This window comes from Macaca mulatta, chromosome 2 (genome assembly GCF_049350105.2).
Source record: "Macaca mulatta isolate MMU2019108-1 chromosome 2, T2T-MMU8v2.0, whole genome shotgun sequence".
Lineage (NCBI taxonomy): Eukaryota > Metazoa > Chordata > Mammalia > Primates > Cercopithecidae > Macaca > Macaca mulatta.
Window position 1 is genome coordinate 110,103,999 of NC_133407.1, and position 468,147 is coordinate 110,572,145.

Below are 468,147 nucleotides of genomic sequence, written 5' to 3' on the forward strand. Positions count from 1 at the left end.
CACTTTGTGGAAGGAGGGCAGAGGAAATAACTGACAGAACGCAAGGGGGCTGCTGGGTGCTGGTTTAGCCTACTTTTTTTTTTTTTTTTTTTTTGAAACAGGGTCTCACTCTATCACCCAGGCTGCAGTGCAGTGTCACTGCTCACTGCAGCCTTGACCTCCCAGGCTCAAGCGATCCTCTCACCTCAGCCTCCCGAGTCACTGGGACTACAGGCGGTTGCCACCACACCTGGCTAATTTTTTAATAATTTTTTATAGAGACAGTCTTGCTATGTTGCCAGGGCTGGTCTCAAACTCCTGGGCTCAAGCAATCCTCACACTTCAGCCTCTCTACATACTTATTCTACTTTTTAACCTGGGTGGTGATGACACAGGTGTGCTCACTGTGTGACAATTCCTTCAGCTGGACCTTCATAATTTGTGCTTTTTGGAATGCATATAATACTTCAATAAAACAATTTCGTTTTAAAAACGATAATGTTTTTCTATCCCAGCACAACCAACTAGAAAATATACTGAAGTAAGATACATTTTCAGCAGCAAAAAATGCTAAAGTTCATAGAATTAACTTACCTAACACTATACAAGACTCCTGCGGTAATAAATTTAAAACTCTAATAAAGGACACAGAAAATGATCAGCATAAATGGCAAGACAGTCCCTGCTCTTAAAAGAACAGTTAAGGCCTGGCGCGGTGGCTTACGCCTGTAATCCCAACACTTTGGGAAGCGGAGGCAAGCAGATCACGAGGTCAAGAGTTCGAGACCAGCCTGGCCAACATAGTGAAACCCCATCTCTACTAAAAATACAAAAAATTAGCTGGGCGTGGTGGCGGGCGCCTATAATCCCAACTACTCGGGAGGCTGAGGCAGGAGAATTGCTTGAACCCGGGGGCCAGAGGTTGCAGTGAGCTGAGATCATACCACTGCACTCCAGCCTGGGCAATAGTGCAAGATTCTGTCTCAAAAAAAAAAAAAAGAAAGAAAAAAAGACAGCTAAATATTTTAGATGTAATTTTTCCAAAATTAATCTATAAATTCATTTTGTAAGTTAGAATTTTTAAGAAACTTGATAAACTTATTCTGAAACTGAAACAGAAAAACAAAGTTCTATGAATAGCTCAGTCTTTGAAAAAGCACAGCAAAGAAGGGCCATTTGTCCTAGCAGATATTAAGACACATGTGAAAGCCATAATAATAAAAACAATGTGGTACTGTCACAAGGACAGACAATGGAAAGTGACAATGGAAAAGAATAGAGAACTTGAGATTGTCCCGTGTGCTGCACAAACTTGATGTAAATAAAGGAGCCACCACAATCAGTGGGTAAAAGAAGGACTGTTAAGTACATGGTGTTGGGAAAACTGGCTCACTATAAGAGAAATAAGGAAACCAAAACTGGATTCCTTGCTAAAAGCACTTGAAGATCTAAAGGTGAAAGGTAAAACTGTAAAATTAATAAATCATGTGACATGAGGTAGGAAAGGACTCCTTAAAACCTCAAACACAAACCATAAAGCATAAACTGATAAACCTGATTATGTCAAAATCGAGGGGTTTTAGCCCAGGAACAAAGTTAACAGACAGAGGACAGATAGGGAGGAAATATTTGCAATATCTAAAATGAACACAAGACTTTTATTAGAAATATGCAAGAAACTTTAGGAAACCAACAAGAAAAAAAACAAAAGGTAATAGGCAAAAGATAGAGACAAGCAATTTATTAGAAGAGGAAACTCAAGAAGCCAACAACATATTGAGACATGATCAAACTCATCAGTAATGAGAAAAATGAAAATTAAATCAATAAGTGATTTTTTAATCTATTAGATTGGCAAAAAACGTAAAAGCAGGATCACACTAAGGGTTGGTAGGTCTGTGACAACCTATACACCTTCATGCACTGCTGAAGCAGGAGTTTGAAGAACTGACCACATTAGAATATGGATGGTAGATAAAAGTATGGTATCAATGTACACTTTTGAAGTTAAGTGTACTGTGGTTATGGAAGAGAATATTCTTAGAAAATACATACCAAAGTATTTAGCAATAAAGAGCCATGCTGTATGTTACCCTCCACTGATTCTGAAAAAAATTATATATGTGTGTGTGTTCCTTGTACTACTTGTATTTTTGCAGTGTTTTGTAAGTTTAAAATTATTTCCAAATTTTAAAAATGTCTTAATGAGGCTGAATTAAAAGAGGGGAGAGCAAAAAGAGATACAGAGAACATACCATTTATGTAAATTAAAAATACATGCACCCAAGACAGCAATATGTATTTTTACAATAGCACACACAAACAGAATGATCCCCCAGAAAGATTAAGCGGGTGGAGAAGGGGGAATGGGAGTGGAGCCTGGACAGAAACAAGGATAACTAACTTAATCCATCAGTCATCCAATCTATAATGAATCAGGGTAGAGTTCTGGCAGGACCAATGAGAATGGAGGCCCATAAACTGAAGAACAGAAGTAACCCAACCCTCCATGCCTAAGGTGTAAGGAAAAGGACAGGAAACCCAGAAGAGCTGGGCTCTGCTGACACTGCCACAAGGTCCGGGAAGCTCTATCTGCAACTGCACGGCTTAGAGCTCGAAAGGTTCTGTGTGCAAAAGGGTCTGAGATGAGGCCTAGGCAGAATTCCAAGAGGCTCAGCATTCCTCTGGCAGGCCAAGATCTTCTTTCCTCTAGACTGCCAGGTCTGTGTGTTCTGGTAGCTGCAGGCTATTCTTTAGAAAACAGACCCCTTAGACCAAATGCCTGTTTCCTACAGACACAGAACCACCGTCTATGTGACTCCCTTCAGACATACCCTCCCAAGAGCTTCAGCTTTTCCTGCAGCAGGATCTCACCCTACCTACCTGGATTGGTTGTGTCCTGTTTGTAACCTGGAGGAGAAAAGAGGGACAGAGATGAAGCAAGCATTCATGACAGGATGACAGCAAAGACGTGCATTTTAAAATTAGTTCATTCATTCATTCACCAAATAGGTCCTAATCTCTCCTCTGTTCCCAGCCTGGAGCCAGAGGCCAGGGAGACAGAGGCGTGTCAAATAGAGCCTACTCTCAAGGAATACAGTGTCCAGCAGCGTGGACAGAGGTAAACACACAACCACCTGCATGAGATCAGTGCAGGGACAGGGCGGCAGGCTTCAGGGGAGCCCAGAAGAACTGGTGGACAGAAAAGACCACTTCAGTGGTAGGAGGGCTTACTGTGCCAGGTGTTAAAGATGAGAAGGTGAAACAGAAATGAAAAGTGATCATCACATTCCTTGCAGGAGGAACTTCGTCCTGTATGCCAGAGACTCCAGAGGAAGAGAGGCAAGGCCTGTGATGGCAAGAGATGAGCCAGGGGAGGAGAGTCAGGCATCAGTCATGAAGGCCTCGAAAGCTGAGCCAAGAAGCCAGGGTGAGACCCTCTGGGAAAAGGGAGATCAACAGAGGTATGACTGAGCCAGGCTTGTATTGTGAAAGCAGTATAGATATTAGACAGGAAGATGACAAGACTGAGGCACTGAGATCCCACCAGAGGCTCTGCAGAACCAAGGCAAGAAATGAGGAGGTCTGAATGAGGAAGTGGCTGTGAGAACAGACACAGTGTTCTCACAGGTGTTCTAAGGTGTGGGGGACTTAAGCACATGGGTGGGTCTAGGATCACACCCAGTTTCTGGTTTTGGAGAAAAGTGGCTGCCATCCACTTAGTTAGGAAACAATGAGAGAAGCCAGTTGGCAGGAAGAAGAAGACCTCAGCACTGACCCCAAGGGGTTGAGATGTTTCTAGGTCTTTCAGGTAGAGATGTCTAGGAGGCAGCTGCACATCCAGATATGTTTTATGAGGCACCATCACATACATGGCAACTCAAGTGAGTTCACCCAGTGAGCAGTTAAGAGGGGAGGAGCGGGAAAAAGAGAGCAGCTTAGGGGGCACGAACACGTCAGGGAGGAACATGTCTGCGGCATGGGACAGACACAGAGGAGAGGGGGAGTTACCCTTGAGGTAGAGGAGAATCAGGAGACTGCAGAAAATGAAAGAGGAGGGAGTGGTACAAAGGTCAGGGATGATCAGGGTGGAGACAGCCCAGGAAGGAGCTAAGGGTTAAGTGGGGAGCGAGGAGGCACTGGTGGGAAGCATGGAGTGAAGACAATTGGGAGGTCTGGCAGTGAAGAGGCAAGAGATGGGGGAGGAAAATCAGCAAAGCGAAAACAAGAGGGTACCTATGAGAGAGGATGGTGGAGGGAGTGTCATACAGGGAGAGCCCACACAGCAGGGCACAGGTGAGCCGCTGGCCCTGCACCAGAAGCAGGTCTCTGACTCCTAAAGAAGTCGGTGAGGGTGGTGCTGAGCAGTCCAGCTTGGAGGAGCCCCTGTGGGTTTGGGGATTGGGTTCAGGAAGACAGCACCTGAATCCCGTGTTTCCTGAGGGAATGATGGGCTACTAGGGAGGTAAGCTGGGTTGGAATAGAGGATCTGGGAAGAAGGTGAATTTTAGAACACTCCTGTAGTGATGGGGACCAAGAATTTTCCTGGGCCAAAGAGCATGTCCAAGTGGGGTCTCCAGTGGGGCTCAGCTCCGTGCGAAGATCACAGCCGGGGGGTGGAGGGGGAGCCTATGAGAGGCCTGAGGGCGGCTCGGTTGGTAGGGACATTAGCCACGATGTCCAGACTGGGAGAGAAGGAAAAGACTGCCAGTGGAGAAGAGGAGGCAGGGGTTCCCCACAACGCTGGTCCAGGGGACTGTAGGACAGGTGTGGCCTGACGGAGGAGGCCAGAGGGGGCAGGAGTTTAAGATCCTGGAATTGCCCTAGCGAGGTCCTGGGAGCGAGTAGTAGAGGAAAGCTGATCGAGGGGTGCGTGGGCCGCAAAAATCCCCGACCCAGGAGTAGGCAGCCACACCCAAGGGGCAGTCCCCCGCCTCCAAGGCCAGGCACGGAGCCGGAGGCGGAGCAGGGCTGGGGGCCGGGGAGAAGGAAGGTAGAGCTGCGGAGGAGAGCCCACCTCACCCCAGCTCAGCGGCAGCAGAAGCAGCAGCGGCAGCAGGACGTGGCGGCTCAGGACCGAGGGCCTGGAAGTTCCGGGCCCCACGCCGAGGCTCGACAGCGAGACGGCCATGAGGCTGGGGAGGTGCCACCTGGCGGCTGCGGAGACGGTTCCCGAGAGCCCGGCACGTGCCTGGCGTCGGCACACGTGACCGCACTGTAGCACGTCATGGCGCCGGGAACTCCTGACAGCTCCCCACAAAACTGATGCATTTCCCTCACCTCCACCTCCTGCCTGTTCTTGAGGAGCCCTGTGTCTGTGATTGCTCCCAGCGTGGCGGGCCTCATGAAAGTACCCCCAAGGGTTTTAAGTTGGTGACAATGCCCCGAGAACCTGGCCGGTGAAGGTGCGCCACATCCCTGGACTACTAATGGCATCTTGTTGCCCAGCCTCTGACTCCACCCTTGATTCCCTGCACCCAGTGCACTGGAGAGTTTCACAATTACTCTTGCTTTGAGAATCTGGAAAGATGGAGAAAGCACAAATAAGGAAAAGAATGGTAAGGCTATGGAATCAGAGAAGATGTATTTGAAAAAGTGGTATTTGAGCTGGATCTAAGACCACTATAAAATAAGGACTCTTGGGGGAGACCAGAGAAAGGAAAGGCATGTGTCCTCTTCCACAGATAACCAGTAAGATCGTGGCAGCTAAAAGGAATGGGGTGGCTTGTGCCAGGCCTTGGGCTTCCACAGGGATTTTTTGCAGAAGATGCTGTCTTTGGATCTGCTAGGCATGGCAGAGATTGGGAGGTGATCAGCTAGACTTGGAGCCACATTCCCTCCCCAGCCTGGCACTTAAGTGGGTCCGCATGAATAGAGGTGATGTGTGCCACTTCCATGCCAAGGCAGTCAACAGGAAGTTGCCTTTTCTATTCTTGTTAATGCAGAGCATTGCTTCTCAAAGTGAGGTCTCCAGACCAGCAGTATTAGCATCAGCCAGAAACTTAGAAATGGACATTCTTTAGGTCTTTCGGGTAAATTTACATTCTTTTAAGGTCTTTCTACCTGAAAGACAGAGAATGTAGGCCCCATCCCAGACCTACAGGATTGAAAACTCCAGGGGTGGAACCAGGAACCAGGAATCTGTAATTTTGTTTTAAGAGATGAGGTTTCCTCCTGTTCCCCAGGCTGGAGGGCAGTGGTGTGATTATACATCTCTGCAGCCTCAAACTCCTGGGCTCAAGACATCTTCTTGCTCAGCCTCCAGAGTAGCTGGGACTACAGGCACAGGCCACCATGCCCAGTTAATTTTTTTTAAGAGACATGCTACATGCTCAGGCTGGTCTCAAGCTCCTGGCCTCAAGGGATCCTCCTGCCTTAGTCTCCCAGGTAACTGGGATTATAGGGATGAGCCACTGTACGGCCAGTAATCTGTATTTCACAAGCCTTAGGGGATTCTGATGCAGGTAAAGCGTTAACTACAGGATGGAGAGCAAGCCACGAGATGGAGAAAGCTATCTGCTGACCAAGAACGCTGTAATGGGATGTTCTAGGGAAAAAAAAGTTAAATTTGTTTTATTAATCTATGAATAAATCAGTGGTTTCTTAAAGCAGGTGGTGCTATATTCATTAAGAGACTGGGTTTGATGTAAGCTCTCAGTCTCTCGGCCTCAGCCTTCTTCAGGCAACAGAAGGGACTGATACAGACTGTCCACTGAAGCCCACCCATACCTGGGGGTTAAGCATTCAACCCTAGAAGGGCAAAGGGCAAGAGGTTGGGAGGGGGTTGATCAGCAGCTAGACAGAGAGACTCCAGGACACCAGACTTTGTAACGAGAAGAGAGAACCTGTGTATACTACCGTGAATCTCTCTTGCCCTTCTCCCGATGGGATCGCATCTTTGGTAGCCAAGTGGGAGGGAGCAGCAAGGAGAAGCAGAAGATGAGGAGGAATATTTCTCACACCCGAACTTCACTCCTGGGCCCAGTTCCAGTGTCTCTTGATCCCCTATCCCTAACTGTAGAGACTGTTAAACTCAACTACAGAGCTCCCTGCAGAGATGCTGATGGCTATAACAGGCATACAGGGAACAAGACCCATTGGCTAAAACCATCCCTAGAGTTCATGTCTGAGGAGGCAGAGCCTCACCTGTCCTTCTACGTTTTAATAAGAACCATAAATAGCTTCCTTAGTTAAATGGGAAGCCAGTTCTCTATGGAGTATGTTATATTCAACCAAACTCCCCAGTGAGCAGAGCTTCAGAAACCGGAGACTCTCCAAACATTTATTCAGTTGATTTCTGAAAACTCCACACTCCATAACTGCCTCAACACAACTTGTGGTGTCCCTGAAAGTGGCCACTAGGGCACTGAGGAAGGGGATGCCAAGAATGGGTTGCTCCAAAAGAACTAGTGTGGAAGAGGCTGTCCACTCGCAGATGGATCCACACTGGGCTGCAGGGGATCTTCTCCCAGCCCCAGGCAGTGGAGCCAGAGTGGAAGTCCCAGGCCTCACACCTCTGCAGGGACCTGGTAACGCCTCCTTCACTCTCTCTGAGCAATCACCCAGCTGGCTGGTTTCACAAACTCTCAGGTGGGAGCCCTGACACCAGAACCACGTTGAACGCTTGCTTCACCGTTGATGATGTCTCTTCTTTGATAGATGTTCCCCCAGATATTGATGAGTCACCGTGGCCCACCTGGCAGGGCGGGTGGCCCTCTAGCTGCAATCGCTTCACTCCCTCCTTCCCACCAGCCAGAGCACAGCCCTGGTGCAGGCATAGCTGAGGAAAGTGACCAGAGCACCAGGCAGGGGCATGTTCCAGGCCCCAGTCTCCCTGCCATGCTCTATTGTATGGATCTCCAGAGGGACCGTGGATTCCAACTGGGATTTGCAGAAAGGGCATTGGGAAGGAGTGGGAGGTTGGTCAGAGAAGACACCTAAGTGTGAGACTCCGAAACAGCAGAAGAGTGGAATGGGGTCTGATCACGGGGCCACCAGGATGCCCAGGGGCATCATCAGACACAGGACTAGGATGAGGGAGTCTGCTGAATTCAGATAGGAAGCTTGTCTCAAGCGATCAATAATCCATTTCTTGTAGAAACTAACTTCTGTGTAAACTCCAGGGTATCCTTTGCGACCGCAGCCAACACCCCAGCTCACAATCCCCACCTGGAACCATGTGCCATTTAATTCACAGACCAGGGGCCCCCCAGAATCTCCCTGGAAAAAGAAAGATAGTCACTGTAGGAAAGAAATAGCATCCACATCAGAGCAGGCTAATTGCACTGCAATGGGCTGCAGAGCTAGGCACTCAGGGGGCTTCCCCAGGAACCCCTAAGACCCTCCCTAGCCTTGGGTATCTGTCAATATGAGATCTGAGAATTGACAATTTCCAATAAACCAAAATCATGTACCTACTAAAAAGGTGTGTTCCAAAAAACAGAATATACATAATGGAATCGTGCCTACTCTGAGACAATGATGAGTCAGGTGCTTACCTGAGTACACTGCCTGCCACACAGAAGGGGCTCAAGACATGGAGCATGTATCGTTGGTGGGACCTGCCTGATTCACCCCTCCTCCCACTCCAGGCTGTGTCAGCTGCTCTCTCCTGAAGGATCACGTAGGCTGCCCAGGAGAGCCTTGGTGGCTTGTCCTCATGTCCCATTACCATGAATAAGGGTAACGGAGAGGCTAGGAGATAACCCAGGCCCTACTGGCTGGGGATGAGGAAGCTTTAAGGAGACAACTACAGTGCTGAGGTAGCAAGAGGCCCATGAACTGACCTGACAGGAATCCTTCCCTTGGTCATTATAGCCACAGACGGTCCCCCTCGTGACCATTTTACTCTTGGCTGCACTCCTCTTCTTGATTGTCTCACGACATTGCTCATGACGCAGAATGTTTAGCTTAGCCTCCCGAAGAACAAATGGCCCTGATCCTGAAACTGCAAAGAGACAACTTACAAGAGAGTGGATCTTCACAAAGGGATATAACAGGAGCCCCTAGTGCCCACTCTGAGTCCTGATCAGTGTGTTTAACACAACTGCCCAAATTAAAGGAAGTCAGGGCAGTGGATATTGGCCCCACTTGACATAGAAGGAAACTTGAGCCTGATGTTGACATGGAGAAAGGAAAGGACAAGAAGCAAAATCAAGACAGTAAAAGGAAAAACAGATCAGGAGAGAGGCAAGACCTTGTCAGCATGAAAAATGACAACCAAGTATCTGTCACTCTGAGTATCAGCAGAAATGACAGGCTGTCCTGTGCATCAGTAAAGCATCTTTACTTTCTAGAACAGGATCACAGACTCTTGGACAGGTAGTGCCTCTCCCTAAGGATAGAAGCCCCCACAGCCTCACTGGCAGGGTTGCTCTGGCTTGGCCTACACTGCTAGGGTGAAGAAGTTCGACCCATCAAGGCAGGAACTTCTAGTGGGGGTTGGCTCCTATTGGCAGACAGCTCATCACCCTGAACTGAAATTCACCCTGAAGAGAACCCACTACACCTGGCCCCCAAGCCCCCAGGTCCCAATGTGACAACAGAAATTCATAGCATAGTTGTTAAATTACTTCCTGGCAGCATCTTCTCCACCCTCCTCCCTCACCCACATGCTAGAAAATGGCTTCCCTGCCTCTCCCAATAGCTTGCAGATCAAGCCCAGCCCACCAGGCTGTCCCACCTCAGCATCCTGTCTGTCTCACCACTCTCTGACACTCGGCCCCATCCAGTCACCCAGCACTCTGTCCCAGTTTCCACTTCAAAAAGTTCTTTGGGGAGGCACACAGGCTGGATGTGTGAGGAATAATTCACAGGGTAGGCAAGCAGAGCAAGGGCAATGTCGTTTGTCAAACTGGCAAAATCAAAATTGCTAGGAAAAATGATGTCTTTAACAGGGATCACCAGTGTGTTTTCGGAACCGGCATTCAAGTTAGTGTCTCCCAGCTTCACCTTGTATTCCAAATCACTGTTAAGAGAAAAGATGGCCTTCACAGAGATGCTGGGGAGCGGGGGTGGGGGGCATCTATGCTCCCCTTCCACACCTTCCAGGTGCTTCCCAGCCTGGTCCCATCTTCCTATGCCAGCCAGCAGCCACTTCCCTTCCTGCAAACCACATCCCCCCAGGACCGCTGACCACTTTAGCCGGTGGTCCCCAGATCAGCGGTGGCGGTGGCAACACCTGCAAACTTGTTAGAAATGCAAATCCTCAGATCTCACCCAGACTGGATAAAAACTATGGGGCTGTCACCCCCTTTTACAGATGAGGAAGAGGAGGTTCAGGGAGGGGGACAGACTGGCTCCAGGTCCCGCAGCCTGATCAGGGCCCAAGCTCTGAGCCCCAAACACTCACCTAAAGACACAGTGGGCGGCAGTGAGCACCCAGCGCCTGTCGATGAGGGAGGCTCCGCAGAGGTGTTTGTCCTCGGTCTGGAGGCTCACCTGCCAGGGCCACTTCCTGTTTAGGGCTGGCAATCCTCCAATTATCCTTGAAACACGGTGGCCACAGGCTGGTGGGCTCAGTAAAGAGAGGGGACTGGAAGTGAAGCCACTACCTTCCCCCCACCCCCACCAGGCTGCCCAGGGCGGAGGCGGGTTATCCTCTCTCTCAAATCCTGTAGGTCAGGGTCTTACCCTCAACCTCCCTGAGCCAGGCTGCGTCCCCTTTGACCTCCCAGGCAGGCCAGGACAGATCTAGCACCAGAAACAATACCCTGAGAAAATTGCCTTCCAAGGTCAGAGATCCCGTCGGATTCCAAGGCTTCTCCCACTGTAGATGCTGAAGTAACCCAGGATCCTGGAGGCCCTGCAGGCGCTGAAATCCCTGGAGCTACAGAGGTTTCTGGAATTTTGGGGAATTTCGGGTGCACAGGAGGCGTCCGGGCTTCTGGGCTTGCCAGGTTCACTCTGGAATCCTCCTCGGGTCGGTATGGCTCACCTGGTGAAGACGGGGACCCGTGGCAAACAGGAGCTGGCCTGGCGGCGCCTACTCCGCGTCTGCCTGTTCCCACAGCACCCCCACTGCCACCCCACACCCAGCGTGGGCGCAGCCCCGCCCCGCCCTGCCCTGTCCACTCCCGGCCTCACTGAGCAGGGGCTGAAGAAGCTGAAGCCAGATCAGGAAATGGAGGCTCAGGCGTGTGCCTCCACGGCCCCTTTGTAGGCCATCCTGGGACGCCATGGGCACAGTCAGCACGCCTGGCGGCGGCTGCGCCCTGGTCCTGGTGTTGGCCGGAACCCGGTGTGCCAGCAGAGACCTGAGGCGGCTCTCGCGATCCCCAGTCACTCAGCAAAAACGAATCCGGGTAGTGCTGTGAAGGAAGCGGCTTTCAATATGTTATTCGTCTTGTGAACCTTAAGACAGAGATTTTGCTGGATTATCCGCTTGAGTGTAATTTTTTTTTTTCAATGGAGTCTCGCTCTTTCGCCCAGGCTAGAGTGTAGTGGCATGATCTCAGACCATTGCAGCCTCCACTTCCCAGGTTCAAGCGATTCTCCTGCCTCAGCCTCCCAAGTAGCTAGGATCACAGGCGCGGGCCACGACGCCTGGCTAATTTTTGTATTTTTAGTAGAGACGGGGTTTCACCATGTTGCCCAGGCTGTTCTCAAACTCCTGACCTCACCTGATCCTCCTGCCTCGGCATCCCAAAGTGCTGGGACTATAGGGGTAAGCCACTGCGCCCGGCCCAAGTTGAGTGTAATCTGATCACTGGATACCCTTCAAAGCAGCAGAAAATACAGTGTACCCAGTGGAAGATTTCAAGTGAAACAGAAAGAGCCTGCTGGCCTGCTGCCTGGGGTTCCAGCTACTCCGAAGGCTGCTGCAGCGGAAGGGTCTCTGCAGCCCCGGGGTTTGCCTACAGCCTGGACAATATATTGAAATGCCATCTCTTTAAAACAAAACAAAACAGAACAAAGTATGATAAATAGAAAACACAAAACAAGATGGCTATAATCAATACAATAGCAATTGTGTTACATGTAAATGTGTTGGAAAAAAACAAACAAAACAAAGACTTTATAATTAGAGAAAAAAGATATCATCCAGAAATATACTATATGAAGAGACAAATTTAAAACAAAAAGATACAGATAAATTGGAAAGGGGGGATAGAAAAAGAAATACGAAGCAAATCTGAAACACAAAGTAAGTGGTATAGCAATTTTCTTCCTAGATCATAGTATTTAAGGCAAGATCATGATAAAGGGACAAAGAGGAATCTTATTATATAAAGTAAAAATAAGAAATGATCAAGAAGATGCAGAGAAAAGCCTATAATACACAAAGAAACAGGTGACCAATTAATGGGAGACTGGAGTTTTTGATATGTTCCCCTTAAGAAACTGCTGGATTACACAGACAAAATTAAGCAAAGATAAAGAAGATTTGACTATTACAATTAATAATCTTCACCTTAGCTGTATAATAAAATTTACAACTACCGACAGAGAACCCTTGCTCAATGACCACAAAGGGCACATTCAGAAATGATGCCACAGAGAACAATAAACTCCAGGGAATCATTGGCATATAGATTCTGTTCTTGAGTAACAAGTCAATAATATTAAAATCAGTTTTTAACATATCAAAAAATCCCATCTTTCTGAAACAAAAACAAAACCCTTCTAAGTGATTCTCCTATAAAAAGAAAATCATGAGGGAAATAATGAACATTTAGAGGTGACTGCCAATGAAAACACTACATATCAAAGCATATGTGATGCAGATAGACCAGTCCCAGAAAGTAATTTACAGCTTTGACAAGATCAGAAAAGAAAGACTGATAGCAAATGACCTAAACATCCAACTCAGAAAGTTAAAAGGATCAATGGAGTAAACTCAAAGAAAGAATTTGAGACAAAGGAGAAAATAATGGAAAAAGGAGACAGAAATCAATAAAGTAGCCAGCACAGTGTCTCAGGCCTGTAACGCCAACACTTTGGGAGGCTGAGGTGGGAGAATTGCTTGAGCCCAGGAGTTCAAGACCAGCCTGGCAACATAGTGAGACCCTGTCTCTACTAAAAATAAAAAAAAAACCCATCAGGTATGGTGGCGTGCACCTATAGTCCCAGCTACTTGGGAGGATGAGACAGGAGAATCATTTGCACCCATGAGTTCAAGGGTACAGTGAGCTATGATCAGGCTGCTGCACTTCAGCCTGGGTGATAGAGTGACACCCTCTCTCTTAAAAAAAAAAAAAAAAAAAAAAGGAAATCAATAAATAGAGAAAAAATTATGGAGAGAATTAGCACAATCAGAATTTTGTTATTTGAAAAGCCTAATAAAATAGACAACATTCTAGTAAGATTAAGATAAAAGAAAAAAAAGCAAAATACAAAATGAAAAAGGGAAAGCAACTTAAAGAGATATTTTTAAATTACCTATGATAGATATTTTTAACTATAAAGGAATATTGGCTGGAAACTGTGGCTCATGCTTATAATCCCAACACTTTGGGCAGCTGAGGCAGGAGGATTGCTTGAGCCCAGGAGTTTGAGACCAGCCTAGGCAACATAGTGAGACCCTGTCTCTGAATCAAATAAAATAAAATAAATTAGCTGAGCATAGTAGTGTATGCCTGTAGTCCTAGCTACTCAGGAGGCTGAGGCAAGAGGATCACTTGAGCCTAGGAGGTTGAAGTTATAGTAAGCTATGATTGTACCACTGCACTCCAGTCTGGGTAACAGAGCAAGACCCGAAAAAAAAAAAGAAAAAGAGAGAGAGGAGAGAGAGAGAGAGAAGAAAGAAAGAAGTTATTGAATGCTGACTTCTCCTTCTGGCGGTGGAATATAAAAAGACTGACCTTCCCACCTGAAACCACCAAAAATGGACAAAAATCTGAAACAATAGTTTTTAAGACAGTGGACACCAACCAAAAAAAAATAGAATCCCTAATAGATGGGGAACAAATGGAGTAAGCCCTATGATTGTCTCAGGTTTATGACTGAGAGAATTTCCAGGCCACAGTACAGAGAGGGAGAACACAGGCAGAATCCAGCAGGCTCCTGGATGTGAGCAGGTATTGCTGAGAGGCCAGGGACACGGAGGCAACTATGTTGACAAAATACTGCAGAGGAGAGAGTCGCACAAAGAAAGAACACAAAGATTTGCAGAGGTTCCCTGCTGTAGTTTGGAGGTTTGTCCCCTCCACATCTCATGTTGAAATTTGATCCCCAGTGCTGGAAGTGGGGCCTAATGGTATGTGTCAGGGTCACAGGGGTAGGTCTCTCATGAATAGATTAATACCCTTCTTGGAAGAGGAGGAGTGAGTGAGTTCTCACTATAGTAGCTGCCAAGAGAGCTGGTTGTTAAAAAGAGCCTGGCACATCCACGTCCCCTCTCTTGCTTCCTCTCTTGCCATGTGATCTCTACATACTAGCTCCCCTTTGCCTTCTGCCATGAGAGGAGGAAGCCTGAGGCTCTCATCAGAAGCAGATGCTGGCACCATGCTTCTTTACAGCCTAGAGAACCATGAGCCAAATAAACCTCTTTTTCTTATAAATTACCCAGCTTCAGGTATTCCTTTATAGCAACAGAAATACTCCCCCTTAAGTATTAAACTGAGTATTGGTCAGTGCATGTCTGTGAGGAAACAACCTGAAGCTAGAGAAATAACCACGGAAAAGAATTAGAAGTAACAATGCCTGGTGCTCACACAGGGCCAAGAATAGAGCCTGCTTCCATTAGTTGGACAAAATAACTCAAGATTCACAGAGCACTGGGTGGAGTATCCAGGAAGGTCTTGCCTCAGCAATGGGGAATCATTAGGCCTAGACTGAGAATTGTCCTGCTTAAAAAAATCTTAAAAGCAAGATCTGAAAAGATCAAACAGTTTCCAAGTAATTTAAATGCATCCCAAAACAAAGCTCAGGAATATTTATGAGAATATGAAAATATCAAACAGCCAACAAGGTAAAAGTCACAATATTCAATATCCAATCAAAGAATACCCAACATGCAAGAAGCATGAAAATATAACTGATAATGATGGGAATCATCAATTAATTTTATCTTCTCCAAACTGACACAGATGTTAAATGCTCAGGCAGGAGCATTAAAACAGTCATTATAACTTTAAGTTATACATATACATATATATTCAAAAAGTTCAGGAGAGATATCTAAGATGAAAAATGACCCAAATCAAACTTCTAAAAACGAAAACTACTATGTATGTTAGAAATACACTCATGGGATTAGTACCATATTAAACTTTGTGGAAGAAAAGATTAGTAAACTTGAAAACCTAACAATTAAAAAAATTTGACCAGGCTCAGTGGCCCATGCCTGTAACCCCAGCACTTTGGGAGGCCGAGGAGGATGGATCACCTGAGGTTGGAAGTTCGAGACCAGCCTGACCAACACAAAAATTAGCCGGGCATGGTGGTGCATGCCTGTAACTCCAGCTACTTGGGAGGCTGAGTCACGAGAATTGCTTGAACCCAGGAGGCGGAGGTTGCGGTGAGCCGAGATTGCTCCATTGCACTCCAGCCTGGGCAACAAGAAGGAAACTGCATCTCAAAAAAAAAGAAAAAAATTCAAAATGAAACAGGAAAAAAAAGAGAGAGAGAGAGAACATCAGTGAGCTGTGTCCTAATGTGTGAGTATTTGGACAAAAATATTTAAAGAAATAATGTTCAAACGTTTTTAATTTGATAAAAACTATAACCCCACAAATCTAGTAAGCTCAATGAACACCAAAGAAGGAAACATGAAGAAAACTAAACCAGGCCGGGAGTGGTGGCTCGTGCCTGTAATCCCAGCACATTGGGAGGCCGACGTAGGCAGATCACCTGAGGTCAGGCGTTTGAGAACAGCCTGGCCAACATGGTGAAAGCCTGTCTCTATTAAAAACATGAAAACTAGCTGGATGTGGTGGCACGCACCTGTAGTTCCAGCTACTCGGGAGGCTGAAGCAGGAGAATTGCTTAAACCCGAGAGGCGGAGGTTGCAGTGAACCAAGATCGCACCACTGCACTCCAGCTTGAACGACAGAGAGAGATTCCATCAAAAAAAAAAAAGTATCTATGTGTGTGTGTGTATATATATGTAAAAAAAAAGTATATATATGTGTGTGTGTGTGTGTGTGTAAAACTAAACCAAAGCACAACTTAATTAACTTGCTTAAAACCAGTGATAAAGTAAGTGCAGAAGAACAAAGATAAGGATGACAGTAGATTTCTCATCAGAAGCTATACAAGCAGGAAGACAGTTGAGCACCATTTTTTAAGTGCTGGAAGAAAAGAACTTGTAGAATTTTATTTCAAAAATGAAGATAAAATATAGATTTTTTTCAGACATGCATAAGATGAAAGACTATCACCAGCAGACCTGCACTATAAAAAAGTTAAAATCATTCAGACAGAAGGAACACTAATCCAGATGAAAATCTGGATTTACGTAAAGAAATGAAGAGTGCTGGGAAAGATAACTACACAGGAAATATGTAAGATACTTTTCTTTTATGTAAATACCTTTAAAAGATAATTGAATTGACTATTTAAACAAAACTAACAATGTACAGTGAGGTTTGTAACATGTATGCAAGAAGATGTATGACAGTAGCACAAAGATCAGGAGAGAGAGAAATATAAATATGTTGTTTGTGTGTGTGTGTGGTTTTTTTTTTTTTTTTTGAGACGGAGTTTCACTCTTGTTGCCCAGGCTGGAGTGCAATGGCACAATCTTGGCTCACTGCAACCTCCGCCTCCCAGGTTCAAGCAATTCTCCTGCCTCAACCTCCCGAGTAGCTGGGATTACAGGTGCCCGTATTTTAGTAGAGACAGGGTTTCACCATGTTGGCCAGGCTGGTCTCAAACTCCTAACCTCAGGTGATCCACCACTTCAGCCTTCCAAAGTGCTGGGATTACAGGCGTGAGCCACCGTGCCTGGCAAATATATTGTTTTCAATCTGAGAAAACTAATTGAAAAAACAAAAAAAAGAAAGAAAAAAGAAATATGTCATAAGTTTTGTATCCTAAATGTGAAGTGGTATAGTATCACATGCAGCTGCAAGAACTACAAAGTTCTCCAGGATAACAGCACAAAGAGAACACCAAAAGCCAAGTGGAAGAGGCAAAAGCAAGGTATCACTGACAGAATTTTAAATCTCTGGTGCCCATAGCCACAAAAAAATTCAACTCTGGTAGCTACAACAACAAATTAAAGCACAGCCCATTCCTTATTAGAGTATCACAAATCTCCGTAATAACCACCAAGCAGAAGGAAGCCTGTGTTTTTCTCCAAGCATAGAAAATATTTATATTAGTTATCTCCTGATACAGTAACAGAAATGGAGAATGTCTAACTTTCAACAAAAATTACAAGGCAAATCAGAAGGCAAAAAAAAACCACAGTCTAAGAAAAAGCAATAATCAGTACTAGACTCAGATATGAAGTAGATGTTGGAACTGTATATATATTTAGGAAAGACCTGAGAAGACCCTAATCTCTCACCTCCAGCTAGCTTTGAGTGTCTATGCATGTCAGAAATGAAAGCTAAGAATGCTAGGGCAAACTGAAGTGTTGTAGACATGCCCCAACAAACAGAGCTCCTTAGCACAGGCTGGAAAATTTGTTGATTCAAGGCATTTAAGAAAATCTCTATCTAATTATTAGCTGAGCACTAAAGCTAACAAGCAGAGATTTCATGGCCATATATGACAAAGAAGAGCCTTACAGAGTTAGTTTAGAAAAGTCACTAATGAAACAAACAGCAGCAGCAACAACAAATAGTAACAAAAACAAAACCTGAGGAAGGTGAGAATGTGATTTCCATAGTTACAACATATAGTATTTAAACTGTTCTGTTAAAAAAATTATGTGACATGCAAAGAAACAAAAAAGTACGGCCTGTACCAAGGGTGGGAGAATAGGGAAAGAAGTCAAACGAAACTGCCACTAGGAAGCCCAGAAGCTGAACTTACTAGACAAACAATTTAAGTAAGCTATTTTAAATGTGTTCAAAGAACTAAAGTATGCTGTCTACAGAATTAAGGAAAGTATGAAAATGCCATCTCACAAAATAAAAATACTACCAAAGAGAAATGATTTTTTTTAAATAGAAAATCTAGAGTTGGAAATTACAAATACTGAAATGCAAATTCACAGGAGGAGCTCAAAAGTAAACATGAGCTGGCAGAAGAATCAGTGAACTTAAAGATAGGTCACTTAAGATTATCTACTCTGGAAAGCAGACAAGTGAAATAATGACGAAAAATAAACAGGACCTCAGAAACCTGTGGGACACCATTAAGTATGTCAACATAATATAATGGAAGTTCTATACAAAGAGGAGAGAAAGGGGGAAGAAAAGATAGCTAAAGAAATAATTGCCTAAAATGTCTCAGATTTGATGAAAAACATGAATCTACACATCAATGAATTCCAAATAAACTTGAAGATATGCACATTTCAGAATTTTATAAGCAAAGAGTTGCATAACAATGACAAAGAGAGACTCTTCAAAGCAGCAACAGGGAAGCAATTCATCACATACATGGAATCCCCAATAAGATTATGAGCTGACTTCTCATCGGAAGGTATGGAGTCTGAAGGCAGTTGGGTGACACATTTAAAGTTCTGAAAGAAAAAGGCTGTCAACCAAGAATTCTATATGCAACTCAAGTATCCTTTAAAAATAAAAAATATGGGGAGTTATGTCAGGGAAGATGGCAGAGTAGGAAATTCCAGGAATATAACTCCTTACCTAGATGACAATTGTATTGGCAGGAACTGTTTGAAGTAACTAGAGTCTGGAGTCTATTTGAACCCTTACAGCTTCAAGGAGAAAACTTGGCTGGTAGATTAGTTAGTTTCTACCAATTTAAGCTTTAAACATGATAGCAGCTAAACACCCCTTACTCCTAGTCTCACAGCAGGCAACTATGCCCATGTTCCTGGTGCAGCTTACTGGAGCCAGAATGGGCAATAACAACCTTCTCCTCCAAGTAACAGGAGTCAGTGTTCTGTAGCTTATTGCTGCTTTTGATCACTGAGGTGTAGGCACACAGACTAGCCACCATTGATTCAACTGCCACTGGCTGACACAGCTTTCAGGAGATTTAAAGGAACAGCACCTGCGTATTTGTTTGTATTTCTTTTTCTCCCTTTTTTTCCCACTGGAGAGCCAGACGTTTAAGGATCCAGACATTTCAAAGCAACTGTGAGCTGGGCATGGTGGCTCACACCTATAATCCCAGCACTTTGGGAGGCCAAGGCAGGAGGATCACTTGAGCCCAGGAGTTTGAGAGCAGCCTAGGCAACATGATGAAACCCTATCTCTACAAAAAATACAAAAATTAGCCAGGCGTCGTGGGATGCTCCTGTAGTCCCAGCTACTTGGGAGGTTGAGGTGGCAGGATGATTTAAGCCAAAGAGGTAGAGGTTGCTGTGAGCTGAGATTGTGCCACTGGGGGGATGGAGCCAGACCCTGTCTCAAAAAAAAAAAAAAAAAAAAAAAAAAAATTATTGAGTCTGAGGAAGAGAAAGGAAAAAATAAAAATGAAAGGAATAAAATATAGACCAGGCCAAGCGTGGTGGCTCAGGTCTATAATCCCAGCACTTTGGGAGGCCAGGGCTGGAGGATCACCTGAGGTCAGGAGTTTGAAACCAGCCTGACCAATATGGTGAAACCCCACCTCTACTAAAAATGCAAAAATTTGCTGGGCATGGTGGCACGTGTCTGTAATCCCAGCTACTCAGGAGGCTGAGGCAGGAGAATCACTTGAACCCGGGAAGTGGAGTAAGCCAAGATCATGCCATTGCCCTCCAGCCTGGGTGACAAGAGTGAAACTCCATCTCAAAAAATAAAAATAAAAATATATAGACCAGTATTTCTTAAGAATGAATTTAGATGTAGTAATTCTCAATAAAATAATAGCAAACTGAATGCAACAATAAATATAAAAGGTTATACACTATCAACACCATGACCAGTGGACTTTATCCTAGGAATACAACTTTAGTATAACATCCGAGAATCAATCAGTATAATATACCACATTAATAGGATTTAAAAAGACTGTGAAAATATCTAATGCCCTTTCATGATAAAACATTCAACACAATAGGAATAGAAAGAAATTTCCTAAACTTTATAAAAAGGCATCTATGGAATCCCCACAGGTAAAATCATACTTAATAGTGAAAGAATGGATACTTTCACCCTAAGATCAGGAAAAAGTCAAGGATGTCTCCTTTCAGCACTTCCATTCAACATTGTACTGGCAGGTCTAGCAAGGTCAACAGACAAGAAAAATAAATGAAAAGCATCCAGATTGAAAAGGAAGAAATAAAACTATCTCTATACAAAGATGAATCTTGTATGTAGAAAATTCTACAGAATTTCACAGAAATTTTTACAGAATTCTACAGAAAATTCTGCATGGATAACAAAGTGTCAGGCTAACATGACTAACACAAGCAAAGGAAACTAATAAAGCTCCAGTAGCTGACCCCACAAAAATGGAGATCTACGAATTGCCTGACGAATAATTTAAAATAACCATCTTAAAGATGCTCAGTGAGATGCAAGAGAGCACAGAGAGACAACTCAACAAAATCATGCATGAACAGAATTAGACATTTAATAAAGAAATTAAAATGATAAAAAGTCCTGGAGCTGAAGAACACAATGACAGAGCTGAAAAGTCAATACAAAATTTTAACAGCAGAAGAGATCATGTAGAAGAAAAAAATCAGTGAACTCAGCGATATGTCATTTGAAATTAGCCACTAGAGAAATAAAAATACAAGAGAAGTAAAAAGAATAAAGGGGCTGAGTGCAATGACTCACATCTGTAATTCCAGCACTTTGGGAGGCCGAGGCAGGTGGATTACTTGAGGTCAGGAGTTCGAGACCAGCCTGACCAACATAGTGAAACCCTGACTCTACCAAAAATATAAGTATTAGCCAGGCATGGTGGCGCACACTTGTAGTCTCAGCTACTCGGGAGGCTGAGGTAGGAGAATCACTGGAACCCAGGAGGTGGAGGTTGCAGTGAGCCAAGACTGCACCACTGCACTGTAGCCTGGGTGACAGACTGAGACTTCATCTTAAAAAAATTAAAAAATAAAAAATAAGAGATCTATGGGGTACCATCAAGGTATGTATTTATGAATTATGGGAGTTCCAAAAGAAGAATAAAAAGAGAAAGGGGCAGAAGGTTTAATTAAATGTAGTTTAATTAATGATTCCTGATGCCTAAAGGATCCCAAGCAAGATCAACCGAAAGAAGAATATCCTGAGATACATTACAGTGGTCTTTCTGTCTCCATGGAAGATTGGTTCCAGACCATCCACAGATACTAGAATCCATGGATGCTCAAGTCCCTTAAATAAAATGCATAGTATTCCCATGTAACCTATGCACAACTTTCTATATACTTTAAATTATCTCAGGATTACTTATGATACCTAATACAATGTATATGCTATGTAAATAGTTGTTATATTTGTATTAGCTTTTATTGTTGCATTATTATTTTATTTATTTTTTAATATTTTCAATCTGTGGTTGGTTGAATCCATGGATGCAGAAATCACAAACTTGAAGGCTTGATTGTGTAGTCAAATTATCAAATGCCTAAGACAAAAAACCATGAAAGCATAAGAGAGAAGAGATTAATCACAAAGTGTCTCAGCCCATTTGTGTTGCTATAACAGAATACCACAGATTGGGTAATTTATAAAGAAAAGAAATTTATTTCCCACAGTTCTAGAGGCTGGGAAGTTCAACATCAAGGTGCTTCGGCAGCTGGGAAGGTCGTTCTGCTACATCCTAACATGGCAGAAGGCATCACATAGCAAGAGAGCAACAGAGATCAAACTAGAAGCCTCAAACCCTTTCATAATCAGCATTAATCCATTCGTGAAAGTGGAGTCTTCATAGCCTAATGACCTCTCAAAGGTCATGCTTCTTAACACTGTTGCACTGGGGATTAAGTTACTAACACATGCTTTTGTGGGGACACATTCAAACCATAGCATGACAGAACCCTCATAAGGATATCAGTATACTTTTCAGTAAAAACCTGTAGGCTAAGGGGTGGTGGGTGAAAGATTTAAAGTGCTAAAAGAAAAAAAAGAGCTGCCAACCAAGAATTCGATTGCCAGCAGGGCTGTAATTCAGAAATGAAGGAGAAATAAAGACATTCACAGACAAACAAAAGCTGAGGGAGTTCATTACCACAAACCTGCCTTACAAGAAAAGCTAAAGGTTGGGCCCAGTGGCTCACACCTGTAATCACAACACTTTGAGAGGCTCAGGCGGGTGGATTACCTGAGGTCAGAAGTTCAAGACTAGCCTGGCTAATGTGGTGAAATCCTGTCTCTACTAAAAATACAAAAATTAGCTGGGCTTAGTGACACAACCCTGTAATCCCAGCTACTCGGGAGGCTGAAGCAGGAGAATTGCTTGAGCCTGGGAAGCAGAGGTTGCAGTGAGCTGATATAGTGCCACTGCACGCCAGCCTGACCAACAGAGCGAGACTCTGTCTCAAAAAAAAAAAAAGAAAGAAAGAAAAAAGAAAAAGGAAAAGAAGTTCTTCAAGTTGAAACAGAAGAATGTTAAGTAGCAATATGAAAACATGAAAATATAAAACTCACTGGTAAAGGTAAGTATAACATCAAATCTAAATATTGTAATGATGGTGTATAAATCACTTGGAAATCTAAAATATAAAGTAAAAGACAAAAAGATTAAAAATAACTATAGTTACAATAATTTGTTAATGGGTACATAACATTAAAAGATGTGAAGTGTGACGTAGCATAAAATGTGGAGATGGGGGAGAAGCAAAAGTGTACAGTTTTGCATAAAATTGAAATTAAATTGTTATTAGGTTAAGATAGAATGTTATAACTTTAAAATATTTTATATAAACCTCATAGTAACCACAAAGAAAAACCTCTACTAGACCTGCAAAAAATAAATAGAAAGGAAACGAAAGCATACCATTACAAAAAAATCAACAAATCACAAAGGAAGACAGCAAGAGAGGAAAAAAAAACTAAACAATAGAAAACAATTAACAAAATGGCAATAGTAAGTCCTTACCTATCAACAATTACCTTAAATGTGAATGAATTAAATTCTCCAATCAACAAACAGAATGGCTGAACAAATTTAAAAACAAGATCCAACAATATGCTACCTACAAATTACTCACTTCAGCCTTAGGGACACTCATAAGCTGAAAAGTGAAGAAATGGAAAAAGATATTCCACGCATATATAACCAAAAGAGAGTACAAGTAGCTATACTTACATCAGACAAAATAGAATTTCATTCGAAAACTGCCTCAAGAGACAAAGGTCACTATATAATGTTAAAGGGACCAATTCATTAAGAGGGTATAACAATTGGAAAATATATTTCTACCTGTGTATGTATGTGCCCCAATATTTAGAGCACTTAATTGTATAAAGCAATATTAACAAAATAGAGGGGTAAATAGTAACACAATAATAGTAGGGAACTTCAGTACCCCACTGCCAATAGTAGATAGATTCTACACACAGAAAAACAATAAAGCAATGGTGGTCTTGAATAATACTACAAACCTAATAGACCAAATAGATCCAACAGACAAATACAGAATATTCCATTCAACAGCAGCATAATACACATTATTCTCAAGCACACACAGAACATTACCTAAGATAGATTATATATTGGATCACAAAACAATTCTTAACAAATTTCAGAAGAAGATTTAAATTATATCAAATGTATTTTCTGACCACAAAGATATAAAACTAAATATCAAGGCTGGGAGCAGTGGCTCATGCCTGTAATCCCAACACTTTGGGAGGCTGAGGTGGGTGGATCACTTGAGGTCAGGAGTTCGATACCAGCCTGGCCAACAGGGCGAAACCCTGTCTCTACTAAAAATATAAAAATTAGCCAGGCATGGCAGCACATGCCTCTAATCCCAGCTACTGGGGAGGCTGAGACAGGAGAATTGCTTGAACCTGGGGGACAGAAGTTGCAGTGAGGCAAGATCAAGCCACTGCACTTCAGCCTGGGTGACAGAGTGAGACGCCATCTCTAAATAAATAAATAAATAAATAAATATCATTAACAAGAGAAATTTTAGAAATTTCAGAAATATGTGGATTCTACATAGCCAATAGGTCAAAGAATAAATGAAAACGGAAATCAAAAAGTGAGACAAATGAAAATTGAAACACAACATACAAATGTGTAGAATGCAGCAAAAGCAGTTCTAAGAGGGAAGTTTGTAGCAATAAATGTCTACATTAGGGGGAAAAAAACTCAAATAAACAACCTAACTTTATACTTTAAAAAACTATAAAAAGAACAAACTATGCCCCAAATCAGCACAAAGCAGGAAATAATAAGATTAGAGAGTAGAAATAAATGAAACAGAGACTAGAAAGATAATAGAAAAGATCAACAAAACTAAGAGTTGATTTTTTGTAAAGATAAACAAAATTGGCAAACCTTTAGCTATTAATAGAATGACCAAGAAAAAACTGAGAGAACTCAAATACATAAAATTATAAATAAAAGAAGAGACATGACAACTGATACCACAGAAATACTAAGGACTATAAGAGACTATGAACAATTATATGCCAATGAATTGGATAACCTAGAAAAAATGGATAAATTCCTAGAAACGTACAACCAAACAAGACTGAATCAGGAAGAAATAGAACATCTGAACAGACTGAGTACAGAGATTGAATCCATCAGCAAAAGTCCCAATAAAGAAACAGCCTAGGGCCAGACAGCTTCACATGTGAATTCTGCCAAGCATTTAAAGAATTAATGCCAATTTTTCTCAAACTCTCCCAAAAAAATTGAAGAGGAGGGAATACTCCCAAAACTCATTTTATGAGGCAGAATTGCCTCATACTAAAACCAGATAAAGACACTATAGGAAAAAAAAAGTGCAGGTCAATATCTTTGCTGAACATAGCCACAAAAACCCTGAGCAAAATACCAGCAAGCCAAATTCAAGAGCACATTAAAAAGAATCATATACCATGATCAAGTAAGATTTAGTCCTGGGATGCAAGGATTGTCCAACATAAGCAAGTTAATAAATGTGATACACCATATTAACAGAATTAAGGATAAAAATTATATGATCATTTCAATAGATGCAGAAAAAGCATTTGACAAAATTGAACATCTTTTCATGATTTTAAAAAAACACTCTCCCAACAAATTAGGGGAGCCAGGCATGATGGTGCATGCCTATACTCCCAGTGGTTTAGGAGGCCAAGGCAGTATGACTGTTTGAGGCCAGGAGTTTGAGACCAGCCTGGGCAACACAGCAAGACCCCATCTCTAAAAAAACTTTTTTTTTAACTAGCCGGGCATGGTGGCACGTGCCTGTAGTCCTAGCTACTCAAGAGGCTGAAGCAAGAGGATCTCCTGAGTCCAAGAGTTTGAGGTTACAGTGAGCTATAATCACACCACTGTACTCCACCCTTGGTGACAGAGGAAGACTCTGTCTCAAAAAGCAAAACAAAACAAAAAAGCAAATTAGGCATAGAAAGAATGTACTGCATGCAACATAATAGAGTCCATATATGACAAGTTAACATCACAGTCAACAGTGAAAAGCTGTCTTTTTCCTCTGGGATCAGGAATAAGACAAGATTGCCCACTCTTGCCACTTCTATTTAACATAGTACTGGAAGTCTTAGCTGGAGCAATTAGGCAAGAAAAAGAAATAGAAGACATCCAAATTGGAAAGGGGGTAGTTAATTTTCTCTGTTGGAAAAGAAATAATCTTACATATAGAAAACCCTAAAAATGCCACAAGAAAACGATTAGAACCAATAAAGGAAATCAGTAAAGTTGAAGGATACAAAATCAACATGCAAAAATCAGTTATTTTTCTACACTCTAACAACAAGCTATCCAAAAAAGAAATTAAGAAAACAATCCCACTTACAATAGCACCAAAAATAATAAAACACTTGGGAACAAATTAACAAAGTAAAAGATCTATATATGGAAAATTATAGATAAAAGAAAACATTGATAAAAGAAATTGAAAAAGACATAAATAAATGGAAAGCTATTCTTTGTTCATGGATTGGAAAAATTAGTATTGTTGAAATGTCCATACTATCCAAAGTGATCTACAGATTCAGTGCAATCCCTATCAAAATTTCAGTGTCATTTTTTTCAAAGCAATAGAAAAAGCAATCTGAAAAGTCATATGAACCACAAAAGACATTGAATAACCAAAACAATCATGAGAAAGAGAGAACAAAGCTGGAGGCATCACACATCCTTATTTCAGACTACATTACAAAGCTATAGTAATCAAAACAGTCTGGTACTGGCATAAAAACAAACACATAGACCAATGGAAAAGAACAGAGAGCCAAGAAATAAACCCACTCATAAAGAGTCAACTAATCTTTGACCAGGATGCCAAGAATACTCAATGGGAAAAAGATAATGTCTTTGATAAACTGTGTTGGGAAAACTGGGTGTTGATATGCAAAAGAATAAAATTAGACCTTTATCTTAAATCATATACAAAAATCAACTAGAAATTGATTAAAGACTTAAATGTAAGACCTGAAACCATAAAACTCCTAGAAAAAAAATTAGCAAAAAAGCTCCTTGACACTGGTCTTGGCAATGATTTTTTGCATATGACAACAAAAGCACAGGCAACAAAAGCAAAAATAAACAAGTAGGACTGCATCAAACTAAAAAGCTTTTGCACAGCAAAGGAAATAATCACTATATGAAAAGGCAACCTGCAGAATGGGAGAAAATACGTGCAAACCATAAATCTGATAAGGGGTTAATATCCAAAATATATAAGGAACTCAGAAAACTCCACAGTTTAAAAAATAACCCAATTTTAAAACTCGGCAAAACCAGGTGCAGTGGCTCATGCCTGTAATCCCAGTACTTTGGGAGGCTGAGGCAGGGGGATCGCTTGAGGATAGGAGTTGGGAGACAAGCCCGGGCAACATAGGAAGATCCCATCTCTATTTTAATAATAATAATAATAATAATAATACAATTAAAAATAGTCAAACTCATAGAGGCAGAAAGTACAATGGCAATTCCCAGGGGTCAAGGGTGGGGGAAGTATTAGTTAAAAGACCTGAGCAGATATGTTTCCACATGACCAATAAGGAAATGAAAAGGTGTTAAGCATCACTACTCATCAGGAAGATGCAAGTCAAAACCACAATGAGCTATTACTCCATACCTGTTAGGCTGGCTATTATCAAAAGAACAAGAGATAACAGGTGTTGGCAAAGGAGCTGAGGAAAAGGCACCCTAGGACACTGTTGGTGGGAATGTAAATTGATACAGTCATATGAAAAAGAGTATGGAAGTTCCTCAAAATATTAAAGCTAGAACTACCATATGATTTAACAATCCTAATTCTAAATATGCGTCAGAAAGAAATGAAATCAGTACCTTAAAGAGATATTTACAGTCCCATGTTCACCCCAGCACTATTTACAACAGTCAAAATATAAAAACAACCTAAGTGTACATCAATGGATAAATGGATAAAGAAAATGTATTATTCACACACTCACATAAACATACACACGTATACACATTTTCATATTACATATATTTATACATTATGTATGTATATTTTATAGGCCCATATATACATTGAAATACACACAGACTCATATGCAATGGAATATTATTCAGTAAAAAAAAAGATGGAAATCCATGGCCGAGCATGGTAGCTAACACTGTAATTCCAGCACTTTGGGAAGATTGCTTGAGCCCAGAAGTTCGAACCCAGCCTGGGCAACATGATGAAACCCCATCTCTACAAAAAATTTCAAAATTAGCTGGGGGTGGTGGTGCATGCCTGTGATCCCAGCTACTTGGGAGACTGAGGTGGGAGGATCGTTTGAGCCCAGGAGGATGAGGCTGCCATGAGCTTGTGATCACATCACTGCACTCCGGCCTGGGTGACAGAGTACTATCTTATCCAAAAAAAAAAAAAGGAAATACTGTCCTTTGTGACAACATGGATAAACCTGGAAGACATTATACTGTGAAATAAGCCAGGCACAGAAAGACAAATATTGCATAATCTCACTTACATGTGGAATCTAAAAAAGTCAAACTCAAAGAGGCAGAAAGTACAATGAATTGCCATGGGTGGAGGGTGCCCCAGATAAATGAGAAGATGTTGGTTAAAATTTCAGTTCTAAGATTTATAAGCTCTGTAGATCTAATGTACAGCATGGGGACTCCCTATAGTTAATAATACTCTATTGTTCACTTAAAATTTACTAAGAGAGTTGTCACTACACACATACCCAAAATGGTAATTATGTGTATAGATATGTTAATTAATTTGATTGTGGCATTCATTTTACAATTTATATGTATATCAAATCATTAGGTTGTACACCTTGGATATATACAATTATTTTTGTCAGTTATCTCTCAATAAAGCTGAGAGCAAAAAGAAAAAAAAGAAAAGAAAAGAAACACAAGGGACTCAGAACAACCAAAACGATTTTGAAAAAGAATAACAAAATTGGAGGCCTCACTGTTTTTGAGACTTCATATCCAGAATACATAATACCTAATAACTATTAGAAGTCAAAAATAAGTCCTTTGCTGCTTAGAAATGTCTTCTCTGAGATTGCTGTTTCATCACTCTTACATTCAGCCTTCCACAAAGCTAAAGGCCATGGACACAATGCAGCCAAGTTCTTGGCTACTGTATAACCAGGGTGGCCTTTACTCAAGTTTCCAGTAAACTATTCTACATTTCTATCAAAGAACTCATCAGAATGGCTTTTACTGGTCATATGTCTATCAGCATTCTGGTCATGACACTTAACCAATATCTAGAAAGTTCCCAACTTTCCTTAGTCTCATTTCCCATTTACTGGACCCTCACCAAAATCACCCTTAATACTCCATTCATGGGAATACAGGCTTTTTCTAGCCTGTTCCTCTGAATTCTTCCAGCTACAACCCATTACCCAGTTTCAAAGCTGCTTTCACATTTTCAGGTATCTGTATAGTAACACTCTAGTCTCAGTACTAATTTCCTGTCTTAATCCATTTGCTGTTGCTATGACAAAATATCTGAGACTGGGTAATGTATAAAGGAAAGAGGTTTATTTAGCTTACAATTCTGGAGGCTAGAAGGTCCAAGATTGGGCAGCCCCATCTGGACAGCCTCTGTGAGGGCCTCATGTGAATCATAATATGGTGGAGAAGCAGGAGTGTGCAAAGAAGGCAAAACATGAGAGGCAACCGCGCTTTATAACAACCTACTCTCATGGGAGCTAATCCATTCCCAAGAGAACTAACACAGTGTTAGGCGAAACACATCAATCCATCTTAATGACCTAATCACCTCTTAAAGGAACCACCTCCCAACACTGCCATATTGGGCAGCCTCAACCAAGCCTCAACATGAGTTTCGGTGAGAACAAATCGTATTTTAGCCATAGCTCTGTTAAATAAATTTAATAAAAAAGTAATAAACTTCCAAAATAGCATCAGGCCCAGATGGGTTAATAAGATAATTTTACCAAATACTTAAGGAAGAAAGTATACCAACTGTAATTGGTATAATCTCTCCTAGAAAATAGAAACAGAGGGAATACTCCCTAACTCATTCTGTGAGGCCAGCATTACCCTAATATCCAAACCAAAGACATTATAAGAAAGGAAAACTACAGACCAATATCTCTCATGAACATAGATGCAAAAATAATCAACAGATATTAGCAAACATAATATAATAATGTGGACAAAGATTATACACCATGACTAAGTGAGATTTATCCCAGATATGAAAAATCAGAAAATCAGTTAATGTAATCCATCACATTGACAGGCTAAAGAAGAAAAATCTCATAGTTATGTTACTAGATGTAGGAAACTCATTTGACAAAATCCAATATTCATTTATGATTTTAAAAGTCTCTCAGAAAGCGGGGAATAGAAGAGATCTTATTCAACTTGATAAGGAACATCTATTTTTTAAAAGACCTACAGCAAACATCATATTCAATGGTGACAAACTAGATGCTTTCCCACTAAGATCAAGAATAAGTCAAAGAGGTCCGCTCTCAGCATTCCTATTAAACATCCCTCTGGGAGTCCCGGTAAATGCAATAAGAAAAGAAATGACATGAAAAATACACAAATTGGGAAGGAAGAAATAAAACTGTCTTTGTTCACAGATGCCATGAATATCTGTAATGAAAATCCCAAAATATCAACAAAAAAGCTCCTGGAAGTAGTAAGTGACTATAACAAGGTTGCAGGCTACAAGGCTAATAAACAAAAGTCATACTTGTGTCTCTTTGGGCCTGAAAAAAGACCCAAAAAATTTTTAAAAAGAATTTTTTTAAAAGTCAATTTCTTTCTCTTATACCAGCCATAAACAATTGGAATTGGAATTTTTTTTTTTTTTTTTTTTTTTTTTTGAGATGGAGTCTGACTCTTGTTGCCCAGGCTGGAGTGCAATGGCGCAATCTTGGCTCACTGCAACCTCTGCCTCCTGGGTTCAAGTGATTCTCCTGCCTCAGGAGACGGGGTTTCACCATGTTGGCCCAGCTGGTCTCAAACTCCTGACCTCGGGCAATCTGCCCACCTCGGCCTCCCAAAGTGCTGGGATTACAGGTGTGAGCCACTGTGCCCGGCCAAAATTTGAAATTGAAAATGTAATGCCTTTTACATTAGCACCCTTCAAAAATCAAATACTTAAGTATACATCTAACACAATATCTACAAGATGCATATAAGGAAAACTACAAAACTTTGATGAAAGAAATACATGTTAAAAACAAAGTTCTAAAAACAGAGAGAGATGCTCCATGTACATGTATGAATTGTACATTGTCAAGAAGTCAGTTCTTCCCAACATGACCTACAGATTTGATGCAATTCCGACCAAAATCCTAGCAAGTTATTTTGTAGTGGCAAACTGATTCTAAAATTTATATGGAGAGTCACAAGACCCAGAATGTCCAACACGATATTGAAGGAGATCAAAGTCAGGATCAATACCACTCAACTTCAAAACTTACTACAAAGCTACATTAATCAAGACAGTGTGATGCTGGTGAATGGATAGAAAATAGATCAATAGAGCAGAATAGTAAGCCCAGAAATAGACCCATACAAATAATATAATCAACAGATTTTTAACAAAGGAACAAAGGCAATTCAAGTAAGAAAGGATAGTCTTTTCAATAAATAGTGCTGGAACAACTGCATATCCACGTGCCAACACAAGGAGAATATGGGGGAGGACAGAATTCAGTCACAGACCTTGCATCTTTCACAAAAATTAACTCAAAATGTATCATAGATACAAAATTATAAAACTCCTAGAAGATAACATAGGAAAAAATCTAGGGACCTTTAGTTTGACAGTGCTTTTTAGATACACCAAAAGCAAGACCCCATGAAAGAAAAAAAATATGGTAAGTTGGATCTCATTAAAATGAAAAATGTTTGCTCTGCAGAAGACCTTGTTGAGAGAATGAAAAGACAAGAAGCCATAGACTTGAAAAAAATATTTGCAAAGCACATATCTGATAAAGGACTGGCATCCAAAATATACAAAGAACTCTTAAAACTCAACAATAAGAAAACAATTAGATTTACAATTTTCAAATAGATTTCAAAACAGGCAAAAGATCTGAACACACACCTCACCAAGGAAAATGCATAAATAGAAAATAAATATATGAAAAGATACTCCATATCATATATCATCAGAGAAATGCAAATTAAAACAATAATGAGATACCACTATACACCTATTAGAATGGCTAAAATCCAAAATACAACACCAAATACTGTCAAAGATGTAGAACAGCAGGAAGCTTCATTTATTAATGGTGTGAACACAAACTGGTATAACCACTTTGGAAGACAGTTTGGCAGTTTCTTATAAAACTAAACATATTTTGCCATATGATCTGGCAATTGCACTCAGTCTTTTTAATCAGGTGAGTTGGAAGCTTATGTCCAAACAAAAACCTACAAATGTTTATAGCATTTTTATTAATAATTGACAAAACTTAGAAGCAACCAAGATATACTTCAATAGGTAAATAAGTAAGCAAACTGTAGGATAGCCATACAATGAAATATTATTCAGCAATTTTAAAAAGAGCTACCAAGCCATGGAAAGACATGGAGGAACTTTAAATGCACATTGCTAAGTTAAAGATACCAATCTGAAAAGGCTACATACTGCATGATTCCTACCATATGACATTCTGGAAAGGGCGAAACTATGAAGACAATAAAAAAGATCAGTTGTTGTCAGGATTCGGGGAGTGGGGAAGAGGGAAGGTGAGATGGTTAGGGAAGAGAGGGTATTTTTAAGGCAGTGAAACTACACAACATGATACTCTAATTGTGGATACATTTTATTATACATATATCTGAAGTTATAGAATATACCACACAAAGAGCAAACTCTAATTTAAGAGCTTAGTCAACAATATGTCAATATTCACTCATCAATCGTAACAAATGTACCACACTAATGCAAGATGTTAATAAAAGGGGAAAGTGGATGGGGAGATTAAAAGAATATATGTGAACCGTGTACTTTCACTCATTTTTTTCTGAAAAACTAAAACTGCCCAAATATAGAGGCTACTAATTTTTAAAAGATAGAAATGAAAAACAGGTCAGTAGTTTCCAGGGGTTGGTGGCTATGTGTGGTTGACTATGAAAAAGGATGGCATAGGGAAATTTTTAGAGTGATAACACTATGCTACATGGTGCAGAGTGTTTGATACACAGGCTCTACATGTAGAACTGTACATCCACAAGGAGCAAATTTGAAAGTGGGAACATTTTAAAATTCAACCAAGAAGTCAGGAGGTTCTGGTCTGAAATACAGACTGTGATGAAATAATCTAACTATATTAAAAATGTTAACATAATCTTATGGAAGAGGATGTGGGAAAAGGTAACTGACTTAAGGAACTTAGGAAAAATGGTATGTGACTAGAATCTCTACAGAGTTAACACTAGTTTGTAAAGTTTTTCTCACAGAGGTGCTGGTTACAATTCTGAAACTGCTTTACATGTACAGTGGAGTAGAAAAAATGAATACTGTCATATACCGCAGAGCAACCATTTGGTCAAGGATGGACCATATATGTGACAGTGATCCCATAAAATTATAATAGAGCTGAAAAATTCCTATTGCCTAGTGATGTCACAGCCATCATAATATCATAGCACAATGCATAACTCACCCGTTCATGTTAATGCTGGTGCAAGCAAAACTACTGCGCTGCCAGCTTCAGCAGACGTAAACGTTCCTGCCTGCCAGCTCTGAGAGCAGCAGATCTCCCAGCACAGCTCTTGAGCTCTGTTAATGGACAGACTGCCTCCTCAAGTGGGTCCCTGACCCCCATGCCTCCTGACTGGGAGTCACTTCCCAGCAGGGGTCAACAGACACCTCATACAGGAGAGCTCTGGCTGGCCTGTGGTGGCTGACCCTCTGGGATGAAGCTTCCAGAGGAAAAAGCAGACAACAATCTTTGCTGTTCTGCAGTCTCCGCTGGTGATACCTGGCAAACAGGGTCTAGAGTGGACTTCCAGCAAACTCCAGCAGACCAGCAGAAGAGAGGCCTGACTGTTAGAAGGAAAACTAACAAACAGAAAGCAATAGCATCAACATCAACAAAAAGGATGCCCACTCAAAAACCCTATCCGAAGGTCACCAACATCAAAGACCAACGGTAGATAAATCCACGAAGATGAGGAAAAACCAACACAAAAAGGCTGAAAGTTCCAAAAACCACAATGCCTCTTCTCCTCCACAGGATCACAACTCCTCGCCAGCAAGGGAACAAAACTGGATGGAGAATGAGTTTGACAAATTGACAGAAGTAGGCTTCAGAAGGTGGGTAATAACAAACTCCTCCAAGCTAAAGGAGCATGTTCCAACCCAATGCAAGGAAGCTAAGAACCTTGAAAAAAGGTTACAGGAACTGCTAACTAGAATAACCAGTTCAGAGAAGAACATAAATCACCTGATGGAGCTGAAAAACACTGCATGAGAACTTCGTGAAGCATACACAAGTTTCAATAGCTGAATCGATCAAGCAGAAGAAAGGATATCAGAGATTGAAGATCAGCTTAATGAAATAAAGTGTGAAGACAAGATTAGAGAGAAAAGAATGAAAAGGAACGAACAAAGCCTCCAAGAAAAACGAGACTATGTAAAAAGACCAAACCAACATTTGATTGGTGTACTTGAAAGTGACGGGGAGAATGGAACCACTTGGAAAACACACTTTAGGATATTATCAAGGAGAATTTCCCCAACCTAGCAAGACAGGCCAACATTCAAATTCAGGAAATACAGACAACACCACAAAGACACTCCTTGAGAAGAAGAACCCCAAGACACATGATCTTCAGATTCACCAAGGTTGAAATGAAGGAAAAAACCTTAAGGGCAGCCAGAGAGAAAGGTCAGGTTACCCACAAAGGGAAGTCCATCAAACTAACAGTGGATCTCTCGGCAGAAACCCTACAAGCCAGAAGAGAGTCGGGGCCAATGTTCAACATTCTTAAAGAAAATAATTTTCAACCCGGAATTTCATATCCAGACAAACTAAGCTTCATAAGCTAAGGAGAAATAAAATCCTTCACAGACAAGCAAATGCTGAGGGATTTTGTCACCACCAGGCCTGCCTTACAAGAGCTCCTGAAGGAAGCACTAAATATGCAAAGGAAAAACCGGTACCAGCCACTGCAAAAACATGCCAAAATGTAAAGACTATGAACACTATGAAGAAACTGCATCAACTAATGGGCAAAATAACCAGCTGGCATCATAATGACAGGATCAAATTCATACATAACCAATATTAATCTTAAATGTAAATGGGCTAAATGCCCCAATTAAAAGACACAGACTGGCAAATTGGATAAAGAATCAAGACCCATTGGTGTGCTGTATTCAGGAGACCCATCTCATGTGCAAAGACATACATAGGCTCAAAATAAAGGGATGGAAGAATATTTACCAAGAAAATAGAAAGCAAAATAAAGCAAGGGTCGCAATCCTAGTCCCTGATAAAACAGACTTTAAACCAACAAAGATCAAAAAAGACAAAGAAGGGCATTACATAATGGTAAAGGGATCAATGCAACAAGAAGAGCTAACTATCCTAAATATATATGCACCCAATACAGGAGCACCCAGATTCATAAAGCAAGTTCTTAGAGACCTACAAAGAGATTTAGACTCCCACACAATAATAGTGGGAGACTTTAACACCCCACTGTCAATATTAGACAGATTAATGAGACAGAAAATTAACAAGGATATTGAGGACTTGAACTCAGCTCTGGACCAAGCAGACATAATAGACATCAACAGAACTCTCCACCCCAAATCAACAAAATATACATTCTTCTCAGCACCAGATAGCACTTATTCTAAAATTGACCATATAATTGGAAGTAAGACACTCCTCAGCAAATGCAAAAGAATGGAAATAATAACAGTCTCTCAGACCACAGTGCAATCAAATTAGAACTTAGGATTAAGAAACTCACTCAAAACTACACAACCACATGGAAACTGAACCACCTGCTCCTGAATGACTACTAGGTACATAACGAAATTAAGGCAGAAATAAATAAGTTCTTTAAAACCAATGAGAACAAAGACACAATGTACCAGAATGTCTGGGACACAGCTAAAGCAGTGTTTAGAGGGAAATTCAAAGCACTAAAATGCCCACATGAGAAAGCGGGGAAAGATCTAAAATCAACACCCTAACATCACAATTAAAAGAACTAGAGAAGCAAGAGCAAACAAATTCAAAAGCTAGCAGAAGACAAGAAACAACTAAGATCAGAGCAGAACTGAAGGAGATAGAGACATGAAAAATTCTTCAAAAACTCAATGAATCCAGGAGCTGGTTTTTTGAAAAGATTAACAGAATAGATAGACCACTAGCCAGACTAATAAAGAAGAAAATAGAGAAGAATCAAATACACACAATAAAAAATAATAAATGGATTGTCACCACTGATTCCACATAAACACCTCTATGCAAATAAACTAGAAAATCTAGAAGAAATGGATAAATTCCTGGACACACACACCTTCCCAAGACTAAACCAGGAAGAGGTCAAATCCCTGAATAAACCAATAACAAGTTCTGAAATTGAGGCAGTAATTAATACAAGAAAAGCCCAGGACCAGATGGATTCACAGTTGAATTCTACCACATGTACAAAGAGGAGCTGGTACCATTCTTTCTGAAACTATTCCAAACAATAGAAAAAGAAGGACTCCACCCTAACTCATTTTATGAGGCCAGCATCATCCTGATACCAAAACCTGGCAACGACACAACAAAAAAGAAAATTTCAGGCCAATATCACTGATGAACGTCGATGTGAAAATCCTAAATAAAATACTGGCAAACCAAATCCAGCAGCACAATAAAATATTATCCACCACAATCAAGTTGGCTTCATCCCTGGGATGCAAGGCTGGTTCAACATATGCAAATCAATAAACGTAATCCATCACATAAACAGAATCAATGACAAAAACCACATAATTATCTCAATAGATGCAGAAAAGGCCTTCGATAAAATTCAACATCCCTTCATGCTAAAAACATTCAATAAACTAGGTATTATGGAACATATCTCAAAATAATAAAAGCTATTTATGACAAACCAACAGTCAATATCATACTGAATGGGCAAAAGCTAGAAGCATTCCCTTTGAAAACTGGCATAAGACAAGGATGCCTTCTCTCACCACTCCTATTCAACGTGGTATTGGAAGTTTTTGCCAGGGCAATCAGGCAAGAGAAAGAAATAAAGTGTATTCAAGTAGGAAGAGAGGAAGTCAAATTGTCTCTGTTTGCAGGTGACATGATTGTATATTTAGAAAACCCCATCATCTCAGCCCCAAAACTCCTTAACCTGATAAGCAACTTCAGCAAAATCTCTGGATACAAAATTAATGTGCAAAAATCACAAGCATTCCTATACACCAATAATAGACAAACAGAAAGCCAAATCATGAGTGAACTCCCATTCACAACTGCTACAGAGAAAATAAAATACCTGGGAATGCAACTTACAAGGGATGTGAAGGACTTCTGCAAAGAGGACTGCAAACCGCTGCTCAGGGAAATCAGAGAGGACACAAACAAATGGAAAAACATTCCATGCTCATGGATAGGAAGAATCAATATAACAAAAATGGCCATACTGCCCAAAGTAATTTATAGATTCGATGCTATTCCCATCAAGCTACCATGAATTTCTTCACAGAGTTAGAAAAAACTACTTTAAATTTCATATGGAGCCGAAAAAGAGCCCATATAGCCAAGACAATCCTAAGCAAAAAGAACAAAGCTGGAGGCATCACACCACCTGACTTCAAACAATACTACAAGGCTACAGTAACCAAAACAGCATGGTACTGGTACCAAAACAGATATATAGACCAATGGAACAGAACAGAGGCCTCAGAAATAATGCCACACATCTACAACCATCTGATCTTTGACAAACCTGACACAAACAAGCAATGGAGAAAGGATTCCCTATTTAACAAATGGTGTTGGGAAAACTGGCTAGCCATATGCAAAAAACTGAAACTGCACCGCTTGCTTATACTTTATACAAAAATTAACTCAAGATGGATTAAAAACTTAAATGTAAGACCTAAAACCATAAAAACTCCAGGAGAAAACCTAGGCAATACCATTCAAGACATAGGCATGGGCAAAGATTTCATGATTAAAACATCAAAAGCAATTGTAACAAAAGCCAAAATTGACAAATGGGATCTAATTAAACTAAAGAGCTTCTGCACAGCAAAAGAAACTATCATCAGAGTGAACAGGCAACCTACAGAATGAGAGAAAATGTTTGCAATCTACCCAGCTGACAAAGGGCTAATATCCAGAATCTACAAGGAACTTAAACAAATTTACAAGAAAAAAACAAACAATCCCATCAAAAAGTGGGCAAAGGATAGAACAGACACTTTTCAAAAGAAGACATTTATGCAGCCAACAAACATATTTAAAAAGCTCATCATCACTGGTCATTAGAGAAATAGAAATCAAAACCACAATGGGATACCATCTCACATCAGTTAGAATGGTGATCATTAAAAAGTCAGGAAACAACAGATGCTAGAGAGGATGTGGTGAATTAGGAACACTTTTACACTGTTGGTGGGAGTGTAAATTAGTTCAACTATTGTGGAAGACATTGAGGCAATTCCTCAAGGATCTAGAACCAGAAATACCGTTTGACCCAGCAATCCCATTACTGGGTATATACCCCAAGGATTGTAAATCATTCTACTGTAAAGACACATGCACACATATGTTTATTGCAGCACTGTTCACAATAGCAAAGACTTGGAACCAACCCAAATGCCCATCAATGATATAGTGGATAAAGAAAATGTGGCACATATACACCATGGAATACCATGCAGCCATAAAAAATGATGAGTTCATGTCCTTTGCAGGGACATAGATGAAACTGGAAACCATCATTCTCAGGAAACTAACGCAGCAACAGAAAACCAAACACTGCATGTTCTCACTCATAAGTGAGAGTTGAACAATGAGGACATATGGGCACAGGGAGGGGAACATCACACACCAGGGCCTGTCGGGGGGTTGGGAGCAAGGGGAGGGATAACATTGGGACAAGTACCTAATCTAGATGACTAGTTGATGGGTGCAGCAAAACACCGTGGCACATGTATACCTATAGAAACCTGCATGTTCTGCACATGTATCCCAGAACTTAAAGTATAATAAAAAATTAAAAATTAAAAAAACACTACTGCACTGCCAGTCATTATAAATATAGTTCATACAGGCCAGGTGCAGTGGCTCACGCCTGTAATCCCAGCACTTTGGGAGGCCGAGGCAGGCAGATCACGAGGTCAGGAGATCGAGACCATCCTAGCTAACATGGTGAAACCCGGTCTCTACTAAAAATACAAAATCTCAGCTGGGCGGGCGCCTGTAGTCCCAGCTACTTGGGAGGCTGAGGCAGGAGAATGGCGTGAACCTGGGAGGTGGAGCTTGTAGTGAGCCAAGATCGCGCCACTGCACTCCAGCCTGGGCAACAGAGCAAGACTCCGTCTCTCTCTCTCTCTCGATAGATAGATAGATAGATAGATAGATAGATAGATAGATAGATAGATATTATATATATTATATATATATTATATATAAATATATATATTTCATACAATTGTGTATCGTACTTAATACTTGATATTGATAATAAACAATGATGTTACTGGTCTATGTATTTACAATACTATACTTTTAATCATTATTTTAGAGCATACTCCTACTTATTTTTTTAAGGTAACTGTAAAACAGTTTCAGTTAGGTCCTTCAGGAGGTGTCTAGAAGAAGGCGTTGTCATCGTAGGTGATGGTTCCATGCCTGTTATTGCCCCAGTGGAACAAAATGTGGAGGGAGAAGACAGTGATATTGATGATCTTGACCCTGCGTAGACCTAGGCTAATGTGTGTGTTTGTGTCTTAGTTTTTAACAACAACAACAACAAAGCTTAAAAACTAATAAAGAAGTTAGCCAGGTGTGGTGGCTCACGCCTGTAGTCCAACACTTTGGGAGGCTGAGGCGGGTGGTTCACATAAGCCCATGAGTTTGAGACCAGCCTGGGCAACATGGCTAAACCCCGTCTCTACAAAAAAATACAAAAAAGTTAGCTAGGCACAGTGGCGGCACCTGTGTGGTTCCAGTAATTGAGAGGCTGAGGTGGGAAGATCGCTTGAGCCTGGGAGGTGGAGGCTGCAGTGAGCCAAGATGGCACCATGGCACTCCAGCCTGAGTGACAGAGTAAGACCCTGTCCAAAAAAGATAAAAAAGAAAAATAAATTTAAAGTAAATGAATAATTTTTAAAATAGAAAAAAGTTTATAGAATAATGATGTAAAGAAAGAAAATATTTTTGTATAGCTGTACAATGGGTTTGTTTTAAGCCAAGTGTTATTACAAAAGAATCAAGTTTTTAAAAATTTAAAAGTGTACAAAGTTAAAAAGTTACAGTAAGCTTGCCAGGCACAGTGGCTCATGCCTGTAATCCCAACACTTTGGGAGGCCGAGATGAGTGGATCACCTAAGGTCAGAAGTTCGAGACCAGCCTGGCCAACATGGTGAAACTGCGTCTCTACTAAAATTAGAAAAATTAGCCAGCCATGATGGCAGGTGCCTGTAATCCCAGCTACTTAAGGGCTGAGGTAGGGGAATCGCTTGAACTCAGGAAGCAGTAGTTGCAGTGAGCCGAGATCGCGCCACTGCACTCCAGCCTAGACGACAGAGCAAGACCCTGTCTCAAAAAAAAAAGGTACAGTAAGCTACGGTTAATTTATTACTGAAGAAAATATTTTTATATATTTAGTATAGCCTAAATGTACAGTGTTTACAAAGTCTACAAGAGTGTACAGTAATGTCCTCAGCCTTCACATTCACCCACCACTGACTCACCCATAGCAACTTCCAGTCCTGCAAGCTCCATTCATGGTAAGTGCCCTATACAGGTTTTCCATTTTTTATCTTTTATATCATATTTTACTGTACCTTTTCTATACTTAGATAAGTTTAAATATACAAATACTTACCATTGTGTTATAATTGCCTACAGTATTCAGTACAGTAATATGCTGCACAGATTTGCAGCCTAGGAGCCATAGGTTACACCAGATAGCCTAGGTATGTAGTAGGTTTGTGAAAGTACACTATGATGCTTATACAATGACTAAATTGCCTAACGATGCATTCTTCAGAATGTACCCGCATCATTAAGCAGCACATGACTGTATATAGATAAATACAGAAATGATAATATGTATGTGTGTATACTTGGGTTAGTATATATATCCTAGCTCTGTCTGCTGAAAGGTCTAATTTCCCCACTCCGGTGTTGGCAAGACTTAGTAACTTGCTTCCAAACAATTGGATATTGAAAGAGTTTTTATATATATAAATGTAACTTTAAAGTACAGAAACCTAGCAAATATAATCTTAATCAAAGATGAAAGTTGAGATCACCAGTGATGCCATGTTGATAGCATGTAACCTCCTGATATGATGTGACAAGGAGGGTACTTCATCTCTGTGGTATTTTCCCCCAAAACCCATAACTCCAGGCTAATCATAACAAAAACATTAGGACAGTGGACATCCAAGACTCCTAGATGGTGTCAGTTCTACCAGTTTAGGAAAAGAACTGTACTCATGGATGTCAAAATAGAGGGATGACACGCTGGATACTGATGTGAGATTTCATCCCTAAAGGCACCGTTGGGGCATTTCAACACAGCCACTACTGGTATTACAAGTATGTCAAAGTGAAGAAAGGGAGCACTCTCAGGGTTTCTACGCTGTTGGCAGCTTACATGTTTTTCAACTACTGCCTTTCTTACAAGGAGCTCAAACTTGAAAGGTTACACAACTGATTCAAAGTTTGTGAAAGCACACAAGTGGAAGTACCAAGCCCCTTTTAAACAGCAAAATAACCAACAACAAGCACAAAAAATGTTTTATTAAAAGTGACAGTTAAGAGATGACAAAAAAGACGCTTGTTTACAGTAAGAGAGATGAAAGCAGACAAAATAGCACATTGTACAGCCTCAGCTAGGAACATAGGCATCAGAAAACTCAAATTTTTCCACTGCCCTGTGCATGTCCACAAATCACTCCGAGTACTGATTTGGGGGTTAAAATAAATTTCAGCAAGTAGGTGAATTTGCAAGTCTGAATGCTTGAATAATGAGAATTGACCGTAATACAATGTGTTGTTTTAGGCCACTGAGTAGGGGGTGATTGTTACACAGCAATAGAATCCCAAAACACACCAAAGACATCTTTTGCCAGGCAGGGTGGCTTAGATTGGGTTCCCAGAACAGACTCTGAGAGAGAATTCTGTCCAGTGGTTTGTTGAGGAGTGCTCATAGGAGAACTGCTCACAGAAGGCCGTTGCAACTAACATCTCAGCTATCCTGCAAGAGGACTTTCCAAGTTGTCCCAAATAGAGGGAAGAAGGCTGGGCCTTTATATCTCTGCATAGCAATTATTTGCTATGGAATACCCCTGTGAAGAGACTTAATCCTGAGGGAATCAGTTCCCTGTGACTGACTGCCCATTTTGTGAGGGGTGCAGCTGTGAATCAGTATCTTCAGAAGCTGAGGGATGGCTGTGATTTCTCTGCAATGGGATCTAGCAGGTACGCCACATGTCAGAACACAGGGTGCCTCTTCTGATTGGTTCTGCGTCCTGTTGACACGATAGTTTCCTTGCTATCTAGTATGACAAGAAATTTCAGGCTTATTTTATACTTTTCCTGTTTCATACCTGTAAATTTTTCAAGCCATTTCTCCAAGAAGCCCTGGTTTCTTTTGGTGGCAAATGGTATTTCCTTTTTTGTTGTTGTTGTTGTTGTTCTTTTTTTGGTGGGGGGTGGGGGATGGAGTTTTGTTCTTGTGGCCCAGGCTGGAGTGCAATGGAGCAGTCTCAACTCACTGCAACCTCCGCCTCCCAGGTTCAAGAGATTCTCATGCCTCAGCCTCCCAAGTAGCTGGAATCACAGGTACCCGCCACCACGCCTGGCTAATTTTTTTATATTTTTAGTAGAGACGGGGTTTCACAATGTTGGCCAGGCTGGTCTCGAACTCCTGACCTCAGGTGATCCACCAACCTCGGCCTCCCAAAGTGCTGGGATTACAGGCGTGAACCACCATGGCCAGTCGGCAAATGGTATTTCAAGACCACTAAAAATGTTTATTGCGCTCTATGTCACTTGCCCCTTATGACTAGAAACCCATAGAGATTTTTGTTGTTTGTTTTTACTTCCTTTTTGTTCAAGTCTCGCATTTTTAGTAAAACTGAGTGCCTGTCAGTCAACAACTCCTCTCCCTGTGTCATCTATCTCTTTCAGGTTCTACCCAGCCACCAAGCTCCTTACCTAGGAGTCCTTGTAATGACCACCTCTGTCCCCCACCTGCCATCTACATCTTATCTGTGGATGAAGTCCAGTGCCTGATTCATAAAAGATAATGCATAAGTATTTGTTGGAAAGAGTAAAATCAACTAATGTTTACTTGGCACTTGATGTTTTGTTCCCTGGGGGGCCATGCCCATCTTTTCTGGTAGCCTGAGGCTATTCCTCAGTAGCCAAGATGCTTGAATGGAATTTCTATTCTCCTGTAACAAGAAACATGCCCTAATATTGGCAGACCAAAGGGCACCCCATCCGGAACCATAAACTTCCTGGAGCCTGGGACTTTCTCCACTGCAGGGGCTGTAACCCTGGCCTACCCAGTTGTGTTTTTTCCCCATGATGAAGGCAACCTGGAAAGCAAAAAGGGGACAAAGCAATGAAGTGAAAGGGCAGTGAGAGAAAAGAGTAAGGCAATAGAGAATATATGAGCACCTAATTATCTATTCATTCACTCACTCACTCACCAAATAGTTCCTAAACTCCTGCTCTGTTCCAAGCCTGGAGCTGGAGGATGGAAGATAAGGAAAGATTAGACAGAGTCCCACAGCCATGAAGAACAACATGTCAACCAGTGGAAACAGAGAAATTAACAGGCACAGAGACTGCAGAGTCCAGGGCGCCCAGAAGAAGGCACATTACATTACACAGCCCAGCAGAGTCCACAGGAGTGGTTTGTGGAAAGGGGTAATGCATATATTGGGGCTGAACTGATGAGGAAGAAGAAAGAAGGAAATGAGAAGCCATACTGGCATTCCCAGCAGATGGAACATGGAAAAGGGTCAGTCTGTTCTGAAAGAAAGATGCAAGTAACAGAAATAGGTGGCAAGTCCTGGGCATCCAACTCTTCTTCACGGGCATTTCTGTAGGTCATGACCTAGAACTTGCTGGGTTTAGCTGTAACCAGGTAGAGTTTGAAAAGCAGAGTGTTTTCACCCACTGAGCCCCAGCTCCCTCAGGCAGCAGGTTCTCTCTCTCTCTCTCTCTCTCTCTCTCTCTCTCTCTTTCTCTCTCCCCCTCTCTCTCTCCCTCCCTCCCACACTTGTTATAGGGCAGCAAGGAGAAGCAGGAAGATGTCTGAGTGTGCCACACCTCAGTCTCTGTCCCTCTTGATGCTCCTGATGCAGGGTTTGTTAAACTCAAGTGCCACATTCCCAGCTACAGAGATGCCGATGGCAAAAAAAAAAAAACCCAGCAGCAGAACCCACTGGGTAAAGCCACCTGTCAGACTTAATGAGCGCAGAAAACTCCTCATCCCTGGCTCTGCCAGAGTTTAATAAAAACCATGAATATCTTCCTAATAAATGGGAAGCCAATTCTTTATAGAGTATGTTACATACAACCTCACACCCCAGTGAGCAGAGCTTCAGAAACAGAGGAGACTCTCCAAACATTTATTTAGTTGATTTCTGAAAACTCCACACTCCGTAACAGACCCAACACAACTTGTAGTGTCCCTGAAAGTGGCCACTAGGGCACTGAGGAAAGAGGTGCAAGAATGGGTTGCCCCAAGAGAGCTGGTGTGGCAGAGGCTGTCCACTCGCAGATGGATCCACACTGGGCTGCAGGGGATCTTCTTCCAGCCCCAGACAGTGGAGCCACAGTGGAAGTCCCAGGCCTCACACCTCTGCAGGGACCTGGTAACGCCTCCTTCACTCTCTGAGCAATCACCCAGCTGGTTAGTTTCTCAAAGTCTCAGGTGGGAGCCCTGACACCAGAACCACGTTGAACGCTTGCTTCACCATTGATGATGTTTCTTCTTTGATAGATGTTCCCCCAGATATTGATGAGTCACCGTGGCCCACCTGGCAGGGCGGGTGGCCCTCTAGCTGCAATCAGTTCACTCCCTCCTTCCCACCAGCCAGAGCACAGCCCTGGTGCAGGCATGGCTGAGGCAGGTGACCAGAGCACAAGGCAGGGGTACTTTCCAAGGCCCAGTCTCCCTGCCATGCTCTATTGTATGGATCTCCAGAGGGCCCGTGGATTCCAACTGGGATTTGTGGAAAAGGCATTCAGAAGGAGTGGGAGGTTGGTCAGAGGAGATACCTAAGTGTGAGACTCAGAAACAGGGAAAGTAGAATGGGATCCAATCACCGGGTCACCAGGATGCCCAGGGGCATCATCAGACACAGGACTAGGATGAGGGAGTCTGCTGAATTCAGACAGGAAGCTTGTCTCAAGTGATCAATAATCCATTTCTTGTAGAAACTAACTTCTGTGTAAACTCCAGGATATCCTTTGTTACTGCAGCCAATGCCCCAGCTCACAATTCCCACCTGGAACCATGTGCCATTTAATTCACAGACCAGGGGCCCCCCAGAATCTCCCTGGAAAAAGAAAGATAGTCACTGTAGGAAAGAAATAGCATCCACATCAGAGCAGGCTAATTGCACTGCAATGGGCTGCAGAGCTAGGCACTCAGGGGGCTTCCCCAGGAACCCCTAAGACCCTCCCTAGCCTTGGGTATCTGTCAATATGAGATCTGAGAATTGACAATTTCCAATAAACCAAAATCATGTACCTAATAAAAAGGTGTGTTCCAAAAAACAGAATATACATAATGGAATCGTGCCTACTCTGAGACAATGATGAGTCAGGTGCTTACCTGAGTACACTGCCTGCCACACAGAAGGGGCTCAAGACATGGAGCATGTATCGTTGGTGGGACCTGCCTGATTCACCCCTCCGCCCACTCCAGGCTGTGTCAGCTGCTCTCTCCTGAAGGATCACGTAGGCTGCCCAGGAGAGCCTTGGTGGCTTGTCCTCATGTCCCATTACCATGAATAAGGGTAACGGAGAGGCTAGGAGATAACCCAGGCCCTACTGGCTGGGGATGAGGAAGCTTTAAGGAGACAACTACAGTGCTGAGGTAGCAAGAGGCCCATGAACTGACCTGACAGGAATCCTTCCCTTGGTCATTATAGCCACAGACGGTCCCCTTCTTGACCATTTCATTCCTAATTCTCATCTTTTCCTTGAATACCTTATTACATTTCTCATGAAGCATAATGCTTAGTTCAGCCTCCTGAAGCTCAGTTACTATCTTTTTTGATGAATCTGCAGAGAGACAATTTACAACTGAGTGGGTCTGCATAAGTGGGACAGGACAGGAGAACCCCTTACCCACTCTGGGTCTCAATACCGTGTGTTCACACACAGACACCCTCTTAGGCATTGGATATTGTCCCATTTGACAAAGGAAGATATGAGGCCCAATGTTGACATGGGGAGACAAGGACATAAGATCCAAACAAAAACAGGGGAAATAAGAACACACAGGAAAGGGAAGGCAAGGCATTACCACCCTGAGAAACCAAAACCAAGCATCTGTCACTCTGAATAGTAGTACTAATAGTGACACAGTATCCTGTACATCAGTAAAGCATCTATACTTTCTAGAGCAGGATCACAGACTGTCAGACAGGTAATGGCCCGAAGGTACCAAATCCAGCCTCTCCCCAAGGGTAGGAGGCCCTACACCTCACTGACAGGTCTCTGGCCTCTTCTCATACACAGGAAGCTCCTTATCTACCAAGGTAGGTACTTCCTGGGAGGGACACCTTAAAAGGGCAGACAGCTAGCTCATCACCCCCAGAGTTAAAATCCACCCGAGAGAGAACCCACCATGCCTGGCACCCAAATCCCCAGGTCCTGACAAACCAAAAGAATTTCATAGACCCGTTGTTAAAATTATTCCCTGGCAGCATCTACTGCACCCTCCTCCCTGACTTACTAAAAAAAATCTGCCTCCCTGTCCCTCCCTTTAGCTTGTAGATCAACCCCAGGGCACCAAGCAACATTTTCCCTGGTCTGGGGCTGCTGTAGTCTTGCTTCATAGTCTCACCTGTTTCATTCACTTTGCCCCATCCTGTCACCCAGCACTTCGTATCAGCTTGTACCATGAAAGCCTGTTCAGGGAGGCACACAGGCTGGATGTGCGTGGAGTAATTCACAGGGAAGTGAAGCAGAGCAAGGGCAATGTCATTTTCAATTATTCCAGAAGACATAAAATATCGGTGGATAACGATGTCACGAACTGGGACTACAAGTGCTGTTTTGGAGCGATGATGCACATTTGTGTCTCCCAGCTTCACTCTGTATTCCAGATGACTGCAGAAAGATCCTCCAGGGTCTACACTCTGCTTCCACACCTTCCAGGTGCTTCCCACCTGGTACCATCTTCCTATGCCAGCCAGCAGCTACCTCCCTCTCTCCAAACCACATCCCTCCAGGACCCCTGATCACTTTAGCCGGTGGTCTCCAGATCAGCTGCGGCAGCAGCAGCACCTAGAAACTTGTTAGAAATGCTAATCATCAGGTCTCACCCAGACTGGATAAAAACTATGGGGCTGTCACCCCCTTTTACAGATGAGGAAGAGGAGGTTGAGGAAGGAGGACAGACTGGCTCCAGTTCCCGCAGCCTGATCAGGGCCCAAGCTCTGAGCCCCAAACACTCACCTAGAGATGCAGTGGGCGGCAGTAAGCACCCAGCGCCTGGCAATAAGGGAGCCTCCGCAGATGTGTCTGTTGCTGGTCTGCAGGCTCACCTGCCAGGGCCACTTCCTATCTGGGCTCCGCAATCCTCCAATTATCCTTGCAAACCGCTTGCCGCAGGCTGGGGCAGGTCAATGAAAGGAAGGGACTAAAAGTAACGCTGCTGTAGCACCTTCACCATGAGCCTCAGAACCCTCAAAGCAAGGCCTGCATCCCCTGAGGCTCTTCGGAAAATGGCTGTATCCTCCCAGGTCTCAGGGAGCCGCTCCGCCCCTGGACAGATCGTGTCCCCTGAGCCCCTCCTCCTCTAGGGCAGGTCCCCTCCCCCTCAAACCAGGCCAGTTCTCTGCGGCTGGGCATGGCCCAGAAGCGTCACCTGACGTTTAATGCTACTGTCCCGTTGGTCCATGTTGATGATGGTGTGTGGAATTGCCAGAGCCTGGTAAGAAATCAGACTCACCTGAGGGAAATAACACCGGAGCGGGGGTCACTGTCTTCCGTCTGGACTGACCGGCCGCTTGGGATCCTGGAGCCCCTACAGGTGGCGGCTCCCATCTGCTCGCTCCGGGGTCCTGGCCACCTGGCCCTGAGGGGAGAGCGGAGGGGAAGAACAGTGCTATGCCTCCCTGCGCACCCGCCCTGCCCGCCCGGGCCTCGTCGAGCCATGGCTGAAGAAGCAAGAGCCAGGCCAGGAGCCCGAGGGAGCTGCCGCCCTGGGACGCCATGGATACTGCCGGCAACCTCAGCCTCCGTGGTGGCGCCGCCTCGCAGCGGTTTCCACGCCTGCCATGCGTTCTGGCTGGAGCCTGGAGCGCCCGCGAGGGACGAGGGGGAGGGGCCGGGACACCGGACCGTCCGAGGGGCGGGGCCTAGGCGGGGTCGCGCCGTGCAGTCCTGACTCAGATGAGTCCTCTCTTCGCAGCTCTCCGTGGACTCAGGTCCCTCCACCTCATCTGGCACCTCCCTGGCATTCAGTGTCTCCTGGCCTAGGTCCCTGGCCTCAGAGTGGCAGCGGTCCAGCCCTTTGTTCCTACAAAGACGCGTCCACTACTCTACGGCAGAGCTTCCTCCAGGCCAGGACTTTACCAGAGTCTCCCTCCCTTATTTGTCTGCAATAAAATTTAAAACTCTTTAACATGCATGTTGCACTTAACATTACTAACCACTGCGTTAGAGACGATACTGCTACCTTTTTGAAAATCAACACCCACATGAAAAGATGTTCAACATTGAGGCAGGATAGATAGACCATGTCCTCGGGACGCAGCAGCCGTGATGACCTTTCCACAATCAACGCCATAAACCTCAGCATTCGCATTGTAATTGAGCTCATTCAAGCAAAGCTATCTTCAGCAAGAAATTTCCCCTGTAGAGTGCATGCACACTTCGATTTTACCTTTCTCAAACTGACCCTTCTTTCATTATCACAGTAAAAAGCACACCCCGGGTGTAGATTTCAGATGCTGATGAGACGTGCGATGTATGAACAAGTATGCACAGCTACTGTGCATGTACACCCATAGGACCACCCAGAACATGCTTACTAATAACACCTCTTTCCACTCCTTATAAATAACCATGTAATACTCCCATAAAGAGAGTCTTCCTAGTGCCAGTCTTCACTGTCTCATCCTTATAAGCAGACCACTCTGAATTATCTCTCTCTCAGGGTGTACTGTCTATTCTGCACTTAACTTTCAAAATATTCTTTTCCCTTTACAATAAATTACTCTATGCTCCATCTCCTTTGCTATGCATCTCTTATTTAAATTTTTTTAAACTAAGAAGACAAGAACCAAAGTATCACAACAACTGTCAACAACATCATGAGTCAATAACAAAATGGAAATTAAAACCACAATGAGATATCACTACACACCTATCAGACTGGCTAAAATAAATAATAGTGACAACATCAAATGCTGGCATGGATGCAGAGATATTGGATCACTCATACATTGTGGTGGGAATATAAACTATTACAGCCACTCTGGAAAACGGATTGGCAGTTTCTTATACAACAAAATAAGCAATTACTATACAACCCAGTAATTATACTTCTGGGTATTTATCCCAGAGAAATAAAGATGTTCACACACACAAACCTGTATAAAAGTTTGTAGTATCTGTACTCACATAGCCAACATCTGGAAACAATCCTGTAATGAACAGAATAATGGCCTCCCAAAAATGAGCACACTCTAATCCATGGAACCTGTGAATATTTTACCATACATGGCTAAAAAATGTGATTAAATCAAGCATATTGAGACAGGGGATTATTCTGGATTATCCTGGTGGGCTCAATGTAATACCAAGTATCCTAGAGGGAGGAAAGAGAGTCAAAGTCAGAAAAAAAGATGTGATGTCAGAAGCAGAGGTCAGAGAGAGAGTTTTGAAGATGCTATACTGCTGACTGCAAAGGTTAAAGGGGCCACAAGCCTAGGAATGCAGCAGCCTTTAGAAACTGGAAATGGCAAAGAAACAGATTTTCCCCTAGAGCCTGCAGAAGGAAGACAGCTGGCCAACACCTTGATTTTAGGACTTCTAACCTCTAAACTACAAGATAACACATTTGAGTTGTTTCAAGCCACTACATTTATGGTAAATTATTACAGCTATAATAGGAGATGAATACAAACCCTAATGTCCTTCAGTGGGTGAACAGTTAAACAAATAGTGGTACATTCATACCACAGAATACTACTCAGCAAAAGATAGAATAAAATATCAATAGAGGCAACAACTTGAATGAATTTCCGGGGAATAATGCTGAATCAAAAAAGCCAATCCCAAAAGGTTGCATGCTGTATAGTTCCATTTATATAACACTTTTGAAAAGATAAAATTTGAGAAATGAAAAGTAGATTAATGATTGTCCAGAGTTAGGGAGGTAGGCATGGTTTTGTAAAGGCAATACAAGGAATACTCTGGTAATGAAATTGTTTTGTGTCTTGACTATGGTGGTAGAGACTCACACATATGATTAAATTGGATAGAATTATACATACATCTTGACTTGCACACCCTCACAAATTAGCACAAGTAAAATTGGAGAAATCTGAGTAAGATAGATGGATTGTATCAATGTCAATATCCTGGTTGTGATGTGGTACTATCATTTCTCAGGATGTTACCACTGCAGGAACTGGGTAAATGGTATAGAGGATCTCTATTATTATTTCTTACAATTGCATGTGGATCTATTCAATTTCATAAGTTATCTCAAAAAAATTTTTAAACTTAATTTATAAAACAACACACTCAATCATAAAGCTTTAATAGTATAAAAATCTGGCCAGGCTCAGTGGCTCACACCTGTAATCCCAACACTTTGGGAGGCTGATATGGGTGGATGACTGGAGCCAGGAGTTCAAGACCAACATGGGCAACATAGCGAGACCCATTCTTTACAAAAAAAATAAAAACTAGCCAGGCATGGTGCTACACACCTGTAGTGCCAGCTTCTCAGGAGGGTGAGGTGGAGGGGATCACCTGAGCCTGGGATGTCGAGGTTGCAGTGAGCCATGATTTCACCACTGTACTCTAGCCTGGGCAACAAAGTGAGACCCTGTCTCAAAATAAAACAAAAGAAATAAAGATAAAAGTTTGTATACAGTATTGTTATTGTCTAATATTGACCCCAGAATATACACTTCTAAAACCAATTAGCCTATCTGATATAAACATTAGCAATATATTATTATTATTAAGGCAAGTTATTTTCATTGTAGAAAAATAAGAAAAAAACAAGCAAACCGAAGAGGGAAATCTCATTATCTTCACAATTGGGCACATATTTTGGAGCCCATTTTTTCATATAACAATATATTCTGTTAAAAATCTAAAAAAGCTAAAAAAATCACCATCAGAGTACAATTTGCCATCTTTTCTAGTCATCTTTAGGTTTACTGATCCAACCTTTGTTTATCTCAAAACGTATTAGAATACTTCTTTGGAAGTCATTGTATATTATTTCCTTGAAGGAGAAACATTCTTTGCTGCAGTCCGATCTCAACATCCAAGTTCTAGATCTTAAGCCATGTCCAGGCAACATTTTTCACAATCTCTGCTGTTTTTCTCCTGTGCAGTTGATGAATTCAACCCAATTACAACCATGTTAAAGAACAGACTTGCTTTGTTTTTTTCAGCATCCAGAACCATATGGGAAGCTATGATTATCTCTTCATAGGTGGATGAACAGATTAACCAATAATTGTAATACAGTATGATAAGTATCTTGAATGAAAGACATGTTCGATATCTTTTGAAAGCCAATTTTTCAGTGACTATCAACATTTAAAATAACATCCTACCTAGTAATTTCTCTGCTGGTTTATTCTATACAGATATTCTTTCAGAAAACATGCCAAGTATGCCAAAATATATATAACAAGGCCCTGCAGCAACTGTTTGTAATAGTAAAGCACCATTTAAAAAAATGTAAATTCTCATCAATAAGACGCCGGTTATAAGGAAATATCTTCATGACCATGGAGTAAAGAATTATTTCTTATACAAGATACAAAAAACACTGACCATGAAGAAAGATTAATAAATGTGACACCTTTAAATTAAGAACCACTGTTCATCAAAAGGCACCATAAAAATTTGTGGAAAAAATTAAAAGCCACATGGTGGGGGGAGATATTTGCAACACACATAACCAATTAAAAACCAGTATTCAGAATATCAAAAGAACTGAAAATCACTCACAATATGGCAGATACCTTGAAGGCGCTGCACAAAAGAAGAAATACAAATGGCCAATAGGAGTGACAAAGGAAGATTCAGAAATAAATGCATTTAAAAAATAAATAAGTTTCTTTGTAGGGTGCGAGAAAGTCAGACCTCAGAAGAATTGATTCGTCAAACCTACACAGTGAGCATTTAAAGGAAAAAATGCCATAAAATTACCAAGATCACCAGGCTTAAATGAGTCTGTTCAAACTGAGAACACAGCAACTTTCTCACATGACCATCATGTTCACAAAGGTTATAACATATATTGAGACATCAGCAGAGTAAAATTAAGAGACAAAATCATTTTTGTTTTGTTTTGAAGTCTAGGTTTGCAGGAATATTGACAGTTTTATTAGTTTGGTATCACAATTAGATAGGATGCCCCTGTTACATTTTGGTTTATTTCTGGAATCAATCCCCTGACTATGCCATGGGGAAATACTTGGGCATTAGAAGTAAGGTAGAGTGTTGGTTTTTGCTTTTACAGACCCCCCTTGTGGTAAAGTTCCTTCCATTAGGGCAAATTTCACCAAATGGGTTGCTTAGCAATTTTCTGATTCCATACCATTAATTCAAGAGTTTTGTATTACTCAACCAGTTTATTTACAAAGGAATAACAAAAGGTGTTGTTTAATACATAAAGACCTCTGTGACAGACTGCAAAAATGACCGCAATACTTTGCAGTTCCTCCTGTCAAGAGACGGAGTCAGGCTGCGGTATAAGCAGCCTTGTCACCTGGGGTATATGACCTGGCAAATACCATGGTGCTAGAGTTTGCCATGGTTAATTAAAATGCTGTAAAGAGTCTCTGATATGTCATACCTAGAGAGTCACAGTGTAGATCTCTCAGTTCTGGAGCAAGATCATACCATCTGCAGCAAAGAAACTACATTATTTGAAAAGCAACCCCTGACACACTACTAAACCCTAAAGGAAACTAAGTGCCAGACCACAAAACATCAAGTGACCAAGAAACTGGAGCTTCCTATCATAAGGTAGATATTTAGTCAGACTCACCAAGTCATAGACTCAATTGGACTAAACAGCAATCCATCATTCAATGGAAGTGATACTTTGGAACTGGATTATGACAAGTCTTGAAGACACAAGTAAGTTACACAAAGAGATGAACTAGACCCCCATGTCACCTATTTGTGATGCATTGAAATGTCTCCCTCAGTTTACACTCATAGCCTTATGGGGAGCATCCTAGCTAAATTAGGAGGAAAAACCTGTGCTTGGTTCAAAAATGAACTCAAAATTCTGTGCCAGCTGAAAATAGGCTGCTATTGCATTCTATCCCTGTATTAGTCAGGGTTCTCTAGAGGGACAGAACTAATAGGATTTTATATATATATATTTATTTATGTGTGTGTGTATATATATATCTATCTATATATATATATATGTATAGATATATAGATATGGGAGCTTATTAAGGAATATTAACTCACACAATCACAAGGTCCCACAGTAGTCCGTCTACAAGCCAAGGAGCAAGGAAAGCCAATCCAAGTCCTAAAACTGAAGAACATGGAGTCCAATGTTTGAGGGCAGCAAGCATCCAACACAAGACAAAGATGTGGGCTGGGAGGCTAGGCCAGTCTAGTCTTTTCACGTTTTTCTGCCTACTTTATATTGTAGCCATGCTGGCAGCTGATTAGATGATGCCCACCCAGATTAAGGGTGGGTCTCCCTTTCCCAGCCCACTGACTCAAATGTTAATCTCCTTTGGCAACACCCTCACAGACACACCCAGGACCAATACTTTGCATCCGTCAATACAATCAAGTTGACACTCAGTATTAACCATCACAAGTCCACCCCTTGTTGACTTGAACCCATATGCATCTCCTGAGATCATACATAATTTTCAGATAAAGATAATAATAAGGTTATAATTACACCTAGCACAATACAGCTATCCTTTGTACAACTGGAAACACACCAATCCCCAACCCAAATACTGTTAAATAAAGTTAGCAATACTTAAATGTTGATATGAAGTGAATAAATCTTATGTCACGTTGATAAAGGAAAAAGGAAATAAAATTATATTTTCTTAGTGCAAGTGTGTACAAACATGTTTTTAACAAAAGGAGGAAATACTCATGACAGTTACAGTCCTTATTTCTGCAGCTGGTCACGTGATCATAACTGGTATTGATGACTACCTTCTTCTACTACCTATTCTGTATTCCCTTTGCCTTGCCTTCAGCAAGCACCACAGCAGGTCGTGGCTTTTTTCCTGGTGGAGTGACCCAAACCTTCATTCCTGAAGGGTCTGGGCCATTTGCAATCTTCCCTGGATTGGGTTGTTGTAGTTTCCCATTGACTTTACTCACAGGGTGGTAATACTAAGAGACACCCTAATGGATCTCCTGTATTCCATACATACTCTTTCTTATCTGCATTGTGGAGTAGTAGACTGATTTCATCTTGATAGTTCGAGTCAATCACCTCAGCCAACACTGTAACTCCCTTCTTAGCCTGTTGACTTAAAGATAGGAGGAGCCCAAAGTGTCCAGGTGGCAATCTTAACTTCCGGTTTAATGGAATCATTGTTGTGTCTGCTGGTGGCAGCATTCCTCCCTCTGGAACTAAGACCTCTAGGCCAGCAGAATGTAACACTGCAGGAACTGGAAGCAAAAATTTTGCTAGTGGATCATTAGGGGTGATGGTGAGTGGTGCCACTTCTACTTCCACCCCTTGATTCCTGGACTGGTGAAACCTGGCTATGGGAGAAACAGTATCATGTATTAGATTCTGACTCAGAGCATACATGGCCTTCTGGAGAACTTTGCCCCAGCCCTGCAAAGTATTGTCACCTAGTTGGCATTGCAATTGTGACTTCAAAAGGCCATTCTACCATTCTATCAACCTAGCTGCTTTAGGATGATGGAGAACATGGTAAGACCAGTGAATTTCATGAGCATGAGCTCACTGCCACACTCCTTTAGCTGTTAAGTGAGTGCCTTGGTCAGAGGCAATGCTGTGTGGAATACCATGACACAGATAAGTGGATAAGGCATTCCATGAGTCCATGGATGGTAGTCTTGGCAGAAGCATTGCATGCAATGCTTTCTCCATTGCATGCAATGGCAAACCCATTTCTGGAGTAAATATCTATTCCAGTGAGGATAAACCTCTGCCCTTTCCATAAGGGAAGACGTCCAATATAATCAACCTGCCACCAGGTAGCTGGCTGATCACCCTGAGGAATAGTGCCATATCGAGGGCTCAGTATTGGTCTCTGCTGCTGGCAAATTGGGCACTCAGCAGTGGCCATAGCCAGGTCAGCCGTGGTGAGTGGAAGTCCATGTTGCTGAGCCCATACATAACCCAAATCCCTGCCACCATGGCCACTTTGTTCATGAGCCCACTGGATGATGACAGGGGTGGCTGGAGAAAGAGGCTGGTGTCCACAGAACAGGTCATCCTATCCACTTGATTATTAAAATTCTCCTTTGCTGAGATCACCTGTTGGTGAGCACTCACATGGGATACAAATATCTTGACAGTTTTTGACCACTAGGGAGGTCTACCCATATACCTCTTCCCCAAATTTCTTTGTCATCAATTTTCCAATCATGCTTCTTCCAAGTCCCTGACCATCCAGCCAAATCATTGGCTACAGCCCATGAATCAGTATATAATCGCACATCTGGCCATTTCTCCGTCCACGGAAAGTGCACAACCAGGGGCACTGGTTGAAGTTCTGCCCACTGGGAAGATTTCCCTTCACCACTGTCCTTCAGGGATGTCCTAGAAAGGGGCTGTAGTGCTGTAGATGTCCACTTTCTGGTGGTGTCTGCATATTGTGCAGAACCGTCTGTGAAGCAGGCCCTAATCTTCTCTTCCTCTGTCAACTGACCATAGGAAACTCCTCATGAGGCCATCAGTGCAGGCTGGGGGAGAGAAGGCAGGGTGGCAGGAGTGGAAACCATGGGCATTTGAACGACTTCCTTGTGTAACTTACTGTGCCTTCAGGACCTTCTCGAGCCTAATCACGTATATACCACTTCAATTTGATGATGGAATGCTGCTGTGCACAACCCACTTTATGGCTAGATGGGTCCGAAAGCTCTCAGTTCGTGATTGGCAGTTCAGGTCACATGGTGACTTGATGACCCATAGTCAAACATCCAGTTTCCACATGTTTACTAGGCTCTTGGCCTAGTAACAGGCCAAGAGCCGACTCTCAAAAGGACAGTAGTTATCTGCAGAAGATGGCGGGGCCTTGCTCCAAAATCCTAGAGGCCTCTGTTGTGATTCACCTATGGGGGCCTGCCAGAGGCTCCAAACAGCATCCCTATCTGCCACTGACACCTCAAGCACCATTGGATCTGCTGGGTCATATGGCCCAGGTGGCAGAGCAGTTTGCACAGCAGTCTGGACCTGTTGCAGAGCCTTCTCTTGTTCTGGACCCCACTCAAAACTGGCAGCCTTTCAGGTCACTCGATAAATGGGTCAGAGTGACACACCCAAATGAGGAATATGTTGCCTCCAAAATCCAAATAGACCCACTAGGCAGTGTGCCTCTTCCTTGGCTGTAAGAGGGGCCAAATGCAGCTACGTATCCTTCACCTTAGAAGGAATATCTCGATAGGCCCCACACCACTGAACCCCTAAAAATTTTACCAAGGTAGAAGGTCCCTGAATTTTAGTTGGATTTATTTCCCATCCTCTGGCATGTAAATGTCTCACCAATAAGTCCAGAGTGTTTGCTACTTCTTGCTCACTGGATCCAATCAGCATGTCATCAACGTCATGTACCAGTGTGGTATCTTGCAGAAACAGAAAGCAATCAAGGGCTCTCCAAATAAGATTACGACACAAAGCCAGAGAGTTGATACAGCCCTGAGGGAGGACAGTAAAGGTATATTGCTGGCCTTGCCAGCTGAAGGCAACTTGCTTCTGGTGGGCCTTATGGACAGGAATGGAGAAAAAAGGCATTTGCCAAGTCAATGGCTGCATACTTGGTATCAGGAGATGTGCTAATTTGCTTAAACAATGAAAGCACATCTGGTACAGCAGCTGCAACTGGAGTCACCACTTGGTTAAGCTTATGATAATCCACTATCATTCTCCAAGATCCCTCTGTCTTCTGCACAGGCCAAATGGGAGAGTTGAACAGGGATGTGGTGGGAATCACCACCCCTGCATCTTCAAGTCCTTGATGGTGGCACTGATCTCCGTAGTTGATCTCCGTAGATCTCCCGGGATGCAATGTTGTTTTTGATTTACTATTTTTCTAGGTAGAGGCAGCTCTAATGGCTTCCATTTGGCCTTTCCCACAATAATAGCCCTCGCCCTACCAGTCAGGGAGCCAATGTGGGAGTTCTGTCAGCTGCTAAGTATGTCTATGCCAATTATGCTTCTGGCACTGGGGTAATGACCACAGGATGAGTCCAGGGACCCACTGGACCAAGGTCAGACTTGAGCTAAAACTCCATTAATTACCTGACCTCCATAAGTCCCTACTTTAACTGGAGGACCACAATGACATTTTGGATACCCTGGAATCAGTGTCAGCTCAGAACCAGTGTCCAGTAGTCCCTGAAATATCTGATCATTTCCCTTTCCCCAATGCACAGTTACCGTGGTAAAAGGCCATAGGTCTCCTTGGGGAAGGATGGGAGAAATATTAACAGCATAAGTTGTCGGTAGTGTAATGGGGTCTTTCCTCAGGGGGACCCAGCCTCCCCTTCATTCAAGGGGTTCTGGGTCTGTAAACTGGCTCAAGTCTGGAAATTGATTGAGGGGCCATGATTCTCTGTGTTTATAATTCAAATTAGTCTGTTATCCATCCGACCTAGAATTTTCTGCTTATATAAATTAAGTAGGAATACAGTAGGCTTCCTATCAATTTCACTTCTAGAAACACCTTGATTAATTACCCAATGCCAGAACTCTACACGAGTCAGACCATTCTGATTGCTGCTTTGCCTCTGCTGTTCATTACGGTAGCTATGCCCACCTTGCCTTTGATGGTTGAGTGCCACCACTTGGCCCCTACCACCTTGAGATCCAATTATTCCCACTGTATTTAAATTTTGTAGTTTAGTGACTGCAGTTCCCACTGTTAGATCTGACATACAGAGAAGAGCACTTACAGGGCCCTTCAAAGACGCAGGTACTAACCTCACAAATCTATTTCACAAGGCATTGATCAAGGGTATATCCTCTGGACCCTCCCAGCTGGGATGAGTAGGTCTAAAGTGACTAATCCACTCCACCATCTCAATCTCCCTAAGCCTTTGGATGCCTTCCTCTATATTAAACCAAGGGAGATCAGGCATTTCCAGCTCCCTCACAGTGGGCCATCTTTTAATGCATATTTCAGCTAACCAAGCAAACAAACTATTAGAACCTTATTTTAACTCACCAAGCTGCAACTTTAAATGCAGAGTCCCTACTTAGTGTGCCCAAATCAATAAATTCATCCTGATCCAACTCTATGTTCCTTCCACCATTATCCCATACCCTTAATATCCATTCCCATGCCTGTTCTCCGGATTTCTGCTTATATAAATTAGAAAACTCAAGTAGTTATTTTCAAGTGTAGTGCACCTTCTCATGGGTCACACTCTCAACCTCACCTCTAAGGGCCCACCAAGACTAGTTATAGGTCTAGTTATAGGTCTAGAAGCAAATGGGGGTATTGGGGGTGGCTCCTGAGGAGAATCAACATTACCTTGTCTGGCAACTGTCTCAGAAGAGGCCATCGCTGTTGCCTCAGGCAGCACAGGGTTTATCTCCTTAGACAAAGGTAGAAAGGCTGATGGCAGCACGGGTCAGGGAGGGGATGTTGCCACTACTGGGGATGAGAAAGCTTTTCTTCTGGCCAAAAAAGTTCAGCAGAGTTTACAAATTCAGTGTCCCCAGCTTCATCAGGGTCCTCTTACAAGTCCCCATTCCAAGTTGCAGGGTCCCATTGTTTTCCAATCAATGCCCTCACTTCAACAGTAGACACCTGGCGAGACTGTGCATGCACATTTCATTGCAGGTCAGCCACTCACATGTAAGAGCTTATGTCTGCTTTTCCACAATTTCAGCTCTTTCTCTACAGGAGATAAGACTCTCACACAGGGCAATCTTAGCAGATTTGAGGCTCAGTATCTGCTTCTGAAACTGGGAGTTAGAATCCCTGAGTTCACCATTCTCTTTCATCACTTTGTCCACTGAACTTAAAGCAAACAACCAGCTTCATTTTGTTCCTTGGCTCTCCACATATGGTCAAAGGTATTGTGTATAGAGTCACTAAAGTCCTTGCCTCTCATGAGCTGTGAATCAGGAATGTCAAATGTATTTATTTTGCATAACTCTCTAAACAGTTCATGCCAAGGACTATCAGTGTTCTCCATACTATTAAAAGTAGAGTCCTGCCGGGTGTGGTAGCTGATGCCTATAATCCCAGCACTTTGGGAGGCCAAGGCAGGCAGATCACAAGGTCAGAAGTTCAAAACCAGCCTGACCAACATGGTGAAACCCTGTCTCTACTAAAAATATTTTAAAAATTAGCCGGGCTTGGTGGCCAGTGCCTGTAATCCCAGCTACTCGGGAGGCTGGGGCAGGAGAATCGCTTGAATCTGGGAGGCAGAGGTTGTAGTGAGCCAAGATCGTGCCACCACACTCCAGCCTGGGCAACAGGGTGAGATGCCATCTCAAAAAAGAAAAAAAAAAGTTTAGAAGTAGAGTCCTTCGCATTGTTGCGTCTAATCATGTTAAGCAGCCAATTCCAGAAACCCCAAAACCAATGAAATAACTCCATCCTTAATATTCTGTTCCTTTAGAACCACTCCTGGTACCAAAATCTGTATTAGTCAGGGTTCTAGACAGGAGACATATATATATATATGAGAGTTTGTTAACTCACACAATCACAAGGTCCCACAATAAGCCATCTGCAAGCTGAGGAGCAAGAAAAGCCAGTCCAAGTCCTAAAACTGAAGAACTTGGAGTCTGATGTTCAAGGACAGGAAGCATCCAGCACAAGAGAAAGATGTGGGCTGGGAAGCTAGACCAGTCTAGTCTTTTCATGTTTTTTCTGCCTGCTTTATATTCTAGCTGTCCTGGCAGCTGATTAAATGGTGCCCACCCAGATTAAGGGTGAGTCTGCCTTTCCCAACCCACTGACTGAAATGTTAATCTCCTTTGGCAACACCCTCACAGACACACCCAGGATCAATACTTTGCATCCTTCAGTCCAATGAAGTTGACACTCAGTGTCAACCATCACAATCCCCCATTCATGAGTGTCCCTAAAAGACAGTGGTGAGGGGAAACCCTATACATAGAGTTTCACACAGTACACCTGGTCATCAACTTGCTGTAAAGGGAGAAGTGGCCTGAGTAAGAATATATATGGACCCTCAGGCAGTGAAGAATGACTTGTCTGGTTGGTTGGGCCTTAGAGCAAAATTCAAACATTTGGGGAAGAAGCACATGGCTAGACCTATAGGAGTGGGTATAATAGGTGTGGCTTTTTAAAATCTCATACCAATGCCCACCAATGGGTATCTGCTGAAGAAGAAGCACTCAACGTTGAACCAGGTGGATAGGATGACTCCTCCAGTAGAGCTCAGCTAGCGCCTGTCCTTGTCAACCTCTGCACTACACGCTGTGCTCAGGAAAAGAATATAATTGTGTTGGCAGGATTGGAGGCTATTCATTCACCCAATAAAACAGCACGAGTTTCCTCTGAACAAAGGTGATCTAGCTACTACTGCTCTGAATGTCTAATCTGTCAGCATCAGAGAGCAATGCCAAGCCTTTGATGTGCTACATTCCTGAAGGAAACCAACTAGCTATTTGGTAGGAAGATGATTATATCAACCTCCTTCTACCCTGGAGGGCCAACATCTCATCCTTACTGGGGTTCATACATATTATAAATATATACATATATCTTATAAATAATCTTTGTAAAAATTATTAATTTATTAATATTGATCTTTTAATGTACATGCATTTAATTATTTTGTGTGATGAAATGGCAAGTATGCATAAAGCACTGCTGCTGTACACAGAAGTATGATGCTGACTCAAGAAAACACATGTGCAGTTGTTTGAGTTGTGAACTGAACTAGCTGGTTTTATCATGGGACATCATTTTTACTTTCAAAGAATGAATCATAATAGAACTATTGTTATTTTGACCTAAGTATTTGGCAGGCATTTTCTCAAAAATAAAGTAAGTTAGAATCTGTGACTTTAAGAAAAATGACTGACAGGCCGGGCGCGGTGGCTCACGCCTGTAATCCCAGCACTTTGGGAGGCCGAGGCGGGCGGATCACAAGGTCAGGAGATCGAGACCACGGTGAAACCCTGTCTCTACTAAAAATACAAAAAATTAGCCGGGCGCGATGGCGGGCGCCTGTAGTCCCAGCTACTCAGGAGGCTGAGGCAGGAGAATGGCGTAAACCCAGAAGGCGGAGCTTGCAGTGAGCCGAGATCGCGCCACTGCACTCCAGCCTGGGCGACAGAGCGAGACTCCGTCTCAAAAAAAAAAAAAAAGAAAAAAAAAGAAAAAAGACTGACAGTATTTGTTGCCAATGTTAAAATTTGAGCTTTCAAGTGAAAATTTGAATTTTGGAAAATTTGTATGTGCTACCATGAACACAACAGCTTTCCAATCATTAAAGACTTTTCTGATGACAGTGGTGGTAATCTGAGTGAAGGCAATTCTTTTCTGATATTGTACAGTACTCTATAATGAAATGTGTCAACTTTTGGAAAATCTGCATAACTAAGTAAACCAATATTTTCTAATGATTTTACAAAGTTATGCATGGGTAAAAGGCCCATTCAAAATGAAGGGTCAACAGATTTTAATGTAATGAGTACAAAAGTTCAGTTTTATATTCTACATTATGGGTTTTTCTTTTCTGCCACATGGTCAGGCTGCAAATTTTCCAAACTTTTATGTTCTGTTTCCCTTTTAAACATAAGCACTAATTTCAGATTATCTCTCTATGAATGCACATGGCTGACTCTACACTTTTAGAAAAAAACAGGTCACCTCTTGAACGCTTTGCTGCTTAGAAATTTCTTCCACCAGATACCCTAAATCATCTCTCTCAAGTTCACAGCTCCAGAGATCTCTAGGACAGGGACAAAATGCCACCAGTCTCTTTGCTAAAGCATAGCAAGAGTGACCGTACTCCAGTTCCCAATAAGTTCCTCATCTCCATCTGAGACCACTTCAGCCTGGACTTCACTGTCCATATCACTATCAACATTTTGGTCAAAAGCATTCAACAAGTTTCTAGGAAGTTCCAAACTTTCCCACATCTTCCTGTCTTCTTCTGAGCCCTCCAAACTTTTCCAACCTCTGTGTGTTACCCAGTTCCAAAGTTGCTTCCACATTTTCAGGTTATCTTTATAGCATTACCTCACTATTCCAGTACCAATTTTCTGTATTAGTCCAATTTCACACAGCTAAAAAGAACTACCTGAAATTGGGTAATTTACAAATAAAAGAGGTTTAATTGACTCACAATTTCACATGACTGGGGAGGCCTCAAGAAACTTACAATTATGGTGGGAGGCAAAGGAGAAGCAAGGCACAGCTTACGTGGTGGCAGGAGAGAAAGCAAGCAAATGGGGAACTGCCAAACACTTTTAAACCATCAGATCTCATGAGAATTCATTCACTATCGTGAGAACAGCATGGGGGAAACCACTACCATGATCCACTCACCTCCTACCAGGTTCCACCATAGACACACAGGGATTACAATTCAAGATGAGATTTGGGTGGGGACACAGAGCCAAACCATATCAGCTACCTTATCCTTGATATTAAGGTGTGAATCTTGTAGGATCTCTACTGATCACCCAAGTATTCAGTGAGATCCCTCCTCTCTGGTTGGGTGAAACTTGAATGTCTCCCAGTACTGCGTGAGTTCTGAGAATTGCTCAACTTATGGCTCCCTGGCATTTGTCCTTTGCCTAGTCACCTGGAAATTTACCCTATTCATGTGCAAATTAACATTCAGCCAAAGCCTAAAAGGGAGTGCTCTGCAGATTTCTGGAACTTTCTCTGATTATCTTCACCCTATATAGTGTTTGGGAAACACTTCTATATATAGCTAAATAGTAAATATTTGAGACTTTGTAGGCCACACATAGTCTCTGCTATATTCTTTTTTTAAAAACAAGTCTTTCAAAAGTGTATAAATCATTCTTATCTTAGACCTGTACAAAAAAAGACTATGTCTTGAATTGGTCCACAACCATAGTCTGCCAACCTCTGCTCTACAGTATTCTGATCTGCAAACTCCAGATACGTAGCCTTCCTGAACTCAAATCTCTGTCTCCTTCACTTAGTGATATCAGTGTTCTGTTTGGGTTTCCCTCTCTGTGCCATCTGAAAATTGCCTCCACCAAGGAGGCCAATATAATTATATAACTCACTTCACTTGTTTTCCTTCTCTCTAGGATCACAGTCATATACTGGCTATTGTCCTAATAGCTGAAGTTATTAAAATAAATAACTCTGAATAAAATAACTCTAAATAAAATAAAATAAATAACTCAGAATAAAATAATTCTGTCCAGTTTTTTCTAATTGTTTATAATGGGAAAGCAAGTTCTTTAGTGAATATTCCTTAATGGCCCTACAATATCATTTTGTGTCTTTTAAAAAACAGATAATAGAATTGCCAAGTCCAGCTCAGTTGGGAAGACCCTAACCCAGCAGCGCTAGAGGAATTAAAGACACACATACAGAAGTATAGAGATGTGAAATGGGAAATCAGGGGTCTCACAGCCTTCAGAGCTGAGAGCCCCAAACAGAGATTTACCCACATATTTATTAACAGCAAACCAGTCATTAGCATTGTTTCTATAGATATTATATTAACTAAAAGTATCCCTTATGGGAAACGAAGGGACAGGCCGAATTAAAGGAATAGTTTGGGCTAGTTAACTGCAGCAGGAACATGTCCTTAAGGCATAAATCACTCATGCTATTGTTTGTGGCTTAAGAATGCCTTTAAGCAGTTTTCTGCCCCGGGCGGGCCAGGTGTTCCTTGCCCTCATTCCCGTAAACCCACAACCTTCCAGTGCAGGCGTTAGGGCCATTGTGAACATGTTACAGTGCTGCAGAGATTTTGTTTATGGCCAGTTTTAGGGCCAGTTTATGACCAGATTTTGGGAGGCTTGCTTCCAACATGTCCCCCTTCTCTGATTTGCAAAGAGATCAAAGCAAGGGCAGCTTTGTCACAGTGAGCTACTTCTCACAGGAGTCGGGATCCGCATCTGCACACTACGCAAAGACAAACACAGATTAAAAGCACAGTCATCACTGATATCACAGAGCTTCCAAGTGTTTCTATCCATTTTAATGGGCTACTAGCTGCTAATTTGTCTGCAGCTCCTTTAAGCACTCCAGTTTCTGGTATTAAGGTCAGGTGTGCCTGGGATGCTTTAAATATTTGTTCTTTTAATTTTAAATCCTTATGTTAAGCGCCTAGAGCTGGCCATTATGAACATGTTACAGTGCTACAGAGATTTTGTTTACGGCCAGTTTTGGAGCCAGTTTATGGCCAGATTTTGGGGGACTTGCTCCCAACATAGAATAATGCTTGGACTGATTTCTAGGTCTCTTGATCTGAAATTTCCACATCACTCTTTTTGTTTTTAAAAAAATGCCTAACCAAAGACTAGAGTTAGCCCAGATTTTGATAAATTCCTAATCAATCTGGTGATGAAGTTATCTCGGAATCTCTTTAGCTACTCCCTTCTCCTCCCATACCCCTTGCTGTGAGACATCTGACTTTCTTAGATAAGGCAATCACATAGAAATGTAGGAAAGAAAAGAAGTTGGGTAACTTCAGAATCTTCATTCTTTCCTTTTCATTACTCCTCCAGCTATTCAAGACCCAAGTGTTTAGTAGTCTGAAATTTGTTTTGCAACTGGTGACCTGCAAGAAAGTAACATGTGTGAAAGGTAAAGCTAGCTTTGTGTGTGTGTGTAAAAGGTAAAGCTAGCTTTTTTTTTTTTTTTTTTTTTTTTGGAGACAGAGTTTTGATCTTTCACCCAGGCTGGAGTGTAGTGGCGCAATCTTGGCTCACTGCAACCTCCGCCTCCCAGGTTCAAGCGATTCTCCTGCTTCAGCCTCCCGAGTAGCTGGGACTACAGACGCAAGACACCACACCTGGCCAATTTTTGTGTTTTTAGTAGAGACGGGGTTTCACCATGTTAGCCAGGATGATCTCAATCTCCTGACTTCGTGATCCACCTGCCTCGGCCTCCCAAAGTTCTGAGATTACAGGCCACCGCTCCCGGCCAGTAAAGCTAGCTTTTAAAGCTCATACTGCTGACCTATAGGAGGAACCTTAAAGGTCATTAAGTGAAGACATAGCACTTGCACCAAAGAAGTCATAAAGGACAAACGTGTGGTGAGGGACGGTCTCTAACCAGCAATAGGAAAGTCCTCAATTGTTCTGCTAACTTGGAAGACTACTTGCAATCTAAATTGAGGGAGTGTAATTTCTTTCACTCAATGTAATGTTTTTTAAATTTCATCCATGTCATTTTGTGTATTCATAGTTCATTTTTATTCTTTTTCTTTTTAAATGTTACTTTTTCATTTATTTTTAAATGAACAAAAGTGTATTATTTTTATTGCTGACTAGTATTTCATCACTCAACTGTTGACATTAGGATTGTTTCCAGATCCTGGCTGTTATGAATACAGATGTGATAAACATTCATATATAAGTCTTTGAATGGTGACAAAAGTTATTTGCCTGACCAAACTTTAGTCAGGCATCTAAATCTTCTCCTAGATCTGTCTGTGCACTTCTTTGTAAAATCTGCTTTTACCAAAAGAACTCTGCTAAATCCATTTAGCCAGAACTCCCATTCTTGCTATCTGATTATCCTCATTATCTGATCAGTTTCCTCATCCTCTCCCATCCCCCAGGTGATGTCTGATCACTCTGGCCTATCTTAAGCAAGAATCCTGTTAGGTCAGATGAGCCAGGATCCCCCTTACACCCTACTATGGTTTCACTGTGTCCCCCAAAGTTCATGTGTTGGAAACTTTATCCCCAAAGCAAAAGTGTCTGAAGATGGGCCTAATGGGAAGTGTTTAGGTCATGAGGGCTCCACCAATCAATACATTATAACAAATTTTATATCAGAATTAAAGCTAATTATGAAACGGCTTCAGGTTATAAGTTCTCTCTCTCTCTCTCTCTCTCTCTCTCTCTCTCTCTCTCTCCCCCTCCCTCCCTCTCACCCTTCTGCCTTCTGCCACAGGATAACACAGCAAGAAGGCCCTCACAAGATGCCAGCACCTTAAGATTGGACTTTCCAGCCTCAAGAACAGTAAAAAATAAATCTTCTTTTATAAATTACCCAGACTGTGGTATTCTGTTAAAGCAACACAAATGAACTAAGACACCCCTGATATTTCTTCTTAATAATGTTCCATCCACTGATCCCCACACTTCTCTTTGGTTATAAATTCCCACATGTCTACACTGTATTCAAAGTTGAGCCCAGTCTCTCTTCCTCACCCTGGAAGGTAGACCCTATTGTAGTGATCCTTAAACCTGTTTTGTTGGTCCTCAATAAAGTCTTCCTTGTTGTGCTTTAATAAACATTACTGAATAATTTTTTCTTTAACAGTGAACATTGTTGCTATTTTCTTCAAGTCTGTGGCTTTTATTTTCATTTTCTTAATACTGTCTTTCTAAGAGCAGAAGATTTTAACTTTGTTGAGATCCAATATATCATTCTTTTCTTATGTGGTACATACTTTTTGAATCATATTTAAAGAATCTGTGCCTAACAAAGATCAGAAAGATTTTTCTTCAAGTTTTCTTAGAGAAGTTTTATAAATTCAGGTTTTACATTTAGTTCTATAATATGTTAATTTTTCTACATAATGCAAGGTAAGGATCAAGGCTCACTTTTTTTTTTTTTTTTTTTTTTTTGCATAGGAATATGCCATCATTCCAGCACCATTTATTAGACTTACCCTTTCCCCCAAATAATTACCTCAGCACTTTCGTTGAAATAAATTGGCCATATGGGTGGGGGCCTATTTCTGGACTCTCTATCCTGTTTCATTGATATATATATGTATGGCAAATGCACCTGAAAGCAATAATTTAACTTAAGCATATCTGGAGAATGACCCTACCATCTAAGAAGAATGTGTATTCAAGGTGCTGAGCTAAGGAATCCAGGAGTGGCCAACCTACAGATTCCCTCCTTATCTATGAAAGACATCTGAATGCCCAGCCCATCCCTTGGAACACAGGCCATATAGGGGGATCAAGGCCCTTTGTTTTGGATTAGATGGAGGTTGCTAGGTGGAGGGTGTTAGGTGAAAATGTATGTTTCTTATAAACAGTAGCAGTTCTCCTGTCCAGCCTGCTGCCACTGGACCACCCCTGTATGTAAGTCCCTCCAACAAACCCTATGTCTCATTCACTGCCTCCAGCTCTTTTCTTCAGCCTCCTAGATACGGTGCCATCCCTATTAGAATCAACAGGGCTCCAGCACAATACCTTATGCCAATACAACACTGTCTTAATTACCATACCTTTATAGTAGGTCTTGAAATCCAATAGTTATCTGCATCGGTTAATTCTAGGTCCAATATGGATGAATCTCAAAAACCACGTATGGAAAAAATACATGGAGGGTAAGAAGCCAGACACAAAAGAGCATTTGCTGTATGGCTCCATTTATACGAGGTTCAATAACATGCAAATCTGATCTGATAGTAATCAGAGCAGTAGTTATCCACCAATCTCTACCTTTTTTTTTTTTTTTTTTTGAAACAAAGTCTCACTCTGTTGCCCGGACTGGAGTGCAGCAGCGTGATCTGAGCTCACTACAACCTCGACCTCCCAGGTTCAAGCAATCCTCCCACCTCAGCCTCCCAAGTAGCTTGGACTACAGGCATGCACCAACATGCCCAGCTGATTTTTGTATTGTTAGTGGAGACGGGATTTAGCAATGTTGTCTGGGCTGGTCTTAAACTCCTGGGCTCAAGCAATCTGCCTTCCTCAGCCTCCCAAAGTGCTGGGATTACAGGTGTGAGCCACTGTTCAGCCTCTACCAATCTTTATTCATGTAAATATTCACATGCACCTTCTTTCCATAGGCAAAACACACCAATCCTCTCCTAAAAGGAGGCAACTTCAATGTTTCATAAACAAAGGAGGAAACTGGAAGCAATAATGTGGTCTGCATCATATCAAAGAACTACCCTGGGACCCATAGGGTAATGAGGGAAATGGTCAGAATCGGTAAGCACCCCAACCCATCATCTCCCTAACCTTCAGCCCTGTGTTTTCCATAGAGCCTGATTAAAGTGATCTGGTGCTCAAGGTTTGGAGAAGGAGAGGCAGAAATAGGCAGTAAATGGAGGATGTAGTTTGGGATGTAGTGCCCTGATCCCTCTCTTGCTTCCAGTTTCTCTCACTTCCTCCTTCCCAGATGCAATGACTAGCAAATTCAGCTACAAAACTCCATGTGGAAATGCTGATGGCCATGGAGAGCATAGGCAGCAAAATCCAACTGTCTAAAACCACCCATCCAACTCACAACTGGGTAGGCAGAGACTACCCCTCTCACTCTTTAGTTTAAAAAGAATCATCAACATCTTCCTAAGTTTAATGTGAGGTAAGTTCTCTTCAGTGTCCCCAATAACCAGGCCAGTAGACATGCAGAACACGGGAGACTCTCCGAATATTTATTTAGTTGATTTCTGAAAACTCCATACTCCATAACAGACTCAATACAACTTGCAGTGTCCCTGAAAGTGGCCACTAGGGCACTGAGGAAGGGGATGCCAAGAATGGGTTGCTCCAAAAGAACTAGTGTGGCAGAGGCTGTCCACTCGCAGATGGATCCACACTGGGCTGCAGGGGATCTTCTCCCAGCCCCAGACAGTGGAGCCAGAGTGGAAGTCCCAGACCTCACACCTCTGCAGGGACCTGGTAACGCCTCCTTCACTCTCTCTGAGCAATCACCCAGCTGGCTGGTTTCACAAAGTCTCAGGTGGGAGCCCTGACACCAGAAACACGTTGAATGCTTGCTTCGCCGTTGATGATGTCTCTTCTTTGATAGATGTTCCCCCAGATATTGATGAGTCACCATGGCCCACCTGGCAGGGCAGCTGGCCCTCTAGCTGCAGTCGGTTCACTCCCTCCTTCCCACCAGCCAGCGCACAGCCCTGGTGCAGGCGTGGCTCAGGCAGGTGACCAGAGCACCAGGCAGGGGCACTTTCCAGGCCCCAGTCTCCCTACCATGCTCTATTGTATGGATCTCCAGAGGGTCCGTGGATTCCAACTGGGATTTGCAGAAAGGGCATTGGGAAGGAGTGGGAGGTTGGAAGAGAGGCCTAGTATAAGACTCAGAAACAAAAGGGGAGTGGACTGGGGTGATCACGGGGCCACCAGGATGCCCAGGGGCCACAGCAGATGCAGGAGTAAAATGAGGAACACTGCTGGATACGAACAGGTAGCCTGAGCCACCACTGCCATCAGCCACTTACTGTAGACACCAATTTCTGTATAAATTCCAGGCAATCCGCGGCGACCACAGCCAATGCCCCAGCTCACAATCCCTACCTGGACCCATGTGTCACCATATTCACAGGCCAAGGGACCCCCAGAATCTCCCTGGAGAAAGAGAAAGAAACGAACTTCAGAAATTGAATAGGATCTATATCAGAGCAGACTGACTGTACTACAAGGTGTTGAGGAGACATGCACACATAGGGCTTCCTCCAGCACCTCAAAGGCCCCACTGCCCAGATTTCTGTGAATATGACAACTGAATATGTGAGCATAGGAACTAAAATGTTAAGGGGAAAACTTTAATATGCTCTGAGAAAATGATGACTTCTCATTTTCCAAACCATAGTGGCTCTTAAACGTCTTGAACATCACCTCAGCATGGCAGCCCCCTAAACCCTTGTATTTAGCCTGAAGTTTCTCTACAACTCCTAACCTACATAGCCAGTTCCACACCCTCCAACTCAAGCAGAATTCTGCATGTCCTTTCCCAAACCTCCTCTGCTGACCAACCATCTCAGTCAGAAAAATAGGGTCCTCTTGAACCTCTCCCTCACCCCCACTCCTACATGCAGTCAGTCAACAAGAATGGATAGGTCAACCTCAAAAACACCTTCACTTGCCTCCCTGCTCCAGGCACTGCTCAGGACTCAATTTATCATGGCCTAGGTGATGAAAACAAACATTTAGACTTCTGTCTATGCACCACACAGCTCAGGGAGTCATTTATCGAAAAGGCAAATCTAATTATGCTCACCAAAGCCCCCTCCCAAGTCCTGCCAGAGCAAAATCTAGAAAATTGGCACTGCACTCCAAGCCATACACATTCTGACTCCAACCCACTTCTCAGCCACATCTGCTGCCTCATTGCTCCAAATGTGTAAAGTGTCCCTTAACATGAGAAGTACCCTCAGACCTCTGAGCCACTGCACATGCGATTCCCTCTCCTTACAATGCTGTTTTCCTCTTTCCAAGAAATCCAAAAACTCATTCTCTAAGACCCAGCTCAAATGGCCTCTCCTCAGGAAGGCAGCTTGGTGCCGAGGGAAGAGCATGGGTCTGGGAGTTGGTACTCACAGGAGGATCCTGAGTAACGTCCTTGGATCTCGCCTTCCACATTCATACAAGGGGTGTGATGTTTATGTTGCAGGGTTGTGGTGTGGGTTAACTGAGATAATGAGGGTTAATGTCCACACTGGCATGGTGAGCATCACATAGGAGGACCTCAATTAGTACGGCATATGTTATTAGCATTTCCCACCCCAACTTTCCCACACACCAGCAGTGCCCCCAGGCAGTGCTCCTCCCTTTTGAAAGAACAGACCAGGCCAAGTTAGGGCAGCCATGGCAGGTTTCCCTTTATGAATCTCTTTAACTCAACTAGGCGTGAATAGAGGAAGCAGCAAATAACCCAGACTCTGCCATCTGGGAATGGGGAAAGGATCCATGAACTTACCTGGCAAGAATCTTTTCCTTGTTCTTTATAGCCACAGACCATCCCTTTTTTTATTATATCCGTAGTAGATGACAAAGCCTTTTTTATTATCTTATTACATTCCTCATAGCGCATGATGTATTGGTCCACCTCCTGGAGAATTTCTGATGTAAGTTTCTCTCCTATCAAAGAAGATCATCAGATCTGCACAAGTGGACAATAGGCCCCTAAGCACCCAGCATCCCTCTGGAAAAAGACAAGGCAGTGAGTATTCTTCTCATTTGACACAGAAGGCCCAAAGTTGATATGAGGAGAGGAGGATGTAAGAAACAAAACCAAAACAAAAACAGGAAGAATATTTCAGGAGAGGGAGAGGCAAGGCCTTGCCAACCTGAGAAATGACAACCAAGTATCGTCACTCTAAGTATCAGTAGTAATAGTGAGAGTGTGTCCTGTGCATCAGTAAAGCATCTTTACTGTCTAGAGCAGGATCACAGACTCTCAGGCAGAAAATGCCCCAGAAGTACCAAATCCAGCTTCTCCCCAGGGATAGGAGGGCCTACATCCCACCAACAGGAGTCTTCTGGTTCTCTCTACATCTCCAGGAACAGAAAATACCCTATCCACCAAGGCAGGTGCTTCCAATGAGGAGCAGCTCTGACTGGCAGACAACTCATTGCCCTCTGAGGTGTTCCTGGGGAGAACTTTATAGCATCTGGCTCTGTCCAGGGAACCTAAAAATCCCCCCAAACCAGTCAAGCACCGTGCCCCCACAAATCCACAGAAAGAGATGTTGCCCATGTGTTTCTTCTTCTCCTGGCTCAGCAACTCCAGTTCCCAGGACAAAAGTCTTCCTAAATGGCTGCCATCAAATATTGGTGTTGCAACAAAAGAACTCAACCCAGTTTCTGGTGTCACCCAAGACAACCAGGAACCATGACCCTGACAGCTGCTAAACTGCTAAACTGCATGTCCCTCACAACCTGCCACCCACCAGGCAGTCTGCCTCCCTGCTCCTCTCTGTAGCCTTCCTGTCTACTCCAGGAGTAAGGGTGCCTCCTCTCTGCCCTAAGTTTGCTTCCTGCCTTGAAGTCTCACCACCTTCTTGTGTTTTGCCCCATCCGGTCACCCAGCACCTGGTCCTAGCTTCCACCTGGAAATTCTCCTGAGGGATGCAGATAGGCTGGATGTTTGAGGTAAAATTCACAGGATGATGGAGCCGGAGAAGGGCAAGGTCATTTTGAACGGCTATAACTGTTGAGAACTTAGGGTGGACAAAAGCTCTTCGGACAGGGACCACCACACTTGTGTTTTCCTTATAGACACTCCGATCTCCCATCTTGACACTGTAATGGAGGCGGCTGTGGGAGAGAGGACATGCCTCTAAGAAAAGGCCTAGGAAACATTCTTTGTGCCTTTTCCATACATTTCCAATGTTTCTCAAACTGGCCTCAATCTCCCGGGCCACTACCCCTACCACCCCATCTCCATCACCAAAAACCCTTCCTTGATCACTCTCAAACTTGGTTTGCCTGCCCAACTTAGACATGCCTATAGCAAGACGACCAATGCAGAGACCCCCTCCGGCTTCACTGTGAGTTTTGTTTCGTTGTTGCCAAATTGCCAGGGCAATGGAACTCAGTGGGTGCTTGAGGGGGCTGGCCTGGCCCCAGAAGGCCCCCCAGCCCCGCGTGTCGCTCCTCACCTGGAAATGCAGTGGCCTGCCGTCAGCACCCACGTGGTGGTGACCAGGGTGCCGCCGCAGATGTGCCTGCCTTTGGCCCTCACGCTCACCTGCCAGGGCCACTTCCCTTCCTCCGCGTCCACTCCTCCCATGATTCTCAGAGGGGTTCGGCCACACACTGGGGTGAGGATAGTGTAGGATGAAGAACTCACTCAAAGACACAGGACTTGACTCCCCGGGGTGCCCCGACGACAGCCAAGAAGGACCCGTGTCCCCCAGGGCTCCGAGCCACGCTTCAGATTCCCCGGGCTACCAGGTAGCACCTGCCCCAGCCTGGCGCCCAACCTCCGCCTGCGGGCCTCCCACGCAGTGAGTCACCTGGGAAGGACGTAAACAGATTGGGTGGGGGGCCCGCCGCAGGTCTTGAGGCCGGGCTCGCTTTGGGGTTCTCGCGGCCCTCCTCTGAGAGGAGAGCGGAGGGAAGGAGTGGCGCCGCCCTGCCCGCCCAGTTCTGCCAGGGCCAGGGTTGAAGGAGCAGGAGCCAGGCCAGGAGGCCCAGGGAGCCGCTGCCAGAGGACATGTCATGGATACCGGCTGCCCCTCTCCCGACAGCTCGCGCCCCTGCCGGGGGTTGGCTGGAACCAGGGCGCCTGCGAGGCACGAGGGGGCGAGGCCGGGGCCTCGAGGGGTGGAAATGGCGGAGCCGACTTGCCAGACCCTGGTCTTGCCAGATTCCTTGTCTGAGTGGGAAATGTCGCCCTCGCGGTGCGGTTTCACTCAGATCCTCACTCCAGACTATGTCCAGCCAGAACCCTGCCCAGGACCAAGGGGTTAGGGTAATTCTGAGTAAACTCCCTTGATGGAGACCTCCTGCTTTAGGGTCTGCACTTAGGAGGCAGGTGCGATGCTGCTCCTGCCCTTGCAGGCATGGTACCTGGCCTGGAGCTGGTCGGGATAGGTCTTCTGGGAATTCATCGAGGAGCTCTCATTCTCCATAGCGTCCTCAAATCAGGGCTTCATTCACCAGACCTAGATATTAGGGTAGGAGGACTTTACAGATGAAGCAGGCTAGACAGAGGAGTGGGCTGCTCTTCTGTTTCAGTCGCAGGGACATCTTTTAAACAGCCCGCAGGTCAATCCACTCTTATTAGCTCTGTGTCCCTAATGTCTATTCTGTCTGTTCTGGTAACTCATCCTTTTGTCTGCTGCCCAAGACCTACTACCAAGCCTCTGCCTCTCCTGGCTTCATCTTTGTTGAAGTTGGAGGAAAAACAACAACAATAACAGCTTTTGAATTGCCGTATGTTCCACTTTTTCCTGTCCAAAAGTGGACAACCATGACAATGTTTTCCAAGGATGCCAGTGCTCTCCTCACCAATTTATTGTTCTAAGTCTTGGTGAAGGGAGTATTCTCTAAGGCCCTCTTGGAGCTCAGGGGAGTGGGCGAGCAGGTCATACATCATGAATTCATCCCAATATTCCCCTCTCTCTAACTCTCTCTCTACATTGAACAAGTGTAGGGACCAGCCCTACAGGGCCTGTGGGTTTTTCTCCTCATGTGTGGAGACGAGAGATCGTAGATATAACGACATAAGACAGAGACAGAAAGAAAAACAGCTAGACCCCAGGGGACCACTACCACCAAGACCTGTAGTGGCCTGGACTCGCTGCTATTTATTGTATTCTAGGCAAGGGGGCAGGGTAAGGAGTATGAGTCGTCTCAAAAGATTGATAAGGTCACGCAAGTCACGTGTCCACCGGACAGGGGGCCTTTCCCTTTGTGGTAGCCAAGGCAGAGAGGAAAGGCAGCATACATCAGCATTTCTTCTATGCACTTATCAGAAAGATCAAAGACTTTAATACTTTCACTAATTTTGCTACTGCTATCTTCTAAGAACTTAAAAGGAGGAGCCAGGTGTACAGGTGGAACATGAAAGTGGACACGGAGCATGACCATAGAGGCACAGCACCATAAGGAGATGTTTATGCCTCCAGATGACTGTGGGCAGGCCTGGCCAATGCCAGGCCTCCCACAAGAGCTGGTAGAGCAGAGTGTTCTCTAACTCCTCCAGAAAAAGGGAGACTCCCTTTCCTGGTCTGCTAAGTAACGGGTGCCTTCCCAGGCACTGGCACTACCGCTAGACCAAGGAGCTCTCAAGCGGCCCTTATCCGGGCATGACAGAGAGCTCACACTCTTGTCTTCTAGTCATCTCTCACAGTGTCCCTTTAGCTCCTAATTCTGTATGGCCTGGTTTTTTCTAGGTTATAATTATAAAACAGAGATTATTATAATAATAGAACAAAAAGTAATACTACAAACTAATGATTAATAATAATTATATCTATATCCTATTTCCAGTATAACTTTTCTTAATTTAATTATTTCCTTTATTATACTGGAATAGCTTGTGCCTTCAGTCTCTTGCCTCGGCACCTGGGTGGCTTGCCGCCCACAAACAAGGAATTTCTGACATATCACACTTGGTAGCCAAGTGTGGGCCACCACTGAGTTCAGGTTTAAAACAACCAAGTAGCAGCCAGGCACGGTGGCTCACACCTGTAATCCCAGCACTTTGAGAGGCCAACACAGGAGGACTGCCTGAGCCCATGAGTCACGAACCCATATCCAGCCTGGGCAACATGGAGAAACCCTGTCCCTACAAAATATAAAAAGATTAGTTGGACATGGTAGCCTGTGCCTGTTGTCCTAGCTACTCAGGAGGCTAAGGTGGGAGGATCCCTTCAGTCCAGGGGTTCCGGGCTGCAGTGAGCCATGATCGCACCACTACACTACAGCCTGGATGACAGAGCAGGACTCTGTCTCAAAAATAAAAATAAGCAAGTAAACATGTAAAGCAAGGGTGTCCAATCTTCTGACTTTCCTGGGCCACACTGGAAGAAGAATTGTCTTGGACCACACACAAAATATGTTAACATTTATGATAGCTGATGAGCTTTAAAAAAATCACAAAAAAAATAATGTTTTAAGAAAGTTTGTAAGTTTTTCTTGGGCCACATTTAAAGCTGTCCTGGGCTGTATGTGGCCCATGGGCTGCAGGTTGGACTAGCTTGATGTAGAGTCACTTTCACCTGCCTGTTTGGTATCTACAAACAGACACCAGCAAACTGAATTCAGAATTTCTGGTAAATGTACTCCTGGTAAATTTGGGCCCAAGCCTCTCTAATCAAGAGTCTGCAGAATCCAATCCTATACATATCTCCCAAGTTCTTTCCCATGAAAGTTAGCAAAATCTTGCAGTTCTTTTTGTAAGGAAGCCTTCTCCCCCTGGGTTGTACTTTGTATCTGTCCTTCCAGAGCATGCTGGGATCTGACTGTACTTATTAGGTCTAGAGGCAGTAAAGATCTGCTGAAGTGGTATGGGTCTAGAGGCGGTAGATCTTTAGACCTACTAGAGGTAGGTATGGAACTGGCATGCCCTTACCCTATAACTTCCTCAGTTGAAGTCAATACAGTAGCTCTAGGGTAGAGAGGACCACCCTTGTCAAAACAGAGGATGCACTGCTTCTGTTAGCAAGGGAGGTTCAATGTGGCTGGGAGTCAGATGTCCTAAATCTATCCAAATGTGCCTCATTTAAATTTTCATGGTCTCACTCTTTCCCAATCAATGCCCTGACTTTTATGTAAGAATTATAATGAAGCTGTTAATTCCATTTATGTTGAAATCCAGCAACCCAAAAGATGAGATACTACATTTTATTTTCAACTACATCAATCCTGTAGTGACAAGGAATATGAAGTTATTTCAGGAAATCATAGAAGCTTTTAATCCAAGAAACTAAAATTCAAGATTGCCATTTGCCTTCTTTAAAATTTTCGTGTAGTAATAAGTAACCAGTCTTCCCCACAGTCCTTATATCTTTCATTTCCACAGTAACATCTATTGTGGCAGCCTGTTATCTTTTAATGAACTGTGAAAAGCAGAGTGTGGCCTAGAGTGAGACTTTAGAATCTGTGAGAGCTGCAAACACAAAGCAAATTTGCATCTACTCATAGGCACTTCTCCACAAACTTCCACCAGGTCTTCAAGAGAAAGATTAGAGGCAGGGCAAGAGACCAAAGAAAGCCTTGCCCACGGTGCAGTCTTTGGGGAGGTGAGCAGAAGCCACTGTGGGAAAGGCATGACATCTGGCCTGGATCCTCTACTCTGTTTCCCAGCAACTCTACCACCACCACTAACACTACCACTACCACAAACACACACACACGCACACACAAATACACCAACCCTTTGCCACCAGGGGTTCAGAGGGGGCATAAAAATGTCACTTCCAGGGCATAGATAAAAGCCTATTATAGCTGCGTGAACATAACATTAAATATCCTCTATTTCTCCGGGAGAAGTAGGAAACTGTGCTGCTCCAAACCTTTAAAGATTATCTATTCTGGGAGAGGGGCAAGGTCACTTAGAAGGCCCCATGACTAAGAGCCAAGAACATAGCACTTGCCTAAGAGTGAGGCTGAGCCAGAACAATAAAGAAAGCCCCCATTACCAGGATAGCAAGTGTCCAGGAACAAGTAATAGCTGACTGCTGCTGGAAGAGTGAGGGTAAAAGCACAGAAAGATATCCTCTCTTAGACATAGGCACAAAGAGAAGACCAATGACCGTGATTTGAACAGACACTGAGAAAAACTCTCTAACAAACCAGCTACCACTCTAAGCAAAAAAATAATACTGGAAGAATTTGAATTATGTACTTTTTGAGAGTAACCATACTAACAACAAAACCTGACACATTGTCTCAATGCCTCCTCCTTAAAGAAAAGGCATGTCCATTTCTGGACATAAATAGTGTTTACCCAAGTCTCCACTAGCCTTCACAGGAAGGCTTTAGCTTTCAACCAAAAATTACAAGACACATAATGAAACAAAAAATAACACATTATCAAGAGACAAACCAATCAACAAAACCAGACTCAGCTGTGACATAGATTTTGGAACTATTACACCAGGGGTTAAAAACACTATGATGGATGTATCTGTAGACTCTAGTGCACAGGTCAACAAAAGTTTTCTGCAAAGGACCAGATAGCAAACATTTTAGGATTTGCAGACCATAAGGCAAAACTGAGGATATTATGTAGGTTTTTATATAGCAACAAGATAATTTTCCCACAAAATTATAGTCATAATACTAATTGCATATAATATTTGCTAATTCAGATCTACTAATGAGAGGTATAACATTGTTTTAAGGGGAGTATAACATTTTACTTATTGGGGTTCAAGTTAATGTTCTTGTCAAAATCAATTGCACATTTTCTGTTAATGGTGAGCCATAATGATATTTTACACACTTCATCTTTTCTTTTTTTTATTTTTTATTTTTATTGTTTTGAGACAGGGTCTCTGTCTCTTGCCCAGGCTGGAGTGCAGTGGTGCAATCTTAGCTCACTGCAACCTCTGCCTCTCTGGCTGAACATGTGGAGAAATAGTAAATTCTCTAAACTGTGAAGCAGTCTCCCAGTCACACACACACATCCAGTGGTAAATACTGGAAGTAAAACTGACTAAAGGAGCTTACCTACAACCACCAACAAATGAGTGATGCATGAAAATTGGAATGCAAGACTTAATATTATTACGGTGACAATATTATCCAAAGTAGCTCAATGCAATCCCTATCAAAACCCCAATGATTTTTTTTGGCAGATATAGAAAAACCATTCTAAAATTCATCCGGCATCCCAAGCACCCCGAATAGCTAAAACAATCTTGAAAAAGAGAATAAAATTGGAAGACTCACACTTTCTGATTTGAAAATTTACTACAAAGCTATACTAATTAAAACAGCATAGTATTGGCATAATGACAGACATACAGACCAATGGAATAGAGAACCCAGAAATAAACCCTCTCATATATGGTCAAGTGATTTTCAACAAGGATGCCAAGAGCATTCAATGGAGAGAGGACAGTCTTTCCAAAAAATAGTGCTGGGAAAAATGGATATCCATAAGCAAAAGAATAAAGGTAGACCTTTACCTTACATCATATATAAAAATTAACCCAAAATGTATCAAAAACCCCATGTATGAGTTAAACTATAAAACTCTTAGAAGAAAACATAGGAGAATGTCTTCATGATGTTGGATTTGGCAATGATTTCTTGGATATGACACCAAAAGCACCGGCACAAAAGAAAAAAATAGACAAACTTTTTAAATAAAAATTGGTAGCCTTGTGCTATGAAGGACACTATCAAGAGAGTAAAAAGATACCCCACAGAATGGGAGAAATATTTTCAAATCATATACCTGATAAGGGATTAATATCCAGAATATATAAACAACTCCTATTACTCGAAAACAAAATGACAATTCTATTTTAAATGGACAAATAAATTTGTAAATAAACTTCTTCTCCAAAGAATATAAATAATGGCCAGTGAGCACATGAAAAGATGCTCAACATTGAGATACTCAATCATTAGGGTAATGCAAATCAAAACCAAAGTGAGATAACACTTCATACCCACCAAGATGGTTAATTAAAAAGAAATGAACAGAACAGAAAATAACATGTATTGGAGAGGACATGAAGAAATTTGAATGCCATGCCTTGCTGGTAGGAATGTCAAATGGTGCAGTGACTGTGGAAAACAGTATGACAATTCCTCAAAAAGTTAAACATAGAATTACCATATCACCCAGTAATTTTCAATTCTAGGTGTATACCCAAAAGAAGTAAAAGTAGGGATTTTGAATCTGTTTGACAGATACATGTTCGTGTACCCAAAATCTGTGAATATGTTACTTTACATTGTAAAAGGAAATTTATAGATGTGATTCAGGTTCAGGACCTTGAAATGGGGATATTACCCTGGATTATCTGGAAGAGCCCAGTCTAATCACATGAGTCCCCAAAAGTGGAGAATTTTCACAGGGAGATAGGACACCAAACAGTCAGAGAGATGTAACACTGCTGGCTTTGAAGATGGAAGAAGGGGACCAGAAGCTAAGGAATGCTGGTGACCTCTAAAATCTATAAAAATCAAGGAAACAAATCCTCCTCTTGGCATCCAGGAGGAACTGGCCCTACCTGGCTAATTTTACTTATTTATTTATTTATTTTTGTAGAGGTGGGGTTTTGCTATGTTGCCCAGGCTGATCTCAAACTCCTAGGCTCAAGCAATCTTCCTGCCTCAGCCTCCCAAAGTGTTGAGATTACAGGCATAAGCCACCAGACCCAGCCACAAATGTTCTGTAACAACCATTCTCAGCTCATAGGCTAAGAAGAGGGGACCAGATGTGGTCTATACTCAAATGTTACCTCCTCAATGAGGCCTTCCTAGGACACCCTCAAAAACTGTGTCCCCTATCCTCCCAAATCCTCCTTATCCTCCTTTAATTTTTCCCGTAGTACTTCCCACAATCTAACATACTATGTATTTTGCTCACATATATTAGGTTTTCCGGGGCAAAGATTTTTACCACTACTTTCAATGGTGAAACCGCAATTACTTTTGCACCAACCTAATACATTGGGTATCTTCCTCTTTCATAAATTCTTCCTCTTGTAAACTTTATGTGGGCAGATTTTTTTGTCTGTCTTGCTTATTGCTGTATTCCCAGCACCTGAAACATGTCTGGCATTCAATAAATATCTGTTAAATGAATGAACGAATCAGTGAGTGAATTAATAAATAGATCCCATATAGCCTAGCAGTTAGGAAAAATATAGAAATAAATAAATAGAAATGAAATGGAGATAGAACACATTGATACCTGTAAGTGCTTAGAGCACTGCCTAGCACACACTAAGTGCTCAATAAGTATTAGTCACCCTTATTCCTTATTGTAGTTATAGTTGCTACCTTCACCAGGAGCCTCAAGCATCTGAAAGGTGCAGGCACCACAGCAAGCAAAATCTCCCAGTCACTATCTGTGTCCAGCCGCCTGCCTCCCTGTCTACTGCATCTCCTCTCCTGGTTTCCCTGCTCCTTCTGGGGCTCCTGGTCTCCATCTCTGCCACTGGAGCCTGTGTCCCCCTCTGGTTCCCTCAATCTTTGTCCCTCAATTACAGATGGACTCTCCACAGTGCCTCAGGCAGAGCCCCCCTAAGATATCTTGAACCCGACTGCCTGCTTCCACTCTCCTCCATTCTGTTCCCCCATTCCACCCCTTCACTTGTTCCAGCGTTCAGGCTGTTGCCTTAGGATTCTGTTCCCATCCTGAGCCCCCGCTCCCAACACTGCCACATTCCACCTAAGTGTTCATCCTCTAGAAAGCCTTTGCTGATGCCCTCCCCAACCTCTTGGTGCCCACAGCACCCACCCCCCCCCTCGTGCCACCCCTGCTGATCCCTTACTAAGCACTCTCATTCTGCTGGAACCTCTGTGCTGTCCCTATCTCCCCCAAGGCTGACAATTTCCCAAGCCCCCCCCCTCCTCCCACAATGCCCCACCCAGGAAGCCCAGGGCCTGATCTTTGGTGCCTCAGCTCCTGAGACCCCCCTCCTCCTGCCATCTAGAAATGTTCCTGGAACCCATCGACCCTCCCCACAGTGTTCCCTCTCTAATCCCCACAACAGTCTCAACCCTACAGTGGAGGAAATGAGTGGTGAGAGGTTAAGCAATTTGCCAAGATCACACGAGGCAGGAGTAAAGCCGGGCTTGAACCCAGGGCCCTGGGCAGGGCTGGGGTGCAGGGGCTGGCAGGGTATCGACCCAGGGTATACAACACAGCAGTCAAATAGATGGACAGAGTTTTGGATGAGCCAATGGCTGAGCTGGGACGAGAAACCAGCGCCTCCTCCCTGCGCGTCTGTATGCAGGCCAGGGGCTCACACGGGAGCCGGCTCCTGCCCCCTGGCCCAGGGCCAGCCGTCATCCCCATGAGGTCAGCCACGGCCGGCGATTTCGGGGAAATACCAGCTCCTTATTAAAAACAGGCGGTGGTCAGGCCCCCGCTGCTTTCCCAGTAGAAACTGGAGTGTTTGTTCCAAAAGGAACAAGAGTGGGCAGGGCCTGGCCAGGGCCCTGAGGCGGGAGGCTTGAGCTGCAGTACCTGGTCAGGGTGTCCCGGGAGCTGCAGGGAGGGGAAGTGGGGGGACAGCCCCACTCCGGCAGTCGCGGGTGGGGGCTAGCAAAGGCTGCCTGTGTGAGGGGCGGGCACCGGCCCGGGAGGGGAGGGTCCCACAGCACCTCGAGGCTGCGCCTACCAGGGAGGGGTCGTGGACTGTGACCTCCACAGTCCCCTCGCCCACATCCCCCCGCCCGGGGACAGATCTCAGGCAGTGGGTAAGGCCTGAGAAAAGGCGGGCGGATGGCAATAAGGCCCTCCTCTTCCGGGGTGGGCAGCCCCCACCCGCGCCCCTGAGCCCAGAGCCTGCAGCCCCCGCCTCCAGGGGACCTGCGGAGGCCGCCCCTGCAGGGGGCGCGAGCGGGCCGTGCCTCCCCCGGCCCCGGCCCCGGCCCACCCCGCCACTCTCCGCGCCAGCACAGGCCGCCCTGCATCTGGAGCGAGTTAGGGTTGGCGGCCTGGCGGGCGGCGGCGTGAGCTCATCCCGGCCCGCCCCGCTGCGGTTTCCACGCGGCTGTGAAGGGAACAGAACACAGAAACGCCGCGCCGAGAGCCGGGCCGGAGGAGTGCAGTGGAGCGGCCGCTCCTCCCGGGATGTGGGTGGGAGTGGGAGAGGCTGGAGAGTGTGTATCACTGGCGTGTCGCCGAAGGAGGCTGAGCCCGGGGAGCCGGCCGCCAGCATGCGTCGCTGGTGTCACCGTGTGTGGTGGCTTGCGAGGGTGTGTGTGTCCCGAAGGGAAAACACTGTACGTGTAATAAGTCGCACACTTCCAACACACACTCCTCGTTTTACAAAAATCAGCAGCCGAGGGCAGAAGACAAGGAGGGCTGGCCAGTGCACAAGCTGGGGCTTGGCTCCCGCCCGGGACCTGTGTCCCTGAGTGGATGCAGCAGCTCTGGACAAACCACCCCAGGTGTCTGGTAGGGCCCAGGGCCCACCTCCCCAGACACACACATACTCTTCCTGGTCACTCTCCTCCCAGGCATCTCCGCCCAGGCATCTCCTCCTTCAGGAGGGAGGAAGGAACGAACACCTCACACCAGGGTATTGGCTACCAGACACACTCACAGCCCACATGGAAACAGGAACACACACCTGGACACAGGCTCACACCTGGAGGCACACCCAAAGGAGGCACTCCTGCTCAGAATCCTAGTTGGGAGAGCCCACCAGCAGGCTGTGAGGCAGTGGCAAGACTTGGAAAGGCTTCTCGGTGAGATGCCCCTTCCCTCTGCCAGGGGCTGGGAACAGGAAGGCTGGAAGTCACTGAACCTTGCACCTTAGGGGCCCCAGCGCCTTGTGATGGGCCCTGAGGGTACCGCCGGGTGTGAAGGGCCTCAGAGCCCCAGCGCTCCCAAGGCCCGGAGCCAAGGTGGGGATATGGGCACTGTAGTGATATTGGTCACCAGACACTGGGTGGGGAGCCGGGCTGGAGTGGGTGCCTCTGAGCATCCAAGGTTCCCTCCACCCATCAGGCCAGTCCTCACCTTGGGCACTCGCCTCAGGGACCTACTATCCCAGCTTCAGGTAGATGTCACCCAGCTGCACTGGAGACTATGGGAGGCAGCCCAGGCCGTGCAGCACCTGCCAGCCTTCCCGCCTGGACTCACAAGGGTGTCAGGCTCATCCTCCTCCCTTCACCCTATAGCTGGGCCATGGCTCTGAGACAGTGACCTTGCCTGCAGTATGGGGCACATGAGTCTTTCACCCCTCCTTACCAGCTATTTCCCCTGGACCCAAAGCAGAGGATTGCAGAGAGCTGGTGGGACTGAACTTGCTAAGAGCTCGGGTCCTCCATGTCCCCACCTATGAGATAGAGAGGACACCCAATCCTGACCAGTCCACCACAGGGTGCCTAAGCTGTAAAGGGAAGTGCATCTGCAGTAGCCACGGGGGTCTTCAGCTCCCAAAACACTGGGGTAAGCTGAGTGAGGGATGTTATTTAACTGGAATGGCTATGGTTTGCAGAACCAGAGCTTCCAAATTACTTAACAAAACATGTTTGCTTTTTAATTAACATGTGCTTGAAAAACAATGGTTTTCATTAAAGTGGGTGGGGGAGAGAAGGGACTGTAGGGGAGAATATTTCAAGGAGCTCCAAGTTTCAGGCCAGACTTCTTAAAAATAAAGTGGGAGTCTTGCCCCAAGCTGGCAGAGGCCGGGAGGCAAGAATCCCTGCTGGAGAGCCCAAGGAACAGCCCTACTACCTGCCTCCACCACTCTCTGGCTTCCTGGCTGAGAATATGCCCTTTTGCTGATGGCTCAATTACTTACCTATTCCCTGGGCCACTCTGGGAAGGGGAGGTTTTTTTGTTTTGGTTTTTTGGGTTTTTTTTTTTTTTTTGAGACAGAGTCTCACTCACCCTGTCACCCAGGCTGGAGTGCAGTGTCTCGATCTCAGCTCACTGCAACATCTGCCTCTGGGGTTCAAGCAATTCTCCCACCTCAACCTCCCAAGTAGTTGGGATTACAGACACGCACCACTACGCCCAACTAATTTTTGTATTTTTAGCAGAGATAGCATTTCGCATTGTTGGCCAGGTTGGTCTTGAACTCCTGACCTTAAGTGATCTCCCTGCCTCGGCCTCCCAAAGTGCTGAGATTACAGGCATAAGCCACTGTGCCTGGCCAGTGTAGTCTTTTATAAAGCAGTCTTGGCGGTCAATGAATGAGGTCCACCAGGCAGATAAGCAAAAGGAAACAGCATGAGTAACAACCTGAAAGCGTGGGCCTGGAAGCCACTGATGTCCAAGCCCCAGGGAGATTGGGGCAGGGAGGCTGAGTGGGTGCCAAGGACATAAGGGTGGAAGGGAGGATGACCTCACATGGAGCAGAGGGGATATGTGAAGAACTGGCCAGAGGAAGCAGAGGGCTGGGAGACTGGGAGCAGGATGCATTCCAAAACCTCAGGGCTTGCTCCCCAGAGGATGATGGGCAGGACTGCAGGTTCAGTCAGTTCAACAGCGGGCAGCGTTGACTCCGTCATCCAGCATAGAGAAGGCACCCCATCGGTGTTTAATAAATGCATGTAGAAGGGCGAGAATGAAGAGATGATCCCTCCGAGTCAACCACACCTTCTCCAATTTCTGGCCTTTTGGGGTCAGGGTTAGGGCCAGCGTGCAGCCTAGGGTCAGATGTCAACATAGGGTTGGGACGCATTTCACCCATTCACCCATGCAGACCAAGGGAAGATGGAGGGGAAGCTTCTGGGGAGTGAGGGCATCCCCAGGGTTCACGTCAGATGATCCAGAACCCCCAGGTCCTGGCAGCCCGCCCAGGACCCTGTTTCTCATTTGGGGCCTTCTTGCTTCCCCCAGCCCACACCCCCACATGAAACGTGCCTGCCTATACTTAATTCATTATGCTCAGCTGGGTGGGAGGCCTGGCGAGCCGGGTTTTTTTTCCCCTGAGCTCAGACATTCCTTGCTTTATTATTCTCCACATTTCAAAGCAGCTGTCACCTCCCCCAACCGCCCCCAGCCCGAAGCTCAAAGTCCAGAAGGGGCCTCTCCAGGGCTCAGAACGCCAGAGTCTCCAACACCTCCAGCCCAGCACAGAAGGGAAATTAAGGCCAGAGATGGATGGGATAGCATCCCAGGGAGACCTGCAGGGCTCTCCCCCAACAGTCTGCACCTGAACTTGTCCTCCCCTAGGTGTCCCAGTTACCCTCCCATAACACTGTCTTTTTGCCTCTCTGCACCCACTCTGTTCCACCCTCCACACAGGCGGCCACAGTGGTCCCTTCATAACACAAAGAGAACCCCTGTCTCCCCCGCTGGAGCAGGTGCTAGAAGAATTATCAAAGTCCCTGCCCTGCTCAGGTCCTGGCAAACTGAGCCCTCACTGAGTCAGTGGCCTTACAGAGGGCAAGCTCCATCCCTAGAAAATAGCAGGGCCACGGCAAGCCTAGTGAACCACCAAGGGGCCAGCCAGGGGTGAAACAGTTCTGGAGACTCAATTTCAGAGAAACGGGGAGGCCCTAGACAGATTTCTCCTCTACATCTGAGAGCTGCCCATGCAGAGCTTCCTCGGCAGGGTCTAAGATCCTGTTGCATTTAAGCAGGCAGCAGCTTGGTCAGACTTGCCCTGGAAAAGAGGTTGGAGGAGGGACTTTGGCCCCAGGAGGAAATGGGGCAGGGGCCCAAGTGGGGCAGGCAACCCGGGGGCCTGGAAACTGAGTCCAGCTGTCCCTGTCAGCGCTCAGGCTGCCTTGCGCACACTCACCCCATCACTGGGTACGCCCACTCAGGCCTGGGGCTTGACGGCAGCATTCTCGAGTGCCCAGGAGGGTAGAGGTGACTCTGTAATGGGGTCCTGGAGGGTTCTTGGAGTCCACTGCAAGCCTGGGAGCCGAGAGCCCTCCCATATGTCCAGTTCTACTCTGAAACACCCCAAGAACTCCATCACTATGAGAAAGGCCCCTTTTGGAGAGGGACTGCACAGAGCCTGAGTCAGCCCTCAGAGCAGGCCCCTTTCCAGGAATACAGCTGTCCCAGCCTAGAGCTTGGGGTCTGGCCATGTCACCCTCTTGAGGGCGCCCAACCCAGGACCCCTCACTGAGCCTGGGCCATATAGAGGGAAACCTCACTTCCCTCTCATCACTCAGCCTCAAGATCCATCCACCTTTCCTGGGGCTAGAAGCCATTAAACATCTGCCTTCCTGCCACAGCAGCCACCATCCCACACCTTGTGCTGCAGCTAGGGATGTGAGGTCACTGCCATGAGCTTCCCCACCTCCAGTTGCGGGCCCCAGAGGTGGAAACAGGTATGGACATCCAGAGGTTTGGGGAAACTCAGAATCTCAGGATCCCAGATACTCCAACAAAGAGTTGATGTATCTTCTCCCTTGTGCCCCACCACCCCCAGCCCTGACCTCACAGCACCTGCCTGTTCCAGAGGCTCATTAGCACCTCCCTGCCAAGTTCCCATTCCCCACTCCATCCCAGTGGCAAAGCTGGGCCTCTGTTACTCATCACAGGTGCGGCACAGTTAACACCTGAAAATTACATGGTGGAGGGAGGGAGGGAGGGAGGGAGAATGGACGGATGAATGGATGAATAAGTTGATTCAAATGAACCTTGGACCTGGCAAAGATCTGCTCCATTCAAGGGTCTCTATCCAGGGGTTTGGGAAATGCTGACTGCAACAAACTGTGAAATTTCCTCAAAACTTAAAAACTGACTTGTAAGGTAAGGTCTTATTTGCCAAGTAGAGATATGGAAAACAACAGCTACCATCATCATTGTTTTTGTAAACAAAAGGATATTCTCAAGGCAAAAGAAAGTAGGCAGGGTGAAATCTTGGAAGAAAGACAAGCATTGAAGATGCATAAATTGGGATCCTGGAAAATATACAATATAGGACATTTTTTCAAAACTTTCTTGGATATTGGGATAAGTTGGGCCTCAGGGCTTGGAAATGCCCAAGTGCTTCCAATTTCCACCAGGGTAAGAGCCCCTTCTGCAGCCTTTCTGGCTAGGATTGGTTCACCTCTGCTTGCATATTCCTCAGGACAGAGGGCTCACCACCTCTCCCAGTTAGCTCAGGGGCTGACAATGACATTGTAGAACACCTTTAAATGGCTTCCAAGCCTACCACGGGAGAGAGGTAAGGAGACCAGGAGCAGGGTATGATGGCAGAGGGGTTGAGGGGAGGGAAGACCAAGGCTTCCAGCCCCAGGGCATAGCTGTGGTGAGGAAAAGGGCATACTCATGTCCAGCTGGACCAAAGTAGAAAAATCAGGAAGCTGCCAAGATCTGAACTTTCCCAAGGGGCACCTGGAAGTGCGGAGTCTGGAGTCTGAGTCTTCCGGCTGCCCCATTCCACCCCAAACGGCCCTTCAGAAAGGTTCTGATGTGCACCATGGCCACGGCCTCGGTAGATATGTGAGGTACCCAAGCCCATAGACCAGAGGTGGGGGTGGAGAGTGAAAGAAAATGGTGGAAGCTCAGGAGTCCTCAGGTGGGCTGGAGATGAGGGTGCAGGCAGGAACCCAGCCCAGACCTGACCTTCGAGGGCCTTCTCTGTCCAAGAGGCCCTGGGCCCTGGCTGCTGAGACTGGAGGGGCCTGCTGGGTGATCAGGCCTGGGGGAGTGTCATGTGCACACACACACACGCACACGCCACATTCCAGTTGTGCTCTGTCAGCGTTTGGGCAAACCAGGATTGTGTGGCTTTGGGAGGACAGGGAACAAATAACCCCCAAAAGTGGGCCAGGGAGGGACTGGGGCTGGTTGAAAGGAACTTGGGAGAACCCCAGGGAACCACTTCGGTGCTGGGTCACCAGGTTCAAGATCCGGGTTTTCCTGCTGTGCTCTGAGGTGACTGGATCAGCATTTCCCCTGTTCCCAGGCAGGCCCGCCCTCTCCCTGACCCCACAACTCTCACGACTACCCATGGCCTCGGGACCAACCACTGAGGACACCCCAAACCCCACCGTATGCAACACAAGGAGCTCCTGTCACACTGCTACCTGACTTTTTTTGGCCCCTCCTCCCCTGTTCCATACATTCCGTCACCCCCTGACCAACTTAAGGCCTCCATCAGCTTTCCATAAGACTGTCTGCCACTGAGTGCTGTGAGCCCTACAGTCCACTTTCTCACGGCTGCACTGATTTCCTTTCTTCTTGTGGCCTGGCAAAATTTTCATCCAATGCCTGACTTCTTCAAGATCCCACCTGACTTCTTTCTATCTCAGCCTGAATTTCTGGCCTTCCTGGCACTGCTACTCCATGCCATCTCATTCATGTCCCAGTGGTAACCCCAGGATCCCTGGGGATGATGTCTGGAAGAGAGGATGGAGGGTGCAGCAGGCTAACAAGAGCCACGGGCATCCACGCAGGAACATCCGAGCAGTGGAGGAATGGTTTGTTCTGGGCCCATCGCAGGCCCAGCTCTGATAATCCTCTGCCCTTGTGCTCAAGTTCCAGATCCCCAAACCCTGCCCTAAAGCAGTGAATTCCAAGGGTCCATCAGAACCTTGCTCCTGCAGTGTCACTAGACCTTCTGAGTTAGGTTTTGCAGTTTCAGGGGGACTGCCTGGCCCTGCCTGGGGTGCTGAAGCTGAACTCTACCCCTGGAGTACCCCACCGACCCTCTGACTCAGCCTGGACTGAGAATGTAGAGGTGGCTCCTCCTGCCACCTTGAGGAGACCTCAGAGATCAGGCCCCAGGCCAGAGAAGGAAAGTGAGGCACAGAGACACCCCAGAACAGACCCCAGCCTTATGGGGCACGTGACAGGGCACTTGAGGCATGGGGGGTATCAAGGTGGCCCAAGGGCAAACCCACTGCCCTCCCACCCCTCTCCACCGGCCATAGGCTGGACCACCCTGCTTGAGGGGGGAGCTGGGACCAGTGTTTATGCCACTGTGGGGAGGCCACAGCCTGCCTGGCAGTGCCGCCTGCCCAGCGCCAGTGCTGATTCAGCAGAGTCCCCCCCAGCACATATGCACTCGGACACAGGCACGCACACTCATGCACACACAGTGGCAAATACACATGTACATATGCACAGACAAATGGGCACCGACACACTCACAGACGTGGACACACATACACAACACACATGCAAACGCAAGCCCACATTCACTCACAGACACAGATCCACAGGCATACACGGACAACTGTGGACCTAAGCACACATACACACGCACGCTTCACCCAGCCAGGACGACAGGATGCTGAGTAAGGAGAAGGCTCACCTCTGCAGCTGAGTCCCACCTTTAGGTGCCTCCACCCCATCCACTCTGATGCCTGCACCCACAGCCAGTGACCCAAACCCAGGAACACGTGGTCAGCAGAGCCACATATGAGAGGTAAATGGCCCCAGTGTAGCAACATGGCCATGGCTGGGCCAGAGGCACATTCTAAGTGGAGTTGAACTGCAACGAGTGGAACCAAACTGCCCCTGCCAGGGCTCATCAAAAAACAGCCCCAGCCCTGCCCTCACCAGCAGACCAAGGGGCCCCCAACCCATCCCCTCCCAGCCACGCAAGAAGACTGGGGGCTGGGGAATGTCACGAGGGAATTACAAGATGCTCCCTTCTACCACCAAACCAAACCGGGTGGGACAGTAGCCCCCAGGGACTAGGGAAGCCTGCAGGAAGGAGGGTATGTTTGGGAAAAGCCTGGGAGTACTGCGGGCCACCCTGGAAACGAGAAGAGCAGGCATTCTTGAAAGAGTGGGACATGTATGCCTGAGGCCTGAGACTCATGTGAACTTGGATGCAGGGCACTCCTTGCTGGAGATGACTGACAGTGGGTGCAATCTCTGCTCAGGACTCCACCCAGGGCAGGCATACGCAGAAAGAAAATGCTGAGACCACTCAGTTCCATGCAGACTTCTGAAGGGGAGCTCAACACTTCTGGGCTTGGTTTTCAGGAGCAAGGTGCGCCGGACAGGCGGGAGCTGGGGACTTCCCAGTAAAGTGTCAGCCACCTCAGGGGGTGACCTGCCCAGGAGGAAGCTGGAGGTAGAGCCTGATTGGGACCTGCTCCCCTCTATGTGGGTCTTCAGCCACTCATGGGCCAGGAAGGCTGGCCAGAGCCCGCCAAGATCACACAGGCACAATAAGACGCCCTCATTGGCCGAGTGCACTGCAACGGGGCACAGAGCGCCTTCATCTGCCCCACCAGCCAACAGACTATGCACCTCTCAGTGCCGTGGCGGTAAACTGTGAAAGAGCAGATCACGACTCCTTCCCCTAAATCAGATCTGAGGCTGGAGTGGACTGAACCAGAAAGCCTTGAAATCTGTCCATGATGTTGCTGAGGATGTTTCCAAAACAGTCCTGGAATCCGACCACTTACGATCATCACCCCTGCCAGTACCCTGGGCCAAGTATACGTCTCCTCTCTCCTGGACCCTCCTCACTGGCCTCCCTGCTGCTCCTGTGGCCCCCACAGTCTCTTCTCCACACAGCGGCCAGGATGGCACTGAGAAAGCATCTCTCCAGGGCACATGCTACAGCGACCTCTCCGACTCAGGACCTGCCCCTCTCCATGGCACTTTCTGCTCCCATCACCAGGCCTCTGTGCCCTCTGCCAGGACGTCTTCCCTCAGATGCCCACACAGCCTCCTGAAGCAGATGCTGAGTTGCCGCACAGGAATGTTCCAGCCCACCTAGGGGCCCTGCCCAGCCAGTGGCAGATGGGAGTCTGTAGATAGTCTGCCTTCCTCATCCCTCAGTGAGACAATACCACCATCTCCTGGAGGTTCCCAGCAGGGCTGAGACCCCTTTGCCCATAGTGTCATCTGCTCTGCGTGCACCCCTTTGAGGGGATCTTCTTCCTTCCCAGGCCCCCCACCCCCCTCAACGCTCCCTGGAATCACCTTCCAGGCAGACTACTTGCAGGTAGTCCTTGATCTGGCCCTTGTCTCAGGGATCACTTGTAGGGGAGCCCAGCCTAAGACACTCCATCTCTCCCTTTTTTTCCCTTTAGCAATAACTCCCCATCTCCCCTCCCCCAGCCCCTACCATTTACTTTCTGTCTGTATGAATTTGACTACTCTAGGACCCTTAGATAAGTGGACTCGTACAGTATTTTGTGTGTATGTGACTGATTTATTTCACTTAGCGTAATGTCCTCAAGGTTCACCCACACTGCTGCATGTGTCCGCATGGCCTTGCTTTGTCAGGCTGAGTGACACTCCCTTGTGGATAGACCGCATTTGCTTACCCATTCGCCCTCCACGACACCTGGGTTGCTTCCACCTTTTAGCTACTGCAAATAGTGCTGCTGTGAACGTGGGTGTGCAAATATCTGTTCAAACCCTGCTTTCAAGTAGTTTAGGTACTTGCCCAGAAGTAGAATTGCTGGTCATCTGGTCATTCTATTTTGTGGGAAACTGCTATAGTGTTTTCCACAGTGGCTGCACCATTTTACTTTCAAATTTCAACAGTGCACAAGGGTTCTAATTTCTCCACATCTTCAACAACACTTGTTATTTTCTGTTGTTTTGTAACAGCCATCCTAATGGGTGTGAGGCAGTATCTCACTGCGGTTTTAATTTGCATTTATCTAATGATTAGTGATGTTCAGCATCTTTTCATGTGCTTATTGGCTATATCTGTATATCCTTTGGTTTTTTGTTCTGTTTTGTTTTGTTTTTTTGAGATGGAGTCTTGCTCTGTTGCCCAGGCTGGAGTGCAGTGGTGCAATCTCAGGTCACTGCAACCTCCGCCTCCCAGGCTCAAATGATTCTTTGGCCTCAGCCTCCCAAGTGGCTGGGATTACAGGCATCTGCCAGCATGCTGGGCTAATTCTTGTATTTTTGTAGAGGCAGGGTTTCACCATGTTGGTCAGGCTGGTCTTGAACTCCTGACCTCATGTGATTTCTCCCAGCCTCCCAAAGTGCTGGGATTACAGGCGTGAGCCACCACACCAGGCCTGTATATCCTCTTTAGAGAAATGTATACATACAAGTAATTTGCCTATTTTTTAACTGGGTTGTTTGGGGAGTGATTGTTGAGTTACAAAAGTTCTTTATGTATTCTAAATATTATCTTCTCTCCATTAAATCTTTGCTCAACCATTTCCTGCTCAGATAATCCTTGACCTCATTATTTAACATGTCACCCACCTCCCAGCTTACACACACACACATGCATGCACACACCACAGCGCTCCCTGCTTTCAGTCCTTCTCTGCCTTTAGCACCATTCGACACTCCACTGCCAGAATTTGTCTGGTTTGTGTGAGTTCTACAAGGACAGAGGTTTCCACTGCCTTCTGCAGTGTTCCCAGCACCTAGAACACAGCCTGGCACACAGTCGGCGCTCAGTAAATGCTTGAGAGCATGAAAGGAGGACGCAACAGACTCCTGCGACACACTCACCCCTCACATGCACTCTCTCCCACATTGCCGGCAACCCCCATCCACACACACTCTCACACACACTCAGGACTCCCCACACCACACAGCCCCTTGGGCAGTCTGATCTACACCGGCCCTCCAAGTCACTCTCACCCCACCACATCCCCCCTGCCACGCAGACATGCGCATCCACATGAGGTCATGAAAAGGCTCCCTCTGGAGCTGCCCTGACTCCTGGGTCCTCCTGGCCTGCAAGATGTTTCTCATCCAGTGTGGCCCACTCCCCACTCAAAGCCTTTGATCTCCCCTACATTTCTATATCTGGGGCCCCCAGCCTCTCTGCAGGGCTTTGCTCTCCCTTCACATCAAGCCTGCACTAATCATCTCCTCCAGGAAGCCTCTGCTCTCTATCTCATCAGCATCCAGGACCCAAGGGAGGGACCCTGGCCCCAGAGCAGGGAGTGGAATGGGGCAGGGCTCTGCAGGTGTGTGCACCTCTCTCCACCACGCAGGGATTGCATGCTGTCTTCTGCTGAGGAGCCCAGGGCTATCCCCACAAAGCCTCCACCTCTGACCTAGAGCCACACTGCTGGCAGAGTGGCTCAGTTTCCCCATCGGAGTCAGGGCAAGGGGTAAGGCCCCTTCAGTTCTGACAGCCTGGGGACAAAGTTAGCTCCTGCCCTGTCACCCATTCCCAATGTCACTCAGGCAAGGCCATTCCCTGTGCTGGACCTCAGCTTTCCCACCCATGATAGAGTGGCTCTGGGCCAATGCCCCATGGTCACCCAGTTGGTGGACATGCAGTGAGACGGCTCAGACAGTGCTCTCAGGCTCCCAGCAGCCCGCATCCCTGTTAGTGGCCCCAGCATGGCTGCCTCCTACAGAAGGCTGGGTGGGGGGCAAGCACAACAGAGAAGCACTCGGCCTCCTCCAGCTCAGTGTCCATAGGCCACAGAATTCACAGAGGCAAGCCAAGGGCCACAGAGAGGAAAGAAGGAGAGAGGGAAAGAAGGAGGAAAGGGAAGAGGGGAAGGAGAAATATGGGACAAAGAGGGAAAGGAAGGAAGGAAGGAGGGGAAGGAGGGAGGAAAGAAGGGAGGAAGGAAAAAAGGGGGGAAGGAAGAAGGAACAGAGGAAAGGGAGAAAGGAAGGAAGAAGGGGAGGAAGAGGAGGAAAATGGGAGGGAATGTAGGAAAGAAGGAAGGAAGAAAGGGAGGGAGGTGGGTAGGAAGGGAGGGAAGGAGAAAGACAGAAGAAAAAGGAGGAGAGGGAGGGAAGGAGAGAGGGGAAAAAAAAAGAGGGAGGAAGGGAAGGAAGTCAGAAAGGAAGGCCGGCAAGAAGGCATTTATTCATGAGGCCCATGGGGTGGGGACGGAGCTGCCTGCCGTCACAGGTAAGCACAGCCTGAGAGGGGCCAGAGATGGCAGCCACGCAGAGGTCCGAGGGTTTGTGCAGGGTCTTGATACGCTCCCCTCCTTCCCCCGACTCCAGGCCGCTGGTGTCAGCATCACACATGGGAGATGAGACGTCCCTGCACAGCCTTCCCTGGGCTTCCTGAGAGCAAAGGCAGTGCAGATTACAGAGGAGGAGGGAGATGGAGGCAGCAGGATGTCAAGTGAGCACTGCAGCTGGTGGAGTGTGGGGAGGTGGCAGCAGCGGGTTCAGGAGGGAGTGGGTGCCTACCTGGGCAGGAGGTTTAGCTGGCCATGATGTGCTTCACGAATGCTGGAAAGAAGAGGAGAGTGAGTGGCAGGGATGCAACACGGGGCAGCCATGGCTGGAAGCCTGGGTCCCAGCACTCCCCTCCCGGAAGATCCCTGCCCCTGCTGAGCCCACCTTCGTAGTTGATGCAGCCGTTGGAGTCCTCTTGCCCAGCCATCAACTTCTCCACTTCGTCTTCTGTCAGCCTCTCACCTGCAGGAGTGGGAGGCTGAGTCAGCACTGTGCGTGCAGAGGCATGATGGGGTGGGGGCACCCACTGAATCCCTCTAGACAGTGGTTCAACCTCTCCAGTATTCCCACAGCCAGCACTGTTCACAAGACCTTGGCCATCACCCCATTTCTGAGGCCAGGAGAATCAATGACAAGTTAAAAAGGGGCCTGGGGTGCAGCATGTGCTGTCCTCTGTCCCACTAGGCTGAGAGGGGGACCCTCCACCAGGAGGAAGCCAGGCCTCCCTAGAAGCAGTCCCTTGGGGCAGCCCCTTGAAGCTAGAGGAACGGCCCATGCGGTGGAGTTGGGGACCTTGGGAGAGGATGGTGGAGGGGGCCAAGAGACCACCCGCTGCTCCCCAAGTCTGGCATTCTCCTGCCTCCGTACTTCTGTGTGCTGTGCTGGTCCCCCTTCAAAGTGCCAGCCGCAGCTCCCCCTAATTACCCCCACCTCTAGACACACACACACACACAGAGAGAGAGAGAGAGAGAGGAGAGAGAGACCAGCACAGAGCTGAAACAGTAGGCACTCAAATGTTTGCTGCAGGAAAAAATCACTTTGAAGAGGGACCCCCTACTGCAGGCAGCTGATGGTGGGGGTACAAGTGGGAGGTACACAAGTCTCCACAGAGGTCAGAATCCCCAGGGGGCAGGCACTCGACCTGCTTGACCACTTAGGGCTGTGGCCCTGGAATTTGACCTTGGAGTAATGACCACCAGGACGATGGCCTGGAGTCGTGGGAAGGAAGGGAGCATATCAAGACAGCTCCTTCCTGCCCTGCTCTGTCCCCAGAGCTGATGTCATCCCCCTTCTGTGAGCTGCACCAGCATGCTTGCTTTATTCCCCTCCTAAGTAACAGTTCTGTTGTCTGCTGTTGAGGCTCCCTAACTATGTAACTCTCTCCATTTCACCAGTGGGTCACAGGCCTGGGGGGCAACAGAGTGGTTTCTCCCAGGATGCCCCTGGAAGGAGGGGGGTAGGGGAGGAGGCTGCCCTCACCCAGCGTGGCCAACACGTGGCGAAGCTCAGCACCCATGACAGTGCCATTGCCCTCCTTGTCGAAGACCCGTAGCCCCTCCACGAAGTCCTCATAGGTGCCCGTGTCCTTATTTTTGGAAATGTGCTGGAGCATGGGCAGGAAAGTTTCAAAGTCCATCATCTTGGTATTGAGTTCTGCAGAAAAATGGTCCCAGGTTCCAGGGTCTAAGGCTGGGGTGGGCACACCCCTCCCCCGTGCCTGGTAATGAGGAGCTATCCCCACCGCCCCCACAGTTCTACAACAGTCTACACCAGTTCTCACAGCAGTCTACTCCAGTGTGCCATTTAAAAGCAAGCTACCACAACGAGGCACTTTATAGTCTACTGAGCAATGCACTGTTTCCATAACCCTTTGCCATTCACAAAGGGAGTCTGCTGCCCTGAGCCACCACGGAGGGCTCTGTCCAGAACCCCTTGCCAACTTTTGGGAAACAGTCCTCCCTTCATGGCATTTTCTTATAGACCTCACCCTCCACCACCTGTGATTGGGTGAGGAGCAGCTAGGCCAATCAGAGACCTTCCCTGGGACTTTTAAACCCTTGGTGGGGGCTTGGGCCTCACTCCCTTTTTTTTTTTTTAGCTTTAAACTTTTATTCATTTGTGTATTTATTCATTTATTTATTTATTTATTTTTAGACACAAGGTCTTCTTGTTCTGTCATCCAGACTGGAGTACAGTGGTGTGAGTATAGCTCACTGCAACCTCAAATTCCTCGGCTCATGGGATCCTCCTGGCTCAGCTTCCTAAGTAGCTGGGACCACAGGTGCATGCCACCATGCCAAGCTAAATTTTTAATTTTTGTAGAGATGGAATTTCACTATGTTACCCAGGCTGGTCTCAAACTCCTGGCCTCAAGTGATCCTTCCAAAGGACTGGGATAACAGCATCCCACTGCCCACTGCTGTCACTGCCTGACCTTCTCACTCCTCCGTAGGTGTCAGCACCTACCACCAGGAGGCCTGGCAAATCAGCATGGAGCCAGATGCTCTAGCAAACCATTACCGCATGTCTCCTGGTCAGCATGGCCCTGTGACTGGCCTCGGTGTCCTCACTGGGACAACGGGAGGATGTCGGGAAAGATTCTCATGCTATCCCGTAGGATGGATGGCAGCCCACCCAGGCAGTCTCTCTGGGACTGACACTCTGGGGGCTCTTGGGCAGGTGCACTACCTTCCTGTTTTGGCTTCCCCAGGACACGGAGCACCTCCGCCTGTGTGGGGTTCTGGCCCAGCGCCCGCAGGACATCCCCACACTGCCCGTAGGTGATCTTCATCTCACACTTGGGTGTGCGGTCGAACAGCATGAAGGCTTCCTTGAACTCTGCCAGGAGAGGGCAGTGAGCCACAGACACTCCCAGGCTCAGCCTACCCCACTCCCCACACCCCTGGCAGGACCCTCAGACCAGGGAACCCCAGCCCAATCCTGCAACCCCTGGACTCAAGACCCCTGCTCACCTTCAATCTGCTCAGGTGTGAACTCGATCTGAAAAGAGACCCCAAAGACTCAGATGCCCGGCTTAAAAGGTAGGACCACGCCTCCTCCTGGGCACTCCGTGGTCAGCCCAGAATGTCAACTGTCTCAGCCTGTCCCATTCCAGCATCCCAGCCTGCACCCCCAGGACCTCCTGCAGTCCACCTTGACGCTCTCCTGCCTCCTTGACCCCTCCACCTGTCCAGCCAGAAGGCCTTGAGTCTGTGTGCACCCAGCCCCTGATTCTCGGTGGAATCAGGGGTAGCAGTGAGGAGGGAGGCCGCATGCCCAAGGTCTCAGGCCAGTGGGGGCCTTACCTGATGCTCCTGGTTCTGGACAGATGTGCCTTAAGACGCAAGCCCCAGTCAGGCTGGCTTTGCTTGGGGCCTGGTGGGCAGGACTGTCAGCAAAAGTGATATGGGAAGGCCCAGGGTGGCAGGAGGAATAAGGGCAGTGGTATAGGCTGAGGGCTCGTGGCAGCATCAGGGGTGAGCACAAGTGTGAATGTGTGTGTGTGAGCATGTGTCTATATACGTCTGCCTTCACAGAGACCCCTGAGCCCTCAAGACCGGGCAATCACTCACCAGCCCCACCTATACCTATTTCTCACACACCCTGTCTGTAGGCCCCTGGGAAGCTCCTGCACCCCAGGACAGCACAGGGCCGGGGCAGTGCTGCTGAGTGTTTGCTGAAGTCACATTGGGGCCACCTTGATTGACGTCAATCAAGAGGCCTCCAGGGATCCAGTGTCCCCCTCCTCACCGGATACCAGGTCTATTTTTATCACTGCAGTCACTCGCCCCAAGGTCAAGGTCACACGAGGGAAAGGAGCTTGGGGGAGGGGCATGACTGACGTCTCTCTCATGGCTGCTGCCTCGGGGACCCACCAACGTCCACAGTGCATGCCGGCACAGAGGGACACCCTGTTCAGGGCCACCCTACCATGTCTGTCCCTCCTGGCTTCCGGCTCGACCAGAAGAACAGGTTGGGAAGAAGAGGTTGTCATTCCTGGCTCCCTGAGGGCTCTCTCTACCAGGAAGCCTGCTGAGATTAGGATATCTGGGCTCCTGGGAAAGGTTCCCTGCCCTTTACCTGCCACCTGGGGAAGGGGGAAGAGGGCCCATGAGGGGTCTCATCGTCCCTACCTCTCAGAAGGGTGTCTGTGCCAACCTCAGACCAGGCGAGAAAGGACAATGCCACCAGGGGCCATGGCTGTGGTCAGAGCCTCACCACGAGGCCTGCAGAATGCAAGCCTGAGACCTGGGGTGACCAACTCCAGATGCATATACTCTGAATGGTTCCCAGCAGCCCTGCAAGAGGGGACTTGCAGTTCTGTTTCACAGCTGAGGAAACCACACCTCAGAGCACTGAAGAACTTGGCAACTAAAATGGAGCAGAGTTGGAATTTGAACCCTTGCCTCGAAGGACATGGTAGGTGTCTCTGGGAAGGGCTCATGAACAGGAGGCAAGACTTCACCGATGGAATATAGGTCTTGCTGGGCGTGTGGGGATGGGGAGGGTTCCACAGGGCTCCTGAGGAGGCAGCCAGGGCAGCAGTGGTCCCAGCCAAGAACAGGGAGCAGGCAGGACACAGGGTACGTGCTGCTATGCAGATGCCACAGGTGGGAGTCATGGCTCCCTCCAAGTTTAGACTCTGAGAAAGACTTCCCAGCTGGGGAAGGGCTCCTGGGGCCACTGGTCATACCACCATGACCAGCTTCCTGCACAGCTTTCAGAATGTCCCCAGTCAGCTGATGCTTCAAGTTCCCTACCTAAAAGCTGAGGCCCGGAAGTGCTGTACCAGCTTTGGGCTCGGTGACTTGAGCGAGACCCAGCCTGGACAGGGGCCCTGCTTCTTACTCCCCATCTCATCCACCCTGTATGGACTTGGGACCCTCAGCTGAAGAAGGAAAATCCTGCCTGGCTCCCACTGGCTCCGGGATTCCCCAAATGAGAAGTCCAGGGAGAAGGACAAGGGAGAACCCATTTCCAAAACCACTGAAAAGACAGTCCAGACTCAAACCCCAGTCGAGACCCCACCCTTAGTTCTCAGCAGCACCAGGGGAGTCCTGCAGAACGTCTGACCATCATCCCTCCTGCTGCTGCCTTTCTGATGCCTGAAGCAGGCAGGGCTTGTCTGACCTCTGCACAGAAGCTTCCAGCGTCAGCTCAGTGCTCACTTCCAGAGCCTGACCTGCCTCTTGCTAGGTCCACTCTGGGATCCACTCACTTGCCTTGCTCCTACTGCCACCAACCAGCTCCCATACCCACCTTGATCTTGGAAGCATCAAACTCGACCTCCTTAGGGCGCTCAGGTTCAGGGGGAGGTGCGGGAGCTGGAGCTGGAGCTGCCTTGGCGGCCGCCTTGTCATCCTTCTTGGGCTCTGGCTTTTTGGGGGCCATTGGGGCTGTAAGTATAGAGAGGGATGTGGAAAGAAGAATGCAGAAAGCAGGGTAGGTGAGCCGCCTCGCTCAGGCCTTTATCCTGCCCAGATACTTCATGACCCCAGCCCCACCCCTGCAGTGCACAATAGGGACAGGGCCATAAAAGGATATGGCTAGGCTCAGGGGCTATTTTGGGGCCTGGGGAGGGCATTGTTCGGGCTCAGGAATGGGTAGGGGAGGAGGGATCTCCATTCCTCCCAATCACCTGTTGGGAAGGGGGAGGGAGAAAGGGGGACAAAGGCCACTGCTTAACACACACATACACACATACACACACACTCTTCTGCAAACCCGCACATACCCACACAGGGCCCTGCTGCCCCTCCGCAGGTCCGTAAGATGAAGAGGTGAAGAAGGGTGGACCAAGTACACGCTACGTGTTGTTTTGGGACCAGAAGGACTGGGATGACCTAAGGGCACCTCTGAACTTTAGCTCTCATCTGTGCATCAAAGTCCCCTGTACCTGTGTCTGTGTCTATGACCATGTCCACGTGGGGGAAGGCGGAGGTCAGCATGTGTCTGTGTGTGTTGTCTCTGTGTCTGTGTCTGGTGTCTGTGTGTCTGTGGGTCTCTGTGTGTCTGTGTTTGTTGGTGAGGGGTCTGTGTACACCTGTGTGTGTTGTCTGGGTGCCTCCATGGTGGGGGACTCTGTGTGTGCCTATGTGTGCTCCATATCTGTGTCTATGTAAGGGATGGCCCAGGTGTCTGCATTTGTCTCTGTGGGTCTGGGTCTTTATGTGTGTGTGTGTCTATATGTCTATGTGAGTGTGTCTGCGGGTGTTGCTTCTGTGTGTTTATGTCTGGGTGTTTACATGTGTCTGTATGTGAGTATCTGGTCATGGCAGGCAGCTGTAGCCCTGGCTATGGGTCCAAGGGTCTCCAGGAACCCCCCACAAAGGGCAAGAGAAAGGATGCTGCTCCTTGTAGGGCAGTCGCCCCAGGCCAGTTCAGCAGCCTCCCTCTTCAGCCCCTGCTGGCCTAGAGACCAGTGTCTCAGCTTTCACCCCTGGATTCCTCCTTTCCCTCTCTACAGCCCCCAGGGACGCACATTTCCCTACACACCCCAGGCCTGGCTCCCCACTGCACCCTCTGCCCAGAGTGCCCTCGCCCCGTCTGCCTGACACATTCAAGGCTCGGCTCTACTGGCCCTCTTCCAGAAAGCTCTCTCCAGTGCTGTTCCACTGCCCCATGTTGCCCTCTGCCGACCCTTTTGGCAAGGGCCCTGAGAGGGTCTGCCTCTCTGAGGAACCGCAAGCTGCCGAGCAGGGTCTGTCCCGGTTCGAGGACGCTCATCCCCATTCCTACCACTCAGTGCCCACCTCCAGTGCCCATCCTGCAGTGCCGGGCCCTCAGGGTCCATCCCAAGGCCCAGCCTTCAGCAGATGACAGTGACAGAGTGCAGCCTGACGGGACTGCCACTTGGGGAGGTGGGAAGGCTGAAGTGGCACAAGGCTCTTCCCGCACGGGGACGCCAACAGTGGGGACATCTTGCAAACACATTGGGCTCTGTTCCTTGCCCAGCATCTGCGCCTGGGGGATGGGAAGGAGGCGCTTCTGGTTATTTTTAAGTGCCTGGAGCCTTTGATAGAAACTTCAGAGGCAGTGCCCCCACCCCCAGGGATTTCCCTGGTGTGGCGAGGGGCTAAGCCTGAAGCTGAGAGGGTGCCGTGGGGCCCAGGGCCTCTACCTGGTGCGCCCTGCTGTCTTCCTACTGGGCCCAGTCCCTCTCATCCTGTCACTCCGCCTCACAGGGAGGGACAGCAGTCCAGGACTGGGGCCGGCCCGCTCCTGACTGGAACACATTCTGCCTCTCATCTGGAGGGCAGAACACCCACATCTGGAAATCTGACAACATCCGGGGCTGGCGGGGGGAGTGCGGGGGGGCAAGTTTTTCACTTTTCTTCCAGATGTTTGGCAACAGTATTGAGAAAGAAACGGGTGGGGGGAGGGTCAGTAGAGACGAGCCAGAAATACCACAAGGGGAGAAGACAGCCAGAGGGACATGCAGAGGGGCCCCGGGGAGGTCCCACCACCCAGGCCTGCCGACCCTCAGGACAACGGGCTCTGGAAGTCACACAGGAACCCCAGCCACCCACAGACACCACCACCAAGACCCATTTTCTTGCGTTCATCATGAGGGAAGCAGAGGGTCAGAGCAGAGGACATACACAGGGCTCCCTCTCCCATCTCATTTCTTTCATCCTCACACAATTGCCATCCCTTGGAAACCACCCAGCATCGGCCCAAAAGGGGGTAAGCCAGTGACAAGAGCATCCTGAGCCTCAGCGTCCAGTTCTGTGATCCAGGATGGGCAGGCTCATGCAGCCAGCCAGAGCCACATAGTGCCACCTTTCTCCACCTGTGCATGGCAGGGTCAAGGCAGTGGCTTGGGACCCTTCTGTCACACACAGTGCAAACGTGGTCCTGCAGCAGGGACAGGGTGCACAGAGCCATCCTCACTCCCTCATCAGGACCCAGATGAAAGCTAGGGCCAGGATGGTGACCACCTGAGCTCTGATTCTGGGCATGCCCCTGCTGGCTTGGGAGCAACAGTGCCCCAGGGCTCACCCACAGGCCCACCCTCAGACCTATAACAACTGCCCAGTCCCCAGTAGGGACTCTTCAGGACCAGCCAGAGCCCTCCCAGGCACACCGAGGCCGGGAGCAAGGCAGGGGGTGAACAGGAGGCAGGAAGGTGGGCAGAGAGTTGAGGGTGGAGGGAGGAAGGATGGGCAGCAGTGGGCAGCAAGAACAGGCCACACCATGCCTGGCACTCCCCTCTCTCTCCCACATCCCAACCTGAGCTTTGTGCCCTTCAGGAGTCAGCCTAGCAGGCAGGATCTGGGCAGGGCCTCGGGGGCCTGGAGAGCCAGGGCCGGGGATCTGGGTCCTACCGCTTCAGCTCCCAAAACTCTGATGTCTAAGCTGCAGCCCAGTGTGCTGCAGGCTGGCACACACCATGTCCCAGAGCCCTCTCAGGCAGCCACCTTACCTCTCCCTTCCCCTAGCCAAGAGGAATGTGGGAAAGATGTGGGCCCTGACTTCTGAGGAGTCTGTGGACTAAGACACAAAAGCCCGACCACGCCAGCCTTCTTCCAAGCTCTTGTTACCTGGCGTCTTCCGTGCATCTGCCTTCCTATGAATGTCAGCCATCACAGGAGGGAGGAATGTTCTGTTCTTCCACAGCTACATTTTCGCAGGATCTGGTACACCATAGGCATTCAATAAATGCTGGATGAACAAATGTTCCAAATATCTCAGTTTACCCACCTCTCCCAGAGGTACTGGAACCCCTTGCTAAACCCTGTCCTGGAGTGGGCCCGGAGAGATGGGGAGATTTGCCAACTGACTGACAGGAGCTCTGGCAGTGCAGAGGGCACTCTGGGACACTAGTGCGGCCAGTAGCTGCCTCCAAGCCCACCCACCACTTTCCCATGCCCACCGCAATTCAGGCGGGCTCTTCACAGCCTAAAGAGGTGAGGTGGACCCCTGTGGTACAGGCAATGACTGGACCACAACCAGCCAGCAGGGGGCGCAGAAGGGATGGGAACCGACCTTTGGTTCCTGAACTCAAACCCCAGAACCCAGGATCTCAACCCAGACCCCAGATCAGGAACCCAGAAACCCAAGCTCAGGCCCCAGACTCAGGTCTCACAATTTGAGTGCCAAACTTAGAACCCAGAATCCAGATTCCAGGACTAGACCCGACTGTGGAGACCTAGACCAAGATCCTGGTACCCAAACCCTGATCGAAGACTCCAAGACCCAGGATGGCAAACCCGGACCTTCAACCCAGACTCCAGACCCCGGACCCCAGACACAGGACCCATGACTCTAAACCCAGACCCCAGATCCGGGACTCAAGCCCCAGGACTCTAAACCCAGACTTCCAGGACTGCAAACCCAAACCCCAGACCCAGGACCCAGGACAGGGGCTGACGGGTTTCCAGATCCGCGTGGCCCTGTGTGGACAAGGCCAGTGGGAAGGGGCACCAGAGGGTCACACTCTTGGCAACAGCAGGGGTAACTGCTTGGCAGATCTCCCTGGTAGCGTTCAGAAGGGCATGAAGAATGTCCATCATCCTGTCAGAGCCAATTTGGGGAGCTCAGACTACGGTTGCCACGTGGAGGGTGGGCAGAAGGAGGTAAGGGCCAGCTGTCCCCTGGGCCCAAGAGCCAGAGGCAGGGAAACAGGGTCGGGCTCCCCACGTGCCCTTGTCCCCTGGGCCGCAGGCTCCGCAGGCAGCCCTGGCCCGCCCTGGCCTGCCGGTCCCGCCCCTCCTGGCCCACAGCCTCTGGGCTGGGACGCAGGCCCACACTTCCCGGAGGAGTCGAGAACACGGCCTGGGCCAGACCCAGAGCCTTAGAAGTAGGTCAAATGTTGCCGCGCAGCAGGTCCTGGGGACCCTGTCCTGGTGTGGGCAGGCCCGTGGGCTATAGCTCACTTACCAGGGCCCACTTGTGTGTCCACAGAGATGTGAACCCACCGCTACACGCTGGACACCCACGGACACAGACCCCACGCGGGGCCCCTAGGTCCCTGTCCAGCTGCACAGATGGGGAGACCGTGGCCCCAAGGAGGCAAGGGCTACCCAGCAACTCTGACTAGAGGTGGCACGAGGCAGGCACAAGGACCAGGAGAAGGAGATACATTTCTACACCATCCCATGGCCCTGGAGCCTCAGATGAAAGTCCGACTCCTGGCAGGATTTCCCAGCAAGGCCGCTCTGCCACTAACAGGATGGAGCCCACTTCCCAGAGGCACAGCCCCCGGCCTTGAGGGATGGAAAAGAGTACCCAAGGGGTAGGCAGTAGACTCCCTATGCTCCTGTGACCCGGGCTGGTCCCTGCTCCTCTTGGCCTCAGTTTCCCCACCTATACCATGGCCATGGGTGTGGCAATGTGATTCCAGGTTCAGAGGACAGTCTCTGCCCCTGAGTCCCAGCCCATCCTCACTACCCCCACACCACACACAGACAACTCTGTCCTCGAGCAGGCCAAACACAACCCTCAGGCCCCTCCCTCTGCCCACTGTGCTGACGGGGACCAGATGCTCCAACCTTGTGGTTCTAGGGGTGGGGGTGGCAGGGCTCAGCGGGCTGGCAGGCAAACCCTGGTTTTGGCCCAGGGACCTATAATCAGCTCCTGCCCCTCTGATCCCGGCCCAGGACTGACGCTTAGGGCTGTGGTGTCCTGGCCGGCTGTGGCCACGGCCGCTATATTTGGGAGCCCAATTCAGCATGAGGGAGGGGTGGGCAGGCAGAAGCCTCTAGGGACCCAAGCCTCATGAGGGACAGGATGGGGACAGCATTGGCCAGGCTTGGTCCACTCTGGAAGAAAGGCATGGCTCTGACTTTTCAGGGGCCTGCACTGGGGGACCTCAGCCCCACTCTCAGCAGCTAGTCTCAGGAGGGAGATTGAAAATGTGTCTGGAGATACTGCACCCCTGTTTAGTCCAAAGAGTGAGCATCAGTTGGGTCTGTGCATTCTGGATGCATGAGATGGAGTCTTGGGATGCCAAGGGGTCGTGGGAGCTCTGGAGGGGTGAGATTTGGGGTACGGGGGTCTGGGATAGGAGGAGGGGTTGCCAATGTGCTAATCAAAGGAGCTGAGAAAACAAAGGCCTGGGGCTTGGGTCGGGAGGAATGGAGCAAGGTGCAGCCCTGAGCCCCAGCTCCCCAGCTCTGCCTGCTGGTCCAGCTTCTGGACAGGGGCCTGGCCCCTCCCCACAGCATGGCCTGTGGCCTCCCTGAACTGCCTTGGACATTCCCTGCCACTGGGCCAAACCCTGTACTCTCCCACCAGCAGCTTCCCAAAGAGCAAATATTTATTGTCCTTGGAAGAAAAAAAAAGACTCCCCTTTTAGGATCGGGGTCTGGGAGCTGCTACTGAGGTTTGCAGGGGCTCAGCAGCGGCCTGAAATGACCAGAAACCCCACCTAGACGGACTGAGGAAGAAAGGAGGGTGCGCCATGAGCCGGCCTTGGAGGAGACCGCCAAGGCTGCCCTGGGTGCTGGGCTGGGCCTCTGCCCAGCGCTGCACCCTGGGCCACACTCCTCCCTCCCCTTGCCTCCATTTCCCCAAGGCTTCCCCAGAATAGGTCTGAGGACCTGCAGACACTGCCACACGAGGTGTGAACATGTGTGGCTGGACAGGTGTGGATAGTCTATGTGCGTGTAACCATGGACAAGAGGATGAGGCCACATGTGTGATTCTGTGGGAGTGTGTCATCTTGCATGCTTCCATGTGTCACCATGGGCACGAGGCTGTGACTCTGCGTGGGCATGAGCGTGTCTGCATGCTCCTGGCTCTGTGTGCGTGTCTGTCTGTGAGCCTGTTCATCTGTTGGCATGGGTGGGGAAGGGGCATGTGGACACAACCTCTGTTGAATGGCCAATTCAGTCAAAAATGCAAGTAAATTTAGCAGGGGAAAAAAAACCCGTCAGTCAGACGAGGAGTCTGAATTGAGTGGTTGTTTGAGTGGATGGACCGACTGTCTCAGGCAAACAGTTCACGCTGGCTGGGAAGAGGAAGCAGCTCCCCTGGGCCATCACAGAGAAACTGGAGACAGGGACCCTTGGCTATGGCAGAGGTGAGACACAGAGACTGAGACAGAGATGGGAGGATGGAGAGAGACAGAGAAAGAGAGAGATGAGGCAGTCAGAAACAGCGGGGAGAGAGGGTTGGTGGGAGGGTCAGGGACAAATGTTGCCCCAGGGAAGGATGTAGCTTCCTGGAGCCTGCAGACACGCACGAATGCACACCATCCTGTCACCCCTCACCTCGGCTCCCAGCCAGTGTAACCCAAATTCATTCCCACCTCTCACCCATCCTCAAGCAGCTCCAAGTGGACAAGGAGTGGGCACCAGACCAGGATGCAAGGAGAGAGGGTGGGCATGGGCACCTGGACAGAGGGACAGGATGACAGATGAAGAAGGCAGTGCCTGGGACAGGGATGACAGTGATGGAGGTGAAGACAGGAGGGTGACAAGGAGGCCACAGTGGTGGTGACAGTGAAGAGGGAGTGCTGGCTGGGAGGGCCTCCCTGCCCCCTTGCAGACCCCACCTAGCCATGGTGGCCCCCTACACCCAGGGCTCTCCCCACTCTGGCCCCTCCCGGAACCAGCTGTGGCCTTGCCTCCAGTGGCCATACAGAAATTCTCTGTGGCCCAGGGTATGGATGCTGCATTAAAAACGGCCCAAGCTCCCAGCCAGGAATAGTTAGGGTCAACTCTGGTACCTGCCTGTGTGAGTATTTATACATCCACCCTCCCAGTGTGGTTATGTCTGAAACACACACACTATCCCCAGGCAGGCTAACCCACCCCTGATGTGTGTCTGTCTGGAGATACCCACGGGACCCTAGACACTCCCTACTCTACCTACTCCACCTTTGCCTAGTCCCTTTCCACCAGTACTGGGACAGCAGGAATCACACTGAAATGTGTGTGTGCACACGTAGCGTCCTGGAGCCTGCAGATACGCACTCAGGAACCCTAGCCCAAGGGAGCTTGGGCCAAGAGCAGGCACGCTGTACCACACACCTTTACCACATATCCTCATGCTTCATAGAAACCTTTGCATGCATGTTCACAAGCCTGTGCACACATGTCCACACTTCTTCGTACACAGGCTTTCGCACACATGTATACACACATTCACATGCCTTTGCATACACATCCATGCACTATCCCACATACACCTAATGCACCACATATTTTAGCTCACAGGTATAGAAAGAACATGCAAGTATAATTTCCAGGCAGAAATGAGCACTGGGAAGGAGGAGCAGGGCTGGAGGCAGCCAAAATCAGGGAATCCTACCAGGCCTGCCTGGCACGGTAGTGTCCACATCTGTGTGTGTGTGAATGTGTGCATCCCGACATTTGGGACCTTTCCACTGCCTCCTCCCACCCCATCCCACCCTGTTCACAGAAGGGGAAACAGAGGCCCAAGCAGACTAGCTGAGCGGGGAGGTCAGCGTCCTGGTTTGGGGCTTTGGAGCTTCAGCATCTGTGTTGTTCTTGGCACATCCGGGCCAGATAAGGACGGGGTCAGAGCTTGGCTCTCGTGGGAAAGGACTCTCTGGAAGGCTCCCGACCCATTCCTTTCCCAGATCTTGGACCTCAGTGTAAGCAGAGGGAAGACAAAAGGGAAGGACAGATGGTTGGGAGACAGGCAAGCTCCCATCAGGTCAGCCTTGAGGGCTGTGGGGAGACCACAGCAGGTTCAAAGACTCACAGGTACCCAGGAATGTGTAGTAACCCCCTCAGACCAGCACAGGAACCCCCAAATGCAGAGCCTAGAGCAGACGGTAAGGGTGAGGCCAGGAGCCCAGCTCTCTGCAGCATCTGGCCTTGGAGCCCTCTGCTCCAGGGAGCCTCATGCGGTTTTAGAGCCAGGGCTGAGGTAAATGCCTCTGTGCCCCAGAGGTCTGGAGCTGGGTTGGATGAGAAACTGTTCTGGGGAGATAGTGGAATGTTAGGAGACACTGGACCATCATCCTCCCATCCAAAGCAGATGAGGGTACAGGTCCTGGGATTGGGTTTGTGTTGGCTGGGAACTCAGTTCTGGTGCTGGCCCCATCACTGACTCCTGTGGAACCTCTTTCCCTGTGGAGACCTCAGTGTTCACACCTGCACAGTGGGGCAGGAGTTTCCTAAAGGTGGGCTCAGCAGGTGCACGGTCCTCCCAGGGCAGTCAGGGTGCAGCATCCCTGGACCTGAGTCTCCTCCTTCCCCACTGCCTCAGCCTGTGCCCCTGGCCAGGTCTCAGTGAGGGGCAGAGGGCTGGAGCTTGAAGCCAAGACAACAGGGGAACAATTGGCTGGAATTCTGCATAAACACAGGGGCTCATCCAAGGCTGCAGATGAGCTGGGAGGGGCTGGGGAGTTCCTGTGCCCCCAGAGATCCCTGCCTGACAGTGAGCCCATCCATCCAAAGGGGGGCCCTGCCTTCAGGAGTCCTGGTCTGAGAGCATAAGCAGCAGGACAGCTTCTGTGGGGGATTTAGCAGGGGATGCTGTAGGGCCCCGAGACCCCTCCCTCAGCCCACCCCCAACCAGCATGCTCACGGCCCCGGCCCCACCTAGAATCATTGGAGATACAGCTCCCAGGGGCAGGAAAACAAGAAGAAACCATCATTGACTGCGGCTACCAGGAGCCGCCACCACCTCTCAGGCCCCTCCTCGCCTGACCTTGGGGTCCAGAGAGAGGACATGCCAGTCTCCCCACTCCCACGGTCTCACAGCAGCAGCTGCAGGGACAGCCAGGCTAGTCTGGGATGGGGGCCGAGGGTGGGTCCTCTCTGCCAATGCCAGGTTCAGCTCCTGTCTCAGGGTTAGGCTCCAGCTCAACCCCTGGGGCTGCTCCCTGGCTTTCTGAGAAGCTGCCGTCAGGTGGATTCCATCTCATAAGGTTCCTTGGAGGAAAATGTTCCAACAATGAAGAGATCTGTCTCTGATCCTGGGACCTGCTCATGAGGAAACTGAGCCACCCCATGGCAACTGAGAGACGAACAGGTGAGGGAGCAGGGTGTTTGGAGTCCACAGCTCTGGCCAATAGGTGTGCCCTCCCCGAGAGATGGAGGCTTCTCAGCAGAGCCACAGAGACAACCCAGCCCCGTCCTCAAGGGCTCGCCATCTGTTGGGACAGAAGCAGCAGCCTATCATGCTGTGCTAAATTTTCTAGTCAAACCAGGAGATCTGAGGTCTCACTCTGCTGGGAGTTGAAGGGTGCAGATCCAGGAAGGGTTCAGAGAGGAGGGGGCCTTTGGAGGGCAAACAAGAGCCACCCAGGCAGAGAAGGGAAGGACAAGTCAGACAGCAAGAAGTGTAGGGGCAGAGGCCAAGAGCTCATGGAGGGTTCAGGGAATGGGAACACAGGGCAGTGGGGCTAGGCAGGGAGTTGGGTCCCCCAAACTCTCAAGTCTCTGCATCTCCCAGCTGAGCCCGACACACAGTAAGGTGCATGCAGGGGCCATGGAAGGCAGGGCTGAGCTTGCAGAACACGTCATTGTTCCTCCTCCTCCTCCTCCTCCTCCTCCTCATCCTCCTCTGTTTGCAAGGTCATCACTTCCTTGCCCCACTCCACCTCCAAGGAGCCCTGTGTGGTTATGCTTGCTTGGGAAAATGGATGTGGAGCCGCTGAGGTGGAGGGCAGGGGTGGTCACTCTTCCATCTTGAACCCAACTCTGCTCATGGGGCCAGGAGTGGCTTCCGTAGCCAGCTGTGCTGAGACAGGGTGCTGCTGTGAGGACAGGATGTACTGGATGGCCCTGAGTTCAGTGCTCCAGTCCCTTGCCTCCACAGCCCCTACACCAGCTCAGGGAAGGAATGCAGCAGGACTGCAGGAAGCCTAGACCACTGGCCTCCCCAAAAAGGTCATGACTAGTCTGGGAGGCAGAGAGGCCCCAGAGATAGAGCAGAGGTCAGGGCAGGCAGGAGCTGGCGTATGACTTTGTGCAGAGGCCTGACCTCGCTGGGCCAGACTGGCTGCCAGTGTCCCCTCCAGCTTGAGGGAGGCATCTGAGTTATGCCTAGCCACCTCCCGTTACGCCCAGCACCTCCTCCACACTGGTGACCCACCTGTGCCCAGTGAGAGCCCTTCAGCCTCTTCCAAAGAGGCTCACCTCAGAGGGCACGGGTGTCTGAAGGCCTGGAGACTTGCTCTGGATAAGGGGGGTGACCTTTGGCACGCCATTGCCCCTCTCTGGATGTCGCTTTCCCATACACGGTTTTATAAACTTCCCCAAGTGCTTCCCCTCTCCAGCCAGTTCAGCCAATGTCCACGGTGCCTCTGGGCCAGGCAGACTCGGTGCAGCCTCCAGGATGGCTGGGGGGAGACACACCCCTGATTCCAGCCCTAGAGACGTTCCCAGTGTCCGCCAGCTCATTGCCTTGCCCCAGACAGTGTCCCCTGAGGCATTTAGAGTGAGAGGAAACTGAGGCCCAGAGATTTGGCCCTGCACGACCAAGGACCACCCACATAGAGGGTTCCTCCAGGCCTAACAGGGCAGGAGTGTCAGGACTAGGGGTTCTCCAACCGAAGTCTCCCGGCCACAGCCCCCGGCAAGGACCCAGTGTCTGAGCTAACCCCCTCCCCACCACCTCCTCCTTCCTGGCCCCCACCTCCCTTCAAACCGCAGGGCCCAGCCGGCCTCTGGAACGCGTGCCCAGGACCTCGGTGATATTTTGAGTTTAAGAAAACTTTGCAGTCGGCAGGAGCTCTTAAAGGTTATAAATAGCAGCAGCGGGAGCCCATGCCGGGAGAGGCGGAAACACGTGTCAAACACGCCTGGGAGGGGGTATTCCGAGGCACAGACCCCCCCACACATACACACTAGGGACGCACTAGGCTTCTGGGGATTTTACAACCACTGGAGCGGGAAGTCACACTCCACCCAGAAGGCGTCTGGGAAACAGGACCCCCTTTGGCCCTCCAACCAGTGTCCCCAGTGGCTGGCCAGGTTGCCTGGGCATGTGGGAGCACTGTTGAAAGGGGATCTGGTGGGGAGGCCTTTCTCCTACCCCACTCCCTGCCACCATGCCATCAGGAATCTCCCTCAGAGCTGCCCTTGGGAACAGCAGGGCTAGGGGTGGATTTGGAGAGAGTCCACTCTAACCCCCGTCTGTGGCAGGGAGAACTGATGACCTGGGTGGGGACAGAATGGTTTCCAGGTCATGGGAAAGCTAGAGAAGGTTTGGACCCCCAAGCCACAGTTCTTCCCATCGAACACTGCTGCTGCCTCTCTTCCATTTCCAGGGACCTCGGGACGATGCTCTAACTCCCCCAAAAAAAGCACAGAGATGGGCACAAAGATGACAACACACAACACTGAGGGACGCGGACCCGAGGCCTCATCCCCCAGCATCCAATCCCAGTGCTTCCCCTTCCAGTGAAGACCTCCTGCTGAACAGATGAGGAACAGACCAGAGACTTGCCCTACTCCAGTGAGATGCACGCCCACGCCCACGCCCACGCCCGCCCTGCCAGGCAGTGGACTGTCAACAACCCAAGGCCAGGTATACGGTCTCAGCAGGGACATCAGCTCTGGTTTGGGCACAGCAGTCTCAGCCTTGCCTTGAGGGTCATGTGATTTGACGACATGCCCTCGGGAGCCTAGTCTGAGGAGACACCCTTCTGGGGCCTGATCTAAGAGAAATCAGTTTTGACGGCCCCATGGCCATGGAAGGAACCCTTCAACCTCCACCGTCTCCCTGGATTTCCCAACTGCTCCACAATGTGCATGGGGCAAGAACTGTTACTCCACTGCAAATACCTGGAAACTCAGGCGTGTCTCAGGCTCCCACCCACCACCCCACTCACGCCTCACTCATGCCCCACCTGCTGCCCATGGCCCCCAGCAGGTCTAGGGGGCGGCAGCCAGCCTTGGCATCCAGGCGTTCTGAACCTCAGGGAGCCCCAAAGGGTTTATGGGGCTCCCAATGAATGGGAGCCTGTTGAGCTCGGAGGGGGCCGGGCCCGAGTAAACATGGCTGGGTCTGAGCTGCCATTCTCCCCCTGCCTCTTCCCCAGGACCCAAGACCAAAATATAACTTCCTGTCCCCGGAGCTGAGGGCCAGACTTGCCCCCCAGAGCCCTGGGCTGGGGCCCACAGGAGGAACACAAACTGGCAGGCCCAAGGCTCGAGGGGAGAAAGGCCTTCAGGTTTTCAGATTCCCAGGTCTACTTGCATCCAAGACTCAAGTGCTTGGGCACTTTACAGATCCCCTTTGAGCCTGAAACTGCCCAACTGTTAACAACAGATCAGGAAACTGAGGCCATGAGGAGGAAGGGGTCTGGCTCAGGGCTCCACACGTCAGAGCAGAACAGGCCTCAGCCTCCTGCTTCCCTGGCCAGGGAGGACGGGGCCTGTGGGCAGAGCAGGGCAGTGCATGTGGACTCAGGGGAAGGAGAGGCTCTGGCGGTCGAGAGCCAGGGCAACAGGGAGGCTTGACAGAGCACAGGGGAGCTCTCCCTCCTTTGGGCACAACTGCCCACTGACTCCCGCTGGTGTGGTCACAGAATGGCCTACGTGTCCCGAGATACCCCTTGGAGCAGTGCACTTCAGAGCAGCTGGGGCAGGAGCACCGTAAGTGCTGTTTGTCATAGTTTCACTATGTCCTCTGGCCAGTCCATTCTGCTTTTTGGTCCCGTTTCCCCCACCTGGAGGCCAGGTATCACCGAGCTCCCTGCCTCCCCGTCTAACTTGCGAAACAAAAAGTACTTTGGAAACTCTAATGAGTGGTACCCTCCCCAGGACCCTGGAAGACCCAGGGAGGGGGGCCCTAGGAACGTGCCCAATGGCTGAGGGTGGTTGGGGCCAGCTGCCTCACATGCAGGGCGCTGGGGGCTACAGCTGGAATGTGCTGAGTGGCAGCTGCCACGTGAATCATTATACCTCATCAGGCTGAGCCTAGGACTTCCAGACACAAACCAGCTCAGACTGGGCTCAGGCAGAAGGGCAGCCTCCAGCCGGGTCACAGGGCTGGGGATGAGGCTTCTGGGATCTTGCAGGGTCTCTGTCTCCCTGTCTGCCCACATCTTCATCCTGAGCAACCAGCCCTGGTTCTGAACACAGCTCGTTCTACAGACCCACAGAGAGGTCATCCTGTCCACAGCCCCCTGCCTTTGGGACCTGTGACGGCTTAAGCAGACCCTGGGCCTGGAAGGGCCTGGGAGGCAGATAGAGAGGGCTTCCTGGCTGACTCCTCACCAGGAGCCCACATTCCAGTGGGCAAGGAGTCAGATATGGGGTGACTGTGGGGCTGTAGGGGTCAGGACACGGGCAGGAGTGGAATGACGCCCCCACCCCAATCTCTTCCGTCTAGGAGCCACTGGGTACCCAGTGCTGGCAGATCAGGCTTTCTTGGGCCTCAGTTGTCCTGCCCGTGACACAGGCAAGAACCACCTCCAGCCCCCCTCTGATTTCTCTGGGTGCCTTAAACTTGAGTGAAGTCACTAGTAGGGGCTGTGTTCATACCTCATGGCGGCCTGATATTCCTGAGATGTGGAAAGGACCAGAGGGTCAGACAGGGACACAGAGACTAAGAGAGAGGCGTGGCAGGGCAAGGGGAGGACTACTGAGGCACACACACATGTCTGGCAGCCTGAGTGGGCCCGGTTACCTGGCAGGCAGACCCATGGGTGCTGAGATGAGGGCCCAACCCAGGGCATCTGAACACTGGCATGCTTGGATCTGTCTCTGTTGCCTCCTACTCCTGACTAGGGGTCTGGGACAAAGTCCTGGGCCAGTGTAGGGCTTGGTAAAAAATAATTAATTTTTCTTTTCAAGTGGAAGCTCTGACTCAGGCCTTTTCCTGTCCTCAGCAGCGCTATCCTTGCTTAGGCCTGAGCCACAGAAGCTGCTCAGGGACTATCCATGGCCTCCCCGTGGCCAACTTGAGTCTGCTCTGCAGTTGTAGGCCCGACTTGGAAGGCCCGTGGGCTCCAGGTGAGTGGGGGCCAGGGGAGCCTGGGGGCCTGAGCACAGCTGGGAGGTCCAAGTCTGTGGTTTCCCCGGGGGTGAGTATGTAAGTACCTGGGCCGGCCGTGCTGTGGGGTAGACAAGACATGCCTGCATGGAGACACATCTGTGGACCTGGTGTTATGACAGCAGGGGGCTTGTAACCATGAGGCCAGCAGGGACAGAAAGCCCATACCTCTAGCTCTTTGGGAGTGCTCCCTGGCTGGGACAGAGCCTGCTGGCCCCACGTGCCCCCATCGTCCCTCCCTTCATCTTCCTGAGAAGCAAGAAAGCCGGGCAGCCGTGCTTCTGCTGCAAGGGGAGGGGGCTGCCCAGCCAGCTGCCATGGGAGCCTCCAGCGACTCCGCCGGGTGTCAGGGGGTGTTTATGAGCAGCCGAAATGGCTGTAAAAGTGGCACCTCGCTTCACTTATGGCCTGGCCATCCCCTCCCCTACTGGCCTCTTGCCTCAAAAAGCTTCCAGAGGGGCCTGGAAGCTGAGAGAGGTCTGGGTGGAGGCACAGCTTGGGGTCAGAGTTCAGCCAGGGGCTAGAAATCAGATTGGGATAAGAACTCAGCCTGAGGCTGGGGCTCATCATGGAGATAGAGCTTAGTCTGGGATCAGGGCTAAGCTTGGATGCAGGCTGACTTTGGGGCTAGTGTTGGGATGAAGCAGTGGGGGAATATAAGGACTCAGAAATAGATAGATGTGAGCCATTAGTCCCAGAGAATCCCTGGTCCGGGCAAGGGCAAGGGGTTTTCTGAGGGAGGGAACCAGGCTGCATTGTTCAGAGAGCTGAGCCTCTGCCTTGCTTGTTGGTGTCTGATGCCCACCCTGGCCCCAGGGTCTGTGTACCTTGGCCAGAGCCCTAGTCACAGTGGGATGGCTGCAGCAGAGGCCTGTCAGCCTGGGGCTGCCACACCAGCAGGGGTGGGGCCAGAGTCCGGCCCCTACTGCAGTTCTGAGATCCAGTGACCACCCTGGCTCCTCCTCCTAGGCCCCAGCCTGGGGATTAGAGACAGGGACTCACTCCTACTCCCCACCTCCAGCCAGGCCTTGTCAAACGCCAGTGAAACTAACACTGACCTGACACTAACCAGAAACTGACTAACCAGGCCCCTGGGGCCTGCTTGTCAAAAAGGGCAAGCTGACTCTGCCAGGTGCTTGGGTGCTACCAGTTAATGTGTGACACCCCCACCCTCATGGTGGCACTTTAACCAGAGGCCTGAGGGTGAGAGAGAGGATCTGTGGCCCCACCCACAGCTGTGGAATGTCCAGCAGGGGACTATGGGGTGAGGCACATGAGTTATGGCAAGGGGAATGCCCTTAAGGGGCCCAGCACCCATCAAAGATTCCTCTCTGCAGCCCTCTCCACAGCCCACTCTGGTCCTCCCAAGTACAAACAGTAAGTTTCCAAATCTCAAGTTTTCCCTGGTGTCAGATCTGAAAAGATCTCCTCCCTCAGCCTCTAGTTTTATCTCTCAGTCCTTCCAATCCCTCCATTAATGTTCTTTTCTCATCACCAAGGGGGAAAGCAGGGTGGGAGATCAGTGGTCACAGAACCATAAAACTGAGAGACACAGAAACAGGCATAGGCCAGGTGTGGTGGTTCATGCCTGTAATCCCAGCACTTTGGGAGGCCGAGGCAGGAGGATTGCTTGAGACCAAGAGTTGGAGACCAGCCTAGGCAACAAAGTGAGACCTCGTCTCTACAAAAAAAAAAAAAAAAATTTAATTACCCAGGTGTGGTGGCTCATGCCTGTGGTCCCAGCTACATGAGAGGCTGAGGTGGGAGGATTGCTTGAGCCCAGGAGGTCCAGGCTGCTATGAGCCGTGACCGTGCCACTGTATTCCAGCCTAGGTGACAGGGCAAGATCCTGTCTGGAAAAAAAAAAAATGCTGGGTGTGGTGGCTCACGCCTGTAATCTCAACACTTTGGGAGGCCGAGGCAGGTAGATCACTTGAGGCCAGGAGTTTGAAACCAGCCTGGCCAACATGTAGAAACCCCATCTCCAGTAAAAATGCAAAAATTAGCCAGGCGTGGCGGTGCACAACTGTAATGCCAGCTACTCGGGAGGCTGAGGCCAAATAATTGCTTGAACCTGGGAGGTGGAGGTTGCAGTCAGCCAAGATCACACCACTGCACTCCAGCCTGGGCAACAGCTCTGTCTCAAAAAAGAAAAGAAACAGAGGCATAATAAAGCTGAGACCATTAAAATATAACACCGAAGAACCACAAGTGTTCTTTAGGTGCCCATTCTGGCACCTGGGCCTCTGTCCCAAGGAGCCTACATACCATAGGAGGCAGCCCTGAAATCACAACCTCCCTCCCCAGTAATGGAGGATGTGGGCACACAAGGAGGGAGGGAAGTGTCCTTTACACCAGGCAGAGGAGTATGATCCTGGCAGAGGAAGCAGCAAGGACAAAAGCAGGAGAGTGGATATGTGAAGAAGGCCAGGAGTCTAGCAGACAGTTCCTGTCAGGGAGAGTCATTTTTGGAGGAAACTGTCTCAAATAGCACTGCCCTTGAACACCAGAACAAGAAATGAGGGCAGTGGGCACAGAGAAGGGAGGCAGCCATAGAAATGCATGGGGAGGGCCAGGGCTGGTGGCTCACACCTGTAATCCCAGCACTTTGGGAGGCTGAGGCAGGTGGATCACTTGAGGTCAGGGGTTCGTGACCAGCCTGGCCAACATGGTGAAATCCCGTCTCTACCAAGAAATGCAAAAATTAGCCAGGCTGGTGGTGCACACCTGTAGTCCCAGCTACTTGGGAGAATCACTTGAACCTGGGAAGCGGAGGTTGCAGTGAGCAGAGATCATGCCACTGGACTCTAGTCTGGATGACAAAGTGAGACTTTGTTGAAGAAAGAAAGAAGAAAGAAGAAGGAAGAAGGAAGAAGAAGAAGGAGGAGGAGGAGGAGGAAAGAAGAAGAAAGAAAAAGAAAGAAAGAAAGAAAGAAAAGAGGAAGAAAGAGGAAGAAAGAAGAGGAAGAGAGGAAGAAGAAGAGGGAGGAGGAGGAGAAGGAATAAGAAGAAAGAAGAGGAAGAGGAAGAAGAAGGAGGAGGAGGAAGAAGAAAGAAGAAGAAAGAAGAATACATGAGGAATGCACCTGGGAGTGCAGTCTGGAAGCTGGATGGGCTTGAGTCAGCAGAAGGGTGGCTGCAGCTGGATCCTAGGCCTTAGGGCTTGGGCTTGGCAGATTCGCACTGAGGGTTAGAGGACAGGTTTGCCGGCTCTGAAGAGCTCAATATCCACAGACTGAGTCTGGAGAGCCCCTGGAGCCCATGGGCCAGGACGCCCACCCTCGTGGAAACTAAACAGTAAAGTTAACATTGCACTTGAATCAGCTGGTCAACCTCTCCATTTTGCAGATGAGGAAACAGGTCCAAACAGCCGAAGAGTGGTAGTGTCCAGGACACACAACTGGTAAGCGGGCAAGCACAGGCTGCTGCTTAGCCCAGACTCATTTCCTAGGGCCTCATACATTCGCTTCCTCCGCCATCCTTAAAGCCCTCCGCTCCAGGCATCCCCAGCCCCTCCCTCCGCCTCAGTTTCCCCACCTGGTACCGGGAGGTGGTAGGTTTGGGGTCGAAGGTCCCCTCCTCTTAGAGCTCCAGCGTGCCCTCCCCAGCCAAGCACAGAAATCCCTCCCCGTTCAGCCCCAACCCCCGCGGACTCCTCCTTGCCTTCCCCTAGGTCGAGGGTCCCAGGCGGATATGAGCCCGCCGTTAGCTTTTGGTAGTGGGGGTGGAGACGGGGGAGGGAGGTGAAGCCTGAGAGTGGATGTCTGGATTGAGCCCCAGGTCTGGCACCCTCAAGTCGCCGGGGTTGGGGCCGGGCGAGCTGGAGAGGCCCGGCCAGCAGCTGAATGGGTCGAGACTCGGAGACCCGGACCCGAAGAGACGCTGGGCAGGGAGGGAGCGGGATGTGTGGCTGCAGACCTGGGCAGGGGTCGGGGCTGGCCTAGGGCCGAGCGGAATGACAGGCCTCGGTTGGGACTGAGGGTAGGGGACGAGGCGAGGGTGGGGCTGGAAGTGGGGGAGGGCGGCAGCAGCCAAGCCGGGCTCGGGGCTGGCAGCCGAGCGGCGTCCCCAGGGACCCCGACCCAGCCCGAACTGGAGCCCAGTGGACTGACAGCGTCGCGGCCGGGGGCGCGCGGGGGTACCAGGCAGCCTCCCAGGGGATTCGCCCATGAAGAAAGAGGGCTTGCTTCTCCGCTGAGGGTCTCTATTCGCCAGCGGGGACCGGATGATGGGGGGGGGGGGGCGGGGGGAAAGCCCGTGCTTTCCAAAAGAGAATGAAGCGGCGGCGGCGTCCCGGGTTCCCTGCTCGGGTCTCGATGTCACAGCTGCCCCCGCCCCGTCTCCCCGGCACTCACATCCCGCCGCTGTAAGACCCCGGGCCTCGGCCTCTAGCGCAATGTCCCGGGGCGGGGGGCAGCGGGCTCCTCTCGGCCTCTCCACACTCCCGCGTCGGCGGCGGCGGAGGGGGTGGGGGCGGAGAGGCCCGGGAGGGCGCGGGGGAGGGAAGAGGCGCCCGACCTGGGGGGAGGGGAGCGGCAGACGCCGAGGCGAGGGACGCGCACGGCGGGCGGTGGCTCCGAGCGGCGGCCGGGCGGGGGGCGCTGGAGGCTAGGCCGGCCAGTGGCGGGGTATCCCGAGAGCTCCATGAAGTCCCCCCGGGGCCGCGGACGGGGCGCTGGCTTGGGGAGGCTGTCGGGGGGGCCCCGACATCCATGGCAAGGCGGGGGCCGCGGCGGCGCGCTCGGAGTAAGTCGGGGCTGGGGACCTGCGCCGAGGGGAAGTGGCCGGAGTCCGGGAGGAGCGACTCCGGGCCTGGCCGGAGCAGCCAGGCTGCTCTGTCTCGGTGTCAGTCGGCGGCGCCTCCTCGGAACCCGGGGGAGTCGCCAGCCCCGCGCCGCTCGGCTCGGTGGCTTTTTTGGAAACTTGCAAATGTTTTCGTAGAGAGAAAAAGGGGAGGGAGGGAGCGAGGGAGTGACCGAAACGGAGCTTGGGGCCGCTGGAAGAACTGAGGCCAAGGCCGGGGGAGCTAGAGACGGACTGACAGACAGGCAGACCGACAGAGCGTCGGGGCCGCTGGCGCGCCCGAGCCGCACAGGCGCAAGCGGGGCTCGGGCCGAGGATGGGGAAGCGGTGCGGGAGGCGGCTGCCACTGCTGAGGGGCTGGGGTCTCAGGAGGCCGAGCGGCCGGGGGCTGGCGGCCGGAACACCGAAGGGCTCAGTGTGACTGCAAAGTTGGGATCGCGTCCCCTAGCTGCACGCCCCGCGCGACTCAGAACGCGCCCCCTGCCCGGCCCTGACTCCCTACGGGCGAAAGCCGCGGAGCTAAAAATAACAGTCCTGCGCGCCCCCCGCAGACCGCGACCCCGACCCCTCCCCCGCCCCCTCCCCCCACTGGGCGTGGGGCGAAGCCACAGCTCCCATTTCCCCAAAAGAAAAAAAAAAGAAAGAAAAGGCGGCGCGGGAGGGGGGCGGGGGGCGGGCCGGGGGCGGGGGGCCCGGCCATATGGATGTGATTTCTCCGCTCCGAGGCAGACGGGCCGCTCCGCAGCGCTCGGCGCCCGCCCGCCGCCCGCCCGGCCTCCGGCTCTCCCTCCCTCCCTCCTGTCCCTCCCTCCCTCCCTCCTTTGCGCTGCTCGCTCGCTCGCTCGCCCTCAGCGCATGGGCCCCGCGCCGGGCCCCGGGGCCTCGGGCCGCCGGGACGCCGGGGTCCCCTAGGCCGGGGCGTGGGCGGGGCGGCCGGCCTGACGCAGCTCTGCACCCCCTACCACCACCAGGGCCGGCGGCGGCGGCTGCCCCGAGGGACGCGGCCCTAGGCGGTGGCGATGGGGACCGCCCGGATCGCACCCGGCCTGGCGCTCCTGCTCTGCTGCCCCGTGCTCAGCTCCGCGTACGCGCTGGTGAGTCCCCCGCCGCCAACACTCCGGGACAGGCTGCGGGCTTACCCTGGGGTCCGCGGGATAGGTCTAAGGCACGCAGTCTTGAGTTCCCCCAGTAGTTCGAACTTTAAGTGAGAGTCCCCTCTGATCCAGGATCCTGGGTGCCTGCTGTCTCTGGGATGTCTGGACTGTGGGTTCCAGCTGCCTGAAGCCTCCCTATTTCTGAAGCCTCGTTTGGGGTCCCAAATCTGGAAATTTGTGGTTGAGGTTTCCCCATCCTCTGCTTCTGTGAGCACCATGGCTGTTTCTCCCTGGAAGATGACAGTGTGACCCAGCAGAAGGCTGGGCTTTGGCCCTGCTACATACTCCCACAGACTTTGCTTTGGGGACCTCTGTTTTCTGCAAGTTTTGTTGCAGTCCCGGACATGGGGAATGTAGGTCTGAGGTCAGAATCATCCAGGCAGGGGGTAGGATTTAGGGGCCCCCTCCAGCCCTCACACACACACATGCACACGTCTGGCTTCACCCAGGGTAGAAGCTGTTTCTCCAAGGAGGTGGGTGTGGTGTGGCATGGAGGAGCGATGGAGGTCCCTAAAGGAGAGACTGACCTCACAGTGCACCCCTGTAGGAGAAGCACAGCATACCCTGTGGGGAAGTGAGGAGACCCCTGGGAAGACTGTCACTCCCTGAGAGTGGAGACCTAAAAGCAGAATGGTTGGGAAGGCTAGAGGGAGAGGAGAGACAGAGACAAAGCCGGGTGGGGAGGAGAGATTCCCCCCAGCTAGAGGGGTGGACAGACCAAGAACAGCAAAGAAAAATAGGGAGAGACAGGCAAAGGCAGAGAGCTGGAGACGCAGAGTGGGCAGCACCTCCTCCTTCCGGGTCAGGGTCTGGGGGCCACTTTCTCGGAAGGGGGCTGTCCCAGCCCCTCAATCCTATTCCACAGCAACCCCATCCCCTGGGACCAGCCAGTTCCTGAGGAGGCTGTCTGCCTGTGCGCCTAACTTCGAAGCCCCTTCTCCCTGCTCCCCAGTGGGGGTATCTGCCTGCTAGAGAGTGCTGCAGTCAGGTAGCCTCCTCCTCCTAACCAGCAGCAGCTCCTTACACAGGGCAGAGTTCCAGGCGGTTCCCAGGAGCCTGGAATTCCTCCACCTTTGCATGATGCCTGTGTAAGCCTGGACTGTCTTTCTCCATGCCTCAGTTGCCCCATCTCTAAAAAGAGGGCCTGGAAGAAACATCTGCCTGCGAATCCCATCATCAGAGGCTCTCCCTTTCTCTGTGGTCCTCAGCACTTCCCACTTACCTGTGCCTACGCCCTCACAATTCTGGCCCCAGCAAAGGCTCCCCACCAAAGACAGCCCCATACAAGGTCTTGTGGATGGGGAAACTGAGGTTCAGAAGAGCTCAACACCCTCTGCAGAGACACTCCAAGTACTGACGAATGCCAGGGGATAGAGCCACCACCACCCCCGCCACAGTTTGGTGTGACGGTCTGAGGGGTAGACAGGGTGATGGGTGTGGGTGTCCTGAGAGTAAGTCTATGTGTCAGAGCAGGGCTCTGTGGGACTCTGGGCATAGTGTTCATCTGGGTCTGTGTGATTGTGAGTGTCTGAGTCCCTGTGTGAGTTCACGGTGAGCTTCGGTGTCTGAAGCTGTGGGTGCATGACTTGGAGGCGCAGTTGTGTGTGTTTGTGTGTGCCTTTGTGAGCGCCTGTGCACCCGGGCCTATTGTTTTCATATGTGTATTTCATAAATGCTTCTGTAGGGCTTTCTACTTGCCATTGTTCTAAGCAATTCACATACATTAGCTAGTCTAATCCTTCCAGTCACTCTTGGAGGAAGGTTATTGTCCCCATTTTTAACTGGTCCGAATCACACAACCACAATGACCGTTATTTATCTCATGCCAACCCAGTGCCAAGCCTTGTACCTCTATGTGTGTATGGAGTATGGGTACCCAGAGCCCCACTGCTCTCCAGGGAAGCTGGGATATATGCGGAGAATCTTCCAGGCTTCACCCTGGCCCATGTCTGAGGGTAGAAGGAGAGATGCCGGTGCTCAGTCTGCCCAGGACCTTGTTGGGGCATGTGAGTTCACTGGACACTCCCTGGCTTCGGGGCCAGAAGATTGGGACTGAAGGGCGGGGGCAGACTACTCACCCATCCAATATGCTATGGGCCCCCTGGACTCATCTGGGGCCAGCAAGAAGCTGGCAGCCTCCCAGCTCCCTCTCCTGAGCCCAAAGGGCTACTGCATCCCTTTAGATCTGCACCTATGCCCCTCAAGCCCACCAGCCTTACCTCATGGCCAGTCACCAAACCTGTATGCTACCTGCCCAGCTGGTCCCAAGACCAGGCTCGCATCTCCAGTGACCTCACATTTGGGGGCCAAAGAGCATTCCATCGGGAGGACACTGGTTGTGGCCAGACTCAGCTGGTCCATCTTCTGCTGTACAGGAAATAGTTACCTGGGAGCCTGAGGGTCTGGGAGGGTGGAGTTTGGAGGAAGGGATGGACCCACAGATTGTGAGTAGGAGGCAAAGTGTCACTCTTGTCCTTGAGGATGCGTCCTCCTAAGGACGCATGTACACATGTGGAGGAGAAACTGCAACAAGAGAAGCTGGAGCTCAGCATGGGGCAGGCCTTGAATGTGAAGATGTGACCACCGGGTAGGACTCACAAGAGACTGTGGTGTGGACTGACAGGCTGGGAGTGTGTGGGTCCTTTTCCAGCTTGCTCCAGGGGCAGCTTGGCCATGTTGCTTGCTTTTTTTGTTGTTGTTGAGACAGAGTCTCGCTCTGTGGCCCAGGCTGGAGTGCAGTGGTGCAATCTCGGCTCACTGTAAGCTCCGCCTCCCGGGTTCATGCCATTCTCCTGCCTCAGTCTCCTAAGTAGCTGGGATTACAGGCACCTACCACCACACCCAGCTGTTTTTGTATTTTTAGTAGAGACGGGGTTTCACCGTGTTAGCAGGATAGTCTTGATCTCCTGACCTCACGATCCGCCCGCCTCAGCCTCCCAAAGTGCTGGGATTACAGGCGTGAGCCACCACGCCCTGCTGGTTGCTTGCTTTTAAAGACAGGAAGAAACCAACATGTACAGAACAGTGGCTGTCCCCAGATTCTGAGCTAGAAACTGTCACAGATTGTTTTCTCATTTCATCCATTCACCTAGTGATTTCTACGGGAAAGGGCCCTGAGAGTCACACAGTGAGTATGTGGCACAGCAGAATTTGAATCTTTAGACCTTTGCACTGAATTCCTTCCTCCAAAGCAGCACAAGATTTGCTGCTGGCAGGAGATCCTCATGTCTCACTCTGGGTTTTCTCTTTTTCTTTCTTTTTTAAAAATTAAATAATGACCAGGTGCAGTGGCTCACGTGTGTAATCCTAACACTTTGGGAGGCCGAGGCAGGTGGATCACCTGAGGTCAGGAGTTCCAGACCAGCCTGGCCAACATGGTGAAACCCCGTCTCTACTAAGAATACAAAAATTAGCCAGGCGTGGTGGTACATGCCTGTAATCCCAGCTTCTTGGGAGGCTGAGGCAGGAGAATTGCTTGAACCCAGGAGGCAGAGATTGCAATGAGCTGAGATCACACCGCTGCACTCCAGCCTGGGCAACAGAGTGAGACTCTGTTAAAAAAAAAAAAAATCCTTTTGTTATTTTGTTATTTTTAGCTTCACAACTGATATATGAATATGTTCTTATAAAAGAGTCAAACAAGTCTGTAATCCCAGCTGCTTGAGAAGCTGAGGAGGGAGAATTGCTTGAGCCCAGAAGTTCAAGGCTGTAATGAGCTGTGATCACGCCACTTCACTCCAGCCTGGGTGACAGAGTGAGCCCCTGTCTCTGAAAAGAAAAAAACAGAGTCAATCAATAAAAATTAAACAGAAGCCCTCCTTGATCACTCCCAAGCCCCAGTTCCCTTCTAGGGAAAACCATTTTTAGCGGTTTGGGTAGAGGGGCGTTCTCCTTCCTCTTTCGGTGTGTTTCCAAATAGTACCTCTTTGCGTACATATCAAGTAGATAGTTTCGTCATTGTCTATTTGTCTGGTTGGTTGTTTTTAAATAAATGGTATCGGTTTCTAGATAGGGCTCTGCCACATACATATTTTGACGTAAAGGTGTGTCTTAGAGATCTTCATTTCAGTAAACATGAATTTTTTTTAATGCTACATAGTACTCCAAAACCTGGGACTCATTAAGTAGTCCATAGGAATGTACATTTAGATCATTTCTGCATAATTTGTGTGTATTCTATGTATGCGTGATTCCAGATGGTGGCAGGGAAGCTCCTTGAAATGCCCTCTGGTGTCCCCATGTGACTGTTTCCTAGTAGGATATTTCTAGATTTTGTCATTGCTGGGTCTGAGAATACACACATTTTTTATTTTAATAGCATGGCCAAATTGCCCTCTGAAAGGCTTGTGCTGCTTTATACTTATACAACACCAAGACCAACCAGGAGGGCCTCTCTCCCCATGCCCACTGTCTCATAGGATGTTAGGAGGATTCTTTGTGTTTCACCTTTGCTTTGATAGGTGAAAAATGGTGTCTCTTGTCATTTTAATTTGTTGATTACCAGTGACTTCTGGGCTTTACAGTGAGAGCTTGCTTGGGGCCATTAACCATCGTGCTATGGGTTATTTGTCTTTTTCGTATTGATTTGTTGAAGCTTTTTATATCACCTGCCCTTAAACACATTCACCTCAGCTCTTGAAACAGCTTATGGACAGAGCAGTAGGAGGGGGGCCACGCCCTCCCAGGAACTTGGGTTTTCTTCGGAATGTTTTAATGAGGCGTCAAGTAGCCTCCCCCAGATTCCTGTTGTGGGCCTTCTGGGGACACTCCCTGGTCCAGCCACCACATCAGGAAGGCAGCTATTTCAGAAGGAGAGTCCTCAGGAAAAAGAAAAGGTGGGGCGGGGGTTTTGCAGACCTCTGAAATTGTCTGCAAAATATAGTGTGACTGGGAGAAGGGCGCAAAGTTTTGCTCAGGTTTGCAGAAACATCAGAGACCTTCAAACCCTTAAAAGCCCCAACTCTGGGGCCAGTCTTATGCCCGAGGTGAGACCTAGTGGGATCCCATTCTGCTGAGCAGGCGATGGCTTAGATTAGGCCATACTGTTCTTCTGGGCCTTGATTCCTCAGCCCAGGTAGGGGCTGTTTGTGAAGATCCACCAGGTCCTAGCAGCCAACTCCGCTATCCCAGGCTCCATCCCACTGCCTGCCCCGAAGAAGGCGGCCACGCTGGCTGGCTGGGATGAGAGGCGTCATAGTGCTTCTTCCCCCCCAGCCCCTCCCAGCCCCAAACACAGGCAGCCTGTTCAGGAAGGCCTGGCGAAGGGGAGGAAAAGTCAGCACTTGTCAGCGGTGGTGGGGCAGGACGAGGAGCCTGCTCAGGCCAGCCGGACAGAGAGAGGGCAGCAGGGGTGGGGGAGCAGTCCCAGCCAGCTGGCACAGGAGACATCCAGGGGTGCCAGCATGGGTCCCAGTAGTAGAACCTGAAGGAGGGCTGTAGGAAGGCCAGGAGGTCACGAAGGGGTCTCCTGTTAGCCAGGGTTTTCTCCTTCTGGCTCTGCTGGAGGCATCAACGGCCTCATTCCCAACATCAGAGCCCAATTGTCCTCTACCCAGTTACAGCTGGGGACAAGCTGCCATCACCGGCATCACCGTCACCTTTATGTCTACCCACCTCCGCTCCTGAATCGGCTTTGGGGAAGCTGCCTTAGGAGGTCTGCAAAGGGAGACTTGCTTAATGCAGCAGCTAAAATCCAGGATTGTGGAAAGATGATACCATGGCTGGTGCCAGGGTACCCGTGTGGCTGGGCATTTCCTCCTCTCTTTCCCTTCTTCCAGGGCTGCTGCTTCAGTGTCAAGCAGATCTTAGCTCCATCCCTGGCCCTCCTCTTTCTGTGACTCTTGGCCTGTGTCCCTGTCTGTAAGATGGGGATGTGGTAGAAGGTGCAGGAGGCATGCGTTTTAAAGCTCCTTGCTGACCATGGGGAGGATGTGCTATAGTGGTGGGTGTTGGAGCCAAGCACCGCGATGGCTGGGTTGGGGGAGTAAAGTCAGCCCTCATCAGGACCATAGGAAGGGTGTTGGGGGGATATGGGACACCTGGTGCAGGGCTGAGTGGCCCATAAGTGGTGGTATGAACTAAGTAACCCCTGGCCACAGCCCAGCCCCAGACCCTCAGTCCTTACCCCTGAGACCCAAGATGTGCAGATCCGCTGGATCTAAGGGGATGCAAGCCTAAGTCGTCTGCACCCTGGCGCTGGGCCAAGAAGACAGGAACTCTTCAAGGGGGAGAGGGTGGGAGGGGCCGGGAGAAGGGAGTAGCAGACAAGGGGGCATGCCAGGCTGAGACGAGTTACAGCTGTCAGCATTTCTCCTTCATCCCCAGGAGATAAGGCCTCCTCAGCCAGGGCAGAGGCAGAAGAGGGGGTCCTTTTTCCTCCTAAGCTCAAGTGTGGGGGCTCTGGCAGTAACCTGGAATCCTAATGTAAGTCCAGAGTGGTTTCAGAAATGCAAGGAGCCATTGGGATATCCGTCCATCCCAAAAGCTTGCCAGGAACACTTATCTGGCAGGTCCTCCTGTGGTCCCTGCCCCTAGTCCTCCCTGGGGCTCCATCTCCCATCTGCCCCTCACCATGGGGATGAGATCATCTCCCCCAGTCCCTGGCCTGGCTGGGAGCACCCATGTCACCAGGCAGCAGGGGTGCACATGTCGGGGGTGTGACTTGCTGCTGCTGCTGCTCACAGTATCAACAATAGCGACCAGCTTTTCCTGAGCTTCACCCCTGCACAGGCTTGTTGTGAGGTGCTTCATTTAATCTTCACAACAGCCTTTTTTTTTTTTTTTTTTGAAACGGAATTTCACTCTTGTTGCCCAGGCTGGAGTGCAATGGCACAATCTCGGCTCACCAGAACCTCCACCTCCCGGGTTTGAGCAATTCTGCTGCCTCAACCTCCCGAGAAGGTGGGATTACAGGCATGCACCACCACGCCCGGCTAATTTTGTATTTTTCAGTAGAGACGAGGTTTCTCCATGTTGGTCAGGCTCGTCTCAAACTCCTGACCTCAGGTGATCCGCCTGGTTTGGCCTCCCAAAGTGCTGGGATTACAGGTGTGAGCCATCACACCCGGCCAACAACAGCCCTATTATTACCCTGATTTTACAGGAAAACTGAGGCACACCGGTTAAGCAACTTTCTCAGACACGAAGCCAGTCAAGGGTGGAGGTGGGATTCACACTCTGGGGCTGGTGGCAGAATCTCCTTGAAGAGGAGGGCACAGCTGGAGAGAGGAGTGAACAGGAGTGGGGGCATTCCAGGCATGGAGCTGTGAGCTAAGGTTTGGAGGGGTAGTGCACTTGGTGTGGGGTTGTCCTCCTCTTCTTGGGAAAGTGCTTCCTTAACTTTAACATGAGTTATTCTTGTTGCAATGGCTGTGCTAACAGAGAAATAGGTCCTAAAGTTCAGGGAGGCCAGAGGTGGGGCCACCACTCCTATGGATGAATGAAGGAGTGTGGGAGCCATGCCTGCTGGAAGCACATATCTTTCCCTCTCCTGAACATCCCAACTCCAGACAAAGGGGTGTGCCTCCTCCTGGCCATGGAGAAGGTAAAGCCAACAGCAGGAGGTAGAGGCTAAGCCAATTCATTGAGCCAGTGAGGGGTGTGTTGGTCAGGTTTCATCGGTCAGTCTGCCAAATGGCCACGCAGTTTTCAAGCCATGACTACCTGCCTGTAGTCTAGGCCATCAGGGGTGACCCCCAGTCATATCAGTAGGCTGCTTTGTCTGTTGGGAGGCCCGGTGAGTCAGCGAGTGTCTAGGGATGGGTGGGAGCCTCCATCAGTCACTCCAGAGCTCTCCATCAGCTAGAGAAAATACAGCATAATGGGTTTGTCTTGAGAGGGGTGGAGGTGTCAGAAGGAGGAGGATAGTGGGGAGGGGGTAAGACAACAAGATGGCAGAGGCAGTGTAGATGGTAGTTATTGGGCAGGTGGTAGTATTGGTGATGGTGCTAATGTGTTGCCTTGGTGATGCTGGAGGTGGTGGCAGTGGTGCTGGTGATGTACCAGTGGTGATGGTGTGGATAGTGGTGATGGTGGTTATATTGATGGTTACAGTAGTGCTCATGGTGGTAACGGTGATGCCAGTGGTGGTGGTAGTAGTATACTGGGAGGGACTGGTGATGCTGGTGTTGGTGTTAGTGACAGTAATGATGGTTATTGATGGAGGTACTAGTAGCAACGATGGAAATGGTAGTGAATGGGTGCTGTAAATGGAGTGGGGTGGGCAGGGATCAGCCCCCTCAGCAGCATGGATCCCCCATGTAAGAGGTACAGGGAGAGCTTCAGGTTAGTCTTGGAGGCCCCTGGATCCTGGCAAGTCCAAGTTGTTCTCCCTTAAGCCATCCAGTCATTCTGTGTCTACCTCTACCCCAGCCGGCTCAGCCATAGCTGTGGAAGCAAAGGGACTAGGATAGAGGAGCCTAGGCCAGCCAGCCGACACGTGGGGATCTGCTCCAGCCTTTCCTGGGGTCCACAGCAGTGGTCCAGCCGAGATCTCAGGGTCCACTTCAGCCCCCCAGAGACACCAGAAGCACGGGCCACCCACAGACTCAAAGGCTAAGGAGCTGCCGCCTCACTCACAGACACGCACACGCCGCCCTATGCCCAGAAATACATGTGCACGTGCAAGCTCACAAACACGTCCGGCTTGCGCCCCACACTGACGTGCTGGACAGTCTCCACGTGAGAACGCACACGGACGGGAACACACAAATGCACGCGCCGGCCACTCGGGGATGCGCCGCCACTTGCGCGCGCACGCAGAGGGACGCGCACGCGGCTCCGCTAAGTGGAACCAGCAGAACCCGAGGCCGGCCGAGCCAATTGGAGACTCCTTGGCCCTGGAAGCCATCGCTGCTGCCGCCAAGAGACGCGGTCAATTAACTTCTCCCTGCAGCCAGGCTCCCTGACCTGGCCCGCCCCATCCCCGACCCGCCTCCTTCCTCCCCTGCCTCCTCTGGGTCCTCCCGCCCTGCACAGCCACGCTCGAACTGCAGGGCCCCGGCCCCGCCACGGCGCATCTGAAGGATGAGGCTCTGCCCCGGAGCTGAGGAGACGCAGCCTTTTGGGAGAGGGGTGGAGGGGGTCATCTCAGGGGACATACCCCTGCCCAGGGGTCGGAGGAAACACGGCCCTGAATTAAGAGGAATGGGGCTGAGGGCTTGACAGCTCCGCCCTGGGGAGGTATCAGAGGCTGCCTTAACCTCTGCGGGTCACACTCACGGGATGGCTGGGCTGGGCACACGAAGCTGTTCCCGGGGCGGGATGCTGCCTTTACCCCGACTCCTTTTCTCCTAAGTCAGAGGATAGAGGCTCAGACCCCTCAGCAGCCACCTGCTCAGGGGTGAGCCTCCTCCCGCATATTTCATTTCCTTTCTTATAATGAGGCCAGTGAGTCCCTGTGGGTGACAGCCAGGGCCCAGGGTGTGCAGGCTGGAGGGAAGGGAAAGGACATTCCAGGCAGAGAATAGCAGGAGTGAGGGCCTGAGTGTCATCAGAACTCCGGAGTCGGCTTGGATGGAGGGAACTCCCAGATAAGCAGTGGAATGAGAGGGACTCCCACCCACAGCCAGCACCAGAGTGCCCAGCCGAACCCAGGCCGCGTGCCAGCGGTTCCTCTATCCTTTCTCTCTTTCTCTCTCTCTCTCTCTCTGTCTCTGGATTGTAAGGAGGGGAGGCATTGAGGCACTCACCATTCACTGGGGACAGCATTGACTGGGGATCTGGACCAAGATGGAAACTGGTGACTCCCAAGGCCCCCCAGGGTGCCAGTACTTGAAGGACTCCAGGCTGGGTTTGTCTCCCCAGAGTTCACCACTCCTTATCCACCCCTCGCCCCCGACTCACGTCCCCAGCAGGCAGCCGGGATCCTATGTGGATCCATCCTGGGACATTCCATTCCAGTCCCATGTACCCCTGGGGAAAGCACTGGACAGAGAGTATCAGTGACTGCAGCCTACAGGGTTACTGATGGGCAGGCAGGAGACAGCCCTCCACCCTTTTTCCGTTCAATCAGGCAGGCCCTACCCATCAGAGCCACAGCTTCCCATCTGTAAGGTGCAAGCTCCATAGAGCAGATTCTCCACTCTCAGGGGAAATCCCACCTTCCCTCTAGAGTCAGGGCCTTTTGAAAGGGGGTAATCCCTCTGGGAAATTGGGATGTCTCTGGGACCTGCTGCTGCGCCAGAAAGTCCTGCCTGTGGTCTGACCTTCGGCTTGGCAGGTGGATGCAGATGACGTCATGACTAAAGAAGAACAGATCTTCCTGCTGCACCGTGCTCAGGCCCAGTGTGAAAAACGGCTCAAGGAGGTCCTGCAGAGGCCAGGTGGGGGTCAAAGGAAGAGGGTCTGGGGATGAGGCCAGGTGAGGGAGGGGCCAGTCGAGGGGGGGAACCCAGGATACAGAGCCAAGTGAAGGCTGTCTGTGGGGGTGGACTCAGGTAAAGGGCGCCAGGCCAAAGTGAGGACTGAAGTGGGGTGTGTGGTGCAAGAGTGGAGTCAGCAGGCTCGGACATCCTTGGCTTGTCCTAAGTCTTGAGCTCAGGTCCCTGTGTTGCCCACCACCAGCGCTCAAACTGATGACTGTCGGGTTAATCTCATCAACTGAAGAGGCCCAGACCCCAACTGACTGGAGGAGAGGAGCAGCTTCCTCGCCTGACAAGTTCTTAGGGTTCTGCAGGGGTTGAGGCTGGTGCACGCCCAGAACACAAGCACACAATGACACACACACTCTGTGGCACACAGATTTTGCTCACATTCACAGAGACTCACATGGTCTCTGCAGTCACAGCCCCACCGATGCCAGCCCCAACAGTGGCTCCCAGTCACATCGAGATCTAGGGGGTCAGGTGGGCCTCCTCACTCTGGGTCCTGAACCCAGCCCCTCTTCTTAGTTGTGAAAGCCTGGAGGGAGCCTCTCTTTGCCCCTCACCATTCACCATGGAGCCTCTCTCTTCCTGCTCTACCAGATCCTGCTACCCACATCCCCACACTGAGGCCTGAGGGTGGAGGCAGGAAAATGAACACAGTCATTCTCATCCCAGTCCAGGCTGCCTGGACTCAGCTTCCCATCATTGCCATAGACCCGACATGTGAGGGCCAGTGGGGCCTAGCTTGGGTGGTGGCTGAAGGAATACAAGTCAGAAAATGAGGAAGACTTTGTGGCTAGGAAGAAAGACCTCTCCAGCCTGGGCAACATAGTGAGATCCCATCTCTACAAAAAAAAATTAAAAATTAGCCAGGTGTGATGGTGCACACCTGTAGTCCCAGCTATAGGGGAGGCTGAGATGGGAGGATCACTTGAGCACAGGAGTTTGAGGCTGCAGTAATTCGTGATCATGTCACTGTACTCCAGGCTGGGTGACAGAGGGAGACCTTGTCAAAAAAAAAAAAAAAATGACCTCCAGCATCTCTCCAATGAGAAGACAGGCCAGGCTCCATCTCAGATGAGGCATCTTCAGGGCCACTGTGGAAGCTGTGAACCACATACTTGAGGGTCCAGGGCAGGGGATAGTGTGGCCTTCTCTGTACACTCTTGACTGTACCACCTTGCTCTTGTCTTCTCACCACCAGCTTCTTTACCTGCACAGCACTCAGGCCAGACTTCATTTTCGCCATGTAACCTGTCCATTGACATCTCCACCCACTCTGTCTGCTTTCAGCGTGCGCCCCCTGGTGGGGCCTTCACTGCTGCGTGGCCTTGGCCCCCACTCCTGACTCCTGGGTGGGAGGATACTGCCTCTGTTCTGTCTTGCCCATGTTTAGTGCTCACCCCACTAGCTGATCCTGCACTCCCATTCCAACCCTGGGGGACAATCTCCACCTCCTCTTATTACTTCACCTGGCAAGCACTTTACACTTTGTTAAACACCTCCTCACCCATCGTCTCAGATCTCCCAACAGCCTGGGTGTCAGCAGGGCAGGAGACAACCCCCCCATTGTACAAAGGGGGAGTCTAAGGCTGAAGAGTACCCCGGGTCTCCTGTTGTAGCACAGCTGACAGCCATCATTACCACCCTGGTTTCTCCAGCCAGCATAATGGAATCAGACAAGGGATGGACATCTACATCTACATCAGGGAAGCCCAGGAAAGATAAGCCATCTGGGAAGCTCTACCCTGAGTCTGAGGAGGACAAGGAGGCACCCACTGGCAGCAGGTACCGAGGTATGTCTCTGCTTCCATGCATCCAGCTGGCATGGGCTTGGATCTGCCCACCCCCACTGCACTGTCCCTGTCATGTGAGCACATGCTTCTTGGCTCTTATAGAAAGTAAAAGGCAAGGGGCTGGGAGAAGACAGAGTCTAGTGGGAAGGAAGGGGAGCTGAATGGCTCAGGCCTCAGAGAGAGATGAACAGAGAACTTGCCAGCACCACGCCAAGAGTGGACCCAGGGTTACGGCCCCACCCATGGAGAGAGAGATGACAGAGAACCCTGGGGGACAGAGGGGCAGGGAGAGATACACAAAGACAGAGAATGGCACATAGAGAAAGACAGGGAGAGGCATGGAGACAGAGATCAACGGAAAGGCAGGGAGAGACAGTCATAGAGACAGAGGGGACCACGAGGCACACACTGAAGTCTAGGGCTTAGTGTGTCAGAGGAGGTACACGGGGACACATAGTGGGGAAGGCCACAGAAATAGAACAGGAGAGGAGGGCAGTGGCAGAGGGTGGGGCCAGAGGCAGTGGGACAAGTTGGGGAGAAGAGAAGGGAGGGAAGCAGATGAGGAGAGGCAGACACAGAGCCCAGGCTTTGGCCACAGGGCCAGTTTGAACCGGCCGGGTGGCCAGCGGATTCCAGATGGGCCACATCTGGGAGGCTGTGGTCACCCTGTGGCTCCCTGGGGACCAGAGGGAATTGTGGGCCTGGCTGGGTGGGGCTGGGAATATGGCGCCCAGGACAGAGAGCCTTTCACCAAGCCAGGGCGGGTCCAGCCATTGAGGCAGCCTTCCAGGGTGGCTGGAGAGTCCTGTGGTTGGAGCCCTACAGAGAGAGAGAAGGGGGCTGTAAGCTGGGAGTGGAATGTGGAAGATCCAGAGGCTGGGGAACCTCCAAGATCACTTAGCCTCCCCGCAGTGAGGCTGGGTCTCCAAAGTGGGATGCCACCCTACTTTGAATCCCACCATTAGCACTGAGATTTGGGGAATCGTATCTCCCCCAGCAGTGGCCGTGGGAGTCTCACAGCAGGTACTCAGGGCAGGCATTGGGTGGTGGTAGAAGCGTGGACCGATGTGGTTAATCCCAACTTCCCAATGAGGAAATGGAAATAGAAAGACCGGGGACACCTGCGTGAGGTCAGCAGCAACTTGGAGTCCAGCTGGCACTAAAAACCAGACCTCCTGCCTCCTGTCTGTGGTCCCAGGGGAAGGGGCACACAGGGAGCCTCCCAGCTGAGGGAGAGTTAATCTGGGTACTTGCTCTTCTTCAAGGACACCTGGAAGGTGGTTCCAAGAGCAGAGAGAAAGGCGAGAGGCCTGGCCTGGGGTTGAGTACTTGAAGAGGACAGGGCCCTGTGTTGTATGACCTTGGCAACTTGCCTACCTCTCTTGGCCTCTGTCAGCCCATCTGGAAAATGGGGCCAGTGCCAGTACCTGTATCTCAGAGGCCATAGTAAATTCTATGAGGCCAGTTGGGTGCAGGGCACAGAAATATATTTTCTCCAGAATGCTCCAAAGCCTGAATTTTTCTGCCTGGGGCACACCTGTCCCTGCAGGAACCAACAACCACTCATGGGCCAGGCGTGGCGGCTCACATCTGTAATCCCAGCACTTTGGGAGGCCCAGGTGGGTGGATCACCTGAGGTCAGGAGTTTGAGACTAGCCTGACCAAGATGGAGAAACCCCATTTCTACTAAAAATACAAAATTAGCCAGGTGGCGCATGCCTGTAATCCCAGCTACTCGGGAGGCTGAGGCAGGAGAATTGCTTGAATCCAAGAGGCGGAGGTTGCGATGAGCCGAGATCATGCCATTGTTCTCCAGCCTGAGCAACAAGAGCGAAACTCTGTCTAAAAAAAAAAAAAAATACACACGACCGGGCGCGGTGGCTCAAGCCTGTAATCCCAGCACTTTGGGAGGCCGAGGCGGGCGGATCACGAGGTCAGGAGATCGAGACCATCCTGGCTAACACGGTGAAACCCCGTCTCTACTAAAAAATACAAAAAACTAGCCGGGCGAGGTGGCGGGCGCCTGTAGTCCCAGCTACTGGGGAGGCTGAGGCAGGAGAATGGCGTGAACCCGGGAGGCGGAGCTTGCAGTGAGCTGAGATCCGGCCACTGCACTCCAGCCTGGGCGGCAGAGCGAGACTCCGTCTCAAAAAAAAAAAAAAAATACACACACACAGACGTATTCATCCTTCTGGGTCACTAACCATGGCCTTGACTCTCCCTTGGTATCCCCTACCCTGTCTGTCTCCGGGCACAGGGCGCCCCTGCCTGCCTGAATGGGACCACATTCTGTGCTGGCCGCTGGGGGCACCAGGTGAGGTGGTGGCTGTGCCCTGTCCGGACTACATTTATGACTTCAATCACAAAGGTGAGGCCTGCTGGAAGGGGTGGGGATCAGCGGGAGGCTGAGACTTGGAGCTACGGGTTCAGTGCCTCCAGACCTCCCTGCCTGCCCTGACCTCCCATGGACCTGCAGGCCATGCCTACCGACGCTGTGACCGCAATGGCAGCTGGGAGCTGGTGCCTGGGCACAACAGGACATGGGCCAACTACAGCGAGTGTGTCAAATTTCTCACCAATGAGACTCGTGAACGGGTGCGAGCCTTTCTCCTCCCCAACGTGACCGGGATAAATTCACTCCCACCCCACGGGTGACCCCTGACCCAGCCCTGACTCCTAACCTTGACTCCTCCAGCAACCTTACCCTGGCCTCTTGCTCTTACCCTGATGCTAACCCTGGGTCCCAGGGATCTGACTGTGTCTCCCCCCGCACAGGAGGTGTTTGACCGCCTGGGCATGATCTACACCGTGGGCTACTCCGTGTCCCTGGCGTCCCTCACAGTAGCTGTGCTCATCCTGGCCTACTTTAGGTGGGCGGGGCGAGAGGCCTTGGGACATCGTGGAGGAGGGGGTGGTGGCCGAGGTCTGATGCAACTCCTTCCCTGCACCCATCACCCCCGGCGGGTGTCCCTACCTACCGCACACAGCCCAGCTTCCTGCCCATGCCCACCTGCCGCGCGTCCCCGTGCCCCCACCCACGGTGATGTCGCGCGCCCCGCAGGCGGCTGCACTGCACGCGCAACTACATCCACATGCACCTGTTCCTGTCCTTCATGCTGCGCGCCCTGAGCATCTTCGTCAAGGACGCGGTGCTCTACTCTGGCGCCACGCTCGATGAGGCTGAGCGCCTCACCGAGGAGGAGCTGCGCGCCATCGCCCAGGCGCCCCTGCCGCCTGCCACCGCCGCTGCCGGCTACGTGAGTGCCCCTCCGCCCGCCGGCTCCCAGTGCCGCCACTGGCCTCTGGCCTCTTGGGGTCCCGCCCCGCCCCCCCTCCAGCCCAGCCCTCGCCCTGCCTGCCTCCTGCCAGCCCCACTAGCTTCAGCCACTGAAACCTGTCTCACAGGGTCCCTTGCAACCCTCAGCTCTGCCACCAACCCTGCTGCCAAGGGCTCAGGGTCCCACATGCCCCGTGCTGCCATCAAGGCTCCTGCCTCAACCCAGTACCCCCCAGCCACTCTACCTCTTCACTTTGCCTCCTGCCCCTGACACCACACCCCACTGAGAGAGCCCCCAAGCGGAGCCTGCCCCTTCCTGGCCTGTTTGGCCTGCACCACTTGTCCCCTCCCGCCACCCCAGCCCCCCAGCCCAGCCCTGACTTCCGGGAGGCAGGCCCTGCCCTCTAACACCAGCTGGTCTCTTAGGCGGGCTGCAGGGTGGCCGTGACCTTCTTCCTTTACTTCCTGGCCACCAACTACTACTGGATTCTGGTGGAGGGGCTGTACCTGCACAGCCTCATCTTCATGGCCTTCTTCTCAGAGAAGAAGTACCTGTGGGGCTTCACAGTCTTCGGCTGGGGTACGCGGGCACAGCGGGTAGTGAGGTGCCGGCAGGGGTGGGATCATGGGCGACGGAGAGGGCAGCCCCACACAGCACATCCCGCCCCAAGTGGAACAGCAGGAGAGAGGCCTGCCGCCCTGTGATCCTGACCCCATTCCAGGCTTGGAACAGCAGGGCTGGGCCCGGGATCAGGTTCACCTGGGGTTAGATTCACCTGAATTGAGGCTCGGCCTAAGGACAGGGGAAGGAGGGACCATCAGGCCAAGATTCAACTCAGGATCAGAGTAGGATACTGGGTCAGAGGTCAGCCTGGGGCTGGAACTGGGATCTGCCCACACCATTGCCAGCCTCAGCAGGCCTGCGGGGTCCATGGCCCAGAGCCGTGGGCCCAGCACCTCAGCATCACCTGGGCTTCACAGCCTCTCTGCAGAATGGGTTGCTGGAGCCGTGCACTCCTCCCAACCCCCTACAGGCTCTGGGATCCAGTTACCGATAATTGTCCATTATTGTTGGCAGCTGCAGAGCTTGGCTGGGCTCCGGGACAACTGGCCAGACTGCAGAGGGGTGGGCCGGGTGGCTGGAGCCCTCTCCGCAGTCAGCACCCAGAGGCCTGCAGGTCAACAGCCACCACCTCCCTGACCCTCGACATACATCCTGACCCTGACCTCACCATGACAAGCCCCAGAGTTGGGGAGACCTGAGCTGGTCCCAGGAACTGATGCAGGCTCTGGGGCTAGGAAGTGTCCTAGTGGGCTGGCAACATGCAGATTGGGAGTGCATAGGATCCTGGGGCACAGGAATGTCACAGCTCTTTTCTTACCCTAAATCCAGGTCATACCCTGTCCCTCCAAGGGTGGACCAGGCCTAGAGTCAACTTGGTGGTGTGCAGTTGGGGAGGACCTGGGGCTCCCTTCCCAGAGGCACAGCTCACCCAAAGATGCCATGTGCCCCTTGAGCTGGCACAGGCCAGGACATACCAACACACCGAGGCTTCCCTGTGGCCTCTGCTTGGGACAAAAACCTCTTACCCCATCCAGTCTCATCCATGAGGGCTGGGACCTTTCAAACCAGGTTGTGGGAGTGCTGTGCTGGGGCAAAAAAAAAAAAAAAAAAAAAAAAAAAAAAATGCGGAAAATAGGCTCCCACCCCATGGGAGCTGTAAGTCCAAAGCAGTGCCCTCTGCAGAGGAAATGGACAGGGCATGGATCAGTTAGTGATACCTTATTATTATATTATACCTTGTACCCAATATATGTGCATATGACATGGAGCCAAGATGGGGGCAGAGGCTGAGCTGGGTTTTGAGGGCTGGAGCCCTAAGGGGAGGCTGTTAGGGCACTACATGGCAGAGTGTGGCTCTGTCACCAAGTGGCCCAAGTGCCCAGGGTCAGGGGCTCAGGGCAATGGTGGGGTAAGCTGGGGGTCATCAAGGATGAGGGGGGATGACCTTGTGGACAGTAGCCACAGCCCCGCACACTGTCCCCCTCTGTGCCCGCAGGTCTGCCCGCTGTCTTCGTGGCTGTGTGGGTCAGTGTCAGAGCTACCCTGGCCAACACCGGGTAGGTCCAGGTGGAGAAGGGGCCCAGGCAAGAAGCACCCCTGGGTCCCTTTTCTTCCAGGAAGCATGTGAGAGGGCGTCCTGTACCCTGGCCTCCAATGGCCCAGCCTCAGGAGTTCTCAGTCTAGCCTCCAGCCAGGAGCACCCTCAGGGTCACAGGAGGCTAGTTACAAAGATGCCTGTGAGGGTGGCCTGAGGCCTGGCCACACCCAACCCCCCTGCCCTGTGTCCTCAACAGCTAATGTCACCAGACCAAATCTGGGCCTCTGTGGGCAGTCTTAGGATGGGAACAGGAGGGGTGGGAGCTAATGCCTCAACCTCCCCCAGGTGCTGGGACTTGAGCTCCGGGAACAAAAAGTGGATCATCCAGGTGCCCATCCTGGCTTCCATTGTGGTGAGCATGGGTAGGCTGCTGGCCACAGGGGAGGGTGGGATGTGTGCCTGGGCCCCCCGGAACCAGCCCCTGACAGGGACCTAGGAGGCTTCCCTGGACCCCAGTGTCAGAGCCACAGAGGCCGGAGGACCAGCTGATCCACACTCCAGCCCAGAAAGGAAAACCAAGGGCCCAAGGAGCCACCCAGAGACGCAGTGACAGAGCAGAACCTATGGCCGTGGCTGCCAGGCCTTGCCCCGCCCCACTAGGGTGCAGCCTCCAGACGCAGCCCCCTCACTCCCACAGCTCAACTTCATCCTCTTCATCAATATCGTCCGGGTGCTCGCCACCAAGCTGCGGGAGACCAACGCTGGCCGGTGTGACACGCGGCAGCAGTACCGGTGAGCCCACCATGTCTGCCATGCGCTGGCTCCTCAGGGGTCCCTGAGTCCCGGCACCATGTACCCCAGGAAAGACAGTGGCCCCACAAACGAGCCTGGGGCAAGGGAAAGGACCCAGCGTCTGACTCCCTGGCTGTCCTCACCCACCTGGCCTGCCCAGCAGTGATGGGAGGCCCTAGGGGCACCCCAAAGCCAGCCTGCCCACTTGTATGAGGCCCTGCACTAGAGCTGGAGTCTGTGAGCATGGGACAGACTTGAACCTCTCCTCAAAGAGTTGGTTGCAGGGAGTCTGAGGAACAGGTAGGCGGTAGGTGGCCCCAGGAAGGCTGCAGCTCAACTGAAACCTGAGGAGTGGACTGTGGGATAGTGAGGTTCAACCTTGGAGGGGAGTGCTTGCCAGCTGAGGGCTCCACAGGTGCGAAGGGCCCAGGGACAGGGGGACTGTCATTTGAAGTCCGCTCCGAGACACCGCTGAGAACCAAGGGGCCCTATTAGCACTTGGCCCGGACGGCAGCCATGCAGGTGAACTGGGTTGTCCTCCTGTGGTGACTTGAGCCCTGGGTCCCTTTGAGCTTCCGGAGCCTGGGGCTGGCAGGGTGGGGGGTGGCACGATGCTTGCTGAAGGGGAAGTAGCTTGGCCCTGACCTACTTGCCCCGCTGGCCCAGGAAGCTGCTCAAATCCACGCTGGTGCTCATGCCCCTCTTTGGCGTCCACTACATCGTCTTCATGGCCACACCATACACCGAGGTCTCAGGGACGCTCTGGCAAGTCCAGATGCACTATGAGATGCTCTTCAACTCCTTCCAGGTGCGCAATGCTGGCCCTGGCCTGGCTGAGGGTGGGAAGGGTTCCGGGGACAGGCCCTGATTCCAGACACCCCTCTTCACAGGGATTTTTTGTCGCCATCATATACTGTTTCTGCAATGGCGAGGTAAGCAGGAGACAGTGTTGGCGCAGGGCACGGTGGGGCAGATACCCCAGAGGCTTCCTCAGGCTCATTTCTCCATTCTTCCACCCCGTTACTTCTTTGTTCCTCCAACAACACCCCTGAGGACATGCTGAAAGCAGAGAAGTCTTTCCAGATGATGCAGGCTCAGGATGTGCTAGGATCTGGGGACTCTTCGGTCACCAGATACTTGGCATAGCCAAGTGCCTTCCCAGCGCCATCGTTGAATTCTCTGACCCAGATTGGAGGACTCAGCCACCTTTGGGGCAATTTGAACCTTGTAGATTCTGGGTGTGTCAGTTGCCTGCAACCAAGCACCCCGTTGTGAGGATGGGATTTCACTTGGCCTTGGAGTTTCCCAGGAGCCCCCTATTCCCGTTTTCATTCTGTGCTGGGTGTCCAGGGGCAGGGATGGGGCATCGCTGGGGTTGGGAGATACACCTGACTGCCTCACCCCTACTGCCCCAAGGTACAAGCTGAGATCAAGAAATCTTGGAGCCGCTGGACACTGGCACTGGACTTCAAGCGCAAGGCACGCAGCGGGAGCAGCAGCTATAGCTATGGCCCCATGGTGTCCCACACAAGTGTGACCAACGTCGGCCCGCGTGTGGGACTCGGCCTGCCCCTCAGCCCCCGCCTACTGCCCACTGCCACCACCAATGGCCACCCTCAGCTGCCTGGCCATGCCAAGCCAGGGGCCCCAGCCCTGGAGACCCTCGAGACCACACCACCTGCCGTGGCTGCTCCCAAGGACGATGGGTTCCTCAACGGCTCCTGCTCGGGCCTGGACGAGGAGGCCTCTGGGCCTGAGCGGCCACCCGCCCTGCTACAGGAAGAGTGGGAGACAGTCATGTGACCAGGCGCTGGGGGCTGGACCTGCTGACATGGTAGATGGACAGATGGACCAAAGATGGGTGGTTGAATGGTTGCCCACTCAGAGCTGGGGCCAAGAGGAAAAACAGGGAAAAAAAGAAAAAAAAAAAAAAAAAAAAAGGAAAAGGAAGCGGTGTGTGGCTTCCTGTAGCCCAGACTGGGGACTCGCTCCAAGAGGGCGGGGCTGGGAGCCAAAGAAAGCTGTGGGGGGAGGGCCATGAGTCATGGAGGAATCCTCAGGTCTCACTTTAGAACCAGGAGGGATCAGGCCTATGGTATCATCCAGCAGAAAGGGCCCAGAGAGGCTCAAGTCTGCAGGGGTCACACAGCAGCCAAGTGGACCCACGTGGGAATCCAGCCTCAGCCTCCGTTGCCCCCAGCTGTGGAGCTGCTCTCCACACTTGTACCGAGGCCCCGTGGGGAACCAGGCTCCTCTAGGCCAACTCTTCTGACTGCTGGCCCCCATCACTGCCACCCAGGGCTGCTGGCAGGTAACTCAGGTCCCTGGCCACACCCCCAAGCCTACGGCCCTGCCACAGAGTGGACCTTTCCTGGCTGTCCGGTGGCCACTCAGGGAGCCCTCCACTCAGGAGCCTTAGCATCCACCCGCAACCTGACATACCTCCGTGACTGAGATTGCAGGAGGAGCACCAGGCCAGCAGGTGAAGGGTGGGCTGGGTCCCTGCTCTGGCTCAGGACTTGTGGGGAGCCAGGAATCTGAGCCCAGAGGGCTGGCTGGGCAGGGACCTGCAAGGTTGGACACATCCATCCACGACGCATCTGGGACAGTCACTAAGTGTCCCCACCTGATACCCACCTACCACCTTACCCTCTGGACCCTGCCCTCTCCCACCTTGGGCCATTCATGGGCTCCAGAGTGGCACAGAGCCCCTTGGCCCGACACCCTGAGGACTGACCCTACAGCGTGCCCAGCCTAGGCTCTGGCCTGAATGAGCTTCTTGCTCTTGCTGCAGCCTGAAGACGGCCCCACATGAGCCCCGCCCTGCCTTCCCATCTCCTGCTCAGTCCGCCTTGTTCTCCATGGACTCAGCATCCAGGAGTGCACCCCATCTCCAGCAGCCCACACACACCCCGTAGGGCATAGGGGAGGGGTCAGGAGGCCCAAGACAAAAAACTCAGGTGGGCATTAGGAGGTGTGGGTGCCTGCTGAGCAGCCTCAGGCCCAGCCCTGCCTGCCCCTCCAGATGACGGACAGGACCAAAGGCTGTCCAAGGGCCTGGTGCACCCGTAGAGCTCCATGCAATGGTTGAGGGGGGCATAGGCCAGTCTTGAAGGGCCGCAGAGCCAGGCTGGGAGCCACTGGAAGTTCAAGAGAGAGAGCAACAAGGTCTGAATGTTTAAAAAGTCCCCATATTGGCCTGGCGTGGTGGCTCAAGCCTGTAATCCCAGCACTTTGGGAGGCCGAGACGGGCGGATCATGAGGTCAGGAGATCGAGACCATCCTGGCTAACACAGTGAAACCCCGTCTCTACTAAAAAATACAAAAAACTAGCCGGGCGAGGTGGCAGGCGCCTGTAGTCCCAGCTACTCGGGAGGCTGAGGCAGAAGAATGGTGTAAACCTGGCAGGCGGAGCTTGCAGTGAGCTGAGATCCGGCCACTGCACTCCAGCCTGGGCAACAGAGCGAGACTCTGTCTCAAAAAAACAAACAAAAAAGTCCCCACATCAATGTGGAGACGAGAGGAGGCTGCACAGGGGTTGGAGAAGAGGTGGCCTGGCAGGAAGCAGGTGGCCAGGCAAGGAGATGGTGACAGGGAGGGCAACAAGAGTTGGCTGGGGGAAGAAGACCTCAGCAGGGCAGATCCTCATCCTCCTCCCCAGGGATGTCCAGTGCCGCTCTCCAGGGTCTGAACGGGAGGTTTCTGAATAAAGCCCATGAGGCCCACTCTCCCAGAAGCATTCAGACTGGGCACCCCCCAACAGGGCTGTGGCTTCCCCCTCAGACTGGGTGCCCCCCCAGGTGGAGGTGGGCCTCTTCTCTCAGACTGGATTCCCTCTAGAACAGGGTTTGGTCTCTTCCTACAACCAGGGACCCCCCAATCCCCACCCACATCCCACGACAGGGCTGTGTCTCCCCACTCAGTCTGAGTACCCAAAGTCAGGGCTGAGCCTCTGTCTCAGGCAGGGTGCCCCCCAGAGCAGAGGTGCGCCTCTCCTCTGCCCTACTGGGTCACCCCAAGACAGGGCTGTCACCCCCATTAGACTTGTCACCACCTTCCCTTTATATGGAACTCCCCTCCAGATAGGGCTGTCCTTCCCCTTTGAACTAATGCCCCCAGGACATACTGGGTACCCCCATCTCAGGTTTGGTGTCCCCAGGCCAGGGCCAGGCCTCCCCCACCAGCTGGATGCCTCTAAGAGGAGGACCGCCCTCCCCTGGGGATATCTGCAGGGCAGTGCCAGGCCTCCCCCTTTAGGCACCATTTTTACCCTCGGTCTGGATGTCCAGGACAGGACTGGACCTCTCACCTCAGTCCAAGTCCCCTAGGCTAGGACCACTTCTCTTCCCTTAGACTAGAAGCCCCCAGGCCAGGGCTGGCCTCCATTCAGAGAAGCCTCAGAGCCCCACCTGGGCCATCCAGGTATTGGCAGCGGAAGTGGAGCCCTCAGCAGGCCTGGCAGGCAGGCAGGACCCTGTTTGCCTTAAGCAGGGGCTGGATCCAGGTGGTCACTTCTCCCTTCAAGGCCCCACAGCAAGGCCAAGCCACAGGGAACACGTAAACATTAGCAGAGCTGGGCGGGGTGGTCAGCAGGGAGGAGGGCACCTGGAGACCCCAACTCCTCAGCCTCCTTGGCTATGGGATCCGGCGCCTTACAGGCTGCCCCAGACTCCAAGGCAGGCCAGTACAGTGGCCAGGTCCTGCTCCCACCTGTCTTGAACACATGGACGGCCCCATCCCTCACTGGCCTGTCTCCCTCAGCCCAGGCTGCGAGAAAGATTGCCTAAGGCCCTTGGAAGGAATGGACCTCCTGGGGGTGCTTGTCCAGCCCTGGAACACAGGCCTAGCCTCAAGGGGAAGCTGAGTGGATGCAAAGCTCTCAACTCAGAATAGGGTCGAGCTCTGCCACCCCGTCGAGAGCAAGGACTGAGCTGGGCCCCAAGTGCCTGGAGTGGACGGGCTGTGAGGGGCCACAATTTTCAGCCCTCAACCTGGGAGGTGGCCAGAGGGGGTATGGACAAACAGGAAAGGGGGCTGAGTTCTCTGGAGGTTCAAGAGGGACATGACCCTGCCCCTCCCTCCCTGGGGTCTGGGAGGACACAGCCCTGCTCTGGGGGTCTGAGGGGATATGGACCTGTCCTGGGGATCTGAGAGTGCACTGCCTCTGCACGGATTGCTGGAAGAGCCGTCTGGTTGCAGGGACCCGTTGTGGGGGGCTAGGGTGAGGGGGTGCAACTCCCTGTCCCTGGTGCCTCCTCAGCCAACTCCAGGAGAATGATCCCAGCCCGAGGCTGCCATGGCCAACTGAAACAAACCTTGCCTGGGAGACTGGTCCCACTGGCTGGGAGGGACAGAGGAGGAAGGGACTCCAGAGCTAGGCAGGAACCTGAGCCCTGGCTGGCTCCAGATGTGGGCTGTGTGGCTCTGGGCAAGCCACCTCCCCTCTCTTGAGCCTCAACTTCTCCTCACAGCTCAGGCCCCTGCTCAGGCGTCATGACCTCAGTGGGCTCAGGATCCTACCTTGCTCCTCAATAGGCTACCAGGCCCGGACAAGGATAGGGACAGGACCCCTATCCTTCCCTCGGGCAGGTGAGAGAACCTCAGGACCGCCCCCTGGGACCGGCTCTCTCCCTCTTCAGTGCCACGGGCATGCAGGCAGTGGAGGCCAGGTGAGGGTGCATTCTTCTTACTCCAGCATTTTCAACAGGCAGGAGCAGCCTTGGCATGGACCGCACCCTGGCCTTTACCCAGAGGCCACAGTTAGACAACCTGCCCACAACAAACTCATGTCCATACATCAGCAAGAGAGAGGAACGCGTTGGGTGTCATTCTCCATGTGCAAGCATTTGTATGCATGCGCTGCTTGTGTATTTCTTTGTATTCGTGTACATGAGTGTCTGTGTACCTGTGTCTGTGCTTGTTTGTGTACCTGTGTATGTGTGGCCATGTGTGTTTCTATGTGTATGTGTGTCTGGATATACCTGTATGGCCATTTGTATGTGTCTGTGTCTTCTGGTGTGTCTATGCGTGTGTGGTTGTATGTGTGTGTACCAGTGTGTCTATGTATTTTTGTGTGTCTGTGTGCATTTGTATGTCTATTTGTGTATTTCTGTATGCGTGTCTACTTGTGTGTGTATATCTGTGTCTTTGTATATGTGTCTGTTATGTCTGTGTATGTGTGTGTGTCTACGTGTCTATGCTGGTGTATGTATGTATGTGTATGTGTATTTGTGTATTTATGTCTGCGTGTCTGTATATGTCTATTTGTGTATTTATGTGTCTGTATGTTTATTTCCGTATTTGTTGTCTGTGTATTTGTGTGTCTATTTGTATTTGTGTCTATTTGTGTGTCTGTGTATTTGTGTATATGTGTGTGTGTCTATTTGTATGTGTCTGTGTGTTTGTGTATGTCTCTCTGTGTGTCTATTTGTGTGTGTGTGGACTCGTGGTCTAAGAACGCCGCCTGTGGGTGGAATTTGGCTCATAGACTTGTTTGGTTTGGCACCCACAGTATTTTCAACATCTTGAGCCAACATTCAAAATCAGGATATTTCACATAAAAATTCAGCTTTCCAACTTCTCTTAAAAATTCAGAAGCCCTGGCAGCCCTGGGCCTGCATTCCCATGAGGCCACGCTCCTCCCGAGCTGCACAGGGCTGGCCTCCTCCGTGCACCCTCCACAGCCTCGCCCACTTGTCTCGCCCACCAGTGTCTTGAGGATGGCTGAAGTTTGTGAACCCAGTATGTGGTCACAACTGAGTGTGAACCTGGCTGTCAGGGAATGTGTGCATGAGCGGGGTGTGTGTGCATGTGTGTGAAATGTGTGCATGCATGTGCAAAGCAACTCTGCGTATGAGGCAAACCTGTGTGCGGTGCGTGTGAATGCCTGCATGTGCGCGTGTGTGTGTGGAGTCTGCATGGGGGAACACGTGTGTAAAGGCATGGATGTGCACGTGTGTGTGCAGGGGAGTGGCCATATTTGTGGCTGTGTGGAGTGTGTGGGCCACAGAGGGCTGGCATGCTCTGCAGAGGGGCCCCTTCCGGTCTTTGGGGGGGAATTGGATTCCCGGCTTCTGGCTGGGCCGCCTTGCGGGATTTATTTCTGTCTCAGTGCCCACTGGAGGCCTGAGTAATGGGAACATTTAAAGAAAACCAGTAAATACATACAGAAGGGGCAGGCTGGCTGGGAAACTCAGCCCAGACACCCCTGCCCAGCCCACAGCTACCAGAGCCCCTGGGGCAGGCCTAAGCCCAGGGAGAAAGGAGCCCCCGCATGCAACAGCACCCCCTCGCTCTGTGGGATGCCCACAGCTACCCATGCAGGCCCCCACCACCTGGATGGATGGTCCCTGGTCAACACTGGGCATCTTGAGAGCTTGCTTGGCTCCGAGCAGTAGATGTTCAGGAGATTCAGGGGATGCCAGCTCAGGCCTGGCCCAGGGGCCAAGAGGACCTGACCCTCCGAGGTGCGCTTTCCCAGCCAGGCTACAGGCATTCTGCCCACACACACCCTCTGCATATGCAGACACACCCACAGTTCAAGGAGAGGGGAGGCTGTGCTGACCTGGCCGGGCTGGGCGGGAACTCGATACCCCACCCGGACCTCACACACCTGGCAGTGCCTTGGAACCTCCTCTCCCAGGACACGGCCCCTGCTGTTCTGGGTCTCAGGCTGACCAGACCCCACTCTCCGGATCGTCTCTGATGGGCAGTCACTTACAAATGACAGACCCCACAGGAAAGGACAGGCGTGCGTCAGGCGGTGGAGTGACCTGCTTTACAGAAGACCCGCTGCTGGCAGGAGCCGTCTGGACCAACGCCCCGTCAGGGACCCCATCGAGCATCTCCTGCTGCCCCCCAGTGGCCATGGGAGGACACCGGGGAAATCACAGCTGCATGGAGCTGCTCATCAGCCTGTCTGAGTGGACTCTCAGGGCCCCACGTGGTTCCCAGACAGACAGTTATGGGGAAGCCAGGCCTTTCAACTGGTCTGAGGGAAGGGCCTTGGATCCCAGCACAGATCTGGAGACCACCCGGAAGGTCAGCTCCTCAACGGCAGAGCCGTCGTCAGTCACAGCTGCATCCCCAGTGCCCAGCACGACGTGGGTCCTCGGGAAGCATGCTGCACTAATGGCCCACTCCCTGGGCTCCTGGGGGAGGGCAGCGCTGTAGCAAACCCTGGGCCCGGCTCACAGCCCCATGGAGAGGCTGCCTGAAGGTCAGCGGGCATCTCACACGTGGAAGCCTCCAAGACAGTGAGGGGCTTGGGCCTGAGGCTGGACAGTTTTCACTTGTGACTTCAGGGATTGTGCCTCTCTCTGATCCCAAGCCCATAGTTCCTCACTGTGGTTACAAGGCCCTGTGCTGGCTGGCGGCCTGCCTGGTCCCTGGCTCTGCAAGCCCAGGTGGGACTTCCTCCCAGCCCTCTCGCTGCCTCCCCAGCGAGAGTCAGAACCAGAGGCCCCGCACCTGGGTCTCTGGTCAGCAGGCATTGTTCTCCTGTCCTCTTCTGGGGAAGGGGCATCTGTGCTGCCGTGGAACATCCCAGGCCTGACACCTCTCCCAAGATGAAGAGGCCGGGTGTCCTAGAGAACCATAAGATGGAGGGACCTTAACACTGCGAGGTTGGTTAGGGCTGTCCTGGAGAAGTGCCTGGGCAGTGATGGACCAGGCAGTGGCAGGCACACCAGGGTTCCATCCACAGTGCTGGGCACTGGCCCCTGGCCCATCTTAAGCCCGAAGGGCTTACGACAAAGGGGCTGCCAGGGTCTCAAGCCACCCTCCTCACCTAGCCCGCCAACCAAGGCCAGGGCTGAGACTTTTTTTTCTTTACCAAATTCTCAGGGGATTATGAATCACTGAGACTAACTCTGAACTATCCTCACCTGATCTTCCCCAAGACTATGGTCCAGATCCCAGAATGTTTGTTTTAAATGGAGAACGCACACTTGAAAGAAACACACATTTCAGTAACATGTTTTACCAGTTTCTTTGCTCACCACCTGTATTTTTAAAATCTTTTTATTTTGAAGTATGGATTCATACAAAGTTTGGTTTTCGTTTTTTTTAACAGAGTCTTACTCTGTCACCCAGGTTGGAGTGCAGTGACATGATCTCGGCTCACTCAACCTCCGCCACCAGGATTAAAGTGATTCTCAGGTCTCAGCCTCCCAAGTAGCTGGGACTACAGATGTGCGCCACCATGCCCAGCTAATTTTCGTTTTTTTAGTAGAGATGGGGGTTTCACCATGTGGGCCAGGCTGGTCTTGAACTTCCGACCTCAGGTGATCCGCCCACCTCAGCCTCCCAAAGTGCTGGGATTATAGGCGTGAGCCACCATGCCCAGCCAACAGGAAGTTTAAAAGTACAGAGAGGTCCTGTGTAACATTCACCCAGCTTCTGCCTGGTTCCATCTCCCACAGCTGCAGTACAACATCGAAACTAGGAATCAGACATCGGTGCAGTGTGTACAGCTCTACTCCATTTCATCAGGTGCACAGACACAGGTAACCACCACCACAGCCAAGACACACAGAGCTATTCCATCACCACCATTCCAGAGATCTCCTAGGAGCCACCCCTTTTAGAGTCACCTGTCCCCATCATCACTAACCCCTGGCAACCACTGTTCCCTGTCTCTATAATTCTGTCACTGTAAGAATGTTACAGAAGTGGAACCATACAGGAGCCATACAGTATGTGACCATTTTGTACCTGCTGTTTTCACTCATCATAATGCCCTTGAGATCCACCCAAGCTGTGGCAGGTATCAGTCCTTGGTCCTGTTTTATTGCTGAGCTGTATTCCACGGTACAGATGAACCCCAGCTTAACCTGTCCCCTGCTGAAAAGACCTTTTCCCTAGCTTTTGGCAACCTACAAATAAAGCTGCTATGAACATCTGTATATGCATTTTTGTGTAAACATTCGTTTTTATTTCTCTGGGAAATAAAAATAAAAAGTACGTAAAGTTTTTAAATAAATGGCCAAACTATTTTCCAGAGTGGGTATTCCATTATACATTCCCACCTACAATGTATGAGATTCAATTTTTCCACTTTCTTGTCAGCATTTATCACTATTTTTATTTGCTCAAATAAGTGTGTAAAGATATTGTGATCTTTACTGGTATTTCCTTAATGGCTCGTGATGTTGAACATCTTTCATGTACTTACTTACCATTTGTATATCCTCTTCAGTGAAATATTTCTTTATGTCTTTTGCTCACTTTCTAATTGTTTTTTGTTTTGTTTTTCTTACCGTTAAGTTTGGGAGTCCTTGATTTGATTTGCAAATATTTTGTTTGTAGCTTTTCATTCTCTTAATGAAGGGTTTTTGTTGGAACAAAAACTTTTAAGTCAAATTGATCGATTTTTTTTCTTTATGGATTGTGCTTTTGATCTCAAGTCTAAGAACTCTTGACCGAGCTGTAGGTCCTGAAGGTTTTCTTGCTTACTTCTAAAATTTCATAGTTTTGCATTTTACATTTAAGTCCACAGTACAGTCTGAGTTAATTCTGCATAAGATCTGAGGTTTCGGCTTGGGTTTGTTTGGTTTTTGCCTATGAATTTCCCATTGCTCCAGGACCATTCGTTGAAGACCGTCCTTCCTCCAATCAATTTGTTTTGCACCTTTGCCAAAAATCAGTTGGTCAGCCTGGGCAACAAAGCAAAACCCCATCTCTACCAAAAATACAAAAGTTAGACAGGTGTGATGGCAAGCACCTGTAGTCCCAGCTACTCAGGAGGCTAAGGTGGGAGGATCGCTTGAGTCTAGGAGGTTTTGAGGCTGCAGAGAGCTGAGATCTCCCCACTGCACTCCAACCTGGGTAGAGTAGAGCGAGACCCTGTGTCTCAAAAAAAAAACAAAAACAAAAACCAACCAACCAACAAAAAAAAGTTGGCTGTGCTTGTGCATTGTCTTGTTGATCTGCCTCTTTTTCCACTAACACCACAATCCTGACTGCTATTACTGTAAAATAAGTCCATAATAGGTAGTAAAATGTTTAGTATTCCTTATGCTTTTTTCTTCTAGTTAAAAATTGTTTAGCTATTCCAGTTCCTTTGCCTTTCCATACACATTTTAGAATAATCTTGTCTATATCGAGAAAAAAATCTCACTGGGCTTTTGTTAATAGTTACATTAAATCTATCAATTCTCCAATGAAACACCTGGGCTTGGAGGTTTTTCAAGGCTTTAAAATAATAAATTCAATTTCCTTAACAGTTATAGAGCCATTTAAATTATCTATTTCATCTTGGCCGAGGTGTGGTATTTGTGCTTTTCAAAAAACTGGCCCCTCTGAAGAACCTGTGGAGTTGATGTGGGTACGATCATTGATGGTGCCCTTTTCCCGTCTTTCTGATGTCTGTGGAGTATGATGCCCTTATTTCATTGCTGACATTCGTAATTTGACTTCTCTTTTGTGTCAGTCTTCCTAAAGGCTCATCAATGGTATTCATCTTTCCAGCGTTTGCCAGTCTCTTTCCACACCACTCTTTCCTGCACCCTGTAGCTCACTACTGGCTGCCTTCCCAGGAGCTTCTACCTTCCTCAGACAGTCTCAATTCATTGGCAAAGTGCCCAGGTTAAAACACCCATATCCCCCCGATGCCTTCGCGGCTGCTGACACAGTCATGGCCAATGCGAAGTGAAGACAGGTCTGTGGACAGAGTTCAGAGACAGGGTTTCCTCAGCTGGCGTGCCCTTTGCCCTCCTCCCCCTCCCGGTACCTCGAATCTGTGATGGGGCAGAAGCCCCCATGGGGAGGCGAGGATGGCAACTGGGGAGACAGAAGGGACTCACATCCCTGGTGGCCTCAGGGAGCCATGGTACCAGCTTGGACTTAACACAAGAATAAAACCCCTCCTTCCTTAAGCCCAGTCGTGGGTGACTGTCAAACAGTCCTGATTCCCATATCCACTCCTCGCTCCCTGGTTTTTGCTCAGCATCCCATCCTTTAGTTCTTTTAGCAAAGATCAGTGCATGGTAAACACTTAGTGTCATAAGCTTGGAAATGTCTGTCATGCCCCTACTTATGGTAACTGAGCAGACTTGACATTTGTTTCCTGAGCACTTAGGAAAACTGTCTTCTGGTATCTATTGTTGATGAAAAGTGAAACTAATTCCTTTGTAGGTAATCTTTTAAAATTTTTACATGTAGCTTGTGTGACTTTTCCCCTTTAGCTTCGATGTTCTCATCTAGACCACTGGAATCAAACTGCAGATGTAGTAAAACTACTCTTAAAAAAAAAAAGAAAAAATAGGCTGGGCACGGTGGTTCATGCCTATAATCTCAGCACTTTGGGAGGGGAGGCGGAAGGATAGCTTGAGGTCAGTTTGAGACCAGCCTGGCCAAAATGGTAAAACCCCGTCTCTACTAAAAATATTTTTAAATGGCACGGGCTCACGCCTGTAATCCCAGCACTTTGGGAGGCCGAGGCGGACAGATCACAAAGTCAAGAGAGAAACCATCCCAGCCAAAATGATGAAACCCTGTCTCTACTAAAAATACAAAAATTAGCCTGGCATGGTGGCACGTGCCTGTAGTCCCAGCTACTCAAGAGGCTGAGGCAGGAGAATCGCTTGAACCCAGGAGGTGGAGGTTGCAGTGAGCCAAGATCGCACCACTGCACTCCAGCCTGGCAACAGAGCAAGACTTCGTCTCAAAAAAAAAATAGGCATGGTGGCACACAGCCATAGTCCCAGCTACTCGAGAGGCTAAGGTTGGAGAATTGCTTGAGCCCAGGAGGCGGAGGTTGCAGTGACCTGAGATTGTGCCACTGCACTCTAGCCTGGGTGACAGAGACTCCACCCATCCATCCATCCATCCATCCATCCATCCATCCATCCATCCATGCATCCATCCATCCATCCATCCATAAATAAATAAATAAGCAAGCAAGCCTGTGTGTTGAAATGCAGCATATATACCAACGCGTATAAAAATAAATACATCTAGAGAATAAAATCCCATCACTCGAGCCAGGAAAAACACTTTATCATGATCTCACAGGGCCCCTTTGAGCTAACTACAAGCCTGAAATTGACGATCACCACCTTGCTCTTCCACCGTGACCTTACCACCTGAGTGTGTCCTTACATTGTCTCATTCTGCCTGTTTGGAACATCACACAAATGGCTCATACTCTTTCTTCCATGACTTGCTTCTTTCAACATCTATCCATTTGTTGCACCTGACTGTAGCTCTTCTCACAGCTATGGAACACTGCACTGTCAGAATGACAACTTATTATCACCACATTCTGGCTTTCAGTGTGTCTGTGTGCACACATGTGCCTGTGCTGTTACAAACAATGCTTCTGCAAGCATTTCTGTCCCTGTCTCCTGGTGTACATGCACAACAGTTCTCTGGTGCACTGAGGGCAGAATTCATGGGTCCCAGGGTGCACAAGTTCAACTTTCCCAACACGGTTACACATTTCCCACTCCTACGGCTGTCGGGGGAGGCCCCAGTGCTCCACAGCACAGCGGTGTAGCTAATGACACTTCTGAAAGTCTCCCTTGCCTGCCTCCTCCTGCCACCTCCACTTTCTTTTGTTTATCTTGTGCTTGATACAGCTTTTCTAGTCCCATTAATCTTTCTTTCTATTAATTTATGAGGCAGGGTCTCACTCTGTCGTTCAGACTGGAGTGCAGTGGCGTGATCAAGGCTCACTGCAGCCTTGACCTCCCAGGCTCAGGTGATCTCCCACCTCAGCCTCCCAAGTAGCTGGGACTACAGGCACGCACCACCACGCCTGGCTAAGTTTTTTATATTTTTGTAGAAGATAGGTTCTTCTACAAAAGAAGAACCACGTTGCCCAGGCTGGTCTTGAACTCCTGGACTCAAGCAATCTGCCTGAGACTCAAGCAAATTCAGCCTCCCTAAGTGCTGGGATTACAGGCATGAGTCACTGCACCTGGTTGGCTTCAGGTTTTTTAAAACTCAGCAAACTGAGTTTAAAGGGAGAAAAGAAAAGAGAAAAGAGAAGAGAAGAGAAAAGAGAAAAGAAAGAAAAGCAGTCTAATACTTTGCCATTACTGACACATTTGGATTCAACTACTCAATCCACTTTTCTCTCTGCTTTCTTTTGGATACTTTTTTCTCATTGTTTTTTTTTCTCTCTCTCTCATCTCCTCTGAAAGTAGTACACTCTATTTCTACTCATTTCAGGTTACCCTAGAAATGTCAACAGGCCTGTTTCCTAGTTTCATCCCTCTTCCCGAGTGAGCGTTTTCAAGGACTGTAACCCCAACCACCTCCTACCTCTGAACTTACATACCATTGTTGTTATGTATTCTAAATGGCCCTTGCTTTACCCCACAACACATTTTTCTTTTATAAGGTCAGTGCTTATTTACATTTATACTTTGTTTCTCTGATCTTTCCATCTGGGATTGTGCCCCTCAGTCTGAAAATATCCTTTATGATTTTTTAAAAAGGAGAATGCTTATTTCATTTTTAAAAAACTTTATACATATACAGTTCACCCATTAAAGTGTACAATTCAATGGCTCTTGGCATATTCAGCATATTCACAGATTTGTGCAACCACAATCACTTTTAGAACATTTTCATTACCCCAAAATAAATTTTCGCTTAGTGAGAGTCTGCGGGTGACAGAATCCCTGACTTTGTTGGTCTAAAAACAGGCCAGGTGCGGTGGCTCATGCCTGTAATCCCAGCACTTTGAGAGGCCAAGGTAGGCAGATCACCTGAGCTCAGGAATTCAAGATCAGCCTGGGCAACATGGTGAGACCCCATCTCTATAAAAAAATACGTCTCATATTTTCCCTGAGTATGCAATTCTAGGATGACAACTTTCTTTCATTCCTGTTTACACTGGTTATAGCTGAGATATCTGCTGCTACATTGCTCCTTGAAAGGTAGTATGTCCTTTCTCTCTGATTTTAAGGTATTTTCATGGTCTTTGTGCTCTTTAATCACGTTATTACAACGTGATTGGGTATGCAGTAGTTTTTAAATAAGTCCACAAATTCTTACAGTCCTCCCTTTAGGAAGTGGAACCTAATTCTTCTAAGTGTGTGCTGGGTGTAGTGACTTGCTTCTAACAAACAGAATGTAGCAGAATATCACTTCCAAGGCCAGATCATAAGCAAGCCCCATAATGCTCCCTCCTGCCTTCTCTCTTGGATTGCCACTCTGGGAAAGCCACCTGCCATCTCCTGAGAACACTCAGGCCGACGGCGATGTCCATGTGGCGAGGCACAGGGGCCACCAATCAACAACCCCATGAGTGATCTTGGAAACAGATCCTCCAGCCCCAGTCCAGCCTTCAAATGAGTGCAGCTTCCCAACTGACCCCAAGCTAGACTCACCCAGCTAAGCCACTCCTGATTCCTGGCCCACAGAAACCGAGGTAATAAGTGTTTGTTATTTTAAGCCCCCAGTTTTGGGCAATTTGTGTGTAGCAACTGATGATCAATGAAAAGTATGGAATTTTTTTTAAGTAAATTTGCTTACTTAGAATAAACATTTAAAAAGTGCATAAAACATGTATACAGTTCAATGAATATTCATAAAGTACAAATACCTACTTAATCATCACCCAGATGAAGAAACAGAACATTTGGATGTATATTTCTTCCTATCAACCTCCTTGAGACTTGGTGGTCTTCTTGAATCTGTGAACTGGTGATTTTCAAAAGTTCTGGAAAGTTCTCAGCCACTGTTTTTAAATATTGCTTCTGACTCATTTTCACTGTTTTGTTTTGTTTTTTTCCACCTGGGACTCCATCGTTTTACATTGGATCTCTTCATTCTATTCTCCATGTCTCTCAGTCTCTTGCTTTACATTATCACTGTTTATCTTGCTGGGCTGCATTTTGGAAAACTTCAGATCTAGCCTCCCATTCACTAATTATCTCTTCACCTTTGTCTAATCCACAGATACAAGGTTTTTAATTGCCATAATACACTACAGTAGTATATAGTCATTCCTTATCCATGTGGGGGGATGTTCCAAGACCCCCAACCCCAGTGGATGCCCGAAATGGCGGCGAGTACTGAACCCTATATATACTGTGCTTTCTCTTACACATACATACATATGATAAAGTTTAATTTATAAATTAGGCACAGTAACAAATTAACAATAACTAATGAGAAAATTATAAAAATATACACTAATAAAAATTATGTGAACGTGGTCTCTCTCAAAGTATCTTATTGCATGTGATAGTTTTGGACATGGTTGACAACAGGTAGGTAGCTAAAACCACAGAAAGGGAAACTGGAGACGCCAGGGGTGGGGGGCAGATTACTGTATCTTTTATTTCCAGAATATTGGTTTGGTTCTTTTGCAAATCTGCTATTTTCACATCTTTTAGTTCTTAAATAATTTTTAAACATATCTAAATTCCATGGCTGATAATTCTGATGTCTGAAGTCTTTACAAGTCTGGTTCTACCATGTTATTTTTGATGTTGGTTATCTTGCACCTGAGGCTCTGTTACCTTGCTTGTCTGATGAGCCTTTCTGCAATCTGTTCATTTCTCTTTCCTATTTTAAAAATAACTTAAAGCTCTTGGCTCAAAATTTATTGCTCCCTTCCTTTGATGCTCATTTCCCAGCAAGCCATCGTCCCATATGGGGCCAGACTCCTAGTCGCACTGTGGGGAGGGACAGGTGCTGTGCCCATCATACTCAGCAGCAGTGAGGCGGTACATTGTGAAGTGGCCCAGGTCATGTTTGGGGATGATCCTTGAGGGTCACTGTCCATCAAGGGTCACTGAGTAGGCCCTAAGATTCTCATATGTCTTGGAACTTTATAAGTGAGAATTCTTTGAGAACCGATATGAATAAAGCTTTGTCCAGGTAGGATCTACATTTTCTTCTATCAAGTGTTTGAGACTTCCAACATTCTGGGACCAGTGGGACCACTTAAATTCTTGGATTCTCATGTGCAAAAACCCACATGAAGGCTGGCTCAGTTCTCAAGGAAGACCTTTTTTTCAGTCGAGTAAGTGGCAAGGTTTAATTTTTGTATGGGAAGCCAGGAGGGCAGATTTGCTATTAGTTCACAGAGGGTGTCACCCTTTGGGGACCCAGCTTTATAGAGAGTTCTATTAGGGCCCTCATTTTGCAAAGGTTTTGGTTTGTCTTCAGCCCAGGCATCAGGAACCCCAAAAAACAATGTTCAGTTTCACCTGGTTTGTCAAATGCTCTCAAGGCAAAGGTCAGACTATGGCATTCTGCTATCTCTTTTACATTCTGCCAAAGTATTCCTTATTTTCTTGCCAGCTCATTGCTGTATTTTTAAAATATTTGTTGTTATTCTTTATTTACCTAGAATTTTTAGCTGTTTGCAAAGAGAGGATCAGTTCAGGTAACTATTCCACCATGAAACTAGAAAGAGAAGTGGTTGGCCGGCTGGGTGCAGTGGCTCATGCCTGTAATCCCTCCCATGACTTTGGGAGGCCGAGGCAGATGGATCACCAGAAGTCAGGAGTCGAGACCAGCCTGGCCAACATGGTGAAACCCCATCTCTAGTAAAATACAAAAATTAGCTGGACGTGGTGGCACGCATCTATAATCCCAGCTACTTGGGTGGCTGAGGCAGGAGAATAACTTGAACCTGGGAGACAGAGGTTGCAGTGAGCCTAGATGGTGCCACTGCACTCCAGCCTGGAAGACAGAGTGAGACTTTGTCTCGGGAAAAAAAAGAAGTTGTTGGCCATTCTTTCTTCAAGTACCTTCTTTCTCTAGTTTCCTTTTCTTGGAACTCCTGTCATCTATAGGACATGTATCAGTATGACAAGGTTCTCAAGCTACCCTCCATCTCACCCTCTTTCTCTCTCACTGCCACCTTCTGTATGACTGTCTCAGCTTTAACTTCCAATTTACTAATCCTTTCTTGGACTATAGGTTAATACTTGGCTCTCTAGTGAGTTTCTTATTTTAAGGGCTGTATTCTTTCTTTCCAAAATTTATCATCAGTTCTTTCTTATGTCTAATCTCTGTTCTTAAGGGTACCACACCCTCTTTTATCTCTCTGATGTAAAAACAAATGCTCATTTTTAAAACCTTGTAGGCTGTTACTATTTAAGTTTGGGTATAAATCCTCCCACTTGTGTTACTGGTCATTCTTTAAGGCATTGGATTTTCTCATGTATTTTGTAATTTTTGTTTGCGTACTCATGATGCATGGTACTTTGTTTTTCCTTCTAGGACAACACCCAGGGTCATAAAACCAGAAGCATACCTTTCAATAGCTCTCGGGACTGTCGTACTGGCGGATAACCCTACTCTAGTCCCAGAGCTGATGCTGAGTGGCAGCTTAGTTGCCAGTCACCAGGTATCCATGTCCTTCCACTGCTACAGACATGCATCCTGTTTCCAGCTGCAATCCCAGGAGATGCAGGGAGTCTTTTCACCCTTTTTTTCCGTAGGAAAAACAGCCCAGCTCCAGTTTTACCAACTGGACAGAGGGAGCCTGGCTCCAGTCCTGCATGTACCACTGGACCTAGGAAATACTGGAAGGGTTTCTGTCCCATGTGGGAGTCAGGGTCTTGGTCTGGTCTTACTACTCAATGCAGAAGCTGGCCAGCTACCACTTCAGCCCTCACCTACGGCTAGAAGTTTCTGCTTCTTTTCCACACAGGAATTACCTTCCAAGAATAGTTGCATAATTTTAACTTAAAGGGTTTTTTCATTGGTTGTGTGAGTGCACTGGTCTCTGTGTGCACAAACCCACTCTGCCTCTATGACTGGAGTGCTTGGCACTGTCTGCCAGAGATGGGTCATTGTGTTTCTGGAACACTGCGGAGAGGAAGAACACACTAGACGGCTTAGGGCAGAGGCAGGAGGCTCAAGGGGACATCCTGAAGGAAACTCAAGGGTGTAACCATCCTGGAGGAGATGCAAGTCCAGTTGGCCACAGGTACTGCAGTCAGAGATGACGCAGCCAGCCTGCTACCCTGGAGAGTCAGCTCCACAGAGGAGGCTCATATCCTAAAGCCAGAACCTTGGGGATCTAGGGTCCACGACCACACCTGAAACCCAGCCTACAATGTCCCCGTCTCTAGCAGAATGGGCCACCCCTCCCATGCAGGCTTTCTGTCCTAGGGGAGCCACAGTCTAGCTCTGACTGGTGGAACAGGGAGAGGGGCTGCCTGGGGCTGGGGAGAGTGGGGAAAGCAGTGACAGCAGCATCAAATCTGGAGTGGCCCTGAGTTGGGGCTTGCCAAGGCCCAGTCTCTCTCATACTGTGAAAGGATCCCCAGAGGACCAGGGTGGGAGCCTCTCCAGCTACTCCACAGACTATTGCAAGGCCTAGGCCTGGGGGAGGTGTTAAAAAGGATTTTCTCAGACCCTGTCTCTATCACCCAAGGATCTTGAGATGACCAGCAGTGACCATGGACTGGGCCAGGACATGGCTGCAGAAGGCAGCCCTAAGTATTCCCCACCCCTCCAGCCTTAACATGCCCAGTCCAACACAGGGATTATTCATACATATTAAGTACCGCTTCTGCAGTCACTCCATCTCCACCCTGTAGAGCCCAAATCCAGAGTAGGAAATATTTGACAGATTTCTGCCACAGACAGGGATTTACTTGTCTCTATTTCCAGATTTTTTTTTTTAAAGTTCAAAATATATACATATATACAGACATATTTACATTCACATGGGCAGACACAGGCATGCCCAGAGTTGTTGCTGGTTCTGCCTCCATTCAGAATGGCAGGGGCCACCCAGGAGACACGGAGCTGACCTCACCGATAGGGGTTTCAGACGTGACGGGCAGGGAGTCTCTGCTCAGAAGCCAGACTGGAGGTGACGGCAAGCCGAGCCCCCATCCCTGCCCAAGACCATCCCCTGCAGGACAGGCCTGATGGGCGAGTGGTGGGGCAGAGCACGCCTCAGTCAGAGTCACAGGCCTTTTGTTCGGTGGCAGCATCCACTGCAGAGGCTAGGCTGTCGTCCTGGCCTTTCAGCCTTTCACCTGGGGTGGATGGCAGACAGAAGGAGTGGGAAGGGTTCCTGTGCTTGGGCCACCATCCAGTGGGTAGGACCCCACCTTCCCAGGTACTGCACTTACGGATCAGCTCGGCAATGGCCCTCTGAGTCCGCTTTTTTAGTTTCTCCAGCTTCTTGGCCACATCTCTCTTGAGGTCCCTGGAGCAGGGAGGCAGGGAAAAGCAGGAAGGTGAAGGTTGGCCTGATGTGGCCTTGGACCCCCTCCCCTCTTGCAGCCCTCTGGCACAGGAGTCATGCTCAGTTGCTTGAGGGGGCTGCCCTGTGGAAGAGGCCAGGACATTCCCCTTCTGCACCCTCTCAAACCCAGCACGAACCATTATTTCCTGTCCCACTGAGGCAGGGGGACTAGTACCACAAACCCACCCAACATAAGGGACTGAGCTAAGACATGCAAAAGTGGATGGTTTCTCAGGGACCCTCTCTTGCTCTGTTCCTCCGGTCACCATCAGGGAGTGACTTGCTCCCATCCACTGTGGGCCCTGCTCCTCCTCCAGCCACAGGCCCAGCCCCTCCACTGTGGGCATCTGGAAGTGCACAAGCACTCAGTCCATTCTCTCTGGCTCTGGGATTCCCAGGACATATGCCCCATGCTTTTGTTTCATCAAATTAAAATACCCTCAGCTGGTGTTAAGTGGACCCAGAATCAGACGACAGGGATACAGCCCTACCTCCAGCTCAAGATGAAGACAGACACAAGCCTCCCGGCCCACAGCACCCTCTCTCCCACTCTCTCTCTGCCTAGCAAGAAGGATGATGACCTTCATTTCAGAGAGGAGGAAACCAGGGCCAGAGGGAACAAACTATGGTGGTAGAACAGGAACAGAAAACTGTGTCTGCCCTTCCGTCCACCCCTGGCCCCCAAGGACAGCGGTTGGGCTCACTCAAATGGGAGCTCTGGAGCAGATGGGCTCTCAACCTCTCAGGAGGGCCTTCATGAGGGGCCTGCTGCTCCCCGCACCTGAGCCCCTCTCCATCACTCCCCTCTTATCCCGCCACTTACGTCCTCCTCAGCACTGGTTTCCAACAGTAGCTATCTCGTGCAACTCTATGTCTGTACTGCCAGTCTCTGCACTGTAAGGGCAGGAAGGGCCAAGCCCCTGGCCCATGCTGGCACCAAGAGCCCCTGAGTCAGCCTGCACCAGCCCCACATGGGTAACACTCACCAGTCAGGCTTCCGAGGAGCAAGGTTGGCCAGGTCCTGGGAAGGGAGGAGACACATATCAGGGTGGAGGGGCCGCCCCAGGGAAGGGGGAGGGCAGGCTCGGGAAGGAGGGAAATGGGAGAAAGAGAAGGAGGAAGGAGAGGGACGAGGGCAAAGAGGCAGGTGGGAAGGGAATAGAAGTGACGAGAAGGAATGAGGGGCAGAGGGAGAGCAGGTGGCAAAGAGAAACAGGACACACAGAAGCAGTGAGGATGCCAGGGCAGCCCAGGCACTTACCACCTCCTCGATGACGGGCTCAGGCTTGGCGGCCTCCAGCTGCTCCTTCACCTTCTCCTCCACTAGAGGGTGCAATAAAACAGAGAAGACCTGTGGGAAAGGCGCTGCTGCTCTGCAGGGACACTGCCTACTGTGGCCCGCAGTGAGACAGGACCCCAGGCTTCCTTGCACCCACTTCTCTGTGGTCCCCAATCAGCCAGAGGTGAAGACCCTGCAAAGGCAGCTCTGGAGGGGGGGCCTGGGTTTTCCAGGATGAAGCAGTCCCCACAGGCCAAGAATGGGACAGCAGGAGGCAGCCAGCCACAGTCAGTCAGGAAGCATGGATGCTGACAGTAACTACGAGACCAGAGAGCTGCCTGGGTACATACAAAGTGAGGACTGGCTTCTCACATAATCCTAGGGCTACTGGGCTCTGAGGATGTCCTCTGGGTCCCAGCCTAGCCAGAGCCACAGGTGGCTTTTCCTCCATCCCACCTCAGCTGTATGCTCCCAAGACCAGGACAGAGGCACCTTCCAGCTCCTCCAAGCTGCTGCCAGAATAGCGAGCCTCTGAGCAATCTGACTAGAAGGTTCCTGCCCCTCGGGGACAAATGGCGGAAGCACTAACAACTCTGAGCTCTGTGGGCTTCCTCCAACCCCTGGCACTCAGTGGGCCCATGAGTGCCCTCCTGCTCTGCCTCACCTCCCTCCGGAAACAGATGAGAGTTGAGGGCTGCCCCTGACCTGGGCAGTTCCTCACCTCTCCTCTGTCCTGCCTACTGACCCCCACTGCACCATTACCCTACCAGGTGGGGCCCAGACTACAGAGCAAATCATGGGGGAATGTGTGGATTTCAGGGATGAAGGAGGTGGGGAAGCAGACTGGGATGTGGCCAAGCAGAAACACTTTACTTTTTCCCAAGATAAATGTATTTATTCACTTGTTACTTATGCAATTCAAAGAAAGATGATAACAAGGCCAGGAGTGGAGGCTCACACCTGGAATCCCAAAACTCTGGGACGCCGAGGCAGGTGGATCACCTGAGGTCAGAAGTTCGAGACCAGCCTGGCCAACATGGTGAAATCCTGTCTCTACTAAAAACACAAAAATTGGCCAGGCACAGTGGCACACAGCTGTAATCCCAGCTACTCAGGAGGCTGAGATTACAGTGAGCCGCGATTATGCCACTGCACTCCAGCCTAGGTGATAGAGCGAGACTCCGTCTCAAAAAAACAAGCAACAAACATAAAGAATTAAAATAGGGACTCTCCAGGGCAAGGGCCCAGGGATCCGGAGGACTAAGAAACTTCCTGGCATGAGTGGTGTGGACGGCCAGAAGCTCCTAGTGGCTGTGCTGCTCCCACACCATGGCAAGAGACTAGGCAAGCCCTGGGCCAGGCCCTCTCCCCTGCCTCGGTGCTCCACATTGCCGGTCCACTGCTGTGCATGGCTGAATGACTGGCCCCTGTCTCTGACCCACCCAGGCCCCACAGGACCCATCACCTGCCCTGCTGCCCAAGGGCCCCATGACCACGTCCACTTCTCAGCCCACGAGTCCTCTGAGAGGATGTGGCCTTTTTCAAACCCCACTCAGATCCCGGGGAGGCCTCAGTCTCAGGCGGGTGTGAGCAGGACTGAGAAGGCACAAGAGGCCTCTGCAGCGCCCCGACAGCCTCTGCTGCCACCGACGGCCGACTGTGCGCATCTGCCATGAGATGGTAACAAGGGGTCCTGCCTGAAAGCCCAACTCCTGTCCTGGTACTGCTGGTTATTCTCAGAGAGCAAAGCCTGCTGAGGTGCAAGGTGGCTGACAGTGCCAGGAAGCAGAGGTGGAGAGGGGCAGCCTGCTTACCTGCAACCGGTTTGGCCTGGGGCACCCTCCTCTTCTTCAGGTCCTCATCCTCCGGGACATAGTTCCGCAGCCTAAGTTCCCTGCAAGGACAGAGAGAACAAGCAGAGACGAAGTCAGTGTGTGACATGGTCTCATTCATTCATTCATACAACTTGCATAGCCCATGACTTCCCAACTTTCCTCTGCGCTCTCTGGAGATGGCCTGGTGAGGAGGAAAAGCACAGAATGAAGCGTCATCAGTCAGGCCACTTGGCACTGTCCCCTGCCACTTAGCGGGACTGGCTGCCCTCCAGAGGCCCTGTCTACTCTGCTGGAGTATGGTTCTCTTCCAGAGTTGGGCCAAGGACGCCTAGGGAGCATTCACAGGGTGTCTCTCCTGGATCATCCCCATTTAACAGCTAAGGGGATTGGAGGTCAGAGAGACCATACCCTTTTCACAGGATCACACAGCAATGGGTGCACATCTGAGCTCAAGGCAAGGTATGCCTCCCAGCCAGGGCTAAAGCTCCTGGACTGAGTGATTCCTAAAAGACAAGGCCAGTGGTCACCCACAAGTTCCCCAAGTCTGGTCCCTCTTCAGAGCCTTCCTGCCCTGGGGCTCATGCCACGGAGTACGCCTCAACTACTTAGAGAAAAATCTGGGTGTGCTGGGCCAGGGGCAAGTGGCAGTGAGTGAGGAGTGACGTGTGGACAGACAAGCAGGTGCTGGTGGGCTCCAGAGGGGCGCAGCTGCCTACAAGCCGTGGGAACATGGAGGGGAGGCACTCCAGGAGGTGGCAGCGCCTAGGCCTGCAGATGACGTGGACAGGGTCAAGGCACAAAGCACACGAGAGGCTGACTCGGCTCCAAGACTGCTGAGAGTGGCCCGTGAGGGCTGGGAAAACAGGCATGACCGTGTGCAAAGCTGGGAAGGCCACAGTCCACCAGGACAGCAGTGAGAAATGCACAGCCCCCAAGGCCTCCATGAAGACAGAGGAGCCACAGGGGACCAGAATCGCCCGGGGGGAGCTGTGGCTAGTTACTATGTTTTTATTTTCTTCTTGCCTCAGTCTTTTCAGGCAGGGGTGGCTGAACCAAGAACTCACTGGGGTCCTCTCTGGCTCAGGGGCTCATCAAATCTTGGACCCCCCCACACAGAAGCAGGCTCCCAGGAAGAGGTGTCCCTGGTAACTCCACAGGGCAGCAGGACGAGAGGTCCTGGGGGGCTGCTGGGTCTAAGAAAGGCAAGGCAGAGGCAGTGGGACAGACCCCTAGCCCCAGGGGATGCAAGAGTGGCCCCTCAGATGCCGGCCAGGGGAGACTAGGCCGCGGGTCCTCCTCCCTCCCCAGTACCTCTTTCAGTTCTTGACCGTTGGTCCCTCAGAAAAGTTCTGGGCCTCTAAGGCAGGAAACAATTTCCCAACAAGCCTCCCATAGTCTGCCATCTTCAAAGCCCTCTGTCTGGACCAGGTAAAAGTGCTGCTGACTTTCTCAGGACCTGCGAAAGCAAGCTTTCCCAGAGGCAGGGGTGTCTGTGGCCACACAGCTAGCAAGCGGCAGTGCTTTGGACTCAGGGGCTTTCAGATGCCACTCACTCTCCTATTCAAGGGCTCCACCTGCTTCCTGCCCCCAGCTTACTTACCATCTCCTTCCCTCCTGCCAGGGCCCCTGGGCCTGGAGCCTTGGGGCTGGGCTGAACCACTGGATGATGGGGGAGATGGGGCAGTGCCAACATTGCCTGTGTGGAGGAAGCCCACCTGCACTCCAAGAGCCTGCTTCCTCTAAGGTGCGGAGATACCCCACCCCGTCCCCCATCCTTGAACGCCTGCCTCGGGCCTGGGGGTACATGTCAGGTCACAGAGGTACAGGGAGACAAAGTGGGGCATGACTGGGTGCAAAGGCTTTTGTTCACAACAGGGTGGGGAGAAATGAGGAAGAGAAACTGGGTGTGGGAAGAAAACTGCAGGGATTAGCAAGAAGAAAAACTGTCACTTTCAGAAACTGTCTCCAGGGTTCTGTGAGAAATTGACAGGAGAGAGGAGAGGCCAAAGGGAACTTGACCCAGAACTCAGAGCAGCAACCCGCACCCTGCCTCCAGCCCGCCCACTGCCCAGGCTTCAGAAGGCCAACTGGAGGAGTGAACCACAAGCAAGAGGTGGAAGCAGAGCCTTGTGCCCACTGTGCCCTGCCACCCCCAGAGTGGAGCACTGGCCAAGCAGCCAAGAATACCCAGATCTCAACCACTAGGGGAAGGTCTCATTCTGGGCCTCAGTTTCCACATGTAAAAACATTAAGGTTGCGCTGGGTGCATCCAGCTCTATTGAGCTGAGTCCACACCCTCCCCAGACTCACTCTTGCAGAGCTAATCTGACGTGCAGCCACTGTTGTGCGATCGCGTGAAAATGGTGCAGTCTCTCTGACCTCCAGTCCCCTTAGCTTGGAGAGCTAAGAGACTTCCCCTCCCTAATGACCACTTAACTGCCCATCCCTGGAATTCCACCACTACCAAAGGGCAGGAGTCTCTGGGAGAGTCAAGGAGCATGGGGGGTTCAGCTTGGGGACCTGGTCTTTCCAACACAGGTTAATAAACCTGACAGCAAACACATTTTTAAAAATCTATTTCAGCCAGGCGCGGTGGTTCACGCCTGTAATCCGAGAGCTTTGGGAGGCTGAGGCAGGTAGATCACTTTAGGTCAGGAGTTTGAGCCCAGCCTGGCCAACATGGCAAAACCCAGTCTCTACTAAAAATACAAAAATTAGCTGGATGTGGTGCCACATGCCTGTAATCTCAGATATTCAGGAGGCTGAGGCAGGAGGATCGTTTGAACCCAGGAAGTGGAGGTTGCAGTGAGCTGAGATCACACCATTGCACTCCAGCCTAGGCTGCAGACTATCTCAAAAAAAAATAAAAATAAAAAATACATATATATATTTAATTGGCTTCAGAGAAGTACCAAGACAACAAAGATTTCAGGGGCTGCAATCACGGAGATAAGGCAAGTAAAACAAAGTGAGCCTGACATCACGTCCCTCTTTCCCTTTAAAGCATGTCTATTTACATGCAGCAGCTGAAAAGCTTAGAGACTGAGCAGAGCTTCCCATTAGGTTGGTGCAAACATAACTGTGGTTTTTGCCATTGAACATAGTGGCAGAAACCACAATTACTTTTGCACCAACCTCATATAATCTCATGGGCCTGGAGAGATTAAAAAAAAAACAAAGACGTGTGTTTAGGCAGAAACTAAAACAGACTGCTGACTTCTCAACTGAAACTATGGAAACCGTAAGACAACGAAATGGTATCTCAGAAATGTGGACAAAATAAATGTCACACAAAATTCTAAATCTAGTTAAGAAGCCTTCAAGAGAAAGACTTTTTCAGACATAGAAAGGTTAGGAGAATTAGTTATCAGCGAATCTGTTATTCAAGAAATACTAAAAGCAATACTTTAGGCTAGAGGAAAATGATCTCAGACGGAAACATGGAATTGCAGGGAAAAAATAAAATGCCTCAGAAAGGGTAAATACAATGGCTTGTGCCTGTAATCCCAGCTACTTGAGAGGCTAAGGCAAGAGGATTGCTTGAGCCAGGCGTTCAAGGCTGCACAGAGCTATGATTACACTACTGCACTCCAGCCTGGGTGACAAAGCAAGACCCTATCTCAAAAAAAAAAAAGCAGGGGGAAAACGGGTAAATACGTAGGTAGATTTAAATGAATATTCACTGTATAAAAGAGTAATAGTGACTTACAGTATTTAAAATGTAGCAACAATAGTATAAAAGAAAGAGTGGCAAATAGCCTTGAAGTGTTCTAAGGTCCTAAGCACTGTAGAGGAAATGGTAAACATGCTACTATTTTCTATTAGACTTTGGTAAGTCAAGGATTTTTGTTGTTATGCCTGTGGAAATTACTAAAAGAAAGGGAACACAGTATACAATTAACAAGTTAACAGAAGAAGAAAGTGGAATGATTAAAAACAAAAAGAGACAAGAACGGAGATAAAAAAGGAAAGTCAGGCCGGGCGCGGTGGCTCAAGCCTGTAATCCCAGCACTTTGGGAGGCCGAGGCGGGCGGATCACAAGGTCAGGAGATCGAGACCACAGTGAAACCCCGTCTCTACTAAAAATACAAAAAATTAGCCGGGCGCGGTGGCGGGCGCCTGTAGTCCTAGCTACTCAGGAGGCTGAGGCAGGAGAATGGCGTGAACCCAGGAGGCGGAGCTTGCAGTGAGCCGAGATCGCGCCACTGCACTCCAGCCTGGGCAACAGCGTGAGACTTCGTCTCAAAAAAAAAAAAAAAAAAAAAAAGGAAAGTCAAGAAACAAATAGTAGGACAACAGATTCACACACAAAGCAGGCCCAGGCTGCCATCCTAGGGGCTCCCATAGCCTTACAGTGTCCAGGGCCGCCACAGCTCTTGGAGACTGGGCAGGGTGTGACGAGATGGTGCCAGCCAGACCAGTAAGGCAGGCCAACACCTAACACCTTGTCGGCCGGCCAGGAAACGCTGAAGCAGCCTGCACTCACCGGCAGTCACTGGCATCTGGAAGCCGCCTTTCTGAGGACCACTGGAGTCAAACAATGCTTCTGTCACCCCCACTTGAGAATGAGGAGGTTGCTAAGGGGAGAAGGTACTAGCTCTAGCTACAAGAAAAGAAATAAAACCAACAAGAATGTCAACAGTGGTTACCTCTAGGAGTGACTTTTTTTTAAGAGATGGGGGTTTTGCTGGGTGCAGTGGCTCACACCTGTAATCCCAATACTTTGGGAGGCAAAGGCAGGTGGATCACCTGAGGTCAGGGGGAGACCAGCCGGGCCAACCAACATGGTGAAACCCCATCTCTACTAAAAATACAAAAATTAGCCAGATGTGGTGGCGGGTGCCTGTAATCCCAGCTACTTGGGAGGCTGAGGCAGGCGAATCACTTGAACCCGGGAGGCAGAGGCAGCGAGCCAAGATGGTGCCATTACACTCCAGCTTGGGTGAGAAGAGCAAGACTCCATCTCAAACAAAAAAACAAAAAAACAAAAAGAGAGAGAGAGAGAGAGAGAGAGAGAGAGAGATGTGGGTCTCACTATGCTGCTCAGGTTGGACTTGATCTCCTGGGCTTAAGCAATCCTCCTGTGTCAGCCTCCCAAATGGCTGGGACCACAGGCGTGAGCCATCAGCTCATCAGGGAAGTGATTTTTACTTGATTTTTTGATTTTCTGTAGATTCCAGAATTTCTAATCAGTAATTCTTTCTACATAGAAACAATCAACCAAGTACTCAAAAACATAAAGAAGAAACAGGCAGAGGAGCCGAAAGGCAGCAGAGGACTGTGGCAGGGTTCTGAGTCAGGCAGCACCAGCACCTCAGCTCTGCTGGTGTCCAGTCTCTGTGGCTTAGGCCCAGGCTGTCCCCTAGCCAAAGGGAAGCAGAGACCAGGCCACGTTTTTGGGGCTTTCAGCCCCAGAGTCTATGGGAAGGGCAGCCGAGAAAACCCGATGGCTTCTAAGACACTATCCTTTGCACCAAATGCCCTAGGCCACCCACAGTCCACCCTATACCAGCAGCCAGTGTCTCGGTGGAGCTTTGCTATGTCTCCACAGGAGCAGACACAGCAGCCACCTCAGTGCCTCCACTGGTACTCCCTCTGACTCAGGGACCCCAGTGTCCCCAAAACGAGTCTAAGCTTCTTCACATGATCCTGGCCCCACAGCCTGCTCATCCCCTTGGCTACACACTTCCCTGTCCATCACGCTTCAAGAGCCAGCTCAAGGAGGTGGCCCTGTGGGCCCCTCCCAGTGTCCCTATTCACCCTGAGGCACAGTGACCGCCCTTCTCCAGGGCCCTCTTTGTCCCACTTGCCTCTCTACCCTCTCCACAGCAGCCCCCACTCCAGGCATGTGGCCCTGTGTTGGCTGCATATCTGTCTTTCACAGCCTGCCCTAAAGGCACCAGGCAACTCCAGGAGGGGCTCAGCATACATTGCCTCAAGCTGGATAAAGGAATTCAGAAGGCACTCAAGAAAGAGTTTTATGGGTAGCCTGGGGCTCTCTGAGTCTTTCAATGACTTGAGAAGACATTTGGAAGCAAAGAAGTTGTGCCCAGCAGATAGAGAGGGCAGGAATGTGGCTGGGCCGGGGCAGCCAACTCCTAAGCAGCTTCTTTGTGGCAAAGCAACTGGCAATGCCAAGCTCGCATTCTATAGAGTTTCCTTCTAAAACGGGTAGCTGACGTTTTCTATTTACTTTACTCCGCTTCAGGCCAGCTGCAGGAGCCCCTGACACGGGCTGGCCAGGGAGGTTCAGGGGAAAGCACCCCTGGGGTGCTTTTTCACACCTTCCATATGTGCCACTGAGAGGAAGCAGGTGGAGAAAGTTGATGTTCTGTCAAGTACAGAGCCAGAGTAGAGTTCTAGAATGGCGAAATGAAAGGAAGCTTTGAGATAGATTATGCATCTGATCCAACCCCATCACTGGCAAACTGGCCTCAAAGTCTACACTGCTCATGGGGGTTTCATGGCCCCTGGTCCACTTCACTCGCTCATGCTACCAGGCTTATCCTTTGGGGCGCTAGCCTCTCTTCTCATCCCTTGTATCTTGAGGCTACTCCACATTCTGCCCCTGCCCTGGGCCCGGGGAGGGAGGGAGAGAGAGGGTAAGGACAAGGCAGTCCCACATGGCCTGTTCCCTGAGAACAAGGTTCTCCACCTGGTCACCCTGGTCCCTCTCCTGCCCACACAGGCCCCCTCAGGGGCCAGAGAGAAAGCTGCTGTGAGGCACTCCTCCTCATAACAGACCACAGGGAAGGCCACGCCCAGGATGGGCCTGCAGGCCTTGCGGAGGCCACCACTGGCCAGAGAGACTAGCAACTGTGATCAAAGAACACTTTCATTTTTAATATTCAGAGTACAGAGACACTGGAGCTCTGCCAGGAAAACACACTCATGACACTCAAACACGCCCCTAATAACCCTCTGTTTGCTTTAGGCTTCAGGACCTACCCCCTTGTCCCCAACATAAATAACAAGGCTTCAGTTGCTGCTGCCAGAGGCCAGACCCGAGAGAAGCATGAAAATGAGGGGAGAGGCAACTACCCCAGATGAGGTACACAGCTGCTCTAGAGGCTGCTCTGGTCTTTCTTTCAAGTGCCACTAAAATGTTCAAACCCCCTGACCCAGTAACCCTGCTCTGGGAAAATTATTCCATAGAAATAGTAACAAAACAGGAGCAAGCAAAACAAAGCGTTCTACATACACACAATCCTGGCAGCATAATTCATAATAGCTATGACACCTCTGGGATCTCTTCTGGCAGAGTGCCCTAGAGAGGCCTAAAGTACCACCAGGCTATGAGGGCAAAGGACAATTTAGTAGATGGATGTTTTTGTTTGGTGATTGGTATTTTTCTTTAGAACACTCAATGGCTGGCTCTGCAGCAAATGAGACTTTAAAAGAGACCAGTGGCTTCCCCACTTGTGGGCAGAGGAGACTGTGCTCCAGCTGTCATCCAGTAAGGCAACTGTGGACGCACACTGAAGAACAGGTATAGCGTAAGGCAATAAAACCTCCCTTTCCTTCTCTTATCCAGCCCACCCCAAGCCTCCTGTCCTTCTGGCCAAAGAGGACAAGGTCTATTGGAACACATGACACATGAAGTGACCACGGACAGGACAGGGCCACATCACAGCCCCAGGGGGTGGACAGGCCTCTAAGCAAGCCCTGGCAAATGTGTCCTCAGCAGGCTTCAGGAAAAGGAGTGGGAGCTCCTTTGTGCTACCACCTGAAACCACAGGCCAGAAAGCATGAGATAATGCGCCCTTCCCAGTAGGGGCAGCCTCCACACACGGCCTCTCAGAGGCCACCTCTCGAGACCACCCTTCCACACAGGGAGAGATTGTCACTGACATTTTCTCAATGTGGAAAACAGTCCAGAAAGATTACCGAGGTGCCAGAGCTGAAGGAAGAGCCGGAGGCAGAATCCACACCCTGCTCTCTGGCCTAGGGGTGGACCCCATACCAGCTTCCTCCATCTGGCTCCTCCGGGACCAGCAATCACGGGAGAGAAGCTACCTGACGCAGTGACTGGGGTCTGGCCAGGGCTGCAGGTGGCTCTGCCAGGGCTCTGGGCACTCAAGTGTTCCTCAAAGGAAAAACTCCTGCAGCCTGCCCCACAGTGGAGTTCAGCCTACAGTATCATCCTGGAAACTCCCTCCCTCAACAGGAGCCCAGCCTCTCAGCTCTCCCCATGGCCAGAAGAAGCCTTCCTCGGCCCTAAAAATTACAATTTTAGGTCACAGGTCTCAGAGGCAGGAGCTTCAGAAGTAGTATAGTCAAGCCCTTGCCTTAAAAACGAGGAGGCCAGAGACGCCAGAGCTGGCTGGGGATGAGATCTGTATGGGAGCCCCCACCAAGACCGATCAACAGCTATGGCCACGTGTTCGCACCAAGGCCTACCCAAAGGCCCCCGAAGGACGGCTTATAAACAGCCAAAGGCTGTTCCAGGCAATGACCGGGGCTGAGTGTTAGTTAAATGAGGCCCCTGCCCTGCCGGAGCTGCCATCACATCTGCATCACGTGGTCTGCACCCACTCTCATCCTGGACTCTGCAGAACCTAACCAAGGTGCTCTACATTGACAAGCTGAACTTTGCACCCATCCCACCTGAAAGCCCATAGCTAGTGGGTACTTAAGGCATCAGAAAAAACTGGTATGCCAAAAACAAAACAAAAAAACCTAGGACTAAAAAGTAAATCATGGTACTCTCAAAGAAATATTAAGCTGCCATAGATAATTTCATGAAAGTATATTTACCAAAAGACAGTCATGACACGGCACATGAAAAAAGGTTACAAAACAGCATGATATGCACAGATACATGTTGATCTGTAGTTTCTAAGTTTTCTACAATCAGAAAATCTATAATTTATGTAAATATCAATTTAATTTTTTTTCTTTTTTGAGACGGAGTCTCGCTCTGTCGCTCAGGCTGGAGTGCAGTGGCACAATCTCAGCTCACTGCAAGCTCCACCTCCTGTGTTCACGCCACTCTCCTGCCTCAGCCTCCCGAGTAGCTGGGACTACAGGTGCCCGCTACCACGCCGGGCTAACTTTTTTTTGTATTTTTAGTAGAGACGGGGTTTCACCGTGTTAGCCAGGATGGTCTCAATCTCCTGACCTCGTGATCTACCGGCCTCAGCCTCCCAAAGTGCTAGGATTACAGGCGTGAGCCATACCTGGCCATAAATATCAATTTAAATTTTAAAACAGGAGAGGAGTAAAGGTTTATGGCAGATGAGCTAAGCCCCAAAGGGCCCATAAGGTGAGAAGTGGATTGGCCACACTGGCCATGCGGGGCCCAGATGTTGGGGGACAGGGACCTGCATAGCCCACTGCCCCTCACCCTCCCTGGCCCAATCGAGCCCACAGACCACTCTGGGACAGTGGATGGTGCTCAACCCCAACAGGCTGCCCTGAGCGGCAAACCACCAGCAGCCACTGTACTCTGCCAAAAAAAAGCCTCTTTTCCCCACACACGGAGGGGTCTCAGTGGCAGCTCCACTCCCTTTCAAAAGTTGGAGGATTTTAGCCAAGGAAATGTTAGCCAAGTTGCTTCACCTGCCTGGACTGTGGCTTCTTCACCTATAAATGCAGATCACATTGAGTACCAGAACAGAGATGAAGATTTCCTAAGAGGAGCTTTGGAAGCGAGATCAGGACACACAAGATATGACTTAATGCACAAAGAAAGGATTCAGCTGTGCTCCTACCCCACCCTACCCAGAAGGGAGGTGCCCAGTGCCAACACACGGTGAGTCGGCTTCACCATATTCTTTAAACCAGTTCTCTCTTGATTCATTCTCCCACATTCCCAGGCCTATTCCCGAGAAACAGGGTCAGGAAAAATGAGGCGGTGGTGGGTCTCTATGCTGCTGTTTCAGCAGGAGATCTCCACTGCCTGTGACTGGGACATCACCAGATGTAGACATCCTCTACAGTGGAACTGAAAGAACTCGGGAGGCGTGATGGGAGCCGCCCTGGTTGGTACCACTAGAGTGGAGCAATGTATGCAAAATCAAGCTGATGTCATGGATCAAACAACCATGATCTGTGACACATCCTGGTGTGTGGAAACCATCACCGGGGCCCAGCACGCAGAGGCCTGGCATTGGCTGGACTCAAGGGTTTGGGCACTGGGCCAGGGCTGGGCCTTAGCTGGGGTGGGAAGTCTCTCCATGAGAGGGTCATGCACACATTGAGCTGGGGAACAGATTTTCCATCTCTGAAGAAGGAAGGCTAGTGACCTCATTTCTTTTGTAATATGTGACACCCAGCCCCGGTCAAACAACTATCTCTGATGGTAACCGACTGCTCCAGCAGTGTGCAGACCTCCATACAAAGCCACGGGGAGGTGGCGGCTGTGGAGGTTGGGAGTTCGGGACTTGCTTGTTCAGGCACTTTCTGGCATAGGAGGAGGCGAGTGCTCCTGGTTAAGTGCCTCCTCCCTTCTCCCACCTGTCAGCCCCAACCCAACAGTCCATCCATCCCACAAGGCAGGGTGGTAATGGCTGTCAGCCACAAACCCTGCCCTAGACATGCCTCCATGGCACACATCAGCCAACCTCCCATCACCAAGAAGCGATGGGACAGCTCAAAAAAAAAACAAAGCAGCTGACACTGACATGAACACCCCTGAATACCCTCTTCCATGGGCCAGCCTTCCAGGGCACATCTTATCTGGGCAGTACACAGGGGGCTGGGGGAAGGGAGCTGCCTTAGAGATGAGTCATCCATGCCTCTACAGAGTTAGCTACAACAAGGCTGGCAGAGACAGGGAAGAGTCAGCCCAGAGAAGAAGGGCCCATCTAGGGGTAGGAATGCATCCTTTCTTCCCACAGAGCCTGGGCTGGTCGAGCTGCTGGAGCTCACTCCCACCCAATGGGGATTTGGTTGTATGGGGATGGGACAGGATTTATCCTAGGACAGTAATACAAATTTTTTAAAAAGGAATCTGCACTGATTTCTATCAAAATCCCAGCAAGCTTTTTTTAAAATAGATATTAACAAGCTGACTATAAAATACGTAAGGAAAGGCAAAGGAACTGTTACAACAGCTACAATAATTCTGAAAAGGTCTCCTCAGGCAGTGGGGCAGGAACACACGCAGGCAGGCGGGTGACTCTTCAGGATGGCTGGTGAGGGGCAAAGTCCTGGGGTGGCTCCCTCCAATCCTGTTGGATTTTCATTTACTTAGCCACAAACCCTGGCCCTACAGGGTATCTGGTTAGACAAATGAATCTGCAAAATGAGGCCACTCAGCTTATTTCCAAGGACTATCTAATGCAGCAAATAAGCGAGGCTGTACAAAGTGGTTCCTAATCACAAACTTCTAGGTCACGTTTGCTTATTTCTACTCCCATCCATTGCCTCACATTTCCCCCAACTGTTGCCTTATTTGCAAAGCTGGCACACGCTTTATGTAAAAGTTACTTCTGCCTTTTCCAGGTGTGTCCAGAGTCCTTTCACTCTCAGGGTGCCTTCCTTCTGTCCAGAGCCCCAGCACTAGCTGAGCAAACAGGTATGGCATTTGCTCTGTTCATCAGGTGAAGCAAGTTTTATTTCATTATTTTCCACCTTTGGTTGAAGATTCTGAGGCTCACTGAGGCAATGTGACTCGCCCAGGGTTAGAGAATTAATAACTGGCAGGGCTTGGCCTCAAACCTGGGAACCGCTTCCAAAGCTAGACCTTGCTCCATCTGTCTAGGTCCTTTCATCTCAGGGACTGCTGCTGAACCAAGAATCTAAAGCACGATGAACTAGCTACATCAATACATGGAACTGACCACCAGGCAAGGGACACTGAGTGACCTGGAGGGTAACTGAGGCAGATGGACCCTGCTCTCTGTCAGCTAATGGGACACAGGGAGCCGAGACACTCACAGGCAGCAGGCCCTGGGGTCATCCAGTCATTAGAGTTCAGAGCTGAGTGGCAGTGTGGGATGGAATGACTCAGGGAGAAATCCTGGTCAGGATGTAAGAGGAGAAACTAGGGAAGAAGGAGAAGAGGAGGGTGCCACCTCCATTTCCCTGTAGGGCCTGGGTCAGGCAGCATCAGAGACAACTCAGCCTTTCCCATCCAGGTTGGGCCCTGGGTCTTAGATGCAGATCTGTTTAACTCCCTTGGTGTCACTCCTGAGATGGTGAGCGGGTCAGACTGGAAGGGGCCCCCAGGGACACTGACACTGTGTAAAGGAGAGTTGGCGTGATGTCTGTTCATGCCTCCCCAACAACAGGCTATACCAGCCACCCTTCCACACTGCAGATTCATGCCTCTGGACCTTTGCCACCCAAACCTTACCATCTGGATTCCAGACTTAAAAGGCACGTTCTCCATAAGGCCTTGTCCCACTGAAGGCAGGACAGTGTTAGCTGAAAGCACCTCAGAGTGGGCACCACACTCCTCTCAGCACACTCCAGAATGGCTGGTGTCAGCAGGGCTTCCCACCTGGCACCTGGGCTCAACCCAGAGTGACCCTGACTGAAGTAGGCTGTTCTCGCCTCCCAGCAGGCGAGGAAGGATGCTCACTGGTGAATGGCCTCAGGGGTCATCCCTGCAATGGAATGGAAGGTCACTTCTTTCTCCCCAGTGGCAAAGGAGGCTGCAGCAGGGGCTATGGCCTAGGAGGTTCTCTGGAATCAGCTCCCAATCCATAAGCTTCCTACGTGAGAGCCCCTTTCCAGACTTGGGGTACAAATAAAAAGCAAGATCCTCCTCCCTGGGATGGACACGGCCTCTGCTACATCCTGTTCTTCCTGGAAAGTCCATCATCCTCAAGCCCTGGACCCTGCAGTTTAAAGTTAAGTCCATATGGGGTCTGGCTCTCTGTTAGGGCAACCAATGTTCTAGTCTGCCTTCCTAAATAACCCAAGCAAGCCCTCTGCTCTGGGGATCTGTTAAAGTCAGAAGAGTCTGTTTTTCTCTGGGGTCTACAAATACAGGCACAACTCCTTGCTAAGGCTAGGCTTCCTGGCAACCAAAGGAGTGACCAAGCGGCAGGCCCTGCCAGGTACAGGATGCTAGAAGTCCACCAGCCCAAAGTCTCTAGAAGGACAGCCCTGAAAGCCAAGCTCCCAACGACTGGGAGGCAAACCTGTTCCACCACACTCCACTGCCTCAAAAGAGGCCAGATGAGAGCAAATCAGAAGAATGTGATGAGCTGAAGCAGAACCCAATTCAATGTCCAGCATGGTTGGTCCCTAGGCTGCAGTGAGAAAACAAAACAGGGCCTTGCACCTGCCCAGCTCAGTGGGCTCAGGACAGGGCCTCAGAGCAGGTCCTGTGCTCCACTACAAATGACCTGTAAGACCTAACATGGAGCAGGTCCTCACGTGGCAGGGCCCCTTTTATCTAGAACTCACTGACAGGAGCCTGGAACTACACATGCCCTTTGGTTTTTTCCCACTGTTTTCATTATGGTATATCTCAGGCACACAAAAAAGTTCGCACAATAACCTAACACATGTACTCACCTCCTGCAGAGTCAATAAAAGCAACATTTTGCCATATTCAAGACAGGTTTGTTCCCCTTTTTTTTGTTACAACAAAACCACACATCATTGGCCTGGCCCAGTGGCTCACACCTGTAATTCCAACACTTCGGGAGGCTGAAGTGGGTGTTGCCTGAGCTCAGGAGTTCGAGACCAGCCTGTGCAACCTGGTGAAACCATGTTGTTTTTGTACCAAAAAATTAGCTAGCAATGGAGGTGCACACCTGTTGTCCCAGCTTCTTGTGAGGCTGAGGTGGGAAGATCGCTTGAGCCTGGGAGCCACTTGGAGGTTGCAGTGAGCTGAGATCACACCACTGCACTCTAGCCTGGGTGACAGAGTAAGACCCCCATCTCAAAAAAAAGAAAAAAAAAAAAATCACACATCACAGAGCCTTTCCCTAATCCTGTTTCCTCCTTGCTTCCCCAGGCGTCAATCGGAGGCATCACTCCTCATGCATGTGTTTACACTTCTGCTTTTGCTTTCTTGGGAGCACCTGACACCTTATCACACACCTGCTTCTTTGCTAACAGCCTGTCTCCCTCCAGAAAATGTCAGTTCCGTGAGGGTAGGGGCTGTACTCTGTCCACTGTTGCCTTCCAGGGGCCCACAATGGTGCCCTGCACAGAGCAGACAACCAATAAAGTCAGTACTTGTCAACTGAGAAACACACATATATCATTTTGTGTTCCTAAATTTGATATAAATGTTCCTGGCCTGTATGCCTCAATTCTGAAACCTGCTTTTTCCTTCACTCGACACCACGTTTGAGATTCACAACCACATGGTTCAGCATTCAAGCCTCTTACTGTATGACACACCCACCCACATGCTAAACCAGTAACCCTTCTTTCTCATCGAGGAGCGGGAGGGGTGGGAATAAGAGAAAAAACCACCAGCAAATCAGAGCCCAGAAACTGGAACTCAGGCTCCAGCCAGAGTTCCAGTTTTTGAGAACTTAAGAACAAACCAGAACACCAAAGGGCCTCTAATACGTAGTTACCACAGAATGGGGAAATCTATGCCAGCACCCACCCATAAAGCCACATATGTTGGGGTTACCTGACAAACGAGCAACTAACTGGCCTTTGTCTTCCCATCTCAAGAGGTGGGGGCTAAGGCCCAACAAAATGCCCCAGGCCCAGTGGCAGCAGACCCACTCAGCGTTTAGCATCACCAGCCTCTCAGCATGGAGCTGGTAGCATGTCTGAACCCGAGTAGGGGGCATGGACTCTGAAGGGCTCTCAGGATGGTGTGATAACACTTTGTAAATGGTGTCTGTGATTGCTCCTGATTACAAAGGCAGAGATGAGGCCCGCATGTGGGGAGGTTCTACTCATACTGGTGAAGGTGAAAAAAGGCTGTGGCATCAGGAAAGCCTGCTCTGGTGTGACCGCCCAGCTTTCTCTGAAGGGCATTCCCTCCCCTCCTGCTGCCCCTATGCAAAGCAGAGCCTAAGCGCATCAAGAGATACACCCCTGTGCCTGAAGGAAGCTGCTCAGAGCAAAGGAAATCAAGGCAACATGTCCAGAAAGACACATAGTTTGACCCCAGGAAGAGAGCGCCAGCTCAGGGCTAGGCATGGGAAGGAGGACATGAGACCTCTGGAACTGCTGACACAGGAGTGGTAGTCAGACACTCTGTTCACAAAGATCAGAGGCACAGCTCTGCCTCGCCCCACCCCACACACTGGTTCCAGCAACAGTTTCCAGGCTCCAGATTTTTGGGAGGCAAAGTAGCATCTGAGGCTCTGTGGAGGTGGCAGCCCTCAAGACTGCGGGGGAAGACCTTGTACCTGCAATCACGAGGGAAGGGTACCCAAGACCCTCATATGTGCTGTGTTTAGGCAACTTAAGTGGACCCAACCAGATGACAGTATTCGACAAAATAAGATAAATACTACAGAGAGAAATGACGCCAAAGGGGCACAGAAAAATGAGACAGGCGCCCTTTGAGCCGAACGCTATGTGAAGACCCAGACATCAAAGGTATAGGAGAGATGAGAAGGACCTCCAGGACGGACAAAATACTGGTCAGGAAATGCTGAGTGGCTAGGGGTGGCAAGGGCCGACCACAAAGGGCTCCGGCTGGAGGGAAACAGAGGAGGTTGGACGAGGCCAGATGACCCAGGCAGAGCTTCACATGTCAGGTACAGAAGGGGCACTTACTCAGCAGGCAATGGAGAACCATGCCACGAAAGGTGTATGAGAAGGGTAAAACGGCATAATGTAAGGGCTAGAAAGAAAATGCTGGGGGTTGAATAACAGCCAAATGGAAAATGAGGGAAAGGAGGCAGAGAAGGCCTCAACAAGGGCCTTCTGAGATGTTGAGATTTTAAGGTCTGAACAAGACAGCCATGGCAGAAAGAAGAGGGGAGGGAACAGGGTAGACACTGAACAGAGATGGGAGGACCCAGAGACTGGGAGACCGATGAGTGCTGGAGGAGACAGCAGAGCCTGGAGCTGCAACACGGGCATTACCTGTGCTTCTCGCCTTCTTCCTCCTCTTCTCTGAGATGCTTGGTCCTTGGCTCCCCATCTTCCTTGTCCTGCAGAGAAAGGGAAAAAACCACCAGCTCAGTTGAAAGCTCCTACTTCCAGTCCACACGGCCCAGGGAGCTAAAGAACAGGACATCTCAGAAGGGGGACACCTGGCAGGGCCCAGCTTGGTGTCCCAGACTCCAAGCAGGGTACATGCCTGCTGCATCTCATAGGCGCAACTGGAGCCTCACTGCCTGTGCAGAATTTAAAAATCCGTAACTCTTGGCCAGATGCGGTGGCTCAGGCCTGTACTCCCAGCACTTTGGGAGGCTGAGGTGGGCAGATCTCGAGGTCAGGAGATCGCAACCATCCTGACAAACACACGGTGAAACCCCATCTCTACCAAAAATACAAAAAAAATTAGCCGGGCATGGTAGCCGGGCGTGGTAGCTGGTAACCTGTAGTACCAGCTACTCAGGAGGCTGAGGCAGGAGAATGGCGTGAACCTGGGAGGTGGAGCTTGCAATGAGCCGAGATTGAGCCACTGCACTCCAGCCTGGGTGACAGAGTGAGATTCATCTCAAAAACAACAACAACAAAAAATCTGTAACTACAGCCCAGTCCCAGGTACCTGGTAGCCCTTAGAGAACACTCGCAGAAAGAGCTGGATGGCTTTAGATGGTGAGAAATGCAGCCACTTGGTGCCATGGAGGGGCCATGCTGGCAGGCCACCAGTCACCTTCATGGGTCTAGATGGAAACACCTGCTAAGCTAGGGAAGACTAGGGGAAGAAGTCACCAGCAACCAGGGCAGGATGAGAGCTTGGGCCTCCTGAGACACCTTTCAGGCCAGAGTCCTCTCCGGAAATACCTATTTGGTTCGCTTTAGAAGTAACATGAACAAGGACCAGGCTTATAACAAGACTCACTGCCTAGGCCTGTGCTACATTCAGGGAGACAGAGGCAAGGGGAATTAGTTTGAAGTTTCCATGAAAATTTTCTTAATCTGGTTCTTCTGACTTCCCACCAACTGCACCTCTTTTTTAAGTCTAGAGAGTCATGTTCATCTTAACTTTGACATGTTATGCTTGTTCTCAGGTGCACTGGGGGTTACAACAGAAAGAAACTGCCATACTGCTTCCACCTGCAGCAGAAAATGTCTTCCTGGACTTTCTCCCTTATTATGTGATTACCACCGTTAGGTCAGCCTGCCTGTGGACAAACTGACACAGGGCGTGTGTGCGCATGTGCAAATTCGTGTGACCACATCTCGGGCCCAGGGCATGGACTGAGAGGTTCCAAGACAGAGCTGTCGTGGGTCTCCCTGCATGCCAGGTTGGCACTCCAGAAGGTGACAATGCGTACTTCACTATGGCAGTGTCCTGCCTTCCACTCTCGCAGAGCAGTGTTCTGAGAGAGATCTGTGAGCTCCTTCAGTAGGGAGCCTGCTCTGATGGACACAGAATGAGCTGGAGCCTGCATATAAATTGTAAGTAAAACAGTTGCTTGAACTACCTTTCCTAGAACATTTATTTATGCCATTGATAACTGCCTTCCTAAGAATGGCATCTGCTTTATGTGAAGACTGCAGGCATCGACCAGACCCTGCCACGCCTTGGCCACACAACCTCCGGGGAGCAGACTACCAAAACTAGGTTGGAGGCCTGGCCCAGAGAAAGGCTTCTGTCATGTGAACAGATCAAGATGCCCCCTACCCCAACTCAGGGCAGCTCATCTCATGGCAATGAGGCAGCGGGAACAAAATAACTGACCAAGTGACAGCAGCTACATGAGAGAGGTCAACGTGGAACATGGTTCTTGCGGGAGGGGTGAGGGGTTTCCTATTAAGAGGTGGGCTGGGCAGAATTGGGTGATACAGGATGGGGGACAGGAGTGGGAAGGGCATTCCCGGTGGGAAGTAGAACTTGAACAAAGGCAGGGTGTGGTCTAAGAGCATGCAGGTGACTGGGGCTGGGGAAGGGGGTGACGATGATTGCCAGGTAAGACAAGTCAGGCAAGGGCCAAACACAGAGGGCTCTGGCCAGTGTTCTTAAGCAATGGAGAAACCGAGGAGAGACTGGGGAGAGTCTACCGACCCCTGCTGGGCAAGGCAGGCTCTGGGGTGGACAGGCAGATGCTTGGTAATGGCCAAAGAGGGAAGGGAGAACAGAGTACAAATGCTTCACTGAGAAACAAATCAGGATCCTCCAAATGGCTCCCAGGGCTGCAGGGACCCGGACGGGGCTTCCACAGGAGCCCTGCTGGCGCATGCAGCCCTCCCTGACTAAAGACGAGCCGATGAAGCAAGCCAGAGCCTGCATATTCTAGCAAAAAATTCCTTCCCGACTCCCAACCAGCGGACACCCTGAAGGCTACTCCCAGAAGTGCCTATCGCAGGGGAAGTAGTGGCAGACACCTGCCCTGGGTAAGGGCAGAGAAGGAAAAGCAGAAAGGGCTCTTCTTTCCCCACAGTGGGCTGGTGGGGCAAGACCCCCAGTCACAAAGGAAGACTCCTTTCCAAACGGGTTCTGTTAACCTGAACCACCTGGCAGAAGTAGGCGGGGACTACAGGAAAGTGTCCAGCCTTTGGGAGGAGTGCTTTGCAAATACCATGCCCTTTCTCAGCTCTCAAGCAAGGTCAAACAGCTGCCACCACCCTCCTGGAGCCCCAGAGACATTCAAGTGCCTCAGCAAAGGCCAAGTTATTCATTAATAAATGAGAAAACACCCAACTATCTAAATGACTTTTTAAAAATGCCTAGCAATCTGGCGGGTGGGGTGCAGCACTAGCTCTGCAGACGGCATGAGGTTAAAAATGACCCCAGCTTGGGATGCTGTGCTAAGAGCAGGGGCTCAAAAAAGATAAAGATCCACATCTGTGGCAGAAGCAGGTGAACAAATGAACAGGCCACATAAGTGGGAGAGACAAGGTGTACCTCAGCCTTCCTGACAAAGAGTGATTCATAAACAGGATAATGGGCATTCATGGGAATGAAAATCGCTTTTGGTGACGCTGGCCTGAATCACAAGATATGGCCCCTTGCTGCCTAGGACAGTGGAGGGAACAGCAGACCACTTGAAGCTCACCCCTACCTGAGAGACTCAAAGAGCCTCAGACCTGGAGGGCTCGCAGGATCACCCATTCTAGATCCTCAATTTAACCCATGGGAAAACCTGGGAAATGGCGGTCAGGGAAAAGGAAAAGATTTGTCCAAAGTCACAGAACCCATCAGCGGTAGCTGCAAGTCTGCCTCCAGGTCGTCCTGATGCCTGGCCCTCGTTCTTGCCAAGGAGACGAGAGAGAGGCTATCAAGAGTGGAAGAGTGGTGCCGAGTTTCTAAAGAGCTCTGATTCTACTCGCCTCTCCTGCGCTCCCCACAGTTCAGACCTGGCCCCAGTGCTCAGATACGGCCACAGCCAGCCCAAGTCCAAGCCTAGGCCCTGCTGGACACTCAGTAAGAAGGCAGGCAGGGCCCAAGGTGCACAGCCTCCCCAGGAATCTAGAGACACTTCGTTCACCCTGGGACCTTTAAATCAGACTCAATGCCTCACCACCCCCACCCCCCACCTCACACCCTTCCCAAATCTTGCCATCTTCTCCCTCCTTCCCAATCCCTAGTCTCCTCAACCACCTCCTTAGCTCCCCACCACAACCAAGCCCCCAGCCATTCCCCTCCACCTTTGCCTGCCAGCCAGCCTTCCCCTCTACTCTGGAGAATACAGCTGCCTCCTGCATTTTTCCCTCTTTCTCCAACCTATCTCCCCTAAGTCGCTCTCCATCTTATCAATCCACATTCCTGGCCTCCTCTTCAAAGATACTGGTCAGACCACACTGCACCTCTGCTCAAAGCTCCCACTGGGTCTCCATACCCCCAGGACAATAGCCATTCATCTCAACCTCACATCTGCTCTGTCCAGAACACTCTTACACCCCACATTTTGTCTCAAATCATGAAATACCTACTCTGATAACCCCCAAGAAAACAGCATCTGGCCAGTCCTAGAGGCCAGGTCAAAGGCCACCTCCTCAAAGCAGCCTTCTAAGATTCCCAGGCAAAGGAATCCTCTGGGCCTACCCAGTGCATATCAGGGTCTGACCGTAGGCCCAGGGCACAGGCCTGTGGCTATTCCTATTCACAGTTGGCTTTACTACCCCTTCCCTTCAAGAACCTCTCAGCACGGGGCATCTCCTAGAGCACCTCAAGGCCTAGCCCAGAGCCTGGGCTAAACAACCTTCAGAAACTCTACCAATTGAACTGCTACCCTCTTCACCAACTCCAGAAGAGTAAACCTCAGGAACGCTGCTGGCTGGAGGGCAGAAGAGTCATGACCTGGGCTGGGGCCCTCTCCATAGCCTACTTGCCTATTAATGGACGTACTCCCACATTTCTCACCCCTGCCCACATCTCCACGCCTAGACCTTGCACCCATGCCCTCACCTCGTCCCAGAGCCTTCAGGAGGAAGAAGCCTTTGAGGAAGGACTTCAGGGGGTCTCAAATACAGCCCTGCTCAGGACAGAGTCTGACTGACCTGTTTCCTAATGTTTGAAATCCTTTTTATCAGGGACAAAACTGTTACAAATAAAATTAGAGCTGTGCAGGGTTGGTATCATTTCTTTCTTAAATGTTCAACAAGACTTCAGTGAAGCAATCTTGGCCTGAAGTTTTCTTTGGGAAAAGATTTTAGTTATAGGACTGTACAGATTTTCTATTTCTTCTCCAGTCAGTGTTATTAATTCATGTCTTTCAAGATGTCTGTTTCACCTAAGTTACTGAATTTACTGGCACAAAGTGACTTATATTGTTCTCTTAATAGCCTTTCAATGTCTGTAAGATCTGTAGTGATGTTCACTGATATTGCTAATTTGTGTCATTTTTCTTTATCAGACCAGCTGAAGGTTTATCAATTTTGGCACATGCCTCTATCTCATCTCCTCAGACTTGGTATTTCAACAATGGGTTTGCTCTTCAGTCTCCTCTCTCTGGAAGGATCCCTCACTGGATGAGTACACCTGCCTCTGGATGGCACATGAAGCGTGGGGGCAGCATCAATCCACACTGCTGTCTGAATGTAGTACCACTGCTAGAAGCAGGTCAATCAACAACCAGGCCTACAGGAGGAGGGAGGAAGACGAGAGGCTGCTCTATGCCCTCCTGTTGTCCCTTCCCACCCACAGTAAGATGAAGATCTCTCTTTCCTTGCTCCCCCCAGTCTCCTTTGTGGGCTAGGTCTACCTTGGGTACAAAGGTAAAGAAAATAAGAACCCTGTCCTCAAGAATCTCAAGTCTACTCAAAGGAGCAGACTTAGAAAATGTAACTGTGCCATGAGTAGCGAGGAAAGCTTTACTAAATATCTCGTACACTTAGGGAATTAGCAAGGGATAGGCGTTGTTGGGGAAGGAAGTAATCCTTAAACTCAATTCTAAATGCCCGCTGGGGGATTACGAAGCAGCTAAAGAAGACAGAGCATTCCTGGGAGTGGTAACTCCCTACAAAGACATGAGAGCGAAGCAACAGCACTGTCACAGCTTGCAGAGCAGACCCACATAGCTGGCCCAGCCTCACCTGATGGTGTCAGGGGCAGGGCTCACAAGGCATTCCTCCAGCGCCGTGGGCATGAGGGCTGACACCCTGAACGGGCACTGTGGTAGCCTACAAAATGTGTCATGGGAGGAAAGGGGAAGACCAGAAGTCAGGTGAGATCCTCCACTCCCAGCCTGGACCTGCCCCAGCTTGCTGCTGTTTGTGTGTCTGTTTGGGAGGGGGGTTAAGGTTAATATGAGGGCTGGGAACTGTCACTGGGGGCAAGTGTGCCAAAGCAGGAGGACTTGAGCTCAGGGGATAAGGAATAAGCCTCTCCCTCTTCCTAAGACTTCCCAGGGACTCAAACTTTTAGGAGCTGCCGCCTAGAGCTCTCCCTTCCAGAAGGAAATAAGGGAAGCAGGAAAGGATTAAGAGAGAGACATTCAACTTCTCATCTAGGGTCTTCCCACCCTTCTTTAGCTTCCTGAAGAAGCTAGAGACTCAACTCACGGGTACAGAAACACTTTCCAACCCCCAGGTGACATGCCTCATTAGCTCTGAGTACGCCTGCTATGATGTCCATGGGAAACTGCCCTCTGTTCAACAGTTAAGAGAATAAGGCCTCAAAATCCCAGCCCCCTAAGAAGAGGCCAAACTGGCCCCACTTTGAGCCTTTCCAGTTCTGATTTGGGTCTGGGATGGGGAAAAAAATCAAAAGAGATGGGCACATAGTGCCTGAAGGTGACAGGAAGAGACAGACAATGCTGGGGCAAACTTGGCAGGCTCCCCAGTGTCACTTTGTGCCCATCCTCAGGGCCAGTGCAGCCCCATGCTGGGGTGGAGGGACTTCCTGTTGGGTGTGGCCACGGTGGGAGCTGTGTTCCAAGGGCATTTAGCAGGTAGGGCAGTCACCCGGAATCTGACTCACCCTGAAGAGGGAGTGATAAGAAGTCGGCTGAACACCACCATGCCTGGGACCAGAAACTGCACAGATCTCTACTGCCCAGAGACTGGGAGGGAGCAAGGGGGATAGACTCTGCTTCTCCTGGGCAGGCTGAGATCTCGTCAGGCTGCAGAGCTCCTCACTCTGGGTCCCCTGCACTCAATGTGCTGCTAGGATGACTTGATCCAAGCATCCACTCTATCTGCAGACCAGACCAAGAGTTCCTAAAGGGCAGACGTTTGTTGTTACCAGTTTGTACCCACAGGCCTGACACCAATTACAGCAGGCACAGCACAGTGGTGCACAGGAGCGGGGAAATCCCGGCTCCATTTCTTCTTGGCTGTGTGACCATGGGCAAGTTATACGACCTGTCTGGCCTCAGTTTCCTCATCTACAAAAATGAGGTTAATCATACCGACATCATATCACTATTACAAGAAGGAAATGATGGAGAAAAGCCTGCAGCTTAGGGAGACGAAGCAGTCGAGCCTGAAGAGCAGGGAGAATCAGGCCAGGGCAGGAAGGAAAGGGCTACAGAAAAGCCAGTGGGGCACAGGCCCAGAACGGTGTGCCTCTGCAGAGGTCATGGTAAGCTTCCACGCCCATCATCCTTATCAGATGTTCTCAGCAATCCTGTGAGCAGACAGGGCAGTGTTGTAATACCTGCTTCACCAAGACATTAGAAGATGATGTCAGATGATCTGTGCAGTGAAGACAGATCTGATTCCCCATTCAGTGCTTCACCAAGAGTCAGCGGGAGCAGGTGGGGACTACCATCCAAGAGGCTGGGATTAGCTAAGAGTCACTGCTCTCCTGTGGGTTCATGTGTTCCCTAAAGGCTTCTGAGCAGAGCAAGAACAAAGCGCTGAGCAGGAGGCTGGGAGAACAGCAAGGAGGCTAGAGATAAGGATTGGAGATAAGGACGGGAACTAGGTCAGTAGCCGTGGACTAGAACAAGGAGGTGCTTCAACACTGTGGGGAGACAGGGAGGAGCAGAAACAACTGAGGTTCTGCTGCTGACTCACTGGGGGAAGGAAGGCGCCTTTGACAAAAAGGTGGTGGTGCTTAGGGGACAAAGAGAAAGGGTGCGGCAGCCTTCAGGCATTCTAACGGTGAGGCTTGATACCCAGGGCCTGACGAAGGCTGGCGCCAAGGGATAGCACCTGTCAATGTGCCCTCAGCGGTGGAAAGGAGGGCCTGCTCCACTCAGAGGACAGGCACGCCGGGCCCCACCATCCATATGGCACCTCAACGCCTAGGCCACAGCATGCAGAGCCAGTACAGCTCCTCACCAGGCCCGTCGCGCAGCCCTGCCCAGATATCCTCTGTGTGTGTGTATCAGGAGTGTGCGGAGCCAGCCCAAGTCAACTCTGATCCTATTCTTGCTGCACGTGCTCAAGGGGGGCACTAGAGAGCTCCTCCAGCAGACTTGATTAGTTGACAAATACTGACTGGCTCCCCCATGCCAGATACTCCACGCTGGGTACTGAGGAGAAAGAGTAACGAGTAGGCACCTAGTGCCCACAGAGCAGGGCAGGGATTCTTATCCTCGGTGAACAGATTCCAGAGGTCAATGACCAGACAGAAACACAGGCGGGTGTGAGAAGGTGAATCTTAGTGGATGAGAAATCTGGAGCGCTTCAGATTCTCAAAGGGATGGCGACCCACACGAGAAAAGAGAAGGTGTCAAAAGCCAGGGAAGGCAGTGGGTTTTTTGTTTTTTGGTGGCATAAGAAGTGTCTGTGGAGGCTTTCCAAAGGAAGTGTCACCTTAAAGGATGAGTGGGAGTGGGGACAGAGGGACGGAGGGGGAAAGAGAGCAGAGGGAACAACCAGAACCATTAGTGTGCAAAGGGCCCCTCCCACTGCCCTGAGACTTCACCCACGCTGGCCCCAGCAGGAAATAACCTCTTGGAAGGTCACACAGAGGGCAAGGCAAAGAACAGTCCCTTCCCCTTCCTTCATATGCAGCCAGACTGGACAAGTTCCTCTGGGAAGTCTGGCCTGGCTCCAACCTCCCTCCAGGGTCCTTCCTGTAGGAGGCGCTGTGGTATGCAGGAAGCCCAGCCTGCAGCCCTGGACTGGGCAAGCGGTGGGAACATCAGGACACACTGCTTACCAGTGGTGGGACCTCCCTGAGGCTCTGTCTCCTCCCCTGTCAAAGTGGGGCTGGTGCTACTTTAGCAGGGGCATGTGAGGATTACACAAGACAACTTGGGTCCACCATGTGGTACAGGGCCCCACACGACCCTGCACCATGAAAAACTGCCTGCTGGCTGGGCGCGGTGGCTCACGCCTGTAATCCCAGCACTTTGGGAGGCCAAGGCAGGTGGATCACAAGGTCAGGAGTTCGAGACCAGCCTGGCCAATACGGTGAAAACCTGTCTCTACTAAAATTAAAAAATTAGCCGGGCATGGTGGCGGGCACCTGTAGTCCCAGCTACTCGGGAGACTGAGCAGGAGAATCACTTGAACCCGGAGGTGGAGGTTGCAGTGAGCTGAGATTGCACCACTGCACTCCACCCTGGGCGACACAGTGAGACTCCATCTCAAAAAAAAAAAAAGAAAAGAAAAACTGCCTGCTGACATCTTGCAGTGTTCCAAGTCCTGCTGTCCACCAGTGATGGGCCTAATTCGAACCCTGGTTCTTGCTGCATCCCTCTTAGGGAACCAGATGTTCCCTCTGTTCTCACTCACCCCTTGCCCTGACACGAAAACCAAGAAAGCACTTAACAAGAACTCAGGACCCAGGACCCAGGGCCCAGATCCACACTGGGAAACAGAAGGCCTATTACTATTAGACCAACCAGAAGAGAAACTGACCTACATTTGCATTTCTTTGAGACAGGGTCTTGCTCTGTTGTCCAGCTGTCCAGGCTGGAATGCAGTGGTACAATCATAGCTTCCCGCAGCCTGAAATTCCTGGGCTCAAGTAACCGTTCTACCTCAGCCTCCTGCATAGGAGTAGCTAGGAATACAGGGGCGTGCCACCATGCACTGCTCTTTTTTTTTTTTTTTTTTTTTTTTTTTGGCGGGGGCGGTAGAGACAGGGTCTAACTATATTGCCAAGGTTGGTTTTGAGCTCCTGGGCTCAAGTAATCCTCCTGCCTTGGCCTCCCAAAGTGCTGGATTATAGGCATGACCCACATGCCCAGCCCATTTTTTAAATGTAACAACATTCATGTGAATGGAGCACATTATCCTTTTCTGAAAGCGCTACTTTTTTTGGCCAAGTCTCTGTAGATACTAAACTTTTAATTTTTAAAAGTGAAGCTCAAATGGAAATAACCTGTGTCCATAAATGGATGAATGAGTAAAGAAAATTCAGTATATACACACAATGAACCTTACTATTCAGGCTTTTTTTAAAAAAAAGAGGAAATCCCGTCATTTGCAACAACATGGATGAATCTGGGGAACATTATGCTAAGTGAAATAAGCCAGGCTCAGAAAGACAAATACTGCATGATCTCACTTATATGTAGAATCTAAAACACTAGAACTGGCCAGCCACAGTGGCTCACACCTGTAATCCCAGCACTTTGGAAGGCTGAGGTGGGTGGACTGCTTGTGCCCGGGAGTTCCAGACCAGCCTGGGCAACATGGCAAAATTCCGTCTCTACAAAAACTATAAAAAATTAGCTGGGTGTGATGGCACACACCTGTAGTCTCAGCTACCCAGGAAGCTGAGGTGGGAGGACCAACCAGCCCAGGAGGTCAAGGCTGCAGTGAGCTGTAATTGAACCGCTGCACTCCAGCCTTGGAAACAGAGTGAGACCCCTATCTCAAAAAAATTAAAAATTAAAATAAGAAAATAAAAAGTACTGCCGGGCACGGTGGCTCAAGCCTGTAATCCCAGCACTTTGGGAGGCCGAGATGGGCGGATCACGAGGTCAGGAGATTGAGACCATCCTGGCTAACACGGTGAAACCCCGTCTCTACTAAAAATACAAAAAATTAGCTAGGTGTGGTGGTGGGTGCCTGTGGTCCCAGCTACTTGGGAAGCAGAGGAAGGAGAATGACGTGAACCTGGGAAGCGGAGCTTGCAGTAAGCCAAGATCGCGCCACTGCACTCCAGCCTGGGCGACAGAGCCAGACTCTGTCTCAAAAAAAAAAAAAAAAAGTATTTTTAACAAGGATCAAATTAAGAATGACTATCTGCTATCTGCTATCTGATTCCCTTAGGGGTATCAAGAGGCCCCCAGCTACAAGAACAAGCACCACCCATCTGTGAAGTATCCCCACAGAATCCTTAATTCGGACCCCACCACAAAACTCGGTGTGGGCCAAAGGTCACGACCACTTTTAGCAGAAAGGTGTTCTTCCCATGCCTTCTAATGATAACCATCCCAGATATATGATTTTACCTTTATTCCCCTGCATGAGATTTTGTTTGACATCTGTCTTCCTTCCTAGGCTAGAAGCTCTCAGAGGCCTGTCCATCACTGCTCGCAGCACCTGGCACTAACAGCAGCTGGACCAATACTAAAGGAACCACCCAGGGAGGCAGGAGGCACATGCTAACTTCCCATGTTACAGGAACTTCTGTTGTCTGAGCCTTCCAACAGCACCCACATATTAGGTTATCACTGGCCTTGTTGCACAGATGCAAGAACTGAGGCTGGTCCAGGTCTGTGCATGTCATACCTAATACTCTTTCCATTGGGTAGAGCTCAAGTTTTGGGAAATAAAACAGAAGCCCAGCTCCCTGCTGCCACATCCTCAGTTCTTTCTACCACATATGCTGCTTGTTTATCCCTTGGTTGTCTGTTCTATCCTCCTTTCCAACAACTATCTGCACCTCTGCTTCTCTCCTGCAAAATGAGGACAAAAATCCCAACCCTGCTCACTTCTTGAAAGTGTGGTTTTAACTAGATTCCATAAAATTGGAAGATTTTCCATTAGAAGGTGAGCTCTGGGCAGTGCCAAACCCAAATGTCGCTCTTCTCTGTTCTGTATGTCTTACAACAACACTGTCATTTCTTTGGTAATAACAGTGTGCCAGGCAACTGATTATTCCATTAATTAAACAGTAGTATTGATATTATTGAAAATAATCAATAGTTCATCACTATAAAAATCTAATAAGGTCAGTACTCCTTTCTCCTTCCACAGATGAGAAAAATGGAAGCCCAGGGCAATTAAGTAATCCATCCAGAGTCACACAGCTAGAGGCTGCCAGGACCCAGAACAGCAGGACAGGCTTCAGGCATAGGCTAATTCCCTCTAGAACCCCTGCCCTTTGTTCTTGTCCCACTCCTGTCCTAACCTTTCACATGCAAATGGTTTCAAGGGTGTCTAGGGCTCCTCCACATCACATGACAGAGTTGACAGTTCTTCCTGGTGTCATTTCAGAGAGATACAGTCAAACCCATCGAGAGCCCCAGATACGGTCATTTCTTGGCCAAGAACTCCAGTCCCAAAAGGCATCACGAGGAAAAAAAAGAGCAATGCATGTAGAGGTGTTTAGAGCTGTGTTTCTCACAAGAGGGAGAAGTGGAACTATGCAGTGAGCCCAACACCTGTAGGGCAGCATTCATGTGATGGGCCGGGGAGGCATTAAAATAGCGAGGGTAGCACTATGCAACAGACACGCACAGGAACGCCAGGGGGAAGAGTCCTATACTACACACTCATGATCGCAACCATGGCAATACCATACATACAAATGGCCAAAGACTTCCTGGACCTGCACTCAACTGTGGGTAGTATTTTTTCCATCTTCCTTAATTCTGCTGTCAAAATGACTTAATAATAAAAGTAACCAGAGGAACCTAGCTGGCTGTGGCTCACTATCTTGACTCATACCCTAAACAGATTCTCTTGACCCTCACCTGGCTAAATGGGAAAGCAGGAAACCATGGCTGGCACTCAGGCCTGACACAGCCTTGTCAATGCGTAATGACTTTTCTCAAGCTTGGAAAAAAAAAAAGTCCAGCTTTGCCGGTGCAGAAGAGGGCAGATTGAGCCCGCACACACCAGCGTCCCTCTGCAGCCTGGGACTCTAACCACAGTAACAAATGCAGCAGCCAACTGCAGACTAAGCCCCCTTAAGTCAGGACAAACATCTCCATTATGTCTGGGGAGCGGAGGGGACTAAAATGTCAGTTAAGAAACTAACTGATGGTGAGCAATGAAGTCACCTCCCCATTCTCTCACCCTACCCCACCATTTCCCTTCTCTTGAAGGGGAAAAAAGTCTCCTCCACCACAAAGCAGAATTTACAACCACTAGGACTTCCTCACCATTCTAAGCTCACAAGGGGAGCAGCAGTGAGCAAATCACAAAGGCAAATGATAAGGTCAATGCAGATTGGAAGACCTCTCCCCCGGTGGGAGACAGCTTTGCGTGGCACCCAGAAACCCCTTCCCCATTGCCTCATAGTAGACAGCCAGAGGAGTCAGGCACAGGGGGTCCACCTGGTCAGTTCCAGGGACTGGAACAACCACCCAGACAGACTCTCTGGTCCTGTGGACATGTGGCTGCTACCTGACCATCTCCAGATCCGTCATGCCTGCAGAACAAAAGGTGACCTTTCTCCACAAACTCTGGCTGGTAGATAGGATCCTTGGGCTGCGCTCAGGAGAGAAGAAGAGCAAGCCCAACAACTATGTGTGCACTTTCGCTGGATCCAACAGACAGCAAGCAAAGGCCTGAAAACCTCAGTGGGTGGCCCCTGTAAATGATACCCTTTCACCTCCCACACACACCTTAGTCCCATGGGCCTGTTCACGTCAATTCTGGGTCCCCTAAAACAGTTTCCCTGATAGCTGCCAAAGGCCTTCACTCAAACCTGGCACCAGATGCACCAACCTCAATAGCATCTATGTGACCTCTCACGTGGGTAGATTTGTTCTTAAAATGGGGTGGGTCAAGGGAATACGAGCTACCATTTATTAAAAGAATACGTATTTCCACTGGGTGCGGTGACTCACGCCTGTAATCCCAGCACTTTGGGAGGCTGAGGAGGGCGGATCACAAGGTTAGGAGATAAAGACCAGCCTAGCCAACATGGTGAATCCCTGTCTCTACTAAAAATACAAAAACTAGCTGGGTGTGGTGGCAGGCACCTGCAGTCCCAGCTACTTGGGAGGCTGAGGCAGGACAATTGCTTGAAACCGGAAGGCGGAGGTTGCAGTGAGCCGAGATTGCGCCACTGCACTCCAGCCTGGGCAAAAGAGGGAAACTCCATCTCAAAAAAAAAAAAAAAAAAAAAGGTTATTTCCCAACCAACCGATAGCCAACACCACAGCTGGGACATCAGGGTTCCTGGTATCCATGTCACACCACTGGCTTATTTAAAGCCTGTGACCAACTAAAATGCCCAGTTCTTTGCCAATGTTGGCGGCTGTCAAAGCACCCCTAGTCCATGCCTAAACTACAGATCGAAGAAACCTAACTGACTTCACAATCACCCAGTGTCTTCTTGCTGTTATCATCGCCACAGCCTGCACATTTTTTAAATAAACTCCTGGACTTGTCCTCACGGGCAAGTCTGTTTTCCCCTGAGGAAAATCTCAGCCCATCCAACTCCCAAATCCATGTGCCTACCTAGTTGCCTCTTCATTTGAATGTTTACAGAGTCTCTGAGTCTTGTCATGGGGCAGACAAAAAGGTGACTAAAGCGAGATGGCTGCCCTCAGGGAGATCAAGGGCAGGGAAGGGGGAAGCAGACAGGGAACAGATAACCACCCTACAGTGCATGCAAAGCCTGAGTGCCGCTGGGAATGAGAGAAGGTGGGACCTGAGAACACCTGGAGGGCCAGGTGGACAGGCTGTCCAGGGAGAGAAGAGGGAAGATGCAGATTGAGCGGGCAGAGAGGGGAATGTTAGGGTCAGTAGAAGGAGCAGGTGTGTCCAGGCAGAGAGTGGTGATATCCAAGGGGACTGGGGAAGTGAGATGGGCCTGCCCCATGGGCTAGACTTTATCTCACAAGCACTGAGAAGCTGGACGACAGGTAGAGAGGTGGCAACAATATGATTAGAGTATTATTTATAAAGAGCATTTAGCAAAGGCCAGAAAGCAAAGGGGCCCCCCAAAAAACAAGCTGGATGTGAGTTAGGAGAGCCACCTTCTCACCCCAAGGACAGCAGAAGAGCAGCTGCCTCTGAGTCTGCCAGGAGGGACAGTCCCTTCCAACCACACGCTGCCATGTGGTGCTTGCTCATCTACTCACACTTCACTCTTGTGCACACCAGGGCCTCTGGCCTTCACAACCACCCCAGAATCAGGCATTATCACTGCATACAAATGACCAGGTTCAGAACGACTAAGAAACTTACCCAATGGTTCACAGCTAATAAAAGATAGGCCCACAATTAAACAGGGGGCTTTCTGATTGCATCAGGCTTTCAAAATTCTCTCAAATAAACAGCCCCGAGGCTTAGGTGTGCTTTCTGCCTAACAGCCAGAGAAATGTGATCTCATCTATTCTTATACCAAATGAGAAAAATAAGAAAACCACCAAACTGGTAGGGCTGCAGAGGCCTCAGATATGAGCTGATAGAGGATAAACTAGCAGCAGCCCAGGAAATGGTTATAAATACACCTACCAAATCAGAATCTTCCATGGTAAGACCTGGGAATCTGAATGTTCAAAGAGCCCACCCACTCCTGGGTCGTATCTCTAATACATGGCCCAATTGAGGAACCTCTGAGTGAGACCACATGCTGCCTCCTCTTCAAGAGGCTGACCTAGAAGAGAAAGCGGCCTGCATGAGGCCACACTCAGCTGCCTGAGGGCTACCGTGGTCACCAAGGTGGGCTCTGGACATAGGGCAGGCAGGATGGGAAGAAACGCAGAGAAATCATTCATAAAGGGCTAGGCTCAGTGTCTCACGCCTGTAATCCCAACACTTTGGGAGGTTGAGGCAGGAAGATTCCTTGAGCCCAGGAGTTCAAGACTAGCCTGGGAAACATGGTGAAACCCTGTCTCTACCACAAAAAAAGACAAAGCCGGGAGTGGCAGTGCGCACCTGTAGTCCCAGCTACTTGGGGGGCTGAGGTAGGGGAATCATCTGAGCCCAGGAGGTCAAGGCTGCAGTGAGCCAAGATTGCACCACTGTACTCCAGCCTGGGTGACAGAATGAGTCCCTGTCACCACCGCACCCACCCCCCCCAAAATAAAAATCATTCATACAACGTAAATATCCAGAGGGCCACAGGAGATCCAGGTGAAGTGTGCAGCAAGAGAAAGGCAGAAGCCAGGGCCAGACCTCGGGTCTGGACCTCAGGTAGACTGGTGTATCCAATGCACCATGTTCCCAGTTATTGTATGGGCTGCCCAGAGCCCGAGCTCCTCCCTTCACTTATGAAAGCTCCACCTTGAGTCTTGGGGGAGGGAGAGCCTGCCCCTCACTACAGAAGCCAAAAGTGCCCCACTCACTTTCCCAGCCTGCCTTGCAGCAGGAAGTTAACTCTGGCCCTGTTGATCCAAAATGCCCATAAGAGACTCCAAATGAGTTGTGACCTGCAGAGAGGTAGGGGTGGGGTGGCACAGACTTCTCTCTAGGGGAGCTGCAATAAGATTTGATTCAAGATTGATTCCAGGGCACGGGGCAACAGGGCTAAATGTAGTATCCTGTACTCGAAGGCAGTAGTAGTTTCCTCATCGAGCCATTTTCCGTTTCTCTTGTGAAATGTTGGGCTTCTTTCAGGCTATGTACCTCTAAGGCTGGCTTTCTTTCTTTTTTTTTTTTTTTTTTTTTTGAGAAGGAGTCTCGTTCTATTGCCCAGGCTGGAGTGCAGTGGCGTGATCCTGGCTCACTGCAAGCTCCGCCTCCCGGGTTCACGCCATTCTCCTGCCTCCGGAGTAGCTGGGACTACAGGTCTGTCTTTCTTTTTAATTTTTTTTTTTCTTTTACTCCTGGTAAGCTGTGAGTAGCTCGATTTTTAAAATAACAAGCATTTTGTTTTCTTCTAAAACCAGCCAGAATGAATTTCTGTTGTTTGCAAATAAGTGCCTTGGCTACAAATGGCCATTTATAGCAGTAACCTAAAAACGAAGTGTGTGGCAGGCCAGGTCCCACTAACGCAGGCCTCCATTACGTTTTAGTACTGACTGAGTAGCTAGGTTAAATATTAAAAGCTCGCCGGGGCGGTGGTTCACGCCTGTAATCCCCGCACTTTGGGAGGCCCAGGCGGGTGGATCACCTGAAGTCAGGAGTTTGAGACCAGCCTGGCCAACATGGTGAAACCCTGTCTCTACTAAAAATACAAAAAATTAGCCGAGCGTGGTGGTGGGCACCTGTAATCCCAGCTTCTCAGGAGGCTGAGGCAGGAGAATCACTTGAACACGGGAGGCAGAGGTTGCAGTGAGCTGAGATCATGCCACTGCACTCCAGCCTGGCCAACAGAGCGAGACTCCATCTCAAAAAAAAAATATATATATATATATATACACACACACACACACACACACACACATATATATATGTATATGTAAAGCTGATAGAACCAGTGCCCTTACAAAAAGGCTAGAATGTAACAAAAGCCCACCAAGAGTTTGGCCTAGGCCTTTCCTGGGCCTTGAAGCATGACAAGATAATGAAGGAATTCTTAACAGGACCTGTTATAGGATTAAATAAGTTATATTGGAGGTCTGAAGAAACTCCCCAGGCCTCCACAAACAAGTTTATTGGGAGACTGAAAGGAACTCCCCAAACCTCCATGATTTAGCAGAAGACAAGATAAGGGTAATCACCCCAGCACCTGGACCCATTTATATTAAGAAAACTTACTGAGGGTCCAGAGGAAGGTCTTCAGCACTTTACAGGGCTCAAAGTTGTGTTACATTCCACTGTTCATCCAATCCCCAAGGCGAACCTGAGGTAACGGCAGGGCAAAAGTTGTGATGCCCACTCTGCAAATGGAGGAGCTGAGAGTCGGGATGTTAAGAGTTCTGTGAGCTTGGTCCCAGCATCCTCCCCAACTCTCCTGACCACCGCAAAGGCCAGTCACTGATGTAAGCCAAGGCCCTTACCTGAGCTAGGGGCCATCTCTGCATTTCCTCCAAGCCAACACACAGCTGAGCATGAAACATACCAGACCCCAGCATCAGGCACCCCAGTATGAAATGCAAAATTCCTTACAAGTCAATTTCCAGGCAAGTCAGAGGTTTACACAGCAACAAAATGTGCTGAAGCTCCTAGGAGACTGGAAGCTATTTTAACCTCTGATCAGCTGCTTCTCGGAGTGTCACAATCTGAGAAGTAAAGGGAAGACAGCTGTCCCCTCTGTGGTGTGATCTACGAGGGATAAAAATCCTAATTAAAACCAAATTTAAACAAGTCAGAACTGGCACCTTTTTCTGTGGGGGGAAATACTGCTTCACAAGGTCTTAACCTCACTCACACACACTTCCTTTGGCTGCAAAGCGTTTTTAAAAATCCACATGCTCAGCATATGGAAAGGTTGAGAAAGCAGAACCACATGAGGAGTTGATACCCAGCTCTGAGAACTGTGTACTGTGGTACCCTGGGCCAGTTTAGCTTCTCAGAGCTGCAGTTTCTTCAACTGCTAAATAGCATTAAGTGAGGGTACGCAAGTGACGTGACAGCCCTACACAGTGGCTGGCACACAGTACATCCTCAGTCAGTAGGCACCGACCACAGTGATGATGACAGTGGAGCTTGAGACTCTCACCTGCGTCTTCAGGGTGAGACCCTCTCATCCACTGACAAAGGAGTCACATAACAGATCCCCACATTCATGCCTTGTTCCTTCCCTCAGTTCACCCAGAGCGGCCATCAGTTTCACCCAGAGGAAGACCCAGCCCTTGCCCTTGAGCTACCACAGTTGAGAAGAGCAGACCCTACATGTGTGCAGAGAATATGAGTCCAAGTCAGAAAAACCTAGCCAGTGTGGGGGGACAGGGAGGAGGCAAGGAAGAAGGGCCTTCCACAGATCGTCTTCTCCAATTCAGACCACTTCCATGCCTGCCTGCTCTGCTCCTGCCCCTCCTCTGCCTAAAATCCCTCCAACTCTTTCACACCTGGAAACAGCTATCACTCTCCATGCCATCCACTCAATCCCTCAAGTGTTTTCTCAGCACCTCTACCAGCTCAGGCTCTGTCTTGTGAGTTATGCAGCCTGGGACGAAGCCCAAATGGGGACACGACTCATAAGCCAACCAATAAGATAAAGCAGGGTATGTATATCGACGCTGGGCTCAACTCTCTCCTCCATGCCACATGCAGTGCTGTCCCCCATTCCCTGTCCAAGTCCTCCCTCCAAGACACCGACAGCGCTCCCCTGCCCCTCCTCCGTGGATGGCAGTGTAGAGTATTATAACTAGGGGTACACAGGTCAACCTCCCCACGGGGCCCCAGCCTGACCACGTCTGAAGCAAAGGCCAGCCTCACTGACCTCATTTCCCACCCAGGCTCTGTGCAGACAGCGGCCTCAACAATAACAGTTATAACAGTCAGGTGTGGAAACTGACTCCTCACCCAAGACACAGCCCAGCATTCACTCTCACTTCCTACATAGCTGCCTGAGTCATGGACTCCTGGGCCCAGGACAGAAAAGCCCTGCTTTAACCAGATGATGACAAACACAGGTGCTTTTTCTTCAGGATTCAAATTACCCTGCAAGAAATCTAGTGGTGCCCTGCCCTGAAAACAATGGAAGGGGGGATGTCCTTGAAAGGACAAATGTTTTCTGCTCCAGCCACTCACATTTTCTCTAGACAGAGCAGCTCTTTAGAGCCCTGAATCAAAACAGTCCAGGAGTGTGGATGTTACCGCCACAGGGCACTGTTGCCGAAGCAACTGTTTTTCCTCTTGGAATTCTTTCAAGGGTACAAGCTGTTGCTTCCCTCCAAAACAAAACCAGGGAGAAGCCAGGGTCCCAGAACTTAAAGGAAAGTTCCAAAGGAAGGAGGAGGGCCAGGCATGACTGAGCCTTATCAAGCTCGCCATGGGGTGCCCCAGATCTCTGAACACCTGGCTTAGAAACAGCAAGTCCCTCTCAGCTACTGAAGGTGTATGTGTAGGGAAGGCAAAGTGGGGGTATGGAGGTATGAAGGTAGCGCTGCTTATGTGTGTTTTGAGGTGTGTGTGAGATATGTATTGGTGTAAAGGGGTTGGGGTTTGTAGGTGTAGGTTGGGCGCATGTGGAGGGGTGTTGTGGGGGGTTGAAGGTGTGCAGGGAACGGGAGGGTGTGGGGAGAAGGGAGGTACTATTGTCGGGGGAGGTGTGTGGGGCAGGGCCTGGGGTGTGTGGTAGTGTTGTGAGGTTAAGGGAGTATAAGGAGGTGGGATGCACTGTAGGCAGGTGGCTGGGTGTGGAGAGTACACGCTGTATGTGCATGTATATTTGCACTGGAGGTAGGTTGGAGGTATGTGAGATGGGTTACGGAAAATATTCCAAGATGATACCTGAGACATCTTCTCCAGAAACAAGAACATGAATTGCATTTCATTTCTATATTACAATTCTTAGTACTACAGAATCACATGCTGGTCCCAATGTCTGCAGGGTCCATGGAAGAGCCAAAAACCATTTATTTATTTATTTTATTTTTTTTTTTTTTTGAGACGGAGTCTCGCTCTGTCGCCCAGGCTGGAGTGCAGTGGCGCAATCTCGGCTCACTGCAAGCTCCGCCTCCCGGGTTCACGCCATTCTCCTGCCTCAGCCTCCCGAGTAGCTGGGACTACAGGCGCCCGCCCCTGCGCCCGGCTAATTTTTTCTATTTTTAGTAGAGACGGGGTTTCACCATGGTCTCGATCTCCTGACCTTGTGATCCGCCCACCTCGGCCTCCCAAAGTGCTGGGATTACAGGCGTGAGCCACCACGCCCGGCCCCAAAAACCATTTAAAACATACAGCCCAAGTTTGAAACAACTGCCCTGAAGCAACTATCTGAGGTAATACATACTTCTAGTCAGAACATCCCAGGGCCAGCAGGTCCAGACTATGGACAGAGTCTGGTTGGCAGGTCAGGAGGCCAGCACTGGAGAGCCTGGCTCGGCAGGTCCTTGTCTTCCCTGGGAGTCCATGTTGAGTCTTTTCTCTAGTGCACAAAGGCTACGGGGCTCAGAGTCACAGGACGCAGCATACCCACTACAGTGCCATGGGGCACCTAGGAAATGTTTTGTTAAAATAAGTTTAAGAGTTGTCTCTGCCTACAAGGAGCTGCCCGTCTACTGAAGGGGTGGCATGAACTGGGACTTAGAAGCATGAAAAAATAAATATATTTTAGCAGCTACTACTACTACTACTACTACGTCTATAATGACAATTATCAAGATGTTACAGAAGGTTAACAGCATTATCATGAACAGTGCATGCCAATTAAGTCACAGAAAACTCTTCTTTCTAAAACACAAATGTCAAATATCAAATAGTGCCAAGTCACTGATATCCATATGGGGAGAAAGAATCTTGATCCCTACGCACACCATACAAAAGCAAATTCCAGATGGTCAGAGGTCTAAAGGTTAAAGTAAAACAAGCAAACTTCTAGATTATAACAAAAGAATATCATCTAGACCTATACATAGGCAACTATTCCCTTAAACAGGCCACAAAAGGTATTAGGGGGAAAAAAGTGATAAACTACATTAAAATTAAGAACTTCTGTTCACCAAATAATTCAATTTTGGGCCAGGTGAGGTGGCTCACGTCTGTAATCTCAGCACTTTGGGAGGCCGAGGCTGGTGGATCACCTGAGGTCAGGAGTTCAAGACCAGCCTGGCCAACATGGTAAAACCCCGTCTCTACTAAAAATACAAAAATTAGCCAGGCATGGTGGTGTGCACTTGTAATCCCAGCTATTCGGGAGGCTGAGGCACAAGAATTGCTTGAACCCAGGAGGTGGAGGTTGCAGTGAGCCAAGATTGTGCCACTGCACTCCAGCCTGGGCAACAAGAGTGAAGCACCATCTCAACATAAAAAATAAAAATAAAAATAAAAATTCAATTTTTAAAAGCCTGAAAAGTCGAAGCCAAGGCAGGCAGAAGACACAGTCACATCACACACACAGAACAAAGGGCACATAAGGAACTCCTAGAAATCAATAGGGAAAACAGGCAACTGAATAAAAGGAAGAAGAGGCACGAACAGGCACTTTGCATAAACATATGAAAAGATAATGCAACTTCATTAGGTAGGAAATACAAATTTAAACCACAAAAGGATACCACTATACCTCCACCAGCATGGCTAACATGAAACAAAACTAACCACACGAAGTATTAGAGAGGAACCGCCATACAATGCTGGTCAGAGTGCAAAATGGTAGAGCCATTTTGCAAAGGTGTTTGACAGTATCTGTCCTATATTCACCCTATGGCCTAGCAATTCCACTCCTAGGCACAGATCCTACAGATGTGTACATATGTTCACCAAGACATGTACAAGACTGGGAAGAGCAGCACAATCCATAATAGTTCCAGCCTGAAAATCCACAGGAGAATGGATAAAATCTGATCTATTCAAAACAACGGAATACTATACAGAAATAAGAATGCACTAATTCCACACCCAACAACTGACAAACATGATGAATGAAAGAGGCCAGATGCAGAAAACTACATACTGTTTAATTCCATTTACATAAGATTCAAAAGGAAGGAAGGCAACTTCTTGAGTCAGTAAGTCCAGAGTGGTTCCCCTGGGAGAGTGAACATCTGGGAGGTGATTCTGGGATGTTATCACGTTTCTTGATCTGAGTGACTGACATGGGCATGTTCACCTTAGGAAAATTACTGGGCTGATTTGTGTACTTTTCTCTCTGTAAAGTTTGTATGCTTACTTAAAAGGATTTTTTATGCCGCTATGAAGTCATTAAAAGAAAAACTTAAGCCCACTTAGAAACCAAAAATAAAATCATTGAAATCTAGAGAGAACTCAGTCGAGAGGACCATAAGGAAAAAGTCCTCCAAAGAGAAGACTAAGGACTCTGAAGCACACCCAGAAGACAGCTACTTGGACACTGAAAGGGAAGCACACGCCTTTCACGCCCTCCTGGCTCCAGGAGACAGAAGAAAAAAACTGAGGGATTCACCATCAAGGCCATGCAAATTCTTTTGTTGCAAAAGCTAACAGAAAAATTAAAAACCAGCTTGAATTTCAAGATTCTTTGCTTTCCAACTCCCTGCCCCCATCAGTGAGACCTGGGGAACATGACTTACACCTTGTAACACCGCAGAAGTCAATCAAACGGGAGACTGTGGTGGAACAACTGTGTCACTGGCACAGCAAGAAAGAGGAACCTTGTTTTGTGGCTGTCTAGTGCCTCTTCTGCTACGTAGAGGGTGCTTCGGCCACCACAGGTAAGCTAAACCGTGAAGGATCCCGAATAGCCACCTGCCTGCCTTGAAGAAAACCGTGCCCTCCGAGGGAAATCCAGAGAGAGGCTCACCCTTCGCCCAGGCCAGGTGTTTCTCCCCAGCATATCAGACCAAGCTGAATGGAGGTCCCATTCTCTTCCCTGTAGCTCAATGCAGAGCCCCTCCTTGCACAGCTCCAAGGGGTGAGGGCAGAACCAATTCCATCCCAGAGGAAGAGCACCCCCAAATTTGGCCAGGAGGCGGTGGGCTCCAGAGGACAAGGGATCGGCCCTGTGTGACTGCGTATGGTCCCTTGCCTCTCCACATCTGTGCTGTCTCAGGTGCAAGTTAAAGGGGCCCTCAACCAGGGGTAAAATAAGAGTATAGGAGAAAGAATAAATCCACACATCACACTTCCCACCTCTCAACTCCCTTCTGCACACACCATCTCACTTAACTTATCCTGGGAGGGAGGAGTTACTGTGGCCATCTTCCAGCTGAAGAAGGATGTGAAGAGACCTACCTATCTACACATCTCAAGGTGAGCAGGGTGGCAGAGCCAGGTGGACAAAGCAACCTGTCCAGAGAGCAGGGAATCATGAGAGAAACGGCCAGCCTGATTCAGAAGCAGGGGTCATACTGCAGGAGCTGTAGTGCAGCCCTCAGGGCCTATGTGCAGGGACAGAAAGGAAAGGGGAGGGGGGAGTGTACATTTAGGGCAACTTGAATTTATGCTCCCAGGTTGAAAAAAAAAAAAGAAAGGGGGCCGGGCACAGTGGCTCACACCTGTAATCCCAACACTTTGGGAGGCCAAAGCTGGGAGACAACTTGAGGCCAGGAGTTTGAGACCAGCCTGGACAACATGGCGAAACCCCATCTCTACTAAAAATACAAAAATTAGCCAGGCACGGTGGCACATATCTATAATCCCAGCTACTCAGAAGGCTGAGGCAGGAGAATGGCTTGAGCACGGGGCAGGGCAGAGGCTGCAGTGAGCTGAGATTGTGCCACTGCACCCCAGCATGGGCAACAGAGTGAGACTCTTATAAAAAAAAGGAAAAAGGAAAGGAAAAAGGAAAGGGAAAAGGGAAAAGGGAAAGGAAAGGAGAGGAGAGAAGAGGAGAGGAGAGGAAAGGAAAGGGGCTAGAGTGGCAATACAAACACCTGAGCACTAGCAAGAAGGCTGCCAGCATCCAAATGCCAGGTGAATTCAGATAGCAAGGCTATAAGGGCACTGCCTCAGCCTGGCGCTACCCTCCTGAGAGGAGGGATGGGTGTCCCGGCTGGGGTCCAGTGAGGACTTCAAGCAGTGGAAAGGAGGCTTAATTTAATTTACAGGAAGGCTGTGGCCAGCATGCTGCACCTCAACCCAGCTGGCCTGGACTCCACTGGCACCACACACTTCCCTGAAACAGCTGGACCAAGTTCGCCTATCACCTTGTCTTGCCAAAATCCATCCCCAGTCTTCACCTGGCTTCTCTCAGCCCCACTGTCCTCATCCCACCCCACCCCAGCAAGTTTCCTTGGATTCTTCCAACTCCTGCTAAATACCTGCAGGGCGAGCCTCAGGGCACAGACTGATCTCCCAGTCCTCTGTCTCTGCCATCTAAACTCTGTCACCAGAGGGCCTCGTCTAGCCCCAGGGCTTGATATCCTGTATCTGTTTCTAGTCCTGATGACTGCTTATGTCTCTCTTCACTTACCTGTCTAACAGTCATCTCTGGCTTAATGTGGCCAAAGCTAGACTCTTGTTTTCCCCTTCAAAGCCCCTCTGCCCTGTACTTCACCATCTCAGGAACCCTGTGTATGTGCACTGCCTCATACCTGGGCTCCTGTAGCTGCCTCCTACCTCCACACACAGTCAGCCAAGGGCAGGGCACAGCATGTCAGCTTTGCTCAGGTCTCCAATGGTTCCCCATCACCCTTAGACTGAGGTCCAGCCTTGGTGGTCTGCAAGGCCCCCCTCTAACTAGCCCGGTCTCCCAGGCCCTCTCCACCCTCATCCCTCTTCCATACCTCCCACTGTTCACTCTGCTCCTACTCCTCAAACATGCCAAGCTAGTCTTGCTCAGCTTGGAATGCTCTTCCCTAGATCTTGGCATCTCACCCCCCACCCATCTCAGAACTCCCAGGTGGTACTCTTCCCAGCCTGGGCAGCTGCACAGCCTCTCCCCCAACACACACACCACATTCCCAAGTTCCTGGGACACATAAACAGGGACATCAGGTTCCTTGTTTCTAAGTATCCCCACTCCTTCCACAGAAGCCCCTTAGGCAAGGAGGAAGTCTTGTTCATAGCTGTATCCCCAGGGCCTGCCATACAGCTGGTACTCAATAAATACTTATTAGTGGCTAGCTGCAGAGTTCCTGCAATGAGCATGGGCAGCTAAGGTTCCGGGGGGAAAAAAAGTATTGTTCCAATGAGAGAATGTCAGGGACTGATCAGATGTCCAGAAAAATGCATCAGAATCACCTGGGGAACTTTAAGAATGCATGAATTTATAGGCTATATACCAAGACCACAATAGGTCTGAGGTAGGGCCAGAAAAAAGGACTGCAAATTGTCTCTCAAGACAACCGGACGAACAGGTAGGTCTGAGAAACTCTGATAAATCCAACACCATCACATGAACATATTGAGGGCCTCAGAAGGAAATGCTGGCTCACCACAGATGTGTGTTGGGAATTCCAAATCTTCCACCCAGAAGAGTCTCGCTCTCACTGCCTCTACAACCTTGGAGTCTGAGAGCTTGGGCAGAAAAGGTGGGTCCTTAGGAAGAACGGGCACTCGCACTCCACCTCGGCTGTGGCTCTGCAAATCCATTTTCTTCTTAATCTAACACTTTGCAAAAAATTAGGGCTAGGATGAGTAAAGCCAGGGTGCAGGAGAAGGACCTCTTTGCTTCCACTGGAACGGGGGCCTGTTCCACCCACTGCCACCCAGTGGAGAAGGCTAGAAGACCACCTGGATGTCCCCACTTACAAGAAGGTAAGGAAGAAAGGACAGGCATCCACGTTTATAAAAGGCCTGTGTGCAAGATCTTGAGCTAGACACTTCATAGACCATCTTTCTCTGTTCTCCTAGCTACTGATGAGTTCAGAAGCTGTATCTCGATTTTATAGACAAGAGAGAGGTTCAGATTTTTCAAGGCTTGCTCTGAGTCCCATAGATGTGATTAATGGAGCAGAGGTTTAAATCAGATCTGTCTCCAAAGTCCATTATCTCCACTCCATCACTCAGCCTCCACCTGACAGCCTGGTTACAGTTTATATGTGATGGGTGGAGGCTCCTTCCCGGGGGGTACTTATTCCCAAGCACCTGGGGGTGAGAAGCGTAGAGTGATAGAAGGCCAGAGCCTAAGGGACAATCTAGGGTCAGCAACAACTCAAAGCATGACTGTGGGACATTCCTTCAGCCCAGGGTTTCCTGGTCTATCAGACAGGGATGAACCAACACATCCTGCTTCAAAGTTCTGCTTCAGGGATGGAACACAATTCTGCCACAATTGCCACGCAAATGTTATGACTGCCAACCTGCCAAAGGCTGTCAAACAGGAGGCAGTGATCGCCTTGGCTGACTTTGCAACCCGACTGCTGGGCCTGGGGATGTGGCCACGTGGGATGGAGATAGAGGCAACTTCTTGAGACATGATCAGGACATGGACAAGTCTGACTCCTCACCCAGCACACTAGGCTCTCACCCACTGCCTCTGTTCCTCCAGCAAGACTTGCTAGCCCCTCCCTCTGGTTCCCTCTTTTATCCCCTCCAACCTGGCCAGGGACCCTCCCTAGTACCCCCAAGTCAGAGAGTACCAGTGCATGCCCTCTACCTTGGCATTGCTCCCACTCTGCACTGTGCATTTTGTTCTGTTTGCTTTTTTTTTTTTTTGAGTCGGAATCTCACTCTGTCGCCCAGGCTGGAGTGCAATGGCACAATCTCTGGCTCAATACAACCTCCGCTTCCCGGGTTCAAGCAATTCTTCTGCGTCGGCCTCCCGAGTAGCTGGGATTACAGGTATCTGCCACCACGCCCGGCTAATTTTTTTTGTGTGTTTTTAGTAGAGACACGGTTTCATCATATTGGCCAGGCTGGTCTCAAACTCCTGACCTCGTGATCCGCCCACCTCGGCCTCCCAAAGTGCTGGGATTACAGGCCTGAGCCACCGCGCCCGGCTCCTTTCTGTTTGTTTTTTAGTCCTCCCACCTCAGCCTCCCAAATAGCTGGGACTGCAGGTGCAGGCCACCATGCCCGGGTAATTTTATTTTTATTTGTAGAGATGGGGTCTTGTTATGTTGCCCATGCTGGTCTTGAACTCCTGAGCTCAAGTGATCTGCCCACCTTGGCCTCCCAAAGTGCTGGGATTACAGGCGTGAGTCACCACACCCGGCCCGCACTCCCATTTCTTGAGTGTGTAAATCACAACTATACCACTCTGAATCACCAGCACTTAACTCCACAGGGTACATACACAGATGGCCCCAAATCAGCATCTGATGGAGATACCAGCCATGAAGATGGCCAACTTCCAAGCCCTCTGCCCAGCTTTGGGCTCCCAAGGCTGATCTGATGGTCATCTGGGTTTCCACCTGCCCCTTCACTCTCAACAACTGGAGCTCAGGTACAGACACAGCTTCTTGTAAGTCAGGCTGAAGGGAGCAAGTCCTCCAGAGATGCACCATCCAATAAGGCAATCACGAGTCAAGTGTGGCTGTTTAAATGTGAACTAAGATTAAATGTCACAGTAGCCACATTTCTTTTTTTTTTTTTTTTTGAGACAGGATCTCACAGTGTTGCCCAGGCTGGAGTGCAGTGACACGATCTCAGCTCATTGCAACCTCTGCCCCTGCCAGGCTGAAGTGATTCTCCTCCCTCAATCTCCCAAGCAGCTGGAACTACAGGTGCACGACACCATTCCAGGTTAATTTTTTGTATTTTCTGTGGAGATGGGGATTTGTCATATTGCCCAGGCTGGTCTCAAACTCCTGGGTCATATTGCCCAGGCTGGTGTCGAACTCCTGGACTCAAGTGATCCTCCTGCCTCCACCTCCCAAAATGCTGGGATTATAGCAAGCTTGTACAACCCACAGCCCAAGTCCCAGGACTGCTTCGAATGCAGCCCAACACAAATTTGTAAACTTTCTTAAAACATCAGGAGATATTTTTTGTTTTTTTTTTTTAAGTTCATCAGTTGTTGTTAGTGTTAGTGTATTTTATGTGTGGCCCAAGACCATTCTTCTTCTTCCAGGGTGGCCCAGGGAAGATAAAAGATTGGACACCCCTGGATAATAGGCATGAGCTACTATGCCTGGCCAGTAGCCACATTTCAAGGGCTTGAAAGTCACAGGTGGCCCATGGCTACAGTACTAGACAGTGCACATTAGAACACTATCACTGCACAAAGTTCTACTGAGCAACACTGCTGCTCTAATCTCTAGAGCCAGGTGACAACCAGGAATTGCTGGTTGCCTGGAACCTGCAACCTGACAGCCAGATCTCAGTCCCAAGGGCTGGTCAGCCAGACAGCCAGTCTCCCTGTCTCAGGGCAGCAAGAGACAGCCCAATTCAGGGCAAATGCTCAGGAAAGCTGACAGCCAAGGGGCAAATGTTTATGCCAAGTTAATCACCCTTAGAGAGCCTCCATTTGGCTGCTGAGGAAGAGGTCAAAGGAGGACAGAGTGGCCTCACACTGCCCTACCCGACAGCACTGTAAAGAGATGCCAGAGTTTCATCCACACAGCCTTGAACTGTTCACCTACTCACCTAGCCTGGAACTTCTGGATGAGCATCAGGAAATGAGGTTCAAATACAATACAGAAAAGTGTGCCCAGGCTGGCTACCATCCCTGCTGGAAACCCTGGCTCTTGTAAAACTTGGCTACTAGAGTACCCCAGTCCAGCACTTTCAGACTGTAACCCTGCCCCAATCACTGCCAAGTGCTTGCTGTCAAACTCCCTGGAGCATCTCCATTCTTACCTCTATGCACCTGCATGTTCCCACCTCTAAAATGCTCCCTGGGAACACTCTTCTTTCCAGCTACCTCAATGACCTTCTCCCCACCTTCCACCCTCCATGGCTCAGCTCAAGTTCCACGCTGCCTTCCCATGAAGCTTCCCTAGGCTCTGCCTGGCCTTCCCCGAAAATGAACCCAGCAGTACTGTCTTTCCACCTGTCAACGGGAACGGGCTGACCTACAAGATGCTGCTTCAGGCAGTGCTGTGTCCTCTACAGAATCCCCTTCCCACAGCGGGTCTTGCATGGGCTGGAATCCAAGAGACATCACTTCCCCTCATCGGCTTTGGACATCCCAGCTTTTCTCAGCCTCTTGCCTTGCTCCCCTCACTAATAAGTGGCATCAAGTGGGCTGACCAGGAAGACTTTGTAAAACTACAGCTGCTTGACTACAACAAGCTTTGCATAGAATAACATACGGAAACATTGCAACCCCTAATCTTGTCTCTCTCCATCTGCCACAATCTCAGGACCCTGATTTGTCATAATATCAGTAAATTATGAGTTTATAGTCTGGTGAGAGTTAGGAAGAAAGATAAAACTGTGAGGAAAACCAACTGCATGCCTGAAATTCCTAAGGCCTCCAGCAAAACCATGCACACAGTAAAAACTCAACGAAGGACCTGCCACTGAGTGCTAGGAAACCAGCAAGATGCCATCCTCATGGGGCAGACAGGTGCTTGCCAAGTGCAGGCAGAGGAGATGCTCAATCCTGGAGTCTGTTGTCACATCAGAAACCTGAACTAAAAATGTGAAGCCACTTCCTCTCTGAGGGAGGGGACTCGAGGGGTTCTATGTGGCCACAGCAGGCAGTCATACTTCCTCCCCTGACTCCCCACTTAAAAGGTCCCGCAGAAAGGGCCATAGGCTGGAAAATCAACTAAAAGTTTAGACCCTTACCTGTTCTGTCCCCAGGCATTCACCTTAATAAAAAAAATCACTCAAAAAACTGTAGGGATTAAATATGACACTAAAAATACATGCAACAAAATAAAAAACAGATAAATTCAACTTCATCAAATTTTAAAGTCTTTGTGCAGCAAATGAGACTATCCACCAGGTGTGGTGGTTCACACCTGTAATCTCAACACTTTGGGAGGCCAAAGCAGGAGGACCGCTTGAGGCCAGGAGTTTGAGACCAGCTTGGGAAACACAGTGAGACCCCCATCTCTACAAAAAATTAATTTAAAAAAAAATGACACTACCAAGAGAATGAACAGAAAATCCAGAGAATGGGAAAAAAATATCACTAATCTCATCTCTAATAACGATTTAATATCCAGAATATATGAACAATTCAATGACAACTCAATAACAAGAAAAAGAGCCCAATTAAAAATATGGGCGGCTGGGCACGGTGGCTCACGCCTGTAATCTCAGCACTTTGGGAGGCCGAGGCAGGCAGATCACAAGGTCAAGAGATCGAGACCATCCTGGCTAACACAGTGAAACCCCGTCTCTATTAAAAATACAGGCCGGGCGCGGTGGCTCAAGCCTGTAATCCCAGCACTTTGGGAGGCCGAGACGGGCGGATCACGAGGTCAGGAGATCGAGACCATCCTGGCTAACACAATGAAACCCCGTCTCCACTAAAAATACAAAAAAATTAGCCGGGCGTGGTGGCGGCGCCTGTAGTCCCAGCTACTCGGGAGGCTGAGGCAGGAGAATGGCGGGAACCCGGGAGGCGGAGCTTGCAGTGAGCCGAGATCGCGCCACTGCACTCCAGCCTGGGCGACAGAGCGAGACTCCGCCTCAAAAAAAAAAAAAAAAAAAAAAAATACAAAAAATTAGCTGGGCACGGTGGTGGGCGCCTGTAGTCCCAGCTACTCGGGAGGCTGAGGCAGGAGAATGGTTTGAATCCGGGAGGCAGGGCTGGCAGTGAGCCGAGACCGCGCCACTGCACTCCAGCCTGGGCGACAGAGTGAGATTCCATCTCAAAAAAAAAAAAAAAAATGGGCAAAGGGAACCTGGATACTTCTTCAAAGAAAATATATATACAAATGGCAAACAAGCATATGAAAGAATGTTCAACATCACTCACCATTGGGGAAATGCAAATCAAAACCACAATGGGATATCATCATCTCACACCCATTAGGATGGCTATAATTAAAAAAGCAAAAAAAGAAGATGGCTGGGCTTGGTGGCTCACACTTGTAATCCTAGCATTTTTGGAGGCCAAGGCAGGAGGATCATTTGAACCCAGGAGTTCAAGACCGGCCTGGGGCAACACAGTGAGACTCCTGACTCCTTAAAAAAAAAAGAAAAGAAAATTAAAGAGAAGGAAATAATAACTGTTGGGGAGGATGTGGAGAAACTGGAAGCCTTGCACACTGCTGCTGGAATGTAAATGGTGCAGCCACCACTGAAAACACTATGGTGTTTCCTCAAAAAGCTAAACAGAGAATTATGATATGATCCGGCTGTTTTCCCTACACATAGTTACATTCCTCTCCCTGCTATATAAACCCTCAATTTTAGTTCGTCGAAAAGACAGATTTGAGACTGATCTCTCTTCTCACCTGACATCACCCGAATTAAAAAAAAAAAAAGGCCGGGTGTGGTGGCTCACACCTGTAATCCCAGCACTTTGGAAGGCTGAGGTGGGTGGATCACCTGAGATCAGGAGTTCAAGACCAGCCTGACCAACATGGTGAAACCCCGTCTCTACTAAAATACAAAAATTAGCAGGGCATGGCAGCATAATGCCAGCTACTGGGGAGGCTGAGGCAGGAGAATCACTTGAACCTGGGAGGTGGAAGTTGCAGTGAGCCAAGATCCTGGCATTGCACTCCAGCCTGGGCAACAAGAGCGAAACTCTGTCTCAAAAAAATATATATATATTAATCCCAGCTACTTGAGAGGCTGAGACAGCAGAATTGCTTGAACCCAGGAGGTGGAGATTGCAGTGAGCTGAGATTGCACCACTGCATTCCAGCCCGGGGAACAAGAGTGAAACTCCATTTCAAAAAAAAAAAAAATATTTACCATGTGATCCAGTAATTCCACTTCTGGCTACATACCCAAAAGAATTCAAAGCAGTAGATACTCAAACAGGTATCTGTAATCCCATGTTTTTTCTTTTTTTTTAGATGGAGTCTCGCTCTGTCGCCCAGGCTGGCATGAGTGGTGGGATCTTGGCTCACTGCAAGCTCCGCCTCCCGGGTTCATGCCATTCTCCTGCCTCAGCCTCCCAAGCAGCTGGGACTACAGGCACCCACCACCACGCCCGGCTAATTTTTTGTATTTTTAATAGTGACGGTGTCACTGTGTTAGCCAGGATGGTCTCAATCTCCTGACTTCGTGATCCGCCCACCTCAGCTTCCCAAAGTGCTGGGATTACAGGAGTGAGCCACCGCACCTGGCCTCGTACTCCCATGTTTATAGCAGCGTTATTCACAACAGGCAAAACATAGAAGCAACCCAACTAAACAAAATATGGTATACACAACGGAATATTATTCAGCCTTTAAAAAGGACTGAGATTGGCCGGGCGTGGTGGCTCAAGCCTGTAATCCCAGCACTTTGGGAGGCCGAGACGGGTGGATCACGAGGTCAGGAGATCGAGACCATCCTGGCTAACACGGTGAAACCCCATCTCTACTAAAAAATACAAAAAAACTAGCCGGGCGAGGTGGCGGGCGCCTGTAGTCCCAGCTACTCGGGAGGCTGAGGCAGGAGAATGGCGTGAACCCGGGAGGCGGAGCTTGCAGTGAGCCAAGATCCGGCCACTGCCCTCCAGCCTGGGCGACAGAGCGAGACTCCATCTCAAAAAAAAAAAAAAAAAGGACTGAGATTCTGACACATGGTACATGGATGAAGTATGAAGACATGCTAAGTAAAATAAGCCAGTCACAGTAGGATAAATACTGTATGATTTGATTATATGAGGTACCTAGAGTAGTCAAATTCAGAGATAGGAAGTAGAACAGTGATTGCCAGGGGCTGGGGAAAGGGGAAATGGAGAGTTATTGTTTAACAGGTACAGAGTTTGGGATGATGAAAATGTTCTGGACATTGAATTATACATTAAAAATGGTTAAAATGGTATATTGTATGTGTATTTTCCCACAATTTTAAAACACAGAAAAAATAACAATCAGGCCATATTTCCAGCCCTCTGAGAGAATCCCTCTTTAAAGGCCAGTTCTCCTGATGATCTAGCACGTCCTTCCCTGGCAATGGGCCTTGTGGATGCTATTTTGTCCTTTGCATTCCGACTTCAAACCTGGCCCCAATAACCTGAGCCCTAAATTCAAGCAAACAGCTCAGGTGGACTAGCCATTGTTTGAAAGGCTGAGGCTTGAGCTTCTCTGGGACAGGCAATTTAGGGGATGTCTGTTATGTTCGACAGGCAGCCAACAAAAGCAGAAGCCACTCTAGCCAGCTTTCACTCTCTATTACTTCCCTTTTCAGTTTCACACAGGACCCCAGACTGCCATGCAGTAAGGAAAACAGGGGTCACATTGTCCAACCTGTTTTTTCAGTTGGAAAGTGGGAAGTGCCCTCCCATCTCTGACAGGTCTAGCTGTTTAACATTCTTTGTACTTCATACACTGAAAGACACCGCTTTCACCCATCTGACAACAGAACCAACAACTATGGCCCTCACTGGTCTGTCTCTACAGCCCTTTCACACAGATTATCCCATCAGATCTCACAATAACCCAATGAGAACGAACGTGTAGGGACTGTCATTCCCCACTGGAGACATGAAGAAACCCGGACTCAGAGAGATGAAGCAACGTGTCCCAAGTCCAAGTAAAAAGCAAACTAGGGTTTGCACACAGGTAGTGAACTTCAGAATAATTCTTCCTCTCCATTACGTTGGAAAGATGAACAAAATAGAAATGGAACTTTTCATTTGGTGTTAAACGACAGCAAGGAAAACTGCTTTCGAATATGGCAACTAATAGGCTAGTAAGCCCATCCCTAAAGGAAGAACTAACGCCCTCTTCTTTTTTCCCTTTTTTTTTTTTTTCTTTTTTTGAGACCAGTCTCATTCTGTAACCTGGGCTGGAGTGCAGCGGCGCGATCTCGGCTCGCTGCAACCTCTGCCTCCCAGTTCAAGCGATCCTCCTGCCTCAGCCTCCCAAGTAACTGGGATTACAGGTGCCTGCCACCACACCTGGCTAATTTTTGTATTTTCAGTAGAACCGGGGTTTCACCATGTAGATCAGGCTGATCTCAAACTCCTGAACTCAGGTGATCCGCCCGCCTGGGCCTCCCAAAGTGCGGGACTACAGGCACGAGCCATTGTGCCCGGCCCTCGTTCCCAATTTCTAAAGCCCACCCTAAGTTACTAAGTTAGAAATAGATCTTTTCTTTCTTTTTTTTTTTTTTGAGACAAAGTCTCGCTCTGTCGCCCAGGCTGGAGTGCAGTGGCAGGATCTCGGCTCACTGCAAGCTCCGCCTCCTGGGTTCACGCCATTCTCCTGCCTCAGCCTCCCGAGTAGCTGGGACTACAGGCGCCAGCCACCACGCCCTGCTAATTTTTGTATTTTTAGTAGGGGCGGGGTTTCGCCGTGTTACCCAGGCTGGTCTCCAACTACTAACCTCAAATGATCCGCCTGCCTCGGCCTCCTAAAGTACTGGGATTACAGGCGTGAGCCACCGCGCCCGGCCTCTTTTTGATTTTTGCACGCAACGACTCCGGCTGTGTACCCATTGCTGTCACTTGCTGCCCTGTCCAAGGAGTGCTGCCGGACTGGGGAGTCTGTCTGACTCAGAATCGAAGGCAGGGGTTAAAGACCAGCTAGGCCATCGATAAACGGAACAAATCACGCCTAACCCAACAAGTATCCGAACCTACAGGCAACCTAGACACCTACACGAGCAACACTCGGGAAGCAGGAGTCAGATAGACTACGGATGGCTGACCACTGCCTTACCCACCCCCGCGCATGCGCGACGACCGCACCAGCGCCAGAGGATTCCCACGCCAAGCAGCCCCAGACATCGTGGGAGGGCGCCGTCTTCTTGCGCATGCGTTACCGCCCGCGCATGCGCGTCCTCGACAGCCGTCTTTCCTTATTAGCCCTCCGCTCTCCTCAAGCCCGACCCGGACCCCGAATCGCCTCAACGACGACCCTCACTCCACATTTCTCACCTTGCGGCCGGTTTTCTCCCGTAGGGCCTTCAGCCGTTCCTTTCGCCGCAACGCCTCTTCCTCTAGCCGGCCCACACCGGCCGTAGTCGCCTCCATCTTGCCCGCCGACGCCCCTCCCTTTCTCTCGTCTTGCATCGCGCAGGCCTAAGGACAGCGGATAAATGTCTCGCGGCCAATCCAAGGACGAGAATGAGAGACTGGAAGGTCCTGAAAGCCAATCAATGCGGGGGTATTATGGAAGAGCCCGCCCCGCCTCGCCCTGCCCCGCCCCACCCCGCCCTTATTCTTCCGGGCAACTTGCCTAGTGGGTGGGGAGCCAGCAAAAAAAAAAAAAAAAAAAAAAAAAAAAGCTAAGGCTCGATTTATCCAATGCTGATCAGTCAAAGAGCAGCAAGTGGAATTCAGACCCGAGAGAAGGTGAAAGGAGTGCGTCGATCGCTCCGGTTTTGCCTAAGCACTAATCACACTAATCACTCCATGCTGGCGTCTTGGAATGCCCTGACCCATCCTTGTCCACTTGACCTGACAAGGCTCGAATGCCTTCAGGAAACCTTCCCTGGGCCGGGCGCAGTGGCTTACGCCCGTAATCCCTGCACTTTGGGAGGCCGAGGCGGGCGGACCACGAGATCAGGAGATGGAGACCATCCTGGCCAACATGGTGAAACCCCGTCTCTACTAAAAATACAAAAATTAACTGGTCATGGTGGCGCGTGCCTGTAATCCCAGCTACTCAGGAGGCTGAGGCAGGAGAATCGCTTGAACCAGGGAGGCGGAGGTTGCAGTGAGCCAAGATCGTGCCACTGCACTCCAGCCTGGCGGCAGAGCAAGACTCCGTCTCAAAAAAAAAAAAAAAAAAAAGCCTTTCCTGACCCTCCACTTCAATCCCACCCTAATATAAGATATGCCTCACACCTCTACCGCTGTCAGTGGCTCCCCAGACTCACCTGACAAGTGCCCCTAAGCCCCTCTGTGACCACTCTCAGCTCAGACAAAAGCCTGTACAGTGAGGGACCTGACTGTATGGCTGTTTCCCTCTGGACTCAAAGATGATCCCCTCTCACTCCCATCCCCTCCTGCAGCAGCAACGTCCTCAGGGTCAAGTTACCTTTCCCGGGGAAGAGCAAACCCCAACCTGGGTCCAGTGGGCCTCAAGGACTGCCCCCAATCCCCAGCTTAGAAAGTCTTGGTTTGGCCTTGACTGCAAGTCACCACAAGATTCATGGCTCCCCAGCAGAAGCTGCCAGAGTCTTCTTTCCTGCATGAACTAGAGTGTCCTGATAACCGAGAGACCACTTCAGCTGAAGTCGAGATATTCTTTCAGTATGTGGGGGTCCCCAAAGCCACACACCCCCCCACTTGGGAATAGGAGACCATGCCTCCCCCTGCCTCCACTGCCAGGGGACAACTAGCCTCTTAGGCTGTTCCCTCCCTGAGGCCTCCCTTCCCAAGCTAGCTGCAGGTGGACATCCACTCTTCCCCTTCCAACTCCCTTCAGAGGCCCTTGGGCCACAGACCACAGGTCTAGCCCTCCCTTCACTAACCGTCTTGTCCTCACTAAGCCTTCTTTCCTGTAGTGGATGGGTTGCTCTGCCAAGGCCTGGCATGCAGGTTGGAGGTGCTCAGGAAACCCCAGCTCAGAGCTATGATGGATGGAGCAGGACAAAAGTCCAGACTGGAGGCATGGACCAAGAAGCTAGGAGAACAAAACAGGACAGGGTCTCTGTTCTCTTGGCCACCCAAGGCCTAGGAGTCTCCAGACTGGTCAACTCCTGGAACCAATAGCACCTCTCTGGGCCCAGCAAACTTCTCCCCAGCCCCAACAAAGGGCCTGATCCCTGGGGACCTGACCCACCAGGGGTTGGGTCCCTCCTACCATCATCCTGTGCCCCTTTCCCCATGCCCTCACCTCACAGTCTGGGCATGCCCAGGTGGTCCTCATTTGGCCAACCTGGGCCTCAGTTTCTCCATCTGTAAAACAGAGCTGGCCGGGTGCGGTGGCTCACACCTGTAATCCCAGCACTTTGGGAGGCCAAGGCGGGTGGATCATGAGGTCAGGAGATCCAAACCATCCTGGCTAACACGGTGGAACCCCGTCTCTACTAAAAATACAAAAAATTAGCTGGACCTGGTGGCACGCGCCTATAGTCCCAGTGACTCAGGAGGCTGAGGCAGAATGGTATGAACCCGGGAGGCGAACGTTGCAGTGAGCCGAGATCACGTCACTGCACTCCAGCCTGGGCGACAGTGTCTCAAAAACAAACAAACAAACAAAAAACAGAGCCATGAGGCACCCACCTCTTGAGGTTAAAGAAACAACATATGTGAAGCAAGTTCTGGGCCCTGGAGTTGGGGAGTGGGGGGAACCCCTCCACTGGAGCGTTTGGGAAGGCTTCCTGGAGAAGGGAGGGGGACCCGTGGGAACGGTCTAGGTCTAAGCCTCTCTGGGATCTGGGAGGGCACCGCGGCCCCGAAGGTATTTCAGGCTAGTCCTGCTGCTAACTTCCCACCATCACACTCCACAAACAGTTAGAGCTCAAAAGTTGCGTTTTGGTCTTCCCATAAAGCGACAGAGTAGCACCTGGCATTTGATAAGCGCTACAAGGGGTCGTCATGGTGGTAGTGGTGATTATTGGGGGGTGTGTGTGTGTGTGTGTGTGTGTGGCTTTTTTTTGTTTTTTTGTTTTGTTTTGTTTTGTTTTGAGACGGAGGCTCGCTCTGTCACCCAGGCTGGAGTGCAGTGGCCGGATCTCAGCTCACTGCAAGCTCCGCCTCCCGGGTTCACGCCATTCTCCTGCCTCAGCCTCCCGAGTAGCTGGGACTATAGGCGCGTGCCACCAGGTCCAGCTAATTTTTTGTATTTTTAGTAGAGACGGGGTTTCACTGTGTTAGCCAGGATGGTCTCGATCTCCTGACCTCGTGATCCGCCCGTCTCGGCCTCCCAAAGTGCTGGGATTACAGGCTTGAGCCACCGTTGTTTTTTTTTTTTTGAGACGGAGTCTCGCTCTGTGGCCCAGGCTGGTGTGCAGTGGTGCAATCTCGGCTCACTGCAAGCTCCGCCTTCCGGGTTCACACCATTCTCCTGCCTCAGCCTCCCAAGTAGCTGGGACTACAGGTGCCCGCCACTACGCCCGGCTAATATTTTGTATTTTTAGTAGAGACGGGGTTTCACCGCGTTAGCCAGGATGGTCTCGATCTCCTGACCTCGTGATCCGCCCGCCTTGGCCGCCCAAAGTGCTGGGATTACAGGCGTGAGCCACCGCGCCCGGCCAATGGTGGTCATTATTGTTGAAGGACCCTCGCCACCCCCACGCGGCCCGCCGCCCCTTCCCTGAATGGCGGCAACTGCAGTCAGGCCAGCAGCGTCCTGGGCGGATTCAGACCCTGGAGAAGTCTGAAATTCCTCACCCCGACCCTCGTCCGGGAGGCTCAGGCTAGCCCTTCCAATGGCACTGGTGGGGCGGGGCGGGGCGGCGGGGCACCCGCCCGGGCCGCCAGGCCCATAGACCCCTCCTCCTGCGAGGCTCTCAGCCCTTTACACGGTCCCGGGAGAGGCGGGGCGGCGGTGACTGCAGCGAAGTGCAGGAAGCCGGGCGGCGGCCGGCAGTAAGAAGGAGGAGGAGCGAGCAGACTTGGGTGGCTCAGCGCCGCGGAGGCCACAGCCGCAGACTTCCCCAGTAGTACCACGCCGCTCCGCCCCGGAGTGACGCCCTCCGCCCATGGGCCTGGCCGAGGGCAACCGGCGGGCGGCGCGGAGGAGGCGGCGACAGGTGGCGCGCAACAGGGCTGGAGCCGGGCCGGGCCATGGCCGCCTCGGAGCGGCTCTACGAGTTGTGGCTGCTCTACTACGCGCAGGTGAGCCCGCCCCGCATCCGCATCCGCATCCGCACCCGCGGTGCCCCCAGCTTCCCGCGTCCCGCGCCTGCTGCACCTGCGCCCAGCGCCGCTGGGGCCGCGTAGCCGCGCGCGCGCGCGAAGGGCATGCAACGGCTCCGCACACACGTGTGTGCCCCCAGCCCGTCGGGTGCCTCTGGCACTTATGCCTCGCGGTCGTGCACTTCACAGCAACCCACCCCCCAAGCAGGACCGTGCAGCCTGAGTCTTTCTTGCTAGAGGAGAGTGGCCTGGGCCGAGGCGGCCGGACGCTTCTTCGCCTTTTTACAAATGGGGAAACTGAGGCCTGGAGAGACCTGGAGACTGACCAGGAGGCTAGGGGGAGGGGGACTCAATTTGTATATGGGCTGCCTCTCCCTTGGGCGCAGCCCGATTGGGTGGTCGTGGCCAACGGGTCTGGGGGTGTGGGCCAACGTAGGGGGGGTGTGTGGGCTGACGTAGGGAGGTGTGTGGAAGGGGAATGCTCCCACTTCAGGTCCTTCTTGAGTTGCATCCCCCCACACCCCCAGCAGACAGGCTGCGATAAGCTCCTCCCTGACTTGAAACGACCCACCCTGCCCCCATTCTGAGGGGTGGACCCAGGACCTTTCTAGGAGCAGAAGAAAAGGTTTTGCTCTGGATGCCCAGGGTGAGGGTGGGGCGTTGATTCCCTGAAGGATGTCTGAAAAGGTTGGAGGGAGGCCCTTTCCTCCTGAGCTCCCCACCCGACTCAGAGAAAACTTCAGGTGGTCTCAGAAGGTGAGGGGAGTGACTCTGACCTGGGTGTCCCATCAGCTGAGAACCTGGTGTCACTCACACCGTCTCACACACATAGTCCCCCATTTTCCTTCTGCACCCACAGCAGGGAGGGATCCCAGGGTAACGCTCCCTTCCCCTTCACCCAGCACCTCCCTCCTTGCACCTGCCTGGCATCATGCTCCTGGCTCAGGTGTGCCCTGGGCACAATAGACCATTGTGTGCCCTGAACAGTTTGTCAGTGGGGGGAATTCATGCTCAGACGCGCTGGCCCTCCATGAGGAGGCTGGCCCACTGTGTTCCACCAACCTGGAGTCCAGGCCAGAAGGACCACAGCCTCTTCAGTCCACTCAGGTTGTGAGAGGTCCATGCCCCCGGCAGGAGGCCAGGCATGGAGTAGAGTCCCTCTTAGGTATAACTCAGATCAAACTCGACTTCTGAGCCTCTGCTTCCTGCCTGTAAGATTGACACAGCCCTGGCCGGGCAGCCCTGGCCGGGCGTGCTGGCTCACACCTGTAATCCCAGCACTTTGGGAGGCCGAGGTGGGCAGATCACAAGGTCAGGAGATCGAGACCATGCTGGCCAACATGGTGAAACCCCCGTCTCTACTAAAATACAAAAATTAGCTGGACATGGTGGCGCATGCCTATAGAATTGCTTGAACCAGGGAGGCGGAGGTTGCAGTGAGCCGAGATTGCACCACTGCACTCCAGCCTGGTGACAGACTCTGTCTCAAAAAAAAAAAAAAAAAAATTACACAGCCCTGACCTCAGGGGCTTCCTAGACTCTGTGGAGAGGTAGCCATTATAGCTGGTCCAGACCAGAGAAGGCTCCTGTTTCCCTGGCCCCATTAGGTCCCCTCGCCCCAGCTTCTCTGCCTCCATCCCCAGTGGTTGTGAAGGAGCAGAGGATTTGAAGAGAAGCCTACCCCTAGTCCTCCCTCTGACTGCCCCATAGCTATGGGCAGGTTCTAGGTGCATGGGCAGGTAAAGGGGACTTAAACCAGGTGATGAGTGTGAGAGATGTTAATGACAGGTCTTCAGGTCGGGTGGCAGGCTGCTGGGAGTGTCTTGGTATCTCCCAGGACAGTAACTCCAGCATGGTTGCCTCCTGATGCCCCATCTAGCTGAGCTCTGTACATGGCCAGCCCCCATCCCCTCAGGAGGTGGTTATGGCTCATATCTGTGCTGAGCCTCCCGCTCCAGGAGCTCCTCACCTCACAGGGCAGATATGGAACACAGGCTGGCAGGTTGTAGCTTTGGAAGCCTGAGCAGGCAGAGGGCAGTCTGGGGCCAGGCAAACAAATCCAGGATGTGACAGCAAACTCAGGAGCCAGGCGGGGCCAGGCTGCCTGGGAAGAGGAAGCTAGAGCCAACCTCCCAGCTCGCCTTCCTGCCCGTCTGCTCCTGCTCCTGGAACCCCCAATCCAGGGAGGACTAGTGCTATGCAACTTTGAGTCCTGTTAGGGACCTATTGTGTGTGTGCTTGGGGAGGGGGAGTGCAAGGTAAGGGGCGGAGCTGAAAGTGGGTGTTTAGAGACCCTTTAGTTGGCCAGCCACCCAGCCAGCAACACCTGCACCCCTCCCTTCAGCTGTGAGAGCTGACATCAGCTGGCAAACCTGTTTCCCCAGTTGTGGGTCTGGGTGGGGATGGAGAGGGGGGAGTAACTCCTTCCTGCCCTTCCTCTTCCTTAAAGACCCCAGGTTTAGACCCACCACCCCCTCTCCCTGTGGGCCCGGCTCAACTGGGGGCCTCATAGTGAGGGAGGGGGCTGTGGGTGGCCGCTGAGGGAAGAGGGAAGAGTCAGAGCACCCCAGGACCTCACTCAGTTGGAGCTCCTTAGGGCCCTGGTGGGGAAACAAACGCAGGGTCCTACCACGATTGTCAGACCTCACATGTAGTAGGTGCTTCTTGGGTATTAGCTGAAGGGTGGGTCCCATAGCAGTGACCAGTCAGGAAGTTACCCCAGAGGAGGCTGAGTTTGGGCTTTGAGGGCCGAGAGGAAGGAACAGCAGGAGCAGTGAGACAAGAAGCAAATTGTCAGGAGTTGGGGTAGGGCAGAGCTAGTCAAGCAGGCCTGGTGGACAGTGGGGGCTCATCCAGAGGACTCCAAGCCCACCAGAGCTCCCCCAGGGAAGGCATAGGAAGGACAGGGGAGTCTTGGGGGACTGGGGACAGCAACTGACAGGCTGGCGGTTGGGCAGCCCATAAAAGTTAATGCCACATAGCATGCAGATGAGTGGTCCCTGTTCAGGCAGGAGCAGCAGTGATGTTCAGCAACCCCCCCAGTGAATGGGGTCACAGAGTGAGGGGGCACTGAATATGGAAGGGCACTCAGGGTCACAAAGGTCAGGGCAGAACAAACCCTCAGGTGACAGGAGGGAGCAGAAGCTGACCTGTCCAGCTATGCCACTGAGGCCTCAGAGGGGTCCAGGAAGGTTAGGTCAGGCTGGAGGCAACCCCGTCCTGCCCACACTTCCCCCAGTTCCCTCTCCCTAACTGATGTCTACTGCCTTTTAGAAGCCTGGTCAGGCCCTCCACTCCCCCGGTACTTTATCTGGTCATATTCCTTTTTGGGCCTCAGTTTACCTTCCTGAAATGGGTAAATGGAAGATGGAATCACTTCCTTGATGCTTGGTCCTCTGCCTCTATTACCAAGGCGCCTGAAGGAGGAGGGTCTGTAGTGACAGAGAGATGAGCACACAGCCCAGGCTTGGGTGGCCACTGGTCATTCCTGGGGTTGTTATGACAACTGGGGAGCTGATGGGGAAGTGTGGGGTCCCCGGAGAAACAGGGTCAGTTACTATGGGTCTATGGGGACCCTGGAAGGAGATTGCCATTTTCCATAGTGATAGTAAAAGGGGGTGGTCGGCTCTTGAGCTGCTTGCTTGAGCCTGTTTCCATTCTGTGGAATGTGATTTCATTTCAATAAATCTATGCTTTCCTTGCTTTAAAAAAAAAAAAAAAAAATATATATATATATATATATATATATATAGTACAAGGGGATGGTCAGGCCCTGGGGCAGGGTGGGTGTCATGGAGATCAGAAGGTCCACCCTTTCAGCACCCCCTCTCCAGGTAAGGGGGAGAGACTGGCCCAGCCACCCAGGCACTCAAACCACTATCCTCAGTTGTCCCTGCCCCAGCAAAGTCCCATCTTCCTGCTTCATCCCATGGCCTAACATCCTCCAAGCCTGACCTCCAGTCCTGGTGATGTAGCCAGAAGTCACATTTAGCTTGACATTGCCCTCCCCATCCGGATACTGAATTGGGGGACCCCCTAGGCCTGAGATAGGCTATTCCACACAGACCCCACCCTGTCCCACTTCTGCTTGTCTGTCCCTGAAGATGGAGTGCTCACTACCACCCAGGCAGCTCTGACTGAGAGGAGTCACCTACTCTTGAGCTGTGTTCTTCTCTCCCTTCCTGCTCCTAGCTCTTCCCTGGGGTCTATTAATGCCTCTTACTGTCACTCACAGTGGGGGCTGAGGGTTGTTGCCTGGAATTCAGGGAGCTCGGGCAGTCTAGAGCCCCTGGATCTGGAGCTCCACTCACCTTACCCTGACCTCGAGTTGGGTAGGTATGGCTGGAGAACTTTTACCCATGAAGCAAAGGGATGGTTTTAAAGAGGTGAATGTTAGGTAACAAGCCACCGAGAGTTAGAATGGGGACTGGACTCCGGAACCCACGTGCTCACCACTGATTTGGTTCGTGAGAGGCACCAGACAGGAATAGGTCTTACAAAGGGTGCTGATGCCCCTGATGGGGGCATTCCAGCAGAGCAAACAAGAGCAAAGCACAGGCAGACCTGTGGGGGTATAGACAGCGAGTCACGCCCTTGGGCCCGGGCATCTTGCAGGTTTGGGATGTGGAGGCTGGAGGTGAGGTGGGCACCACCCACACAGGGCCTCAGATGTGAGCTTGTGATAGGGCATGTGACTGGCTGATCAGGCTGTGATGGTGACGGATGTCTACTCGAGGCCCACTGTGCGCTGGACTTGGGGTACGTCAGGCAGGGTCTGGGAGCAGCATGGTGTCAGGCAGCTCAGTGATCCCTGTCACCTTGGCAAACGAGGTGTACTCCCTGTACTCCCCACCAGTGTCACAACCACCAGCCCTCAGCCCTCCAGGTTACTTCAGAATTCCAGAGGAGTCTCAGTTCCATGCGCAGCCAGGGACTGTTTGAGCCTAAGCAGCCCTCAGGAGCTCCTCACCCCCAGCACTCTCAAGTGCCCTCACAGCTAGTTGGGCATAAGTTGGGGTCTCTGTGGAGGCGACCATGAGACCCCCTCTTCCCAGGGACACCAGCCTTCCCCATTCCCACAACCTTCTCCCCTGCTGCAGGACCTGGGCATCACTTACCTATGGGCCCTGGAGAGGGCTTGGCAGGTGTAGCTGCTCCCAGCCTGCCCTCAGTGGGGGACAGGGTTGGGGCTCTGACCCAGTTAGGTGGGAGCGAGGGGCTGGACTGTCCCTGACCCATGTTCCTGCTCAGAGCTGGCACAACTGACCAAGGCAGAGGCTCTGAGAGGGGCATGGGAAGCCTGAGCATCACGGCCACCCCTCCCAGGCCCTGGGCCTTCACATGCAGCACTGCTACTATGCTTTCATCCCCTGCCATTCTCTGCCTTCTGACCCTGGCTCCCTGAGGGACTCCCATACCCCGACACATCGCAGTCTCAAGCCATGGGGCCTAGGCCAGAGTTGGCCTGAGGCCTTCCAGGGAGAAAAGGTAAGACCCAGGGAGGCAGGACAGGCAGCCACCCCACCCCTGCCTAATACTGTGCCTTGGAGACCTCCTCATCCCCTTTCAGAGCCCCTGAAGGCTGTCTTGATTGCCCCAGCCCTGAACCCAGCTCAGCCCAATCTGCTGAAAGTTTACAGGACTGGACAGGCCAAGGCTGTGGTTCTAGGGACAGAAAGCAGGAGTATGTAGAGATTGAGGGACCCACCCCTATCCTGGGAAGGCTGATCAAGGTGATGGCCACCAGGAGGGTGGGAGGTTCCTGCTCAAGTACTACAAGCCCAAGTTACACAAAGCAGTAGGGCATAGGGTGGGCAGAGGCCTGGACAAGAGGATGTGAACCACAGATGGGGAGAGGTGGAAGCCGGAGAAGCAGGTCCTGGTTGGACCAGCAGCCTGGAATGCCAGGCTCAGCAGTCGAGCCTTTATGGGGAGGGGTTAGACATAGTCAAATGTGGGGCTTTCTGGTGCTCAGTAGAGCTGCAGCTGGCAGGAAGACTCCCATTTTGAGTGACTGGCTTGACTGAGGGGCAGAAGAGGGGAAGACAGCATTGGGACATTTTTGAAGGCAGCCAGCGGTCTCTGTGGGGCCACTGAGGCAAGGATCGGGTCACATGGTCTGCATGGGCTGGCTTGCTAGCAATCATGAGTGGTCCTGGCCTAGAACTAAGGTCTGGCTTTCAGCATCCTCAAAGGTACACTGAAGGCAAAGTAGTAGATAAGGCATCCCCTATGGGGCCTCCTGTTTCCCCATCTGTAATGGGAGAGGTTCAGAAGAAGTGGTCCAGGACCCCTGGCCGCCTCTGCTGTCTCGGGATCTGGGTATTTTGGGCTCCTTGCTGATTGTTCGGGAGGAGGCTGCCAGCAGGAGAGGGTGGAGAGGTCAATAAATGTCACTGACAGGCAAAATGTCATGGTTGTGTGGGTCTGCTCCATGGTGGCCCTGGCACCTCTCTGAGTTGTCTTCAGATCTGCACTAAAATATACCAGGGAGTTCCCCAGTCACAGGGTGGATGGCTGCTCTGCCTAGGTTTTTTTGGGATCTGGCTCAGGTCTGCTGTGGTCAGGCCTCTTGCCCTGGGACCATTCAGGCCTTGCCCTATGGTCTGGGTCCATAGACTGCAAAAATTAGCCATCCATCCAAAGATAGTTCTGGAGGTCCTTGGGTATGAGGTCCATGGCCCCTGGGGAGCAGCCTCAGGCCTGCTGAGTACTGACCATGATGTGTCCCTTGCCTCTTCATCCTTTTCCACTCTAGCTCCCCCTGTCCACCTCTAACTCTAGGACTCAGCTGGTTGGGAGCTCCAGATGGCACCAGCCTGGAGGAATTCCTGTATAAGCCACCACCCACCCCTATCCCCTGGGAGGGGCTTAGAGGTTAGAGGAGATACGGGCTAGGATAGGATTTATCAGCTGTGTTCCTGAGCAAAGAGAACTGCAGGGTCCAGATGAGGTGGCCAGGACATGGCCGTGCTGGGGGGACAAAGGTATGGCTGAGTCTTCTACATCGACCTCTATGGCCTAAGGCCTTGAGCACAGGTCAGGGAGCTGTGGGTGCCTTGAGTGAAGGGTACTGAAGCAGCAGGATCAGAACCCTCACCTGGATAAGAGCTCTTCCAGGCGCCAACCTCATGCTTGTAAAACTAGTCTCTGGCCCACAAGCCCCACCCAGGATAGGTGACTCCACCCCTCTGTAACAGGTCCCACCCTCAGCGCAGGCCAGGTCGCTTGCAGCCTCTCTCACTGGGGCCCAGGGTGCCCCGGCCCCCCCACATCCCTGCGGTCTGCCGGGAGGAAGCGGTCCCCCTCCCCCACCGTGACTTTGCGTTTCCTGCCCCAGCCCCGGGGCGGGAGGAGACATTTCCCGTTCACACCAAAGTTTTCCTGGCAGCGCCTAGACCTGGGCTTAGCCACTGCCCCTCTTGCCCATGGAACCAGCTCTGGGGCCTGGGGTCCAGGTAACCAGCGAGGGTGGGTGGAGGTTCCCGGGGCAAGGTAGTGCTGCACATGAGGATGTGCACATGTCTGGGTCTGCCTGTCTAATGGTACACATGTGTCCCGGGATACACAGTTAAAGAAGGTTACTGAAGGTAACCCCTTCTGCTGGGCTGGGTGACGATGGCAGATGAGGATCCAGCCCAAGGCTCTTGGTAGGGGGTGGCTGCTGTGTGGGACACCTTCTCCAGCCCTAGCACCAGTGTGGGCCACAGCCACACCCCACTTAACGCCCCTCCCCTGGCTGTGTCAGACCTGCCTAGGACTGCAGGCGTTAGGGAGGTGGGAGCAGAAACTAGGAGGCTGAGAGAAGCAGTGGGGTGCCTGGAAGAGTGGTCAGTATGTACCTAACTCTCTGATGCTGACCTTCCAATGTCCTGCCCTCCCTCCCCCATCCCTTACTCCCCTCCTCCACACCCACCACTCTGCCTTTAATCCCTTGTCCATGCCCTGTGTCCATCACCATTCATTCTTCACCTCTGTCTACATCCCCTTGTCCCTGCCCTGTTTATTGCACCCCTTCTGCCCCCCACCACTGATCCCCTGCTCTGCCTACAGAAGGACCTGGGTTACCTGCAGCAGTGGCTGAAGGCCTTCGTAGGTGCCTTCAAGAAGAGCATCTCACTGTCCTCTCTGGAGCCACGAAGGTGAGGCCGGATCTACACAGACGGCAGGGACAGAGCAGGGAGATTGAGGGGTCCTCAGCACCCATGTCTCCCCTTTCCTTGCAGGCCAGAGGAGGCAGGTGCAGAGGTCCCGCTGCTACCACTGGATGCGCTGCATGTGCTGGCCGAGCAGCTGCACCAGGCCGACCTGGAGCAAGCCCTCCTGCTGCTCAAGCTCTTCATCATTCTGTGCAGGTGTCCCTGTTATCCACTCTACGAGCAGGGGCCTAGAACTGTGGGCCAGAGGGAGCGGGGGCAGGGAGGGGCATGGTATATTATTGTGACCTCTCTCCTCATTGACTCCCCCAGAAACCTGGAGAACATAGAGGCAGGCCGGGGCCAGGTGCTAGTGCCCCGAGTGCTGGCGCTGTTGACCAAGTTGGTGGCGGAGGTGAAGTGGCCTCTACCTTGGGGGGCAGAGGGTACATGCAGGGAGGCAGGCGGTAGCCATGGCAGGGTTAAACCTCTCTCCCCACACCTACAGCTGAAAGGATGCCCACCACCCCAGGACCAAGGGGCACAGTTGGAGAATGTGGCCCTACATGCTCTGCTTCTCTGCGAGGGCCTCTTTGACCCTTACCAGACCTGGCGGCGCCAGCGCAGTGGGTGAGACCCAGCCCAAAGGCAGGGAACCCAGAGGAGGGTGGGGAGAGGATGGCCGTGCTGGGCCCAAGGAGGGGTGAGAGCGGGGAGTGATGAGAGCCGGGCTGATGTACTTGGCCTCACTGCCCCCAGGGAAGTCATCAGCTCCAAGGAGAAGAGCAAATACAAGTTCCCTCCTGCTGCTTTGCCCCAGGAATTCAGTGCCTTCTTCCAAGGTCAGGCCCCGCCCCTACCCCCACTTGGCCCCACCCCCAAACCTAGGCCCCTTCCTGTAGTTCCTTGATCCTGCCATACACAGGAACCACTTGGTGGTGTCTGCATGCAGGTCTGGGAGAACCAAAGACTAGGCAGGAGTTTAGGGACAGAGAGAAGAGAAAGGACATCTTGGGCTGGAGTGAGGGCATCCCATCAGGTGGAGGGGTGGGGTCAACCTGCCTACCCAGATTTCTCATCCTCTTTCCCTCCCATCTCCTGAATCCTTCTAGCCACTTGTACCCTACTCTGATCTTAAAACTCTCTGGTCCAATCCCTTTGTCCCCATAGCCTCCACCCACTCTCCACCCATCCTGGAGACACAGTAGGTATCTCCACCTCCTGCTCCCTGGCTGCTGGAGGATCCGATGCCCAGGACAGCTGCGGCCGCCTGTTCGCAGGTGGTCCTGTGAACCTGTTCTCCCTAGTGACCCTTCTCCCCTGGGTCCCCTCTCTTCTCTCATTGGAGGGAGACTGGCCAGGACTTTAGATAGGCTCAGGGTGGGATATGGCCTGGACAGAGGTGGGCAGGGTTGTGAGAAGGTGGTGACCTATTGGGATATTAAGTGTCTCAGTGATGCCCCCATGGAGCTGTGGGCCTGGATCTAGAGTTGGGGCAGCAGCTCCAGGAGGGGAGGCACCCCTAGGGAGCTCCCCGCCTTTATTTTCCCATAGCCTGGGTGCTCTTTTTAAAACAAACTGGATTTTATTCCTCCTCCCATCGTATCCCTTGATGTCAACCTGGCACCCTCAAGATGAAATCCTACTCCTCCCACAGCCTTTCTCTCCACTTGTCCTGCTGCCCAGCCTCGCTTCTCTCCTCTCATTCCCAGACTGCTACCACTGACCCCACCTCAGGGTCTTAGCCCATGCTGTGCCCTCTCCCCTCCAACTGCATTCTCAGGTCTCCCCTCAAAAGCCCCATCCCCAAGGAGGCCTCCCACCCATCCAACCGGAATCAAGCCCCAGCCCTACTCTTCTTCCTCCCTCAGGCATGTGACCCAGGGCTGGTCCCTTCTGCCCTCTGAGTTTCAGTCCCTGGCCTGGCATCCTGTCCAGCTTTGCTGGCGCAGGGCCAGGTGGGCCTCCTACGTATTAGGCTGTGAAAGCCCCTAGAAGTCCCAGGCAAAGGCATGGGCGTGGGGGAGGTGGCATCAGTACAGGAGATACAGCAGAGTCCCCAGAGCACAGCATGGGAAGCACCAACCGTCACAGGGGCAGAGGGAGCAAGAGATTTGCATCTGAGAAACTAAGCCCTGGTCATCACGGGGAAGAGGAAGGATGTGCTCATGCTGGGGCCCTCACTTTGGCGCTTGAGGATCTAGGAAGCTGGCTAGACTCTCAGGGCTGGGCTGTGTTCCCCTTAAGTCCCCCAGAGAAGGGTTGTGTCCCTTTCAGACCCTCTACTATACAGCCATAACTCCTTAGATGCCCCCAGGGCAAAGCCCAGTCTTATCACTCAGACTGGGTCTTTTACTTGGCCCAGTTCCTTCTCCCCTCCACCCCAGGGCACCCACCTCTTGTGCAGCCCCCTGGGTCCATAGCCCTGCAACCTTGGTGACATTACCCTGCCCACAACCCCCTACCCAGAGAGCCTACAGAATGCAGACCACTTGCCTCCCATACTGCTGTTGCGTCTCATCCACCTCTTCTGCGCCGTCCTCGCTGGAGGAAAGGTAGGCTGGGAGGTGAGCCTGTGGACTAGAGAGCGGCTCTTTCAGCATCTATCTGCTGGGTGAGCCCCTTGCCCACTGCCCATCTCTGTCCACACCTGCAGGAGAACGGGCAGATGGCTGTAAGTGACGGCTCTGTGAAAGGCCTGCTGAGTGTGGTGCGGGGCTGGAGCCATGGGCCAGCCCCAGACCCCCACCTAGTACCACTGGCTCTAGAGGCACTGGTGGGTGCAGTCCATGTCTTGCATGCCAGCCGCACACCTCCTCGTGGCCCAGAGCTTCGTGCCCTGCTTGAGAGCTACTTCCATGTCCTTAATGCCGACTGGCCAGCTGGTCTGAGCTCAGGCCCCGAAGAGGCCCTTGTCACCCTCCGGGTCAGCATGCTCGGTGGGTATGGGCTCCCAGGCTCTTGGGGAAGGGGCATCATGAGGGAAAAGCCTAAGTGATGATGGAAGGGCTGGATGGGGCAGCATACGAAGGAAGGCTTAAGGCTGCCTAGAGGGGTCTGAGCAGGGCTTGACCCTTGACACTTCTACAGATGCCATCCCCATGATGCTGGCATGTGAAGACCGGCCAGTGCTGCAAGCCACCTTCCTCAGCAACAATTGCTTTGAACACCTCACTCGGCTCATTCAGAACAGCAAGGTGGGTAGGCTCCAGCCTGGGGGTGAGGATCTGGAAGCCAGAGGTTAGGGGAGACATGCATAGGTGCCAGGCTGCTGCTGAGCAAACATGGGCTGGACAGAGTCAGTTGTTTGCAGCTGGTGGGATGGCCTGCAGTTCAGTGGGAGGGTCTGGGGCATGGACAAGGGCCCGTCCCTTGGGGCCTCTATAGGACTGGGCTTGAGGCTCAGGACAGCTCTGTGCCCCACGGAAGCGGGGCTTGTTATGGAAGGAAGGGAGCTGCTCTGGCGCCTTGTTTCCCTTTCCCTGGCCCCAAGTACAGGGGCTAGAGGAGCATACCACTGCTTTCAGATGCAGTGTCTGCTCCCACCCACTCATCCCCCCGATTGCCCATCTGAGCAGGGCACAGGGGGCTCAGCACCCTACTGTTCCCTAGTGCCAGGCAGGGCACCTGGCAGCTGCTCCTGGTCCTGCTCTAACCCCACCCTCTCCCATCTTCCTCCTCTCTCTTCTTTGCCTCCTCCACCCTGTGCCTCCCCCTTGCCCACAGCTGTACCTGCAGGCCCGGGCGCCCCCTGAGGGGGACAGTGACCTGGCTACCCGGTTACTGACTGAGCCCAATGTCCAAAAGGTACCATCCTGGGGCTGACCAGCTCAGACACCCCCGGGACTTCCTCTTTAAGCTTTCTCCACTATAGCTGGGGGAATGAGCGGATGTGTGTAAGGCCTGGTGTGGTCTAGCAATGGGTGTGGGTCCTCCATGCTGTCTTGCCTGCCTTCCAAGTCCCCATCCTAGGGAACAGGACAGAAGGTGGTCTATCCCCTGCCTGGTGTTTGATTGGGTGTTGGGGTCTGCCTGTGCCAAGCGGGATGGAACCTTCGAAACTCAACTACCTACCTCATTTCTCAGAAGGGGAGACAGAAGCCCAGACACTCAAGGGTTTGGCTGTAGTCACAGAGAAGGGGGTCTCCCTCATGGTGCCATTTCTTTCTGTAGATTCTTGCACCCACCCTCAGCAGGTCACTGGGTGCCCCCAGCCAGCCCCTGATGATGCGCTCCCTGACTCACCTTGCATGTGGGCTGTAGGCAGCTGCAGAGTGTCAGCTGGCGGCTTCACAGCGGGCACCCTTTCTGGGGGCTCAACCTGTGGACCCCAACCTCCATAGCCCCTACCCTGGCTCTGTCTTCATGAGGTAACCCTATGTGTTCACTGCACATGGTCATTTTCTGAGAGCTGGCACGTCTATTCATCTGCAAAGCAGGCAGGGCAAAGTGACTTCCCTCTGTTTTTACAGATGAGGACACTGAGGCCTGGAGGGGGAAGACTGATGCCTGAGGTCACTTGGGGAGTCAGGCAAAGTTGGGACCAAAGGCCCCATGGAGCCAAATGTGACCTGGTCCCTGCTGAGAAGCTCTCCAAGCCCTCCCAAACCCTGACCCCCTCAGGGTGGGGCAGGAGAGGCAGCAGCATGCCTCTGGCTGTCAGGTTCAGCCAGGCTGAGCCTCAGTGTCCCCACCTGGATCTAGGGGGAAGGGGCAAGGTGGGACTTAAAGGTCTCGAAGGTTCTTTTGGTTCTAACACCCTGTGATTGATTGTCCCTGAATCTCTGACCCCTGTCAATCACTGCGGGTGATGGGGCACTTGCTGGCCTGTCTGTACTCGTGTGTCTAGCTTTAGGGAGACAGGTTGCGGGTGGGGCCCTAACTCCACCACAGAAAGGGGGACTGGACGGTGCAGTGAGAGTGTCCACCATTAATCTGTCCCAGTGAGGCCCTTCCCAGCCTTTGTTAGACTGGGTCTTGCTGAGCTGCTCAGAGAGGGCCCTAGGTCATGATAGGGTCACAGCAGTTGGGGCAAGGAGTAGGTCTGGTGCTCCAACAGAGTTGCTGATCTAGCACATGCCACATGCCTTGGGGTGCTTGGCTCTGCACCTTTTTTACTGCAGGGGGCTGCCAGCTGTGACACCCTGGCCCCTGCCTCTCCTGACGGCCCCTCCCAACCCCAAGGTCCTGGACCAAGACACAGACGCCATTGCAGTCCATGTAGTCAGAGTGCTGACCTGCATCATGAGTGACTCCCCCTCAGCCAAGGTGAGGCTGCTGCACTGCAGCTTTAGTCGGGGTGCGGGGTGGAGTTCAACTGACCATATCCCCAGAACAGGCCTGGCCGGTGGCTATAAGAATCCTGTTCCCTGGAGCAAAGCGAGCTGGGAGGTGACTGCCCTGCCCTAAAGCACACTGGGCAGGTGTGGTCGCCAGTCTGTCCTGGAGCTGCATCTCCTCTATCAGGGCTGGATGGGGAATGGACACTTGTAGACCCACCTCCATCTACAGCCTTCTGAGATGGACTCATGTCCCCCCCATCCCTCTGCAGCCCACTGCCCACCAGTACTGTCACCCAGAGGCAGAGCCACGCAAGGGAACCGCAAAATGTGATGCCCCTCCAGGGTTTCCAGGGGGCCTGAGTTTGCCCTGGGGCACATGTATATGTTCACTTCTTCCCCATACTACCTTACACAGGAGGTGTTTAAGGAGCGCATCGGCTACCCTCACCTGCAGGAGGTTCTGCAGAGCCATGGTCCCCCCACCCATCGGCTGTTGCAAGAGCTGCTCAACATGGTGAGGGAAGGGGCTTGGGACCAGGGTCCCAAAGGCAACCAGAACTGAGTCAGGGTTACCACAGATGGTGAGCTTTCCACCCTGGGGGGCCATGTTGACTGCGGCCAGTACATAGTGTGACCTGTAGCCTGGTCATGTCTATCAGTGTCACTGGAATGAGGATTCTGGCCCTGTAGGGATCCTGGAAGCAACTGCATGTTAGCAAGCCCCAGGATTATCTTAGGAACATGCAGTTAGGGGTTAGGCCAACCCAGGCTGAAAACTAAGGTTGAGGGATTAACAGCACTGAAGGATTCTTAGTAGTAGTGATCGTCATCTGTGTCCCTCTGACTTTCCTGAGCCTCACACACAACCTGTGGGCAGGATGGGGTAGATCATGTTGCTGACTGCTGCTGTAGGCAAGTAAATGGAGCCAGAAAGTCCTACTGTTGACAGGGTGCCACAACTGACCAGGGACTGTTATTCTGTCCACCCACAGGCTGTGGAGGGTGACCACAGCTTGTGCCCACCTCCACCAATCCGCAATGAGCAGCCGATACTGGTGCTGGTGCAGTGGCTGCCGTCATTGCCCACCGCTGAGCTGCGGCTCTTCCTAGCACAACGCCTCAGGTGGCTCTGTGACAGCTGCCCTGCCAGCCGTGCCACCTGTGTGCAGGCAGGCCTGGTGGGCTGCCTGTTGGAGACACTCAGCACAGGGCTAGCCCTGGAGGCCCGCTGCCAAGAGCAACTGCTGGCACTGCTACAAGCACTGGGCCGTGTATCAATAAGGCCCATGGAGCTGCGTCACCTGCTGCGCCCTCCGCCAGGATTGGACTCGGGACCAGGTGGAGCTGAGGCTGGAAAGGCCCGACATGCAGGTGCTGTCATCCGTTCATTATCAGGCATGGCCAGGCACCAGGGCCCTGCACGCGCTCTACGCTACTTTGACCTCACGCCCAGCATGGCGGGCATCATGGTACCCCCTGTGCAGCGATGGCCAGGGCCTGGCTTCACCTTTCATGCCTGGCTCTGTCTGCACCCCATGGATATAGCACCTACCCCTGCCCCCACCCGACCACTCCAGCGAAAGCAGCTGTACAGGTGGGTGACTGCCAGGGGCCAGGGACCTCCTGCCAGGGTGAGCAGGAACAAGCAGACATAACTGGCTCGCCTGCCCCCAGCTTCTTCACCAGCAGCGGCTCAGGGTTTGAGGCCTTCTTCACGGCGGCCGGGACCCTGGTGGTGGCTGTGTGCACACGGAAGGAGTACTTGACCATGAGTTTGCCCGAAGTGTCCTTTGCCGACTCTGCCTGGGTGAGACCCCATCCTTCTCATGTGGCCCAGTAGAGAGAGGGGTGCTGAGTCCCAAGTATGGCCTAACATGAGGCTTCTGTTCTAGCACTGCGTGGCTATCGTCCATGTGCCTGGGCGCCGGCCCTTCAGCCAGAACCTGGTCCATGTCTACAAAGACGGCCATCTGGTCAAGACAGCACCTCTTCGCTGCCCCTCCCTCAGTGAGGTGTGCCAAGCAAGGTTTGGGGAGGCCTTGGATAGATGGGGGGACTTGGAAAACAGTGGGCAGGGTGTGGCCTGGAGCCCTTGTGTCCCGTGCTGCCCCATAGGCCTTGGACTTTAGCCACTGGGGTCCATGCAGCCATGGGGGTCACTGTGAGGAACTGCATGTAGGCGGAGCCCCAGGTTCTGCTGTGACCTGACTGCTCCCCCAACCCCGGTCCCACAGCCTTTCTCCTCCTGCTGTATCGGCTCCGCTGGGCACCGCACAACGACCACCACCACGGGGCTGCCCATGCCACCAGTCCCCGCCACCCTGGCCTACACTCACCCCGCCCTCACCCGCTCCCAGTCAGTCCCAGCCTCCACGGGGCTTGGCTGGGGGTCCGGGCTGGTGGCCCCCCTGCAGGAGGGCAGCATCGACTCTACCCTCGCAGGCACCCAGGACACTCGGTGGGGCAGTCCCACATCCCTGGAGGGTGAGCTGGGGACTGTGGCCATCTTTCACGAAGCCCTGCAGGCGACGGCTCTGTGGACCCTGTGCACCCTGGGTATGCAGCATCCTTCATCTCTGCCCCAGCCCCAGGCCAGAAGCTAGGGGTCCAGGGGTGAGAAGGCATCTCTGGGGGTCTCTCCTCTGGTCAGGCAGGCTCTGGATGGGGTTTGGCCAGAGGCCTAGCAAGGTCTGAAGCCCCCTGCCCACCTCCCAGGGCCCAATGAGACGGCACCCTTCAAGCCTGAGGGGGAGCTGCATGAGCTCAGCACCAGGCTGCTCCTCCATTACTCACCTCAGGTATTTGGGGGCCCCAAGGGAGTGGTTGGCTTGATTGTGCTACTTTCTGGCTCCCACACTGTGCCTGCCACCCCCTCCTCCCTCTGACCCTGGCTGCCTGCCCATTCCCCTGTCCCTAGGCTTGTAAGAACAACATTTGCCTGGACCTGTCCCCCAGTCATGGGCTCGATGGGCGCCTGACGGGCCACAGAGTGGAGACCTGGGATGTGAAGGTCTGTGAGCACGTGTGGGTGGTGTGTGCAGGAGGCATGAACATGGGGCACATGTGTGTTTGGAGTCAGGTGGGGAGCAGTGCTGTGCCTGGGGAGGATTTGGACAGTCCAGCTCGAGAGAGCAAAACTTCCCTTGTGGGTGGTCTGCTGGGGTGGAGCAGGGCAGGAAACTGACTGGAAGGCCCCCCTCACTGCCATCCTCCTTCCCCCAGGATGTGGTGAACTGCGTTGGGGGTATGGGTGCCCTGCTGCCCCTGCTGGAGCGAGTAGCTGCACAGCCCAAAGAGGCTGAGGCAAGTCCAGCTGAAACGCATGACCTCGTGGGTCCTGAACTGACCTCTGGCCACAAAACCCAGGGCCTGGTTCTCCCATTGGGTAAATCTTCAGGTAAGTGTTCCTGGTGCCTATGTTATGGGGCGGGAATCTTGGCATGGTAGGGGGGTGGAATGCCCAAGGTCTCCTGGCCACTGGCAGGCCCTTGATGCACCTCTGTCCCCTTCCTGGTGGCTGGCAGAGGAACGGATGGAGAGGAATGCAGTGGCTGCTTTTCTGCTGATGCTGCGGAACTTCCTTCAGGGTCACGTGGTGAACCAAGAGAGCCTGGTGCAGTGCCAGGGGCCTGCCATCATCGGGGCCCTCCTGCGAAAGGTAGGGCCTGGTAGGGCACACATGGGGGATTAGGGATATGGTCAGCCTGTCTGACCGAGGGGACTGAGTGGGGAACCTGCTGCCCTGTCAGTCATGGAGAACCTCCTGGGAGAGTTGATACTTGAGTGGGCCCTGAAAGGCCGAGCAGGGTTGGATCTGGAAGATTTGGGGAAAGGCCCAGCACAGGTTGGGGTGGGGACCCGCACAGCAGGCAGGAGGCTTGCATGTCAGAGGCGGCAGGGAGCCCCCAAAGGGTTCTGAGCAGGTGGGTGGCCATGTCTGTGGCCGTCATGGCTGTGCAGGGAAGGGTGGCAGCTGAGAAGTTCAGACAGCAGGTGGGCAGAGCCTGAGCCCTCACTCCAGCTCCTGTCTCACCCCAGGTCCCCAGCTGGGCCATGGACATGAACGTGCTCATGTCTGCCCAGCTGCTGATGGAGCAAGTGGCGGCTGAGGGCAGCGGGCCCCTCCTGTACCTACTCTACCAGCATTTGCTCTTCAACTTTCACCTCTGGACCCTCAGTGACTTCGCCGTGCGCCTCGGTAGGTGTGAGGACCTGAGCAAGGGGCTGGCCATAGGGTGGCTGAGCACTGAGAAGTTAGAACCCTGCTCTGGGGGATCTGAGGGACTCACCTGATAGGAATCCAGAATGCCATGGGGTGGCTGAGGGGACTATGACCCTGCCCTGGAAGTCTGACAGGCACATGGCTCTGGCCTGGAGGATCTGAAGGGCCCAGCTCAGCCTAGTGGCCTGAGCCTCCTGCTCATTCCTGCTCAGGCCACATCCAGTACATGTCCAGCATAGTTCGGGAGCACAGACAGAAGCTGCGGAAGAAGTACGGCGTCCAGTTTATCCTGGATGCTCTGCGCACCCACTACAGGTGAGGCCAGTGGGGCCAGATGGGCCATGGGGGGCTGACGCTGACACAGTGGCCTCTGGCCTTGGGGACTGGGCTATGCGCTTACCTGACTCACCTGCCCACCCTCCCTCCCCCTCTCTCCCCCTCCCTCCCCCTGTCTCCCCACCTTTCTCCGGACCTGGCTGGGTGTGCCTGCTGACCTGCCAGCCCGCAGCGGGAGCGCCCCCTGGCTGCTGACGACCTACGCACCGTGCAGACCTCCCTCCTGGGCCTGGCAAGGGAGTTCCTGGTGCGGAGCCTCTCAGCAGATGACGTGCAGGTCACGCAGATCATGCTGAACTTTTTGGCAGCCACAGGCGATGATGGCCAGGTAGGCTGGAGGTTGGGGAAGGGGAGGCTTGGGTGAGGGGGGCATGGGGGCCTGGCACAGTGTGAGACTCTGCATCCCCAGGTGGTGGGTGCGCTGGACCTGCTGCTAGCCCTGCTGCACGGTTCCCTGGCGCAGGAGTCCTTGGCTATCTTTCTGTTGGAGCCAGGGAACCTCGAAGTGCTGCTGGCCCTGCTAGTGCGGCCAGGGTCACTGCCCCTGCTGCCCGATCGAGTCTGCAAGGTACACCCAGCCCATCCCCTCCCCTGGCATCCCATTCACTGGGGCCCCTGCCTGGGGTTCAGGGAGGTACAGCAGGCCTTGGGCCAGCAGATGAAGCTGCCTTCAAGGGCCTCTTGAGCCACACACCTGCACGGTGACTTCCCCTCCTACAGTAACTCCTTCCACATGATGACAGTCCTCCGATGACCCCCACACAGATCCTGCGCAGACTGCAGCAGAACGAGCGGCTACCTGAGCGGAGCCGCCAGCGCCTCCGGCTGCGGGAGTGTGGTCTCCAGGGTCTGATTGCCTGCTTGCCTGAGGGGACTGTTTCCCCCCAGCTCTGCCAGGGCCTCTACAAGCTGTTCCTGGGGGCAGGTACAACCTGGTTACAGCCAAGTGGAGGGGGTGACATGTCAGAAAAACTGGGCAGGCAGGCAGGAAGAAGGAAGGTAGTAGCATAGGGGCCAGGGCTGGGCCCCACCCTTCCTAGTCGGGTCAGTCCCTCAGGTCCCTCCAACCCATCCCCCCAGATTGCCTGAACCTCTCAGATCTGCTGGCTGTGGTACAGCTGTCCCTCCAGGCTGACCTCAGCGTTCGCCTAGACATCTGTCGCCAGGTGAGCATGAGATGTAAAAGCTTTGGGGGAGGGGGAGGGTGGCTTCTACCCTCTGGCCTTCACCTTGCCTGTCTCATGAGGGGGTCTCTGGAGCCCTCCTCTGCAAAGGCCCCGGATGAGGGTCTGGGGCAGGCAGTTGGATGCGTCCTCACGTGCTGTGCTCTTGCCTGCAGCTCTTCCACCTCATCTATGGACAGCCAGATATAGTGCGCCTTCTGGCCCGACAGGCTGGCTGGCAGGATGTGCTGACCCGGCTATATGTCCTGGAGGCTGCCACAGCTGGCAGTCCCCCTCCTTCTTCCCCAGAGTCACCCACCTCCCCCAAGCCAGCCCCACCCAAGCCACCCACTGAGTCACCTGCTGAGCCTTCAGATGTCTTCCTGCCCTCAGAGGCCCCCTGCCCTGACCCTGATGGCTTTTACCATGCTCTCTCCCCATTCTGCATGCCCTTTGACCTGGGCCTGGAACGGTCTAGTGTAGGATCAGGCAACACTGCTGGTGGTGGTGGCGGCAGCAGTGGTACTCTTACTCCAGCCAGCCAGCCTGGCACTCCTTCCCCACTGGATGGGCCGAGGCCCTTTTCTGCTGCCCCTGGCCGCCACAGCTCCAGTCTCTCCAATGTGCTGGAGGACGGCAGCCTCCCAGAGCCCACCATTAGCGGGGATGATACCTCGAACACCAGCAACCCACAGGTGAGATGGGCCCACCCTCTGCCACTGCATGGTACCCAAGGGAGGACACTTCTGTTACACAGGGCTGGCAGTGTAGCCTCTCCAAAGGTGTGGCCCTGTCTGACCAGGGTTGCACTGCCAGTCAGGCCTGTGCTGTCCCATCATAGCTTTCATCTGTAGTTGTGTTCCCAGAGGGCTCCTGGAACAGGGCGAGTCATGACGAGCCAGAGTGGGTGACACCAGCCAGGCTTCAGAAGGGCCCTCAAGAGAGCCTGTAGGGCAGAGACCTCAGAGGGTCCAAGGGCAGCAAACGCCAATGGCCCTGCCCTGGGCTTCTGGGTTTGGGGATGGGCCTCTGCTCGTTCTATGTGAACTGCCTCATCTCTTCTTGGGAGTCTGGCGAGACCCCAGGATTCTGCCTGGAACTCAGGTAGTAGCTGAGACCCCTAAACTGTTCTTCCAGGCCCTTAGTGCCAGGCTCACTGTTAGCCAAATGCTCTGCCTCCTGGGTGGCTACCCCAGGAGGGATGCTGACTGGGGATGGATGGGCATCAGCCTGATTCCCTCTGCGGCCCACAACCCATGCCCACATCACCCACCTGTGCCCACAGCAAACCTCTGAGGAAGAGTTGTGCAATCTGCTCACCAACGTGCTGTTCTCGGTGACGTGGCGTGGTGTGGAAGGCAGCGATGAGGCTGCCTGGCGGGAGCGTGGCCAGGTTTTCTCGGTGCTCACCCAGCTGGGGGCCTCAGCCACACTTGTGCGCCCGCCAGACTGCATCAAGCGCAGGTGAGAGGGCAAGTCTGGAGCGGGAGGGGCTTCAGGGAGCCTCGGGGGAAGGAAAGAAGACAGTCAGGTAGACCCTTGAGTTCCCCACTCACCCGCCAGCCTCCTGGAGATGATGCTGGAGTCAGCCCTGACCGACATCAAGGAAGCCCCCGTGGGGGTCCTGGCCAGCCTCACCCAGCAGGTGCTTTGGCTGCTGCGTCTGCTGCAGGACTTCCTGTGTGCTGAAGGCCATGGTAACCAGGAACTGTGGAGTGAGAAGGTGCGGCCCCTCAGAGAGGCGTGAGCCACATGAACACTCAGGTTCACGCAAGGCTGCAGGGATCTGGTCTGGGAGGTGGATGGGTACACGTGCGCAGTTGTGGGTACATCAGCATGAGTGCCTGTGAGCGTGGACTTGCCTGTGTGCACAAACCCTACCTGGCCCCCAGCGCAAACTTTACTTTGCTCTCTTTCCATGGACTCCTGGCCTCCCCTGGTGATGTCTGTTGGGAACCCGTTGTCTGTGGCAGCTCTTTGAAGGTGTATGCAGCCTACTTGATCGCCTGGGAGCCTGGCCCCACCTGGCCAACGGCACAGCTGATCTCCGTGAGATGGCACAGATTGGCCTGCGGCTTGTGCTTGGCTACATCCTGCTGGAAGACCCACAGGTGAGCACAGGGTGAGCATGGGGGCAGGGGGCATGGGAGGTGTGAGGAGCTCCAAGAGTGGCTGGGTGCCACTCATCTCTCTTGCACCCACAGCTGCATGCCCAGGCCTATGTGAGATTGCACATGCTGCTACAGACTGCAGTGCCAGCCCGCCGCGAGGAAGCCTGCTATGTGCTCTCCAAGCTGGAGGCTGCACTGGGGCGGGCGCTGAACACCTCTTCCTCCGAGTCAGCCACTGATAAGGCAGGGCCCCCACCTGCAGCCACAGCAGCCGCAGAGCGCTGCTCCTGGCTGGTGCCGCTGGTGCGCACGCTGCTAGACCGTGCCTATGAGCCGCTGGGGCTGCAGTGGGGACTACCCTCCCTGCCACCCACCAATGGCAGCCCCACCTTCTTTGAAGACTTCCAGGCTTTTTGTGCCACACCCGAATGGCGCCACTTCATCGACAAACAGGTGCCTGGAGGTGGGGCCCAGGAAGAGGAGTGGGGACTGGGGCCCACATCGAGCACTGTTCTCCTCTGACCAATCCTCCAGGTGCAGCCAACCATGTCCCAGTTCGAAATGGACACGTATGCTAAGAGCCACGACCTTATGTCAGGTTTCTGGAATGCCTGCTATGACATGCTCATGAGCAGTGGGCAGCGGCGCCAGCGGGAGCGTGCCCAGAGTCGTCGGGCCTTCCAGGTGTGCCACAGGGGTGGGGATGGGAAACTGATCCACACATGCGCCCAGGAGATGTCTCACAAGGTGGAGAAATAGGGGTAGGACAGGCAGCAGCCAGGGGACTGACCTATCTCCCCCACCCCAGGAGCTGGTGCTGGAACCTGCGCAGAGGCGGGCGCGCCTGGAGGGGCTGCGCTACGCGGCAGCGCTGAAGCAGCAGGCAGCCCAGCACTCCACAGCCCTGCTGCACTGGGGCACGCTGTGGCGCCAGCTCGCCAGCCCATGTGGGGCATGGGCGCTGAGGTGGGCCGGGCTTGAGGCAGCGTCACTGTGGAGGGGTGGGGCTTGGGAGGGAGGGGTCACCTGGAACCCCAGACTGCCTTTGGGGTGAGGGATGGGGGTGTCTACAGCCTCCATGACGTGGGGGACATTCTGCAGGGACCCTCCCACCCTCCGCTGGAAACTGTCCAGCGCTGAGACATACTCACGCATGCGTCTGAAGCTGGTGCCCAACCATCACTTCGACCCTCACCTGGAAGCCAGTGCCCTCCGTGACAATCTGGGTGAGGGAGTATGCTGAGCTGGGTCCACCCAACTCAATTGTCCCATGTCCCATCCTGCCTTGCTTCATCTGAGTACCCTTGGCCCCTTGCAGGTGAGGTTCCCCTGACACCCACCGAGGAGGCCTCACTGCCTCTGGCAGTGACCAAAGAGGCCAAAGTGAGCACCCCACCCGAGGAGCTGCAGGAGGACCAGCTCGGCGAAGATGAGCTGGCTGAGCTGGAGACCCCGTGAGTGAGGCCCTGGAGAGATCGGACTGGGGTGGTGGGCAAGGGGTCTGCTCCAGTGTGTGCATGCCTCTGTGGGATCAACTCCCTCTTCTGCTGCCTGACTACATCCCCCTGAAGGGACTGTCCAAAGCCAGATGGGGGGTGGGAAAGTCTCCTAACAGGGCTGAGTTGCTCTTTTAACAGCCAGGCACCCAAGGACAGCACTGAGAAACAAACCAGAGCGGGAAGGGGGCCCAGGGAGTGGGCAGGGGCTGGGTGAGGGGAGCAGGGGACAAGGGTTGGCATCCTGGCAAAATATTCAGAAGCCTAGTGGGTGGCAGGCTGGGGACAGGGGCTGGGACCAGTAGGTTCTGGACCCTAGACAGCCCCTCCCCATCTCTGGGAGTCATGAGAGTATATACCCCATGACTCAATGGCACTTGGATGCCCTTTGGGCTTGTGAAGAAGGGGGTCTCAGAGCCTAGAGCCTGAGGTGGGTTGCTGGTCTTTAGGATGGAGGCAGCAGAACTGGATGAGCAGCGTGAGAAGCTGGTGCTGTCGGCTGAGTGCCAGCTGGTGACGGTAGTGGCTGTGGTCCCAGGGCTGCTGGAGGTCACCACACAGAATGTGTACTTCTACGATGGCAGCACTGAGCGTGTCGAAACTGAGGAGGGTGCGTCCTGGTGGTGTGGGTTGGGAAGATGGCAAGGAATGGCTGAGGTCTGGGTGGGCCTGGGGTGAGTGATTCCTGTACCTGCTGTTCCTCCCCATAGGCATTGGCTATGATTTCCGGCGCCCACTGGCCCAGCTGCGTGAGGTCCACCTGCGGCGTTTCAACCTGCGCCGTTCAGCACTTGAGCTCTTCTTTATCGATCAGGCCAACTACTTCCTCAACTTCCCATGCAAGGTGGGCACGACCCCAGCCTCATCTCCTAGCCAGACTCCCAGGCCCCAGCCTGGCCCCATCCCACCCCACACCCAGGTACGGAACCAGGTGTACTCGTGGCTCTTGCGCCTACGGCCTCCCTCTCAAGGCTACCTAAGCAGCCGCTCCCCCCAGGAGATGCTGCGTGCCTCAGGCCTTACACAGGTGAGAGCCCGGAGTGTGAGGGATGTGAAGTTGGGACCCTGAATCAGGGGGCAGTGCTGGACAGCCCACCTGGCTCACATCTTGATTGCCCCTGTCCCCAGAAATGGGTACAGCGTGAGATATCCAACTTCGAGTACTTGATGCAACTCAACACCATTGCGGGGCGGACCTACAATGACCTGTCTCAGTACCCTGTGGTGAGGGCCTCACTCTGTACCCCTCCACCCCTGCCCCTCTGACCTATCAGCCCTTGGTTCCCCCAAGTGTAGGTACCTGCCAGTGGGCCAAGCCCTGAGCTTGGTCCTGGGTAGGTGTGCCAATGAAGAGCTGGCCTCTGTTCCCTGCCAACCCCCAGAGGTCCCCAGCCTCACTACCTTCCCCTCCCCACCTAGCCTCTATTCCTCAAAAGGAATCCTGTTCCAGGACAGTCCTTCTTGCTCCCCTGGGACCCCTCTAAGTGGTGCTCCCCCAACCTGTGGGCAGGTTCTGTACCCGCCTTCTTGAGGGTGAGGGTGAGGGCAGGGCAGGGTGGGCTGGTAGGCCATCAGGGCCCTCATGCAGCCCCTGCTTGGGTGGGCGGCCAGTTCCCCTGGGTCCTGCAGGACTACGTGTCCCCAACCCTGGACCTCAGCAACCCAGCCGTCTTCCGGGACCTGTCTAAGCCCATCGGTGTGGTGAACCCCAAGCATGCCCAGCTCGTGAGGGAGAAGTGAGCATGCGGGCAGGGCTGGGCTTAGCGGGTAGGGAAAGGTGAGGGGAGGGCTTCTGCTGACATGTCCAACTGTGGCCCCAGGTATGAAAGCTTTGAGGACCCAGCGGGGACCATTGACAAGTTCCACTATGGCACCCACTACTCCAATGCAGCAGGCGTGATGCACTACCTTATCCGCGTGGAGCCCTTCACCTCCCTGCACGTCCAGCTGCAGAGTGGCCGGTACAGCCCAGGGGCTGGTGGGCAGACTAGGGGGCAGACAAGGGGAGGAGGCTGGTCCTCCCCACATCCTGGGCCCACCCTTGGCTCCCTTCTTCCCTCCAGCCACAGCATCTCCCTCCCTGTTCCCATTCTCCACACCTCACCTTGGCCCCATGCCCCTCCCCCAGCTTTGACTGCTCCGACCGGCAGTTCCACTCAGTGGCAGCAGCCTGGCAGGCACGCCTGGAGAGCCCCGCCGATGTGAAGGAGCTCATCCCAGAATTCTTCTACTTTCCTGACTTCCTGGAGAACCAGAACGGTAGGCGTGAGGTGCTGGCACTGGAGCAGGCAGGTGTGGGGATGGAGAGCAGATGGTGGAGTGGCCAGGGGGCAGTTGGGATGGACAGGGAGACAGCTGACGCAGTCCTTTGTGCCAGGTTTTGACCTGGGCTGTCTCCAGCTGACCAACGAGAAGGTGGGCGATGTAGTGCTGCCCCCGTGGGCCAGCTCTCCTGAGGACTTCATCCAGCAGCACCGCCAGGCTCTGGTGAGGAAGCAACCACAGGCAAATGGCAGGCAGCCGGGGTTCTGAAGGTCATGGGGGGTCAGCCGTCCCTGCACTGATTGCTGCCTCCCTACTCCCAGGAGTCGGAGTATGTGTCTGCCCACCTGCACGAGTGGATCGACCTCATCTTTGGCTACAAGCAGCGGGGGCCAGCTGCCGAGGAGGCCCTCAATGTCTTCTATTACTGCACCTATGAGGGTGGGCAGTGTGCTGGACTCTAGTCGGGGCCAGGACAAAATCAGGAGGGGTGGATGCAGAGGGCACGTGGGGAGCCCTGACTGCTCTGCCTACCTTCCCAGGGGCTGTAGACCTGGACCATGTGACAGATGAGCGGGAACGGAAGGCTCTGGAGGGTATTATCAGCAACTTTGGGCAGACTCCCTGTCAGCTGCTGAAGGTAAAGCCAGCTTAGAGGATAGTGGCCAGGGATGCCCACGCCATGGTGCTGACCAGCCACTTGCCCACAGGAGCCACATCCAACTCGGCTCTCAGCTGAGGAAGCAGCCCATCGCCTTGCACGCCTGGACACTAACTCACCTAGCATCTTCCAGCACCTGGACCAACTCAAGGCATTCTTTGCAGAGGTGAGAGGAAGACAGGACCTCAACTTTATATTATGTGAAATGGGTTTAACCCCACTGCCCTTACCAACCACTTGGGGCAGATGGGAACCCTAATCAAGGTCACTGATTTCAAAGCACCTTAGAAAATGAGCTAAACATGGGAAGAGTATGGGGGCAGGAGGGGTGCTCTTCTCATCAGGGCCAGGATAAAGTGTTGACTCACCTAACAAGCTCTGAAAGCCTTAGGGAGATCAGGAGGGAGGAGATCTGTCCTTGGACCCCTTCCATCGCCTTCCTAGGCAGGAACATTCCTGAATGTTGCCCCCAGGCCTGACTTTTTTTTAGGTTTCCCTCTCTTCCTGCCTTTGGGCTAGGGGGACAAGGAATAACAGGGTGGGAGGACCAAGGTTGAAACTAAGCGTGATACTCTGGAAGCACCTTCCATGTCTGTCCCAGCTTCTCACCCACTTTCTGAGATGCCCTCCTAAAGTCTCTGCCTGTTGCTTGGAGGGACCTCTGCATCTGTGATACCTACTCCGTGACCCCTGGGGACTGAGGGTAAAGGAAGGGATGATGCTTCAGGGAGAAGATAGTGTAATCTGATAGTACTCAGGCATAGCTAGGCCTGCCCTTGTCCCTGCAGGTCGTCAGTGATGGTGTACCCCTGGTGCTAGCTCTGGTCCCCCACCGGCAGCCCCACTCCTTCATCACCCAGGGTTCCCCAGACCTGTTGGTAAGTGCATTGTGCAGAGCCCTAGCTCAGCTCCACTCCCCCTCTGCCTCTGCCACAAACCCATCTCTGCCCCCTCCTGCCTTCAGGTGACCGTGAGTGCCAGTGGGCTGCTGGGTACCCATAGCTGGTTGCCCTATGACCGCAACATAAGCAACTACTTCAGCTTCAGCAAAGACCCCACCATGGGCAGCCACAAGTAGGACAGAGGGCTGTGGGTGGGGTGGGCTACAAATGCTCTGCACCCTGAATTATTCCTCTCCCTAATCAGAATGTAGGCCAGCTGCAGGGGAAAGGTCTGACCAGGCTCCCTGAGGGCCTGGGTCTCTTCCATGTGGCCTGGCCTCACTTGTCATCCCCCTCACTGGGTCAGGACGCAGCGACTGCTGAGTGGCCCATGGGTGCCAGACAGTGGTGTGAGCGGACAAGCACTGGCAGTGGCCCCTGACGGAAAGCTGCTATTCAGCGGTGGCCACTGGGATGGCAGCCTGCGAGTGACTGCACTATCCCGTGGCAAGCTGTTGAGCCAGCTCAGCCGCCACCTTGGTATGAACAGCCTTGGAGGCACGCAGGTATGGGGCCGGGTTCTGAGGCTGGCCGGGGTGGATGTGATTCCTCCATTTTGCCTGTACCCTCCCCTTCCCGTGCAGATGTAGTAACCTGCCTTGCACTGGACACCTGTGGCATCTACCTCATCTCAGGCTCCCGGGACACCACATGCATGGTGTGGCGGCTCCTGCATCAGGTGTGCCTGATGGGCAGCTCTGTGGGGTCCCCATAGCCCAGACCTACAGCCCATCCATCCCTCGGTGGCCTTCCGGTCCTGCCCTCCTGTCTTTCCCTTCCCTTTGCTACCATGAGCAAGTCTGGGGTTCCATGACCCTCCAGCTCTCTAGTCTTGGACAAGGCCTTCGTTTCCTGAGCCTCAGGGGCCAGTCCTAAGCCAACCCTGGTCATCCACAGGGTGGTCTGTCAGTAGGCCTGGCACCAAAGCCTGTGCAGGTCCTGTATGGGCATGGGGCTGCAGTGAGCTGTGTGGCCATCAACACTGAACTTGACATGGCTGTGTCTGGATCTGAGGTGTGTGTATGCATGTGCCCTGGGGAGGGTGAGTTTGCTGGGCAATCCCCCTGGAGCCCAGATTCCTGCCCAGGACCCTAAGTTGCCTTCCTGCAGGATGGAGCTGTGATCATACACACTGTACGCCGTGGCCAGTTTGTGGCAGCACTACAGCCTCCGAGTGCCTCAGTGCCTGGACCTATTTTCCACCTGGCATTGGGGTCCGAAGGCCAGATTGTGGTACAGAGCTCAGCGTGGGAACGTCCTGGGGCCCAGGTATGGGGAAGGGGTACCCAGCAAAGATGGAGGGGCAGTTGGGATCCTGTCCTTGCTGACACTCCCTGCTTCCTCCAGGTCACCTACTCCTTGCACCTGTATTCGGTCAATGGGAAGTTGCGGGCTTCACTGCCCCTGGCAGAGCAGCCTACAGCCCTGACGGTGACAGAGGACTTTGTGTTGCTGGGCACCGCCCAGTGCGCCCTGCACATCCTCCAACTAAACACGTAAGCCACCCCCCCCATTTATGGGTTCATGGCCCCTGAAGGTTGTGGTCATTGGTGTAGAATAAAGCGGGGGGGATTCCCCCTAGGAATCCACACACCATACATGTTTGTGGGCACATATTTCAAGGTTTGTTACCTGTCCCCTCATCTTCCCATAGGGAGGTCTTGCCCTGGGCCTCGGCTTAGCCACAGTTGTGAGAGATTTCTTTGTGTATAAAAGGTTCAATTTAGCCATCCTTAAAATGAGGACAGAGAGGGTATATGGGATAAGGGATATCTGCTGGTCGCAAAGCCCCCTTGCAGTCGCAAGCTGGTGTATATCCCCTCTCCCTTCCAGACTGCTCCCGGCCGCGCCTCCCCTGCCCATGAAGGTGGCCATCCGCAGCGTGGCCGTGACCAAGGAGCGCAGCCACGTGCTGGTGGGCCTGGAGGACGGCAAGCTCATCGTGGTGGGCGCCGGGCAGCCTTCTGAGGTGAGGATGGGGCGAGGGTGGGGAGGCCCCTCGAACGGGGCGGGGCGCAGCGCGGCGGTCCCAGCTGACCCTACTCAACCCTTACGCCCACCAGGTGCGCAGCAGCCAGTTCGCGCGGAAGCTGTGGCGGTCCGCGCGGCGGATCTCCCAGGTGTCCTCGGGAGAGACGGAATACAACCCTGCTGAGGCGCGCTGAACCTGGCCAGTCCGGCTGCTCGGGCCCCGCCCCCGACGGGCTTGGCCCGGAAGGCCCCGCCCAGAAGTCGACGGGAACACCCCGGGGTGGGCCGCCCAGGGGGTGGGCGGGGCCCCACCCTGCCCAGCTCAGGGATTGGCGGGCGATGTTACTCCCTCAGGGATTGGCGGGCGGAAGTCCTGCCCCTCGCCGGCTGAGGGGCGGCCCTGAGAGTCAGCGCTGGCGTCTGCGGCCGTAGCAGCACTTTTTGCACAGTCTGGGTCGGGGTTCCCCGGCTTCCAAGTCCCGGTTTCGTCAGAGCACGAGGGCCGCCTGTGGCCTTAATTCCTAACGGCGGCCCCGGTTCTCCCTTATCGGCAATAAACCTGGCCTAGTTTTGTAGCTGCTCTGTCTCCGACTGTGCGTGCGCGCGCGGTGTCTCGGGTCGCGGTCTCAGTCTGGCCTGGCTCGCGTTCCCTTGGCCCGTGACCCCCTCTGGGCTCACTCGCCCCCCTCCGCGTGGCCGTCGCTGAACTGGGGCCTCAGTTTCCCCGGCCGTGCAGCCCCTGCCCCACATCTCGCCCCGGCTCGTGGTTTCCCCAAGATTTCATCTCTTCATCCGGTCGCCCTCGCACGCCATTCGTCCAAGACCGCAACCCGGCCAGGCGTCCCGCAAGCGCGTTTGCATTCCTTCGCCGGGCGGGGGCGACAACACCTGAGGCCGCGCCCCTCCAGCTTGGCCCTGCCCCCTCATTGTCTTGCCTACTTCTTGGGCCGCCCTGTAGCGCTGCTGTGGTCGCGAGGTTGGGGTTGGGGGCCAGAACCACCCCAGAGACTCCACGTTGTCTTCTCGGAGGGCTCGGTCGTGCCCTGCTGAGTGGATCCATCCTGGCGGCCACCGGTCAGGAGGAGTTAGGGGCAGAGCCCTTGCTGAGTGGAGGGAGCCGGGGGCTGCCTCTCTGTCCCCCATCTCCAGACTCGTGATCCTGCAGGTGTTGTGTGTGCTGGTGTCGGCGTGTGCATGAGAAGTCAGGGTGGTGTGGGTGTGCAGGGTGGTTGCATTGTGTGTGCGTATTCGTGGGCCTGGAGACGGATGGGAGGTGGGACGGGTTCCGTCCCCGCTGCTCAGAGTGGGCTGGGCGGAAGCCAGGCCTGTCTGCTGCTGCGTCCTGGTCACAAGCCCATCGACCATCCAGGATCTTGCAGGGTCCCTTAATGTAAGTGACACAAATGTACACACCCCACATGTGGCAAGGGCCACCAGGTCGCACACACTTGGCCACAGCACTGTGTTGCTGACTTAGCCATACACATGGGGACATGGTGTGGGATAGACTGGTACCCAGTATGTGGTGGTGGATACTGGGGAGTTGGAGGGCCTTCCCGGGTGTCTCCTCCATTCCTTGTCTCCAGGCAAGCTCTCCTTAGTCTAGACGAGGAGCTTCTCTTCCTCAAACCTTAGGAAGTGGGTCCCATCAGATTCAGCCCTATAGGATCCAGGTAGGACTGAGTAGTCCTATCCTTTGAGTCTTAGGCCCTCTCTGAATTTCTGGATGAAGCAGGATCAACTAGGGGATCTCTGGGCCCGTATCCTCCATTCCCTTGCTGAACCCACCAAGTTAGCATTCCACCCAGTTCCTGATCAGGAGAGGGCTGGACACTGACCCTTGAGGAAGGACTGCGAGCATGGTCACTGCAGAAAGTCCTCCTGCCTTGGGGCTTCAGGATGTTGGGTTCCTGAGCTATAGCTGAAAAGCCTGGCAGTGAGCCTCCCACTGGCCAGTACGTCTCTCCAGCCTGGTTCTGGCTAAGATGGAGCTAGAAGGCATGTCTCCCCTATCCTCCCTACCATCCCTGGACTCAGACCAAGTGTTTCGCAACATCTTTGAGACAGGGTGGTTTCCAACCTGTTTTCCATCCTGAATTGTACCTGACACTTCTAACTTTGGCCAGCTGGGACCACCTCTGTCACCTCCACCCCATCTGACACAGGAGGAAACTGGTCCAGCGCTAGAGTGAATCAGGTTGAAGTGAGAAAAGGGGGACAGACTACCCCAAGGGACTGCCAACGTCAGGCCTGGAGATTTCCCCCATATTCCTCCTGCACACAGCCCTTTTTGGACTGAGAGAAGCAGCTCCCAGCTCCCCTGCCTGGGGGCTGCCTAAAACTCTCTAACCTCTTCTCCAAGAAACAGCCCCAGGGAGCATTACCCACTAACAGCCATGCTTCACAACTCTAGCCACAGCAAAGGCCTGGCCTATGTGGGTAAGCATCCCTTGATTCAGATCATGGGCACCAGGCAGGATGAGAGGTACCCCAAGTGGGTAGGTCACACCCAAGTCCAGCCATAGGTTCTGGAGTCTCTCAGATCCTGTGTACCCTGACTGCACTAGATCGGGAGGACAAGTCGCTTCCAGGCAGAAGAAAGCAACAACACTTCCTTTCCAGTTCAGCTTTATTTTGCAAAAATTTACAAGGCCTCCTTTGCACAGAGATGCTTGTGGGGACCACATGAATCAATGTGCCCTCACAGTCCAGACTTAGTGGCAGAGACAGGACACAAGTGCCGTGGTAGACAGTGCCATGGTCTTTCTTCCTGTGCCCTGGATAATTGGATTAAAAAAAATTGGATTTAGTGCTGTGGTAGACAGGAGTGCAAATGGACCCCCAAAAGGAAGAGATCGAGGAAGTCTTCCCAGAGTAGAAGATTTTTGCCAGTATGCCAGATGGAGAACGGAGATTGGCAAGAGCAGAAGTCTGGAAGGTTATGAGAACAGGGTAGGAAGGACAAGGTGTCCAGAGTGGTAAGCAAAGGGGAAGTAGATGAAAATGGAAAAATAGGCCAGACAGCTCCTGATGCTGTGGTATAAGCTTTTGACTCTACATAGTAGGGACCACTGGCTTCAAACCTTTTCGGCAACAAAGTTTAGGTGAGGCTACCTAGGGACCCTAGCCTTGGTTCCTTGCTCCTGACCTGATCTGTCTTTTCTTCCACAGGTAAGATCCTGAGGAGGCAGGAGAGGGACAGGGAAGGAGTATGGGTAGGGGCAGGGGGAGCCCTGTACCCCAATACTTCCCCTTTCCTCCTGGAGCCTCCAGTGTCTCAGGCGCATCATCCCAGTCTACTGTACCCTCCTGGCCACTGTGGTCCTCGGTCTGCTTGCCTATGTGGCCTTCAAGTGGTAGGTGGTCTGGGCACTGCCTTGTGGCACCCCCTTCCCTGTCTGGACTCCCAACCAATTCCCTGTCTTGAAGGTGGGGGCAGGTCGGTAGGTCTCCCTTTCTCCCCACAGCTGGCGCTCACATAGACAAAGACAGCAGCTGGCCAAAGCTCGAACTGCAGAGCTGGGAGGTCTCAACAAGGACCAGATGCATGGGGATAGCAGTGTCTTCCTGGACTCTCCTAGCAGTCTGGAACCCTGTGCCTCCAACCAGGGTGAGCCCCTTTCCCAGAACTGCCTCACCACCCAGCCCTTGTGTGGTCCTCATATCTCCTGCCTCAGGACCACATCCTGAGTTTGGGTGCCAACTTTACCTTGATCTCCCTCGGCAGCACCAGGAGAAAGTGGAGCAGCTGCTAGAGGTGTCAGTTGAAACTGACAAGGGCTGGCGGGGACTGGCAGACCATCTGGGCTACCAGGCTGAGGCTGTAGAAATCATGGCCCAAGGCCAGGTGCGAGCCTACACACTGCTGAGGGACTGGGCTATCCAAGAAGGCAGTGGCGCCACCCACAAGGTGCTAGAGAATGCCCTGGTTGCCATGGGCCAGGAAGATGTGGTCCAGGTCCTGGGACCCCAAGCTGAGGGCTGCTCTGTGGCATTAGTGCTGCCTCCATAGCCTGGCTCCTCGGAGCCTGCTCTGGTGCTCCCGTACCCCCATCTCATGTATCCCTTCATGGGCTTCCTGGGGTTGCTGGGCTCAGCCTGCTCTGTTCTGGAGAAGAAAACCGAAGATCCAGCCACCATTCACTTCCCCTCACCCACCCATCCCCTCCAGAAGAGGCCCCAGGATATGGCAGGGAAGTGGGCAGTGAGGAGTGGTCCTGCCCTTTGGATCCCTACTCCACCTCCTCTTAAGCCTCAGCTGGTTTTGCTACTTATGTAACCCGTATTAAAGGTGGTTCGGACTTTTCCGCTGGCTCTATCTGGCTCCTTGGGCCTGTGAGACAGCTGGGTGGGTGGCTATGAGGGAGAGGCCCAGAAAAGGGCTGGGGGTCCCTAGGCTGTGGGAGGGCCCTCTCTAAGCAGCACCTGGGATGGCAGGGACTGTGATCCTATAGAAGATGCATGGGCTCTGGAGGCACAGATCAGAGTTCATATCCTGCGCCTACCATTTGCTGGCTTTATCCTGTTTGGAAGCTTTTTTACCTTGCTGATTATTTTACCTTGGTATTTTATCAACTTCCTTAGCTGGAGAACAGTAAGTTTAGGTGACACTTTCAGTAGTTTCCCCCACACCTAAGACTCCCAGGTTGGTGCTGAGGGACCCCGGGTTTGAGATCATTTTCCTGACTTGTTCTGTGAGCAGCACCAAGGGGAGGCTGGAGGCCTGTTCCTCTAGACAGGAGGCAAGAAGCAGGTTGGTCCTGAGCAGTTAATTACCAAGGGCCTCAGGTCACCTCTAGATAAGAAAAAAGAAAACACTCTTTACAAGACCTGAACTCAGGACAAGGCATTCCAAATGTACTTCCACATCTGCTCATGTGGTTGCTGCACACACCAAGAACAGGTGGGTCTCCTGGGCAGCTCAGGACAAGGCAGGTGCAGCCAAGTCCATGCATATGCACTCCATGCATATGCCCACCCCAAAGGGTAGAGGCAGGTAGGTTGGCACAGTAAGTGCCTTTTGAAGAAGGTGCTATAAAAGACAAGCCCTGCCTAGGAAGAAACAATGCCTACTATCCTGGCATCTACCAGCATAAGTAGGCTTCAGAGGCACAGCCGTCCAAACTCAGAAGACATGGGTTCCAGTCATGGTCTAGTGGGGCCCAAGGTAGATCCTGTCCCTCTGCTGACACGAGATGCAACTGAGATTGACTACTCTGTGAGTACCAAGCTCATCAGACTGCTGCTACTGCTACCCTCAGAAATAGTTGACCAGGGCTGCTTAACACTCCGTAAATCTTACCCTTAAACTAAGGAAGAACCGGAAGTTTATAGCCACCTTCCTCCACAGATGACCTTAGGGCAATAACCCTGAAGAACCAGGAGAGGAAGCAGGGAAGATACGCACCAGCTGTTGGAGACATCATAAGCTGGAGCTTTGGGTCAAAACCATGCATTTGATTTGGTTGCAAGCAGCAGTGCATGTGGTTGTACCCCTGCACTGCAAACCCACTGAAAAGAGAAATGCCCCCTTTCAATGTGCTTAAGCACATTAACTAAAATATTCTCTGTAACAGACATAATTCCAAGACGTTAGGAGGGTTGAGCAAATTACAATCTGTGCATGTGATATAACAATATGCTTTAGCCCGGGCACGGTGACTCGTGCCTGTAATCCCAGCACTTTGGAAGGCCAAGGGGAGTGGATCACCTGAGGTCAGGAGTTCGAGACTAGCCTGACCAACATGGAGAAACCCCGTCTCTACTAAAAATACAAAATTAGCTGGGTATGGTAGTGCATGCCTGTAATCCCAGCTACTAGGGAGGCTGAGGCAGGAGAATCGCTTGAACCTGGGAGGCAGAGGTCACAGTGAGCCGAGATCATGCCACTGCACTCCAGCCTGGAGAACAAGAGCGAAACTCCGTCTCAAAAAAAAAAAAAAAAAAAAAAAAAAAAGCCGGGCGCGGTGGCTCAAGCCTGTAATCCCAGCACTTTGGGAGGCCGAGACGGGCGGATCACGAGGTCAGGAGATCGAGACCATCCTGGCTAACCTGGTGAAACCCTGTCTCTACTAAAAAATACAAAAAACTAGCCGGGCGAGGTGGCGGGCACCTGTAGTCCCAGCTACTTGGGAGGCTGAGGCAGGAGAATGGCGTGAACCCGGGAGGCGGAGCTTGCAGTGAGCTGAGATCCGGTCACTGCACTCCAGCCTGGGCGGCAGAGCGAGACTCTGTCTCAAAAAAAAAAAAAAAAAAAAAAAGGGGGGGGGCTTAAAACAGTTTTGAAGGCTGCAGTATCATGAGAAAACAATAGCATGTCTAAGTTTAAAATAAGGATTTTCCCCTCTTTTAACACTTCCTTTAATACAAGGATATTAAAAGAGTTACTAAACCTCTCTGACCCTTAGTTTTCCTCATCATAGTGCCAATTCCTGTGCCTCAGGACTGTGACCACAACCTGAGCTCTAAGTGCTCAGCACAGTGCCTAGCAGGCAGTGACTGCTCTAATTGCTACTCACCCTGCCAAAGATTTGGCAGGCCACAACCTGACCTGACCTCAAGAACACTGCTGCAGCTGGGCGCGGTGGCTCACGCCTGTAATCCCAGCACTTTGGGAGGCCGAGGCGGGCGGATCACGAGGTCAGGAGATCGAGACCATCCTGGCTAACACGGTGAAACCCCGTCTCTACTAAAAATGCAAAAAATTAGCCGGGCGAGGTGGCGGGCGCCTGTAGTCCCAGCTACTTGGGAGGCTGAGGCAGGAGAATGGCGTGAACCCGGGAGGCGGAGCTTGCAGTGAGCCGAGATTGCGCCACTGCACTCCAGCCTGGGCGACTAAGCGAGACTCTGTCTCAAAAAAAAAAAAAAAAAAAAAAAAAAAACAACACTGCTGCAGTGGGCAGAATAACCCTGGTGAGAAACAGGCGGGACCAACCTTTTTGCAAAGATGGGCCCCAGTCTGTCCTGAAGCCCCGTCTTTCTCACTGCCTAGATAACTGATCCAGCAAGTAGGAGAGAGGTCTCTCACGAAGCCCTGCATCTTCCTGGAAATGTTCACTATCATCATAACCTGTGTACTATACCTCTTTTATAGGGGTCCTATTCTGTCCTCTAGTGTCCAACCCCAGTGTTAGGGAGCACAGTTGGAAGCTAGGGAACCCAAACATCAAATGAGCATTTCAAACCATGTGTCGCAACACTTTGGGATTCAAAAGCAGGAGCATTACTTGAGGCCAGGAAGTCAGACCAGCTTGGGTAACACAGCAAGACCCTGCGTCTCTACAAAAAAATTTTTTTAAATATTAGCTAGTAGTCCTAGCTACTCCAGAGGCTGAGGCAAGAAGATTGCTTGGGCCCAAGAGTTCAGGGATGCAATGAGCTATGATCACACCACTACACTCCAGCCTGGGCAACAGAGCGAGACCCTGTCTCTGCCCCAAAAAAAAGCATTCCAGTGGGCTTAGAAAAATCAAGTCCATGGGGGGAAAAGATTTCAATGCTTCTCTCCACCCAGGAGAAAGTATCAAGGGAGACAATAAATTTGCCTTTCTCTTGACTGATGATTAACCAAAATAAAGAAGCCTAGTGCCAAAGATGCCCTAGATGCTGCTTCTTTTGCTCTGGAATGCATGTGCAAATTGACCCAATGCCTGAGCACAGTCATAAGATCCCAAGCCTATAAGTGTCAGTCACCTGGCAAACGTCTGCCTAAGTCAGAGTAGGACCTGTGGAGAATGAACAAGTCCTGTAATAAAATACAATCACAGGGATTAACCTTGGACTTCACACATCTAAGGCCACTATCTCTCCTTTTTCCAGTGATATCATTACACACAAATATGCTCAATTAACTTTTAGGGAACACACATGCCAATTTCTTTAATTGATTTTATTTTTTTACATAAAAAGTTCAGTAAAAATTGGATAAAGTAAAGTGATTTTAAGCAGTAAATCATTCTTATCAACATAGCACAAGGCTGGCCAAAACCACAAGGCAGCCTGCTTTGGAATATTTACATGATAACAAATTAAACCTTGCAGGAGAACTTAAACTGTCCTTACAAAGTCTTCCTGTGATCCTAGCATGTAGAGGCTAAAAGCAAAACGAAAACCAAACAAAAACCAGGAAAAAACAAATTATTTTCAATATATTCACATATACATTAAAATATAATACAGATCATCAGGGTAAAGGGTTGTGGGTGGGGATGCGCATGGGTCTGTGCGCTGACAGCACCGCCAAGGAGGAGACCCAGGTTTAAGAGTGGAGTCAGGTCTGGCCAGGGTCTTTTCTAAGCCCTTGCACCTCTGATGGCTTCTAACCACATGCCAACAGCTCACAACTAGGTAATCACTTGTAGATGGAGTTCATTTTTGTGGCCTTCGGTTGACATCTTCAGGGTTGAATTCCCCAGGGTGATGTGTCATCAGTAGCACAGTGCTGACAGGGGTGGGACAGAAAGGCCCACAGGATTTCCTCTCCCTAGAGTCTGTCTTACCTGACCACCCATCCTCCCACCCTGGCCCAACAGTCACTCTAACTCAGTGTCCTCTTTGGGTTTGTAAACAGCCCCAAACTTCTGCATGTACTTCTTAATGTACTCCTTGGTTTTGTGTTTCACATTCTCATTGCACTCCAGGTCCTCAGGATTCTTACAGTACTTCAGCTCCTTATTCATAACACCGTGAGTCAGCTGTCCAGGGCACAGGAAGAGAGACCACAGCCACCAATCAGAGCAGAAACGATTTGAGGGGGAGGACAGGGGTGGTAATCCAGCCTGCTGCTTCAGGGCCCTTCTCACCAAGACAGGAAGTTAATAAGGGGGTAGATGTTGGGGCAGACTGGTGCTAGGATCACCAGAAAGGATAAGCTGAGCTCTGAAAATTTCTTAGAGAACTACTGCTCTCATGTAAGGGTGTGCATCCCTCCCCAAATCTCCCCTCCCCGTTCCTGGGTCCCCAGCCCTGACATCTGACAAGAAGAAAAAAAAAAAACTTTCTATGATGAAAAGGGCTTCTTAGAAAGTACACAGTTTGCCCAGAACGTTGCCTGGTGGGCTACCAAAAGCAAGGGGAGTACCTTGCGAGCCAGATGTTTAAAGTCTTCAGTTGTGGTAATTCTTCCCACTTTACAGTCAGGTTTCCGGTAAGGGTTCAGGCACTGGACGATGAACTGGGACATCTGCAGGCAAAGAAAAAAGAACACATTGCTCAACAGTCCAGAGAGGGCGAGGAGTTGTACTGAGGAAATAACTAGAAAAGGTAGTGAGTAAAGCCAGCCAATCCTTTCTCCCTCAGGTTGGCTGGTTTGGACAGTGGAATACTAGTAAGCCAGTAAGATCTGAAAAAAGGATACGGGCTCAGCCTGAGAGGGAAAGAGCTCCCCTGGATGGACTAAGCAAGGCTTAAAGGAGGCTGGAGGGACTCAACAGCATGACTTCAATGTCGACTCCTTCAGCAGCCCCAGGTTTCAGCCAATGAATTTTGTGTCCTCAGCATAAAGACAGTAGCTAGGTTCTCTGGGCCCTAGAGGCAAGGCAGGGCACAGCAGGTGTTCCAGAGCTTCTGTGAGGCTTAGCAACCCCAGGAACCACAGGAATTTTGTCATTGAAGGGTACTCAGATTCTTTAAGTGGTCATACCACAGCATGTGAAGCAGATCAAGCATGATATGACAGCCAGCAAAGGAAAACCTGGGCAGAATCATTTTCATTCCATCACTTACTATGTCCTCCCTGGGCTGTCTAAGTATGGTCTGTCCTACCCAGGTGCTCCCAAACACTCTAGGAATAGGACCTTCAGAGGTATTTGTGGTGCTAAGATCACAGAGGACAAAGAGAATAAAGAGGCCAGTCACAGCTATTTCATCAGAGAGCACTCTGAACAAGGTCTACCCATGACTAAAATTCAGTGAGCCTTCAGGTGTTCAAAGAACAAGGCTATATATCACAAGGGTAGGCACTAAAGAAACAGCTGCTGGTTGAATGAGCTGAAATACCAATATGTTCACAAAGGGATCATAAGAAACTGAACTTTATCCCTGGATAAGCCTTTTAACTCAAGGTTTTTCTGGGGTTTCCTGGCCTCCAAACTCTCTTCCTTCAGTCTATCCCCTCAAACACAGACAGGGATTTCATTACCCCCTGCTTAAAATCCTGCAATGGTTCCCGATAACCCACAGACACATAGTTCCTATAGGAAGAAGCACAATACCATTCCACCTCATTTTCAACAGCCCTCCCATACCTTGTGCTATAGCCCATCGGGCCACTTACAACTCCCTGGAAGGGAAGATGCTCTCTTGCCTCTCTACATTCTATTGACATAAGTTAGGTCCCCTGCTGATCCATCTGGCCAATTCCTACCCCTGATTCAAGCGCCCTTCCTGACAGCCTGGATTGTGACTCCCAGCCCTAATATGGCAAAATTTTCACACAGCTGCCGTTACTTATTTACAGGTCTGTTTCTTCCAAAACACTACAAGCCCCTTCAATGAATGAAGATTGGAGTTGAGAATCTAGATGCTATGAGGCAGACAAGTTTAGCGTCTTGAGGCTGGTAAGACACACTTCTGGTAGCATAAAGAGGAGTAGCATTCTCCCAAGCCCTGGAAAATTAGGCAGCTACCAAATGAGATATTACAGAAACAGAAGTGGACTTTGAGACAGAAGGCCTGAGTTCAAATCTTTTGTCTAGAACTTGCCTTCTCTGAACCTTGAGTTCTTTCACCTGAATAAGAGGAAAGGCAATCTGTCTTGCCTACCTCAAGGGCTGTTGTGGGGACAAAATGAGTCAATGGGTAACCAGTTGAAATGAGTCAATGCTTAACCAGTTGAAAAAGGCCACACCTCTTTCACATAACAACTAAGTCAAATCATAGAGGCAAGAGGAATACCCAAAGACAAGGCAGCCTACCACTACATACAGCTTTCTTTTGCCATAGATGCTACAGAAGGCCAACAGTCAAACAAGCAAATGTGGTCTGAGACTTGGCTCCTGTCAAGCCAAGAAAAGATGGCTGAGGAGTTTTCAGTGGGAAAAGCAGCACTTCAGCAAGGCACACACACACAAGGAACACCTTGTGTTCCTGCCTATCTTGGGGCAAGAGAGATATTCGACATACTTAGGACAAGAAAGGAAAGGGTTCAGATTTAAGCCTGAGGTGCTTAGTGCTTACATCCACCAAACCTTACCTCTTTTCTGAATACTTCTTTGCTTTTCTTTGCTAGTTCACTGGAGGTGTCTGCTTCTGCTGTCTTGGGCTTTTTCGAAGTCTAAAAATGGAGGAGAAAACACAGCAGTGCTGGTATGAGAAGTCAGTTTAGTGACGCCCTACTGTCCCAGAACCCTCCTTTCTTTCCCCTAGCAGGGATACCTGATTCTTGGTATTAGAATCCATTTAGAGGCCCTGACTCAGGTACAAGGCCTGGAGTCAACCTGGCTATTATGTTTCAAATCCTGTTATATGGTTTGGTTCTCCTTCTTATAAGTTAAGTTCCAATTCTCTACCCTAAGTCAAAGCTACAACTTTGATATAGCCACATATTTCAGAGTCACTCATGACCCTGTTCTGGGTTCAGCTCCCTGAACTATCAAGCGAGGCCTGCACAAAACAAGCTCCATCTCTCCCACCTCTGACATTCTAGGATTCCAGGATAGAGGCAAAACACTCTGTTCTGAAGACTCTTAAATACTCATCACCTTTCCTCCAAAGGTGAAGTTGGCTAGACTGTAGAAGACAGTCTGAGGATGCAAGAGAGGCTCCTTGCAGGTTGGTACCTTCAGTTTAGGAACAGAAAGATTAAGGAATTATCACAATATTAGGGGGCAGGTGATGAGGGTCATCAAAGCCAGTGAACAGATAAGTAGACAATGACACAGAAGATACTCTGTGTCCCCAAGCTGGCAAGATAATGACAAACCCAGGAACATTCCTTCCAGCACTGCTAGAGGGAGGCTTCCAACTTCCCTCTAACTAGGTACTGCACCAGGAGGTGATGAGTTGGAAGCTCTGCTATTCAGAGTACCTGTCATGCAGGCCATCTCCCCAAACCTTTGCCCACCACTAGCCATCAGGCCCCTTCCCAGTAAATGTGCTTTTCCATTGAAAATAATAATTATGAGTATTCCCCTCCAAATATAAGTTACTTCATAATGGATCTAGAAGCTAGAGTTGATATTATAGGTACTTCACGCTTTTTTGTTAGGGGCACAGGGCAGAATAATTTTCCTGCTCCCCACCCATCTCCTGGTTCTGTTTCTTCCATTTCCATAAACAATATGAAGGCTCTGGTTCTAAAGCAGCTGGACTAGCTCCAGAGAAAGGTGGCACTCCCTTGGCTTTAGGTTGTTACAAATCAGCTTTCTCTGCTGTGTCATAAAAGCTTTACGTATTTTCCATTTTTCCAATTTCTTCATGTAGCTGTATGGGGAGATTAGGGGGTAGAGTAAAACGAACATAAAGATCCAATTTGTCTTTTTAAGAAAACAAAATTAAGCAAAAATAATACTATTAATATAAGTTAAGTCTATTTTCAAGTGTTTTGCTTTGGGATTTTATTTTTTTCCCAGTTGTACAGGGTATGAGTATGCTCCACAGTAAGACCTTAGGTAGTAAGGGATCAAGAATTATTTGAAACTTCAACACATCCCCAGCTGTTCTCTTGTAGCTCTCAGAGGTGAGCAGCAACAGAAATGAGTACAGAAAGCCCCTGCAGGTCTGACAGCTATCTCAAAGATCTGGGTCTTATGGAAGAAGCCAGGCTCTAAGTGAGGGTACTATGTAAATAGAAATGTCCTGTTTCACTCTGGATAGGGTATGCATTCACAAAGCTAAATGAACCCAAAGCATTGTTAATAGATTTATAATTTAACCCCTGACTTGGTGAGGTTGGCAGTGGGGTGGCCTTTAAAAACAGTTATAGAATACAATCCACTGAGCTCTGTCTAGGAGCTTTCTTGGTCCTCCTGAGTGCCGAGCAATTGGGATCAAGAAAGGAAATAAAATGAGGGGTCTCCAGACTTACATCATGGAAATCATGAACCAAAATGAAATACTCTTGAGAGTACTGAAATTCACGAAACCCTCTCTTCATGGTCTGTGGTTTGCAAATGGCATGGGAAATAATTTCAGAAACTGACTAACATTTACTCAAATCCAAGGCCAAGCAAAGTAACCAGAGTCAGAGTTGAGGATAGCACTTGTTATTGACATAAACAACCTTAGGACCCCCCACTCCAAAAAAGTCCCATTTAAAAATTTAGCAGGTAAGGCTGGGCGCGGTGGCTCACGCCTGTAATCCTAGCACTTTGGGAGGCCGAGGCAGGTGTATCACGAGGTCAAGAGATCAAGACCATCCTGGCCAAAATGGAGACAGAGCGTTTCTGTCTCCAAAAAAAGAAAAAAAAAATTAGCAGGTGGGGCGCAGTGACTCATGCCTGTAATCCCAGTACTTTGGGAGGCCAAGATGGGGAGATCGCTTGAGCCCAGGAATTCAAGACCAGCGTCTCCATAAAAAAATTTAAAAATTAGCTGGGCATGGTGGCTGTGCCCGTGGTCCCAGTTACTTGGGAGGTTGAGGTTGGAGAATTGTGTCAGCCTAGGAGGTTGAGGCTGCAGTGAGCTGTGATCATGCTACTGCACTCCAGCCTGGGCAACAAAGCAAAACGCTGTCTCCAAAAAGAAAAAAAGCACTTTTAAGGAAACCACCAGAGAACAGGGTGGGGGCTTTGATACATAAAAAAGCGAAGTGCTTCCAGATCCTCAGCAATAAACAATAATCAGTTTGCTTTTTCTCTATTTTGGCTTATACAGAGTATCAGGCAAAGTTTCTGGTGGAAATCTATGTGAGGCAGTGGACAGTTACGAGTACACAATGAAATGAGCAGGCAAAGGGCCTGGTAGAAAGCCAGAGCTTACTGCCTTTAGAAGATGACCCTGCTGTCAGCCTTCATCTGTGGCACATCTGGATTCCTAGGAAATCTGTTCTGATTATGACAAGGCAGGCCTGAGTACCTTTATATTACCCAAGGTGAAGCTTGAGCCCTTCTGGATTAGTTGGCAATGGCCTTAAGCTTATTGGGCAGTTCTGGTAACCAACCATACACAGGCTGTGTAACACAATAGAATCATTCTTTATTATAAATATTGACATGACTATGTCACAAAGCCCATGTGACTTGGAACCAAGAGGGTATGGCTTGAGTTGCAGAAATGAGTCCTGACAAAGGCAGAGCAGGACATACTCAGCTAATGCTTCTCTCTCTCTGTATTTAATTACTGTTTAGAGGGCCGGGCGCAGTGGCTCATGCCTGTAATCCTAGCATTTTGGGAGGCTGAGGCGGGTGGATCATGAGGTCAGGAGTTCAAGACCAGCCTGGCCAAGATGATGAAACCCCATCTCTACTAAAAAATACAAAAGTTAGGCCGGGCGCAGTGGCTCAAGCCTGTAATCCCAGCACTTTGGGAGGCCGAGATGGGCGGATCACAAGGTCAGGAGATCGAGACCATCCTGGCTAACACGGCAAAACCCCGTCTCTACTAAAAACACAAAAAATTAGCCAGGCGAGGTGGCGGCGCCTGTGGTCCCAGCTACTCGGGAGGCTGAGGCAGGAGAATGGCGGGAACCCGGGAGGCGGAGCTTGCAGTGAGCTGAGATCTGGCCACTGCACTCCAGCCTGGGCGACAGAGCGAGACTCCGTCTCAAAAAAAAGAAAAAAAAAAAAATACAAAAGTTAGCCAGGTGCGGTGGTGGGCACCTGTAATCCCAGCTACTCAGGAGGCTGCGGCAGGAGAATCGCTTTAACCTGGGAGGCGGAGTCTGTAGTGAGCCGAGATCAGGCCACTGCACTCCAGCCTGGGTGACAAAGCGATACTCCGTCTCAAAAAAAAAAAAAAAAATCTGTTTAGAACATAAAACGTAAATCATCCACTAAGGAACTACATCTTTTGTGGCAGCATGAATCCAGAAGCAGGAGAAGAAGCTGAGTCATCATAAACACTATACACACAATTCAACCTAAGCTCTGCAGCACATGAACCTGTGCATGTTACTTTTTAAAAGGTTAAGATCTTTGAAAATAGTAAAAACTTAGTACAAATGATGTTCTGCATCCATAGGGCAGCCATGGATAGAAAATATTTTAAAAATACAATAAAAATAATACAAACAAGAACTGATTATAAAAAACCCCAATACAGTATAACCATTATTTACATAGCATTTACATTGTATTGGGTATTATACGCAACACAGAGGTAATTTACAGCATATGGGAGGACGTGTGTAGGTGACATACAAACACTATGCCCTTTTATAAGGGACTTGAGCATCCTTAGACTTTGGCATCCATGATGGGATGTCTTGAAATCAATCCCCTATGGATACAGTGTGACAACTGTAATGTGTCTCAAGGTATTCTTCTTTTGATTTTACTTGGGATCCTTTAGGCTTCAGGAATCTGGATGCCTATGTCCCTCTCTCAAGATGGGAAATTTTCAACATTATTTATTTCTTAAACAAATTTTATATAGGCTGGATGTGGTGGCTCAGGCCTATAATCCCAGCACTTTGGGAGGCCAAGGCGAGCAGATCACGTGAGATCAGGAGTTCGACATCAGCCTGGCCAAAAAAGCAAAACCCCATCTCTACTAAAAATACAAAAGGGCCAGGCGTGATGACTCACGCCTATAATCCCAGCACTTTGGGAGGCTGAGGTGCACGGATCACGAGGTCAGAAGACCAAGACCAGCCTGGCTAACACGGTGAAACTCTGTCTCTAATAAAAATACGAAAAATTAGCCAGGTATGGTGGCGGGTGCCTGTAATCCCAGCTACTCGGGAGGCTGAGGCAGCAGAATTGCTTGAACCTGGGAGGCAGAGGTTGCAGTGAGCCGAGATTGCGCCATGGCACTCCAGCCTGGGTGACAGAGTGAAACTCCTTCTCAAAACAAACAAACAAACAAATTAGCTGGGCCTGGTGGTGCACGCCTGTAATCCCAGCTAACTGGGAGGCTGAGGCATGCGAAATGCTTGAACCCAGGAGGCAAAGGCTGCATTGAGACGAGATCACACCACTGCACTCCAGCCTGGGCGACAGAGCAAGACCCTGTTTGAAAAATACATTGGCTCTTGATGCCACTTCTCTGCAACTCCCTCAATGCAACAAATACTCTAAAACTACTATTTTAACATAACATAGTTAGAGGAGATCTACTATACCTTATGACTGTTAATTAAAAGCCAGTTTATTTACTGCTGCCTCAATTGTGCAAGTAGTAATAATTCAGGTCAGAGGTGCTCAAAGGGAAGATTTGATTTTACACTTTACACTTACCACCACTTTACACTTATCTTGATGGTGAGTACAAGACAATGAAGGGAACAACAATGGACAGAAAAGAGAAAAGGAACAGTCTCACAATGTTTAGTCTCATTTTGAGATAGAGCGAGACTCCATCTCAAAAAAAAAAAAAAAAAAAAAAAGGATTAGTGCCTGGGCTAGGAAGTAACTGCAAATGGGTATGAGAGGTCTTACTGGGAAGAGGAAAATGTTCTAAAACCAGATTATGGTAATGGCTGCATAATTTGGTAAATTTACTAAAAGCTATTAAATTGTAAATCTAAAGCAACTAGATTTTATACTAGGTTTATTGTGTCAATATTGCTGCTGCTGCTGCTGGTGTGTGTGTTTTTTTTTTTTTTTTTTTTTTTGAGACAGTCTCGCTCTTGTTGCCCAGGCTGGAGTGCAATGGCGTGATCTTGGCTCACTGCAACCTCTGCCTCCCTGGTTCACCTCATTCTCCTGCCTCAGCCTTCCAAGTACCTGGAACTACAGGTGGCCATCGCCACGCCCAGATAATTTTTTTTTTTTTTTTTTTTTTTGAGATGGAGTCTCACTCTGTCGCCCAGGCTAGAGTGCAGTGGCCGGTTCTCAGCTCACTGAAAGCTCCGCCTCCCGGGTTCATGCCATTCTCCTGCCTCAGCCTCCCAAGTAGCTGGGACTACAGGTGCCCGCCACCACGCCCAGCTAGTTTTTTGTATTTTTTTTTAGTAGAGACAGGGTTTCACCGTGTTAGCCAGGATGGTCTCAATCTCCTGACCTCGTGATCCACCCGTCTCGGCCTCCCAAAGTGCTGGGATTACAGGCTTGAGCCACTGCGCCCGGCCTGTATTTTTTTTTTTTTGGTAGAGTCAGGGTTTCACCATGTTAGCCAGGATGCTTTAAAAAAAAAAAAAAAAAAAAAAAAAAGCTTGTCCAGACTTGTGCTTCTGGTCATGACAGATTAACTGTTAAATGAATTAGCCCTCTCAGAGTTAAAAATTGGAAAACTAGACAAAATACATGAAAAAGGCAGTTTGCACACACTGGACATTAAGCAGCACTAAACTATGATCCTAAGACAAGGGACAAAATGAGGTAAGCTAACAATTCGCAGAGCTCACAGAAGGCTGGGAAACATGTGAGCTTCCACCAGCTAAAGTGAAGAGATCTCCATTAGATAACCTGTGGCATTCAATGGAGATCTCAGACAGGCGATGACTTAGGAGATACCCTACAGAAAAAATTACTCTTCACTCAACCCAACAAAGATTAAGAACAGCCTCTAGGCCGGGCGCGGTGGCTCAAGCCTGTAATCCCAGCACTTTGGGAGGCCGAGATGGGTGGATCACGAGGTCAGGAGATCGAGACCATCCTGGCTAACACGGTGAAACCCCGTCTCTACTAAGAAATACAAAAAACTAGCCGGGCGAGGTGGCGGGCGCCTGTAGTCCCAGCTACTCAGGAGGCTGAGGCCGGAGAATGGCGTGAACCCGGGAGGCAGAGCTTGCAGTGAGCTGAGATCCGGCCACTGCACTCCAGCCTGGGCTACAGAGCGAGACTCCGTCTCAAAAAAAAAAAAAAAAAAAAAAAAAAAAGAACAGCCTCTAAAAAATCAAGGTGATCCACAAGTAACTTGACTATCAGAACAAACTCAACATTCTTTAATGGAAAGTAACAAAATTTTGAAACTCAACAATGTAACAGTCACAATGTCCAGTGTTCAACTGAAAATAGCAGGCGATTATTTAAAAGTTATTATAAATCTTCACAGTTATGAAAGAAAACATGAACACAGTGAAGAAATTAAAACTACTGGGCCAAAGGGACAGACAAGCACAGGTGGCACCATGTTCCTGACTGCCCTCCCCAACCACAGTACCATTCCTGGTGGCAGTAGATTGGTCATCTGGAGAACCACTACTGGCTGAGCATGCCCTACCTGACCACGGGGCAGGAGTATGGCCACACTGCAGTGCACAGGGCAGAGGACTTTGGGGCCATGAAGACAGCCAACACTTCCAGTTTCCCCTCACATAGATTTGTTGTAGACCAGCTCGACCACCTCAGTGTCACCAAGAAATGGTTCTAACCCTGAGCTATCAAACTCCCCCAAACTTTTATTTGTATTTTTCTTTTGGAGACAATGTCTCACTCTGTCACCAGGCTGGAGTGCAGTGGCATGATCTTGGCTCACTGTAGCCTCGACCTCTGGGGCTTGGGTGATTCTCCCACCTCAGCCCCCCAAACAGCTGGGACTACGCATGTGCACCAAAATGCCTGGCTAATTTTTAAAAAAACTTTTATAATAGTTTTGCTTTGGCATCCCAAGGTGTTAGGATTATGGAGGTGTGAGCCACTGCGTCCAGCTACCCTTCAATCTTGTAGATCACAGGGCTGCCCTGTCTTTATCTGGTCGTGGAACTAAAACTGTAGCTTCTATAAAAATGTAAGCCTTTGGACCAGAAACTTATTAAAACATACAAATATAAAACAAAACAAAATAAAAAATAAAACACAAATATGAGTATAGTGGTCTGCATATAGAATACCTGGGACTCTAACCACTCTAATACTTAAAAATATAATCACTGTCCTATTGTGTTTCTTGTCTCTTTAACCTGACAGGAAGATACCAGGGATTTCCTGGGGGAACACATGGTATAAAATGTATTTTGAAAAAAGCTACAATAAAGCTACAAACTATGATTTGGAGGTACCTGCTTAAGTATGAGATACTTGATAGGGGCTTTATCATGCAAAGTTAGTTTGCTTAAATGCCTACACTTAAATGCAGTTTTTCAGTTAAACATATTCCTAAAAATAACATTTTATTCTGGGACTTGACTACAAAAAGCAGACATTTAAATTAAGTAAAAATGGCCGGGTGCAATGGCACACGCCTGTAATCCCAGCACTTTGGGAAGCCCAGATGGGCAGATCAATTGAGGTCAGGAGATTGAGACTAGCCTGGCCAACAGGGCAAAACCCCATAAAAATACAAAAATTAGCTGGGCTTGGTAGCAGGCGCCTGTAATCCCAGCTACTCGGGAGGCTGAGGCAGGAGAATCGCTTAAACCTGGGAAGCGGAGGTTGCAGTGAGCTGATATCGCACCACCGAACTCCAGCCTGGACAACACAGTGAGACCCTGTCTCGAAAAAAGAATAAAATAAAATGAAAAATGAAAAATACAATGAAGTGAGAGCACTGTTTAAAATAAAAAAGTAATTAAAACTATTAAAAATAAGCAAATTAAAATTTGAGAGCAGAAAAATATAACTGAAATTTAAAAATGAATCAATGGATGAGCTTAGCTAATTCAATACAGAAGGTAAATCAGTGAACTTTAAAAAGAGGGCAACAGAAACCATGCAAACTGAAGCATAGGGAGAAAAGAGCTGAAAAAAGTTTGACAGAGATGTGGTGCTCTGTGAGACAGTATCAAGCGGTTTAACAACATGTATATAATTGGAGTCCCAGGAAAAGGGACAATGGTATAAAAAGATATATTTGAAAAAATTTCCATATTTGATGAAAACTACCAATCATGAATCTAAAATGTACAAGAATCAAAGCAGATTAAACACAAAGAAAACAAAACCAAAGTATATAATAAACCACTAAAAACTGTTTATAAAAGACAAAATCAAGATATATGGGGGAAAAAGATAATTATATTTTTATTATAAACTATTATTAAAAAATGGAAACATCTTTTAAGTGTTGAAAGGAAAAAAATATAAATTTAGAATTCCATATCCACTGAAAGTATCTGTCATAATAAACCTGCACATGGATGTTTTTAATAGCTTTATTTATAATTGCCAAAAGTTGGAAGCAACCAAGATGTCCTTCAGTAAGTGAATGATAAATAAACTGCGGTACACTCAGACATTCAGTGCTAAAAGGAAATGAGCTATCAGGCCATGAAAAGACATGGTAGAAGCCTCAATGCATATTGCTAAGTGAATGAAGCCAATCTGAAAAGGCTACCTACTGTAGCTAACTACTGGAAAAAGCAAAACTAAGAAGACCGTAAAGAGATCAGTGGTTGCCAGGAACCGGGAAAGAGAGATGAGGAAAGAAGGCATGATGAATAAGAAGCAGTTCAAAAGGTTTTTAGGGCAGTGAAACTATTCTGTATGTTACTATGATGCTATATAGATGACACAATACCTTTGTTAAAACCCACAAATGTACAATACCAAGAATGAATCCTAATGTAAATTATGGACTTTGGGTGGTAATAATGTGTCATAGTAGATTCATCAATTGTAACAAATGTACCACTCTGGTGCTTTGATGTTGACAGAAAGGGAAGCTTGTGCATGTGCAGGGGGTATATGGAAACTCTCCGTACTTCCTGTTCAATTTTGCTATGCCAAAATAGAACTAAAATTGCTTTAAAAATAAAGACTATGGCCGGGCACGGTGGCTCACGCCTGTAATCCCAGCACTGGGAGGCCAAGGCGGGCAGATCACAAGGTCAGGAGATCGAGACCATCCTGGCTAACACAGTGAAACCCCGTCTCTACTAAAAAATACAAAAAATTAGCCGGGTATAGTGGTGGGCGCCAGTAGTCCCAGCTACTTGGGAGGCTGAGGCAGGAGAATGGCGTGAACCCGGGAGGCGGAGCTTGCAGTGAGCCGAGATCATGCCACTGCAGTCCAGCCTGGGCAACAGAGCAAGACTCCATCTCAAAAAAAAAAAAAAAAAAAACAAAAAAAAACCACTACTTTTTAAAAAGTGGTAAGATAAATACCTTTCTTCAGACAAAAGCTGACAAAATGCATCAACAGTAGATCTGAAATACTAGAAATGTTAAAGGAAATTCTTTAGGTTAAAGGAAAACGATTCCAGACGGAAATTCAAATCTACACGAGAGAATGAAGTGCTGGAAATGGTAAATATGTGGGTAAATACAGGACTTAATGGTAGATTGTGATAAGATAAATATGCATACTGTAAACCTTACAATACTGTTTTTCAAATGTGTAGGTCTCAAGATCCCTTTATACTTTTAAAACACTGAGGACTGCAAAGAGCTTTTATTCATATGGGTTATAGCTATCAAAATTTTTCATATTAGAAATTAAGTTAAACTGAGAAAAAAATCAAGCATTATTTTAAAATAACATTAGCAAATCTATTATATAACAATAATATAATTTTTTGTGAAAAATAACTGTTTTCCAAAACTAAAGCACTTCAGTTAAGAGTGGCAGCTTTACATTTTGGAAATCACTTTTAACAACTCACTTAGAATATAGCTGAAGTCTCACTGCCTTCTGCATTAAAATATGTCATGTGCTCCCTGGAAAATTCCATGGCATATTTGTGAATGTACCAAATGTGACAGAGGAATGTAATGTTTTCATATTATTATTAAAACAGCTTTGGCCGGGCGCGGTGGCTCAAGCCTGTAATCCCAGCACTTTGGGAGGCCGAGGCAGGTGGATCACGAGGTCAGGAGATCGAGACTATCCTGGCTAACATGGTGAAACCCCGTCTCTACTAAAAATACAAAAAACTAGCCGGGCGTGGTGGCGGGCGCCTGTAGTCTCAGCTACTTGGGAGGCTGAGGCCGGAGAATGGCGTGAACCCGGGAGGCGGAGCTTGCAGTGAGCCGAGATCACGCCACTGCACTCCAGCCTGGGAGACACAGCGAGACTCCGTCTCAAAAACAAAAAACAAAAAACAAAAAAAAAACAGCTTTGACCTTGTGGCTCCCTTGAAAGGGTCTTAGGAACCCGAGGGGTCCCCATACCAAACATTTTGAGAATCACTGTCTTAAAACAACCACCAAGAAGTAAAGCAGGCCAGGTGTGAGCTTGGTAGCTCACACCTGTAATCCCAGCACTTTGGGAGGCCACAACAGGAAAATTGCTTGACACCAGAAGTTTGAGACCAGCCTGGTCACCAACACCACGAGACCCTGTCTCTACAAAAATGTACAAAAATTAGCTACTTGGGTGGCTAAGACGGGAGGATCATGTGGGCCTGGGAGGTGGAGACTACAGTGAGCCCTGATGGTGCCACCGCACTCCAGCCTGGGAAACAGAGTGAGACCATGGCTCAAAAAAATAAAAAATAAAATAAAGAGGTATGGCTAAGTCAGTAGGAAAAAAACAAAACAAAAAAACACAGAATACTGAAATAAATTCTAAATCAATCCAAAAGAAAGCAAAGACAAATAAAAATTTAAAAACAAATAATAAGGCTGGGCACGGTGGCTCACACCTATAATCCCGGCACTTTGGGAGGCTGAGGCAGGTGGATCGCCTGAGGTCAGGAGTTTGAGACCAGCCTGGGTAACATGAAACCCAGTCTCTACTAAAAATACAAAAATTAGCCGGGCGTGGTGGCGGGTGCCTGTAATCCCAGCTACTCAGGAGGCTGAGGCAGGAAAATTGCTTGAACCCAGGAGGCAGAGATTGCAGTGAGCCAAGATCATGCCACTGCACTCCAGCCCGGGTGACAGAGCAAGAATCTGTCTCCAAAAATAAATAAATAAATAAAAACAAATAACAAGAGGGTAGATCTTAAGTCCAAACCTACTGATATGTTTAACACACCAATTAAAAGGCAGAGGACTGTCAGAGTCATGAGTAGCAAAAAGGTGCTATAAAATAACCATCCTGGCCAGGCAGGGTGGCTCACACCTGTAATCCCAGCACTTTGGGAGGCCAAGACGAGTGGATCACCTGAAGTCAGGAGTTCAAGACCAGCCTGGCCAACATGGTGAAACCCCATCTCTACTTCAAAAACAAAAATCAGCCAGGTGTGGGGGCAGGTGCCTGTAATCCCAGTTACTCAGTAGGCTGAGGCATGAGAATTGTTTGAACCCGGGAGGCAGAGGTTTCAATGAGCCGAGATCGCACCACTGCACTCCAGCCTGGGTGACAGAATGAGACTGTCTCAGAGAGGGGGAGAAAAAAAAAAAGCCATCCTTAAAGACTGAATTGCTTTGCACAAGTACTTGTCAATTCCTTTATTTACAGAATCATTTCTGAATTTTAGGGCCTACAGACATAAGCCTCGAGATAAATTTTACTAAAAAAAATTCAAAGGTTTCCTCCCACCATACAAAGGTTCGTATTCTTTTACATTTTCTTTTACATTTTCAAATTCCCAAGGTCTATCCCCAACAATGCCCTTCCAACCTCATGCTGGATTACAAGTTTTATGATGCCTATGTTCCTCCTACAAGTAAACAGAGCTATTCCCCAAACATATCCCAAACATTCCCCTCCTTCCCTGCCTTTGCTCCAGCTTTCCTTTTAGCCTATCTTTGCTTACTGAAAAATTCCTCATCCTTTAAAGCTCAAATGCTTTAAAGGACTTTCTCACAAAGTCCTCATAACTTCCTCCGGTTGAGTTACTTCTATGTTCCCAGGATGAAAAAGCAAGACAGAGCTATAAGCAACCACTTGTACCATGCTGAGGAGGCAGGTGGTGCAGGACTGCCAGTGTAGGCAGGGACAGACTTGAAGGAGAAGTAATCTAGAAAGAGGCTGGTCTGAAGTCTAGGGGAATGTGCGTATCTCCTAAGAACTCAGCTCTTGGGTATAGAGAAATTAATCTGATTGATTCTATATGTGAATTTCTGACTGAAAACCAAGACCAAATCTTAACACTTGCACTCAAGTAACTAAAGTTATAAGCCCTGTCGTGGTTTGATCATATTCTCTCTTTTTATTTTTTTTGAGACAGAGTGTTGCTCATGTTGCCCAGGTTGGAGTGCAGTGGTGCAATCTCGGCTCACTGCAACCCCTGTCTCCGGGGTTCAAGCAATTCTCTTGCCTCAGCCTTTCGAGCAGCTGGGATTACTATGTGCTCAGGCATGTGCCACCATGCCCAGCTAATTTTTCTATTTTTAGTAGAGACAGGGTTTCACCATGTGGGCCAGGCTGGTCTCAAACTCCTGACCTCAGGTGATCCACCCGCCTGGGCCTCCCAAAGTGCTGGGAATACAGGCGTGAGCCACAAGGTTTCACCATGTTGGCTAGGCTAGTCTTGAACTCCTGGGCTCAAGTGATCGGGCCACCTTGGCCTCCCAAAGTGAGCTGCCGTGCCTAGCCTGTGATGATTCTTTTTGGGAGAGAAGATCTCTACCTTTATTTGTTCACAACAGGAAATACATTTGGCAGCTTAATTCTTTGTGCACTCTCATTATTATTATTTGAATCCCAGGAGGGATTTATTTATATATACATACAGTGGCAGAAAAGAATAAAAGGGCCTCTCCAATCTTCTCTAACAACTGTGTGAAGCTGACACCTTTGAATCTCCATTAGAAGTACTACTCTATAACCCCCCGAGGCAGTTAAGAGCTAGTATTAGGAGGAATGTTTTCTCTTTATAATCTCCCGTTCCCTTTCATTTTTATACATATACCTCCCCCAACAAACATGAACACATCAATATATCAGAATTAATTGTGAATTAAGTGTTAGATTTAGTTTAGTGCTCTTTTCCTTCCTAGGATAGACTATATTTTCTTTTGCAGGCATCTAAAGTCCTTGTTTGTTGTCTACAAAAATTTTTAAAAATTAGCCAGGCATGGTGGCACGCATCTATAGTCCTGGCTACTCAGGAGGCTGAGACGAAAGGATTACTTGAGCCGGGGAGTTCGAGGTTACGGTAAGCTATACTTGCACCACTGTACTCCAGCCTGGGCTACAGAGTGAGGGAGACCCTGCCTCTAAAAACAAATCAAAGCAAACCAAACGACAAAATAAATAAATCCCTCAGTTTACCACTTAACCACATAATACTGTACATTTTCAAACCTTACCTTCCTATGACCCCTGGGAGCAATAACCTTGCCTTATACTCCTTTTGTATTCCCAGGTCTAGGCATGGCATTTGTGTGGAATAGGAACTCAAATGTCTGATAAATAACCAAAATGTAAAAGAGTGAGATTAAGTTCAGATCTGTGTGATTTAAAATGTGTATTTAGAGATCCAAAGTTCCAAGCTAGTGGATTGTAATTCAGGCATTGCCTTTTGGATATAATACTTCCAACAGCCTACTCTCCAGGCACACATGCACCTATGGTAACAGAGGAGTAAAGATCAAACATAACCTGACAAATACACTCACTCTGGGTGGTTGGATATAGTAAAGTTTTATGATCATACTTCTCTTACAGTCAATCACAAACAATACTGCCAATTATTTAGACTTGAATGTGTAATTACCTTGGGACCTTGTATCACTTCAGATTCTGATCTAGCAGGTCTGGGAAAGGGAGTGAGAGTCTGCGTTTTTAACAGGTGGTGCCTGGTGCCGTTGGGTGCTGAGTAGACCTAACTATTACAATAAGCTCATTGCAAAGGTGCCAGCTCTATAGTCAACCCCTCCAGTCCATCTCCAGCAGACAGCCTTGTAAAAGGCAAATGTCACTGCTCAAATCACTTTAAAGGTTTCCCTTTCTCACCAGCTAGCCAGAGAATGAAGGTCTAATTATGTAGCATGGCACATAAGCTGCCCTTTTACTTGGCTCCTACTTCTCAGCTCCTACTTTATGCTTGGCTAGTTTGACGACCTGGATTTCCTAATACAGGTCTTCATATAAGAAAGGCAATTCCTTGAGCATTAAATAAGCAGCAGTGAACTTCATGCCCATTCCTCATTTGTTTTGAAAGGCCTAATTTAATATGCATATACTAGACCAAAAGACTGCATCAAGATTAATAGTTACGGTGTCTATGAACTTGGGCTTACAAGAAGGGTAAGGCCTCCAACATGCTTTATAAACTTGGCCCCAGAACTCAGCTATATTGCTGCACCAGATCTTTTCTTAATCCCTTTGTTTATTTTTCAAAAGATGTAACTAACACAGTACAGAAGTCTGGAAATGGGAGTTGTGATTTTTGTTTGTATTTAAGCTTACATATAATTTAAATGGCAAGTGCTTAGCAGGCTTGGGCATATTCCTAAATGATTCAGGAAAACAAGACAGCACAACAGCTAGAGTGAAGTGGCTACGTGATTTATGTGATTCATTTGAAATTTAGCAGACTCCACATGGATTGAACTTAAGTGTGTATCTTTTGCAAATGCCAAACACATGTGAAAAGAGAAAAACATTTCCTCCAGAAGTGAATAAAATATAAACAGAAGAATGAATTCATTTCTACTTTAATCCCTTCTCACTCCAGCTCTTTGTCTTCCCTCTTCCTTCTTCCACCTATTCCCAATAATTTAACCAGTCAAGTACTTAATTATTTTCAAAATTAAAAAAATATTATTCAGGTTTTAGAACATAAAAATATGATATCTGATTTCATTCAAGACACTTCATATAGTCAACTGTGGTGGCTCATGCCTATAATCCCAACACTTTGGGAGGCTGAAACAGCCAGATTGCTTGAGGTCAGGAGTACAAGGCCAGCCTGGGCAACATGACGAAATCTCATCTCTACTAAAAATACAAACGTTAGCCGGGCATGGAGTGCACATCCATAGTCCCAGCTACTCGGGAGGTTAAGGCAGGAGAATTGCTTGAACCCAGGAGGCAGAGGTTACAGTGAGCTGAGAGTGTGCCACTGCACTCCAGCCTGGGCAACAGAGTGAGACTCCGTCTCATTTAAAAAAAAGAAAAAAAAAAGGCAGAGAGAGAGAACAAGAGAGGCCCTGAAGCAATCATAGTAAGGGGTGTTCAAAACACCCCTTGGCCATATTTGGCCATATATCTCCCTCAAAAGAGTAAGTAGTTAGCATGCATTTGAGTCTCTGAATGTCTAAAAAAGACCATTCTTTCCCCCTGACTTCATCTCTACACCTTGATACATGCATGGTCACTCACTTATTTTTCAGAATAAGGAAAAAAGAATCCCAAGACCATGTGACTACTGGCCTTATAGAATGACAGAACAAAGACTCCCAAATGATCAGGAAATACATGTGTAAGCCACACTCACCTTCATGGGGTTTTCATCATATGTTGGAGTTCCCAGGTCCATCTCAGCTTCATGCTCAAGGCTGGCATCATCTCCTGGACTTTCCCAAGTAGGAGGATCCCACTGAGTCTGCCTAGAAAGAGAAAAAATAGCCATGCTGTCAGGGCTAGGAAACAGAATCCTGACATAAACATCACTGTTCATACATACATAAAACACAACATACAATAAGACATAGAATAAGTCAGCTCCATGAGTTAGAGACAAACTTTTTCTATCTTCCTAACAGCAATGACTTCAGCACAGAGACGTGCCCCTCCTCATTGTCCCTATTTCTGTGGGCAATGATGTGGCAACACTGACTGGATGTCAAAAAGAGCCGTAAATCCGAACATCCTGTCTCTCACCTGACTCTTAATGTCATGCAAATAAGACTCGGCAAAGCCTAAAATGTACAAGAAATAGGTCCCTGCCTATGTCACCCCTCTGTAGATGAAGAGGTAAACAGTGACTACCTAGCATATAATTGGAGCAAAATAAATCATGTAATACCTCTCGCAATCCTTGACCATGTGAGAAAATTATCCCTTGCTTCAGGAGTTTTCTTTTTAATAGTTCTGTCCCTTTGGTTTAATGACTGACAAGAAAAATACGTAGAGGTTAAAAACTTGTACCCTTGGCCAGGCATGGTGGCTCATGCCTGTACTCCCAGCACTTTGGGAGGCTGAGGCAGGTGGATTACCTGAGGTCAGGAGTTCGAGACCAGCCTGGCCAACACGGTGAAACCCCATCTCTACTAAAAATACAAAAAATTAGCCAGTCGTGGTGGCAGGCGCCTGTAATCCCAGCTACTCAGGAGGCTGAGCCAGTAGAATATCTTCAACCTGGGAGGCAGAGGTTGCAGTGAGCCGAGATCGTGCCATTGCACTCCAGCCTGGGCAACAAGAGTGAAACTCCATCTTAAAAAACAAACAAAAACACAAAAACCTGTACTCTCTGCTAAAAATATTCTCGACCAACTGCAAAAAGAAGGTTTCAGCCATGTTAACTCATTAAATGTTTAGTCATTTTGAAAATAAGCAGGCAAAGATTTTTCTTTTTAAAAAAAGATCTGTAGTATAAAAAGTGGAAGTAAGGATATTCACGTTCAGGAGTCTGAAGCCAGCTGTAACAGAGAATGTTATGAGGACAGTGACTTAAAATGTCAAAAGTCTCAAAGGATCTAACAAATCTGGCAGGTCAATCTTGTCACTATAGTCTTCTGCTTTACCACCACATCAATCTTTAGTCAACAACATAACAACATTAAAGACACTTAAGATAAATCTGTGTGTGTGTGTGTGTGTGTGTGTGTGTGTGTGTGTGTGTGTATGTATATAGTTGTAAAAATAGGCTTACCTCTGACCTATGGAACTCATTTATTTTAAAAGGCTCAACATTTCTATCACAATAAAAGAACCACAAACAGCTAAGGGTGTTATCATAGAAATTGAACAAATATATATATATATGTCTGTTCTTAGCTACCAGATAAAACCTAGAAAAGACAGGAAAGGTACACATATAAATAAGAAATACAAACTTTTTTTTTTTTTTGATTCTGAGATAGAGTCTCACTCTGTCGCCCAGGCTGGAGTGCAATGGCATGATCTCAGCTCACTGCAACCTCTGCCTCCTGGGTTCAAGCGATTCTCCTGCGTCAGCCTCCTGAGCAGCTAGGATTACAGGCGCATGCCACCACGCCTGGCTAGTTTTTGTATTTTTAGTAGAGGCAGGGTTTCACCATGTTGGTCAGGCTGATTTCGAACTCCTGACCTCATGATCTGCACGCCTCAGCCTCCCAAAGTGCTGGGATTACAGGCGTGAGCCACCATGTCCGGCCCAAACGATTTTTATTTTTGGAAGATTGATAGAATATTAAGAAGCTTGTTTTGGTGTTAAAAAACAAAGTTCTGGCCAGGCGTGGTGGCTCACACCTGTAATCCCAGCACTTTGGGAGGCTGAGGCGTGCAGATCATGAGGTCAGGAGTTCGAAACCAGCCTGATGAGGCGGGTGGATCACCTGAGGTCAGGAGTTTGAGACCAGCCTGGCCAACATGGTTAAACGCTGTCTCTACTGAAAATAACAAAAAAAAAAAAAAAAAAAAAAAAAAAATTAGTTGGGCATGGTGGCAGGCACCTATAATCCCTGCTACTCAGGAAGCTGAGAGGCAGGAGAATTACTTGAACCCTGGAGGCAGAGGTTGCAGCGAGCCTAGATCGTGCCACTGCACTCCAGTGTGGGCAACAAGAGTGAAAACTCTTTCTCAAAAAAAAAAAAAAAGTTCTGGTTAAACCACACATAGTTTTTAAAATCATTACACATTCAATTAGCAACATAATGAGGGCTCATTTTATAAAAGCCTTTTTGTTTTTTGAGACAGAGTTTCACTCTGTCACCCAGGTTGGAGTACAGTGGTGCAATCTTGGCTCACTGCAACCTCTGCCTCTAGGGTTCAAGTAATTCTCCTGCCTCTCAGCTTCCCAAGTAGCAGGGATTTACAGGCACCTGCCACCACACCCAACTAATTTTTATATCTGGAGTAGAGACGGGGTTTCACCATGTTGGCCAGGTTGGTCTTGAACTCCTGAAATCAGGTGATCTGCACATCCTGGCCTCCCAGAGTGCTGGGATTATAGGCGTGAGCCACTGCACCCAGCCTATAGAAGCATTTTAATGCAAATAAGGAAGGCCCTTCTAAGCAGAAAGCATATAGGGAAAATATATGAAAATTTTAAACTTCTTTATGTCACAAGACATCAGAAACAAAAACATCTGCAATACTCTTGATAAAGAAATCTAACACTGGACAGAAAATGGGTAGATGTCCCAAACAAATTAACTCACAAAAGATACAAATGACCAACAATCCAACGAAGACATCCCATCTCAATAGTAAAATAACTGAAAATAAAAATATTTCCCACCTGTAGGCTTGCAAGGTTAAAAGAGAGGACATGATGGAAAAGGATTTTTTTTTTTTTTTTTTTTTTGGAGACAAGGTCTTGCTCTGTCACCCAGCCCAGAATGCAGTGGCACAATCATGGCTCACTACAGATCTGACCTCCTGCCTCAAGTGATCCTCTTGCCTCAGTCTCCCAACTAGTTGTGACTACAGGTGCACACCACCATGCCCAGCTAATTTTGTATTTTTTGTAGAGATGGGGTTTCACTATGGTGCCCAAGCTGGTCTCAAACTCTTGGGCTCAAGCGATCCTCCTGCCCCAGCCTCCCAAAGCATCAGGATTACAGGCATGAGCTGCTGTACGTGACTAAAAGGAACTTATACACTTTTTTTTTGTGAGAGTCCAAATTGATACAAACTATTGTTTAATGGTAAGCTGACAATATTTCTCAATTTAAAACGTGTACCTGTTTTGCCCAACAATTCCACTTCTAGGTACCCTCTTGAAGAAGTAGTAAGATTAGTGTCCCTAAGGATGTCCAGGGTTATAGTTACATATAAAATAGTGAAGACCTATCAATCAGAGTGAGTTAAATACAATTTGATATAGCTATACAATAGAGCAGGGGTTGGCAAACTTTCTCTGTAAATGATTGGATGATAAATATTTTGACCTGTGAGCCATATGGTTTCTATCACAACTACTCTGTCATTGTAGTGTGAAAGCAACCGTAGACAATTTGTAAGCAAATGTGCATGGTTGTGTTCCAATAAAACTTTATTTGCCAAAACAAGTGGCCTGTGGGCATAGTTTGCCAGCCCTGCAACAAAGTATAAACAATTACTAAAACTAACAGTTGTAGCTGGGTGTGGTGCCTCACGCCTGTCATCCCAGCATTTTGGGAGGCTTAGGTGGGAGGATCGCTTGAAGCCACGAGTTCGTGAAGATCAGTCTGGGCAACAAAGCAAGACTCTGTCTCTACAAAAAAAAGAAAAAAAAAAAATTTTAAAGAAAAAATTCCATAGTTCTATGTTAACTGATAAAGCTCTATAAAACAGATTAGTAAATAAAGCAGACTACAAAAACATGTATCTTAACAATTTACGTAAGAGTATAGAGATGAGTGTATATATACACACACACACACACACACACACACAAAGTACATATACCTACATAAAGCTATCTAAAAGGTATTTTAAAAACATTAGTTATCTCTGAGTAGTGGCAGCTCCAGTAATTATACTTCCTTTTTAGTACTTTTCTACTATATTTGCTTTCTATAACAAGCGTAAATAATATGTGTCAAGGATAAACAATCTAGCTATTTAACCTGGAAATAGAAGAGTGCTGTCAGTAAAAAAAATTCAACAGCAGAGTTGAGTAGCTATGATACAGACTGCTTGGCTGGCAAAACCTAAAATATTTATTTTCTGGCCTTTTACAGAAAAGATGTCTGTGACCCCTGATACTTTACAATATCAGATGAAGAAACATTTAAAAAATCTCCTTAGCTTTCTCCAAGAGTCTTGTGGATTAAAAATACACCAAAACTGGCGGATGCGGTGGCTCAATCCCAACACTTTAGGAGGCCAAGGCAGGTGGATCACCTGAGGTCAGGAGTTCGAGACCAGCCTGACCAACAAGGTGAAATCCCATCTCCGCTAAGAACACAAAAATTAGCCAGGCATGGTGGTATATGCCTGAAATCCCAGCTACTGGGGGAGGCTGAGGTATGAGAATCACTTGACCACGGGAGACAGAGGTTGCAGTGAGTCGAGATCACACCACTGTACTCCAGCCTGCGTGACAAAATAAATAAAATAAAAATACACTAAAACAAATAAAAAAAGAACCAAAGTCTAAGGTCTAAAATACATTTAAGATGTAATTCTGGAAATCCAGCGCCTTCAAGTGCAGTGAACAGCTAATGACAAGAAGTTTACAACTGTAAAACTCCCCTTATAGTGGCAACTTCTTTGATCAAGTAAAAGCAGACATGGGAATGCCCATACAGCTCTTCTTACCTTGTGATCACATGGTAGTAATAAATCTTCCCTTCTGGATCTCGGGCTGTCTTCCAATTGGGAGGTAAGACAATGGTTTTTGGTTTGGGTGGAGAGGGGGGCGGCAGATCCAAGAGATTATTTGTCACAACCATTTCAGACTACAAAGAAAACACACACATTTTTGATCAGTGATATCTCTCTTAATCTGGCTGAATAGGACAAAATAGTCCACTTAAATATGCAAAAATGTACATCTACCTCCTCTTAAAAAAAGGATAAAGGAAAGGTACAATCTAGGAAATAAGGGACAGTATATATAAAGAGTTTTACAGAGTTATCAGAAAATTGACAGTTGGCTCTAAGTTTACCATCCAAAATACCATATTAAAAAACAGCCAGCAGTTTATCATATAGAGCAGCATTTTTCAGCTTTAAAACACCAATTCTAAGGCACATCAACTGCTGGATGCCAATTAACTAAATGGGCTCCAGAAATATCTTTATCTGAAAAAAAAAAAAAAAAAAAAGAAAAACCAAAAAAACCCCTGAGAAGCAAATATGACAGAATGTTAACATTTATCCATTATATTTTTTCTGTACTTGAAACCTCAAAACTATAAAATATTAGTGCCACATTCTGAAAAACATAAAAACCTCAAAATCACTTATGGACTGATTTTTGTTTCCCCAAAACATGTATGTTGAAGCCCTAATCCTGCTGTGACTGTTATTGGGACACAGGGCCTGTAAAGAGCTAATTAAGATTAATGAAGTCATAAGATTGAGGACTTTATCTAATAGGATGGTGTCCTTATTAGAAGAGAAGTCGGCCGGGCGCGGTGGCTCACGCCTGTAATCCCAGCACTTTGGGAGGCCGAGGTGGGCGGATCACGAGGTCAGGAGATAGAGACCATCCTGGCTAACACGGTGAAACCCCGTCTCTACTAAAAATACAAAAAAAAATTAGCCGGGCGTGGTGGTGGGCGCCTGTAGTCCCAGCTACTCAGGAGGCTGAGGCAGGAGAATGGGGTGAACCCAGGAGGCGGAGCTTGCAGTGAGCAGAGATCGTGCCACTGCACTCCAGCCTGGGTGACAGAGCGAGACTCCGTCTTAAAAAAAAAAAAAAAAAAAAAAAAGAAGAGAAGTGACACCAGAGGACACTCGCAGAGAAAAGCCATATACAGCAAGAAGGTAGCCATTTACAAGCCAAGGAGATAGGCCTCAGGAGAAACCAACACTGCTGACACCTTGATCTTGGACTTCCAGCCTCAAGAACTGTGAGAAAATTTCTGTTATTTAATCCACTCACTCTGTGGTATTTTGCTACAGCAGCCCTAGCAGACTAGCAATCACAAGAATATATACTCGTTCCTTCTTTCAAGCCTATTAATGAAGAATACTTTTTTCAGCTTCACCTTTACTTGCATAGTTAAAGAGGAACCTGAAGACCCCAGGCTCAGATAAAATGTGTTCACTTTTTTTTTTTTTTTTTTTTTTGAGACGGAGTCTCAGTCTGTCGCCCAGGCTGGAGTGCAGTGAACGGATCTCAGCTCACTGCAAGCTCCGCCTCCCGGGTTCACGCCATTCTCCTGCCTCAGCCTCCCGAGTAGCTGGGACTACAGGCGCCCGCCGCCTCGCCCGGCTGGTTTTTTGTATTTTTTAGTAGAGACAGGGTTTCACTGGGTTAGCCAGGATGGTCTCGATCTCCTGACCTCGTGATCCGCCGGTCTCGGCCTCCCAAAGTGCTGGGATTACAGGCTTGAGCCACCGCGCCCTGCCAAAATGTGTTCACTTTTTAAGCAAATATGGGTCTTTGAGCATTCTTGCTTTGTGTATACTCTTCTTTACTCTTATTTCACCTAGCTGGGGTTTTTTGGCCCAGCTTAAGTTTCAATTCCTCCATTACCCCATCCTTTAGCTTATAAAGTGACCTCTTTTCCCCAAGCTTCTGTGTCACTTAATATTCTAAACCATTTATATCTTAATAGTTTAAGGCAAAAAAGAAAAAAATATATATTCCAAACCATTTAGTACTTATTCCCAACACAAAACTCTATTTTTAGTGTAGTCATCATTTTCTCTTGTGACCATCATCTCTCTCTTATTTGAAAGATCAGCTTTAAGAATACAAATGGAAACTTATTTATGTTTGTATTAAAAATGCCTAGTCAGCCGAGCACAGTGGCTCATGCAGTCAGGAGTTTGAGACCATCCTGGCCAACATGGTGAAACCCTGTCTCTACTAAAAATACAAAAATATTAGCCGGGTGTGGTGGTGTGCACTTGTAATTCCAGCTATTCAGGAGGCTGAGGCAGGAGAATTGCCTGAACCTGGGAGGCGGAGGTTGCAGTGAGCTGAGATCAAACCACTGCACTTCCTCCTGGGCAACAAAGCAAGACTCCATCTCAAAAAAAAAAAAAAAGCCTAGAAGGGCTCAACTCATAACAACTACTCAAACATCTGCTCTAAGTACGCATTATCTTATTGTCTTGTTGTTTCACATACAGTATTTTTAGTCCATCTTCACTAATCCTGTCTAAAGCCACCATCAATTGCTAGATTGCTATGAGAGCTTTCTCCAGAACTGTCAGTGTTCTAAAGTGCTGATTTGACCATGCTATTCTGTTTAGTTTTTCAATTGTTTCCCATGCCAACCTCTTATTTTCCACTTTATCCGAAAACAACACCACTTTGAGATTTCACCATATCCTCCTACATATGTTGCAGAATACCAAAAGCTTATCTTAATATTAAACATTGTATAAAATTTTTTTTAAAAACATTGTACAACATGTATAGTGAAGTATATCACACAATTCTACATGCCTAGTCCATGGTGACTAGTACAGTATCATATTCTAGTACAGGTTAAGCAGCCCTAATACAAAAATACAAAACATCTTGAGTGCTGACATGACACTCAAAGGCCATGTTCAAAGGAAATGCTTATTGGAACATTTCAAGTTACAGATTTTCAAATTAGGGATGCTCAAGCGATAATTATAATGCAGATATTCCAGAATCCATAAAATTCTGAAATGTGAAATACTTCTGGTACCCTGAAGCTCAGATAAGGGATACTCAACCTGTAAGTGGTAAATACTAATAGATAGCTGGTCTAGAAAATTATTACTTCGGCCAGGTGCGATGGCTCACGCCTGTGATCCCAACACCTTTTGGGAGGCCTATGCGGGAGGATCATGAGGTCAGGAGTTTGAGACCAGCCCGGCCAACATGGTAAAACCCCGTATCTAAAAATACAAATATTAAGGTCGGGCGCAGTGACTCACGCCTGTAATCCCAGAACTTTGGGAGGCCAAGGTGGGCAGATCATGAGGTCAGGAGATTGAGACCATCCTGGCTAACACAGTGAAACCCCGTCTCTACTAAAAATACAAAAATTAGCCGGGCGTGGTGACAGGCACCTGTAGTCCCAGCTACTCGGGAGGCTGAGGCCGGAGAATGGTGTGAACCCAGGAGGCAGCGCTTGCAGTGAGCCGAGATCGTGCCACTGCACTCCAGCCTGGGCGACAGAGCAAGACTCCGTCTATTAAAAAATAAAAATAAAAAATTAGCTGGGCGCAGTGATGCACACCTGTAGTTCCAGCTACTCAGGAGGCTGAGGCAGGAGACTCACTCAAACCCAGGAAGCGGAGGTTGCAGTGAGCCAAGATCGTGTCACTGCACTCCAGCCTAGGCGACAGAGTAAACAACAACAACAAAAAAAGAAAATTATTACTTCAAAAATTCATAGCAAAATATAAAAATACAAGGTCAGGGTAAACAACAAATAAAAAGGATCCTAGGAGCTTTTTTTTTTTTTTTTTTTGAGACACAGTCTCTCTCTGTCGCCCAGGCTGGAGTACAGTGGTGCGATCTCAGCTCACTGCAAGCTCCACCTCCCACGTTCACGCCATTCTCCTGTCTCAGCCTCCTGAGTAGCTGGGACTACAGGTGCGGAGCAAAATATATATTAACAGAACTATATATTCCACAGAATTAAAAATTTTTTTTTTTTTTACAAAATGGTTGAGTTCATGCCCTCAGGGTGCTCAGGTGAATTTGGTGGCTATCCAAATTTAAAAACGGGCCAGGTGTGGTGGCTCATGCCTATAATCCCAGCACTTTGGGAAGCCGAGGCGGGTGGATCACCTGAGATCAGGAGTTCAAGACCAGCCTGGTCAACACTGGAAACTCTGTCTCTACCAAAAATACAAAATTAGCCGAGCGTGGTGGCGCGCACCTGTAATCCCAGCTACTCAAGTGGCTGAGGCAGGAGAAACGCTTTAACCCAGGAGGTGGAGGCTGCAGTGAGCCAAGATTGTGCCATTGAACTCCAGCCTGGGTGACAGAGCGAGACTCTGTCTCAAAATAAGTAAATAAACAAACAAAATAAAAAAAAATTTTATTTATAAATAAACAAACAAAGAACATGTGAAAAAGAACCCAAAAATAAAACCCGAAACCAAACCAAACCAAAAAGAAAACCTTCTAAAGACAAAGTAGACAGTCAATGAGTTTTAACAACTGGAAATATTTCTTACTGGCTGCAAGGGCTGAGGCTGTCCTGGTGCAACTATTGTAGTCACTGCTGCGGCTGGCTGTACCACTACTCCTTGTGGATGAGCTGTGAAAATCTGTTGCCCCTGGATATACTGAAGACTTGGCTGGGCATAACTCTAAAAGATAAAATGAAGAAATCAATAATTTAAACTTTTGTCACTTTAATAAACAGACTGACTTCCAAGATGGCACAATCTTAAAGATATACCCATAACATTTTTAAATTTTTTAAATATATATTTGGACATAAATGTGTAAAACAATTTTTTTGTTTCAAACACCAAGGTTTCTGTTTTGACTAATTCCCTATTCATTTACTTAGATTTTACTTTATCATAAGAAAATAAAAAACTTTTTTTTTCTTTTTATTGTTCATAGAAAGTCTCCAATTGTTTAGCTTTCAATGACATTGGAATGACATTGAAAATTAAACAGACATAGGCCGGGCGCGGTGGCTCACGCCTGTAATCCCAGCACTTTGGGAGGCTGAGGCGGGCGGATCACAAGGTCAGGAGATCGAGACCACGGTGAAACCCCGTCTCTACTAAAAATACAAAAAATTAGCCGGGCGCGGTTGTGGGCGCCTGTAGTCCCAGCTACTCGGGAGGCTGAGGCAGGAGAATGGCGTGAACGTGGGAGGTGGAGCTTGCAGTGAGCCGAGATCGCGCCACTGCACTCCAGCCTGGGCGACAGAGCGAGACTCCGTCTCAAAAAAAAAAAAAAAAAAAAAAAAAAAGAAAATTAAACAGACAGTTTCTATAAGCAAAAAACAATTAAGTGTTGCTCCTGGGACATACAAGAAACAATGCCACACTGCTCTGAAGGAAGTCTTTTGCTACCAACTTGTAATAACAGGTTGTTTGGACCAGAAAAGGTCAAAGGGTGTGAATCATTGTAAATAAGATGATCAAATTTTAAGCTACCTTTTGTGTTAGCTTTTTGTAGTCTTCTATAATAAAACTCCTTGGCAGAAAGACAGCAGAATCAATGCATCTGAAATTCTCACCACACACTAACTTATACAGTGTTCTATAATACAAGAAGCCCCTTAACATACATCATCTCATTTAGTGCTGACCACCATCAAAACCAAGTACTGCCTATACCTGGAGTTTCATAAGAAATAAGTACTATACTAGGGCTTATACCTACTCTGTAATTATTTCTCAAGCATAGAAAATCTGCTTAAAGAAGAAGAGGTGGCTAACCCGGTGAAACCTCATCTCTACTAAAAATACAAAAAAAACTAGCCGGGTGAGGTGGCGGGCGCCTGTAGTCCCAGCTACTCGGGAGGCTGAGGCCGGAGAATGGCGTAAACCAGGAAGGCGGAGCTTGCAGTGAGCTGAGATCCGGCCACTGCACTCCAGCCTGGGACACAGAGCGAGACTCCGTCTCAAAAAAAAAAGAAGAGGTGACAAGAAGACTGAAAAATAGCCTTGCTGTCCTAAGAGGTGGTGACTGCTAAGGAATTGAATAGACATGTATCCTGTACTTAAGGAGAGATTTTGCTCCTATGGACTGAGATTCTAGCAGGTAAAATGATTCTGAAACATTAAATGGTAAGTACTCAAAATATAAAATATAACTCCAAATGATACCAGTAAAAACTCAAGTAGTCTGAACAGGCAATGCAGCTACCTAGCAGGTTTCTGGATGAGTAATTACTGACAGGACACAGGAAAAAGGAAAAGAATACCTAATCTGGTATTCTGGACCAGCTTAATCTACTCAGATAATAAACCAGACTGAAAAACGTTAATTGTTAAGGCAGAATTATCATCAGAATAGTATCACAAAGCCTGAGAGGAAAATGTACAGTCATGTACTGCTTAACAAGGGGGTACTTTCTGAGAAATGCATTGTTAGGAGATTTCATTGTTGTGGTAACATCATAAAATGTACTTTCACAAACCTACTAAGTGTATGAGGTACTTACATATCATACAGTGTACTTCACAAATCTATTAGATACCTGGGCTTATATGGTATAGCCTGTTGTTCCTAGGCTACAAACCTGTACAGCATGTTTCTGTAATAAAGACTTGTAAGCAATTATAACGTAACAGTATCTATGTGTCTAAACACATTTAAACATGGAAAAGGTACAGTAAAAATACAGTATAAAAATTTTTTAGGCCGGGCACAGGGGCTTACGCCTGTAATCCCAGCACTTTGGGAGGCCAAGGTGGGCAGATCACGAGGTCAGGAGATCGAGACCAGCCTGGCTAACACGGTGAAATCCTATCTCTACCAAAAATACAAAAAATTAGCCAGGCATGGTGGCAGGTGCCTGTAGTCCCAGCTCCTCAGGAGGCTGAGGCAGAAGAATCACTTGAACCCGGGGGGCGGAGGTTGCAGTGAACCAAGATGGCGCCATTGCACTCCAGCCTGGATGACAAAGCGAGACTCCATCTCAAAAAAAAAAAAAAAATTTAAATGGTACACCTGTATAGGACACTAACCATAAACAAAGCTTGCAGGACTGGAAGTTGCTTTGAGTAAGTGAGTGGTGAGTGAGGGAATACGAAGGCCTAGGACATTACCGTACACTACTGTAGACTATAAACACTGGGCTATATAAAGTTAGGTTACACTAAGTTTATTTATAAAATGTTTTTCTTTCTTAATAAATTAACTGTAACTTATTATAACTATTTTACTTTATAAACTTAAATTTTTTCAACTTTTTAACTCTTTTGTAACACTTATCTTAAAATACAAACACATTCTACAGCTATATAAACAACCCTCTTCCCTGGTTCATGCAATTCTAGAAGGAATCTTGCTCTGTCGCCAGGCTGGAATGCAGTGGTGCAATCTTGGCTCACTGCAACCTCCACCTCCTGGGTTCAAGCGATTCTCCTGCCTCAGCTTCCCGAGTACCTGGGACTACAGGTGCATGCCACCACGCTCAACTAATTTTTTGTATTTTAATAGAGACGGGGTTTCACCATGTTGGCCAGGATGGTCTGGATCTCCTGACCTTGTGATCCGCCCACCTTGGCCTCCCAAAGTGCTGGGATTACAGGTGTGAGCCGCCACGCCCGGCCTATATATTTTTTTAAATAGAGTCTCGTTCTGTCACCCAGGCTGGAACGCAGTAGTGTGATCATAGCTTACTGTAGCCTTGAACTCCTGGACTGAAGCAATCCTCCCATCTCAGCCTCCCAAGTATGTGCTACCATGCCCAGCTAATTAAAAACAAATTTGTAGAAACAGGGTTTCGTTATGTTGTCTAGGCTGGTCTTGAACTCTTGTGTTCGAGTGATTCTCCTGCCTTGGCCTCCCAGACTGTTGGGATTACAGATGTGAGACAACACACTGGGCCAAATATTTTCTTTACTTTTTTTTTTTTTTGAGACAGAGTCTTGCTTTGTCACCCAGGCTGGAGTGCAATGGCGTGATCTCGGCTCACTGCAATGCAAGCTCCACCATTCTCCTGCCTCAGTCTCCGAGTAGCTGGGACTACAGGCACGCACCACTACGCCCGGCTAATTTTTTGTATTTTTAGTAGAGACAGGGTTTCACCGTGTTAGCCAGGATGGTCTCAATCTCCTGACCTCGTCATCCGCCCGCCTTGGCCTCCTAAAGTGCTGGGATTATAGGCGTGAGCCACCACGCCCGGCCCAAATATTTTCTTTGTATCCTTATTTTTATTCTATAAGTTTTTTCTAAATATATATATATATATATATATATACACACACACTTACATATATAAACTTATAAGTTTATATATTTTTACATCTATTTATAAGCTTTTCTTATATATATAAACTTACTCTATAAGTTTTTCCCATATATATATATGGGAAAAACATACAGTTTGATAGAGGAAACAGGACCAAGTATTTGATAGATCAATAAGGTATCAATACTTTACAATAATCTTTTTTTTTTTTTTTGAGACAGTTTCGCTCTTTTTGCCCAGGCTGGAGTGCAATGGCGCAATCTCGGCTCACCACAACCTCCGCCTCCCGGGTTCAAGCGATTCTCCTGCCTCAGCCTCCTGAGTAGCTGGGATTACAGGCATGTGCCACCACCCCGGCTAATTTTGTATTTTTAGTAGAGACGGGGTTTCTCCATGTTGGTCAGGCTGGTCTTGAACTCCCGACCTCAGGTGATCCACCTGCCTCGGCCTCCCAAAGTGCTGGGATTACAAGCGTGAGCCACCGCGCCCGGCATATACTTTACAATAATCTTATTGTATATTTCAAAACAGCTAGAAGAGAATAATTGAATGTTTCTAGCATAAAGACAAATATTTATGGTGATGGATATCTCAACACACTGATTTTTACTAATTATATGATTATCACATGTACCCTGAAAATATGCACACCTATTTGTATCAACATAAAAAAACAAAAACTAAGACATAAACACACACATTACCCTACGCTTACACAAAGTCAGGATCATCAAGATGTCACAAGGCCAGAAGAATTTTTCACCTCCATAATAATTTTACGAGGATCACTGTCATAAATGCCATCTGTTGTTGTCCAAAATGCCATTGCCTGGTACATGATTGTATTTATGTACAGGTTGAGCATAGACATTTCTGATTTCCCTAATCAGAAATCCTAAATGCTATAAAATATGAAACTTTTTGAGTGTTCACATGGTGCTCAAAGGAAATACTCACTGGAATACTTTGGATTTTGGCTTAGGGATGCTCAATCACTAAGTATATATAATGTAAGTATTCCCAAATCTGAAAAAATCCAAAATACAAAACACTTCAGGTCCGAAGCATTACAGATAAGGGATACTCAACCTGTACACATTTTCTCTCTCTCTCTTTTTTTTTTTTTGAGACAGAGTCTCGCTCTGTCACCCAGGCTGAAGTGCAGTGGTGTGATCTCAACTCATTGTAACCTCTGCTGCCTGGGTTCAAGCAATTCTCCTGCCTCAGCCTCCTGAGTAGCTGGGATTACAGGCGTGCACCACCAAGCCCACCTAATTTTTTTGTATTTTTAGTAGAGACAAGGTTTCACCATGTTGGCCAGGCTGGTCTTGAACTCCTGACTTCAAGTGATCCCCACACCTCGGCTTCCCAAACTGCTGGGATTATAGATGTGAGCCACTGTACCTGGCCTATTTTCTTTTTTTTTTTTTTTTTTTTTTTTTTTTTGAGACGGAGTCTCGCTCTGTCGCCCAGGCTGGAGTGCAGTGGCCGGATCTCAGCTCACTGCAAGCTCTGCCTCCCGGGTTTACGCCATTCTCCTGCCTCAGCCTCCTGAGTAGCTGGGACTACAGGCGCCCGCCACCTCGCCCGGCTAGTTTTTTGTATTTTAGTAGAGACGGGGTTTCACCGTGTTAGCCAGGATGGTCTCGATCTCCTGACCTCGTGATCCGCCCGTCTCGGCCTCCCAAAGTGCTGGGATTACAGGCTTGAGCCACCGCGCCCGGCCACCTGGCCTATTTTCTTATCCCTCTACTCATACCATGTGCAAGTGACCATATTCTCTTGCCATGACCATTATTTGTCTCCCTACTTTTTTTTTTTTTTCTGTGACAAGGTCTCACTCTGTTACCGAGGCTGGAATGCAGTGTTGCCATCGAGGCTCACAACAGCCTTGACCTCGTGGGCTCAGATGATCCTCCTGCCTCAGCCTCCTGAGTAGCTGGGACTACAGGAGCATGCTACCACATCCAACTAATTTTTCTATTTTTTGTAAAGATGAGGTTTTGCCATGTTACCCAGGCTGATCTCAAACTACTAGGCTCAAGTAATCCTCCCACCTCGGCCTCCCAAAGTGCTTAGATTACAGGCATGAGCCACCATGCCTGGCCAGTCTCCTACTTTTGCCCTTGACTCCTGCAATCTCTTTTACCCAGAGCAGCCAGTAATCCTCTCAAAACATCTCAGATCATGCTTTATTCACTTCTAACTACTTCAGTGGATTTCCACATTACTCAGTCTAACAGCCAAAAATCCTCTTAAAGCTCCTCCTAAGACCCTATTGTAACTTCTTTGACTTCATTTCCTACTACTGGTACCTTCACTTACTTGGAATAGAATAGATTTCATAATTACCTCACATATTCCGAGTGTGAACATTTAATATTCTGATATTCTGATTTTATAAAACAAGAAAAAAGCTAGTTCAAACTCTAATTTTGGGGGAAAAAAAAAATTCACCACGATAAAACATGTTATTTCTAGAGTCACCAGGAAGTCAATCATCCAAATGTACAATAGAAAACTGCTAATATTTTGGAGGACAAAATTTCTTTGGCCATCATTGACAATATATTCATGAATAATTTTTCTGACAAGATCGGATGTTTAAGTAAGGCTCATTATGCAGACACTAGTATTTGATTCATATGGAATAAAGCTGTGGTTTAGAAGACCACTTCCAAATGCTGGCTGGGAGATAACAACAGCAGTATCTACTTATTTTTTAAAAAAAGACTTCTAGGCTTTTAACAGTATGAATTTGGTTTCTATAAACCAAGAAGGGAAGGCGATTTGCAGTATGACTGGAATAATGCAGAAGATATACACGTTTGTGAGACATGTACATATTATCATGTGACTTATCTATTTGCTAAGGAAAAACCTACATGAGATTTTTGTTTTATTTTTTCTGAATCACAGAAAAACATGAATGTTTGTTTTTCTGTACCCAGGCTGGAGTGCAATGGCACAATCTTGGCTTACTGCAGCCTCAACCTCCTGTATTTAAGCAATCTTTCCACCTCAGCCCTCCCAAATAGCTGGGACCACAGGCATGTGCCACCACACTCGGCTAATTTTGTTTACTTTTTGTAGAGACAGGGTCTCACTATGTTACCCAAGCTGGTTTCAAACTCCTGGGTTCAAGTGATCTTCCTGCTGCAGCCTCTCAAAGTGCTGGGATTACAGATGTGAGCCACCACGCCCGGCTGAAAAACCTGTATGAGATTTGAAGAGCGCGCTCATTCAAATGACTTAAAATTACACAAATGAGGCCAGGCATGGTGGTTCAAGCCTGTAATCCCAGCACTTCGGGAGGCCGAGGCAGGAGGATCACCTGAGGTCTGGAATTCGAGATCAGCCTGACCAACATGGCAAAACCCTGTCTCTACTAAAAATACAAAAAATTAGCTGGGAGTGGTAGTGCACACCTGTAATCCCAGCTACCAGTGAGGCTCAGGCAGGAGAATCTCTTGAACCTGGGAGGCAGAGGTTGCAGTGAGCCGAGATTGCGCCACTGCACTCTAGCCTGGGTGACAGAGTCAGACACTATCTCCAAAAAAAAAAAAAAAAAAAAAAAGAAGAAGAAGAAGAAAAAATTTTACAAAAATGCTAGTTTCTCAAATATATATCCGCTAGAAGTATCTTTCAACTGTGACTTTTTTTGGGGACGGAGTCTCGCTCTGTCTCCCAGGCTAGAGTTCAATGGTACAATCTTGGTTCACTGCAACCTCTGCCTCCCAGGTTTCAAATGATTCTCCTGCCTCAGCCTCCCCAGTGGCCGGGATTACAGACACCCACCATCATGCCCAGCTAATTTTTGCAGAGATGGGGTTTCACCACATTGGCCAGGCTGGTCTTGAACTCCTGACCTCAGATGATCCGCCCACCTTGGCCTTCAAAAGTGCTGGGATTACAGAAGTGAGCCACCATGCCGGGCCTAAAATGTGCTTTTTTTTTTTTTTTTTTTTTTTTTTTTGAGACAGAGTCTTGCTCTGTCGCCCAGCCTGGAGTGCAGTGGCGCGATCTCAGCACACACAAGCTCCGCTTCCCGGGTTCTTGCCATTCTCCTGCCTCAGCCTCCTGAGTAGGTGGGACTATAGGGGCCCGCCATCACGCCCGGCTAATTTTTTTTGTATTTCTAGTAGAGACGGGGTTTCACCATGTTAGCCAGGATGGTCTCGATCTCCTGACCTCGTGATCCACCCGCTTTGGCCTCCCAAAGTGCTGGGATTACAGGCATGAGCCACTGCGCCCAGCTAAAATGTGATTTCTAATGGGAATTACAGAATAAATCTAAGAAGGTCCAATAGGTTTTAGAGGGAAAAATACAATTTTTCTGTCACCACTTCTAGAAGAATAAAAAATCATTAAATTACTTTATATCTGAATCACTTCACTTTATATTAGGTCAGTACAAAAGTAGTTTTCACCATTTTTCACAGTAAAAGCCATGACTATTTTTGAACCAACCTAAAATGAAAAATTACAGTCTAAGCACTCAAACTCTTGAGATGTAATTTAGAATAACTCTGTGAGAATAAGTCACTTATTAGTGTCACAAGACCACTACAAATTACATGACCTCTGTTAAAATTGAGCTTTTCTGTTTAGTATGCAGTTGTGTAAAAAAAATCAGTCACCTCTGATAACAAAATTGTTCCAAATATTAAAGATACCGAATATGTAGATACACAGACATAAATGTATATTATATCATGTTACATATTACTTCACCACCAAGGTTATCACAGCTTGTGAACTCTGAGTAGCCATGCTGTATGGTTAACACTGGGCTTCAACAACACAGACTTCAAGGCTCCTAGAGGTCAGATTTTTAGGGCCAGACACCAGAAGGATGAACATGACCATATGTTATTTCTTTTTTTTTTTTTTTTTTGAGACGGAGTCTCGCTCTGTAGCCCAGGCTGGAGTGCAGTGGCCGGATCTCAGCTCACTGCAAGCTCCGCCTCCCGGGTTCACGCCATTCTCCGGTCTCAGCCTCCCGAGTAGCTGGGACTACAGGCGCTGCCACCTCGCCCGGCTATTTTTTGTATTTCTTAGTAGAGACGGGGTTTCACCGTGTTAGCCAGGATGGTCTCGATCTCCTGACCTCGTGATCCGCCCATCTCGGCCTCCCAAAGTGCTGGGATTACAGGCTTGAGCCACCGCGCCCAGCCGACCATATGTTATTTCATAGCCCATTACTGTCAATAATTTCCCCTCAATACTATTAAGGTAACTATGTGTATAACTGTAAGTAACCATCAAGGTATACGGTGCTTTGAATCTATCATTATTAATATCCCTTATCTTATGCAAATCAAAACCATCCTGAGGCATTCTGTTCATTTTATAGATGAGAAAACAAGGACTCAAGAATATTAATGCCTGTTTCTAGGATGCACAGTAAACGATAAACCAGGACTCGAAACACACACTAACAATATATTCTATGTTTCTCAATACCCCAAAGCCCAATATCATCTGATCAACTAATCTCACACAGTGAGGAATGGAAAGATAGTTGAACCATCACAGCCCATTTACCTACTACTTAAATACACACAAAGTAGATTAGGGAATCAGTAAGTACTTCTTGATAGGGACAGACTGAAAGACTAGAAGCGAGTAAATTGTGATGCTTGGCTCTTATGACTAACAAATAAACCCAAAATAATTTTTTTTTCTCATTGGGAAGGAATAAATGGATTTAATTTTATAATAAAAACCATATGACCAGTGAGCTCTTTACTGTCTTTAATGGATACCTTTCATTGCTGTTGCTTAGACTCTAGTGCTAAGATAGGACATATTTCAGGAATAGGAATAAGGAGAGACGTAAACCATTTTTACGGTATCCCTGACACATATTTTTAGGGAAAAACTCAAAACTAATGGCTTGGCCAAGAAAGAATATGGCTCATATCCAAGTCAAATTGACAGTAAAACAAAACCAAAACCCAAAACATTCTGTAGGAGGCAGAATTAAACATACCCTCTCCCTACACACACACACCCACAAAATTCATACCTGATGACCAATAATGCCCATATTTTCACTAGCCTTCTATAACAATGTAACAGTCATTTTAAACCAAACAACAAACAAAAAGCAGAAAAAAACTATAAGCATGTTTAATGGAATGCTATTTATAATTATGAAAAATAATTTTCCATTTAAATGACTACCCCCAGTGAAGTGGATGACTATATAATAGGGTATTATACCCATTAAAACATTTATGTATGTGTATATATATGTACACACACATATAGTACAATAGTAAATAATTTGAAAAAGTGGTTACGAATCATTTTAAGGAATTGAGTCAAATCTCTTTCCCCTACTCCAAGATCCCACCACAGTGGTCCCCATACTTATCCCCTCTGGCTCCTCTTAAATAAAGTCTGACTTACTATCTTAAAAAAAAAATCATTTTAAGTAGGAAAACGTGATATAAAAAACCTCAAGTCAAGACAAATATATAAAATATATAAAACGTGCTTTAAAGGATCATAAAAAATGAAAGTAGTTAATACAGTTAGGGTTTTAGTAATTAAAGCAGGATACCTTGTCATGGCCATTTTAACAAATGTTTTAAATACAGCTTCATTATGAAAACATGAACAGAAGTAAAAATTACTGTTTAATACTACGTATTATGTGCCGGAAACATTGTTGGGAGTCTTTAACATCCACAATACTTCATTTTTTAGGGGTAACAAGGAGTGCTGGGAGAGAGACAGAAATGCGGTGATGATAATGCTTTGAACATTTTTGTGTCTACAGCTTTAAATGTACTGCTGGCCAGGCGCAGTGGCTCATGCCCGTAATCTCAACACTTTGGGAGGGCCAAGGTAGGAGAACTGCTCTAGGCCAGAAGTTCAAGACCAGCCTGGGCAACACAGTGAGACCCCATCTCTTTAAAAAAAATTAGCAGGGTACAGTGATGCACACGTGTAGTCCCAGCTATTCGGGAGGTGGGAAGATCACTTGAGCCCAGGAGTTTAAGGCTGTAGTCAGCTATGATCACATCACTGTACTCCAGCCTGGGTGGCAGAGCAAGACCTAATCTCTTAAAAAAAAATAAAAAATAAAAAAAAAAGTTCTGCCGGCCAGGCGCAGTGCCTCACGCCTGTAATCCCAACACTTTTGGGAGGCCGAGGTGGGTGGATCACGAGGTCAGGAGATGGAGACCATCCTGGCTAACACGGTGAAACCCCATCTCTACTAAAAATACAAAAAAATTAGCCAGGCATGGTGGCGGGCACCTGTAGTCCCAGCTACTCGGGAGGCTGAGGCAGGAGAATAACATGAACCCAGGAGGTGGAGCTTGCAGTGAGCGGAGATCACGCCACTGCACTCCAGCCTGGGCGACAGAGGAGACTCCATCTCAAAAAAAAAAAAAAAAAAAGTTTTGCCTTGTATAATTAAAAAAAAAAACAAAACTTGATTTTATTTATTTTTTGAGATGGCATCTCGCCCTGTTGTCTAGACTGGAGTACAGTGACACTATCTTGGTTCACTGCAACCTCTGCCTCCCGGGTTCAAGTGATTCTCCTGCCTCAGCCTACCAAGTAGCTGGGATTACAGGCATGAGCCACCATTGCCAGCTAATTTTTTGTATTTTTTAGTAGAGACGGGGTTTCACCATGTTGGCCTGGCTGATCTCAAACTCCTGACTTCAGGTGATCTGTCCACCTCGGCCTCCCAAAGTGCTGAGATTGCAGGTGTAAGCTACCACGGCCTGGCCTGACCATGATTTTAGAAAACACAAAAATATTACCATGATGAAGGGTTCTCCCTTGGCAGAAATAGAGGCCTGCTAACAACGGTGTGAGTAAGTTGGAAAGTGAATCCTCTATATCTAGTTCAGCCTTCAGATGATTGCAGCCATGGCTAACGGCTTGACTGTAATTTCACGGAAAACCCTGAGCCAGATCCACCCTGCTAAGCTGCTTCTGAGTTACTGACCCATGGTAACTGTGAGAAAATACTTACCTATTGTCTTAGCTGCCAAGTTTTGGCAATATTTCACACAATAGATAACCAATACATATAAAGTTCATCAACATATGCAAGTAGTCCATGGTAGGACTTCCTCCCCTGTACCAGATTTAACTAACATCCCATGAACAGACCATAAAGCAGAAAAGCGAAGTTTCAGAATTAGTTACCTGTACAATTGGTGGAGTTGTCTGTGAATAAGGTGATGTCACACCATAGACTGCTGGACATGTCTGTCCTTGATAATATATGGTTGCTTGAGACTGTGCAGGAGAGTACTGCTGCTGTACACTGACAGACTGCTGGTTTGAATCCCAGACACTGTAATTCTGTCCCTGAACTGGGCCGGGGGCCGGCACTGGCAAGACAGCAACGCTGGAGTCTTGGTGTACTACACCTTCACTCTGGGCCACATACTGGGAACTGGAAACTTCCACAGAAGCTGCCACATGTGGCACCACTGGTACTGGTGGTGGGGCAGAAAGGGGTTCTGTAGAATGTCCCACCATGGGCTGAGCATGATCATAAGGAGCTGGAGAACACACTGGGTCCATGCTGGGTGTGGGCAGGAGCACCTTTCCAGCATTAGGGTTGCTGGGATCCACATAGGCCTGCATGGGATAACCTGGTGGGTAACCAGCAAAGGGATGATGTGGGGCATTATAACCAAGAGAGTCATAGGGCAGTGGTGATGTCATTCCCAGGTTCTGCATCTGTTGCTGTTGTTTCTGAGCCTCCCGTTGAGCCACCTCTTGCTCAAACAACTTCCGGCGTTCCTCTGTAGAAAGTTTATTGCGGTCTTTAATTCGTACTTTCTTTTTAGAAGTTGGTGTATCATATCTAGAAAGAAAATAAGGACCACAAAAAGTTTCTCCCTAAATCACAGACATAATCAGAGCACTAGTAAGTATTATGTCACTCATAACTAAACCACTAACCACACCAAACCCTATTTGGCAGTAGTTTAAAACTATACTCAAAATTACTCAGCTTGTCTTGCAGACAGAACAGAATCTCAAGGAACTGATAATGAGATGAAAATAATTTCATCTTTTTCCTTAGGTTTCTAGAATTTTAAGATTATAGATAGATATAGCAACCTATTCTTTATAGCTGGGGACACTGCTATACTCACAAATTCTAAAATTAAAAAGCAGAATAAGTGTCATAAATCAAGAAATAATCCAATACTCAATCCAATTTATTGTCCCTAAATTCCACAGTATGGTCAAGCAGGAGATCAGATTTGAAGAGAAATACTTGAAAAGTAACCTTCAAATTCAAAAGTCTAATGAATTCCAACTAGGAAAAGAAAAAGAAATCCTCATAAAAACATACAGTAGAAAGCCATATACAAAGAGAACATCTTAAAAGTAGACCAAGAGAAAAGCCAGATTAGAGAAGGATGAAAATTAGACCAAGTCTCACAAAACCAGTTAAGGGAAGCCAGAAAACTGAAGAATAGAGTCAGAATGTTGAGAGAAACTATTTCCCCCAAAAAACTTTCTTTCAAATATGAGCGAGAGGCCAGGCATGATGAGGCGGGCAGATCAACTGAGGTCAGGAGTTCAAGACCAGCCTGGCCAACATGGTGAAACCCTGTCTCTACTAAAAATACAAAAATTAGCTGGGCGTGGTGGCATGTGCCTGTAATCCCAGCTATGCAGGAGGCTGAGGCAGGAGAATCGCTTGAACCCGGGAGGCAGAGGTGGGAGTGATCTGAGATCGCGCCACTGCACTCCAGCCTGGGCAACAGGGCAAGACTCCATCTCAAAAAGAAAAACGGAGAATATTCACATAAGACTTGTACATAGCAACAATATTCACAACAGTCAAATGTCTCTGAAATGATGAATTTAAAACTATGGTACATGAATACAATGGACTACTCAGCAATAAAAAAAAAAAACCATTGAGACACATAATAACATAGATGAATGAATCTAAAATGCAATATGACAAGTGAAAGAAGGCAGATTCAAATGCTATATACTATATACCACTTTTTTGACATTATGGAGAAGACAAAACGAGAGGGTCAGAAAGCAGATCAGTGGTTGCCAGCAGTTAGGGATGTGGAAGGGACTGACTACAAAGGGGCACAAGGGAATTTTTTTTTTTTTTTTTTTTTTTTTTTGAGACAGACTTGCTCTGTTGCCCAGGCTGGAGTGCAGTAACATGATTTCTGCTCACTGCAAGCTCCACCCCCAGGTTCACGCCATTCTCCTGCCTCAGCCTCCTGAGTAGCTGGGACTACAGGCGCCCACCACCACGCCCAGCAAAAATTTTTGTGTGTGTGTGTATTTTTAGTAGAGACAGGGTTTCACAGTGTTAGCCAGGTTGGTCTCAACCTCCTGACCTCGTGATCTGCCCGCTTTGGCCTCCCAAAATTCTGGGATTACAGGCGTAAGCCACTGCGCCTGGCCTTTTTTTTTTTTTTTTTTTTTTTTGAGAAGGAGTCTCGTTCTTGTCACCCAGACTGGTGCACAATGGTGTGATATCGGCTCACTGCAACCTCCACCTCCCAGGTTCAAGTGCTTCACCTGCCTTAATCTCCCCAGTAACTGGGATTACAGGGGCGCATCACCATGCCTGGCTAATTTTTGCATTCTCAGTAGAGACAGGTTTCACCATGGTGGTCAGGCTGGTCTCGAACTCCTGACCTCAAGTTATCCACCTGCCTCAGTCTCTCAAAGTGCTGGGATTGCAGGCGTAAGTCACTGCGGTTGGCCAGGAATTTTTTTTTTTTTTTTTTTTTTTTTTTTTGAGATGGAGTCTTGCTCTGTCACCCAGGCTGGAGTGCAGCGGCGTAATCTCAGCTCACTGCAGCCTCCGCCTCTCGGGTTCAAATGATTCTCCTGCCTCAGACTCCTGAGTAGCTGGGACTACAGGCACGCGCCACCACACCTGGGTAAGTTTTGTATTTTTGGTAGAGATGGGGTTTCACCATATTGGCCAGGTTGGTCTCAAACTCCTGACCTCATGAGTCACCCACCTTGGCCTCCCAAAGTACTGGGATTAAGGCATGAGCCACCATGCCTGGCCGGGAATTTTTTAAGGTGATGGAAGTGCTCTGTATCATGCTTGTGGTGGTGGTTACAAAACTGTATGCATTTTATTTATTTTTTCAGACAGTCTTGCTCTGTCACCCAGGCTGGAGTGCATGGTGTGTTCTCAGCTCACTGCAACCTCCGCCTCCTGGGTTCAAGCGACTCTCATGCCTCAGCTTCTCAAGTAGCTGGGATTACAGGCGTGAGACACCACGCCCGGCTAATTTTTTGTATTTTTAATAGAGACAGGGTTTCACCATGTTGGCCAGACTGGTCTTGAACTCCTGACCTTAGGTGATCCAACACCTGACCTTAGGTGATCTGACAGCCTCGAGACCCAGGAATTCAAGACCAGCCTGGGCAAAATGGCAAAATTCCGTCTCTACAAAAAAACAAACAAAAAAATCGGGGGTCATGGCGCTTCCTTGTAGTCCCACCTACTGGATGGGGGCTGAAGTGGGAGGATTGCCTGAGCTGGTGCAGGTAAAGCAAGGCTGCAGTGAGCCATGATCATGCCACTGCACTCAAGCCTGGACAACAGAGTAAGACCCTGTCTCAAAAGAGACCTAATTAGACAGAGATAAGCATACCCAAAATTGTATCAATGTTAAGTCGCTACAGAATCATCTCTTTGGTGGGTAGGGTTCTAAGGAAGCAGATTCTAAAGAAGAATAAAAGTCTGAGAAAAGACAAGATTTCCCAGAGGAAAACCAAGAAAGGGGTAGTGTTTTGCTATGAAAACCTAATGGAAGCTACAGTCATCATGAGCCCCAGAAAAAGGTCTTCCCATATATGAAAATTTGTGGGAGAGAGGCAGCACTGCAGACAAGTGAAAAGGATGGGTTTTCAAGTAAATGGTGCTGGGACAACTGGGTATTAGAGAAAAATAAAACTGAATCCCTCCCTTATAATATATACAAAAATTAATTCCATATGGATTAAGGATTTAATTCTCTTAAAATACAAAAAAAATCTCCTCCTCAAGGGTAGGGAAGGATTTCTTAAGACACAATAAGCAAAAACCATAAAGAAAATATACCATATATGATACATTCAGCTAAATCATAAAATTCTATTTATCAAAAGGTACAAAAAGAGTCAAAATACAAGCAGAAAACTGGGAGAAGATATTTGCAACAATTATCACCAAGACAAAACTATATTTAGAATATAAAGGACGTATACAACTAAAAAAGACAAATAATTAAATGAATGAACAACACATATAAGATAGTTCACAGAACAGCCGAGTGCGGTGACTCATGCCTGTAATCCCAGCACTTTGGGAGGATAAGGCGGGCGGATCACAAGGTCAGGAGATTGAGACCATCCTGGTTAAAACAGTGAAACCCCGTCTCTACTAAAAATACAACAAATTAGCCGGGCATGGTGGCGGGCGCCTGTAGTCCCAGCTACTCGGGAGGCTGAGGTAGGAGAATGGCGTGAACCCAGGAGGCAGAGCTTGCAGTGAGCCAAGATCGCGCCACTGCACTTCAGCCTGGGCAACAGAGCAAGTCTCCGTCTCATTAAAAAAAAAAAAAAAAAAAAAAAACTTCACAGAACAGGAAACAGAAATGGCCAATACAAAGCTATAGTAACCAAAACAACATGGTACTGGCATAAAAACAGACACATAGATCAACAGAACAGAACAGAGAATGCAGATATAAATCCATCCATGCCGGGCGCGGTGGCTCAAGCCTGTAATCCCAGCACTTTGGGAGGCCGAGGCAGGCGGATCACGAGGTCAGGAGATCGAGACCATCCTGGCTAACACGGTGAAACCCCGTCTCTACTAAGAAATACAAAAAACTAGCCGGGCGAGGTGGCGGGCGCCTGTAGTCCCAGCTACTCGGGAGGCTGAGGCAGGAGAATGGCGTGAACCCGGGAGGCGGAGCTTGCAGTGAGCTGAGATCTGGCCACTGCACTCCAGCCTGGGTGACAGAGTGAGACTCCGTCTCAAAAAAAAATAAAAAGAAAAAGAAAAATAAATCCATCCATTTACAAACCAACTGATCTTCAACAAAGGCACCAAGAACTTATAGTGGGGAAAGGACAGACTTTTCAATAAATGGTGCTGAGAAAACTGGTTAACTACATGCAAAAGAAAGAAATGGACAATAAATATATGACAAGATGTTCAATCTATTTAGTAATCAGGGGAATGCAAATAAAAATCACATTACATACCCAGATAGTTTAAAACTAAAAAATTCTGCCAACTGCAGTGTATAAATGCTTTATCTCAATTTTTTAAAAAGCAAATTTAATTTAAAAGGAACTTCTCTGGGATAAATGTTTTCTAGCCTCCAGTAAATGATTACATAGTTTGTTTTTCTACCAGCATAACAAGAGAGCTTCTGACTAGATTTATTAAAAATCAGCATTTTAATTAGTATGGCACAAAACTCACAAGAAAACAAAGTTCTGGCCTTTAAAGAATCACCATTATCTCTGAATACTTATCTCCTACCAACCCCCATTGCACTTGAAAGAACAAATCTTTGGCTCCCAAAATGACATTTAAATATTATCAAATAGGAACCATTCAAGAACCAAAACCTATTAATCTTCACAGCTACTACTACTGTCAACAGAGAATCTATCTTAAGATTTACCAGTAAAGTTGTATACTCACTCATCAAAATGTAAATACTAATTCCAAAAGTCCTTGGTGTTCAAAATCAGCAGTATATGACTTGGGTACTTTTTAACTTGCTCAAAACAAAAACAAAAACAAAAAAACTCACACAGGCCATTTACCTGTCATCTGGCCTTTTTGTTCCCCGCTCATAGGCAGAAGGTGGTGGTGAGAGGGAGCCTCTTCGTTTCCTTTTCTCTTTATTTTGAGTTTGCTTCTCTGGGTCTCTCTCTCTTGACCTATTAGGAGTCTTTGGGGCAGGTGTTTGATCTCTGAAGCCAACAGCATCCCTTCCTCGTTCAGCTGCTAAGAGAAAAGGTTGTTTTTGTTGTTGTTTTTAAGTTTATTTGGTGGACTTTTCTCCATCATGACAATATATCAACTGTATAATAAAACTTCTATCCAACAAATTATCTATGGACTCCTCCCTCATATACCCAGTCCTGAATTTGAATGAGATACAAGGTCTTATGTCTGTGTTTACTCTATTCACTAAAAGTCTCTTTCAGAAATGCCCTTTTTGTCTCTTTCCCACCAAAGACTCAGTCTAAGCTGTTAACATTTCTAAAAGTTCTGTGGGCACATGCATGCAAGATATTCCCATTACATTTAGCAAGGCAGTTTACTTGTCAGTTAAAAAATGTAAAAGCCTTCAACTACCCTATAACTCTTCATATTTATAATCTACAGAAAAGCAGCTCGATGTCCTAAGCATAAGAACCTCAATGAGAAAAGTCTAATTTTTTTTTTTTTTTTTTAAAGGTACGCATGGTGGCTGTAGTCCCAGCTACTTAGGAGACTGAGGTGGGAGGATCGCTTAAGCCCAGGAATTCAAGGCAGCAGTGAGCTATGATTGCACCACTGCAGTCAAGCCTGGGCAAACAAAGCAAGACCCCATTTCTTAAAATTAAAAAAGTGGATTACCAAGCAACATTTTAATGAACTACAGTTATCTCTCGGTATAAATTGGAGACTGGTTCCAGGAACCCCCTTCCCTCCACACCAGAATCTGTGTATACTCATGTCCCACAACCCACCTCACAGAACTCACATATACAAAAAGCTGCCCCTCCTTATAGGCTGGTTTCATATCTTATGAATACTATATTTTCTATGCAGATTTGGTTGACAAAAAAATCCACTGTATATGTGGACTTGTGTTGTTCAAGAGTCAAAGGTATAACTATAAAAGAAAAATATCTCAAACTCAGGTGATAACTTTGGAAGTCATCTAAAGCCAGAGAGCCACATCTTAAAAAAACATAATACCAGGCTGGGCATGGTGGCACACACCTGTAGTCCCAGCTACTTGCAAGAGGCTGAGGCAGGAAGACTGCTTCAGCCCAGGCATTCTAGGATGTAATGAACTCTGTTTACACCACTGCACTTCAGCCTGGGCAACAGAGCAAGATCCTGTCTCTTAGAAAAACAAACCAACAAACCAAAAAATCAGATGCCAGCTTCCTATTCAAAGATGGTATTAATAACCTTCTTAATTTACAGTGTCTCTCTTTACCTAGAATGGTTCTTAATCTCACTGTTTTCACTTACCCAATTCCGTTCCGGTGCTCTCCAAAGCTGTCCTAAGTACTACTTTTCACTGATCACACCTCCTAGTTTCTCATCTCCTTAAGAAGTCTAAATCTCGGCCGGGCGCTGTGGCTCACACTTGTAATCCCAGCACTTTGGAAGGCCAAGGCGGGCAGATCATGAGATTAGGAGTTCGAGACCAGCCTGGCCAACACAGTAAAACCCCACCTCTACTAAAAATACAAAAATTAGCTGGGCATGGTGGCAGGTGCCTGTAATCCTAGCTATTTAGGAGGCTGAGCAGGAGAATGGCTTGAACCCAAGAGGCAGAGGTTGCAGTGAGCCAAGATGGTGCCACTGCACTCCAGCCTGGGTAACACAGCTAGACTCCATCTCAGGAGGAAAAAAAACCAACTAAATCTCACCACTAAACATTTCAGTATCAGCTGACTGGCATAATATGCTGTTGCTTTGTGTATGTTAGTATTGCTCTTTTATTGAGAATTTCTCTCATAGGACAAGGAAGAGTCTCAATAAACATTTACTGCTTTTTCTTTTTCTCATCTCATAAAAATGTGCTATGGGTTGTTTTACTCCCTCAGCAACTGAGTTAGGTTTCATAAGCCTTTCTCACAATTCTCCTTTGAGGTGGCCCAAAACCCCAAGTATTTGCAACATGGTTACTAATCTATAGCCAGGTATGAACATCTGTCAATGAGAAGCTAACATAACTCATTTGTACCACATGCTGGTAGAAAATGCATTATAATTAAATTAACTGCTCCAGCTCACAAGGTATTAGCACTACATCCTTTTATGAGGTGCCATTATACAGTTGCATCTGGATCTACCCATGTCTATCTTGTTTTCTCCTGCAAACCCAGGATTCTTACCTAGTATAAATTTCCTTAAAATGTGACTCTTTCTTCACTATACCCTGATAAAACAAAAAAGGAATCATACCAACAGTTCATATTCTGACTCTGCATCTTAGAATATGTGACGCAGACAAGTCATTCCATTTATTCAGGCTGATTTCCTAATATTATAAAAATGAGGGTAAAGTTAGACTACATATTTCCTGAAGTGTTTCACAATCCTTCTGAATTTTTTTTCTTTTTTTTTTTTTTTTGAGACAGAGTCTCACTCTGTCGCCCAGGCTGGAGTGCAGTGGCGCAATTTCAGCTCACTGCAAGCTCCGCCTTCCCAGGTTCACGCCATTCTCCTGCCTCAGCCTCCCGAGTAGCTGGGACTACAGGCGCCCGCCACCACGCCTAGCTAATTTTTTCTTTTTTTGTATTTTTAGTAGAGACAGCGTTTCACTGTGTTAGCTAGGATGGTCTCGATCTCTTGACCTTGTGATCAATCCGCCTGCCTCGGCCTCCCAAAGTGCTGGGATTACAGGCGTGAGCCACCACGCCTGGCAATCCTTCTGAATTTTAAAGGTTCTAAGCTTTAATTGTTTGACATTAAGAAGTGGAAACCAGGCATGCATATATATATATATATAATATATTATATATAAAATTATATTATATATTTTATATATATAATTATAAACCTTATATATTATAAGCATTTTCTTATCTAGAAACCTGAGACTAAGATGGAGGGTTCCACATGTGAAAGAGAGACTAAGGTCGGCAGAAAAGAGGCTACTCTCTGAAAAGATATAATTGTTCATTACAGATCATCCTCTGCATCTCATGGATGCAAAATATTGTGGAGAAATGCCCATAGGTATTTAAGCTTTGCTTGTGCTGCTACTAATAGTTTTAACTCAGTGATCCCAGAAAGCTAGCTTCTGATAATCAATCCTATAGTGGTGCCACTGGTTTTGCCAACCACTATTGCCCAGTCCTGCCTTCTTTTTTATAGGAAGAGTTCTTTGCAGCCTTAAGTAGAATGTGCAGCTATGAAGAGACTAAACCAGAGAGTGGAACTAAAAATACTCGAAAGATAAACAGTGGTGCAAAGGATATCTCACAGGTCTTTAACCAAAAAGACTAAGATTATATAAAAAGTTATGCACACCAAAAATAAAAAGACAAAAAAAAAATTGTCACACTGGCTTCTTCATTCTATTTATAGTGGGTCAGTGGTGGAGGTACTCATGAAATCAATAACCACAATAAGTGATCCCATTCCTTGAATCTCTAAGTAAGTTTGCTGGAGGAAAGGAAAGAAATTCTTAAGGCTGGGCATAGTGGCTTACATCTGTGATCCCAGCACTTTGGGAGGCTAAAACAGGAGGAGCACTTAAGGACAGGAGTTCAAGCCTAGCCTGGGTAACATAGCAAGACTCTGTCTCTACACCAGGCATGGTGGCACACACCTATAGTCTCAGCTACTCAAGAGGCAAGAGGATTGCCTGAGCCCAGGCGTTCGAGGCTGCAGTGAGAACTACGATGGTGTCACCGTGCTTCAGCCTGCATGACAGAGTAAGACACTGTCTCTAAAAAACAAATCAATAAATACGTTTGTTGGAAATGTAACTAAGTGGTAAAGTCCAGAAACCAGACTCCCATGGCCTCCCTGCTATCCATTCTGAAACAATGATTCTAACCTTTTCAGGGGTGACTGAGAATCTGATCAAAGTTTTGAACTTGCCTCAGGAAAGTAAATACACTCAATCCTTGAACAACATGAGTTTGAACTGCATGAAAGTCCACTTATATGTGGATTTTTTTCTGCCTGTGCCACCCAAGACAGCAAGACTAATCCCTCGTCTTCCTCCTCAGTCTGCTCAAGGTGAAGATAAGGATGAAGACCTTTATGATGATCTATTTCCACTTAATGAAGAGTAAATATATTTCCTCTTATGATTTTCTTAATAACATTTTTATCTAGCTTACTTTAAGAATATAGTACACAATACACACAACATATAAAATATGGGGAGTTAAAAGTTATGTGGAATTTTGACTGCACAGGGTATCTGTATCCCGTGTTGTTCAAGGGTCAACTGTGTACATACAGAATTTTACACGTAAACATCTTTTTTCCTTTTGGAGACAGGGCCTCACTTTGTTGCTCAGGCTGGAGTACAGTGGCACGATCATGGCTCACTGCAGCCTCAATTTCCTAGGCTCAGGTGATCCTCTTACCTCAACCTCCTGGTAATTAGGATTACAGGAACATGCCACTATACCTGGCTAATATTTTTGTATTTTTTGTAGAGACAGGGTATCACCATGTTGCCCAGGCTGGTCTCGAACTCTTGGGCTCAAGCAATCCACCTGCTTCAACTTCCCAAAGTGCTAGGATTACAGGTGTGAGCCACCCTGCCCAGCTGCATATAAACATCTTGAGGTAAAGACCCTCCCAAAGACATCTAGAAGTATAGATTTAAGAATGTCTGCTCTATCTGGTGTGAAGGAAAAAAAAAAATCAAAATCACAATAATAAAAGAAAAAAAGACTAAATAAAAAAATAAAGAATGTCTGCTCTAGAGGACAAACGAATAGAAAAAAAAACTAGTAAATACTGAGTTCAAGGAAGTGACAACAAAACAGTGTAAGAGACAGTTCCTTCGGCAAAACGTCATTAAGAATAAAAGCACAAGTTTCCAAACTTTTACACCAAATATTTCATTTGCCCAGTTATATATTCTCTAGTTTCAAAAACAAAAACACTCAAGTTCTTATCAGTTACCTCTGCACATAACAAAAGAATATTTGTAAAGCCATCAACACAGAGTATCTCTGAATACCTACTTGTGTTCTCCTTTTCAGTTTGACTTTTCTTTGGAATTCGATATACCTCCTGCAAAAAATAAACCAGAGGGAGGGTTATTAGTGAGGGTGGAAATGGTGATTGCTTTGAAACTGATTGTTTTCACATGACAATAAAGAAATGGAAAGGAACAAGCTGGCACTTATTCTCTAAAATTTAACTTATATCTGGGCTTTAAGTAAGAATATATCCTGGCCCCTTAAAAACAAGTAAAAAATATATAGCACAAATATATATTTTTACATCTATCCGGCTTGTACGATCTCACTAGCAAAGTAGTGTACTAAGTGACTGGGCAAGAATACGCTTCCTGGCAATCTTTTTTTTTTTTGAGATAGGGTCTCGCTCTGTCACCCAGGCCGAAGGACGCTGCCATGATCTCGGCTCACTGCAACCTCTGCCTCCCAGGCACAAGCAATCCTTCCACCTCAGCCTGCCAAGTAGCTGGGACCACAGGTGGATGCCACCATGCCCAGCTAATTTTTTCTAATTTTGTAGAGATGGGGTTTCATCATATTGCCCAGGCTGGTCTCAAACTCCTGGGCTCAAGCAATCTGCTCAGCCTTCCAAAGTGGTGGGATTACAGGCGTAAGCCACCATCCATGCCTGGCCAAGTATTCATAATTCTAATGTGCACTTGCCATCTCAACTTACAGAAAGAAAAGGTTAGTAACTACCCAGTTATATATATATATACACTATCAGAAAAATTGTGTGTGTAAAGACAACTCCTACTATTCAGTGTATTTTTCTAAAAATGCAAAACCAACATGACTAATGGCCAATGTAACATCTACTTTTACATAGTGATTGTTATAAAAAATATACAGGTTAAGCATTAGTTCACTGCTCCTCTTGATCACTGTACTAAAATTGATCCTGAGAAATGTGAACTGTTTTAAAGGCTTTTAAGTACCTTTTCTTGTTGTGTTATCTAAGGCCTAGAACCTATTTTGTTTTTTAACAGCTCTTCACTATTCCATAGTCCATCGAGTAACTATTGGGCACAATACTTTCTTATCCAGTCATCTTAAGTGGGCCAGTAACAAGCCCACACACTCTCAATGGTACATAAGGTGATATCTTCCCTTCAGAGGAATCTCATAATATTAACCACACCTGTGTGGCCTCCTCTCCACAATTGTTGCTTCTAACAATATTTGTGAAAAATAATAAGCCACGTCACACAACTGAGGAAAGGTCATGATGTAATATTCAGTTGCCATTAAAAATTATCAATGTGGACTGCACAGATCCAGGGAAATCTATATAAATGAAAAAAAATTTTAAGCCTCCAATACTATATGCATGCTGACAAATTAATAAAGATGATGATTATAATTAATTATGCACTTATACTGTGTGCCAGGTATCATGCTGAACATTTCAAATAGATTTTTTTTTTTTTTTTGAGATGGAGTCTTGCTCTGTCATCCAGGCTGGGGTAAAGTGGCACAATCTCAGCTCACTGCAACCTCTGCCTCCTGGGTTCAAGCAATTCTCCTGCCTCAGCCTCCTGAGTAGCAGGGATTACAGGCACACACCACCATGCCCAGCTAATTTTTGTATTTTAGTAGAGACACGGTTTCACCATGTTAGCCAGGCTGGTCTCAAACTCCTGACCTCATGATCTGGCCTCTCAAAGTTCTGGGATTACAGGTGTAAGCCACCGTGCCCAGACTATCTTTTTGTTTTGTTTTTTTGAACGGCAGTCTCTGTTGCCCAGGCTGGAGTGCAGTGGTGTGATCTCAGCTCATTGCAACCTCTGCCTCCCAGGTTCAAGTGATTCTTCTTAGCCTCCCCAGTAACCGGGATTACAGGCACGTGCCACCATGTCTGGCTAATTTTTGTATTTTTAGTAGAGATGGGGTTTCATCATGTTGGCCAGACTGGTCTCAAACTCCTGACCTCATGATCTGCCCACCTTGGCCTCCCAAAGTTCTGGGATTACAAATGTGAGCCACTGCACCCGGCCCTTCAAATATATTATCTTATTTGAGCTTCAAAACAACCCTATGAGGTAAGTACTATTACCTCAATTTTCCAAAAAGAAAACTTATTTAAAAAGCTTAGCAACCTGCCCAAGGTTATGATGCTACCAGACAGTCTAACTCCAGAGTACTTTTATCTTCTGTGCTAGATGACACAGGACGTGCCTAACAACATTATTTTGAGAAGGAGTACCATTTTGAGATTTATGTACAAATGTAGGTGACATCCTCCATCCCCTTAACCTCTCCTATGTAGAAGGACTTTCATTAGAGCTGTGATTCTCTACCCTGGTTGTACAATTAAACCACCCAAGAAGCTTTCATGGAAATACCACCCAAGACAAAGTGAATCTAAATCTCTTTGATTTAGTGGGTGCCAGATATGCTCTTTTTTTTTTTTTTTTTTTTTTTTTGAGGCAGAGTCTTACTCTGTCGCCCAGGCTAGAGTGCAGTGGCGTAATCTCGGCTCACTGCAAGCTCTGCATCCTGGGTTCACGCCATTCTCCTGCCTCAGCCTCCCGAGTAGCTGGGACTACAGGCGCCCGCCACCACGCCAGGCTAATTTTTTGTATTTTTAGTAGAGACAGGGTTTCACCGTGTTAGCCAGGATGGTCTCGATCTCCTGACCTCATGATCCGCCTGCCTCGGCCTCCCAAAGTGCTGGGATTACAGGCGTGAGCCACCGCGCCCGGCAGATATGCATATTTTTTAAAAGCTCCTCAGATGATTCTGATACACAGAGAAGGTTGAGAACTACTGAACTACTGGCTATTCTTAACATCCTCACTCACCCCTTCCCACAAGAGAGAATCTGGGAGAAAAAACTAGGTAGGTCTGCCCTCAGCTAACAGACATCTGGGCTCTCTTTTCTCTTGATCTGCTTTTGCCTCTAGAGAGGGGATACATTCCCATCTGCTACTATGAGGGACATCTGAAGTTACTGAGTTGTCAATTTTAGCTGCGGGTAATACTGAAACAGGAATAAAGAGAGAAAGGAGCAAGCTGGCACTCTTAGTTCTGTGTGTCTTACTCCTCTATCTGCCTCTTAGAGGGGTTACCAGACAGGAAAAAGTAAGAATGCCACCTATTACCATCTACCCACACTATAAGGGAAAAAAGGTATTCTGCTAATCTTAAGAAGCTTGGAAACAATATTTGCATTAGGTAATCTGTAAACCTAGGCACTCCAAAAGACAGCAGGTTCATTCACAAAAGGTACTTAGAACTGATGTATTGAGGGTCCAACTAAGAATAACACAATTTTGACCTAGTTTATTTTGCATAGTATCTTGGCATCATAAGCATTCATTACAAACATTTAAAGTAATTTATTACATAGACCTCAAGCTGGGGACTCACTCTGTAGTGGCAGTTAATGTACCACCAGAAACGCTTCTCAAAGATAAATTCTTAGTTACATTCAAAAGTTTAGATCCACTACTAAGTTGAAAATGTATTCTGATGTTCACAAAATGATTACTACTGACTAATGACCAGGAGCTACTATTTACTGTGTGCCTAATCATATGAGAAACAATTTCTATCAATACGTACCCAAGCACTTGGAGTCCCTAACTTGATCCTCCCTCTTTATAGTCAAGGCTACATACAAAATTTAAGCTGGCAACTCAGATTACTCAACTAACACACACTCTCTCCTCCTTATTTTATATATTAAGAGTGGGATCCTGGCCGGGCGCGGTGGCTCACGCCTGTAATCCCAGCACTTTGGGAGGCCGAGACGGGCGGATCACGAGGTCAGGAGATTGAGACCACCCTGGCTAACACGGTGAAACCCCGCTCTACTAAAAATACAAAAATTAGCCAGGCGCGGTAGCAGGCGCCTGCAGTCCCGGCTACTCGGGAGGCTGAGGCAGGAGAATGGCGTGAACCCGGGAGGCGGAGCTTGCAGTGAGTGGAGATCGCGCCACTGCACTCCAGGCTGGGCGACAGAGTGAGACTCTGTCTCAAAAAAAAAAAAAAAAAAAAGAGTGGGATCCTGAAAATACAACTGAAGTTTTCCGAAGTCCCACAATATTGAAAGCTGAGAAGGAAGCAGCCACTTGAGGATAACTTTGACATTTCTTAAGATCATTCTGTCTTGTGAATAAATAGTATTAGTCTCAGTGATACTTGAGTCTGTCTGGAATAATGTCACTTCCACAGGCCACAGAGTCTGTTACAGAAACTGTTTGTCTAAATTGGCTTCATTCATGTTAACCCTTAATGTAAAATCACCTTTTTTTTTTTTTTTTTTTTTTTTTGAGACGGAGTCTCGCTCTGTAGCCCAGGCTGGAGTGCAGTGGCCGGATCTCAGCTCACTGCAAGCTCCGCCTCCCGGGTTCACGCCATTCTCCAGCCTCAGCCTCCCGAGTAGCTGGGACTACAGGCGCTGCCACCTCGCCCGGCTATTTTTTGTATTTCTTAGTAGAGACGGGGTTTCACTGTGTTAGCCAGGATGGTCTCGATCTCCTGACCTCGTGATCCGCCCATCTCGGCCTCCCAAAGTGCTGGGATTACAGGCTTGAGCCACCGCGCCCGGCCAAAATCACCTTACTTTGTTAATATTCCACTCAAGAGACTCACATACTATAAGAGAACATTTCAAATGATAATTATATTATCTGCCAAACAAAGGAGAATAGGATAAGGACATTTTTCAGATCTATAAGGTCTCAAAATTTCATTTACCGTTAAAGAATACTGAAGACAATGACTGTGGATGTTCTAAGATTTAATATTGTGTGTGTATGTGTGTGTATAGAGATGGGGTCTTGCTGTGTTGCCCAGGCTGGTCTCAAACTCCTGGCCTCAAGTGATCCTCTTGTCTTAGCATCCCAAAGTGCTGGAAGCCATCATGTCCAGTACAGTGGTGTGATCATAGCCCACTGCACCCTCAAACTCCCATGCTCAAGGGATGCTTCGATCTCAGCTTCCCAAGTAGCTGGCCTACAGGTACGTGCCACTATGCCTGGTATGTTTGATATTCTGTAAGTTAGGAAACTATGGTTCTAGGACTGATCTTGCCCTCAGATAGTCCTAAAAGAATCTGCTTCCACACTCCATCTGATATTCCTTACATATTATCCTCTTATTTCTTTAGTGTCTAGGTGCAAATCTCAACACACACAATTCACACACACTCAAGCTATAATTATTATGGGCCCTTACTGTCTTATTCTTTGCTATATCTCTAGCACCAAGAACAGTGTCTGGAACATAATCAGCACTCAATTCCTTTCTGAATGGACCAACAAGTGAAATTCTACTTCTAATTTATAGAAATCGTCTACACAGTGCTACATAAACTCAAAGTACTGCATATACCCTATGCTTTTTATCACTATACCATCAATCACTTTTATCCCTGGAAAGAACTACTGTTCAAAGGCCTCACCTACAGCCCAAAACATTTTGTATTTCCAGCGTCAGAGTGATAAATATACATCTGAAATTCAGGAAACAGGCTAAAGCAAAAGATCACAATTTGGGGAAATTTAAGAAACAATTAAGAAACAATAACATATAGTGATACTGCTGGAGATTGCCAAGACAGAAAACATACATAAAAAAATAAGCAAATAAAAGTAAAAGGTAGAGTCTTTAACTTGAAATAGTCATGTTCCATATAGTATGTTTTCTATTAATAAACACTTGAACAAGTTACCTACTACTACCAGGTCACATGGCTTATTTTACAATGTTTTCTTACAAAAGGCTCAAAAAGTACTCATTGGAAGCAATGCAGCACTTCATTAATACATCCCAAATAAACTCTAAAAATATACTATAGAAACAGGATTAAAATTATTAAATAATTTATAAGAAATCTTTTTCTGACAAGAAAAAAAAAGTTACCACTGGTTTAGACTGTTCCTGAGCTAAACAACACTTACAAGAACAAAATAATTCGCCAGGCACGGTGGCTCACGCCTGTAATCCCAGTACTTTGGGAGGCCAAGGCAGGCGGATCACGATGTCAGGAGATCAAGACCATCCTGGCTAACATGGTGAAACCTCCTCTCTACTAAAAATACAAAAAATTAGCCAGGCATGGTGGCAGGTGCCTGTAGTCCCAGCTACTTGGAAGGCTGAGTCAGGAGAATGGTGTGAATCTGGGAGGCGGAGCTTGCAATGAGCTGAGATCACGCCACTGCACTTCAGCCAGGGCGACAGAGCGAGACTCCGTCTTAAAAAAAAAAAAAAAAAAAAAAAAAAAACCAAAATAATTTACAAGAGTAAGATTTCCACCTTTTGTCATATAGATCAGATTATCTGTTCTGTAATAACAGATTTATTTTTGAAAACTAAGACTAGATTTACTTATTCCTTGTTAACAAGTACAGATCAAATCTCGTATAGGCCAACCAAACCTTTTTTCCTAAACATTTTCCCAAATGACAGCAATACTGAGAAAGAGAAAAAAAGACTATGAACAAGGCTGGGTGCAGAGGCTCACACCTGTAATCCCAACACTTTGGGAGGCCAAGGCAGGCAGATCGCTTGAGCCCAGGAGCCTGTGCAATATAGCAAGACCTCGTCTACAGAAAAATGAAAACATTAGGGCCGGGCACGGTGGCTCACGCCTGTAATCCCAGCACTTCGGGAGGCTGAGGCGGGCGTATCACGAGGTCAGGAGATAGAGACCATCCTGGCTAACACGGTGAAACCCTGTCTCTACTAAAAAATACAAGAAATCAGCAGGGCATGGTAGCGGGTGTCTAAGCAGTCCCAGCTACTTGGGAGGCTGAGGCAGCAGAATGGCGTGAACCCGGAAGGCGGAGCTTGCAGTGAGCCGAGATCTTGCCACTGCACTCCAGCCTGGGCAACAGAGCAAGACTCTGTCTCAAAAAAAAAAAAAAAGAAAAATGAAAAAATTAACTGGGCATGGCAGCCCATGCCTATAGTCCCAGCCACTCAGGAGGCTGACGCAGGAGGAGCTCTTGAGCCCAGGAGTTTGAGGTTCCAGTAAGCTAAGATAGCACCACTGCACTCTAACCTGGGTAACAAACTGACATTCCATCTCAAAAACAAAACAAAACAAAAACAAAAACAAAAAAACCACAAATACTGTGAGTAAACTGCCACTTTCACAGCTAAAAGAACAGACAAAACGCAGCAGGAATGGATAAAAAGAAAATAGAAAAGCAAAGCTATGGAGCCCAGAAGTTCAGGTGCCAACTTCAGGTAAAAGGCATTCTAGGAAAGAAGAAAATATTTTACAAAATTAAGCAGATAAATTTTCCAGAATTAAAGAAATATGAAATACTACTGAGAGATAAGGCTAAGAGGGCCAAAGGGAAAACAGAAGGATTATGACCTAGCAAGTATGCACCTGAGTAGAGGGGGAGCTCAAGTAGGTCAAAGAGATTTGATTGGAAAAACCGGAAAGAAAATTTAGAAGATACTAGACATGTCTGGAGGGTTTCATAAAATCACATACATGAGTGGGAAAGAGGAAGAAAGAGTGAGAGGGAAAGAAGAAAAGGGGAATGAAATAATTTTGTTTATTCTTTTAAACCCCTGAAGAAACACTCTAACGTTTAATAGCAGGGCTCCCAAGAAATGAAAGGTAACAAGATCTGTTCAGTTTTCAGCCACTAAGAAAAATGAGTGAAGAATATGAACAAAGTTCTTAAAGTAGGAAATACAAACAGAAAGATGTTCAATATCTAATACGTTAACAGAAAAATTAAATCAAAACTGCAATATTCCATTTTTGCCTATCAGTCTGACCAAGATAAAACTTGACAGTACTTGTGCTGCCCAGGGGTAGTGAAATTCTCATTCTTACGCATATACACTGCCAATGAGAGTTGAATGGATATAATAACTATGAAAAGCAATTTGGCCATACTTATCAAAATTACAAGTAACACAGACTATAGCTCAACAATACTAATTTTTAGTAACATAGCCAACATGCATATTCCTACGTGTCAATGTGTGAAATGACTTCGGTAAAAATTACTTGCTGCTAAGGCAAAGCAAGCAATCAACCTAAATGGCTATAATAGGAGAATGATTTAAAAAATTATGGTGTATCTATACAATAAAATAATATGTAGTTCTGAAAAATAAATTCTTTATAAACTGATATCAAGTAATCTTCACATTAAAAAGGAGCTGAATAATGCTGCCAATTTTATTTTAAAAAGTAAAATATATGCATAATATGCATAACTTATCTCTGGAAAGCTACACAAGAAACTGATTGCCTCCAGGAAATCAGATGGAAGCCAAGGGTAGGGAGGAAACATTTCATCGTATGTCTTTCATACTTTGCCTCATGTGCAGAAATGGCCTGTTTTTAAAACTAAAAAAGAAGAAAAAAAGATAAAATGCCTCTGAAAAAGTCCTAAGCATAGTACCAAAGACTCTTGTGCATTATGGGTGTATTCTTGGTGAAGACCATAGCTATTCACGAGGCAACTTCTAAATGTTGTTCTTCAGTAAGTGCCATACCTAAAATGTCCCCCCAGTTCACTGCCTCTTTTTAAATTTGGTCCCCCAACCACCCTCTTTTCTAGCCTTACCCATCCTTCACTACCAAGCTAAGAGTAGGAGCCCTCCTGATATTCAAATCATCTAGAAAACACTTTTTGAACCACAGTTCATTCCTTTCTCAACCCACATATATATATATGCCTGTTAGAGAAACTGCTCATATTTATGGACCCTTACCCCAGAAATGCTATAGTCTCACATGTAATTTTAGAGGTTCTAAAAATCTCCTGAAGTTCAATTATGTATCACAGATTAAAAATCTCTGCAGTAGGCTGGGCGCGGTGGCTCACGCCTGTAATCCCAGCACTTTGGGAGGCTGAGGCGGGCGGATCACGAGGTAAGGAGATCGAGACCATCCTGGCTAACACAGTGAAATCCCGTCTCTACTAAAAATACAAAAATTAGCTGGGCATGGTGGTGGGTGCCTGTAGTCCCAGCTATTCAGGAGGCTGAGGCAGGAGAATGGTGTGAACCCAGGAGGCGGACCTTGCAATGAGCCAAGATTGCGCCACTGCACTCCAGCCTGGGCGACAGAGCGAGACTCCATCTCTTTTAACAAAAAAAAAAAAAAATTCTCTGCAGTATTAAAGGAAAAAAGATACTTGAACAAAACACTAAAATGGTTTTTATGATATTAGAATGAATTCAGTATTATAGTTTCTAAATCAGAAGCAGATTAAGAATAAAAAGTATTTGCCAAAGATATACAATTGCATGAACTGCCTAGAAAAGACAGAGAAATAGTTATTTTTTGGACCAGAAAAGGGAGTGGAAGAAGAATGCAGCATTTAAATCAGAAGACATGAGTCAATTGTCAGCTGTCATTTAAAAGCTAAGTTACAACCTCATGGGCCTGATTCCATTTTACAGCTGATAAAAACCCCATCACTTAACTTCACAGGGTTGAAAAGATTACAATGTGCTCATGAAAATATTTTCTGACCATCTATCAAATAAAAAATATGTTCCAAGGATTCGAGAAGCAGTATGAAAGAAAGCGTGAAGGTACCACAGAGAAAGATTGACTTTCTTCATATTTTCATTCACATATTTATGAAATGTCAAACTACATTACCAAGCTCTTCACAGGACACTGGGAAGACCCAAGTGACCAAGACATAAGCAGTCTCTTCCTTCATTCAATGTACCACTATAAAATATTATCTGCCTTTGACTGGAAAAGATGTTGTGAGAGCCTATACAAAGGGCAAAACAAACACTCTATCTTGGAGAAACAGGAAAGACTTTCCGGGGGGGAAAAGGAAGAAATTTAAATGAGAAGAGATATCCAAAACAAAAGAGTTTTCAGGAATGAGTGTATGTGTGTGAATATTAGCAGCAGAGGTCTACTGCCTGACTAGAATGGCTTGAGAGGAGACCGCAGAAATAAATGCAGACCACACCATGCCAGGCATGCGAGCCAAGTTAAGAAAAATGAACTTAATTTTAACAGTGTAATGGTAAACTATTTGCAAATTTTAATAGGAAACTGAGATGAAGGGATTTGTATTTCCAAAAGATCGCTCTAGCTACTGAATGTAGCACAGATGATAGGGGGCACACAGTAGTCACTCACTATTAGTAAGAAGTAATTTATAATAACCATTATTCCCAAGATGCCATAACAAAAGTAACTCTTACTACAAAGATTAAAAAATTGCGCATGCCTTTGAAGAAAGCAATTCCATGGTCTAGTGAGAGGAAACAAGCATCTACACAGGACATTTCAGTAATCAGTTAAGATTATTACAGTTGTATAGAAGTACAGAAAAGGACAAAGCATGAACTGCAACTCATTCAGAAAAACAAAACAAAACAAAACAAAACGGTATTCCAAGCAAGGAGAACAGTATGTTCAAGGACATGAAGAGGTGAATATGTATGAGAAGACTGATGTGCCTCATGCACTGAGTATGTAAAGAGAAACTGCCTGCTAGGCAAGAAGTTGAGACAGACATGGAATTACTTTCTCTATCATACACTAAAGGCTTTGTTCTTGGAGTAATGGAGTCTCTGAGATGTTACTAGAGGTTCCTGTTAATCACATCTGTGTTTTTAAAATACTGTAGCATAATGAAGGATAACATGAAAGGCGAAAAGAATGACAGCAAGAAGGATAAATGTTGTAAAAGTGTAAGAAATAGCAGGAGACTGAATTAAAAGTAGCAAAGAAGAGATGTTGTGCCTTATTTATTTTTTAGAGACAGAATCTCACTGTGTCACCCAGGCTGGAGTGCAATGGTGCGATCTCAGCTCACTGCAACCCCTACCTCCGGGGTTCAAGCAATTTCCCCTCCTCAGCCTCCCCAATAGCTGGGATTACAGGCACTGCCATCATGACCAGCTAATTTTTGTATTTTTGTAGAGACAGGGTTTTACCATGTTGGCCAGGCTGGTCTTGAACTGTTGACCTCAGGTGATCCACCTGCCTCGGCCTCCCAAAGTGCTGGGATTACAAGTGTGAGCCACCACGCCCGGCCTGCTGTGCCCTATTTAACATGGAGAACAAAATAAATCTCAGGTGCCCCAAGAAATACAACTTTTTAAGGGATAGGCAAAAGAAAAATGAACAATGAGAATTACAGAATGAATCTCAAAAGATTCAAAGGAGGGTATGGTGTCAGATTAACAGATGGAAACAAATGATAGATTAGAGTGGTGAAGTACATTGTGTGTACATACATGTTAATTGATACACACACACAGAGGCATATTTTATACAATCTGCTGACGGGTCCTAGAAACAATGTCCCAGTATCAACAACTTCATCTAGAATCCAGATATTGGTTTTAAAAACATTTCCCAACACGAGGAACAGGAGCTTCTTGATAAAATGACCAATTCTAGGGCTAGAGAAGGGATAGTACAAGATGAGCCTGGAACAGCATATTGTAGCCAAAAGGTAAGAGAAAATAATGGAGATATGTCAGAATGACACAAAAGCCAACATGAAAGGGCTTCTACTGGCCAAATATGGGACAATGAAGGCATCAAGTAAATAATGAAGTTAATAGATCATAATCAATTGGGTAAAATAAGAATCTATGAGTAAAACAGTATATATCAATGAATGAACAAATAGGAGAATAAGTAAACTTGCTTACAAAAGAATGTCCAATAAACAAAGTAAAAAGAATAACGAATTAGAAAATCACCATTTGGCAACCACCATAGTAGTAAGTAATTCAAGCAAATCACTGGATGCTAAATCTAATGGATACATTTTATGAAAAACAGGATATTTACATATTTCCAAAGTTGCTCATATGTGATGCTTTTTAATTATAAAGGGAAAGATCGTAACTTTGCCCTGGAGAAGTCTGGCAGGCTACGGCTTAATCGGCTTAATCGAGTGATCAAAGTTGACAATGCTAGTAATGGGAAAATTCAGTACCATGTGAAGAACACTACTGTAATATTCCTGACAAAAAAAAATGTATACCTGAATCCAAAGGAAAGTTTCAGACAAACCCAACTGAGGGATATTCTACAAAAATTCAAAAATACTTTAAAATGTGAACTTTATAAAAAATAAAGGCAGACTGAAGAACTATTTCAGAGTAAAGGGTACTAAGGAGACATACAACTCAATGTAATGCTTGCTCCCATATTAGATTCTCAGCCTTTTATTTATTTATTTATTTATTTATTTATTTTGCTGTAAAGGCCATTATGTGATATGTGAACAACTGGCAAAATCTGAAAGAGGTCTGATGATTAGATCATAGTATTTTATCACTGTAATTTGCTGACTTTGATAAGTACACTAAAGTTACACAGAAGAATACCCTTGGTTTTAGGAAATACACAATATCCAGGGGCATCATATCTATAACTTAGTTGTTGTTGTTTTGTTGTTTTCTTTTACTTTTTTTTCCGACAAAGTCTCACTCTGTCATCCAGGCCGGACTGCAGTGGCACCATCATGGATTACTGCAGCCTCAACCTCCTGGGCTCAAGCAGTCCTCCCACCTCAGCCTCCCAAGTGGCTGGGACTACAGGCACGTGCCACCACGCCTGGTTAATTTTTTAGTTTTTGTAGAGATGGGGTTTTGCTATGTTGCCCAGGCTGGTCTTGAATTCCTGGGCTCAAACAATCTGACCGCCTCTGCTGTAACTTACTTTTTTAAAGTTCAGAAACAGAAAACAATAAAAAAAAAATTATGGTAAAATGTTAACACTGGGGAATCTCAGTGAAAAGTTTAGAGGAATTTTTCAATGAATTTTCTCTAGACTTGTCACTAGAATATGTACAGAATATTATTCTTGCAGTTTTTCATTAAGCCTGAAATTATATCATAATTAAAAGTTTAAAATATCAAGAAGGAAAATGTATGTTTTCATTATGGTTACTATAAGACTTATACTACCTACATCTACACTAAATCAGTCTCAAGTTTCTGACTGACTTGGTCACAGTCCTAAGGGAATAACAATATTCCTTAATGATCACTTCTAGCTTGGAAATTCTATAACATATACACCCTCCCACCTCTCAAGATAGTTGTACATCCAAATCACTTCCTAAACAGCATCAAGACTTCTTTTAAAAAACTAATTTCATGGGCAGCAATAGAAACATGATCATTATGTCTTTAGGGAAACAGAATTAAGAGCTCACCCAAAAGAGTAAAGTGAAAATGACTTCATTCAAAACCAGAATGTTTAGAGCAGCCAGATTCTGCACTTTATCTTTTAGATCAGGTGTTGGCAAACTTTTTCTGTAAAGGACAAGATAGTAAATATTTTAGGGTTTGTGGGCCATCCAGTCTCTGTCACAACTACTCAACTCTACCACTGTAGTACAAAAGCAGCCATAGATGATAATACATAAACGAATGAACATGGCTGTGTTTCAAAGAAAATTTTATTTACAAAAACAAACAGTGGGGCAGATTTGGCCAACCCTTGATTTAGATGAAAGTATTTGTTTAAAAAATGGACCACTAATAAATTTTTGCCTTTTACCAAACAAGACATTTATTTAAAAATTTTAATGTAGATGTAGCTAAAACAGTATTCTTTAGGGGCAATTGTAATTTTGTTAAAGGATAAGTAATATTAATCTTTATGGATACAGAATAACCTTACTTTAGTAAGAATTCAAAAGTTATCACAGAAATCCAGGACACATAATTTCATGTTCAAATGTTGCACAGCAGATTTCACATAAAATATTAGTGATGGAGTGAAAATCCAAGCAGTGACTCAAAACTTCTCAGTTTAGGCAACTCTATGTTTTATTTTAACTTTTCATAGAGAGTTTTAATAAGTAGCTTTCTAGGGAAATACTTGATTTGCTAAATTAAAGATAATGTCTTGAGATAAAGATGAAATAAGAGAAGAATAAGAGTAGTCATTAGAAAGAGTTCAACTTATCACATGTAGGTAATTTTGTCCCTAAATCATCTAAATCCAGATGCAAATGGAAATACCCAGACTTCATTTTAAGGAGAGATGCACATCCTATCATCTAAGTGTTTATAAGAGAGGCTCTGGAATCACTAACCATCACAATCTCTTGGTGTTTAATGGCAACTGAAATTGCCAAGTTCACAGGAACCTTACCTCCTCTTCTTATGATCCAAATGAATGAAGACATTCCAGTCAAGTTACACTTAGTCACCACTGGTAACCAGCTGTTTTGCCCTATGAAGTCTAGGGTATATTTTCAGCATGAGGGGTGATATGCAACAATTTCTTTTGCAAACAGAAATATATGCACATATCCCTGCTGAAAATGTAGCCTAGTAAATTTTCACATGAAAACAAATACATGCTCTCAAGTGGCAATGTGCTAGGTGATGTTTCTGGTTGAGGTCTACTTTAGGAGTCAAAATGTGTAAGCCTTGTGGAGTCAAGGCAGTGGTCCTGTGTATATAGGTATAGAAAAAGTAGCTCACTTAATCCTTTCTCGCCAGTAGGGATTTTCCCGGAACGACATCCATTGTCGGCAATGGACGCACCAAAATAACGCCGGCGCCAGTGAGTTAACCACCTCTGTCCTCTTTTCACCTATTATATTTTTCATGCATCATCCAACTTCCCAACCATCTTCCTGTTTCTTCACAGAATGCACGCTAGGTTCTCGTTTTTCTTCAGCACGAAGTTGGAAATGGAGTTGAGAAAAGGAGACACATGGTCAGCTGGTGATGTTAACAAGCTCCTTGCTGCCCTGAGAAGCTAGATGGAAATGGTTCAAGTTACAAGGGGGATCATCATCAGATCTGGGAGGACAAAGAGTAATTCACGAAGCTTCATTCCCTTCCCTCCCACCCTCTTTCATTTACTGATGATTCCTATAGTCTGCCATCACAGCAAAACCAAGATTAAGGAATCTGAAGCAATCCCTTTCTGTTCTTCACTCCATCCAGTGTGTAGAAAAGCCAAGCGAAACACATGTCCGCCAATGTTATGGTGGCTCCCAGTTGGTCGGGGAGACTTGAAATGGCCATAACCACATAACCACAATCTTACACCAATGCTTTTTAGTATGATCTTGGAATTAAAGATCAGCAACTAACACAGTGTTTGACAATAGGTGCCTTTATTAATAAAGGTAGGTTGAATAAGACATTTTCTTTTCAGTTAATGTCTACTCGAACACATAGGTGGAAGTCAGACAGAAGTAGTTAACTCTTTCAATGCCGGGATCGTATAGATATATAGTAATCACATCAAGTCAATGTGTTTCTCTAAAACATGTTCAAATTATGGATTCCTGATTTCAGACTTCTGGTTAAATGCTATCTATGTTTGTCTGGTTTTTCTAAGAACCACCATAATCAGAGTTTTGAAATCAGAGCCATAGTAAATGTTAATTAGAATGATGGATGAATTAAGAACCCCAGCACCAATGTGTAACAAAACATCACAGTTCACAGTCAAGTAAAAACATTTCTCAGTAATACAATTCTAGATGGGTAATGATTCCAGAGCAAACTAAAGTTTGAAGAAGAGAGAAGAATTTTACTTAATGGCTCCCTTGACACTAAGAATCAGGAAAAATCCAAAGTATGAAGGATAAGAAGTATATATTTTAAGTACAAATAAAGTTTTAAACCTCAAATCAAGAGGATCATCAAGCTACATAGTATTATAAAATTGCTTTGATGTTTCAGATAGCAGTGGGGAAGATAAGAAAAAGGGGAAGAAATAATTTTGTAGGACTCAAATGTGTGTCCAGAGTGTGAGTTTAAATTACCACGGTTACATCTAATTGGGTTAAGTATATCCTAGAGAGTAATTCATACCATTACAATTACAGAAACCAACTATCATACAGAGAAACAAGAATATTTACTTTTTCCAGATTTTAAGACAGCTTTACAATGATTACATCTTAGCAGTTTTAAAAAATAACGTCAACCAGAGACTTCTCCAGCAAAAGTAAACTACTGGTCTATAACCCTACTTATTCTCCTTCCATAAAACTACAGCTGTAAAGGCCTTTTTTGTGTCCATCTGTGTACTTGTCTTCATCTCTACCTTCTTAATTGAGCTTCTTTACAGGCTCCAACTAGCAGCCTCCAAACACAAGAGGGACTCCTTTTAGGGACTCCTGTGCTGTCACAAAGCAGGCCTTAAATAAAATCCATCAAGTGACTATCCCAACACTTCTTTCAATTAACTGCAATTCTGATTCCTGCAGTTCACATACTGACTTCATAAGTAGATTTACTATGAACCCTTCCTTTTATATTTAGAAAAAGGCCTGTAAGGCTGAGTTTATACTGAATTGTAAGTGATGAAAGTAACATGAGTAAGAGCTCAAATGGGTAAACAAGAGCTGAAACCACAACATACTTAAAGAAGGGTCTCAACACAGCAAATGAGGAAGCACAGTACACAACCACCAACTACTCATTTTGCTCAGTGTTTAAGGCCAGTTTCATTGGGTCAAAATACAGGATTTAATGGAGGGAGCTTTGTCATCATAATTAGGGGCAGGGAGGATTCAGGTGTTCATCTTGCTGCAAATAAGTCAAGATTGTTGGTTTATTTGGTTGCTTCATCTCTGGCAGAAGAAAGGAGGAACAGAAAAATAGAAGCTAGTAAGTAACCTGTTCCCACAGGGTCCTCAAGACATGGATCCCAAGTCCAGATCACTTACAAATGAAATGTACCATACCTCTCCTACGTTTATCCTGTTATTCATTCTAGTGTTTATCCAAGACTCAGTCTGGGTTTTCTGCAAAGCAAACCCTGCACACATCTTGCTACACTCTTCAACAAGAGATTATGTGTATAATAGGCATAAGAATTCCAGATCTATTTTTCCTCTTTTGTCCAAAGAAATAGGCATTTAAAAGCAGGCCCATTTCAGAAACAATATTAGAAGTGAATACCAACTAGTTCCATAAAGTTGTTTTTCTTTTTTTTTTTTTTTTTTTTTTTTTTGAGACGGAGTCTCGCTCTGCCGCCCAGGTTGGAGTACAGTGGCCGGATCTCAGCTCACTGCAAGCTCCGCCTCCCAGGTTTACGCCATTCTCCTGCCTCAGTCTCCCGAGTAGCTGGGACTACAGGCGCCCGCCACCTCGCCCGGCTAGTTTTTTTTTTTTGTATTTTTAGTAGAGACGGGGTTTCACCGTGTTAGCCAGGATGGTCTCGATCTCCTGACCTCGTGATCCGCCCGTCTCGGCCTCCCAAAGTGCTGGGATTACAGGCTTGAGCCACCGCACCCGGCCCATAAAGTTGTTTTTCTAAAATACAAATTTACATTCAATCATTTTTAATAAACTGCTAAGTTACCTTAGTTTTCCAATTTATTTTTAATTTTCCATTAATACAACTGATTTCCAATAAATTTAAACACTAATTTTTTCTCATTACAAATAGAATCCTAAGTTTGCTACTCAAATGATTTTTGTTTTTAATGTGAAGAGCACTTAAATGACTGAACTCACTATTATGATATACTTTTCTAAGTGAGAGAAAAGAAGACATTTGTATATTAGTTTGGCTAATACGACTCTTGCCACGGTTTAGAGGATGTTTGAGACACACAGTAAGAGAGACATTATTCCATTTTTCAGAAATATGCATGGCTAAAAAAGTAGTTAATTTTGCTTAGTTTTGTAGAACTCTAAACCTGAGTAATTCAAGTTGAAATGAACAAAAGATGCTTCCTTACCTTTAGATCTTTCCAACTGTCCAGGAGTTTGGTGGCCAAATCACTTATATCCACTGTTTTATCTGGCTGTTCTTGGCTCCTTTCACTCTCCACATCAGACACACCCTCTTCTTCATCTTGGGATGGTGTTTCTTCATTAATAGGTTCTTCTAGTTTTGTGCCATTGCTCTCTTTGGGCTCTATTTCAGTGTCAGCTTCTGGTTCAGACGTAGGTAGCTTACTAGCTTCTATGTTGGTTTCACTCTCAACTTTGCATTCAGGCAGCTGTTGTGGTAGTAGCTGTTGTGACTGCAACTCTTCCTCTTCCTCTACAGGAACATTTTCTAATTGATCAAGATCCTCTTTGCCATCCTTGCCTTCTAGCTCACTGGTTGCATCAGAGATTGCACTGTCCATGCTATTTTCACTTATAATTTTCAGTCTGCGAAACATTAGTTTCTTGGGAGTGTCTGTGTCAGCTTCTGTGCTCAGCTTGGTGGAAGGATCAGGTGTGTTGAGTGGTGTGTGAGCACGCGATGTATTCTCACTAGAATACCCATCTCCTTCACTCAACGGAGGGACAGCAGTCTTAGTCTGAGACCAGCGTTGAATAATTGGAAGTACTTTGCTTTCCTCCAACATATTTTTAGTAGGAATGGGCAAGTGTTCCAAAGTCTTTATAATCTGATTAAACATAAAAAAAAAAAATTACATCACTTTGTACAGTTGACTTTTTTTTTTTTTGCAGACAGAGTCTCACTCTGTCGCCTAGGCTGGAATGCAATGGCATGATCTTGGCTCACTGCAACCTCCGCCTCCTGGGTTCAAGCAATTCTCCTGTCTCAGCCTACCAAGTAGCTGGGAGTACAGGTGCTCGCCGCTACACCTGGCTAATCTTTTGTATTTTTAGTAGAGACAGGGTTTCACCATGTTGGCCAGGCTGGTCTCAAACTCCTGACCTCAAGTGATCCACCCACCTTGGCCTACCAAAATGCTGGGATTACCAGCATGAGCCACTGCACCTGGCTACAGCTGACTTTGCTTTTGTTTTTGTTTTTTTTTGAGACAGAGTTTCGCTCTTGTTGCCCAAGCTGGGGTGCAATGATGTGATCTTGACTCACTGCAATCTCTGGCTCCCTGGTTCAAGTGATTCTCCTGTCTCAGCCTCCCAAGGAGCTGGGATTACAGGGATGCACCAACATGCACAGCTAATTTTTTTTGCTTTTTTTTTTTTTTTTTTTAGTAGAGACGGTGTTTCTCCATGTTGGTCAGGCTGGTCTTGAATTCCTGACCTTAGATGATCTGCCCGCCTCAGCTTCCCAAAGTGCTGGGATTACAGGCGTGAGCCACAGCGCCCGGCCTACAGTTGACTTTTTCAATCTCTAGATGGGACTCAGATTATTTCTGCAAGGGTAGTGCAGTTTTGCTACTGCTTTACTAAGACCTACATCTCTGTAAACACAAGCATACTTAAAAATCATAATATTGCTTTCTTTAAGAAAGAAAAACTTTTAATAAGACTGATCAGCAAGAATAAAATGTGGAGCAACATCACAACATCAAATAGGACTGATCAATATCCTCTACCAGTAGTTCTTAAACCTGGGTAGCTTTTTAAACATATACACTACTGGACCAATCCTGGGTATTTTTCTTAAAAAGTTCACCAAGTGCCTGCGATATAGACTTGGGCGCTATGTAATAACATATTTAAATGATGTCTGTCATACACACAAAAATGCAGACATCTCTTTAGCTTTTGATAAATAGCTATCTAGCAAAGAGAGACCCTCTCCTCATTCTTAGACAACCTCACCCCTTCTGAAATCCAAGAATTTTTTCTGAAGTATTCTTCAATGTAGTTCCACAGAAACCCCAAGGCTTCCTCAATTTCCTCAAGTCAAATCTCCTGGGAGAAGGATGGAGGCAAGAACAAGTACTTATCTGCCCATTCCTTTTTGTTTGTTTTTAAAAGTCTTTTATTAAATAAAAGACTTTGGGATTATATTACAAATTAGAAAGTTAGAAAATATTATTAATTTCATAGAAAGGTAAAGATATCATTACTCCACTAACAATGCTGTCAATGAACCTTTACTTAGATCTTTTAAAACACTTATTTAAAAGATTCCTCAAAATGTTCATACTCTTGTTATGCAGAATTCAGATCTTTACCAATTCTTTAGGCCCCACAGTTCAAATTTTATATAACTTCCCATCTTTTTAAAACTCTGGTTTTAACAACAAACTGGATCTTTCACTTAACTATGTTGTTGTTGTGATTATATCTTGCTCTTGTAGTTCCCTGTTATGTAGTACCAACCTTAAAAAGATACTACAGGAAAACCATGGGACAAACTACTAACAAGGTGAATGTACGGTTAGATAGTTAAAGGAATGATACTGAGATGAAAAAATTATTTGATTATTTAATACCACTGATACAGTGCTAAATTCATAATTACTGATATTATCACATACCCACAACCTAGGCAATCAATATAGTGGTTTTAAGAAACAAGCAAGCTAAATGTGAACTGACCTCTTCCTGAAGCTTCTGGTTACTTTCCCGGCCGTCACCTAGCTCTGCCATCCAGATCCACAACAAAGACAGCCCATGACGTTCCAGAAAGGACTTCAGGCAGGACTGTGAGTGTGTGTTCTTTCATGGGGGAAGGGAGACAGGATGTAGAGTATTGGGAGGCAATACCAGAATATTACAAAGAGCCCGAGGAGAGTTCATGTATATATTACACACTATAGAGTTCACTTACATTCACAAAAACAACCTAGAAACTCTGTTTTCATTAGCCTAAATGGAACTCTACAACAAATGCTTTAAACAGATTATAATCTTCTCTGATACACAAAATATAGCCAGTCAACTGGGATTTTACTAACGTAGAAAATTACATAAATATTAATAAGTCATTTATAATGAAAATTCTGAACTAAGAAAAAATTGCATGTACCTTTTTAAATAAAACAAAACCATAAAAATTAATCATTAAATAATTCTTTCTTCTCTCCCTTTCAGATGATTGTTGAAAAGACCTCTTTTTCCTGTTTTGTTTTTTAATCATCATGGTTTTTTTAAACCGTGGCTTATGACTATAATCCCAGCAATTTGGAAGGTGGAAGAGGGAGGGACTGGTTGAGGCCAGGAGTTCAAGACCAGCCTGGGCAAAATAGCAAGACCCTTATCTCTACAAAAATATAAAAATAAAAATTAGCTAGATGTGGTGGTGTGTGCCTGTAGTCCTAGCTACCAGGCAACTGAGGCAGGAGGATCACTTGAGCCCAGGAGTTCCAAGGCTGCAGTGAGCTATGATTGCGCAACTGTGTTCCAGCCTGGGCAACAAAGCAAGACCCTAAAAAAAAAAATCATTTTGTGTTATCTAACATCTTGTGGCATACTTAATAAATTGGTGTAAAAAAGAGTACTGTTAAAATTTCATGCTTTGAGATCATGTAGTACAAATGGCTTTGGCATGCTAATAATTGGAGGGTAAAAGGCTATGACAAGTGTGATGAATTGTTACATTTAAAAAAAAAACAAAAAACGCCACCACATTCTTTGAATATAGACAGAAAGCAAACCAGGTCTACTAATGCCATGCTCCCCAACCTTTTTGGAACCAGGAACCAGTTTCATGGAAGATAATTTTTCAACGAACTGGGTGGGGGATGGATTCAGGATGAAACTGTTCCACCTCAAATCATCAGGCATTAGATTCTCATAAGGAGTGTACAACCTAGATCTCTCGCATGTGCAGTTGACAACAGGGTTCATGCTCCTATGAGAATCGAATGCCGCTGCTAATCTGACAACAGGTGGAGTTCAGGCAGTAATGCTCACTCAACTCCTACTGTGTGGCCCCGTTCCTAACCAGCCCATGGCCTGGGGATTAGGAATCCTTGTACTAATAGATAAAATGATACTGAACCCTTTAGTCATTTTAAATAATATGGTACAAGCTTTGAAAGTCATATACAACTCACACATCCATTTAAAAAATAAGATTGGCCGGCCAAGGTGGCTCACGCCTGTAATCCCAGCATTTTGGGAGGACGAGACAGGTGGATCATCTGAGGTCAGGATTTCAACACCAGCCTGGCCAACACAGTGAAATCCCATCTCTAATAAGAAAATACAAAAATTAGCTGGACGTGGTGGCTGGTGCCTGTAATCCCATCTACTTAGGACGCTGGGGCAGGAGAATTGCTTGCACCCAGGAGACACAGGTTGCAGTGAACTGAAACTGCACCACTGTACTCCAGCCTGGATGACATAACAAGACTCCATCTAAACAAACAAACAAACAAATAAATAAGACTAACTCTTATCAGAATTATTCCTTCTTCATTCATCTTCATTCATTCATTCCCACTCCAAAACCAGAAATAAAAAATAAACATTAAAGTGTTCACCTGTATGAGTTCCAGACAGGTAAGTTTCTGCTCCAAAGTTTCAATTCTAACCATTAGCCGGCATAAGCTGAGCACCTGGTTTTTATCAGAGAGACCCTCACCATTTTCCATCAGAGCTTCTAGCTCTCCATCCACCTACCACAGCAAATAAAAATACCTTTTTATAAAACAACAACAACAAAAAACTAAAAAACCCAAAAAGTTGCTCAACCTTATCAATTATCAGGAAAACACAAATTAAGACCAAACTGGGAAACCATGGTATTAGACTGAGGGAAAAAATTAAGAAGGCTGATAATATTAAGTCTACTGTTGATGAAAGTATAAAGTGGTATAATATATTTGAAATGCATTTCATTCACTCATCAAATACGTATCAAGAACTTATTATGAGTCAAGTATAATTCTAGGTGGAGATGTGCAATGAGCCAAAACAGAAAAACCTGCCCTTATGGGAGACCATAAACAAATTATATTAAACTAAAAGGACTTCAGAGATCCTTTATGGTTCATAAATATGATGGTTGGGTTTTCACACTGCTGTGTGAGATATATCTCCCTCAAACTTAAATAAGTTATACATTTTAATATATAATGACCCTTTTATGATGTCAGCATATGAATGACCCAGCTGATGGGGCAGAGTGCTTCAGAAAAAAATAAAGCATTAGCCTGAAAAATAGTTGTATCCCCATGCACAGAAATTCTACCTATCAGAACAAACTGTAGAGAAATTCTGCACATGTGTACCTGAAGATTCCTAAGAATGTTCATTGAAGCAACACTTATACTAGCAAAAAATTGCCAACAACCCAAATATCTGTACAAGTTTGATAACCGGCCATGTTCATGCCATGAAATATAATACCACAGTGAAAGGAATCAAGTACAGCCAAATGCAACAACATCCATCAATCTTAAAAATATGTCATTAAGAAAAAGCAAGTTCCAAAGAATTACATGCTATATGAATCCATTTTTATGTACCTCAAAGCTGAACTTTTTAGGGATACATATGTGAAAAACTGCTTTTAAACAGGCAAGGATGACCAGGCATGATGGCTCACACTTGTAATCCCAGCACTTTGAAAGGCTGAGGCAGGAGGATCACTTGAGCTCAGGAGTTTAAGACCAGCCTGGGCAACACAGCCAGACTTCATCTCTACTAAAAATCAAAAAAAATTAGCCAGGTATGGTAGCATGTGCATATACTCTTAGCTATTCAGGAGGCTGGGGCAGAAGGATCACATGAACCTGGGAGACTGAGGTTACAGTGAGTTATAATTTTGCCACTGCACTCCAGCCTGGGTGACACAGTGAAATCCTGTCTCAAAAAAAAAGGCAAGGAAGTAAGACCCACAATGTACAACAGTGGTAACCTCCAGGTAGGGAGAAGGAAGTAGAGAAGCACTAACAAGGATTTTATAATTATGCTTTGTAACATATATATTCTTTGAGTGTTTTAAATATTAAATGTAAATAATGGGGGGTTGAGAATCAACCTACCAAAGGTTATTTCCAGTCCTGCATTATGGCAGTTACAGGATATAAAGATGCCTTCAAAGAATTTATTATGGGGGAGATTAAATTAATTCATATGAAACCAAACAAGGAAGCATTAACTGTAAATGTTACGTAGGTCTACGTAAGGGAGTAATTAGAATGAGTCACTAAAATAAGATTAGAAATAGATAAGATAAAGACAAGAGGAAAAGGTAAGCAAAGTAGTGAGGAAAGTGTGAACAAAGGAAAATAAGAAATCATAACAGTGCATAGGTCAACAAAGCTCAAACAGGTAAGGCATGGTGAGGGACTGAGAAAAACCATACCAAATAAAAGATTGGGCCAGATGCAGTAGCTCATGTCTGCAATCCTAGAACTTTGAAAGGCTGAGGCGGGTGGATCACCTGAGGTCAGGAGTTCAAGACCAGCCTGGCCAACATAGTGAAACCCCGTTCCTAATAAAAATACAAAAATTAGCTGGGCGGCATGGTGGGAGCCTGTAGTACCAGCTACCCGGGAGGCTGAGGCAGGAGAATAGCTTGAGGTTGCAGTGAACCGAGATTGTGCCACTGTACTCTAGCCTGGGTGACAGAGTGAGGCTCCTTCTCAAAAACAAACAAACAAACAAAAAAAGACCGGTGTTAGATTAGAAGATCTCAATGTAACATAAAATAACTTGAATTTGATAAAACCTGAACAGAATCCTGAACAAGGGAATAATATGATCAAAGTGGATTTTTTTTTTTTTTTTTTAAGATGGAGTTTCGCTCTGTCACCCAGACTGGAGTGCAGTGGCGCAATCTCAGCTCACTGCAACCTCCACCTCCCAGATTCAAGTGATTCTCCTGCCTCAGCCTCCTGAGAAGCTGGGACTACAGGCACGTGCCACCACACCCGGCTAATTTTTTGTATTTTTAGTAGAGACAGGGTTTCACCGTGTTAGCCAGGATGGTCTCGATCTCCTGACCTTGTGATCTGCACGCCTCAGCTTCCCAAAGTGCTAGGATTATAGGCGTGAGCCACCGTGCCCAGCCCAAAGTGGAATTTGAGAATAATTTGTGCGGCAATAACAGAATCAAATTTAGACAAGCTAGAGACTAAGGAGAAGACATACAGATAGCATTAAAACTTAGCAGGAAATGATAAAAGTCTACAATGAAATGATTCAGAGAAAAGCAAAACTAAAAGGAAAGAATCTTAAGAAAATTTTCTATTACTTTTTCTTTTACTTAACTAGCTATTTATACCTTACTGTAATTTCAGGCAAGGCACGGAACATTTTTATTTCATACTGTACTCGAAAATTCTGGTAAAGAATAAGAATGAGAAAATATAAAGTGCTACCTGAGAGAGGCTGTGGAAACTCAAAACCATTTTTCTTTCTAAAATGTACATTTAAGGCTCATTCTTTTTCATTTCCAATACCATTTAAGTTTCTGAGTAAATACATGAACAGAAAAACCAATTTAAAGTTGTCCTAATCCAAGAAAGACAATTTCATTAAAGATATCTTTTCCTTGCATATCCTAAAAGTAAGCTTTCCTGGGTCCCAAATTCTATGGTATTAGAAGAGTTCAAGGGATTTAAAATTCTACTTTCCCCCTCAACTGTAACAGCCACAACACTGCTTTTGACAGAGTTTTGAGATGTAAATAAAACAGGACTAAAAAACGAGGTATTTTTAGCCAGGCACAGTGGCTCACACCTCTAATCCCAGCATTTGGGAGGTCAGGGCAGGCAGATCATCTGAGGCCAGGAGTTTGGGACCAGCAGGGCAAACATGGTAAAACCCCATCTCTACTAAAAATGCAAAAATTAGGCCAGGCACGGTGGCTCATGCCTGTAATCCCAGCACTTTGGGAGGCCGAGGTGGGTGGATCACCTGAGGTCAGGAGTTCAAGACCAGCCTGGCCAACATGGTGAAACCCAGTCTCTACTAAAAATACAAAAATTAGCCGGGCATGATGGCAGGTGCCTATAATCACAGCTACTTGGGAGGCTGTGGCAGGAGAATCACTTGAACGCAGAAGGTAGAGGTTGCAGTAAGCCAAGATCATGCCACCACACTCTAGCCTGGGCAACAGAGCAAGACTTGTCATCATAAATAAATAAAATAAAATAAAATAAAAATTAGCCAGGTGTGGTGATGCACACCTGTAATCCCAGCTGTTCAGATGGCTGAGACAAGAGAATCACTTGAACTTGGGAGGCAGATGTTGCAATGAGCTAAGATCATGCCACAGCACCCCAGCCTGGGCAACAGAACAAAATACTCTGTCTTTAGGAAAAAAAAAAAAAAAAAAAAGATGTATTTTCTTTTTAAAATTAGGTATGTTATGACTGTTTAAAACTCTGAGATAAAGCTAAATTATGTTACTTACATTCATTCAATAACATTTATTGAATAGATATTGTAATAAGGCATTTCCAGGATATAAAGAAAATAACGTTCTAACTAAAGAAAAAGAAACAGTAAAAATGCAGAAACTGCAGTATAAATTAATTTTTGCAAACAAAATAAAGACGAATAACCCTTGAACAGCCATCAGTGGTTGTACTATACCACACATACATATAAATGCATGCCAATTCCAGTGGTGATAATACAGCTCCCCTAATTTTGGGTGCTCAAGCATAGCAATCAATTGTGCAGTAACTTTTAGGGTACCTGGGAGAGACAGGTGGGAAGACTGAGTTTGTCTCCCTTCCTTTCAATTAAATTACATTTACTAAAAGTACTAGATTTTATGTACGGGTCAACATCATCCAAGAATATGAGGTAAGTAACTAAAAGTAAACATAAATGTAAGAATGATTAGGGTATATTTTTAAAATATTGATAATTGGAAAATTATATCTTAAATATATTTATATGTTTAAATATAATTAATTTATATAGAGTAAATATGTATTTACTCTATATAGTGCATATATATGCACAATTCTACAGTACTTGAAAATTTATTGAGTACCTAATCATTGCAAAATATTATTTTTTACTACTTGAATATTTTTGGCACTAAGAGGTCTAAGTAGCATTTTAAATACTTCTTGATGGAATACAACATACAGTATGCAGTATACATATATATACAGAAAAATATATAAACAATTAGTAAACAGGTTTAATAAACAGGTGAGCAACACCCATATAGCCACCATCCAGGTAAATTTAAAAACAGAATACTGCCAACATTCCTGCAGTGCCCCATGTACCTACCCCTTCCTAGTTATAACAGCAACTCTTCCTGTGCTTTAGAGATAACTTATCCTAATATTTTAAGAAACGGGCCTTCAATTTTCTTGATAGGTTTACTATCCACATGCAAATTCCTAAATATTAAAATTTCTTTTTTTTTTTTTTTTAGTGATGGAAGCTAACTTTATTTGAAATGAAAGGTTCACTCTTGTCCTTGCTCCCTTATTACTTTAATTTTACTTTAAGTTCTGGGATACATGTGCAAGAACACACAGGTTTGTTACATAGGTATATAAAATTGTATCTATTTTTCATCTTTATAGAAATGAAATCATACTGGACAAAATATTTTGTCATGCTTCTTTCACTCAAACTTACATTTTAAGAGTTATCCATGTTATTGTATGCAGCCAGTTTATTTTCATGACTATTTCTTTTATAATTTATCCTTTTTTTTTTTTTTGAGACTGAGCCTCACTCTGTTGCCCAGGCTGGGGTGCAGTGGCATCATGTCGGCTCACTGCAACCTCCGTCTCCTGGGTTCAAGCAATTCTCCTGCCTCAGCCTCCCGAGTAGCTGGAATTACAGGCACCCACCACCACACATGGTTAATTTTTATATTTGTAGTAGAGACGGGGTTTCATCATGTTGGCCAGGCTGGTCTCAAACTCCTGACCTCAGATGACCCGCCTGCCTTGGCCTCCCAAAGTGCTGGGATTACAGGCATGAGCCATCGCCCCTGGCTCATTCTTATGTTAATAGATATCTGAGTAATTTCTACTTTTTGATATTATAAGCAATGCTGTTGTGACTTCTAATATACATTATAGCTAGGCTCTCTGCTTATACACCCAGGAACTGCTGGCTCATATGGCATATGTTCTTTCAACTTCAGTAAATAATGTTAAAGCATTTTCAAAAGTGGTTGTCCCCCATTTACACTCCCCACTGACAGTGTATGAGATCTGTTGTTCTTATGTATCATGGAACTTAATTTTTATCAATCTGGTGAGAGTAATTTTAATTTGCACTCCCAGATTACTAATAAGGTTGAACAGCTTTCCATGTTTATTGGCTATTTGAATTAGTAAAGTGTCTCTGGAAGTTGTCTATTTTTCTTTTGTGCTGGCTGTTCTTTTCTTATTAATAGGATACTGGTTACACTCATTATGCATATTCTGGATAGTAGTATTCATTTGTTATGAGTTGAAAGTAAGTATTTCCTCTCACTCAGGTGGCTTTTCACCCTCTTTATTACATAAATCATTATTAATTTATTTCAAAAACTCAAACAATAGAGACTAAGGGAAGTTTCAGACTATTTTCTGTTCGTACCATAAACTACAAATAACATCAGGTCATAGTAGGGACTCATTATACTTCCATCAAGTAAGTAAGTACCAAGTGTGTGACATAGCCAAAGAAGATAATCACCTGTCCTGGAAAAGCTTATAGTTTCGTTAAGGAAATAAGCTATATTCAGATGCAATCATAAGAACAAGGATAAAAAATGTTTAGCAATCAAGGGGTAGCATGAGGGATGTGGATTACAGTGCAATCATTATTAACATCTTCTTGTCAACAGTTTATACATGCAAAACTGCATTCTGAACTGCTAGCTACCTTGTCCTTTCCATGGCATCCTTTACCCAAAGAAATTCCCAAGGCTCAATCTTGTGAGTTCAAACAGTTGAATTCTGTGATTCTGCTTCTGTGATTCTGCTCAACTGTAACTGACCAAAACTCAGAATCTAGGCATGCAAAAAAGGAATTTCCGCAGGAGATAACCCAAGTGAAATTAAAAGTAGAGTTAACCTCTGCATTAGAGTCAAGGGCAAATGATCTTTCACATCATTCTAGGAACCTAGGTTCATTCTGGGTCATTCTGGGTTTATCTGGGCAAAGTTTCATGTAAAACATCATTGTTCCAGAATAACTTCAAATTTGTATCTGGAGCAACCAATGACTGTAGCCTATGGAATGACTTGATACAAGTTACCTCTAATTCAGTCCATAGGCACCAAGACCTATCCTGAAATTGACACACTATTACCTGAATACAAACAATCAACCAATGACAGAAATATCTAGTCCTTAGCTCCTCGGAGTTATCCTTAAATCTTCTCAGAAAGGTAAAAAGTCACCTAACGGAAGTATGATACAGATATAATACCACCTCTTAATCTATAATAAGGTCACTTCTCATCAATAAATTAATTTTAAAATGTGTTTATTCTATAAGTTTTGAAAATAGGAAATAGCCATTGGAAAGTTTTTTTTTTTTTTAGATGGAGTTTTGCTCTGTAGCCTAGGCTGGAGTGCAGTGGTGTGATCTTGGCTCACTGCAACCTCTGCCTCCTAGGTTCAAGCAATTCTCCTGCCTCAGCCTCCAGAGTAGCTGGGACTACAGGTACCCACCACCACGCCCAGCAAATTTTTTATTTTTAGTAGAGACAGGGTTTCACCATGTTGGCCAGGCTGGTCTTGAACTCTTGACCTTGTGATCCTCCTGGCTCAGCCTCCCAAATCCCACGCCTGTTGGGATTACACGCGTGAGCCACCACGCCTGGCCTGGAAAGTTTTTATGGAGATACTAGTTTAGGTCAACATGTTTAATAACTATTTTGTGGTTGCTCTGGTAAACCACCAATTATATGAAACAAGAGTTAACAACAAAAGCAATTTAATGGAGTTTAAAGAAAAATGTCCTGTAGTCAAGTAAAGAAAGCTAACAGACTAGGTATGACCCAGTGACTACACTTCCATAGATAAATCTTAAAGAAACATGTGCAAAAGAGACATGTGCAAAGATATTAACTTTGAAATTAAGAGCAAAGGCCGGGTGGCTCACACCTGTAATCCCAGCACTTTGGGAGGCCGGGCTGATCATGAGGTCAGGAGATCGAGACCATCCTGGCTAACATGGTGAAACCCTGTCTCTACTAAAAAACACAAAAAAATTAGCCGGGCATGGTGGCAGTTGCCTGTAGTCCCAGCTACTCGAGAGGCTGGGGCAGGAGGATGGCGTGAACCCGGGAGGTGGAGCTTGCAGTGAGCCAAGATCATGCCACTGCACTCTAGCCTGGGCTACAGAGCGAGACTCCGTCTCAAAAAAAAAAAAAAAAAAAAAAGATATTAAGAGCAAAAATTGGAAACATATAAGTATTCATATTCATCAGTAGGAAAATATGTCAATAAACTGCTATATGATGAAAAAATTTCAAATGACCATCATGCAGAAGTTGAGGAAAAAAAAGAAAAACATTACAGCAGTTAGAAACAAATGTTCATCTACATATATGAATTCAGATCAAATTAAAAAATAAGAGTAAAAAAATGCACACAAATACATATATACTATATCGTTTCTTCTTCTTTCTTTTTTTCTTAATAGAGATGAGGTCTTGCTATATTGCCTAGGCTGGTCTCGCACTCCTGGGCTCAAGGTATCCTGCTGCCTCGGCCTCCCAAAGTGCTGGGATTATAAGCAAGAGCCACCACGCCCAGACATATTTTACCATTTATAAAAACTTTTAAAACGTTACACGAAACAATTCAATATGTTCCAAAACACAGAAGCATTTATTGTTATGGCCATAGTTGCCTCAGAGGTAGGAGGGGACTGCACTCTACAGTTTGACAGTAGTTTAACACAATGGTTAAGAGTAGAGACAAGATGCTGGATTGGAGTTCATTTCCATCACCTAGTTGGGTGACACTATAATCTCTCTGTGCCTTAGTGTGTTCTTATCTGTAACAAAGGAAAAATCATTACCTAATTTATAAGCTTATTGTGAGAATACATCTCACTTAAGCTTATATGTGATGTGAGCTAATACATCAAGTGCTTAGAAAAGTGCTTGGCATAAAGTTACACTATATATGCTAAATAAAAAGAGGGCTGAAGGCTGGGTGTGGTAGCTCATGTCTGTAATCCCAGCACTTTGGGAGGCCAAGGCGAGAGGATCACTTGAGCCCAGGAGTTTGAAGCTGCAGTGAGCTATGAATGCATCACTGAATTCCAGCCTAAGCAACAGAGTGAGACTTTGCCTCAAAAAAAAGAAAGGAAAAAAAAGGGCTGGCACTGTGGCTCATGCCTGTAATCCCAGCACTTTGGGAGACCAAGGTGGGAGGATCACTTGAGCCAGGAGTTCGAGGCTGCAGTAAGCTGTGATCACTCTACTGTACTCTGGCCTGTGGAACAGTGCGAGACCTTGTCTCAAAAAAACCAAAGCCAAACCATTTGAAAATGTATACAGTTTTTAAAAGAGAGAGAAAGAGAGAAAGAAAGAGCTAAAGAACACATGACATTCTAATGCATTTGTTCATGATGGGTGGTGCAAATATAGGTGTTTGTTATATAAACTGTCCTTTTCTGCTTTTTCTAAATGGACCTTTCCAATGCTTTTTATTATCTGTATCTTCTTACAGTTTCAGATTCTTAATACTTAATTCCCTCAAATTAATTTGTGCTTAACTGATGTTACCTTTTAACCATTATACTCTTATCACCTCCCTCATGTCTTCTTCTATCTCCCCATCTAAACAGAAAAATTGCTGTCATCTATAGTTCTCATGAGTACTAAGTTCCTGAAAAGTCCAGGAATAAGCTAACTGCAAAAGAATCACAAGGGGATTTTCTCAGCCCTTCCACTAAGATTCACAGGTCTAGGGTCTGGCCCAAAAATGTGCATTTTTACTATGGATCCAGCCAAGTGGTTCTAAAGAAAGTGATCCGAGGATCACACTTTTGAAAAACAGTGCTCTAGCAAAGGGATCCTCAAAAAAGGGAGGAGAATATTTTTTTAAACACAAAGTCCTTTTCGCAGTTGATAGTCCCCTTAGTAACAGGATACTCCCCACCAAGAACCCCATCCCCATCCCAGAAGTAACTCAGGCAAGACGGGGTACAAAATAAAGCTATCAACTGCTGTTTCATTAAATAAAAAGAGCATCTGTGACTACTCCTGTTTCAGCCTTAGGTTACCTATTTCCTCTCAAAACTTTTCTCACACTCAAAAGAGGGTTTTCAGAGATTTGAAGAACACTCAAAGTTTAGAGTACCAAACAAAGACAAACCAATAACAAGGGATTAGAAATGTACAGCAGACATAGTGAGCTATCAGGGAGAAAAGATATGTTTTACTTGTACTTAGGAGTTTTAAAGAATCTGAAAAACTATTAGTCCAGGTGTTTTCAATAATACTTTAATAGTTCTCAGTACCCAATTCCAATCTCTATGAATCTGAAATAAAAATAGCAACTGCATCTCTTCTGGTAACAACTCATCTGATCTTGGATTTCTCTGGTGGCTGGTGGCAGTGGTATGACTTTATAACCTTCAATCAGAAAAGCCACCTCGCTTTTTAAATTTTTTAATGTGAAAATTGAAAGAAGAATGCAAACTTACTGAATCCTTCTTACGGGATCGTTCCTTCTTCATTTTCCCTCCTGCTGCTCTGATGCTGACTCTGTTTTCTCCTCCCAGGTAACCCCGGCAATTGGCTGATCCACAGAAACATTTCTGGGCTTCTTTTCTGTTCAAAGAGCATAGGGAAGAAGTCAGCTATGTGGAAGTAAACCATACAAAACTATTGGCAATAAAACAATTACACACAAAAGTCATACCAGTCTAAAGGAAATCAAAACAAAACAAAAACCATAACTTGAAGAGATTCCAACAAGTCTGCTATTACTAATAGAAATGTCTGAAAACTCCTTTTTAAAAATATTCATTATTTTTCCAATCATCTTTCTTTGGGAGGACAAAACTAGCCAAGAAATAAACAATCTTTCCATTTTATGAGAATACCTACTAATATGAAAATAAGAGATCATATACATACATGGATTAAGAACAAAATTGCTTCAGTAGTTCAGAGAACTATTACTTATATGTAAATGTTTAATTGGCACATAGAACAAACATGCATTAGTATAAGCAGATATAAAATGATTAATATAGGATACTTAAAAGGAAACATTTGATTATTAAAAGATGGCTAGGCACAGTGGCTCACAACTGTAATCCCAGTACTTTGGGAGGCAGGAGTTTGAGACCAGCCTCGTCAACATGGTGAAATCTCATCTCTACTAGAAATTAAAAAATTAGCCAGGCATTGTGGCACATGGCTGTAATCCCAGCAACTCAGGAGGCTGAGGCAAGAAAATCGCTTGAACCTGGGAGGCAAAGGTTGCAGCAAGCCCAAATCATGCCACCACACTCCAGCCTGGGCAACACGGCAAGACCCTGTCTCAAAAAAAAAAAAAAAAGTAATCATCACGTAAGGATGAGGCACTATAATAACAAATACAGAAAAAAATAAATGTAGCCATGGAGGTAAGGAAGAATGGTGGGAAAGAATACAGGCCTAAGTTTACAGGGGCCTGGAAGAAACCACGTCTGGCATTTATCAGTGATCAGAGCTACCTGAGGAAAACATTGAGTATTCTAGGCCGAGCACAGTGGCTCATGTCTGTAATCCCAGCACTTTAGGAGGCCAAGGCGGGTAGATCACTTGAGGCCAGGAGTTTGAGACCAGCCTGGCCAACATGGTGAAACCCCATTTCTATTAAAAACACAAAAATTAGTTGGGCGTGGTGGCGCACACCTGTAATCCCAGCTACTCAAGAGGCTGAGGCACGAGAATTGTTTGAATCCAGGAGGCAGAGGTTGCAGTGAGCGGAGATTGCACCACCATACTCCAGCCTGGGCGACAGAGTGAGACGCTGTCTCAAAAAAAAAAAAAAAAAAAAATTGAGTATTCTAATAGTAAACTGATAGATTTAGGATGTGATAGTAGCAATTAGAGGGATAAAAATGAATTGTTCAATAAGTAGAGCAGGAATTCCCAAACAGCACTTGATTTCCACTTTTCTTTCCCTCAGAGAGAACAATACAAGCACAGAGGCAAAAACATGGAGCCCAACACAGAACCTGGTCTGCATTCATGCCCTGAATATCTGACAAGAGAAGCAGACAGAATCGGAAACAACCATCTGGCATTTGTCCTAGATTATAATCAGATCATCAGTTTCAGAGTTCACTATGTTTAAGACATGAAGCATGTATGAAACAATGTGAAGGAGTATGTAAAAGACCTTCATTGCCAGAAGTCTGGTAACTGTCACCAGACTGAACAGTGTACAGCAATTAAAACCTCATTATATGGTAGCATTAAAAGAATTAAAATATTCAGGGAACTCTGCAGCTGTGTGCTTTTCTAGCATAAACACCAAAAGCTACTAATTGATATAGGTATAATCTGAAAAAAATAAAATAAAAACTTTTAGGGTTTTGTGCCTTACTTACATTTTCCAATATTTTAACTGTACTGGTTTCTTAATAATCAGAAAGTATCTTGTATAGGTCACTGGTCCTCAAGACCCAAAGAAGATAGATTGTTTCAAAGGTAATGTTGTGTTCTTTCATTATGAGGCACACATTAGTTGTCTTTTTCTGATATTAGTGGCCACTAATGACCACTGTTTAAGACCCATACCTTACTAAGTGTTGCAAAATGGTGATATTTTTACTACTTAATTTAGTTTTATGTTTTTGTTTTTTGAGACAGGGTCTTGAGCTATGGCCCAGGCTGGAGTGTAGTAGCAAGGTCATGCCTCCCTGCAGCCTCCATGTCCTAGGCTCAAGTGATCCTCCCACCTCACCCTCCTGAGTAGCTGGGACTATAAGTGTGCACCACCACAGCTCACCCTACTACTACATTTATTAACTGGAATACCTGTACAAAGAAGAACTTCCTCTCATCAACTATTTGGTTTAACCTAAAGCGGAAGTCACTTGAGACAAGCAGAATACATGTTTAAATGCTTAATTTTTTTTCCTTTTCTAAACTAGTCTTCAAAGTCATGAATTGGTTGACTAATATAGCTTTTTTTGTTTTTTGTTTTGTTTTTGTTTTTTGGTTTTTTTTTGAGACGGAGTCTCGCTCTGTCGCCCAGCCTGGAGTGCAGTGGCCGGATCTCGGCTCACTGCAAGCTCCGCCTCCCGGGTTTACGCCATTCTCCTGCCTCAGCCTCCCGAGTAGCTGGGACTACAGACGCCGGCTATTTTTTTGTATTTTTTTTACTAGAGACGGGGTTTCACCGGGTTAGCCAGGATGGTCTCGATCTCCTGACCTCGTGATCCGCCCGTCTCGGCCTCCCAAAGTGCTGCGATTACAGGCTTGAGCCACCGCGCCCGGCCCTGTTTTGTTTTTTTCAAAACAGAGTCTTGCTCTGTTGCCCAGGCTGGAGTGCAGTGGCACGATCTCAAGCAATTCTCTTGCCTCAGCCTCCGGAGTAGCTAGGATTACAGGCATGTGCCACCACACCCAGCTACTTTTTATATTCTTAGTAGAGACGGGTTTCACCATGTGGCTAGGCTGGTCTCGAACTCCCGACCTCATGATCTGCTCGCCTCGGCCTCTCAAAGTGCTGGGATTACAGGCGTGAGCCACTACACCCGGCCCTAATGTAATTTTTGGGGTTTTGTTTGTTTGTTTGTTTTTCTTTTTTTAAGACGGAATCACTCTGTCACCCAGGCTGGAGTGCAACAGTGCGATTTCGGCTCATTGCAACCTCCACCTCCCAGGTTCAAACTATCCCAGAGTAGCTGGGATTATAAGTGTGCGCCCAGCTAAATTTTGTATTTTCAGTACAGATGGAATTTCACCACGTTGGCCAGGCTCAAACTCCTGACCTCGTGATCTGCCCGCCTCAGCCTACCAAAGTGCTGAGATTACAGGCATAACCCACCGCAACCAGCCTGTAGTTTTATTTTTAAATAGTCATTGGAACACATGGATTTTACATAATATACTTCAAACCTCCTCAGTATCTTTATTAATGCTTCAGTGTTAATAAGAACTCCCACACTTTTTGTTTAGGCAGTCTTTGCTATTGCATCAGTTACTGTTTTTAGGAAACAGAACTAGGTAACCAATTATATTTAAGAGTACAAAATGGTACAGATGAAATAGACTGGTTATGAGTTGATAACTTTTAATGCTGACTAATGGATACAGAGTAATTTATAATACTGTACTATTCTCTTCAGACACACAGAGTTGGCATGTCTATAATAAAGTTTTTCAGAATTACATAAGAAATATAATTATACAAGTAGATAGTATGAGGCTGAGGAGAAAATTATATAGTTCCTGTACAACATCCCTTAAGGGTCAGAAGTGTCATACATTAGAAAAACACACAAAACCAAAACAATATCTTATAGATAAGAGTTGAGAGTAAATATAACTTTTAAGTAATTCATATTAAAGTTTTATATCCTTATATCTGAACAGCCTATTTCCCCAACAGAAGCAGCAAAACTAGTAGAAACAATACTTACCCATATCTCTGGAACTGATAGTCAAATGTTAACTCTGAGCCTGAAGGAACCAGTTTGGTGGTAAAAAACCCAACCCTCAGTTGTCCGTTCACAGTCCACTGAGATGATGTTTGAAAACAAAAGAAATTAGTAACTTATTAGTGTGTGTGTGTGCATGTATATAAAGATCATCATCATCTGCCTTAATTATGCAAATGGGTCTTTAGGCAATGAAGGTTTTCCCAAATAGCACGCGGAGAATTTTTTCTTTAAAAGAACTAAAATATTTAAGTGTAACTCTCATTTAATGGACTACCAGATTGGATATATCTCTAACGTGTCTCTAATAAAAAAGAAAAAACGTAATTGCTATTTTATCTTAACATTTCCATACAGTAAAGATTCACTTGTACTAAAAACTGGCAAATAGAGGATGCTTGTGTCACTGAGTATCAAAGCCAAGTCTATATTAACATATGGTAAAGTAACCATGTTGTAAGATAAGATGAGATATAGAAACTAGGAAACACTGATCCCAAACGTTGAAGCGGTGGTCATCTGGCTGAGTATAGTGAAAGGGACATCAGAACAGATGTCCCATAAGACTCAAGAATTAAAATGGGGGCAGATACACAGGAGGCAGATCTTTTACTTCCAAAACATGTAAGCAAGTCAAGGACTGTGGAGTGCTGATCCAGACAATTTGCACATGTTATTAATGAAAACTCCAGACTTGCAGAGATTAAGGGACACTGTACAGTGGGATTCTCACAGCTAGACATGAGCTCTGGCAGAACTATAACCAAAACCTAGGTTGAATGATTCCACAGTAGGTTCCCCTTTTTGTTATACAACTTGGCTCTTAGAAGAGCCATGCATAAAATCTATTAGTGTATACATCAAAGGGCAAAAAATACCCAAGACTCAAAAGCACTATTTCAACATGAGAGGAAATCAATGACATACATTTGCAGAGCGGGTTCATAGCTTTAACCTAAAAAAGTTACAATCCCAGCTGGGCGCGGAGGCTCATGCCTGTAATCTCAGCACTTTGGGAGGCCGACAGGGGTGGATCGCTTGAGGCCAGGAGTTCGAGACCAGCCTGGCCAACATGGCAAAACCCCATCTCTACTAAAAAATACTAAAAAAATTAGCCGGACGTGATGGCACGCACGTGTAAATCCCAGCTACTTGGGAGGCTGAGACAGAAGAATCACGTGAATCCAGGAGGCGGAGGTTGCAGTGAGCCGAGATCATGTCACTGCGCTCCAGCCTGGGCGAAAAAAAAAAAACAAAGATACAATCCCTCTCAATGTCAGTTGTTCAGTCCCTCATGAGTGTTACTAAAAGTCAAATATTGCACCTAGATAAGACCTGATAAAGAATCCAAATACACACTGAACTTTCAAAATTAAAATTTAGTTTTGTATTTTGGCACCATTAAAATAATATCTAAAATAATTACGGGCAAGGAGAGGTTACAACTAAATGCAATGCGAGTTCTTGGATTGGATCTTGGACCAGAAAAACAACAGCTGTCAAAATTTGAATAAGGTCTTTATGTTACTTAATAGTATTCCCTGGATCTGATCCTTTTATTATGGTTACATATGATGTTAACATTGGGAAAGCTAGGTGAAGACTGATATGGGTGTAGTCAATACTATTTTTCCAACATTCCTAGAAATCTAAACTTATTTCAAAATAAAATCTTAAATAATAAAACAGAATAGGAAAAAGGTACTAAAAAATTCATGAGTACCTTAGATATGAGATCTAAAATTAATGGTCAGAACAATAATCGTGAACAAATACCTCAAACTCTAAATCCACCTCAACTTACTTTTTGGGTTTCACAGTTTGGTTCACAGCTGTGATTCATGAAACGAGAGCAATTTCCTTTTTGAGTGGCATCTATTATCTGGGAGAAGAGGATCATTTAAGAATTAAAAAAATTACCTTAAATATTCATGCAATTACCCCCAAAACTACATACATGTCTTATGCATCAATTAAAAAAAAAGATTGGGCTGCAAAACCTAACCAGTTAAGGCAGGGCAGTGAGGCCTCCTGACTACTAGCTTCATAGTCTTTCCATGTAAACAGCTCAGTTTCCATTATTTCTAACTGAAGACAGATGACACTGTAAATTAAATTAACCCATTGAATCAAAAAAAATTTACACATTTTACAAAGGAAAAGCATTAAGACAAATGTAAGATGCATGCAATGCACACGCACACACACATACACACTCCCTTACCCCCACTTTGCCCTTGCTTCAGAGAATTGTCACACTACTTCACATTTCAAAGCGACAAATACCTAACTAATGCTTTTGGAAGATCTGCTAATTATAAACTTTGGCCCATAGGCAAAATTATCTTTATCAATGTCTCTCCCATTTATCCTTAGCCATTTCTCATATTCTATTACATCCCAATCTCACTGCATGGTATAATACTTCACTTTAAAGTGTGGGCTTGTCACAATGCCCTAGGTCTCAACCTTGAGTGTGTATCCAAATCCCATGGAGAGTTTGTTAAAACTTGCTGAACCCACCCCTAGGGTTAAACTAAATAGCTCTAGGGTTAGATCCCTAGAATTTACATTTCCACACTGAATATAGAGGCAGATATATGAGAATCAAACTGAATTCTATTAAGCCAGACATTAAAAAGATTTATAAAAATGTAAAGCGATGCAACTCTTTTCACTAAAAAAAAAAAAAAAAAAAAAAAAAAAAATTTAAATAATTATTTTCCAAGGCCAGGCACAGTGGTTTATGCCTGTAATCCCAGCGCTTTGGGAAGTTGAGGCAGGAGGACTGCTTCAGGTCAGAAGTTTGAGACCAGCCTGGGCAACACAGCAAGACCCTGTCTCTAAAAAAATTTAAAAATAAGCCAGGCATAGTGGCATGCGCCTGTAGTTCCAGCACCTCAGAAGACTGAGTTGGGGGGACTGCTTGAGCCCAGCAGTTCAAGGCTGCAGTGAGCTATCATCATGCCACCAATCCCCAGGCTGGGCTGTAACAGAGCAAGACCCTGACTTTTAAAAAAAAAAAAAAAAGGCCGGGCATGGTGGCTCAAGCCTGTAATCCCAGCACTTTGGGAGGCCGAGACGGGCGGATCACGAGGTCAGGAGATCGAGACCATCCCAACATGGGCTAACATGGTGAAACCCCGTCTCCACTAAAAAATACAAAAAACTAGCCAGGAGAGGTGGCGGGCGCCTGTAGTCCCAGCTACTCGGGAGGCTGAGGCAGGAGAATGGCGTGAACCCGGGAGGTGGAGCTTGCAGTGAGCTGAGATCCAGCCACTGCACTCCAGCCTGGGCGACAGAGCGAGACTCCGTCTCAAAAAAAAAAAAAAAAAAAAAAAAAGTTATTTTTTTATAATACCATGTTATTTGTATCGATAAGTAATGGGCTTACTATTATTACAGTTAAGTTCCCACTTAAAGTCATCAACAGGTTCTTTGAAACTGCAACTTACAAAAGCAAAACAACATACAAGAAAACCAATTTTACCATAGGCTAATTGATATTAAACAATAGTTAAGTTCCTATGGCATATTTCTGGCCACAAAACATCAACAAACTTCTCAATAAAGACCAAAATGGGCTGGGTTTAGTGGCTCACGCCTGTAATCTCAACGCTCTGGGAGGCCAATCTGGGCCAACACTCAAGTGATCCTCTGTTTCAGCCTTCGGTCTGAACCTTTGGAGCAGCTGGAACTAGATGCATGCAAAACCATGCCTGGTTAATTTTTTTTTAGTTTTTGTAGAGATGAGGTCTCACTATGTTGCCCAGGTTGGCCTCTTTTGGCCTCAAATGATTCTCTCACTTGGCCCTAATGTAGTTTTAAATAGACATTCTAAATTTCTCAGTTGTAATTTGTAATATGATTAAATATAAGTAATTATAACCCACATAACCTATATAAGCAAAAGCACTTTGGGGCCAGGCATGGTGGCTCACACCTATAATACCAGTACTTTGGGAGGCTGAGGCACGTGGATTGCTTGAGTCCAGGAGTTCAAGACCAGCCTGGCCAACATGGCAAAACCCCATCTCTACTAAAAATACAAAAATTAGCTGGGCATGATGGTGTATGCCTGTAGTCCCAGCTACTTAGAAGACTGAGGCACAAGAATCTCTTGAACCCACGAGGTAGAGGTTGCAATGAGCCAAGATGGCACCACCACACTCCAGCCCGGGTAATTCAGCAAGACACGGTCTCCCAAACAAAAAAGAAAGAAAAAGCACTCTGGGGGTCATCAATAATTTCTAAGAGTTGTAATCCAAAACACACTACGTTTATCTTTACATATATATGTAAATTCCTCTCTCTTCCATGTTTTTATTTTCTACCTTGTGATGCAACAGTAACTTCCATGCTTTTTGTAAACAAATAGAAGCTAACTATTTATACTGCTCTGCCCCTCATTTTTGTCACTTAATATATTTTAGAAATCAGTCAGCAGGACACGGTGGCTCACAACTGTAATCTCAACACTTTGGTGAGGTCAGGAGTTCAAGACCAGCCTGGCCAACGTGGTGAAACCCCGGCTCTACTAAAAATACAAAAATTAGCAAGGCGTGGTGGCGGGCGCCTGTAATCCCAGCTACTCAGGAAGCTGAGGCAGGAGAATCGCTTGAACCCAGGAGGCATGAGTTGCAGTGAGCCGAGACCTCGCCACTGCACTCCAGCCTGGGTGACAAAGCGAGACTCCGTCTCAAAAAAAAAAAAAAAAAAAAAAATCAAATCAGTCAGTATCAATGGCTCCTTCAAACCTAACAGATCTGTTTCAAGGCAAACATATCCATGCTGCTTACCTCATCATTCTTCAGGGCCATGAAATAGTAATGGATGTTTTTGTTTCGTGCATACTCCTTTACTCGAGCTTTAAACTCTTTATGATCGAGTACCTCTCCACAATATTCTAGGACAAAGGTGTTCCTGCAAACCAAAAGGAAAAAAATAGCACTTCCTGCCTAGGAGCAGTATGGAAAACATATATGCTCAGGCAAAAATAAGGAATTTAAATAAATATTGCAATGTGGATAATTTAGTTATTACATAAAATAAATTAGAAACATATGTAAAGTATCTAGCTTCTAACCAAGGTTACTTTTCTCCTTCATAGTACTTTTCAAAGAATGTTCATTCTAAGATGCTTTTATAATTTATACCTACTACCAAAATATATATCCTTTAACTAGATACTAAAACATTCAAGTCTGGCTTACGATATCAAAAAACCAGTTATTAACAGCTGGAAAACAGGTCTGAAGAAATCAAGAGACACTGAAAAGTTAGAGGATTTTTGTTCTTTAAAAAAAAAAAAAAAAAAAAAGGGGGCAGTCGGGCACGGGGGTTCATGCCTGTAATCCCAGCACTTTGGGAGGTAGAGGCGGGTAGATCACCTGAGGTCAGAAGTTGGAGACCAGCCTGACCAATATGGTGAAACCCCAACTCTACCAAAAATACAAAAATTAGCCAGGTGTGGTGGCATGCACCTGTAGTCCCAGCTACTCGGGAGGCTGAGACAGGAGAATTGCTTGAACCTGGGAGGCAGAGGTTGCAGTGAGCCAAGATCGTGCCACTGCACTCCAGCCTGGGCAACAGAGTGAGACTCCATCTCAAAAAAAAAAAAAAAAAGCAACTTAAATATAGCAGGTCTTCTGCTGTCTTTACTCTCAAAGGTCTCTAAAAACGTTAAAGATCAAATCTAACCCCCTTTATGTAATGACATTCTCTGTGAGTTCTCTTCAGAATGTTATCAGTAATTATGATTTATCTTCTTCTTTGGCATCTTTCAGTTACCCTATATCCTTGAATGTTCTTTTCTTGATTATTTACCTATTTATTCTGTATTGAAGATATTAAATTCTCAGTCTTTTCCCCTTCGCTTTATTCTCTAAAAGCTCATTCTAACCAATGACTTCAACTATTAGTTCTATGTAGACAAATGTCATACTATATTTTGCTCCTAAGTTCTGACATGAAATGGCCTGCCTGAAGGTCTTTTCTTATCCCCTCAAAATAAACATGCCCTAACTCTAACCAAAGAGATTTTTTTAATGTAAATCTTTTGTATTTGTTTACAACATACTGGCATAATCAATGTACTTATTAAAGGAGTTAACTTTGCCAACTGAAAAAAATTAAATCCTTTTACTTTAAAAAATAAAGCAATTAAAAACAAATGAGAAAAGAATACATATATTAAAAAGCAGAGCTCAAAAACAGGATTGGAGAAGTTTATAGTAGATGTATATATATATTTATATAGTAGTCCATCACAAACACATTTAGGTCTCAATAATAAAAATCTGATTATTCATGAGTAAACCTAGAAAATCAAATTATTACCTTTATAACCAATATTTGAAATGTCCTTTCTAACCCCAGAAGCTTATCATCTTGTAAATAATTTAAAATGATGACAATATTTGAGGTCCTACAATGTTGGACTCTCCACTTCTAGGATTAGTGCCCTCCCTCAAGAAAAAGAAAAGTCACTCTGGGTGGCCGAGGTGGGAAGACTGCTTTGGCTCAGGAGTTCAAGACCAGCCTGGGAAACACAGGAAGACCTCATCTTGACAAACAATAAAAAATTTAAAAATTAGCCGGCCATGGTATTACGTGCCTATAGTCCCAGTCAGTTGAAAGGCTGGCGCAGGAGAATTACTTGAGCCCTGAGTTTGAATCTACAGTGAGCTATGATCACATTACTGCACTCCAGGCTAGGTGACAGAGCAAGACCCCGTTGCATTAAAAGAAGAAAAAAAGGCTGGGCACAGTGGCTCAAGTCGGTAATCCCAGCACTTTGGGAGGCCAAGGTGGTTAGATCGCTTAAGCCTGGGAGTTTGAGACCAGCTGGGCAACGTGGCGAAACCCCGTCTCTATCAAAATTAATATTTTAAAAATGTTTAAAAACATTTTTTAAAAACTTAAAAAAGAGAGAAAAAGAAAAATGACATCATAGACTGCCTTGTGAATTAAATGTGGTGACTACAAAACATAGAAAACATATATTATCCAGGATCTGGAACTGCATACATAAAAAATATTTCCAATCCCTCTCCTGCCAAAAATCTATCTTCCCTGAACTTACTCATTTAAGGCTTGATTACCTGTTTTTGAAAGGTAGTATGAAAAATAAAAATAAAGCAAACTGATGTCATCTGGCATCAATATTATGCCCATTTGACAAATAAGACAGAGTTTGGATAACGTAGGTGATCTATCCAACTTCACAAAGCTCAATCACAGCCTGGGATTCAAACTCCACCTGAATAACTATTTACCTCATTATATCATAAAGATGCTTTCTTGAATTATACTAAAATATTCAATTCTAATGATATTACTCTCAAATCACCTTATTTAGAAAAAGTTCTTAAATATCAGAGCCTGACCGGCCACTAAGAGTAGAGACCCCACATCAGGAAATCTGATATACCAACACACATGGACCTGACAGTTTGAGCTTGAGGAAGCAGCTGAGAGAAGCATCTCAAAGTCCTCAGGAATTTGGGGAATGTAGGAAGAGTGGCTAGACCCTTCAGCTGCCTAACCTCCAAAAAACTAAATGAGGCTGATGTAAAAATCTATCATGCAGTCCTTAAAACTTTAAGATTTAGGTTTCTTAGAGAAGCTACATGTCTCAATTAAAAACCAAAATAAAAACAAAAACAAAGCAGAAAAACATCAAATTGCCTGGCATGCAGTGACTAGATCCCATGAAGGCAAAGGCAATGAGAAGTGTGATTCTTATGATTCTTATTAATCTTTTTCTAAGTCTGAAATTTGCTCTGGCTGAATAAAGTCACTTCATTGAACTCCTTCTCCTTAAAGCCTTTTCAGGGCAACAGGGCTCTACTATGGCAGGTGGATGAGGACAGAAACTGTCACTGTCACTGCAAAGCTATGGAAGGTTTAGGGGTTAAGGGTAATGTCTGCAACTCTCTTTAAGCTTCATCAAAAAAAAAGACTATAGATAAAAAGAGACGGGCAGACAGAGAATGTAAAATAAAGAAAACAGAACAAAATGTTAATAACTATAAAATCTAAGTGGTGCTTATATGGATGATAACTGTTCCACTCTTTCAACTTTTCTGTAAGTTTGAAACTTTTTATTAATAAAACGGCTCAGGTGTGGTGGCTCACGCCTGTAATACCAGTACTTTGGAAAGTCAAGGTGAGAGGATCACTGGAGCTCAGGAGTTCGAGACTAACCTGGGCAACACAGCAAAACCCTGTCTCTACTAAAAATACAAAAAAAATTAGCTGAGTATGGTAGTGTATACCTGTAGTCCCAGCTACTGAGGAGGTTGAGGTGAGAGGATCACCTGAGCCCAGGAGGTTGAGGTGGCAGTAAGCTGTGATCACACCACTGCATTTGAGCCTGGGCAGCAGAGTGAGACCCTGTGTCGAAAAACAACAACAAAAAAAAGTGGAAGGGAAAGATGGCTTCTAAAAAAACATCATTTCGGCCAGGCACGGTGGCTCACCCCTGTAATTCCAGCACTTGGGAAGCCAAGCCAGGCAGATCACCTGTAGTCAGGAGTTCCAGACCAGTTGGGCCAACACAGTAAAACTTCATCTCTACTAAAAATATAAAAATTAGCTGGGCATGATGGCACACACCTGTAATCCCAGCTACTCAGGAGGCTGAGGCAGAAGAATCCCTTGAACCCAGGAAGCAGAGGTTGCAGTGAGCCATGATCGTGCCACTGCACTCCAGCCTGGGTGACAGAGCAAGACTCCATCTAAAAAAAAGCCTCATTTGCCCAAATGTCCATCAACTAACAAAAGGATATACAAATATCGTATATCCATATAAGAGACTATTATTCAGCCATAAATAGGAATTAAGTGCTGACACATGCTCCAATACAGATGAAACCTCAAAAACATAATGCTAAGCGAAAGAAGCCACACACAAAAGGCCACATACTGTATAATTTCATTTATATGAAATACCGAGAATAGATCCAACCCTCAGACACAGAAAGCAAATTAGTGGCTGCCAGGCCTGGGAGGAGGCGGGTATGAGAAGATTCTGCTTAACAGGTACAGAATTCCCTTTTCAGATGATGAAAATGTTCTGGACATAGACAAAGGTGATGGTTGCACAAGATTATGAATGCACTAAATGGTACTGAATTGTAAACTTTAAAATGGTCAATATTATATTATGTGAATTTTACCTCAAAACCCTATCTGGTATCCAATTACATTAAGTCAACCTGGACAGCCCTGCCTTCTCTTCCTACAACTGGGATATTTCCTAAAACTACAGGGGTTTTGATAGTAATCTGCTTTTTTGGTGAGGTCTGCCATGGCACTTTAACACTAACTAGCAACTTGGCTCCAAATAATTTCTCATCCTGTGTAGATCTGACAATTTGTGCTTATTAAATGGTAATATTCTAACAGTAAACAACTCAAGAGTTGTGACTACTTTATGAAATTCGTAACTACTGGTATTACCAACATCATGTGGAAATTATAGGAGTAGGAAGGTATGGGAAACACGGAGACATTAAGTCCTAGTATCTTTTACCAAAGCAGGGTTCTCTGTGAATAGCTGAAGAAAATGAAAGAGCTTTAGGAAGTTTTAACCCGGCATATAAACTGGAGCCACACATCCTTTCCTCCCTTCCCCAATCTCCTTTCCCCTTAATATAAGAAGAGCACTGAGCTATCAAAGAGTGTCTGTTGCAAGTAACAGAATTTAGATCAGGTTTGAAGCTGTGTGTTTTACTGCAGATACCACAAAGGACCAGTGTCCAGACAGCTCATCCACTATTGTCCCTGTTAAGAGAGGCTTGTGTCCAAACTGTGGTTACTTTAAAAAAAAAAAAAAAAAAAAAAAAAAAAAAAAAAACTCTCAAGAAGGCCTGGCTGGCTAGGGCAGAATGAAAGAAGGCATCTTTGAAAATGTGCGTCTGGACTAGAACTAGTGATTTTGGAAATTCAATGGGCTGCTTTGAGAGGTATTGATTTCTGTATCATTAACAGTGTTCAAAGGAAGTATAATCAATTATTTGTTTAAAATACTATAAAGAATCCAATAAATTGGATATGGGGCATATGACAATTCTGTGGGATATTTGTTTCAAATAAACAATTAAAAACCAGTTATGAGGAGCCTAGGCAACATAGTGAGGACCCCATCTCTACAAAAAATAGAAAAAAAAAGTAGCTGGGCATAGTGGCTCACACCTATAGTCTCAGCTACTCAGAAGGCTAAGGTAGGAGGATAAATTGAGCTTGGGAGGTCGAGACTGCAGTGAGCTATGACTGCGCCAGGACACTCCAGTGAGGGTGACAGGGCAAGACACTGTCTCAAAAAAATAAAAAATAATAAAAATCAGTTATGAGCCAGGATGTGTTTTTACAACACTTTAAGGAGAAGGGAAATCTATGAGGTTCCTACCAGCCCCCTTTTTGTGTAACAAAACGTGTTTTTTTTTATTGGTTCTCAAAAGGATAGATTAATATAAACATCATTTCTTATCTTCAAAAGAAAAAAAATAAAGAACAATTTGCTTATTAAAAGATATATGAGGATTCCTGTCATAAAACTAAATTATTGCCAAGGGGAAAACAGTGAGAAAAAAAAATTACTGTCTTTATTACCTGTGTTTTGAATTCCCACAATAAACAGACTAAACCCCACCAAGTCCTGCCCCAACTCCAACTCCCATCCAAGTGTGGCCATATGCTCAGAGCGTTCTTAAAGAATAGTTATGTCTAAGCTACTAGAATCCAGCAAATGTTTTATTTCCATTTTTTAAATATATTTTTTAAATATTTCAACCATAAACACATGTAATTTGTTTATATTTTATATTTAACTTCAAAGAGGCACTTAACTTTCATTAAGAATACTTTTTTTCTTTTTTGGAGACAGTTTTGCTCTGTCGCCCAGGCTGGAATGCAGCGGCGTGATCTCGATTCACTGCAACCTCCTCCTAGTGGGTTGAAGCAAATTCTTCTGCCTCAGCCTCCCGAGTAGCTGGGATTACAGGTGTGCGCCATCATGCCTGGCTAATTTTTGGTTTGTTTTGTTTTTTGAGACAGAGTTTCATTCTTGTCGCCCAGGCTGGAGTACAATGGCGAAAACTTGGCTCACTGCAATCTTCCCTTCCCCGATTCAAGAGATTCTCCTGCCTCAGCCCCCCAAGTAGCCAGAATTATTGGCACCTGCCACCACATCCAGCTAATCTTTGTATTTTTAGTAGAGACAGAGTTTCACCACATTGGCCAGGCTGGTCTTGAACTCCTGACCTCAGGTAATCTGCTCATGACGGCCTCCCAAACTGCTGGGATTACAGGCGTGAACCACTACGCCCAGCCTAATTTTGGTTTTTTTGTTTGTTTGTTTCTGAGATGGAGTCTTGCTCTGTCTCCCAGGCTAGAGTGCAGTGGCATGATATCGCCTCACTGCAACCTCCACCTCCCGAGTTCAAGCTATTCTCCTACCTCAGCCTCCTGGGTAGCTGGCATTATAGGTGTGCGCCACCACACGCATCTAATTTTTGTATTTTTAGTAGAGACGGGGTTTTGCCATGTTGGCCAAGTTGGTCTCAAACTCCCGACTTCAGGTGATCCACTCACCTTGGCTTCCCAAAGTGCTAGGATTACAAGCATGAGTCACCATGCCCAGCCAAGAATACTTTAAATATGCTCTATATAAGAAACTTAAACATTTCCAGGAAATACTGAATATGGTAGAAAATAAAGTGAACCTTTTGCTGTATTAAATTAAAAAGTTACATGAGTTAGATGGAAGGCAACATTTATTCATTCATTCATACTTGATAATCATTAATCTATCAAGTATGTTTTAATTCTTAACCTTGATATGCTCAGGTACTCTCTTCTACTCTTTTTTTTTTTTTTCTTTAAGAGACAAGAGATCATTGCCATCCCGACTGGAATGCAGTGGCATGATCACAGCTCACTGTACCCTTGAACTCCTGGGCCCAAGCAGTTCTCCCACTCAGCTTCCCATAGCACTAAGATTAAAGGCATGAGCCACTGCACCTGGCCTTGTCTTCTACTCTTACTCCAACTCAATTTTATGTATACTAATGGATTCTGTCCCAACTCCTTTTTATATAGCTTCATAGAGATTCTGGGGGTCCACAGTATACACTTGGTAGTTGCTTGGAATTAAAGAAAACATAATTACTAAAAAAGAAAAAAAAATTTTTTTAACAACAAACCAGCTACCAAGTGGTCATTCTACATAATGATCATCATTAAACCTCAGTGTAATACAGAAATTGTTTTCCTACAAAAACATCTAAGTTCAACAAGACAAAAATGAAGCGAAGGCCGGGCGCGACGGCTCACGCCTGTAATCTCAGCGCTTTGGGAGGCCAAGGTGGGCGGATAACTTGCGGTCAGAGTTCGAAACCAGCCTGGCCAATATGGTGAAACAATGTCTCTACCAAAAAAATACAAAAAAAATGAGCCGGGCATGGTGGCACGCACCTGTAGTCCCAGCTACTTGAGAGGCTGAGGCAGGAGAATCGCTTGAATCCGGGAGGTAGAGGTTCCAGTGAGCCAAGATTGTGCCACTGCACTCCAGCCTTGGTGACAGAGTGAGACCTCGTCTCAAAAAAAAAAAAAAAAAAAAAAAGTGAAGTGAAACAAAATTAAAACAGAACTTACGAAGGAAGGTCTTTGGCAGCTCTCAAGCCCCAGCCTTTCTTTTCTGTGAGTATGACTTCCACATCTGCATGCTGTTTTCTCTGAAACCGTCTATTGGAACAATAATCCCCATTTGGACACCGAGAAGAACTGAAATGAGAAAAGGAGGAAACTTAATTCTTTAAAGCAGCAAAAGAACCAAAGTAACTTTGAAAAAATGTGTTAGTATAACTACACGTATACATACTTTTATGGTATAATTAGCATATGTATGACTAACCCCCAACTAAGCCTTCCTTTCCTTCCATCACAAAGGGATTCCTTAGAACTGAGTATCTACATTGTTATTTAAACAGATCATACCCACAATACAGCCTTGACATCTGGTCATCACAGGAAATGTCTACCACTCTCTAGGTGTCTATAATACATTTTCAGGCTGCATGTAAGCTTTCCGTACATTGACAACTCTGCAGAACTTATTTTCTGTAAGTGCACCTTCCCTTCCTTCTACTCTAATCACTTTTCATTTTTTGAACACAGCTAACTACTTGATCTACAATTGAGAAAATCTAAAGTCATTATTAAACATATCCTTGTTCAGAGTAAACAGAATGACATGGCAAGGCTCTTCTCCCATGGATCCTAGAGTAAAAATGATAAAATCAAACAATGATTTACTTCTTAATATGTGATAGATATAAAGGTTTTTAACAATGATTAAAACTACACTAGAGGGGGCCAAGTTCGGTGGCTCGTGCCTGTAATCCCAGCACTTTGGGAGGCTGAGGCAGGTGGATCACTTGAGGGAATTCAAGACCACCCTTGCCAACATAGTGAAACGCTGTCTCTCCTAAAGTTACAAAAATTAGCCAATCATGATAGTGCATGCCTGCAATCCCAGCTACTTGGGAGGCTGAGGCAGGAGAATTGCTTGAACTCAGGAGGCAGAGGTTGTAGTGAGTCAAGATCGCGCCACTACACTCTAGCCTGGGCGACAGGGGAGACTGTCTCAAAAAGAAAAAAAAAAAAGACTACTAGAAATTAACCATTTTTAATACATTATTATTTATTGCCAACCCAGCAGCAAATAACATTTTTAGCAACGGTCAAAGGATGAAGGATTTGCTCCAGAGTGAGGCAGTATAAAGGAAAGCTTTCAGGAGGGAAGAGAATTTAAGGCAGAATCTCTAATAATACATAGGATATGCATAAAGAAAGCTGGAGATACAACTGTCCCTGCCTGTGTGCAGAAATAAGAAAACAATCCCTGTTTGGACAAAGGGAAATGAAACAACTAAAGATAACTGATAAGAAAGGTGAGTTGCTGGAGGATGAAAAGACAGGCTGATGATATGCTACGAAGGGCTCTGGATACAAGGCGAAGTTTGAACCTAATCATGAGAACAACAGAGAACTACTACAGTGTGTGAATAATATGAAGAAATTTTTTTCTTCATGTATGCTTCACAAGGTTGGCAGGAAAACCCAGAAGAATGACTAGGGCAACAATATGAAGTTAGAATAATGCTAACCCTATGTCTTCTCTTCTTACATCTGTACTGTCATCTCTCTCTCTAGTTTGGATAAAGAATACCAAAAATGCTTTCTCTTTATTTTTTCAAGGTATATATATTTTATTTTCACAACACTATAACATGAGCAAAACCAAAAACTGGTCTTTGAGAAGAAAACACTTCATTAATATTAAAAATAAGGTATACTTTTTCCATGTTAAAGACAAGAATATATTTTTCATCAATCAGATTGGTCAAAACAATTTTTTTGAGACAAGGTCTTGCTCTGACACCCTGGCTAGAGTACAGCGGAGTGATAGCTCACTGCAACCTCCACCTCCTGGGTTCAAGTGCTTCTCCTGCCTCAGCCTCCCGAGTAGCTGGGATTACAGGTGTGTGTCATCATGCCTGGCTAATTTTTGTATTTTTTAGTAGAGATGGGGTTTCACCGTGTTGGCCAGGCTGATCTTGAACTCCTGACCTCAAGTGATCTGCCCGCCTTGGCCTCCCAAATAGCTGGGATTACAGGCATGAGCCACTACACCTGGCCAAGATTAAATTTTTTAATGTAAAGATATTTACTATTTATAAGAACAATATAGAAGCAAATATATGTCAACAGAATAATTACCAGCTATGAATACATAATGCAGTCAAGAGAAAGATTTAGTCGGGTCTGTACACAGAGCTCTGGTTAGGTCTGATTAGCAAATCCAGGCAAGTATATAGAATGAGATTTTATCTGTATACATAAAAAGAGGAAAACATCTACCTATGCTAAAAAGGCATTAAAAGTTTTCTGGAAAAACGACAAAACAATGGAATCGATGTTTGGGAGAAGAAGACATTCACTTTATGCATTTCTGAAATGTTAACGGTTTTATTTCACTTTATAGTGAAAGCTTAAAAATACCAATATTTACCTCCTAGGACATTAACATTATAAGATTTAAAAAGTACTCAATAGAAATTAATACTATAGGACTACTTTACACAGCACTTAAAACATGGTGGGTACTGTAATCTAATGCACAATGCAAGGGAAATTTGTTTCCCTATTAATATCTGTTTTCTACTACACATCAAAGTGTCTACTATACTTCTTTGCTTATAGTCATCCATAGGTAGGAGAAAGGTTAAATTTTTTTCTTCATTGATAATTCAATATTTAGAGACATTTAATAGAAGTGTTGAGCAAAAGCAGAGTATTCTAATTTACTTACCATTCAATCATGAGAAGACGATTAAGACAATCTTCTCCACATGCTATTTCACCTTGAGCTCTTTCATCTTTAGAAAGAGGTGTACACTCACACTGCATTCGCTTAATATCTCGATGAGATTTATTCTTCTTTCTATTGGGTAAAATGTCATAAAAACTGATTAAATAAATTTCCTGGTAAAGATATAACATATGTAATCAAATATGTGCTAAATCTCATTAGATTCTTTCGAGTTTTTTTAAACAGGGTCTTGTTCCATCATCCAGGCCAGGGTGCAGTGATGTGATCATGGCTCACTGCAGCCTCAACCTCCTGGATTCAAATGACCCTCCCACTTCCACCTCCTGAATAGCTGGGACCACAGCTCATGCCACCACACTTGGCTAATTTCTGTTTTTGTTTTAATATTCTGTAGAGACAGGGTCTCTTTATGTTACTCAGGCTGGTCGTGAACTCCCAGGCTCAAGAAATCCCCCTGCGTCCACTTCCCAAAGTGCTGCAATCGCAGGCAGGACCCACTACGCCTGGCTAGATTCACATTTAATGATTCCTGTAAGTCAAGCATTCAAAATAAAACATCTAATCATTAGTACTTGTGAGACTGAAAATCCTAAGACCTACGTTACCAAAAACAAAACAAAAACAAAAACAAAACAAAACAAAAAAACATGAGAAGGGCAAACTTAACCTTGGCAAATGGGGGAAGATGAGATGAGTTCAAAACCAATCATTCTGGAACTCAGTCCTTATTTCCTAGTCCAGGTCAGCTAAGCCTTGGATTCTGAACAGTTTCAAGTGTTAAAGTCATACTAGGTTCTGGGAAAAATACGAAAACGCATGCATTTCAAATAGTGACATAGCTGGTTAAAGTTAAGTTTAAGAATCAGACCTCACGGATGAGCAAATAATAGTTGAGATATAAGATTAAGGGAGAAAAGTGGTTTCTAAAAAAATGAGTGAGTTCTAAATCCAATATTTTAGAGTATCTTTCGGTAACATCACATTTGCATAAATTTTGTTTAAAAGCAGATTGAATTTTTTAAATGAAGTGTAATTACAGAACAATCAGGTAAAAGTTTAAGAGGGCTAAACTTTCTCCATGCAGACAGATTTATTTTGGAGGAGAACATAAACTGCTAAAATTTGATTGGGTTCATAATAACCCACACCAGAGTTGCAAAGCAAAAGTGAAAATGTGATTATTTACTGGCATTTTTGCTGATGAACTAGTCTGTTACCCTGGTCTAAACAAAAACAAAAACAAAAAAATAAAGATGGTCAAAAAAGATCTGTTAAGATGTTTTTAAGATTAGGGAACTACAAGAACTATAAATCACTCTTTGACTATCAAACAGGAAACAGCATAGCTGCTCTAAATGGCTATCTCTAATCTGCTTTAATCTTCAACATATGTTCTATTCTAGTGCCAATTTTATAAAGTGCCTAAAGAGTGTTATGATAGTTTTAACTAAGTTTAGGTGAAAAGAATGATTCCTCTTGATTAAAGACATAATTCGTTAATGAGTATATGAATATGCTTAGCCTGAAGATGACTAAACAAAATTATCTATTTAGAAGTACTTAGCTACAATTTTGGAGAATCAGCAGCAGCTTTATTTTGTATTGCTCTAGAAGGCTGGAATAGGACTAATGGGCATAGATTTTGGCAGGTAAGCCCTGCTCCATTAAACATAAGAAAAATTTTTTCATTATATTCATATTATTTCTTATAAGAGTTTGCCTTCTTAGTGGCTCCTAAATGACTAGCATATAACAGGCACTTCAAAATTCTGAATATATAGGCCGGGCGTAGTAGCTCACACCTGTAATCCCAGTACTTTGGGAGGCCAAGATGGGCGGATCACTTGAGGTCAGGAGTTCGAGACCAGCCTGGCCAACATGGTGAAACCCATTTCTACTAAAAATACAAAAATTAGCTGGGCATGGTGGCGCCCAGCAGAGGTTGCAGTGAGCCAAGATTACGCCACTGCGCTCCACCCTGGCCAACAAAGTGAGACTCTGTCTCAAAAAAAAAAAAAAAATTGAATATATATAAATCCTTCCCACTGCAAAGTGGTGGAAGCCCTCTTATGCCTCTCCTAACCAAATCTATGTGCACAGTTTTATATATATGAGATTCTCAATGCTAAAGAAAAGTCAGAATTGGACTGATTAGTTTTATTTATATTCTTTTACAAAGATCTTGTAAGTTCCATTAGTCAACTCACACAATTCCTAAGGGGTACTTACTTAAAATATTGAATATTTTAAATGTAAACCTAATTTATAACTAGATATAAATGAAAGTAACTGGCCGGGCGCGGTGGCTCAAGCCTGTAATCCCAGCACTTTGGGAGGCCGAGACGGGCGGATCACGAGGTCAGGAGATCGAGACCATCCTGGCTAACATGGTGAAACCCCGTCTCTACTAAAAAATACAAAAAACTAGCCGGGCGAGGTGGCGGGCGCCTGTAGTCCCAGCTACTCGGGAGGCTGAGGCAGGAGAATGGCGTAAACCTGGGAGGTGGAGCTTGCAGTGAGCCGAGATTGCGCCACTGCACTCCAGCCTGGGTGACAGAGCCAGACTCCGTCTCAAAAAAAAAAAAAAAAAAAAAAAAGAAAGTAACTATAAAAGGCTCTCTGTTAAAAGGTTAGTTTTTAATAGAAAAAAAAATTTCTGGTAGGACCTACCTTTAAAATTAAGTTTTTACCTTATACACAGTGGAAAACTTGATTTAATAACATTTTGATGCTTAAAGGTACAATGGTTAGGTTGATTCCCAACTAGCAGGAAAACTTCCAAAAAAGGAGAGTAAGTGGGTAGAATACTTTTTGTTTTGTTTTTTTAAGCACAAGAGGCATACATTTACATCAGGAAAAAGGAAATTATCAAGGACAGGTTAAAGTTAAAACAGACTGAGAAGCCCTGCTCTAGAGGACTATGTTTTCATTACTCGTATTCTCATTATAATTTGTTTCATGTTAGGGATTTTTCGATAAACCACTTTATCATTTCTAAAATATTTATTACACTATTGCCAGATTTAATCTAGTAACAATAATCTAAAAAAAATGAGAGAAGAAAATTATGTTCTAGTCTAGTTCTAACTTTATAAGTATCTGATACGATTTGGCTATTTCCCCACCCAAACTCAACTTGAATTGTATCTCCCAGAATTCCCACGTGTTGTGGGAGGGTCCCAGGAGGAGGTAATTGAATCATGGGGGCCGGCCTATCCTGTGTTATTCTTGTGATGGTGAATATGTCACACAAGATCTGATGGGTTTATCAGGGGTTTTCACTTTTGCTTCTTCCTCCTTTTCTCTTGCCACCACCATGTAAGAAGTCCCTTTTGCCCAAGTCCCTTTTGCCTCCTGCCACAATTCTGAGGCCTCCCCAGCCATGTGGAACTGCAAGTCCAATTAAACCTCTTTTTCTTCCCAGTCTCGGGTATGTCTTTATCAGCAGCATGAAAACGGACTAACACAGTACCCAAAGATACTTCATTCTGCACACTTTTGAAAATAAAATCCAATGTAACCACTTTTTTCTTCTCTAAGTACAGATTATTTTGCTGGGGTTTTATTCTATTTTTTTGGTCAACCTTTCACATGTAAAAGGAATTACAGAAAAACTGGGCTAGCCTAAATTATACCTTGAAAACCAAGTAAGTAATAAAAGAAAAAAAAATAGACATCTTTCCTGGGGAGGGGGAAAATGGGGAAAGGAATCTATACTATCAAATCTAAATAGGTAAAAACACTTTTTTAGGCTTTTAAATTTACTTTATCCCACAACTCTTTCATGTGTTTAATCTCATACACACTGAATTGTTTAAAAGCTTTTTCTTTTTTTTAACAACAAAAAAGTAAGAAAATAAATGCCAATGTAACCACTTTTCTTCTCTAAGAACAGATTATTTTGCTGGGGGTTTTATTCTTTTTTTGGTCACACTTTCACATGTAAAAGGAATTACAGAAAAACTGGGCTAGCCTAAATTATACCTTGAAAATCAAATAAGTAATAAGAGAAAAAAACTAGACACCTCCTTTCCCTTTCCTGGAGTGGAAAAATGGGGAAAGCAATCTATACTATCAAATCTAAATAGGTAAAAACACTTTTTTAGGCTTTTAAATTTATTTTATCCCACAACTCTTTCATGTGTTTTATCTCATACAGTCTGAATTGTTTAAAGGCTTTTTCTTACAACAACAACAAAAAAGAGTTAAAATTTGTCAAGCAAGCATTAATTAGACTTACCTTTCTGTTAAATAAACATTTTCTTCAATAAGATCAAAGTAACAAGGCATTTTCCCTTGCTTGGCACATTCCTTCCATCGCTGTGGGTCCCTGAAGTCATCCATGACACAGGAGGGCCCAACCAGTGCTGAGCCTGGGGGCACTGATGTCTCTCCCTGCTCTACCTCCACTCTAACTTTCTTTCTGTCCTGAAGCTCACCATCACTTTCAGAATCACTCTCTATTTCCTGCCTCCTTTTTTTAAGAGGCCCTCTATCTTTGATATCATTTTTTTCCAAGTTTTTTGAAAACTCTTTCTTTTCATTCACAGCTAAAGTGTCCTTAATGGAATTGCTGCTTATTTCAGGTGCTTGCACTGACCCCTTGTCTTTCTGAAGGGATAGAAGATACTTATTGGACTGGTCTGAAAAATGGGATCCATCCTGTTGATCCCAATTCTCCTCTTCTTCACGATCATCTGTTAGGGAATCTGGTACTTGTCCTTGAGTTCGATCATACACAACCCCAGTTCCAGGAGGTCTACCTGATCTCGGATCCCAGTAACCATTGCCTTGCCAGTAATCACGTGTCCCACCATACTGTTCTGCATTTTGCTGATACTTGTGTCCACCACAAGTTCCATAGCTACTGTCAGGTTGCTGATATGTGGTAGAAGGCTTTTCTTGAGAGAAGTCCCAACCTAAGTTTCTGAGCTCTTCTGATGAGTGCAAGCCATCTACACGTGATATCTCACAAGAGGAAGAAAAACTCAATTCTGTTTTTCCCAGTCTACTATCTGGCCTGTTTTGGAAAGTGGACTGTTGCCAAGACTTATTTGGGACATCTTCAAAATCAGAAGAATAAATTGGCAGCTCCTCTTGCTGCCTAGAAGATATTTTGGCTTTCACAGTTTCCTCTGAATTTGGGTGACCCAGAGAGTCAGATTTCACATCTGTATGACTTGTACTATCAACCCCATCACTCTGAGGATGAGAAAGTTCAGGCAGGTGGTTATCTATTTGTTTTCTATTGGACTGTGTAAAAGAAATTTCTGGATTCTTCTCTGTTCCTTTATGAAGGAAAAACTTATCAGTTTGAGGACAGGCTTTATTTGCTATACTTTCAAATTTTTCCTCATATGAATGTCTCCTTGACTCCAATCTTTCATCTTCCCAATGGTCAGAATAGTGTCTATAACTTTGACTGCTCCGAGAAGAACAAGGACTTGTTTCTTCCACGGGCAAAGTAGAATTCTTTGGCACAACCACAACAGACTGGAGACGGTTTCTTGGAATACTGCTATCATCTGAATCTGTATCTTCTGAATCACTTTCATCACTTGAACTTTCAGAAGAGTCAGAATAATCTTCATGGACAGTAGACACAATTTCTGGGGCATGACCACTACTGTCACACTTTAATGCGTAAGTTACACCATCACTGTCTTCCATGGTTAAATTCAAATCACAAGAAGAAAATACAACTTCTGAGTCATCAGAAGTATGCACACGTCCTCCTTCTCCTCTTTCATGTAAAGAGATTTCTGGTCTTCCTCTTCTATCAGGCAATATGGAATTCCCTTCTTCTTGAGCCTCTTGCAAACATTTCCCAGATAACCCATTATTACGCCTGTTCTCCCTGGAAGCAAATCCCTTTCCTGAATCAGGAAGGTCACTACCTACTTCTACTACTGTTTCTTTCCCTGCATGCTTTAAAAACTCCGAACTTTTTCTACTCTTTAGCACTGCATCCAGAACTGGAGATGTGTTCTCCCCACATTTCAAGAGAGTTAGACTGTCCACCTTTATTCCTGGTGGAAGACTCTGAAGAGATGAAGCAATATCTGAACTCCCAATAGGCTGATATAAATCATCAAAATGATTAACAGAAGCTGAACTAGTGCTACCGATGCTCTGCTTATATTCTTCACATGCAAATTTTGAGTGATCTGTCAAATTTCTACTATCACATATAACTGGTTTTGATTCCAAATGCACATTCATAAAGCTATTTGAAGAAATCTTCATAACTGAAGGCTCTATATTTTCAGCTTCGGAGTTACACAAAGAAGGGTTGTTGCTATCATTTGAAGTACAGTATATGTCTGAATCTTTGGTTTTGCAGCAAGAAACCCTCGTATCAACTGGTTCTTTAACTACAGTTTTGGAATAATCTATAGTCATAACTGGCAAAGACATGAGTTTATCTTGGTGTGGTGACACCAGAGGTTCTGTTTCTCTAAATGGGCTTTCTGACTTCTTATGCAGCATGCGTGTATCATCCAAGTCTTTTCCTTTGCATCTACTAATATTCTGAAATCCATTTGATGAAAGCATGCATGCTTTGACCAAAGGGGATACTTCCGATCCAGTCACACTATCATCAGAAGTCATTAAAACAGCATCAGTTTTAGAAGTGCAAAATGTTGCTAAATCAGATTCTGCCCCAGGAGATCCATTTATATTTAATTCTATGGGACAAAAACTTCTTAATTGATCATTCCTCACTTTAGATAAAGAGTCTAATTCCTTAATCCTATCATGGCTATCATGTGTTATAAATTCAGACTTAAAAATAGGAAATTCATCTAGCTTTTTTAAAGTAGGTGAATCATTTAATCGATTTGATGGAGCTGGAGACCCAGCCTTTTCTCTTTCAGGGTTTTTATTAATCATTCTTAATTCACTACCTTTTGAACAAGGTGTCTGTAAACTAAAAGAATGAGACTGTTTGATTTCTTCATTTAATTCTGTACAACAGAAAGAATTTTTAAATTTATCAGACTTGGGTATAGGTTTTGAAAGGGTAGATTTATAACGGGAAGCACTACTGTCGTGCTTAGAATATGATGACCCTCGTCGGAATCCCAGTTCATTAGGGGGAGAACAACATCTTTTAACTGCTTCATTTTCTGAAGTCCTTTTAGATTCTCTTTCTAGTTTTGAAGAATACTTGCCTCTTCTTTCCATCTCTAAGTAAGAGGTCTCAGTTTTACAGTCCCGATCAGATTTAGAATAGGATGATGTCCTTAGGTCTCTGTAAGAAGAGGAATGAGATGAGGTACGCCTTGAGTATGTCTTCTTATACTCTTCTTCTGAGTCAGAACTCTCTCGTGCTCTGTTATCTGTGTATGGCCGAGAATAGCGTGTCCTCTCTCGATAAGGGGAGCTCCTATGGTAGCGACGATCAGAGTCATAATAATGAGATCGTTCTGACCTGGAATAGGATAAATTAGTTCTAGGGCCTCTCTCAGACCTAGAATGAGATCTGCTCCGCCGTCGCTCTCTTTCTGATCTACATCGGGAAGATACATACCGAGTATCTCTTTCAAGTTTTGAATAGCTAAAATATTTATCATCTCTCTCTGTTTTAGATCGTGAAGATTTCCCTAGATCCTCACTTTTTAAAGGTGCTGAGCTCTTTTTAAAATCTCTTTCCCTTTCAATGCTTGCTGAAAATTTTAAATCATGTGATCTTTGACTTGAAGAAGTCCGTACAGAATCTTCATCAGATTCTGAACCAAGAAAGGTGCCTTCAGATTGTGAGGATTTCTTCTTAGAACCTGTTTTTTTACAGCTCAGACTAATCTTAGAACTATCTGGAATTTCTTCATCCTTCCCAATATGGGAATCTTCTTTTTTTGAGGAAATATCTGCTTGCTCATTCAATATTTGAGTTATGTGTTCTTCTGAACTATTAGATACAGTGTCCTGCTTAGTATCTGCTTCTAAAGATTCTGGTACAATTATAATTGGTGGTTCTTTCAGAGATCTAACTGCTACATCTACTGGTAAGGGTACTGGTGCTGCCATTAGAACTGTTACTGGTGTATGTGGCAAGGCCACTGGCTCTGTTATTGGTGCTGGTGATGAGGGTGTTGTGGCTTGGGCAGGTGGAGGCGGTGGAGGTGGAGATGAGGGTGGTGAGTCTACAGTTGTTGATTCTGCTATCACTGCTGGTAGTGGTGCTGCATGAGTAGGTGGAGATGCTACTGCTGTGGTAGTAGCCAGCAATGGCCTGGATGTTACATGAAGCAGGTGTTTCTTAAAATGAATTTTGCCCAATTCCACCCTTGACTTTGGTGGGGAAGATTCTTCTGCAGTAGATAAGGTATCACCAATTTCCATTTTCATTTTAGGAGTCGAGTCTACCTGAAGAGGTACAGCTGGGGGGTTTGGAGTATCACTTTGCTTTTCATTGCCAAGTGCAGTGAGAAACCTATTCTGCAAAGTTTTCTTTGTAAGGCTGAAGCTGAATGACACCTTCTGTCGTCCCTGTTCTTCCAAATTAACTTTTGTCTTGGTGCCTTTGGGCAAAAATCGACTAGAAGCAACACCTTTGAACATTGGTCCTTTGATGAAACCTGTTTTCTGCACATTTTCAATCTTTGCCTACAAATGAACAAAATAAGCAATTACTACTACAATAAATAGTTACTTTCAAATGGACTGCACAGTTTAAAATGTGTACAGGAGAAATGAAAAGCCCTTTTTAATAACAAATAGTATGAATTTCACTAAGCTATATATATCTTTATTACGAAAATTTTCAAACACAGTCAAAGGTATAGAAAATGGTACAATAAATCCCTAAGTATCCACTCCTAGCTTCAACAATTACCTAATTTTCCCATTCTTTCTCTTACATAAATTTTTTTCAGTTTTATAACTATTTTCCAGGTAGCATTTTTTAAAAAGAATTTTTTAAAAACCTGACACATGTTCAAAGGACATTTGTATAAAGGGCAATATCTAACATCTCAGTACTCAATATGGTTTGTTCTTGTGTTCTATCAGAGATGAAAAGTCGGAGGTCATCAAGACCAGTGGTCTCCTGGCATCACATTGAGTGCACAGTAAAAATACTCATCTGAGTCGAGCACGGTGGCTCACCCCTATAATCCCGGCACCTTGGGAGGCCGAGGCAGGAGGATCACTTGAGGTCAGGAGTTAGAGACCAGCCTGGCCAACATAATGAAACTCCATTTCAACTAAAAATACAAAAATTAGCAGGGTGTGGCAGCATGCGCCTGTAACCCCAACTACTTGGGAGGCTGAGGTGGGAGAATCACTGAAACCCGGGAGGCAGAGGTTGCAGTGAGCCAAGATGGCACCACAGAACTCCAACCTGGGCAATAGAGCAAGACTCTGTCTCAAAAAAATAAAAAACTTTAAAAGTAAAAAAATAATATTCATCTGTGACCCACACTCTAGGAAATATCAAATATCAACTGGAGCTATTGAGCTCTAAGATGAGGCAAGGGTTTGTTTTTTGGCGTGTTCTGAAGTTTTTGTTTTTTTTTTTTTAAAAAAACAAGCAGTACAGGCAATTCTTATCAATGTCCCAGGTTTGGGAAACCACTGATATAGAGGAATTTCCCAACTTACTTGTTTTACAGATGAGGCAACCAAATGAGGACCAGGCCTTCTGCCTTCCTGGAGAGTTCTCTGCCTTGGCACACATCACTGTCTCTGCCTGGGTTTCCCCACCCTCAGGTAATAATACTGCTCTATGAGCAACAATTACAAGGTACAAACCTAAGAAGACTACTTCCTCCATGTTTTTTTTGCCAAATCACCAAAGGAAATGGTGAGCTTTGGAAGTTCAAGACATAACATAGGTTGTAGAAAGAGCATCAGAAAAATCTACAGCAACAAACTCAATGCTAAATTAAAGATGGTGGTATACTTTCCATATGCAAAATTCTTCTAATTCATGTTCTTCAATCCACTTCGGCTATTTAAGAGAATAATTTCCCTTTCAACACAGTAAAATCTGAAATCAGTTTTCAAAATTACATAGTAGTCATTCAAGTTGGAAAGTAAATACTGTCACATGTATTATCATGGAGCAGTGAATTCCAAATACTTTATTTTTTTGAGACAAGAGTCTTGCTCTGTTGCCCAGGCTGAAGCGCAGGGGCACCATCTTGGCTCACTGCAACCTCTTCCTCCCCAGTTCAAGCAATTCTCCTGCCTCAGCCTCCTGAGTAGCTGGGACTAAGCCACCACGTCTGGCTAATTTTCTTATTTTTAGTAGAGATGGGGTTTCACCATGTTGGCCAGGCTGGTCTCAAACTCCTGACCTCAAGTGATCCACCTGCCTCAGCTTCCCAGTGTTGGGATTACAGGCATGAGCCAAATACTTTTAAGAAACAGAATCCACTTTTCAAGTTAAATCTTAAATGGAAGCTCAATACATAAAAAACAAGTAAAAGATATTTTTAGAACTTCCAACTTTCTCTACCTTTCCTAAATCTCTTGAAGCTCTAAAGTTTAAAAACCATTTTTTTGAGATACACAACATCCCTCACTGGGATAAGTTACCATGGCTCTAAAAACAAAATTAAAAACTATTACTTCATTTGACATTCAAAATGATAGCTACATTTTGAGTATTTTCAGCTTTTACCCAATTTCTAAAATGTGTTTAGTGGTCAGTGTCATAATCATTGAATGACTAGTTAAATTATACTTACCTCATTTTCTTCTTCTCTATTTCCATTCAGCCAAGAAAACATGCAAAAGAATAAAAAGAAATCATAAATACTTAAAAACAATTGAAATAATAGTTATTTGTATTAAAACTTAGGATACTTACTACCTACAGGTATATTCTATATGGATTGTCCATTCCTTCAGACTCAGTTACATTTAGTTTAACACATATTTACTCAAGATAGTGCCACATACTATGCTAAGTCCTAGAGACCAAATTTGAATAAAGCAGCATCCCTGCCCTCAAAAAGTTCAGCTTCCTGTAAGTTACAAAAAAGAAACTTGTAACAAAAGTAATTCCAACATAATGGAGTAAATATAAGAATAGAAATATGTATAGTGAGGCAGCAAAGAGGATGATATGCAACTCAGTTTAGTGGGAAAATAGGAATGCAAAGAATTTTTCCTGCCCAGGTGTGGTGGCTCACATCTGTAATCCCAGCACTTCAGGAGGCTGAGGCCAGCTGATGGCTTGAGCCCAGGCAATTGAGACCAGACTGGGCAATATGGTGAAACCCTGTCTCTATAAAAAATACAAAAAAATAGCCAGGCATGGTGGCGTGCACTTGTAGTCCTAGCTACCTGGGAGGCTGAGGTGGGAGGATCACCTGACCCCAGGAAGTCGAGGCTGCAGGTAGCCATGATCACACCACTGCACTCCAGCTGTGGTGATGGCTGTCTTTAAAAAAAAAAAAAAAAATTCCTGAAGAGAGGATTCGTTTTTGAAGAATACATTTGTGGGAAGATCCCAGGCAGAGTCAGAGATTAACACATAAAATAAGGCTGGGCATAGTGGCCCACGCTTGTAATCCCAACACTTTAAGAGGCTAAGTTGCGAGGATCACTTGAGTTCAGGAGTTCGAGACCATCCTGGGTAACATAGCAAAACCTCATCTCTCTTAAAAATAATTTTTAGGCCAGGTGCGGTGGCTCATGCCTATAATCCCAGCACTTTGGGAGGCCGAGGCCAGCGGATCACCTGAGGTCAGGAGCTCAAGACCAGCCTAGCCAACATGGTGAAACCCCATCTCTACTAAAAATACAAAACTAGCCAAGCATGGTGGTGCGTGCCTGTAATCCTAGCTACTTGGGAGGCTGAGATAGGAGAATCACTTGAACCCGGGAAGTGGAGGTTGCAGTGAGCCAAGGTCATGCCATTGTATTCCAGTCTGGGCAACAAGACCAAAACTCTTTCTCAAAAAAAATAAAAATAAAAAATAATTTTTAAAAGGAAGGCTAAGTTGGGAGGATTGCTTGAACCTGGGAGACAGAAATTGCATTGAGCCAAGATCATGCCACTGCACTCCAGTCTGAGCAACTGAGTGAAAACCCGTCACACAAACACACAAAATAACACAGAATAATATGTGTAAAGAATCTATAAACAGTTCAGTATTACCTGAATATAAGGTGTAAGGCAGAAAGAAGCCAACAATAAGATGGAGTAGGAGGCAGTGGTCAGGTTTCTCATGAGAAGAATCATATTTCATCTTATGGATCAATGCTTCTCAATCTCTTTTGGTATCTGTTCAACAGTCCCAAAGGCAAGACTATTCCACAGTACAATGCATCTGCTCCATAACACAGTGTGCAGCTCTCTGGGTTATGTTCTAACAAAGGTAACCACACTGACTAAGAGAAATCAAAAGCCACAAGTCTGATGTACACTAGCACATCAAGGCATACTAAGGGACTGTCTACTTGGAGAAAAGGAAGCTACAAAAGGACATGACAGCGAGATTTGTATTTTCAGCTAGTCACTCATTGGGCTATGTGGCAAGACTGGAATACAACAATCTGTTTTCAATGTTCCTGAAAGGAAACATGCAAAGCCCTTTTCCCCAAATGTAGGCCTAACTTCATCATAATTCATTCCATTCACCAGTGTCTGTGGTAGCCATACAAAACCAAGTAATGATCGGGGGGTGGGGGCAGTAAGCTGATAATACATGAATGAGATCTGAAGCAGTGCCAAAATTAACCATTTTTTTCTACTCCAAAACCACTAAAAACCTCATAAATGTGATGTTAGCACTACTGTACTTCATCAATTCTATGATATACATTTTGCCCACAGGATGCATGCTATCAATGGTATCACAGTTTTAACTGAAAAATTTTTTCACTTCTCAACGTTCATAAAATAATCATTTTCTTACAATCGATGGCATATTAGAACCTATGGTATCTTAGATTTAAATTAGTACCATTTGAAATTTTTTCAAGAAGACAGAAGGTACCAGGAGATGTCCAACCACAGGCTTTATCTGCATAGTAGGCACACATATGAAATGCTGGAAATACAAAGGTGACCAGAACACTTTCTTAAACTTCAGCAGTTCTATTTTGGACAGGCAGATGAAAAGAATAATCCTGACAAAATATGACAAAAATAGGCTCAGGTTATATTGTAAATTTTTGTGGAGTTGGGAGGGAAGGGAGAATAATGAAGGTCCATTTTAGAAATCAAAGAATTGTTTGACAGAAATGACAAGACGGGAGGGGGAGGTGTTTAAAAAAAAAGAAATGAAACGACATTTCCCAGAACTTGATAAAATAAAATGTTTATAATAAAAGAATATAAGCACAATCAGAAATTTGGAGGGAAATTTTCTCATCATTAAAAGCATTTAATGTTAATAGATAAAAATCAAATTACAAACACGCAAAAGGAAAAGTCCACAATCCAACTTTCCAGAGACAACTACTCTTAACACTTCGATCTAGAGAGCTTTCTGCACTCATTTGTGCATGCACTTGGGTGTGGTTTTTAAACAGAGATCATTGTTTTTCTTTTTAAAAACATATAAGCCATTCTGTATCTTGCTACCCTCCCTCATCATAGAGTTGGTGAGCAGACAAGTTGTTTAGATGACAGAAAAATTATGGAATCACTAAATTAGATTGAGGAAGTGATCTCAAGAGAAGGAGACACAGGCTGGGTGCAGTGGCTCAAGCCTGTAATGCCAGCACTTTGGGAGGCTGAGGCGGGCGGATCACCTGAGGTTAGGAGTTCAAGACCAGCCTGTCCAACATGGTAAAACCCCATCTCTACAAAAATACAAAAATTAGCCAGGCATGATGGCAGGTGCCTGTAATCCCAGTTACTTGGGAGGCTGAGGCAGAAGAATCGCTTGAACCTGGGAGGTTGCAGTGAGATCACGCCACTGCACTCCAGCCTGGGCGACAGAGTGAGACTCCGCCTCAATAAAAAAAAAAAAAAAAGGCCGGGCACGGTGGCTCAGGCCTGTAATCCCAGCACTTTGGGAGGCCGAGGCAGGCGGATCACAAGGTCAGGAGATCGAGACCATGGTGAAACCCCGTCTCTACTAAAAATGCAAAAAATTAGCCGGGCACGGTGGTGGGCGCCTGTAGTCCCAGCTACTCAGGAGGCTGAGGCAGGAGAATGGCATGAACCCGGGAGGCAAAGCTTGCAGTGAGCGGAGATTGCGCCACTGCACTCCAGCCTGGGGCACACAGCGAGACTCCGTCTCAAAAAAAAAAAAAAAAAAAAAAAAAGAAAGAAAGAAAAGAAAAGAAAAATAGAGAAGGAGCTATAGAGAAGTGAAGATATATTAGTTTCAAAATAAAGCAAGCATACTCTTGGTCTCTACTTTTCTGACATAATTAGTTCCCCCAGAACTAGTTTCTTTCCCCCGAAAGCTAGGAGAAGAGACAGGGTAAAAGACAAAGAAAATTCAAGTGTAGGTAACAGAAACGGAAGTAGACTGTAATCCTCAATGTTGCTGCCCAAAGTTGGACATTACTAATTTATAATTGAGCTTATTAGCATACTTATTCTATTTTTGTTGAAGGGATTAAGCCATCAGAGGCAACAACTAGTGAATTAATCCAGCAAGATGGGCGGGACAAGAGGGGTAGAAGGCAAGAAGTTGAGAGAACTGATTTCTCAAAAATATTAAAATGACTAACCTAAAGATCCCTAAATAATAGACAGGGAGTAAAAGCTGATAAACTCAACAGGGTAGGGACAAGATACTGAGGGCTTCAAAGAGTGGATTTGGTAGAAACTAGGAAGAGAGGCAGAAGGGTCAATAAGGTGGAAGAACTGGAAATTATGGTCAGAGTATTATTTTAGAGTTGAAGTACACCATTTCCAGGAGAGTCTTCCTAGGTAGGAGACCTAGCCATGGCCAGGAAGAGTAGACTGCTGCAGCAATAAGAGGGCAGGACCTTTTTGAAGAAATTAATACAACTGTGAGACCACAATTAACAGCAAGAACTGGCTACAAATGTTTTTAACATAAGAACACTTGTTTTTGTGCTCGCTTCGGCAGCACATATACTCAAATCTGCACGTTATACACATGTACCCTACAACTTAAAGTATAATAATAATAAATAAATTAAAATAAAATAAAATAAAAAAAGAAAAGAAAAAGAAAAAAGAAAAAGAAATTAAGATGAGGTTATTAGGGTAGACACTAATTTAACATAACTTATGTTCTCATAAAAAGGAAAAATTTTGACACAGAGATAAGGACAGAGGAAAGACGATGTGAAGACGGGTGGAACTCAGCCATCTACAAGCCAAAGGGAGAGACGTGGAACAGATTTACCCTCACAGCCTTCAGATGGAACCAACCCCGCTGACACTTTGCTCTTGGACTTCTAGCCTCCAGAACTGAGAGATAATGTATTTCTGTTGCTTAAGTCATCCAATCTGTGATACTGTGTTTATGGTAGCCCTAGCAAACTAATACAGTCCCACAAAGATTTGGTTGTTGCTTTGCAAGAGAATATATACTTCCTGGTTATTCCTAGAAATAAGGACATTGACTTTATAAAGCTACAAGTATACCCCAGTAAAAAAAAAAAAAAAAAAAAAAAAAAAGAACACTTGTTTTGGTAAATAATATCAAGAGCAAAGAAGAGAGTTTTTGAAGAAAGGTTGATGAAACAAAGGTATGGAAACAAGAAGTTAAGAGTATTAAACCTCCTGTACTCCCTACCATAAAAAATAAGGAAGCATATGAAAACGAGTATTTAACTCCACAGGATGAGATCATGCTAGAATAGCCTATTTCTTCTTCTGAAAAACTACTACAGAGGAAAAAAAAAAAAGGATGTTAGCCAGTTATCTGTCACAAACATAGTAAAGTGGGCAAATCTGCAGCTTGCTGATGGAATTATATTTAAAGAATTCATATCAACATGAAGATAAATCTCTATTAGGTCACATGGTATATATGGAAAAAGACTTAGTTAAGAGTTTTAGTCATGGCAAGCTCAAGGAACCAAAGAATGACATGACTTAAAAAAAAAAAAAACAACCAACCAATCTCTAGGCTAGGACATTAGAAGTAAGACTTACAAAGGGAAGCCCGATAAATAAGAGCAGTTTGGCCCTATCAAGCGTATTAATAAATACAAACAAGTTGGATAGTAAAGAAATCTATTCTGGATATCATGTCACACAAGAAATGGTTAAAGCTAAATAGAAGTATTTTTATCTACCTTAGAAGAAAAAAGATTTACAGGACCATAGTGGTTTATTTCAAACTATCAGAAAGCTTAGAAGATAAAATAATCTTATTTTGTGCAATTCTGAAAGTCAGAACTGGGATCAACAAATAGAAGTTACAGAATGACAGCTTTTAACTCATTTTTAGTACATTTTATTTATTTATTTATTTATTTATTTATTTATTTATTTTTTGAGACATGGTCTCATTCTATCTTCCAGGCTGGAGTCCAGCGGCGCAATCTTGGCTCACTGATGCATCCACCTTCCAAACTCAAGTGATCTTTCTGCCTCAGCCTCCTGAGTAGCTGGGACTACAGGTGTGAGCCAGCACAATGGGCTAATTTTTTTTCCGAGACAAAGTCTACTACAAAACTACAAAAACTAGCCAGGTGTGGTGGTATATGCCTATAGTCTCAGCTACTTGGGAGGCTGAAGCAGGAGGATCCCCTGAGCCCAGGATGTGGAAGTTACACAGTGAGCAGAGATTGTGCCACGGCACTCCAGCCTAGAAGATAGAGGGAGACTCTGTCTCAAACAAAAACAAAACTACATGTGTCAATGTACAGGATACTTAAGTTTCCTTGTCATCAAAAATATTTAAGAATCTGGATAAGAACTTAACTAAGACAAGACAGAGAGTATTCCTGTCCTCAAGGTGGACAGCCAAAAGTGAGATCCTAGGTCTTACTCCAGACCTTCCACTGAATTTCCTAACTACAAATCAGAAATAGCTTTTTACTTTATCTTGATTTTAATAAGCAAAGACTTCAAAAACTCACTCCTACCTAAAGATTTCTTACGAAAACTAAAATACAGTGTTTCTTACACTTGAGTGAAGTATAGGCCTCATTTAAAGAAAAACACTGTCAGATATAAGAATAGATCACAGTTCAAGAATTCTGACAGAAAACAAAAATTAGCCTATTAAAATTTATTTCATTTGAAAACTGTCATTGCAGAGAATTTTAAACTTAAAACTGGTCAAAATAATTTTTAAGGTCTGTAGGTTAGAAAATAATATTGTATCAATGTTAATTTCCTGAATTTGATCACTGTAATGTTTTTAGGAAATATACATTTGAGATATAGGAGTAAAGAGGCATCGTGTCTGCAAATTTCCAGCATTCCAGGAAAAAAGTAATGATGTGTATATATATGTATACAAAGAGAGAATGACAAAACAAATGCGGTAAATGTTCTTATCTAGGGAATCTGGGTGAAGGGTATACAGGAAATCTCTGTGTTTTAAAAAATATATTTTAATATATATTTTTTGTAGACACAGGGGTCTATGTGGTCCAGGTTGGTCTCAAACTCCTGAGCTCAAGTGATCCTCCTGCCTTAGCCTCCAAAAGTGCTGGGATTACAGGCATGAGCAACTGAACCCAGTGGAAATCTCTATTTTTTAAACCATTCTGTAATTATTTTTTAAACTTAAAGATAATCAAATATGAAAAGCTGTTAAAAATTCTCACAGAGGCTGGGCGCGGTGGCTCAAGCCTGTAATCCCAGCACCTTGGGAGGCCGAGATGGGGGGATCACGAGGTCAGGAGATCAAGACCATCCTGGCTGACATGGTGAAACCCCGTCTCTACTAAAAATACAAAAAAACTAGCCAGGTGCGGCAGAGTCGCCTGTAGTCCCAGCTACTCAGGAGGCTGAGGCAGGAGAATGGCATGAGCCCGGGAGGCGGAGGTTGCAGTGAGCCTAGATCCGGCCACTGCACTCCAGCCTGGGCGACAAAGCAAGGCTCCATCTCAAAAAAAAAAAAAAAAAAAAAAAAATTCTCACAGAATCCCCAACCCTTAAGAATATGGGGGCCAGGCGTTGTGGTTCACGCCTATAATCCTAGCGCTTTGGGAGGTCGAGGCAGGCAGATCACATGAGTCCAGGAGTTGGAGACCAGCCTGGCCACCATGGTGAAACCCCATCTCTACTAAAAATACAAAAATTAGCCAGGCGTGGTGGCACATGCCTATAATCCCAGCTACTCAGGAGGCTGAGGCATGAGAATCGCTTGAACCCGGGAGGCAGAGGTTGCAGTGAGCCAACATTACACCACTGCACTCCAGTCTGGGCAACAGAGAGAGACCCTGTCTCAAAAAAAAGAATATGTGGACCCTTGGAAATCCTAGAGCCTCAGATGGAAAAACATTTCTTCAAATCTTCCTAAATTTATATTCTGGTAAGCACTGACAAAAATAAGCTACATAAAAACTAGACTCTGGAGTATGAGATTACAGGGGTAACGATATTGTGAAGAAAAAACTTAAAAGACAGGAAAACTGGTAACAAAAGAAAGGAAGCCACCAATTACACACCAAAGAGTATTTCCTAACATTGCTTTTAACATATCCTAGCCCAGAGGCAGGAGAGTAGTACCCTTAACTCCCTAGAAGGAAGGTGCTTGTTGTCCCCCACCCAAAGCAAGATAGAAATATTGGCAGGGAACTCTTCTCAATTACTAAGTGATTATCTTCACCATTAGGAAACAAGAGGAATTTCACTGCTCCTGCTGCCCCATCCTACACTGTACCTCAAGTCTTGTTTTAATTTTAGGTTTCTAAATCCTTGATCTGCTTCCCAGCAAGTACAGGTGGAAGCATCTGTTGTGGGGGAAAAAAAAGTTTGGAATGAATGAGTTAAAGTCATGCATGCTTTGACATTTACACATTTAAGCACCTATGGTGTTATATATTCAAGAGTTAAACTTCCTCCAATCTTCAGTGATCTAGAAATATGCATCAGGCAGAAATCTACAAAATTAAAACTTTTTTTTTTTAATTATACTTTAGGGAGTCTTCCTCTGTCGCCCAGGCTGGAGTGCAGTGATACGATCTCGGCTGACTGCAAGCTCTGCCTCGTGGGTTCACGCCGTTCTCCTGCCTCAGCTTCCAGAGTAGCTGGGACTACAGGCGCCAGCCACAACGCCCGGCTAATTTTCTGTATTTTTAGTAGAGACGGGGTTTCACCATGTTTGCCAGGATGGTCTTGATCTCCTGACCTTGTGATCCACCTGCCTCGGCCTCCCAAAGTGCTGGGATTACAGGCGTGAGACACCGCGCCCGGCCAGAAAATTAACTTTTATCACAAAAGGTCACATCTACCTAGCTTTCTGCTCAGACTATGGTCACACACATTTGCAAACCTCTTCTAAACACACTGAGCCACATCCTGAGCCACACTATGCCAGAGTTTTGGTAGGGAATGGACGTCCTAGCTAACTACCAACAGTGAGCAGGGCTTATGGCAAATGTGAAAACTGCATCAAAACATATCTCAGTAGCACACAACCATGCTGATGGACTGCTCAATGACTTTTTTTTTTTTTTTTTTTTTTTGAGACAGAGTCTCACTCTGGTACCCGGACTGGAGTTCAGTGGTGCGATCTTGGCTCACTACAATCTCCGCCTGCGGAGTTCAAGCGATTCTCCTCGCTTAGCCACTGGAGTAACTGGGATTACAGGCATGTGCCACCATGCATAGCTGATTTTTGTATTTTTAGTAGAGACAGGGTTTCACCATGTTGATAAGGCTGGTCTCAAATTCCTGACCTCTAGTGATCAACCCACCTTGATCTCCCAAAGTGCTAGGATTATAGGTGTGAGCCACCGCACCCTGCCTGAATGACATTTTAGAAAGGCAACACTTAACTATAAATATCACTTCTCATATCAATCAGAGGCTATTTGTTCAATAATCATTTAAGGATCCACCTTGTAAAAGCAGTGCTAGGTCTGTAAAGGCAAAATGTTAGTTCACGGTCTCTACCCCACCAGGAATTTTATACTTACTTGAAGTAACATACCACAGAGGTACATCAAATAACTATAATACAAGGTAACAAATAATAATTGCCATGAGTAGAAAAGCTAGTAAGGTGCTTTCTTTTAAGCTTCACTTTTGGGCTCACCTGGTCGCAATTTTTCTGATTCTCTATGAAAACACACCTTTAGTATTTACTACTTTGCTTGTTAGGGTGGCTTTCTAAATTTGAGACAGGACCTGCCTGTCACCCAGGCTGGAGGCAATGGCACAATCTTGCCTCACTGCAACCTCTGCCTCCCGGGCTCAAGCTATCCTCCCACCTCAGCCTCCTGAGTAGCTGGGACTAGAGGCACATGCCACTTACGTCCAGCTAATTTTTATATTTTTTGTAGACACAGGGTTTCACCATGTTGCCCAGGCTGGTCTCAGAACTCCTAAGCTCAAACAATCTGTCCGCCTTGGCCTCCCAAGTGTTGAGATTACAGGCATGAGCCACCACGCCTGGCCTAGGGTGGCAATTTAATACAGAAAAAAAATCAAACTTTGATACCTAGGTCAGAATCCTGTCCCTGCCATTTACTAACTCTATGGCTTGTGCCACTCTGTTCCCTTACTCTCCCAGATGCCTATTTCACACATTCCCCTACCCCAAATCTCTATCACCATAATCTCCATGACCACTCTCAATTGATGATCCCACCACTTTGCTCAGTGTCCTATCCTCTTGCCTCAAGGACTTCCATTTTCTATTTATTTCCTCTCCTCTATCATCAGTCTCTCTCTCTCCTCTATTCATTCTCATTAGCCAAACAGCTTTAAATAAGTTACTAGACCGGCATCTTAAAGCTAGTGATCAATTTCTTTTTTTTTTTTTTTTTGAGACGGAGTCTCGCTCTGCCGCCCAGGCTGGAGTGCAGTGGCCGGATCTCAGCTCACTGCAAGCTCCGCCTCCCGGGTTCACGCCATTCTCCTGCCTCAGCCTCCCCAGTAGCTGGGACTACAGGCGCCCGCCACCTCGCCCGGCTAGTTTTTTGTATTTTTTTAGTAGAGACGGGGTTTCACCATGTTAGCCAGGATGGTCTCGATCTCCCGACCTCGTGATCCGCCCGTCTCGGCCTCCCAAAGTGCTGGGATTACAGGCTTGAGCCACCGCGCCCGGCCTCAATTTCTTTCCTAGGCTTTCACAGACCACATTCTTCAGTTTTTCCTCCTCCCCTCACTGCTACTCCTCCTTAATTTCATTTGTTGGCTCTTCCCACCCATCCAGCTAATAGGGACTTCCTTTTTGGGTACTACTTGGATACCTCCTATTTATCTCAAATATAGCATTGTCAAAATTGAACTGATGACGATTATCCCATATACCTAATTCAGTCCTTCCCCAAGTCATTCCTATGACAGTAACACTACCATCTACCCAACTGCTCAGATCAAAACCTCATTTGTCCTTAATTTTTCCCTCTCCGCTCACAGCCCACTCCACATATCTGCTTACCCTCTTTCTGACCTTACCTCTTTCCATAGTCCCTCCTCCTCATTCTCTAGGTTTCAGTCACATTAGCCTTCTCTCTGTCCCTCAAACATTCCTAGATAATTTCTGGCTCACAGCCTTTTCACCTGCTGTTCCTTCTTGGAATACCATTCCCTCCAGATCTTCACCAGACTGCTGCTTCTCGATAATAAAATGACACCTCACACAGCCATAAAAATGAATAAAATCACGTCCTTTGCAGCAACATGCATGGAGCTGGAGGCCAGTGTCCTTAGTGAACTAACTCAGAAACAGAAGACCAAATACTACATGTTCTCACTTGTAAGTGGGAGCTAAACCATGGGTACACATGGACATAAAGATGGAAATAATTAACACTTGGGGCTCCAAAAGATGGGGCAGTGGGTTGAAAAATTACCTAATGGCCGGGTGCCATGGCTCATGCTTATAATGCCAGCACTTTGGGAGGCCAAGATAGGTGGATCACCTGAGGTCAGGAGTTCGAGACCAGCCTGGCCAACATGCCAAAACCCCGTCTCTACCAAAAATACAAAAATTAGCTAGGCACGATGGCGGATGCCTGTAATCCCACCTATTGGGAGGCTGAGGCAGAAGAATCATTTGAACCCAGGAGGCAGAGGTTGCAGTGAGCCAAAATGACACCACTGCACTCCAGCCTGGGCAACAGAGTGAGAATCCATCTAAAAAAAAAAAAAAGATTACCTAATGAGTACAATGTTCACTACTATTTGGGTAATGGGCACACTAGAAGCCCAATCCCTACCAACATGCAACATACCCATGTAACAAACATGCACATGTACCCCATGAATCTAAAATAACTTTTTTAAAAAGATGACACCTCAAATATTATTTCCTTTGAGATTCTCCCATCATTCTATATTGTAGTACCTTATTTTATTCCTAGCCTTTATTATTATTTTTTGAGATGGAGTCTCGCTCCGTCACCAGGCTGGAGTGCAGTGGTGTGATCTCGGTTCACTGCAAACTCTGCTTCCCGGGTTCAAGCAATTCTCCTGCCTCAGCCTCACAGGTAGCTGGGACTGCAGGCACCCGCCACCACACCCAGCTAATTTTTGCATTTTTTAGTAGAGACAGGGTTTCACCATGTTGGCCAGGATGGTCTCGATCTCTTGACCTTGTGATCCACCCGCCTGAGCCACCCACAGTGCTGGAATTACAGGTGTGAGCCACTGTGCCCAGTCTTCATAGTGGAAGACTAAGATCCCTAATATGAGGGTTGACTGTTTATTTTTTATTTATAAATATTTTATGCAATGTCCATTTCCTCCCATTAGAATACAGCTTCTTTAGGACAGAGATTTGGTTTTATCTTGTTTACAGCTGCATTTAACTGCCAAAAACACTACTTAGAAGATAGGAAGCACTCAATAAACATTTGACATTATTATCACTTTTTTTTTTTTTCTGAGACAAGAGTCTTGCTGTCGCCCAGGCTGGAGTGCAATAGTGCGATCTTGGCTCACTGCAACCTCTGCCTTCCAGGTTCAAGCAATTCTCCTGCCTCAGCCTCCCAAGTAGTTGAGATTACAGGCACCCGCCACCACACCCGGCTAATTTTTTTTATTTTATTTTTTAGTAGAGATGGGGTTTTGCCATGTTGGCCAGGCTGGTCTCAAACTCCTGACCTCAGGTGATCCACCTGCCTCGGTCTCCCAAAGTACTGGGATTACAGTATCATCACTTTCTTTTTTTGAAACTAAGTCTCACTCTGTCGCCCAGGCTGGAGTACAATGGCACGATCTCAGCTCACTGCAACCTCCACCTCCTGGGTTCAAGCGAATCTCCTGCCTCAGCCTCCCATGTAGCTGGGATTACAGGTGTTAGCCACCATGCCTGGCTAATTATTATTATTATTATTATTATTATTATTTTGAGACAAAGTTTTGCTCTTGTTGCCCAGGCTGGAGTGCAATGGCGCGATCTCGGCTCACCACAACCTCTACCTCCCGGGTTCAAGTGATTCTCCTGCCTCAGCCTCCTGAGTAGCTGGGATTACAGGCATGTACCATCAAGCCTGGATAATTTTGTATTTTTAGGAGAGATGGGGTTTCTCCATGCTGTTCAGGCTGGTCTTGAACTCCCAAACTCGGGTGATTCGCCCGCCTTGGCCTCCCAAAGTGCTGGGATTACAGGCGTGAGCCACCGCGCCCGGGCAAGCCTGGCTAATTTTTGTATTTTTAGTAGAGACAGGGTTTCACCATGTTGGCCAAGCTGTTCTCAAGTGATCTGCCCACCTCGGCCTCCCAAAGTGCTGGGATTATCATTTTCCTACCTAGTTAAGCTACTTTTACAGTACTCCCCAGAAGGAATCTCAATAGCGATGGTGGTCTCTTTTAAGTTCAAATCTAGATAGTCTTGTTCAAAATCTTTTTCTTTCTTTCTTTTCTTTTTTTGACAGGGTCTTGCTCTGTTACCCACTGCCACCCAGAGTCTGGGCTGGAGTGCAGTAGCACGATCATAGCTCACTGCAGCCTCGAACTCCTGGGTTCAAGAGATCCTCCCACCCAAGTCTCCTCAGGTGGCTACTTTTTTTAGCTTTTTATGGAGACCGGGACTCCCTTATCTTGCCAAAGCTATCAAATTATTTTTCGTATTGCTGTTGTTTCACCACCTTCCTCCCTCTCAGCCTCCACACCATACACATACCACATCACCCCCATATCTATCTTAATTCACTCAGGGACCACTAATGCCTTTCCTTCCTTCGACAATTATCTGAATGTCTACTAGGTACTCAGCATTATTATGCCTTTTCCTATCCTTTTCTTACCTTTCCAGATATTACTACTAAACTCCTCAACTCCTACAGCATATACTTTACAATCTAACAATCACATACAGCCTTGACCTGCATTTATTGTTCTTGTCTCCCCATATAGTTTAAATTTCAAAGAAACAAAGGCAACATCTTGTCCTTATTATATAATGTCCCCTGGGCCTAACATTCCCGTTCCTATCATATGTTCTCATTACTTTTTGAATCAAAGAAACTCCTTGGCCGGGCGCGGTGGCTCAAGCCTGTAATCCCAGCACTTTGGGAGGCCGAGACGGGCGGATCATGAGGTCAGGAGATCGAGACCATCCTGGCTAACACGGTGAAACCCCGTCTCTACTAAAAAATACGAAAAACTAGCCGGGCGAGGTGGCGGGCGCCTGTAGTCCCAGATACTCGGGAGGCTGAGGCAGGAGAATGGCGTGAACCCGGGATGTGGAGCTTGCAGTGAGCCGAGATCTGGCCACTGCACTCCAGCCTGGGCGGCAGAGCGAGACTCCGTCTCAAAAAAAAAAAAAAAAAAAGAAACTCCTTAACAACAGTACTAGTTTTCAGCTTTCTTACTTCAAGCAATTCTTTTTTTTTTTTTTTTGAGACAGAGTCTCGCTTTGTCACCCAGGCTGGAGTCCAGTGGCGCAATCTTGGCTCACTGCAAGCTCCACCTCCCAGGTTCACGCAATTCTGCCTCAGTCTCCCAAGTAGCTGGGACTACAGGTGCCTGCCACCACGCCCGGCTAATTTTTTGTATTTTTAGTAGAGATGAGGTTTCACCATGTTAGCCAGATGGTCTCGATCTCCTGATCTCGTGATCTGCCCGCCTTGGCCTCCCAAAGTGCTGGGATTATAGGCGTGAGCCACCGCACCTGGCCTTTTCAAGCAATTCTTAAAGGAAAAGAGGTAAACATCTCAAAACTGACATGTAGAAAAAGCAAAATACATAGGCCATAAAAATTTACGAAATTTGCTGCATTCTCATCTAAGAACAAGGACACATGAAGACAAGTGAATTATAAAAAAACACTGATGATAAATATATGTTATTTATGTGGTCAATAAAGCTATCAGCGATACACTGCTTTACCAAAGACACTGAAAATTCAGGTAAAGCACTTTAGGAAAAGTATGCTAACCTGAACTAGCATGAGTAGACTTGATATACAAGCACTCCTTCTCACTTGTTTAAGTCCACATCTTCAACTAGTATCTCAAACATACAGAGAATCCTACTGATCGATGTATACCAACTAAATCTAGAAAAAAATAACCTGACCATACTTATCAACTATTCTTACACCCCCAAAATAGCTGAAACTTCATTTTCACGTGGAATTACTACACAAGTGAGTAAAGCTAACTTATTTTCTTTAAATAAAGTCACTTCTAACAAGAAGTGACTGTTAACAAAGCTAATCTCAAATGTGTCACCACAGAATTCCAATCAGTGAGGAAAGGTTAAGACAATAATCCCAAATGTTAACAACTGTATTTATGCCTGAAATGTTTCTCTACTTGTCTGCCAAATAGATACACTACATAAAGTGTATTATATTCACCTGTTAAAGCAATCTGCTTTTTCCAAAACCCATAAATTGGAACTACGACAGGTGACCTAACCTGAACATTTTAGAGCCCAGTGTTGAAGACTACTGTATTCAATTGAATTCGTAATTTTATTCATTACTCTGAGTTAATCTTTTAAATTATCCACTTGTTTTCCTCATTAGCAAAAAGTGAGAGAGGAAAACTCCCAATACCAAATAAGCCTCAAAAAACAAATATGAATAAAAGCTGAAATTCATCTTTAATACAAGCCAATGAATCACACAGAAAGAGTTAACTGGCTGGGTGCAGTGGTTCACACCTGTAATCCCAGCACTTTGGGAGGCCGAGGCGGGTGGATCACTTGAGGTCAGGAGTTCAAGACCAGCCTGGCCAACATGGTGAAACCCTGTCTCTATTAAAAATACAAAAATTAGCTAGGTGTGGTGGCAGTCACCTGCAATCCCGGTTACTTGGGACGCTGAGGCATGAGAATTACTTGAACACCAGTGGGGTGGAGGTTGCAGTGAGCTGAGATCATGCCATTGCACTCCAGCCTGGGTGACAGAGTGAGACTCTGTCTCAAATAAAAATAAATAAATAAAAAAAAATTTAAAATTCTAAGTATCGAATACAAAGAAAGATACGAGATAGGTTTCTGAGGGAGATGGCTTATTTTAATTAGACTGTAGACTGTAACTATAAACTCACTTGGTTAATATTGTTTTTTGTGAGACAGGGTCTCACTGCCCTCGCCCAGGTTGGAGTGCAGTGGCGTGATCTTGGTTCACTGCAACCTCACACCCCCAACCCCTGCCCCATTCAAGTGATCCTCCCACTTCAGCCTCCCGAGTGGCTAGGATTATAGGCACACACCACCATGCCTGGCTAATTTTTGAATTTTTAGTAGTAACAGGGTTTCACCATGTTGCCCAGGATGGTCTCAAACTCCTGGGCTCAAGCGATCTGCCTGCCTCAGCCTCCCAAAGTGCTGGGATTACAAGCGTGAGCCACCACACTCGGCTGGTTAATGTTTAAACGGTACCTATTCTGTATTTTACCAGACTAAGTACTTATGTCAGCCTTCCTGTACTACTCTTGCTTAACCACATTAAATGAGAATACAAAAACAGCTCTTTCAAGTTACAGCCTTTCATGCAAATCAGCTCTGAAAAACCTACCTTCTAAATAAAAACACGAAAATAAAACCTGCGATGTGATTAAATGGAAAGACAGCATAAAGACAAGATCTCTTTTTATACATATTTCAGATTTCTTTCCATCATAAATAACTGCTTACTTTCATGTTAATATTAAAAATGCTTCTGAAAATAATTTTATTATTTCATGTTTCACAAGTAAGTTTTCTTTAGTTATAAAGAAAAAAGAAAAAATATACATGGGCCGCTTTCTATTTTAGTAACATAGCAAGTACAACAATACAAAAAGTTTCTAGCGTAAGTTACCACCCGACCAAAATCAAAACACATTAAAAAACAATTCAGTACTCTCATGGAACAAAAGTTTAAATGCAATAAAAATAGCCATCTTTTATTTTTTGGTTTTGGTAAAGAGTTTAAGCATTTTTTTTTAATTGCAATTAATGTCTGAGGTATAGAAGGAAAAGGTTTCAAGTCAACTAACACAACTACAAGTAGGGTAAAGGCTATCCATACCTTAAAAAAAAACACTTGAAACACATATTCTTACAAGGCAAAGCCAAATGATAATGTAGGATGATTGTGAATTACAATGCACTGAATGCACCACTATCCATTTCATATAGAAAAAGGTTAAAATAAACTGCAGAAGGCTATCTGTGTGCTAGTAAAAGGTTTCAACAGTGACTGAAGAACCCTGGTACATCCATTCAATGTGGTAGGTAGTATGCAGCTTCAAAAAGTTCTAATTACAAACTTTGATCTAAAAGATCATAATAATGGGCTGGACGTGGTAGCTCCCCTGTGTGTAATCCCAGCACTTTGGGAGGCTGAGGCAGTAGGGTTGTTTGAGGCTAGGAGTTCAAGACCATCCTGAGCAACATAGTGAGACCTCGCGTCTACAAAAAATAAGCAAAATTAGCCAGGTGTGATGGTGTGCACCTGTAGTCGCAGCTACTTGGGAGGCTGAGGTGAGAGGACTGCTTGAGCCCCAGAGGCCAAGGGTGCAGTGAGATGACATGGTGCCACTGCACTCCAGCCTGGGTGACAGAGTAAGAATCTAAGTTAATTAATTAATTAAAATAAAAGGTCATAGTGAAGATCTCTGCATACTGCTCCAGAATGTACTGTTAAGGAAAAACAGCAAATTTAGTATGCTACTTTGTGGCGGGGGGGGAGGGGAATACTATATATATATTGCCTTTTTTTTTTTTTTTTTTTTTTTGAGACAGAGTTTTGCTCTTGTTGGCCAGGCTGGAGTGCAATGGTGCAAACTTACTCTCTGTAACCTCCGCCTCTGGGGTTCAAGCAATTCTCCTGCCTCAGCCTTCTGAGTAACCGGGATTACAGGCGCCCATCACCACCACACCCAGCTGATTTTTTGTATTTTTAGCAGAGACGGGGTTTCACCATGTTGGCCAGGCTGGTCTTGAACTCCTGACCTCAGCTGATCTGCCCCACGTCAGTCTCCCAAAGTGCTGGGATTACATGCGTGAGTCACTGCGCCTGGCTCATTGGCTTATATTTTCAAAATGGAAAAATAAAAGTTGGGGCTGGGCATGGTGGGTCACACCTGTAATCCCAGCACTTTGGGAGGCTGATGCAGGAGGATCACTTGAGCCCAGGAGCTCAAGACTAGTCCGGGCAACATAGTGAGGGCAGATTTCTACAAAAAATTAAAAAATTAGCCAGGTTTGGTGGTGCAATCCTATAGTCCCAGGTACTCAGCAGGATAAGGTAGGACCACTGCTTGAGCCCAGGACGTCAAGAATGCAGTGAGCTAAGATCTCACCACTGCATTCCACCCTGAGCAACAGAGCAAGACCTTGTCTCAAAAAACAAATAAAAAAACTTTATCGGGGAAAAAAACCTTAACAAAAGTAGATATAAAATTGTTCTGTGTTCAAGGAGACAAATACTAATATTCCGAATACTTAAATCCACTTTCCACCTATCTGTAATCTTTTAGGATAAGGCACTACAGTGCTAAATTTTCATTTCCTGCAAAAAGTATCTTTTGTGCTCTTAAGGTAAACGGAAAAATAAGAGCATTTTTTAACATCATTTTGCAGATTAGAATTGCTATCTGGTCTACTGATCTTTTTAATTTCTGTAAATTGCTCATTATTAAATACTAACAGTATATAACTGTATATTCATATAATAAAGCTAGTTGATCTATAAAACAAACTTTTATCAGAACTTTATCTATTTGTTTTATATCTCAAATGTCAAGTTACATTACACCAAAACTTTTTTTTTTTTTTTTGAGACAGAGTCTCTCTGTCGCCCAGGCTGGATGCAGTCACGCGATCTCGGCTTACTGCAAAGCTCTGCCTCCCAGGTTCACGCCATTCTCCTGCCTCAGTCTCCCGAGTAGCTGGGACTACAGGTACCCGCCACCACACCCGGCTAATTTTTTGTACTTTTAGTAGAGACGGGGTTTCACCATGTTAGCCAGGATGGTCTCAATCTCCTGACCTCGTGATCCACCGCTTCGACCTCCCAAAGTGCTGGGATTACAGGCATGAGCCACTGAGCCCAGCCACATTACACCAGAACTTAAGAAAATGCAGTTGTCCCACAGCTCTAGCTGTCAAATTTCTAGCCACTTAATCAGAGACAAAAGTTAAGTGCTATAAACAGCTCACTTGAGAAAACCAAATCTTATGCTCTATGACAAAGAACTACTCCAAGCTGACGAAGCAAATGTACACCTCACAGAAACAACATGGCAAAATATCAGAAGCCAGGTGCAGTGACTCACACCTGTAATCCCAACATTTTGGGAGGCCAAGGCGGGAGGATCACTTGAGCCCAGGAGTTCGAGACCAGCCTGGGCAACACTGTGAGACCCTGTCTCTAAAAAAATTGTAAAAATAAGTAAGTCCGGCTGGGCACGGTGGCTCACGCCTGTAATCCTAGAGGATCCTCCCTCCTCTGGGAGGCCGAGGCAGGCGAATCACGAGGTCAAGAGATAGAGACCATCCTGGCCAACATGGTGAAACCCCAACTCTACTAAAAATACAAAAATTAGCTAGGCTTGGTGGCGCATGCCTATAGTCCCAGTCTCAGCTACTCAGGAGACTGAGGCAGGAGAATGGCTTGAACCAGGGAGTCAGAGGTTGCAGTGAGACAAAATCACACCACTGCACTCCAGCCTGGTGACAGAGCGAGACCCCATCTCAAAAAAATAAATAAAAAATAAATAAGTACAGAAAAAGAAGTAAGGCCAGGCACAGTGGCTCACACCTGTAATCCCAGCACCTTGGGAGGTCAGGGCGGGTGGACCACTTGAGGCCAGTATTTCATGCCAACATGGTTAAAACCCCGTCTCTACTAAAAATACTAAAATTAGCTGGGCACACACCTGTAATCCCAGCTACTCGGGAGGCTGAGGTACAAGAATCACTTGAACCCAGGAGGCAGAAGCTGCAGTGAGCTGAGATCACACCACTGCACTCCAGCCTGGGCAACAAGTGAGACTCTGTCTCAAAAAAATCAATCAATCAATCAAACAATAAATAAATATTTTAAAAATAACAGAATATGGCTTGGAATTAAATAGTAGACACTATCATATCCAAAAGTCAAAGTAGTCAGCTGGTTTTCATGCCTACATCTACAGAGGTGAGAACACTGAAATATCAAAACTGACAATGTGCAAACATCTTAACTAGAATGATGAAAAAAAAACTACAGGTTGAGTAACCCTTATTGAAAACAGGTGGGACAGTAAGTATGTCAAACTTTTTCAGATTCTGGAATATCTGCATATACATAAGATAACTTGGGGCCAGATATCTTGGACCCAAGTCTACACACCGAATTTGTTTATGTTTCATATACCCCTTACACACATGGCCTGAAGGTAATTTTATACAATATTTTAAAATAATTTTTGGACATGGAATAAACTGTGTTGTATGCCTGTGTTTTGTTTTTGTTTTCAAGAGACGGGGTCTTACTTTGTTGTCCAGGTTGGAGCAAGTACAGTAGTATAATCCCAGCTCACTGCAGCCTTGAACTCCTGGACTCAAATGATCCTCCTACCTCAGGCTCCTGAAGACCTGGGACTACAGATGCATGCCACCATACCTGGCTTGGCTGTGTTTTGACTGCAGCCCCTCACATGAGTTCATGTGTAAAATTTCCCACTGTGGCATCATGTCAGCATTAAAAAGGTTTCAACTTTTGGAGCATTTCAGATTTCACGTTTTGGAATCAGCTGGGGTCTGTATACAGTTTAAGAACTATATAACCTAAGGCCGGGCGCGGTAGCTCAAGCCTGTAATCCCAGCACTTTGGGAGGCCGAGACGGGCGGATCATGAGGTCAGGAGATCGAGACCATCCTGGCTAACAAGGTGAAACCCTGTCTCTACTAAAAATACAAAAAATTAGCCGGGCGTGGTGGCAGGCGCCTGTAGTCCCAGCTACTCGGGAGGCTGAGGCAGGAGAATGGCGTGAACCCGGGAGCTGGAGCTTGCAGTGAGCTGAGATCGCGCCACTGCACTCCAGCCTGGGCCACAGAGCCAGACTCGGTCTCAAAAAAAAAAAAAAAAAAAAGAACTATATAACCTAAAAGGAACTATGCAGCTGAACAAGTGTGGTGGCTTATGCCTGTAGTCTCAGCACTTTGGGAAGCCCTAACAGGAGGACCGCTTAAGACCAAGAATTTGAGACTGGCCTGGACAACACAGCGAGGCTCTGTCTCTACAAAAAATAAAAAATTAGCTGGGTACAGTGGCTCACATCTATAGTCCCAGATACTCAAGAGGCTGAGGCAGGAGGATCAGTTGAGCCCAGGAGTCCAAGGCTGCAGTGAGCTATGATGGTGTCACTGCACTTTAGCCTGGGTAACAGAGCGAGACCCTGCCTCAAAAAAAAAAAAAAAAGTTATACAGCCTAAATTGTCTGCTATGGTCTTTCTAGTACCTCTGTCCAGAAGGCATGTGCCACTTGCTCTTATCTCCCATCCTGTACTCTCAAAATATCAGCTGGAGAGGTACCACAGTACAATGTATAAGAGCAAAAGCTCCTACATTCAGTCAACCTGAATTTGAATACTGACTCCAAAATTTTTAAACTTAAGTTACTAAAAGAAATGGAGGCCAAAGAAGCTAGCTATAAAACTGAAATAGTACTATATTTACTTTAAAAAGAGAATGAATGTCTACTTAAAATCTTTCATATAGGGTATGGTGGCTCATGCCTGTAATCCCCACACTTTGGGAGGCCGAGGCAGGTGGATCACCTGAGGTCAGGAGTTCGAGACCAGCCTGACCAACATGGCGAAACCCCGTCTCTACTAAAAATACAAAAATTAACCAGAATGGTGGCAGGCGCCTCTAATACCAGCTACTCGGGTGGCTGAGGCAGGAGAATCGCTTGAACCCAGAGGTGGAGGTTGCAGTAAGCCGAGGTCATGCCACTACTCTCCAGCCTGGGCAACACAGCAAAACTCCATCTAATTAAAAAAAAAAAAAAAAATCCTTCATATAGCCCAGGCATGATGGCGCATGCCTGTAATCCCTGCACTCTGGGAGGCCAAGGCGAGATGATCGCTTGAAGCCAGGAGTTCAAAACCAGCCTCGGCAACATGGAGCGACCCTGTCTCTACAGAAAAATTTTAAAATTATCCAGGTATACTGGCATGTGCCTGTGGTCCCAGCTGCTTGGAAGGGTGAGGCAGGAGAATCACTTGAGAGTCCAGGAAGTCAAAACTGCAATGAACCAGGTTCGTATCACTAGTCCAGTCTAGGTGACAGAGTGAGACCCTGTCTTTAAAAAAAAAAAAAAAAAAAAAATTCCTTCATATAGTGCCTGGCAGAGAGTTTATACTCAATAAATGTAAGCTGTAACATATCTGTTCTTGTTTGTTTGAGACAGGGTCTCACTCTGTTGCCCAGGCTAAAGTGCAATGGTGCATTCTCTGCTCACTGCAACCCCCACCTCTCAAGTGATTCTCCTGCCTCAGCCTCCCAAGTAGCTGGGATTACAGGCACTCGCCACCACACCCGCTAATTTGTTTTATATTTTTAGTAGAGACGGGGTTTCACCATGTTGGCTAGGCTGGTCTCGAACTCCTGGCCTCAGGTGATCTGCCCTCCTCAGCCTCCCAAAGTGCTGGGATTACAGGCATTAGCCACCGAGTCTAGCCACTGCATGTCTTTTTTTTTTTTTTTTTGAGACACAGTCTCACCCTGTCACCCAGGATGGAGTGCAGTGACGTGATCTCGGCTCACTACAACCTCTTCGGCTCACTACAACCTCTGCCTCTTTGGTTCAAACGATTCTCCTGCCTCAGCCTCCCAACTAGCTGGGACTACAGGCATGCGCCACCAAGCCCGTCTAATTGTTGTATTTTTAGTAGAGACAGGGTTTCACCAGGGCTGGTCTCAAACTCCTGACATCAGGTGATCCACCTGCCTCAGCCTCCCAAAATGCTGAGATTACAGGTGTGAGCCACTGTGCCCCGCCAGCATGTCATTTTTTAAGACTTTTTTTCTTTCAGCTCCTACACTTTCTGCACTCTTGTTCATAAAGGTATGCTTAGAACCCTCTTACAAAATTAAAGTATTATACTCACTGGTGGGCTAAAAGTATATTTTAGTAAACCTAGGCTTCAACTATAACATAACCAACCTGAAACTTGTTTTTTTGGTTGTGTTTTTTGTTGTTGTTGTTTTTGATAAAGCATCTCGCTCTGTCACCCAGGCTGGACTGCAGTGGCGCCATCTAGGCTCATTGCAACCTCTGCCTCCTGGGTTCAAACAATTCTCCTGTTTCAGCCTCCCAAGTAGCTGGGATTACAGACACCCACAGCCACGCCTGGCTAATTTTTGTATTTCGCCAGGTTGCCCAGGCTGGTCCCAAACTCCTGACCTCAGGTGATCCGCCCACCTCAGCCTTCCAAAGTGCTGGAATTACAGGCATGAGCCACCGTGCCTGGCCCTGAAACTTTATTGAAACAGAACAATGTTACTCCCCTCAAACTTTCTTGTAATGAAGACAAAAGATACAAAAACTAACAGGGAAATTTCAAAGTACAATCTGTGTTCACGTGTTCTCCAATTTTTTATACCTTCTACCTCTATACTATTCTAAAATGAGCACTGGTTTTTAAATGAACTTCAAATAAATGCACATTTCTGAATCAGACGATCATTAATTAGGGTCTTAAATTAATGATGTTTGACTTAGAACTGAGGTTAGAATAATAAAAATCCCATTTTCCAGTAGGAAAAACTTTATAGACATCCAATCAACTTACATACAAATTTCTTTTTTAAAAGTGGCCATGGGCCAGGCACGGTGGCTCACACCTGTAATCCCAGCACTTTGGGAGGCCGAGGCGGGCGGATCACCTGCAGGAGCTCAAGACCAGGCTGGCCAAAATGGTGAAACCTCATCTCTACTAAAAATACAAAAAAATTAGCTGGGCATGGTGGTGGGGACCTGTAATGCCAGCTACTCGGGAGGCTGAGGCAGGAAAATTGCTTGAACCCAGGAGGCAGAGGTTGCAGTGAGCCAAGATCATACCATCGCACTCCAGCCTGGACAACAAGAATGAAACTCTGTCTCAAAAAATAAAAATAAAAATAATAAAAGTGGCCATGATTGTATATTCTCTCCTGTTAATCCATGTCTACTTTAATTTCTCTAGTATTAGCTAAGAGGAAGAATATCCTTTTATGCTCCCACAAATATGTTCATTATTGCTACCTATGAACTCTGTTCCTCTGTCCAAAAACCATGAGTTAAAGTCCTAAGAGTACCCCTGAACTTAGACTTTCCCATCACCTGGACACAGTATGCAGTGATAAAAGAAAACAAAAGTGGCATAAGCAGTAATGCTTTCTCGTGTATGCATGACATGAGGAAAGCATTTAAAAAAAAAAAATCCCTCTTAACAAAAGGCAAGTTACCTACGTATATGTTTCTCTTTCTGTCCCTTAATATAGGGAATAATGGTGAATGAAAGCTTGAGTTTCATATGGGATTAAGCTCATTTCCAATGAAGATTTCAGACTACTTAAGGTACCTGGACAGACAATCAGGCAGATCTGAATGGTCCCCGTATCCAGCTTACCTTCTGCTGAATGATACTCACACCAGTAATCCTCCAGCATATACATTTGCAAAATCAGAGGAAAGAACCAACTCAAATACAGAATCACCTGCACCCTCCAAATTGAACAATTATAAGCACATCAAGGTCAATTCTGAAGACCTTTAGAAAACAAGTAACTCAATACAGAAATCCAGTTGTTTATGAACAGCAGCTATTCTAAATGTTATTCTTTAACATCATTAAAAAGTTAGTTTTGGACAAATTGGTAAACGAATATTACCCAAGTTCTGATACGCCACTAAACTAGCTAGTAGGCACTATCTGTACTTCTTCACACTTCCTTTTCTTCCCTTTATAAAATTAGAGGCACTAGCTCCCCTGCCCTTTTAAAATCACAGCCATGAGAAGTCACAATGAGCAAGCTAAAGGGGAAAAAAAAAGTTGCGAGCCACAAAGATGAGGAATTATTAGATATAGTAAAAGGACTCCCTACACTAGACACCTCTTATAGCACTCAGCAATTTACACTGGGTAAAAACTGAAGGGGAAATCGGCATAGGGTTAATCCTCTCTCTGTATCCTCCCCCATAATGTGGCCCTAGAACATCCTCTACCATCTGCCTACTCCATTTTTGCCTAAGTCCTACTCTTCAAGGCTAAGTTCAGGTATTCTTCTGGGCTGCCCTTCCTGATTGCCCGCCTGATCCCCATCCCAGTCTAAGTCAGGCATCCCTGCCATAGCACATTGTGCTTATTTCTGTATCTTTATCACAAGTCTAGCATTCAACAAATGTTAGCTGAATAAACTGTCAAGAGTTCAAGAGTTCTATCTCAGCTAGTTGTTCTAAACATTAGGTTAAAAGGCTCGATATAATGAAAAGAGTTTAAATATAACATTTTTAATTGCCTCATACAGTTAGAAACTGACAGACTTAGAAAACTGAATTTTTTTGTATGCTAGGTATAAAAAGTATCAGCTGCCCTAGAGAAGAACAAAACCCTCTATTTTTAGAGTACCAAATTTTCTATCATTTTTCAGAGTCTTTTGGTATATCCAAAAATATCTTTTTTTTTTTTTCCTTTGAGACGGAGTCTCGCTCCGTCGCCAGGCTGGAGTACAGTGGCGCAATCTTGACTCACTGCAACCTCCGCCTCCTGGGTTCAAGCAATTCCCCTGCCTCAGTCTCCTGAGTAGCTGGGACTCCAGGCACCCACCACCATGCCCAGCTAATTTTAATTTTTGTATTTCAGTAAAGACGGGGTTTCACCATGTTGGCCAGGATGGTCTCGATCTCCTGACCTCATGGTTCACCAACCTTGGGCTTCCAAAGTGCTGGGATTACAGGAATGAGCCACTGTGCCCAACCTCAAAAATATCCTTTGATTTACCACTGCATCTGAGGTTCCTCACTTCCTTTTTGCCCGTAATATTTATAAAGAGAGAAATGAGATTACTGATCTGAGAAATTTGGAGAGAAAATCAACAGAACAAGGGTAAAGTGCAGTTTACCCTCAGTTTAAGGATTACCCATCCTGGAAAATACACAAGTACAAAACAACTGAAAAAGTTGGGAGAAAAAAGTGGTCTAGCATACCAACAGAAGAAGCATAAAAAGTGCTATAAGCACCAAGTCACTGCCATTAGCCCAACACATGCCACTCAATTCCCTGACCTCTGTCCTAATCTTCTAGTTATTTAAGAATGTCTGGTAATAGGCTGGGCATGATGTCTCACGCCTGTAATCCCAGCACTTTGGGAGGCTGAGATAGGGAGATCGCTTGAGCCCAGGAGTTTGAGACCCTGTTGCTACAAAAAACAAATAATTAGGCATAGTGGGAGGATTTCTTGAGCCTGGGAGGTTGAGGCTGCAGTAAGCCATGATCATGCCACTCCACTTCAGCCTGGGTGACAGAGAAAGACCCTATCTTTAAAAAAAAAGAAAAAGAAAAAAGAAAAGAATGTCTTATAATAGAGGTCAGCAATTACTAACAATACTGCTGGTAATCAAGTTAGAATAATGATCGTTATAAAGAATCAGGCCAATTCAAACATTTACTAAGCATATACTACCATATACCCAACTACTAGTTACTAGGATTCCTCCATTAAAAGAAGAACACATTCTATAATATATTCATCATGGTCCTTGAATTTTCTGATACATGAATCTACAAAATCCCTTAGGTCTTAGCAACAAAACCAAACAGGTCTAATGAGAATAGATGAATGCTAAGATAGCCAGGCTTCAATGAAATGTTAGCCTTTCTTGATACTTTGTATTAATAATCAACCAAAGCATCTTAAAAATTACAGAATTATGGTGGCAGGCGCCTGTAGTCCCAGCTACTCAGGAGGCTGAGGCAGGAGAATGGCATGAACCCGGGAAGTGGAGCAGCTTGCAGTGAGCTGAGATTTCGCCACTGCACTCCAGCCTGGGCGACAGAGCAAGACTCCGTCTCTAAAAAAAAAAAAATTACAGAATTATAAAAATACATATATAAAAACATATCTTTTAAAAACTTACATGTAAGAATAGCATTGATGAAAATAAAAATGCTTAAGCAATCAGTACATTTCAAAAAAGCACACAGCTAACAAAAAAAATTGTGCAGCACACATATGCACAACCGGAAAAAAAGTCCTATCACAGATTCTAACTTCTGCTCCCAATTTCCTATCCTGACACCATCACGATCTTCTCTAGTAAGAGTATGCTGCGCACAGTGGCTCCTGTCTATAATCGCAGCATTTGGGGAGGCCAAGGCGGGTGGATCACCTGAGATCAGGAGTTCGAGACCAGCCTGGCCAACATAGTGAAACTCCATCTCTACTAAAATACAAAAATTAGCCAGGCGTGGTGGCAGCCGCCTGTAATTCCAGCTACTCGGGAGGCTGAGGCAGGAAAATTGCTTGAACCCAGGAGACGGAGGTTGCAGAGAGCCAAGATCGCACCACTGCACTCCAGCCTGGGAGGCAGAGCAAGACTCTGTCTCAAAAAACTGAAAAAAAAAAAAAAAAAAAAAAGTTTCGGGCGGATCACGAGGTCAGGAGATCGACACCATCCTGGCTAACACTGTGAAACCCCGTCTCTACTAAGAAATACAAAAAACTAGCCGGGCGAGGTGGCAGGCGCCTGTAGTCCCAGCTACTCGGGAGGCTGAGGCAGGAGAATGGCGTAAACCCGGGAGGCGGAGCTTGCAGTGAGCTGAGATCCGGCCACTGCACTCCAGCCTGGGCGACAGAGCAAGACTCCGCCTCAAAAAAAAAAAAAAAAAGAAAATAGGTAGTCAAAGAAAGAAGAGCACCAAGTATTTCTTGGGAATCTCATTATCTCCCTAATTTGTATGAGCAATACTATAATTGGGGGAACACTCTTTTTATATTCAATTACTACTGTTTCAATGTGTTCAAGGTGCTTGTATCAGCTAGTAACACTACTTCCTTACACAAACTGCTAGGTTAATCTGCCAAAAAGTATACTATACTTTTCATAATTGTGACAACTGGTTTCCTGAATAATTGTACGACAACTAAAGTTGTTTTGTTTTTGTTCTTTAATAGAAATGGTAAGCTTAAGCTTGAAAATATACCTCTTATGGTTACATTAAGGCAAACCTGAAGAGATTTTCACTGATTTCTAAAATGTTGTATTGTACCTCAAAGAAATTTGCCTTTACTATAGATAATTCTTAACTACATTTTCAGCACAGAAGCAGTACCATAAAATGTGTAGCTTATGTTTTAGACTTGATATTCCAATGAAGTATTGATAAATTAATGGAAGAGTTGTATTTTTAACCAGGCAATTTTTAACCAGTCGTATTTTTAACCAGGTCTGTGTGTGCTCAAGGCCAGCATAAATGGATTTCTATAGAAAGGGTTTTTACAGTCATTTGATATAATTTATGAAAAACAGTATTTGCTCCACTTTACATTCACACAAAATTCATAAAAAATTTAAACCTTAAATTTTTAAAAATTAAACCAAGCATCTTCTGCTTCCTCAAATAGAGTATGTAATTAACTATTCATCATGAGGCGAAATATCAGACAAAAAGGCTCAAAACACAAGTTAGACCACAGATTCACAAAGAGCCTAACCATGAAGCAAATATTGTTGATTACTATAGAGTCCTCCCCAAAGAGAGGGTCCAACCACACTTGGCAGGGAAGTGGGCCACAGGAAGAACTACAATTGGAAACCACCACTTGCTCTAGGTTCTTGCAAGCCCAGAGCAGTGCTCCCAGTAAGCAGACCTCCCAGAAGCCTGCCAACACAATTGCAATCTTATCAACACCCACATCATCCCAAGGATATTTTCACTTGCAAGATGTTAGCATTTGACAGAAAAAGCATTCTAAAATAAAAAGCAACTATGGGAATTCAGACCAATCTTAAACCTCAATTGAAATGACAATATGTTTGCTCAGCTGGAAAAGAGACTAAAGTAACCATTAGCTTGACCAAAAACACAAAAAACAGGCATGGGAGCTCATGCCTGTAATCCCAGCACTTTGGAAAACTGAGGCAGGAGGATCACTTGAGACCAACAGTTCAAGACCAGCCTGGGCAGTGAAGTGAGAGCCAGTGAAGTGAGTATCTAATTTTTAAAATTAAAAAATTAAAAAACAAAAAGACTACCAAATTAAACAAAGTAAATTTACACAAATTCCAAAGCTAAGAGACTCAAATACAACATTTTATTACACAATTTTTATTAACCAAAAATTACACAATTAACCAAAAATTATACAAGGTAATTGCCTCTCATTTGAATGAGTAGACTTCCAAATACTGTATAAGTCCAACTATGGAAAACAACAACAACAAACGTATCAAATTTTGTCTTAGCTCTGTTGGCCAGCCTCAAACCAACCATTTTCAAGAAACTCCCCACTTAAGGCCAGGCACGGGGTGCCCAGCACTATAATTCCAGGGCTTTGGGAGGCCAAAGTGGGAGGATTCCTTGAGGCCAGGAGTTTGAGACCAGCTTGGGCAACATAGTGAGACCCCTATCTCTACAAAAAAAATTTAAAAATTAGCTAAGTGTGGTGGTACATGCCTGTTGTCCCAGCTACTTGGGAGGCTGAGGCAGGAGGATTGCTTGAGCCCAAGAGTTCAAGGCTACAGTGAGCTGTGATCATACCACTGTACTCCAGCCTAGGTGACAAGGGAGGCCCTGATCCAAAAAAGAAAAAAGAAAAAGAGATCCCACTTAAATGCCTTCAGTTTTCTTTTTAAAAGAAACAAGTAACTAATCAAAATAAGGCAGGAATAAAAATGATCTGTTCAATCCATCAGTACCATATACAAATAGAAATAAGTGGCCGGACGCGGTGGCTCAAGCCTGTAATCCCAGCACTTTGGGAGGCCGAGACGGGTGGATCACGAGGTCAGGAGATCGAGACCATCCTGGCTAACCCGGTGAAACCCTGTCTCTACTAAAAAATACAAAAAAAACTAGCCGGGCGAGGTGGCGGGCGCCTGTAGTCCCAGCTACTCGGGAGGCTGAGGTAGGAGAATAGCGTAAACCCGGGAGGCGGAGCTTGCAGTGAGCTGAGATCCGGCCACTGCACTCCAGCCTGGGCCACAGAGCGAGACTCTGCCTCAAAAAAAAAAAAAAAACAAAAAACAAATAGAAATAAGTATGAGATTTTTTTAAAAACTCTAAACAAAATCCCCCAAACACCATCATAACCAGAAAAACTCACTCTGTGGAGAAATACATTTGGAAAGAGACACCTTCCACATAGCTCAATATGTCCTAACATAATAACCAGACATCTTAAGAAAATCAAGCAACTTAGCATGGTACATCCACACTACAGAATATTGTTCAGCTGTTTAAAAAGGTAAGCACATCTTGGCCAGGTGCGGTGGCTCACACCTGTTATCCCAGGCCAAGGAGGGCAGATCACGAGGTCAAAAGATTGAGACCATCCTGGCCAACATGGTGAAACCCTGTCTCTACTAAAAATATAAAAATTAGCTGGGCATGGTGCTGCACACCTGTAGTCCCAGCTACTCAGGAGGCTGAGGCAGGAGAATCGCTTGAACCAGGGAGGCAAAGGTTGCAGTGGGCCGAGACTGCACCACTGCACTCCAGCCTGGGCGACAGAGCGAGACTCTGTCTCAAAAAAAAGAAAGAATGATAGATAAGCACATTTTATATGTAAATGGAAACAAATACAGAATGTAGGAAAAAGGCAGAAAAATACATACAGTAATATGACTCCACTTTTGTAAAAAAATAAAAACCAAACAAAAGGAAAAGATCTCAAAAAATACATTAAGTTCTTGGATGTGGTATTTGGAGATGTGGAGCAGAGAAGAGATGCTCAGGGAGGATTTTTATTTTTCTTCTATAAACATCTGTACTGTCTGACTCTTTTGCAATAAGTATTTATTGTTGTGGTAATTAAAAAACAAAACATTTTAAAACATACTATCAGACTCTGTTATTGTTTTTTAAAATATCACATTCATGGTTAGTACACAGTAATAGTAAAGTACTTCCAAACTTAAATTTAAAGTTATCCTCAGAGATTGAAAAAGACTGAGACATGACAATTAAATGCAATGTGTAATACTAGATTGAAAAAAGAACACAACTTTGGGACAACTGGCAAAATGTATAAATTATGTATCAGGTAATAGCAGGGTTACAAATGTTAAAATGTCTGAATTTGATTATTGTATATTAAGAGAATGCTTGTTCTTAGGTAATACTATGAGATATTTAGGAAAGAAAGATCATGATGCCTGCAATTTACTCTCAAGATGTTCTGCCAAAAGTAAATAAAACTTTTTTTTTAATATAGAAAGGTAATACAAACGTGGCAAAATTCCAATTACTGGTTAATCTAGTTTAAAAGTACATTATGGGAATTCACTGTGCTATTCTTACAACTTTCCTGAAAGTTTAAAATTTTTTCAAAATAAAAAGTCTTTTTTGCCAGGCGCAGTGGCTCACACCTGTAATCCCAGCACTTTGGGAGATTGAGGTGGGTGGATCACTGGAGGTCAGGAAACCAGCTTGGGCAGCATGACAAACCCCATCTCTAAAAAAAATACAAAAATTAGCCAGGTGTGGTAGTGTGCGCCTGTAGTCCTAGCTACTCAGGACACCGAGGTGGGAGGATCACTTGAGCCTCAGAGGCAGAGGTCGCAGAGAGCCAAGATTGTGCCACTGCACTCCAGCCTGGGTGACAGAGTGAGCCCTGTCTCTCACACACACACACTGTTTTTTTTTCTGTCAGAAAAACATTCTAACCTGATTTCAGTGACTTAGGTGTATGTAAATGGCTTAGTTTCCAATATAAACTATCTCTCAGGGTTTTACAATAATAGTTCTTAGTGTATTACAAAATCAAGTACTCTACGGTTCTCTTGGAAGAATTAACATAAATGAAGCTAGTCAACTTTTTTAAGAAACTGAGCAAAGAACGATTAGCAAATTGAGCAGCCTCTTAATCAGGATAGGTTCAGAGAGGCTCTGGCAGAGCCACGTAGTAGATTTATGGACAGAAAAGCTTTTGATTCTCAAACCCAGGCTGGCCATCCTGCCTCCCTCCAAAACCTGACAATGCTCATAGAACAACAATGAATATTAGGGTTGAGAAAATTACAAATGTCTATTACAGAATAAATTGTAATGTATTAAAAAAAATTTTAATGAATAAATTAAATCAATGAGTCACTACAGTGAAAAAGGGCTGAGAAGATCTGGAAACACCAAAGTCCTGCTAAGGAAACTAGGAAAGTATGACTGATAGATAATCTTGTATGTATAAAATATGGCTTGGCAACTGGAGACAATTCTTAGGAAAACACAATTGTATCAACAGTTGCTTGATACTTTTCTAAAGACATAATGTGTCAATAAAAGGAGAATGGTATGCCTAAAATGTAGCAAAAGCAAATAGCAAAAAGGGACATGAATATTAAACAGGTACACCCTAGCCTAAGCACTAGGATAGTTCAACAGGCTCTCCATACTTACCAGCAAACCCTCCAAGGGCTATATTGGCCTCCTGTGTACCGCAGCAGCCCAAAGAAGGTAACCTGGCCTGTAGGACCATACATCCATCACTACAAACCTATCTCTCTCGTATCAGAAAAATTGATTCAACTGGCTATAAAGCTACTAAGGGTCCAGATCATATATGAAATCTGGTAACCACATGATACTTTCTCTCAGTTGGCTTCCTAAGGTACCTCTATCCTCTCCATTCTAACATGAATTATAAGAATTTGACTTGCTGGGCACGGTGGCTCACACCTGTAATTCCAGCACTTTGGGAGGCTGAGGTCAGGAGTTTGAGACCAGCCTGGGCAACACAGCAAAACCCTGTCTCTACAAAAAATAAAAAATTAGCCAGGGCCAAGTGCGGTGACTCACGACTATAATCCCAGCACTTTTGGGAAGCCGAAGCAGGCAGATCACTTGAGCTCAGGAGTTTCAGACCAGCCTGGGCAACATGGTGAAATCCCCTCTCTACAAACAAAATAAGCTGGGCATGGTGGTATGTGCCCATAGTCCCTGCTACTCAGAAGGCTGAAGTGAGAAAATCACCTGAGCCTGGGAAGTTGAAGCTGCAGTGAGCCATCATCGTGCCACTGCACTCCAGCCTGGGCAAAAGCAAAACCCTGTCTCAAAATAAAAAAATTAGCCAGGAGTGGTGGTGTGCATTTGCAGTCCTAGATATGTGGGAGAATCACTTGAGCCCAGGGGTTCAGTTACAGTGAGCTACAATCTTGTCACTGCACTCTAACCTGGACAACGAAGTCCCTAAAAAAATAAAAAATTAATAGAGAATCTGAGTATCCTGACTGCTTTATATATCATTTGAACATGCTGAAATATTCTTTCCCAGTTAAACTTTCTTTTGGCCAAATTCGCCATACTTTCGTATCATGGTGCCTTGTAAGTACCGTTCTTTCTTTTTTTTTTTTTTTTTTTTTTGAGACGGAGTCTCGCTCTGTCACCCAGGCTGGAGTGCAGTGGCCGGATCTCAGCTCACTGCAAGCTCCGCCTCCCGGGTTCACGCCATTCTCCGGCCTCAGCCTCCCGAGTAGCTGGGACTACAGGCGCCCGCCACCTCGCCCGGCTAGTTTTTTGTATTTCTTAATAGAGACGGGGTTTCACCGTGTTAGCCAGGATGGTCTCGATCTCCTGACCTCGTGATCCGCCCGTCTCGGCCTCCTAAAGTGCTGGGATTACAGGCTTGAGCCACCGCGCCCGGCCTAGTACCGTTCTTTCTAACCGACTCATTCCATTCAATACTAACAATAAAAGAACTGGCCGGGGACGTGGTGGCTCACGCCTGTAATCCCAGCACTTTGGGAGGCCGAGGCGGGTGGATCACCTTAAGTCAGGAGTTCGAGACAAGCCTGACCCATATGGAGAAACTCCGTCTCTACTAAAAATACAAAATTAGACACACATGGTAGCACATGCCTGTAATCCCAGCTACTCGGGAGGTTGAGGCAAGAGAACTGCTTGAATCCAGGAGGCAGAGGTTGTAGTGAGCCCAGATTGTGCCATTGCACCCCAGCCTGAGCAACAATAGCAAAACTCCGTCTCAAATTAAAAAAAAAAAAAAAGAAAAAAAGAAACGAACACTGTCCTAATTCTTAAATTCTCATAAAACCCTCTGCAGATGATACTACCATGATCCCCACTTTATAGGTAAGGAGTAATTAAGAAACTTGCCTAGGTTCACAGAGCAATTAAGTAAAAGAGATGAGAATCTAAACCAGGAGTTCTGTCTCCAGAGCCCAGGGATTTAACTTTTTTTGTGCCCTGTACCATTTAGGAAATCTAATGAAGCTTGTGGATTCCTTCTCAGTCTAATATTTTTTAATGCATAAGATAAAGTACATATGATTGCAAAGGAAGCCAATTACATTGAGGGAAAAAAACCAATGTGTCATATTGTTTAGTATGTGCTTCTCAATCTAGTGGATTTTGACATAATGATAAACATATTTCAAGATTCTACAAAAACCACAATACAGTTTGCCTTTGAATAACATGGGCTGGAACTGCGTAGGTCCACTTATACACAGATTTTTTTCAATAAAAGTTACACACCTTGTGCCTGCCTCCAGTTCTACCTCCTCCACCTCTGTCACCCAAGACAGCAAGACTAAAACCACCTCCTCTTCTTCCTCCTCAGCCTATTCAATGTGAAGACTACAAGGATGAAGACCTTTTGATGATCCACTTCCACTTAATGAATAATATATTTTCACTTCCTTATGATTTTCTTAACATTTTTTCTCTACCTTACTTTCTTGTAAGAATACAGTATATAATACACACAACATACAATAAAATATGTGTTAGTAGACTATGTTCTCAGTAAAGTCAACAGAATCCTAGTAGCAGTTAAGTTTTGAGGCAGACAAAAGTTATATGCACATTTTTTACTGTGTTGCAGATTGGGATTGGTACCTCTAACTCCTGTGTTGATCAAGAATCAACTGCATATTTTATTATAAAAATATCTGACTTATACACAAATCACAATTAATACTACTGTAGTTTGTTATTCACATTAGTAATTGAAAGAAATGCTAACTTCTAGTCAGAGGTTACTGAAGAGGTAATTTTCCCAAGTTCATAGATGCCATCCATGTTAAAACCCTAAACTCCACACTAGAACAGTCCTCTCTTAACACAGGCATTTAAAAAACCAATCAATCCAAGTGTGGTGGTACACATCTATAGTCCCAGCTACTCAGGAGGCTGAAGTGGGAGAACTGCTTGAGCCCAGGAGCTGAAGACCAGCCCAGGGAAAATAGTAAGATTCCATCTTTAAAAAAACAAAAATAAAAAGACCAATCTTTGGCCCTTCTCTCTATCTACCAAGAATTCCCTGGTAATCTCATCCAGCTTCATGACTTGAATACTACCTAAACCGGTGACAACAAAATTTATCTCCATTTCAGACCTTTCCCCTGAACTTCAGACTTGGTTATCAACTCAATTCAAACGTCTAACAGGCAATCTCAAACTTACCATGCCTAAAATTGAACTCCTCCTAATCTAGTCCTCAAACTTGCTTCTTTTTTTTTTTTTTTTTTTTTTGAGACGGAGTCTCGCTCTGTCGCCCAGGCTGGAGTGCAGTGGCGCGATCTCGGCTCACTGCAAGCTCCGCCTCCCGGGTTCACGCCATTCTCCTGCCTCAGCCTCCCGAGTAGCTGGGACTACAGGCGCCCACAACCGCGCCCGGCTAATTTTTTGTATTTTTAGTAGAGACGGGGTTTCACCGTGGTCTCGATCTCCTTACCTTGTGATCCGCCCGCCTCGGCCTCCCAAAGTGCTGGGATTACAGGCGTGAGCCACCGCGCCCAGCCTAAACTTGCTTCTTTTAGTCATCACTGTCTTTGTTGACAGCAACTTTCTAACTGCTGAGACCAGAAACCCTGGAATCATCCTTGGTTCCTCTCTCACATATCACACCAACAAATCATATTAGTTCCATCTTCAAAATATATCCAGTATCCATCCATTTCTCACTACTCTTATGTTACCATCTTGGTACCGGCATCTCTTTTCTGGATTACTAGCTTCCTTACTAGTCTCCAGGCTTACCACTGTTGTTCCCTTTGCAATTCAAATGATCCTATGAAATTGAAAGCAGACTTTGTCACTCTTCTGTTCAAAACTCCTGGCAAAGTCCTCAGAATGGCTCTACAAGACTGTATAAAAGCTAAATCCTGGCCGAGAGCAGTAGCTCACACCTATAATCCCAGCCCTTTGGGAGGCCAAGGCAGGTGGATCACAAGGTCAGGAGTTCAAGACCAGCGTGGCCAAGAAAGTGAAACCCCACCTCTACTAAAAACACAAAAATTAGCCGGGTGCAGTGGCAGACACCTATAATCCCAGCTACTCAGGAGTCTGAGGCAGAAGAATCACTTAAATCCAAGAGGCAGAGACTGCAGTGAGCCAAGATCATGCCACTGCACTCCAGCCTGGGGGACAGAGTGAGACTCCATTTCAAAAAAAAAAAAAAAAAAAAAAAAAGCTAAACCCCATCTCACCCTAACCCAATTTACTATTACACTTTCTTGCTCATTCCATTCTAGCCATAATGGGCAAAACTCACAGGTCTGCCTCAACACCTTGAAACTCACTATTCCCTCTTATTGAAATGCCTTCACCCATTATTAACATGGCTACTTCTCCTTAAATCTTTGCCTAAATATCACTCCCTCAAGGATACTCACCCAGTATACCTCACTTTAAATTGCAACCTCTTCCTCAACAATTCTGAATCCCCCTTACTCTTCCACTTTCCAAAGCACTTACCTTTGAACATTCTATATTATTCAATTCTATTTTTTTTTTTTTTTTTGAGATGGAACCTCCTTCTGTCCCCCAGGCTGGAGTGCAGTGGCACAGTCTCAGCTCACTGCAACCTCCACCTCCCAGGTTCAAGCGATTCTCCTGCCTCAGCCTCCCAAGTAGCTGGAATTACAGGTGCCTGCCACCATACCCGACTAATTTTTTTTTTTTTTAATTTGTATTTTTAGTAGAGACGAGGTTTCACCATCTTGGCCAGGCTGGTCTCCAACTACTGACCTCAGGTGATCCACCCACCTCGGCCTCCAAAAGTGCTGGGACTACCGATGCAAGTCACTCCACTTGGCCAGAACATTCTGTATCATTTATTATCACCCCCATTAGGATATAAACTCCACAAGGGCAAAATTTTGTTTTGTACACCAATTACCCCTAGTGTGCCTACGTTTGGCATACAACAGACATGCATATGTTCAAAGAACTGCACCTCTATCACTGTAAGGTACTTGCCTATCTCCCTCATTAAAAGAGTTCCTTAAAGACTAACTGGATCTACTTTGCTGTGTCCTCAACACCTGTCCCCGGGCCTGCCCCATAATGGACACCTACTGCACAGATACTCAAGTGATTACAGCCATTTTCACCTGAAACACAATGTCCTATATGCTGCTGAAAAAAAAAAGTCATCTTGCAGCTGTGTCTGATTAAAAGCATGGGTACAAGACAAACCCAGAACATCAGATGCTGTTACTTCAGTCAAACTGAAATTACATTTTTGCCTCAGTTTCTTCATATGTCTAAGTACCATTTCAAACCATCCAAAGTCTAAAAAGGGCACTTGGCCATTCCTCCCCTGAGCCATGTTGCCCACCTAATCTTTTCATCCTCAACTTAAATCCTATCTTTTAACTTTTCCCTGATGACCCCAGCTAGAAGCACTTACACGTGCCACATTCTGCGCCAAGTGCTCTTCATGCATTATCTCATTCAATCCTCCCAAAAAGCCCTAGTAAGTTGTTAACCATTATGATACCTATATAAAAGATGAAAAAAACCCAAGTTCGGAGAGATGAAGTCATCTGTGCAAGGTTAAAATAGTGTTCAGATCCAGGTCTGACTCTGAAATCCAGGTTTTTAAAATCCTATACTGCCTTTCTCTCTCCTCTGGCATTATAAACATTAACTAGCTTACTATCTCAAGGGTTTGCTGTCACTTCACTTCTCTAGGCTTCATTTTTTTCATATGCCAAACAGGTGATATTGCTCAGGATACCTACCATGATCCCCTCCAGTCTTTATAGTATTATGAAAAAAGGAAAAACACAACAAAACAACAACAACAAAAACATGTTACAATTCTTTACTCCATACAGGTTAATACACAAGAAGAGGCCTGGCACAAAGGCTCATGCCAGCAGTCCCAGCACTTTGGGAGGCCAAGGCAGGAGGCTCACTTGCGGCCAGGGATTCAAAACCAGTCTGAGTAACGTAATTTTTTTTTTTTTTTTTTTTTTTCAATTAGCCGGGTGCGGTGACACATGCCTATAGTCCCAACCCAGGAGGCTGAGGCAGGAGGACTGCTTATGCCCAGAGGTTTAAGGATGCAATGAGCTATGATGACACCACTGCACTCCAGCCTGGGTGACAGAGTGGGACCCTGCCTCTAAAAAAAAAAAAAAAAAAAGGAAAAAATACACAAGAATTTAAAAACATATAATCACTGTTAGAAATCCAAAGCAGTGCATTTCTACTACATTAAAGCAATAAAAACTCCAAAACATGTAAAACCATAAAACATTCTTGATTCCTTCCCCACTCGTGTCTACCGAAGATGCACTTCTGAGTCAATTTTCCCACATATTATGAAAAATTTTTCCCCAAGAAGTGTAAGGATGTGATCCTTAAAGCTTCTGGACTTCACCAAACAACCTGGTAAAAGGAAGTAAAAGCAGGCACTTAGCCTATTCAAAGGTTAGCATGTTACTTTGTACAGAGCAAGTGCTAAATAAGCATTTATTGAATCGTGATACAAAATTTTTTTTGAGGTTTTTTAAACTAAAAACCTATAACGTGAGCTTTGTAATTGGACTGATTGTGCAGTAAATCAAAACAATCTTACCTAACTGATCCTGCCAGTAGCAAAACAAAAAGACCAATCTAATTAAGGTAGTGTTAACCAACGGCCAAGAACCCATGAAAGGAAAAAGTCATGTTAACTTACTATTGCAAGTAAGAGTTGAGTTTTTGGAAAAGCAAAATAATGATTTATCTTGTTGTGCAGAAATGACCAACACCTCAACAGAATCCGCTGTGTTGCAATCAAAACTAAGAACTATCAATTAAGATCCAGACATTTCTGGACCAACGTGAGATGTGGCAAGGGATTCAAAAACGAGCCACAGCCAACCTAAGGTAAAATGTGTCAAAACAGCAAAGCTCTTGGAATCATCCTGGTCATAAAAGTTTGACAGTTTCATGTGAAACCCCTATCAACCGATAAGTTTAAAATGAATACTATATTCCTAGGTCTAACACCAGCAAATGGAGTTTCAAGAATGGCTTTTCAAAACAATGGTCTCGTGAGGGTTCAGGGAAAGAAGTGACTTCAGGCTTTCTGAGGTAGCAGATACAGCAGCAGATTCAGACCTCAAGAGAAATGTAAAGATGTCCTAGACTGAAAAATTACTATTGGGCAAAACTGTGTTTCGGTTTTCCAGAACACTGTCTTCTTTAGAGAATCCTCAAACGATTCTTAGTTTTTAACCAAGTCTTCACAAGAAATAGAAAGTCATCCGTTTAGGGTAAGAGGTTCCTGTTACCAAGAAAATCGTGTCCGAAAGTGCGAAAATCTCACAATCTGCAAGAAAATGTATGCCCCTCAGGTGGCTTTCATTTTCAGGCGGAAAAACAAACTCGGTGTCACCTCAACAACGGGACCACACAAACCTCGCCATTACAAAACCCAAGTGCCAAAGGTGCAGAATGTGAAGCCGGAAGCACTGCGAGGCCAGGATCGAGTTCCCAGGAGGAAAAAATCAAACTCAGGAGTGCAGCGCGGGCCCCTCCACGGCCCGGGGGACAGGCAACCCGCGCTAGGCCCTTCCGGTCCGAGCCGCTGCCGTCGCGGGGAGGTCGGGCGACGGGTCGAGCTTCCACCCGAGCCCGGGGATTCGCGGCCTACCCTCACCGGCGCCCTCTTGCCGGGCCAGGCACCGGCAGCTCCTCCGACTATGCCCCTTGGCTAGCAGCGGGGCCCGGACGAACCGCGAGGAGCCCGCCAGGACTGCCGAGCCCCGGGCTGGCCGGGTCGGTGCGGACACGGGTAGGGACCGTGGCCGCCCCTCCCCCACCGGCCCGGCCCAACCGCCGCCGCGACGCGAGCAGCGGCGCCAACGCCGGGCCCAACCGCGGGCCTGCAGCGGCCCCAGCCAGGCAGCTCGAAGTGGCGGCGCGGGCCTGCTCCCGACACCGACCGCGCGAAGCCACCGCGGGCCCGTTACTCCTCGCGCCGGCCCGCGCCGCCACCCGTCAGGACGCACCGCCCTCGGCTGGGGCTGAGGCGGCCGACAGCAGCAGGGGGCCGCGGAGCTGATACTTACTCAGGGGTCGGGTGCTCCGGGTCGTAGAAATCCCCCATCTTCGGAGGCGGCTGCGGCTGCAGCTGCTTCATCGGGAGCGGCTGGAGGCGGCGACGAGAGCCCCCTCCCCGCGGCAGGGCGACGCGGGGGAGGGGAGGGGAGGAGGCCGCAGGTCCGACCGCGGCGGCGGCGGCGGCGGCAGGGGCAGCCCGCGTCGCTACCTCGCTCGTCGCTCCCTCCCTCCCTCGGACGCCCGCCAGCCGCTCTCTCCCTCTCACCCTCACACCGGGAGCGACGCACACCCCACCCGCCCCTCAGCTTCGCAGGCCCGGCCCCTTAAAGAGACACACACGGGCCCCCAATACGCCGCCAGTCGGCGTGCCTGCAGCTGCTGGCTTGACCCCAGGCCGGGACGGGCGGAGCGAAACACTGCCCGGCGGGCCCAGGCCGACAGTGCCTGTGGCTCTCCGGAACAATAAACCCCCGGCTCCGGTGATGTGGGCCAGACCGGACCTAGAGAGGCGGCACCGCGACCCCTCACTCAACCCGCCTGGCGGCCGGGAGCAGCGTGACCCGGCCCGCTACCGTGTTACAGCTGGCGACTGACAAACAGCAGGCGACGTCGGGAGAACTCCCCGAGACGGCCGAGACATCAGCCTTCTTGCTCCACGGCCCTGTAGGACCTGCCCGCCGGGAGCCCCGGAGTCCGCGGCAGCGCCGAGGGCCCCTCCCCCAGGTCTCTGGGCTCTGAGGTAAAGCGGCCGCGGCTGCTCCCGGCCACTCGTCCCACTCGCCCCTCTCTCTCCCCCTAGCCTCTTCATCTCGACCCCTTAGCAAGCATGGAAGCGCAGCGAGGCGGGGGATTGCTCGGAGGCCGAGCTTCCGGCAGCCTCCTCCGCCCTCCTGGCCGCTGTGCCCTCGGGGCTCCTACCTCCACCTCGGCGCGGCGTTCTGCCCGCACCCGAAGTCTCTAAGGCGGCAGCTCGGGTCTCTTGTTTGGTTCTTGGGGCCTTAGAGGCAGTGTCATGAAAAAGGTGTATTAATCACTTTCCTCCAGAAATGATAAGATGAGATTAAGTAGAATAACTTGAAAGAGTTACGAGTTGTTATTTTTGGAAGGAGGGATAGGAACGCGTAAATCCAATATCTAAACTTTCTAGACGCTGAAGAGTTTTTTGTGATAGATCATTTTGACATTGGGGGTTCATAGGGTTAGCTTTTTTTGTGGTGGTGTTGCTGTTGTTTTTCCACTAGAATTTTGAATCGGATTTTACCAGCAATTGGTTAAGGAAAGGAAAGGATGTCTCTTCCAGTTAAGAAACAGTGGTTAAAAACTGAAATGTGGGCCAGGCGCGGTGGTTCACGCCTGTAATCCCAGCACTTTGGGAGGCTGAGGCGGGCGGATCACCTGAGGTCAGGAGTTCGAGACCAGACTGGCCAACATGGCGAAACCCCATTTGTACTAAAAATACAAAAATTAGCTGGGCGTAGTGGCGCACGCCTGTAATCCCAGCTACTCGGGAGGCTGAGATAGGAGACTCGCTTGAACCCAGGAGGCGAAAGTTGCAGTGAGCCAAGATTGTGCCACTGTACTCCAGCCTGGCGACAGAGCAAGCGGAGGTTGTAGTGAGCCCAGATCACGCCACTGCACTCTAGCCTGCGCGATATAGCGAGACTCCATCTCAAAAAAAGAAAACAACAACAAAAATCTTAAATGTGATATGAGAGAATAAACATCCTTCAGTGGCTAACTTTTTAAAATAGCCTTTGTATGTATGTAGGCTAGTGTCTTTTAGTGTTTTATAATCATTGTTTTTCACTTAGGAATTATTTTGGCTTTTTTTTTTTTTCCTGGTACCTTTAGGGTTAGCATGGAGGTCCAGGGTCCATCTGACTCCCTAGGTTCAAATCTCCCAAGGCCATTTCTTTACACACCATTATTGTTACTAATTTCCCTGTGGTTTTTCTCATTTTTAAATGAGAATATTGCTGCCAACTGGCCTTCTCACTATTGTGAGGATTAAATAAGCTGTTTGTTAAAGCTTTAAACTTTCAGTACACGTCAGCGTTCTTTAGCCATGATAGTGCAGAGGTTAAGAGCTAGCTCTACCTGGCATTGTGTACCAGGCACTTTCTAGCCTTGTGACATTGGGATGCTTGCTTCTCATGCTTCCCGTGCCTCACCTGTAAATGGGGTATTAGCCACTGCGCAGAGAATGTTGTGAACATGCTTGCACAGTGCCTCTCATTAAGTGCCCAGTTAAGTGTTGTCTTTTGGGCTTTGAAAGAATAGATTGAGGCCCTGTGCCTTAGATGCCACATAGGCAGTTGGGAGTCACTTGACCTTGGACAGGCAGGATAGGGCAATTTTAGATGGAGGTAGTTAAACAATGTAAGTGTGAGGTGGTAAGGACCTAAGCTGAGGTGAATGAGAAAAAAGCAGTCAGGTGCAGGTTTCGTATTTCCTTAATAAGAAAGTAAGCAATTCTCTTGCAGGAGGTACAGCTGGGCACTGGTCTCATGATAGCATTGGTTTGGTCAGAACCCAATGCAATAAGCTTGTCAAGCCATGGGAATCAGTGAGAATTCTAAGCCCCAAACAGAAACAAATGAACTGGGTTTTTACAGGCAGTGCCTTCATCTATAATTGCTCTCAGAGTTATTTGGACTTATATTTTTAAGTCAAAGAGAATGCATGCTTGGAGCACATACTTGGGCCTGGCCACCCGATCAAAGCTGTGGAATAATTTGGTTTTTAGTGTTATTAAATACTGACTGTCCCCTGCTTTCTGCACATGTTTAAAGGAAAAATGTCTAAAAAGCCCTAGCATGAAATATCCGAGGCGTTCACTCCCAGAGTGCTAAAATCGTAAAAGCCTTTATAATTTCAGCCAGACGTGGTGGCTCAGGCCTGTAATCCCATCACTTTGGGAGGCCGAGGCAGGCAGATCACCTGAGGCTGGGAGTTCGAGACCAGCCTGACCAACATGGAGAAACCCCATCTCTACTAAAAATACAAAAATTAGGCGGGCGTGGCGGCGCATGTCTGTAATCCCAGCTACTAGGGAGGCTGAGACAGGAGAATCACTTGAACCTGGGAGGCAGAGGTTGCAGTGAGCTGAGATCGTGCCATTGCACACCAGCCTGGGCAACAAGAGCGAAACTCCATCTCAAAAAAAAAAAAACCCTTTTTACTCTCTGCTACTTTACTGTCTCCTGTGGGTCAAGACCAACCCCATCCCAGGGGATCCCAGGGTTGCCAGTAGTGACCCTGAAACAAAATCATCTCTTGCCTTAGGGAAGACAGAAGGCCAAAGGTCAATCACTCTCCACAGGTAGGCTCCGGGTACCTGGTAAGGGGTAGTAGAAAGAAGAAATGTAGGCCGGGTGTGGTGGTTCATGCCTGTAATCCCAGCACTTTGAGAGGCCAAGGCAGGTGAATCACCTGAAGTCAGGAGTTCAAGACCAACCTGACCAACGTGGAGAAACCCTGTCTCTACTAAAAATACAAAATTAGCTGGACGTGGTGGTGCATGCCTGTAATCCCAGCTACTCTGGAGGATGAGGCAGAAGAATCACTTGAACCTGGGGGGCAGAGGTTGCGGTGAGCCGAGATCGCGCCCCTGCACTCCAGCCTGGGCAACGAGAGCAAAACTCCATCTCAAAAAAAAAAAAGAAAGAAATGTAGGTCGGGCACAGTGACTCATGCCTGTAATCCCAGCACTTTGGGAGGCTGAGGTAGGCAGATCACTTGAGATCAGGAGTTCAAGACCAGCCTGGCCAACACGGTGAAACCCCATCTCTACTAAAAATACAAAAATTGGCTAGGCATGGTGGTGCACACCTATAATCCCAGCTACTCGGGAGGCTGAAGTGGGAGAATCGCTTGAGCCCAGGAGGTGGAGGTTGCAGTGAACAGAGATCGCATCACTGCACTCCAGCTTGGGCAACAAGAGTGAGACTCCGTCTCAAACAAAAAAAATGAATAAAATAAATAAATATGTATTTTCTCCTCTGTAGCTTAGAAACATTTACTATCAACATCTTAGCATTTTGGGGAGCGGAAAATGAGATAATGTCTGAAAAAGTACCTACTGCCTCTAAACTAATAGCCATACAACAAAAAATTGGCTACCTTATAAATTTAGGTAGATATATGAGGCTCAATACAATTGAAGATTTAGATTTACTCAGTATACAGAATAAAGGCAGCATAATTTAGAATAAATTACTCATTCACCTAAGTTTTGTTATACTATATTGTTATAATTGTTCTATTAGGCCGGGCGTGGTGGTTCAAGCCTGTAATCCCAGCACTTTGGGAGGCCGAGACGGGCAGATCACGAGGTCAGGAGATCAACACCATCCTGGCTAACAAGGTGAAACCCCGTCTCTACTAAAAAATACAAAAAAATAACTAGCCAGGCGAGGTGGCGGGCGTCTGTAGTCCCAGCTACTCAGGAGGCTGAGGCAGGAGAATGGCGTACACCCGGGAGGCGGAGCTTGCAGTGAGCTGAGATCCGGCCACTGCACTCCAGCCTGGGCGACAGAGCAAGACTCCGTCTCAAAAAAAAAAAAAAAAAAAAAAATTTCTATTAACTACTGTTAATCTCTTAGTGTGCCTAATTTATAAATTAAACATCATAAGTATGTGTGTATGTACAGGAAAAAACAAAGTATATTTAGGGTTCCAGGCATCCACCAGGCGTCTTGGGACCTATCACTTGTGATAAGGTGGGGACTGCTGTAATTACAACTTTTTTTTTTTTTTTTTTTGAGATGGAGTCTCGCTCTGTCGCCCACACTGGAGGGCAGTGGCGCAATCTCAGCTCATTGCAAGCTCCGCCTCCCAGATTCATGCCATTCTCCTGCCTCAGCCTCCTGAGGAGCTGGGACCACAGGCACCCGCCACCAGGCCCGGCTAATTTTTTGTATATTTAGTAGAGACGGGGGTCACCTTGTTAGCGAGGATGGTCTCGATCTCCTGACCTTGTGATCCACCCACCTCAGCTTCCCAAAGTACTGGGATTACAGGCATGAGTCACTGTGCCCAGCCTAATTACAACTTATTTTTATTCCTGTTCATTCTACACATCCCAACGCAAGGCAAGAGGAATCTAGAAAACAATGGACAACCTACATTGAGCTCCACCTCCTATAATTCCTATTACATGTTATTTGTTTCAAGTCAGCACCCTCCTACATAATATTACTATATTCTGTAGTTGTTTTTCCTATACAGATAAGCTTTCTGTTACATATTGCTTTGTTAACAGATTTTAATTACATAATATGTCTATCTTACCAACTTTATAAGTTTGTTGTAGGCAGAAGCAATCTGTCTTTCATATTTTATAGTGTTTGAGGCTGTAGGTACCAAGTGTTTAATGAATAACTACTTTGTTACTTCTGAAAACCTTACTTTTTGATTAATACTTTTCCTTTTTACCAATTCCTTTTTCTTTTTTTTCAGGCTCATCCATGGAATACCAATCCTTTTTCTTAGTGTTCACATTGGATTTTTCTGTTAAAAATAGATTGTTGGAGTTGGCTAACAAGTTGACGACTTCCAGTCAAGCACTCTCTTCTGTAAAGTCTCTTTTGTAAGCTCCTACAAGCAGCTATTTCACTGGACTTGAAAGAACTGATTAAAAAGAACCACACACTGTAACTCTCAAGCATACAGGAATATTGTTATTAGGTTTTTTTTTTTTTTTTTCTCCTCCAGTATGTTAACCTTGTCTTCCCTACAATTTTCTTTTTTTTTTTTTTTTTTTTTTTTTTTTTTTTTTGAGATGGAGTCTCACTCTTGCCCAGGCTGGAGTGCAGTGGCATGATCTCGGCTCACTGCAACCTCTGCTGCCAGGGTTCAAGTGATTCTCCTGCCTCAGCCTCCTGAGTAGCTGGGATTACAGGTGTGTGCCACCATACCCAGCTAATTTTTTGTGTCTTTAGTAGAGACGGGGTTTCGCCATCTTGGCCAGGCTGGTCTTGAACTCCTGACCTTGTGATCCACCCTCCTCAGCCTCCCAAAGTGCTAGGATTACAGGAGTGAGCCACGGCGCCCGACCTCCCTACAATTTTCAAACATTCAGAGAGGTGATTATGGTGTATGTTTTATTTTGTTTTGCTTTGGATCTTGGCGTTCTTCTAGAGAACTCATCTGCTCAGGAGCTTCTCCGTGCGTCTTCCCTCCCAAACTTGTCTTACCCAGTAGAGAATGAATGTACTCAAGATTACCAGTTTTGCAGATGAATAAACCAATGATTCCAGAGGTTATGGTACATATCTAGAGTCATATGACTAAGAAATGGTAAAACCAGGATTTCAGCCAGGTTATGTGATTCAAGACATTTTCAGACAAAAAAATCTGGAGTTTACCACCAACAAGAAATGATCCCAGCCTCAGCATCTAAGCCCACACTGGGAGCATTGAGTGCTGAAAAAAAATTTTTTTAATTTTAAATAGTAAATAATTTTATAAAAAAGAAATGATCCCTTATAGACTCTTGAATTACATTTTTCAATGTGTGTATTTGGTCAACAACAGGTTGCAGTGAACCGAGATCATGCCACTCCACTCAAGCCTGGGTGACAAAGCAAGACTCCATTTCAAAAAAAAAAAAACTGAAAATACCAAATATTGACAAGGATTTGGAGCAAGTGGAACCCTCATGCATTGTGGATGGAAATGCAAAATTATACAGCCAATTTGGAAAAAATAACTGGGTGTGGCGGTGTACACCTATTTTTCCAACAATTTGGGAGACTAAGGTAGGAGGATCCCTTGAGCCCAGGAGTTTGAGGTTACAGTGAGCTGATGACTCCATGGCTCTCCAGCCTGGGTGACAAAACTGTCTCAAAAAAAAAAAGAGGCCGGGCGCGGTGGCTCACGCCTGTAATCCCAGCACTTTGGGAGGCCGAGGCGGGCGGATCACAAGGTCAGGAGATCGAGACCACGGTGAAACCCCATCTCTACTAAAAATACAAAAAATGAGCCGGGCGCGGTGGTGGGCGCCTGTAGTCCCAGATACTAGGGAGGCTGAGGCAGGAGAATGGCGTGAACCCAGGAGGCGGAGCTTGCAGTGAGCCGAGGTCGTGCCACTGCACTCCAGCTTGGGCGAGAGAGTGAAACTCCGTCTCAAAAAAAAAAAGAAAAAATTGATGCTATAAGAAAAAAACTATATACCAATGTCCTTCATTAACATAGATACAAAATGTTTAATCAAAATTTTAGCAAATTGAATCCAACTCTCTCCCCCACCCCCACATCTATCTATGTATCTATGTTTGTTTGTTTGTGTTTGTTTGTTTGTTTTGAGACAGAGTTTCACATTGCCCAGGCTGGACTGCAGTGGTGTGGTCTCGCTCACTGCAACCTCTGCCTCCCAGGATCAAGTGATTCTCCTGCCTCAGCCTCCTGAGTAGCAGGGATTACAGGCATGCCCCACCACACCCGGCTAATTTTGTATTTTTAGTAGAAACGGGGTTTCACCATGTCGGACAAGCTGGTCTCAAACTTCTGACTTCAAGTAATCCACCCACCCCAGCCTCCCAAAGTGTTGGGATTATAGGCGTGAGCCACTGCACCCAGCCTTGGGGTTTTTTTGTTTGTTTGTTTTGTTTTTGTTTTGTTTTTGAGTCAGGGTCTTGGTCTGTCACCCAGGCTCACTGTAACCTCCGCCTCCCAGGCTCAAGGAATCCCACCTCTGCCTCCTGAATAGCTGGGACTATAGGCATAAGCCACCATGCCTAGCTAGTTTTTGTTTTGTTTGATTTGGCTGGTTGTTTTTTTCTTTTGTTTTTGTTTTTGTAGAGATGGCATTTTGCCATGTTGCCCAGACTAGTATCAAACTTCTAGGCTCAAGTGATCCACCCACCTCGGCTTCCCAAAAGGCTAGGATTATAATCACATCTGTAGGCATGAGCCACCACACCTGATAAATCTAACAATACATTAAACGGAAAATACCACACTGCGTGCAGAGGCTCACATCTGTAATTCCAGCATTTTGGGAGGCCAAGGCTGGCAGATCACCTGAGGTCAGGAGTTCAAGGCCAGCCTGACCAATAGAGATGGTGAAACCCCGTCTCTACTAAAAATACAAAAATTAGCCGGGCGTGGTGGCACACGCCTGTAGTCCCAGATACTCGGGAGGCTGAGGTGGGAGAAGGGACTAGCCTTGTCTCAGATGAGTCTCTGGACTTCTGAGTTAATGCTGGAATAAGTTAAGACTCTGAGGGACTATTGGGAACACATAATTGTATTTTACAATGTGAGAGAGACATGAGATTTAGAGGGGCCAAAGATGGAGTGATATGATTTGGGTCTGTGTCCCCACTAAATCTCATGTTGAATTGTAATCCCCAGTGTTAGAAGTGGGGCCTGGTGGGAGGTGATTAAATTATGGGGATGGTTTCTCATGAATGGCTTAGCACCATGCCCCCTTGTGAGTTCTCACAAGATCTGGTTGTTTAAAAGTGTGTAGCACCTCCCCACCCTCTCTCGGTCTAGCTCCTGCCATATAAAATGCTGGCTCTTGCTTTGCCTTTCACCATGAGTAAAAGCCTCCTGAGACCTTCTCAGAAGCAGATACTGCCATGCTTCCTGTACAGCCTGAAGAACTATGAGCAAATTAAGCCTCTTGTCTATAAATTACCCAGTCTCAGGTATTTGTTTATACCAATGTAAGAAAGAACTAATACAAGTGGTTTCACTTCTTATAGCCTAAAACTACATAGCATACCTTTGAAATTGCACCTGCTTTCTACTGCTTCTAATTCAGACTTGTCTTTTCATTTGTGACCAATTCCTGTTATTTCCAAACCAAAGAGTGCATGAGGGTGAATTATATTACCCTGAAGAGATGAGACAATGACTTTGACTGACCCATTCAGCTGGTCTAGGTGACTAGAGACTGTGCAGAGATGTCAGGACTGTTGCCCAGGACACAAAGCAGACTTACAGGGCATTCCTCACTAAAAGAACATTTTACGGACACTTGCTTATCCGGAAAGGCATAAATAAGGGACTGGTAACCCTGATAACTTGAGAACCCTAATGCTACCTGGTGGTTAGAGGCAGTCTGAGACACATAGGAGAGTGATTCAGGCTGGGAGTGGTGGTTCACACCTGTAATCCCAGCACTTTGGGAGGCCAAGGTGGGCGGATTGCTTGAGGTCAGGAGTTTGAGACCAGCTGGCCAGCATGGTGAAACCCCCTCTACTAAAAATACCAAAGTTAGCCGGGTATTGTGGCACATTCCTGTGATCCCAGCTATTTGGGAGGCTGAGACACAAGAATCACTTGAACCCAGGAGGTGGAGTTTGCAGTGAGCCAAGATTATGCCACTTCTCTCCAGCCTGAGCAACACAGTGACACTCTGTCTCAAAAAAAAAAAAAAATGAAAAAGATTTTGGGACCTGGACAGGTGGCCATGGTGAGACCTTTGAAGACATATGTATGTCCATAGCAGCTAGACCACCAGGGGCAGGTCAGGGCCAAACGTAGTATGTCCTCCCTGGCCCAGCTGTGTTTCCTGGCCATGCCTAGAAGGGTTGTACTTTATAGCCATCCTGGGTGCCACATGGGTACTTGGGACCCAGAATGACTGGGAAAAACATTAGAGGAGGGTAACTGTGTATATCGAAGTAATGTTATGTTAAATTATGTAATAGATAATCATAAAATGTCTGAGTCATTTCTAAGTTAAAATGCTGAGATATCAATCAATTTAATCTTAGTTTTTTGTTGTTGACTTTAGACATCTAGAAATACAAAGCATAATCAACTTAAGAATAAAAAATACGGGCTGGGTCCAGTGGCTCATGCCTATAATCCCAGCACTTTGGGAGGCCAATGCCGGCAGATCACTTGAGTCTAGGAGGCCAGCTTGGCAACATAAAGAAACCCTGTCTCTACAAAAAAATTTTAAAAATTAGCCAGGTGTAATGGTAGGTGGGTGTGGTGGTGTGCGCCTATAGCCCCAGCTATTAGGGAAGCTGAGGTTAGATGATCACTTGAGCTTGGGAGGTGTAGGTTGCAGTGAGCCAAGATTGTGTCACTGCCCTCCAGCCTGTGCAACAAAGTAAGACCCGTCTCAAAAAACAATATGCAAATAAGGACAATTATTAACAAAACAAAGTGAAATCCATATCTGAAAAGTGTTTCTGGCCAGGCGTGGTGGCTCACGCCTGTAATCCCAACATTTTGGGAGGCTGAGGTGAGTGGATCACTTGACACCAGGAGTTCAAGACCAGCCTGGCCAACATGGTGAAACCCTGTCTCTATTCAAAATACAAAAATTAGCCCGGTGTGGTAGTGCATGCCTGTAATCTCAGCTACTTCTTGGGAGGCTAAGGCAGGAAAATCACTTGAACCCAGGAGGCAGAGGCTGTAGTGAGCCGAGACTGTGCCACTGCACTCCAGCCTGGGTGACAGAGCGAGACCCTGTCTCAAAAAAAAAAAAAAAAGGTGTTTCTAAAGGTAACCAGGCCAGGCACAGTGGCTTGCCTAGGCTACCAGCTACAGGGCAGGTTACAGCTAGTGGCCCAAGCTCTGGGATAAAATATTAATCAATATTAATTAAACTTAGTCCTTTAAGTTTAAGCTTATATACTTTGGTATCTTACATGGTTTAACAAAGCTAAATATATTTCAATCTGTTAATAAAAGTGGAGGAAACATCTTTCTAAAAACTTATGAAGTGATTTTCATCTACAAATACTGATAAAAAATGTTCAAAATTACTTTCTAGGTTTTTCACTAGAAATTAGGTTACTAAGAGTTAAAATTATAGTAAATATATATAATTAAAACTACCAGGCTGGGCCTGGTGGCTCATGCCTGTAATCCCAGCACTTTGGGAGGCCGAGGCACGTGGAACACCCAAGGTCAGGAGTTCGAGACCAGCCTGGCCAACATGGTGAAACCCCGTCTCTACTAAAATACAAAAATTAGCTGGGAGTGGTAGCAGGTGCCTGTAATCCCGTAATCCCAGCTACTTGTGAGGCTGAGGCAGGAAAATCTCTTGAACCTAGGAGGTGGAGGCTGCAGTGAACAGAGATTGTGCCACTGCACTCCAGCCTGGGTGATAGAGCAGACTCTGTCTCAAAAACAAAAACAAAAATTCTAGATATAAGGGAAACAATTCTGTGTACACAGCATTTAAAAATCAAATGTGTCGACCGGGCGCAGTGGCTCACATCTGTAATCCCAGCAGTTTGGGAGGCCGAGGTGGGCGGATCACGAGGTCAGGAGTTCGAGACCATTCTGGCTAACATGGTGAAACCCCATCTCTACTAAAAATACAAAAAATTAGCCGGGTGTGGCAGCGTGCACCTATAGTCCCAGCTACTCGGGAGGCTGAGGCAGAGAATGGCGGGAACCTGGGAGGCGGAGCTTGCAGTGAGCCGAGATTGTGCCACTGTACTCCAGCCTGGGAGACAGAGCTAGACTCCGTCTCAAATTTTAAAAAAAAAAAAAAAAAATCAAATGTGCCTTTGGTAAAGAAGATTATAAAGAAGGCATGGGAATGTAGTTTTTGTTAAAGGAAAAGTACTTTTGTCTAGAGATTCTTAAAGATTCTTTTAAGTCGAAAGGGTAAGAAAGAATGATAGATAAAACTAAATGGAAGCTGGGCGCGGTGGCTTACACTTGTAATCCCAGCACTTTGGGAGGCCAAGGCGGGCGGATCACCTGAGTTTGGGAGTTCAAGACCAGCCTGATCAACATGGAGAAACCCTGTCTCTGCTAAAAATACAAAATTAGCTGGGCGTGGTGGCGCATACCTGTAATCCCAGCTACTCAGGAGGCTGAGGCAGGAGAATCGCTTGAACCTGGGAGACGGAGGTTGCGGTGAGCCCAGATCGTGCCATTGCACTCCAGCCTGGGCAACAAGAGCGAAACTCCATCTCAAAAAAAAAAAGAAAAAAAACTGAATGGATATAGAAAGTTGAGGAAATAAAGAGATTGGAAAAAATTGTAGGAAATTATAAAAGTCTTCTAGAAAGCTTACCTTGTGCCATCAAAGCTGATTGAAATTGGATGGATCAGCTGGGCGCGGTGGCTCATGCCTGTAATTCCAGCACCCTGGGGAGCCAAGGTGGGCAGATCACGAGGTCAGGAGTTCAAGAGCAGCCTGGCCAACATGGTGAAACCCTGTCTCTACTAAAAATACCAAACTTAGCCGGGCATGGTGGCGGGCGCCTGTAATCCCAGCTACTCAGGAGGCTGAAGCAGGAGAATCACTTGAAGCTGGAAGGCAGGGGATGCAGTAAGCTGAGATGGTGCCACTGCACTCCAGCCTGGGTGAAAGAGCGAAACTCCATCTCAAATAAATAAATAAATAGGATCCGCATTCCCATTGTACATATCACCCTTAGTCTTCCAGAGTGGTGGAAAACACAAATCGGATAATAAAAGAATCAACTGGCAAAGCTTATGTAAACTTTTAACTTTCCCTAGCTTAAGGCTCTTCCGTTTGCTGGACTTACATTCTACCCGGTTTGGAAAATACCAGGTTTATTTCTCCCTTTGAAATAGTAATGGGAAGGTCCATGTGCCTGGATGAAGGAGCCTATGAACCAGCTCCCCTTAAAGGTGATATTCTTTGTTTTTACTAAGGGCTTGTAAGCTTCTCACTAAAACTAAGGATTAATTAAGGATTTTTTTTTTTTCAGATGGAGTGTCGCTCTGTCACCCAGGCTGGAATGTAGTAGTGTGATCTTGGCTCACTGCAACCTGCGCCTCCCAGGTTCAAGCGATTCACCTGCCTCAGCCTCCTGAATAGCTGGGATTACAGGTGCGCACCACCACACCCAGCTAATTTTTTGTATTTTTAGTAGAGACGGAGTTTCACCATGTTGGCCAGGCTGGTCTCAAACTCCTGACCTCAGGTAATCCACCTGCCTCGGTCTCCCAAAATCCTGGGATTACAGGTGCGAGCCACAAACCCAGCCTAAGGATTATTTTAACAGTGAGCTCCCAGAATATAAGACCATCAAAGATCACAGTCTCCAACCTGGAGATTTTTTAAATAGAAAAACATCAAATAGGGGACTCTTTCCAACATGTTAGCAGGAACCATATCAGGCAGTCCTGCCTCAATGGGCATCTTCAACAGCAGAGATCTTCAACACCTTATTTTTCAGAGTAGGATGAGGAACAGATAAAATATTTGTTTGGTTACATTTATTTATTTTAAAAAATTTTTTTTAGAGATAGAGACTGGCTCTGTTGCCCAGGCTGGAATGCATAGTCATGATTATAGCTCACTGTAGCCTTAAATTCCTGAGCTTGAGTGATCCTCCTGCCTCAGCCCTATGAGTAGCTGGGACTACAGGTGGATGCCACTTCACCTGGCTAATTTTTTATTTTTTTTATTATTTTTATTTATTTATTTATTTATTTATTTTGAGACAGAGTCTCGCTCTGTCACCCATGCTGGAGTGCAGTGGTGCTATCTTGGCTCACTGCGAGCTCCGCCTCCTGAGTTCACAACATTCTCTGGCCTCAGCCTCCCAAGTAGCTGGGACTACAGGCGCCTGCTACCACGCCTGGCTAATTTTGTTTTTGTATTTTTAGTAGAGATGGGGTTTCATCGTGTTAGCCAGGCTGGTCTTGATCTCCTGACCTCGTGATCCACCCGCCTCGGCCTCCCAAAGTTCTGGGATTACAGGAGTGAGCCACTGCACCTGGCCTATTTTTACTTTATAGAGATAAGATCTTTCTATGTTGCCCAGGCTGTTCTCAAACTCCTGACCTCAAGTGATCCTCCTGCCTTGGCCTCCCAAAGTTCTGGCATTATAGGCATAAGCCACTGCACCTGGCCTGGTACCTTTAGAAATAAGAACACTTTTCAGACCTGGATTTCAAATTGTTGTGTCAATAATGGTCCATATTTGCGTCATATTTTTTATTCTTAAGCTGATTATGCTTTGTATTTTTAGATATCTAAGGTCAACAACAGAAAATGAATTATGATAGCTAGATGTTTGGAAAGAATACAATATTCTGCAGCTTCCTTGTAAGTGGATGGCCTGACCAAGGTCCCATTGCTCTGTCTCTTTTTGTTGTCAATCAATTCAGCCTTAAGACCTCACTAAATTCATAAGCCATAATACCTCTCCTCTCTTCCTCTGACATGGAACAAGGTTACAACCTGGGAATGAGCCTTCCCAGCTACGTGGGAGAAGCATACATCTAAAATGTTGAACATCAATGCTTTCAGAAGAGAAAATTTTCAATCAAAAGAGGGAAATGAGAGAAAAAACAACAACAACAGAGCAGTCTGAACTACATGAGATATGCAAAATTTATCAGGCACAAAGAGACATGAGTGGCTGGGCGCCACGGCTCACACCTGGAATCCTAGCACTTTGGAATGCTGAGGTGGGCAGATCACTTGAGCTCAGGAGTTCAAGACCAGCCTGGGCAACATGGCAAAACTCCATCTCTACAAAAAACACAAAAAAATTAGCAAGTCATGGTGGCACACACCTGTAGTCCCAGCTACTTAGGAGGCCGAGGTGGGAGGATTACTTGAGCTGGAGAGGCAAAGGTTGCAATGAGCCAACATCACGCCACTGCACTCCAGCCTGGGCAACAGACAGATCCTGTCTCAAAAAAAACAAAAAAAGACATGAATATGGGACTTCAGCCACACACCCCCACACCCATGCCTGGGGACAATTGTTTAAAGGCATTTTGTTCTTTTTTTTTTTTTTTTTTTTTTTGAGACAGAGTCTTGCTCTGTCGCTAGGCTGGAGTGCAGTGGCACGATCTTGGCTCACTGCAGCCTCCACCTCCCAGGTTCAAGCAATTGCCCTGCCTCAGCCTCCTCAGTAGCTGGGACTACAGGTGCGCACTACCACACCCGGCTAATTATTTGTATTTTAGTAGAGACGGGGTTTCACCATGTTGACCAGGATGGTCTTGATCTCCTGACCTCCTGATCCTCCCGCCTCAGCCTCCCAAAGTGCCGGAATTACAGGTGTGAGCCACCACGCCTGGCCTGTTATTTCTTTTCTTCCCTGTAGTTTCCTGACTGCCTCACCCATTATCTTTTTTTAATTTTTCTTTTGACAGGGTCTCACTGTGTCACCTAGACTGGAATGCAGTTGTGCAATCGCAGCTCACTGCAGCCTTGACCTCCTGGACTCAAGCAATCCTCCTGCCTCAGCCTCCTGAGTAGCTGAGACTACAGGCATGCACTACTGCACCTGGCTAATCTTCCTTTTGTTTTTCTGAGACGGAGTCTCACTCTGTCACCCAGGCTGGAGTGTAGTGACACCATCTCAGCTCACTGCAGCCTCCACCTCCTAGGTTCAAGCAATTCTCCTGCCTCAGCCTCCTGAGTAGCTGGGACCACAGGTGCATGCCACCACACCTGGCTAATTTTTGTATTTTTGGTAGAGACGGGGTTTCACCATGTTGGCCAGGCTGGTCTCAAACTCCTGACCTCAGGTGCTGGAGTTACAGGTGTGAGCCACCATGCCCGGCCCTAATTTTTGTATTTTGTGTAGAGATGGGGTATCCCCATGTTGCCCAGGCTAGTCTCAACTCCTAGGCTCAAGTAATCTGCCTGCCTTAGCCTCCCAAAGTGCTGAAAATACAGGTGTGAACCACTACGCCCAGCCTAACCCATTATCTTCCTGTTCCTGGAATTTGTGATATAAAGAACAATGTACAGCCAATCAATAGCTTATGTTACTTTAACATAAATTTTTTTTTTTTTTTTTTTGAGACAAGAGTCTCATCCTGTTGCCCAGGTTGGAGTGCCATGGTGCGTTTTTGGCTCAAGGCAACCTCCGCCTCCTGGGTTCAAGCAATTATCCTGCCTCAGCCTCCCGAGTAGCTGGGATTACAGGCACATGCTACCATGCCCGGGTTTTTGTATTTTTGGTAGAGATGGGGTTTCACTCTGTTGACCAGGCTGGTCTCAAACTCCTGACCTCAGGTGATCCGTCCACCTTGGCCTCCCAAAGTGCTGAGATTACAGAGGTGAGCCACCATGCCTGGCCCTAACATAAATTCTTGATAAACAACTTAGAAATTGCCTCTTCTATATTCCTTTAAAAACCCACTTATAACTGCTGTTAATCAGAGCATATATTCAGGGCAACTTGAATCTATGCTCCTGGGTTGTAGTCCATTAACTTGGCCCAAACAGACTCTGTACTTACGTTAATTTTTCCTAATTTTTTTCCTTTTGGTTAACAGAAGAAAACAAGGAAACAACAGCAAAGGTCTAGAGGGGAGGGTGGTGGGTGGGAGAGAGTGGGAATAGAGATCAGGACATGGACTTGCTACAATATATTATTATTATTTTTTTTTTTTTTTTTCCAAGACAGAGTCTTGCTCTGTCACCCAGGCTTAATGCAGTGGCATGATCTCGGCTCATTGCAACCTCCGCCTCCCGGGTTCAAGCAATTCTCCTGCCTCAGCCTCCTCTGTCAGAAACAAAAAAAAAGATTTCTGTTTTTCTTTTTTTTGATCAAGTCATAATCATGGAACAGGCTGGAACTTGGTTCCCTGACTCACATCAGCTCCAACTCCCACCTCCGTCTGGCTAATTTTTGTATTTTTAGTAGAGACAGGGTTTCACCATGTTGGCCAGGCTGGTCTCAAACTCCTGACCTCGTGATCCACCCGCCTCGGCCTCCCAAAGTGCTGGGATTACAAGCATGAGCCACCATGCCAGGCCTTACAATATATTATTTAAAATGCCCACTTTGTAACACAAAGTTACAAGATGAGCAAAAAACATGAAAGTGTATTCCATACACAGAACAAAAAAAAAAATAGGTAATAGAAACTGCCTTTGAAGAGCCCAGATGTTGACTTTAGCAGACAAATACTTTTTTTTTTTTTTTTGAGACAGAGTCTCACTGTCACCTAGGCTAGATTGCAAAGGCGTAATCTCAGCTCACTGCAACCTCCACCTCCTGGGTTCAAGCAATTCTCCTGGCTCAGCCTCCTGAGTAGCTGGGATTACAGGTGCACACCACCACACCCGGCTAATTTTGGTATTTTTAGTAGAGACGGGTTTCACCATGTTGGTCAGGCTGATCTTAAATCCCTGACCTTGAGATCTGCCCGCCTTGGCCTCCCAAAGTGCTGGGATTACAGGCATGAGTCACCGCGCCTGGCCTTTTTTTTTTTTTTTTTTTTTTTTTGAGAGAGTCTCACACTGTTTCCTGGGCTGCAGTGCAGTGGCACCATCTCGGCTCACTGCAACCTCCACCTCCTGTGTTCAAATGAATCTCATGCCTCAGCCCCCCGACTAGCTGGGATTACAGGCATGCGCAACCACACCCAGCTAATTTTTGTATTTTTAGTAGAAATGGGGTTTCACCATATTGGCCAAGCTGGTCTCGAACTCTTGGCCTCGAGTGATCCACCCACCTCGGCCTCCCAAAGTGCAGGGATTATAGGCGTGAGCCCCCACACCTGGCCTAGCAGACAAATACTTCAAAGCAGCTATTATAAATATGTTCACACAACTCTTAGTTGGTTCAGGCTTCTATGACAAATTACCATAGACTGAGTGCCTTAACAGAAATGTATTTCTCATGGCTATGGAGGCTAGGAAGTCTGAGATTCTGGTGCCAGCATGTTCTTGTTCTGGTGAGGGCCCTCTTCTGATTGCAGACTACTATGTTTTCACCATATCTCATATGGCAGAAACAGATGCTCTCTGGGATCCCTTTCTTATTTTATTATTATTATTATTCTTTTTTTTTTTTTTTTTTTTTTGAGACGGAGTCTCGCTCTGTCGCCCAGGCTGGAGTGCAGTGGCACTATCTTGGCTGACTGCAAACTACACCTCCCCGGTTCAAGCAATCCTTCTGCCTCAGCCTCCCAAGTAGCTGGGATTACAGGTGCAGACCACCACGCCTGGTGGTGTTTTGTTTTGTTTTGTTTTTTGTATTTTTGGTAGAGAGGGGGTTTCACCATGTTGGTCAGGCTGGTCTTGAACTCCTGACCTCAGGTGATCCGCTCACCTCAGCCTCCCAAAGTGCTGTGATTACAGGCGTAAGCCACCAAGCCCAGCCTCCTCTCTTTTTCTTTTCTTTTTTTTTGAGATGGAGTCTCACTCTGTCACCCAGGCTGGAGTGCAGTGGCACGATCTTGGCTCACTGCAAGCTCTGCCTCCCGGGTTCACACCATTCTCCTGCCTCAGCCTCCTGAGTAGTTGGAACTATAGGCACCCACCCACCACCACGATCTCGGCTCACTGCAAGCGCTGCCTCCTGGGTTCACACCATTCTCCGGCCTCAGCCTCCCGAGTAGCTGGGACTACAGGCACACGTTGCCATGCCCAGCTAATTTTTTGTACTTTTAGTAGAGATGGGGTTTCACCGTGTTAGCCAGGGTCTCGATCTCCTGACCTTGTGATCTGCCCACCTTGGCCTCCCAAAGTGCTGGGATTATAGGCATGAGCCACCACGCCTGGCCTCTTTTTTTTTTGATAATAGAGATGGGGTCTTACTGTGTTGCCCAGGCTGGTCTTGAACTGCAGCCTCAAGCAGCCCTCCCACTTCAACCTCCCAAAGTGCCAGGATTCTAGTTGTGAGCCACTGCACCGGGCCTGGGGTTCCTTTTTATTTTTTATTTATTTTCTAATTTAAAAAATTATTTCCATAGTTTATTGGGGCACAGGTGGTGTTTGGTTACATGAGTAAGTTCTTTAGTGGTGATTTGTGAGATTTTGGTGCACCCATCACCCAGACTGTATACACTACACCCAATTTGCAGTCTTTTATAAGAGTTCCTTTTTAAAGGAAGGATACTAATCCCATTCACAAGGGCTCCACCCTCATGACCCAAATACCTCCCAAAGGCCCCACTTCCTAATACTATCACTTTGGGGATTAGGATGTCAACATATGAATTTTGAGGGGACACAAACATTTAGTCCATTGCAATGGGTAAAAGATTTGAACAGTAATTTCACCAAAGATGTGCTGATGGAAAATAAACATATAAAAAGATACTCAACATCATTAGTCATAGAGGAAATGCAAATTTAAATCAGAACAAATACCACTACACATCTATTAGAGTAGCTGAAGTTAAAAAGAGTGAGCATATTGAGTGTTTATGACAATGTCTTGTGCTTTCTTCTTGGTGGTAGAAAGTGCAAGATGCAATAATTTGTTTTTTATTTTGGAGGAAATGTCCCAGATTACTGGGACCCTAAAAATTTTACTGGGCCGGGCCTGGTGGCTCACGCCTGTAATCCCACCACTTTGGGAGGCCAAGGCTGGTGAATCACGAGGTCAGGAGTTCGAGACTAGCCTAACCAAAATGGTGAAACTCCATCTCTACTAAAAATACAAAAATTAGCCAGACGTGGTGGTGCACACCTGTAATCCCAGCTACTCAGAAGGCTGAGGCAGTGCAATCACTTGAACCCGGGAGGTGGAGGTTGCAGTGAGCTGAGATCGTGCCACTGTACTTCCAACCTGGGTGACAGAGCGAGACTCCATCTAAAAGAAAAAAAAATGTACTGATGTGGGGGGCCTCTGAATTGCCATAGGGTTTATATCCCACTCATCGTAGCATATGAGTCTTCCAAAGGACTATATCATGCTAACCTCTTATTGCTTATTTGATCCGTTTAGTATAATGTCATCAATATAGTAGACCTATAGTATTCTGAATATAGTATTCTGAAGGATAGCCAGATTATTTATATTTCTTCAGTTTATAGATTGACAGAGGCAGGAGAGGTAAGATAACTTTGGGCAACACTGAAATGTATACTGTTATCCATTGCAAGTGAATGTGAACTGTTTCTGATTCTCATATCTGGCAGGGGCAGGAAAACAATGCAGTCACCAGAATAATTGCCATATATCATCTTCCTAAGGCTGTGATAATCTGCCTGGGCCAGTATACCACATCTGGCACAGCAGCTGCATTTGGGACTACTACTTGACTGAGTTTGCAGTAGTCCAAATATCTTTCTCCAGGACCCATCTGATGTTTTGTGGGGGTCGTATTGGTTAATTAAATGGGGATATAAGGAGTACGCTATCCCTGATGTCTTTCAGATAGTTGTGTATTTTGGCTGGGCGTGGTGGCTCATTCCTGTAATACCAGCACTTTAGGAGGCCAAGGCAGGTGGATAACTTGAGGCCAGGAGTTCAAGACCAGCCTGGCCAGCATAGCAAAACCCCATCTCTACTAAAAATACAAAAAAATTAGCTGGGCATGTTGGTGCACGCCTGTAATCCCAGATACTGAAGAGGCTGAGGCAGGAGAATTGCTTGAACCTGGGAGGTGGAGGTTTCAGTGAGCCAAGATGGCGTCATTAAACTGGAGCCTGGGCAACAGAGGAAGACTCTGTCTCAAATAAATAAAATAAAATAAAAATTGTCTTTTTAACCATCTGTGCAAGTTCCCTTGGCTACCATGCTGACTTTGCCAGTCATTATGATTATACCCACCTGACTTTTAATGGTTAAGCTATCTGACATCTATGGGGGTGTGTACAATTATTATTATTCACATTGCTATTAGAGAGCCTGGATTAATGGCTTCTTCTAACTTCAATCCTGACCTACAGAGGAAAGCCACTGCTTGACTTAGTGATGCTTGGTGTCCCCTCACCAATTAATTCCTTACAGTTTTAGTAAATGGTATCTCCTTCAAGCCCTCCCATGGACTATTAGGGTATGGATTTCTCTTAGGAAAAGAACCTTTTCTGAATTCACAGATAAAATATATCTGTTTGAAATGTAGATGCCGGGCACGGTGGCTCAAGCCTGTAATCCCAGCACTTTGGGAGGCCAAGACGGGCAAATCATGAGGTCAGGAGATCGAGACCATCCTGGCTAACACGGTGAAACCCCATCTCTACTAAAAAATACAAAAAACTAGCCGGGCGAGGTGGCGGGCGCCTGTAGTCCCAGCTACTCGGGAGGCTGAAGCAGGAGAATGGCGTAAACCCGGGAGGCGGAGCTTGCAGTGACCTGAGATCCAGCCACTGCACTCCAGCCTGGGCGACAGAGCGAGACTCCGTCTCAAAAAAAAATAAAAAGAAATGTAGAATTTTCTAGTTATAACTTCTGAAGTCAAGCCCATCAAAATACAGAATATATTGCTAATGTTTTGTATATTTCCTGTGTTGTCAAATACCTGGATCTATTGTGCCTAATTTTAGCTAATACAAGATTATTAGTGTCAAACAGCAAATATAAAATTATTAGTGCTTGAGATACAAAAATGGTATATTATTTTAACTAGAAATTGTCTAATATTTACAAACTCCATCTTTTAACCCCATTGTAACATGCACAGCTTCTGTAAATTTAGTTCATACTATTATATTTAAAACTCTACCCTATGAACATAATTCAGCATAGCCAATTCCCCCACATGTATAGACATTCTTATGTCATTTCATCCCTCTGATACTGTCCCATTTCTGCCTCCTCAGATAGCATTGACAACTATATCTCTCTCAGAAAGAAGACTCATGTATGCTACAAGGAGGTATTATAGCACTTCCTATGCCTTTTTTTTTTTTTTTTTTTTTTTTTTTTTGTGATGGAGTCTTGCTCTGTCACCCAGGCTGTAGTGTAGTGGCATGATCCTAGCTCACTGCAACCTCTGCCTCCTGGGTTCAAGCAATTCTCCTGCCTCAACCTCCCAAGTAGCTGAGATTACAGGCACCCACCACCACCCCCAGATAATTTTTGTATTTTTAGTAGAGACGGGGTTTTACCATGTAGGCCAGGCTGGTCTTGAACTCCTGACCTTGTGATCCACCCTCGTGATCATCAGGCTTTTTTTTTTTTTTTTTTTTTTTCTGAGATGGAGGAGTCTCTCTTTGTCACCCAGGCTGGAATGCAGTGGCACAGTCTCAGCTCACTGCAACCTCCACTTCCTGGGTTCAAGCGATTCTCCTGCCTCAACCTCCCGAGTAGCTGGGATTATAGGTGCCTGCCACCACGCCTGGCTAACTTTCTGTATTTTTAGTAGAGACGGGGTTTCACCATCTTGGTCAGGCTGGTCTTGAACTCCCGACCTTGTGATCCGCCCGCCTTGGCCTCCCAAAGTGCTGGGATTACAGGTGTGAGCCACTGCGCCCGGCCTTATTTTATTTTTTTATAGATAGGATCCGGCTCTGCTGCCCAGGCTGGAGTGCACTGGTGTCTTGCTGTGTCACCCAGGCTGGTTTCAAACTCCTGGGCTCAAGTAGTCTTCCCTCCTCAGCCTCCCAAAGTGCTGGGACTTCAGGCATGAGCCACCATGCCCAGCCCTTCCTTATCTGTTTAGAAGTGTTTCTCCAGTTAGTCTGGGAGCTTCCCAAAGGCAGGAATTATCTCATTTATCTCTGTATCCTCTATTTTTTTCTTTTTTTCCTTTTTTTTTTTTTTTTTTGAGACAGAGTCTCATTCTGTCACCCAGGCTGGAGGGCAGTGAAGTGATCCAGCTCAACGCAACCTTCGCCTCCCAGACTCAAGCAATTCTCCTGCCTCAGCCTCCTGAGTAGCTGGAATTACAGGCGCGTGCCACCACACCCAGCTAATTTTTGTATTTTTAGTAGAGATGGGGTTTCACCATGTTTGCCAGGCTGGTCTTGAACTTCTGACCTTGTGATCTACCCACCTTGGCCTCCCAAAGTGCTAGGATTACAGGCATGAGCCTCCGTGCCTGGCCTGTATCCTCTATTTCTACCCATAGAGTTTAGCATATAGAAAGCATTCAATAAATTGCTATAGAAGGAACATTTCTTTCAAAAAAGTTCTATTGGCAGTTGCTATTACTGGGAATCAAAAAATAAAAATAAAGGATGTTCATGGGGAGAAGCAAAAATCTACTTTACTAATTTAACCTACTTTACTAACCTAATTTACTACTCCAAGTTTGGGGTTTATTTCAACTTGTTTAGGTTTCTCATGGTGGGGATGAAATGTTGTTGGGTTAAATGAAACAGTAGAAAAATATAACATTTGTATAAGTCAGTAATGATTAGCCTTTTGCAGTAAGATCTGAACACCAGTTCTCTAGATAGAAGTCATCTTCTCAATTTTTTTTTGAGACGGAGTCTCACTCTGTCGCCCAGGCTGGAGTGCAGTGGTGCTATCTCAGCTCACTGCAAGCTCCGCCTCCCGAGTTCACGCCATTCTCCTGCCTCAGCCTCCTGAGTAGCTGGGACTACAGGCACCCGCCACCACGCCCGGCTAATTTTTTTTGTATTTTTAGTAGAGACGGGGTTTCACCATGTTAGCCAGGACGGTCTCGATCTCCTGACCTCGTGATCTGCCCGTCTCGACCTCACAAAGTGCTGGGATTACAGGCGTGAGCCACCGCACCCAGCCAATTTTTTTTTTTTTTTTTTTTTTTTTTAAAAGCCCGAGGTGGGCCGGGCGCAGTGGCTCACGCCTGTAATCCCAGCACTTTGGGAGGCCGAGGCGGGCGGATCACGAGGTCAGGAGTTTGAGATTAGCCTGGCCAATATGGTGAAACCCTGTCTCCACTGAAAATACAAAAAATTAGCCGGGTATGGTGGCACATGCCTGTAGTCCCAGCTACTTGGGAGGCTGAGGCAAAAGAATCACTTGAACCCAGGAGGTGGAGGTTGCAGTGAGCCGAGATCAGACGGGGTTTCACCATGTTGGCCAGGCTGGTCTCGAACTCCTGACCTCAAGTGATCTGCCCACCTTGGCCTCCCAAAGTGCTGAGATTATAGATGTGAGCCACCACGCCCGGCCTGGAATACGTTTTCCCAGGTTCTTAAAATTTAGTCCTTTACAAATCCATGCAGAATGAGGAGGAATCCAATGACAATTTAGAGTTGGGCTCCTTGGTGGAGTGAGGACTGCTTTTTTTCACAAAGTACCCTTAACCCTTGGTTAGTTTGGGTCATCACAGTTGAACCTGTCAAGGTATAATTTTCAAAAAGTTGAAAACATGACTCATACAAATATATTATGAACATGTGTCAAATATTTATTAACTTATTATAAGGGAACCAATAAGATGGTAAGTAAAGCTGGTTCAAAGAGCATGTTGAAGAACTAAGTATTCACCGATATTTAAGAAGGAATGGCTGGATGTGATGGCTCACACCTGTAATCCTAGGACTTTGGGAGGCTGAGGCAGGAGGATCACTTGAGCTCAGTTTGAGACTAGCCTGGGTAACATGACGAAATCCCATCTCTACAAAAAATACAAAAAATTATCTGGGCATGATGGTGGGTGCCTGTAGTCCCAGCTACTCAGGAGTCTGAGGTGGGAGGATTGCTTGAGCCCAAGAGGTCAGGGCTGCAGGGAGCCAAGATGGCACCACTGCACTTCAGCCTAAGCAACAGAGCCAGACTCTATCTCTAAAAAATAAAAGAAGAAGAAGTAATGTTATTAGCAGGGAAGAGGTGTTAAAGTACTAGATTAGATATAAAACTGGTTTATGTCTAAATCAGTTTATATTTAAATATATAGGGCAGTAAAATATTAGCCTTTAGGGCTATCTTTTCTATTGGATAACATGTAGCATACAACTTCAGAACCTAAGTTAATGGATAACAAATAGCAAAGTCGGGTGGGGTGCAGTGGCTCACACCTGTAATCACAACACTTTGGGAGGCCAGGGCAGGTAGATCACTTCAGGTCAGGAGTTCAAGACCAGCCTGGCCAACATGGTGAAAGCGTGTCTCTTCTAAAAATACAATTAGCCAGGTGTGGGGGCGCATGCCTGTAATCCCAGCTTCTTGAGAGGCTGAGGCATGATAATTGCTTGAATCTGGGAGGTGGAGGTTGCAGAGCTGAGATGGCACCACTGCAGTCCAGCATGGGTGACAGAGCAAGACTCTGTCTCAAAAAAAAAAAAAAAAAAATCATCCTGGATAACTAAATTATTCTTGGATGAGATTATCATGTCTCTCAATCTCCAGTATGACATTGAAAGTACATGCCACCTACCTTTTATCTTGTTCCCATGTTTGAAATAATTTTTCTTTTTTTTTTTTTTTTTTTTTTTTTGAGACGGAGTCTCGCTCTGCCGCCCAGGCTGGAGTGCAGTGGCCGGATCTCAGCTCACTGCAAGCTCCGCCTCCCGGGTTCACGCCATTCTCCTGCCTCAGCCTCCCGAGTAGCTGGGACTACAGGCGCCCGCCACCGCGCCCGGCTAGTTTTTTGTATTTTTTAGTAGAGACGGGGTTTCACCATGTTAGCCAGGATGGTCTCGATCTCCTGACCTCGTGATCCGCCCGTCTCGGCCTCCCAAAGTGCTGGGATTACAGGCTTGAGCCACCGCGCCCGGCCTTTTCTTTCTTTTTTTTTTTTTTTTTTCCTGAGACAGAGTTTAGCTCTTGTTGCCTAGGCTGGAGTGCAATGGCACGATCTCGGCTCATCACAGCCTCCACCTCCTGGGTTCAAGCGATTCTCCTGCCTCAGCCTCCTGAGTAGCTGGGATTACAGGTATGCACCACCATGCCCAGCTATTTTGTAGTTTTAGTAGAGACAGGGTTTCTCTATGTTGGTCAGGCTGGTCTTGAACTCCGTACCTCAGGTGATCCACCCGCCTCGGTCTCCCAAAGTGCTGGGATTACAGGCATGAGCCACCGCACCTGGTCTGAAATAATTTTTCTTAACATCTTTATATTTCTTCAACCAAGCATTTGAAGCCTCTGCCCCTCACCACTCATCAGCATGCCTTTATATGTCCCACTGCCTTCTATACTTTCCCTCCATGCATTTCGCACACTTACACCTCAGAATCATTGCCCCCCTGTTCTCCCCTCAACCAAGAACCCTGTGGCTCTTTGCTGAAGTCAAGGTACTACTTTTCCTCAAGGGCAATATGGTTGGCACCTCCCCCATAGAATCAGTGCTGTAACGAATCCAATCACCCTTGATCATTCTTCCAAATTACTTAATACCTATCTTTCTTAACTTGTGTAAACAAAAGGTATCTTGGGATTTCACTATTTTATTTACTTGGAATCTCTCTAGAGACAGCCTGATGAAAAAGAAAGTCTTCAACTATTAAGGCATTTGGCCCTGTTTAATTGGATTTGACTGCTTGGGCACACCTGCACAAAAACTTTCAAATGAAATGTGCATTTTTGTTGCATGGTCCTAATTTAAAACTTGACCAAGGGGACATTTTGTACAATAGCTGAGAAATTTGCAATCTCAGATTGAGACTTAAAATTACTAAATTCAGCTTTCACTGAATTTTTGATGCAAAAAAATCACGAAACCTTGAAAACTGAACCACCAAAGAAGGATGATATACAATTAACTCTGGCTATTAGCCTGTGTTACTGTCATTACAACACTTAAAAACTGTGCTAGGGTAAATTAAACCTTTTGGGTTTCAGTAATTAAGATACCCTGAGAGGAACGCAACCTGACAGATCTTGGTTTCTTGTGTTGTATAATTAAGTGGCCTTACAGGCTGGTTTGTGATGATGTCAGATAATGGGATGTGGAGCTTAACTGTTCTTGGCACTTTGCTAGGCCCTATGAGGTAGAGGAGACATTTTTCCCAATATAGATTCATGTAGCTTATATGTGGTGTGGAAATAAATGAAGACCAGCCAAATAAGAACAGGCAAAAGCGATTTCATCAGAGCTTGCTATAGCAAAGGAGTCAGACATCATCACATGTTTTGGCAGAGACTCAAAGTCAGGCAAAGGACTGGGAAAGCTTTATGGTGGAAAAAAGGGAAGACTTCAGGTATGACTCAACTGGAACCCATGAGCAGTCTAATCAGAAGTGGGACATCCTATATGGATATTTGGCTTTCTTACATTGGTCCTAAATTGGAAGCAAGGACAAAAATTATGGAAGCTATCTGTTATTATTCAAGTCCTGGCTGTTTGGAGGCTGATTGTTATAGGGTTGTTGTTTGGCTTCCTGGACTGATTGCTAAAGATAGTGGTCTGACTTCCTACAAGTCTGACTTATAGATAGTAGGCTAGTTACTGTAGATAATGGGTTGGTTTCTTGGGCTGGTGGCTGCAGATTATGTATCAGAGTTCTATTTTTATATTTGGCCTGGCTATTGTCCATTTGCATAGTCAGTCTCTGTGTTAAAACTGCTTGAATCTGGGACTTTTTTTTTTTTAATAATAGAGTTGGGGTCTTGCTATGTTGGCCAGAGTGGTCGCAAACTCCTGGCCTCAACAGTCCTCTTGCCTCAGCCTCCCAAAATGCTAGTGTGAGCCACCATGCCTGGCCTGAATCCAGGGCTTTTTCTTTCCACTATTGAATGCTATTAGATAATATCAAGGAATTAAATAAAATATAATCAGCTTCGGCCGGGCGCGGTGGCTCAAGCCTGTAATCCCAGCACTTTGGGAGGCCGAGGCGGGTGGATCACGAGGTCAGGAGATCGAGACTATCCTGGCTAACATGGTGAAACCCCGTCTCTACTAAAAATACAAAAAAAAAAAAAAACTAGCCGGGCGTGGTGGTGGGCGCCTGTAGTCTCAGCTACTTGGGAGGCTGAGGCGGGAGAATGGCGTGAACCCGGGAGGCGGAGCTTGCAGTGAGCCGAGATCACGCCACTGCACTCCAGCCTGGGAGACACAGCGAGACTCCGTCTCAAAAAAAAAAAAAAAAAAAAAAAAATATATATATATATATATATATATATATATAAAATCAGCTTCTCCCTTTTCTCCATCAAACACATCAGCCAACAGCTTTTTTCTTTTGTTTTCTTTTCTTTTTTTTTTTTTTTTTTTTTTTTTTTTTTTTTTTTTTTTTGAGACGGAGTCTCGCTCTATCGCCCAGGCTGGAGTGCAGTGGTGCGATCTCGGCTCACTGCAAGCTCTGCCTCCCGGGTTCACGCCATTCTCCTGCCTCAGCCTCCCGAGTAGCTGGGACTACAGGCGCCGCCACCTCGCCCGGCTAATTTTTTTTTTGTATTTTTAGTAGAGACGGGGTTTCATTGTGTTAGCCAGGATGGTCTTGATCTCCTGACCTCGTGATCCGCCCGTCTCGGCCTCCCAAAGTGCTGGGATTACAGGCTTGAGCCACCGCGCCCGGCCCCTTTTGTTTTCTTTTCTTTTGAGATGGGAGTCTTGCTCTGTCACCCAGGCTGGAGTACAGTGGCACGATCTCTGCTCACTGCAACCTCCGCCTCCCAGATTCAAGTGATTCTTCTGCCTCAGCCTCCCTAGTAGCTGGGATGACAGGTGTTCACCATCATGCCCAGCTAATTTTTTTTTTTTTTTTTTTTTTGAGACGGAGTCTTGCTGTGTCACCCAGGCTGGAGTGCAATGGCCAGATCTCGGCTCACTGCAAGCTCCGCCTCCCGGGTTCACGCCATTCTCCTGCCTCAGCCTCCCGAGTAGCTGGGACTACAGGCACCCGCCACCTCGCCCGGCTAGTTTTTTTTTTGTATTTTTTATTAGAGACGGGGTTTCACCGTGTTAGCCAGGATGGTCTCGATCTCCTGACCTCGTGATCCGCCCGTCTCGGCCTCCCAAAGTGCTGGGATTACAGGCTTGAGCCACCGCGCCCGGCCTAATTTTTGTATTTTAAGTAGAGACAGGGTTTCACCATGTTGGCCCAGCTGGTCTTTAACTCTTGACCTCAAGTGATCCACCTGCTTTGGGCTCCCATATTGGTGGGATTACAGGCATGAGCCACCATGCCCAGCCAATAAATCGTTTCTAATTTAGTCATAATAGGAGGTTGAATCACATCTGATGTAAGGCTTGTGGACTACAGGTGTTTAACTGCTGAGTGAGCTTAGTTACACATGTAGTATCCTCCTTTTTATATATTTCTGATGTTCTCTTTTTGCCATATTAGCATTACTTTGGGTTTTATGTGTTTATTTTTTGTTGTTGTAAATAAAATATATACATATATAAAACATAAAGTTTACAATTTTAACCATTTTAAAGTATACAATTTAGTAGTATTAAGTACATTCACATTGCTATGCAGCCATAACCACTATCCAGTTCCAGAACATTTTGCTCATCCCAAACAAGAACTTTGTATTCATTACATGATAACTTCTCATACCCTCCTTTCTCTACCCTTGGCAAACACCATTCTACTTCTGTCTGACTACTCATATGGTATTTGTTCTTTTTGTCTGGCTTATTTCACTTAGCATAATGTTTTCAAGTTTCGTCCATTTGGTAGCATGTATCAGAATTTCGTTCCTTTTTAAAGGTGAACAGTACTCCATTGTATGTATATACTACATTTTGTTTACCTATTTATCTATTGTAGCGTATTTGAGTTCTTAAAATTTTTGGCTATTGTGAATAATGCTGCCATGAACATGGGTGTACAAATATCTGTTAGAATCTCTACTTTTGATTATTTGTGTATATACCTAGGAGAGGAATTACTGGATCATATGGTACTTTTTCTTTTTTCTTACCATGAGTTTGACTTTTTTTTTGAGATGGAGTCTCACTCTGTTGCCCAGACTAGAGTGCAGTGATGCGATCTCGGCTCACTGCAACCTCCGTCTCCTGAGTTCAATCAATTCTCTTGCCTCAGCATCCCGAGTACCTGGGATTACAGGTGCCCACCACCATGCCCAGCTAATTTTTGCATTTTTAGTAGATGGGGTTTCACCATGTTGACCCAGCTGGTCTTGAAATCCTGACCTCAGGTGATCCGCCTGCCTCAGCCTCCCAAAGTGCTGGGATTACAAGCGTGAGCCACCACACCTGGCCTTTTTTTTTTTTTCTTTTCCTTTCTCTCTTTAGACAGGGTCTGGCTCTGTCACACAGGTTGGAGTGCAGTGGCACAATCTCAGCTCACTGCAACCTCTGCTTCCTGGGCTCAAGCCAGTCTCCCACCTTAACCTCCTGAGTAGCTGGGACTATAAGCACATGCCACCATACCTGGCTTATTTTTGTATTTTTTTTTTTTTTTAGAGACAGGGTCTCACTGTGTTGCCCAGGCTGGTCTTGAACTCCTGAACTCAAGCAATCCACCCACCTTGGCCTCCCAAAGTACTAGGATTAGGATTATAGGCATGAGCCACTGCTCCTGGCCAACTTTTTTTTTTTTTTTTTTTTTTTCAGAGTCTTGCTGTGTCTCTCAGGCTGGAGTGCAGTGACACAATCATAGCTCACTGCAGTCTCAAATTCCTGGGCTCAAACAATCCTCCCACCTTAGCCTCCCAAGTAGCTGAGACTACAAGTGTGTGCCACTGTGCCCTGCTAATTTAAAAAAATTTTTTTAGAGAGGGGGCCTCACTATGTTGCCCAGGCTCTTAAACTCCTGGCCTCAAGTCATCCTCCCACCTTGGCCTTCCACAGCAGTAGGATTATAGGATTATAGATATGAGCCACCACACCTAGATTTAAACTTAAAAAAATTAATTAACACATAATAATTGTACATATTATGGAGTACATAATAATGTTTTGAGATCTCTGTATATAATGTAGAGTGATCAGATCAGGATAATTATCACATCCATCATCTCAAACACTTATCATTTCTTTGTGTTAGGAACATTTAATATCCTCCTTCTAGCTATTTGAAACTATGTATTACTGTTAACTATAGTCATCCTATAGTGCTATCAAACACTACAACTTATTCTTCCTATTTAGCTATCCTTTTGTGTCTTTCAACAAATCTCTCCGTCTCCCCTTTTGCCCTACTCCTCTTTCCAGCCTCTAGTATCCTCTGTTCTACTTTTTACTTCCGAGATCAACTTTTTTGTTTTTTTTTTTTTTTTTTAGACAGAGTCTCGCTCTGTCGCCCAGGCTGGAGTGCAGCGCTGCGATCTCGGCTCACTGCACACTCCGCCTCCCGGGTTCACACCATTCTCCTGCTTCAGCCTCCCGAGTACCTGGGACTACAAGCACCCGTCACCACACCTGGCTAATTTTTTGTATTTTTAGTAGAGACGGGGTTTCACCATGTTAGCCAGGATGATCTCGATCTCCTGACCTCGTGATCCACCCACCTCGTCCTCCCAAAGTGCTGGGATTACAGGCGTGAGCCACCGCGCCCGGCCAAGATCAACTTTCTTTTAGCTTCTATATATGAGTGAGCGCATGTAATGTTTAACTTTCTGCTTTTGGCTTATTTCACTTAACATAATATCCTCTAGTTCTATCCATGTCACCACAAATGACAGAATTTCATTCTTTTTAATGGCTAGATAGTATCCTGTTGTGTATCAGTACCATATCTTTATTCCTCTGTTGTTGGACACCTAGGTTATTTCATATCTTGGCTATTATGAATATGAATACTGCTGCAATAAACATGGAAGTGTATATATCTCTTTGCTACTGTCATTAACTTTTTGGTTTTTTTTGAGACAGGGTCTTGCTCTGTCTCCCAAGCTGGAGTGCAGTGGTGTGATTACAGCTCATTGCTGCCTTGATCTCCTGGGCTCAAATGGTCCACCCCATTCAGCTTCCTGAGTAGCAAGGATACTAGAACCACAGGTGCATGCCACCATACCTAGCTAATTTTTTTTTTTTTTTTTTTTTGAAACTAAGTCTGGCTCTGTCGCCCAGGCTGGAGTGCAATGGTGTGATCTCGGCTCACTGCAACCTCTGCCTCCCAGGTTCAAACAATTCTCCTGCTCCAGCCTCCCAAGTAGTTGGGACTACAGGCGTGTGCTACCATGCCCAGCTAATTTTTCGTATTTTTAGTAGAGACGGGGTTTCACCATTTTGGCCAGGATGGTTTGGATCTCTTGACCTCGTGATCCGCCTGCCTTGGCCTCCCAAAATGCTGGGATTACAGGCGTGAGCCAACGTGCCTGGCCACCTAGCTAATTTTAAAATCATTTTTTGGCCAGGCACGTTGGCCCCCCTTGCCAATCCCAGCACTTTGGGAGGCTTAGGCAGGTGGATCACGAAGTAAGGAGTTTGAGACCAGCTTGGCCAATGTGGTGAAACTCCGTCTCTACTAAAAATGCAAAAATCTCACTATGTTGCCCAAGCTGGTCTCAAACTCCTGAGCTCAGGCAATCCACCTGCTTTGGCCTCCTGAAATGCTAGGATTACAGGCATGAGCCACCATGCTCAGTAGATGACGTTTTTGATGTTGTATCTAAGAATTATTTGCCCAACTCAAAGTCACAAGATATTTTCTCCAATGTTTTCTTATATAAGTAGTTTTGTTTTGTTTTGTTTGTTCATTTGTTATGTTTGAGACAGAGTCTCGCTCTGTCGTCCAGGTTAGAGTGTAGTGGCACGATCTCGGCTCACTGCAACCTCCACCTCCTGGGTTCAAGCAATTCTTTGCCTGAGCCCCCTGAGTAGCTGGGATTACAGGCACCCGCCATCATGCTCGGCTAATTTTTGTATTTTTAGTAAAGATGGGGTTTCACCATGTTGGCCAGGCTGGTCTTGAACTCCTGACCTCAAGTGATCCGCCCACCTCAGCCTCCCAAAGTGCTGGGATTACAGGCATGAGCCACTGCACCCAGCCGATTTAGCACCTTAACCAAAAATCAACTGATCAGTACTCACATTCCTGATTTCAAAATTTATTACTCCAGTCTGGGTAACCTAGTGAGACCTCATCTCTACAAAAATAAAAAGATAAATTAGCCAAGTGTGGTGGCAAGTGAGTGTAATCCTAGCTATTCAGGAGGCTGTGACAGTGGGATCGCTGAGCCTAGGAAATCAAAACTGCAGGGAGCTATAAACAGTTGTGCTACTGTATTCCAGCCTGGGTGATAGAGCAAGGCCCTGTCTCTAAAAAAAACAAAAACAAATGAAACTACTGATGATCTACAGGTCACATTTGGCAGGCTTCCAAATTAACCTGCCTGGAATAGGTCTTAGGGTTCTTGGCTTACATTCTGTCACTAAATAAAAAATCTTGGCATGTCTGTAATCCCAGGACTCTGAGAGGCTGAGGCAGGCAGATCACTTAAGCCCAGGAGTTCGAGACCAGCCTGGGCAACGTGGTGAAACCCCATCTTGACACAAAATTTAAAAATTAGCTGGGTTGTGGTGGTGCCGTCTGTAGTCCCAGCTACTTGGTAGGCTGAAGTGGGAGGATTGCTTGAGCTGGGGAGTTCAAGGCTGCAGTGAACCACTGTACTCCTCCAGCCTGGGGCATAACAGAGCGAGACCCCTGTCTCAAAAAAACAAAACAAAACAAAATTATCTCTTTTTTTTTTTTTTTTTTGAGGCAGAGTTTTGCTCTTGTTGCCCAGGCTGGAGTGCAATGGCGTCATCTCAGCTCACCACAACCTTCACCTCCCGGGTTCAAGCAATTCTCCTGCCTCAGCCTCCCGAGTAGCTGGGATTACAGGCATGTGCCACCACGTCCAGCTAATTTTTTGTAATTTTAGTAGAGATGGGGTTTCTCCATGTTGGTCAGGCTGATCTCTAACTCCTGACCTCAGGTGATCCCCCACCTCGGCCTTCCAAAGTGCTGGGATTAAAGGCTTGAGCCACCATGCCCAGCCAAGAACCTTATCTCTTAACCTGAGTTCCTCAGTCTTAATGTGAGTTCCTCAAACTGTTGACATACTAATTAATATGTAACCTACTGAAACTGAAAAAGACACTAATTTCTTTCTAAATCATGAAATTTTACTGATTATCTTATATGTAAAACATTTTAGCCTATATGTTGTAATCTGTAGCCAATGATTGGCCCTCTATATTATACCCTCTAGTGGAAAAAGACAAAGATAACTCTGCCTGGTGTGGTTGTTCACGCCTGTAATCCCAAGGCTTTGGGATAAGCGTAGAATTTTTAGAGAATAATTAAAAATAATGCTGTGCCTAGGCAACATAGTGAGACCCTGTCTGTACAAAAATAATTAACCAGGCGTGGTGGCATACACCTGTACTCCCACTACTTGGGACTCTGAGGCAGGTGGATCACTTGGTCCCAGAACTGTGAGGTTACAGCAAACTATGATTTTGCCACTGCACTCCAACCTGGGTGACAGAGACCCTGTCTCTAAAAAAGAAAAAGAAAAAAAAAATGCTGGGCGCGTTGGCTCACGCCTATAATCCCAGCACTTTGGGAGGCCGAAGCAGGTGGATCACCTGAGGTCAGGAGTTCGAGACTAGCCTGGCCAACATGGCAAAACCCCGTATCTACTAATAATATAAAAAAATTGCCAGGAGCAGTGGCTCACGCCTGTAATCCCAGCACTTTGGGAGGCCGAGGCGGGCGGATCACAAGGTCAGGAGATCGACACCATCCTGGCTAACACGGTGAAACCCCGTCTCTACTAAAAATACAAAAAAAATTAGCCGGGTGTGGTGGCAGGCCCCTGTAGCCCAGCTACTGGGGAAGCTGAAGCAGGAGATGGCGTGAATTGGGGAGGCGGAGCTTGCAGTGAGCCGAGATCGCACCACTGCACTCCAGCCTAGGCATACAGAAAGACTACGTCTCAAAAAAAAAAAAAAAAAAAAAAAAAAAAAAAAAGTCGCTGTGCGTGGTGGTGCATGCCTGTAATCTCAGCTAGTTGGGAGGCTGGGGGAGGAGAATCACTTGAACCAGGGAGGCAGAGGCTGCAGTGAGCCGAGATAGTGCCATTGCACTCCAGTCTGAGTGACAAGAGTGAAACTCCGTCTCAACAAAAAAAAAAAAGAGAGAAAGAGAGAAAAGACTCTGATGTGAGGAGTCCCCGTCGCTTCTCCTAAACTTTTTTTTTTTTTTTTTGAGGTGGAGTCTCGCTCTGTGGCCCAGGCTGGAGTGCAGTGGCCGGATCTCAGCTCACTGCAAGCTCCGCCTCCCGGGTTCACGCCATTCTCCTGCCTCAGCGTCCCGAGTAACTGGGACTACAGGCGCCCCCGCCACCTCGCCCGGCTAGTTTTTTTTTTTTTTAGTAGAGACGGGGTTTCACCGTGTCAGCCAGGATGGTCTCGATCTCCTGACCTCGTGATCCGCCCGTCTCGGCCTCCCAAAGTGCTGGGATTACAGGCTTGAGCCACTGCGCCCGGCCCTAAACTTTCTTATAAAAACATTCCAGGCCAGGCACTTTGGGAGGCCGAGGCGGGCGGATCACGAGGTGAGGAGACCAAGACCAACCTGGCTAACACGGTGAAATCCTGTCTCTACTAAAAATACAAAAAAATTAGCCGGGCGTAGTGGCGGGCGCCTGTAGTCTCAGCTACTCTGGAGGCTGAGGCAAGAGAATGGCATGAACCCGGGAAGCGGAGCTTGCAGTGAGCCGAAATCGAGCCACTGCACTCCAGCCTGGGCGACAGAGGAAGACTCCCTCTCAAAAAAAAAAAAAAAAAAAAAATCCCAGGCCGGGCGTGGCGACTCATGTCTGTAATCCTAGCATTTTGGGAGGCCAAGGCAGATGGATCACTCGAGGTCAGGAGTTTGAGACTAGCCTGGCCAACATGGTGAAACCCTGTCTGTACTAAAAATACAAAACAATTAGCTTGGCGTGGTCGTGGGAGCCTATAATCCCAGCTACTCAGGAGGCTGAGGCAGAGGAATCAATTGAACCCAGGAGGTGGACGTTGCAGTGAGCCAAGATCGCACCACTGCACTCCAGCCTGGGCGATAGAGTAGAGACTGTTTCAAAACAAAACAAAAAAAAACCATTCCAATTTATAACAGTTTAGAAAAAACACATCCAACTTCGTTGGTGTATCTTCCTAGGTTTATCCTCACATTTGGCTTCCAATAACCTTTATCAAATTATTTCTGCCTCAGCAACCTTAATTTTGGTTGGCAAAATGGCATAGGTGGCAGAATTTCAGAGTGACCTTCCTAAACCAAAAGCAGCTTCCAGCCTTTGTGCAACAAATCCACTGTGTTCCCGAACTTGGATGTCCTGCTGGGCTACAGATGAGTTTCTACCAAAATCAGGCTGGGCACAGTGGCTCACACCTGTAATTCCAGCACTTTGGGAGGCTGAGGCGGGCAGCTCACTTGACCCCAACAGTTCAAGACCAGCCTGGGCAACATGGTGAAACTCCATCTCTACAAAAAGTACAAAAATTAGCTGAGTGGGGCCGGGCACGGTGGCTCATGCCTGTAATCCCAGCACTTTTGGAGACCGAGGCGGGCCATGAAGTGAGGAGTTCAAGACCAGCCTGGCCAACATGGTGAAACCCCATCTCTACTAAAAATACAAAAATTATCCGGACATGGTGGCACGTGCCTGTAATCCCAGCTACTTGAGTGGCTGAGGCAAGAGAATCGTTTGAACCCAGGAGGCAGAGGTTGCAGTGAGCCCAGAATGCGCCACTGTACTCCAGCCTGGTGACAGAGCGAGATTCCGTCTCAAAAAAAAAAAAAAAAAAGGCTGAGTGTAGTGGCATGGGCCTCTAGTCCCAGCTACTTGGGAGGATCTCTTGAGGCCAGGAGGTCAAGGCTGCCATGAGCTGTGATGGGGCCACTGTATTCCAGCCTGGGCAACAGAGCAAGATCTTGTTTCAAAAAACAAAACAAAACAAAAAAGCCAATGAATTTCGTGTCTTTGGCAAAGTTCTGTTTGTTTTGTTTTGTTTTGTTTTCAGACAGGGTTTCACTATGCCGTCCAGGCTGGAGTACAGTGGTGCGATCTCAGTTCACTGCAACCTCTTCCTCCTAGGCTCCAGAGATCCTCCTTCCTTAGCCTCTTGTGTAGCTGGGGACCACAGGTGCATACCACCATGCCTGGCTAATTAGTCGAGGTCCTGGTTTCCTCCTTTGCTAGGAGGTACAATGACTCTCTCAGAATCAGAGTTACTGCTATGAATTCAAGGCAAGAGTTTCTGTTGAATTCTAGGCCAGGATAAAATGGGAGCTCCGTAAATTGTCTCACTGGGGTTTTGGTGTGAGACAACTTTTCCTTAGCGTCCTCCTCTTTCAATTGCATGAGTGTGCTCTTGCTCCACTACATAGCTTCTTTCACTCAAAACAACCAGGATGGAAAAGGGGTCCTCTAAAACTGAAGATGCACCAGCTAGGTTTTATGAATAATGCTTATGGTCCTTCTACTTACCTAACCCAGGTTGGTTATAAAACATTGAGCAATGGCCAAAATGGGGATCTTTTGAATATGCCTAAAATAAGTTATTTGCATGCATAATTAGAAAAGCTGGTTTTAGAACCAAACAAATAGAATGGGAGACTTAATTCCAGTAACACCTAAAAGCTTTTAAGATACATTCTAAAAAAGAATTTGCCTCCTTTCAAATGGTAAACATATTTAAAATTATTTCTTACAGATGATGAAACTGAGGCAAACAAAAAAGAAAAATAGATAAAGAAAACTATTTCTAAATTGAAAAAGACTTTGGAGGTTTTCTCCCTTTTGCATCCAGCTGCTCTTCCTCCTTTGATCCCTGTGATATGAACTCATCCCTTTCTGCTGTTTCCCTTGACTCCCATACATCTCTACGCAGACAGTTTTAGAATTTCACAATGTGCATATTTCTTTCTCTCAACAGGGTAAAATATATTTAAATTTGGAACAAAAAGAACAAACAGAACAACTACAAAACACAAAGCTGATATTCAGATCCAACAAATTTTTCTAAACTGACAAATTAATAAGAAACAAAATGATGCCAGGCGTGGTGGTTCACGTCTATAATCCTACCACTTTGAGAGGGTGAGGCAGGAGGATTGCTTGAGCTCAGGAGTTCAAGACTAACCTGGGTAACATGGTGTTTTTTGTTGTCGTTGTTTCCAAAAAAAAAAAAGAAAAAGAAAAATAGCCAGGCGTGGTGGCACACACCTGTGGTCTCAGGTACTCGGGAGGCTGAGATGGGAGGATTGCTTGAGCCCCACGAGGTTGAGGCTGCAGTAAGCAGTGATTTTGACATGTAAGCCTGGATGACAGAGTGAGACCCTGTCTCAAAAAAAAAAAAAAACAAAACTGTTTCTCTTTAAAACTTATCAGATTTATATCTAAAAAATTCAGCTTCTTAGGCCAGGCGCGGTGGCTCAAGCCTGTAATCCCAGCACTTTGAGAGGCCGAGACGGGCGGATCACGAGGTCAGGAGATCGAGACCACCCTGGCTAACACGGTGAAACCCCGTCTCTACTAAAAACTACAAAAAACTAGCCGGGCGAGGTGGCGGGCACCTGTAGTCCCAGCTACTCGGGAGGCTGAGGCAGGAGAATGGCGTGAACCCGGGAGGCGGAGCTTGCAGTGAGCTGAGATCTGGCCACTGCACTCCAGCCCGGGCGACAGAGCAAGACTCCGTCTCAAAAAAAAAAAAAAAAAAAAAAAAATTCAGCTTCTTCTATGCTTCACTACATATGATTGACAGGTTACATACATCATTGTCTTCTGTTCCTTTTTTTCATAAAAAGGTATATCTTTTTGCTTAGCTGAGTTAACTCTCTCCTTCAACATTTTTGTGAACTTTTTGTGTAACTTTTTCTAACCCTACTGTGATGGCTAATACTAAATTGTTTATCTTGAAGGTCTAAAAAGGCAATGTTTTCCTCCAGAATAACTTGATTCTGTGTTCTAGGCTTTTCTTGATATATCTAAATTGTTCCATATAACCAAAAAACTTCCCGTGCTGTTACTAAGGCCATGTATCCCACTGCTCAAGATACTAGTTTTCTTATTTACATTCCTTTATAATTTAATATACATTTATAACCCTAGACACACTCATCCTAGGTCTGATTAATTTGAGCACCCTTTTTTGGTTTTTTTTGACAAAGTCTTGCTCTTGTTGCCCAGGCTGGAGTGCAATGGTGCCATCTCAGCTCACCGCAACATCTGCCTCCTGGGATCAAGCAATTCTCCTGCCTCAGCCTCCAGTGTAGCTGGGATCACAGGCACCCACAACCACGCCCGACTAATTTTTGTATTTTTAGTAGAGATGGGTTTCACCATGTTGGCCGGGCTGGTCTCAGACTCCTGAACTTAGGTGACCTGCCAGCCTTGGCCTCCCTAAGAGCTGGGATTATGGGATTACAGGAGTGAGCCACTATGCCTGGCCCACCCTCTTTTTTTTTTTTTTTTAATATATTAAGTTTGACTTCCAGGTTATCTAAATGGGCTTCCCATATGGGGAAACAATTGCACTACAAGAGGTTTTTCTTTACCATTTTGGTAACTGGCCTCAAAAGCCAAATATTCTACAATTTATCAAAATAACTTCTAGGCTGGTCGCGGTGGGTCACACCTGTAATCCCAGCACTTTGGGAGACAGAGGTGGGCAGATCACTTGAGGTCAGGAGTTCGAGACCAGCCTGGTCAACATGGTGAAACCCCATCTCTACCAAAAATATAAAAAATTACCAAGTGTTGTGGAGCGCACCTGTAATTCCAGCTACTTGGGAGGCTGAGGCAGGCAAATCACTTGAACCCGGTAGACGGAGATTGTGGTGAGCTGAGATCATGCCACTGCACTCCAGCCTGGGTAACAGAATGAGACTCTGTCTCAAAAAAACAAACAAAAAAACAACAACAAAAATAACTTCTAGGCCAGGCACCGTGGCTCATGCCTGTAATCCCAGAACTTTGGGAGACTGAAGCAGGAGGATCCCTTGAGTCTGGGAGTTGGAGACCAGCCTGGGCAGCATAGGGAGACCCTGTCTCTACAAAAAATACAAAAAGTAGCCAAGCATGGTGGTGTGTGCCTGTAGTCCCAGCTACTCAGGAGGCTGAGGTGGGAGGATCCTTTGAGCCCCAGGAGGCAAAGGTTGCAGTAAGCTGAGATCATGCCCACTGCACTCCAGCCTGGGCAAGAGAGAGAGAGACTCCGTTTCAAAATAATAATAACAATAATAATAATTTCTGTATTATCTGTATAGGTTTTTTGTGGGTTTTGTTGTTGTTTTTATTTTATTTTATTTTTGAGACAGAGTCTGGCTTGTTACCCAAGCGGGAATGCAATAACATGATCACAGCTTACTGCAGCCTCAAGCTCCTGGGCTCAAGTAATTTTCCCAGCTAAGCCTTCGAAGTAGCTGGGACCACATGTGCATGCCACCATCCCTGAGTAATTTTTGTTTAATTTTTTAAGAGATGGGGATCTCCCTATGTTGCCCAGGCTAGTCTCGAACTCCTGGGCTCAGCAATCCTGGTGCTTTGGACTCCTGAAGTACTGGGATTACAGGTGTGAGCCACCAGGCCCCAGCCACACACTTCTATCTTGATCAAGTGTTTTAAGCCTTTTGATGTCTTTTACAAATTTCTCCAAGATCGAAATCCTGAATTAAGTCTTTTTAGATTAAACAATTCAACTTGTTTTGATAAATAATACTAAATCCTCTTTTAGTTACATTTAATGGGTATGTTATTAATATAAATGTTCTAAAAATTATATAAATTCATAAAAATCTAATGCTATCAGTCATAATTTTAATTATGTTAAATATTTTCTAAAGTTACATAGATACATCATTAATATAAATATTCTAGAGGTTATATAACATTTATAAAGGTCTGAGAGTCCTGATGTGATATTGTCAGTCATAATTCTATTTTTTATGTTAAAATGCTACATATAATAAAAATGTAGCAATCGTCAATTAAAAACTTTCATCATACTCTGACCAGGGCTATTCGAAGTTTTTGTCATCCACAGCCATTATTATTATTGTTGTTATTTTTGAGACAGGGTCTCACTATGTTACCCAGGCACAGCCATTATTTTAAATTCTTCTCTAAAAACATTTACAATCAGCTATAATCCAAAATTGCTTTTCATAAAAGACTCTAACAAGTACTCCTAAACACAGGTTTCTAATAACTTTAAGATTAATAGACTAAAGAAAAATTTCAAAAACTCTAATTAAATCTAATACATTCATAAAGATTGCTAACCCAACACCAAACCAAACAAAAATTACATGAGACTAAACTGATGAAATGCTAGGATGATTTTTACGACTTTTTGACTTTTTAAAAAAATATTACTGGTTTTTGTTGTTGTTGTTGTTGTTGTTGTTGTTTTGAGACAAGAGTCTGGAATGCAATGGTGTAATCACGGCTCACTGCAGCCTCGACCTCCTTAGCTCAAGTGATCCTCCTATCTCAGTCTCCCAAGTAGCTGGGACCACAGGTGAAAACCACCATGCCCAGCAAATTTTTGTATTTTTTTGTAGAGACAGGGTTTTACCATGTTGTCCAGGCTAACATATACTTTTATACATGAAATTAAAACGTTGGCCAGGCATGGTGGCTTGTGCCTATAATCCTAGCACTTTGAGAGGCCAAGGTAAGTGGATCGCTTGAGCCCAGGAGTTTAAGACTAGCCTGGGCAACATAGTGAACCCATGTCTCTACAAAAAATACAGAACTTAGCTGTGCGTGCTGGAGTATGCCTGTAGTCCCAACTACTTGAGAGGCCAAGGTGGGAGAATCACTGAGCCCAGGGAGGTCAAGGCTGCAGTGAGCTGTGATTGTGCCACTGCCCTCCAGCCTGAGCTACAGAGTGAGACCCTGTCTCAAAAAAAAAAAAAAATTAAAACATTTACCTTTCTTTCAACCTAAGTTCTGCAAAATTCATAAACAATCAATGGCTAAGGCCAAAATCATAGTCCCCTAGAGACTAGAGATAATTTATTATTCAAAAAATAACATATAGCCTCCCGTCATAATGGACCCCTGAGCCCCTTTTTACTAACAATCTGGCCTGCCTGAAATAACAAGGTGGTTCTTTTTTTTTTTCTACAGGGTCTTGCTCTGTTGCCCAGGCTGGAGTACAGTAGTACGATCTCGGTTCACTGCAGCCTTGATTGCCCAGGCTCAAAGGATCCTACCACCTCAGCCTCCTGGGTAGCTGGGACTACAGGTGCACACCACCACATCCAGCCAATTTTTTCTATTTTTGTAGAGACAGGGTCTCACTATATTGCCCAGGCTAGTCTCGAACTCCTGGGCTCAAGCAATCCTCCCACCTCAGCCTCCTAAAATGCTGGGATTACAGTCATGAGCCATAACATCCAGCCTGCAATAACAAGGTTCTTTCCCCAAATCAAAAGACATGACTTCCTGGAAATGAGCATTCCCAATGCTGAAAGATTAAAAAAAAAAAAAAAAAAAACTACTACCAGGCATGGTGGTTCATGCCTGTAATTCCAGCACTTTGAGGGGCCGAGGTGGGAGGATAATTTGAGGCTAGGACTTTACTAGCCTGGTCAACATGGTGAAACCTGTTCTCTACTGAAACTACAATAATTAGCCGGGTGTGGTGGTGCATGCCTGCAGCCAGCTATTCTGGAGGCTGAGGCATGAGAATCTCTTGAACCCAGGATGTGGAGGTTGCAGTGAGCTGAGATCATGCCACTGCACTCCAGCCTGGACGACACAGTGAAAATCTGTCTCAAAAAAAAAAAAAAAAAATCACTCTAACCTTAGCAGAGATTGCTCATCAGTGCTTCCACGAGAAGATTTTTGATTGAATGGGGAAGATGATAACCTACAGGTCACATTTGATAGATTTTCAAATTAACTGTCTGGGGAAGGTCTTATGATTCGTGTCTTACATCCTGTCCTTGTATAAAAAACCATATAAGAATGAGATCTTGTCATTTGCAACAATATGGATGGAACTAGCGGTCATTCTGTTAAGTGAAATAAGCCAGGCAAACTTTGCATGTTCTCACTTATTTATGGGAGCTAAAAATTAAAATAATTGAACTCATGGAAACAGAGAGTAGATGGATGGTTACCAGACACTGGGATGTACTCTGTTGTACTAGCAAATACTAGGTATTATTCTTTCTAATTTTTTGTACCAATTAACCATTCCCAAGACTATTTTTTTGTACCCATTAACCATTCCTGACGTGACTATACTCAATAATATATATTTATATATACTTTTTTGGAGATGGAGTCTCACTCTGTCACCCTGGCTGGAATGCAGTGGCACAATCCCAGCTCATTGCAACCTCCACCTCCTGGGTTCAAGTGATTCTCCCGCCTCAGCATCCTGAGTAGCTGGGATTACAGGTGCCCATCACCACACCCGGCTAATGTTTTGTATTTTTAGTAGAGAGGGGTTTCACCATGTTGGTCAGGCTGGTCTGGAACTCCTGACCTCAAGTGATCCACCTGCCTAGGCCCCCCAAAGTGCTGGGATTACAGGCATGAGCTGCTGTGCCCAGCCAGTCAATAATAATTCAATTGTATATTTTCAGATAATAAAAAGAGCATACTTGGATTGTTTGTAACACAAAGGATAAATGCTTGAGGTGATAGATATCCCATTTAGCCTGATGTGATTATGCATTGCATGCCTGTATCAAAATATCTCATGTAACCCACAAATATATACACCTACTATGTATCCACAAAAATTAAAAAAAATCTTATTGTGAACCCCTCAAATCTTATCAGAAGTTCCTCCGACTTCTTTGTTGCTGTTGTTGAGACGAAGTCTCACTCTGTTGCCTAGGTTGGAGTGCAGTGGCAAGATCTTGGCTCACTGCAACCTCCGACTCCCAGATTCAAGTGATCCTCCTGCCTCAGCCCTGCTGGTAGCTGGGATTACAGGCATATGCCACCATGCCCGGCTAATTTGTGTATTTTTAGTAGTGACAGGGTTTCGCCATGTTGGCCAGGCTAATCTCAAACTCCTGACTTTAGGTGATTCACCTGCCTTATCCTCCTAAAGCGCTGGGATTACAGGCATGAGCCACCGCGCCCAGCCAAGTTCTTCAGACTTTTGATGTACTGATTAGTGTGTAACCTACCAACACTAAAAAAACCACTAATTTATTTCTAAATTATTAATATAAAGTTTTACTGATTTGTTTCTAAATCATAAAGTTTTACTGACTATCTTACATATAAAACAATTCCTGACTTTGGAACTGCAATGTTACCTCATTTAAGAGCAGTAAATGTCAGCCCTACAATCCAGTTGGTAATGCTCATCTTCTCTGTCATTCAGTCAAATCAGAATTACTTTGTTAGAACAAAAATATTTATTTTTTACTTCAAATAAATGTGTTATTTTATTTTTTTATTTTTTTTATTTATTTATTTATTTTTTTTTGAGATGGAATCTCGCTCTGTCACCCAGGCTAGAGTGTAGCGGCGCAATCTTGGATCACTGCAACCTCTGCCTTCCGGGTTCCAGTGATTCTCCTGCCTCAGCCTCCCAAGTAGCTGGGACTACAGGCGCCCACCACCACACCTGGCTAATTTTTGTATTTTTAGTAGAGATGGGGTTTCGCCATATTGGCCAGGCTGGTCTTGAACTCCTGATCTTGTAATCTGCTCGCCTTGGCCTCCCAAAGCACTGGGATTACAGTCATGAGCCACTGCGCCCAGCCATGTTAGTATTTATTTCAAGGAATGTGATTGTAACCAATAGGAAACAAATAAATCTTATAAATCAGATTACTAAAATCTATCATCAGGATTAAAATTATATAGGTCTAATTAAGTTATCAGTTTTATTTTATTAAAAACAAGGTAAAACATCAATGTACTGTTTCTCACTACTTAATTTTTTGTTTGTTTTCTGAGATGGACCCGGCCAAATTATACATTGTTTTTGAAGCAAGGAGTATATGATAAATGCATGATTTCCCTTGGTAAATTGTGCATGTGTGTATGTGTGTGTGATTCAAATTCTGGTGTGGCCAGGCGTGATGGCCCATGCCTGTAATCCCAGCATTTGAGGAGGCCAAGGCAGGCAGATAGCTTGAGCTCAGGAGTTGGAGACCAGCTTGGGCAACATGGCAAAACTCTGTCCTACAAAAAAATTAGCTGGGCATGGTGATGCATGCCTGTAGTCCCAGCTATGTGAGAGACTAAAGTGGTAGGATCACTTGAGCCTGGGGAGGTTGAGGCTGCAGTGATCCATGATCACACCACTGTACTCCGGCCTGGGCAACAGGGTGAGACCTTGTCTCTAAAACAAGCAAACAACAACAACAACAAAAATCCCACCAAATTCTAGTGTTTGGTTTTTGAAAAAAATTAAATAAAAATCAAGTAGAAAAACTACAAACAACTCCATTCTTTTCTTTTCTTTTTTGAGACAGAGTTTTGCTCTTCTTGCCCAGGCTAGTGTGCAATGGCGCAGTCTCCACTCACTGCAACCTCCACCTCCTGGGTTCAAGTGGTTCTTCTGCCTCAGCCTCCCAAGTAGCTGGGATTACAGGCATGTGCCACCACGCCTGGCTAATTTTTGTATTTTTAGTACAGACAGGGTTTCACCATCTTGGCCAGGCTGGTCTTGAACTCTTGACTTTGTGATCCACCTGCCTTGGCCTCCCAAAGTGTTGGGATTACAGGCATGAGCCACTGCACCCAGCCAACTCCATTATTTTCATTAGGTAATATTTTCCTATGTATTTAATAAAAGAGAAAGATATTTACTGCTAAAAAGTAATCAACAGAAGATAGAAAATATTTAACAATTTTTAAAATAAATAAGAATTTACTATAATAATAAATATTTTATGACATGATTTGTTTAGAATGATTTTAACTACTTTACTGAATAATGAACAACAAACTAAAAGAAATCATGTAAAAGTTTCATCTGGATACTTTACACAGTGTACCTGGAAAGATTTAGTAGTCCCATTAAAACATTTCAATTATATTTAAAAGAATCACTGCCAATAACTATACTCCTTTTCATTCCAGGAATGCACATTTAGAGACTTGGCTTATGTTAAACATATATAGAGAGACATTTTTAGCATCTAGAACTGAATTTTCTTACCCATGCTGTCTTTGCTGACTCTTGAGTGATTCTCTAATAAGAGGTAAGCATTCTAGGGCAAGTCAAGGGATGGAAGAGGCAAAACTGTTGAACAAAAATTGTCATTTCTCCCACCACTCTGCTCTTATTTATCTGAATTCAGATCTTGGGGGCAGAGTGCTCAGGTTTTAACTTAGTTTCACTCTTTTTTTTTTTTTTTTTTTTTTGAGATGGAGTCTCGATCTGTCGCCTAGGCTAGAGTGCAATGGTGCCATCTCGGCTCACTGCAACCTCCACCTCCAGGGTTCAAGCAATTTTTTCCTGACTCAGCCTCCCAAGCAGCTGGGATTACAGGAGGCCACCACCACCTTAGTTTCACTCTTAACAGAAATGAGCCCAAGACAGGGAGAGATGGGAAACCCTTCCCAAGAGTGGAGAGGGGTGAGGTGTATACTTTTTTCTTATAAAGGATCTATGGGCTTTTGGTGACCCAGATCCAGATTCAGGAGACCAATGTTAGAAAAGAGAATTTATAGATGATGAGGACCTGGAAACTTCTATTGATGCCCTCAGAAGGCCTTTTCATGCCCCCAGGGGAATTCCAGACCCTGGCTTAAAGACCACCTATCCGGGTCACAGCAGAGATGGTAAAGTGATATTCCCTCTTTACTCTACCAAATTAAAGAATCAGAAAAGTTCTTTGTACTGTCAAAAAAGACAGCCAGGTGCATGGCTCATGACTGTACTCAATTCCAGCACCATGTGTGAGAGGCTGAGGTAGGAAGACTGTTTGAGCCCAGGAGTTTCAGGCTGCAATGAGATATGATTGAGCCATTGCACTCCAGCCTGGATGCAGTGCAAGTCCCTGACTGAAAAAAAAGAAAAGAAAAGGTAGGGCCTATGGCCTTTTAATGAATAATAATAGTAGTACCTTTTCATACACACACACACACACGATTTTCACGAATAAACCATACACAGCCACTTTTATTATTTATGCCTAGTTTGCACGTACACTAATTTCCATTAGTGTTGAATATGCTGACATTGAAGTTGATGAGAGAGACCTTTTCATTGTATAATAGTTTAATGATTTTTTAGTTTTAATAATTTCTTTAATAGTTTTCATTTTTTTGAATAGTATAAAATCAATATTTGATTTTCCCTTTAGAGCTCTTTTTGTTTAAATATCTGTAGTCACTGGGTACGGTGACTCATGCCTGGTACCCTAGCACTTTGGGAGGCCAAGGCAGGCGGATCACCTGAGATTGGGAGTTCGAGACCAGCCTGACCAACATGGAGAAACCCTATCTCTACTAAAAATACAAAATTAGCCGGGCATGGTGGCGCAAGCCTATAATTCCAGCTACTCGGGAGGCTGAGGCAGAAGAATCGCTTGAACCTGGGAGGTGGAGGTTGCGGTGAGCTGAGATCACGCCATTGCACTCCTGATTGGGCAACAAGAGCAAAACTTCGTCTCCAAAAAGAAAAAAAAGATCTGTAGTCACTATGTGGCCTTGTTTAATTTCCTATATTGAGGCCATTGCAGAGCACTTTTTAAAGGATCAAACTGCCTAAACTCTTATACTTGGGAAATGGCTCAAAAGATAATTGTCTGGGTGCAGTGGCTCATACCTATAATCCCAGCACTTTGAGAGGCTGACACAGGAGGACTGCTTGAGCCCAGGAGTTTGAAACTAGCCTGAGCAATATAGCAAGACCATGTCTCTATTTAATTATTTTTCATTTTATAAAAACAAAACAAAACAAAACACTAATTTATCAGTGTGATAGAATACCAGGCAATCTACAGAACTTGCAACGTCAAAGACAAACCATGTGGAGATGTGTATAATAGCATTTTAGGTACAAAAGGTAGAATACTGATTTCAACAAGTCAAAGTCTGTTTTGGTTTCGAGGTAAACTGGAAAAATTTGATGTATTAGGTGGGAGATATACAAGGACTGTGTTTTTCTTAAATTTTCTTCAATGTGATTAAAATATGGATTGTATAATAAGAGTATGCAGTCTGTCAAGAGCAGTGGTCATTGTTAATGAGTAAACTAAAGCACTCTTTGCAAATTAATTAGTAAATAAAAGGTCTTCAAAGGGCAAATAACTTAAATTATAAAAGGGGGGGTTAGTTATAGAAAAACCTATTTGGCAAAATGCTGCCAAAGACACTGGTAAATTTAGGAGGAACAAAGTCATAATTATTCCTGAAGAGTGCGTTCTGAAGGAAAAAGCCCTAAAACATCCCTCTAGGGGGTAACTTCAAGAAAGGCCAAAGTGGCAAGGCACAGTGGCTCATGTTTGGAATCCCAGCACTTTGGGAGGCCAAGGTGGGTGGATCACTTGAGGTCAGGAGTTCGAGACCAGCCTGGCCAACATGGCAAAACCCTGTCTCTACTAAAAATACAAAAATTAGCTGGCTGTGGTGGTGTGCACTTGCAATTCCAGCTATTCAGGAGACTGCGGCAGGAGAACCGCTTGAACCTGGGAGGTGGAGTTTTGTAGTGAGACAAGATTGTGCCACTGCACTCCAGCTTGGGTGATAGAGGAAGACTCTGTCAAAAAAAAAAAAAAAAAAAAAAGCCAAAGTAACAGGCTCCTGGGGCAGAGAATGAATCTGCAGAATGCAGGTCCAAGGACCTCATGCTGTTGATAAGCTTGAATGTTTTGACATTCCTTCTCATAGTGAGAAAACCAGCCAATGCTAGTGCAATGGGAAATATAGTGGGTATAAATTCAACCACCACAAATAATTGTGTGCAAAACTCTATTTTTGAACCTGAGTAAGGAAACCTGAACAGGAAGGGTGAATGGTTCTTACTTGTTAATCTGTTCAGACCACTTGGAGTCTACCCCTGTTCTGGCACCTCACTGGGATATGCTAGTCCGTGAGGCTGACCTCAGACTCTGCTGCCTGATAGCCTTCCTTAGGCACAGGCACTCTATGGCTCAGGTCATGTTGGTCCTGATGTCACGCTGAGTCTAGTGCCATGGGGGATAGAGTACAACTGTGGTGGGAACCCCCTGTTGGATATAGCACCATATTAGTGGTGGCACCATGTTGGAGGAACACCCATGTTGGCTAGAGCACCACGTTGGCAGGGGTGACAAGTTGGAAGGGGGATGTTGGTCGGTTATTACTGAGTGCCCCACAGGCTCTCTAATGACAGCTCCAGGGAATCTAGGACGAGCTGCCCACTCTGGCACTTCTTATACTACCGCCAAAACTGTGGACCTTTATTGCATACACCATCCTCTGAAGTTCGACCCTAAAAGAGAGTATGACTAGAGCCTCTGACTTCTTTCCTCCTCCTTCTTCCAAAAAAAAAATCACCCAACATCCCACTCTCCAGAGATTACTGATAATATTTGCAGAGTGATATTTTTTATTTGTACGTACATATGTATTTGAGTGAAATTGAACACAATATACATAATGTTTTATTATATATTTTGCTTAATAATATAGCTATCTGATTTTCAATAACTTATTTTCATTTCTACTCTTCCATAGTATAAATGTGCAACTCATTTTGGGTTGTACCCTCCACATTTTGGGTGCTAACAATTGTTCACTCTTATATAAATAATGCTGCATATTGTTGCGGATAAATCTCAGTGCATCATCATGATGTTTTCCTTAGCCAATTCCCAGAATTAGAATTTCTGGGCCAGATATGGTGGCTCATGCCTGTAATCCCAGCACTTTGGGAGGCCAAGGCGGGCGGATCTCTTGAGCCCAGGAATTTGAGACCAACCTGGGCAACATGTTGAAACCCTGTATCTACAAAATATACAAAAATTAGCCAGATTTTTGAATGTGGCTTTTGTTGTGGAAAAATAAAAGACTGTAATTTTTTTAAAAATTAGCTAGGCATGGTGGTGCCCACCTGTAGTCCCAGCTACTAGGGAGGCTGAGGTGGGAGGATTGCTTGAGCCCAGGAGACTGAGGCAGCAGTGAGCTGTGATTGCATCACTGCACTCCAGCCTGGGTGACAGAGCAAGACCCTATCTTTAAAAACAAAGAAACAAACAAACAAAAAACCCTAGACTAGGTGGCTTATAAACAACAGAAATTTATTTCTTACACAGAGTTTGTGAAATTCAAGATCAAGGCCCTGTCAGGATAGTGCCTGGTAAGGGCTCTCTTTATCATGGATGGCTCCTTCTCATTGTGTTCTCACGTGGTAGAAAGGGTAAACACGCTCCCTCGAGCCTCATTTACAGGGGCACTGATATCATTCATGAGATGGAGCCCTCATGACCCAATGACCCCTCAAAGGCCCTACTTCTTAATACCATCTCAGTGGGGATTATGTTTCAACATATGAATTTGTGGGGGGACACAAACATTCTGACCAGAGCAATATCCTTCCAACCCTTTTTCTCTGTGCACTCACAGATATGTGTATGACACACACATTAATAAAGGATAAAATGGTGTCATACTATGCATATTGTTCCATAGTTTGCTTTTTTATAAAAACTACCATAGTTCATGAACATCTTCCCAGCCTATAGATTATAAATTTACCTTATTTAATTAAATTAATTAATTATTTTTTGATATGGAGTCTCACTCTGTTGCCCAGGCTGGAGTGCAGTGGCATAATCTTGGTTCACTGCAACCTCTGCCTCCTGGGTTCAGGCAATTTTCCTGCTTCAGCCTCCTGAGTAGCTGGGATTACAGGCACCCGCCACCACACTCAGCTAATTTTTGTATTTTTAGTAGAGACGGGGTTTCACCATGTTGGTCAGGCTGGTGTTGAACTCCTGATCTCAAGTGATCCTCCTGCCTCAGCCTCCCAAAGTCCCGGGATTACAGGCATGAGTCACCGTGCCCAGCCTAAATTTACCTCATTAAGTTGCAAAGTATTCCAGGATACAGGTGTAGCATATTTTGTGAACTGTTCCCTTATGGATAGATATTTGTCTCCAATTTTTCTCTCTTGTAAATCATATGGCAGTACACATTCTTTTTTTTTTTTTTTTTTTTTTTTTTGAGACGGAGTCTCGCTCTGTCGCCCAGGCTGGAGTGCAGTGGCCGGATCTCAGCTCACTGCAAGCTCCGCCTCCCAGGTTTACACCATTCTCCTGCCTCAGCCTCCTGAGTAGCTGGGACTACAGACGCCCGCCACCTCGCCCGGCTAGTTTTTTGTTTTTTTTTTTTTTTTTTTGTATTTTTTAGTAGAGACGGGGTTTCACTGGGTTAGCCAGGATGGTCTCGATCTCCTGATCTCGTGATCCGCCCGTCTCGGCCTCCCAAAGTGCTGGGATTACAGGCTTGAGCCACTGCGCCCGGCTGGCAGTACACATTCTTGTAGTATAACTTTGCAAGTTTGTATGAGTAATTTATTCTGTAGGATAAATTTCTTGAGGTGGATTGCTGGGTCATAGGGTGTTAGGGATGTACTGAATTTCAGTCTCAGCCTTGGTAGTCTACCAAATCTATTATTTGAATTTGACTTCAGCCAAATGGCAAAATAGCTACCTTATAATCACTTCTGGTTTTCCTGACCTTGTCATCAGTGCCCATGTGGTAGCCCAGGACATCAGCAAGTCCATCTAGTCACTCGGTGACTTTGATAGCAGAATAATGTGCCCTTCCCCTCTCATCCCCAAAGATGTCCATGTCCTAACACCTGGGATCTGTAAATATGTTAGATTACAGGGCAAAAGCAAATTAAGTTTGCAGATAGAATCAAAGTTACTAACCAACTGATTTTAAAACAGAGAGATTATCCTGGATTATTATAGGGCCAATATAATCACAAGGATTCTAAAAGGTAGAAGAAGGAGGCTGAAGAGGAGAGAAAGAGAGTCAGAGGGAGACATGACTATGGAATAATGGTCAGAGGGATGGCTTCAAGGATGAAAGAAATGGCCTATGAGCCAAGGGATGTGGCCAGCCTCTAAAAGCTGGAAAAGGCCAGAAAATGGATTCTCCCTTGTTGCCACCTTGATTTTAGCCCTACGTCAGACTTCTGACCCTAAGATAATAAATTTGTGTTGTTTTAAGCTACTAAGTTTATAATAACTTGTTATATCAACAGTGGAAAACTCATACAGTCATCAGGAGAGTTCTGGGTCTCACACAGCTAACAACAGAGTAAATCTGGTTAAGGAAATATTTATAGGATGGAAAATCGGTAAACAAAACAGAACAAACGCTTGCTGAGCATCCTTGACAATGGCACACTCATGGTGAAGGCCATGAGGGTTTGGGAATAATAAACATACAGTGTTTTATTTATACCCTTCAGGTGTTGTTCAGACAATTCCTTTAGCACCGCAGGGTATAACAAAATTACTAGTCAAATCAGAGAGTGAGCTGCTTTCATAATTTATTTTCAGCCAAAGGCATTATGTAACCTGCCAGAGACTTGGGGACTGGCTTGTCATACACTTACACAAGTTGCTCAAGCAAGATAAAATGGCATCCATTAGGTATTCACTACAACAACCACAAGCCTTATCACTGTAGTTTTCAGTAACTATGCCACCATAGCAGGACTTACTAACGACCAATCTCCTCTTACAACAAAAATAGTTCGCAGAAACCTGACAAATAGAACTGATACCAACATTAATTTCCTTTCCCTGGGTTAGAAAATACTAGGACCAGGAATACTTTCCTGTCCTTACATTAAATAATACTGAGAACAAGCAAAAAGAACTTAGCTATTTGCTTTAAGAAATACTCGTTCCAGGCCGGGCATGGTGGCTCATGCCTGTAATCCTAGCACTTTGGGAGGCTGAGGAAGGCGGATCACCTGAGGTCAGGAGTTCAAGACCAGCCTGGCCAACATGGTGAAACCCTGTCTCAACGAAAAATATAAAAATTAACTGAGCGTGATGGTGGGCTCCTGTAATCCAAGCTACTCTGGAGGCTGAGGCAGGAGAATTGCTTGAACCCAGGAGACGGAGGTTGCAGTCAGCTGACATGGTGCCACTGCACCCCAGCCTGGGCGAAAGAGTGAGACTCTGTCTCAAAAAACAAAAAACGAAAAACAAACAACAACAAAAACTCGTTCCTGGAAGATAAGACTGTGAACTAGCAAAAAGAGCATATTTATAAAAACTAGAAGCTGACTAGGTGTGGTGGCTCATGCCTGTAGTCCCAGCACTTTGGGAGGCTGAGGCAGGCAGCTTGCTTGAGACCAGCCTGAGCAACATGGTGAAATCCCGTCTCTACAAAAAATACAAAAATTAGCCGGGCTTGGTGGGATGCATCTGCAGCCCCAGCTACTTGGGAGGCTGAGGTAGGAGAATCACTCAAACCCAGGATGTTGAGGCTCACACCACTGTACTCCAGCCTGGGCAAGAGTGAGACCCTGTCTCAAAAAAGCAAAAAACTAGAAGTTCAGTCACCAAGACTTGCTTAAAGACTTTTGCCTCACTGTGCCCATCAATCCAAAATTATTATCTCAGTTTCCTGCTTTGCAAGACCCTCCTGAAAATATCCAAGTTAAGGCCCTAAAACCCTAAAAATATCCTGCCAACTCTCCCCTTCTGAGAAACAATTACAACTTTCTCAAGTTGGTGTTCTCCTTGAGTTGAATAAAATTAGCTTTACTTGACAAATATGTTTTTTCAGGGGGCCTTTTGGAGAGTTAATATTCCTTTTTACTTTGTAGAAATGGAGTCTCTCTATGTTGCTCAGGCTAGGCTCGAATTCCTGGCTCAAGCTATCCTCCCACCACAGCCTCCTGAGTAGCTAGGATCACAGGTGTGTGCCACCACATCTGGCTAATTTCTTATTTTAAAAATTTCTGGAGAGACAAGGTCTCGCTATGTTTCAGGCTAGTCTTGAACTCCTGACCTCAAACAATCCTTCTGCCTCTGCCTCCCAAAGTGCTAGGTTCTTTTTTTTTTTTTTTTTTTTTTTTTGTAGATGGAGTCTCCCTCTGTCACGTAGGCTGGAGTGCAGTGGCATAATCTTGGCTCACTGCAACATCTGCCTCTGGGGTTCAAGCGATTCTCCTGCCTCAGCCTTCCAAGTAACTGGGATTACAGGCACATGCCACCACACCTGGCTAATTTTTTATATTTTTGGTACAGACAGAGTTTCACCATGTTGGCCAGGCTGGTCTTGACCTCCTGACCTCAAATGATCTGCCCACCTTGGCCTCCCAAAGCATTGGGATTACAAGTGTGAGCCACTGCACCCGGCCTGGGTTCTAAATAATATAAAACTATTAAAAATTTACATTTGAACAAAATGTGTTTATGAAACACCACTAGTATAGACAATTAAAAATTTTAAAGGTGGCCGGGCGCGGTGGCTCAAGCCTGTAATCCCAGCACTTTGGGAGGCCGAGACGGGAGGATCACGAGGTCAGGAGATCGAGACCATCCTGGCTAACCCGGTGAAACCCCGTCTCTACTAAAAAATACAAAAAACTAGCCGGGTGAGGTGGCGGGCACCTGTAGTCCCAGCTACTAGGGAGGCTGAGGCAGGAGAATGGCGTAAACCCGGGAGGCAGAGCTTGCAGTGAGCTGAGATCCGGCCACTGCACTCCAGCCTGGGTGACAGAGCGAGACTCCGTCTCAAAAAAACAAACAAACAAACAAACAAAAACTTTAAAGGTATCGCCAAATTTTATCCAAAAAGTGTGTACTAAAGTATGTACCAATATATACATTTTTTTGGTTTTTTTTTTTTGAGACGGAGTCTTGCTATGTCACCCAGGCTGGAGTGCAGTGTCGCGATCTTGGCTCACTGCAACCTCTGCCTCCAGGTTCAAGCAATTCTCCTGCCTCAGCCCCCTGAGTAGCTGGGACTATAGACGTGTGCCACCACCCCTGGCTAATTTTTTGTATTTTTAGTAGAGATAGGGTTTCACTGTGTTAGCCAGGATGGTCTTGATCTCCTGACCTCGTGATCTGCCAGGCTCGGCCTCCCAAAGTGCTGGGATTACAGGCGTGAGCCACTGCACCAGGCCCAATATATACGTTTTCAAGCCTCTGGTGATACGCTACTTAATTGTTCTCCAGAAAACATGAACCAATTGATGCTGTCTCCAACAGTGAAAAAGAATGCCTGTGTATCTTTTATTAAAGGATAACTTGTTTCAAACAAGTTATCATCATGACTGGCATACATATGTAAAGTGAATATGTAGCAAATATTTTATTTATTATGATTTATTTATTTATTTATTTTTGAGACGGAGTCTTGCTCTGTTGCCCAGATTGGAGTGCAGTGGTGCAATCTCAGCTCACTGCAAGCTCCATCTCCTGGGTTCAAGTGATTCTCCTGCGTCAGCCTCCAGAGTAGCTGGGATTACAGGCGGCCGCCACCCCACCAGGCTAATTTTTGTATTTTTAGTAGAGATGGAGTTTCACCATGTTGGCCAGACTGGTCTCGAACTCCTGACCTCAAGTAATCCTCCCACTTCGGCCTCCCAAAGCACTGGGATTACAGGCATGAGCCACCAGCACCCAGCCAATAATTTTATTTAATTCATTAATTAGTGAAGGAATCAGTAAGATTTTACAAGTTCAAAGGAGAATTTAAAGTACCACACTTACATGATAGATGTTCGAGGTAATGAATATCCCAATTATCCTGATTGGATCACTATACATTGTACACATGTATCAAAATATCACATGTATCACACAATACATACAATTACTATATATCAATTTTAAAAATTAAAAAATAATAAAGTACCACACCTATATAGGTCGGGAATGCTGAAATGAATTTATAAATAGGTGTAAAACTGGCTTTTTTAAAAAAGGGGTTGGGTGGGGAAAGAGAATTTGAAGTCTGGGGCAATTACATTTGCGTTTCTATCCATTATCTACAATTTACTGGACTGAAAATAACTCGAAAGACAATGAAAGGTCAGAGCCCCCTTAGAATCCCATAATTGGGCTGGGCACGGTGGCTCACTCCTGTAATCACAGCACTTTGGGATCCCAGCTGAAGCAGGAGAATCTCTTGAACCTGGGAGGCGGAGGCTGCAGTGAGGAGCCTGGGGGACAGAGTGAGACTCTATCTCAAAAAAACAAAAAAATTCCCATAATTGGGAAGGGGCTGCTAGATACCACCTTGTCATCTATTGAAGACACCAGATTTCATCTTTCCATTTTAAAGTCTTTCACCGTTTTTCCCTACACTCTGGGCAAACTTATCTTCTATAAATCTTTATATTTACAGAAACCTATATTTTAAAGAAAAGAGGCCAGGCACAGTGGCTCATGCCTGTAATCCCAGCACTTTGAGAGGCCAAGACAGGCAGATCACCTGAGGTCGGGAGTTCGAGACCAGCCTGATCAACATGGAGAAACCCCGTCTCTACTAAAAATACAAAAAAATTAGCCAGGCGTGGCAGCGCGTGCCTGTAATCCCAGCTACTCGGAAGGCTGAGGCAGGAGAATCACTTGAACCCAGGAGGTAGAGGTTGCAGTAAGTCAAGACCATGTCATTGCACTCCCCTCTGGGCAACAAGAGCAAAAACTCCATCTCAAAAAAAAACAAAAAACAAAAAAACCCAAGCAACCGGAAAAACAATGACCTGCAAAAAAGTCAGGGAGCTGTTTCTGAACATCAGGCCCAATGGCTAGACAATAGCTGGATTTTACCCAGATAAACTTTTTTTTTCTTACCTAGATAAACTTCTGATCTCATTATTATTATTATTTTACCAGCCAGATGTTTTGACTCTGTTTGGAAATACACATACTTTAATCAGGATCATATCAACAATGATAAATTTGGGAAAATATTTCTTGAGAAGGCTCCACTAAGTCTGTTTAATCCCTTCATACATTTTCTACACATTACTGCTAAAGTGATTTTTTTCAATACAAAAAACTAGCCGGGCAAGGTGGCGGGTGCCTGTAGTCCCAGCTACTCGGGAGGCTGAGGCAGGAGAATGGCATAAACCAGGGAGGTGGAGCTTGCAGTGAGCTGAGATGCGGCCACTGCACCCCAGCCTGGGCGACAGAGCAAGACTCCGTCTCAAAAAATAAATAAATAAATTTTTTTTTAAAAGTGATTTTTTTCATTTAAAATTTATTTTCAAAAATAATTTGAAAAAACCCAAATACTTAAAAATTATTTTATTGAGGTTATTATTGTACATTTTACTTCAAAATATTTAAACCTTTGACCATTTTTATACTAAATATAGCTTTTGTCAATGTGAATATTATTTTGTGGCATTTATTGCTATCAAATCTAGTTTTCTTGGGTCAAATTTTTATATTTTGATGTTGTGATGAAAATTTTATTTTTTTGTCAATTTTCAGTTAGTAACTTACTATGGTCAGTTTTAGCCATAATTGGTTTTATTTTATCTCAGTTAGGTTTACCAAGTCTGCTTTTTCCTGGGTCAGATTTGACCAAAGGTGACGTCATAGCATGATGTCAAGGTCTGAAATTTTAAATTCAGCCTTCTTCTACCCTTCCAATTATTTTGTATGCCAGACATTTACTCTCCATGCTATGCTATGTTATGGACAAAGAGCAAAGAATGTCCTCAAAGCCAAAACTTTAGGATCAAAGACATTCAGTTAGGTTTATGAGGCCTGATCTTTCTTTTTTTCTTTTTCTTTCTTTTTTTTTTTTTTTTTTTTTGAGACGGAGTCTTGCTCTGTCACCCAGGCTGGAGTATAATGGTTCTATCTCAGCTCACAGCAACCTCCACCTCCTGGGTTTAAGTGATTCTCCTGCTTTAGCCTCCCAAGTAGCCAGGACTACAGGCACATGCCACCATGACTGGCTAATTTTTGTATTTTTAGTAGAGACAGGGTTTCACCATACTGGCCAGGCTGGTCACGAACTCCTGACCTCAAATGATCTACCCACCTCGGCTTCCCGAAGTGCTAGGATTACAGGAATGAGCCACCCTGCCTGGCTGAGGCCTGATCTTTCATCCATTCACCCTTCCACTCACTCTTCCACTTGCCCACTCGCTCATCCACGTAGCCATTCATCTATTTTTTCACCTACTCATTCATCAACTCAACACTAATCTACCCCATCCAACCACCATTCATCAACCCATCCACCCATATAATCCATCAACTCAGCCATCCATCCATCGATCCTTCTATCCAACCACCTGTCCATCCATTCATCCATTGATCTGTTTACCTATTCATTAATCTATCCAAGTGGTTCTCAATCAGGGCAATTTTGCTCCCTAGGGATATCTGGAAATGTGTAGAGATATTTTTGACTGTCATAATGGAGAGTAAGGGGTTTGGGGGATGCTACTGGCATCTAGTGGGTAAAGGCCAGAGATGCTGCTGAACTTCCCATTTAACACATAGAACAGCACCCCTCCCCCAACAACAAATAATTATTTGGCCTAAAATGTCCATAGTACCAAGGTTGAGAACCCCTTCTCTACCTTGTACAATGATCCACCCATCTATTCATCCACAGTCATCCATCTAAATGTTTATTGAGCACCTATCGCAATGTCTCTCAATGTATACATTTAAGAGACGGGGGTCTCACTAGGTTGACCAGGCTGGTCTTGAACTTCTGGCCTCAAGTGATCCTCCTGCCTCAGCCTCTCAAAGTGTTGGGATGATAGGCATGAGCTACTGTGCCCAGCCTGTCTCTCAATATTGATTGCAAATCAGAATCGCCTGTGGAGCATGTATAACACAGCTACCACCCAGATATCATCTTTGACTATTCAGAACTTTATAATCAGAAACTATGGAAGTTTGTCAATTGAAAGTTTATAAGTAGAGAAGTTTCTGTGCTTGTTTCTAAGAGAGTACGTGTTATGAAATAGTTGCTAATTGGCTGGGTGCGGTGTCTCACGCCTATAATCTCAGCACTTTGAGAGAGGCCAAGGCAGGTGGATCACCTAAGGTCGGGAGTTTGAGACCAGCCTGACCAACATGGAGAAACCCTGTCTCTACTGAAAACACAAAATTAGCCGGGCGTGGAGGCTCATGCCTGTAATCCCAGCTACTCAGGAGGCTGAGGCAGGAGAATCACTTGAACCGGGAGGCGGAGGTTGCCGTGAGTCAAGATCATGCCAATGTACTCTAGCCTGGGCAACAAAAGAGAAACTCCATCTCAAAAAAAAAAAAAAAGAAAGAAAGAAAGGGAAAGAAAAAAAGAAAGAAAGAAAAAGAAAAGGAATAGTTGCTAATTAAGGTTAACAGCTTATCAACATATCAATCAGGTAAACAGTGCATGCCAAAGGTGAAGAACAAATATATATACAAGTTTCCTTCTATGGAGCAGGGGGCCAAGGGTGTCTCAACTCAGTTTGCACATTAGAATCACTTGGGGAGCTTTTTTTTTTTTTTTTTAAGACGGAGTCTCGCTCTGTCGCCCGGGCTGGAGTGCAGTGGCCGGACCTCAGCTCACTGCAAGCTCCGCCTCCCGGGTTCCCACCATTCTCCTGCCTCAGCCTCCCGAGTAGCTGGGACCACAGGCGCCCGCCACCTCGCCCGGCTAGTTTTTTGTATTTTTAGTAGAGACGGGGTTTCACCGTGTTAGCCAGGATGGTCTCGATCTCCTGACCTCGTGATCCGCCCGTCTCGGCCTCCCAAAGTGCTGGGATTACAGGCTTGAGCCACCGCGCCCGGCCAACTTGGGGAGCTTTTAAAACATACCAAGGCTCAGGTCCCAGAGGCTCTGATTTAATCTATCTAGTATGTGGCCCAGGCATCAGTATTTTATAAAAACACTCCAGTTGATCATAATATGCAGCCAGGGTTAAGAACAGCTGTCTCAGAGCTCAAAAATGCACCTCCCTTTTTCTTTGTTGTGTGTGTGTACATAACACGTTTTCTTTTTCACTTTATTCAGAGTCCAGTCTTTTTTTTTTTTTTTTTTTTGAGACAGAGTCTTGCTCTGTTGCCCAGGCTGGAGTGCAGTGGTGCAATCTTGGCTCGTTGCAACCTCCGCCTCCCAGGTTCAAGTGATTCTCCTGCCTCAGCCTCTGGAGTAGCTGGGACTACAGGCATGAACCACCATGCCTGGCTGGTATCGAACTCCTTACCTCAAGTGATCTGCCCACTTTGACCTCACAAAGTCCTGGGATTACAGGCATGAGCCACCGTGCCCGATCCAGACTCCAATCTTAAAATAAGGTCTGGCATAAGAATTTGCCCTTAGATTATTGGTTTGCCTTTTTTTTTTTTTTTTTTTTTTTTTTAATTTTTTGAGACAGGGTCTCACTGTTTCACCCAGGCTGGAATGCAATGGTGCAATCACAGCTCACTACTGCCTGGAGCTCCCGGGTTCAGGTGATCCTCCTACCTCTGCCTCCAGAGTAGCTGGGACCACAGGTGAGTACCATCATACCCAGCTAATTTTTTGTAAAGACGGGGTTTTGCTATGTTGCCCAGACTGGTCTTGAACTCCTGGACTCAAGCAATCCTCCCATCTCAGTCTCCCAAAGTGCTGAGATTACAGGTATGAGCCACTGTGTCCAGCCTGCCTTTTTTGTTGCTTTTAAAAAATATAGATATATAGATATAGATATAGATATAGATATAGATATTTATCGGCAGCTTCAGACATTGCAAGGTCTCATAGACCATATATTTAACACCCCTGTAATGGGAAGGGCAAGAACAGCTGCTGCCTCTGTTTTACATATGTAGAGATTGGGACTCGGAGAAGTAAGGCCACCCAAGGTCATGGACTCTGAGGGATGGTATCTGGATTTGCATGGTGTTCCCAGATCCTATGTTCCTTCTTTATGTACTTTAGGTTCATTTGTGGCCTCTTTCTCCATGCTCTCAGCATCTCTGGGAGCCTTTGCGACCCTCCTGCAGGAGAAGGCGAGAGAATGGTCCTGTGGCAAAGAAGTTTCCTTTCACCTCTAACAATCTCTGCCCTTGATGCAGTTTCTAAATCTAAGAGTGATGTTTTTCCATGTGGATGATAGTTGTTAAAAAAAAAAAAAAAAAAAAAAAAGATGTTTGTCTACTCCACATACACTCAATTCCACCCTCCTAATGCTTTTTACAGCTTTTCTGGAAAGAACAGATTCTCCTTCAAGAGACTTATAACAGGAAATTCCCACCTGGGTTCAGAAATCAGTTTCTTACAAGCCATTTAGTCATTGAATCATGCAATCACGGCTGGTCCTTGTGGTGTGCCTCTTCCCCACATGCAGGATTCCTCCTTTTTCCTTCCGGTCTTTGCTAATACATTTCCACAAATTGGATGCCTCTCCCTTTATTGTTGGAAAATCGAATGGATAAAAATGTCTTTCATCTGCTCATAGATTGGTTTTCTTAACAAAAAAGGTCTTCCCAAATTTTTTTTTTTTTTTTTTTTTTTTTTTTTGAGACGGAGTCTGGCTCTGTCGCCCAGGCTGGAGTGCAGTGGCGCGATCTCGGCTCACTGCAAGCTCCGCCTCCCGGGTTCACGCCATTCTCCTGCCTCAGCCTCCCGAGTAGCTGGGACTACAGGCGCCCACAACCGCGCCCGGCTAATTTTTTGTATTTTTAGTAGAGACGGGGTTTCACCGTGGTCTCGATCTCCTGACCTTGTGATCCGCCCGCCTCGGCCTCCCAAAGTGCTGGGATTACAGGCGTGAGCCACCGCGCCCGGCCTTCCCAAATTTTTTTGTTAATAAAATTAATTTATATTTAATAGAGAAAAAAGAAAAACACTTAAAAGAAGGAAAAAAAACACCTCCGGTTTTACCCAGAAGCAACCGCTTTTGACATTTTGGTCTGTTTAATTCAT

General features: G+C 46.6%; 9 protein-coding genes, 13 long non-coding RNA genes and 1 pseudogene across 81 annotated transcripts; 9 read left to right on the top strand and 14 right to left on the bottom strand.

Annotated features, from left to right (window-relative positions):
- Positions 1-7,247: 7,247 nt before the first annotated feature.
- On the bottom strand, positions 7,248-11,158 carry PRSS45P (serine protease 45). Its single transcript, XM_077994107.1, has 6 exons — positions 11,065-11,158; positions 10,691-10,915; positions 10,331-10,487; positions 9,662-9,946; positions 8,766-8,926; positions 7,248-8,199 (listed from the first exon to the last, which is right to left on the bottom strand). The coding sequence occupies exons 1-5, from the start codon at positions 11,156-11,158 to the stop codon at positions 8,890-8,892; spliced, it is 798 nt and encodes a 265-aa protein (XP_077850233.1). The 3' UTR covers positions 7,248-8,199; positions 8,766-8,889.
- Positions 11,159-44,405: 33,247 nt separating this feature from the next.
- LOC713144 (serine protease 44-like) lies at positions 44,406-48,507 on the bottom strand. 2 transcript variants are annotated; one of them, XM_015131121.3, is made up of 5 exons: positions 47,980-48,507; positions 47,484-47,640; positions 46,870-47,135; positions 45,919-46,082; positions 44,406-45,352 (listed from the first exon to the last, which is right to left on the bottom strand). In XM_015131121.3, the coding sequence occupies exons 1-5, from the start codon at positions 48,242-48,244 to the stop codon at positions 45,116-45,118; spliced, it is 1,089 nt and encodes a 362-aa protein (XP_014986607.3). In that variant the 5' UTR covers positions 48,245-48,507; the 3' UTR covers positions 44,406-45,115. The 2 variants fall into 2 exon arrangements, with proteins under 2 accessions (XP_014986607.3, XP_028699882.2); XM_028844049.2 differs by having other exon boundaries at positions 44,406-45,373.
- Positions 48,508-68,962: 20,455 nt separating this feature from the next.
- Positions 68,963-75,347, bottom strand: PRSS42P (serine protease 42). 2 transcript variants are annotated; one of them, XM_077992325.1, is made up of 6 exons: positions 73,870-75,347; positions 73,302-73,748; positions 72,957-73,113; positions 72,353-72,612; positions 71,273-71,433; positions 68,963-69,921 (listed from the first exon to the last, which is right to left on the bottom strand). In XM_077992325.1, exons 2-6 carry the CDS (start codon positions 73,513-73,515, stop codon positions 69,685-69,687), a joined length of 1,029 nt encoding a protein of 342 aa, XP_077848451.1. In that variant the 5' UTR covers positions 73,516-73,748; positions 73,870-75,347; the 3' UTR covers positions 68,963-69,684. The 2 variants fall into 2 exon arrangements, 1 of the variants encoding a protein (XP_077848451.1); XR_013413841.1 differs by lacking the exons at positions 71,273-71,433; positions 72,353-72,612; positions 72,957-73,113; positions 73,302-73,748; positions 73,870-75,347 and adding an exon at positions 70,894-71,258 and having other exon boundaries at positions 69,790-69,921.
- An 8,624-nt stretch (positions 75,348-83,971) lies between these two features.
- On the bottom strand, positions 83,972-89,546 carry LOC144339138 (uncharacterized). Its single transcript, XR_013413842.1, has 2 exons — positions 86,205-89,546; positions 83,972-85,104 (listed from the first exon to the last, which is right to left on the bottom strand). It is a non-coding gene; the product is annotated as an uncharacterized LOC144339138 (long non-coding RNA).
- A 4,580-nt stretch (positions 89,547-94,126) lies between these two features.
- On the bottom strand, positions 94,127-118,656 carry MYL3 (myosin light chain 3). 6 transcript variants are annotated; one of them, XM_077992533.1, is made up of 9 exons: positions 118,531-118,656; positions 102,793-102,885; positions 99,509-99,645; positions 97,222-97,249; positions 96,938-97,087; positions 95,729-95,902; positions 94,634-94,711; positions 94,481-94,522; positions 94,127-94,351 (listed from the first exon to the last, which is right to left on the bottom strand). In XM_077992533.1, the coding sequence occupies exons 2-8, from the start codon at positions 102,833-102,835 to the stop codon at positions 94,494-94,496; spliced, it is 639 nt and encodes a 212-aa protein (XP_077848659.1). In that variant the 5' UTR covers positions 102,836-102,885; positions 118,531-118,656; the 3' UTR covers positions 94,127-94,351; positions 94,481-94,493. The 6 variants fall into 6 exon arrangements, with proteins under 6 accessions (XP_077848659.1, XP_014986604.2, XP_077848660.1 ...); XM_015131118.3 differs by having other exon boundaries at positions 102,675-102,885; XM_077992534.1 differs by lacking the exons at positions 102,793-102,885; positions 118,531-118,656 and having other exon boundaries at positions 94,634-94,696; positions 99,509-99,778.
- LOC144339161 (uncharacterized) lies at positions 98,186-102,926 on the top strand. The gene is made up of 2 exons (XR_013413884.1): positions 98,186-98,668; positions 100,013-102,926. It is a non-coding gene; the product is annotated as an uncharacterized LOC144339161 (long non-coding RNA).
- On the top strand, positions 113,765-140,413 carry PTH1R (parathyroid hormone 1 receptor). 25 transcript variants are annotated; one of them, XM_001113857.5, is made up of 16 exons: positions 113,987-114,135; positions 117,524-117,578; positions 119,950-120,072; positions 130,352-130,454; positions 132,158-132,292; positions 134,550-134,660; positions 134,769-134,887; positions 135,068-135,162; positions 135,354-135,549; positions 135,996-136,149; positions 137,630-137,690; positions 138,017-138,083; positions 138,369-138,463; positions 139,130-139,271; positions 139,354-139,395; positions 139,880-140,413. In XM_001113857.5, exons 3-16 carry the CDS (start codon positions 119,998-120,000, stop codon positions 140,264-140,266), a joined length of 1,782 nt encoding a protein of 593 aa, XP_001113857.3. In that variant the 5' UTR covers positions 113,987-114,135; positions 117,524-117,578; positions 119,950-119,997; the 3' UTR covers positions 140,267-140,413. The 25 variants fall into 25 exon arrangements, with proteins under 25 accessions (XP_014986600.3, XP_077848636.1, XP_014986599.3 ...); XM_077992493.1 differs by having other exon boundaries at positions 113,988-114,135; positions 132,119-132,292; XM_077992500.1 differs by lacking the exon at positions 113,987-114,135 and adding an exon at positions 115,477-115,552.
- LOC144339178 (uncharacterized) lies at positions 119,949-123,702 on the bottom strand. Its single transcript, XR_013413901.1, has 2 exons — positions 123,528-123,702; positions 119,949-122,937 (listed from the first exon to the last, which is right to left on the bottom strand). It is a non-coding gene; the product is annotated as an uncharacterized LOC144339178 (long non-coding RNA).
- A 17,603-nt stretch (positions 140,414-158,016) lies between the features above and the next one.
- CCDC12 (coiled-coil domain containing 12) lies at positions 158,017-234,354 on the bottom strand. Of its 12 annotated transcripts, XM_077992549.1 has the most exons (11): positions 218,426-218,497; positions 214,490-214,682; positions 214,125-214,276; positions 213,689-213,857; positions 212,584-212,790; positions 177,726-177,793; positions 161,736-161,815; positions 159,904-159,965; positions 159,629-159,663; positions 158,527-158,603; positions 158,017-158,430 (listed from the first exon to the last, which is right to left on the bottom strand). In XM_077992549.1, exons 5-11 carry the CDS (start codon positions 212,716-212,718, stop codon positions 158,348-158,350), a joined length of 540 nt encoding a protein of 179 aa, XP_077848675.1. In that variant the 5' UTR covers positions 212,719-212,790; positions 213,689-213,857; positions 214,125-214,276; positions 214,490-214,682; positions 218,426-218,497; the 3' UTR covers positions 158,017-158,347. The 12 variants fall into 12 exon arrangements, with proteins under 12 accessions (XP_077848675.1, XP_077848678.1, XP_077848677.1 ...); XM_077992552.1 differs by lacking the exons at positions 213,689-213,857; positions 214,125-214,276; positions 214,490-214,682; positions 218,426-218,497 and adding exons at positions 224,524-224,609; positions 227,088-227,171; positions 234,163-234,354; XM_077992551.1 differs by lacking the exons at positions 213,689-213,857; positions 214,125-214,276; positions 214,490-214,682; positions 218,426-218,497 and adding exons at positions 224,524-224,609; positions 227,088-227,171; positions 233,371-233,522.
- Positions 164,593-169,232, top strand: LOC144339166 (uncharacterized). Its single transcript, XR_013413889.1, has 2 exons — positions 164,593-165,727; positions 166,030-169,232. It is a non-coding gene; the product is annotated as an uncharacterized LOC144339166 (long non-coding RNA).
- LOC144339162 (uncharacterized) lies at positions 179,071-189,968 on the top strand. The gene is made up of 3 exons (XR_013413885.1): positions 179,071-179,213; positions 182,612-182,900; positions 188,607-189,968. It is a non-coding gene; the product is annotated as an uncharacterized LOC144339162 (long non-coding RNA).
- Positions 205,216-211,463, bottom strand: LOC144339149 (uncharacterized). Its single transcript, XR_013413871.1, has 3 exons — positions 210,207-211,463; positions 209,364-209,619; positions 205,216-205,264 (listed from the first exon to the last, which is right to left on the bottom strand). It is a non-coding gene; the product is annotated as an uncharacterized LOC144339149 (long non-coding RNA).
- On the top strand, positions 216,128-245,611 carry NBEAL2 (neurobeachin like 2). 4 transcript variants are annotated; one of them, XM_015131107.3, is made up of 54 exons: positions 216,128-216,435; positions 224,509-224,597; positions 224,682-224,810; positions 224,925-225,006; positions 225,100-225,221; positions 225,351-225,433; positions 227,061-227,146; positions 227,248-227,530; positions 227,682-227,788; positions 228,318-228,398; positions 229,776-229,859; positions 230,289-230,387; positions 230,866-231,467; positions 231,548-231,680; positions 231,766-231,885; positions 232,108-232,429; positions 232,589-232,671; positions 232,791-232,883; positions 233,096-233,270; positions 233,398-233,531; positions 233,912-234,071; positions 234,308-234,410; positions 234,597-234,759; positions 234,841-234,999; positions 235,197-235,356; positions 235,512-235,597; positions 235,771-236,289; positions 236,880-237,058; positions 237,158-237,317; positions 237,568-237,705; positions 237,799-238,158; positions 238,240-238,389; positions 238,514-238,671; positions 238,807-238,931; positions 239,024-239,159; positions 239,651-239,811; positions 239,912-240,228; positions 240,330-240,425; positions 240,813-240,937; positions 241,022-241,162; positions 241,330-241,460; positions 241,579-241,688; positions 241,787-241,904; positions 242,006-242,103; positions 242,174-242,290; positions 242,913-243,002; positions 243,089-243,198; positions 243,373-243,545; positions 243,650-243,744; positions 243,963-244,079; positions 244,176-244,334; positions 244,413-244,561; positions 244,899-245,034; positions 245,129-245,611. In XM_015131107.3, the coding sequence occupies exons 1-54, from the start codon at positions 216,385-216,387 to the stop codon at positions 245,228-245,230; spliced, it is 8,259 nt and encodes a 2,752-aa protein (XP_014986593.2). In that variant the 5' UTR covers positions 216,128-216,384; the 3' UTR covers positions 245,231-245,611. The 4 variants fall into 4 exon arrangements, with proteins under 4 accessions (XP_014986593.2, XP_014986596.2, XP_014986594.2 ...); XM_015131108.3 differs by lacking the exon at positions 216,128-216,435 and adding an exon at positions 223,820-223,913; XM_015131110.3 differs by lacking the exon at positions 228,318-228,398.
- A 1,821-nt stretch (positions 245,612-247,432) lies between these two features.
- LOC114676342 (death domain-containing membrane protein NRADD-like) lies at positions 247,433-249,341 on the top strand. Its single transcript, XM_077994108.1, is given in 5 exon segments — positions 247,433-247,475; positions 248,208-248,319; positions 248,321-248,392; positions 248,504-248,646; positions 248,714-249,341. Coding segments are annotated over 5 exon segments (705 nt in total). The 3' UTR covers positions 249,049-249,341.
- Positions 249,342-252,909: 3,568 nt separating this feature from the next.
- On the bottom strand, positions 252,910-407,756 carry SETD2 (SET domain containing 2, histone lysine methyltransferase). Of its 15 annotated transcripts, none has more exons than XR_013413845.1 (22): positions 406,924-407,192; positions 366,651-366,666; positions 360,194-364,563; positions 355,933-356,064; positions 353,214-353,342; positions 345,353-345,476; positions 342,358-342,435; positions 340,536-340,633; positions 336,594-336,720; positions 326,482-326,616; positions 324,593-324,712; positions 322,072-322,734; positions 318,954-319,121; positions 304,421-304,469; positions 299,297-299,477; positions 293,654-294,323; positions 281,766-281,900; positions 277,239-277,378; positions 272,287-272,398; positions 256,228-256,308; positions 254,116-254,217; positions 252,910-253,729 (listed from the first exon to the last, which is right to left on the bottom strand). XR_013413845.1 is itself a non-coding variant. In XM_028844060.2 (21 exons), the coding sequence occupies exons 1-21, from the start codon at positions 406,992-406,994 to the stop codon at positions 253,568-253,570; spliced, it is 7,695 nt and encodes a 2,564-aa protein (XP_028699893.2). In that variant the 5' UTR covers positions 406,995-407,756; the 3' UTR covers positions 252,910-253,567. The 15 variants fall into 15 exon arrangements, 9 of the variants coding, with proteins under 9 accessions (XP_028699893.2, XP_028699892.2, XP_077848454.1 ...); XR_003727278.2 differs by having other exon boundaries at positions 299,297-299,480; XR_013413847.1 differs by having other exon boundaries at positions 318,905-319,121.
- LOC144339177 (uncharacterized) lies at positions 258,751-259,934 on the bottom strand. The gene is made up of 2 exons (XR_013413900.1): positions 259,793-259,934; positions 258,751-259,613 (listed from the first exon to the last, which is right to left on the bottom strand). It is a non-coding gene; the product is annotated as an uncharacterized LOC144339177 (long non-coding RNA).
- On the top strand, positions 326,979-327,118 carry LOC114676639 (small nucleolar RNA U13; annotated as a pseudogene).
- Positions 331,331-335,295, bottom strand: LOC144339146 (uncharacterized). Its single transcript, XR_013413868.1, has 2 exons — positions 334,255-335,295; positions 331,331-333,525 (listed from the first exon to the last, which is right to left on the bottom strand). It is a non-coding gene; the product is annotated as an uncharacterized LOC144339146 (long non-coding RNA).
- Positions 375,476-379,168, top strand: LOC144339143 (uncharacterized). Its single transcript, XR_013413864.1, has 2 exons — positions 375,476-376,313; positions 379,039-379,168. It is a non-coding gene; the product is annotated as an uncharacterized LOC144339143 (long non-coding RNA).
- LOC144339156 (uncharacterized) lies at positions 375,648-377,098 on the bottom strand. Its single transcript, XR_013413879.1, has 2 exons — positions 376,887-377,098; positions 375,648-376,233 (listed from the first exon to the last, which is right to left on the bottom strand). It is a non-coding gene; the product is annotated as an uncharacterized LOC144339156 (long non-coding RNA).
- Positions 380,047-400,898, bottom strand: LOC144339145 (uncharacterized). Its single transcript, XR_013413867.1, has 2 exons — positions 400,336-400,898; positions 380,047-380,480 (listed from the first exon to the last, which is right to left on the bottom strand). It is a non-coding gene; the product is annotated as an uncharacterized LOC144339145 (long non-coding RNA).
- On the top strand, positions 407,263-413,186 carry LOC144339139 (uncharacterized). Its single transcript, XR_013413860.1, has 2 exons — positions 407,263-407,654; positions 412,376-413,186. It is a non-coding gene; the product is annotated as an uncharacterized LOC144339139 (long non-coding RNA).
- A 17,659-nt stretch (positions 413,187-430,845) lies between these two features.
- On the bottom strand, positions 430,846-433,866 carry LOC144339173 (uncharacterized). The gene is made up of 2 exons (XR_013413896.1): positions 432,487-433,866; positions 430,846-430,998 (listed from the first exon to the last, which is right to left on the bottom strand). It is a non-coding gene; the product is annotated as an uncharacterized LOC144339173 (long non-coding RNA).
- Between the last annotated feature and the right edge of the window lie 34,281 nt (positions 433,867-468,147).

What these genes read in the sequence shown, in the direction of transcription:
- PRSS45P (XM_077994107.1), bottom strand. Translation starts at nt 11,158, where the DNA reads ATGGCGTCCCAGGATGGCCTACAAAGGGGCCGTGGAGGCACACGCCTG. An exon ending in GCTTCTTCAGCCCCTGCTCA is followed by an intron (nt 10,916 to 11,064) that starts GTGAGGCCGGGA and finishes CGTCTTCACCAG; the next exon opens with GTGAGCCATACCGACCCGAG. An exon ending in TGGAAGGCAATTTTCTCAGG is followed by an intron (nt 10,488 to 10,690) that starts GTATTGTTTCTG and finishes TGAGCCCACCAG; the next exon opens with CCTGTGGCCACCGTGTTTCA.
- LOC713144 (XM_015131121.3), bottom strand. Translation starts at nt 48,244, where the DNA reads ATGGCGTCCCAGGGCGGCAGCTCCCTCGGGCTCCTGGCCTGGCTCTTG. An exon ending in GCCGCCCACTGCATCTCTAG is followed by an intron (nt 47,136 to 47,483) that starts GTGAGTGTTTGG and finishes ATCTTTCTGCAG; the next exon opens with TCATCTGGAATACAGAGTGA. An exon ending in AAGGGAAGGATTCCTGTCAG is followed by an intron (nt 45,353 to 45,918) that starts GTCAGTTCATGG and finishes TTCTTTTTCCAG; the next exon opens with GGAGATTCTGGGGGGCCCCT.
- PRSS42P (XM_077992325.1), bottom strand. Translation starts at nt 73,515, where the DNA reads ATGTCCTCTGGCAGCGGCTCCCTGGGCCTCCTGGCCTGGCTCCTGCTC. An exon ending in CTTCCCAGGTGACTCACTGC is followed by an intron (nt 73,114 to 73,301) that starts GTGGGAGGCCCG and finishes TCCTCACCCCAG; the next exon opens with TGTGTGGCCGAACCCCTCTG. An exon ending in GCAGGCCACTGCATTTCCAG is followed by an intron (nt 72,613 to 72,956) that starts GTGAGGAGCGAC and finishes TCTCTCCCACAG; the next exon opens with CCGCCTCCATTACAGTGTCA.
- MYL3 (XM_015131118.3), bottom strand. Translation starts at nt 102,810, where the DNA reads ATGCACGGAAGACGCCAGGTAACAAGAGCTTGGAAGAAGGCTGGCGTG. An exon ending in TTGATGCTTCCAAGATCAAG is followed by an intron (nt 97,250 to 99,508) that starts GTGGGTATGGGA and finishes GTCTCTTTTCAG; the next exon opens with ATCGAGTTCACACCTGAGCA. An exon ending in CACACCTGAGCAGATTGAAG is followed by an intron (nt 97,088 to 97,221) that starts GTGAGCAGGGGT and finishes CTCTCCTGGCAG; the next exon opens with AGTTCAAGGAAGCCTTCATG.
- PTH1R (XM_015131113.3), top strand. Translation starts at nt 119,998, where the DNA reads ATGGGGACCGCCCGGATCGCACCCGGCCTGGCGCTCCTGCTCTGCTGC. An exon ending in CTCATCCTGGCCTACTTTAG is followed by an intron (nt 135,163 to 135,353) that starts GTGGGCGGGGCG and finishes CGCGCCCCGCAG; the next exon opens with GCGGCTGCACTGCACGCGCA. An exon ending in GACACGCGGCAGCAGTACCG is followed by an intron (nt 138,464 to 139,129) that starts GTGAGCCCACCA and finishes CCGCTGGCCCAG; the next exon opens with GAAGCTGCTCAAATCCACGC.
- CCDC12 (XM_077992541.1), bottom strand. Translation starts at nt 212,718, where the DNA reads ATGCAAGACGAGAGAAAGGGAGGGGCGTCGGCGGGCAAGATGGAGGCG. An exon ending in GGGAGAAAACCGGCCGCAAG is followed by an intron (nt 177,794 to 212,583) that starts GTGAGAAATGTG and finishes CTTTCTCTGCAG; the next exon opens with GACAAGGAAGATGGGGAGCC. An exon ending in GAAGAAGGCGAGAAGCACAG is followed by an intron (nt 161,816 to 177,725) that starts GTAATGCCCGTG and finishes CTGTCCTTGCAG; the next exon opens with GGAACTTAGGCTGCGGAACT.
- NBEAL2 (XM_015131107.3), top strand. Translation starts at nt 216,385, where the DNA reads ATGGCCGCCTCGGAGCGGCTCTACGAGTTGTGGCTGCTCTACTACGCG. An exon ending in GTGGACCCTGTGCACCCTGG is followed by an intron (nt 232,430 to 232,588) that starts GTATGCAGCATC and finishes CCCACCTCCCAG; the next exon opens with GGCCCAATGAGACGGCACCC. An exon ending in CCCATTGGGTAAATCTTCAG is followed by an intron (nt 233,271 to 233,397) that starts GTAAGTGTTCCT and finishes GGTGGCTGGCAG; the next exon opens with AGGAACGGATGGAGAGGAAT.
- SETD2 (XM_028844059.2), bottom strand. Translation starts at nt 406,994, where the DNA reads ATGAAGCAGCTGCAGCCGCAGCCGCCTCCGAAGATGGGGGATTTCTAC. An exon ending in CCTGTCTGGAACTCATACAG is followed by an intron (nt 324,713 to 326,481) that starts GTGAACACTTTA and finishes CCCCCATGAAAG; the next exon opens with AACACACACTCACAGTCCTG. An exon ending in ACAGTTGGAAAGATCTAAAG is followed by an intron (nt 304,470 to 322,071) that starts GTAAGGAAGCAT and finishes TATTTTTTGCAG; the next exon opens with GAGGTATATCGAATTCCAAA.